The 576716-nt window shown below is 39.6% G+C and overlaps 1 protein-coding gene across 19 annotated transcripts; it reads left to right on the forward strand.

The window, feature by feature from the left end:
* Window positions 1-43215: 43215 nt before the first annotated feature.
* LOC126358278 (modifier of mdg4-like) lies at window positions 43216-386085 on the forward strand. 19 transcript variants are annotated; one of them, XM_050007536.1, is made up of 7 exons: window positions 43216-43603; window positions 86855-86934; window positions 87864-88064; window positions 88146-88325; window positions 111826-112312; window positions 157462-157533; window positions 354615-362530. In XM_050007536.1, the coding sequence occupies exons 3-7, from the start codon at window positions 87873-87875 to the stop codon at window positions 354902-354904; spliced, it is 1221 nt and encodes a 406-aa protein (XP_049863493.1). In that variant the 5' UTR covers window positions 43216-43603; window positions 86855-86934; window positions 87864-87872; the 3' UTR covers window positions 354905-362530. The 19 variants fall into 19 exon arrangements, 17 of the variants coding, with proteins under 17 accessions (XP_049863493.1, XP_049863491.1, XP_049863492.1 ...); XR_007566224.1 differs by lacking the exons at window positions 86855-86934; window positions 354615-362530 and adding exons at window positions 309768-310158; window positions 345735-345801 and having other exon boundaries at window positions 43217-43603; XM_050007534.1 differs by lacking the exon at window positions 354615-362530 and adding an exon at window positions 239289-242160 and having other exon boundaries at window positions 43217-43603.
* The last annotated feature ends 190631 nt before the right edge of the window (window positions 386086-576716 follow it).

The following is a 576716-nucleotide window of genomic DNA, read 5'->3' on the forward strand; positions in this document are numbered from 1 at the left end:
AGGATTAAACATATTACAATCATCCCGTACTACCCCAAGGCCACGAGTGTGTTAACAGAAACGTCAAGGCCTCCCTGTGCATTTATCATGCTAGAATGCTCACCCAGTGAGATACTACCTTGCCTTGGCTTAATCAGACCTTTAATTCGGCCAGACATCAGGCAACTGGGTCAGCTCCAAGCTCTCTTATGTTTGCCTACACCCTGAATACTCCATTATCCAGTCTATGGAACTTCAATATCATCTTGCCCCTCGCAATTACTCTGGCGACACTTTGGGACAATTGGGCACAGGCAAAGCACAATATTCACTTGGATCAGCAAAGGCAGTTCTTCAGATATGACAAAGGTCGGTGTCCCTTTCGGGGGAAAATAGGGGATATGGTCTTTATTAAAACATTGCAATTACTTTCAGCCAAGAAGGTAGGGGTAAAATTGAAACCAGACTTTCGGGGCCCCTGCCATATTATTAAAATGCTTACCTTAGTGAATATTGAGGTTAGAGAGTTGGCGTCTGGCAAGCGTTTTTGGGTCTACCTGAGTCAGGTGAAGGGCAGGGACAGGACTAAATAGTGGACTCTCCACGGAGCTACCCCCTTGTTCGTGTTTGAGTGGTGTAGGTTGAACTGTTGGGGAATCACTGGCGCCAATGATTCTCTTTCTAGTTGGGGTAGCAATCCAGCCTGTTCTGGCATGCATGTTTTCTCTTTGGTTTTCATCTTCTGACCACTATTTAAGAGGGCACTTACGGCGATGTGAGTCTTGGTTTTCCACTCTGGGGCGATAGAGGTCGTGCTTGGTCATGTCATGTGTGTAGGTTGTGTTGTGGAGTCTTGCAGTGACCGTTACGTGGAGTGTTGGTTGCTCTCGGTGCCGTGTTATGATTTGAGAAGTGTGTTGGCGCCAGATTGATGGTGATGGCCTCTAATGTACTAGCAAGAGCGTATATAGTATGACTTGATGCTGGATGGCTAAGTAAGCTACGTGGATCTTGTCGCTTGTTGCTACTAACGGTGGCCACCCACTATTTTCTTTGAAGTGGCATTGGTGATCAATCTCCAACCACATATTCTACAGTTGCAGTGCATTTGCTTTGTTTTCTGTGTATTTGTGTCTGTGCATGTGTCGCAGCTGGTTCCTAAGACCCAATCCTCCCGTTGGTGGATCCAACTACTGAAATAGAACACATCTCCAGACATAATGCGTGGTGGATCCACCTTCGAACCCTATCCTGGAGTAGCATATTGTGGATCCACGTCCAAACATCGCTCCTTATATGACGTGTGGTGGATCCACAAATGAGTACCAATTTGAGTCTATTCTGGGTCAAGGGAGACATCTGTGAGACACACACCAACACAGACATACAGAAAACAGAGCAAATGCACTGTAACTGTAGAATCAGCTGTAAATTAAATCGAGGACAATGTTGTAGGGAGGGTTGGTCAGAAACAATGTGGGGCAATCTTTCAGTCTCCAACTTTATTCTATGATTGCGAGAATGCTCTGACTTCCATCCACATAAGGAAGGATGGACAATCGTAATAATAAATTATGCACTTTGAGTGAAGGGTAAGAAATGTGTAGATAACCTAATTGCATCAGTATAGGGCACTGTCTGGTATACTTTGGTGTATATGTTGTAGAATTAACCACAGATGCACTTACTGTACATTCATCTATGTACGTTTGCGGTCTACTATGTAGTACTATATAGTACATGCAAAGTAGGGGAGGGGTAGTTAAGCAATGATGTAGAAATAGGGAACCATGCAGTTGTGTCATTGGTCAGTGTTGAAATTACGGGAAAACCGGTAAAATTGGTCATACTGTAAACTGTGGTGCTTATTACAGTACATCACTCCATATTGACAACGTCTTTTCCATCCCACACATCCACTGGTACATTGTTCGTTACCACATAATGACTAACTGATATGACTTGTTTGAGGTGGAGAGCATCTTGGTGGGAGCAGCATCTTCTGCGGATGGCCTGCACAAAACTGAGATCGTGTACATGATGTAATATGTGAAATCCATCAAAATGTAACACCTAGACCTCTGCTACCATATCACTGTGGAAGATGAGTTTAAATGTGAAAATCATCAATCACATTTCGGCAGATGTTTTGACACACCTCACAATGCTGCAAACTCTTCCAATTTCCATTTGTTGTTATGTCTCCCACATTTTTTAAAATAAGAAACACCATCTCTGTCTTTTATTTCAACCATCCTGTTTCTTGTGGAGCAGTATAGTTTACACCATGCAATGGCCAGCTTTTGCGAGAGCCACTTGATTGAGAAGAGTTCATATCAGTTTAGCAACTGACCTCGAAGGTGTGGTGGAAAAAACAAATTGATGGTTGTGTACTAAGCTGTAGTCATACACTACTTGGATGGGTACTGCAGAAAAAAGACAATGTGTCAGATAACAACAGAGGAACCGTCTCTTGCGACTGATAGTCTGTGGGTATGGTCCTCCTACAGTACAGGTGACAAGTTTACACTGGTCAGTGGAGGTGACTTCGATCACAGGGCATCTGCTCCAATGTACCAATATCTGTATGTTTAATACGACTGCCACCTACGCTCAATACCAGCATGCAGTCAGCATTTTCTTTCGATATAACAAAAGAGAGGAATGTGGAAATATCTTACCGAGTCTCTACTGGATGTCAGCAGAGATTTTATAGTTTTTAGTTTGTCTCTGTTGCATGGTTGGTAGAGCTAAGGGCAACATGTTTCTATTTACACCAAGTGGTCAAAACATGATCCTGTCACATAAATTCAGCTCACCCTGTTTCTCCATGGAATGCAGGTCTTACATACAGCACTCTACAACTTCCATTCAGTTCTGACTTAAATTGGAATGGTCACGTGGACAAAGCTGCAGGGAGGGTAGGGCAGACGCTGAGGAAAAGTTGCAAGATACAGACTGCCTAAAAAACGTCAAAGGCGTTTTGCTGTACGGGGTCCTTAGCAGATAGGTTCGAGAAAGGTTACTCATTTCGAGATATGAGAGTGGCATGAATATGATTCACTAGTGGCTGTAATCATGAAGACATCTCCATAGATAGTTGAGTGGATAGTCTTGACTGCAAATTGCATACAGCATTTCTACCAGAAAGAGTAACAGTATCAGCGACTCACGGGTGTCTGCAGAACCACGACCACTTTTTATACAGAGTGACAGTAACACAGTCGTAGTGATCATGTCTTTAATAGCGTGGTCCTTACACAAAACGTAGGCCTAATGTATGTGCCAAGGGTAGAATTCTTCTGTGGTCAGCTTCAAATGTCGGTTCTCAATAACGTTCTTCGAAAAGAACATCGTCTTCCCTCCAGCGATTCCCATTTGAGCCACCTAGCGAGTGTATTCCAATAGTTGAAAAGTAAACAATTATTTAACATGCAATGTGACTCTCATGATCAATTTAGTTAATTAGTCTATAAATTTGACTTAAATGATGTGTCGCTTGGTGGGTGGAAATGATGATTAGAGTACAATAATATGATCCTCGAGTTAGAGCAGTAATCAGCCATTTTTTTAGTTGTGGCGGTATCTTTTAACGAAATTTCGATCTCCTACCCACATAGGAAGAGACGACTATCGTCATAAACTTAGCAGTAATTCAGAATTTATAAAGTGACATTTAGAACTTCACAGTGTGGTTACCTTAAGAGACTTAGTATGTGGTGATGCATTTGCTTACTTCATGACTGTGAGGAGGCATCCTGTGGCAGAGATAGTTCTTATAACACGGTCATGAGCGGTTTAATATTCTAGGCCTGTGATACATGACGTAACAGATACTAAGCTCATTAGAACAGATTTTTTTATACCTAATGAGAAAATACTTAGAGGAAATGTAGCACATGCCATACTGTTACAGAATTTTCTCAACGAGTAAGCAGTGTGAAACGAGTCTATAACCATGTATTTTTTTTCTGTCCACGGAAATAACATGTACAAAAGGGAGTAATCTACAAACCTTCATGAGACATTCAAGGTATATACTCTCCTGGAAATTGAAATAAGAACACCATGAATTCATTGTCCCAGGAAGGGGAAACTTATTGACACATTCCTGGGGTCAGATACATCACATGATCACACTGACAGAACCACAGGCACATAGACACAGGCAACAGAGCATGCACAATGTCGGCACTAGTACAGTGTATATCCACCTTTCGCAGCAATGCAGGCTGCTATTCTCCCATGGAGACGATCGTAGAGATGCTGGATGTAGTCCTGTGGAACGCCTTGCCATGCCATTTCCAACTGGCGCCTCAGTTGGACCAGCGTTCGTGCTGGACGTGCAGACCGCGTGAGACGACGCTTCATCCAGTCCCAAACATGCTCAATGGGGGACAGGTCCGGAGATCTTGCTGGCCAGGGTAGTTGACTTACACCTTCTAGAGCACGTTGAGTGGCACGGGATACATGCGGACGAGCATTGTCCTGTTGGAACAGCAAGTTCCCTTGCCGGTCTAGGAATGGTAGAACGATGGGTCCGATGACGGTTTGGATGTACCGTGCACTATTCAGTGTCCCCTCGACGATCACCAGAGGTGTACGGCCAGTGTAGGAGATCGCTCCCCACACCATGATGCCTGATGTTGGCCCTGTATGCCTCGGTCGTATGCAGTCCTGATTGTGGCGCTCACCTGCACGGCGCCAAACACGCATACGACCATCATTGGCACCAAGGCAGAAGCGACTCTCATCGCTGAAGACGACACGTCTCCATTCGTCCCTCCATTCACGCCTGTCGCGACACCACTGGAGGCGGGCTGCACGATGTTGGGGCGTGAGCGGAAGACGGCCTAACGGTGTGCGGGACCGTAGCCAAGCTTCATGGAGTCGGTTGCGAATGGTCCTCGCCGATACCCCAGGAGCAACAGTGTCCCTAATTTGCTGGGAAGTGGCGGTGCGGTCCCCTACGGCACTGCGTAGGATCCTACGGTCTTGGCGTGCATCCGTGCGTCGCTGCGGTCCGGTCCCAGGTCGACGGGCACGTGCACCTTCCGCCGACCACTGGCGACAACATCGATGTACTGTGGAGACCTCACGCCCCACGTGTTGAGCAATTCGGCAGTACGTCCACCCGGCCTCCCGCATGCCCACTATACGCCCTCGCTCAAAGTCCGTCAACTGCACATACGGTTCACGTCCACGCTGTCGCGGCATGCTACCAGTGTTAAAGACTGCGATGGAGCTCCGTATGCCACGGCAAACTGGCTGACACTGACGGCGGCGGTGCACAAATGCTGCACAGCTAGCGCCATTCGACGGCCAACACCGCGGTTCCTGGTGTGTCCGCTGTGCCGTGCGTGTGATCATTGCTTGTACAGCCCTCTCGCAGTGTCCGGAGCAAGTATGGTGGGTCTGACACACCGGTGTCAATGTGTTCTTTTTTTCCATTTCCAGGAGTGTAGTTAACAACATCACTCTCTTGAATTGAGTAAGCGGATTTTGTAAACTGGATGGTCTGTTTGGGGGTGGAATTGGTTACAACTACTGTGTAAATCCAAGCTACAACTGTTTGTTTTGCGTTGTAGTGTGGTTGTCAGTGTGATGGGCGGTTAGTTACGAATGCGCGGACCTGTCTGCTCTTGCCTGTGGCAGCAGGGGCTATCGAAGTGGCCAGCCGGCTGGGTAAGCAGCGACAAAAGCGGATATCTGTGTTGCGTGAGAAGATTCGAAATGACAGGTGTTTACACTGGATGATTATTATTCAGTATGCGTTAGGTTGCCTTTTCGAACATGGTGCGTTGCGAGTATACTCTGTGGAAAGTTGAACTATTCAATATCAAACACTGGCAAGTGTCGACACTGGAAGTATTGGCAGCATTTGTATTCCTATTGCTCAACCCTTCCTGGAGACCCTCCATGACTGGTGGTCCTCTCTCTCTGGATTACCTGTGCTCCTGCAGCTGCAGATAAGGGCTGTGTTTACATCTACGGTTTCTACTGCGTCTGCGCAGTTGCACTGGTGCATGGGCACACTGCGAGTGGATGTCCAGAAGGTTAGCATGTGGGATGTATGAGTATTTTCAGCAATCTCAGACACTAGCCATGAATAGATCGTGCTTCTCAATACATCACAGTGGTATTTAATGTTGTTTTTCTTCTTCTTATCCTATCACATGACAGACCCTTTTCCCCTTCCTTCTTCGTCCTGGTGTAACTGAAACATTCCAACTATCATTTTTTACATCACCGGTTCCAGTCATGGCATCAAATAATAGACATTTCTCGTCAGAAATATAACACTATTGCTTAGGCTCGCAAACTATTGTACAGTCTCGACCTTTTTTCGTTTTCTAGTAGTTTTAAACTGTGTGTGAGTATGAAGCAAGTTGTTTAAATGCGTATGTTAACAATTTAATTAATGTTTCCTGTAGCACATCTTCTGAAAACATTGGCAGAGTTTTTTGACAGCTTCAAAATGTGTGTGTGTTTGACAGTATTCTATACATTTTTTAACACCAGATTTAATATCTCCTGAAGCAGTTCGTGTTCAATGGCAAGTGTACCATAAAGAAAGTGCGCCAAGAAGACTGGGGTGGTTTAGAGTCCAGAGTCCAAGGCAGGATGAAAAACTGTAAAAGCAAACTACAGCTCTCTCTCTCTCTCTCTCTCTCTCTCTCTCTCTCGCTCGCTCGCTCGCTCGCTCTTTCTCTTTGTACCCAACTTTTAGTCCCAATCTTTATTAAAGTGTATTTTGAGTCAGCCTGCTACTAGTTTTGTGACAATGTCAATTTGTGTGAGTGAAATAGTTGCTGCATCCGCCGTATATCCCCTAATCACTATCGTGTGACTGGAAATTAATTATTTATTGACTTCAGCAGTATTTCAAGATCGATTCCCAGTCAGGCATTTTCTTTGGAATGAAGGAGTCTCGCACGCTATGGTACCCGACAAGTTGATTCATGCATACAGATTATTTGAGCTAGCAGAAGATGTTGACAAAAACTGTGCTGTCGTTCCCAGGGATTAACTCCCTGCTATTTGCAGCAGCCAGCACAGGCACCAGCAATTCCAAGCCCCTGGCGCACAATTCCAAGAGCGCTGCTACTTGCAGAGGCCTGCACAGTGAGGCAGCCAACAGCTTTTATGGGCCCTGAGGCACGAGACTGAGGCAGGCTGCGTGGGTGGTGAGACGCGAGAAAGTTTTTCAGTATGTTTAAGTTGTCTGAGAGAGTGTAATTACATGTTTCCTTAAGCAATTAGAATACAAAAGTGCTGCAAGTAGTCCATGTACTGCAATCGATTTCCTGACGAATTCTTTAAATAAACTATACTCCATACATTGTTTAAGTAAACAATATTCCACACACTGTCTAAACTGTTTAAACAATATTCCATGCATTCAATCAATATTTCCAGAAGGGAGGGGCAAGAAAAATTGAAAGATATTGATTTAATTAATTAGTCCATCAGTTTGATACCAGTATAGTGGGAAGGGGAGGGTATTCGAAAAACCTGAAGCAGCTCATGAATATGGAAAGTGGTACATCTGAGCTATTTCCTACCAATTTTTCCAATCACTTTAATTAGTCAGTCAATTAAAATCATATAAAAAGTGGGCAAGGTTTCCGAGAGGGGAGGGTAGGGGTGCTGGTGACTTGGAACACGACCTAACAGAACAATAGGTTAAGGGCTGATATGGGGCAGACCAATATCTTTGCCCCTGAATGTTTGCTTATTCCTGGTGTAGCCAACCCAAAATGTTTGCTGACACCAGCCATGCCCCATTACTTCTCCTCGCATTAGAAACTCAGAACAGGAGTCAAGCTGTTTTGAGTCGCCAGGCTTCTGACTGGTTTGATGCTGCCCACCACAAATTCTCCTGTGTCAATGTCTTCATCTTAGAATAACATTTGCAACCTGAGTCCTCAATGATTTGCTGGATGTATTCCAATCTCTGTAATCCTCTACAGTTGTTTCCCTCTACAGCTCCTTTCAGTACCATGGAAGTAATTTCCTGATGTGTTTACGGATGTCCCATCATCCTGTCCTTCCTCCTTGTAAGTGTTTTCCACATATTCCTTTCCTCTTCCATTCTGCACAGATCCTCTTTATTCCTTCCCTTATCAGCCCACCCAATTTTCAACATTCGTCTGTAGCACCACATCTCAAATGCTTGGATTCTCTTCTATTCTGGTTTCAGTCCATGTTTCACTAGGACGCAATGCTGTGCTCTCTACATCTACATCTCCATCTACATCCATACTCCGCAAGCCACCAGACGGTGTGTGGTGGAGGGTACCCTGAGTACCTCTATCGGTTCTCCCTTCTATTCCAGTCTCGTATTGATCGTGGAAAGAAGGATTGTCGGTATGCTTCTGTGTGGGCTCTAATCTCTCTGATTTTATCCTCATGGTCTCTTCGCGAGATATATGTAGGAGGGAGCAATATACTGCTTGACTCTTTGGTGAAGGTATGTTCTCGAAACTTTAACAAAAGCCCGTACCGAGCTACTGAGCGTCTCTCCTGCAGAGTCTTCCAATGGAGTTTATCTATCATCTCCGTAACGCTTTCGCGATTACTAAATGATCCTGTAACGAAGCGCGCTGCTCTCCATTGGATCTTCTCTATCTCTTCTATCAACCCTATCTGGTACGGATCCCACACTGTTCAGCAGTTTTCAAGCAGTGGGCGAACAAGCATACTGTAACCTACTTCCCTTGTTTTCGGACTGCATTTCCTTAGGATTCTTCAATGAATCTCAGTCTGGCATCTGCTTTACCGACGATCAACTTTACATGATCATTCCATTTTAAATCACTCCTAATGCGTACTCCCAGATAATTTATGGAATTAACTGCTTCCAGATGCTGACCTATTTTGTAGCTAAATGATAAGGGATATCAATCTTTCTATGTATTAGCAGCACATTACACTTGTCTACATTGAGGTTCAATTGCCATTCCCTGCACCATGCGTCAATTCGCTGCAGATTCTCCTGCATTTCAGTACAATTTTTCATTGTTGCAACCTCTCGATACACCACAGCATCATCAGCAAAAAGCCTTAGTGAACTTCCGATGTCATCCACCAGGTCATTTATGTATATTGTGAATAGCAACGGTTCTATGACACTCCCCTGCGGCACACCTGAAATCACTCTCACTTCGGAAGACTTCTCTCCATTGAGAATGACATGCTGAGTTCTGTTATCTAGGAACTCCTCAATCCAATCACACAATTGGTCTGATAGTCCGTATGCTCTTACTTTGTTCATTAAACGACTGTGGGGAACTGTGTCAAACGCCTTACGGAAGTCAAGAAACACGGCTTTTTCGAAACCCATGCTGATTCCTATAGACTAGATTTCTAGTCTCCAGAAAAGTCATTATACTCGAACATAATACGTGTTCCAAAATTCTACAACTGATCGACATTAGAGATATAAGTGTATACTTCTGCACATCTGTTCGACGTCCCTTCTTGAAACCCTGGGGATGACCTGTGCCCTTTTCCAATCCTTTGGAACGCTTCGCTCTTCTATAGACCTACAGTACACCACTGCAAGAGGGGGGGGGGGGGGGGGGGCAAGTTCCTTTGCATACTCTGTGTAAAATCGAACTGGTATCCCATCAGGACCAGCGGCCTTTCCTCTTTTCAGCGATTTTAATTGTTTCTCTATCCCTCTATCATCTATTTCGATATCTACCATTTTGTCATCTGTGCGACAATCTAGAGAAGGAACTACAGTGCATTCTTCCTCTGTGAAACAGCTTTGGAAGAAGACATTTAGTATTTCGGCCTTTAGTCTGTCATCCTCTGTTTCAGTACCATTTTGGTCACAGAGTGTCTAGACATTTTGCTTTGATCCACCTACCGCTTTCACATAGGACCAAAATTTCTTACGATTTTCTGCCAAGTCAGTACATATAACTTTACTTTCGAATTCATTGAACGCCTCTCGCATAGCCCTCCTCATACTACATTTCGCTTCACGTAATTTTTGTTTGTCTGCAAGGCTTTGGCTATGTTTATGTTTGCTGTGAAGTCCCCTTTCCTTCCGCAGCAGTTTTCTAACTCGGTTGTTGTACCACGGTGGCTCTTTTCCATCTCTTATGATCTTGCTTGGCACATACTCATCTAACGCATATTGTACGATGGTTTTGAACTTTGTCCACTGATCCTCAACACTATCTGTACTTGAGACAAAACTTCTGTGTTGAGCCATCAAGCACTCTGAAATCTGCTTTTTGTCACTTTTGCTAAACAGAAAAATCTTCCTACCTTTTGTAATATTTCTATTTACGGCTGAAATCATCGATGCAGTAACCGCTTTATGATCGCTGATTCCCTGTTCTGCATTAACTGATTCAAATAGTTCGGGTCTGTTTGTCACCAGAAGGTCTAATATGTTATCGCCACGAGTCGGTTCTCTGTTTAACTGCTCAAGGTAGTTTTCAGATAAAGCACTTTAAAAAATTTCACTGGATTCTCTTTCCCTGACGCCCGTAATGAACGTTTGAGTCTCCCAGTCTATATCCGACAGATGAAAATCTCCACCCAGAACTATAACATGGTGGGGAAATCTACTTGAAATATTTTCCAAATTATTCTTCATGTGCTCAGCCACAACAGCTGCTGAGCCCGGGGGCCTATAGAGACATCCAATTACCATGTCTGAGCCTGCTTTAACCGTGACCTTCACCCAAATCATTTCACAATTCGGATCTCCGTGAATTTCCTTCGATACTATTGCACTTCTTATCGCTATAAACACGCCTACCCCTTCACTGTCCAGCCTGTCTCTGCGGTATACATTCCAATCTGAGTTTAGGATTTCATTACTGTTTACGACTGGTTTCAGCCAACTTTCTGTCCCTAGTACTATATGGGCGTTGTGACCGTTTATTAATGAGAGCAGTTCTGGGACCTTTCTATAGACGCTCTTGCAGTTTACTTTTTTTTTTGGTCATCAGTCTACTGACTGGTTTGATGCGGCCCGCCACAAATTCCTTTCCTGTGCTAACCTCTTCATCTCAGAGTAGCACTTGCAACCTACGTCCTCAATTATTTGCTTGACGTATTCCAGTCTCTGTCTTCCTCTACAGTTTTTGCCCTCTACAGCTACCTCTAGTACCATGGAAGTCATTCCCACATGTCTTAGCAGATGTCCTATCATCCTGTCCCTTCTCCTTATCAGTGTATTCAACACATTCCTTTCCTCTCCGATTCTGCGCAGAACCTCCTGATTCCTTACCTTATAAGTCCTGTAGCACCACATCTCAAATGCTTCGATTCTCTTCTGTTCCGGTTTTCCCACAGTCCATGTTTCACTACCATACAATGCTGTACTCCAGACGTACATCCTCAGAAATTTCTTCCTCAAATTAAGGCAGGTATTTGATATTAGTAGACTTCTCTTGGCCAGAAATGCCTTTTTTTCCATAGCGAGTCTGCTTTTGATGTCCTCCTTGCTCTGTCCGTCATTGGTTATTTTACTGCCTAGGTAGCAGAATTCCTTGACCACTGACATCGTGATGTTGAGTTTCTCGCTGTTCTCATTTCTGCTACTTCTCATTACCTTCGTCTTTCTCCGATTTACACTCAAACCATACTGTGTACTCATTAGACTGTTCATTCCGTTCAGCAGATCATTTAACTCTTCTTCACTTTCACTCATGACAGCAATGTCATCAGTGAATCGTATCATTGATATCCTTTCACCTTGTATTTTAATTCCACTTCTGAACCTTTCTTTCATTTTCATCATTGCTTCCTCAATGTACAGATTGAAGAGTAGGGGCGAAAGGCTACAGCCTTGTCTTACTCCCTTCTTAATACGAGCACTTCGTTCTTGATCGTCCACTCTTATTATTCCCTCTTGGTTGTTGTACATATTGTACGAGGGTCAGTCAAAAAGTAATGCCTCCTATTTTTTTTTCTACGTTTAATTGTCAGGAAATTTAAATGCAATTACATAGGTTGAAAACCACAACATTGAGGATCATTTTGTCATTTTTCAATGTAATCTCCGCCCATCTCTACAGTTTTGGTCCATCTTTGAACAAGGGCATGTATCCCAGCACGGTAAAAATCACAGCTCTGCTTCCTAAGCCATTGACGCACGGATGTTTTGACGGCCTCCTCATCTTCAAAATGAATCCCACGATGAGCTTCTTTTAGTGGCCCGAACAGATGGAAGTCTGATGGTGCCAGGTCAGGGCTGTATGGGGGATGAGGCAAAACTTCCCATCCAATTTTGACAATCTCGTCAGAGGTGTGACGACTGGTTTGTGGTCTTGCATTGTCATGCAAAAGAAGAACATCTGCCATTGATTTTGTTGGGCGAACTCGCTGAAGACGTGCTTTAAGTTTTTTGAGGGTTGTGACGTATTGAACAGAATTTATTGTGCATCCCTGCTCCAAAAAATCAACCAGAATCACACCCTCTGTATCCCAGAAAACTGTTGCCATAACTTTCCCTGCCGATCGCACAGTTTTGAATTTTTTCTTCCTCGGCGAGCTTGTGTGACGCCACTCCATTGACTGTCTCTTTGATTCGGGTTCAAAAAAATGCACCCATGTTTCGTCCCCGGTCACAATTTTTTTCAGAAACTCATCTCCCTCCAAACGGAAGCGCTGCAAGTGTTGGGAGGCTATTGTTTTCCTTGCCTCTTTATTCTGATCGGTTAACATTCTTGGAACCCACCGTGCACAAACTTTTGAGTACCCCAATTGTTTAATAATCGTGATCACACTGCCTTTACTAAGAGAAATAATGCGACACACTTCATCTGCAGTCACCCGACGGTCACCACGAATGATGTCATCAACTTGCTGAATGTTGTGTGGAGTCACTGCACTCACCGGCCTGCCGCTCCGCTTTTCGTCAGTCAACGGTGTTTGCCCTTCAGCTTCCTTACAACGACGAACCCATCGTCTAACAGTGCTGACATCCACTGTCACAACACCATACACCTTCTTCAGTCTTTCATGAATGCGTATGGGCGTTTCACCTTCTGCATTCAAGAATTCAATCACACAACGCTGTCTCAAACGAACATCGATGTCGGCCATCTTACAAACTTCTGCTGTGCTGCCACCTGTTGACACAGAAAGTTACTACTGCAGTGGATTGCAGAAGAAGGTTTGAGGAATGGCGCCAAATTCAAATTTTTCACTTAACTTAATTTTTTTAAGTAGAAAAAACATGGGAGGCATTACTTTTTGACCGACCCTCGTATATGACCTGTCTCTCCCTATAGCTTACCCCTACTTTTTTCAGAATCTTGAACAGCTTGCACCATTTTATATTGTCGAACGCTTTGTCCAGGTCAACAAATCCTATGAACGTGTCTTGATTTTTCTTTAGCCTTGCTTCCATTATTAGCTGTAACATCAGAATTGCCTCTCTCGTGCCTTTACTTTTCCTAAAGTCGAACTGAGCGTCACCTAGCGCATTCTCAATTTTCTTCTCCATTCTTCTGTATATTATTCTTGTAAGCAGCTTCAATGCATGAGCTGTTAAGCTGATTGTGCGATAATTCTCGCACTTGTCAGCTCCTGCCGCCTTCGGAATTGTGTGGATGATGCTTTTCCGAAAGTCAGATGGTATGTCGCCAGACTCATATATTCTACACACCAACGTGAATAGTCGTTTTCTTGCCACTTCCACTAATGATTTTAGAAATTCTGATGGAATGTTATCTATCCCTTCTGCCTTATTTAACCGTAAGTCCTCCAAAGCTCTTTTAAATTCAGATTCTAATACTGGATCCCCTATCTCTTCTAAATCGACTCCTGTTTCTTCTTCTATCACATCAGACAAATCTTCACCCTCATAGAGGCTTTAAATGTATTCTTTCCACCTATCTGCTCTTTCCTCTGCATTTAACAGTGGAATTCGCGTTGCACTCTTAATGTTACCCTCGTTGCTTTTAATGTCACCAAAGGTTGTTTTGACTTTCCTGTATGCTGAGTCTGTCCTTCCAACAATCATATCTTTTTTGATGTCTTCACATTTTTCCTGCAGCCATTTCGTCTTAGCTTCCCTGCACTTCCTATTTATTTAATTCCTCAACGACTTGTATTTCTGTATTCCTGATTTTCCCAGAACATGTTTGTACTTCCTCCTTTCATCAATCAACTGAAGTATTTCTTCTGTTACACATGGTTTCTTTGCAGCTACCTTCATTGTACCTATGTTTTCCTTCCCAACTTCTGTGATGGCCCTTTTTAGAGACGTCCATTCCTCTTCAACTATGTTGCCTACTGCGCTATTCCTTATTGCTGTATCTATAGCGTTAGAGAACTTCAAACGTATCTCGTCATTTCTTAGAACTTCCGTATCCCACTTCTTAGCGTATTGATTCTTCCTGACTAATGTCTTGAACTTCAGCCTACTCAGCAGTTTACTATTAGCACATTAATATTGTTATTCCCTGTTGCATTTTGCCTACTCCTATCTTGCCGCGTCTCAGGAGGCGTCTTGTCGGGCCTAGGGAGGGAATTCTCTAACCTAAAAAACCCCCATGTGCACTCTACACATACTCCGCTACCCTTGTAGCAGCTTCCGGCATGTAGTGCACGCCTGACCTATTCAGGGGGGCCCTACATTTCTCCACCCGATAGCGGAGGTCGAGAAATTTGCACCCCAGCTCTCCGCAGAATCGTCTGAGCCTCTGGTTTAAGCATTCCACTCGGCTCCAAACCAGAGGACCGCGATCGGTTCTGGGAACGACACTACAAATATTTAGCTCTGATTCCACCCCGCGAGCGAGGCTTTCCGCCTTCACCAATGTACATTCTCAGAAATTTCTTCCTCTAGCTGATGCCTATGTTTGATACTAGTAGGCTTGTCTTGGCCAGGAATGCCCCTTTTGCCAGTGCTAGTCTGCTTTTGATGTCCAGCTTGCTCGTCCGCCATTGGTTATATTGCTGCCTAGATAGCAGAAGTCCTTAAGTTCATTTACTTTGTGACCATCAATCCTTATGTTAATTTTATCACTGTTGTCATTTCTGCTACTTCTCATTACTTTCATCTTTTCCATTTACTCTCAATCCATATTATATACTCATTAGACTGTTCGTCCATTCAGCAGGTAATATAATTCTTCTTCACTTTCACTCAGGATAGCAATGTCATCAGCAAATCATATCATTGATATCCTCTCACCTTGAATTTTAATCCTACCCCTGAGTCTTTCTTTTATTTCCATAATTGATTCTTCGGTGCACAGATTGAATAATGAAGGTGAAAGGCTACATTCCTGTCGTACACCCATATCTGAGCATTTCGTCAGATGGTATGTCACCAGACTCATACATTTTGCACACCAACGTGAATAGTCGTTTTGTTACCACTTCCCCTAATGATTTCAAAAACTCTGATTGAATGTTATCTACCCCTTCTGTCTTATTTAATCTTATGTCCTCCAAAGCTGTTTTAAATTCTGATTCTAACACTGGATCCCCTATCTCTTCTATATCAACTCCTGTTTCTTCTTCTATCACATCAGACAAATCTTCCCCCTCACAGAAGCTTTCAATATATTCTTTCCAGCTATCTGCTCTCTCCTCTGCATTTAATAGTGGAATTTCCATTGCAGTCTTTATGTTATGACCCTTTCTTTTAATATCACTGAAGTTTGTTTTGACTATCCTTCTGATAATGATTTCTTTTTAGATTTCTTCACGCTTTTCATGCAGCCATTTCATCTTAGCTTATCTGCACTTTCTATTTATTTCATTTCTCAGCCACCTGTATTTTTGTATTCCTGAATTTCCCTTAAGATTTTTGCACTACCTTCTTTCATCAATCAACTGAACTATTTCTTCTGTTACCTATGGTTTCTTTGCAGTTACTTCTTGCTACCTATGTTTTTCTTTCCAGCTTCTGTAATTGCCATTTTTAGAGATGTCCATTCCTCTTCAACTGTACTGCCAACTGAGCTATTTCTTATTGCTGTATCTATAGCCTTACAGAATTTCAAGCATATCTCATCATTCCTTAGTACTTCCGATCCCACTTCTTTTTGTATTGATTCTTCCTGACTAATCTCTTAAACTTCATTCTACTTCCATCACTACTAGATTGTGATCCGAGTCTATATCTGCTCCTGGGTAAGCAGTTTTTACTAGCTGAAATTTATTAGATAACTCAATTAGTGTTTCTCCTCTCTCATTCCTTGTCCCAAGCCCACTTTCCTATTATCTTTTCTTCTACTCCTTCCCCTGCAAATTCCAGTCCCCCATGATTATTAGAGTTTCATCTCCCTTTGCAAACTGTATTACTCTTTCAATATCCTGATAAACTTTCTCTACCTCCTCATTTTCAGCTTGTGACATCAGCATGTACAGCTGAACTATTATTGTCAGTATTGGTTTGTTGCCAGTTCTGATGAAAACAACCCTATCACTGAACTATTCATAGTAACTTACTTTCTGCCCTACCTTCCTATTCATAATGAACCCTATACCCACTGTACCATTTTCTGCTGCTGTTGATATTACCCTTTGTTCATCTGCCCTCAAATCCTTAAGTCTTCCTTCCATTACGTTTCACTGACACCTACTAAATCTAGTTTGAGCCTTTGCATTTCCCATTTATAGCTTCCCTATCATATTCAACCCCCCCCCCCCCCCCATGAACCATGGACCTTGCCGTTGGTGGGGAGGCTTGCATGCCTCAGCGATACAGATGGCCGTACCGTAGGTGCAACCACAACGGAGGGGTATCTGTTGAGAGGCCAGACAAACGTGTGGTTCCTGAAGAGGGGCAGCAGCCTTTTCAGTAGTTGCAGGGGCAACAGTCTGGATGATTGACTGATCTGGCCTTGCAACATTAACCAAAACGGCCTTGCTGTGCTGGTACTGCGAACGGCTGAAAGCAAGGGGAAACTACAGCCGTAATTTTTCCCGAGGACATGCAGCTTTACTGTATGATTAAATGATGATGGCATCCTCTTGGGTAAAATATTCCGGAAGTAAAATAGTCCCCCATTCGGATCTCCGGGCGGGGACTACTCGGGAGGATGTCGTTATCAGGAGGAAGAAAACTGGCGTTCTACGGATCGGAGCGTGGAATGTCAGATCCCTTAATCGGGCAGGTAGGTTAGAAAATTTAAAAAGGGAAATGGATAGGTTAAAGTTAGATATAGTGGGAATTAGTGAACTTCGGTGGCAGGAGGAACAAGACTTCTGGTCAGGTGACTACAGGGTTATAAACACAAAATCAAATAGGGGTAATGCAGGAGTAGGTTTAATAAAGAATAGGAAAATAGGAATGCGGGTAAGCTACTACAAACAGCATAGTGAACGCATTATTGTGGCCAAGATAGATACGAAGCCCAGAGCTACTACAGTAGTACAAGTTTATATGCCAACTAGCTCTGCAGATGATGAAGAAATTGAAGAAATGTACGATGACATAAAAGAAATTGTTCAGATAGTGAAGGGAGACGAAAATTTAATAGTAATGGGTGACTGGAATTCGAGTGTAGGAAAAGGGAGAGAAGGAAACATAGTAGGTGAATATGGACTGGGGCTAAGAAATGAAAGAGGAAGCCGCCTAGTAGAATTTTGCACAGAGCACAACTTAATCATAGCTAACACTTGGTTTAAGATTCATGAAAGAAGGTTGTATACGTGGAAGAACCCTGGAGATACTAAAAGGTATCAAATAGATTATATAATGGTAAGACAGAGATTTAGCAACCAGGTTTTAAGTTGTAAGACATATCCAGGGGCAGATGTGGACTCGGACCACAATCTATTGGTTATGACCTGTAGATTAAAACTGAAGAAACTGCAAAAATGTGGGAAATTAAGGAGATGGGACCTGGATAAACTGAAAGAACCAGAGGTTGTACAGAGTTTCAGGGAGAGCATAAGGGGACAACTGACAGGAATAGGGGAAAGAAATACAGTAGAAGAAGAATGGGTAGCTCTGAGGGATGAAGTAGTGAAGGCAGCAGAGGATCAAGTAAGTAAAAAGACGAGGGCTGCTAGAAATCCTTGGGTAACAGAAGAAATATTGAATTTAATTGATGAAAGGAGAAAATATAAAAATGCAGTAAATGAAGCAGGCAAAAAGGAATACAGACGTCTCAAAAATGAGATCGACAGGAAGTGCAAAATGGCTAAACAGGGATGGCTAGAGGACAAATGTAACAATGTAGAAGCTTATCTCACTAGGGGTAAGATAGATACTGCCTACAGGAAAATTAAAGAGACCTTTGGAGAGAAGAGAACCACGTGTATGAATATCAAGAGCTCAGATGGCAACCCAGTTCTAAGCAAAGAAGGGAAGGCAGAAAGGTGGAAGGAGTATATAGAAGGTTTATACAAGGGTGATGTACTTGAGGACAATATTATGGAAATGGAAGAGGATATAGATGAAGACGAAATGGGAGATACGATACTGCGTGAAGAGTTTGACAGAGCACTGAAAGACCTGAGTCAAAACAAGGCCCCAGGAGTAGACAATATTCCATTAGAACTACTGACAGCCTTGGGAGAGCCAGTCATGACAAAACTCTACCAGCTGGTGAGCAAGATGTATGATACAGGCGAAATACCCTCAGACTTCAAGAAGAATATAATAATTCCAATCCCAAAGAAAGCAGGTGCTGACAGATGTAAAAATTACCGAACTATCAGTTTAATAAGTCACAGCTGCAAAATACTAACGCGAATTCTTTACAGACGAATGGAAAAACTGGTAGAAGCCGACCTCGGGGAAGATCAGTTTGGATTCCGTCGAAATGTTGGAACACGTGAGGCAATACTGACCTTACGACTTATCTTAGAAGAAAGATTAAGAAAAGGCAAACCTACGTTTCTAGCATTTGTAGACTTAGAGAAAGCTTTTGACAATGTTGACTGGAATACTCTTTTTCAAATTCTAAAGGTGGCAGGGGTAAAATACAGGGAGCGAAAGGCTATTTACAATTTGTACAGAAACCAGATGGCAGTCATAAGAGTCGAGGGGCATGAAAGGGAAGCAGTGGTTGGGAAAGGAGTGAGACAGGGTTGTAGCCTCTCCCCGATGTTATTCAATCTGTATATTGAGCAAGCAGTAAAGGAAACAAAAGAAAAATTCGGAGTAGGTATTAAAATTCATGGAGACGAAGTAAAAACTTTGAGGTTCGCCGATGACATTGTAATTCTGTCAGAGACGGCAAAGGACTTGGAAGAGCAGTTGAACGGAATGGACAGTGTCTTGAAAGGAGGATATAAGATGAACATCAACAAAAGCAAAACGAGGATAATGGAATGTAGTCAAATTAAATCGGGTGATGCTGAGGGAATTAGATTAGGAAATGAGACACTTCAAGTAGTAAAGGAGTTTTGCTATTTAGGAAGTAAAATAACTGATGATGGTCGAAGTAGAGAGGATATAAAATGTAGACTGGCAATGGCAAGGAAAGCGTTTCTGAAGAAGAGAAATTTGTTAACATCGAATATAGATTTATGTATCAGGAAGTCGTTTCTGAAAGTATTTGTTTGGAGTGTAGCCATGTATGGAAGTGAAACATGGACGATAACAAGTTTGGACAAGAAGAGAATAGAAGCTTTCGAAATGTGGTGCTACAGAAGAATACTGAAGATAAGGTGGATAGATCACGTAACTAATGAGGAGGTATTGAATAGGATTGGGGAGAAGAGAAGTTTGTGGCACAACTTGACTAGAAGAAGGGATCGGTTGGTAGGACATGTTTTGAGGCATCAAGGGATCACAAATTTAGTATTGGAGGGCAGCGTGGAGGGTACAAATCGTAGAGGGAGACCGAGAGATGAGTACACTAAGCAGATTCAGAAGGATGTAGGTTGCAGTAGGTACTGGGAGATGAAGCAGCTTGCACAGGATAGAGTAGCATGGAGAGCTGCATCAAACCAGTCTCAGGACTGAAGACAACAACAACAACATCATATTCAAGCTTCTGTCATTCCATGCCCCGACTCTTAGAATGTTACCCTTTCATTGATTATGCAATCTTTTTCTTAAGGTCACCTCCCCCTTGGCATCCCCTCCAATAGATCCGAATGAGAGACTATTCTGGAATCTTTTGGGACTGGAAAGATCGTCATGACACTTTTTCAGTTACAAGTCACAAGTCCCATGAATGCACACTATGTGTCTTTAATGTAGTAGTTTCCATTGCCTTCTGCATTCTCATGTAGTTGATCATTACTGATTCTTCCACCTTTCGGGGCAGGTTCCCACACCAAGGACAAGAGAGTGTCCTGAACCTCTGTCTGATTCTCTGCCCTGTTTGGCAAGACCATTGGCAGAATGAGAGAGACTTCTTATGCTGGAAGTCTTCAGCCATCAATGCTGATTATTAACCAAAATTTAAGTGGTGGTGGGTTTTGAACCTGAGAACAAGGATGTTTTGATTACTAATTAAAGATGCTACCCAAGTCCGTGAGTCTGCATCCATTGACAGCCCACTGTGCAATGCTTGTCCTGAGAGAAGTCTGAACCCACACTGTCAGAACATCTGCACCCTTCAAGAATTGATGTTGGAGACCAAGTGCCACAAAAACTTTGCTTCTCCACTCTCCTGAATGTTCTGTGTAAAACAGCTCCACTTAAACTCCTTCAGCCAACCAAAACAGGTCACTAGTGGTCAGCTAATGATGAGCGGAGATCCACACTTTGAAACCCTCTCCTAAAAAAAACATTTTGAAAATATACCTGTGGAAGTTTCGATGCCCGACAACAGAGGGAGAGGGAGCTGTTTCAATTACCAGTATGACGCCAGCTTGTTGCTGCTTATTGCTCCTCAAAAACTTTTGAAATTCCATCAGGCACCATGTGAACACCTTGATCATGGCCTGAGAAATGGCACCGGTTAAGGGTTGCGTTCCTCACTTCAACTATTGAAGCTGTAACTGGGCAAGTCTTTACAGAAATAAGGGAAAACTTGCAAGTAAATGATCACTCCTGGCACTGCACAGTTATGATGTACCCATGTGCAGATAATTCCCTCATTTGTAAGCAACACATTCATCAGTACACGAGAGGATGGCATATCTTAAAAGTGCTGTGAACCATTATAGCACTAGCCTTTACAGCCAGAATATGTGCTTTTTTCTGCAGCTCCCCACCATCACAGCAGTTGAAAGCATAACAAGCCATAATTCTGAATGAAAATATGAACAGACATCCACCATCAGTCTGCAGCCAGCCTTGGACATGACAGAGTTGAGCTCACATAGTTTGTAATAATAATAATAATAATAATAATAATAATAATAATAATAATAATAATAATTCACCCCATGGAGCCCCAGGAAAAGAATAGGCCCCCGGTATGTTCTGCCAGTCGTAAAAGGCGACGTAAAGAACAAACCACTAATAGGACTAACCCCCTTTTAGTGTGATTAGTTGGTTCAGGACAGAACTAAAGAAGCCTTGGACAAGCGCCGTCATGGTCAGGGACGACGTTTGAACCCTATGCCCGCCCACAATGGTAACGACACTGCTAGGCAACTGGAAAATGATTTAAATCCAAATAGAGGTGTTTTGCAGGATATGCTTCGTGCAACCACCCTAGGAGGAAAACAAAGACAGTGGATGAGACGGTCAGATGAAGTTAATCGACACCTCATGTGCAACAAACCTAGGAACCAACACAACTGGATACAGACCACAAGTATACACAACATTTATTATCAGATATCCGGAATTAAAATTTTTAACAGAACAACATCTAGCTGATCAGATCTGTGTAATAATCAAAAATAACAGGATACCCAAGTCAGAATTAGAAAACATCAAACAACAAGTACAACAAATAATGGAACAAAATAATGTGCAATCAGAAGAAGAAGAAAATACAGTAATGGACTCAAACATCCCAGAGCAAACAAACAAAGAACAACACGCATCAATTAAACAATCAGAGGAAAATGAAATCTTAAGACAGCCACTAGAACAAGCACAAATAGAACTCGAAGTAACACACATGTTAGATATAGAAGAGAAATTTCAGCTGACATATATAGAATACAAAGATACAAATATAGACATTATATCATTCTTGCATAGACCGCCAAATAACCCACAAGTCAAAACAACAATAAAAACTATCAACACAATAATACACAACAAAATAAATGAAAACATAACTATGGAAGAGTTACAACTACAGGTTTATATAGGAGCACTCACTACACTAAATATACACACTAGGCAGAGATCAGAACCAACCAACACACAGAAGAAACCCACAAAACCAGCATGGCAACACAGGCTACAGATCAGAATAGAAAAACTGAGTAAAGACATCAGACAGCTAACACAATTTATAAGAAATGAAATGTCAGAAAAAAAACGAAAAAGGTTATGTAAAATCTCACAACAAGAAGCGGTAGAGCAATTAGATGAAAAGAAGCAGAAATTACAAGCATTGACCAAACGACTTAGAAGATACAAAAAAAAGTGAAAATAGAAGGAAACAAAACCAAACATTCAACACAAACCAAAAGAAAATTTACCAGACAATAGATAACACACACATTAAAATAGACAATCCACCAAACATAACAGACATGGAACACTTCTGGAGCAACATACGATCAAACCCGGTACAACATAACAGGCATGCACGGTGGATACAAGCAGAAACAGACACATACAAGGTGATACCACAAATGCATGAAGTGATAATTTTGCAACATGAAGTCACCCAAGCAATTAATTCTACCCACAATTGGAAAGCCCCTGGAAAAGATAAAATAGCAAATTTCTGGCTAATAAAGTTCACCTCAACACATTCACATCTAACTAAATTATTTAACAGTTACATTGCAGACCCTGATACACTTACACACGGAGTAACTTATCTGAAACCTAAAGATCAAGCAGACACAGCAAACCCAGCTAAATATCCCCCCCATAATATGCCTACCAACAATATACAAAATATTAACTTCAGTCATTACACAGAAATTAATGGCACATACAACACAGAACAAAATTATAAACGAAGAACAAAAAGGCTGTTGCAAAGGAGCACGAGGATGTAAAGGGCAACTGATAATAGATGCAAAGGTGACACATCAAGCTAAAACTAAACAAAGGTTGCTACGCTATGCATACATTGATTACCAGAAAGCTTTTGATAGTGTACCCCACTCACGGTTACTACAAATATTGGAAATATACAAAGTAGATCCTAAATTGATACAGTTCCTAAACATAGTAATGAAAAATTGGAAAACCACACTTAATATCCAAACAAATTCAAATAATATCACATCACAGCCAATACAGATTAAGTGTGGAATTTACCAAGGAGACTCATTAAGTTCTTTCTGGTTCAGCCTTGCTCTGAACCCACTACCCAACATGCTAAATAATACAAATTATGGGTACAATATTACTGGAACATACCCACACAAAATCACACATTTGCTATACATGGATGATCTAAAACTACAGGCAGCAACAAATCAACAACTCAACCAATTACTACAGATAACAGAAGTATTCAACAATGATATAAATATGGCTTTTGGAACAGACAAATGTAAGAAAAATAGCATAGTTAAGGGAAAACACACTAAACAAGAAGATTACATATTGGATACCCACAGCGACTGCATAGAAACGATGGGAAAAACATGCCTTTAAATATCTAGGATACAGACAAAAAATAGGAATAGATAATACAAATATTAAAGAAGAACTAAAAGAAAAATATAGACAAAGACTAACAAAAATACTGAAAACAGAATTGACAGGAAGAAACAAGACAAAAGCTATAAATACTTATGCTATACCAATATTGACCTACTCATTTGGAGTAGTGAAATGGAGTAACACAGACCTAGAAGGACTCAATACACTTACACGATCACAATGCCACAAATACACAATACACCACATACATTCGGCAACAGAAAGATTCACATTAAGCAGAAAGGAAGGAGGAAGGGGATTTATTGACATAAAACACCTACATTATGGACAGGTAGACAATTTAAGAAAATTCTTTATAGAACAAGGAGAAACTGGCAAAATAAACGAAGCAATCACTCATATAAATACATCGGCTACACCACTGCAATTTCATAACCACTTCTACAACCCTTTAGATCACATAACATCAACAGATACGAAGAAAGTAAATTGGAAAAAGAAAACACTACATGGCAAGCGCCCGTATCATCTAACACAGCCACACATTGATCAAGATGCATCCAACACATGGCTAACAAAAGGCAATATATACAGTGTGACGGAAGGATTCATGATTGCAATACAGGATCAAACAATAAACGCCAGATATTACAGCAAGCATATTATTAAAGATCCCAATACCACAAGAGATAAATGCAGACTTTGCAAACAACAAATGGAAACAATAGATCACATCACAAGCGGATGTACAATACTAGCAAATACAGAATACCCCAGAAGACATGACAATGTAGCAAAAATAATACATCAACAGCTTGTCTTACAACATAAAGTTACAAAACAACACATTACCACATACAAGTATGCACCACAAAATGTACTGGAGAATGATGAATACAAATTATACTGGAACAGAACCATTATAACAGATAAAACAACACCACATAACAAACCTGACATCATACTCACCAATAAAAAGAAGAAATTAACACAACTAATCGAAATATCCATACCCAATACAACAAATATACAAAAGAAAACAGGATAAAAAATTGAAAAATACATCCAACTGGGTGAGGAAGTCAAGGGCATGTGGCATCAGGATAAAGTTGACATTATAGCAATTATACTATCAACTACAGGAGTCATACCACACAATGTCCACCAGGACATCAATGCAATACAGCTACATCCAAACTTATATATACAACTGCAGAAATCCGTAAATATTGATACATGTTCAATTACCCGAAAGTTCCTAAATGCAATATAACATATACCATGCACTTAAAAGGAAGTCACGGTTGATCAAGGTCCGCGTCACTTTCCTTTTTTGACCAGACATAATGTCTGAGAAAAGAAAGAAATAATAATAATAATACTTTATTCAACATCAAATGATTAGGTGCATATGTATAAAAACAGGTTACAGTTCTTGATACATAGCACAATAATACATTCTTCTGAATACATCATTGATTAACAAAATGATGAAATTACAAATAAAATGGTTTGCTTAACACTATTTAGATTTTTTTAAGCACTTCTTATTCTGCAAGTAAGTATGGTATTATTTTAATGTGTAAAATAGATTTTGTAACAGGAATTTCTTTAGATGAAATTTAAGCTTCCTTGTGGGCAGGGTCATAACTTTACTGGGCTGTGTATTGGCTATCTTTAAACCTGAATATTGCAGACCCTTTTCATAGAGTGGCTGCTAAATTAAAAATTTTATTTATTTCTGGTATTTTACTGATACAAATTGGAACAAATGTTGGGCTGCACTCTTTTTACAAATAATATGGCTTTTAGAGTGTACACTTTTACTATGGCTAGTGCACCAGTGTTTGGAAACAAGCCACGGCATCATTCCTTATATTTTGCTCCACAGATGATTTTTATAGCCCTTTTCTGAAGTAACAATAGCTTATTTAGATTTGCTTTGGCTGTACTCCTTCCATCCATCTATCCATAATTCAGGTGAGAGAAAAATAAAGCATGGTATGCAGTCTTTAGCGCAACAGTGTCTTTGCAAAACTTGCTAATCATATTAATTACAAATATATTCTTAGAAACTTACATGCTAGAGTGTCAACATGCATGTCCCACTTTAGATTGCTTTGACTTGTTAAATCACGGTATTTTACAAAAATTCTTTTTTTACTAATTCATTTGCTATGTATAATTTAATTTCATCATTAAAAATACTGTTGTTAAACTCCATGAGACATGTCTCACTACTGCTTACATTTAACTGACTTTCATTAAAGTACTGTTCAATTTCATTTGTTGCAATTCCTTTTTTACACACAATGGATGTATCATCCACATGCAGAACTATTTTGGAACTCTTGGTGCAATATCTTATGTCACTTACATAAATCAAAAACAGAAGAGGACCCAATACTGAGCCCTGGGGCACTCCATATTTTATATTATTGATTTTGGATTTGTGAACACCACTTTCAGAGTTAGAAGAGAAATTTCTTAACATCGAGTATAGATTTAAATGCCAGGAAGTCATTTCTGAAAGTATTTGTATGGAGTGTAGCCATGTATGGAAGTGAATCATGGATGATAAATAGTTTGGACAAGAAGAGAATAAAAGCTTTTGAAATGTGGTGCTACAGAAGAATGCTGAAGATGAGATGGGTAGATCACATAACTAATTAGGAAGTATTGAATCGGATTGGGGAGAAGAGACGTTTGTGGCACAACTTGACCAGAAGAAGGGATCAGTTGGTAGGACATGTTCTGAGGCATCAAGGGATCACCAATTTCGCATTTGAGGGCAGTGTGGGAGGTAAAAATCGTAGAGGAAGACCAAGAGATGACTACACTAAGCAGATACAGAAGGATGTAGGTTGCAGTAGGTACTGGGAGATGAAGAAGCTTGCTCAGGATAGAGTACAATGGAGAGCTGCATCAAACCAGTCTCAGGACTGAAGACCCCAACAACAACTTTCAGAGTTAAGCAGTACAAACTGTTTTCGGTTACTCATATAAGATTTTATTAGGTCATAAGCAGTGCCTCTGATGCCAATGTTCCATGGCTTTTCTAATAGGATTGTGGTGTTCACACAGTTGAAAGCCTTCTCAAGGTCGAGGTATATACCTGCAACATGTTGCTTGTTCTCAATGCCACTTATTATCTCTTTAATTAAATGAGCAGCTGCTGTGCTCGTTTATTTACATTTTAAGAATCCATTTGATTTTCAAACATTAGGTTGAGCATCTGCCTAAAGTTTATAATTCTGCTGTATATGACTTTTTCAACTGTTTTGGAAAAGACGGGAAGTACTGAGATGAGTCTGTAGTTCTGAATTTTGAGTTTGTCTCCTTTTTTTAAAGATTGGTATTACCTGACCTATTTTTAGTCTGTCTGGGAAGGTGCCTGACTATCATAATATTTACTGTTACAGACAGAGGTACAAACACACTTTCTCTGCACACTTTTAATACATTAATACAGAGGCCATCCTGCCCAGTGGAACTGGAAGATTTGAGGGAGCTTATGATGTTAATTATTTCTTTGCAATTTTTGGGGGTTAAATATATGCTATGCTTAGATGGATGATTGCCTTTAAAATTATACTGCAGGTTATTATGTTCGTTACTGATAGCTTCCCTTACTGAAGTAAAATATTCATTGCATATATATTAGTTGATCTTTTGCTGCCATCTCATTGTGGTCAATATTAAAGCCCATACAGCATTTGTCTCTGCCTGTTCTAAAACTGTTTATCATTCCCCAGACACCAAAAGTAACACTGTCTGAAGCCTGAAGCTTGTTTGCAATGTAGCTGCTCCTGGTCTGTATTAATAATTCTTTATAGTATTCTTGATAAGTTTGGGAGGCCTCCTTTAGCTTGAGATTTTGTCTATTATTCAATATTGCACTATTCAATAATTTTAATTTTTCCCTTGCTTCAATGACATCATTATTTATCCAGACTGTTTATATTTTTATTTTGTTTAACTTTTGTAGCTACAACTGGGCATGTGGCATCAAAACAATAGTAGAAGTCAGCAGCAAAGCTATCATAGAAAAATCTCAAACCATGGTATGTGTGTTAACATGTAGTTCAGCCTATTGATGTTATCATTATACATAATTCTTTTGCTTACATATAGTTTCTTTTTAGTAGCAAAGGGCATCTCATTTGCCTCCAATTGAAGCTGTACTGCATGGTGATCAGAGATGGCTACCTTTAAAATATCTGTACTGTAGGGAAGATAGGTCATGTTTGTTATTATATTATCCAGACATGTTTTGCTGTTGTCAGTCTCTCTCGTTGGCTCATGGATAAGTGGCATCAGATAGAATCTATCGAGTAGGAGATGTAGCCTTTTGGTGTTGTGATAAATAAATCAATATTTATATCCCCTGTTATTATAGTATTTACATGGCCATTTAACCTAGAAAATGTACTGTCCATATATATATATATATATATATATATATATATATATATATATATATATATATATATATATATATATATATATATATATATATATATATATATATACTCCTGGAAATGGAAAAAAGAACACATTGACACCGGTGTGTCAGACCCACCATACTTGCTCCGGACACTGCGAGAGGGCTGTACAAGCAATGATCACACGCACGGCACAGCGGACACACCAGGAACCGCGGTGTTGGCCGTCGAATGGCACTAGCTGCGCAGCATTTGTGCACCGCCGCCGTCAGTGTCAGCCAGTTTGCCGTGGCATACGGAGCTCCATCGCAGTCTTTAACACTGGTAGCATGCCGCGACAGTGTGAACGTGAACCGTATGTGCAGTTGACGGACTTTGAGCGAGGGCGTATAGTGGGCATGCGCGAGGCCGGGTGGACGTACCGCCGAATTGCTCGACACGTGGGGCGGGAGGTCTCCACAGTACATCGATGTTGTCGGCAGTGGTCGGCGGAAGGTGCACGTGCCCATCGACCTGGGACCGGACCACAGCGACACACGGATGCACGCCAAGACCGTAGGATCCTACGCAGTGCCATAGGGGACCGCACCGCCACTTTCCAGCAAATTAGGGACACTGTTGCTCCTGGGGTATCGGCGAGGACCATTCGCAACCGTCTCCATGAAGCTGGGCTACGGTCCCGCACACCGTTAGGCCGTCTTCCGCTCACGCCCCAACATCGTGCAGCCCGCCTCCAGTGGTGTCGCGACAGGCGTGAATGGAGGGACGAATGGAGACATGCCGTCTTCAGCGATGAGAGTCGCTTCTGCCTTGGTGCCAATGATGGTCGTATGCGTGATTGGCGCCGTGCAGGTGAGCAGCACAATCAGGACTGCATACGATCGAGGCGCACAGGGCCAACACCAGGCATCATGGTGTGGCGAGCGATCTCCTACACTGGCTGTACACCTCTGGTGATCGTCGAGGGGACACTGAATAGTGCACAGTACATCCAAACCGTCATCGAACCCATCGTTCTACCATTCCTAGACCCGCATGGGAACTTGCTGTTCCAACATGACAATACACGTCCGCATGTATCCCGTGCCACCCAACGTGCTCTATAAGGTGTAAGTCAACTACCCTGGCCAGCAAGATCTCCGGATCTGTAGCCCATTGAGCATGTTTGGGACTGAATGAAGCGTCGTCTCATGCGGTCTGCACGTCCAGCACGAACGCTGGTCCAGCTGAGGCGCCAGGTGGAAATGGCATGGCAAGCCGTTCCACAGGACTACATCCAGCATCTCTACGATCGTCTCCATGGGAGAATAGCAGCCTGCATTGCTGCGAAAGGTGGATATACACTGAACTAGTGCCAACATTGTGCATGCTCTGTTGCCTGTGTCTATGTGCCTGTGGTTCTGTCAGTGTGATCATGTGATGTATCTGACCCCAGGAATGTGTCATTAAATTTCCCCCTCCTGGGACAATGAATTCACAGTGTTCTTATTTCAATTTCCAGTAGTGTGTGTATATATATATATATATATATATCAGCAAGTCAGACAGATTTTTGAAAAATGTATCTGTACATGGCCCAGGTGGCCTATACGCACCTATAATTGCTACATTTTCTTTACCTCATTTTAGATTTGTTGCAGCAAATTCTATGATTCCTTCTATACAGAATGTACTTACATCAATAACACTGAAATTACTTGCTTTAACAGCAAAGATTGCTAGGCTACCCCCAGCCTTTTTTTCCTACTAAAGGCAGAACAAAATTTCATGGAGAGTGGTTAACTAATGCTAATTATGTCTTCCATGTACCAGTATTCAGTTATGACTAAAATGTCAGATTTATCAAGACATGTAATATTATCCAGATCATTGTGCTTGTTTTTAAGACTACTGAAATTCTGGTGTATTACATTAAGTCTGAGTATCTCCTGCTGGACTATACAGGATGATTTAGGGCTACCAAACTGTCCAGCAGGCTTTACAAGTTTCCCAGGCTCACTACCCCTGGAACACTGGCCAGAACTATGAGCAAAAATCTCTCTTACTTTATTAATGATTAGAGGGACCAAATTGCAATTAGAAACTGGGACATGAAAGGTGCTAGTTACTTGCCTCTTTCAATCATTTTTGTTATCCTTGAATTCCATATTCATTCTCTCTATAAGAGTGATCCAAATTGGTATCACATGAAACAAATCAGCCAGGCAATGGGTGGAAGTATTTTACATTAACAGAAGATATGCAGTCATCCACTTGCAGCTGATGTATGATGAACCTCTGTGTCTACCAGGAGAGTTTTTGAAACAAGGACCCCCCGCATCTCCCCCTCCCCCCCCCCCCCCCCCAAACTGTGATGTTTTGCTAAAGATTTTCTCGTGGAAGTCCAAAGCCAGATGGTGGCCATGTACTGAGTGGAACTGCACAGCATGGAAAACAGGCTGCTTTTGTTTCCAAAGAGCAGGCAATGTTGAACCACATTTTCCTCTGAAGTGCCAATTTCACAATTTACTGGAGCTGCCCTAACAAGGCCCATACACAGTTATGGGATGAAATGATAAAACACTCAAACTCCACCCTAAAACAGTAGGTACAGTAGTGTCCATTGACGGATGCAAGTGAGCCAGTCTATGTGCAGAAGACACCTCCAAAATGAAGGCCACCACCAGAGACAGAACACCCACCACACTCTAAGTACCCACACTGAAGTGTCATCCATAGTAGTGCCACCCACATGGCAACTAACAGGCAGCCACCAACCCAGATGCGGCAGTCACCTTGCAACAGCAGCCATCCTACCAGCATCCAGCAACAAGTAAAATTCATTAGGGATGAAAAGTGCAGTTCTATTCAATCCAGCAGATATTTCACAGAGCAAATTAGTTATTTTTAATTTCTATTTTATATTTGGAGGTGGTAGAGTGACATCAGCTCATAAGTCATTCCACAACTTTCCGTTGGAAATATAACAAAAGATCAAAAACTGCATTCTCCATTCAGTTGTTCCTCATTACCTTCCATGGCACAAGGATTAGAATACATGTAGTTGCCAGTCATCATTACATAAAATAACCACAGGATGATAATAGTATATTTTTGATAGTAGTTATTTATTTTGTTGTTGTGCAGACCAATGAAGTGTCTTATCTTTAAGCAAAGTGTACCACTGGTTAACTAAATAACTCTACATGTCATACAATGATACCAACCGCCAGAATTTTTAATAAATAATATTTTTTCAAAGCTATTCTTTTTGTTTCTAACATATACAGCTCTGAATAATTTGGGTCAAGCACTTCTTACTTAATTACCATTTTAGTTCTTAAATCTTACTACTTGTTTAAATTTACTCAATGCTCTGTTCATTTTTTCATGTTAACTTGTCATTTGTATGTTAGAGCATGGTGCTCTTTAGAGCAATTCATATAACAAGAAACAAATGATTTCCATTACCATCTTATATACAAAAATTTTGATCCAATGATCTAACAACTGTCTTTCGGTTTGGTCTCATTTTCTGGGTGAATTCTTGGAGACTGTATTGTTGTATGACATTATAATTAAGCCTACATGTATTTATTTTGAACAAAATTAAACATGAAGGTGCATCTTAAGGAACAGAGTGACCAATTGGTAGGACAACAACAACAAAAAACAGAGAAAATCATAACTATTTTGAATTGTTCCTGAAGCCATGATGTAGAAAGGATGTTACCACAGCATCCTCTCATTACCAACCTATTTGCATTTTTTCTGCATTGTCCAATGACTTAGGACCAGCTAAGGAACTACCTAAAAACAAACAACCTACTGGGCATAAACCAATCAGATTTCTGTAAACATCATAGCAGAACATCTAATTAGTTAGGTAGCAGATGACCAGAAGCTTGCCATAGATGCACAAGAGGCAACTATCATGTCCTTCTTAGACTTCAGCAAAGGCCTTGACACTGTAGACTTTGACATTTTGCTTGCCAAATTCAGCAGCCTGAAGTTCTCATGAAGTTGAGTGCAATGGTTTTCCTCGTACTTGACATCTCATCAGCAATGCATCATGTACGGCACCATAATGACACTAAGTAATTCAATTTGTAAGATTACAATTATTATTCCTTAAGTAACTATCATGTACAAAAGGTACTATATTTGTCAAATCCTGTGTGATATAAGAGAGGGCCTGATGGCCCTTATCAGATTCGGTTAAATTAGTAAATAAAGAAAGAATTATAACTTTCTACTTCTTACTCTTTTAATGAGGACTTATTCTTAAAATTACACATCTCCCGTACAACAAAAATGAATACTTTGAAACTAATTAGCATAGCACCTTTTGAGATGAATTAACATTTGCTTGCATACCAGAATAAGAATTTCGACATGACTACCCATAAGGATTCTAGAATAGTATCCCACCTCAGTGGGAATAGCATTCGTAGTAAATCAAAGTTTGTATTTCAGTGGAGTTGTTCAACTGTGAATGCCATTTAAATGTTCATTTGTCAAATTTTACAAGCCTTAAATAAGAAAATAGTAGTTGTGAACTATGTCAATCAAAATGTTAGCCTGGATAAACTTAGATTTTGTGGAACTGATGGTGTACTCAACAAATACATATCATATATAACCAAAATAATGCAGAAAGCTGTAGATACTTCATAATGCAACTACTGTGATGAGGAGACTCTTCTGACTGGAGAGAAATCATGTATGAAGTGCCAAGTCTCATTATTAAGTCCACCATTGATTCTCATACATGTAAAGACCTATCTAATAAACGACAACCAGAAGCAGATCTTTTTCTTTTCAACTGACACTGGAGTTGTAGTCAATCAGCAACAGAAGAAAAGGTAAATTATGTTCTTGAAATGAGTATTAAATTATTTATTTATAATAGTCTCACTCTCAATTTCAAAAACAAATAACATTTTCTTCTCTGCACATCTGAAGGTACTACCAATGATAAGAATATCACATAGTGAGGAAATAATGACTATGGAGGAAACTTTAAAATTGTTTGGACTCGAAACTGATGAGACATTAATGTGGGGGAAAAACATTTACACTTCAAATTATTGCAAATATCAGAGAGAAACAAATCAGAAAGCTGATATATTTTGCATATTTTCATTCAATAATGTCATATGGAATGTTGTTGTTGTGGTCTTCAGTCCTGAGACTGGTTTGATGCAGCTCTCCATGCTACTCTATCCTGTACAAGCTTCTTCATCTCCCAGCATCTACTGCAGCCTACATCCTTCTGAATCTGCTTAGTGTATTCATCTCTTGGTCTCCCTCTACGATTTTTATCCTCCACGCTGCCCTCCAATACTAAACTGGTGATCCTTCAATGTCTCAGAGGATGTCCTACAAACTGATAACTTCTTCTAGTCAAGTTGTGCCACAAGCTCCTCTTCTCCCCAATTCTATTCAATACCTCCTCATTAGTTATGTGATCAACCCATCTAATCTTCAGCATTCTTCTGTAGCACCACATTTCAAAAGCTTCTATTCTCTTCTTGTCTAAGGTATTTATCGTCCACATTTCACTTCCATACATGGCTACACTCCATACAAATACTTCCAGAAACAACTTCCTGACATTTAAATCTATACTTGATGTTAACAAATTTTTCTTCTTCGGAAACGCTTTCCTTGCCATTGCCAGTCTACATTTTATATCCTCTCTACTTTGACCATCATCAGTTAGTTTGTTCCCCAAATAGCAAAACCCCTTTACTACTCTAAGTTTCTCATTTCCTAATCTAATTACCTCAGCATCACCCGACTTAATTCGACTACATTCCATTATCCTCGTTTTGCTTTTGTTGATGTTCATCTTATACCCTCCTTTCAAGACACTGTCCATTCCGTTCAACTGCTCTTCCAAGTCCTTTGCTGTCTCTGACAGAATTACAATGTCATCGGCGAACCTCAAAGTTTTTATTTCTTCTCCGTTGATTTTAAAACTACTCTGAACTTTTCTTTTGTTTCCTTCACTGCTTGCTCAATATACAGATTGAATAACATCGGGGATAGGCTACAACCCTGTCTCACTCCCTTCCCAACCACTGCTTCCCTTTCATACCCCTGACTCTTATAACTGCCATTTGCTTTCTGTACAAATTGTAAATAGCCTTTCGTTCCCTGTATTTTACCCCGGCCCCCTTCAGAATCTGAATGAGAGTATTCCAGTCAACATTGTCACAAGCTTTCTCTAAGTCTACAAATGCTAGAAACTTAGGTTTGCCTTTCCATAATCTAATTTTTAAGATACGTCATAGGGTCGGTATTGCCTCACGTGTTCCAGCATTTCTACGGAATCCAAACTGATCTTCCCTGAGGTCGGCTTCTACCAGTTTTTCTATTCATCGGTAAAGAAATTGTGTTAGTATTTTGCAGCCTTGGCTTATTAAACTGATAGTTTGGTAATTTTCATATCTGTCAACAACTGCTTTCTTTGGGACTGGAATTATTATATTCTTCTTGAAGTCTGAGGGTATTTCGCCTGTCTGATGCATCTTGCTCACCAGATGGTAGAGTTTTGTCAGGACTGGCTCTCCCAAAGTTGTCAGTAGTTCTAATGGAATGTTGTCTACTCCGGGGGCCTTGTTTTGACTTAGGTTTTTCAGTGCTCTGTCAAACTCTTCATGCAATATCATATCTCCCATTTCATCTTCATCTACATCCTCTTCCATTTCCATAATATTGTCCTCAAGTACATTGCCCTTGTATAGGCCCTCTATATACTCCTTCCGCCTTTCTGCTTTTCCTTCTTTGCTTAGAACTGGGTTTCCATCAAAGCTCTTGATATTCATGCAAGTGGTTCTCCTTTCACCAAAGGTCTCTTTAATTTTCCTGTAGGCAGTATCTATCTTACCCCTAGTGAGATAACCCTCTACATCCTTACATTTGTCCTCTAGTCATCCCTGCTTAGCCATTTAGCACTTCCTGTCGATATCATTTTTGAGACATTTGTACTCCTTTTTGCCTGCTTCATTTAATGCATTTTTATATATTCTCCTTTCATCCACTAAATTTAATATTTCTTCTGTTACCCAAGGGTTTCTACTAGCCCTCGTCTTTTTACCTATTTGATCCTCTGCTGCCTTCACTATTTCATCCCTCAAAGCAACCCATTCTTCTTCTACTGTATTTCTTTGCCCCATTCCTGTCAATTGTTCCCTTATGCTCTCCCTGAAACTCTGTACAATCTCTGGTTCTTTCAGTTTATCCAGGTCCCATCTCCTTAAATTCCCAAATTTTTGCAGTTTCTTCAGTTTTAATCTACAGTTCATAACCAATAGATTGTGGTCAGAGTCCACATCTGCCCCTGGAAATGTCTTACAATTTAAAACCTGGTTCCTAAATCTCTGTCTTACCATTATATAATCTATCTGATACCTTTTAGTATCTCCAGGGTTCTTCCATGTATACAACCTTCTTTCATGATTCTTAAACCAAGTATTAGCTATGATTAAGTTATGCTGTGTGCAAAATTCTACCAGGCGGCTTCCTTTTCCATTTCTTAGCCCCAAACCATATTCACCTGCTATGTTTCCTTCTCTCCCTTTTCCTACTGACAAATTCCAGTCACCCGTGACTACTAAATTTTCGTCTCCCTTCACTACCTGAATAATTTCTTTTATCTCATCATACATTTCATCAATTTCTTCATCATCTACAAATCATATGGAATAATGTTCTGAAAATCTTTAAGAAAGAAGGACTTCACTGTCCAAATATGTGCTGTGTGGTGCTCACCCACAATCAGCTTGTAAGACATATGTTTAAGGAGCTAGGCATTTTGACTACTCTTCAAAGCAAATTTATTCTCTCGGGAAATTTGTTGTGAGTAATCCACTAAAATTCAAAAGCAGCAATAATGTACTGGTACTTAATTAAAATAATAGTGCCAGAAGAAATGAATGATATTCATTGTTCCACATTAATTTTGTCTTTGATATATATATATATATATATATATATATATATATATATATATATATATATATATATATATATATGTTCTCCACTCAGCTGCTACTCATTACCTCCCATGGCACAAGGATCAGAGCACATGTAGTTGCCAGTCATCATTACATATAATAACCACAGGATGATAATAGTATATTATTTGATAGTAGTTATATATTTTGTTGTTGTGCAGATGTGCAGACTAATAGAGAGTCTCATCTTTAAGTGAAGTGTACCATTGATTAAGTACATAACTATATGTGACATATAGAGATACCATTTGTCATCATTTTTAATAAATATTTTTCCAAGCATATTGTTTCCATTTCTGATATATTCAGCTCTGAATAATTTGAGTCAAGAACTTCTTTCCTAATTACCATTTTAGTTCTTAAAACTTACTAGCTGTAGAAACCTGCTCAATTCTCTGTTCACTTTTTCATGTTAACCTGTCACTAGTATGTTAGAGTATGGTACTCTTTAGAGCTATTCGCATAACAAGCAACAAATGATTTCCATTACCATCTGATATAAGAAATTTTGATCCAATGATCTAACAACTGTCTTTCGGTTTGGTCTCTTTTCCTGGTTGATTTCTTGGAGACTGTGTTGTTGTGTGTCATTATAATTAAGCCTACATTTATTTATTCTGAACAAAATTTAAATATGAAGGTACAGCTTAAGTAACAGAGTGACCAATAGGTATGACAACAACAACAAAAAACAGAGAAAATCATAACTATTTTGAATTGCTCCTGAAGCCACAACATAGAAAGGATGTAGCCACAGCACCCTTTTAGTACCAACCTATTTGCATTCTTCATGCATTGTCCAGTGCCTTAGGACCAGCTAAGGAACTACATAAAAACAAACAATCTACTAGGCATAAATTAATCAGATTTATGTAAACATCACAGCAGAACATCTAATTAATAAGGTAACACATGACGTGAAGCTCGCCATGGATGCACAAGACGCAACTATCATGTACTTCTTAGACTTCAGCAAAGGGCTTGACACTGTAGACTTTGACATTTTGCTTGCCAAATTCAGCAGCCTGAAGTTCTCATGAAGTTGAGTGCAATGGTTTCGCTCATACTTGACATCTCATCAGCAATGTGTCAAGTATGGCACCATAAAGTCACAATGAAAGCAGGCAATATCAGGTGCCCTAGCACCAATAATGTGTCATTAGTTTTGTCCAACCAAAAATTCTAAATGTACACTATTGACCTCCAGTTGTATCTAAGGGCAACGGCAAACTAATGAATCTCAATTTTGGCCTTTGTTCACTATCAAAATGAATGCAGGATATAGGGTTAAAGCTTGACCCATCCAAAACCCAAGTGGTACAGGGTGGACACTCAAGGCAAATTACCCACAAATATTGAGAATCCATAACATCCTTAACCCTAAATGGAACAAATACCAATTTCTCTCCCTCAGCAAAGAGTCTAGGAGTAATAATAGATGAAAATCTAAATCGGACTGAGCAGGTTACTGCAGTGTGTAAGGAGGCATCAGTGTCTCACATCCTACAAAATACAGAGTACACCAGAAAAATGTATACACTCTTTGTCAGGCTCTATTGGGATACTAATATTGTTGTTCGATTTGAGTTACAAGTGTGTTGTAGTGCGGTCTTTGGCTCAGCAGAAGTTAGTACTTTCATATCGGTACTGAGAAAACAAGATGGCTGGACCACGCTTGATATTTGATCAATGAAAATGTATTGTGAACTGGTTTTCCAAGTTTGATAATGCTATTGAAGTGCAACATCAGTGAAGACGGGAGTGTGAAACAGAACCGCCAACCTGCCTAACAATGAATCACATCATTGACAGGTTTGAATTGCATGGAACAATTTGTGATATTCACAAAGGAAGATCAGGAAGACAGTGTACAGTTAAAAGTTCTGCTTCATTGACTCTCGTGTTGGAAATATTTGTTAATTTTCCACAGAAGTCTACTATGCAATGTGCACGTGAAGCGGGGGTTAGCAGTATAAGTGTACGAAGAATTCTGAAGGCTGCAAAATGGAAAGTTTGCATTTCATGATTGCTTCACATGATTAATGATGACAATTCTGATGGCTGAATACAAAATTGAATGGTATCAGCAAATGTTAACTGATGATGAACAATGTGTGACGAAGATAGTGTGGTGCAACAAAGTACAATTTAAACTTAATGGAGCCATGAATCACCATAACTGTGTGTAATGGACACTGGAAAATCTGCATGTTTATGTGGATAAAGTGGTCAATCTCCCAAGGGTTCATGTGTGGTGTGGAATATCATCTAGGGGCTCAGTAGGACGCTTTTTTTCTTTGATGCTACTGTCACTGGAGAAGTGTACCTGGAAATGTTATGCACATCAATTTTGCCAGGTATATGTGCACTTTATGGAGCTGCTGAAGAGTTATTCTACCCACAGGATGGGGTGCCAAAACACTAACCACCTAGCCATATGAGTTTTCCTGGATGACAATTTTCTGGGGCATTGGATTGGACAAAGGTCACCAGATCTAACACATATGGACTTCTACTTGTGGGGAACTGTGAAACATAATGTCTATCGATGTAAGCCATGCCCGCTGGAGGGACTTTGCCAGAAGATTACAGCGACATGTGCAGCGATCTCCACTATAATAATGACTGACGTAATTGCGGTGACTGCTAGTCACCAATGGTGAATATTTTGAGCATTTAAAGCAACCATGTGCTGAACTGAAGGTTGTACAACATGAGTGATCAATTATTAAATGTAAAATCAACACATAAGTAATACTTTTTGTTCCTTAAAGTGTGTGTACATTTTTCTGGCGGACTCTGTATAAAAACACTCTTCCCTCTTGAACTGAAAAAGAAACATTTCCTAGCACTTATACTTCTGATTATTTATTACACCATTGTTACCCTACAAAGTTATTCTCAGAAAAGCTCATGGCACTTGGAACATGTTATGAATGCATTATATCTGTGATGTCCAACCCTTTGATCATATTTCACCATCATATGCACAGCTACCCTGGCTGCATGCAAACAAGTGCAGAGACTTCCATACCCTCTGTGTCAAAATAGACAGTGTCAAGGCCTTTGCTGAAGTCTAAGAAGCACATATTAGTTACCTCTTGTGCATCCATGGCAATCTTTAAGTAATCTGACACCTTATTAATTAGATGTTCTACTCTGATGTTTACAGAAATCCGGTTAGTATTTGTCTAGTAGGTTGTTTGTTGTCAGGTAGTTCCTTAGCTGGTCCTAAGGCATTGGAAAATGCAGAAGAATTCTAATAGGTCGGTAATAAGAGGGTGCTGTGGCAACATCCTTTCCATGTTGTGGTTTCAGGAGCAATTCAAAATAGTTATGTTATCTCTGCGTTTTTTTCCCCTACCTGTTGGCCACTCTGTTCCTTAAGCTGTACCTTCATATTTAAATTTTGTTCAAAATAAATACATGTAGGCTTCATCATAATGACAAACAACAACACAGCCTCTAACAAGTCGACCAGAAAATGAGACCAAATTATTGTAGTTCTATTTCTAATATTAAGATTATTATTCCTTAAATAACTATTATGTACAAAATGTACTATATTTGTCAAATCCTGTGTGATATAAGAGAGGGCCTGATGGCCCTTATCAGATTCAGTTAAATTAGTAAATAAAGAAAGAATTATAACTTTCTACTTCTCACTCTTTTAATGAGGACTTATTCTTAAAATTACACATCTCCTGTACAACAAAAATGAATACTTTGAAACTACTTAGCATAGCACCATTTGAGATGAATTAACATTTGCTTGCATACCAGAATATGAGTTTTGAGACGACTATCCATAAGGATTCTGCAACAGTATCCCACCTTAGCGGCAATAAAATTCTTAGTAAACCAAAGTTTGTATTTCAGTGGAGTTGTTCAACTGTGAATGCCATTTAAATGTTCATTCGTCAAATTTTACAAGCCTTAAGTAAGAAAATAGCAGTTGTGAAATGACAATCAAAATGTTAGCCTAGATAAATTTAGATTTTGTGGGACTGATGGTGTACTCAACAAATACATATCATATCTAACCAAAAGAATGCAGGAAGCTGTAGATACTTAATAATGCAACCAATGTGATCAGGAGACTCTTCTGACTGATGAGAAATCACATATGGGATGCCAAAAGTCTCATTCTTAGGTCCACTATTGATTCTCATACATGTAAAGACCTATCCAATAAATAACAACCAGAATCAGTCTTTTTCTTTTCAGCTGACACTGGTGTTGTAATCAATCAGCAACAGAAGAAAAGGTAAATTATGTTCTTGAAATGAGTATTAAATTGTTAACTGCCAATGGTCTCACTCTCAATTTCAAGAAAACTTGAAATTTTTATCTCTGCACATCTGATGGTTCTACACCAATGATAAGAATATCACATAGTGAGGAAATAATAACTATGGTGGAAACTTTAAAATTGTTTGGGAACCAGACAGATGAGAAATTAATGTGGGTGAAAACACCTTTCAAACTCCTAAAACAACTACTCAGCCACATCTGTACTTTGAATTATTACAATCTGAGAGAGAAACAAATCAGTAAGCTGATATATTTTGCATATTATCATTCAAATACGTCATATGGAATAATGTCCTGAAAATCTTTAAGAAAAAAGAGCTTCACTGTGCAAATACATGCTGTGTGGTGCTCACCCACATTAATCTTTGTAGACATCTGCTCTTCACAGCAAATTTATTCCCTCGGAAAATTTGTTGTAAATAATCCACTAAAATCTAAAAGGAGCAATGATGTATTGATATGTAATTATAATAATAGTGCCAGAAGAAATGAATGATATTCATTATTCCACATTAACTTCGTCTTTGGCACAAAAAGGGGTGTCACATACTAACACCACAATTTCTGAACATCTACCCCATGATTTTTCGAACAGCTAAGATAAATTTGAAAATGAAATGAAAACCTTTACCCTTGAGAATTCTTTCTATTCCAAAGAAGAGGTTCCATTTTTGTATAGTGTAAAAGGTTGTGGGTAGGAATTACTAACTCATACTGGAATTTTGTAAAAAAGGATCTGTAAATGGTCAGCATGTAGTCATATTAACATATGCATTCAGCATGAATGGTCACAGGTTTGTTTAATTTGTGGGAGTGTGTCACAGAGAACCTGAAGGAACTGAACTGGAAGACCCTTGAAGACAGGCATACACTATCCCAAGAAATTCTGTTACTAAAGTTTCAAGAATTGGCTTTAAATGATTACTACAACCCTATATGTATCAGTCACACTGGGATCATGATGATAAATTAGAGTAATTACTGCATACACAAATTCATTCACCCTGATCACTGCTATGCAGAGTATAGATAAATCATCCATGGATCAGAATACTACTAAGTAACAATCCAAAATGGTATCAAAATGACTAATATTTAAGAACATGGAAATTCTGAAAGCCAATGAAGCTACATGAAAGTCGCTAAATTCATGTTCAATTACATAACGGAACATTCAATGTTAATAGTGGCAGTACCCTCATCTGCAAACTGTAGGAAGTAGGGAGAATGCAGGTTGTTGGGATCTTATAGATGTCTTAACGGTCAAACCAAAAATTCATAGCCTGTTGAACTATCAAACAATATTTTCTCCCATTCTCAAATTATGCACGAACTTACGTCTGCGTTGGAGTTAGCCCTTTGCAATAATTCGTCCCCCAGTTTTGATGAGTAACCAATCTTGTACCGTAAGTTGAAAGAAGGAAACTAATACTTGTAACAAAAAGCGAAGGTTCGGAAAAAGTGATGGAGTATTGGGTAAAAGGTATTACTCGCGCAAACAATGTTGACACTCAGCGCGCTGGCTGATGGGAGCGACTTCAAAACGTAAATGCGAAATGCCTTTACAGTCGCTACCATCAGCCACGGTGCCGAGTGTCAGCTTTGCGCATACACATGGCACCGAGCGAGCTGGCGCAGTGGTTAGCACATTCGGTAGGGAAACGGTTCAAACCCGTGTCCAGCCATCCTGGTTTAGATTTCCGTGATTTTCCTAAATCGCTTCAGGCAAATACCGGGATGGTTACTTTAACAGGATATGGCCGCCTTCCTTTCCCATCCTTCCCTAATCCGATGGGACCGACGACCTCGCTGTTTGGACCCTTCCTCCAAATTAACCAACTAGCATACACGGTATATTCTTAACATCATAGAAATAACCTGGGGCGTGTGTAGTGCTTGGGTAGCTCAGTGTGTAGAGCACAGAAAGGCAAAGGTCCTGAGTTCGACTCTCGGTCCGACACACAGTATGCCGGCACGGTAGCTCAGCGTCTTCGGTCAGAGGGTTAGCTGCCCTCTGTAATTAAAAAAAAAAAGAGTTAAAGGGTGAACGATGGACTTGAACAAGCATCATGGTACGTCCGCCCCAAACAAATAGAACGAACACTAAATAACAAAATGAGATAAAAATAAATAAATAAATTGCAAGGCATATTCTTAACAGCATAGAAATAACTTTTGCAGAAGTTGTCATGTATGCACCGGTTCTCTAGATTTTTCATACACATGCGTAGGATTATTAGAAACTTAAATACTCAATATCGATGTTCTACAACGATAGGCTGGGTAAAAACATATTGGGCCTATATAGGTTTATTTAATCTTGCCCTTTGAGACCTGCAATGGAGGCAGGTATGCAATTAGAAATATAGAAGATGCGTAGATAGAAGCTAATTATACTCTTGTAAATCGTTGCAATCTTGTTCATGAAACTGATAGTTCGTTGGCGCATTTCCGACACGCGTAAGTACTTGTTTTCTTTTCGTAACTGCCGTCTTATGATTTTATTTATTGATCCATCTTTTAAGCATTTTCCATGCAATTGATGTTTTAAATAATATTTGTACAGCTGCATAATAAGTCATTTTTATCATGTTAGAGGAATATATTTGTTTTATATTGGACACATTCAATAATCATTAAATATAAATACGTCATACAGAATGAAAGGAGGAGAAACTATGTGTTACTACAAAGCAACGACACATCTACCGTACACAACAAATATATGCCGAAAAGCTACACCCTTATTTTCAATGTTGTCTTGTACTCAGTCCACAGAACCACTACAAATAGTCTTTCTGCAGGGGTGCAGGACAATTTTTATGATGCAGTTTGCTTTCGGATACTAATTCGTTCTTAAGCATTATTTCTGTTACTACTAGGAAAATAAACCGATTTATAGAAAATATGTATTAGCTGGAAACCAGAAAATTATAAAACATTCAAATAATTGCAGCTTACACCATTATTCTTGCTAGTGTATCACATCAATGTTTGACGTTTGTTGCCGTGGGGGGAGGACCAATGAGAGTTGGCTGCACTGGTTGTTGAAACGGAGAGAGGGACGCCTTCGCTCTCAGCCGGAATATTGTTTATATTTTGTATTTACATTTTCCTATGAGTGCATATGAACAAGGGGTACAGCTTTACTTGGATAGTTGCACTTTAAAGAATTCCGTTGGATTTCCTCCGACTCCTGGATTTTGTATGTGAGTATAAGGACAAAATAAATGTTTAAAGATGTCGGTTAATGGGCGCTTTGTAGATGTATTATTTATCTTACGAATTTAGGGTGTGCTAGAGTTAGGTTCTACCTCATTCTGTCGTGTATTATTATATTAAATGAAAATGTTCTGTGTGCAGCAGATGTGATAAGAGCGAAAGAGCAGCGGGACCCATTGTCTTTCAGATTAACGCAGTAGTAGGTGCACTGGATTCGGAGCATGAATTTGAAATGTTTTGATGTTGTCAAAAAACGAATGAAGCAGAAAGTATGGGGTGTAACAAGTCACATTACACCATTGTTTCATCATCGACATCAGTATTGGAATGTAATATATACTGTAATCAATCATAAAATTTACTACCGGTGCCTACATAGCACTTAAACGAAATAACTATTGTGCTTGGTAAATTTTATTTACGTAGTAACCACATCCCGCTACTGTTGCTTTATGTGTTTTTGTTGGTGAGCTTCAACAGAGCAGTGATTTTTTGAAAGATCAGTAAATATGAATTTAAGTTGTAATAAGTAGTATAACTGAATACTTGAAAGAGAGTGAATGACATAATTAACGTAAGGAGGCACAGGTTGTAAGGTTTATAACTGAACATTCTCTCAAATCAATTAATGATGTAGTTTGACATACTTTATTGGTAAACTTCTTTATATTTATTGAGAACTGATACAGACTTGTGCTTTCACTTCTAAATCCATTCTTTTTAAATCTACATTCTTCTGAACAATTATTGTTATTTGGTCATGTTTGACTAGCAATGTATTTTGTGGCTCTTACTGGCCTATAGAGATGGCTTCGTCTCGTGACATAAAGATGTTGTGGCATATGATACTACACATACACAATCATGAAGAGAGCAGGACAATTGCAACATTTATTTCCATTTATATTAGTTTTGGGAATTTTGGTTGGGGTGACAGATTGATCTGTAGCTTAGTCCATAGCATAGGTTAGGTTGGAAGTGTAATAATTTGACTGCAAGTTGGTGAAGTCAACAAATGTGACAGTTTGGTAGGAATTAGCTGAAGCAGTATTGAAGTATTGAGCTAATTCGATTGTGGTACTAAATGTTCATTTTCCTGATATAGGCTACTTAATTCTTTGATAATTAATACTTTTCATATTTCAAGGTTTTTATTGTTTCAACTATGGCTGTCCGAGACATTTTGCACAAACATTCGATGTCAGTTCTTAAAGTTCCTTTCATCATTTTGTTCTGTGGTGGTTTCAAATTCAGCTCAGTCTACAGGTTTCTGGAAGAATTTGTGTTTCATTGGATTTTACTTTGTTGATACAGTTGCTATCTCTTTAGACTGCTAGAACTTTTCCATGATTTTTATGCTGTACATAATTGTGGCTTGTTATTTGTTTTGTATTTTTACTGTGAGAGGATGAAGTTTCTGATTCACTCCTAAGTATTCTTAATCCTCATTGTATGGTACTGATAATGTTCAGTATTGATTTAAAATGTAAGCAGTAACATTTCACTTTTGTTGTTGTTGTTGTGGTCTTCAGTCCTGAGAGTTGTATGATGCAGCTCTCCATGCTACTCGATCCTGTGCAAGCTGCTCCATCTCTCAGTATGTACTGCAGCGTACGCCCTTCTGAATCTGCTTAGTGTATTCATCTCTTGGTCTCCATCTACTATTTTTACCAACCACTTTGCCCTCCAATACTACATTGGTGATCCCTTGATGCCTCAGAACATGTCCTACCAACCGATCCCTTCTTCTAGTCAAGTTGTGCCACAAGCTTTTCTTCTCCCCAATTCTATTCAATACCTCCTCATTAGTTATGTGATCTTCCCATCTAATCTTCAGCATTCTTCTGTAACACCACATTTCGAAAGCTTCTATTTTCTTCTTGTTCAAACTATTTATCGTCCATGTTTCACTTCCATACATGGCTAAACTCCATACAAATACTTTCAAAAACTACATTCTGACACTTAAATCTATACTCAATGTTAACAAATTTCTCTTCTTCAGAAACGCTTTCCTTGCCATTGCCAGTCTACATTTTATTTCCTCTCTACTTCGACCATCATCAGTTATTTTGCTCCCCAAATAGCAAAACTCCTTTACTACTTTAAGTGTCTCACTTCCTAATCTAATTCCCTCAGCATCACCCGACTTAATTCGACTACATTCCATTATCCTCGTTTTGCTTTTGTTGATGTTCGTCTTATATCCTCCTTTCAAGACACTGTCCATTCCATTCAACTGCTCTTCCAAGTCCTTTGCTGTCTCTGACAGAATTACAATGTCATCGGCGAACCTCAAAGTTTTTATTTCTTCTCCATGGATTTTAATACCTACTCTGAATTTTTCTTTTGTTTCCTTTACTGCTTGCCCAATATACAGACAGAATAACACCGGGGAGAGGCTACAACCCTGTCTCACTCCCTTCCCTACCACTGCTTCCCTTTCATGCCCCTCGACTCTTATAACTGCCATCTGCTTTCTGTACAAATTGTAAATAGCCTTTCGCTCCCTGTATATTACCCCTGCCATCTACAGAATTTGAAAGAGAGTATTCAAGTCAACATTATCAAAAGCTTTCTCTAAGTCTACAAATGCTAGAAATGTAGGTTTGCCTTTTATTAATCTAGCTTCTAAGATAAGTCAGTGTTGCCTTAGGTGTTCCAATATTTCTGTGGAATCCAAACTGATCTTCCCCAAGGTCGGCTTCTGCCAGTTTTTCCATTTGTCTGTAAATAAATCGTGTTAGTATTTTGCAGCCGTGTCTTATTTAACTGACAGTTCGGTAATTTTCATATCTGTCAACACCTGCTTTCTTTGGGATTAGGATTATTATATTCTTCTTGAAGTCTGAGGGTATTTCGCCTGTCTCGTACCAGATGGTAGAGTTTTGTCAGGGCTGGCTCTCCCAAGGCCGTCAGTAGTTCCAATGGAATGTTGTTTACTCTCGGGTCCTTGTTTCAACTTAGGTCTTTCAGTGCGCTGTCAAACTCTTCACGCAGTATCATATCTCCCATTTTATCTTCATCTACATCCTCTTCCATTTCCATAATATTTTCCTCAAGTACATCGCCCTCGTATCGACCCTCTATTTACTCCTTCCACCTTTCTGCTTTCCCTTCTTTGCTTAGAACTGGGTTTCCATCTGAGCTCTTGATATTCATACAAGTGGTTCTCTTTTCTCCAAAGGTCTCTATAATTTTCCTGTAGGCAGTATCTGTCTTACCCATAGTGAGATAAGCCTCTACATCCTTACCTTAGTCCTCTAGCCATGCCTGCTTAGCCATTTTGCACTTCCTGTCAATCTCATTTTTGAGACGTTTGTATTCCTTTTTGCCTGCTTCATTTAATGCATTTTTATATTTTTTCCTTTCATCAATTAAATTCAATACCTCTTCTGTCACCCACGGATTTCTACTAGCCCTCGTCTTTTTACCTGCTTTATCCTCTAGGAGAATTCCGGCCTTATGAGTTAAATGTTGCAGTTGACTAATGTGAAATGTTAAATTTCTAATGAGTACTGCATTGGTGCTGCCAAATGGTAAGACACTGGACTTTTGTGTGATAGGACAGCAACTAAAATACCCTTTCAACCTTCCGGATTTATCTTTTCCAAAATTTCTGTGGAAAGTGTTGAGTATGAGTTCTGGGAATTTTCCTCTGAAAGAGTATGGCCAGTTTTCTTCCTGTCCTCGCCCACTTTGAATTTCTGCTCTGCTTCTAATGACCTCATCGTCAGTAGAATGTTAACTGCATCTCCACCTTCCTTTTTTTTCAGTTGTGCTGTACACAGTATTGTTTGGCCAATATCTACATGTATATCCATACTCTGTAAATTACCTCAAAGTGCATGGCAAAGGGTACTTCCCTTTGTGCCAGGTATTAGGGTTTCTTCCCGTTCCATTCTCTTATGATGCCCGGGAAGAATGATTGTCTGAATGCTTCTGTGTGCACTGTAATTATTCTGATCTTATCCTCATGATTTCTACATGAGAAATACATAGGGTATTGTACTATATTTCTTGGTTCATGATTTCAAGTCAGTTCTTGACAAACTGTTAGTAGACTTCCTTGGTATAGTTTATTTGTATCTCTAAGAGTCTGCCAGTTCAGTTTCTTCGTCACTGTAACACTCTCCCATGGGTCAAACGAACCTGTGACAATTCTTGCTGCCCTTCTCTGTAGTGTTCAATATCTCCTGTTAGTCCTATTTGGTACTGGTCTCACACACTTGAGCAGTATTCTGGAATGGTTCACACAAATGACAAATGACCTATAAGTAGTCTCCTTAGTAGACTGATTGCACTACCCTAGTCTTCCACCAATAAACCAAAGCCTACCACCTGCTTTACCAACTGAGCCTATGTGATCATTCCGTTTCGTGTCCCTACCAAGTGTTGCATCTAATTTTATTTGTATGAGTTGGTCAATTCCACCTGTCTCTTTTTGATATTATAATCATGGGATGCTACTTTTTTTTTCTTCATTTTGTGAAGTGCACAATTTTACATTTCTGAACATTTAAAGCAAATTGCCAATCTTTGCACCATTTTGAAATCTTGACGAGTTTCTTTCGGATAGTATCTCATTATAGATAACTGCATCATCCGCAGAAAGTCTGAGGTTTTTAGCATCATCTGCAATGTCATTAATATACAATGTGGTTGAGCACAAGAGGAATTGTTGCATGGGACATATGTATAAATGGGCCTTAGTGAAACACCTTTGCCAGAGGGTGACCATGAAATAAAATGCACCAAGATGAGTGTCATACCGAAAACATCGCATTGTCATGTGCATATGTATAGAGAGGCTATTGAAATTTATAAACACCATAGTAATTTTAACAGAAAAGAAGGTGGTGTTAAATAAAATCAAATCTGGATGTCAACATTGCAACATAAGAAAGGCAGTCTATCACTTTCAATTGAGAATTTTGGCATTACCAGAGATAATCTCATAGTCGACATTGCACAATGGACTTTGGCGCCCTTTACAACGTGCATATATTTGACACACTCAAGTTCTTGTAGTTCACCACTGTACCTGTGAAGATGTCTCGTGCAGTCAGAGAGGAAAAATTAGAAGAAGTTGTTGTACATCGATCATATTACAATATTCTAGGCCTATTACAGTAGTTATTGAAGGCTTCATGCATTGCCCACTTGACAGCCAAACATTTCATTCATCATCTCTCTTTCTATTGTCTCATTCTTAGTTTTACACTTATTAGACCGTAGTCTCTGTTTCTGTAGATGTCTCTTTACAGTGACTGTATACTGTCGGGCCCTCCCATTATGAACTTTTTTGCTGGGTTCATATCTACCCAACATATGGTCAACTATTTTTTTAAAAGTTGAGCCATAGTTCATCTACATGCTGTGCTGAAAGTTTCAGGTTCCTCATTGAGAGATGACACTATCAATTTTTTTACACAGTTTTTCCTTCTTGTATAAAATGGCCTTTGTATTTCAGTAATTATTGTTGCCACAACTGTTTCAGGATCGCTGGTAGCAGTTTCGATGTCAGCACCCTCAGAGACATCAGGTTTCCTAGTTTCCATTAGATGCAATATATTTTCATCGTGGGTGGGGTTCCTAGCTATCTGTTTATGTAATTTTCAGGGAAGGCATTGAGTGATGTTTCATACGATGTCTTACCACACCTAGCACTATCAGAACTATTATTTTCCCAGGAAATTGTTGGATGATTAAAGTCTTCGCCAATGATTACTGTATGATTGAGGAACTTCCATGCAAGTGAACTGATGTTATCTCTAATGTTTTTGGCTACATTAGGATATGAGTGTGGTGGGTGATTGGAAAGAGTTAATCACCATTTTATAAGGTGGGCTTTGACCTAACACAAAATGTCAGTGATCTGAAATCTTGCGACTTATATTGATTCACAGCTCAAGAGCATATACTGTAAGTACTGTGGTTCTGAATGTACAATTGTGAATTGCACTTGCCTATTGCATTTCATTGTCATAAACATTAGAAAGATTTTTGCATGTGGGTTTGCACCCTATGTTAGTCTCTTTTTGCTCTACCCTGTTATTTCTCAGTTTAAGAAGTCCGAAGATTGTCAGTGATGCTTTTTCGTTTCCCTGTTCGAATTTGGCTATTATTGAATCATTTATTTGTTAAATTTGGTTTGAAGATCTCCCAAACAAAGGGATGTTGCAAATGCTGAGATTAAGAGCGTTATCACATTAGGAATGTGAGCAGTATATGAAATGTAATGGGGAAATCATGATTATTTTTTTTTTTTTTACAACTTGTTCCGCTAATTATTAATTTTTGCAACCAAGGTTTCGTGTTATTAGTGCATTGTCTAGCATTACTGGCAAAAATGTTAAATGTGTGAAATGTTATGGGACTTCACTGCTAAGGTCATAAGTCCCTAAGCTTACACACTACTTAACCTAAATTATCCTAAGTACAAACACGCTCACCTTTCCTGAAGGACGACTCGAACCTCTGCAGGGATTAGCCGCACAGTCCATGACTGCAGCGCCTTAGACCACTCGGCTAATTCCGCACGGTGCAGAAATGTTAAAACACCTTTGCCTGTAATTCTAGGAAATGAAAACACAATCTAAATCCAAGGTAAAAAAAAAAATTATGACCCAGTGGCTATAAAATACGGTTTTTCCTTTGTTTCACCTAATAAAGTCAACAGAAATTGTGAAATGTAGTGCCTGCCAAATGTGTAGCAAATATCTTTTTACTTAATTATTCTTCTAGGAATCGGCCTATAATGTATGTCATTTGTCATCTTAATAAAGTGAAAATAAAAATATGTATAAGGACAGGTTTTTGGATGTGATCTTGCTGAAGGAACATGAAATGATTATGGGAAACGTGAATAATCAAGTTGGCTGGACAGAGCAAACTTTATCTTCATGAATATGGGGTCAGTGTCGTAAAAACTGCTCTGTGTCATTCGATTGATGTCTGTGGTACAATGTTATTTTGTTCATACACAAGTTGCACAGCATTGTTTCTTTGCATCTATTTGTGCCATCATTGCACATACTTTGGACACCCGCAAGTGACTCCATAACCATGAACTTGCTGCTATGTCCCTTGCATTCTTATAAGTCTGTGTGGAAAATTGAGTTCAGGACCATAAACATGCTATCATGTGCTATGCACATGTCCATTTCTGTCCTCCATCCCACATGGAAAACAGTCGTGAGTCAGCTGTTGAACTCAGGACAGTGACAGACATTACTAATTATACAGTATAGATCTTGGGCACATTATTTTCGTGTTAAATGCATTTCACTGTGATCATATATGGTAATTTGGCAAGGTAGTATTGTCTCCTTTTGTCAGTAAACCCTATTTTAAGTTTTGTAAGTAACTACAGACAGCAGAAGTGAACTAGAATCATTGTTTGGGTGTTTCAGTCAATTTCAGTAGTCAGTTTTCTAATTTGTGTACAGCAGGATAGTAGGACACTGACTGATAACATTTTTATAGATTCTGCTCAGGCTGAAACAATGTGTATCAAATTGCCAAAGGACTATTTGATCATGATGTGCTATTAATGGAAATAAACAATATTGCACATTGCAGCCCTGAGTCAGATTCAGACAAAGCTTATTAATGAGAACAGGCTGTAATGTTTCAAGATAAAGTTAAAAGAGGTGGTTTGGGATGAGGTGTGTATAGAAAGAGATGCTGTCACCAAATTCAATTTATTCCACAGTAAAGTTGTATTTGTATTTGTTTTCCTAAAATGTTATCCAGAAGATCCATCAAGGGAAAAAAGAAGTATGTCATGGGTAACTTAGGGAATTAAAATGTCATGTAGGAGAAAGAGGGAAATATATAAAGGCCAGAGTGAGTCAAGTTCCTGCATTACTTCCATACTCCAAAAACTACTGTAATATTTAAGTAAAGTCATTAAATGTCAAGAAGTATGCACATCCAGACATAATAATGCCAATAATAAAATTAAAACTAGGTGTATGTGGATTATTGTCAAATGGGAGATGGGATAACCAGTCAGTGTAAGAGAGAGAATAAAAATTAACCCAGTTCCATTTCAATTAGTTTTCTCTTTTGGATTTTACAAATTAGATATTTGTTTATTGCCTTCAGTAAACATGTTGTTGTTGTTGTTGTTGTCATCACTCCTGAGACTGGTTTGATGCAGCTCTCCATGCCAATCTATCCTGTGCAAGCTCCTTCATCTCCCAGTACCTACTGCAACCTACATCCTTCTGAATCTGCTTAGTGTATTCATCTCTTGGTCTCCCTCTATGATTTTTACCCTCCACATTGCTCTCCAATGCTGAATTTGTGATCCCTTGATGCCTCAAGCATGTCCTACCAGCCGATCCCTTCTTCTAGTCAAGTTGTGCCACAAACTTCTCTTCTCCCCAATCCTACTCAGTACCTCCTCATTAGTTACGTGATCTACCCACCTAATCTTCAGTTTTCTTCTGTAGCACCACATTTCGAAAGCTTCTGTTCTCTTCTTGTCCAAACTATTTATTGTCCATGTTTCACTTCCATTCATGGCTACACTCCATACAAATACTTTCAGAAACGACTTCCTGACACTTAAATCTATACTCGATGTTAACAAATTTCTCTTCTTCAGAAACGCTTTCCTTGACATTGCCAGTCTACATTTTATATCCTCTCTACTTCGACCATCATCAGTTATTTTGCTCCCCAAATAGCAAAACTCCTTTACTACTTTAAGTGTCTCATTTCCTAATCTAATTCCCTCAGCATCACCTGACGTAATTCGACTATATTCCATTATCCTTGTTTTGCTTTTGTTGATGTTCACCTTATATCCTCCTTTCAAGACACTATCCATTCTGTTCAACTGCTCTTCCAAGTCCTTTGCTGTCTCTGACAGAATTACAATGTCATCGGCGAACCTCAAAGTTTTTATTTCTTCTCCATGGATTTTAATACCTACTCCAAATTTTTCTTTTGTTTCCTTTACTGCTTGCTCAATATACAGATTCAATGACAGCGGGGATAGGCTACAACTCTGTCTCATTCCCTTCCCAACCACTGCTTCCCTTTCATACCCCTCGACTCTTACAACTGCCATCTGCTTTCTGTACAAATTGTAAATAGCCTTTCACTCCCTGTATTTAACCCCTGCCACCTTTAGAATTTGAAAGAGTATTCCAGTCAACATTGTCAAAAGCTTTCTCTAAGTCTACAAATGTTAGAAACGTAAACATACAACAAAATAAACAAAAATATCAATAATTTAATCAAAAGGGAGTGTACAAAATATGTCACACTAGACAGAACCCAGGTGTGTAAGTGAAATATGTGACAGTAAATAAATAGGCTACAGCACTTGTCTTGTGATATGGTACAAGACATTCTATGTGCAACCCGCATCACATTTGCTGTGTATTGTTCTTGGAGTTCTTTTCCAATTTTCTTCAGTGCAGCGTAATTTTTTTTTCTTTTTAGCCATAACTACCAGGTGATTTTTTTCATTGTGTCTGATGTCATGCAACAGTCTACCTTTGTATGAATTATTAGCAGGGTGACAGGAGCTCTAGGAATTATTGCATTGCATGTCAGGTAGCATTTCACAGTGCTGTGTCAAAATTGTAGCTGTAGCATATTCATACCTGTCTTTCTGTAGAGAATCCATGTATTATATATTAAAAACAAAGATTCCAAGACTTACCAAGCGGGAAAGCGCCGGTAGATAGGCACAATGAATAAAAAACACACACACAGAATTTGAGCTTTCGCAACCAGCGGCTGCTTCATCAGGAAAGAGGGAAGGAAAAGAAAAGATGAAAGGATGTGGGTTTTAAGGGAGAGGGTAAGGAGACATTCCAATCCCGGGAAGGTAAGTCTTTCCACTCCCGGGATTGGAATGACTCCTTACCCTCTCCCTTAAAACCCACATCCTTTCATCTTTTCTTTTCCTTCCCTCTTTCCTGATGAAGCAGCCGCCGGTTGCGAAAGCTCAAATTCTGTGTGTGTGTGTGTTTTACATCATCATTAATTTGAATCCATGTATTATTTATACATACATCCAGTAGCCATGGAAAAAGTAGCCACCATCATTTCTTTTCTCTGATGCTCATACTGTATAGTGCTATATTTTCATCCATTCAGTAAGTTCCCTCTACATTTTTGGTGTAGTCTCCAATAACATTTGGCTGGGGTGCAAGGATTCTTTTCTTCTCTTGTCTGGAATATCAGTGCCCGGAGCTTACTGAATTGATTCCATGTCTGGTTGAAGTAATTGTTACTGTAGAATTATCTAGCCAGTTGGTAATAATCATTCCACTTTCTTGCCGCTCTTTTAATCAATATCACCACTCTCATTCTTTGGAACATTGTGTTACAGTCTGCATGTGGACATTCCTTTGGCAGACTATTCTCACAAATAGTGCTTGTTGCACCACAGACTTGTTCTTTTAGATGAGGCAACATTGTCGGTGGTGTTTTCAGGTTGCCAAATAAAATGTGTAGGATTAATTTTTACTTTTTCAGGGAGTGAATCAATCGTGTTTTACAATTGCTTTGTCATATACTTCGTTCCATTGGGATCAGTTCCGTGGTATATCTGAATATCTACTAGGTATCCCATATTTGTGTTTCAGTACCACACTTTGTACACATAACTAATGGTTTTACCATTCAGAAATTGTTCGCATTCATGACTGCCAAAATACTTCAAGCTCTCATCATAATCCAAATCTGCCCAGGTTGAAAGTGGAGAGAAAACACTTTTCTCAACAGATCTATTAATGGACAAAGTTTCCACATTTCACCATTTACATTGATTTGTGTGTATCAAATGAATGAATCTCATAATTGTTCCAAATCTTTCTCTTCTCATCATTTTGTGCACCATTTGATGTCTCATATCCAGCCCTGAATCCCAGCAACATGTTCTGCTTGGTAGAGGATTATAGCCCAAGAGAATTAGAAATCCTAGAAAACCTTTTATTTCTTCATATGTTATTTTGGGATCGGGACAGTTCTTGAGTAAAGCATATTTTGTTGGTTTGATAACGAAAACTTTAATTGTTTCATCATTACAGAACAGTTCAAAGCACTGAACTGGAGACAAGCTCCTGTATTTACTATGATAACTCTCAGGAAGCAAAGTGTTATCACTTTTCAGATCCTCCTCCTACAGTCTGATTACAATTTTTTTAAATCTGTAGCTTTTTGGTTCCATTTGAATTGATGTTTTCTTGATTATCATAAGAGCAGTTACTCTAAAGTTCACAACATAACCTGTTATAGTTGGTCAAAATTTCTCCTGCACCAGAATGAAGTTGGCTTAGTCCAAGATTGGCTATCTTTCCACCCCCATCTGCTTCACCAGAATCTTCAGCTGACTCCACAATAGCTTCAGGAGACTCAATAAAATATCTGTTGCATCTTCTTCCTCCTCCGCCTTCAAAATAGCCAGGATTTCACACACAGGCAAGTCCCTGAGAAAGAAGAAACCATTATACTGACTGTTCTGCCTAGCGTAACATGTGTAACACACAATTAAAACTAGGATAGGAACCATAATAGTGAATTACATTTTGTGGCTAACCTGTATCATTAATTTCAGCACTTCTGCATTACAGTCAATCAAAACTCTTAAAAATTGAGTGTTCTGTCGTGACAGAAAGTAATACTTACTTCTCATTCCAAGACAATCTTATTCAGAAAAAGTATTCAGTAATTGAAGCACCAACCTTGTACAAAAACAAATCTCCTGTGCCTTATCTTTCCAGTCTCCCACTACTTCCGAAAGTTCCACCATCTGGCCACAGAGGAGCAGTTCCCTCACTACCACTCAGGACTGGAGCAACTGAATTACATTCTCTGCCAGGGTTTTGATTACCCCTTGTCATGCCCTGAAATGAGAAATGTCCTGCGCACTATCCTTCCCACCCCTCCCACAGTGGTATTCCACCATCCACCGAACCTACACAATACGAGGAGCTATCCAAAATTTTCGGGACTGGTGCTGCCAACTGTTGAAAACCTTACCTTTGGGCTAATGGTCACCATCACCCTCTAAGTAGTTCCCATCTTCACATACACACTGGTCCCAGCAGTTCTGCAACTGGTCAAACGTTTTCTGGAAATCAACGGCCTGTCAGCTTTAGTTTCAGTTTTGGGAATAGTGCGAAGTCACAAGGTGCCAAATCTGGCTAGTATGGTGAGTGGGGTAAAATCGCCATGTTGTTTATTGCCAAAAAGGTCCTGGTGAGCATGGACGTGTGACAGGGTGTGTTGTGATGCAGCAGCCAGTTCCCTTGATGCCAAAGTTCAGGCTGTCATCACCACACGTTTACATGGAGCTATCGCATAACGTCACAGTAGTATGCGGAGTTCACTGTTTGGTTGGGTGGGACAAATTCTTTGTGCACAATTCCTTTGGTATCAAAGAAAACAATGATCATGCTCTTCACTTTGCTCTTCATCTGTCTCGCATTTTTGGGTCTTGGAGAGCCCAGGGACGATTGTTGCTTTGTCTCTGGGTTATAACCGTAATCCATCTCCCGTTGCTGGTGATAACCAATGACAAGAAGGTTGGATCATCAGATGTGGTCTGAAGAAGGTGCGTGCACACTTCAACACACTGTGCCTTCTGATTGGCAGTCAAGATCCTAGGCACAAATTTTGCGGCGACATGATGCATTCCCTGTTCAGTCAACATTCATTGACATGCCCCAAAACAATACCCACTTCATCCACAAGGTCTTGAATGGTTTGACATCGATCCGTATGAATCAGTTGTTGAAGTTTGCCAACAATGTCTGGTGTTATGCGGCTAACGGGCTTTCCAGTGTGAGCATCATCTTCGACATTTGTACGGCTGGCCCTGAACTGATCATGCCACTCTAAACACATGTGTATGGCTCATGCTCTGTCCCCCAAACACTAGTTGAATCATTGCAAGGGTCTCTGTAGCACTTTTCCCAGGATTATCACAGAATTTGATACACAAGGGCTGTTCTGTTAGCGGATCCATCGTTAAATCGCCACACCCCAAATACAGAATATTATGGAAATTACTGTGGACACACAACACGTCCTCCTAGCTGAATGCCACTCCGCACACTGACTCATCAGATATGCAGCTCTCGTCACCTAGCGGTGCAAAGATCTGCTACTCCTCCTTTCCAGATGGCAGTGACAGTCCCAAAAATTTTGGATTCCACATTGTATACTTGTCCATCCTTACACAACCGTAGCTCCCAATCCCTTACTTCATGGCTCATACTCCTGTAATAGACGTAGAAGATAGACCTGTCCCACATGTCCTCTCACCACCACCTACTCCGGTCCAGTCACTAACATTACCTATCCCATCAGTGACAGGGCTATCTGTGAAACTAGTCATGTGATCTACAATCTAAGCGGCAACCACTGCTCTGTATTCTATGTGGGCAAGACAACCAACAGGGTGTCTGTTTGCATGAATGGCCACCGATGAAATGTGCTCAAGAAACAAGTGGACCACCCTGTTGTTGAACATTACTGCCAAACATATCCTTCATTTCAATGTCTGCTTCACAGCCTGTTCCATATACACTCCTGGAAATTGAAATAAGAACACCGTGAATTCATTGTCCCAGGAAGGGGAAACTTTATTGACACATTCCTGGGGTCAGATACATCACATGATCACACTGACAGAACCACAGGCAAATAGACACAGGCAACAGAGCATGCACAATGTCGGCACTAGTACAGTGTATATCCACCTTTCGCAGCAATGCAGGCTGCTATTCTCCCATGGAGACGATCGTAGAGATGCTGGATGTAGTCCTGTGGAACGGCTTGCCATGCCATTTCCACCTGGCGCCTCAGCTGGACCAGCATTCGTGCTGGACGTGCAGACCACGTGAGACGACGCTTCATCCAGTCCCAAACACGCTCAATGGGGGACAGATCAAGAGATCTTGCTGACCAGGGTAGTTGACTTACACTTTCTAGAGCACGTTGGGTGGCACGGGATACATGCGGACGTGCATTGTCCTGTTGGAACAGCAAGTTCCCTTGCCGGTCTAGGAATGGTAGAATGATGGGTTCGATGATGGTTTGGATGTAACGTGCACTATTCAGTGTCCCCTCGACGATCACCAGAGGTGTACGGCCAGTGTAGGAGATCGCTCCCCACACCATGATGCCGGGTGTTGGCCCTGTGTGCCTCGGTCGTATGCAGTCCTGATTGTGGCGCTCACCTGCTTGGGCCAAACATGCATACGACCATCATTGGCACCAAGGCAGAAGCGACTCTCATCGCTGAAGACGACACGTCTCCATTCGTCCCTCCATTCACGCCTGTCGCGACACCACTGGAGGCGGGCTGCACGATGTTGGGGCGTGAGCGGAAGACGGCCCAACGGTGTGCGGGACCGTAGCCCAGCTTCATGGAGACGGTTGCAAATGGTCCTCGCCGATACCCCAGGAGCAACAGTGTCCCTAATTTGCTGGGAAGAGGCGGTGTGGTCCCCTACGGCACTGCGTAGGATCCTACAGTCTTGGCGTGCATCCGTGCGTCGCTGCGGTCCGGTCCCAGGTCGATGGGCATGTGCACCTTCCGCCGACCACTGGCGACAACATCGATGTACTGTGGAGACCTCACGACCCACGTGTTGAGCAATTCGGCGGTACGTCCACCCGACCTCGCGCATGCCCACTATACGCCCTTGCTCAAAGTCCGTCAACTGCACATACGGTTCATGTCCACGCTGTCGCGGCATGCTACCAGTGTTAAAGAATGCGATGGAGCTCCGTATGCCACGGCAAACTGGCTGACACTGACGGCGGCGGTGCACAAATGCTGCACAGCTAGCGCCATTCGACGGCCAACACCGCGGTTCCTGGTGTGTCCGCTGTGCCGTGCGTGTGATCATTGCTTGTACAGCCCTTTCGCAGTGTCCGGAGCAAGTATGGTGGGTCTGACACACCGGTGTCAATGTGTTCTTTTTTCCATTTCCAGGTGTGTAGATCATTCCCACCAACACCAGCTTTTCTGAATTGTACAGTTGGAAACTTTCCCTGCAATATATTCTATGTTCTCGTAACCCACCTGGTCTCAACCTTCGTTCGTCGCTGTCCTCACCCATCCAGCCCATTCTCTGTTCCCATTCAAACACTATACAGCCGTCATTCCACCAGCATACCTGGTCTTTTATTTCTCTCCTTTTCAGCTAATTCCCTGCAGCACTTCACTGTCCTCTGCCCCCACCATACTATCCCTTCCCCTCCCCAACCTGGCCGCCTCCTCACTCCCACCCAGTCGCCGCTCCCGTCATGCACTGGTGCTACTGCTCGAAGTGTGGTTTAATGTGGTTTCAGTTGGCAGAGACGCAGTCGTGTGTGTGAGTTGCGCGTGCGTGCATGTCTATTGTCGATGAAGGCCTCACACGTATGGTGGAAGACTGATCAAAATTTGTACAGAGGAAGGCTATACTTTCACTTTGCGTATCTATCAAATGAAAGATGACAAACTGTAAGGTGCAGTGGTGCTGGGGCATCACTATGAAAATGTGAGCCTCTTTTTGGGAAAAGCTCAAATTCCTTTGTTGAAAATTTCTGTACAAGCATTTCTCTATTACTTGGCTTGTTGGATAAATATGTGCTTTTCTGTGGAATAATCCATCCAAATAGAGCAAGACTCCCCAGAGATATTGTGCAGAAGAAACTTAAAAAGGAGGAAATATCTGGAGCAGAGAACAATTAGTCAAAATTTTTAACTGTGCAAATAAAGGGAGAACACTAATGCTTTTAATGGTTCCTGAAGGGGTGAAATGGTGAAAAAAAAAAGTTGCAACGGTACTTCTACTCTGTAGTAAATTCTTGGATTCTGCATCGTAAAATGAGCACTTTGGGGAGACAAATGTAATTTCCAAATTTTCAGAGTGCATTGCCGTGCTCCCTGTGCCATTCCTTCAACAAGAAAGCAAGCTCATACTTGGGGAAAAATTGAGGGACTGGCAACAAAATTTTGGCAACACTGCACACTGTGCTCCAAAAGGATTTTTGCTAAGGAATGCAAAAAAGCAGCACACAACAAAACCAGAAAAGTTACAACCTTCACCAATGATTGTCCAGGACATCCTAAAATGGGTGTCAATACTAAGAGAAGGAAAGGTACCACTCACCACATAGCGGAGATGCAGAGTCGCAGATTGACACAACAAAAAGTCTCGCAATTAAAGCTTTCAGCCATTAAGGCCTTCAGTGCATGAGCATTCGCATGATGAGCCGTCGGCCGGAAATGAATCTCCTAATTGCAACGAGACAAGTAAAGGGCCCAACGCTGGAAGCAGTGTGCAGCCTTGTCGGGAAGTGACGTTGATGGATGAAACAAGGAAACAAGTGGTTTGTGATCCGTAACAAGATGAAACTTTGAGCCATGGAGTAAAACACCAAACTTATGAAGAGCATAAATGGCTAAAGCTTATTTTTCAATTTGAGAATTCTTTTGTTGGGCATCCGTGAGCGTTTTGGAGGCATAAGCAATGGGTTGTTCAGAACCGTCAGAAAAACGGTGCGCAAGGACTGCACCTTCCCCGTATTGAGAGGTGTCCGTGACAAGAACGAGATGTTGGCCAGGTCGGTAAGTAGCCAGGCACGGGGCTTGTTTCAGCAGAGTCTTCAATTCTGGAAAGCCGCATCGCATTGACGCGGACCAGTAAAAAGGCACATTTTTGTGCAACAGGCGATGCAAAGGGGAAACTACAGCCGTAATTTTTCCCGAGGACATGCAGCTTTACTGTATGATTAAATGATGATGGCATCCTCTTGGGTAAAATATTCCGGAGGTAAAATAGTCCCCCATTCGGATCTCCGGGCGGGGACTACTCAGGAGGATGTCGTTATCAGGAGAAAGAAAACTGGCGTTCTACGGATCGGAGCGTGGAATGTCAGATCCCTTAATCGGGCAGGTAGGTTAGAAAATTTAAAAAGGGAAATGGATAGGTTAAAGTTAGATATAGTGGGAATTAGTGAAGTTTGGTGGCAGGAGGAACAAGACTTCTGGTCAGGTGACTACAGGGTTATAAACACAAAATCAAATACGGGTAATGCAGGAGTAGGTTTAATAATGAATAGGAAAATAGGAATGCGGGTAAGCTACTACAAACAGCATAGTGAACGCATTATTGTGGCCAAGATAGATAAGAAGCCCACACCTACTACAGTAGTACAAGTTTATATGCCAACTAGCTCTGCAGATGATGAAGAAATTGAAGAAATGTAAGACGAAATAAAAGAAATTGTTCAGATAGTGAAGGGAGACGAAAATTTAATAGTAATGGGTGACTGGAATTCGAGTGTAGGAAAAGGGAGAGAAGGAAACATAGTAGGTGAATATGGATTGGGGCTAAGAAATGAAAGAGGAAGCCGCCTAGTAGAATTTTGCACAGAGCACAACTTAATCATAGCTAACACTTGGTTTAAGAATCATGAAAGAAGGTTGTATACGTGGAAGAACCCTGGAGATACTAAAAGGTATCAGATAGATTATATAATGGTAAGACAGAGATTTAGGAACCAGGTTTTAAATTGTAAGACATTTCCAGGGGCAGATGTGGACTCTGACCACAATCTATTGGTTATGACCTGTAGATTAAAACTGAAGAAACTGCAAAAATGTGGGAAATTAAGGAGATGGGATCTGGATAAACTGAAAGAACCAGAGGTTGTGCAGAGTTTCAGAGAGAGCATAAGGGAACAATTGACAGGAATAGGGGAAAGAAATACAGTAGAAGAAGAATGGGTAGCTCTGAGGGATGTAGTAGTGAAGGCAGCAGAGGATAAAGTAGGTACAAAGACGAGGGCTGCTAGAAATCCTTGGGTAACAGAAGAAATATTGAATTTAATTGATGAAAGGAGAAAATATAAAAATGCAGTAAATGAAGCAGGCAAAAAGGAATACAAACGTCTCAAAAATGAGATCGACAGGAAGTGCAAAATGGCTAAACAGGGATGGCTAGAGGACAAATGTAAGGATGTAGAAGCTTATCTCACTAGGGGAAAGATAGATACTGCCTACAGGAAAATTAAAGAGACCTTTGGAGAGAAGAGAACCACATGTATGAATATCAAGAGCTCAGATGGCAGCCCAGTTCTAAGCAAAGAAGGGAAGGCAGAAAGGTGGAAGGAGTATATAGAAGGTTTATACAAGGGCTATGTACTTGAGGACAATATTATGGAAATAGAAGAGGATGTAGATGAAGACGAAATGGGAGATACGATACTGCGTGAAGAGTTTGACAGAGCACTGAAAGACCTGACTCGAAACAAGGTCCCCGGAGTAGACAACATTCCATTAGAACTACTGACGGCCTTGGGAGAGCCAGTCATGACAAAACTCTACCAGCTGGTGAGCAAGATGTATGAGACAGGCGAAATGCCCTCAGACTTCAAGAAGAATGTAATAATTCCAATCCCAAAGAAAGCAGGTGCTGACAGATGTGAAAATTACCGAACTATCAGTTTAATAAGCCACGGCTGCAAAATACTAACGCGAATTCTTTACAGACGAATGGAAAAACTGGTAGATGCAGACCTCGGGGAAGATCAGTTTGGATTCCGTCGAAATGTTGGAACACGTGAGGCAATACTGACCTTACGACTTATCTTAGAAGAAAGATTAAGAAAAGGCAAACCTTCGTTTCTAGCATTTGTAGACTTAGAGAAAGCTTTTGACAATGTTGCCTGGAATACTCTTTTTCAAATTCTAAAGGTGGCAGGGGTAAAATACAGGGAGCGAAAGGCTATTTATAATTTGTACAGAAACCAGATGGCAGTAATAAGAGTCGAGGGGCATGAAAGGGAAGCAGTGGTTGGGAAAGGAGTGAGACAGGGTTGTAGCCTCTCCCCGATGTTATTCAATATGTATATTGAGCAAGCAGTAAAGGAAACAAAAGAAAAATTTGGAGTAGGTATTAAAATTCATGGAGACGAAGTAAAAACTTTGAGGTTCGCCGATGACATTGTAATTCTGTCAGAGACGGCAAAGGACTTGGAAGAGCAGTTGAACGGAATGGACAGTGTCTTGAAAGGAGGATATAAGATGAACATTAACAAAAGCAAAACGAGGATAATGGAATGTAGTCAAATTAAATCGGGTGATGCTGAGGGAATTAGATTAGGAAATGAGACACTTAAAGTAGTAAAGGAGTTTTGCTATTTAGGAAGTAAAATAACTGATGATGGTCGAAGTAGAGAGGATATAAAATGTAGACTGGCAATGGCAAGGAAAGCGTTTCTGAAGAAGAGAAATTTTTTTAACATCGAATATAGATTTATGTATCAGGAAGTCGTTTCTGAAAGTATTTGTTTGGAGTGTAGCCATGTATGGAAGTGAAACATGGACGATAACTAGTTTGGACAAGAAGAGAATAGAAGCTTTCGAAATGTGGTGCTACAGAAGAATACTGAAGATAAGGTGGATAGATCACGTAACTAATGAGGAGGTATTGAATAGGATTGGGGAGAAGAGAAGTTTGTGGCACAACTTGACTAGAAGAAGGGATCGGTTGGTAGGACATGTTTTGAGGCATCAAGGGATCACAAATTTAGCATTGGAGGGCAGCGTGGAGGGTAAAAATCGTAGAGGGAGACCGAGAGATGAGTACACTAAGCAGATTCAGAAGGATGTAGGTTGCAGTAGGTACTGGGAGATGAAGCAGCTTGCACAGGATAGAGTAGCATGGAGAGCTGCATCAAACCAGTCTCAGGACTGAAGACAACAACAACAACAACAACAACAACAACAACAACAGGCGATGCAACGGCTGAGCCACCGAAGCAGCAGACGGTAAAAGCTTGTGATAGTATGCTGTTTTGTCCAAGAAGGCCTGCGGTTCTTTAACAGATGTAGGTCGAGGAAGGGCATCGATCGCAGCAACAGTTTGCTGAAGCGGAATACCATCCCGAGAGAGTTGAACAGGGCATATACGACCCTGGAGAACCGGGACATCCGGGAAAACCCGGGGAATTTTTTCATCCGGGAGAAAACCGGAAAAACCCTGGAATTTTTTAGAATTCCGGGAATTTTTCATTGTTTTTGTTTTCAGTTAATTTTTTTGTAATTTTGACTGGTAAGAACTGATACTCTAACAAAGGATATTACTGTATCCCACTACTGCAGAGAATACTGCAGCAATGAAACGGGAACTAGAGAAAAAACGAAAATAAAACTTAAAATTGCATAGGAAATGCGCCAGATACAGCAACAAAACACAGTGCTCATGCAAACGTCTACCAACAGCAAAATGTGTCAAAGACTATAGGAAGACTATGCAGTGTTTCGTTACAACAAAGTGCCTAATATGAGCGTGACGTCACAACTGTTTACTGTAGATTCGTTTTAGCAGTTACGAGTGGGATCAAGTGCATGTGCAGTTGAAGAGTACCTTCTCCCGCTTCTGGCTACAGAAATGTTGCTGTTGGCTGTGTAAGCAGTCGCAGCAAGTAGCTAGATGCTACCGGGAAAAATTTTACTGGCGCGCCCAAGCTGCCAGATTCATGCACGCGCAGCAGGTCCAGATCTAGGAGGGGGTGGGGGCAAATACATGTTCTTGGGGGGAAACCTTGTTTCGCAAAGCGACTAGCGCACGTTAGTCTATCGATTATTCATATGACTTTGAAACGCATCCCTGTCGGTTTTTAAACATTTTTGAACACATTCTAAGTTTATTTCGGAATGAATCGTAAGTTGATTTGTAAATGCGCGCGTAGTGTACATGATGTCTCTGAGGGGAATCCTCGTCGCATGTAGAAACAAACTTTCCTACAGACAAAAGCGGCTATACGAGCTGACCTGAGTAAAGCCGAATGCCAACCGCTGTCTGCCTGTGGTTGACTGGGTTTGCGAATGATGAGCGTTGTTATAAGCACTAGCGAAATCCATAGATTCAGACTGCAGGAGTGGAAATAAACGAATAACAGGTAAGAAAGATTACATATTACCTTCTCGGTGTATGGAAGAAAATGAAATTTTGACGAAAAATATTTGGACAGATCGCTATACTAGTAAGGGCCAGTCGTACAGTCCCCAGCTAGCAGCCGCTTTAAGTTCTATTCTGGAAGAAGCGCGGAAAACGCGTTGTACGAACATGTAACTACGCCTAACCGAAGAATAATCGCGGGATAACTAAAGCGGCTATTCTGGCGGGGTTATTGAAGTTAACCTGTGAATAAGCTCTGACACTGGCAGGAATAGTTACAGAATTACTGATAAGACTGTGTTAGAACGAGGAAGGAGAAGAAACGGGGACATCACACAAATTATGGAACAATAAGACGATTCCAATTTTGTATGAAAATTTCGTACCACTGCTTTTCGATCTCATGCTTGAGAAACTGAAACGTATGAATGAAGTGTGAAGCTATTCTCTAACGTGAAACTTTTTTTCTGTTGTAGGCCTAATAGGCATTTGATTTGATGCTTTGTGAATTATATTCTGTCGCTACAAGAAAGACAGTTTGCGCCAAAACAGTCGTTTATTTAGTGTGTTACAATTGTTACAGTATTAGAAAGACCTAGTTTATTTATCTACCAGACAGTGACAAAATAGACGTGATCAGATAGGGAAACCACACCAGTCTTGGGTCCTATTTGTATTAACAGCTTTTTCAGTATTAGACAGCGACAGTTCTATTTTTCGTCTAGCAAAACGTTTGACGAACTTTGAGGTAATAGATTCTTTTGCAAAAAGGAAACCACGCCATATAAAACTGTGGCAAGATTAGAGAGAAGAAAATTCTAGGAGCTAAGGATTGAGGAAATGTGTATTGCCTTGCTTGTCTCATGTCTTTACTGGATCTGTGTATCTTATATTTAATTTTATGTCACACAAAGCAGCAAGTTGTTAGCTAATAGGGAATAAAGAGTGCAAATTTTCTGAAGAGTTCTTTCTATTAAAAAAATGAAAGAGGGACAGGATGTGAAACCGGCCGACTGTAAGCAGGAGAGGCACCACAGGACTTTCCTCTGTCCTGAATATGGTTTGATGGCATCCAGTACAAAATATACACGTTTCGATTCCACAGACCGAAATACAGTGATGTGCGATAGAAGAATGCTGTGTGAGGAGGCGAGGCAGTGCACTTTGGCACACTTAAGATCAGATAACATGTCTTACCATTCCTCGGACACACACGTTTTATGCATCAGGCTCTTCAAAAAGCCGTGCGCTACAAAATGAATATATTTTTGAAAATTCTTTTTTATTTTGGTCGTCCTATCTCAAACGCTCGAGGGAGTGGCGGCGTATTGCCCCGGTTCGGAAATATCGTGGACCCTGGGCTGATGCGCAGAGCAGTCAGTTATAGTGGGGAAGTGGGTAATCTCCACGTGACCCGTGTTAACATTTCGTGATTTTGCTATTTCCTCTTCGCTTACTGTTCTCACGTCAAATGAAAACAGAACATTTATGTGTCTGGCAGCTATCAAGTTAATTAAAATACATTCACATAATTATGGAAGGCTAAAATGTGTTGTTAGTAGCTTATTTTATTTCCACTTCCTGACAGTCAAACATTAATTGCCTTGCAGAACAATAACGTTTTTGTCGGTTTGCTAAAGAAATTTCCTTTTATTAATCTTTTCCGCTGAGGCAGACAATATATTTGAAACGAAGTGTTTAATTCCACACACTGTTCGCTGCATTTCAAGTGCACGTTTTCAACTCCTAGTACGTATGGCATTGTGCCATAATACACAACCAAACATGAGATAACACGGTATTGGTACTCCAAGAAAATTTACATCCTGAAAACTACATTGATGCGCTTAATATCAGGTCGTGGCCTACTTCATTGGGAATCTGGACATACGAATGTGCACTTTAAATGTGCACATTTTAGTATGGGTCACGAAATTCCGATGCTCTTTGAGTATCCTCTGATGTCTTTTCTTTTATGACATAATGTAAGACCTTTTTATGTTTTACAAGTACAAAAAATGGGCTCCCTAAATGCATTGTAGCTGCGCAAGCACGGTGACGTCTCATCTGGCGCTCTCTGGCAACTGCAGAAACGAAACTATTTTTAACAGGCCGTGGGAAAATATTCCGAATGGTGGTTTGAAAAGCATCACCATCAAAGTAAATTTCCTTTTGCGCAAGTTGAACAATGTGCGAGAATGTACGATGAATTTCTTTCACCGCAGAGCGTTTGACTCATTTAAAAATCAACTATTTGATGTAGAGCCATTTAGATCAATTTCGAGCCGAGAAGATCAGACACTTATCTCGTTATTAAAAATTTTACTGGCACATTTGTGTGATGTATCGTAAATTGTAATACGCGCACAAAAGACCAACATTATGTGTCAGCTTAGCTTCTCTTGCAGCGTATTAATCTTATAGACCAATTTTATATGTGAAAGCTTTTAGTTTCGCGTAGCAACTCTGTGTATATTAATTTAAACCATTAACTTTTTCTGTTCGTGTGTTCGCGCTACTTAACAGTGATGTTGCTATTGGCTGACTACATCACGTGTCCTTAGGTCTGAGTACCCGCTGTCATCGGCTGGCGAGATCACGTGGCATGAGCTATGACTGGCTTACAAAAGCGCATCGCAGGCTCTATTTCAATGCTTCGGAAAGTAACATGCGGTGTTTGGTGGAATTCGAATTTATGCTTTCGTAATCGCCACAGAGACGAATTCACCATTCGGCTTAGCAACGACAACGACTGGAGAGGACCACTCACTGGAAGTGACAGGAAGCAAGACCCCTGAAGGGCTGCAGGAATCGGACGAGCCTGAAAAAGCTTAGGCCGAGCAGTGGGTCGAGCGTGATATGAGCTTCAAAGTCGTCTGCACGGCCTAACCCAAGAGAAAAAAGGGACGAAAATGTCTACAAGTAATTTAATTGAGCATAAGGAATAGCATCAGACGATATTGAAAGAGTCGTCTATGGAGAATCCAGAAACGCGAAAGGCATCAAAACCAAAAAGATTCTCAGCGTTACTATGGTCGACCACAAATATGGGAACAGTGCGAATGATAGATTTGTAAGATACCTCAGCATCAAATTGTCCCAAGAGAGAAATCTTCTGTTTATTGTACGTCCGTAATTGCCTAGTGACAGATGACAGGATTGGAGAACCCAACTGAAGATATGTCTGAGAATTGATGATAGTGACAGCAGAACCAGTATCCACCTGCATATGAACATCTCTACCAAGTATTTGGACAGTGAGGAATAACTTCCCTGAAAGGGAAGAAGTACAATTGACAGACAACACAGAATCGGCGTCATGTTCATGAACATCATGTATGCGGTCGGATTTGTAAACGGATGACACATGACCCTTTTTTTTGTGTCGATCGAAGTGGCCGAGCGGTTCTAGGTACTTCAGTCTGGCCCAGTTGAATCCTGCCTCGGGCATGGGTGTGTGTAATGTCTTAGAGACGGACCAAATTCTGCTTCCGCCGATCCGCGTATTAATATGTAACGCAAATTTCCCCTCCTGTTCCACAATCTTTCTATCTCTACTGCATAGCGTGCAGAACCACTGATAAGTCTAGCTCATTTTCCCAATTCCTACGCCACTACAATCGCCCCAATGAAAAAAGTTACTACATCCATCACACCAGACCCCGGAGCTAACGATTCTACGGCACGTCAGTCACTTTACACTCATGGTACAAATCTATTTTTGTGACAAAGACAATTAAGTTACCGGAAAACAATGAAAATACGTGTACGAAAAATTAGGCCTACTCGCGACTATGTAAACAGTGGTTCATAAGTTTTTTTACTGGAAATCACTTAAGAGATGATACTCTACAGATATAAAGGGGCAGCAAACGTATTTAGCACACTAAACTATCAGTAAATGCACTTAAAATTGCGGTATGGAGTTTAATCTGAAAGCTCAAAAGTTCGGCCGGGCCGCGATATGTAAACAAAACGAACTTTACGTGATTACTGTGAAAATACGCTAGTAAGACAAAAACCTTTAATGGTACCCTTGAAGAGCACTATAATTAACGTAATAAATTAGTCTAAAGTGTTAAAAACAGTTTATTACTACTTAAATTACTTATTTTGTACGAGAGCTGTGACTCAGACGTCCGTATAGCAGGCGCAGGGCTACGTTTAGGCAGAGTCTGTGCTTGGGAGCGTACTGCGGCCTCGTCGGCCGGCGGGAACACGCCACACGCTTCGTCAACATCGCCCAGATGTAATATTTCCCCGACATCGCCTCATGCCTCTATATGCGCTTCAGCGGCGCGAGAAATTTCAAAAGACTGAGCAATGGTTAAGACTTCATCTAGAGCCGGATTCGCCAACTGAAGGGCACGTTGCCTAACTTCTTTGTCGGGCGCCGATCGGATAATAGCATGTCGTACCATGGAATCTGCGTAGGATTCTTTGTGAGCTTCAGTAACAAATTGACACACTTTACTGAGGCCGTGAAGTTCAGCAACCCAAGCGCGATTGGAGTGATTCGGTTGTTCTTGACAACGATAAAAGCCAACACGAGAGGCTACCACATGCGTTTGCTTTCGAAAATAGACGGACAGAAGTGAGCACATTTCAGCAAAGGACAGACGCAGGATCTTTCAAAGGAGCCAGTTGCAACCAATACATGTGAGGTGAAATCCATGAAAAGCACAGAGACTTACATGTTTGTTCGTCCGCGACATGAAATGCCAAAAAGTGATGTCGAAGTAGTTTTTCGTAACCAGACCAGTCTTCCGGCGTCTCGTAGTGAGGAGGAAAAGTAGGCAGAAACAACGACGAGAGACGCCCCCCATTGGATGCCGCATTTGTGAGAAGCGCTTGTTCTTCAATGAGACCTTGCAATAGTTGCTCTAAAGTAGCCATGGAAACATGTGGGTCAACGATGGAAATGAAAAATCACTCACTACCTCATCGCCAATTGTGATAACTTCAAGTTGAACAAATATATTTCAAGGAAGACGCAATACGTGAAAGTCACAGATCAAGTAAACAGAGTAAGACATGTGTACACTTTAACAGTCAAATCATAACGGAGTCCAAGACTAACGACAGCTGGCTGGCTGGCCGCTTAGGTGGCGCTGCTGCTTCATAGCTGGCAGACAGTGCCGCATGTAGAGGACGCGCGTAACTGCGCGGCGGCACTTCCAAAGATCGGCGAGTCACAACAGAGAATAACTCTGTTTAAAGTGGCTTGCTGCCCTACCTGAAAAATGTTTATTATTGATGCCTCTGGGAAAGTCTCGCTGACCACAGAAATCAGTCTTCAAAGGAATATGTTGACAGCACATTCTTCCTGTGACGCTTCATCACTAACAATTATGTAACTTTGTACCATTTCAGGACTTATCCAGGCAACTGCTGTGAAGATTGTAATTTGTCGAAGAGTTCTAGTGTGTAGATTGAATTTCGTTTTGAAATCTGGCAGTGTAATTTTTGGCAAAATTGATCTGTACTAAGATTTCGGTACCATCTACAGCAACTATCTGTTTGAAAATATGTATCCTTAGTTTTCACCAAGAAGAAGTGTTTTAAGAACTGGGATATTTTTTCAGCAAGTTCTTCAAATGCTTCAGAGACAGTGTTTTCCTTCAGAACCTTTTCAAGTTTTTCTTCTATAGTTTCCCAAACAAACAATGCTAAATCATTTGTATCATCTGTTAAAGAATTAAGCTGACTGAGCAGATTTCTAATACCACAACTGACACATGTGCTTGACTTGCAGATTTCATTTTCAGAATTGGATACTTAAGTAGTGATTAGTTCTGATGATGTTTTAGAAATATCCTTCTTATAACCACTTAGACCAGTCAAGAGTAAATTGACTTTCTCATGATAGTGACACAGCTATGATGAGGCATTTTACTGATTGGAAGGACAATATTTGGTTGCAGTGAAAAGAATTTTGATTTCCCCTCATTCTTATAAGGATTTTCCTTTTTAAATATTTGAAATGACTCTGAAATAGTGGTGTACATTAACATCTGAAATTTTTCCTTTTCTTCATTCACTCAGATTGTCATAACACTCGTCTTCTGAGGAACTTGCAGTAATATATCATCCCTTTGATAAAATTGCTTGTCTAAATCCTTAATCTCACACAGGGCATTGCTATTCTGTTTTTATTTTATTTCTGGGGTTATAGAGACACAATGAACATTGGTGAGTTCTGTGATCACACACCGAATCTTCCTTAGACTTACAGGAAGTGACTTCAATGCCATTTTGACATCCTTTGCTGTAGTTTGAGGGGTGCAACATAAGAAAGTGAATGAAGTCCTGCAAGCTCTAATGTCTTCTCTTTTAGTTTCTTCTCAGTTCCTCTTTTTCAGCTTCTCTCCTTCTCCATTAAAACTGCTGGTTTATTGTTTAATGTGAGTTTTCAGTGTCTTCTGTTGGCTTAGCATGCTGTCTTCATGTGACCTACATCTACATCGACACATATACTCTGCAAACCACTGTGAGGTGCATGGCAGGGGGAACGTCCTGCTGTACCAGTTATTAGGGTTTCGTCCTGTTCCATTCACATATGGAGCATGGGAAGAATGATTGTTTGATTGCCTCTGCGTACATTAATTATTCTAATCTTATCTTCATGATCTCTATGTGAGCGGTACATAGGGGGTTGTAGTATATTTGTAGAGTAATCATTTAAAGCTGGTGCTTGAAACTTTGTTAATATACTTTCTCAGGATAGTTTATGTCTACCTGCAAGAGTTTTCCAGTTCAGTTCCTTCAGTATCTCTGTGGCACTCCCCCACGGGTTAAACAAACCTGTAGCAGTTGTGCTGCACTTCTCTGTATGTATTCAGTATCCCATATTAATCCTATTTTGGTAGGGGTCCCACACACTTGAGCAATTTTCTATAACTGATGACTCTCAATCCAAGATAACGTGCTGTATCCTCCCTACCAAAAAATCCTCAATCCAGTCACAAATTTCCCAGAATACCCCATATGATCATTTTTTTGACAGTAAGGTTAGGTGTGGTACTGAGTCAAATGCTGCCTTGATACAAAGCTTTCTGTATGTCATGTGAGAAAAGTGCGAGTTGGGTTTCACATGATTGATGTTTTCTAAATCGGTGCTAGTTGGTAGTGTGAAGGTCATTCTGTTCAAGATACCTTATGTTATAAGATTCTACAACAAATCCATGTCAAGGATATTGGGCAGTAGTTTTGTGAATCACTTCTACTATCTTTATTGTAGATGGGTGTGACCTTTGCCTTTTTCCAAGGACTGGACACATTTTCTTGTTCAAGGTATCTACAATAGATCCCAGTCAGAAGAGGGTCTAACTCAGCCACATGTTCAGTATGGAATCTGACAGGGATTCCATTGGGGCCTGGAGCTATGTTCAGTTTTAATGATCGCAGTTGTTTCTCAACACTGCTAACACTAATACTTATTTCATTCATCTTTTTAGTGGTATGAGGATTAAATTGGGACAATTCTCTTGGGGGTTTCCTTTGTAAAGGAACATTTGAAAACGGAGTTAATCATTTCAGCTTTTGCTTTGCTACCCTCAATTTCAGTTCCTGTCTCATTTGCTAGGAACTGGACACTAACTTTTGTGCCAGTAAAAGCCTTTGCATTCAACCAGAATTTCTTTGGGGTCTGTGAAAGATCACTTGACAGTATTCTGGTACAGTAGTCATTGAAGGCATCATACATTGCTCTCTTGACAGCCAAGTGCGTTTCATTCAGCAGCTGTCTGTTTACAGTTATCTCTGTTTCTTTAGAAGTTTCTTTACAGTGATGAATGTATACCATGGAGGTTCCCTACCATTATAAACCGTTTTACTGGAGACATATCTATCCAGTGCATGGTCAACTATTCTTTTAAACTTGAGTTCCACTACATGCTCCTGCCGTGTGCTGGAAGTTTCAAGTTCCTCATTGAGATATGACACTACTGATTTTTTATCCAGTTTACTGAACATATATATTTTTCTGCTTGTTTTAGTAGTCCTTTGTATTTTGGTAATCATTGTTTCCACAACTACATCGTAGTCACTGATACTACACAACTGGCCATTAAAATTGCTACTCCAAGAAGAAATGCAAATGATAAATGGGTATTCATTGGACAAATATATTATACTAGAAATGACATGTGATTATATTTTCACACAATTTGGGTGCATAGATCCTGAGAAATCAGTACCCAGAACAACCACCTCTGGCCGTAATAACAGCCTTGATACGCCTGGGCATTGAGTCAAACAGAGCTTGGATGCTGTGTTCAGGTACAGCTGCCCATGCAGCTTTAACACGATACCGCAGTTCATCAAGAGTAGTGACTGGCGTATTGTGACGAGCCAGTTGCTCAGCCACCATTGACCAGATGTTTTCAATTGGTGAGAGATCTGGAGAATGTGCTGGCCAGGTCATTTTCTGTATCCAGAAAGGCCAGTACAGGACCTGCAACATGCGGACGTGCATTATCCTGCTGAAATGTAGGGTTTCACAGGGATTGAATGAAAGGTAGAGGCACGGGTTGTAACACGTCTGAAATGTAACGGCCACTGTTCAAAGTGTCATCAATGCGAACAAGAGGTGACCGAGACATGTAACCAATGGCACCCCATACCATCACGCTGGGTGATACGCCAGTATGGCGATGACGAATACACGCTTCCAATGTGCGTTCACCGCGATGTCGCCAAACACGGATGCGACTATCATGATGCTGTACACAGAACCTGGATTCATCCGAAAACATGATGTTTTGCCATTCGTGCACCCAGGTTCGTCGTTGAGTACACCATCGCAGGCACTCTTCTCTGTGATACAGCGTCGAGGGTAACCGCAGCCATGGTCTCCGAGCTGATAGTCCATGCTGCTGGAAACGTTGTAGAACTGTTTGTGCAGATGGTTGTTGTCTTGCAAGTGTCCCCATCTGTTGACTCAGGGATCGAGACGTGGCTGCACGATCCGTTACAGCCATGCAGATAAGATGCCTGTCATCTCGACTGCTAGTGATACGAGGCCATTGGGATCCAGGACGGTATTCCATATTACCCTCCTGAACCCACTGATTCGATATTCTGCTAACAGTCACTGGATCTTGATCTATGTGAGCAGCAATGTCGCGATACGATAAACCGAAATCGCTATAGGCTACAATCTGACCTTTATCAAAGTTGGAAATGTGATGGTACGTATTTCTCCTCCTTACATGAGGCTTCACAACAACGTTTCACCGGTCAACACCAGTCAACTGCTGTTCGTGTATGAGAAATCGGTTGGAAACTTTCCTCATGCCAGCATGTTGTAGGTGTCCCCACCGGCTACAACCTTGTGTGAATGCTCTGAGAAGCTAATCATTTCCATATCACAGCATGTTCTTCCTGTCGGTTAAATTTCACCTCTGTAGCACATCATCTTTGTGGTGTAGCAATTTTAATGGCCAATAGTGTAGTTTCGATGTGGACATCTTCAAAGAGGTCAGGTCTCTTTGTTGCAATTAGATCCAATATAGTTATTCTAGGTAGTTCTCAGAGAAGGCATTTAGCACAGTTTCATGAGATGACCTATCACACCCACCACTAACAACACTAATTTTCCCAGTTAATTGTTGAATGAGTTTAAGTCTTCACTGATGATTACAGTATGATTGGGGAACTTACATACAAGTGAACTGAGGTTTTCTCTAAACTTTTCGGTTATATCAGGAGATGAGTCTGGTGGGCAATAGAAGAATTTAAATAAAATCTTCCCGGTTTTTGAGATGTGTCAGTTTCAATAAAATTCTCAAACTATTGATGGATAGCTCTGCCAACGTCTCCCAGGACTCCTGACAATGGTGGCAGAGGTAGCCGTCGAAAGCTCAAGAATTTTATTGGAATTGACGAAACTTGAAAACTGAGAAGACTTTATTCAGTCATGCCGCTGTGAAAGACTCGGAGGACAGATATAAGGATCCAGTAATCATTTTATGCCCATCCCTGAGACTGACTAATGCCCACACAATCTTTCATGCAGCTTCAGTTTCTATCTCAGTGGATTGAGCTTCTTGTCTACTGTGACAAATGCACCATCTGCATTTCCAGTTTGCAGACCCTTTCGATATACACTTTAATTTTCCTCGAAAATCTCACTGCTATCAATTTAAGGTATCAGCCAGTTCTCTGTATCTAGTGTTATATGAGCCTCACTGCTTTTCATGAGCACTTCAAACTCCGGCACTTGTTTGTGAATGCCTTAGCTGTTTACTATTACGATTTTAATATTCTCACCTGTGGGAGGCATTTCTTTCGATCTTACGTGATACTGCTGGGTTTCCTACAGTTATTGTTTTCTAGATTGGATGGAGAGTTGTCTAATCTAAGAAACCCTTGTGTGCACCCCACACACAATCAGCTGCCTCAGTAGCAGCCTCTGATGTTTAATGCACACCTGACCTATTTAGGGAACCCGACAGTTCTCAACACTATGGTGCAAGTCCAGGAAGCTCCAGCCTAATTTGTCACAGAACCTTTGAAGTCTCTGGTTCAGTCTTTCCACTTGACTCAGAACCAAAGGGCCACAATCAGTTCTGGGGACAGTTGTGCAAATTATGAGCTTTGTTGAAATTCCATGCACAAGGCAGTTCTTCTCAACCTTCTCTGCCATTCGCAGCTTGGAGCCCAGACAACAGGCATCATTTGTTCCAATGTGTGGCACAATCTGCAGTTGATTGCATCCTGTTCCCTCAGTGGCTGCCTGAATAGTCTCTTCAACGTGCTGAACGTGGCCCCCAGTCATACACACTGAGTGCATCTGTTGCACTTCTCTATCCCTGCCATTTCCCTAAGGGGTACCATCATTCGCCATATGTTTGAACTGCCGAAAATTAATAGACCCCTGCCCTTTTGTGTTTGCCCCCTCCTGACATCGGACAAAACAGGTTTCAGTGACAGACAGCACCGCAAACTTGTTGCTTAGGGGAATCGGTACATCATCCTAAGTCCTACGTGATCCCTGTCCACCCTATGTAGGACACCTAGATTTCCATTGACACGCCACTCATAGTTAAATGGATGGGTGATGACAGATCCTGTACTTTTTGCGGATCCATAGGAGAGGACAGTACTTGAGATACCTCTGGTATGGGTATCACAGGTATGTGACTCATGTGAGCTCTTCTAACAGACTGATTCTGTAACAGTAGTCAACGCGATTTCCTGCTGCTTATGAATGTCAACAAACTCATCGCGTATTTGAGAACAGCATTCACAGTGGGGTTGCATTTTGACTGGTGTAATGTCTTACAAGGCAGTGAACAAATAACATTAAATTAAATCTGCTGATTATCTTTTAATCTGTTAAGTGGAAAAGTTGCTAATTCCCTACAAGAACTGAAGCAGATACACAAAAATCAGATTTCTGTTAACGCAATGCAAGAACCCGAGGTAAAAATTGGTACAGTAGTTTCCTAAAAAGTTTTGATGTTAATTATAGTTGTTAGCAAACTTGAAAACAGAATTAATTTACAGTAAATGCAGATAATAGGGCTACTGCTCTTTAAGGGGAAACTAGATGTAACACAATATGTTCGTAAGAAAGTCTGCTACAGTATCTAAATCACAAACACCAATTTGCAACAAATTGCTCGTAGGTTATGCAATTTTATTTGCACTGATGTACAAGGAAATTTACGGGTGATCTATTCTTTGGCTGAACTGTAAACCATAAACACTTATTTGCTATGAAATAAAGTATGTATTTGAAACTCTTGCACTGGTAACTTGTGAAAATTTTTAAGCGTCCAAAAATTCTCAAATTAACCTGTTTCTCACTGACTTGTACAACGAAATAAGAGAATGATTGGTTTGAACCAAATTAGGCCTTCCATTCTGAACTTTTTTTTAAGGAACACAGTTTAGTTTAGGCCTACAATTGCTGATACTAGTACTAGTTTATCGTGGCACTTGTGAATGTTCAAAATTTCATGGTATTCTCAATTCAAATGGGTACTGATAAAGTCAATGAAAATTTTTGTGAACAATAATGTAGGCAGATCTAGAACTTTAAATCGGTACACAATGTTGTACGCGCTGTCTTGCACAAGGTAAAATTCCTAAGTCGGCTATTATGAATAAATAAATGTGCATATTGCATGGACTTTTCACATAACTGATTCAGTGCACACTTCTATACTGGCGTGCCAAAGAAGAACACTGCAGCCTAAGTTTATCTTGTCTTCAGCCAATTTCAGCTAACAATGCTGTCCACTTTGTACCTCTGATATTCTTCACTATTTTCTTTCAAACATTTTCTCCTCTCTCTCTCTCTCTCTCTCTCTCTCTCTCTCTCTCTCTCTCTCTCTCTCTCTCTCTCTCTCTCTCTCTCTCTATCCCCCCCCCCCCTCTCTCTACCCCCTTTCCCTCTCTGTCTTTCTGCTGCAGTTTTACCCATCTTCTCACACACAGTGGATAAAAAAAAATATCTATGTTCAGCTTAATGATCCACATATACTGGTCTGTAATGGGATGGGGCAGTTGTTAAAAGCTTTCTGGAGTGTTATGGTTTTGTGTTATTTGAGGTTTTGTTTCTGTTGGATGTTAACCATATAAAGTTCACTTATCATACAAATCAGCATTGAATAAATATTTATTCTTTCAATGTAATACAGAAAAATCCACTTTTTTATGATGGGATGGGACACGTAAACCATGATAATTAAAGTTCCAATGTGAGATATAATATGAAATAACAATGACAAATTAAAAGCTAATGTAGGTGAGAGTCTACATGTCAGTAAAAAAAAGATTAATTTTCAAAATTATTCAAAGCTTATGTAAAGGAATCTTCCTAAAAAGAAGCTGCCAAAACAGTTCTTTCAATAATCGTTGTTACCCTTGCAGTAATATAATAATAATACAGATGTAACAATGTTGCCAGTTGTTGTTTGTAGAATTTCTCAGAGTTATATTTATTTTACTTCAAATTTAATACATACCAAACTTCACTTACAGAAAAAAAATTTCCATCTGGTTTAAATTTTAATGGAATGGCCCAAGAAAAACAATCCTGTAATGTTCAAATACAGCATTAATAGTATGCTACTTAACACATTCACCATCAATTAAATATCTAGGTGTAACACTGCACAGTAAACAGTGAAACGAGCATGTAAAGATTGTAGTAGGGAATGTGGATTGTCACTATTGGTATGTTGGGAGAATTTCAGAAGGTGTGGTTCGTCTGTAAAGGAGAGACCATGTATAGAACACTAGTGCAACCCATTCTTCGATTCTGCTCAAGTTTTCAGGATCTCAACCAGGTCGGATTAAAGGAAAACATCAAAGCAGTTCTGTGGTGGGCTGCCAGATTTCCTTCTGGTAGGTTTGATCAACATGTGAGTATTACAGAGATGCTTGGGAAACGTGGTGGGAATCTCTGGGGTAAGGCAATGTTGTTTATCAGGAACGCTATTGAGAAATTTAGGAAACTGGCATTCAAAGCAGACTGCAGAACAATTCTACTGCTGCAAACATACATTTCACATAAGGACCATGGACATAAGATAAGAGAAATTGGGATTCGTACAGAGGTGTATTCTACACAGGCATTTTCCCTCACTCTGTTTACGAGTGGAACAGGAAAGGAAATGAGTAGCAGTGGTACAAGGTACACTCCACCAAGCACCACATGTTCACTTGCAGAGTATGTTTTTAAATATAAATTTGCAAAATCAGCAGTCATTTTACTGTGTGCTTAGGAGGAAAGTATGATCAGTGATCATGAAAATAGTGAGAAGTGACCAATTTTGTTAGTAAGGCATTAATAATGGCAACTTTCAGTTTACAAACATTCTGATGTATTGTCATAACAGCACACACTGTATGTGGAATATTTAACTAGGAAATTTCTAAATATGAAAATTCTGTAACATTAACGAGAACACGAGAGTTTTTCCTCAATCACATATAACGATGTCCATCTCCATAGCTCTGTTGTCAGTGTGTCTGGCTACTATGCATTGAACCCAGGTTCGATTCTGGTACTATCAGGGACTTTTCCTTCATGGGAGGAGTGGAACTGAGTGCACTCAGCCTTGTGATGCCAGCTGAGAAGCTACTTAAGTTAGAAGTAGCAGCCCCAAGGTGAAGAAATACGTGCCCGGAAGAGCAATGTGCTGAGTCCACGCTCCTCCATACCTCATCGAGTGATGGCTTTGGCAGAGGATGAAACGGTGGTCAGTCGGTCCCAACTGAGCCATCATACCCAGAACACTAAGCTTTGCTTTGCACTAATAACAGCAGTTACATTTTAGTTTCAAAGTGAACAAAAAATATGACTTTTGTGTGCTTCTCATACAAGGAACTTGTGTCACTGGTTGAAATATTTGTATAAATCATCCAGCAAGTGGGCCTGAATATGTACCAAGTTTTATTACTGTGAGCTGTATAGCATGCAGTATGGCATAGCAGTTAGTGTTGCTGGATTGTGTGTTGCAGGTCATCACTTCAAACCAGACTACCTGCAGTTATTTATTAATTTTGAAGTGGTATTTATCTGTTTGGCAAGGTTCTCAAAATCTTTTACGTTTGTATATTCTGAAATTTTGATTTCTTTATAATTAGATGCCCTCTCTCTGCTGGTGTCAGTTCTGTATTGTTCCAGCTGTATATTGATGTTTGTAATAAATAAGATTTTCAGTGACCAGTGTTGTAATCATCGGGGACTCTGCTTTTGAATTTGGACTTTTGATTCTGGTTGCTTCAAAACATGTACATTACCGTGACTCCAATTAAGCAATGTAAGAGTCATTCCCTGTTGTACAGCTGACTTACTGCTGTTTCGAAATACTGTGGTCTCCTGAACATACTGACCATGGGAACAATGTAATTCATGTATTACAGTTCCTGCCCATGTAGGTAACAACTGTACTGGACATGAACTGTAGTGTAAGCATTGCATTTTTCTCATGGTCTGGTTATTCAAGAGATCATTATGTTTCAGTAAGTCAGCTAACATCAGGCAATCATTAGTGTTGGCTGCAGAAACTGTCCAGGACCCAAGAAAATGGCTGAACAGATTTGAATAAGTCACCAGATACAACAGCTGAGATGACTTGATGACGATGTGCTTGGCAAGTGTGTACTTTTACTTGGACAGCACAGCCCAGCAGTAGTTACAGAACAAAGAGAAGCCCAATTGCTGGGACAAGTTCCAGGCCAAAATGAAGAAAACATTTGGCGATGATCATCATCAAGCCCACTTAGTGGAAGACCAATTGGAGAAGTGTCTTTGAGAAACAACACAGTCCTAACACACAGAATTTTTTGGCCCTGGGTCACATTGTGAAACTAAATATTACAGATGCTGATAAAATCTCACACTTGATGAAATAAATCACAAGAAGGCATATACCACGATCTTCTGGTAAAGGATTATGCAACAGCAGAACAACTCATACAGTGGTGCCAGTGAAATGACAAAATTGAACAGAAAGTAATCAGATGTAAGAGGCATGATTGGCTCCCAAATCTGGTCCCTGTGGCACTTGTGGAAAACCATCATGACCTCACCTCTCTCATACACCTAGTTGTAAAAGAAGAGATGAAGTATTTTTGGGCAGCCAGAAGTGCCAGACTGAGTAAGCAGAAGATAGGAGCTGTGAATGTTACCCCAGAAGGCACAAGGTAATAGAGATTGTTGCGAAAGTGAAGTATCAATTTTTAGCACTAGTCTGCGTCACCATTAGAATGTGCCAGGAACAGTGGACTCTGCCAGCTCAGACTCAGAGACATTGTCCATGCTCTGCGTATGAAGCACAACTGCAGTCCTGAGGTGCAGAGTGACAGTAAGGGCTTTTTGTTCAAGGAAATTGAAGATCCAATGATCACAACAAAGCTTTGGTGAAAGGGGACTCTTTCAAAGCTTGTCATAGTGAAGAGGATTTGACAACACCACCATAATCTACATGCACTGATTACTCTGCAATTCACATTTAAGTGCTTGGCAGAGGGTTCATCGAACCACAATCATAATATCTCCCTACCATTCCACTCCCAAACCGCGCGGGAAAAATGAACAACTAAACCTTTCTGTTCGAGCTCTGATTTCTCTTATTTTATTTTGATGATCATTCCTACCTATGTAGGTTGGGCTCAACAAAATATTTTCGCATTCGGAAGAGAAAGTTAGTGACTGAAATTTCGTAAATAAATCTCGCCGTGACGAAAAACGTCTTTGCTTTAATGACTTCCATCCCAACTCGCGTATCATATGTGCCACATTCTCTCCCCTATTATGTGATTATACAAAACGAGCTGCCCTTTTTTGCACCCTTTCGATGTCCTCCGTCAATCCTATTTGGTAAGGATCCCACACCGCGCAGCAATATTCTAACATAGGATGAACGAGTGTAGTGGAAGCTGTCTCTTTAGTGGACTTGTTGCATCTTCTAAGTGTCCTGCCAATGAAACGCAACCTTTGGCCCACCTTCCCGACAATATTATCTATGTGGTCTTTCCAACTGAAGTTGTTTGTAATTTTTACACCCAGGTACTTAGTTGAATTGACAGCATTGAGAATTGTACTATTTATCGAGTAATCGAATTCCAACGGATTTCTTTTGGAACTCATGTGGATCATCTCACACTTTTCGTTATTTAGCGTCAACTGCCACCTGCTACACCATACAGCAATCTTTTCTAAATCGCTTTGCAACTGATCCTGGTCTTCGGATGACCTTACTAGACGGTAAATTACATCAACATCTGCGAACAACCTAAGAGAATCAACCGTTCACATTGTCACCCAGGTCATTTATATAGATCAGGAACAGCAGAGGTCCCAGGACTCTTCCCTGGGGAACACCTGATATCATTCAGTTTTACTCGATGATTTGCCGTCTATTACTACGAACTGCGACCTTCCTGACAGGAAATCACGAATCCAGTCACACAACTGAGACGATACCACATAGGCCCGCAGCTTTATTAGAAGTCGCTTGTGAGGAACGGTGTCATAAGCTTTCCGGAAATCTAGAAATACGTAATCAACTTTAGATCCCCTGTTGATAGCGGCCATTACTTTATGCGAATAAAGAACTAGCTGCGTTGCACAAGAACGATGTTTTCTGAAACCATGCTGATTATGTATCAATAGATCCTTCAAGGTGATTCGTAATGTTTGAATACAGCATATGCTCCAAAACCCTACTGCAAACCGACGTCAATGATATAGGTCTGTAGTTCAATGGATTACTCCCACTACCCTTCTTAAACACTGGTGCGACCTGCGCAATTTTCCAATCTGTAGGTACAGATCTATCGGTGAGCGAGCGATTGTATATGATTGCTAACTAGGGAGCTATTGTATCAGCGTAATCTGAAAGGAACCTGATCGGTATACAATCTGGACCTGAAGACTTGCCCGTATCAAGCGATTTGAGTTGCTTCGCTTCGCAAATATAATGTGAGAGTCAAGGTCATTGTTTTTCCAGGAGAGGGAGCGGTGTCATGAAATGTGCTGCATGCAGTCTGGCATAATGCTTAACGTCACTGGCTGGTGTGCTGTTGGTCTCCAGATCAAACTCAAACACCAACATCTATTTGTCATTTAGTATTTATCAGTTCTGGAAGGATGTGGAAGTTTCTTGTTGTCCTCAGTCCCAAGACCTGTTTGATGCAGCTCTCCATGCTACTATAACCTGTGCAAGCTTCTTCGTCTCCCAGTACCTACTGCAGCCTACATCCTTTTCAATGTGCTTAGTGTAGTCATCTCTTGGTCTCCCTCTACGATTTTTACCCTCCACACTGCCCTCCAATGCTAAATTTGTGATCCCTTGATGCCTCCCTTCTTCTTGTCAAGTTGCGCCACAAACTTCTCTTCTCCCCAGTTCTATTCAATACCTCCTCATTAGTTATGTGATCTACCTATATAATCTTCAGCATTCTTCTGTATCACCACATTTCAAAAGCTTCTATTCTCTTCTTGTCCAAACTATTTATCGTCCATGTTTCACTTCCATACATGGCTACACTCCATACAAATACTTTCAGAAACGACTTCCTGATACATAAATCTATATTCGATGTTAACAAATTTCTCTTCTTCAGAAACGCTTTCCTTGCCATTGCCAGTCTACATTTTATATCCTCTCTACTTCGACCATCATCAGTTATTTTGCTCCCCAAATAGCAAAACTACTTTACTACTTTAAGTGTCTTATTTCCTAATCTAATTCACTCAGCATCACCCGAGTTAACTTGACTACATTCCATTATCCTTGTTTTGCTTTTGTTGACGTTCATCTTATATCCTCCTTTCAAGACACTATCCATTCCATTCAACTGCTCTTCCAAGTCCTTTGCTGTCTCTGACAGAATTACAATATCATTGGCGAACTTCAAAGTTTTTATTTCTTCTCCATAGATTTTAATACCTACTCCGAATTTTTCTTTTGTTTCCTTCACTGCTCGCTCAATATACAGATTGAATAACATCGAGGAGAGGCTACAACCCTGTCTCACTCCCTTCCCAACTACTGCTTCCCTTTCATGCCCCTCGACTCTTATAATTGCCATCTGGTTTCTGTACAAATTGTAAACAGCCTTTCACTCCCTGTATTTTACCCCTGCCACCTTCAGTATTTGAAAGAGAGTATTCCAGTCAACATTATCAAAAGCTTTCTCAAAGTCTACAAATGCTAGAAATGTAGGCTTGCCTTTCCTTAATCTATTTTCTAAGATAAGTTGTAGGCTCAGGATTGCCTCATGTGTTCCAACATTTCTAATGGGAAGTTTCTTATTTTTGTAATTTTTGTATATTGTTGAATATTTGATATTTGTACAAATAGCTGGACTCTCCATCCAGCAGTCAGTTCGTGTTCTGTTCTGGCTAATTGATAGTGTTAATAATAAACATGCTTCCAGTGCTGAGTGTTGTACTTCATTGACAGCCCTGCTTTCAGATTTGATCTTCATTGTGGTTATGTCATGACAATATAGCCCAGATGCCAGTGAAAACCAATATACACAATAAACATAACAAATTCAGACAAGCATAGTGTATCTATCATAGAACTGAATTATGAAAACATTACAAAATTATAAGGAAAAGCTACACAGTTTAACATTATTCACAGAAAAGCTTTTTATAAAAGCTGGCTTCTGAAACAAGGATTGTTTTTAAGGTCTGGTGAGGAAGATGATATCTGATAATGACAATATAAGTGTCATAATGATGCTCATTACCAGTATTAAGAATGCAAAGCAATTTGAGCCTTATTTGCATCAAGTTTACTATTCTTGGAGGTTTTCTGGAGGGTTGGATAGGAAGGGCAACTTAGTGTCAGCCAAGATATTCCATGTGCTCAGCAGATTTAATTTATATTTTTGGCATACAATTACTCAGATATTGTGCTATTTTAAATACTGGTTAACTATTTTATTTGTCTTGAGAAGCAATTTTTGTGGAAAATTATTTATTTTAGTTTCTGTACAATTGGCAAACAGGACAACCCTTGACATCATTTTTTAGGAGATGTATGCTTTCATGCTATGTATGCTATACTCAGTGCCCTGTCTTCATCTTATTATTTGTCCTTTATAGTGATACTAAATGCTGATGTGCAACTTTTTTATTTTTACCTCTAATTTAGATCTCTCGCAACATGGGCCATCTTCATGAAGTTTTTGTTGCAATATATTTGCATACAAAAGTTAGCCAGTGATATCCATAAAAGTCATCATTTAATTTGTACGACATGGGGCATTGATTTTTTTAAACTACAAATAGGCTTGTACTGGTTACTAATGGTTGGTGTTGCAGGTGACACATGTCTGCTGTAACATCTTGATGTATTTGTTGTCAGTTGGTATCTTTTCTATCGAAAGACACTGTGACACACAAAGCACGCTAGGTATTTTAATAATTATCAATTCCCAGTATATTTAGCCAGTTGCTATGTGCCTGCATGATATGATGGTATTGCCAGTGAATGTTGTCAAAAATTTCCTTGATTTCATGTTTCAGCATAATTTTTATTGTGCCCTGTAAGATAATAAATAATGTTGCAGACCTCTGTCGGTGGACCCAATGCTAAAGAAAACAAACAAATAAATGAATGAGTATTAATAATTATTATTTTCACTTCAGTTCACATTATTAGGATATTGTGACTGTTATGATACTTTTTGCCTCTATTGGCTGCCTAAACTTTTCCTCCCCTCACCCCCCCCCCCTTTTTTGGGCTGATCTGTCTCGCCATTATTCTATTAATATATTCATTTCCTGACTTGAATTTGATCTCTTAGGTTACTGATCTCTCTAACCTCCTTCTTTCTTAGTTTGGTTAGTAAATGTCTTTTTACTGCTATAGAAAATATTATTCAAAACACTTGAGTGTGGCTGTCTGGTCCTTTTTGTTTATAATTCATATCATTCTAATTCCGCTCAAACAGATATTATTGTTTTCCCACTTTTAATTTTTACTCGTTTTTCCCGAGTTACTTTTTTTTCTTCCCTGAGGGGACAGAGGGGGCTGTTTTAGGGCTTGCTATTTGCCCTTTTCAGCCATGGGTTAATACACTTTATTTTTAGACAATTTTTACATTTCTCTTGCTTCATAGTGCAAACTTTCTTTTGGTTATTAACAATTATGATTATATTTTGATATTTTAACATTTACAATGATATTTTAACACTTACAATGATATTTTAACTTTTTTTGTTTCATTACAGTTTCGTTTTCCTTCTATTAATTTTACAATGCAATTTGTTCTTTGTCATTAATAGTTTATAAGTACAGATATTTTATAATACAGGTAACTACTTATGCTACTGTACATATGCATTTATTTTACATTTGTTATTTAGTGTGCAGAGCGAGGGAGGGGGAGTAGAGGGGGTTGGGTTAGGTATGTTTTGATGGTTCTTTTGTGGGCCATGTTCTTGTGTGCTTGGTGGTGTTTGTGTTTTATTCTTGAGTTCTTTCATCTAGGTGTGGGAGGATGGTGGTATTTGTTGTTAGTGGTGATAGGATTGGGGCGAGATCGGGGTACGTCTTTGCTGTGTTGTGAGCGATTGTGTGGGAGGGTGTTGTGTATTTGAATTTAGGTTTCCTGTTTTTTCTGTGGTTGACTGTGATAATGTCCTCCATGTCCGGTTTTTTGTTTAAGATGTGCTTTCCGTATCTGGCTCTCATTTTGGTTAATCTGGTTTGTAGTGGCTCCATTCTGGTTGCCTCGTATACTTCGTTGCAGGGTGTTATATACGGTAGCCTTGCGTTACTTCGTAGGAGTCTGTGTTCCATGCTGAACAGTCTTTTTGCAATCGGTGCATGTATGCCTCGCAGGGGGGCTGCTGCATACTCCAGAACTGGACGAATGAAGGTTTTGTTTATATGTGTTGCTGTTGGGGTGTTGCAGCCATGGAAGTGTCCTTACACTTGTCGTATTAGGCTTTGTTTGAGTCGGGTTTTGTTAAGGAGGTACGTCAGGTGGGTTTTCCAGTTGAGATGTTTGTCTGGGTATACTCCGAGGTATCTAGCTGTGTCGTTTAGTTGTAGGGGGCTATTCCAGAGGGTTAGTTGGATGTCATGTTCGTTCTGTTGTTTCTTTTTTGTTAAGTGTCTATGTCTGAAGAGGACTGTCAGTGTCTTGGTTGGGTTAGGTCATATCCTCCATTTTGCCATCCTGTTTTATGGACGGTGGAGGTATGTGGAGTTACCTATTCACCAGTCCCTGTATGCTTCAGAAATTTTAAGGTCTTTGATCTTTTCTTCCCCAGAAAGATGTTTCTTTGCATTGGTCTTATCCTTTTAAATCATATTGTTTATACGTTTTGTGTCAATCCATGTTTGTAGTTTATTTTCCACCAGCAGTGTAATATTATCTGTGTAAGGAAGGAGAAGGAGAGACAGGGACAGTGAGAGAGAGAGAGAGAGAGAGAGAGAGAGAGAGAGAGAGAGAGAGAGTTTTGGGGTGGGAGGTGTGGAGTAATCAGTAAGAAACTTCACATTGAAATCAATTTTACATTAAGAACTAAAAAAAGAAAATGAGAATGTAACACTGTACTTCAATGATTACACTGAGATGATCATTTATTCCATATTGCAGTAATTTCATGTAGTTTATAGTCATTACTTTATGCAAGAAAATATGTCTATCAGAAAAATAAGTTTTTTCTTTTATTTTAGATGGGTGAAGTCTGAATTAAGAGTTCTAACATTCTCCTAGCCTACTAGAAATTTTATTACATCATATTAACTTGAAGACTACCTCCTGTGCTGATAGTAAAAACTACTCTCTTTTTCTGCCTTTCAGTACTTCTGTACCAATACTGTTGTTGTGGAGGTGTAAGATTAGGTCTCTCTCACTCCCCGCCTGCCCCCCTTCCCCTCAGGGTAAGTATTATGCTTTGATGCTTTGCCTTTCTGCAGTAATAGCTAAGATGTTTTAAAATGCTTTAAATTTGGACCTGCAAAGTTTTGATGCTTTTATTGAACAGTCTTCTCTTTTAGTCGAAAATTCAGCAGTATGGACCTCTTAACACCCAGTATAGATCAAAAGTTTACTAGTCCTTAAATAAAAAGTGTCAGGAATCATTGCTTGGTGCTAGTGGATATAGTTTCTCATGACATGTAGTGCCTGCATGTGGCTTTTACTAAAATATAAATGTCATGTGACTAGGGCCTCCTGTGGGGTAGACTGTTCGCCAGGTGCAAGTCTTTCGATTTGACACCACTTCCGTGACTTGCATGTCGATGGGGATGAAATGATAATGATTAGCACAACACAACACCTGGGCCCTTAGGACTGACATTCTGTTGCGCTGACCACTCAGCTACCGGGGGCTGATGGCTTTCACTAACAGCTTACATTATGACTTGAAAATGACTAGACTAGTGGATGATCGAAGCATTATAGACTTGTAAATCTTTGCTTTGAGCTAGCCTTAATGAGGTTTAAAATGTTCTAATCACTCTTTTGAAAGCAGCCGATGTTCTGATCATTCTGATCAACTTGTTATTCCTGTGTTATATGTCTTGTGTGTGTAGAGAGAAAGAGAGAGAGAGAGAGAGAGAGAGAGAGAGAGAGCATTTCGTAAGACATTTACTGTCAGTGTGCTATTGTTCATTGTATAAGTGGTGCGCAAGTACAAATCCACCCTTGAGTGTTACCTGCATTTGTTTTTTGCAGTTTGATGATGTGAAATGATTCTTTGTGCAAGGGGGGAACATTTTATAACTACCAATTTTATTATTACATATGTAGATTGTGAACAAAATATTTGAAATTTATATGTTCCTGTTTTTCCTTTGCTTGCTTGCAGATTACAGTCATGAGTGCAGTTGAAGCTGAACACTTTTCTCTTAGGTGGAATAATTTTCACAGCAATTTAGCTACTGGTTTCCATGCTCTTTTAGAAGAAGTTGACCTCGTTGATGTTACTATAGCTGCTGAGGGACAGTTTGTGCAGGCTCATAAGATAGTGCTGTCTGTTTCCAGCCCATATTTCAAAGAGCTATTTAAGGTAAGCCAAAGCTAAAAATAATCTTTTTTCACTTGTATGCTTATGAGAATCATTTTTACATTTTATTTGTGATTTTTTTAGGTCAATCCATGCAAACACCCAATAGTAATACTCAAAGATGTTTGCCACAAGGAATTGGTGGCAATACTACAGTTCATGTACCAAGGAGAGGTGAATGTGAGGCAAGAAGAACTGGGAGCTTTCTTGAAAACTGCAGAATTACTGCAGATCAAGGGACTCACTGGGAATGAACCACCTTCAGTAAGTGAAAGACAGTATTAACCAAGCAGATGAAGTTCAGGTGTTACATATTCTATAACATTTTTAGATAAAAAGTCTACTCAGCAAGTGGTGACAGGAGAAAACACAAAAGCTTAAGAATATTTGCAAGCTTTTAGAGCCAGTGGCTCCTCCTTCGGGTAGAAGCATTGATGGGGAAGGAGGGGGGATGACAGAAAAGGACTGGTGATGTTTAGGAAATGGAGGAGTTTGGAAAAGTCACCTGGAATCTAGGTTCTGGGTAGACTTACTGGATGGGATGAGAAGGAAAGATTGATTGATGGGAACTGCATCAGATGAGATTTGAAAACCTGAGAGCTTAAAGGTGGAAGATTGGGTAGTAAGCAAGACAGAGATTACTGACAAAACGTTGTGCAAGAGTAAATAAGAGTGGAAAGTTAAGTGCATTGTATGTGGTAGAAGTGGGAGATGGAGAAAACAGACAGGTTCTAACGTTCTGGTGGCTTGAAGTGTGATGTTGCTCTGGGCTATATTGGCTTATTCCCCCGAACAACCTTCCACTTCTTTAAGAGGTGACTTACTTGGAATTTGCAGCCACTCTTCTTTACTGAATAGCCAGCTCCTGCAAATCCTCTGACTACTTCTCTGTCAAATAACACTAGCTATAGAAATTTTTAGACTCTTTCTACTTATGAAATAAGTAGACATACAAACTTAACTTTTCGTCAACTAACGATGCATTTGACCCCCATACACAATAAAAAATTCACTTTCCTCATGAATATGTAACTTATAGTTAACAGAAAGATGGCTCGGATACCAAGACCTTTCTTAACATGAATCATAAAATGAGTCTTGCCTCTTAACAAAGTGGCGTCAAGAGTCTACAAGAGTACTTTTTCAACTGTTCTTGTTTTACTAATAATATTCAGTGACACAATAAGCAAAGAGCTGTGTATAAACTCCATGGTTCTTCCTTACACACTCACTAAAACATTTATGGATTGCCCGATAGGTTCTTGTTGGTGCCGTTCGACCACCGCATCTACTTTCTTCCCGCGATTGATCTTAAACGTGCACACACAAACATGTGACACACAGTAGGTAGGATTCTACCATTCCACACTCATATCCAGAATATCGTGTGTTGGAGACGGTAGAAGGCTGAGTGGTTCTATAATTTACACAGATATTCTCGAATCACTACAAGGTCAGAAAATAAAAGCTGTAGAAAAATAAAAGAGGCTGAAGAAAGGAATAGTTACTAGGAAGAAATGCTGAGACCTAAGAAACTAATGTAAATTAAGTCCAGGTGGGTGGTAAGAACCAAGGATATGTTGTAACATCAGTTCCCGCCTGTGGTTTCTGAGAAATTGGTGTCTTTGGGAAGAATCCAGATGGCATGTCTTGTAAACAGGCACCGAGGTTGTGACTGCCATCTTGTATATCACACTCTGCAAAAGGATATTGTGTGTTGCCAGTAAACACCCTCTGCCTGTTCCCATACATCCTAATTGCTAACTTGGTGGTAGTCATAAGGCCAAACAGTGTTTATGTAATGGTTGTCACACAACATATCATATCGTAGGTGGCACTTCCTTTGATAGTGTGTGTTTTGCCAGTTGTAGTGCTGGTATAGATGATGGTTAGGAGGGTGCATAGGAGAAGTCTTATTGGGGGGGGGGGGGGGCGCGATGATCACAATAGTGGGAGCAATAGGGTAGGGAAATAAGTACAGAAGGAGCCTAGGGTGTGATCAAGATGTTGTGGAGATTGGGGAGGGATTCATGAAAATCTATTCTAGGTGCTGTGCTTGAAATGATGGACAGAATAATCCTCATTGCAGGGTATGATGTTAGGAAGTCATAGCCTTGTGGAAGTAGGTCACCTTTTCATGGGTCACTTGGATGGGACTTCAACCCCTGGTTTGGTTTAGATACTTTGATGTTATATTTATCATATGCACTCAGAGTGAGGCTGGGATGTTAGAATTTTTGGAATCCCTAAACATGTTCTCGCATCTTAATTTCATGTGATTCTATTCTGAATCCTATGTCATTTTCCTTGATGTTCACCTCACCCTCACCGAGGGTCAGCTACACAATTCTGTTCATAATAAACCTTTGAAAAAACAACAGTATTTACATTATGACAGTTGCTATCATTTACATGTCAAATGTTCTGTCTTATACAGCCTAGATGTTTCAGGCAAATGTATTTGTTCAGATGTAGACCCTTTAGCAGTATTCCACCATTCTCTTCTCATCTTTCACTGGGTATAATTACCCTGCCAGCCTAGTTCAGAAGCAGGTTTCTTTGGCCATCACACCCTATCCTGATAGTGCTTATCACTCCAAAAAACACCTTAGGAGTACACTTCTCGTCTCTCAGTATTATCGTGGTCTTCATTGTACTAAACAGCTACTTCGATGAGGCTGAGACTTCCTAAAATCATGCCCAAAAATGAGATCCATTCTGCCTGATATTTTGCCCACAGCACCTAGAATAGCTTTTTGTTGACCCCTTCACACAGTCCCCGCAGTATCCTAGTCAGACACCATGCTCCTTCTGTACCCATTTACTTCCCCTATGGCCCCCACCCCAGTGACCATCCCCACTGTAAGACATGCCCTATGAACCCTCCTAACCACCACCCATACTAACCCTGTAACTGAAATAAACTGTCAGAGGGGGAGCAATTTGTGAAATGGTCATGTGCCACCTGTTATGTAAACACTGTTTGGACTTTTATGTTGGTATGAGTGCCGCCAAAGTAACAGGTTAGGATGAATGGGCATAGGTAGAGTTGTATGCTAGTAGCACACAATATCATGTATTATGTCATCCTGTAGTAGCTGGAGCATGCTCTATAACATGACAGTCACAACCTTGGTGCCTGTTTCACAATGCATACTATCTGGATTCTTCCCACGGACACCAATTTCTCAGAACTCCACAGGTGGGAACATGTGTCACAACATCTCTTTGAGTCTCGCCACCCACCTAGCCTTAATTTACATTAATTTCTGTAGTCTCAGCATTTCTTTTCTATAAGTATTCCTTTCTTCACACCCTTTTAATTTTCTGCATCTTTACTTTTCCAAACTGTCTTCCCCAACCCCCCCCCTCCCTCCCCCACCACCACCACCTCTACCACAAACAATGTACTTAGCTTTCCCTTCTTATTAACTCTTGCACAATCTTTTGTCGGTAATCTATGTCTTGGATACTTCCTTGTCTTCCACTTTTTAAGTTCCCAGGTTTTCAAACCTTGTCAGGTGTAGTCTCCAACAATCAGTCTTTCTTTCTCATATTGTCCAGTGGACGTACCCTGACCTGGAATTTGCGATGACTTTTCAGAATTCATCTCATTTCCTAAGCCTCGCCAGTCCTTTTGGTTCATCCTTCTTCCTTTCCCTTCAACCCTTCTGCCATAAGGCTCCCAAAGCTTACAAATTTCCATAACGTTTATTTGCTGCTGCTGCTGCTGCTGCCACTTAGTGAATTGAGTTTTTATCTAGCCAGTTATGTTATACTTTCTAAAATTTAATATTTTTGTTAATCTACTACATTTTTAGTTTTTTAGTTCTTGATGCTTTTGTGCTCAACACTGAAAGCCAGCAAAATGTTGTCAGTATGCTACAGAAAGGTGAGAGTACTCTATGCAGTCAAGTGGTTGAGGTTTAGATTCCTTTTTCCACAGAAAAGGAGAAACATCTGCAGTATTAATTAACAATTGTCTCTCTTGCTCCATTAGCTGATATCAGTATACCTCTAATTCTTTGAAGAATCGACTCTAGACTCTCACTAATCTAGCCATTCCTTGCACATGTGGGTGCCAGATTAGTGGCAGTCCCAGATTATTGAGAGTATCTGAAATTTATTTAAAAATGTAGGGGATATACTTTATTAAATCCAAAGATACATTCATTTTTGAAGAAAATTTTGTCCTTGAGTGTTTACATAAGTATACAGTAGTATCACTCGCTGTGAAACATGTCTCAAATTTTTAAATGTCTCAACACTGATATGCAACAGCAGCATGCTTTATCATGGAAATGCTTTACAAGCATTACATCTGTACTGTATGTATCTGATTGTTGCATAATGCACTCCAGGAAGACACCCACAGTTTCAGCACCAGCAGTGTGAGACATCTTCATGCGCTCTCTTCCTATATACTCTTCATCACTTCCATCAATATTTTAATACATACTTTTTAATTATTTCTTTACCTGCTAAAGTTTGATCTGTTGCGCAGTTTTTCTCATTCAGCCACTTATCAGCAGCATCATCATCATCAGTTTCTCCTCCTCCTGAAAGTTGTGGAATGTGTCAGAGTACAGGGTGTCAGCAATTGATATTTCCGAATTGATTGGCTCATTACTGTCAATCAGTACTGGTTCCAACTCACATCAATGCATGGCCTCACTTTTCTCCAGCTCTTCATTATGATACCACTTTCCACTTCAACCCATGCCTCATATGCTTGGAAAACATCATCATGTAAGTTGATTTCCTTCCAAGCCTTCAGCAGTGTCTTGGTATAGTCATCTTCACATTCCTTCAGCAAAGAGACAAGATGTGCATGTCAATAAAGATGTTTAATTGATTTCAAAATTCTCTGGTTCATGGGTTGAATCAGGGCTGTCTCATTGGGCTGAAGAAAGAGTGCTTGTATACCATTGGACTTTATAGTCACATTGAAAAGATGACCAGAGCATTGTCAGAATAATGATAGCTTTCAGTAGAAGCTTTTTCTTTTTCAGCTCCTACGTCACGGCAGGTAAAAATGTTTTATGAAACCACTGAGAGAATATTTCTTTATCCATCCAGGCCTTCTTCTGAGCCCAATATTGGACTAATGGCATATTTATGTCACTTTATTGAAAACAACATGGATTTTGGGATTTCCTAATCACCATGAGCAGTAGTTTATAACCCCCCTTTTGCATTACAACACACCATTAAAGTGAAATATTCCTTCTGTTGCTTGTACCTTTGACCTCCCTTCTCGTTCTTGGCAGCTAACATTTTTGAAGGAAGCATCTCATAAAAGAGTCAGGTTTCATCAGCATTGTATAAGGCATCAGCAATTAAATCTTCTTCCTCTGTTATCTTCTGCATCTTATTTACAAACTCATGTGCATCTTTCTCGTTAGCTGAGCAACTTCACACAGTGACTGTCAGCTGCCAAATGTCATGGCATTCTTTTTAGTTTGATAGCAACCCTCGCTTTCTGCAAACAAGTTACTATTGCCGAATCATTTGTTAAATGTAAGTGCTTTTCCTTTATTATCAGGTCACTGACTGGAATTCCTTTACTGTGTTGTATGAACCATCTATAGACAGCTGTGTCCAGATTTTCATTCTTACTCGACATAACCTTCTGTTTTCCCAATTCACGATCCATTTGGGTTACATACTGCAGAAAAACATCTTTGTTTGTGATGTCATAAGTAGTTGCTCTTCCAACATTGTACTCAGCAACAATGGCTTTCTGCGAAGAGCCTCTGTTTAACTTATCTAAAATTCAGAGTTTCTGCTTGAGGTCTAAGGTAACATGTTTCCTTTTAGAAGATATGGAACTGTAAAGAATGCCACAGTTTCAAATATGTAGAGCATTGTTTAAAACTGTAATTCACCAACAACATTGTTGCACATGATAACTCATTGCTGTGCATCATTTTGGATGTGGTCGGATTACCGAGAAGCTGGAGTACAAAGGGCCGGACTAGTGAGAGTTTAGTTTAGTTTCGAACGATTGATTACTTTACAAATGAGTTAATGTGCTAAATATTTGATATTAAGTATATAAGTGAGAGAAACTTTAGAGAAGGTTTGAAATTTTGTTTGAACTTCATTGGAAGTTGCCAATTAATTATCAAACACTGGATGAGTTTAGGCTGGGTATTGTGCACTCCATTGTAAGAAACAGCTAGCTTTTCATTCACTTCAATGTTTATGATGATATATCTCCTGGAAACTGCGTTGTACAATTATATAATTTAGCAGGCGCTTTCAATGGTACTGTCCATAAAAAGTGTTGCAAATAGAATTTGTCGTAAGAAAGTACTAAATTAAATTTGCATACCTAATGTCGTAATTTCACTGCATGAACAGGGAAATTCACCATTTTGTGTTTCAGTGAGAAAAAGTTTTGTAAAGGTTTGAAATTGTGTAAGTTTTGATACAAGTCACTAAGAGCTCTCGTTCTCAAGTACTGGAAGGGTATGATTTGGGTATTTGTGTGCTGTGGGTTGTGCTGCCTTTAGACAAATACACAGTTTCTAACTGTGTTACTTGTGTTATTGTGTTAAACCATAACATAGGATTAAACCTCATAGTAAGTACCTGTGGTCTAGGGGCAGCTGGCACGGTAGCTCAGCATGGCTGCCCTCTATAATAAAAAAAAAAAAAAAAACTGAGTGGTTGGATCAATGATGAACTAGAACGGGTGTCATGGGAATCTGTCCTGAGCAAATACAATGAAAAATAATGGAAAAAAAATTGGGTGGAGGGGGGGGGGGGGAGGGCGAGGTGGTGTCTTTAATTAGTAATCGAAATGTCGTCAGTCCCAGGATCGAAATCTGTCACCACTTAAATTTTAGTTAATAATCAGTATTAGTGGCTGAAGACTTCTGGCATAAGATTTCCACATTCTGCCAAAGGCCTTGTCAAACAGGGCAGAGAAGTGGACAGAGGTTCAGGGCACTCTCTTGTCCTTGGGGTGCGAAATTACCCCTAAAGGCAGAAGAATCAGCAATGATCAACAGCATGAGGATGCAAAAGGCAGTGGAAACCATTGCATTAAAGATGGGTAATGTATGTCCACAGAACATGGGGTCTGTAATTGAAAAAGTGTTATGATCATCTCTCCATTGGCAAAATATTCTGGATTAGTTTGTCATTGGATCTCCAAGAGGGGGCTGCCAAGGAGGAGATGATCATGAGAAAAAGATTGAATAACCAGCAAAAAGATAACATTCTACGAGTTGTGGCGTGAAGTAACAGAAGCTTGAACAGGGTAGGGAAGCTAGAAAATCTGGTAAGAGAAATGCAAAGGCTCAATCTAGGTATAATAGGAACCATTGATGTGAAGTGGAAAGAAGACAAGAATTTCTGGCCAGATGAGTATATGGTAATATCAATAGCAGCAGAAAATTGTATAATGGAAGTAGGATTTATTATGAATAGGAAGGTACAGCAAAGAGCGTTACTGTGAACAGTTCAGTGATAGGGTTATTCTTATTAGAATTGACAGCAAACCAATGCTGACAATGATAGTTCAGGTATACATGCTGAAGTCATGAGCTCAAGATGAAGGGATAGAGAAAGTGTATGAGGATAATGAAAGGGTAATACAGTAAGTGAAGGAAGATGAAAATCTAATAATCACGGGGAACTGGAATGCCATTGTAGGGGAAGGAGTAGAAGAAAGATTACAGGAGAATGTGGTCTTGGAACAAGGAATAAGAGAGAAGAAGGACTAATTAAGATCTGTAATAAATTTCAGCTAGCAATGGCAAATACTCTGTTCAAGAATCACAGAGGAGGAAGTCAACTTTGAAAAGGCCAGGGGATAAGGGAAGATTTCAGTTAAATTACATCAGGTCAGACAGAGATTTCGAAATCAGATTCTGGATTGTAAGATATATCTAGAAACAGATATCACCATGTAGTAGAGATGAAGAGTAGGCTGAAGTTTAAGAGATAAATCAGGAAGAATCAGTATGCAAGCAAAGAAGTGGGATATGGAAGTACTACAGAATGATGAGATATGCTTGAAGTTTTATAAGGCTATAGATACAGCAATAAGGAATAGTTCAGTAGACAATACAGTTGAAGAGAAATGGACATCTCTAGAAAGGGCAATCATAGAAGTTAGAAAAAAAAAGTAGGTACAAAGAAGGTAACAGTGTAGAAACCATGGGTAACAGAAGAAATACTTCAATTGATTGATGAAAGAAGGTAGTACAAAAATGTTCCTGAAAATTCAGGAATACAGAAATACAAGTCACTGAGGAATTAAATAAATAGGAAGTGCAGGAAGCGAAGATGAAATTGCTACATGAAAAATGAGAAGAAATCAAAAAAGAAATGATTGTTGGAAGGACTGACTCTGCATATGGGAAAACCAAAACAACCTTCGGTTACATTAAAAGCAAGGGTGGCAGCATTAAGAGTGCGACAGGAATTCCACTGTAAAATGCAGAGTAGAGAGCAGATAGGTGGAAAGAGTACTTCAAAGGCCTCTATGAAATGAAAGATTTGTCTAATGTTATAGAAGAGTCAATGTAGAAGAGATAGGGGATCCAGTATTAGAATCAGAATTTAAAAGAGCTTTGGAGAACTTAAGGCCAAATAAGGCAGAAGGGATCGATAACATTCCATCAGAATTTCTAAAATAATTGGGGAAATGGCAACAAAAACAACTGTTCACGTTAGTGTGTAGAATGTATGAGTCTGGTGACATACCATCTGACTTCCAGAAAAGTAAATATTATACAGAAGAATGAGAAAGAAATTTGGTAATGTCTTGGATGACAGTCGGTATGGCTTTAGGAGAGGTAAAGGCATCATAGAGACAATTCTCACATTGCGGTTGATAACGGAAGCAAGACTAAAGAAAAATCAAGACATGTTCATAGGATTTGTCGACCTGCAAAAAGCATTTGATAGTGTAAAGATGTTCTAAATTCTGAAAAAAATAGATGTTAACTATGGGGAGAGATGGATAATATACAGTATGTACAAGAGTCGAGAAGGGAAATAAGAGTGTATGACCAAGAATGAAGTCTGCCCCCGGTAGCTGAGTGGTCAGCGCGACGAAATGTCAATCCAAAGGGCCCGGGTTCGATTCCCGGCTGGGTCGGAGAGTTTCTCCGCTCAGGGACTGGGTGTTGTGTTCTCCTAATCAGTATCATTTCATCCCCATCGACGCGCAAGTTGCCGAAGTGGCGTCAAATCGAAAGAGTTGCACCAGACGAACGGTCTACCCTATGGGAGGCCCTCGTCACACGACATCATCATCATCATCATCATCATCATCACCAAGAATGAAGTGCTCAAATTAAAAAGAGCGTAAGACAGGGATGTAGTCTTTCTTCCTATTGTTCAATCTGTATGTCAAAGAAGCGGGGATGGGTATAAGAGGAATGTTTGGGAGTGGGATTAAAATTCAGAGTGAAAGGTTGTCAACGATACGATTGACTGATGACATTGCTATCCTGAGTGAAAGTGGAGAATTACATGATCTGCTAAACGGAATGGACAGTCTAATGAGCACAGAACATGGATTGAGAGTAAATTGAAGAAAGACAAAACTAATGAGAAGTAGCAGGAATATGCAAAATTATACATAGATAAAACCACGAAGCGCTGGTAAATAGACACAATAAAAAATAAAAAAAACACACAAACACAAATATCAAGCTTTCACAACCCATGGTTCCCTCTTTCCTGATGAAGCAATCGTGGGTTGCGAAAGCTTGATATTTGTGTGTGTGTTTGTGTGTTCTTTATTTTTTATTGTGTCTATCTACCATCGCTTTCCCGTATGGTAAGTCACAGAATCTGTTTTAAATATATTTTTCCCATGTGATATATATATATATATATATATATATATATATATATATATATATTAAAAACAAAGATTCCAAGACTTACCAAGCGGGAAAGCGCCGGCAGACAGGCACATGAACAAAACACACAAACACACACACAGAATTACGAGCTTTCGCAACTGGCAGTTGCTTCGTCAGGAAGGAAGGAAGGAGAGGGAAAAATGAAAGGATGTGGGTTTTAAGGGAGAGGGTAAGGAGTCATTCCAATCCCGGGAGCGGAAAGACTTCCCTTAGGGGAAAAAAAGGACAGGTGTACACTCGCGCACACACACACACACACACACACACACACACATGTGGTTGTTGGTGTAATGGTCGAGGGATTCAGGACTGGAGCAGATTCGTTTGCCACGAAGGCCTAGGCTGTAGGGAAGGGACCGTTTGATATGGAATGGGTGGCAGCTGTCATAATGGAGGTACTGTTGCTTGTTGGTGGGTTCGATGTGGACGGATGTGTGAAGCTGGCCATTGGACAGATGTCCACATCAAACCCACCAACAAGCAACAGTACCTCCATTATGACAGCTGCCACCCATTCCATATCAAACGGTCCCTTCCCTACAGCCTAGGCCTTCGTGGCAAACGAATCTGCTCCAGTTCTGAATCCCTCGACCATTACACCAACAACCTGAAAACAGCTTTCGCATCCCTCAACTACCCTCCCGACCTGGTACAGAAGCAGATAACCAGAGCCACTTCCTCATCCCCTCAAACCCAGAACCTCTCACAGAAGAACCGCAAAAGTGCCCCGCTTGTGACAGAATACTTCCCGGGACTGGATCAGACCTTGAATGTGGCTCTCCAGCAGGGATACGACTTCCTAAAATCCTGCCCCGAAATGAGATCCATCCTTCATGAAATCCTCCCCACTCCACCAAGAGTGTCTTTCCGCCGTCCACCTAACCTTCGTAACCTCTTGGTTCATCCCTATGAAATTCCCAAACCACCTTCCCTACCCTCTGGCTCCTACCCTTGCAACCGCCCCCGGTGTAAAACCTGTCCTATGCACCCTCCCACCACCACCTACTCCAGCCCTGTAACCCGGAAGGTGTACACGATCAAAGGGAGAGCCACGTGTGAAAGCACCCACGTGATTTACCAACTGACCTGTCTGCACTGTGACGCTTTCTATGTGGGAATGACCAGCAACAAACTGTCCATTCGCATGAATGGACACAGGCAGACAGTGTTTGTTGGTAATGAGGATCACCCTGTGGCTAAACATGCCTTGGTGCACGGCCAGCACATCTTGGCACAGTGTTACACCGTCCGAGTTATCTGGATACTTCCCACCAACACCAACCTATCCGAACTCCGGAGATGGGAACTCGTCCTTCAGTATATCCTCTCTTCTCGATATCCGCCAGGCCTCAACCTCCGCTAATTTCAAGTTGCCGCCGCTCATACCTCACCTGTCTTTCAACAACTTCTTTGCCTCTGTACTTCTGCCTCGACTGACATCTCTGCCCTTACTCTTTGCCTAAATATGTCTGCTTGTGTCTGTGTATGTGCGGATGGATATGTGTGCGTGTGTGTGTGTGCACGAGTGTACACCTGTCCTTTTTTTTCCCCTAAGGGAAGTCTTTCCGCTCCCGGGATTGGAATGACTCTTTACCCTCTCCCTTAAAACCCACATCCTTTCGTCTTTCCCTCTCCTTCCTGAAGAAGCAACCATCAGTTGTGAAAGCTAGTAATTCTGTGTGTGTGTTTGTGTGTTTTGTTCTTGAGCCTGTCTGCCGGCGTTTTCCCGCTTGGTAAGTCTTGGAATCTTTGTTTTTAATATATTTTTCCCATGTGGAAGTTTCTTTCTATTTTAAGACAAAAAAAGATATTCAAATTATTTGAATAAATGATATTCAAATTATGCACAGAAGCTGAAACTAAACAAAGTAGTATATGTTAAATTTTTAGGAATGCAGTTGGACAGAAATCTATCACGGTCCTCATGCATAGACTATTTAAAAAGCAATCTGAACAACCTGGTATTTGAAGAAGGTAGCATACCATAGCTACTTTGAGGCAATAGTCAGACATGGCATTGTCTTTTTGGCAAATGCTAGCAATTTGACAAGAATATTAAATTTACAGAAAGAAATCATAAGGAACATGTGTAGTGCAAAGTCAAGTGAATATTGTCGGCCACTATTAAGAGACCTAAATATATTAAGGGGACCACACCCTGCCTATCTAACCCATGCTGATTTAGGCGAGTATTTGACCCATTTGTGGAAAAAACTATTTGATGCAGGACCTTAATACTTTTACTGTATGTTACAAGATGCTAATAGAGTCAATTGTACCAAAATCTATTTTATCTGTTTTATAGTTTTTAAGAAATACTTTTGTAAATTTAGTAACAAAAAATATTAAGTTTTTTCTGCAGAAAATATTTTTTGTGAACTTCCTAATGGGGGAATATTAATGAATGTAGTATCAGAGGTGGCTTTTTATGTTATGCAGAGTCTCTGAAAATTTCATTCATTTATCTGTGATAGTTTCTGATATAATGGGGCATATGTACTGAAAATTTTAGTTTGTTGGGAAATTGACTTTAAAGAAAAAACTTTTGATATTTGTTACCTACAGTCAATTAAAACTGTCCTGCTGCATATGATGGCTCTTCTTTGGCCTATAGCAGGCCTTCCAGCTTCTTTTTCACCTTCCTGGATGTTTATCTTGCTTTCTTGGCCTTATTAAAATCAGATCTGTCTGTGTCGGCTATCCTCATTTTATCACAATGTTGGAGCCCAATGATAGTATTTTCACCAGGATTAATTCCCAGCTTTTTCAGTACCCAACACTTTCCAATATTACCACAATTGATTATAATAACAGCACCATGAACTCCTAGTTTCATTGTATGCATGCCTACAAATACAGTTTTAGGAAGGTGTTTTCAAATTATGCTGTTAAAACATTCATTTGGGTTCTGTGTCTGCCCATGCAGACGTTTTCCTTGGAAGGTCAAGATGAGCCAAGTCTGTGAAAATAGGTTTAATTGCTGTAATGACAGCAGCAGGAAGAGAATGCTGGTGAGAATAAGATTCTCCAGTTACCTGAGCCCTATTGCATTTGCACCACTAATTTTCTCCTCATGGACACAATCCATGACATGGCTTATCATCAGTACAGGACTAATGGAAGAATATGGCCCAAACATCTCTCTTCATTCCCTCCAGATTTTCTTTTTTTTCCCCTAATTGCCTGCCCATAGTATACCTGCAAGTTTTCTATTTCAGTTTTAGTTAACTGACCGTGTCCGGTCAACAATTTTCCATCTTCTAATTTTTTTTTCCTTTCATATCAACAGTTAGTTTACTTAGCCTTGTTCCCAAACGTTTTTGAACGTGGCCTACACATTCTATTTTGCTAATAATGGCATCTCCATATGGCTTAGAGTTCACCACATTGTTGTATACCTTACTGTCACCATCACCCAAATATTTGGTGTACCATACGCCTCTTGTTTCTACAGAGTGATGAAGTATTTGTTGTACTCCATGAACTTCCATACCACCACTTGTTCCTCCACAGTTAGCCACACAATTAGCCATTCTTTATGGTCATTGACTTTACAACATTTGCAATATTTAGACATTATCTCCACATATAACACTTTACCGTTGTCTACATTCATGGCAGTCGCTACTCCATTCAGAAGTATGTCCTCTTTTCTGCCAACTTCCACCAAGTGCAAGTGCAATATCCGAACACCCATCATTTTCTTCCACTGATTCCCTGGCAGCCAGTTTCATGCTTTCCTCACTGACCTCACATACAGCTTTCTTTAATATTGCAGTCAGTTTTTCAAATTTATTTGGTAGTTATTCATCACTGAACAAAATGTTCTCCCTGCAGCCACGCCTTTGCCAATGGATCGTAAGGCATAAGCTAATCTAGTATTGATTTCATGAGGGTGACTTGCACCTGCTTTTGAAGAACTCATAAATGAAATAACAGCTGAGCATTTAGTGTAAATTAAGTCCAAAGCAATTGCTAGGCCTTTTCTGCCACTGGCACTTTCACAAATTTTCACACTCTGTGACTCACCACACTGTCTACATTGTACAAATTTAGAAATTACATCTGATAATATTCTCAAATTTATAATAATGTTACTGCACCCCTTGTCACTTACAGTAAATTCGTTGTAACTCAGTTGAAATGGTGAGAGCTTCTTTGATGCTGCACTTGTTGAAGGATTACAATTAGGAACATCGTTGCCAGGTGACATAAGCTTTCTAAACATGTTTCCTCTAAATTGTCATTTCTTGAAAATGCCTTTATGTTTTGTCATCTTCAATAAACATAACAAAACACACATAAACAAGCACTGCAAATGTAAGTATGGTAACTACTCGTAACCACACTTGAACAAAACCAACTGCGTGTATGAAAGTGTGTTGTTTACAAACAGCAGAAACAAAAGAATACCGACCATTGCATTCCAAAGATAGCCAACACACTCGGGATTAAAAAGAAAATCCCTAACATGCAATGTAGGGGATATAAAGATCTAAAATATATGCAGAATAGTGGGCTTGGCACATAAACAGACATGGTAGGAAAATGCTCTTTAAATGCTAAAAAAAAAAAAAAAAAAAAAAAAAAAAAAAAAAAAAAAAAAAAAAAAAAAACTTTTTCAGAGTACTTAAATATGATGAAAACCAAAAACCGATTTCTTCAACATAATACACGGTGTGGTGCCCTTGAGTGTTCACTCACTGTATTTGTATGAAATAATTCTTTTCACAAATAATAATCTAGAGTTGTTTCCTCCAGGTGACTACTGGTATGGATATGAAACTAGAAATAAAGAAAGTTTCCTACACATTGACTCAAGTTTTTTGGGCAGACCCCATAATATGTATCATTTATTGCATTTACGGGCCTTTATACCTACAGCACAATAAAAAGGATACAGAACACAATATAAAAAACAAACTGCAGATTATACAAATTTGCAAAGTTACACATTACAAAAAGAAAAAAGCACCATTTAGTCACAGTCCCAGTATAAGAAAAATTTATTGCAGGTGGTGGTACATTGCTGTCGGTATTGGTCCCCAGCCTCTACTTGTACCGCTGTTGGCTCCACTTGCTTGACTATTGCCAGTACCTGAGCCTTCCATTGTGTCCTTGGTCGTCCCTGTGGGCATCTCCCAGCAGATTGGGAAAGAAGAACACAGTTATGGAGGGATCCACCAGTTCGGAAGATGTGGCCAAACCACTGTATCCTCTTCTGCCCTGATATTCGTCTGATGTTTGGTAAAGGTCTTCTTTTGTTTTTTTTTCCCATTTACCATCAGTGGTATTGTAGATGGGTCCATATATCTTTCGAAATACCTTCCTCTCGAATGCACAAATTGCTTCTTCAGTTGTTGAAGTTTCCCAGGCTTCACAACCATATTAAAGTACAGCCATACTAATGTCATCTATAGTCGAATCTTGGTTTTTAGCAAAATCAGCTGAGATTGAAATAGATTGTTTAGGCTGAAGAAAATGTGATTAGTGTTTGTTATTCGCTGCTGCACCTCTTTCGTCTTTTCACTTTTATTAATCAGTATGTATCCCAGGTATTCAAATTCTCTTAGTTGTTCGAAGGCATGCCTGTCACCAATAATGGAGAGCAGAGGAGCTTGATGTTCCGAGACGACGAGATATTTTGTTTTACTCCCATTCACTACCAGCTCTATTTGTTTCGCGTTACACAGGAATCTTAAAGTATCAGCACTCACTTTCTCCTGGGTGTTGTCAAGGATCACAACATCTTCAGCAAATGCCAGGATTGTGTCTGTTCTCGCCATCTCAATTTCTCTGTTTCGACCAGCCTTGCGGCCTACTTTTTCCAAGGCCAAGTTGAATAGTATTGACATCAATGGATCTCCTTGTCACAATCTATTTTGAATACCAGGTGGTGGTGATAGTTGGCTGCTGAACGTTACTTGGCAGTTTGTTTAAAATCAATGAAGATGAAGTATAGTTCCCAATGAAAGTGGAAAAATTTTTCTGTTAGCTGTCTCAAGGTAAATATGTGATCAAGAGTTGACATCCAGAGATGAAGCCACATTGATAAGGGCCTATAATTTCTTCAGCCAATGGTTTCAAGCAGTTTAGGAGCAGCATTGTAAATACTTTTTAACCCGATCCCAAATAGTGAAATCCCGCGGTAGTTGGATTCTTGTGTGGCATCTCTCTTCTTGAAGATGGGACGTATAACTACACCCTTCCATTCTTCAGGAATTTTTTCCACTGTCCAGAGGGTAGATATTAATCGTTTCAGTGCCTCCGTTAATGCTTCACTCCCGAGGCGTAGCATCTCAGCTGTGATACCACTACCATCTAGAGCCTTGTTGTTTTTGAGGGCCTTTAGCGCAACACTGATTTCTTCCTCTGATGGTTTAAGGATTTCCTCTCTACCAAATTGGACCCATATCTGAGTTATCAACACTGTTGGGCTGCTATAATCCAATAAACGCTCAAAACGTTTTAGTCTCACTTGTTAAAACCAATGTATGTTGCTGGTACTCACCTCTGGCAAATCCTGAGGCCCAGAAGAAAGACCATGATGACAATATATGGAGACGAAAATATGCACCAAGTTAAAAAATACGAATTTTCAAAAGATTGAAACTGATTCAATAAAAAGAAAATTATATAGCACTCTGGTGCCAAAATGCTATTACTCTATTGATGAATTTTTAATGATGGTCTGACCACTGGAGCAGGATAAAAATTAATAGTATATATATTCAGATATTTTATGGTTCTAGTAAATGTTGTACTCCAAGCACAATCTATTATAGTTAAACGCTTTACAAGCCTCCTGTGCACTAAATCAATGATGTAACATGTATGTTATGAGACAGTCAAATTCTGATCCTTATCCTGAGATCAGTGAGAAACTTACCATCAGGATGGATGGTCACAAAGTAGATGAAGTTAAGGAATTCTGCTGCCTAGGCAGCAAAATAACCGATGACAGATGGAGCAAGGAGGATGTCAAAAGCAGACTAGCACTAGCAAAAAGGGTGTTACTGGCTAAGAGAAATCTACTACTATCAAACATAGGCCTTAATTTGAGGAAGAAATTTCTAAGAATGTACATTTGCAGCACAACATTGTATAGTAGTGAAACATGGATTGTGAGAAAACTGGAACAAAAGAGAACAGAAGCATTTGAGATGTGGTGCTACAGATGAATGTTGAAAATTAGATGGGCTGATAAGGTAAGGAATGAGGAGGTTCTGCACAGAATGGGAGAGGAAAGGAAAGGAATATGTGGAAAACACTGACTAGGGGAAGGGACAGGATGATCAGACATCTGTTAAAACATCAGGGAATGACTTCCATGGGACTAGAGGGAGCTGTAGAGGGCAAAAATGGCAGAGGATTACAGAGATTGGAATACATCCAGCAAATAATTGAGAACCCAGGTTGCAAATGCTACTCTGAGATGAAGAGGCTGGCACAGAAGAGGAATTCGTGGCGAGCTGCATCAAACCATTCAGAATACAGAATTTCTAAATTCACTTGTAAAAGCACAATATACTGAAAATAAATTTTTGTTGCCCCCTGGAAGCCATTAGAAAGACAGCTTGCAACTGGGACCATGACAATGAACCAGGATAACCATCTAGTAGATAGATGACTCAATTTCAGTGAATTATGAACAGGATTAAATATCAATGAGTTATGAACAGAGATTTAATTAAAGATTATACAGTAGTTAGAAATAGGTGTGTTGGTTGCAAGCTATAAAGGTAATGAGACTGACTTACTTGTAACTATGAATTTTGTAGTTTTTACATGTCATAGTTTTAAAGTTGTCATGAAGATGGTTTCATAGTAGTTGTGGGAGGCCTATACTTGAATACCTCTCAGCCCATCACTTTTGAATTTTATTCAAACTACCAAAATGACCCCTTTTGAAATAATTCTTGAGCACTAGGGAAAAAAAGTAGTCACAGGTACTACTTGTAAACAGGGATACTGAGAAATCGCAGGAATGCTATTTAGTACCAAAAATTCATTGATGGAAATTACTGTGTGACAGGGAGAATTCTCATAGTGCAGCATCCAAGATTATGCAGTGTCTTTTTGCACATGTATTTTTTCCCCTCAACATGAAAAATAAATAAATAAAAAAAGGACCAGTCATTTGAGTTTGGTTTTGAACAGTGTCTCTTTCCTAAGATGGGGAGAGTTTGCAATATGCTGCTCCCAGCTGTGCATTCCATGATATTTGGGTGTGAATGTTTTCTTGTGTGACTCAAAATTTCTGAGTCTCTCTGGAGGTGGTCCTGAACAGCAAGACACACATTCTCATGTTTTTCCTTCTGTCCAATTCTGAAGTTCCTGAAACACTCATTGCTTACACTTTCCCCATGTTCACACCATGTGTTAAAATTCAATGGATACCAAACACGTTTAAACTTTGATCATTCATACCATCTGTTTACTATCAAACCTCATAAGACACTTCACTCCTTCCACATTATCATCCATTCTTGAGGTTAAAAGTCATCCCACACAAGCTTCATTTTCCACCTGTTCTCAGCCTACCAGAAAGAACTTGTACCCTCTGAACACTTGAAACATCAGAAATACATTACAACAGAAATTTCATACTCTGGCATATGTGAAACTTGTTGGTAATTCCTTTTGTACTGGTAATTTCTTGTTGTACTAGTTGTTTAGTTGCTTTTAAAGTTAGCTGTAATGTAAACAAGCTGGATTAAATGTGGCAGAATTGTGGGTCACTTTTTGATGATGTGATGTAATTGAACAGATAAAAAATCCACTCACTAAGTGGCAGGAGGAGAAAACACACTTAAAAAAGGGTTTACCTATATACGCTTTTAAAACTAGTGGCACCTTCTTCTGGCAGAAGGGTAAAGGTAAAGGACTGGAGAGCTTTAGCAAAAGGGGCAGAGTTTGGTCTTTGTCTCAAACTATGTTGCAGAAATAAAAACCACAACAGACCACCTTCAACATGCTACTACATAGAACCTCGGGTCAGGATAGACTTACTGAACGGGATGAGAAGCAGTCACCCAGAACCTTGGGTCAGGGTAGACCTACTGGACACGATGCAAAGGAAAGTCTTTCCTTCTCACCCCATCCAGTAAGTCTCCCTTGATCCAGGGTACTGGGTGATTTTCCCGAACTCTGCCCTTTTCCTAAATATCTCCAGTCCTTTTTCTTCACCCCTCTTTCCTTCCCCTTCAATCCTTCTACCGGAAGAAAGAGCCACTTGCTTCGAACGCTTGCATAAGTAAAACCTTTTTTTTTCTGTGTGTGTCTTTCTACTCCCACTTGGTGAGTAGATTTTTTATTTATCCAGTTACATAATACTGTGTATCAGTTTGAATATGGAAACAGAAATAAAGTATATTTTAGTGAAATACTCAGAAATGCAACTGTGTTGACTACCAAAATTTGAGAGGGTTATAGATACTTGTTTGATGGACGCCTTGAGTAGGAAGTACCGTTCAAAGAAATTAATTGATTTCCCTAACTGACCCAAGTAACAGTGGACTACATACAGTGTTAACAATGAAAATAAAGTCCTGCTCTATTCCGATCTAAACTGGATTTGTTGATTTCCTGTGGCGAGTGTTACGTTCAAGTACTGAATTGTGAGAATCTGGAGGTGGAGTTTGCCATTATACTTTTTTTGCCACACTATCTGGTACTGTTACGGCATGTGAGCAGGATTTATTGTTGTGAAGTCCAGTACCAACATGACCCTGTATCTGGCACCAAGTGCAAATAGCCTGCAGTTGGGGAGAATCATTTCCCTGATTGATGGATGAGTGAAGGACTGGGTTTTGGCATTTCAAATTTAGTAATGACTGAGATCACAGAGTGACTTAAGCAAGCTACCAGGTAGCTTTTGTTGCTGTTGGAACTATATATGGGCTGCAAGGATGCAACTTTTCTGGTAATAGCGATAAATGAGTGGATCAGACACCACTGAATTGCAAGGTTATTGGATCAGCAGCTGGAGCCAGTGTGATGTCCGGAATTAAAAAAAAAAAAAAAAGGGGAGGGTGGTAATTTTTTTTTGTTTTTATTTTGTTGCAAAGGAAAGAAAAAAAAAAGGGTGAATAAAGGTGAAGGGAAGTGGTTCTATTTTTACTGGAATGAACTTATTGATGGACATCACAAAAATTTATTTTACCTATATTTTTTTTTTTTTTTTACTCATCGAAGAAGACAACACAACACATATAAAAGAAATCATCACACTAATATTATCCACAGAATGATCGTTTCACAAGACACTTTCTAGCTCGACTGACTCTTAAGACTGAACAAGACTCGACTGACTCTACTCTCTCTCTGGGCCACAGCCTCTTCACATCCCTCTGGACCAGAGATTTTAACTGTGATTAGCACGCCGATTATTTAATTAATCGTACAGCCGCTGGGCGCGCGCTTGGCGCGTCATTTAAATGGGGTTAAACGCACACCGCGAGAGGCGTGGGCTAGCGGTATCTTACAGGTATCGCCACACCAGTTTTCCAAGAAACTGAAAAATCATAACATCAAACGAAGATTAGCCAAATGCTCCCTTCAGTACAGAATTTGTTACTTTGCGTGTGCTGAAAGTTAAAGGCATAATGAACTCGAAAAGTTAGTTTGAGCAGCACAATACTTTAGTAGGTATGGTCCTATTGGAGGTGGTACGTGCTTGTCTTCATATAATATTTGAAATGTCTTATTGGCCGAAAGCTATAACTGTGTGAATCTTTTTGTTGTGCCTATCACGACTCAGCATCTCCGCTATATGGTGAGTAGCAACTTTCCTTTTCTGGTATTGTTACATTCCATCCTGGATTTTCCATTGTTTGAAGTGATAAGTGACTTATAGAAACCCCGAGACCATCTGTGGATGGAACCCCAGACTTTTGGATCCACATAGTCTGGTGCTCAACCAGTGAATGATGAAGAATTGCCATAGTTCGTGATTGTGTGATTCCCATTTCACCGTTGTTTTGCTAAACATACTGAATGATGTAATAGAGTTACGGAGCAGCCACAGTTCTGGCTGTTGTGAAGTTGGGTTGACTGTGTTTGTCCATGTACTCCTTCAGCAGTTGGGACTGCTATTTATGCAGTTGTTGCTGCAATTACATCTGCTGTTGATGTCTTTTCTCATGCTTCCTGATGAAGTGAAGGCTCGCAGGATACATGATGTTTGTTACACATGGAGAAGTTTCTTAATTGTCATCACCACTTTTACGTCTTTTCAGCATGATGTTGCTTCAGCCCCTCATAATAGATTACACTCGACATATACAGAGCCTAAAGATGCATAATGACAACTAGACTGATTACAGTCAAGTCATTTCCATTAAGGTATAGGCATGATGGGCAATCAAATTCAGAATCTGTTTCATATTACAAGTTTGTCAGTTTATAATACATCATTCAGAGGACTGCTGCTGTTGCCTAACAGGAACATCTTTTTATGCATGAATATGAGCTGTGGGGATCACCCATTAGACATGTGGTTCACGAAATTAGCTCCACCAGCACAATTATTGCGCCACCCTGATAATAGGTTGTAGAATTATATCTGGCCATCTAAATTTTCTGTATCTGGTCAGGATGCAAATCAGACATTTGTTGTTATATAAAAGTCAACTTCTATGTGCTTTGGGAAATTTGGGGTGTTAGGAAACATTTTCTTTCATGGAATGCTTGTTTACTCTACAAAATTCTCTATCAGATTATTACCTTTTCGTTGTCAGTTGGTAAATGACAAATGCATTTCTATTCTAATCTTATCATGATATCTTAAAACTTTATATACTTTTTCATAACAAATACAAATTCAGGGAATACTTTAATGTGGATAATGTGAACTTATAAGATGTAGTATATCTTTTAAGATACAAATTTTAGGAAAACTATTAATGTGAAAATAGAATTGCCTACATTTATGCATTTCTGAAAGCTGTGATCTTGTTAAAACAACAACAGGTTACAACTGAACAATCAGTGTATATATAAAAGCAATTATAGTGGAATTTCAATTTTACGTTCACTGATTATAAGTTTTTTGCTATTCCACACCATAAATTTGTAGCCCCTGTGAAAAACCACGTAAGATCAATGCTGAACATTCCCCAATTTTACATTTCTTCCTAGTACGGTTTACCTCAATTCTAAGTACTTATTCCAAGTCTCGTTTGATTTCGTCCTGTTTCCTTCCTATTGAAATTGGATGACATGACTGAAGAAGTTTTTAGTGGCACAAAATACAGATGGTTTATACCATGCATGGTGGGGGATTTAAGGGAGTATTTTAGATTGTTATGGATAGGGGAGACGAGAGAGGAAATGCTGACGTAATCTACAGTCAGTGTTGCCAGCACAACTTGTTATGTTTAGCTTCACCACACAGTTATGATATAACTACCATTAGGTTGCAGTGGTAATGGAAAAACAAGACAGTTGATGCAAAGAGTTCTGGACCAAGCCAATATGTGATGAAGGGGTCCAGCCACTGCCTTTTCTTGTGCCACTTATAACTCAAGTCTCACATTTTCACACGTATTTCATATGTATTGCATTCAGCAACAGTATCAATCATCAACCTTTTAAATTCAAATACTTAGGCTCTACGAATATGCTTGGTCATAATTGAGGAAATGTCGCCCATTTCTGGCTAATGAACTATTATTGGCTGGTGACACCCAACAGGCAATGTAACCGCCACACCACACAAAAACACGTAAAATGAGATCACCTACTGGATATGTGGATAGGGGGTTGCCCTTCGATGATGGGAGTGCAGGTAGCTGTGAAAGCATTTAGTGAAGTGAGGAAAAAAATATACTTTCCATGCAGATGATGTGGTATGACAGACACGAAAATAGAAAAAGGGTTTTGCAACAGCACATTTTAAAGACTTTCATGTTCAAAATTGATGCTATATAGTTGCAACATCTACATACACTACTCATGTATATACCTTGCACCAGATGCACCCCACACTGTAGATCGTAAAGATTGGCAACAGTGATAGAGGGCGTGAAGCAAAATTGTAGCACCTGAGCTTTCTTTCAAATTTACATTTTATACAGTTTACAGCAATTCACTGAGCCAACTTCTAAGAAGTTTGCAACATCAGTTGGGGAAGTAAACTCATTTTTTCACATCTCTGTTTCTCCAATCAAGCGTAAAGTAACACAGTAATGGTGATGAGCAGTTGAAGTACAGCTCGTAAAAATGCGTTAAACAACAACAGCAATGGTGCCAAAGTTTGTCATTAAGCAAATGTTCGCATTTATGCTTATGGTTTAACCATGTAACTGCTATGATGTTTTTGGTTTAATTCAACATGTTCATAAGTTTTTGCTTTTTTTCTGGGTGAGCACAACGGATGATCTCTCAAAAATATGCGTTTTGGACATGTAATTTGTGGTCGTAGCATGTCCGAAAACAGCTCCATTACCTTGTACTCAGATACCAGTTTCAATTTTTTGATAAGTTTTTACTTGCTGTTATGCATCTGTGATTTTTTAAGATCAGATGAAATTCATTACCACAGATTTTATACAAAGTATTGGAGAGGACTGCGATTTTTTAATCGTGTATACCAGTTAGATGTATTTTTGCTTATATTTTGTGGGGCTTTAATATTTTTCTCGATTCTGCATTTTTCTCAATTTTGTGTTTCTTTAACTTTGGACCACACGAAAACGTAAAATAGGGGTTTCGTTGTGTTGTGTTGTGTTGTGTTGTGTTGTGTGTGTGTGTGTGTGTGTGTGTGTGTGTGTGTGTGTGTGTGTGAGAGAGAGAGAGAGAGAGAGAGAGGTTGTCTATATCTCTATATTTTTGTTCTGTACAGTTTTTTGTAAGGACTTAATTTTTAGGAAGATGTACCACCAACACCCAGAATGCGCATGAAACCTGATCCTCCCATCAGTTCAGAAGAAAATGCACCTCGTGCCTACAAACGTCAGCGTACTGAAATGCCTGTGCAGAGTGCTATGAGGACACCACCGAACACATCATCTCGTGTCATGTCACCAGCACCACATCCGGCTCCGCCTCCAGTGACAACTCAGCCTCCAACACCAGCCCAGCCACCGGCGCCAGTACAAGCTCCAGTACCGCCTCCAGCTTCAGCCGCAGCTCCCAATCCAGTTAGTGTTCCAAAAGTAGCACCACCGAGTCCCGAAACCATTGCAGAAGAGTCACTTCCATTTGATATGCGCGATGAACACAGACCGAAGGAAGAACCGGCTGATTATGAATCAGACATTGAAGAAATTGAGTGCAAAGTGGTACAGAGTAGCAGCTCTCTGAACCAATTACTGCATGGAGAGAGCAGTATGCTGAGTCAGGGTTCTCCACAGAGTAAGTATTATCACTGACATGTCATTTCATATAAGAAGTGAATAATGTTTGTTACTTGTTTCAAGCTTTTTTTTTAAATACAAATTTTAAAATTATGCGTTCTTCTTGACTTTTGTAACCAGATAGTGTTGCTCTATCTCATAACTGACTTTTATTTTACTCTCTGCTTCCTTTTTTGCCTGACAGGTAAACTCATAATGTAGTTCATTCCCCTGTTCCTCTGGAAGATGTAATACTGTCATAGATGAATTGGTGATGTGTGGCCTTACATTGTCGTTCATTAAGTAACCCTAGGTATTTTTGTTAGTTGTGAGTCTCCTGGAAACACTTATGGTATATTGTTGACATAATTGTTAGAATTGTACACTGCACTCCTGTTAACATGTTGTGTTGGGGCTTTTGATATAACTGATGATTTTCAGAAGACCAAAGTCATTGTTATGAGGATTCATGTTCTTCAGTAAGTGCAGCCATATTTCTTCTGAAGAAAAGAGCATTTCAGGTTCAGCCTCTCCATCATGCACATACTGCAATATCCATTTACAGTACTGACATCAAACATTAATTTATAGGGTTTCAGTTTTAATTTGCCCTGTCAGCAGATGCTACTGACATACAACTCTAAAGTGCCAAACTATTGAAATGTTTCCTTGGACTTGTTTTTAAAGCCACTGCTAGCTTATATACTCCAGCTAAAGGCAATAGACTAAAATCCACCTTACAAGGAGGAGGCTATCTGCTTATCAGAGCCTACCTGCTTTATATTGGTTCCTGTGCAATGCTTGACACACCATGTGCTTCATGTATGAAAACCTTGTGTTGTTGGTGAATCAAAAGCAATGTAGCACAGTTTCCATTGGTATATGTGACTTTTTCCTTAGAGGCCATTTTAAGTTGCCTTATACACCGGAGCTATTGTTTTTACAAACCTTGTAAACCATTTATAATGTATAGTGGACAGTTATGCATGTTATTTGTAACTGTCTTGTATATAAAAGTCAGCCATTTAACATCCACTGCTAGTTAAAGGTATTACCTACAGTTTTCCTTTCATTATGTACCTCAGCTGCATGTATCGTGCAGCTCCGGCATGTTTTCTGATACCATTCTGTTAGGTTAGCATCTCTTTATTTTGTTCACTCTTGGAATCCAATAAGGAATTTCCTTGGCCCATCTATCATGCATTGTCCTTGCTGCGTGTGATGCCTGCCACAATTTCATTTTAATTGCAGTCATAATTCTTTCTTCCACTCCAGTCTGCTCTCTGACCCACTTATTAGTGGTCCTCATATTTCCTGTATAGGGTACATACGAACCAGCACAACCAGGAGAGCCAGGAAAAACATGAAAATTTTTTCATCTGGTGAACACGTGGGAATTTATTCATCTGGGAGAAAATCGGGAAAAACCCAGGAATTTTTTAGAATCTGAGAATTTTTCATTGTTTTAGTTTTCATTTAAATTTTTGTAATTTTGACTGGTACGAACTGATACTCCAACAAAGGATATTACTGTATCCCGCTACTGTAGAATAATACCGCAGCAGTAAAACATGAATGAAAGAACAAAACGCAAATAAAACTTAAACTGCAAAGGAAATGTGCCATATAAAACAATAAAACGTGGTCCTCATACAAGGGACTGCCAACAACAAAATGTGTCAAAGGCTTTAGGAAGACTATGCAATGCTTCATAACAACAAATTGCCTAAGATGAGCTTGATGTCACAACTGTTAACATTAGATTTGTCTGAGCAGTTACGAGTGGGCTCATGCGAATGCACAGTTGAGTTGCATATTAGTAGTATCTTGTCCCACCTACGGCTACAGAAATGTGAGCAGCAAGAAGCCAGATGCTACCCGGAAAATTTTACTGGTGCACCCAAGCTGCCAGATTCATGCATGCACATCAGGCCTGGATCTGGGTGGGGGGGCAAACCGGGCTGTGTGAACCATGTGGCAATTGGGGGGGGGGGGGGGGGGTGGATGACGCCAAATTCATATTCTTGAGGAAAAAATCTTGTTTCACAAAGTGTGCCTAGCATCCAGCACACGTCAGTCTATTGATTATTCATATGATTTTGAAACACATCCCTATTGGTTTTGGAACGTTTTTGAACACTTTATAAGTTGATTTCTGAATGAATCATAAGTTGATTTTTGAATGCGTGCTTAGTGTATGTGATGTCTCTGCCAGGGGAATCCTCGTCACATCTGGAAATAAACTTTCTTACAGACAAAAGGGGACAGGGCTATACGAGCTGAGCAGAATAAAGCCGAACGGATGAATGCCAATCACTGTTCATTTATGCGGTTTGGAGGAATATTACGATTCAAAATTTATACAAAAATTTTGTACCACTACTTTTCTATTGCAAGCTTCAGAAACTGGAACGTATGAATGAAATGTGGAACTATTTCCTGACATGAAGCTTTTTGCTTGTAGTATGCCAAGTAGGCATTAGATATTGTCGTGTTATAAAAACGGCCATTATTGCTAAGTCAGTCTCTCTTATTTAGCGGGTGTTACAATTGCTGCAATATTAGAAAGGCCTGTTTTATTTTATCTAGCAGACAGTGACAAAATAGATGTAATCAGATTGAGAAACCACACCAGTTGTGGGTACTATTTGCATTAACAGCTTTTTAAGTATTAGACGATTTTTCATGTAGCAAAACGTTTGACGAACTTTGATGACATAATAGATTTGTTTGCAGAAAGGGAAGCACGCCATGTAAGGCTGTAGCAAGATCAGAGAGAAAACAATACTAGGACCCAAGATTGAAGAAATGTGTACTGTCTTGCTCATCTCTTGTCTTTACTGATTTTATGTATTCTATATTTAATTTTATGCCACACAAAACAGCATGTTATTAGCTAATAGGCAATCAAGAGTGCAAATTTTCTTAAGAGTTCTTATTCTCCTGGTTAGAAATAATCCCATTCAGTATTAATTGCGAGTTTTTTTTGTAAGAGGGGCAGTAGAGGCACCAGAGGACTTTTACTTTTCACTGTCCTGAATATAGTTTGATGGCATCCACTACAAAATATAAACCTTTTGAGTCCCACACAATGAAATGTAGTGACATGCTACACAAGAATGCTGTGTGAAGTGGTGTGGCACTGCACTTTAGCACAAGACCAAGTAACATGTCTTACGTGTTCTCTAACATATGCTTTATGTATCAGACTCTTCAGAAAGATGTGTGCTACACAATGAACTTTTTTTTTTTAATGTCCTATCTCAAACGCTCAAGGAAGGGGAGGGGGGAGGAGCCACTATCCAGTCTTGCCCCAGTTTGGAAATATCATAGACCTGGGGCCGATGTGCAGAGCAGTCTGCGTTATAGTGGGGAGGTGGGTAGTCTCCATGTGACCAGTGTTTAGAGTTAGTGATTTAGCTGTTTCCTCATCATTTACTGCTCTCACGTCAGATTAAAGCAAACTGAACTCCTGTGGCCAGGAGCTGTCAAGTAAATTAAATACATTCACATAACAACAGAAGGCTAAAATTCGTTTTTAGTTTCATATTTTGTTTTATTTCCACCTTTATAACACTCAAGTATTAACCACCTTGCAGAATAATGAAGTTATTTTTGTCGGTTTGCTAAATAAATTGGCTTTTATTAATCTTGTCCGCTGAGATAGTCAATTTATTTGAGATGAGATGTTTAATTCCACACTATTGGCTAGTTTCAAATATTCACTGCGTTTCAAGTGCACATTTTCATCTTCGAGCACTTATGGCATTATGCTATAATAAAGAACCAAACATGAGATAAAATAGTACACATACTCCAAGCAAAATTTACATCCGGAATACTACATAGGAAACCTTAATATCAAGTCAAGGCCTACTTCAGTGGGAATCTGGACATACGAATTTGCACTTTAACCCGAATTATGCTTTTTAGTATGGTTCATGGAATTCTGATGCTCTTAGAGTATCCTCTGATGTCTTGTTTCTTTTATGACATAATGTAAGATCTTTTAATGTTTTACACCTACGAACATACGGGCTTCCTACATCATTGTAGCTGTGCAAGCACGGTGATGCCTGTTATCTGACACTCTCTGGCAACTGTTGAAATAAACCTATTTCTAACAGGTCACGGGAAAATGTTGCGAACTGTGGTTTGAAAAGCATTATTTTCAAAGTAAATTTCCCTTTACGCAAGATGGACTATTGAGAGAATGTACAATGAATTTCTTAAATCACAGAGCATTTGACTTTCATTTAAAAATCAACTCTTGACTAGCGATTTAGAAGAATTTCAAGGCCAGAAGATAAGGCAGTTATGTCGTTATTACAGATCTTACTGTAACATTTGTGTCATGTATCTTAAAGTGTAACGTGCAAAAAAGATCGTCATTATATGTGAAAGCTTAGCTTCTCGTGTAGCTTATTACTCTTTGAGACAAATATTATATGTAAAAGCTTTGCTTTTCTTGCAGCAGCACTATGTATATTTATTTAAACCATTAACTTTTTCTGTTTGTGCCACTCAACAGTGATGTTGCTATTGGCTGATACATAACATGTCCTATGCTCTGAATATCTGCTGCTATTGGCTGGCGAGATCACGTGACTTGAGCTATGATTGGCTTACAAACATGCGTCAATGCTTTGGAAAGTAACATGCGGTGTTTGGTGGAATTCAGATTTATACTTTCGTAATATGAAAATATGCACTGTACATGCTGCTGCACATTAAATACCTTTCCAAAACATGTTTTTACCCCTGAATTTCATTTTCTAAAGTTCCGGGAAATTATACGTCGCTGTATAAAACAATAGCAATTCAAAGGACTGATAAATTTTACAGTTCCAAGGGAAAGTATACTGTCACTTAACATGGAGGAAGTGTATTTTCACCCAGGAGAGAGTGTATTCTTAACCTGGAAATCCGGGAAAAATCCGGAACTTTTTTTTTCCTTGTCCACTTATATATCCTGCTATAATACCTAAAATGCATTGTTCCATTGCTTGCCGAGCAACTTGTGTTTTTGAATGGTACTCCCATTAAAAATATGTCTTAATTTAAAACTGGCTATACACATTGATTTTGAACTTTCATTTTGATACACATTGGAGGCTTATCCTTGAAAATCCTATTTAGTTTTCCAAAATATTCCAGTGGTATAGTGGTTAGCACACTGGACTTGCATTCAGGAGGATGACGGTTCAATCTCATGTCCAACCATTCTGATTCAGAATTTCCGTGATTTTCCTAAATCGCTTCAGGCAAATGCTGGGATGGTTCCTTTGAAAGGGCATGACCAACTTGCTGTAGTCCATTCAGGGTTGAATAATTATTTCTCCACTTTTCCTATTACGGTATGTTTGTTGAGGTTTTGAACTTTTTTCCTTGATAGCCTTGCTGGTTTGTTCATAGTTATTTTTGTTGTGGTACTGCTGGACAGTACTGGAACCACATCACAGGTTAAAGATTGTTGTTGTGCTATATTCACCACATACTGATAGGCAGAAATGGTCAAATCACAAAGCACAATAGCACTGAGTTGATTTACTGCACATCACAGGTTAAAGATTGTTGTTGTACTATATTCACCACATACTGATAGGCAGAAATGGTCAAATCACAAAGCACAATAGCACTGAGTTGATTTACTGCTGATTTACCTACAAGTGGATTTTCTTTGGCACCCGAATCTTCATATTACGCTATCAATTGAATTAAGAGGAAAGCATAATGTAACATTCACAGCACTATTTGGTACTTAATCATTTGTTTCTAAAATATCCACAAGTTCCAACAAACAGTGTACATCATTCTCTGAATACAAAATGACAACATATTAGCTTAATGTCCTTCTGGAAGGGTGGTTCAAAATGTCAATGAATAACAATTGACAAAAACTTCCAGTTGTTATATAACCTTACAAATAATACATTTTGTTCCTGTTAGATCTTATATTAATAGTATCAGAATTATTGACGCAATATGAGAGAAAATATAGATACCCAAGACACAATTTCTCAATAACTGCAAATGATAGTGCCAAAATTACAGTCACACTGCGCTGACTCAAAGTATTTCATTTAAATAATTTCAGTGCAAAGTGACATCATCCTTCTAGAAGGATGTTAGATCTTGGTCAAGATCTCACTAGTTAACTGATCCGTTGAAGCTAGCAAACACTTGGAAAACATGCATTTTGTAGAATAACTGTGAAGACTCCAATAAATGATCACCAAAGGATGTAGCAGTTGCTGGAAATTGTACCCGGCTGTAAACAACAGCTGAATATCAACGAATACTTTGCAGTCTGGTTGGAGGTGAGCTTATGCCACCTGAAGGTGAGGACTATGTTGGCCGTTGAAATATTGTGAAGAAAAAATTCCAAGACCGTATCAAAATATCTACAATAGTTCCTCAGACTAGCCTTGGAAGTATAAAAAGAAGTGAACAGTGGTCTTCAGTATATATATGTAGATATAGAAGATTTAATAAAATGTTTTTTATTTACTTAATAAAATATGCCTACAATTTACATTTTACGTTTGCATGCAGTGATGTTAATCTATTATGCTTTTGGTGGATGATGAATGCAATGTATACTCTAATGGCAGAAAGATATTTTTTATGTGATGTAATACAACTTTATGATTCTACGTCAGCAGGAGATACCCTGTAGGATTTGATAATCAGTTTTGCAAGTATCAAAATCTTTGACATAAATGGCCTCATTTTTTTGATTGTGTTAAATTTAGAAGCTTAAATTTTTTACTCTGCCAAGGGACTGCAGACCTTAGTATGTGACATAAATTTTGAATTTGATATGTCAGCTTGCCATGAGAAAAAGGGGTTGTAGCCGATGGATGGATGGATGGATGGTTGGACGGACGGACAGACAGACTGACTGATAAAAAATGAAAAACAAAATTTTTGTGTGTCATATAATTACAGATTAACAGTTTTCAATTTTTTTTTCCTTTAACTGTACTGTGAAACCTTGCTTCTTGCCAAATTTCATAATTCCCAATCAACGAGAAGTGTGTTATAGGTTTTGGTGAGTCTATTTTCGAATATCAAAATATGTGACATAAATGGTCATATCTTTTGATTACATTGACTTAGAAGCTTAAGATTTTTATGCTGTCAAGGGACCATTTATTTTAATATGCAACACAAATTTGAACTCAGTGTATTATTTAATTCATGGAAAAACGTTTGCTTAACAGTTGGACAGACATACAGACACATAAACAACAAAGTGATCCTATGAGGGTTTTGTTTTGAAGCATGGAACACTAAACACTTGGAAATTATGTCTCTATAGCAGTTTGCTCAGTTGCACAATCGTAGTGTTGGTCTGCCTGGTTCCAGCTTTTGTTCATTGTCACATGACATTGGTTTTCTTTAATTGTCACATCCATGAAGGGCATCTTGTACATCCATTACCGTATTTACCTGAATCTAAGCCGCACCTGAAAAATGAGATTCGAAATCAAGGGGAAAAAAAAAAATTCTCAAATCTAAGCCGCACCTGAAATTTGAGACTCGAAATTCAAGGGGAGGGAAAAGTTTTAGGCCGCATCTCCAAATCAAAACAAAGTTGGTCCATTGTAATACGAGAGACAATTTAGGTCGAATGAATGACGATACACCTACAGTAGTTTGGTTCGAGTCGTAAGCTTAGCAGTTAAGCTTTACCAGGTAGCCTTAGCCATGCGTCAGGCGCTCCGTCCGTATTTATACGGGTACTCTTCCTTTTTCACGTGCTTTGTCTGGTTTGAATTGATTGCTTATTTTTCTTTCATCTGATAAGCGCAGTTCTCTTTGTAATAGGTGTTTACGTCAATCTAAGCTGAAAATGCATTACTGTACTGTGTCATGCATTGTTTGTCGCATTCTGATAGTGCGTGTTTACGGCCTGTCGCCGCTCGCAGCATGGCTTGCTTTTGTGCGCTCTACCGCCGCCTACAATTTTAAAAAAAAAAAGAGACGAGAGAGAGAGAGAGAGAGAGAGGAATTGTCTCATTAGCGAAACAATGGCAAGATACTGCTATTTGTTGTTACTTACACTGCTGCTTTTTTTGATAATGATCAACAAGAACCAAGTAGTAGACTGAGTATGATAGATGATGTTCTAAACGAGAGTTTAGCAAAAATTTTTCTCCGTTTGAAAATCTTTGCATGCGCCTCTTTAGTACATTACATTCTGCACAGAAATTAGAGTCATCTTAGATTTAAAAATCTAGTCAATTCGCCATGCTTCATTTCTGACTGTATCACTGTTAAGCACAAGAATAATACGAATATAAACATGACATGATATGTATATTCTTCCGCGTTTGCTGTTGTCTCACTCTAGTTTTGTGGCTTATGAGGCAGGCAGGATTTCAATGAGGTAGCAGCAAACACGAAACAAGACATGGCAAAATGTTTATATTCGTATTATTCTTATGGTGACAAGAATACTGCATGTGATTCACAATTTATAAAAGTTCATATTAGCAACCATCTCTTCTCATAGATAGGAAAAAATCCAGAAGGTAGAGATGGCCGTATTGACAAAGATCCCAAACAGTCTTGCCAGTCGGGTTTTCATAGTACATTGAAATGCTGCTACATTTGAAAATGAACAATATGGCATTTGTATTTACTACGTTGGATAATGTATGAAAATGCTGTGGTCGAAACTCGGGGCGGAGAAAAAAGGTCGTCTTCCACCTTTTTTAAATTTATTTACTGACGCACAGTTTTTGGTGCCAGTATTTATCTTTGTGCCTACAAAGCATGGCTGTGTAACGCTACAAATATTCGACGGCAGAAATAAGTTATGGCGGCACCCACCAACATTTTTCAGCACTTCTGCTTGCTTTGCACTCGAGTCTAAGCCACAGGCGGTTTTTTTGGATTACAAAAACCGGAAAAAAAGTGCGGCTTAGTTTCGAGTAAATACGGTACACAATCACTGTATGTGCCACTCAGTTGGCAATGAATGTCAGTAGGATTCGTGCCTTGCAATTGAAGAAAATTATTAAAAATGTGATCTTCTCATAGTATGAACTTGAGCACATTGAAGTGTAAGTGCATGTATGTTTCTGCAATCAACCACCAGAAAAAAATGGGAAACCTTAGAACCGTAATGCACCTTTTAAGTATAACAGACCACATGAAGAGCTGGCAGTAACATATTGAAAAGTGACAGGCTGTAAGTGTCAGTAATACTTACTTCATGTTTTCTTTTATTAGTGAGTCTGTGCCAGCACATTTCAAATTAGATGGCTATGGTTGCAGTTATGTTTAGCCCAGAAAGCTTGAGATACAAGATCAAGTATACATCCCAATGCATTGTAACTCACAGGCTTTGCATCTTTGTGTATCATATTACATTCAGTTGACACACACTTCTCACCTACTAAAGTTCTTCCCACAGTGACCCCTGTACCTGTGCTGGTGCAAACCACCTACCAATGCATCATTGTGAAGAGAAGGATATCAGCGGTGCTATGCCTAGTTCACAATAACAAAGTAATTGGCAGACAATAGCTCAGCAAAGAAGGAGGTGTTGATATGGATTTTGCATTATGTTTATCCACAGTAAAGTTGCAGCAGTAACAGCTGTGCAATTGAGTAATGAAATTCATGTTTTTACTGAAAATACAGTGTGGGTTCTGCATTACAGGATTGTAATGATGTAATCACTTCTCTGCTCCTAACTTCAGACCTTTGTTATGTAAAATAAAATAAACTCATTATAGAGAAACAAAGCAAAATATTAAAACAAATCACAATAGCTACATTAGTGGCTGCAGTTTTTCACTCACAGTTGCATCTGCTAACTGGAACACATGGTAGCAGAGTGATCTCATAACAGTGAATAGAACAGAAATTGCGACCTAGCTCACTCATTGACTGGTTGTTGTTATAGTAACTTTTGTTTAAACAACTGTGGTGTGATTGACTTTTCGAAACTATCTGTACATTGATGTAGATTAAGATCCTATGTATCATACAATACAGCCATTCACCATGGAGGGCCCACATTTGCGAGTAAGTGAAGGGAAAAAAAAAAAAAAATTCATAATTTTGTGTGTCACTCCAATAGCGTTTAAAAATGTTGTGTTGCATAGTCTGATCACATGCCGGCACGGTTAACTCAGTGTGTTCGGTCAGAGGGTTAGCTGCCCTCTGTAATAAAAAAAAAACTGAGTTAATCGATCAACAACGAACTTAAAACGGATGTCTTACGACGTCCGCCCAGAGCAGATGCAACAAAGAAAAATAAAAAAAAAATAATAGTGCAGTGGATAGGGTAACAGGTTATGGGTTCAAATATCACCATATGCAGTAATTTTTTTATTTTTAAATGTTAATTAAAACAACTTCAATCATCATTTTTATTCAATTAATTGATTTAAAAGTAATTTTTTTTTTAATTCCATTCCTTTTCCACATAATTTTAATCATAATATCAACTTCTTCATTTGCTCCCTTTTTTCTTCCTAACATTCTTTCTCCACTTAAAATCTTTGTATGTGTGTTTTTAATTAATTTCCATTTAATTTATATTGTTTTATCATTTTTTTCATCCACATTATTGCGTTCATTTTGTTGATCTCTCATTTTGCTTGAGTTGTGTTTTGCTTATAAACCCATCTTTCATTTAAATTTTCCCCTGTGTTATTTTCTGCATAGTGCATTAAGTATTTAGGTTATGTTTTAAATGTTTGTATGGTGGTTGCTGTGGGGGAAAAAGTACATTTTTCTCACCATTTCACAAATATAAATAGATTATTTCATCTTTTGTTTTTTACTGGTAAATTGGAATTTTCAAATAATTGACTATTATAATTCATAAATATAGTTCATATCCACAAAAATTGTAATTGAAAAAACAAATGATATACAGAAAAATGAAACAAATGAAAAAGTTCATCCAGTGATTAAAATGATGTGACAAAGGAATAGAAATAAAAAGTTAATTTTAAACCAATTAATGGAATAAAAATAATGATTGAAGTAATTTTGATAAAGATTTAAAAAATTAATTAAATAAATAAAAAAAGATCTGTGCCGGATGAGATTTGAACCCTCAACCTCCTGCATACGGAGCTGTTATCCAACTCATTGTACCATGCAACCATATGTAACTTTTATAATGATATTTAGTGTCACACAAAATTCCGGATTATTTTTTCATCAATTAGTGACTAGGGTGAGTGGGTGCAGTGTGTGATCCCTGGGATCTTAACCTACATCACTGTATAGATAGTTTCAAAATGTTGGTCACACCGCTAGGGACCTCTTCTTGAGAGTATAAATATACGAACTGCTGTCAAAATATTTTGACAGCGTCTGTATTTACTTACTTGACCTGCTTCTCCATCCACCCTATGTCCTACTGCAGTGAGCAGTAAGAAAGTGAGATTTTGTGTGTGAGCAAAAATAATGACAGAAGTGAAAAATATTAAATATTTGTAAATTGCCTGATTTTTTATTCAGATAAATATACTTGGTGAAACTTCCTGGCGGATTAAAATAGTGTGCTGGGCTGAGGTAGAACTCGGGATGTTTGCCTTTCATGAGCAAGTGCTCTACCAACTGAGATACCCAAGCACAATTCATGGAGCGGAGTCTTGGTCCGGCACACAGTTTTAATCTGCCAGAGTGAAAATCTCATTCTGGAAACATCCTCCAGGCTGTGGCTAAGCCATGTCTCCGCCATATCCTTCCTTCCAGGAGTGCCAGCTCTGCAAGGTTCGCAGAAAAGCTTCTGCGAAGTTTGGAAGGTAGGAGACAAGGTACTGGCAGAATTAAAGCTGTGAGGACGGGTCTTAAGTTGTGCTTGGGTTGTTAAGATGACAGAGCACTTTCTCGCGAAAGATGAAGGTCCTGAGTTCTAGTCCTGGTCTGGCACACAATGTTAACGTGCCAGGAAGTTTCATATCGGCGCACACTCCTTGGTACTGGCAGAATTAAAGCTGTGAGGACGGGTCGTGAATTGTGCTTGGGTCGCTCAATTGGTAGAACACTTGCCTGTGAAAGGCAAAGGTCCTGAGTTCTTAGTCCCAGTCTGGCACACAATTTTAATCTGCCACGATCTTTCATAGCAGCGCACACTCCACTGCAGAGTGAAAATCTCATTCTGGAATATACTTGGTGCTGTATACAATTTTAATACACATATGTTAAAGACATTGGTAAGTGATCATTAGGTTCATACCTTCTTATGAATGTATGTCCGACCATGTTTTGGTAACAATGTTTAGGCAATGCCCAAAGGCTGATTGGCCATCATATCATATTGAAGAGTGTGATGCCTGAACTTCCAGCAGATGTGCCCCTGACAGTTGATGTGTGATATAGCTCAAGCAACTGTAACTTTGGATATACTCTGGTTTCTGGTCAACATCTTCCCAAAGCAATGAATCTCACATCAAGGTGTAGTGAATTGGCTTCTACAGTCTCTTTAGTTTAATCCAGTGGACTGGTATTTTTTTTTTTGTTTTTTTTTTGTTTTTTTGTTTTTTTAGTTTTATCGAGTGGAATGGTTTTGAGGAAACATGAGAAGTTTGATGCACATGACTATAGCTAATTGGTTTTTCTTTAGTTTTATCCAGTGGGCTGGTTTTGGGGAAACTTGAGAGGTTTGAGAAGTTTGATGTACACTGCTATAGGGTTAATCCATATGAATTGTACCAGTGATGGTTGCTTAACCATTTTTAAATATTTTAATTTTTTTATTTGTGATTGCCTTATATTTGAGAAGTTCAAAGCAGTTTTTTTAAATTAATTTATCTTGCACATTTAGTGGCTGGCAACCATTTTTATTTGTAGGCGTGCGACGGTTTTTAGATATAGTGGGAATTAGTGAAGTTCGGTGGCAGGAGGAACAAGACTTCTGATCAGGTGAATACAGGGTTATAAATACAAAATCAAATAGGGGTAATGCAGGAGTCAGTTTAATAATGAATTAAAAAAAAACAGGAGTGCGGGTAAGCTACTACAAACAGTATAGCGAACGCATTATTGTGGCCAAGGTAGACACAAAGCCCATGCCTACTACAGTAGTACAAGTTTATATGCCAACTAGCTCTGCAGATGACGAAAAAATTGAAGAAATATATGATGAAATGAAAGAAGTTATTCAGATAGTGAAGGGAGACGAAAACTTAATAGTCATGGGTGACTGGAATTCACTAGTAGGAAAAGGGAGAGAAGGAAACGTAGTAGGTGAATATGGATTGGGCTAAGAAATGAAAGAGGAAGCTGCCTGTTAGAATTTTGCACAGAGCACAACTTAATCATAGCTAACACTTGGTTCAAGAATCATAAAAGAAGGTTGTATACATGGAAGAAGCCTGGAGATACTGAATTGTTTCAGATAGATTACATAATGGTAAGACAGAGATTTAGGAACCAGGTTTTAAATTGTAGGACGTTTCCAGGGGCAGATGTGGCCTCTGATCACAATCTATTGGTTATGAACTATAGATTAAAACTGAAGAAACTGCAAAAAGGTGGGAATTTAAGGAGATGGGACCTGGATAGACTGAAAGAACCAGAGGTTGTACAGAGTTTCAGGGAGAGCATAAGGGAACAATTGACAGCAATGGGGGAAAGAAATACAGTAGAAGAAGAATGGGTAGCTTTGGGAGATGAAGTAGTGAAGGCAGCAGAGGACCTAGTAGATAAAAAGACGAGGGCTAGTAGAAACCCTTGGGTAACAGAAGAAATATTGAATTTAATTGATGAAAGGAGAAAATATAAAAATGCAGTAAATCAAGTAGGCAAAAAGGAATACAAACGTCTCAAAAACGAGATCGACAGGAAGTGCAAAATGGCTAAGCAGGGATGGCTAGAGGACAAATGTAAGGATGTAGAGGTTATCTCACTAGGGGTAAGGTAGATACTGCCTACAGGAAAATTAGAGAGATCTTTGGAGAACAGAGAACCACTTGTATGAATATCAAGAGTTCAGATGGAAACCCTGTTCTAAGCAAAGAAGGGAAAGCAGAAAGGTGGAGGGAGTATAGAGAGGGCCTATACAAGGGCAATGTACTTGAGGACAATATTATGGAAATATTATGAAAGAAGATGTAGATGAAGATGAAATGGGAGATACAATACTGCGTGAAGAGTTTGACAGAGCACTGAAAGACCTGAGTCAAAACAAGGCCCAGGGAGTAGACAACATTCCATTAGAACTACTGACGGCCTTGGGAGAGCCAGTCCTGACAAAAGTCTACCATCTGGTGAGACAGATGTATGAGACAGGCGAAATACCCTCTGACTTCAAGAAGAATATAATAATTCCAAATCCAAAGAAAGCAGGTGCTGACAGATGTGAAAATTACCGAACAATCAGTTTAATAAGCCACGGATGCAAAATGACTAACGCGTATTCTCTACAGACGAGTGGAAAAACTGGTAGAAGCCGACCTCGGGGAAGATCAGTTTGGATTCCGTAGAAATATTGGAACCCGTGAGGCAATACTGACCCTACAACTTATCTTAGAAGGTAGCTTAAGGAAAGGCAAACCTACATTTCTAGCATTTGTAGACTTAGAGAAAGCTTTTGACAATGTTGACTGGAATACTCTCTTTCAAATTGTGAAGGTGGCAGTGGTAAAATACAGGGAGCGAAAGGCTATTTACAATTTGTACAGAAACCAGATAGCAGTTATAAGAGTTGAGGGGCATAAAAAGGAAGCAGTGGTTGGGAAGGGTGTGAGACAGGGTTGTAGCCTATCCCTGATGTTGTTCAATCTGTATATTAAGCAAGCAGTGAAGGAAACAAAAGAAAAATTCGGAGTAGGTATTAAAATCTACAGAGAAGAAATAAAAACTTTGAGGTTCGCCGATGACATTGTAATTCTGTCAGAGGCAGCAAAGGACTTGGAAGAGCATTTGAACAGAATGGACAGTGTCTTGAAAGGAGGGTATAAGATGAACATCAACAAAAGCAAAACGAGGATAATGGAATGTAGTCAAATTAAATCAGGTGATGCTGAGGGAATTAGATTAGGAAATGAGACACTTCAAGTAGTAAAGGAGTTTTGCTATTTGGGGAGTAAAAGAACTGATTATGGTCGAAGCAGAGAGGATATAAAATGTAGACTGGCAATGGCAAGGAAAGCGTTTCTGAAGAAGAGAAATTTGTTAACATCGAGTATAGATTTAAGTGTCAGGAAGTTGTTTCTAAAAGTATTTGTATGGAGTATAGCCATGTATGGAAGTGAAATATGGACAATGAATAGTTAGGACAAGAGGAGAATAGAAGCTTTCGAAATGTGTTCCTACAGAGGAATGCTGAAGATTAGATGGGTAGATCACATAACTAATGAGGAGGTTATTGAATAGAATTGGGGAGAAGAGGAGTTTGTGGCACAACTTGACAAGAAGAAGGGACTGGTTCGTAGGGCATGTTCTGAGGCATGAAGAGTTCATAAATTTACTGTTGGAGGGCAGTGTGAAGGGTAAAAATTGTAGAGGAGACCAAGAGATGAATACACTAAGCAGATTCAGAAGGATGTAGGTTGCAGTAAGTACTGGGAGATGAATCAGCTTGCACAGGACAGAGTAGCATGGAGAGCTGCATCAAACCAGTCTCAGGACTGAAGACCACAACAACAACAAGGTTAGGTTTTGATTTTTGAGAGCCCGTTATGTGATAATGTAGTAATAAAACAGGTTTTATGTATGGCAAAAGTTTCAGTTGTTTATAAAACTTATTCAACCTAAAACTGGAAGCTCTCCTTTTCAGGGAAGTAGAACTATATGGTCCTAATCAACAGAAAAAATTCAAAATTTTATGGACTGTGATTTTTGTAACCAAACATTTTTTCCATAAATTATAAAAAAAAGTTCAGAACACTATAGTAAATGAACTTTGATAGATAAGTCCAAATGGATGATTTCCTTGTAATCATAAAGCAATTATCTTTCAAATAAAAAAACCCAACAAAATATTTAGGGGGGTGGGAATAGTTCCTTACTTAGTCCTTCATTTTAAAATACGCTAAATTCAACAATATCCAAGACTATGAAGGTAAGAATTTTTCCTAGACCGCCTGAATTGATATGGACTATGGCAGTTATGCAAAGAATCAGAAACACGGTCTGGCCAACTGTGCTAAATGAGGTGACCAATTTGATTCAAACCGGATTGACAGTGGCTGCAGCTCTGATCTGGGAGCCCTTAATAAGAAACCGTTTCACAGTATGTCATGCCTCAGCATCTAAGTAAAAACAAAAGAGTTCATCATGATCAATTGTAGGATCTGGCCCATCAGAGACTGGGACAGCACATAAGTATTTGATTGTTACACTTAAGGCCAAAAATGTGTTTCATAGTTGTAGGGAGACAGAAACCAGGTCTAACACTGGAAGCAATATGCCGAGTTGTCGGACAATGAAACGGAAGGATTAAACAACAAAACCAAGTGCTTGCAATATTAATGAGATGGAACTTTTTAGGGCATACACAGTAGCAAGCGTTTCCTTTTCAGCTTGGAAGTAGTGCTGCTGAGTGGATTTGAGCGTTTTTGTTGCGTAAACTATCAGATTTTGGAGACGACCTCATGCTGATGTGTGACAACAGCTCTAGGTCAATAGTGAGAGGTACCCATAGCCAAAACCATATGATTGCAAGGATGGAAAGTAGCCAAAAAAGGAGTAGAATGTAATTTAGATGCATGCTTGCAGGCCATCGCCCACTGAAAACAAATGTTCTTGTCGAGCAGCTTGTGGAGGGTTTGGTCCAACAAGGCCAGACCCAGAATGAGTTTGTGATGCTTGGAGTTCTTCAACATTTGTAGGTCAAGCAGAGCTGTAACTGTTGCTACATGATGAAGTAAAGCTTAACACCAACCCAAGACACCACAAATCCCAAATACACACTGTAAGCCTGACAAAAGTTTGACTTGGCCAAGTTGCGTTTCAACTCTGCAATATGTAAAACAGTGGACAAGTTGTATAAATCCTCTTCCATGGCTACAGCCCTCATGATGATGTCATTGAGGTAGTTGATGGACCGGAATGGACATTGTCAGTTCTTGCAAAAAACACTGAATAATTATGGAGGTGCTAGCCACAGCCCAGAGAGTGTTTACAGAACATGAAATAGGATTCAGATAAATCAATTTTGGAGCTTAGCCAATAACTTGTGCAGAGGGGCTAGAGGGTAGATGTCAATGATAGAGTGAGCATTAATTGAAACTTTATTTAAAAATGCTGCAGAGTCGAAGTTGACCAGTCAGTTTTTAAGCAATAACAACGGGGGTAGACCGCTCACTTGATGTAATGGGCTGTGTGGCTCCCAACAACATTACAACTTTAACCTGTCCAATTCTGATTTCATTTGATCACACAAAACCATTGGAATAGGACACGCATGGAAAAAGTGCACCTGCATCAAAGGTTTCGGTTTAATGTGGGCTGCAAAATTAGTTGCACAACCAGACCCATCTGAGAAGAAAGAGGAGATCTTGGAACACAGAGAACCTAACAGCTGGTGAGGGACCTGGTCAGAAACAAGGTGCCCCACATAAGAAATGGAAATGCCAAAAGCATCCAGACTGAGAACAAATTGTGGTACCAACATCATCCAATACCAAAAATAGTCAAGGAGTGAACCACAGATTTAGACATAGTGGAAGCCATAAATTGCCACAAAATTCAAATATGCTGCTTTTTGTGAATCACTTGATGTTGAGTAACCGGAGAAAAGGCCTAGATCCCAAATCTGCACAAGTTTTTGAGTTCAGCAAAGTCACGGCTGCACCCTGTCCACTTGTAATCTAAGCATTGTCCATCACTCGCACTTCAATAAATAGTTCATTGTGATTCATAAGCACTGGCGACACAGAATTAACATCCATGTCCAAGTTGAACAAATATCAGACAGAACCTGAAGAAGACTGTGAATCACACAGTTGAAATATCGCACAAGAAAGACTGGAATAACTGACAGCAACCCCATTGTATAACATGACAATGCCTTGCCAGGAAATCCTGGGGGCTGGGAATGACACTACAGACACTTTTTGCTTACAGTTGTTTCAAGTTGCCCAGCACTTAGGCCACATGGCCCTGTTATATTGCAGAAACAGTATGGGCAAAATGGGAGTGCTGCCATTGCTGTGGTAGTTGTTTGACATGTCACTGTCCAGTGTAGCCCAGAGGCTGCATTTGTACTGCTGCCACTTCTGTCACCCCCCCCCCCCCCCCCCCCCCAAGAAGTGACAGACAGCAAGGGACAGGATCCACAGCGGTGATGTCACACCAAGCCTCAGTGTTGTCAACGGTGATGTCACACCAAGCCTCAATCTCATCACAAGCAGCAGGAGATATCTTGCTGTATTTAACTCAGCCAAATATGGATTCTCACACTGTGGCGCACATTGGCACACCTCCTTGTCAGGAGACAACTGAATGATGGTGTCAGAGACAAGAGAAGCACTCATAATGAGCTTCAGTAATAAACTGACATTTGTGACTGAGGCTGTGGAGTTTGGCTGCCCAAGCCCGATTGGACTGGAGGGGCTGTTTATGACAGTGATAGAACTCTACATGCACTGCAGTGACATGCATTCATTTATGGTGACAATTTGACAACAGCTTACACATTTTGTCAAACAAAAGTGATGCAGGTTCCTGGAGTGGGGGTATTTGGCACAACTGGTATATCCAAGGAGAAATCCAAGAAAGGATCAAAACCGTACACATGTTCACATCAGTGATACCAAAAGTGAGGAAGTGTTTCTGAAGCTGCTTCTTGGAAGCCTCTCAGATCTCTGTCACATCGTAGTAAGGGAGAAAGGGCAGCAGGCACAGCTGCATAGTCAATGTGGTTGACAAGTTCATGATTGCAACCATAAGAGCCTGTAGCACTGCCTCCATCGACAGAAGAATTTAAAGATCAACCAGGTAGAATGTGCATATGGTAGTGAACACAAGACTTATCGCCAATTGTGCTGTGTTGTAAGACATAAACAACAATATGGCCACAATGAAGAAGAATTTATTCTTCTTCCACATACAAGGAAAGAACAGTTGAGAACATAGGCATAAACATAGAAACAAACCCGGTACTAATACAAGCAGCTGCCGGCAGTAAGCGTGAACACTAAATGAAGACAAGTGCCTGCTGCTCTGCACTTATAAAGAGGAGGGTTATGGTAAATGACGTGGCGGATACAATGCCGTGTGCACAAGTCATGTGGCCCACTGCAGGCAGCTTCTGATGGCCGGTGTGCACAGATGCTGTTGGCGGAATATTCAAAGTGTAGTGCACCGATGGTCTGGTGCCGCAGTGCATATGCAAAGATTACTATTATTGATTGAACACTGTTAGCAAAGGTTAGTATCATGTCAATGTAAAATGGAACATAGGTTGAAAGGTTCACTTAAGCCATGGTAACATAAAAGGACATTTTTGGTTACACATAATGTGTCAAGAATTCTTAGATAAACTTTGCGGACAAGTAAGCCAGACTAAAACAAGGAAAACATGCCATTGACAATATGCCTGCAAATTTTTCAGTTCATTATTACTATAGAAATATCATTAAATTGCATGGTGACTCATTATCTGTTCCCATCTGTGAACTCATAATTTTTTTTTGAAAATTTATCAGTCCAAAAAAAAGCTCATAGTTTTAAAACCTCCTCCTATTGCTTCTACACATGTATGAACTTATCCTGTCATGGGCAGACACTCCCTTTTATATATATATATATATATATATATATATATATATATATATATATATATATATATATATAAAATAAAAAAATAAAAAACTCTCAGATTATGTTGCAATATTTTACAGGTATCTGTGGTACATTGATTAAATCTTTCTGTATATGGAAAATCTGATTCATGTACCAATCTTGTTGCATATTCTGTCGACTTCTTCTCCTCCCTCCCTGCCTCCCTCCCTCCCTCCTTTCTCTCCATTTTACGGAAGTTCTCTCATACAGGATATCAAATGAAATTTGGCACTGGGCTGAGAATTTATTAATTAGGGCAATGCTGTTTGTTATCTTGGATGGAACATCATTGTGAAAATTAATGATCGGACACACAATATCACAGTAACCTTGGACTTTTTATAGATGAAGCAGTTATCTGTAGTGCAGTACTATCTGAAAAAAAGTTACGCAAATGTCCAGATGGATCTTGATATAATTTCTAAGTAGTGCAACGATTGCCAGTTTGCTCATATTGTTCAGCAATGTAAAATTGTGCACTTCACAAAATAACAAAATGTAGTAGCCATTTGACTACCTTTATCTAATAATACAATTTGAATCAGTCAGTTGATACAAAATGCTTGTGGTTAACAATTTGTTGGAGTATCAAATAGAATAATCGCATATGCTCAATGACTTTGGTCATTTATTAAGATACTTAAACATATTATCAGTATAAAGGTGATTGTTTATGAAAACACTCACGTCATCAGTCTTAAAATATTTCTTTAATTAGGGGGTCACATGCCAGGTAGGACTAACGGAGAACATTGAGTATGTAGAAAGCAGAACAGCAAGAATGTAACAGATTTGTTTGATTCATAGGACAATTTCACAGAAATGCTGAAACAGGAACTGTCAGATGCTTGAAGACAGGTGCCATCTAACCTGTGAAAGCTGCTTGCAAAGCTTCAGCAACCAGTATCTGGTGAGGAATCTGCTACAACCCTGTATTTATCACTCTTTTAGACCAATTAAGCAAACATAGTGTCATTTAAGCAGTCATTCTTTGTGCAAGCCATGTGAGAATGGAAAGGAATGGGATAAAACCATAATGCGTGGTGCACTGGCATGTTGCTCTGCCATTGGAAAGTATGAATGTACACGTAGATAAAAATCCGAAGGATTGACATCATGTGAAGTGCAGGCTATGAAGCTGATCCTCCCCTACTAACCTGTCTACCATGATAGATGTTGGCCAATGGGGTTGCACATATATTTCACATATTCTGGAGCCCCCTTTATTCATAAATGCCTTATTACATGGAGCATGTGTTGTTGAACATTTGGAGATTTCTTTAACTGGTTGACTGTTTTTGTCAATGTATTTGATTATTTCGGCAGCCAGTGGGCTGTTCTCACACAATTGCTTTCAATTCTTCAACACTTTTCTTTTACCAACATACCTTCATTATTGGGATGTCTCTCATTTGCTTTATCTAAGAAAATGTTTTGTGTTTTTTCTTCTTCTCATATGTGGCACACATGCGACCCCAAGCTTTTGCAGGCCTTTTTTTTTTCCTTCCCAGGCTGCTTTCCCTTCCCCATGCTACTCCCTTCAGAGCACCTACTCCTTCTCCCCTGCCTCCCCCCTTCTCCTATTTCGGTGTCCTTGCTTTCATAAGCACAGCTATGCTCCTGGTTGCAGCTACCCCTTATGGTTTTGTTCCTTTTTTCCCCTCTTTAGGGTTTGACCTGCCGTTCTAAATTTTGTGTCTGTAGTGTGAGCCAACAGGGAAAGATTACCTCACACAGCATCTTTGGTGTGTGGCCTTAACCACCTCTTTCCATCTTTTCCTCAAATGTTGTATAGCCAGCCACTCTGAGTCATGGTGTCATGAGGTACCCCTTCAGTTGAGCCTCCCGTTAACACCACGAATCACACTTCTGGTACCTGAGCTGCTGCTTCCCCATGTATACCTAGGAGTGGTTGCTCGTTATTCCAGAACACTGGAACTCCCAGCAACAGCTGCCATGCCAGATCATATCTTTAGTTGCGTACGGATCCTTTATTGTTGCTTCTTATGACACTTATTAGGTCCCGTGGTCTTGGTGGTAGTATCTTTGATTCATTATCAAAATGTCTTCAGTCCTGGGTTCGAATACCGCCAGCGCTTAATTTTGATTAATAATCACCTTAGCAGCAGAAGACCTCCGACATAAGAAGTCATCCTCATTCTCCCAAAGGCCTTGCCAAGAGGGCAGAGAAGTAGACAGAGGTTCAGGGCACTCTTGTCCTTGGGGTGGGAAATTACCCCGAAAGGTGGAAGAATCAGCAATGATCAACAGCATGAGGATGCAGAAACTACTGCTTTAAAGAGACATAACATGTACCCACAGGACATGTCTTCTGTAATTGAAAAGGTGTCATGATGATCTCTCCATTGACAAAATATTACTGATTAATTCCCCATTGGATACCCGGAAGGGGGCTGCCAAGGAGGATTTTGGATTGTTTGGGGGAAGAGACCAAACAGCAAGGTCATCGGTCTCATCGGATTAGGGACGAACGTGGAAGGAAGTTGGCCACGCCCTTTCACAGGAACCATCCTGGCATTTGCATGGAGTGATATAGTGGAATCACAGAAAACCTACATCAGGATGGCCGGACGCGGGATTGAACTGTCGTCCTCCCGAATGCGAGTCCAGTGTGCTAACAGCTGCGCCACCTCGCCCGGTGCCAAGGAGGAGATGACCATGATAAAATGATTTAATAACCAGCAAAAGGATAACATTCTACGAGTTTGGACAAGGAGTAACAGAAGCTTGAATGGGGTATGGAAGCTAAAAATCTTGAAAGGGAAATGCAAAGGCTCACTCTGGACATAGTATGGATCAGTGTAGTGAAATGGAAAGAAGACAAGGATTTCTGGTCAGATGAGTATAGGGTAATATCAACAGGAGCAGAAAGTTGTATATTGGGAGTAGTATTTGTTATGAATAGGAAGGTACAGCAGAGAGTGTGTTACGGTGAACAGTTCAATGACAGGGTTATTCTTATCAGAATCAACAGCAATTCTTACCAGCACCAACAACAATACTTCCAGTATACATGCCGATGTTGCAGGCTGAAGACGTAGAGACAGAGAAAGTGTATGAGAACATTAAAGGGTTGATACAATATGCAAAGGAAGATGAAAATGTAATAATCATGGGGGACTGGAATGCAGTTATAGGTCAAGGAGTAGAAGAAAAGGTTACAGGAGAATATGGGCTTGGGACAAGGAATGAGAGATGAGAAAGACTAATTGAGATTTGTAATAAATTTCAGCTAGTAATAGCAAATACTCTGTTCAAGAATCACATGAGGAGGACGTATATCTGGAAGAGACCAGGTGATACAGGAAGATTTCAGTTAGATTACATCATGGTCAGACAGACATTTCAAAATCAGATTCTGGATTGTAAGACATACCTAGAAGCAGATATCACCTTGCAGTTGTGATGAAGAGTAGGCTGAAGTTTAAGAGATTAGTCAGGAAGAGTCAATATGCAAGCAAAGAAGTGGGATATGGAAGTACTACGGGATGATGAGATACTCTTGAAGTTCTGTCTGTAGATACAGCAATAAGGAGTAGTTCAGTAGGCAATATAGTTAAAGAGGAATGGACATCTGTAGTAAGGATAATCATAGAAGTTTGAAAGAAAAACGTAGGTACAAAGAAGGTAACTGTGAAGAAACCATGGGTAACAAGAAATGCTTCAGTTGATCGATGAAAGAAGGAAGTTCAGAAATGTTGATGGAAATTCAGGAATACAGAAATACAAGTCACTGAGGAATGAAATAAATTGGAAGTGCAGGAGCTAAGATGAAATGGCTACATGAAAAATGTGAAGAAATCAAAAAAGAAATGATTGTCGGAAGGACTGACTCAGCATATAGGGATGTCAAAACAACCTTCGGTGACATTAAAAGCAAGGGTGGTAACATTAAGAGTACGGCAGGAATTGCACTGCTAAATGCAGAGGAGAGAGCGGTGAGGTGGAAAGAGTACTTTGACGGCCTCTATGAAGGGAAAGATTTGTCTGATGTGATAGAAGAAGAAACAGGAGTCAGTGCAGAAGAGATAGAGGATCCAGTATTAGAATCAGAATTTAAAAGAGCTTTGGAGGACTTAAGATCAAATAAGACAGATGGGATCAATAACATTCCATCAGAATTTCTAAAATCATTATGTGAAGTGGTAATAAAACACTATTCATGTTTGTGTGTAGAATGACTGAGTCTCGAAATATACCATCTGACTTTCGTAAAAAATATCATCCACACAATTCCAAAGAGTGCAAGAGAAGTGTGAGAATTATTGCACAATCAGTTTAACAGATCATGCATGCAAGTTGCTGACAGGAATAATGTACAGAAGAATGGAAAAGAAAATTGAGGATGTATTAGATGAAGATCAGTTTGGCTTTAGGGTGAAAGGTTATCAAAGGTACAATTCGCTGATGACAAATTGCTATCCCGAGTAAAAGTGAAGAAGAATTACATGATTTGCTGAATGGAATGGGCAGTCTAATGAGTACAGAATATGGATTGAGAGTAAATTGAAAGAAGATGAAACTAATGAGTAGTAGCAGGAATCAGAACAGGGAGAAACTTAAAATCAGGATTGATGGTCACGAAGTAGATTAGGTTAAGGAATTCTGCTACCGAGACAGCAAAATAACCAATGACTGACAGAGCAAGGGGGACATCAAAATCAGACTAGCACTGGGAAAAAGTGCATTCCTGGGCAAGAGAAGTCTACTAGTACCAAACATAGACCTTAATTTGAGGAAGAAATTTCTGAGAATATATGTTTGTAGAACAGAATTGTATGCCTGTGGAACACGGACTGTGGGAAAATTGGAACAGAAGAGAATCGAAACATTTGAGAAGTGCTACAGACGAATGTTGAAAATTAGGTGGACTGGTAAAGCAAGGAATGAGGAGGTTCTGTGCAGAATCACAGCAGAATGAAATATGTGGAGAATACTGACCAGGAGAAGGGACAGGATGATAGGACGTTTGTTAAGACATCAGTGACTGACTTCCAAGGTACTAGAGGGAGCTGTAGAGGACAAAAACTGTAGAGGAAGACAGAGATTGGAATACATCCATCAGATAATTGAGGAAATAGGTTGCAAGTGCTATACTGAGATGAAGATGCTGGCACAGGAGAGAAATTTGTGGCAGACTGCATCAAACCAGTCAGAAGACTGATGACTCAAAGAAGAAGAGCCTGCAGCCTTACCTTCCCTGGCTACCCACAGGGAGGAGAGTTAGGAATGTCCATGACTCCTTACTACCCAATGAGAATGGTTCAGTGTCATTTTTCATAGGAACATAACCTTCAAACTGATAAGAAACTGTGGGCCAGTCTGGAATGGCAGGGTGTTCATTTTGTCTGCTATGTCCAGAAAGCCTGTTCAGAAAGACTGGTGTCTTTATTCTGGAATTCAAGTGGGATACCCTCTGGGAGAAGCTCAAGATCAAGGTTTATCAGTGTGATGTGAAGCCATACATCCTGCCGATCATAAGGGGTTTTTGGTGTTTGTGTTTCAGGCATATGTCTTCCCGCTGTACAGCAATGCAATGCGTGTGGATGCCTACTCCACGAGGGGAGCTCCTGTGTTCCTGACTTATCACTCTCCACACTCACCAGATTACCCAATTTATAAGAAGGAAAAACAGATACAGGAGTAAAATTCCCTTGATCTTTTATCCTACCCTGATGCTCGTCAGAAATATGATTGTCTTCACCCAACTAAATTTCTCTGTTATGACCTTCACCCCTCTTCCCTTTTACTTACCCCAGTTCCGCCCCCTCTCCTATCCCCTGCAGTTCCCATGCCCTCCTCTCCAGGTACCATTCCGCCTACCCAGCTGGAGAAGTGTCCCCTTTCTTCAGCATTTGCTGGTGATGGACCCACTTCTGTGGCCCAGCCCCACCCTTATATTCCCCTCCTCCACCCACACCTGTCTGCTCTCAAACTGGAGGCCTGCTGTGCTGCAAGTCGGCTGCAGTACAGTACCCAAAGCCCGTGTGCCCCAAGGTTGCTTCCTTCATCTCATTACCATATCTCTGCTGAAGCTCTCACAACCTGAGCCTGGCCTCTTGTTTATGGATGTTGCCCAATCCTTGTTGGTGATGGACAGTGGCCAGCTTCAGCCATTCCCCTTCCATTTGGATCCGTGTTATGTGCTTTTTCAATGGAGTTGTAATGGATACTACAATCATCTTCTGGAGCTGCAATCCATTATTTCCTTTTACTCTAGAGCTTGTGTCATTCTACAGGAATCTCACTTTACTAATACTCATCTGTCGACCCTTCATGGGTTCTGTGCGTGTTGGTCCTACAGATATTGTTAGTACATGGATCTCCTTTCGTACCAAATTGGAAGTGGTTGCCATCCGGGCCCATTTGAACTCTCTGTCTCTCTCCTGAGAGGCAACCTATGCCTGCTGCCTTTTGATTTTAATGCCCATCATCTCTTGAGGGAGAATGCTTTTTCTTGTCTAGTTGGGGTCTCCTCATAGACCAGTTTTTTGCAGACCACGACCTGTGCCTTCTTAATCATGGTTCCCCTACCCATTTTACTTCCACTTGTGGCTCTTTCTCTGCCATTGCTGTTTTGCTTATTTCCCCTGCCCTTCTCACATCATTATGCTGATTGCCACACAATGACCACTGCAATAGTGACTGCATCCTGTTTCTTGTCACACTCATTTCCTGCTTCCTGATGGCTAAGTCACCTCACTGAGCTTTCTGATTGGCCTCTATATTCCTGCTTGGTGGTGAGTAGCCTTTTGCTTTTACTTAAAGGTAAAAGATTTTGCATTGTTTTCAAAAATTGCAGGTAGGGAGTGAAAGTCTTTAGAATATTAACGTTTCTCTATGTTTTCCAATCATCAAAAGCTTTTCTTTACATGATCCTGTCATATTTACAGCAACTATAACTGCGATGTTTGTCTTGGACATTTTGCATTTCAAACACTGTTCACCTTTAAATTTCATTGTCTCATCTGGGGTCATGTTGTAAAACAGGCCAATTTCATCTGCTTTGAATATATCATCTGGCTTGTAACATTCACATAAAATAGGCCACTTCTTAGATAGCTACTCATCTGTTATGCCATCTGGTAGAGTGGAGCTTCGCTATAAATTATCCTGGCTTGAAAAACAGCTCTATTATTTGATCTTTACCACTTAAACTATTGATGTAAAACCTCTTCTGTATCTTTGTATTCAAGATGATCTCACCTACTCAATTTTTAAAGAACTGTGTTTGAAATAAGACTGTATTTTCTTTCTGTGCTTCCAAATTGTAAAAATCATTTAGTGTGAGGCACATCATTTCCGCGCAATGCTGACATTTGTTTCCCTTTTTTCTAATCTTCATATTATGTGCAACTTTTCTTCAATATTAAATACCTTTCTTTTTTTCCAACATCTTTGTAGCAATGCTTGTATTGACTGTTTAACCCACATACTGATTTGAAACTAACAGTGTACAGAAAACATGAAATAGAAAATAAACATTACTGCATTGTTAGTAATCCCCATGGATGTAATAAACAAAGATGAACATTGGACCCTACAGCCGATGTATTTTTCCAAAACTCCGGGGATTGGGTGTTTGTGTTGTCCTCATCATCTCATCGTCATCATTCACGATAGCGGCTAGATTGGACTACGTAAAACATTGGAGTGTAAAAAGATTTGGACTTCTGTACGGGCACTGATGACCGCGCAGTTGAGCGCCCCACAAATCAATCATTATTGTCATCACTCAAACTCTGATAAGAAAAACATCAGTTTTTACAATAAGTAGCAATAAATGATATTGTACTAAGCGATTTTTTAAATATAGCATTTACATAGGATTTAGATAGGACTGTTATTCACTGTTATAGCTAGTAAGTCGATAAAATCGACATCAGTGTTAATGGTATCGACAGTACCAATATAAAAATAACACTCATGTCTAGCAGATTGATATGTGGAGCACAGTAACAAATAACAGAAAACAGAATCCACAATAGCTTTCAAGCGCTAACTCTTTTTACAGCAGTACTACACCTATTCACTAACACAACTACACAGACACCCAAACACATGTTCCTGTGGCCATCAAAATACTAATTATTGTTGCTCAGTCATTGAAAGCAGGTGTGTGAGGTGATGGTGATGGGGAGGGGTAAGGAAGGACACAAGGGGGGGGGGGGGGGGGGTAGTACTTCACACCATCACACATATTCCACAGTCTTACTCTGGCCAAACCTTTGACGATAGATACACAGGCAGTGATGATGATTATCTGTCCGCATTTATCACTTGGATGAACACACACATAACCGACACGATGCGGGTGATTGTTGATGAAGCGGAAACGCGATGACCAAAAGCATATTCTCAAGCTTGCTACAAGACACGGTCACTCAGTTGCTCTCCTTTGTGGTAAACTATTTTACTGATTCAGGATAGTTCATTCAGGAAGGCCGAACACAACACCGATGATTGATGTTGTACAATATGAGACGCGAACGGGCGGATACTCAATTACTTTATCTACTTTTTGACCTGGGATATGGACAGACAGAAACTCCTAGTCAATCCTTGCTCCCTATCCAGCGCACCATGAGTTGTTCCCATGTAGTCTGCCCAAGTGCAAGACCTTCTCATTCACTCACCCGCTACCTCCTAACACAGTCCAGTCACAGGCGTTTGCTCCCCAGTAAAAGCAGGGCCACATGTAAAAATAGTCATGTTGTTTATCAGCTAAGCTGCAGTTACTTACCAACATTCTGTGTTGGTGTTACAAGTAACCGTCTTTTTCCATAAATGGCCAACTGGCGAACACTGACAAACCACAAACTCAGCCATCCAATTGCCAGATATGCTGCACACCACAACAAAAATAACTTCAACAGCTGCTTCACTACATGGACCATATGGATACCCACTTCAATCACAAGTTTCTTTGAACTATGCAAATGGGAATTGTGTCACAAACACACCCTGCATTCTCACACTCCACCTGTCCTGAATCTCTGCTAACTTGTTCTCACTGCCTCACTTTGCCCCTCTCTCCTTTCTTCTGTCCACTTTACTCCTTCTCCATCAGATCACACACCACCTTCTCACACCACTCTTCTTCCCCCGACCCTCATGTGAGCATTTTCCCTCTGCTCCCTCTTTCTCTCCCTGTCCCCCTCCTCTCCCCCTTTTCAACCCCTCTTCTCTCCTCTCTCTCACTCTCTCCTCTCTCTCCCTCTCCCTCTCCCCAGCCTTCTCCCTCTCCCTCTTTCTGCCTCTTTATCTTCACCTTTCTCTCCCTTTTCCCTCTCCTCTTCTCTCTTCTTTCATTTCACCCATCTCTCTCTTCTTACATCTCTGTTGTACCTTATGTACTTTTTTCGTCTTGTTGTATGGCTACGAAGTCCAAAGCTGCCTCTTTCCCATTACCCCCTCCTTACATCCTTCTCTATCCCCTCCCCATCACCATCACATTATACAACTGCTTTCAATACTTAAGTGTCAATAATTAGTCGTTTTGTAGTCATGGGAGTGTGTGTTTGGGTGTCTTTGTCGTTGTGTGTGTGAATGTGTGTACTATTGCTGGAAAATGAGCTAGTGCTTGGAAGCTAGTATGAATGGTGTTTGCAGCTATGTGTTACTGTCCACACTTCGATCCGCTACTGGTGAATGGCTGCCTTTCATAGATATTGCTCCAACCAGGAATTTCCATTATTAGTGTAAAAATCTATCTCCACAAACAACAAACTTGGACACTGCTTGCCTCACGCAGAAAACATAAAGCCCACAATAATAGAAAACAGTGAATTATACATGGTGAAGAAAAAAAGCCACACTTGGTGGTCGGCATGCGATTCCTCATTCCAGTTCAAGACAAAAGTGTATCTAGAAAAACCAAGCCCCACCGGTAGGTTTAACAAAAATGTGATTTAAAAAACTAGGCTTTGGCAACACTGTAACTGGATGCAGTGTGGCCAGGAACAGCTAACGTGAACTCTGCATTGTGCCAGAGCTGTCCCATTAGCTAACTAAGGTGGGGTAGCCACTGCTGCAGGTGGGTGATGTTGACTCCCACTCCTACATCAAATATCTGTACTCCACAAACCATTGTGAAGTTCATAATAGAGGGCAAGTTCCATTGTACCAATTATTAGGCTTTCTTTATCTTCCATTCATGTATGGAGTGCAGGAAGAATGTTTGTTTAAATGACTCTGTACATGCTGTAATTTAATCTACTCTTGTCCTCACAATCCTTGTATCAGTGATAATTAGGAGGTTGAAGTATATTCCTGGAGTCATCATTGGAAGTGGGGTAAGAGTAGGTATGCACAAGGATATTTTGTAGGTTGAGTGGGCTGCAGAACTTTGTAAGTAGGCTTTCTCAGGATAGTTTCTATTTGTCCTCAGTACTCTGCCTGTTTAGTTTCTTCAGCATTTATACTGTACTTTTCTGTATATGTTCGATATCCCCCGTTAGTCCTATTTGGTACCATGGGTTGCACACACATGAGCAGTATTCTAGAATGGGCTGCACGAGTGGCTTGCAATCAATCTTGGTTGTAGACTGACTGTATTTTCCCAGTATTCTACCAATAATCTGAAGTCTACCATCTACTTTACCATTAACATAGCCTGTATGATCATTCTATCTCATATTGTCTGCAGCTAGTGGTTCACGGTCGTGTTCTCGCTTCCCGAGCACGGGGACCCAGGTTCGATTTCCGGTCAGGGATTTTCACCTGCCTCGAAATGACTGGGTGTTTGTGTTGTCCTCATCATTCATGAAAGTGACGAGATGGGGCTGAGCAAACGTTGGGAATTTGTATGGGCGCTGTTAACTGCGCATTTGAGTGGACCACAAACCATGCATCATCACATCGTCAATCTCATATCCCCACAAAGTGTTACACTCAGGTATTTGCATGAATTAGCTGATTCCAGCTGTGACTCATTGATATTATAGCCATAGGAAACTAGGTTTTTACACTTTGTGAAGTGTACTGTTTTACATTTCTGAACATTTAAAGCAAATTGTCAGTCTTTGCATCTCTTTGAAATCTTATTAAGATCGATATATTTATGCAGCTTCTTTTAGATAATACTTCATTGTAGATAACTGGAATGTCAGGTCCCTTAATCGGGCAGGCAGGTTAGAAAATTTAAAGAGGGTAGTGCATAGATCGAAGTTAGATGTAGTGGGAATTAGTGAAGTTTGATGGCAGGAGGAACAAGAATTCTGGTAAAGTGAATACAGAGGTATAAATACAAAATCAAATAAGGGCACTGCAGGAGTAGATTTAATAATGAATAAAAAAAGTAGGGCTGTGGATAAGGTACTTTAAACAACATATTGAATGCATTATTGTAGCCAAGGTACACATGAAGCCCATGCCTACCACAGTAATACAAATTTGTACTCCAACTAGCTCCGCAGATGAAGAAATGTATGATGTGATAAAAGAAATTATTCAAATAGTTAAGGGAGACGAAAATTTAATTGTCACAGGGAACTGGAATTCGATAGTAGGAAAAGGAAGAGAAGGAAAAGTAGTAGTGAATATGGACTGGAGGTAAAGAATGAAAGAGGAAGCTGCCTTTTAGAATTTTGCACAGAGCATAACTTAATCATAGCTAACACTTGGTTGAAGAATCATTGTGTATGTGGAAGAGGCCTGGAGGTACTGGAAGGTTTCAGATAGATTTTATAATGGTAATACAGAAATTTAGGAGCTAGACCTTAAATTGTAAGACACTTCCAGGGGCATTTGTGGACTCTGACCACAATTAATTGGTTATGAACTGCAGACTAAAACTGAAGAAACTGCAAAAAGATAGGAATTTTAAGAGATGGGACTTGAGTAAACTGAAAGAACCAGAGGCTGTAGATAGTTCAGAGAGAGCATTAGGAAACAATTGACAAGAACAGGGGAAAGAGAGATAGTTGAATAAGAATGGTTAACTTTGAGAGATGAAACAGAGAAGGCAACAGAGGATCAAGTAGGTAAAAAGATGAGGGGTAGTAGAAATCATAGGGTAACAGAAGAGATATTGAATTTGATTGAGGAAAGGAGAAAATATAAAAGGGCAATAAATGAAGCAGATGAAAAGGAATACAAACTTCCCAAAAATGAGGTCGACAGGAACTGCAAAATGGCTAAGCAGGGATTTAGAAGCATATATCATGAGGGGTAAGATAGATAATGCCTACAGGAAAATTAATGAGGCATTTTGTGAAAAGAGAACCACCTGTATGGATATCACTCCAGATGGGAAACCAGTCCTAAACAAAGAAGGGAAAGCCGAAAGATGGAAGGGGTATATATAGGGTCAATGCAAGGGTGATGTACATGAGGGCATTATTATGCAAATGGAAGAAGATGTAGATGAAGATAGAATTGGAGATATGATACTGCATGAAGAATTTGACAGAGCACTGAAAGAGCTAAGTTGAAACAAGGCCCTGGGAGTAAACAACATCCCATGAGGACTACTAATAGCCTTGGGAGAGTCATTCGTGACAAAACTCTTCCATCTGGTGAGCAAGATGTATGAGAGAGGTGAACTACCCTCAGACTTCAAGGAGAATATAATAATCGCAATCCCAAAGAAAGCAGGTTCCGACAGGTGTTAAAATTACCGAACTATCAGTTTAATAAGTCACGGTTGCAAAATAATTACACAGATTCTTTAAAGACGATTGGAAAAACTGGTAGTAGCGACACAACGACTTAGGTCAGAAGACAGGTTTAGGAAAGGCAAACATATGTTTCTTGCATTTGTAGACTTAGAGAAAGCTTTTGACAATGTCAACTGGAATACTCTCCTTCAAATTCTGTAGGTGGCAGGGGTAAAATACAGGGAGTGAAAGGCTATTTACCTTTTACAGAAACCAGAGGGCAGTCATAAGAGCCGAGGGGCATGAAAGGGAAGCAGTGGTTGAGAAGGGAGTGAGACAGGGTTGTAGCCTATGTCCGATGTTATTCAGTCTGTATATTAAGCAAGCACTAAATGAAATAAAAGAAAAAATTGGTGTAGAAATTAAAATACATGCAGAATAAATAAAAACTTCGAGATTTGCCGACAACATTGTTATTCTGTCAGAGACGGCAAAGGACCTGGAAGAGCAGCTGAACGGAATGGACAGTGTCTCGAAAGGAGGATATAAGATGAACCTCAACAAAAGCAAAACGAGGATAATGGAATGTAGTCGAATTAAATCAGGTGATGCTGAGGGAATTAGATTAGGAAATGAGACACTTAAAGTAGTTAATGAGTTTTGATATTTGGGAAGCAAAATAACTGATGACTGTCGAAGGAGGGAGGATATAAAATGTAGACTGGCTGTGGCAAGGAAACCATTTCTGAAGAAGAGAAATTTGTTAACATCGAGTACTGATTTAAGCTTCAGGAAGTCTTCTCTGAAAGTATTTGTGTGGAATGTAACCATGTATGGAACTGATACATCAACAATATGTAGTTTAGACAAGAGGAGAATAGAAGCTTTTGAAATGTGATGTTGCAGAAGAAGGCTAAAGATTAGGTGGGTAGATCATGTAACTACCGTTAGTGAGAAGGTGCCGAATATAATTGGGGAGAAAAGGAATTTTGACTAGAAGAATGAATCGGTTCGTACACGTTCTGAGGTATCAAGGGATCACTAATTTAGTATTAGAGGGAAGTGTGGAGGGTAAAAGTTGTTGAGGGAGACCAAGAGATGAATACACCAAGCGGATTCAGAAGGATGTTGGCTGCAGTAGTTATTCAGAGATGAAGAGGCATGCACAGGATGGAGTAGCATGGAGAGTTGCATCAAACTTGTCTCTGGACTGAAGACCATAACAAAACAAGATAACTGCACAAAAAAAACCTTATGTTAATATTAATATTGTCTTGAAGGTGATTAATATACAACATGAACAGCAAGAGTCTGAACAAACTTCTCTGGGCACACCTGAAGTTACTACTACATCTGAAGAAAACTCTCCATCCAAGATAACATGCTGTGTCCTCCCTACCAAAGGTCCTCTATCCAGTCAAAAATTTCATTTGATACACTATGTCATCGTACTTTTGATGATAAGCATAGGTATGGTACTGAGTCAAATGCTTTTCGAAAATCAAGAAATACTGCATCTGTTTGACTGCCTTCATCCAAATCTTTCAGTATATCATGTAAGAAAAGTGTAAATTGGGTTCCACACGCTCGATGTTTTTAGAAACATGCTGGTTAGCATAAAGGAAATCATTCTGTTCAAGATATGTCATTATGTTTGAGCTCAGAGCATGTTATGATTCTACAACAAATCAGTGTAAAGGATACTGGATGTTAGTTTCATGAATCATTTGTACTACCTTTTCTGTAGATGAGTGTTACCTGTGCTTTTTTTCTAGTTACTGGCCGTAATTTTTCGTCCAAGAGCTCTACAATATATTATAGTGAGAAGACGGGATATTTCAGTCACAAATTCAGTATAGAATCTGGTTGGAATTTCTTCGGACTCTGGAGCTTTGTCCAATTTTAATGATTTCAGCTGTTTCTCAACACCATTGGCAATAATACTTATTTCATTCATCTTTTCAGTTGTACACGGATTAAATTGGGGTGATTCTCCTGGGTTTTTCTTTCTAAAAGAACATCTGAAAACAGAGTTAAGCATTTCGACTTTTGCTTTGCTACCCCTATTTCAGTTCCAGTCTCTTTCCTTTGGCCTGCACACTAACTTTGGTGGCGCTAGCAGCCTTTACGTATGGCCAGAATTCCTGGGGGTTTTCTTAAAGATCAATTAACAACCTTCTGCTGTGGTAGTTGTTGAAGACTTCATGCATTGCACTCTTGGCAGCCAAGCGAGTTTCATTCATTATCTCTCTACCAGCCCTATGCTTTGTTTTACACCTGTTATGCAGTAGTGTCAGTTTCTTTAAAAGTTTCTGTTTAGTGAATTTATAGCAAAGCAAGAAAGATTATGAACTCTTCTGCATGGTATGTCTCTATCCAGTGCACAGTCAGCTGTTCTTGTAAATGTGAGCTGTAGTTCCTTTGCAGGCACCTGCCCTGTGCTGAAAGCTGCAAGTTCCTCATTGAGATATGACTCTACTACCTTTTGTATCTTGTTTATTGAACATGTACACCTTTTTGCTTGTCTTTGTTGCCCTTTACAGTTTGGTAATCATTGTTGGAAAATCCACACTAGGTCCTATTGTAATTACTGATCCAGCATGTGTAGATGGAGGAGATTACATCTTGGCTAAATTTTGATAAGTAAAGAGAAAATCATTCAGCCACAGATTTATGTGCACCATACAAAAAGCACTAGGAAATGACCAAAAAGTTATGACTCTAGGGTCTGTGGACTGTGACAAAATAGCTTTTACATGAAATGAAAACGACATCACTCTTATTAATGAGTGATGTGACAGGAAAATGGCCAATTCCTCATATTGCTTTTGAAGTGGGAAATATCAAATGAGGAATCTGCTTTATGTTTAACAACTGTATTGATGTTCACAGGGTTGAGAGTAGGCCAGTTTAGGCAGTGATCCTCTTCTGTGTTTCTTTTATTTTTGTATTAGTTTCAATATATGAAGTATTATTGTAAACAGTTCCTGCCCTTTGCTGGTTGACTGTACGGTATTAAAAATAAGAGAAACAAATAACAAAATTTCTATAGTTCACTCTGAAGTATGTTTTAATGTATCATTGTGTGAGTGTTTTTTTAAAACCTCAATCTTTTACATTCAGTGTATGTTATATTTTAGACCAGCCATACCATATTTGAGAAGTTTAGTCCAAAAAATGATACATTGTTTTTATTTTTTTCTAGTATACTTCTATAATTTTAAAGAATTAAATACAATATCAGTTAATCTTTTTTTTTTCAAAAATACTGAAAAATTCTGTGATTTTATGCCATATTTATATCACCTAACCCTAGTCACAATATGCCAGTTAGTGATACTCCTGAGTTCTCTTAACAAGATGTAGATTGATCAAGCACCTGGAATGAGCGCCCAGGGCTCGAAATCCATCATGCATTGAAATGAAAATCATGGTTTGTGACTGAGGCATTATTTTTTATTTTTTTTATGATAATACTCTTTGTTTTGCCTAGATTCATTCCAGTCCTAACTTCGATGGGGCTCCTTCTAATGCAGTATAATTAACCTTCATAACTGTGACACTCCTTGCAACTAATGCTATATCATCAGAGTATACCATCAGGTGGATCTGCCAGTTAAATATTGTTCCTCCTGGATTTGCTGCCATTTGCTGGATTACCTTCTCTAGTGCTACATTACAAAGTAACACAGAGGCACATTTTCCAGCTGGACCCCGCTTTCTACATGGAATTCTCCTGACAGCTGATGTTCTATTCTGGCCATGCAAGCTTTTAATTTGTCATTGCCATGAACCTAACAATTTTAATGGGATTCTAAAATATTTAATACTTTGGAGGACCTTATTTCTCTATCACCTGTCTCAGTAAAAATATCTGCTCCATAGTGGATTTATTTTTCCTAAACCCAGCCTGATAATGAGATGGTGAAATTTTACTCAACACCTTATCATTGTTTACAAGAGAGTAATCCTGCAGTAGCTGTTGCACTCTGACATACAGCCTTTCTTATGTAATGGACAGATTATTCCCATGCTCCAGTCCTTACACATTTCGTATTTACCAATGTTTCATTTTTTAATCCCTTAACAACTGTCTTCAATATCTTCCCCCCAAATTTTAACATTTTTGTCTCTATGCTGTATTCTCCTGCTCCTTTATTATTCTTTAAGATTTTTCGCCGGCTGGAGTGGCCAAGCGATTCTAGGCGCTACAGTCTGGAACCGCGCAACCACTATGGTCGAAGGTTCGAATCCTGCCTTGGGCATGGATGTGTATGATGTCCTTAGGTTAGTTAGGTTTAAGTAGTTCTAAGTTCTAGGGGACTGATGACCTCAGAAGTTAAGTCCCATAGTGCTCAGAGCCATTTGAACCATTTAAGATTTTTCACTTCCTCTGAGTCTGGTGGTTTGACTTCTTGCTACTCTGGCTCTTATTATAATTCCAGTTCCAAATCTGGTTACTCCTCTTCCACATTCAATGCTTCCTCTCTGTTACCTCCCCCTTTTCTTTGAGAAGGTCTTCCCAAAGCTTTGCTTTTACCTCCAATTAGGTTTACATCTTTATCTTTACAGAAGACTGCTCTGTTTGCATCTTCTCTTCAGTTGTCTCTGTCTTTTACAGTACTTTTGTGTCTCATTTTTGTCTCCCATTTTATCTAACTGTTCTATCTTCCTCTGTTCATACTGCCTTTTCTTTACTCTGCATTGTGTGTTCGCTCTTTTCCTCCTCCCTCTACTCTCTTCTGCTGCTAGTCTTTTTTTCCTTTGCTGCTTCCTGCCATAATTCCTTTTTGTCTCAGATTGCACCCCTGAATACTACATGCTGAACCATTTACCTGTTTTTTTTGCATTCTACCCTCCCCAGTACTACTTCTTTTGTGGCCACACCGTTGGCATTATTTTCCATCTAGTTTCAACATTCCCTGCCTTGGTAGCCCTGCGCCTGCTATACGGACGTCTGAGTCACAGCTCTTGTACAAGATAAGTAATTTAAGCAGTAATAAACTGTTTTTTAACACTTTAAACTAATTTATTACGTTAATTATAGTGCTCTGCAAGCGTACCATTAAAGGTTTTTGTCTTACTAGCGTATTTTCACAGTAATCACGTAAAGTTCGTTTTGTTTACATATCGCGGCCAGGCCGAACTTTTGAGTTTTCAGATTAAACTTCATACCGCAATTTTAAGTGCATTTACTGATAGTTTAGTGTGCTAAATACGTTTGCTGCCCCTTTATATCTGTAGAGTATCGTCATCTCTTAAGTAATTTCCAGTAAAAAACTTCTGAACCACTGTTTACATAGTCGCGAGTAGGCCTAATTTTTCGTACACGTATTTTCATTGTTTTCCGGTAACTTAATTGTCTTTCTGTCACTAAAATCGATTTGTACCATGAGTGTAAAGTGCCTGACGTGCCGTAGGATCGTTAGCTCCGGGGTCTGGTGTGATGGATGTAGTAACTTTTTTCATTGGGGCGACTGTAGTGGCGTGGGAATTGGGAAAATGAGCGAGACTCATCAGTGGTTCTGTAGGCTATGCAGTAGAGATAGGAAGATTGTGGAACAGGAGGGGAAAATTGCTGCCCTTCAGACTGAGTTAGATGAGGCTAGACGAGAACTGGGCAGGTTAAGGGGGGAGAAGGGTAAACAGGGGTGGGAAGTGGCAACAGGCATGAGGAACAGGCCAAGAAATTCTTCTGACAGCTTTGTTATTAATGTACAAAATAGGTTTGACCTGTTGCCTCAGTCAGAAACTGATGAGCCTCTCAGAGAAGTAGATGTAGACAGGGCTCAACAAGATTTCAGCAGCAAATTGATTAAGAATGTAGGGAAGTCTGCAAAGAGAAAGAAAGTCTTGTTGCTAGGTAGTTCGCATGCTAGGGGTGTGGGCCAACTTCTGCAGGATGAATTAGGGTTGGATTACCAGGTCACAAGTTTTTTCAAACCTAGTGCTGAACTTGGGCAGGTTACAGAGGATTTAGGTTCACTATGTAAAGGTTTTACTAAGGAAGACACCGTGGTTATTGTGGGTGGGCCGGGCAACAGTATTGACAGAGATCCGGGGTACAGCATAAAGTGTGACCTGGCAAAGATTGCATTGGCATCGAATCATACCAGTGTTGGGTTTGTGTCGGTTCTGGAGCGCCACGACCGACCTCATTTGACCTCTTCTGTCAGGAGAGTTAATTTGGAGTTGGAACGGCTACTTGGATCTGGTGCAGGGTCACACATTGGTGTGGTTCCTGTTGATTCACTCTGTAGGTGGGACTATACTAGACATGGCCTACACCTCAACAGGAAAGGGAAGGGTAAACTGGCTGGGCTGATAGCAGGAAATTTAAAGGGGGGAGGAACTACATCTCATGGTGGAAACTCTTTTTTAGTGTAAGATCAGTGTCCAGTGGGAAACTAAGCCAGGCAAGTACTAAAGATGTTAAAAAAGTTCAAGATACTCACAAAAGTAAAGTGAAAAATAATGTTAGTATATTTCATCAAAATATTGGGGGATTGAAGAATAAAAGTACTAAAAATGTTAAAAAAGTTCAAGATACTCACAAAAGTAAAGTGAAAAATACTGTTAGTATATTTCATCAAAATATTGGGGGATTGAAGAATAAAATTGATGAGCTTCTGCTTTGTTTAGAAGATATAGAAACCAAGAATGTAATAGATATACTATGCCTGTCTGAGCATCACATTGTCACTGATATGCAAAAGGTTAGCATCAATGGGTACAAATTAGCTGCACATGTAAGTAGAGATAATATGATGAGAGGAGGAGTTGCCATATATGTCAAAAGCTTCCACAGTGCAAAAAATTTAGAAACTAAAAAATTTTGTGTAGAGCAACATATGGAAGCATGTGCCACTGAACTTAAACTAAATTATGGCACTTTCATAATTGTAACAGTGTATAGGTCCCCCTCAGGGAATTTCCAGCTATTTCTAGAAAACTTGGATGCTTTGTTGTGCTATCTGTCAGACAGGGGGAAGCAAATTATCATTTGTGGGGATTTCAATGTTGATTCCCTGAAAGAGTGTAATAGGAAGAATGACCTTTTAGTATTACTCAGTTCTTTCAATTTGAGCTCCGTCATTGATTTTCCTACTCGGATAACAAAGAACAGCAGTACATTGATAGATAACTTTTTTATAGACCAAGATAAGTTTAAGGACATAAATGCTTATCCTGTTGAGAATGGTCTTTCAGATCATAGTGCACAGCTTGTTACAGTACATGACATAGCTCCATGCAGTATAATAAATCAGACTTTCAAAGCAGTGCGTTCAATTAACAATATAAATATTGCAAACTTTAGGGAAAGCCTACAGCAGCTAGACTGGGATGAAGTGTATAAGGAACCCGATGCAAACTTGAAATATAACTTATTTCACAATACATTTTTAAGGGTATTTGAAAATTGTTTTCCCAAGAAAATAGTTAAACATAATTCCAAGAAAACATATAAAAAACCTTGGCTAACTAAAGGAATAAGAATATCTTGCAACCATAAAAAAGAACTGTATCTAACAGCAAGAGGGAGTACTGACCCCGAAATTGTTCAATATTATAAAAACTATTGTGCGGTACTAAGAAAAGTTATTAAAAAGTCCAGAAGCATGTGTATCATGTCTGAGATCAGTAACTCTGATAATAAAATTAAAGCAATTTGGAATATTATTGAAAGGGAAACAGGGCAACCAAGAGCACAGGAAGACTTTAGTGCAATAAAACTGAATGACAAGTGCACTAACAAACAATCAGAAATTGAAAATATTTTGAATAATCATTTTTTAAATGTTGTGGAGAAAATAGGATCTAGATCTTCACTAGAAGAGGCAAGGCTATTAATAGAAGAGGCCATACCTGCGCAGTTTGAAACAACTGTAATTCCACCAACCTCTCCCTCTGAAATCAGTAAAATAATAAACTCACTGAAAAGTAAAAGCTCTTACGGAATTTATGGCATTTCCAGCAAAGTACTTAAAGCTTGTTCCCCACAGATAAGTAGGATTCTCAGCCACGTATGTAATAGCTCTTTGGAGCAGGGTGTTTTCCCTGATAGACTGAAATATGCCATTGTAAAACCATTGCATAAAAAGGGGGATACGTCGGATGTCAACAACTACCGCCCAATCTCTCTTCTGACAGCTCTATCAAAAATTTTTGAGAAAGTAATGTATTCAAGAGTAGCCTCCCATATTTGTAAAAATAAAGTACTAACAAAATGTCAGTTTGGTTTTCAGAAAGGCTTTTCAACAGAAAATGCTATATATGCTTTCACTGATCAAATATTAAATGCTCTTAATAACCGGACATCACCCATTGGTATTTTTTGTGATCTCTCAAAGGCCTTTGATTGTGTAAATCATGGAATTCTTTTAGATAAGCTAAATCATTATGGTTTGAGTGGGGCAGTGCACAAATGGTTTAATTCATACTTAACTGGAAGAATGCAGAAAGTTGAAATAAGTGGTTCGTGTAATGTTAAAACAACAGCTGATTCCTCAAACTGGGGTGCTATCAAGCACAGGGTCCCACAGTGTTCGGTCTTAGGTCCTTTACTGTTCTTGATATACATTAATGACTTACCATTCCACATTGATGAAGATGCAAAGTTAGTTCTTTTTGCTGATGATACAAGTATAGTAATAACATCCAAAAACCAAGAACTAAGTGATGTAATTGTAAATGATGTTTTTCACAAAATTATTAAGTGGTTCTCAGCAAACGGACTATCTTTAAATTTTGATAAAACACGGTATATACAGTTCCGTACAGTAAATGGCACAACTCCAGTAATAAATATAGAATTTGAACAGAAGTCTGTAGCTAAGGTAGAATTTTCAAAATTTTTAGGTGTGTCCATTGATGAGAGGTTAAACTGGAAGCAACACATTGATGGTCTGCTGAAACGTCTGAGTTCAGCTACATATGCTATTAGGGTTATTGCAAATTTTGGTGATAAGAATCTCAGTAAATTAGCTTACTATGCCTACTTTCATTCACTGCTTTCGTATGGCATCATATTCTGGGGTAATTCATCGTTGAGTAGAAAAGTATTCATTGCACAAAAACGTGTAATCAGAATAATTGCTGGAGCCCACCCACAGTCATCCTGCAGACATCTATTTAAGGATCTAGGGATCCTCACAGTAACCTCACAGTATATATATTCCCTTATGAAATTTGTTGATAATAATCCAACCCAATTCAAAAGTAATAGCAGTGTGCATACCTATAACACCAGGAGAAAGGATGATCTTCACTATGCAGGGTTAAATCTGACTTTGGCACAGAAAGGGGTAAATTATGCTGCCACAAAAGTCTTTGGGCACCTACCAAACAGCATCAAAAGCCTGACAGATAGCCAACTAACATTTAAAAATAAATTAAAAGAATTTCTAGATGACAACTCCTTCTACTCATTGGCTGAATTTTTAGATATAAACTAAGTTTTTAAAAAACAAAAAAAAAAAAAAAAAAAAAAAACCTTAATCATTAGTGTCATGCAATATTTTGTGTAATGTAATTTCTTGTACAGACATCTTTTATTAACCTGACACGTTCCACATCATTACGAAGTGTCGTATTCATGATCTATGGAACAAGTATTAATCTAATCTAATCTTTCTTGTCCCAAAAAATCTTCTGATCCCTTTTTTTTAACTTTGTGTATTGTATTTCACTTTTCCTCTTTTCTTTTTGTTTCTTTTCCAAAATTATCTTCTGTCTATATCTGATTGCAGTAAGTAATGCTTTGTCTCCATCTGCAGCTACTAACTTCCATTGATCCATGCCGTTTATCTATAATTACTTGATCTGTTTGCTTTCTTGTAGCTCGGTATGGTGACGCCCAAGTATACTTCTTAGTACCTTTCGATGGGTGCCCTGTGGCTCTATTATCAACTCCTCCTCATTGGTGAAGTCTTGTCAGCCTGAGTCCATTATCTTTACTGACTCCATGCAGGCATTAGTTTTTCTATTATGTTTCTGTAAATTTTGTCTTTCCCTGTTTTTGGAGTAAAATGCACCCATTTCATCTTCATCTGTATCCTCCATAGCAGCATAGACAAACAACATGGTAACAGTAAAAAAAATTGCCATTAACCTCAAAGAACACAATCTATCCCTAACTGCTATGAAACTAATTATATTTGCCTTCATTGCCTATGTATAAGTAAGCTGGAGCCATGATGGTCTGTATCCCGTTCATGAACTATGAATAATGGATTTGCTAGTGTTTTGACACAATGCACTTCATCTTGGAATTCTGTATTTCTTTTGGGAATTCTATTAATGTTGTTGCAATGCCCTTTTTCTAAATCCTGCTTGGTACTTTTCTATGTAACTTTCTATTCTACTCTATTCTATTCTGCAGTATTGTGATGTATCTTGTATGTGACTGGAACAACTTCTATTACTCTGTAGTCTTTGACATTTGTTATCTCCCCTTTCTTGTCTAAAAGGTGAATGATGGCACCTCTCCAAAGATCAGGATTTTGTTACAGTTTTGATCTCAGCATAGTTAAGAAGCATCTCAGTGATTGTGTTCTTGCCAGATGTTTTGTTAGTTTTTATATTTCTTTTTATCTCTGTTTATTTCCTTTTTATCTGGTGGTATTTTGTCAGTAAGTTTAATCATTGATTCTTCATATGTAAGATTATTATACAGAGGTTCACATTTGAGTAGGTATTAGAAATGTTTAGACAGATGACCACTATTCTGTTTATTGTTAAAAATTTTATTATTGAGATAATTCTTAAAGTCGATGCTTGGTGGTAAGTAGCCTTTTTGGTTTTACTTAAAGGTCTGATAGAAATAAGTGATGTTTTTCTTGAAATTCTGTTCCATTTGCCGTAGTCGGCCTTTCCAAATTTTCATTTGGCTTTTCTTAAGGTTTTGTCTGTTGTTTTGCATTTGGTTTTGAATTCTTCGCAGTTCTCTCTAGTAGGATTTGACTTCTTCTAAGCTTCAGAACATTTTCTGACAGGTTATCACACTCATCATTCCACCATTGATCTCCCCCCCCCCCCCCCCCCCCCCCCTCTCTCTCTCTCTCTCTCTCTCTCTCTCTCTCTCTCTCTCTCTCTCTCTCTCTCTATCTATCTATCTATCTATCTATCTCTTTTTTAATTGGATGATTGTTCACCTCGACACTTCTTGGAACCCAGGCATGCAAGTACCTGAAATTTTTTCATGTTTTATAGTAAGAACCCATCTCCAGTGTTTGCCCAAGCATTTGTGATACACCATGTGTGTCACTGTTAATAAGTAGTAAGAATCTTGTATTACCTATTTTTGAAACATAATTTTGTGGAAAACCTTATGAAGAGTAAAGTTCTCAGATTCGTAGTAAAAATCAACGACCTATATAAACAACGTAGACTGGCTGTGGCACCGCCATCTTTGAAGCAACTAGAAAACTGAGCTGCCATGTCTTGTAACATCAAGGTGCAGCCTACACGTCGTCTGCTAACACTGAATGTTGTTATTGTTTACTAAGCATGATGTTAAAAGAAAGCCAATCTGCACTGACAATCTGATTTCTCTACTGTAAAACATATAGTGATGAAGGCTAAAAGAAATGAAACACACTTCTGACATCGATTAACTGAAAAGTTTATTTCGAAATGTTACAGTTCATTTTGCTGCAATGCCATATAGATTAGGTCAAAAACAATTTTAAATAGTTCTGTAGGTCCAAAAACGATCAACTGACAGCGCAGGACCTTTCATTCTCCCTTAAACAAGTTTGTATATAGTTGCCAAATATGTTTCCTTCTTTCTTCCATTGGCCTGGTTTTTGCACAAATGATGTAACCTACAATTAAAATACTATTTTAACAGCATACTGACTAGAGAAGAGTAATTTGACTCTTCTCCAAAGTCAGCTGGCACCATTAGATGGCCAAAATCGAGTAAATAAATTCAGCCTGTCACTCAACGTTCTGAACAATTCCACACACAACTACAGAAGGAAGTTCTTCTTCCATATTAAGGTTTGGCAGTCCCTGAGAACCCTTTCTGCCACTGTTAACGATTTGAATACACCCTTTGGAGCAATATAAAAACTATTTTTGATGCATTTTATTGCAATGAAACCTGAAATGAAAGCTGTTTGCTTGGTTGTCTCTACACTATAGTTGTTTTCTGCAGATGGTCAGGAAACGTAAATATTGTCGGCACTGCGTTTGGCAGAAGCCGCCTCTCTTGTTTGTACTATACATGTATCTATCTTCAAAGTGAAATGAGCATATGTAGCTATATTGAGTTGGCTGCCACTTATCTCGCCTCATATTGGCTACCCACCGACTTAACAGCTCTTTCTTTCAGAGGAAATTTAAAAATAAAGAGACGTGTATACAGTAGCTTATTTACATTTTGTATACAGCTTAAACCCAAAAATGATGCACAAGATGCTAAGTACAACACTCATTTAGATACTCACCTGAAATATGATATTCCAGTTGTTTTATCACTTCTATTAGCACAATTGTATGCTGTACATACACGGGGCATGATTTGCGATCGGTCAATAAGACTTTTAAAACAAATTACAACTAAAAAACAGTGATTTTTCTGATGTGTGTACTATACACTAAATGTAAATATACTGACATGTAGATGTTTCAAAAAATGGCACCCGGTGTTGCTTTTTGCTGCCTCTGGGAGTGCTGTTACCTCACAGATAGCCACTCTATGTAGTTTATGTACCTCCTTGGTAAAAATGCAGTGTGTTTCTGGCTCATAATTTAATTGATTCTCCTTTTCCAGATTCATCAAATTTATTCGCCTCACTAACTGGGATTTCACAAGATTCTGGCAGTTCTCAGGATGGTGCTCAAGGTAAGATACATCATTCTTTTATTTATTTTGGAGTATTCAAACACTGGTTAAAAGGTTTATTCTATCTGTACATTAATGACATTAATGTTGTGAGTGAATGAGGAATACATTCCCCAATAAATTATCATCTCAAAAAAAGAAACATTTACACTGTTTAAAGAGGAAGAAATTATAATTGCTCAGTGTAGCTTCTCTTTTTTAAGGTGTCAAAAATATGTTGATTTGTACGTGAAATTTAATATTGGATGGAAAGTAAACTTTAACTGTTAACCAGTTTTTGAATACTTTGATAATGATAAATTTGAATTCTTTTGCTGATGGGTGCATGAGCAAGAAGTTGCAAGATTATTTGTTTAATTTAATCACTATAAGGAATATCTCAGACTATGAAACGGTTTTTCAGTATTACCTTACAGTTCTTAAATATTTAATTTAGCAGTTAGATTTACTTGCTGTTTTGTGTTGGAGCATTGAGTTGCTTGAAATGGGGTGGTGGGATTTACTGAGAATTTAATGAGGTGTTCAGATCTATAGTAGGCTGCTGCACTGAAGAGTAGGGTGTCAGATGTGTTTGTCAGACAGTAGTGGTTAAACAAAATGCAGATCACTCTTCATGAAACTAACTCTTTCAAACTGCCAGAGAGGTTATCGCATTAGTGTGTCTGCCCTTTCATACATTTCTGTGACTTGTTGATGCATGAAACTAAATGCTTATTTTTTTCCCCCTGTTAACTGACATTAAGAAGGGATACATAATGTTCAGGAAATTTTGCAGTTATGTACAGACATTACTAAATATATGATCTGGCCAAACTTCTCAGCAACAGTCATAGTTTAGTATCCAATTATTATTTTTACAGCACATTCATTGTATTTTTCAAACCATAAAATAATTTCCATGGGTTCAGTGTCAGAAGCCTCTAACTCACAAAGTGGAATTGTTATTTCTTAGGAAGATAATTTTGTCTTAGAAGAAGAATATAAATCTTTCTTACCTTCTAAGTGTTAATAATGTTGTAAGATTTTGTAGCTACAGGAGCCTTGTTTTCGATAAGAATGGGAGGGGAGTTATTTATGGGAGACAAGCCTAGAGAGTTAATTAATAGTTCATTCAGAATTTCCAAGAAAAATTTGATTTGTCAATATAAGGCAGGAAGATAGAATGGAATGTGTGTGTGTGTGTGTGTGTGTGTGTCTCTCTCTCTCTCTCTCTCTCTCTCTCTCTCTCTCTCTCTCTCTCTGTGTGTGTGTGTGTGTGTGTGTGTGTGTGTGTGTGTGTGTGAGAGAGAGAGAGAGAGAGAGAGAGAGAGAGAGAGAGAGAGAGAGATGAGGGGGAGGGGAGGGGCAAATTGGGAATTTCAGAAACTAGTTTTATAGTAATTGTTATCTGTAGTTTAATCAGTAGCTCATTCTGTTCAGATGTCAAGTTTTCTCCTTTGTACACATTTGCTCTGTGTCTTCATAGAATTTTGTTGTGACTTATTCTTTTTGAGATTTTATTTATTAGAAATTATCATCTTACATTTACTTCATTTTCTTCAGATGCTTATGCTGTGAAATTTGTGTCCTACAACTCTGAAACTATAGCTCTGGCTATGTATAGTCAGTGTGTTCTTAATTACAACCTGCTGTAACAGTTTTGGATACTTATAATATTGTCTGATTTGGTTCAGTGTAGATTAAATCACCTTATCACCTTAAATCACCAAATACTACTACGATTTCTCATGGTGTATTATGAAACTGGGGAACTGCTTGACCATTTTTTTTGGATACATGTTATTTTTCACACTTCTTTTGTTTCATTTTTTTTCCTCATAAATTTTCATCTTTCATTTGAAATTGCTTACCTTAGAGTGTGTGTGTGTGTGTGTGTGTGTGTGTGTGTGTGTGTGTGTGTGTGTGTTTTACACACTTCGCTGTTAGCATTCAGGTAGGTCATTAGTGCAAGAACTACAGAAAGATGTTATACATTATGTTCAAGAAAAAATGTTTATATTTTAGCCTGCGTAATGAGTATCCTGTTTCCTATAGCTAACTTATCACAAATTCTAATAGGAGTTTCTGCATTCATTAGATTCATACCTTTTTTCTCCTAGGCTTTATTATTAGTACTGTGCATTCATTACTGGGACATAATCTTATATTGAGTAATGAAACAAAGACTGGACTTCTTTACCCAAGTAACATATTTTGATACTGAATACTTCTATAGTTCACATAGTGCAAATCAAATGTTGCTGAGTATAGTGAAATTTACTACTTACTGTATCAACTGAGCTACTCAGGGAGTTTACATATTTTCTACCATGTGTAGTTACTCTTTGTTTGCAATACACACAGTAGAATTTCTGGTAGTTTGTAATTGACCTACATAAGATATTTTCTTAAAAGTTTTTCTGTTATTAAAATCTTTCCAGTTAAGAACTGAATATAATGACCAACATTTTGTTGTGTGATGAAACAACATTTATTCATTTAGTGACATATTTTCACGGTAGGGATTCGTACTTCAGCTCTCTCCTTAGCAGAGCCTTATGAAGAATATTTTGAGTGTGCTTGTGTGTTGGGGTTCTTTATCTAATTGATTAATCTTGTTTAGCTTTAACCATTTGTAACAGACGTATGAGGGTAATATTTAATAGATTCATATTGTATTAAAAGAAAAGTTATATGCTTAATTTTGAGTGCATATCTAAAGTGTATATTTTTTCTAAAATTTTACGCTATGTGTGGTACATGTGGGACAAGCAGAGAAAAGATTGTGAAGTACAGATGTGATGCTAAAATGGAAGCAAATCATGCAACTAATGAATATACTGAACAGACTTTGAGGATAAAGTTGTATTTCTGCTGATTATTTTGTAGAATTTTAAAAACTCTTCACTGCCCGCCACTTGATACCTTATTCAAACTTTTGATCAGTTTTTCATATTGTATCCATTATTTGAAATCATATCGCATGACTGAAAACTAGTTATGGAAACTGTCAAAATTTATTCCAAATTGCTGTCATTGATATCAATGTCATGAGTAATTAATACAGCAGGGACCGTTGGTCTCTCATTCATGTCCCTACAGTAATATTTACAGAGGTACAATTACAAGTATTAATTCATTTCTGGCATTTGAATGGATAAATTCCAGTTTGTGTTACATTTTACAGCTAAATTTTTGTTTACAGTAAGTGATTTACAAATAGGCAACAATCTAGGATACTAAAAAAATGAAACAAAACAAAGAAGTTCACAAGCTGTGACCAGGTTTTCTTTAATTTGACCTTATCACATTGCATACTTACTCCGTGCAGTCACATAATTTATGCAGTTAATGAACACAGACCACCAGATAACTAGACCTTTTAATTAAGAATGTACTGAATGCAATGATTGTTTACATTCAGGTGATCACCAGAAACCTGAGTACTGAATGTAATGATAGTTGATGCTAACAAGTTTGGGTGAACATAGATAATAGTGACATAGTACTGTTTACTAATGTGGAACTGTCATAATAAAAAGTAGCTCACTCATTATGTGCACTATCCATAATCACTACTAAATATCTAAACATGTGGTTGTATTTTTACTTTTAATTTGAGCAACATTTACGAAGCTATGGTAATCAACTGACATTGGTTCAGCCAGTGCCTAACAGAATTCCCTGAGCCTTTTGGGAATTTTGGAACAAAATAAGCAGTTCCATCATAATTGTGTTGTACATATTCTTTTAGAGATTTATTGTCTTATTACAAAATGAAGATACTTATTGGTCAATTTGCAGAGAGAGGAAATTCCTCCTTGCACACCTAAACGAATCTGCTTTGCTAGTTATGGTGTGTGTTGCATCATTTGATACAAAGTTGTGGAACTATAACCGAATGAATTGCATCAAAAACACACAGAGCAGTAAATGTTTGTTTACTTACATGTCTGAATGAAATGACATTGTTGACAATCTACAGCTACCTTGAAATTTATTTGCTAACTGTGAATTCTTTGATATAAGCTGTATTGGGAATAGATATACTACTCATTTGAAAAAATTTTCCAGGCTAGGACTTGAATAAATTTTGAAATATTTTGTACAGCTGTGGATCATGAACAGTGTCTGCTCATTCAGATATGCAAGTAAACGTTACAAGCTATGTCGGCATACGGCCTCATTCTCCCTGTTGCCGGAACCCAAGTAGTGTTGTGAACATTGGGTTATGAAAATAGTGAACATGATACAAGGATGTAGACAGAGTGCCATATGAAAGTTTGGGTCAATTAGGGGAACTTGTACGGATAGCTGAAGTGATACATGATATAAGGATGTAGACAGAGCGACATATGAAAGTTTTGGTCAATCAGGGGAACTCACATGGATAGCTAAAGTGGTTAAGGTGACAGCTAACAAATCAGGATTCAAATCCCGTGCCAGCACAAATTTTCATATATCGCCAATGGGTAGTATAGTCATACCTAATATAAATGATGTTAAAGAATTCACAGTCAGCAAATAAATTTTGAAGTATTTATGTAGTGATAGTTTAAAAACATGTTAAAATACATTCAGACAGTTACCAGCTCTTCTGTATACTCTCAATATATGAGCGGTCTTTCAGATAAAGTTATTCCAATGGCTACATTGAGTAGCGTCTGTGGAATATGTATTACCACAGTTACTGCAGTTAGTAGTGCCTCCGGAAAATGTATTGAGCCTGATAACCATAGTGGTAGTCTTTCATATACTCTGGTGTGCAAAACTTAATGGTGGAGATAACTTTTGCATGATGTGTCACTGCCAAGCAACACAGATTGATGAAACTGAGACCAAACATAGAAAGAACCACTATGCTATATTACAGAAGGTAATTGAAAGAAATACACAAGAAAACAAACAGGAATTATATGTTTATTTAAAGACAATAATTGCACTAAAGTCTCCCTGATTTATGATGGTCCCCTGGACGTTACAAAAGGTGGTACATGGATATTAGTAGAGTGTGTTATCACTATGGGCTGTATCGCATGCTCTGTAGCATGCTCCTGTGCTGGCCACAAGTTTAGTAAGGAGATCTCATGATAGAGTGTTTCATTCCTTCACCAGAATAGTTGATGACTGCCAAACGGTCCTTGGTGCACATGGATATGCTGATATGTTTCTCCAAAGCATCCAAAATGTGTTTGATGGGCTTTAAGCCAGGGGAACAGATAGGCCAGTTCATTCACTGAATACCCTAATGTTCGAAGTGCTCTTCCGCCTGTGCCGTCTGATGCGGTTGCACATTGTCAGCCTCAAAAATAAAATAAAGGCTGAATGCATCCTGAAAAGACACACATGGAGGTGAGTAGAGTGTCACAATAACATTCACCAGGAAATGTACCTTGTTCAAAGATTTTGAGGTTAGTACACCCATGCTACATTATGCCTCCCCACATGATAACATGCAGACCATCAAAATGGTCAGGTTTGCCAATGTTACTGGGTGCATTACGTGTTTTCACCTCACACCATATGAGGGTACATTCTGACTCACTATTCAGACTGAATCTGCTCTCATCTGAGAAGACCACGTGACCCATTCCTCATTGGTTCATTCCCTCTGTCCTTGGCACCATGACAAATAGTGCCCCCAATGTGCGGGTGTAAATGGAACATAGTGTACTGATTGTCAGGCAAGGAAACCACTTCCATGGAGTTGAGTCACTGGATTATTGTGCAGCATGAGATTGAGTGTCTTGAAGTCCTATTAAATTTCATTACAAATGCTGCTTCCTGGCAGATGTAAACTATGTGCCAGATCAAGACTCGAACTCAGGATCTTTGCATTTCGTGGGTACATGCTCTACCTACTGTGGTACCCAAGCACAGCTCATGATCCATCCTCACAGCTTTACTTCCACCAGTACCTCATCTCCTGACTTCCAAACATCACCAAAGAAGGTAGGAAATGAAGTACTGGCAGCAGTAACGCTGTGAGGATGGCTTATAAGTTATGCTTGGATAGTTCAGTTGGAGCACTTTCCTGCAAACAGCAAAGGTCATGAACTCAAATCTCAGTTCAGTACACAGTTTTAATCTGCTAGCAAGTTTCATATTAGCACATACTCTGCAGCAGAATGAATATTTCATTGTGGTATCAATTGCACCCAATGTTTGACATGAATCCCTTCTTGCCTGATGCATCTGCTGCTGTAGTTAGCTGTGACTGACCACTCTCTGTCCTTTGGGCAGCAGTGCCTATGGTTCAGAATGCTCCCCTGCACCTGAAAGAATGATGTGAGCAGTTCCAAACTCCTGGGCTACACTCGTCATAATTTGAACTTCTTCCACTTTCTCGATGATTCTTCTCCATGTGAAATCCTCCAAAATATTAGGAGAACGATAGATTGCTACTCACCATAAAGATGACCCATTGAGTTGCAGACAGGCACAACAAAAAGACTGTTACAAGCAAGCACACTTCACATACACGAGACCACTACTACTAGCAGGTCCAACTGGAATGAGACTGTCATGGAGTGGGGCAAGGAAGGGAGACAGAGAGCAGTGTATGGGTGGAGGGAGAAAAGAGCACTGTCCAGCGGTACATGTGGGGACTAGAGGCTGTGATGCGCAGCATTGGGAGGTGGCATGTTTGTGTGGGATGGGGCAGGGAATGGGGAGCAGAAAAGGAGAGAAGCAGAAAAGGGAGAGGTGCTGAGAAAGCGAAAGAACAGGTACACACATTGACAGAGGGTGGCACCCAAAGAGGGTGATAAAATGTGAAAAGGAAGGTGGTGATAGGACGAGGGGGGAGAAACTGTTGGATGGTGATTATGGGGACAATAGATTACCTTAGGTTAAGACCAGGACAGTTTCAGGAGTGGAGAATGTGTTGTAAGGGTAACTCCCATCTGCACTGTTCAGAAAAGGTGATGATGGAGGGAATGATCCAGAAGGCCCATGTTGTGAAGCAAGCATTTTGTTCAGCTACATGTTGTGCTACAGGGTAATCTACTTGCTCTTGGCCACAGTTTGGCAGTGGCCATTCTTTCTGGTAGACTGCTGGTTGGTAGTCATACCAATACAAAAATGCTATGCAGTGGTTGCAGCAGAGCTGGCTGGTATACAACGTGGCTGCTTTTACAGGTGGCTTGGCCTTTTATGGTGTAAGATGAGTCTGTGACAGGAATGTAATTGGAAGTATTGGGTGGAAGGATTGGGCAGGTCTCGCATATGATTCTTCCGTAGGAATATGATCCCTGTGGCAAGCAGTTCGGATTGAGAGTGGCATAGGGATGGGCTAGGATGCTGTGGAAGTTGGATGGGCAACTGAACACCACTTTAGGAGGAGTGGGAAGGAGCTTGTGTAGGATGGCCCTCATTTCAGGGCATGATGATAGATAAAGTGCTGATGAAGTATGTGGTTCAGTTGTTCCAGTCTGAGATGGTATTGGGTGATGAAAGGGGCTCTCTTTTGTAGCTGGCCCTTGGGGATGGTGGGAGGACTATGTGTGCGTGGCAGAAATGGTGTGGGAAATCTGTTTGTGGACTAGGTCCATATGATACTGCATGTCTGTGGAGGCCTTGGTGAGAACTAGTTTGCTGAAGCTCGTACCAATGCCTTCACAGACAGGTACTATCCCCCCAGACCTAATCTGAAAACAGATCTCCAGTGCCATTTACGCACGTACCCAATCCTCCCCCAACCTTAATGAACCAGCTACAAAAGAGTTCTGCCTTCATCACCTAATACCACCCCGGATTGGAAAATGGAACTACATACTTTATCAGGGCATTGATTATGTTATATCATGCCCTGAAATAAGGGATGTCCTGTCCAAGACACCCCTCCTAAAGTGGTGTTCCATTGCCCATCCAACCTCCACATCATGCTCGTGCATCCCTATGCCACTCCCAAATCTCCTTGCCCATTGAAGGCCGGGCCACCTGTAAAAGCGGCTATGTTGTATACCAGCTGCGCTGTAACCATAGCACAGCTCTTTGTAATGGTATGACTACCAAACAGTTGTCCTCTAGGATAAACAGCCACCACCAAACTGTGGCCAAGAACAGAGTAGACCACTCTGGCACAACCTGAAGCTGAACATAATATGCTGGATATCAATGGCTGCTTCACAAAACAGGCCATCTGAACCCTTCCCTCCACCACCAGCTTTACTGAACTGTGCAGATAGGCATTTTTCTAACAACACAACCTCCACTCCTGAAACTTTCCCAGCCTCAATCTACAGGAACATACTGTGCTCTCACTCTCCACCAAACAGCTTCTGCCCCCTCATCCTGTCAGCTCCTCACTTTTCACATTCTCTCACCATCTTTGTGTGCCAACTTTTGTCAATGTACCCACTCATCCTTTCTCCTTCTCCATTCCTCTCCTTTTCTGTTCACATTTTTTTTCATCCACACTCCACCTCCCAGTATTGTGTGTAGCAGTCTCTATTCCTTGCATGCCTCCCCTAGATAGTGATCTTTTATCCCCCCACTCATACCTTGCTATCCCTCCTCCCCCTTTCATGCTCCACTCGAAATTGCTAATCACATAACAGTCACATTCCAATTGGAGCTGCCAGTGGGAACTGTCATATGTGCATGGATGTGCTTGATTGTGTAAATGTGTGTGTGTTTTTCTTTGCTGGAGGAGGCTTTGGCTGAAAGCTACTCATTGACTGGCCAGAAAATTATGTCCACGTACCTAATAGCTGGTATGTCCACCTTTGGCATGGATAACAGCAGCAACATGGTGTGACAGGGAAGCAATGAGGCCTTCTTAGGTCGCTCGAAGAAATTGGCACCACATCTGCACATGCAAAACACCTGATTCCTGTAAATCCCGGGGAGGGGGTTATGAGCTCTGATGCCACATTCAGTCACATCCCATATGTGTTCGATCAGGTTCATATGTGGTGAGTTGGGAGCCAGAAAATCCATTGGAACTCACCACTCTGTTCCTCAAACCACTCTGTGCCACTTCTGGTCTTGTGATACAGCATATTATCTTGTTGAAAAATGTCACTGCCGTCAGGAAACATGGTTGTTATGAAGATGTGTACGTTGTCTGCAACTAGTATATGATACTCATCGGTCATCATAGTGTCATGCATGAGCCACACTGGACTCGTGGATGACCTTTTGAATGTTCCCCAGAGCAAATGGAACTGTCACCAGCTCGTCTGTACCACAGTACAGGTCTCAAGGAGCTGTTGCCCTGGAAGATGATGGATTTTTGTTCTTCCATCCATGTATGATGAAGGAGGTATGGGTATTCGTGAGATCATGCAATGCTCTGCCACTGCCCATTTCAGGTCTAGTTGCCGATGTCGTACTGTTAACATTGGCACATGCATGTGTCATCTACTGTGGAGGCCAATCTTTAGGAGTGTTTGGTGCCCTGTGTTCAGGCATATTGTACTCTGATGCTAGACCCTTCATAGTTCGCTGCCTGTCCTGTTTTACAAGTGTGTCCATATGTAATGAGGAGGAGATTAGTGTTGAACGTCCCGTCGACAACGAGGTCATTAGAGACTAGTGTTGAACGTCCCGTCGAGAACGAGGTCATTAGAGACGGATCACAAGCTCGTGTGAGGGAAGGATGGGTAAGGAAATCGGCCGTGCCCTTTCAAAGGAACCATCCCAGCGTTTGCCTGAAGCGATTTAGGGAAATCACGGAAAACCTAAATCGGGATGGCCGGAGACGGGATTGAACCGTCGTCCTCCTGAATGCGAGTCCAGTGTGCTAACCACTTTGCCACCTCGCTCGGTATATGTAATGAGGGCTGGATTCCCAACCCCAAAACATCTGGATGTGGTTTCACCTTGGTTTCCCCATCAAGTCATGCAATTTCTGAAATGCTTTTGCCAAGCCTTTGAGCCATCACTATCTGCCCCTGGTCAAACACAGATAGATTGCTCCCCTTCCCCATTCTGAACATGGACTGCACGGTCACTGATAGTACATGCACCGTGCATGTGTCTGACTAGCAGTCGTTCCTCACCAGGTGACACTGCTATAGTCTGGACAGATTTGTATTGGTAGTAGGTTGGTGGTCATAATGTTCTGGCTGTTCAGTGTATGTGTAATAGTCTTTTCGTAGTGCCTGTCTACAACTCAACAGGACATCTTTATGGTGAATAGCAATCTATCCATCTCCTATTATTTTTGATATTCCAACCTGGTGTTTACTTTGTTTGAAGCTATTCAAATGTTGTATCTGGGCCATTAGTAATGAAGACTACCACCACAGTGCATCATATCTGCTTACTGATTGACGCACGCTGTCTTTTTCCCATTCCTTCAAGACCAGCCCCATTTAGTGCTTTAGTTCTCACACCATGGGAGTCAAAGTTTTCTTTACACAACTGGGAGACTTATGGCAACATGATCCTCCACTTTCATTCATTCCCACAGTGTAGTTAATAAATTTTGTTACTGTATCTGTACCATCCTCAAGTTTTGCAGAGCAGTGTGTAAAGATTTAAGATGCTGTACTGCAAAATGTGAAAATTATGGTAGTCTCAAGAACTTAGATGTTGGACATTGAGCTTGTGGAGCTGATGCTTCTTGCTTCTGGAACTACTGATGTAGAGTGTACTTTTGAAGTAGTGGAATGAGTCAAATGCAGTCAGTCAGTTCTGCCACATATTCATATTTCCTTACCACAGTTGTTGTATTTAATTTTATTCATGTCTGCTTGTACTTATTTGTAATTTTATATCTGTAGCAAAATGAACATGTTTCCAGGTGTCTATACTGTGGTTAATTGAAGCTTTCTATCATAAGACTCTGGTCAGCCTATTTTTACTTCCCAATCCCAGAGGCTGAAAGCCTTGTGTTAACTTGGTGTTTTGATAACTTGCCTCTGTATATCAATTTCACACGTAACATTTAATTCTGTTTCTTACAAAGTGCTCAAAATCTCACATTTATGCATCTTCTTCGAGATATGTTTTTGGTTTTATTTATTGCATGTAGTTGATTTTATAATGGTATTGACTAACTGAGCAATAGCTTTGTGAAAGAAGCATTGTTTCCTTGAACATTCTGTAGTAAATAATCCCTATTATAACAAATCTAGATTTAGGTAGGTATAAAACATTAGATGGATGTTTCAAGAATATTTGTTGGCTATCCCCATTTGGTGTGTCAGGTTCAGGCGTAGAATGCATGTAAAAGCAGAATGAATATTGTTAATAGCATTGCATGCTCTTGTGTATCTGTTAAATGCTTACCTGATTATTTTCATCTCATCTACCTGATGGTACATTGTTGAATAACTGTATAGTTTTTGCAAACAGTTGATTCACACAGTCGTAATTTAAACAATACAGCAGTACTTGTTAACAGTGCAGGTATTTTGACAATTTAGAACAAAGCTTAAAAGAATTTTTTTATCGTGAATTTGAATTAGTATGTTCAGTAGAATAATGCTTCTGTGTGTGGTGTTTTTTTTAAAAAGAAGGCTTTATCTCATATTGTTATTGCTGAAGGTAAGTTCTTCAGAAATTGAAAGAAGAAATACAGACAGGAAAAACATGGTAAGATGATAGGATATTTGAATTAAAAAAATTGTACAAGAAACAGAAAACAAAAGAGAACATTGCCAGGAAATGTGATTAGAAATTGGATTAGCTCATTTAGTAGCAAAAAGGGAAAGTTGCAAAAAAGGAAGAACTGGGAATAAAGGTGTAAACAAAATGCACTGAAGTGATACTTAATAGAAAGTTCTTCTGCAAGGTATGGCCCTTCTGCATCATTACACATTTGCCAGTGTGATTTCCATGTCTCGTAAGCTTTCTGTAACTCCTCAATTGGGATGCTCTTCAGGGAAGCTGTCGAGGTAGCTTGCATGTAGGATGCCTGCGACACCATTGTGACACTGATCCAGGTCATGTAAGCCATGACAACAAAGGCAGTGTGAGCTGATGCGTTGTCTTGGTGCAGTTCCCACAAAGCTAGAACTCCTTTTGGAGAGCGAGTGACCTTGTGGTTCAGTATGTGGAGCACTTCCTTGTAAAACTGAGTGTTGGCAGTCTGGCCAAGAGCTATAAACTCAAGGTGTACTCTACCCCCTTTGTCTCAATAAAACAGTGGGCATGGACTTCATCCTGGACTTGCTCATGCGAGCCTCCTTGTGGTGCGATGATGATATTGTGTGCCATTCTACACTCTGCCTCGTTGACTCTGGACTGTACTGAAAGATCCATTACTCATGCCCAATGATAATGTTGTTCAGTAAATTTGGATCATCTTCACAGACTTGCTTGAATTCTTCACACACTTCCACTCAGTGTTGCTTTTGCGAGTCAATCAAAATTCTGAACACATTTTATGGAGATCTTCCACAAGGCCAAGTCCTCCAATACAATCTTGTGGACAATTGTCTTTGGCAAGTCCATTAATTCCGACATCAAGCAAACACTCATTTGCCAGTCTGAATTCAGTTAGGGGCACACAAAAGTGCCATGGTCACCCATTCATGATACTGAGAGGTGTCCTGCAAGGTCTCTTCAGCGACCTCCTCCTGACCTTCACTAAATGCCATGTGCCATGTCTTTAGTTGTGATCTGGACAGTCAGCCATCTCTGAAGGCTTCATTAAGCATTCTAAGAGTTTCCAGTGGCATCTCGTTGAGCTTCACACAAAACTTAATCACTTATTATTGCCCTAAAGTTCTCTCTATCATAAGTTCGACGCAACTGCTACGTAGAGATTCAAAGAAGAAGCTGTCCTAATACTCCAAGAGTACGGATGCAATTGAGTAACCTACCTCTGAGAAGCTGAGGCCCTGTCAACCACTCTGCCTGCTATGTGACAAATAGTCACATCACAAAAAATATGACACGTTACTTTCCGGACACACCCTGTACATCATGGAAATGTGTTTACCTATATATGATGATGTTTATGTGGCTGAAAAAAATAAAATGACAACCACCTCCGAGATACTAGCAGCAAGAAATAGGTAATAATCAGCTGCAGCTTCAAAACTGGATATTTTGTTTGAGTATGTTGCAAATATGATACTGGGCTAGAATGCATTGCACGCATTGGACTGCCTACTATCTCAATGACTCAGTCAGGTTGAAGTTAAGCTTAAATGTCAGGTAGTTAGTGTTATTGTAGAAAACTATAATACTGTTCAGTTACCACTTTGTACAACAGATAAGAGAGAGCTAAGGGTAGCTAATGATGTTAGGAAGAGCTACTTTCTGCATTCTGTAGATGGCTGAACTCGTGTAATTGGACCAAACCTACCTCCCACCCCCTCCTCCAAGCTCTTTCTGGATCTTTTCCCTTCACTTTTAGCTCTGTGCAATTACATAGGTTGGGGATGTGTTCATTGAAGCTCAGGTGTTAGGCAGTTAATGGAGCCCTTCAGGGAAATAGCAGACAGATAGAGAAAAATGCAAGTGTGCACTTCGTATGTTTGTTGCAAGATCTTATCTTAGATGTGGAGCAGGATCTGCTAACAGGTGCAACAGAATGCAAATTGTAGCTCACATCACCATAAATGACACTTGCCGCTTAAGTTCTGAGGCTATCCTAGGTTCCCTTACTTAGATAACTGAATTGGCGAAGGCAGCTAGCAAACCGAGCAAGGTGCAAGCCGAGCTCACTGTTTACAGTGTAGTATGTAAAGTTGATAATGGCCCTCTGGTTTGCAGCTGAGTGGAAGGTCTAATACAGAGGCTCAGATGCAAATTTGTCAACCTCCACACTGAGCGAGGTGGTGCAGTGGCTAGCACACTGGACTCACATCCGGGAGGATGACGGTTCAATGCTGTGTCCGGCTATCCTGATTTAGCTTTTCCGTGATTTCCCTAAAATTGCTCCAGGCAAATGCTGGGATGGTTCCCCATCCTTCCCTAATCCGATGAGACTGATGATCTCACTGTCTGGTGTCCTCCCCAATCAACCCAACCCCAACTCAACCTCTACTATCGAGTGGACAATTTTAGGGTCTGCCTCAGTAGATCAGATGCACACTACATAAAGGAGGCTGCTACTCAGGTAGCGGAGTGCCTCCTGTGGTGTGCACCTGGTCTTCTTTTACGTGCTATGGTGAAATGCCTGCTGAAATCAAAGATATGTCAGCCACATGATAATGTGTTGTTAGTAAACTGCTAGAGCATCCTTTGTAATGTTCCACAATCAGTCCTTCCAATGAAAGATAAGAATAATCACATAATATTACTAATGGAAAGTTGGTTGGAACTAGAAGTGAACAGCAGCAAAAAACTAAAGTTAGAATGGGACGTATATCACAAGGATAGGCTACATGCCATTGGTGGTGGCATATTTATTGCCATAAAGAACTCTATAGTTTCTACTGCTGTCACTACAGATTATGAATGTGAATTAGTCTAAGTAAACATAAGCATCAAATGTGGTTCAAATGGCTCTGAGCACTATGGGACTTAACATCTGAGGTCATCAGTCCCCTAGAACTTAGAACTACTTAAACCTAACTAACCTAAGGACACCACACACATCCATGCCTGAGGCAGGATTCGAACCTGCGACCTTAGCGGTCACGTGGTTCCAGACTGAAGCGCCGGCATCAAACGTGGGTCAAACATTGGATCTTGATATCGACTACCTGCATCAGGAGCTGTAGTGACAGAATGCTTCTGAGAGAACTTGCAGAATATTGGGGGGGGGGGGGGGGGGGGGGAATTCCTGATCATGTTATTGTAACAGTGTGAGACATAAGTTGCCAGCTGTAGAATTGAAAACTCGTGATCAAAACTAATGTCGGGGAGAGATTTGTGAGAGATTGTTCTGAATGTCTTGCCCAAAACTTACTTTGGGCAGATGTTTAGAAAGGATACAGTCTTAGATGTCACATCGGCAAACAGACATCGAATCAGTAAACATAAAGGTGGGTATCAGTGGTCATAAGCCTATGGTAGTATCAATGAGTGCTATAGTCTGATAAACTTACTTGCTGGTTGACACTTCACGCATTGGAGCTGGTTTCCTCCAATGAGGGCACTCAGTGTTATGCCTGCACTGCCCACAACTGCCACATTGTCACAGTGAATGGTCAGTTCCTTGTGCAGCTTTCTTTCTTGATGTGTTAGGATTCCAAATAGTGGGTATGCCCCTTCTATTTTGCATTTCATCAGACATGATAACCACACCAAAAGCAATACACACAAAATGATGGTAATGAAATATGCAGTAACAGAACACTACTGGATCCTTTCACACAAGATGCAATTTGATGTCATTGAACAATTATCATAATCACAGAAGTTGGTCTACATTAGATAAGGTATGCACGACATTACTTGTGGCCGAACTACTTGAAGGTAGCAAATCACAGTTGCTACTGGTCTTTAGAATCAAACATAACGCTGCGCTGCAGAATGGTGGTGTAGCATAGTGGTTTAAGTTACATACCATATGCCTAGAAGATCATGGGTTTAAATCTCAATCAACTGCTTTAAATTTTTTTATTTTTAAATATTTATCAAAATGACTGGTTATTATTTTTATTCGGATAATTGGTCCAGATGTTACTATTTATTTGTAATCCTTACCCTCATCATTTTCATCGTTGTATTGACTTTGTTATTTGCTCTTAATTTTCTTCCTATCAGTCTTTTTTTCTTTTCTAATCTACCTGTCCCGCCTGTTACCTGTAACGAAGTGTCAACTAAGACAGTTCATCAATTGATAATGCATCAGCTTGTATAGCCAGTGTGAGGATAGTTTCAAGTAACCAATGAAAATGAGCAATTACAGCTTGCTTTTAGTGCTAAAACTGAAAATTTTCTATCTTGAGTTTGCCCGTAGAAGTTTGTTTTAATAGCTGTGAACAAAGGGAATGTGATTGATAGTCCCACTGCTGTTTTCTTGGATATATTGCATGTCATGAGGTTGTGATTGGTTAGAACATAAGTTTAAATTCAGGGTTACAAAGTGCATCATCTGTCCCAGTTCAGCTGTCAACAGAGCATCTCACATTCCAATCATGCATCATGGCGCTGCTGCCAACATTTCATCACACTACACATAGGTAACAGCACATGTGAAGTGACCTATCCTGTTTATGTATTGCCTATAACCGAGCAGCGACCGATATGGAAACACCATACTGGCAAGTGACAGACATCAGCGAAGAAGTAATTTTAATCATACTATAGTGTTACAAGAAAGGTTAAGAAAGGTAGGAAAATAATGGTACGATGCAAATTGCAGAGTATGTGAGTAGTGAACATAAAATATTTGGCCCTGAGAACAGAGATGTGGAGCAGAAATGTATAAAATTATAAAGCATTGCCCAATACACCTTAGGTCAGTATGTTCCTCAGGAAAATTTAAAGATTGGGAAAGACCTATTGTGGCTCAGTACTGTGAAATCAAAGAGAGCTTCATCACAGTTTTGCTACTATAGAGTTCTTTATGGCAATAAATATGCCACCACCATTGGCACATAGCCTATCCATGGGATATATATTCAAATCTAACTAGCATTTTGCTGCTGTTCACCTCTGGCTTCAACCAACTTTCCACTCCTAATACTATAAGATTATTCTTACCTTTAATAAGCGAGACTAATTCTGGAACACTACCAAGGATGCTCAAGTCTTGCTGGCAAACAAAAACTGAATAGAAAGAAAATAAATATTAAGAGAACAAGAAATGTTCAATGAATTTGAAAGTAGGATTTTGCTAACTAAAAATGCTAAGAAGTTTTGGCCTCCTGTCAAATCAATAAGCAGAACGAAATCATCTGTTCAGTCTCTCAGTGACGGTACTGGCTCCAAATAAAAAGAAATACTGAGTCCAGTCTTCTGAAACTGTTTCACTACAGAAGGTCGTAAGACAGTTCCTCTTTTTAATCATTTCACCAACACTGAAATGTCAGTTTCTGAGCTTAGTGATTGTGTAATAGAAAAGCATCTACAATGGATGCACTGTGGACTGGATGAGACATCTCTGTTTGTGTAGAGTACTTGCTCCTCTTCTAGCAGTAGTTTATTGTTGGTACAGGAGCACCAAATGGTACCCACCAGTTGGAAAAAAATGTGGATCATTCTTGTTTTCAAGAAGTGTCATAGGACAAATGCACACAATTCCAAGTCTATGTTGTTGACTCTAATCTGTTGTAGAATTATGGAATGTGTTTTGTGCTAATTTATGATGATATTTTTGGATTTCAAAAATCTTTTCATTATAAATCAGCATGGATTTTGTAAACAGAGATTTTGTAAAACTCAGTGCTCTGTGTTCATCTGTGATATCTAGAGGCCTGTAGACATTGGCACCTATTCCTTGACTTCAGAAAGGCATTTAATATGAACACTCCCTGCCAGATTAAAACTGTGTGCCAGACAGGGACTCGAACCTAGGACCTTTGCCTTTAACACGCAAGTGCTCTACTAACTGAGCTACCCAAGCATGACTCATAAACCATCCCCACAGCTTTACTTCTACTAGTACCTACTTAGTGAACTTCGCATAAGTTCTCCTTTGAAACTTCAGGGACTAACTGACCTGAAGAAATGACGTTGTGGAGACATGGCTAGCCACAGCCTGGGGAATGTTTCCATACTGAGCTGTGCTTGGGTAGCTTAGTTGTTTAGTAGCAAATATTTGAAATTTTAAAATTTTGGTATGTGCTAAAAATTAATAAATATTTATATTCTACAAAATTTTCCCCGTGCACAATATCCAAGTTTCATTTTCTGCATTTTAACTACTCTCAGATTTCATACTTTTCCAGTATTTAGCCTATACTATAATTTTATTGAAAGTCAATGCTGGTTTACCTGTTTATTAAGCAACTGAAATAAAACTATCATGAAAAACTCAAGAAACTCAAGTCATTTTCTGAAGTATTCCATTTGCTTCATTCATGAATTAATGATTTGTACAAGAAAGATTGTTTGCTCTCTCTCTCTCTCTCTCTCTCTCTCTCTCTCTCTCTCTCTCTCTCTCTCCCTCCCCCCCCCCTCCTTCCCTCACTCTCCCCCCCTCCTCCTGCTCCCTCTCCCCCACCATCTTCCCCTTCCACCTCCCCCACTCCTCATCTCCCTCCCTGTAAACTTGTAAAAGTCGCATATTTAGTTTCTGTCCTGGCACTGTTACAGACTGCATTTCTGAAAGTGTGTCAGTTTTGTTCCATTGATTTCATATTGTTAGAAACTGGATTAGTAATCTTTCTAAGTGCGCCAATGTGCAGCTAGAATCTTACTAGCAGTGTTTAAGTAAAAATAAATTCTTTTAAGAAAACTATTGCAGGTAAGTTAAATGACATTTCTTTTTGTGTATTAAACTAAAAGTGCATGTTATTAACCTTACTTAATGATCTTTGTTCATGGTAATATTTATATCTTCCTGGGGACTTTTTGTGTTCCCATTTCCTGCATTCCACCAATTTTTCAGTTGTAATATTTGTTCCCAAACAACTGTTTTAAGGAGTAAATTATGTAAACTATTTTCACTTTCTCACTTTTTGTATCAAGTTTTATAAACCTTCATAACTGCACTGTTAATGAAACATTATGTACTTTAATGTATAGTAAAAATATGGATTAATTCTGTGTACACTTCATATCATGCTGATGTTTAAGGTTGAAACAAAATATGATGTCAGCCAGTGATCCAAATAATGCTTTTCCTTCTGTATCACTCCCTTTCTTTTGGCATTTACTTTCAAAAACATGTCAGAAGAAGTGAGTGAGAATATGATCATACATCCTCATAGATATGTAAAAGTAGAATTAATACGCAACTCAACATATCCTTTCATCTATTCCTTGAAGTTGACGTTTTGTGTAAAGCGTAGGATTCAGATATTCATATGATCAGCTAAACATGCAGGGTGTGTTGCAAGTCTAATAGGAAGTGTACAAATTGGAAATTTTTCAGTTTTCTGTCTTTGAAGTCTAAATGTCATTCCTGAAGAGAAAGCTTCTGTTGCATGTGTTATGACCAAAGAAGAAGATAAACTGGTTGGTTTTGAGCTGTAGACATTAGTGTGTGAATACTGCTTTCTCATTTGCATGTAATGGTATGGCCATTACTGCTGGATTACATTTTCTGTAGTTAAAAACGATTGAAGATTTGTGTACACCAGTACAGAAGTTACCAATACAAAATGAATGCCATAGCATAAACAGATATTGCTCGACCACATGATGTTTTCATAGAGAAAATATATTCACATTGTGCTGGCGTGAAGCTACGGCACAAATGTTACAATTTTTAATTATGAAGGAGCGTCATTTTCTCATGAAATTGGACTACATTTGAAAATCAATTGTTGCTGCTGGCAGAATGTGTAGCGGCTGGTGAAGTAATCCTGATGGACATATATTTCTCAAGGTATGTAACTGAAATATTTGTTAACCATTGGTTGTGAACTGAGATTACGACACGTTTGCCATGATAACTTCTGACTTTTCTTCTTTTTTTACAGGCAAAGGGATGAAAATATCAGCTGTAGTCTTTCGTGTGCTGTTTGGAAAAGCTGATTTATTAGGTCATTGATCCTATGTTACAAACATAGTATCTCTAAAAAAAATTCCATTTTTTTTTACTTTTTTATTTTTTATATTGTGCTTATAGTACTGGATTTATAATTAGTAAAATTAACTTAGTTTGAGAATAGTGGATCTGCCTCTGTAGTTGAGTGGTCAGCACATCTGAATTTCGTGCGGAAGGTGTGGGTTCAATTCCTCATACTTCCAGGGTCTTTTTCATGGTGGCAGGTCTGAAACAGGCACAAGTCATCCTCCTGGTCCCAGTTGAAGAGCTACTTGAATGAGAAGTAGGGACTCCAAGGTCTCAAAGTCGACAACAGTCGAGACAGCAGCGTGCTGACCCCTTGCCTCTCCACACCACATCCACATGGGAGAAGATGACACAGCGGTTTATTGACATTGTGTGCATGGTCTTCAGAACCTGATTGCAAAGTTTAGTTTTAGCTTGAGAACAGTGATTTTAAAATTTCTCCCATCAGACCTACATGAAAGTACTTTACTAGAATTCGGAGTGAGGTTTTCTCACTTTGTTTATTTAAAAAAATATGCTACAATCACAGAAGATATTGTTGCATTTGTATTGTTTTGTGAGTGAGATGAATTTTATGAAATAGTTTTTGTGACTGTGGAAAACTTTGCTTGGAAACGGTTCAGAAACTGGTCAGCAGTAGCCAGTATAACATTCTCTTCACTTTAACGCAGTACTGATGTGTACATTTGTTTCAGGCTCTGGAAGGCTTACGTATAGTCGAAGAGGTAAACTCCAGCTGAAAATGAGTGGTTACACCTTTATCTGCGAACGCAAAAGTAGGAACAGGATCTTTTGGCGTTGTTCTAAGTACAGTGCATCCAGTTGCAGAGGCCGTTGTGTGTCAGTTGACTCAAATGTTGTACTGACATGTTCCTCCCATAATCATCCTCCTGCCACTACTTGATAAGAATGCGTCAACTGTTTTCTAGAAGAAACAGTGGATTTTATTTGTGCTGGGTCAGACTCTTATTGGTGGCAGTGTAGGGATTGTACCTAAATTAAATATGTTCCTTTCATAGAAACATTTCTTCCTCTTCTACGTGAACTCTAGTGTATTTATTAGTGTAATAATACCTTTTTTGTATTTTCAGTCAGAATTTTTTTTTCATGTGCCATTTGATAAATATGAAAAAATTATTTTTGTATTCCCTTGTAAATTCTCTGACTGTTGTAGTATCATCAATTTTTAATGGCTTTGAAGTTGTTGAGTATGATCTATTTGGATTAGCAGATTTTGTTTTTTAAGTAAGTTAAGTTAATGGGAGAACTTCTGAAATTCCGCTTACTGGTATTCAATGAGTGTTGCAATAGAGTCACTCAGTTCTTTACTTTTAAGGGTTCTACTATGCAACAAAAAAGATACTACAACCCAGTTTCCCTCAATCTTCTCTTAGATTTTGTTATGACTGACATAAGGGTTGCTGACTACTTGTTCCACTCTGAGCTGTTCTTTCTGAGTCCACAGTTATTAATAAATGGCATTTACAACCAGCAACAGATTTTGTTTTATGCTTATAATTGAAATATCAGTTGTGGATCATATCTTGGTGCACTGCCAAATCATATAATGTGTGATAATTTTAGGAAAAAAATGTGCTTACACGTTATATTTGAGAGATTTTAGTCAGTGGCAATAACCCATCGTAAAGTCTAAAACTTCATTTGTTGCATCCTAAATAATTTTGAAAAAAAATAGTCATATTACTTCATGAAATCTGAAATATATCTTACAATATGACTTAAAAATGAAAAAGAAAGAGAATGGATGGCCAATCCTTTCAGGGATGCAACTCCCAGTACTGCCCATAAAACACATAAAAGGAGACCACAGCACTCTTGGCTTTCATAACAACAAATCCTTTATCTATCAGGAAGCAAAAGGAAACTATTATGAGGAAGAAGATAATGAACTAAACCTCTTCCCCTCCGCAACCTCCCCAAAGAACTCCTCTTTGTTTCTGAAAGAAAATACCTATTTTTCTGAAAGCTCGAGTGCTGTAATCATTTTTTATGCTTCTATTAGCAGTGCAAGAAATTGGTAGTCTGGTTGGTCTTTGTGTCTGTTTGTGATCCTAACATTTAATTTTCTTTTTTGTATGATAATATGATGTTAATGAGATGAAACTAATGAAAGTAAGAGGATATGAATTGGTGACTGGGAAGCAGGCTATAAGGATGGGTAATTCTGGTTAAATTTCAAATCAGTTGCATTGCAAAAGATGCAACAGTGATCAGGAGAATTTTCTGACTCAGTGAAATTTCTATTGTTAAAGTGAAGGTGAAGCAGTTTGGATTGTTTAGGTTACAAAGTGCTTTATAGTGGAGTGGTACCCACATATAATTGTAAATAATAACGAATATTTGTGTAATGAACAGCTTCTTACTTGTATATATGACCAAATGTTGAAAAGCCTTTAACACTTTAAAATTTATTTGAATTGTTCAGTGTCAGAGCATATGTATAAAATGCACTTTGTTACTGATATTAAACTGCAATTCAAATAAACTTTGTGACTGACAGATTGCAGTGGAGGGAGACATTGTTACCAGTGTGCAGCCAGTACTGCTTGATGAGTCTTTGCACTGCTTACAGCACCGGCAACACTATAAGCATGTGGTGCTCAAGAAAGTATTACTCCATGACTCACTGAATTCTCAATCACAGTGTTATTTTAATCCAAGTGTACATCTTTCAGAGCAAATATTCTCTTGCAACTGGACTGACTTCTGAGCAACCCCGCCCTCCTACCCCCCCCCCCCCCCCCTCCCCACACACACACACACACACACAAAGGGAGGGAGAGAGAGAGAGCAGCAAAGGGCAAGGGTAAAGTCCTCATATAGTGTCATGAATAAGCTCAATTGATAAAGCTTTTGATCTGTAAGTAGCTGTGGACGGATCTATTTAGCTCTAACAGGGAGTAAGGATTGGTGCTAACAGAGCAAAGCTGGAGCATACTGTGAACTTTCCTGTAATGAGAATACAAAATGAAGTAGCCTCTTGGTCTCTGTCTGTTTGCATGATTGTACTTCCAGCATAAAATATATTTGCTTCTGTTGGGATGTATTTATTTGAGAACAGAATAGACTGGTATAAATTATATTCATGCTTATAGTGTGAAAATATTTTCAGACTTATTGCTGCTAGTATTCAGATATCAGAATAATAAAAAGCAACTAAATTAACAAGTCCTCAACATTTTCCTTTATTAATTCTGAATATATAGTCTTAATATCTTAGCAACCATCAATGGAACATAGTATTTTAATTTCTTCATAGTTTGTGAGAAGTGTGGGAAAATGTTATGTAACTAATTTCTTAGCATTGTGCATGTGTGTAAACTGCATACACACAATCTGTGGAATGATTTTCACAGTATGATGATGATGATGATGATGATGATGGTGATGATGACAACAATGACGACGACTACATGGGCTGCAAATGTTAATGACTGTTGTAGATTGATTTACAGCACAAAAAAAGAGTTACATGTGTTCTTATCTAAAACCTAATGTGTTTGTACTATGCGTTTGGTTACTGAAGGTTGAGCTCCTATATTGTTCAAATGGTTATGTGGTGGTTGATGTGGAATGGAAGTTTGCCTATATAGCAGTCATTTCAACTTCTTATGTGCTTATCAGCATCTCAACGTGGTGTCTTAAAACGATGTAGCAATATGTCCCCGTAATTGTTGTTACATATGGAACTGCGTGGAAAGCACAATTTAATATGTTCTGTGTATAGGAAAACAAAGCTATAGGATGTTCCTGGCCTCTGATGCTCCACCAACAGTAGTGGAGTCTCAGACCTATTAAACAAACCTTGGGTTGGAATAAAATAATGAACTCTTATTTTCCAGTAACAAAATTACAAAAAGAATTGGGTTTATCATTGTACTAAGTACGAATACATCCACAGCACTTAGTGCTTTCTTCACGTGTTTTAACTTTGATTAAAGTAATGCTTATTATACACACAATTCTGCTTAACAGACATGTTATCAGCATTTCAAACATTCTTAATCATTGTTTATGGTGCATCAGTATTATGCTGTTCATGAAGACACTGTTTACTATGAAATAATTTTCTGTGGTAGTAATTAGCTGATTGATATGTATATGCTATGATCAAAGCCTGAAATCGGCCAAAGGGCGAACTGGCCAACTAAATCATGATGTGGCCAATGCCATTTCAAATTGGGCAGCAAGTGTCCAATCTTCTCCTGCGGGATTCAGCCAGCTAGTTCGTGAAGGGGCTGGGACCAATCGACCAAACTGCGAAGAAACACATGAAGCAGATTTGCTTGAACAGTTTCAAATTGTATAAGTCAGGAAACAGCCAACATTGCTGTAAATTGACCGGCCACTGTCTGATCTTTTCTTGTGTTTGAGATCTGGCCGGCCAGTTTGCGAAGTGTTTAGACAGATTGGCCAGAATCGGAAAGTAAATAAAGAGTGGATGACTATGTATAATTTCAGGCTGTATGCAATCTGTTTATTTTCTCAATCTCACTAACAAAAAGTATAAACTTGATACAATCTATTCACTTTATAAATCTTCTCTAATACAACCAATATTCACTTACTAAAACAATTTAAGCTTTTATGGCATTTGCAATTGCATAGGGTTTTCTTGGCAATGGCCTTTCCGCAGTGGTTCCACTGGTTCCCATGAGATCACCGAAGTTAAACACTCTTGGGTGTGGTCGGCACTTGGATGGGTGACCATCTAGGCCGCCATGTGTTGTTGCCATTTTTTTGGGGTGCACTCAGCCTGTGATGCCAATTGAGGAGCTACTCGACCAAATAGTAGTGGCTTCGGTCAAGAATACCATCATAATGACAGAGAGAGCGGCGTGCTGACCCCACGCCTCTCCTATCCGCATTCTCCACGGAAGATGACATGGCGGTCGGATGGTCCCGGTAGGCCACTCGTAGCCTGAAGACGGAGTGAGAGAAATTGCATCGATTGTATCCTTGGCCACTGGCCAGTGATTGTAAAGACGATAGGGTTTGTAATGATGTTTCTTCTTTGGCCACAGATTCCAGCGTGAGCAGTTTCTCGTGCAGAATAGAGAATTTCTGGAATATAGTTGCTTGAGAACACCATGTTCTGCTCCCAGCTTGTAGAAAGTGCCTTCAACATCCATGAGAACTGAAAGAACACTTTTGGGATCTCTGCGACCTCTGTTAACATCTGGTATATGGATGTGAACATTGTCTCCAACTTTTGCAGATGGTAATCTTGCATATGAATTTTTAAACATCTTTGCATCTTGTACTTGCAAATTGTCATATGCTCCTCCCCTCATCTTTCTGATTTGTTTCTTATTACCACATAGTTTGCAAATAATCTTCCCTCCATATCCTTTCTCTGCTTCATTACTTCTTTCACAGATTGCATGAATATCTTTGCTGCAGGGTATACAACATTGAGCTGCACTACTCCCTTCTTCATAAACCATCAAAAATATTTGCACTTTATTATTGTCAGGTAACTGGTCCCAACTTTCCAATGGTTTGACCTCTACAAAGACAGTTCCATTGTTGGAGTATTCCCTACATTTATAACATCCTCCATTTCTTGTTTGGCTTTCTAACGTCTTTCTCTGTCACTATGTTACATCACACTTCACAAAAACTTCACAAATGGGTGAAGTGGGAGCAAATAAAACAAAAAAGCAGCTCACATAATTAACCTACATTCCCTTACCACATCTGAAAGACGAACAAATAATATAAACGAAAATACCGGAAAACGTAACAGTACTCACAATTAATCGAATTTGTCAGGCAGAAAAATAAGACGCACAGGCAGGACCTTCTCCAAAAAGCAACAGCTATCACGTGCATGGCACAGTTAACACTGAAAGTGAGAGAAGTGCTGCCTACTACACATTGTTGTGTGATCATAGCATGCACTGCAATATAGCCAGAGATTTACCAGCTTATGTGCAATCACATCACATTTAAGCCAGGAATCTCCAGCCAGTTCACAAAATGCTTGGCCAAAGTCAGACGTTTGCTAATTCTTTTAAGTAAGCGGACTTTGGCCACTCCTCTTGGCAAGAGTGTGAAATGGCTGTCCAATTCACTATCTGGCGGCCTTTGGGCTTTGGCCGTAACATATATATGTTCGTCAATGAGATTTCCAAAACTCCCAGGGAAGAAGACCTCTACATTAGTTTGAAACTCCAATAACAGTTGTTATCATCATTATATTCTTTATTGAATTAGTCATTAATCTATTGTAGATTAATGATTTCCAATATCTTCCATCATCACACCCTTGTTAGGCCGGTATTACACTATCATATTTATTTGTCAAGTTGATATGTCAAATATTTATGCCAAAGAAATTTGATGGTGTAATAGGGAACTTTGTCAAATGTCACCTGTCATCAAATAAATACACTCCTGGAAATTGAAATAAGAACACCGTGAATTCATTGTTCCAGGAAGGGGAAACTTTATTGACACATTCCTGGGGTCAGATACATCACATGATCACACTGACAGAACCACAGGCACATAGACACAGGCAACAGAGCATGCACAATGTCGGCACTAGTACAGTGTATATCCACCTTTCCGAGCAATGCAGGCTGCTATTCTCGCATGGAGACGATCATAGAGATGCTGGATGTAGTCCCGTGGAAGAGCTTGCCATGCCATTTCCACCTGGCGCCTCAGTTGGACCAGCGTTCGTGCTGGACGTGCAGACCGTGTGAGACGACGCTTCATCCAGTACCAAACATGCTCAATGGGGGACAGATCCGGAGATCTTGCTGGCCAGGGTAGTTGACTTACACCTTCTAGAGCACGTTGGGTGGCACGGGATACATGCGGACGTGCATTGTCCTGTTGGAACAGCAAGTTCCCTTGCCAGCCTAGGAATGGTAGAACGATGGGTTCGATGACGGTTTGGATGTACCGTGCACTATTCAGTGTCCTCTCGACGATCACCAGAGGTGTACGGCCAGTGTAGGAGATCGTTCCCCACACCATGATGCCGGGTGTTGGCCCTGTGTGCCTCGGTCGTATGCAGTCCTGATTGTGGCGCTGACCTGCACGGCGCCAAACACGCATACGACCATCATTGGCACCAAGGCAGAAGCGACTCTCATCGCTGAAGACGACACATCTCCATTCGCCCCTCCATTCACGCCTGTCGCGACACCGCTGGAGGCGAGCTGCACGATGTTGGGGCATGAGCGGAAGACGGCCTAACGGTGTGCGGGACCGTAGCCCAGCTTCATGGAGACGGTTGCGAATGGTCCTCGCCGATACCCCAGGAGCAACAGTGTTCCTAATTTGCTGGGAAGTGGCGGTGCGGTCCCCTACGGCACTGCGTAGGATCCTACGGTCTTGGCGTGCATCCGTGCGTCGCTGCGGTCCGGTCCCAGGTCGACGGGCACGTGCACCTTCCGCCGACCACTGGCGACAACATCGATGTACTGTGGAGACCTCACGCCCCACGTGTTGAGCAATTCGGCGGTATGTCCACCCGGCCTCCCGCATGCCCACTATATGCCCTCGCTCAAAGTCCGTCAACTGCACATACGATTCACGTACACGCTGTCGCGGCATGCTACCAGTGTTAAAGACTGCTATGGAGCTCCGTATGCCACGGCAAACTGGCTGACACTGACGGCGGCGGTGCACAAATGCTGCGCAGCTAGCGCCATTCGACGGCCAACACCGCGGTTCCTGGTGTGTCCGCTGTGCCGTGCGTGTGATCATTGCTTGTACAGCCCTCTCGCAGTGTCCGGAGCAAGTATGGTGGGTCTGAAACACCGGTGTCAATGTGTTCTTTTTTCCATTTCCAGGAGTGTATAATCAAATCTCAGGCCTTGCCGTAGATTTGATCATAAAAGTTGTTCATCTTGTGTTCACTGCAGTGTGAAATGTAACCGCAGGAGTGCTGGCGTCACCACAGCTATTTGACATCTCTGTAGTGTGTTTGTAAATATGGCTTCAAAATTGGTGTGCTTTTTTTTATTTATTTTTTTCATAAGCTTGCCTCTGCAAGGTTTGGGGTGAGCAAGGGGCACAGTGCACTATTAATTGTGTGTTGATGGTCAAGTGGAATATGCTGCAGGCGACTTCATGTCCACAGTCACAGATACAGTCATTCACCTCTACATCTGGAAACATCCAGGCAGCTTTTCAGCAAGCCAGAATTGAGAATAGAAAATAAAAGAAATTCTTTCTTAGCTTTCCATTCTACTATGTTTATTCTTGAACTCTAGATGCCGCAAGTTAAAAATCACGTCATCTGTTTCGTACTTTTTATTAATTTTGTAGTTGTTGGGACACTAATTCCATTAATTAAATTATTCAGAAGTAAAAATAGGTCTTATCATGCAAATAGTATACTAAACATTTATTTAAATTCACATATTTCCCCTTCAGTGCTTTATAAATTGCTTCACACCTTTCTGGAATTTTTTTGGTTAATGTAAAAAGTTATATTTGACTGCTATATTGTAGACTACAGTAGCTCTCTCTCCTGTGTCAAGAAATCCCAGTGTCGCAGTTTGCTTATCTTCTGCACATATAGCATTTCTCAAAAGAGTATTCTCTTTTGTAATGTGAGAACCCACTTTACTGAGTAATACTGAAACACATTCTCATCATTCATAAGTATTTTACGTCTTCCACAAGCATCTCTTGTAACACATTAATGCTTTTACTATATCGACTTAATACCTATGGCTTCATCCAAGCGTGTTTTCTTTTTTTCTGCCGCTTTTCTTCCAAATACACACACAGTGCAATTGTGGCATTAGCAACTGCAGCGCATAATAAGAGGTTGTTGTCCGCCATCTTGAAATTTGATAAAAAAATATGACGACAGTGTAGTACCCCTTTTTAGCACCACGTCAGATATCTTTCTCAAACAAATTTGGTGAATATTTGATCACATCTTTGTTCAAATCTTTGTCAAAGAAATATGATAGTGTAATACCGGCCTTAGGGAATTACACTGCTCAAAAGAATCATGGGAACATTACTCTGAGTGTCTGTCTTACTCCACTGAGCAATAATTCAGGACTGGGTATATTTATATATACATTCATCTTCCAGAATTTAAGTTCTCAACCACACATCATAACATTCTTGATCGTTTACATAGAAAGAACTGAAATGTCCAACTGATGTTGAAAATGAAGTGCAAACAATCATTCCTCTCGTCACCCTGGATGCTTTTCATTGGACTTTGAGAGTTACAGTAATTTGTATGCCCTTCATGAGCATTTATCACTATCTGATACCTATGTGGCATGCTCTGTGTAAGTCTATAGAGATCACCCTGTGGTGTCCTTTCCCAATCTTCGATGAGAGTCGATGATAATTCTTGGAGACTGCGTGTGGAATAGGACTGTCTGTCGGGAAAATCCCACATATACATGACGGGGTTTAGGCCAGGACTCAATGCCGGTCATTCCATTACTCCAATGTCCAGGCTTCTCACGACATTGCTGTTGACGCCTGCTACATAGGCCCTGGCATAGGAATTAGAGCCCACCACCATGTGCAGCAGTGACCACATGGTGCAACAGGTTCTGTTCAATTTTTCGCCAGTGACGAAGTTGCCAGTTGAAATGGGAATGACAAAACTAAAGGTGAACTGCAAAATATTGTTGTGGCAAATGGGGTACTTGGGTACTTGAAGAGGACATCGGGGTAATAATGTCCTTTCTCATAACCTATTCATTACAGACTAATCGCACGCAGTGGTCCTTCTGAGATAGTCTTGCAGTCCTCTGGTGGTATCCATACTATGCCGCAATGCACAAATGACCAGATGTCAGTCTTCACATGAGGTTGTAATGCATTGGTGACCTTGCTGAACTCAGCGTGTGCACTGACCTGTCTTCCTGTATCATGTCCACAACCTATGGGTTGCACATGGAGACGCATTGGCATCTCCACCAACATAACGGAAATTCCATCCTTTTTGGATCAGGCAGACGGCCCTTGCAACTTGCACTGCATTAAGATGCCACATTGCATGTGTTTGGTTGAATACAGTTTTCACAGATGACAACTACCATCTGTGTGTCTCACTAGAAAACACTGGGACACCAGTACTTATTTTCTTCTGATGGATCACCTGACACTTTAATGCATAGCAAAGGCTATAGATGATGAATGATTGTAATTGTTGCGTACATTGAAAGCAAGGTTCTCAAGACATGCAATAAGACGACAGGCACCGCTACATCAAAATATTTTACAAATTTTACCAAATACATAACACTGTACTGTCAGTGATAATGTTATATATTCTGTTACCAGTTTGGGTCTTAAACCATCATCAACGGCAGCTGCACAACATAAAAAAGTGTATAATGTGACAATGTAAACAAAATAAGATGAAAACAGGAATAACCATTAAATTAGTGGAAATATTCACAAAAATTATCACGTATCTATCTCATGTCATATGTGCTTTGACATACGTTACTACTGAAAACCATAATTGCCAATAAAAATGAAAAATTTTAACAAGATTACAATATGGCCTGTTGACAAAAGGGGCAGCATTTGATGAGTAGCAATGCAAGTCAAAGATGACAGTCTTGGCCAAATCACAATTCTGCACTTGATTGATATTACATGAAAACATTAATAAAATAAATAAAAAGTAAAAGAATAATGGTGTTGATGAATGTAAGAATATACAATATTTTACGCTCCATTCAAAAATGTAAGCATGTAAAATACAAGCTACAGAACAATATATGAAATTACAATTAGTCAAGCCTAATCTGTCAAAAATACACATTAAAGTAAATTAATTAATATTAAGGAAATACAGTTTTTAGGAGCGAAGGAAAACAAAAGGAACGTAGAATATGTAGATGTAAAACATCTAAAATGTTATGCAATCTAACCATTTTATGTTTTATTTATTACTTACTTATTTTTGAAGAAACATGGTATATATCTGAACTATTACGAATTAGTCAGAAGAATATGTCATCCAATGCCTAAACAATTACAAACTCTAATTGAAATGCCATTAATCACACGGATAAAAAATAATAGATAGATAGATATGGTATGATAAAAAGTCAAAGGAAAACATATATGTAAAATGGCCCTGTAAGTGAAAAAACAAGGAAATGGGCAGTGACAGGGAGGGGGGACACAGTTGAAATAAAGGGGGGAGGGGCGTAATTGAGGAGAGTTGTAGTTTAAGAAGGTCCATTCAAATATTTGAAACTGTCAATAAAATTATTTAAGAAACTTGTTTTTGAGTTCCACTAGCTTATTGAGTTAGAAATATATGCGATCCAATGTGTACACAATCACAAAATTTAATTGAAATTCCATTTATCATGCAGATAAAAACTAATAAAGACATGTGGTCTAACAAAAAAGTGTAAGTAAAACATATGTTTCAAAGTGCCCTGTAAGTTAAGAAACAAGAAAGTGGGTAATGGCAAGGGGCAGGGGGGCACAGGAGACATAAAAAAAGGGAGAGAAATGTTGATACATAGGTTTCTTAATTCATCTGAACTGTTTATTTCTGTGATAGTCGTTATTTTTTAATAAACTTAGATAAAACACAGTTCTCTCAATTGTGTACTGCACACCGCCTGACATCTCTGCTAGAAATAATTCTTTATTTTTTTGGGGGGGTGGGGGGGGGAGCCGTCGATGCACAGTTCATATTTGAGCTATGAACATGGGCTAAAAAGTTTTTGGTTTCATCTGGACAGGCAGCCATTTGTGTATCTATTCAAACATCTCAATATTATGAAAAGGAAAGTTGCTATTCGCTCTATAGCGGAGATGCTGAGTCACATATAGGCACAACAAGAAGACTGACTGAATACAAGCTTTCAGCCATCAAGGCCTTTGTTGAAAATAGACCAACACACACACACACACACACACACACACACTACTGCAGCCTCTGGCAGCTGAAGCCACACAGCAAGCAACAGCAGCAGTGCATGATGGGAGTGGCAACTGGGTGGTTGCCAGTTGCCCAGTTGCCATTACTATCATGCACTGCGGGTGTTACTCGCAGTGTGGATTCAACTGCCAGAGGCTTCAGTTGTGTGTGTGAATTGCTTTTGCATCTACATGGATACTCTGCAAGTCACATTCAAGTGCCTGGCAGAGGGTTCATCGAACCACCTTCACACTTCTGTATTATTCCAATCTCGTATAGTGCACGGAAAGAATGAACACCCATATCTTTCCCTACGAGCTCTGATTTCCCTTATTTTATTGTGGTGATGGTTCCTCCCTGTGTAGATTGGTGTCAGCAAAATATTTTCACATTCAGAGGAGAAAGTTTGTGATTGGAATGTCGTGAGAAGATTCTATCGCAATGAAAAACGCCTTTCTTTTAATGATTCCCACCCCAAATCGTGTATCATTTTTGTGACACTCTCTCCCATATTTCGCGATTACACAAAACATGCTGCTTTTCTTTGAACTTTTTCGAGGTACTCTATCAGTCCTATCTGGTAAGGAACCCGCACCGGGCAGCAGTATTCTAAGAGAGGACGTACAAGCGTAGTGTAGACAGTCTCCTTAGTAGGTCTGTTACATTTTCTAAGTATCCTGCCAATAAAACACAATCTTTGATTAGCCTTCCCAACAACATTTTCAATGTGTTCCTTCCAATTTAAGTTGTTTGTAATTGTAGTACTTAGGTATTTAGTTGAATTTACGGCTTTTAAATTAGACTGATTTTTCGTGTAACCAAAGTTTAACGAGTTCCTTTTAGCACTTATGTCGATGACCTCACACTTTTCGTTCTTTAGGGTCAACTACCGCTTTTCGCACCTTTCAGATATCTTTTCTAAATTGTTTTGCAGTTCTTTTTTGATCTTCTGATGACTTTATTAGTCGATAAACGACAGCGTCATCTGCAAACAACTGAAGATGGCTGCTCAGATTATCTCCAAAATCGTTTATATAGATAACTAACAGCAAAGGTCCTATAACACTACCTTGGGGAACGCCAGAAATCACTTCTGTTTTACTTGATGACTTTCCATCAATTATTATGAACTGTGACCTCTCTGACAAGAAATCACAAATCCAGTCACATAACTGAGACGATATTCCATAAGCACGCAATTTCACTATGAGCCGCTTGTGTGGTACAGTGTCAAAAGCCTTCCGGAAATCCAGAAACACGGAATCGATCTGAAATCCCTTCATGTGAATGAAGAGCTAGTTGTGTTTCACAGGTACGATGTTTTCTAAACCCATGTTAACCTTGTGTCAATAGCCCGTTTTCTTTGAGGTAATTCATATTGTTCGAACACAATGTATGTTCTAAAATGTGTGTGTGTGTGTGTGTGTGTGTGTGTGTGTGTGTTTGTGTGTGTCGTTTATTTTCAACAAAGGCCTTGATGGTCGAAAGCTTGTATTGTGACAGTACTTTTGTTGTGCCTATCTGTGACACAGCATCTCTGCTATATGGTGAGTAGCAACTTTTGTTTTCATAACATTGTTACATTCCATCCTGGATTTTCCATTATCCAAATGTCTGTCTTACTGTAACTATGTTACAGGATATTAAGCCCAGGCAAAATCAATTAATTCCTTTTGCAGAAGATTTTAATTGGGTATGGCACCTTTTATAAGAGTACTGGTTTGGATTATGCGCCAAACAAAAATTTTCTCAGGGAGGTTTTTGAACCAAGCAATTTCCGTGTTTTAAACTTACACAAATTGATTCAAACTTTGCACTAAGGTAGTTAAATGGATAAAGTATAAACGAAATTTCTTTTTTCCAATAGTCTTTATCCATTGTCGAGATACGACTGTTTGAAGTAAAACTAAATGTAACAAATGAAATTCATTCTCATATGAACTGAATGTGCAATAATGATTTGAAATGAATCAGATAAACAAAAAATTCTGTTTTATGATAAAATTGAAGACTTGCTTTCAAAAATGTAGCTGCATTCATATTTTACACTCAGAAAACAGGTTTTTTGTTATAGGTACAGCACTTCTATGTTTGAAAGTTGTGTGAAATTTGTAAGACGGTAGACAGATAGATGTAATTAATGGTCATACTGTTGTTTTGTGAAAGCTTTATCCATTGCCAAGATATAGGCAACATGATTCGAAAGAGATTTAAAAAAACCTATACAGGATCATCTGTTGCTCAAGTCAACAAAAATCTACATCAGTTGCCATGCTATGGCTGTTCAATGTCAAAATTATGATTGAGTAAAAGTTGGGAACCAGAATGAGAAATGATCCTATTATAGGAGAGAAAAAGGTGAACATGTCTTGGGGAGAGTTAGGGACTTAAAAGAAGGGAACTAGCTTTTTCAATTACCCCGCAGTTTTAAAGATATTGAAATCAAAACATCGTGACATATTCACACTTTTTTACTTGTTAGTATTGGTGCCCATTTCATGTAATATAATGCATCATTAGCTGCCTACGTGCCCGTAATAGAGAAAAATTGGCTGCTCTCAACCAGTATAGAGCATCACAAATAAGCAGTAGTGGATAGCTGTCTTTTTTCGTGATTTTGTTCAGTTGTCGGCAGATGACACGGAAATGTCATGTGCCTTCCTTCTTCTTCACAAGGACCAAAGGAGGGGACTAAGGCCTCAATGCTGCCATTTTGCAGCATCTTCTTCACTTCCCCATATATTATCTGTTGGTGACACCCAACATGAGCACTGACTAATTGGTGGATGATCCCATATTTGGGTCGATTTTCATGGCTGCTACCTCTTGCTTACTTGGTCCAACAGTTGTGGTTGCATAGAATGCTGTAATTTCTCTTTCACTACATGGCATATGAGAGGGATGAGGTCGTGGAGGTTATCCAGGGGTTGGTCTCACTTCTTTCGTCCAGTTCATTTCTGTTGCATTTCATTGATGTGCTGACACCACTTGAGGAATTCCTTGGTCATTGTGATATCCTTTACGTCAAGAGCCTGGTACATGTATTCTGAATTCATGACGACATTGGGCACTATTCTTCCACAAGTGGAACACCAGCTGCTGATTGTTGCCAAACATTTTCTTCATTTTGAGGTTTTCTTCATAATTCTTGAGCCTTTGCTGGCTAACCAATTCAAATGAAAGTATACATTTGCCAAACACATCATGTCATCCCATCTGTTGTATTTGGCAACTCTTTTGTAATTCTTTCAGCCATTTTGTTGGGTCCTGACCAGTATCTCTGGAGAACACTTATAGATGCCTGATGCACAGCTGACTTATTGCTGGCTAGGAATCTATAGTCTCCTAAATTGTGGGAATGTTGTTCTTCTTGTAAGCTCTTTCCTGTCAGTGTTGGCAATGGCTTTACCTTGCACAATTTCAGCACTTATGATGTAGATGGTTTGAAGTACCCTGTGTCTCCACCAAGCAGTGTCACATCACGCAAGTCTACCTCTGAAACCAGGATCACAATGAAATAAAACAGCACTGTATCAAATTTATTATGAACAGCATTGTACAGAACTGACCTCTTGGACAGAGAGAGCAACTACGTATTTAAAAATCAGATATTCCAAAATGGTGGTATTTATACAAACATCTGATATTTCAGAATACTCAGATATTACAGACTAAAATATTTCAAAAAACTTTAAGAAGTGAAATACTGCATAACAATTTATTGCTGGTGGTTAGGTTTGAACTGCCGACTTGCGGCCCACCAGCCAGTAATGCCGACCCCTATACCACTTTCCATCCTCATCAGCTTGTCAAAGTATCATATCCCTGTGCAACTCTTTGACTTCATAATCTCTTGTAAATAGCCGTATAAACTGTTGGCATCTGAAGAATGACCCCACAGTAGAGCCGGGCAAGGTGGCCGAGTGGTTCTAGGCGCTACAGTCTGGAACCGCACGACCGCTACGGTCGCAGGTTCGAATCCTGCCTCGGGCATGGATGTATGTGATGTCCTTAGGTTAGTTAGGTTTAAGTAGTTCTAAGATCTAGGGGACTGATGACCTCAGAAGTTAAGTCCAATAGTGCCTAGAGCCATTTGAGCCCACAGTACATTTACTCCACTATGTAGTTTGTTGTTACCAATTTAAACAATGGTAACATGTGACATTCATTAACACAACACTAGAAGGAAATGTGAATTGCGCCACCCAACACTCAACCTCAGCATGATATAGAAAGGAGTTAATTATTCATCCATAACAATCACGGTGTATAATTTACAAAATCTAAGGGGGGGGGGGGGGGGATATGGGGGCAAATATGATTTCAGTTTGTATTTGAAGTTAATCAATGTGTAAGTAGTCAAATACTTCTGTGTCTCCTTTCTGTATTATCTCTCTCCTTTCTGTACTACACAAGGCTGAGTAAAGGATAATGTAAGACATTTCTCCTTTTAACACTGCATTTCTGTTAACAAGAAATTTTGTAAGAGAGTACATTTGATGCTATTCCATGCTTGTCAGGACTGACCATTCTTTTGAAAGACAGTCCAACAGTCAATTAATGAAATAATGATGTTATTGAACATGTCACCCAAGCATTCACCAAGTTTGTGTTTTAGGTTTTGCATTATTTTAAAAAAATGTATGTATGACAAATCAGGTGTAGCAAACCACAGCTTTAGAATGGGGCACTAGCTGACATAAGAAACAAATTAAAAGAAAGTGGCAGTATCAAATTATTTCAAAGGTAAATTTTAATGCTTACTGTGGTTCATGTTCTTTCATTCTGCTGTAGGGGGAGTGTTTGTTTATTTTCACCATTAAGCTTGTGGACATGCTAATAGCACATCTACTTGTAGATGTGTTTGCAATTACTGTCCATATCAGTTGCTGGCTCAAGATTTTGTCAGTTTTCTCACGATGAAGGAAATGGAAGTAATTTTTTATGATATGTATTTGGTCTCTAATTTTTCACAACATAGGAATTAAGAATGCTGTGTTATTAAAGATAAATACAATAATAGTTAAAGCTTTTGTTTTTATTGATTAATCCTTACAGGCTATGATCCTAATGCTCTGTCAATTGTGTTCCTCATTATTTCTGTAGTCTACTTAGATGTGGTGTCTGTGAACCCTTTTTCTTTCATGTTAATGTAATTTTCATTTGATTACATTTCTTTTTCATGATTTTAAATGGCTTTTATAGACTTTATTTGTACATAAGCACTCTGACCCCATCATTCCCTCCCCCTCCTCCACACTTACAATCTTCCCTCAACCAGCATTTAATTCTATCTCCCCATTTTCTATACCCTCCCTTCTTCTCATGTCCAGCTTTACCTCATGCTGTCTCTCTCTGACAACCCCCTCCCCTGTACCCATTTCTCCCATTACCTTTAAAATTGCAGATTCCATCTACCCTTTAGTCTGTCACCATTAATCATTGCTCTGTGATTTGTCAATGGCCTTTCTTTCATCAGCATTTATTATTTCTGAATGAATTATCAGGCTTGAATTTGATCCTCTTCATTGTTTTTCCTGTGTTTTAAGTGAACACTTCTATTACATTACAGATTCCAATTGGTCGCTTCACACTCTTAAACTGCTTTCTGTAGAAGCAGTTTGTGGCTCTCTCTATTTGTCATCTTGTGCATGATGTGAAGTGTTATGAAAGCTGTGTTGTAAGCAGTGCAGGTGCAACTAAAAATTGATCTGCAAATGAATATGACAAAAACAAAGGTGGAAACAAGAACAGTTATTACTAATGCTACTGTTACTCTTGCTAAAATAGTACCAAATTTGCTACATGATAGAAACCATCATATCATGTTAATCTTGATACTCTCATATTGGCTGGCAGTGACTCTTTTTGTCAGATCTTTGCAGTGGAAATTTTGAATAGCTTGATGGCCCCCTTTTTTCCTTTTCTTTTAATATGTTGCATCTTTAAGCTCCTTGCAATGTGTACAAAAATGTCAGAAATGATTATTTAATTGTTTGCATACAAGATAACTTTTTCCATTAATTTCGGCAATTTAACCTTGGCAGTATAATGACAAAAAGGACTAAATAGGTCTGTATTGCTGAGTTAGTCAAATATTAACTGTAGTAAATTTCTGATTCTAGAATGAAAGTAGAACAACAACAGTTGACTTACTAAACAGGACAGAGAAACATTGAGGTTATACAATTTTTGGAAGGAGTTATATTTTCTTGTTACTAATCCGTAAGAGCATTTCACAATATAATCGTAAATTACTTGAAACAAATCGTTTCAGCATCTGATTATTTATTTAATAAGAGTCTCATGTCTGACAGGATGAAATGGGTTCACGCTGACGTACACAACATAAAAAAAAACTTTATGTGTGTACTTAGACCTTTACTTAGCAGAGGACTTATTCGTTACTCATTAATGAGAATTTAGACACTTCAGGAGATAAAAGTTTTCATTGTACGCAGCTCATGTCTAGATAAGCTGCTTCTGTTACAGTTCTGTACTTCTGTTGTAGGATTGTAGGTTGTCATATTGTCTGTATGCAGACTGTTTGAAGAATACCACCTGATCGCTACACAGCAAGAGGTGCTATGTTGCAGGAGACCGCAGTGAGGATGCAGCATGTTCAGTATGTGGTAAAGTGGTGCGCAAGACGAGCCTACGGAGACACATCTTCGATCGGCACATGCCTAATCAGCAGGTTCCTTGCCAAATTTGTGGCAAATTTTTCAAAACACAAAACAGTCTCTCCACTCATATGAATTACATTCACAAAAATAAAAAGCAGCAAGAGTCACCCACATTCTTTGACATGAATTGACTTTCCATGTCTTTTATGTGGAGCATAAAGTTTGTGCTTAACGTTAATAAAACAGGAACTTCCATCTGCGTCTTGTATATATGGGCATTGTGTTTAGTCCATGTCAAGTAGCACTGTGCCAAAGCTTGACAGAAGGTAAGTTAGGTCAAGGTTATGAATCATGTAAGAGTACACACTTTAGATTGTTCTGTGTTGACTCCACATGGAGGAAGACAGTCTTTGACCAGGCATTATGCCTGTGTGTAATGACAGAAAAGGTGTTTGTTGTCTATTATTACTTGATCTTTTTTCTTATTCAAGTGGTAAACAGTTTGTAAGGATGCATAATCTGCAGTTTGCTCTCTTACATCAACTGTGAAAACCACATGGTATCGCTCCATTATCAATGAGATGTCTGCTGTTTGTCTATTGTGTCATTGCTTCTGGCAACACATTTCTCGATGAGGCAATTTTCAAGCAAATGTACTCAGTAATACAGCACCAGAGTCTTGTGTTTATGAATATCTTCCAAACATTTTGCGTATTTCATTTAACACTACAAATATTCACTATTTCTATGAATTTTTTGTGTTTCGTAATAAACAGTCATACAATTTCATATAAATAAGTACATGATGTACACTTTACCTTGAAAATTTAAAAAATCAGTGTAGAGTGTCACAGGCAACATTTATTTTTATTCTTTTTTTTTATTTTATTTTATTTTTTTTTTTTTAATGTGACAAAGGGTGTATGTATTTATTATGCTTTTAGACCATTTAACGTGCACACACATGCTGTGTTAACATTACATTAAGAGGAAAACAAGAGAATTTATTACAAGAGTCAAGGGAGTGCCTACTGCTGAAAAGCAGTCATAGATAAGTCATCAAAAGCATATGAAGAAATGGGAGGATACCCAGATTCATTGAGAGTAATAATTCAGTTGAAGACAATGACTCGTTAAAGGAAACGGGCTATAGTCTCTAGCCAAAACCTTCTACAGGATTGTTAGAAGTCAGTACTGCAGCTGTGAAACAATGCATTTCAGAAATATGTCGTGAGTTGCTTTTAGTTGATAGAAGGAAGCAGAGAACCCAAAAAATTAAATTTACTCTCATTATGACCAATGAGGAATGCACCGGGCCACACAAAGGAGATCAATGGGGAGAGAAGAAATCCAAAGGATAGAGAAAAAAAGAATGTTGAATATTTTAGAACTTAGAACTGTAAAATGAAATTGCATCACAACTTCTTAAGAGAAGGTTTGGTGTATGGGAAAAGAGAGGGGTGGAATGGGACAGGATCATATACAACTAACATGTTTTTTATGGTTGGATATAGTGACAAGTACCTGACCACAACATTATTGCGCATGGCCTCCCGTGGCCATTATCAGAAACACGCAATGACAGTACAGTGTACAAATACAGTGACTAAGGGAAGTGCATCACACTGTGAATGATTACCAGGCAGTTGTTCATATAATGTCAAGCGGTTAAATGTGTCCTCTTAAAATATCACAATAAAAGCTCGTGATAAGCTGATTGAAGCAGTTTCACTCCCAGGTGAAATAATAGTCTGGTCGACTAGTACAGAGTGATGACATAAGAACAGCTCATATTATGAAGGTGTATGGCATTGTGTGTATTACCACTGCTGAAGTATTTGTAATGAAAATATTTTTTTCAACTGAATGCATACTATTATTTGCTTGTACTGGTGAGAGTACAGAAATAAAAGTTTCATACTGTTGCTTTTGTTGTGTCTTTCTAAAGAGTAAAATGTGCATTTATCTTTGCAGTATTTAATATCTGAGAACTAAAGCTACAGCTCACACACACACACACACACACACACACACACACACACACACACACACACACACACACAAATAATTAGTGTACACTAAAAGATTAAGTAGCCTTTTTTTTAAACTTTGTATTAATACTCAATTTCCTTTGGGTAGTGTGGTTAATGCTGTGTAGCACCTACCTGAATTATTCAGTACTTGTATGTGTTTAAATGCAGCCTTGATTTGGATTTTACACTCTGATGTAATGAAATTATTGTGATGTAATTTATGTCTTATGCATTAGGGAACCGAATGAACAGTTGTGCCAGTTCTGATTAAAATATGGATATTTTTGCTGTATATTGTTATACAGTTTGCATATGATCACACTGCAGAAAACCTACTGAAACACTGAGCACAGTTGTTGATTTTTTCCCCAACAGTGTAGGACCAGTTAGATTAGACAGGTCTACAAGAATCTCTCTCTCTCTCTCTCTCTCTCTCTCTCTCTCTCTCTCTCTCTCTCTATCAATCTCGGTTTTTAAAACTGATATTAGCTACATATGAAATCAAATATTCTCTGTCTGCTGTACAAAATTTGCAGTTCTAACTATTTTGTACAGTTATAAATCACATAAAGAAGGATTGGTTCCTGTATACTTGCCCTAGTGTTGGTCTGCTGTCCATTTAGTTCCAGGAAAATCCACCAAACAGAGTAAGCATGTGGTATCTTAAGGATGCCAGAAATGCTAGAGTTTAGATTGGTTTGTAAATTCTCACCGTAGAGGGTAGAGCAAAATGGGCCTCATGTGATATCTGTGTTTAGGAAAGAGTTGTTATAAAATGAACCTGAAACTTATACTATATTGCAGATTGTTGTATTTGTGTTGATGGAAAGAAATAAAATGAGTTCAAGCAGAAGATGTTTAAGTCTTCCTGGTGTGTTTTGCTTCATGTGCAAATAATACGTGTTGGGAAAAATAAATAAATCTGTAAGTGGCTTTGTAAAGAAATCCTATCATTGGTACTGTGATGTTAGCCTTGATGATCAGTATAAAGGCTGAGCACCACATCAAGTCTGTAGAACTCATGCAGAACATTTATGTCAGTTGAAGACTGGGAATGGAAAAAGTCTGAAATTCGGCATACCAATGATTTGGAGAGAATTCAAATGCCTTTGTGATGACTGTTATTTCTGCCTAAATCAAAACATCCTCAGCAAGTGGACTTATCCTTTTAAGTCTCTGTAAGATGCCCAATCCTTCACTCAGAGGGAGTGTGAATCCCAACATTTCACTGGTTACCGGAGCTTTGTGGGGAGTAATGTTGCCCCTAACAATGGGTACAAATTAGCTGCACATGTAAGTAGAGATAATATGATGAGAGGAGGAGTGGGAACAAATACGGTTCAATACTAACTACTCACTCAACAAAAACTAAAGAAAAACATAATGCCATAGCTTTTGGGTGATTTGTGTGGACTTGAAAATGGAATTCTACTTGGACAGCAAAGTGGCCACACCAAGTATCCTTGTTTTTTTGCCTTTGATACAGCAAAGACAAAACACACCAATGGGCTGGAAAACGTGGACATCAGGGAAAAGAACATCATCAACGACAACCCCTTAGTTGGGTTGTTTGGGACAGGAGACCAGACAGTGAGGTCATTGGTCTCATGGGATTAGGGAAGGATGGGGAATGAAGTCGGCTGTGCCCTTTCAAAGAAACCATCCCAGTATTGCATGGAGCAGTTTAGGGAAATCATGGAAAATCTAAATCAGGATGGCCAGACGCGTGATTGAACCGTCATCCTCCCAAATGCGAGTTCAGCATGCTAGACACTGCGTCACTTCACTCGGTCCTTAGTTGAATGAGAGAAAATCTTCTTTCCTCCACTGCATATCGAGCTGGCTTTTAAAACACTTTTTAAAGACTCTTGAGAATAACGTGTCATGCTTTTCAAGTACAGGGAAAAATTCTTCAATTGAGTAGAGAAAAAATTAAAGTAGGAATATTTTATGGCACACAAATAAGACAACACATTAAGGATCCTACTCTCATAAATTCGATGAATGAGGCTGAGTAAAAATCCTGGAACTTATTTGTTGCACTTGTCATAAATTATCAAGCAAATGCAAAGCTGGAAACTACGTTGAACTGATAAACAAGATGCTTAATAGTTTCAGAACACATGGTTGCAACATGACTATTAAGGTGGACTATTTACACAGCCATTTAGACCATTTTCCTGAAAACTAAGGAGACACTGATGAGGAACCAGGTGAAAGATTTCACCGGGATGTTAAAACTATGGAGGACTGCTACCATGGAAGATGGCATACGCACATGCTGGAATTTAAGAAGAGACTGTTCCAAAATGCATTTTAGAATGTCGGCAAAAGAAGCTTCCAAAGTGTTCACTGATTAGTTGGTTTCATCAGTGACTTTTCCCTTTATTGTTGGGTCATATAATATTTATATAACGTAATAGTAAAAACTGTAAACTTTTTGGTTCAAAGATTTAACTTAAAATAATGTAATGTATATTTCACAAAAATATTACATCGTAGAAATTTAAAGTCCTTGGCAAAAGCTAATGCCATATTTAAATTTAGGCCATCAAATTCATTTGAAATCCACTCCAAATACCGCAGCACCAAAAGAACTGTTGGCTTGTGTTATCCGTAATGCTAAAAGGTGTACCAGGAAATAAATTTTACTTTTGTTTCTGGTAGAAAAGAAACTGTGTGAAACATTGATGCTGAGTACTAACACCACAGCATGACGATCTATTTCACAGTACTTTTAAGAGGGCATTTGAGCACATTTCTATTCTGAAAAAAAACTGTGTGTATGGACTGAATGATTATGCTACTTGTAAGCCAATTGTAAATGCTGTTGGCACAAGGTAACATAGGGACTAACTGTAGCTTGATTGCCAGCCAAGGAACAAAAGAACCACGCAAAAGGAAGTGAAACTTACCGGGCACAAATTAGTCTGTGGAGAATCAGTTAGTGTCAAACTGCTAAGAGATGTGCACAGGGATAAAGACAAGTGTGGGGGGCTGAGCACACGGAAATGGTACGCAGCATGAAGCTTAATGCGAGGTGTGTGGTGGTCGACCTCAGCGTCAGAAGTGCCCCACCTGGCTTGCTGCCATCTGCAAATAAACACTTTTATCAGTGGGTTTGCCCATACTACGTGTTGTGTGAGTCCCCCTCGCCATACAGTTACCCACACTATTCTGCCACAGTAACCCTGCCAGCTCATTATGATGTCTGTTGGCAGGGATTCATTACTAACCGCCACTGACTGAAAACTAACCTTCTCAGATCACACCTCTTGTACCAACTTTTATAATCACATGTCAAAGAATTTTAATAAATTGTCTCCGTGAATTGGGCATAAAGAATGCATGCACTCCTCTGTAGCTGAGCAATGAAGTGCCAAGCTGCATATTTGAAGGTGTCAGGTTTTATCCATTCTGTCTGAAGAATTTTTGTTATTTATCACTAGTTACTGTTCTGGGAATGTTTTTTAATGTGAAAAATTCCAAGTTGCTTCATGGTTCAGAGTCGACTTTAAACTGTAGGTCCTTGGCTGGGTAAGCCATTTCAAAAATTGGAGGAAGGCTTGGTATACCACAACCAGCAGGACCATGCCTAGTTAAACTATGGTGTTCAAACCAACGTTCAGTTTCATGATAAATTTCCTTTTTGACTTACCACTTCTGTTGTACTATTGTCTTTTGTATAATATGCTTATCATTCACCTTACAAATCATTAATTAAATACTGTTTTCTGCAATTGCCAAGCGCTTATTAAAATTTTTAAAATAATTCTCATTTATTTTTCAGTCTCAGTTGCACATTATTAATTACATGACATCGTTTTGATTACTCTGTAGAAAAGAAAGTACATAAATGTAGATTTTACCTAAGGAGTGGCGTTAGCAACCTGTCTTCTCTTTCAGAATGTTGCATGGGATTCCTGTGTTTTGCAACATCTGTCATTTTATTTTAATAAGTGTCTGTTGGAGCTAGGGTGGAGGGGAAAGGGGAAAGAGGGATCAGGGGGAAAATGAAGTGAGAGTTTTTGGAGGACAGAAAGGGAAGTAGGGAGGGTGAGTGTTGGGGATGTCATGAGTTTAATAAGACGGGTCTTACTGAAATTATAAAAAGTATAGTTATGTAAAAATTCTCATCAAAATATTAATGATGTAGAAGAGTGGCTGTGTAAACTGTAAACAGCATAAAATAGTAAAATTACTAAATGAATGAAGGGGGAATGAGAGTGGAGGGGAAAGAAGGCAGGAAGAGGAAAGGGAGGGATAGTGGCAGGGATGTTAAGAGTTTAACAGTTACATAAAAAAAAATCCAATAAAATATTAAAAAGTGATAAAATATAACTACAACAGAATTGGTGTCTTCAAATATTAAAAGTATGAAATTTTGAAAGTAAAGAACCTTAAACGCCCAACAACTGACTGACGTATTGGACATGTGTAGCCTTTGTGACTGACCGACGAACTTCCCATGTTGAGTGGATAGGACCACGCATAACAAAAGTTTGTCTTTCATCACTGCATTTGGGATTAAATGCTTTTCTAATGTATGTGAGAGGGTGAGTGGCAGGCGAAACTTCAAAGACAGAGCCTCTGAAGAAATTTAAAGACTGCAGTGTGGGACACATGTGAGGAGTATTGCAACAGAGGCAAAATAAATGAAGTACCTTTTTTTAATTATTATTATTAACAAATCCATAATGACGAATTGCCTATTAACCCACGTTTGTGTGATAACTTTTCTGATGTTTCGCTAGTACGAGTGGCTGGCCTTGTCAAAGCTTCACCCTCCATTGCTGGTGATGGACTGAAGTCATGCTCTTGACTGCAGATTATATGTACCTGACATGCCAACGTCCAAGGGCTTTCCCGAGGTCATTCCCACTGTGGTTCTCCCCCTGCAACATGCTGCAACTGTCATTCTCTGCAGCACAGAAATCCTGGATCTATTCACCTTGGAGCTTTCTTCTTTTGTGTTGAAGTTATTGTCATGTTTGCTCATTTCTATAGCTTCCCTGAACAAGAGGGTGTAGTAGCTCTTCTCTATAGCAAGACTGTCCGTATCAGCAAGTTTCACTATGTCGTCAGTCTCACGCAGCGTGTGCTACACTTTTGCCGATTTCTCCATGAGCCTCAGCCTGCAATACCGCTTACATTCCTGTCAGTGTTGGATTGTCCAGTCATTTCAGTATAGACTTTTCCACATGTACATGGTATTTGGTATATTCCTGACATTGTAATAGGCCCCTTTTTTTCTTTGCTGATCTGAGACACTCTTTGCTCTTCATTGTTGTTTTATAGATAGTGCTTACACTGTGTTTGTCCAGTGTATGACAGAATCTGTCCTTCACTTTAGGAATGTATGGTAGAAGGGCCATACTCAACATTTCTTTTTCTGATGTGTCAATGTGCTGGGTGTTTGATTCTGTGGCACTTCTTATGTAACTGGTGGAGAAACCATTGCACTTTCCAGTTGTTGCATCTTGCATCTGAGGTGCTGGAGCTCACATGTTTGTTTTCCTCAAACTATGAGCCCGTTAATCATGCCTCTTTTCTGGCTTGGGTGGTGATTTGATAGTTTGTGCAGGTATTGGTCCACACATGTCGGTTTTTGATGTATGCTGTATCCCAGATCGCTATCTCTCATGACCAACACATCTAGAAATGGTAGCTGTTGGTCCTTTTCTACTATGGTAATTTTTTTATTGGGTATGGAGACTGCTGAGGTGTCTTAGGGACACACCAAGCTGTTTCTCACTTTGGGTCCACGCAACAGAGTTATCACCAATATAACTATACCAAACCTTAAGTTTACAAGGTACCAACTCCAGTGCCTGTGCTTTGAAATGTTCCATGAAGAAGTTGGCCACCACTGGACTAAGTGGGTTACCCATGTTGACTTCTTCCAGCCGTTTGTAGAAGTTGATTTCACATGAAGTAGCTCGTGGTGAGATATGCACGAAAGAGCTTGGGGATCTCTTGTGGGAAAACGGAAACAATGTGCTCCAGAGAATCGTTGAGTGATATCTTGGTAAACAAAGAAACAACATCAAAGCTGACTGGGATGTCGTTTGGACCAAGTTTTAGTTTCAACAGATTCTCAGTGAAATCTCCTGAATTCACTATGTCTCAGTCTTTCCTGTGTGCAGCTGGAACAGAGAGACCAAGTGTTTGTACCTCGGTCAGCCAAGAGTGCTGACAGTCAGTCTTTATGGAATAGTATTCATATGTATCTTAGGTGATACATACAGGCGAGGTGGTGGTGTTTCTGTGTTGCTCAGATTCCTCTGTATTACTGGTCAGTCAATCAACACCAGGATTACTAAACATAACCAGCATTGCAGGTTGGGGCTGGTAGAGAAATCAGCTGTGGCAGAGCACATACTGTGTGAGACTGACAGCATAGTGAAAACCATCAACATGGACATTCGTGTTATAGAGAAGATCTGTTGCACCACTCATTTGTTCAGAAAAGCTATAAAAATACACAAACATGACAAAAGCTTCAACAAGGAAGAAGAAAGCCTCACAGTGAATGGATTCTGGATTGCCATGCTGCAAAGAATGACAGTTGTAGCAGGTAGCAGGGGGAGAACCACATTGAAAGTGACCAAGGGAAAGCCCTTGGGTGTTGGCACACCAGGTACATATAACCTGCGGCCTTGAGCATGACTCCAGCCCACCACCAGCAATGAAGCGTGCAGCTAAGAAAATACCAACCCCTCACGCTGGTGAAATGTCACTAAAGTTATCAAACAAATTTGGGCCAAAGGGCCCAAGACAGAAGCCAACAGACAATTTGTCCATATTAATTTGTTAAAAAATGAATAAAAAGCGCTTCATTTCTTCCGTCGCTGTTGCTGTGCATCTCACACAATGTGTCCCACAAACATTTGCAGTCTGTAAATTTCTTAAGATGTTCTGTCTATACAGTTTCATACATTGTACATTAGAGCAGAATATAATTCCATGTGCAGTGGCAGAAGATAAACTTTTGTGGGGTGATTGGCATGACAGTACTGCACACAGCACAATTTGTTGGAGAGAATGGTCACCTGTCAGTTGGTCCTAACTGCATGATATTTAGAGTTCATTGGTCAGTCACAATGGCTACAAATGTCCAATTTGTGACTCCGTTGGTACATGTTTAGAGACCTTTATCTTCAAAGCTTCACCATTTTAATATTTTAAGACAATAATTCTGTTTTAGTTACGTTTTATCACTTGAATAATTTTCTATTTTATCCCCTTTTACAGTTTTACGCATCCACTAGCCTAACCTTTTAATATTTTAATGGAATTTATTTTTATTTTTTTTATTTTTTATATAAATGACCTTTGCAGACTTCAGAAAAGCTTATAATTGCATCTACAGATCTTCTATGCTGGACATATTTAGAACTTTTGGACTTTGTCCCAAATTAATAAAAATGATAAAATTAACCCTTACAAACAAGTCCAAAGTAAAATACAGAGCAGAGCTATGTGAGCCATTTATGATTAAAACAGGGTTAAGACAAGGTGACGGTCTATCACCACTGCTCTTCAACTGTCCTCTTGAGTACTTGATGAGAGAACGGTACAAAGAGAATCCTAAAAACATAACAATTGGAACAAAGAAAGATGATATAAATGTAAATAGTTTCGATCTTCTTCTTCTTTCTCCCCCCCCCCCCCCCCCCTCTCCCCTCCTTCCCACTCCGTCTTCAGGCCACGAGTGGCGTACCGGGACCATCCGACCACTGTGTCATACTCAGTGGGGGATGACTTGGCATTACTAGCTAATAATGCACAAGAAGCTAGAAATCAAATAATAAGCCTGCAGAATATTGCAAAAAGTAAGACTCCAGATATCTTTCGAAAAGACCAAGATGATGCTAACAGACCTACTAGTAATAGACCATGTAACAGTAGACAACAGAAAAATTAAAATAGTGAAGCAATTTAAATATCTTGGAGAGATTATAACACACAACTTGGATAAGAAACGTGCTTGGCAAGAAAGAACCAATAAAATGATATAAGCTCATAAAATAGCACGTTCTACATACAATAAGAAATGTCTATCAATTCAAACAAAATTAAAACACTACAAGACTGGTTCAGCAAGAGGTAACATATGCAAGCGAGACTCTTTTTAAAGTTACTCAGAGAAACAGAGTCGACAAAATACTTTAAGTAGAGAGAAGAATAGCTAGAGCATGCATAAATAAGAAATACCAGAAAGAAGGACAGTGGTGGATAGTGCCGAATGAAGTAGCGTGCAGCGAATTGGAGCCCATCACAGATACCATATGTAAAAAGAGGATTTCTTTCTTTGGCCACATAATGAGGACACCAGAAACCACATTAGCAAGAAAAATTATGCAGAAACTGTGGAATCTGAAGCAACAAGTAGGATGGATCATGGAAATTAAAGAGGATATGGAAGAACTAGATATAACCTTGGATGATCTGCAAAACAAGACAGAAAATCTCAAGAAACTGAAAGACAAGAAAATCAGAATGTATGCTTTCCTGGCGTATAGAGCCGGTGAAGAGGTCTCGGGCTTCCAGCTGGGTGGCGGTGTCTTCAAACTGGGATGTTTTGACGAGTGACATACTCGTCATCTTCTGGCCAGAAGAAAATTAAATTTAAACCAAAAGTAGACAAATGACACAGAATGAAAGAGTATTTACAGATCAGGAAAGATCCAAGCAAATGAAAATCTTGTTAAACTCATGACATCACCAACACTTGCCCCTTTGCTTCCCTTCCTCTCTTCCAATCACCCTCCCTCTAGTTTCCCCTTCAACCTTCCTTTCCCCTTTCTCTCCTGTGCTACCTGCACCAGATAGCTATTTAATTGCGTTGACCACTGTTGCAAAACTCAGGAATCTCATGCGAGATTCTGAACAGACAAGACAGGTTGCTGATACAACTACTTAGGTGAAATCTACATTTATTTAAAATTCCCTTCTATATGTTTCCTTTGTTTTAGATCTGAAGATATCAAGAATAATTGACACATGTCACATAATTAAAAATCTGCAACTGGGACTGAAGAATAAATGAGAATTATTTTAAGTATCAGTACAGTTGCTGATTCTCTAGAGACAAATATGTCAGCTATGGTGCTGTCATTTAGAGATGAAGTATAACTTGCTGTCAGTTTTCTATGTGATTTCTGTTTACATCTCTGTGTGGCCATCATTCTTCTCAGACAAAAATTTCAAAGAATAACTTCATTTAACAATTGTATGTGTGGAATATGTGAAGAGCTGTAGGCCATTTTGACAGACTAAAAGCATTTTTTTTTTCTGAAGTGCAATGGATAAATTTGATAAGAAGCTAGTTATATTCAATCATTTTAATAAAATGTGGGAATGAAGTTAACAAAGTTATATACAATGTGCAACACCATTAAAGGGTTATTTTTTTGAAATCCCATAATTGTCTTCCATTGTGATGCAGAACTCTGAAATTTGCAAAGTGGCTACAACCTTCCTCTGTAATTGTGCAAAAGTGTGGTACCCTGCAACAGCAGCAGATATCAACACAGTTCTGTGAAACGCCACTGTGGTTGACTCACACGATGGGGAGGTCATCACACCCCATCTTACCCATATTTCATCTCTTCTTTTGATGTCATAGCAATGAAGATCAGACCCATAACGCCTAGTGTTGATATTGCACAGTTTTCGTATGAGTGGCCAAGAAAAAAATACTTCAAACACATTGACACTCAGAATTTATACAAAAAGGCCTCAGGAGGTAGCATAAAAGGCCATATTTTGACCTCCCGTTCCCTTGTGGCATTGATTCCCACACATTTCACAGTTGAAAATGACTGCAGTGTGATGAGCACTAATATGACATTCTTGACACCATTTGACATTGCTGAGCCTCTCTTCCTCCCTGTCAGTTCAAATCATCTCTACCATTTGGAGTATAGTGCCACAATTTTTACCCACGTGGTGGAAACACCAGGGATCATTCAAAGCCATTCAAAAAATTTTTAACGTAATCCGAAACAACAAAGGATGTTCATACTTTTTCAACCCTCCTGTTTTGCACCTTCCTGTGCCACGCGTCTGAATAAAATGTGGCACAGTCCATCTAAACACAGACCCCCTGCCACCATCATCATCTTGACAACACCCTCACAGGACCATCGACACACTTTCATTTACGACTTTAAGAATGCACTTGTACAGAGGCTTCAATACCCATTCAACTGAGTAGCACTCCCAGCTGCTCTACAACATGAAGGCAGGCAACCTCTTCAGCCAGCTTACATTCCTCATCTATACAAGCAACCAGTGTGACATCACAAACCCACCTTAAACCTCACATGAACTTCTGAGCTCTGGTCTTCTCTTTGTGTGTGTTGAAACCTTTTCATTTGAAGTGTTGCTGAGCCCAGTGGTGACATTGCAGGTCACCACACATTTTCATCATTACAGAGGAAGGTTGTAGGCACCTTTGAGCCAAATTTCTAAGGGGTTTAAAAAAAAGTGACTTTTTAATTGTGTTATGCATCATAGTTAGCTATTGAAAAGCAATAAAACAAATTGCTGTGAATCTTATAGAATTCTTCTACTTCATATGATTGTCACCTTGTATAGCAGACACACTTAAAAGAAAATTGCTGCTTTATGTTCTGTTTCCTGAGGAGTATATCAATTACACAGTGTAGTAATGTTGTTGGTGAAGCTTTATTTGGCTCAGAAGCTGCTTTAATTGATATGGGAATATTAGTCAGAAACACTGCTGAAAAGGAAAAACAATTTTTCTCTTCTATGTTACAGCCTTGTTGTATTTCATAAGAACTCAAAGTGGGCAAAAGATTCACAGTTTTTTCTCACTTAAACATTCTTTATGAAGAATCTATTACGTTGTGTAGAAAAGTATGCTGAAGGAGAGAGGACATGCAAGGGGAGGTGTAGAATGTACAGATCTAGTGTCTAGAAAACCTGATCCCCTGCAGATGATACTGATTCATTGATTTAAATTCTAAGAGAAAAGAAAAACGAAAACTTGAGCTCGCTGCCTGAACAAAATCTACATCTCAGAAAATGTTGGGAGTTTGCTGACCTTTCTGTATACGACATCCTAATGATGTTTCAGTATTGTTGGGGAAGAGATGTGCTTTCCATTATCATGATAATAACTCTTACATATAATGTGTGTTGTTCATGATGCATAAACAGCTTATTTTTATCAAAGAGATTACATCATTCCATGTTCATCAGTTTTTATAATCCTCTACTGTGTGAATTTCGGCCATTAACAAGAATTTTCTTGTTGTTACTGTTTGGTCTTCAGTCAGAAGAAAGACTTCCCATTGGCTTCCATATGTACTTGGATATTTCTAAATTTACTGTTGTGGTGAGTACACGATGTAAATGCTGATTTGAGTGGTATATTTCTTGAATCAACTTTCAAGATGGGCTCTTTGCATGTTTGAATTCATCATATCTTGCTCTCATTGACTTCTGTGGTCATTTGTTATGTATACCAGCCTAAATCTTATTGTCAGAATACGTGTAACAAATCATACTTTCGAACCGTCTCCGTTGCATTACCGCTGTGGATAAAGATAGCTAGTGGGAGCAGTGGTTTTATGAGTTAAATTTTCTATGAATTCTTCTAATGAATCTTAGTACAGAAACAGTAACATTTATTCCCTGTAAAAGTTTATGGTTGTTTCATCTGAAATTATGTGGCTGGTAACAATAATACGTTTGACAGTCTTGACTGCCTCTAATGATTTATTGCATAAGGTTTAGCCTTTCAGTCTGGCACTAGAGAGAGTACCTTTCCCTAGTAAAATGTGTTATGTTATATGGGTATGGTAATTTTTTGTGTCAAGTGCTGACTAGAGTAACTCTCTCCCATTTTATGACCATTCTTCATCAATTGTACTAGCATTTTTTGCAAACAGTGCTCCAAAGTCTAGCATTATCTGCTGAACCATTGTGGTGTATCATGGCTAGTAATTTCTGTACTAAACTTCCTTGTAATACACCTGATGTGTCTTTTTTCTACTTGTGTCACACCCCTTTGAAAACAATGAATTGAGTTCTGGTTGCTAGTCAATCCAGTTATGTATCTATCATGATGTTTTGTATAATTTGATTCTAGAATGAATGTTGTGCTTTCTAAGTGGTAAAATGTAATCATAATAAATATTTTTCAAAAGTTACAAAGATGATGTCAACCTGAATACTATTGACTACAGTCTCTCATGAAGGAATACTGCAAACTGAGTTCCACAATTGCAGATTTAAAGGAATCTGTGTTGATTCTTAATATAAGTTTTGCACTCCCTCAGAAAAGTCAGTACAAAGTTTGTTCAGTTATTCTTTTATCAGGTGGATGTCAATTTATGTATATGTAGTTTTATACAACTGTCTTGCAAACTTTGTTTAGAAATGTAATGAGTCATGTGTGACCTTTTGTAGCTGCACCTACTTCTCGTAAGTCCTGACAAAGGCTGGTTGTTTCATATTTGTCAGTTTTTCTATTTTGAGGAAAACAGTAACGGCTTTTTGATGTGAAAGGAATTTGTATTGTAACACTTGGCACCCAGATGTAGTCTGAATACATAGATTTCATAAAGTTTTTGATCGTACGTTAAGCTGTTTAACAAAAAGGAATGTATTTCACATTAGAAACTGAATTATATGATAGAATTTCTCAAGAAGTAGATAGCAACACACTTTAATAGATACAACGTCATCAACAGAGTTACCCATGGGACAATTTAAACTTCATACAATACCAGGTTTTTTAATTTGTTCAATGCTGTTTGCATGTTTTGTCCTCTTCTTATCTCCATCTATTAATTTTTCAAATTACAGTTTGGTATACACCTCACAGTTTCGCAATTGAGATATTGATGTGGGAAAATATGTAAGTCCAAAAGGGCAGATTGTTACTGGAGAAGTGAAAAATGTTTGTCAGGAAGGAAATTTTGGTTGTATAAACTGGTAGCAAAACATACAATTCTCATTTGAAACCATGGAACTTTGATAATTTAAATTATAATGTGCCATGTTAATAATAAAAAGCTGAATGAATTGAAATTTACATGAGCAAGTTAAAGGATCTAATACTATTTTGAAGCACATAATGCTCTGTAAAATGAATTCAGATAGTGCCAATAAATCTTCCTTTGTATGTTCAGTAATTGATGTCATGGTCTTGTGAAGTGGAGAAGTTCTTTGTCAGTTATGGTTCCAAGGAGTGTCCCCTTTTGGTAATCGTGAACTTCTTCAAAATCTCCAGCTCATTGAATGTAAGGCATACTACTTAAAAAAAATAAGTTTTTGATATCATGATGCAAGGAAGGGAGAGTACTGATTTTTAGAACGTATGTATTCAGGTGTCATGTGCCATCACTACCTCATGAATGGTTGTACATTCTTTGCATCTTACAGCATATTATCTACTTCTTCTGGCATCATGACAATATGTGTGGGTGTTTTGGTGGAATAGAAGGCTGTGTAGTGCTGGAGTGGAAACAGGGAAGGGGATAGGTAGGTGAAGAACAGTGACCAACAAAGACTGAGGCCAAGGGGGTTATGAGAATGTGGGATATATTGGAGAGAGAGTTCTCACGTGCACAACTCAGAAAAGCTGGTGTTGGTAGAAAGGATCACGCACACACACACACACACGCACACGCACACACAAACTCTACCTGCACATCATCCCAGGTGAGTGCATTGAACCAACAATGCAGCTGCTGTCGGTGTATTTATTTTGTAGTTAGCTCTGAAGGCAAAAATCATTCAAAAGTTAAGCGAAATTTCCAGTATTCTTTGTGTGCCCGTTAACTATTCAATCCCTTAACTACAAGGCGAGTTGTTAGCTTTGATTCAACCATTATTTATTTTCTACAAAGGACTTTCCACAACCTAAAGATGCCAGAAAGAAAGATATAATGAAAAGACTGGAGAAATGAAAGGAGTTATGTTTAAAAAGTGCTGTGTAATCTTCTAGCGACAAACAGTCTACAGCCACAGTTAGGCATAGTGAAGCCAACAGATCACTAAATGGCCTTTCTCAGCAAGTGCGATAGATTTGGTACAGAAAAGGCTTTAAAACGTTGTCGCTGAACAAATTGCTAAGAGCAACCTTCATGCTTTTATTGCTGTCACACTCCCAGCAGCACTGTGGAATAACTCCTGTTTTCAAAAGAAATCAGAAAAAAGGACTGAACGAAAATCAGAATATCATAAAATCTAAAGTATTAGGAGAAAAAATGTAAAAACTGATTAGCATCATTGATGGAAAAACATATACTGAGCATATGTCAGCATGAATTTTGATGCAAAAATATACACAGATAAATCTATGTGACCGCATAAACACAATACTCGTGACATGCATATTCTAGAATTGCCAATGGGTTTTCACACAGTTAATCACAAAATACTGCTCATATAAGTTGAACAGTATGGTATCAGAGGGCTGCCAAAGAAGTAGAGTGCTTCTGGCCTAAGCAAATGCAACCAGAAGGTCTGTCTGAAGTACACATATGAGAAACTCATTTCAGTAATTTACATTCTACGAGAGAGCAAGTTGTGCCTCAGTGCTCAATATTGGAACCTGTGTGGTTCCTCCTATATATCATTGACGTCAGCTTGAATGTAGAGGCTCACAGAACATTAAATTTACAGATGGCACATCTTTATTCCTCAAAGCAGTGAAGTTGGTTAATGAACAGCTTGACAACTGGGCTATAAACTAGAGATTGTAAATAGTAAATATATTATATCCATGAGCTTCCACATCACACAAAACCTGATCTCAGCCACTTGTAACAGTTAATAAGCAAAAAATTTAAATACTGAATTCAAATTTGTGGATCTATGGGTATAAAATAATGTGAAATGGAATAAACAGATTGGTGAGGTAAATGCTAAAATAAGTACTAGCTGCTATATCCTCAGCATGCTGCAAGCATGTGCTAGTCAGCGAACAATCAAAACTGTGTACTAAGAATACATACAGGCTCACCTGAGGTATTGTGCATTATGGGGTACTTCTCCAGCTGGCCATAGCACTTTCAGAATTCAGAAGAGAGCCATGAGAATTGTTAATGCAAGCAAAATTAGAGGCATTTGCAAATCTATTTTCAGAAGGCTGGAGTTCCTAACACTGCTTTCCTAATGTATTTATGATAGCAAAATTTTTAATAAACCACAGAGCCATCCAAATGCTAACTAAAGAAGTACAGTTGTTTGTAATTTCTCTACATCTGTTCAGGCAAATCTTAGGACTATTTCTTGAACCATCTTGTGAATACTTTCAACTGATCTCTCACAAGAAATTTTTGTATTTTATTGAGTGAAAACCCTTTTTCTTGTGACCTTGATATTGACAGGATCTTCCAATACATAACAGAAGACAGGCTTGCTTTTGGAAACTAGTGGCTTTTCTTAAATCATATAGTTTTTTAATTCCTTGTGCATGTTATTTAATCAACAATTTTATCTTCATACATGTCAGATACCCGTAAATACTTTGAGCTGTCTTGACCACAATTTTGTTATTACAATGTGCCCTATGCATTTTGAATTATGTTATTAGTAAAAGCAAATAGTTAATCTCATTATTATGAGTCAGCAGAAACTTGTCCAAATGGATAAATTCTATCTTCAATATTCCTTAACAATTCTGTTAAGGGGTGTTAACTGGTCACCATGTATCCAGTTAGACAACTTTCAGCTCAGTTATAATGACATTAAGTATTCATATTTGATAAATTTAAATATTCGCCGTTGATAATGGCATAAGTCAAAACACTGAAGCCATATTGGAAAATAAAATTATGTTCAAGGCATCTCAAAGTTTTTAAGTGTGTCCAATGGCCACTTTGTCTCGCTGTGCACAGCTTGTAAGATTTGCATATTTTAAACTTATTAAGCATTTGTGTACCATTTGATGTTGATCCAAGATCAAAAACATTCACAACAAATAAATAAATTGTTTTAATTTGTACTGATTTTCTTCTTTAAATTATAAAAGAGTATAATAGCATTATCAAATAGGCATTATAGTCATATGAAATTTACAACTTTCAAATGATCATAGGTATTTGACTGTCATCATGTGATTACACATGTTAGACTTTGAACAGCACCTTGGGTTGTCTTGCTCTCTCTGTCTCACCTTTCATGACGGGATGAGCTGAATCTCTCACATGCATGCCGCTGTGAATACTTAGGGAGATGTGCATTTTGGTTCCACAGCTGAGGGTCATATACTGATGATAAATTGTCATATGGTCAGCCATGAATTCCCACAGACAACCATTATAAGTACATTGAGATACCAACTTCTGGGATAAAGGAATTAGGTAGTACCATCATCATGATTACAATTGTTTGGACATTTAGGAATCTCATTTCCCCTCTGACTTTACATTTGCATTGATAAGGTGCTTTTACTAAAATGTGAACATACCAAGGTTTGTATTCTGACCATATTTTTCACTATCTTCAGCTATGTTTGACATGCTAGGCTGCTTGAGGTGCATGTCATTCTTTCTCTTTTAAACATTTATAGCTATACAGCTTACTCCACTATGTATACGTTATTACATTTGCACCTAATTTTGTACACTCCACCAGTCTGTAGCACCTCTGATTTGTTTCATCGGTCTTAAAAAGCTCTTTCTTTTTATGCCAGAGGTTGAAAATACTGCTTCAGTTGTAAGGTTCTTTTTATTTAAAACATGTGTCTGCAGATTTTCCTCCAGCAGGATTGTTTGTCTTTTTTTATGGTTGCTGGAAAAAATTTTCTGTAATTCTTTGTCATAGGACCTTTCTGATGGGGTCAGTCGTGCACTTTATGTACTGCCGAAACAAAAGCTGCTGTACTGTATACCCTTTTCTGTTCTTGCATCCTACTGCCTCCTGTGTCTCATGACTGCACTATATCAGTTTGTTTCCTTAGTTGACTTCATTCTTGTTTTAAGTTGGTTATCTCATTGATTTGATTTATTCTTTTTGTCAGGATGCTAAGAACTGCTCTTGTATTTGCAAGGTGGTGATGGGAATCTGTATGCAGATATCGCCCAGTATTTGTGAGTTTTCTATAAACTTAACATCGTAGTTCACCATCAGGTTGTATGTAAACTAGGACATCATAGTACCCTCTCTCTCCACATTCAAACTGGATTTGCTGTTATGATAGCTGTGGAAATCCTGCAATATCTCCTCTCCATGTGACCATAACGATGAAAGTATCATCCATGTAACGTAGTAAATAGAATGATTTTATAGATGTTCCACTGAAGGGGGGAGGGGGGGGGGGTTGCATGCTGCAGTGTGTCCCAGGAGGAATCATCAGTGTTCAGGAAAATGAAAAGAACGATCATTTGAAGCAAAAAAGACTAGTAAGCATGGGCTCTGAAATACGTACCTTAAGTGCTACGAGCACTCCTTTGCCTTTGCTACTGTGAAACACATCTCTTCTATTGAACAAGAGCACATAGCTCTTAAGTATGCATTTTAGAGCCTGTTTACTAGATGTTTTTGCTTTGAATGTTCATTCCTGCACAAACCCCTGAATATGAACAATTCCTCTTGAGACACCATGTATAACTCTGAAGGAAGATTTTTTGTATGCCCGTCAACAACTCAGTGCCTTAACGATTTGGTGACTTGTTGCCTGTATTCCTCCTATATTTATGTTCCATTGCGATCTTTCCATTGCCATAAATGAAGTTACATATAAGATTTATATATTTTTTATTATCTACGTTTATTCATCCAAGAATTGTCTCACAATTATGCAGGATTTGTCAGGGTAATACAATGCAAATCAGTAGTCCAAATATACACCATACAACAAACATAACATGCTTTATGACGATAGGAAGGTAGCCTATGCAGACAGAGCGGGCAGTCATCCATGGCCTTCATTGAGGAACTGTCCTGGCACTTGCCATAGTGATCCAGGAAAACCCAGGTCATGATGGCCAGACAGAGCAAATGCATCCTCCCGGATATTAGATTAGTACCTTTAATAGCAACACAGTCTCATTCGATAAGTCCCTATTGTACAATGTTTTGTGATTCACAGACAGTTTGTTTCAGCTAAATTGGAATAAAACATAGTTTCATTCTTCAGTGCCAAATACACTGAGGACATCCACTGATGACTCTGGGATTGTTTCCGGTGACTTGCAGTGTAAAACATAGTTCTGCTCTCCACTGTGCACAGCCTAACACCCACTGAAGACTCGGATTGTGAAGCTGCTGCTATGTGGCCTTGCATCAACTCTAGAGTCCATTATCTCCATATCCAACTGTAGGCCATTGTCAACCTGAAAGACTAACCCAACGGACATTACCAGCATGCATGTTACATCTTGACATGATTTCCTTGTGAAAGCAGTAAACTGTAATCATGTTGAAATGGGACAATGTGCTGTGGTTATCCCCTTTCATTACTACGCATTACTCGGAGTCCTCTACGTAATATTTAACTTGTTTAATGTGCTTTACTTATGAAGCACCTTTTATCTGCCTTTTTAAACAAGTGTGTTTTAATAATCTCTTTCACTTCCTTTGGCATTTTGTTATACAATTTTATCCCCTGATATAAAATGCTGTTTTGAGGTTTTTCCTGGGTAACTGTAAATCCAAACTGGCTCTTGTTCAATGATTATATATAGAATTATTTGTGTAGTATTTAGTAATATTTTCCCCAATATCCACCACAGATTGCATTTGGTGAAGTAGGATGCTAAATGTTTTAAATAGCTCTTTATAATAAGCCCGAATTTTGCTTCCAGTGATGTGGAAAAGAGCACTGTGGGAAGAATACAACAAAATTTATTGTGTAAGAAGGTTTGAATAACAATGTTATATCAGAACTCTCCACAAAATGTGCAGGATTTTTCATGGAGTTAGTCTTTGCACATGGCGATTTAATTTCTTTGGTATATGTGCCAACAATAGCCCACTGAGTCAATATCTGCCCAAATGCCTGCTTGGAGAACGGATCTGATGCCAATATTCTAGAACCTTTAACTTGAAATTTAGTGAGACTTCCAAAATGCTCTCTACTTTTGCTACATAATATTCAAGTTTTAATGACAGATCTTCTACAGTCGTGTTGCGTGTCAGGCACATCTGTCAATTTTCTTGATTGACTCTTTCACATCATCAAGCTTCTTGTTTCTTCTGTTGTCTAAAATTTGTGCAAATTTTCCTTTCTGACAATTTCCTCTGATTTTCTCTCTTACCTTCCTCAGTGCTTACGAACATACCACTCGAAATAACTGCCTAGAATCCTACCTTACTGAGCATGGAATTTATATAATTCGCTCGAGGTCATAATGCTAACAAAAAAAAAAAAAAAAAAAATATCATGGGTCTCCAAATTCTTAGTCAGAGGTGCTCGCTGGAACTGTCTATTACCATCATCATAATATTTTTGTTGATGACCATGCTGACAGTCTGTTCAGTAGGAAGCGAAAAGGTACCCAGTTCAAGAAAATAAAATCTGTACAAAAAAAGACAGAAACTGTACATCTACCATACTAATGCCCTTCTCAAATGTATAGACACTATGCTATTTAACCCAGGTGAAGCGTAATTGTAACTGCATTAAAGCTGCTGAAAATTCACATCTCTAGACTTTGCTGACCTCTTATTTAATTTGTAAGAAATTCATTGAATTATGGATGAACATTCTTCTCATATGTAACTGCAGTAGATGCAGCATATCATCTCCTGTACCTCATCCTGCAACCAGTGAGGAATACAGCTGCATGTGTCACATTAACTTTTAAGAACACTGCCACACTCAGTATTCTGTTTTAATATTCTTTTCTCACCAGTTGTGCCAAAAATCAGACAGTGTCAGTATGTCAGTACAATATGTAATTACACGATATATATGCACACACTTCAAATCATATGATTGCAAATTCTTGTAGGAGTGATCACCTTGAAAGTGGTTTCTGGTTCACAGCCTTGCTGCTTCATCATGATGATTTTCTGTGTGATTATTATTTTTTGGACTGGAAGGTGTGGTTATTTAATAAAATTTTAATAAAATACTCTTTGAACTAATTTGTTTGTGCTGTCAAAGTAATGGCTGTCACGACTTCCAGTAGAGCTGAAAATGAAGCAACCCACATTTAAGGTAGCTGAAGATCCCATTATTGTTCAAATTAACAAAGCTGTGAATGATATTAAGGCTATTTCATTGATATGCAACAGATATACAGCTCCATACTTCCTTTGCCGTTATTCTTTATGTCACTGTTTTCTGTGCTTGCAACAATTATATTACATGAACAATTTTACTTCTTGTATGCACAATATATCAAAAGACTGTAATTATTTTTATGTTATGATTCTGTGTTATGCGCTAACAGTAATGGCTTTGAGCAGTACCATAAAATGAGGTGAATCCGATTAAAAACGGCATTTTTAATTTTTTTTTTAATTGTCCATTTACTGTTGTGGTTTTGGAACAATTTGCGTATGTTAATTTCACAACCTTGATAATGATATATTCATGTATTACATAATTTTTAGTTTATAATTGCTGTTACTATTTTAAGTTAACTACTGATCGGTTTCACCTCCTCAATTGGGGCAAAGATCACCATTGTATTTTGTATCCAGGAACGGAATCAGACTTCCAGTGGAGTGAATCTGATCACTATTTTGATTTTTAAAAAATATATTTCTGTATTTGCAACAAAATTGTACAATTTCTAGACTAAACAAATATTTACAAGCACTTTGAACTTGATATTTTTGTTTTTATAGTAAACACTTGCATTTGCGAATTTTGAAAAACAGATATTAAATTTTAGTTATTGTATGCCACAATCAATATGAAAAGTATTTACTCAAAGTCATAACCATCTATCCCTTCAAAATAAATTTACCTTACCTTCTGTGTTCTGGAACAATTTTTTTTTAATAATTTGTGCTCTTTCTACCTCAGTTGCATCATCAGTTTCTGAAAAGACAAAATAAACATTACCATCAACAACTTTCTTTCTCAGAAATGTCATTTCATAGGTGTCATTAGAACAACAACTTTTTTGTAGGAAATTTTACTGTGGTGAAATTAGTTTCTTTAAATTCATGCCAATTTTTATCCTTCTCCTTGTCCATTTCTTCATTTTCATTTGGCTCGTGCTGTTCTAGATCACTGTTAGATGTTCCGGACTGGGACTCCTTACTTGCAGCCCCATCACTATCATTTTCATGGAAGTCTTTGATAACAATTCCTTTTCCTGGGGTTAATGCTAAACGCTTTGCTTGATGTGGCTTTCCTGTTGTTTCATTAGAGCGAATCTGTTTCAACTGCATTTCGAAGGCTGCTGCTCAATAAACTCTTATGACCTGGTGTCTAACTCTTATGACCTGGTGCCATGTGCATTGTTATCAGCTGCTTGTGGAATCTGTGAAATTACTTTATTGGGCAGGAAGGAAAAATTCCTGCTTTTTCTGAACTCAGATATTACATTTTATTTGGATGTGATAGCTGTATTTTCAACTTTTTTTTTTTTTTTTTCAACAACCTAAGAAATTCAGATTTTGGCACCACTCCTTTATTCTTCCTTTTCCTTTCATCTAGCACGTTTCTCCAAACAAGTTTTAAAGGTCTAAAAAAGGCCACATCTAGTGGCTGACACAAATGAGTAGAATTAGGTGATAAGAAGCACAAATTGAATGTCCTGTTCCTGGCACAGTTTATTTATGTTATATGGCAGCTGTCACAAGAGGTTGTCACTTATAACCACTTTAGGTCCATCTAAATGCCGGGCATAAGGCAAGACAATTTCAACAAATCATGATCACACATTGTTATGTCAAACTAACCACTTTGATTCCTATTATAACCTGCACTAGTTTTGCCCCCTAGAGTCCAAGTATCGTAGAAGTGTTTTGACCTATACACTGTGTATGGTGGGAGGACTGAGCCATCAGCAGCTGCTGCTATCATCACACTGATACTTGACTTAGAACTATCCACTATCCTTTCAGGATGTGCCTCGCTTCACTATTACTTTCACTTGTCCAGGATAATCATAAAAATTTGCTCGTCTGGTTTATAATGTTGTAGGGAGGGACACCACTCAAGGTCACTTCAAGGTTTTTAATATATTCAATCACTGTTTCTCGGGCAACTGCTGTTTTTGCCCTCTTCACATTTTCACTTTCTCTATTCACTAGTGGTGGTTAATTTTTCCTCTGCCGCCCCCCCCCCCCCCCCCCCCCCAAAAAAAAAAAAAAAAAGTTTTTACCCAGTCGTGCCCTGGTTGACTGTCATGAAATCTTTTTTCAATGTTCCTTGCTCAATTGAGAAATGCCTGTACAATGTCACTAACATTATTATTCCTCAAAGGAAACCCTCATTTCAGACAACACAATAATCCTTCAACCAGGCTTTTTTCCTCACTACTGGTTAATGCTGGTACCTTTCCTTGAGTTTGTCATGTTCGTGGTATATGGAACTGCATATTGCTCTGAAGCTTTTCAGATGCTTAATTTTCCTAATTTGACAGCTTTCACTGCATTTAGAAGAAATTCTAGTTTGCAGTTAGATTTCCGTGTTGGTCCCAGAACCTTTTGGTATACTCGCGTGATCAGATTTGCCCTGCGTACTGACTAAGCAGTACTAGCACCACAAAAAAATAAATAAATAAATAAACTGTATCACTTCAGATGTTCGTATGCAAGTAGTAATATTGCAACTTACCAGTTACACTTCAGAAGTAACAGGCACCAGCAGAAGTTTTCGCACTGTTGTGTTGGCTACACAAGTGCAGCACAAGAATCACACACCTACTGACATTGTGATTTGCTGGTTGTGCGCACTCCAACATGCCATTGTTGTTGATAGCTTAGTTAACAATTCGGACAATGGTCAGCTCCAATGTAATTGCTAAAATGCTATGCTCTGTTATCCTAACATGGAAAAACAGGTAAATGATCGGATTGATACCACCTGATCGGATTCACCTCATTTTACGATACTTTGTGTCAGTGGTACTTTCTATATAGCATCACTGTCAAAATAAATTAGTAAAGTTTTTGGAACACTTTTTGGCTACGTTAATTTATTTGTAATTTGAGCATTAGTGTACTGTAGTTAAACACTGGCAGAAAAAGCTCTCAATTGGTAAATCAATGAACAGTAAGAGAGAGGATGATAAAGAAGCCTCTGTTATATACATATCTGTGCTGAATTATCTTTCTTTATTGAACCTTCATAGGAAGCACCATTTCTAAAAGCTCAGATTCAGGTTCCAGTACTTAAGTCGATTTTATGATAGTCATAATTTTCTACTAATGACCATTTTCTTTGTTAAAATTTGGCTCCTACTTTTATGACAGTCATCCATACAGTTTGCATGCACTAACTATGTAGACAATAGGTGGCCGTTATCCTCAAATGATCCTGTATTGCCGTTATTCTCAAATGATCATTGTCATTGAGTAATGAAGATACTTTGAGACTTGGTGTTGAATGTAGTAAATGGCATTAATGGTTTCCACTGTCATTTTACCACTTTTAAACTAAGTTAGCCTGTTTCAGTGAGATAATATTTTGCCACATAAATTCATCTCACATAAAATTGGCAAAGTAACAGGACAGAAGCATCAAACAGAACATAATCTGCTATCAAAGTAACAGTGTAAGACACTCAGTAAACAAGTTTTCCATGTTCTGGTAGTGTAGCAATGGTGTCTCTGTTAATAGCTTACTATGCTGTGAAGTGTGTTTATGGTTTTGTTTCCATCCCACAGCAAGGGTATATGTTTCAGGCAAGTTCACTGAAGATGCAGCTTGCCATGTCTGTGGTAAAGTGGTGCGCAAGACAAACTTAAGGAGGCACATAAAGGATGTGCACCTACCTAATCAACATATTCCTTGCAAACTCTGTGGTAAAATATTCAAAACATCAAACAGCTTGTGTACTCATATAAACCAATATCATCACAAACATGCACAACTGACAGACCCATATGTGTGATGATATCATTAGGAAATCATACATTGTCAGATACAGATGATTCCAAATAGTGTTAATTAGAATCCAGCTTAACTTTTTGTACAAAATAAATTTATGTGAATAAATGAATGTCTTGTTAAAGGTGAAGTAGTTTCAGTTTTTCATTTATGTGTTTCTTCGTTACAAGCTTTAATCATGCCAGTACGGGTCTTTTTATGATTTTGTTGGTTACATTCTTCACATATGTTCCTCAGAGTCGCATCCCAAATAATCAGAATCATGCTAGTCCTCCAGTGTCTTTTAAACTAGATAAAATCGTGTGTAATCCAAGTAAAATCATGGGTCATTTCAGTTTCTCTCTAGAATTACTTATAGTTTCTTGCCAGTCAACTAAACAGAGACAGTAAATGTGTCTGGAGGGGAATGTTTTGTGGTCTGTTTTTCATTGTTTGATATATATTCTTTCTTTCTCCTTGTAATAAAAGAGTGCAGAGAGCGAAATAATGGTTTAGAAACTATGCATGATTTTAAATTGCAGTTAACACATCATTGTGATTTTAAGTTTTGTTTCTTTGTTTCCTTCTTTCACTGCCAATTCATTTAGGTTCATCCATGTTTCTAATTATCATGACACAATGTTAATATGAAAGAAGGTTTGTCAAGTTGCTAGTATGAAAATCTAGAAATAATATTTTTCTAAAAACCATTATTTTTCAATATAGTTGTGTTTTAGTTCCATACAAAGTTCTCATTCTTAGTGTCACTGATATTCTCATTTGACAAGAGTGTGTGTCCACAAGCCACATATTGAGAATGGTAAAATGTGATGGGGCCCAGATATGGGGAGCAGTATTGAAAAAATGTGGCAGAGGCCTTTATGCAGCAGTAGGCCTCAGAAGGCAGCAGCAGCTGCTGCTGATGATAATGATGACTATGATTATGAAAAAAGAAAGATATTTCTTAACTTGGATGGAGTAAAAGTTTCAGTTGGATACATATGAGGAGGGAAATAGGCCATAGACTATCAAATTTTACCCACCATTTGATGCTTGAAATGTGAGGTGGTCTATTTTACCTATGAAAGTCACTGTGCATACAGCATAGGAGGGTAGTGTAAATTACTTCTGTTTGTGTCTTGACACTTCAAAATGCCACTGTAGATCAGAAATTTGTGGCCAAAGTGCTCTTTTCTCATGAAAGTTTGTTCATTCCTCTTAGTGCTCTTGAACCACATTCTGTCTGCAGATTCGTTTATGGTAATGGAAAGTTCTTGATGGAATATAAATGTAAAGGGAGTAAGAGTAACTACTCACTATATGGTCCAGGCATTAGTTACTGATAAATTGTGGGTGATAAACTTCACTCTGGGCCACAGTATGGTGGTGGCCATTAATTTGGGTGGACATCTGGATGGTCATCATGTACACAAGAAATGCTGTGCAAAAATTACAGCAGTACCACTATATTTTACAACTGCTTTCACAGACTAAGTTTGTTGGACATATGAGCAAAGAATTTTTTGGCTGCTTGTTCATTTGTTTTTTGAACTAGTATTAGTAAAGAGTAAATCAGCCATCTATTTTTCTAGCGTTGTAACTGTGGGCGTCATTATTCTTCTCAAGTCTCATTGTGTTGTTATGAGCTATTTGTTGGCTTTTGTAGGAGTAGTATTTTCTAATTGATGTTATTCCTCAAGGAATTAATGAGTGGAAATAAATGTCGTAAGATGTGGACTTGTTTCTTTCGAAAAATAGCAGAAGTGGCTTAACTTTGTAATTGCAGTAGCTCAGTAATATATTTATTCCATTTTAAGTTTTCATCGATATCTACACCAGTAATTTGGAACTTTCTGTCCAGTTTATTGTTTCTTGTACACATGCTGCATTAATGGTTGATGATGTTCTATTTTTGTACATAATAAAATGTAATGTGAAGTTTTCAAAATTAAGGATGAGACAATTATTATTAGAAAAACTTTAAGAACTTCTTCTATATGAAATAGGATAATTTGTTGCTCACACAACAAGGAGGCGCTGAGTATCAGACAGGCACATTGCAAGTACTTTCAATACACCTGTCCTCTGTCAGTGCCTCATCAGTTTGCTGCGTAATTTTGTATTTTATATTGATGTTATTTCATCCCAGATTTTTCATTGTTTGATTTTGACAATTTCCTCTGTCACTTTTTGTCTAACAGCAGTAATTATAACAGGTGGGTTATCTTCAAAAATTACAAACTTTGCTCGATGTATGGTAATGGAATCATTCCCTATATAAGGAATGAAAGTGAACCCAAAACTGAAGCTTGTGAATCTCGCTTCATGATATTCTCCCAAAGCAATAAAATTTTCTCTCGTTCCAGTACCGTTCAAATTTTTCTGCACAACTTTTCTGCTGAAGTGTGACTGTTCTTAAGTACATTACATTCATGAACATTTTGAAAAAAATATCCATGTTAGGAAATTGGACAAAACTGTAATTATTATTACTTTTTTACCTGTTTTATGAAGATGTTTAACGAGATCTGTTTGGTGAAACTTGTCAGTTCAGTATAACCCTATTGATACACTTTTGTGAAAAATATATCACCTAGAATAACGCATGTAACTGAAATAGACTTCATGCTATAGATTAGGTGCACAACTTTATGCAGAAAAAAGATTACATTACTGTATATCATCTCTGACTGATGTTAACCCACAGTGAGCTGTAACCAGAACCCCTTACAGTGATGACAGGACATCAAAGAGGACCACAATATGTTTCTGGCAATGCCCCCTCCATGTGGTTTGCCTGAGAATTCACAAAGCAGCAGCTATGGTTGCTTGGCCATTCTGAAACATGTTGCCACCAAAACATATTCGAGACATGTTAAATATATGACATTTGAAGAGAACTCATTGGCAGGGTACCATTAGAACAAGTTGTTTGGCTGTTAAACCATCCTGATGTATAGACTGATTTTGCATTTCTGTCTGAAGGTGTGACTGCAATTGGATGAGAATGGAGTAGTGTGGACCAGAATTCATTTCCGTGTTTTACCATTTAGAGAACAGTTTTAGCTACGTTTGCCTCAATTTATGTTAGTTTTGTACAAATCTTCAATTTTGATTGCCCTATACATGCAACCAACCGTAAGTTAATGGTTTGCATTGCTTTCGATACTTCACAGTTTAGATGTATGTCTTATCCTGTAGCAGCCCAGATCATCATACTCTCTCAGAAAGCAGTCACCATTCTAGCATCCTTTTACCTAATGACAGATTTAGGAGTGAACAATTCGAAAACTGTCACTCTACACATCAAATACGGTGTTCTGCTGCCTGTTGCAGACTGAGGCATTTGTGGTTTGTGGACAATAGTAATTGGTGCAGAGACTGTGAGCTACAGTCCAGCTCACACGATAGAACATTAGTTACCTTGATAGTCAGGTTCACATCTGTTACCATGCTGTTACATCAAACTAACACTTATAACAAAAATGTCCAGGTCATTATGATCGTCCAGACAAGACTGTGCTTATTCCTTGCATTGGCCAGTGTTATTGTGTGCAACCCTCTTCTATCCACAAACATCATTGTCGCAGCAGTGATCTTCTTTCACAAATGGTAGGATACTTATTATTATGTTGAGCACTTTATCATAGCAGCTGTAACTGTTTCGGGTGGGTAGGTAGTACACCCAAAGGAATAATTTAGACATATAACTTAATAGTGAAGGAGTTCAGAGTTGTGTAGAAGTATTCAACACAGGACTCATTACAATTATTGATTTGGGTTCTCCTGTTTCAGTTTAAAATATTGACAGTATTTTACTTTACCCTTATTGACTTCAGGGTTGATCCATAACTGAAATGTTGCTATCAGTGACTACATTTTTCTTTAAATTGAAAAGGAAAGTTAAGACAGTTGTAAAACATTACGGATATGAAATGAAAAGCTTGTAATGTAAATTAATGTCCAAAATAATATGTTATCCTCATCAACATGGTAGCTTCAGGATGAGTTGCTGCCTACTACATCTACTTGTGATTTGAAGCATGATTTTTGTTTGCAGCTATGCAGAAGTGAAATGCTAACTTAAGACACAAATATAGAATTTTTATTGATGTATAGATTGTCTTGAGAAACCATTTTATTATTTTATTGTGTAACATTTTTACACTTCTTATTGTATGTCAGTCAATAAAGTGTTCGAACAGTAACAGTGTTGGGTTTTAGGTTACATGGCCATGTGCTGAGTAAGATAAAAAAGGTTATAAAATGTAGGCAAAAATTGTGTTCTTGGGTAAACAACTTACAAGTACTTTAACTATCATTTTAAGAGTATGTTTAAGTGATTCTAGAATATTCCACCAAGTTCTAAGAAGAAATTTTAGACTTGCTATCGTCTACTAAGTTCTATGATCGAATATGTACTTCAAATTTTTTATTGTATAAATGGGAAATTTATTCTAAACACAGCCAATGCAGTTTCTTGCTAAAAAAGAAAAAAAAATTGTTTGGCCGATACAGATTGCTGGCCTAGTATTTACAGTTACCCCAAAAGAAGTCTTCTGTTCTTGAAGAGTGATAGAAAATTATACACACATAATAGCCACTGAAACAAAGCTGGTTATTTACTGCAGTGGTAAATCAACCAATGTTCTGATTTCATTGTTGAAAAATTAAAGTTAATATTAAATGTTGAAGTGCATAAGATGAGATCAACTGTTGTTTTAGACTTAGAAACTTGAACATTAAAACTAAAAGTGGAATACATCTACAGTAGACTGTATTAGTTTACAATTATTTTATTGATTAATACCTAATTGTTGTTCTTGATTTGGAAAAAAGAATTGATTAAAATCAGTTTTGTCCATTGCTGTCAGTATTGCTTCCACAACTGTATTACTTTTGTAAGAAAGAAAACCAACTGCCTCCAGTCTCTGATTGTGAGTTTGGTTTCATCTTCGGTTGTTTGTTCAATCTACTTCATCTTTTGGAATTTAGGTTATTACTGATCCTGTTGAAGAGTGTATAGGTATATAACAAGGAGGCACATCTTGACTACAATTTAAAGAACTAAGACAAAACCCATAAATTACTGTATCCAGTGGCGGTAACATGATTTTCAAGCAGGATGTGTGGAGACATATTTATACAAGCTGCCTGAGGAGAAATGGTTAGTATTCATTATTCAGTAAAAGTGATGTGTTTCACAGTAATGAAGATGAACAAATGCTCATAGCTCTTCAGAAATGCACTTTAGAGCCCACATTTGGTGGACTTTTTTTCTTGTTTCGGTCTATACTACAACCTCCAAAAATATAGAAAGCAAAACACTTGCAGTAAAAGAGATTCATGTCACAGTAAGTACTGAATATGAAGAAGAGCCCATAGCTCTTAAGTTATGCATTTTAGAGCTCCTTTTTCCTGGACTTTCTGCTTCATATGACCATTGCCGTCATCTCCCTGAATATTGATCACGCCTTCTGGGGCACCTCTTTTACTTAAACATATTTTTCACCGTACAGTACATTTGTCTACAAAATGCAAAAAGCTCACTGAATATCCAGATATACAGACGTTAATATTTTCCAGGTATACACAGGTGTTGTAGGTGATGATACAAAGACATTACGTTATTATTTACACATAGATGTCATTTGTGAAACAATTTTTTGTGCAGATATCAGATGTCATAATATGTTATGAAATAGTTACAACCATTAAATACTTGTTTCTTTAGCAAGAAAAATAAACTTGGTGAAAAAATAGTGGCTGTTAAACTGTTTTCATTTAATACATTTTCAGAAATGTTTCTCTGTGTGACAATATTTCAACTTGTTCTAGCATGCGGTGTTCTACCATTATTTTTTAGAGGAGTACAGTTAGGCTGTTGTGGATGTCATCTAGTTTGTGTTTGTTCGAGGTACATACTGTGGGCTGCTGAGGATTTGTGGTTGAGCCTGAAAGCATCTGTGTACTCTTTGTAGTGTGTGTGGAAAGTGCTTTCTCTTTTATTTATGCACAGTGCAGGAATAACTGTTACACTGTAATTCATATAATTCACAGTGTTAATTATCAGGGTGTTTATGTTTACTGCATGTGGCCCAAGTTAATGTGGAGAAAGCTAGGTTTACAGTGGTATTTCTCAGTGAGTTGGCATTTATTTGTGACATTGTGCCTAAGTAGGGAATGCCTGCGACCATTTTTTGTTGTCAAGTGTTTTTCCTGTTGTGCTTTTATAGGCCTCTATTCTGTTGGGCAGTTTGTCAGTTGTTTATTGTGTACTCATCTTTCACTGCTACTGAGTCCGCCCCCGGTAGCTGAGTGGTCAGCGCGACAGACTGTCAATCCAAAAGGCCCGGGTTCGATTCCCGGCTGGGTCAGAGATTTTCTCCGCTCAGGAACTGATTGTTGTGTTGTCCTAATCATCATTATTTCATCCCCATCGACACGCAAGTCGCCGAAGTGGCGTCAAATCGAAAGACTTGCACCAGGCGAACGGTCTACCCGACGGGAGGCCCTCGTCACACGACATTTCATTTCATACTGCTACTGACATTTCTTGTGTTAGTTTTACAGTTTTAAATGTGATGTGTGTGCCCCAGTTCAGAATGTATCTAAATGCAGCTTACTTATATATCTTTGGATGGTGTGATGAGTTGGATGTTGTGACATCAGTGTAGGTTGGTTTCATATAGATCACACACACTCACACACACAACCATGGTTTCTGGTAGCCGAGGCCAGACATGGAGTGAATTATAATGCACGAAGTTCATCAAGTTCATTTTTGTAGTATCAAATAGGAGTAGAGTGTCATCGACATAGCTCCTGCAAAATACTATTCTTTTCAGTAAGTTTGTCTTTCCCTTTAAAAATTTTATTTTCTGAGTGGTTGATGAATGTGTCAGTCAGGAGGCTCACCATGTTGTTAACCATTTGATGAGACTACTTCTTGTTGACAGATCTTATCATTAAATGAGAAATAGTTATGAAACAGTAATAGTTCAAGTAAATGGACTGACTCTGAAATCTCCGGCAAGATCAATTTCCTGTGTTTGATAAGAATTTTGTCACAATTTCTGTTTTCTATTTGACAGGTACATTTGTGAACAGATTAATAATATCAAATGAGGCAAATCTATCTTCTATTTGGGGATTTTTTCTCTCTGATGAAAGTTGTTAACTCTTGTGTATTTTTTTACTGAATATGAAAATTTTATGTAAAGGATAGGTTGCTACTCACGAAATAACAGAAATGTTGAGTTGCAGACAGGCACAACAGAAAGATTACTAAAACATGTTATCTTTCGGCAAAAAGGCCTTCTTCTGAAATAAACAACATACACACATTCGCGCAAACACAGCTCGCGCACACATGACAACTGTCTCTGGCTGCTGAGATCAGACCATTGTCATATTCCATCCTTGATTTTCCATTTCTCAATGTTATTGGATATGTGAATTTGAAAATGTAAGGTTCCCTGAGTATATTATTTAACAATTGAGAATGTTTGCATGCTGATGTATTTTTTTGGAATTGACACAATGTGTGCAGTCAGGTTTGTAGATTTTTTGGTGTTTATATGTGTTGGGGGCATTGGTGTTCATCAGTGTGCAACATTTTATTTGTTTGTCATATGGCAGGATCACATTGCTTAAGCATTTTAGGGAACATGGTTCAGTTCAGTAATGGTGGTTTCATCACACCATTCAAACACACACAAGCATGCTGCATTTAGAACCATTATGAACATAGGCACCACACATTACCTTTCAAACTGAAACCACTAACACAAGAAATATCAATGGCAGTGAAAGATGAGTACAAAGTAAATTTTAAAAAAAGTCACCAACTTATTTTAGAAATACCAATATAAAAATACCTTTTCCCATAAACAACAAACTTGGGATGTCACGATGTCACTTACCTCACACAGAAGACATAAACACCCCAATAATAGAACACAGTGGAATGTATACAAGGTGGTCAGAAACAGTCTGCTTTTAAGGGTATCCCAGGGTAAGTTGTGATGTTAAGAAAAAAAATTCAGTATGTTGCACCATTTCCAAGTTAATGGAATTGAAGTTAGGCAGTCAGATCATTGTATGCACACAATCACCAAGTATGTTCTTCATTCAGTTTCCTAAACCTGCACAAGAAAGAGCTACAAAAATTGGCATGGGACAGTGGTAGGGATTGAACCCGAGTGAAAGGCTGAGCAGTCTCATGCACTATCATGCACGCAACTGACACTAATTGTATTGGGTGGGCTTCTTAAATTTGCATGCACAATGGCTTGATTGGCTAACTTCAGTGCTAATTGACTCAGAAATGTTGCAAAGTATAGAACTTTTCTTTTTTTCCATAACGATTATTTCTCTGCACAACCTACCCTGCAAGGCCCTAACAAGCTTTTCAGACAGTTTTTGACCAGCCTGTATTACAGCTTAATAGACCCGGTGTCGTGCCGAGACAAAACAGGAAGAACGTTTCGTATATGATACAAAAACCACAATGATGCTTGTCTAAACCACTTTGATAAATTCTCAGCAACTAACAAAATGCACCTGAATAGGTACACTCTAAATGACATTCACAACAGGTGAACTCTACTCCACAGGGAAATTAGGTGCAAAAAACTTGATTTGCTAGAACAATTAGAAATACTGTCACATAGAAAAATTCTAAAATTGTGTTAAATTAATAACAGTGTTTAACAGCCACAGCATTTTCAGGAATTTCAAAAGTTTTATTTTTTTCCTAAGGGAATAAATATTTAATAGTTGTAACAATTTCACAACATAAGCACATTTAATATCCACACAAATAATTGTCTTGCAAAGGATACCTGTGCATAATAATGTAACATCTTTGTATCATATTAGAAATAAAAACAAATGCTTATATGACAAATTGTAACATCTTTACATTTGGTTATTCATTGACTTGTTTGCATTTTGTTTACTAGTGTGTGTCTATATAAGTGTGTGTGTGTGTGTGTGTGTGTGTGTGTGTGTGTGTGTGTGTGTGTGCACGAGTATATACCTATCCTTTTTCCCCCCTAAGGTAAGTCTTTCCGCTCCCGGGATTGTAATGACTCCTTACCCTCTCCCTTAAAACCCACACCCTTTCGTCTTTCCCTTTCCTTCCCTCTTTCCTGAAGAAGCAACCGTTGGTTGCGAAAGCTAGAAATTTTGTGTGTGTGTTTGTGTGTTATTTTATTGTGCCTGTCTACCGGCGCTTTCCCACTTGGTAAGTCTTGGATTCTTTGTTTTTAATACATTTTTCCCATGTGGAAGTTTCTTTATATATACGGAGTATATAAAGACAAAGCTGAAGGCGACATATAAGCAGATTTACCAAAGTCTTTATTAGCAAGTTCGGCCATATGATAGGTGCGAAATTAAATAATGTCTCTGTCAACGAAACTTTCGAGTCCACCAACATTGGGTACTCCAGAACCTTCACGGACAATAGCTACAGTAAACCATCCGTTACCATGATCAAACGAATCATTAATATCTAAACTAAAATTAAGTCGGCATCCGCCAGAGTGGTAGGTCCCCCGCTGGCCCGGTGCCAAGATTGCGTAAGATGTTTGGCGGATTGCATTAACCGCCTTTGAAGGCGCAACATGCTGTTACATCCTTGAGCCCCCAGTTCTAGATGTACCCTTGTCCGGTTAATGGCTGACGCTACAGATCATTTTAAAAATATAAGTTTATTTATGAAAATATACAGTACAGTCACCAACGAAGGTCCGTCCAGCAAGGCTTGAGCAGTGACAGACTTGACTGGTATACGATTCTTCTTGTCTCCAGATGTTGTAGCAAACTCAATGTTCTCGATGGTTTTGTAGATTGTCTGTTTAGAACGGCGACGGTATCTCCTGTACGGCAGGCAGTTTTAAACAGACAGTCTACAAAACCATCGAGAACATTGAGTTTGCTACAACATCTGAAGACAAGAAGAATCGTATACCAGTCAAGTCTGTCGCTGCTGAAGCCTTGCTGGACGGAGCTTCTGTTTTCTGCGGATGCCGACGTAATTTTAGTTTAGACATTAATATTCGTTTGATCATGGTAACGGATGGTTTACTGTAGCCGTTGTCCGTGGAGGCTCTGGAGTACCCAATGTTGCTGGACTTGAAAGTTTCGTTGATAGAGACATTATCACCTTTCGCACCTATCATATGGCTGAACTTGCTAATAAAGACTTTGGTAAATCTGCTTATATGTCGCCCTCTGCTTTGTCTTTATATACTCGTAATAATCGCCCAGTGGTATATATATATATACCTTCTCATGCCCTTCTTAAAAACTGCCACTGGAAACAGAAAGTTATTTTTACATCTTGTCTTAGTTTTATAAAAATTGTAGTTATAGTGCGCCTCCTTATAATATTCCTGTTAATCCCAACAGGAAAAGTATTAACGTAAAATATATATATCAAACAGTGGAAACTCCAGATAAGAATATCAACAATGTAGAAGACAGAACGCTACTAACCACAAGAAGATACATCAAGTTGCAGACAGGCACAATGAAAAGACAGTCACATAAAACTTTCGGCCACAGCTTTCATCAGTGAAACACACACACACACACACACACACACACACACACACACACAAGCAAGCAAGCACACCGCATGCACACATGACTACAGCATCTCAGGCCAGAATTCCAGAAAAATATTTACACTGATCAAGTACCTAAAGACAAGCACACGGGGCTTAAAATGCATTGTGTACTAAAAGAAATAATTCTAAGTACTGCATGCAGAGAAATCTACTCAGAAGTGATATGTGACATATTGCATTTACTCTCTTAATGCTACAGTCTACTCAATTTCCATAATATTTGTTGATTCCAAAGGAAGAACACACACACACACACACACACACACACCACACCACACCACACCACACACACACACACACTTTTCTAAATCAACTAGTACTCTGAATCAAAAGTAACTTGAGAACTATAATCTATGAGCTTGCATTGGAATTCCTTGTCAGTCAATTCTTTATTCCTACTGCAATTCAAAAGCAACAAAAGTGCTTATGTTGTTAGAGAACAGTTTTTCATGGTGTAGTACTAGTGCTCATCTGGTTTCTTACCTTGAAATGTTTAATGCAGTGTATGAGCAGCTTACTTCAGACTGCCACTCACTTGACTGATTTAAATTTGATTTTAATTGGGGGAGGAGGAGGGCAAATTGAGAATGGGAGAAGATTGGCATGATAGAAGGTGTGTGTAGTGCTGCAGTGGGAGCAGAGAAGGGAATAGGTACTAGATAGGTGGAAGACACAGACTAGCAAAGATTGAGATCTGGTTGGGCTATGTAATCGAAGGATATGTTGTAGAGATGGCCACAGTTTGATGATAACTGACTGACTGACGGCTTGTTAGTTGGTCATGTCCATGTATAAAATTGCTCAGTGGCTGGAGCTCACTTTGTAAGTCACATGGCATACTTCACACATGGTCATGCCTTTGATGGGATATGAGACACGTCACAGCACTGGAGTGGGTAGTGGTAGGATTTATGGGGAAGGTCTTGCATCTAGGTCTATTGCAAGGATATGAGCCACAAGACAAGGGGTTCGGAGCAGGGGAGAAGTAGGTATGGACTAGGATATTGTGTAGGTTGGGTGGGCAGCAGAATACAACTTTGGGAGGGGTGGGGAGGACATTTCTCATTGCAGGGCACAATGAGAGGTAGTTGAAACCATGGTATAGAATGTGACTCAGTTGCTCCAGACTTAGATGGTTCTGAGTCATGAGAGTAGTGCTCCTTTGTGGCCAGACAGTGGGTATATGGAGAATTATAGGTGAATGATGAGACAAGACATGGGAGATCTCTTTCTGGACAGGGGTGGGGCAGTAATTTCAGTCTGCAAAGTCCCAAATGAGAAACTTGTCATATTCGAAGAGGGGCTGCTTGTCACTCCAGGTGACTACAGGTGGCCATATGTATGATACAACTTTGTGCAAAATGGGTGGCAGCTGTCAAAATGGAAGTATTGTTGGTAGGTTTGGTGTGAAGGCCTAATGTAACCATCCTTGAGGTAGAGGTCGACATTGAGGAAGGTGGCTTGTTGGATTGAGGACCATCCAGTGAAGCAAGTGGTAGAGAATGTGGAGGAATGTGAAGAGTGTGTCTTCACCCTCAGTCCAGATCACAAAGATGACATCACTAAATCTGAACCAGGGGAGGGTTTGTGATTCTGAGTGATTGGGAGGGATTACTGCAGATGGCCAGTGAGTAGGTTGGCATAAGGTGGTGCTATGTAGATGCCTATCACTGTAACACATATTTGTTTATAGGTGATGCTTTCAAAGGAAAAGTACTTGCGGGTGATGGTATAGCTGCTCACGGTGACCAGGAAAGTTGTGGTTTAGGTTAAAGGTATGGAGTCAGTTGGGTGTTGGGAAAGGTAGTGTTCAGTAACGGTGACACCATGGTCTTCAGGGAAGTTAGTGTAGAGGGAGGTGTCATCAACATTGATGAGCTGTGTGATGAGTGGTAAAGGAACGGTGAAGAGTCAGTGGAGGAAATGGTTGGTGGCTTTTATAATAGGGTGGCAGGTTACATGAAATGGCCTGAAGGTAGGTGTTCATTCATGAGAGCAGAGATTCTCTCTTTGGGGACGCATTAACCAACCAGAATGGGACATTCTGGGTGTTCATTTTAATAGCTTTAAAAAGCACATAGTGGTAGGGGTGCCAGGAGAGGTGGGAGCGAAGAGGGAGAGAGAGAGACAGAGACAGAGACTCAGGTGAGAGGTTTCAGGATGGACCTTAGGATTTGAGGAGGAACTCTGTCAGATGTGTTCAATTAGAAACCGTGCCACAGTGACCTCTTTCCATAAATCGAGCATGGCATCCATTACCTCCTCAAATCCTTAGGTAGCATAATGCCAAAGAATAGTTATTCATCATGAAGTGTGATGGGAAGTGAAAATATGGATTTGCCTTTATTAACAACATTTTTGTGAATTGTTAAAGTTTTTAATGATATAATAATCTGTCATCATTTCATTATTTTATGGAAGTTTCATTTGATATGATGCATAGTTGCACATACTGTACAGTCTCTGACACAACTCTTCTAACACATGGACTCAACATAGTAATACAATAGTTTTCTTTGTTCTGTTATAACATTTTCTGTTTATAAGCAGATGAAATTAAATGAAATGATCATATGGCATTGTTGGCCAGGAGGCAAGCAGATAATTCCCATTATTAAGGATGTTTTTGAAGTTTTATGATTTTTTTAGGTTTGATGTTTGTGTCACACTGTTAATATCATGCTCAAAATGTCTTAAAAAACATGAAAAACACACTTGATAATTGGACTTATTTCCAAAGTGCCAAAAGTGGATATTGGAAAATAATACCTGGCAGCAGCAAATGTTGTTTTACAACAAACATAACCTCCACACAGGGTTTCACAGACATTTCTAAGGGCTAAAATGGAGTTATACAATTTGCATCTGCCTTTAAGTAGTTAGTATCTCCCTATGTGTTGCTTACTTAGTGTGGTTATTATAGTAAAATGCAGAATTGTTTCAATACAATAAGCACAATTAAAAATTGTGCTGCAATTTTTAAAAATTTATTGCTGTGTAAATTGTTGTAACATACCTCTTAATTCAGGAACACTGTGAGAATGACTTAAATTTCCGAATTTCATTATTTCATGATGTATAACCTTGTTTTTTTCACCACATTTTGTCTTATGGCTTTGGAGTTGGACTGCAATGAATCCATTACGTTCCAGAATCAGGAAGACTGGACTGCGCACTGTGCCACCGTAGTTTTTGTAATAAATTCAACTTGACAGTCCATGTGAAGAATGCACATGGAGCAGATCGTGGACCATTTCTTTGCACAGTATGTGGTCGCCGTGTCAAGAATAGAAATACACTTCGTGTCCATATGCACATATATCATCGATATAATACTGTTTCCAATTAAAGAGCACAATGTAAATTTTGTAAAGATTAATACACATGGGAAATTCACAGTACCTGACATTGTTAGTGTGTCTTATCAACTTTCTAGTCAAGTAGGATTGGTTTTCATAAAGATGTTGTTAATAATTTAGTAAGACAGATGACACCATAACCTGTCGATATTTAAATCACTCAGGATGATAGCTAAAATATAGATCGTGAAGAGATATCCTTATACGGAGTTCTGTCAAATCAACTCATTAATATATACTTTTGGATATTTATTTAACATGTATGTGGATTTTGCAAAAGGTACATTTGCTTTAGAGTTTTGGCATCATATAGTAAATGATATATTTGATATGAGTTATTGTATTCACGTATCTGCTTAGTGCTGTAAATGCAAAGTATGATGTGTCACAGATAGGTAAAAATGTGAATTGAACATGTGCAACTTGAACATTTTATGAAACAGTTTCAACGGACTTTTTTGCATTGTCATTAATATTAATTTTATTGGAAGTTACATACTCTTAGTGGCAATGATTTCTAAGGGCACAGTTACTGTTGTGATAGCAATTTCTCACAAATTGACTCAGAAATTTTAAAATGGTAGTTGTTGATGCAATAAACTTCTCAGTATTACCTTAACTTTTCGTCTCTATTTATTTTCACTTTGTATTTATCAAAGTTTATTTTATTATTTAACTTTCTTGTCATATGCCCTTACCTACAGCAGTCATCATTTTAACCTAAGAGAGGGAAGCTATGTGTGCCATCGTTTTTTCCTTTGAATTGTGCAAACTTATTTTAACTGTTTGTATTTCATATTTACTGCGGTGGAATTTGAGGTCCAGCCCAACATTTACCTAATTGGGCATGGAAAACAGGTCAAGCACACTAAGGCTGGCTGGTGTGAGAGCCCGCAATTGTTAATACACCACATGGATTCAGTCCGGGTCTGGCTCACCTGGCAAGCTATTGAGCTATACATTATGCTGTACATGGTGCAGCACTTAAATCCAGACAAACGAAACATTTTTTTAGAAACAAATTTATTAAAACAAAATACAAATGAAACTGAAAATCTGTTCACATATAAGTAATAGTATCTTTCAAGAGTAACATTACTCACTGTAACCCCCTTCAGCCACAGTGACTACCTCCAATCTTGGCCTGAAACGATTGCATGGACTCCTTAAAATAGTGCTGTTCATACTCATGAATGCTGCTTTGATAGCAGTGTGTAGATATGTGACATTGGGGTGCCTCATCTTATTGGTAACTCTTTCGACTGTGCACCAAACATAGTAGTCAACAGTGTTCAAATTTGGGGTATTCGGGAGCCTGAACTCCTTTGACCAGAACATGTCAGTGTTATCTGAGAGCCAGTTTCGGTCTAAATGGCTCATATGAGGTCCTCCTCTGCCATCCGACACATTGCTTGCTCACTGACGTTTGATACTGAAGCCAATTTCCTCACCATTTGCTCCAGGCCCTCCGAAATCAGTGCCTGAGACATTTCAATGTCTGCCACTGTTTCTGAAACGTGTTTCCTTGAATGAGTTTTACTCACTGGGTTAGCAGAACCTCCCCCAGACTTCTCCGAACCATGATGCTTGACCACAAGATCATAAACAGTTAATCTCGGGTATCTGAAAAATCGAACTATTTCAGTGGGTGAACGCCGCACATGAAGACTTTCAATAATTGTGGTTCTTCGGTTGTACTTCACACTTGTCCATAAAATCTCAGCCATTTTGAGGTTCTGACTGTGTACTACACACGTATGGCTTTCAAGAATGCCAATCACAACCTCTGGTGGAACTACAACATGGTGGGAAATTCAAGTTGAAGTTTGGCCAGATTTAAGTGCTGCACCCTGTGTGAGCAAGTCTTTCTATTAGTTTTCACTATTTCATAATATCCAATTTTGTAATACTTAATTTCTCTGTCTTACCTGCAGTAACTAGTGTCAACATATGTTAAAGATAACAAACATACAATCAAAAAATTGTGGTCTTTGTGAGAAATGGGGGTATTTATGTATATAATTGGAACCACCTGTGGGAATGGTCATAAGAAAAAAACATAAAAAATAAAATGTGCAACAACAAACTTATTGATTAGCATTTCTCCATTTTAACTATTTTTACGTTGTGAGATTTTCAGTAGCAAAATCAGGTTTCTTTTTTAGATACTTCAAAAGCCTCAATATTATGATTATTGCAGGTACTATATTGGTTAGACCATATGATAAATTCTAGTGCTCTGACTGGCTACACAACATATTAGCTTGTGCGGTTTGCCACTGGGAATAGATTGAGACTGTTGATTTTAGTAGAACTCTTCACAATTTACAATAAGGCTGATCGTCATTTGCCAAGATTTGTAACTTGACTGCATACAACATTGGTTGAGAATCAGTGTAATTGAAGCGAATCATTAACAGGTATGAAGTGATCTAAAAAGTCGGTGTGCTTACTTCAAAAGCCTCAATATTATGATTATTGCAGGTACTATATTGGTTAGACCATATGATAAATTCTAGTGCTCTGACTGGCTACACAACATATTAGCTTGTGCGGTTTGCCACTGGGAATAGATTGAGACTGTTGATTTTAGTAGAACTCTTCACAATTTACAATAGGGCTGATTGTCATTTGCCAAGATTTGTAACTCAGCTGCATACAACATTGGTTGAGAATCAGTGTAATTGAAGCGAATCATTAACAGGTATGAAGTGATCTAAAAAGTTGGTGTGCTTATTAGAGGCTTTGGTTCTTCAAGCACCCCCCTTTCCACCACCAACACCATCACAGTCACAGAGTGTGTGCGTGTGTGTGTGTGTGTGTGTGTGAGAGAGAGAGAGAGAGAGAGAGAGAGAGAGAACAAGTGTTGTGAATGAGATTGTTAAATGTTACTAAAAAGGAACAGATTATATGTGGCAAGTTTGAACTTTGTACCTGACTGGGATTAGAACAGAGGTACCTGTTGGCAGTCCACACCACTAATCAACACCATTCAGGCTTCTCTCGTGGATAAGCTCAAAGCTCCATCATGTCACAGTTTTACCTTTGATCTCTGCAGAGGCTCTCCCATGGTGCCATAAGACAAACACCTCTGAGAGAACTGATATAGCTATGAGTTTTGATGTATCTGTATCCTCCCTGTTATATCCTTTCTCTCACCAGCTAATAGTCACGCAACACTGTGGGAGAGCCACAGCAGAGATTGAAAGGAAATGGTAACAGCCTGTAAGAAGTTAAAGCTTTGAATCAACCAATGAGGCATGCTCAGCATAATAGGCTACTTACTGCCCACAAAAGGCAGGGATCCAAGTTTGAATCCCATTGTGGCACACAGTTTTGACCCGTCACATATAATCAATGCAGTATTATAGAGAGACTTAATTCTCATGGCTTTGACTTCAGTGTGTTGGAGTCTGCCTGTATCCTCAAACATAATAAATTATTTCACAATTAATTATCAGATTGTTATGTTAATCAGTGTAAGTGAGGCAGATTGTATTTGTTTCCAATAAATTGCTTTTACTGAACTAATTTTACCACAAGAAGTCAGTGAATAATGGAGTATAGTTTGATATCAAGCCTATATAAACAGTGATACAATTATTTCACTGTTACCTATGGAAGTGTCGCTTTCAAAATCAGAAAATTTATTTCATCCTTTATTTTCCTTTCCAGATATGGGTTCCAGTATTCAACCAGAGAAATTTCCTTGCACAAAATGTGAAAAAATATTTAATAAGAAATCATCTCTGGCATCACATGTGGCAAATATCCATGGCAAGGCTTGTGGCCCATTTCATTGCCAGTTTTGTGGAGGTGTTTTTAAAAATAAGAACAGTTTGAACGCCCACATGTATGACAAGCACAGATCTGCTAGACAGCCCCGTCCTTCTCTGAAGGAATGTGTTCAGCAGAATAATGGACTGTTAAGTTCCCCGTATACAGACAACACATCAGGTCATTTTTAGTCCAGTCTGAGATGGTGCTGTAAGTTCTGTGTACTTTTTTGACTCATCTGTGTATGTTACACTTGTGTAACAAAGATGAATTACACGTTTATCTGGAGTCTTCAAGTAATAGATGGATTGTAAGAACATGACAAATGTCTCAGGTCTGTGGGAGATATTAGATTTTTCTGATAGTAATAATAGCAATGACATGGCTAGGCAGTATTACTGAAAATTTTAAGCATTAAAAAAAATAAACATTTAGACATTTCTACATTATTTTTAGTATGTCATATTTGCAGAGTGTATAGGTGTACAGCAGTACAAGATTTGATTTTATATATTTTTACACACACACACACACACACACACACACACACACACACACACACACACCAGATAAAGTACTACATGATTTGCTGTACAGAAGTTAAGTATGCTCTTGCTGTACTCATTAAGAAGGAGAGTTCTCCTATTTGTATAGCTTTATATTGAATGATTGAAACTTTATATATATATATATATATATTTTGCAGAAGCAGAGTTCTCCATAATGACAATGCCACTCTTTATAGATATTTTTATAGCAGTTCCTGAATATAAAAATGGTGGGAGCCAGTTTTACTCCACTGATTTATTTTTCTTTTCCCCCTCTCTCCATAATACAAATTGTGTAGTAAAATTACGTTGAAAGCCCCACTTAGAACCTGAACTAGTAAATTTTTCTATTAAGTAATAAGATTATCTCAGATTTCTGTAAAAGGTATGTTCAGTAAGACTACAGTAACTAATGCCATAAAAAATTAGTGATAAACAAATTCATTACAGTCAGTGCTTTAAAGTCGGATTTAACACTTTCACCTTATTATTCTAAAGATTAAACTGTCACCATCTGATGTAATGTTTTGTGGCTGTTTGAAATCTTTCTGCACAAGAAATGTAACCACTGTAAAACATATCATACTGGGAATTATCACGCAGAATTTTCTTTGCCTATTAACTTTATTTTCATTCAGTGAATGTGACCTCACATCAGTTTCGAAAAGACACACAGATGTAGTGATCAGAATATATTGAACCTTTAGGGACTTGTGTGGTAATATTATTCCATTTTTTGCAGAACATTGTGAACACCACTATGTTATTTGCATGTTCTGGTTGTGAGCTATATTCTGACTGAACGCCTTTTTCAGCAGACTTTTTGTCGGTTTACTTGCCATCATTTATGAGTTGAAACAGCATACAAACAATTTCAAAATTGTGCATATTTGTTTTCTTTGGCAAACCTCTTCATTTAGGATTCACCATTTATTAAGACACCCCTGAAATATATAAATGATTATTCAGAATGTTTTTTATTTCTCTGATGGTAATCAGTAGTTTAAGTACATGTTTTTACCTGTGGCATTGATTACAACCTTAGTAAGTGTGATGGCATGGGCTTTCTCATAACCTTGCAAATGGCAGATCCCATTTTAATTGTTTTATTCAGTAGCTGAAGTGCAGTGTAGAAGATGTAGAGTCAGCATAAGCTCTAGTGATATCTTCCATATTTTTTAAGCAGTCCTGTTTAAAAAAAAAAAAAAAAAAAAAAAAGCATGAATTGCTGTTGTATCATGTATCTTAGAGATAGCTGAAGCCAAAATCATATGGTTAATGCCAAAAAGATGTTTTCCAACCAAAACTAAACGATACCAGTAACATAACACTATGTCAGTAAACTGTGAGCTTAGCATTGCCCAGTACCTTTCCAGACACTTCTAAGACATGTGATCCTAAAACGTTGAAACGGTGTTAGTTTTCAAACATTATCATTTATCTTTTGAATAATGTTCATTCATGACTCTTACATTTGACTGTGTGACCCTTCGACTTATTTTTTTCCTGTAGTGAGGAAATTCTTGAAATATTTTGCAAAACTTTGTTGTGATTACATCCTGAACTTGCTGTAGTGCTTTAAATGAGAAACCACAACTGTTGGGCTTTTGATCTGATGAATAAAGTTGGAGGTAGTAAAGAGCTTTAAGCTACTGTCAAAAAGTTCTTTACAGTTGTGTCATTCACCAACTTGAAAACGCACATATTCTTTGAGTTATAACTAGTCTGCTGTCACTAGGCAAAATCTCTTCCATCACTGATGCAGAATAAAGTTCTTCATTTACTGTCGTCTCTTTAGTTAGAATCATTTAATCGTTGTCACTCTAAAACAAGAACTTATCATAATTGTCAGTACTTCTTCACTCATATTTTTTAGATTGTTATATTGGAGGCTTGGAAGGGCTGTACCTCACTGCCATTTCACGTTTATCATTTTGTCACTTCACCACAGGCAAAGTATCGTGAATCGTCTTAATTTCATTCACCACAAACGATATTTTTGGCAAGCCTGCAACTGTATCATCCATGACTTCAGTAATGTAATACTGCACCAGCCAGGTATTTTTTCACACATAGCATGATGCGTTTGGAGAAATTATTTTCGTTGCCTAATGCAAATATTTACATTAGTATTCTGTGTATTGTTCACATGTGTGTTGTTCTGCACATAGAAAAGTTTCAAAATATAGTTTTTCTGAATTTCCGACTGCAGTGTAATATATATATATATATATATATATATATATATATATATATATATATATATATGCTTGTGTCTGTGTGTGTATGTGCGGATGGATATGTGTGTGTACGCAAGTGTATACCTGTTCTTTTTTCCCCTTAAGGTAAGTCTTTCCACTCCCGGGATTGGAATGATTCCTTACCCTCTCCCTTAAAACCCACATCCTTTCGCCTTTCCCTCTCCTCTCTCCTTCCCTCTTTCCTGAGGAAGCAACTGTTGGTTGCGAAGGCTTGAATTGTGTGTATGTTTGTGTATCTATCGACCTGCCAGCGCTTTTGTTTGGTAAGTCACACACACACACACACACACACACACACACACACACACACACACACACACACATATATATATATATATATATATATATATATATATATATATATATTAAAAACAAAGATTCCAAGACTTACCAAGCGGGAAAGCGCCGGCAGACAGGCACATGAACAAAACACACAAACACACACACAGAATTACGAGCTTTCACAACTGGCAGTTGCTTCGTCAGGAAAGAGGGAAGGAGAGGGAAAAATGAAAGGATGTGGGTTTTAAGGGAGAGGGTAAGGAGTCATTCCAATCCCGGGAGCGGAAAGACTTCCTTTAGGGGAAAAAAGATTCCAAGACTTACCAAGCGGGAAAGCGCCGGTAAGCTTGGTAAGTCTTGGAATCTTTGTTTTTATATATTTTTCCCATGTGGAAGTTTCTTTATATATAAACGGAGAGGTATAACAATACACATGCAACACTGAATACTTACGTAAATATTTGCACTTGGCAATGAGAGTAAATTCTCAAAACACAGTTATGCTAAGCATGAAAAAATATGTTATTGTTTTAGTATCTCATTATTTAAATCGGTCATGACTCACCTATGGATTACAGTCTCTTTCAAGAAAATCACCTTTTTGCACTGAAAGAATGTTTTCGAAAATGATAGACTTGTTGATCAGTATATCGTAGTTTCTTTTCCCTAGCAGGCTGAAGGGGTCTATATTATGTATTGTATTTAATTTGGCTTGTATCAGTGCCATGCAGTTATTTCCTCAGCATACTTTTCATTGTTTGTATCGCTCTTAAGTGTCCAGCCAGGTGCATTGTTTCGTAAATGACTGCACTCAGCTTGACACTTGAGAGCAATACAAACAGTTTATTCATCTGGAAAACTTAAGATCATACATTTTTCATTCTGCATGACCACATATGCATACCATTAAGCATTTCGCAGTGTTAAATTAGTAGTTGTGTCTTGTTCTCAGTGAATTGAAGATGAACCCAGGGGTTTATCAGTTATGCAATGGTTCTAAGTTTATCACGTATAGATGTCACCATGAGTTTTTCTTTTACTTTCTGAACAAACTGAAGCAACACAGTTGATGGATCCATGTTCTCTATTAATTTATTCCTTTTTTCCTGGAACTTTGTTTTCTTAGCTTGTTTAACTATATCGTGAGAACGCTGATTGATGAACGAGATCTTTCAAATACATACTCCTCTTGTAATTACAGATTTACAAATTCAGGACTGTATTTTCAAGGTGGTTGCTGCTAGTGAAATTGTTCTTTTAACCTAAAGTCATATATGGTCATACTCAGGCTGATGCTCCATCCATGCCAGGAGCAGAGTCAGGACAGAATATGCCTCACTAGTTGATGGTCCTACATCTGGTTCAGTGACAAAGTCACCCTCCTGGCCATCACTTTCTTCTTTCACACTTTCAAACAGTGGAAAATCCAGGATTGAATATAACAATATTGTGAAAAGGAAATTTGCTGCTCACCATATAGCGGAGATGCTGAGTCGCAGATAGGCACAATAAAAAGACTCTCACAAATAATAGCTTTCGACCAAGAATGTCTTTGTCAGAATTAGACAGCAAACACACACACATACACACTCACACAAACGCAGCTCAGATACACGACTGCAGTCTCGGGCAACTGAGGCCACACTGCGAGCAGCAGCACCGGTACATGATGGAAGTGGTGATGGACTGGGGGTGAGGAGGAGGCTGGGTGGGGAGGGGAAAGGATAGTAGGGTAGGTATGGCAGACAGTGACCTGCTGTTGGGGAGCTTCCCAATGTCACTGTCTGCCATGCCTACCCTACTGTCCCTCCCCCTCCCGACCCCAGCCTCCTCCTTATTCCCCACCCAGTTGCTCCTTCCATCATGCACCGGTGCTGCTGCTCACGGTCTCAGTTGCCTGAGACTGCATGTGTGTATTATCTAATTTTGATGAAAGCCTTACTGGCTGAAAGCTATTATTTGTGACAGTCTTTTTGTTGTGCCCATCTGTGACTCAGTGTCTCCACTATATGGTGAGTAGAAACTTTCATTTTCACAATACTGTTAATCACAATACTGTTACATTCTATCACACTTTGAATGATTTCATGACTGAGAATGTCTAAAGAATTACAAACAAGCCACTCACCAGTATCCTCTGTACTGCATTTGAGACATCCAGGGGATCTTTCTTATGTCCCCAAGTAATACTTTGTCCTCTGCCACTTCTTGCTCTTACTCGTCCTTTTCACATTTCTTCTTCTCATCTTCATCTTTCTATACATCATCCTTGACTGAAATGCCTTTCAGTTTATTCCAAGATCTTTTAATGTGACTAATTCTGCGCTTCAAGTGCTATGCAACAGCAATCCCTTAGATTCAGTTTTTGGTGATGAGTCATAATTCTTCTTGATTTCCATGTTCTGTCAGAAGTTCCTTCAACAGTTATCTTTGTAATGTCGCTTTCCTGTACTCCATTGGCTACAACAAAGTTGTTATGCTTGGCAGCAGGAAGAGTGATTTGAAATGTCCATCTTCTTTGTCAATAAGCCTTTCTGTTTGGTGGGTGGGTGCATTGTCCCGAATTAACATCACATTACTGCCTTCTTAGCCCTATGTGTGTGGGTGTTTTTTGAAAGCCTGGGGTTTTTGATTTTCTCATCAATGGAAAGGGTATTTTTTATGTTCCCCAAAGAGTTAGCATAATTCAACAGGGTAACATGGTCTTTACTAACCTTATACCCAAGAACATTAGTTTTTGTTTTAGAAGGTAAAGTTCTTTCCAGCAGTGTCTTCCAAATAATTCTTCTTCAATTTTGAATTTTTCAATAAAATTTTTTTACTGTCTCTGGGCCAACGTATAGTTTTTACCACTTAAATCCAACTCACGAATAAAGTTTCTTGCCTTGTAATTCCAGAGTTAGCCATTCACTGCTTTAAATGGGGGGGGGGGGGGGGGGGGGGGGGGAAGCTGCTGCTCTTCCTGACTAAAAATTTTGCTTCTTCATGAACAGTTAGTCTTAAAAGAGGGTTTCCCAATGCTTGCTGCTGCAAAAACCACTTGAATGTAACCTGTTCACACTCTTTGTTTTCTGATGTTTTCATTGCTTTTCTTGATGAACTCCCATTGTCATGCTCAAGGAAGACACAAAAGTTTAAAAGAGGACTTTTTTATGTCTGAAGCTGTTGATGTTTCCACACTAAATATCTCAGCTAACTGCTAACTATTCATGCTTTTGTATAATTGTTCAAGGGCTTTTATTTTCTCTGCCTTAGATAAGACAACATGTTTCCTTTTAGAAGACATATGCTGCATAGTACATTAAAACACACAAGACAAAACAAGACACAGAAGATGAAATTTATAGTGACAAATCAATGCATACTCTATGTAGGCTGCACTGAATGACGGGGGTACTAGAAACACAACAATGCACGTACTGTGTTCACTGTAAGATTTTGTCTTTTAATACATTTGCTGTGGATTGGTTTTAAACTGATTTTGTTTTTATAGTAACTATCAGACAAAACCAACAATTTTAGTCATATATTACAATTTTCTTTTTTCTCTAATCTGGATAATTGGTGGCCTGGATAGCTGTGGATCAGATAATTGGAGTTCTCCTGTATATATACATATTTGGCACAGTTCAAATACTGACGGAAAGAAAGAAAAGTGTCAGTTTTGTAGAATCACAATAAATTTAGAGGTTATTGTTGCAACATAATCTCATTCAGTAGGCTTTACCTAATTGAAATTCTTTATTCCAAACGGTTGATCAGTGCCTTAGCATAGGTAAAAGAATGTATTCGTAATTTTCAGTGAGAATGTTGCACTGTTACATCCCTCTATCTTGTAAAAATAAGAAAATGTGTATGATAAGTACATATTGTGAATCTGTACTACTTATGTCAACTAAAAGATAACATACACTGCTTCATAGAAGGCATGTAACCTGGAAATGACAGTCCAGTGCCAATAATAGTATATTTCTGTTATAACTTGGTCGTCTGTAAATACATTAGCATTAAAGGAGGCCACTCACCAAATAGCAGAAGCATTGAATTGCCAATAGGTACATAGAGAAGGAAGAAAACATGCTAGCTATTGGGTTTTATCCTTTGATGAGCTAGAATAAAATACACATGTGTATGCCACTACATGGTGCCAGCTACACAGATGGTGCCAATGCTCTTGTGTGGCAGGTGGACTAGTTGTGGTGCAGTAGTGTCAGGCATGGTGGGTGGAGGGAGAGGGAGGCAGAAGGTAGGGAGAAGGACTGGCAGTGGGTAGCTAGTGGTTCAGAGAGAGGCAGTCAGTTTGCTGGCTAGGAATGCAGGAGGGAGGGGTGGGAGGTATATGGGCTGGCACGATGGTAGCAGCTGGTGGGAAACAGTACACGCTGAAGGCAACATGAGAATGTGAATGGGAGGGGGTGACAGGATGGAGGAAGGGGAAGCTGTTGACTGGAGGGTGCAGGGACAGTGGGTTACATGAGATATGAGGCCAGGATGGTTACAGGAGCAGACTATTGTAAGTGTATCCACCATCTCCATAGTTCAGAGAAGCTGGTGGTGGTGGGAGGGAACCAGATGGCTTGGGTTGTGAAGCAGCAATTGAAATTGAGCACATTGTGCTCAGCTGCATGTTACACCTCTGGCTGGTCAACTTTGTTCTCGACAATAGGTTGGCGGTGGCCATTCATTCTGGTGGACATCTGTGGCTGGTAGCCATACCAACATAAAAGGCTGTGCACTGTTTACAGCAGAGTTGGTAGACTATATGACATGACTCCTTTGACAGGTAGCCCAGCCGCTGATGGTGGTAGGATAAGCCTGTGACAGGACTAGTAGGTGCTTGGTGAGTGGATTGGGCAGGTCTTGTACCTAGTTCCGCCTCAGGAATCATGTTGGGTGGGCGACAGAAGACCACTTTAGGAGGGATGCGAAACATATTGGATACGATGTTCCTCATTTCAGGAGAGGGTGGGAGATAAGGCTCTGCTGAAGGATATGTATCAGTTGTTCCAGTCTGGGTAGATGTTGGGTGACGAGGGGGGGGGGGGGGGGGGTGATGATGATGTTTGGTTTGTGGGGCACTCAACTGCGTGGTCATCAGCACCCATTGACAAGGGGGGTGCTCGTTTGTAGCTTGTTCTTGGAGATGATGGGATGAATGGGGCTGTGTGATGACATGGTACGAGAAATCTGTTTGTAGGCTAGGTTTGAGAGTATTGCCTGTCTGTGATGGCATTTGAGAGATCTTCACCACATTGGGTAAGGGAGTTCTCATCACAGAATATATGTCGTCCAAGGGTGCCTTGGCTGTACTGTCAAAATTAGGATAATGTTTTTGGTCACTGGATTTAATGTGAACAGTGTTGTGTGTGGAACAATCAGAGAAATGGAAGTCAATGTCCAGGAGGGTGGCACATTGGGCAGAGGAGGACCAGGTGAAGTGGATGGGAGAAGAGGTGTTGCGGTTTTGAAGGAACATGGATAGACTATCTTGGCCCTGAGTCCAGACCATGAAGTTATCATCAATGAACCTGAGCTACAATGCCTGTCTTCCTGCCTCCCTCACCCTCCAGCCACCACACCTGACACCAACTCCAACACTATTAGTCCACCTACCACAAAGGAGCATTGGGACTGTCATATATATATATATATATATATATATATATATATATATATATACAGATTCCAAAACTTACCAAGCGGGAAAGCGCCAGTAGATAGGCACAATAAAAAAAAAAAAAAAAACACACACACACAATTTTGAGCTTTCCCAACCGGCGGTTGCTTCATCAGGAAAGAGGGAAGGAGAGGGAAAGATGAAAGGATGTGGGTTTTAAGGGAAAGGGTAAGGAGTCATTCCAATCCCGGGAGTGGAAAGACTTACCTTAGGGGGAAAAAAGGATAGGTATACACTCGCGCACACACACACATATCCATCTACACATATACAGACACAAGCAGACATATTTAAAGGCAAAGAGTTTGGACAGAGATGTCAGTCGAGGCGGAAGTGCAGAGGCAAAGATAATGTTGAATGACAGGTGAGGTATGAGTGGCAGCAACTTGAAATTAGTGGAGATTGAGGCCTGGTGGATAACGGGAACAGAGGATATATTGAAGGGCAAGTTCCCATCTCCGGAGTTCGGATAGGTTGGTGTTAGTGGGAAGTATCCAGATAACCCGGACGGGTGGGCAATACACTCCACCAAGAGTGTCTTTCCGCCGTCCACCTAACCTTTGTAACATCTTGGTTCATCCCTATGAAATCCCCAAACCACCTTCCCTACCCTCTGGCTCCTACTCTTGTAACCGCCCCCGGTGTAAAACCTGTCCCATGCACCCTCCCGCCACCACCTACTCCAGTCCTGTAACCCTGAAAGTGTAAATGATCAAAGGCAGAGCCACGTGTGAAAGCACCCACGTGATTTACCAACTGACCTGCCTACACTGTGACACTTTCTATGTGGGAATGACCAGCAACAAACTGTCCATTCGCACAAATGGACACAGGCAGACAGTGTTTGTTGGTAATGAGGATCACCCTGTGGCTAAACATGCCTTGGTGCACGGCCAGCACATCTTGGCACAGTGTTACACCGTCCGGGTTACCTGGATACTTCCCACTAACACCAACCTATCCGAACTTCGGAGATGGGAACTTGCCCTTCAATATATCCTCTCTTCTCGTTATCCACCAGGCCTCAGTCTCCACTAATTTCAAGTTGCTGCCACTCATACCTCAACTGTCATTCAACATCATCTTTGCCTCTGCACTTCCACCTCGACTGACATCTCTGCCCAAACTCTTTGCCTTTAAATATGTCTGCTTGTGTCTGTATATGTGTAGATGGATATGTGTGTGTGCGAGTGTATACCTATCCTTTTTTCCCCCTAAGGTACCTATCCTTTTTTCCCCCTAAGGTAAGTCTTTCCACTCCCGGGATTGGAATGACTCCTTACCCTCTCCCTTAAATCACACATCCTTTCATCTTTCCCTCTCCTTCCCTCTTTCCTGACGAAGCAACCGCCGGTTGCGAAAGCTCGAAACTTTGTGTGTGTGTTTTTTATTGTGCCTATCTACCGGCGCTTTCCCTCTTGGGAAGTCATGGAATCTTTGTTTTTAATATATTTTTCCCATGTGGAATGTTTCTATATATATATATATAAATAAAACAGAAAGAAACTTCCACATGGGAAAAATATATTAAAAATAAAGATTCCAAGACTTACCAAGCGGGAAAGCGCCGGCAGACAGGCACATGAACAAAACACACAAACACACACACAGAATTACGAGCTTTCGCAACTGGCAGTTGCTTCGTCAGGAAGGAAGGAAGGAGAGGGAAAAATGAAAGGGTGTGGGTTTTAAGGGAGAGGGTAAGGAGTCATTCCAATCCCGGGAGCGGAAAGACTTCCCTTAGGGGAAAAAAAGGACAGGTGTACACTCGCACACACACACACACATATCCATCCGCACATACACAGACACAAGCAGACATATTTCAAATATATGTCTGAATGTGTCTGTGTATGTGCGGATGGATATGTGTGTGTGTGTGTGCGAGTGTACACCTGTCCTTTTTTTCCCCTAAGGGAAGTCTTTCCGCTCCCGGGATTGGAATGACTCCTTACCCTCTCCCTTAAAACCCACACCCTTTCATTTTTCCCTCTCCTTCCTTCCTTCCTGACGAAGCAACTGCCAGTTGCGAAAGCTCGTAATTCTGTGTGTGTGTTTGTGTGTTTTGTTCATGTGCCTGTCTGCCGGCGCTTTCCCGCTTGGTAAGTCTTGGAAAATATATATATATATATATATATATATATATATATATATATATATATATATATATATATATATATATATATATATATCTGTGTGTGTGTGTGTGTGTGTGCAGATAAAATCTGAAATCTAGTAAGTTTTCTCCCTTGTGTGTGTGACTTACCGACAATGCTTCTGCTTTTTGTTGAGTGGTCTCTGTTAATACTAAAGTGTTTATATTCTACAAGGACTTTGCTGCAAAATTTATAATTTGTCATATGTTGTTTAGTATGTTCAGTGAGGTACATTGTGATTCACTTGATAGAATGTTGTATGCAAAGGTAATTGTAGTTTTCAGTTTGCTGTAGTGTTACATGTTACTACATTTGAATCAAAACTTGTTTGCTTCATGTTTAAATAGTTTTTAACAACATAGAATGTTTAAAATTTATTGTTGCACAATATTTTATATTTTATATTATTATAGTACATGTATTTATTTTATACCAAATTTGTAATCAAATACTTTAAATAAAGTACTGGATAATTATTTCAAATTAATTGTTGGTTACATGTGCATTATTGTAAAGCTATCTAACTTTTTGCTTGGTTTTCATTTGTATTTGTGTTATTCATTTAACATAAAGATTAGACTAATTGAAAGGTGAAAATTACTCACAATAAAATACAAATATTCTTCAAAATTTCATTGCAGTTGTTGCTAGAACATATCCTTCCCCATAAAACAAGAAAAAAATAGTGAGCTCATCTGAAAATCATTTTATAATGGAGATGATTTCTTTGTTTGCCATCCAATATTCAAATACTGAAGCGAGCGGCACAATGTGAAAGCTGAGCTGTTATGCTATACCCTCAGATATATCTTTGGAAAGAAAAAGCTTGTAGGTGACATTAATTGGCAAGCTATTTTTTATTCTACATCTACATCCATACTCCGCAAGCCACCTGACGGTGTGTGGCGGAGGGTCATATACCAAGTATTAGGCCATAGTACTAGAGACGCAGGCTATTAAGTGAATGCTCAATGTTTATCAATCATGACAAGCATTCTTGCATCTTAAATATCTAATTTAAACTCATGAATGCTAAATATCCATAATGTTTGACAGCAGACATAGAGATTAAGAAATGTATTGTTGTATTTTAGTAATTACTTGCGTTAACAGTGTATTTGCCATTTTAATATTCTCCTATTGAATTTTGCTGTGTCATTCAGAGGCTAAGTGTAATGCATAAGTTGTACAGAAAATTGACTACATGTGGAAAACATGCCTATAAATGGGTTATTGATAGACTACAGATCTTCTGTCACTTAACTGGAAGGTCACATTTAATGTGAAAGAAATAATTTTACTGATCTTGGTTACTGCAAAAGCATGTGGTGAACTGTAAATGGCAGTACATGTTAAGTAATGCAGTTAGGATCCACAAACTGTGTTAGAGAGCTGTGAGAACAAGGAGTTGTCTCATCTGGATATACTTTGATGAAAGTTATTAATTGCATTATAGTTACTTGTTTATAAAACTTTTTCATACCAATTCTTTATAAGGATGTGGAGGATCATTTTCAACTAGTTGTATATAGATTATTATTTTAGCATCAGGAAAGGGGAATGAAAGTAATGCTGAAGTGTTGCACAGTAGAAGCATTTGTTAGTCCTGTCTGTCCTGAATCGAAGACACAGAGGGGAGGGGAGAGAAGACTACAACATCAGTTACACTGTGGTAAACAAATCATAAAATTCAAGCTGTCATTACTTGTGATCAGTATTTGGCTCTGCAAGCAAGTCATTTCTGTACCCATTTCTTTCATTTCATTGCTTTCTTTTGGGAGATTATATTCATATGTGAGATGTAAAGGGTGTAAATCCAAATTCCACGATATCAGCTTTACGTATTAGTAGTACTCAGACACTGATCTATTGGTGGAAGAAGGGTGGCAGTCTTGTTCCAGCCGCTGACCAATTCAGGCAGTGTTAAATGGACATGCAGCATGTTAACACTTCCTAAATCAGCTGTGGGCTGGAGCACTTCTGCCGCCATTCTTCTACCACTGAAATAGTGTCTGGGTATTACAAATATGGTCTTCAGTTGAAACTGTGGAAATTGGAATTAGTAGACTCCGCATTGTCATATACCGAGTATTAACAATGTAGTAGTTGTCCTATACTCTGCGTCTTCTATATGTTAACTTTCTCTATGGTTCTTCATGATGCTGTGTCCTAACTGTAAAAAAGTTAACTACTACAACTCTCAAGCAGCATATTGCATCAAGTTGACAACCATTTATCTGATTCCTCTCACTTTTGTTCTCAACTTTTAATTTTGATAAGATTCAGCATATAATTAGCTAACTGTGCTTGTGACATACAAGGGGACCATCGGAAGTGTAAATAATGGGTTTTTATGGGTCTTGGATATGTTGTAGAGGGACATGCCCCGAGTATGAAGTTACCCGCTTTTTTAGTGACGGGCCTCAGTTTTCGAGAAAATTTATTTTGAAGTTCACGGCATGCAGTATACGCATAACATTAGCCATGTTCCAACCAAGTCAGCGTGGCGCAGCAGTTAAGGTCAACAGCTACCACACTGGAGGTACCATGTTCCGGTCATTTCCGTGTTTTTGCTTTTTTTTAATCAAAATAGTCCAACATTTTTCCATTTTATTTTACAGAATATCGACAGACAGTGTACATTGTGGGAAATTAGTAAGAAATATTCAATTTTGCCATAGTAATTTAATTTTGACATCATTATTACAAAATCTTGCTATCACCTGCATCACTTGCTATGCTACAACAGAAATCTGGATGATATTTGTCGTAAAAGCAACCAAAACTCAGTGTTTTACAGCACCAAGCACATTCATAAAAGCTACTGTCTTGCAGGGGCGCTGAGTTTTTAAGAGTGATACCAGAAAGCATTGTTCATTTACATTCAAAAAGGTTTCTCTTTCATCCGTTAACTTTGATGCGAACCATGCATATTTTATCACATTCCAAAAAGCTGGTATCCTGAATTGATGCAAAATTAATGAGTGTAGTTTTACGGAATCGTCTCTGGACACTATTGCTCTGTTGGTCTTCAACAAATCGAGAGCATTCTGAATTTTCTTCATGAAAATTTTAATCTGTCACTAAAAATATACATAATACATAAATATACAATAAAAGTGGAGTACACTTTGGTGGGATAAGTTTTACAGTGCAGGTGCATGCTTTCCTCTCATCCACGAAGATGTGATCATATACGGTCATATCAGTCTGCCCTCCCCATGTATCAATAATGCATAGAAATTTTTCTTGTCCCACATATGGAAGAATCACAGATTTTAAAAAGTGTATGTACACTAGTTTTGTGAACTTCCTTAATTCCATGCAGGAGAGTTACATTTTTAAATGTGAGGGTTAATTCATCTACTCTTTTCAGAACATGAGGGCCAAATTTTCCCGACTGTTGCTGCATGCATAAAAAAAACTTACAGTATCACATTTCGTGATGTGGTGTGTACTGTGCTGTGTATGAATGACTTATCTTTTTTAAATCTTTTCTCTGCATGAGAATGGTTCTCGCCCCCTTTCCCTATGAGGGATTTAATGAAAGCTGATTGATATTGACAGCCCGGTTGATCGGTGTTGATTACGTAGTCAAGGTTAAAATTTACCAATAAATATTTTCGTTTGTGTGCGGAATTCTTCCGCAGCTACTAATACTTCTTCCATTGTTGCACGTTCGTTAGAACTAATGAACTTCATAATCTTCCTTTGAATTCTTTACAGACGAATGGAAAAACTAGTAGAAGCCGACCCTGGTAAAGATCAGTTTGGATTCTGTAGAAATGTTGGAACATGTGAAGCAATACTGACCCTACGACTTATCTTAGAAGCTAGATTAAGGAAGGGCAAACCTACATTTCTAGCATTTGTAGACTTAGAGAAAGCTTTTGACAATGTTGACTGGAATACTCTCTTTCAAATTCTGAAGGGGGCAGGGACAAAATACAAGGAGCGAAAGGCTATTTACAATTTGTACAGAAACCAGATGGCAGTTATAAGAGTCAAGGGACATGAAAGGGAAGCAGTGGTTGGGAAGGGAGTGAGACAGGGCTGTAGTCTCTCCCCGGTGTTATTCAATGTGTATATTGAGCAAGCAGTAAAGGAAACAAAAGAAAAATTCGGAGTAGGTATTAAAGTCCATGGAGAAGAAATAAAAACTTTGAGGTTCGCCGATGACATTGTAATTCTGTCAGAGACAGCAAAGGACTTGGAAGAGCAGTTGAATGGAATGGACAGTGTCCTGAAAGGAGGATATAAGATGAACATCAACAAAAGCAAAACGAGGATAATGGAATGTGGTCAAATCGGGTGATGCTGAGGTAACTAGATTAGGAAATGAGACGCTTAAAGTAGTAAAGGAGTTTTGCTATTTAGGGAGTAAAATAACTGATGGTGGTCGAAGTAGAGAGGATATAAAATGTAGACTGGCAATGGCAAGGAAAGCGTTTCTGAAGAAGAGAAGTTTGTTAACATCGACTATAGATTTAAGTGTCAGGAAGTCATTTCTGGAAGTATTTGTATGGAGTGTAGCCATGTATGGAAGTGAATCATGGACAATAAATAGTTTGGACAAGAAGAGAACAGAAGCTTTCAAAATGTGGTGCTACATAAGAATGCTGAAGATTAGATGGGTAGATCACATAACTAATGAGGAAGTATTGAATCGGATTGGTGAGAAGAGAAGTTTGTGGCACAACTTGATCAGAAGAAGGGATCGGTTGGTAGGACATGTTCTGAGGCATCAAGGGATCACCAATTTTGTATTGGAGGGCAGTGTGGAGGGTAAAAATCGTAGAGGGAGACCAAGAGATGAATACACTAAGCAGATTCAGAAGGATGTAGGCTGCAGTAGGTACTGGGAGATGAAGAAGCTTGCACAGGATAGAGTAGCATGGAGAGCTGCATCAAACCAGTTTCAGGACTGAAGACTACAACAACAACAACAATCTTCCTTTGCCTGATTTTATGCTTTGGTTTAAATCATTTGACCCATGCCGAGTGGCCACCAAGTGAAAGGTATCAGATAAAAGTGGAACAACAGCATTCATCGCCCATTGCTGTAAAGTTCTGGCTGTCACCTGCTTGTGGAAGAAATATATTATTTTCACAAGCCAGTCTCTTTCTTACAATGTATTTGACGTGTATTTTGATATGATTTACCTGTTACAAATTGTGTCTCACATTGACAAATCGTTCATACATCTCACAATCGATAGTGTGCATTTATCACGACGAGTTCCACCTCATTTCACATCTCTTCCATCGATATAGCATTGATTTATGTTTTAATTGAGAGACACCACCTGCGACTATAAACTCTTTAGGCTCCATTTCGAATGAGCTACAGCAAGAGCGACCGCTGATTCTCTGTAGGATAGAGGCACATAATTTGCTGATTCATGTGCGAATTCATCGACGACGAAATCACCAACTCTCTCTACTCCTGTATGTTGCAAAGTAAATAGCTTTATATTATGACGATTCATCCACAAGAAGGAGAACAACTATACAAAGGGAAACTTACCACCTCATATTCGTGCACCTTGTCTTCTTAGTTGATGTTTATTAATTCATCGCTATTGATTATTTTATTTATCGTGTCAGAAGCAAACTAAAAAAACAATATTAGATACATTACTACATACATACATACATTATGGTTTATAAATTAAACTAGTCAAGAATGAAATAAATGATTAGGCACAGATTGTGTTGTCAAACATAAGTTAATTGTAATCTATACAAATCTATACAGTGGATGCCCAAAAATTTGCAACGTCCAGTGCACTTTGTGTAGCGTTTATGAGGTCCTCCATGGTGCACACTGTTGGCGGTAATGTGCATTGTAGTAGATGTGTTGATGTTTGCACGACAGCTCCGCAGTCACACTGGAGAGCATCCACCTAGGAAGCCCCACCTCTCCAGATTACTCTTGGATCTTGTGACAGAAGAACACAGGCGGTTGATTGATTTCCATGTGGACCATTTCTCTGTGTGGCCTGGGGGAAGAACTTCTTGCGGGATCAGCCACTCCTCCAGATGCTGGCATCTGACCTGCCATCTCTTCTCCCGGTGTTGATGTGGAGTGTCAGCGAGTGATTCTGGGCTGTGAAGGATGCTCTTTCTAGACACAAGTCTTTGCTGTGCTGGTTGGTGGGCTTCAGATGTTAATGCCTTCTTCATTTCACTCTGTGCTGCTGTATCTCTTCGGATGTCTGGGGGGGGGGGGGGGGGGGGGGGCTATGCCTGATAAGCAGTACAGTTTTTCTACAGGTGTGGCCCTTAGACAACCCTTAGTGATACGACATGTCTCATTCAGAGCAACATCAACTTTCTTTGTATGTGTAGGTCTGCACCATACTGGGCAAGCGGACTCAGCTGCAGAGTAGCAGAGGGCTAATGCGGATGTGCGCACTGTGTCTGGCTGTGCTCCCCATGTTGTTCCAGTCAGCTTCCTAACCACATTGCTCCTGGCAGCCACTTTTTGCTTTGTTTTTAAGCAGTGTTCCGTATATGTAAGAGCATGGTCCACAGTGACTCCGAGGTATTTTGGAGTCTTGCAGTGTTCTAAAGAGGTTCCTTCCCAATCTATATGCAAGGTTCTACTAACCTGTCTGTTTCGGAGGTGGAAAGCACAGGTCTGGGTCTTAGAAGGATTTGGTTTCAATTGATTGTCCCTGTAATAGGCAGTTAATTCTTTCAGAGCATCAGTTAGCTTCCGCTCCCCCCCTCTCAAAGCTGTGATCTTGTGCTGTGATTGCTCGGTCATCTGCATATATGAAGCTTTGTGTTCCTTCTGGTAACGGGTGGTCGTTAGTGTATATATTGAAGAGGGTGGGTGCCAGTACACTGCCGTGTGGCAACCCATTTTTCTGCTGCCTCCATCGGCTTCTTTGTCCTTGATATTCCACAAAATATCTTCGGTTCTGCAGAAGATTTCTAATTAGACAGGTTAGTTTGTAATCCTTGGTGAGGTTGTATAGCTTCAGCAACAAGAGTCTGTCGTTGACAGTGTCGTAGGTGGCTGAAAGATCTATAAACACCGCTCCTGTTATCTGCCGCCTTTGGAAGCCGTCCTCTATATGCTGTGTCAAATTCAACACCTGTGCTGTGGATCTCTTCCCTTGTCTGAATCCTGCCTGTTGAGGGATCAGTAATGGTTCTATCATATCTGTCATTCTTTGGAGGATCAACCTTTCCAATACCTTATACACAGGTGGCATAGGAGGGAGATTGGCCTATAGCTTTTGGGGTCATCCCGGTCTTTCCCTGGTTTATGTATAGCTATAATTTTTGCTTTCTGCCAAGATTTTGGTATCTGCTGCTCTTGACACAATTATTCATTAGCTTAAGTAGCCAGCACTTTGCACCTGGACCAAAGTTCTTGATCTGTTCACTTCTTATGTCATCTACCCCTGATGCTTTTCCGACTTTGCACTTATTTAGAACTGAGTTGAGCTCATTCAAACAGACTGGTCGAGACAGAATGTTTCCCTCTTGTTCGGGCTCCCTTTCCAGGGTTCGTCTCCCGATTTTACTGGTATGGTCAGGTTTATCATTTTTCAAAAGCTGGTGTGCGATCTGGTCTGCCTTCACATTTGTATGCGTATTGGGTTGGGAGGGATCATTGTTAATGTGTCGTAACAATCTGCAGGCCTTTTGACTACTTCTACTCAGCTCACATTCTGTCATCAGTTTAATCCACTGTTCTCTCTTCGCCTCAGAGATTGAGGAGAGAGTATTTTGCGCAGCCAGATAAGTTTCCTCGCTATAAGGGTTTTCTTCATATAGTCGATAGTATCCATCCAGCAGAGCAGCTGTTTCAGGTGTCACACTCTGCAGATACATTGTACTACACCCTCTTGGAATTGATGCCCAGGAGCAATGTTTGACAGTTTGAACGAAGCTGTCATACTCTTCAGGGATAGGTTGCACAGACTTAATCCAGCATCTTAGCAAATATTATCCAATCAGCTTTCTTGAAATTGTATCTCTGTCTGAAATTCACCTCCTGTGGCCTTATTGCTGGAAGAACTTGACACAGTAGTGGCCTGTTTTGCGTCTTTGGTATGGGCGATCACACTGATTTGGAGCAAAGCTGTGTGATGTCTTCACTCACAAAGAGGAGGTCAGGGTAAAATCCACGTTGCCACCTGCCACTGTTGAAGGAAGGGGGTAGCTTGCTGTCATGTATAAGAGATAACTGGCAGGATGCAGCCCAGGAGAGGACTGCCTCCCCATTTTCATCATCTTCAGAGTATCCCCACAAATGACTATGGCTCTTAAAGTCACCGATTACTACAGACGTCTTGCTGTTATGGAAGTTCCTGGGTGGTGTGAAGGAAAATGCAGCCGAAGAGGGCTTATACACAGAGGTAACCTGCAGTTACTCAGCTCCACTAAGATGACTCGATGTTATTTTCTACGGTGCAGTGAGCACTGATTATCTGAAACCCTGGTCTTACAAATATAGCACTTCCATACTGAGAGTGCGGTGTTTCTGCAGCTAGTTTCATGCCCGGTATTTTTGGTCATCTCTGTCGCTCATCTCTATGCGTCTCTTGTATACACAGGACGTCGCATTTTTTGTCACAGCATAGGTTGGATAACAGATGTTCTTTGGCTGATGACATACCTTCAATATTTATAAATATGATAGTTAAAGTAGGCTCTGATAAGGACTGTTTATTTACTCGCATGTTTGCTTCTGGTGTGAGAGAATCACACCGTCTAGGTATACCTAGACGCCCAGGGGACATCCGGATGTGTAAGGCTTAGTTGCCAGGACTCACTCTTCGTGGAGGCTTCCCTCATGTCCCCCATCGCTATCGATGATTCGTCTCTTGGCCAACAGGTCTTGTATTGTGAGACATATCTCATTGCCAATTGCAATTGAATTAGCAGAGATTGTGCTGGGTGGTGCCTTTGTTAGGAGATTTAAATCATGAAGCAACTTTCGGCGTATTTGATAACATTAGTGATTTCGCCTCTCAGTTGTTCATTCAACTCCTCTACCTCTGATGCATCTTCTTCTGACTGCACTTCTGTGGACAAACTTGGGTCGTTCATTTCACTGTATGCTTCGAACACACACGGCACTAACAATGCATTGCAAGCAACGGACATTGAAGACAAATGCAAACTAGCGGTTTAGGAGCTAGGTCACCGCCGTTTGTTTGACCAAGGCGATACATGTTCATAATTCACAGAGGATAGTCAATGCGAACACTGTGTAGTATGAAATTATGTCGCCATAGCGAAATAAAAGGCAGTGAACAAGGCGATACACTGTCACAATACACAGAGTTCGGACGGGATGTCCGCACGGACAGTCCGCTTTCTTTTTGACCAAGCCTACCCAATTTCACACAATTTACACTGTTGTTTATATACCTTAACTGCTGCACCATGCCAGTGTTATGCATATTAAAATTCACAGTGAACTTCAAAATCAGTTTTCTCAAAAACCAAGGCCCATCGTTAAAAAAGCGGGTAGCCCCATATTCAGGGCGTGCCCCTGTACAACATATCTGAGACCGTCAAAATCCATTATTTACCCTTCTGATGTCCCCTTGTTAGTTTGCTTGGGGTGTTTGTTCTTGTGCACCTATCATGCGGAATATAAAGGTGAACTGAGAAATAATAATTAATGTTATTTCAAAAGGTTTACAGCAGTCATGTTAAGAGTCATATGGAAAACGCCATGTGAATTTGTCAAAAAATTGTAATAATCATGTAACTGGAAGTTACTTTTAATGTGTAATGGGAGTAAGAACACACTCAGGGTTGCCACAGGTTCTGTTTAATGGGAATAAGAACACACTCAGGGTTGCCACAGGTTCTGGAAATCGGGGAATATCAGAATTTCAAACACGTCAGGAAAATTTGGGGGGGGGGGGGGGGGGGCTGGAAAATCTCATTTTTGCATCAGTAGATGAAATAGTTTGTTTACTGATGTGTCGTGCATCACCATTGGCTGGGCGCAGCTGAGTTCATGTGCCACTTGCCTACTGCCTTATTACTACTGCTTCTCTCCTTTCTGCCACTCCCCTCAGCTTGCAGTCAGTGCTGCCACCATTCCTTGCCACTAGCCTAGCAGCTGCTGACAAGAGACAGGGAGGCATGAGGAGTGGTTTGTTTGGGTCTGATTCTCAGAGACTGTAGATGCAGCAGTTGGAGACAGCAGTCACATGTGCATGAGTTGTGTGTGAGTGATTGTGTGAACCTGTGTGTGCTCTCATTTTCTGATGAAAGCTATGGCTGAAAATTTAGTTGTGAGAGTGTAATTGTCTTTTCTACATGCCTGTCTGTGGCTCAGAAGTAGTCTTTATGGTGAGTTGCTACCTATTCTCATTATTATTGATTCTCAGAGTATTTGAACAAGTTATCTGTTGCACGGAATAATCACTGTGGTCTCATTTCATCAACATGTTGTCTGTGGCTCATGAATAGCTGACCAGATGAGTGGATTTCCCCGACGGGCCAAAATCGTAGGCTGTTTCTACGGGTATCTGTAATGGATCGTGCCTGCTGATATGAAGCCATTCGGTTTCCATGAATGTGCAAACCCTGCATGTCAGATGTAGTCTCACAGATCTCTCTGCAGGCCGAGTCTGTTTGTGTGTGGTGTAAAGCAGCAGATTTTCATGGGTTATCCATGGGCCCAGGACTATGGTGCTCATCAGCATTCCAGAGGCCATGGGTGCCATCGCCATCAGGAATTGAAACTGTCTTGCCACAAGTACACTGTACTGTGTGGCATTTTATTTGTTCTAGTACATTTTATTTGTTCAAGTACATTTTGGCACTTCAAAAGTAATTTATATGTTGGAAAGTGTGGACTATAAGAAGAAGAAAATTGTGTCAGTCGCTGACAGTTTGTACACTATGTACTCCTAGATTTCTCGAAAGAAAGATCACAAAATACCTGTAAAGTAATAGATATGACATAGTGAGTAATAACTGACAATAATGAACGTAGTAGAACCGACATTTTACTGTGGTCACCTACAGTGTTAGTTTACACAATTCTTCCCTACCTTATACCCTTCTTTCAAGAGGCATATTTTTTCTGGGGTATTTCTGAAATGAGTGAAAGTATTTTAGATCTATGTTGCGACTCCAAGGAAATCCATATTTTTGTCACCAAATGTGTTTCGTTTTAGTGAATTGAAAAACATACACCATTTGGCCTGCTTTCTCCATCTAAAACAGTTCATTACAAAAGATGTTGATGGTTAGTACTTTATATATGTTTGCTCATATCAGTAAACATCATCTGCTTGCAAGTTTTTGTTAGATATTTCTTTATTTGCACAAATTGTTTCTTGTACCATAACTGCAAAGACAGACTGTCAACTTTCATTTTAACTTACCTTTGAGATGTCAAAATTTGTCAGGGAAAAATGCTAAAATTTGCCTGGAAATCAGCAAAATATCAGGGAATCTCACTTGGGGAAACTTGCGGCAACCCTGACGTTGGTATTCAGGTTTAGTAAATAATTTCAGTTGACACTTTTGCTTATACATTTGAAGAGTTATATACAGATAAACTAACATCTCATTTAAAGAGACAGCAAACATAGTGTGCTGTATGTTGTTCGTAAAGGTGAAGGAATGTTTTGGATTTGTCTGGGACTGTTTCAGAATAGTGTAACTTTTCTTCTTGCAGGCCAATCATTATAAAACAAAGATTTTACAGTACTCAAAATTTCATTGAATGCACCAGTGAAAATTTCATAAAAATCCATGCAGTTGTTTTTATGTGATACTTTCTTGAACAGGTGCATAAACAGAACTATTTCCCTTACCGTGTCTTGAGCCCTTCTTAATGTACAGATGTGTCAGTATCACTATTTCATTATGTACATAAGTACTTTATCGTAGACTGACTTTCTGCTAGATCGTAATTTTATGCTTAACTGACAGTTGTACCCTGGTTAAAGGTACCCAGCAGTCAGATCTGACAAAGACGATGTGTTCTGTTGTCTGCAGATTATTGGAGAAAAATAATTTGCAAGCTTCAAAACTGAGTATTGTAAACTATTTTTGTTTAAGAAGAGAGTTAATCCTTAGCATCCACCTCTTCTTTTTAATAGAAATACATTCTGAGTACAGAGACGCTACATTCAGTTAAGTAGGAAGAATTGTCAAGCAACTGAGCAGCTACAAAACTACATGGAATCTGAAACTTTAAGAAATGGTAGAGAATTGTTCCAGCTATTACGCAGAACAAGAGCACTAGAAAAATAAACCTCCAGAGATCACAAAGAAGAGGATAAGGTGGGCAACATTCCAAATCAAGAGAAAAATTGTGCGTGAAGTGAAAAGTATGCAAGAATGGACTACATCAGATGAGATATATATTTGCGAAACTGATGCTGATCCTCCCTCTATTAGGTGAGTAAGATTCCTTTAATCTTTGCTACAAATGTTATTTTCAGCTTCTACTTTCATGTTCTCATGTTGTTACTTTGTACCAATCAAAGCAATTGGTTGTTATTAATACTTATTCATATATTTAACTGGATTTACTGGTGGCTTCAGAAATTTGTGAAATTAGTATTTATTTTTTATGTGCTGCTACTAAACTACCACTCTCTTGAGGTTTCTCATATTGCATTGGAATTTTTGGATGCATTATTTCTTAATCATTATTGACAAACAAAGAAGAAAGGTATCTGAAAGGCTACATATGAGCAATATTTGTGAAATTGATGCAGTAAAATAAATAAAATAAAAATTCATGCACATGGTTCTTTTTTAGCTGAGAAAAGCCTCTCTCTATTGTCAGTAATGAAATACTTCTTTTTCATGCTACAGAAATCCCTCCTTAGGGTCAATGATAAAGTTCCTGCTAATTTTGAAATAGATCAGTTGCACTACTCATAGAACTTTTATCCTTGAAGAATGGAAATAAAAAATTTTAATGTGATTTTAATAAACTGGAAGATCATCCATTGTAATGTTCCAGAATTAATATTACTTATTAAAGATAATAAGGCCCACATAATATTAGGAAGAGAAAGCAGCAGAAAACTAAAGTGAACAGCATCAAAATCTCAAGTTCAGATTGGAATCTATATTGCAAGGATTGATCAAGCAGTGGAAAGTCCAGGATGGAATAACAATATGGAAACCATAGGTAGCTAGTTACATTATGGAGTCACAATGAAAAAATTTCAGCCTTTGGACAAAGTCCTTCTTCAGACACAAAAAACTCACTTAATTCTCCCAAGCACATCTCACATACTTATGGCCATCTTATAACCCTATGTGCCGTCAAAGGCTCCACCATTGTGGTTATGGACTGTAGGGATCATCTGACAGAGGGACTCCACCAGCTGTCAGATATGTCCACCTACAAGCCTGACAGTAGTGATCTCATTCAAAAATCCAACAGCATCTCCAGCCCCTCCTAAAATCTGTGGATTCATCCCAGACCTCTCCCTGGAGTCTTCCTCTAACTGCACTCCTACCTCCCTCCCCCCTCCCTCCCTCTCCCCCTCTATCCGTCCCTCTCCCCCTCTCTCCGTCCCTCTCCCTCTTTCCCCTCTCACCCCCACCACTTCCCACACTTATACTTTCAACGATTTTCCTAAAGTTCATAAACCCAACCACCCAGTATGTCCCACTGTCACTGAATGCTGTGCCCCCACAGGGAAAATCTCTGCTCATGGGACCAACACCTTCAGCCTATTACCTGTAACCTTCCTCCTATATAAATGATGCCAACCATTTCCTCCACCAAATCTCCACAGTTCCTCTTTCTTTATCACCCAGCAGGCCGCTTGTCACTGTTGATGCCATCTGCCTCTTCACTAAGATTCACAGTTCTCATGGCCTTACCAATATCAAATATCACCTTTCCCAGTGTTCCACTGAGCCCAAACCTAGAACCTAAACCTACAACCTTCCTGGTCACCATAATCAATTATACTGCGTCCCAGAATTACTTCTCCTATAAATGTATCTCCTACAAACAAATCTCTGGTACAGCAGTAGGTACGCAAATGTCACCATCCTATGTTAATCTGTTCATGGGCCGTCTACAGGAATCCTTCCTAACTGCCCAGATTACACTATCCTCCCCCGGTCCTCCTTGACCTAACAAGCCATTTTCCTTAATGTTGACCTCCATCTCAAGGATGGCTGCATCAGCACCTCCTCCACATCAGACCTACTAACCCACAACAATAACTCCACTTTGACTGCTGCCACCCATTCCACACAAAGAAATCCCTTCCATATGGCCTAGCCATCTGTGATCATTGAAACTGTAGTGACAAGTAGTCCCTCTCCAAATGTGCCAGAGGTCTCACTAAGGCCTTTACAGACTGAAATTAGTCTCCCAACCTTGTCCAGAAACAGATCTCCTGTGCCTTGTCTCACCAGTCATCTCTGATCCTCCATATACCCACTGTCTGGCCACAAAGGAGCGCCCCTATTGTGACTCAGTACCACCGAAGTCTGGACCAACTTAATCACATTCTCCACTGGAGTTTCAACTACCTCTTATGTGCCCTGAAAAGAGAAATATCTTCCCCACCCTCCCACAGTGGTATTTCGCCACCCACCCAATCTTTGCAATATCCTTATGTGCTGCGCCCCTCCTCTGAACTGTACTGTATTGAATAACATCAGGGAGAGGCTACAACCCTGTCTCACTCCCTTCACAACCACTGCTTCCCCTTCATGCCCCTCGACTCTTATAACTGCCACCTGGTTTCTGTACAAATTGTAAATAGCCTTTCGCTCCTTGTATTTTACCCCTGCCACCTTTAGAATTTCAAAGAGAGTATTCCAGTCAACATTGTCAAAAGCTTTCTCTAAGTCTTCAAATGCTAGAAACATAGATTTGCCCTTCCTTAATATTTCTTCTAAGAGAAGTCGTAAGGTCAGTATTGCCTCACGTGTTCCAATATTTCTACAGAATCCAAACTGATCTTCCCCGAGGTCGGCTTCTACCAGTTTTTCCATTCGTCTGTAAATAATTCCCATTAGTATTTTGCAGCTGTGACTTATTAAACTGATAGTTCGATAATTTTCACATCTGTCAAAACCAGCTTTCTTTGGGATTGGAATTATTATATTCTTCTTGAAGTCTGAGGGTATTTCGCCTGTCTCGTACATCTTGCTCACCAGATGGTAGAGTTTTGTCAGGACTGGCTCTCCCAAGGCCGTCAGTAGTTCTAATGGAATGTTGCCTACTCCTGGGGCCTTGTTTCGACTCAGGTCTTTCAGTGCTCTGTCAAACTCCACACGCAGTATCGTATCTCCCATTTCATCTTCATCTACATCCTCTTCCATTTCCATAATATTGTCCTCAAGTACATCACCCTTGAATAGACCCTCTATATACTCCTTCCACCTTTCTGCTTTCCCCTCTTTGCTTAGAACTGGGTTTCCATCTGAGCTCTTGATATTCATACAAGTGGCTCTCTTTTCTCCAAAGGTCTCTTTAATTTTCCTGTAGGCTGTATCTATCATGCCCCTAGTGAGATAAGCCTCTACATCCTTACATTTGTCCTCTAGCCGTGCCTGCTTAGCCATTTTGCACTTCCTGTCGATCTCATTTTTGAGACGTTTGTATTCCTTTTTGCCTGCTTCATTTACTGCATTTTTATATTTTCTCCTTTCATCAATTAAATTCAATATTTCTTCTGTTACCCAAGGATTTCTACTAGCCCTCGTCTTTTTACCTATTTGATCCTCTGCTGCCTTCACTACTTCATCCCTCAGAGCTACCCATTCGTCTTCTACTGTATTTCTTTCCCCCATTCCTGTCAATTGTTCCCTTATGCTGTCCCTGAAACTCTGTACAACCTCTGGTTTAGTCAGTTTATCCAGGTCCCATCTCCTTAAATTCCCACCTTTTTGCAATTTCTTCAGTTTTAATCTACAGTTCATAACCAATAGATTGTGGTCAGAGTCCACATCTGCCCCTGGAAATGTCCTACAATTTAAAACCTGGTTCCTAAATCTCTGTGTTACCATTATATAATCTATATGATACCTTTTAGTATCTCCAGGATTCTTCCATGTATACAACATTCTTTTATGATTCTTGAACCAAGTGTTAGCTATGATTAAGTTATGCTCTGTGCAAAATTCTAACATATGGCTTCCTCTTTCATTTCTTAGTCCCAATCCATATTTACGTACTATGTTTCCTTCTCTCCATTTTCCTACTGTCGAATTCCAGTCACCCATGACTATTAAATTTTCGTCTCCCTTCACTACCTGAATAATTTCTTTTATCTCATCATACCTTTCTTCAATTTCTTCGTCATCTGCAGAGCTAGTTGGCATATAAACTTGTACTGCTGTAGTAGGCATGGGCTTCGTGTCTATCTTGGCCACTATAATACCTTCACTATGCTGTTGTAGTAGCTTACCCGCACTCCTATTTTTTTATTCATTATTAAACCTACTCCTGCATTACCCTTATTTGATTTTGTATTTATAACCCTGTATTCACCTGACCAGAAGTCTCGTTCCTCCTGCCACCGAACTTCACTAATTCCCACTATATCTAACTTTAACTTATCCATTTCCCTTTTTAAATTTTCTAACCTACCTGCCCGATTAAGGAATCTGATATTCCACGCTCCGATCTGTAAAATGCCGGTTTTCTTTCTCCTGATGACGACGTCCTCTTGAGCAGTCCCCGCCCGAATATCCAAATGGGGACTATTTCACCTCCGGAATATTTTACCCAAGAGGACGCCATCATCATTTAACCATACAGTAAAGCTGCATGCCCTCAGGAAAAATTACAGCTGTAGTTTCCCCTTGCTTTCAGCCGTTCGCAGTACCACAACAGCAATGACGTTTTGGTTAATGTTACAAGGCCAGATCAGTCAATCATCCAGACTGTTGCCCTTGCAACTACTGAAAAGGCTGCTGCCCCTCTATCTGTATCGTTGAGGCACGCAAGCCTCCCCACCAATGGCAAGGTCCATGGTTCATGGGTGGATTCAGTACCATACTGGGACCAAAATGTAAGAAAACTGGCAGTAGACTGAAATATTGAATTCAATCTGACTGAAATACTGAATTCAATCTTTCGAAACTGTGTCACTGTGGAATATCATATGATGGTTCCTTCTTCCAGTCATCACACAAACTGTAAAAATACAGATATTGAAATATGTGATGATGGAACAGAAAGCAGCGTCAGCCACTGAATAGTGGAAAGACATGTGGACTGGATGAGTTAACCCATGAGATTTTACAGAGATTATGATAAAGGACTTGTTCCGTCTTCTAGTCATAATTTATTGTAGGTCACTGGAGCAACAAAGAGTCCCTCTTCATTAGAAAAAAGGCCAAGTCATATATTCAATAATGATCTTTGTAAAGTTGCAAATAATGAGAGGTCTATATTCCTGGCCTCAATGTATTGTAGAATTACAGAACACGTTTTATGTTCACATATACTTTCCCTCCTTGCTGATGCATTATTCCTCAACTGTCAAACACAACTAATTGGAAGTCCAAGATATCCATAAATCACTTGATGGTGTCCAAGGAATGCAAAAGGGTATTGAGGTTATATGACTTGGGGAATACAGAAGCACACTCATGTCTATGAAGTGTCCTCAAACAGTTCTTACACAATTTGCGAGTGACTGGGTAGCAACTTGTCATAGTGAAGATACAAGTCACCTGCAAAATGTGTGGGCAGAGAAACAGATGTACCTGATTATTTGATTGGATGAAACAATGGCATATATATTAGGGGAGAGAGTGACATAAGAGAGGAAATTGTGTTTGGTGAACTCCGCAATAAAAATCTGGGCAACAGCTCTTAGGTTGATGCCATGTTCCTCGACTTTGAGAAGGCATTTGACACATTTTCACACTGTTATTTAGTTAACAAAATACAATATTACTGAATATGGAACAACATTTATGACTGAATACAAGTCTTTTGTATGGAATTCAACGCATTGCTTTTAACTGAACAAAATCAACAGATCTAAAGCTATTATCATTAGTAGCTAAGAGAGTGTGACAGTGCTGTTATTGTTTAATAAATGTAATCTGCTACTGTTCAGTTAAACCATTAATGACAAATTATTGGAAACAGTAATTACTGTTTTAATACAGAGGAGCACAACACTCCAGATTTATAGTGGAATGACCTCACAACACACATTGTAGGCAAACCATTGGGAGAATCTTTCATCCACAAAAAAGTAGCTTGGAGAAACACTTGTTGACAAATTCTTGAGTATTGCATGTTAGTAATCCTAGGGAAGATACAATAAAGAGAGACATGTTTGGCCATGAGATTGCTTAGCTGACACAAGAATATTACTGATGCTCAACAAACTCCAATGGCAGAAGGACAAGAGAGGTATTGTGCATCATGGAGAGGCTTGCTGTTGCAATTCTAAGAGTGTATGTTCCAGGAGCTTTCAACCATGGTAATTTTGCAAGATTTATATGAAATGAAGTAATAAGTTGCTTGAATTTTCATGGAACATACACTTACAGAGCTATAACAGTCAATCAGTCAATGATACATTACTCCCATGCCACAGGGGTTGGATGAAGATCTTTCTGATGCTTTTGTGTTTATTAAATGGGTACAAGATGAAACTTGCCTGTCTGATGCTTCTCTGTTTATTAAATTGGTGCAAGATGAAACTTGCTGGACTTCTTTGGATCTTCTGCCACTTCAGTATTGATACTACTTGGTAAGTCTGCTGGACTGATAACAATACTTAAAAATCAATCAAATGAAGACTATGCAATTAAATGTGGGAAACACTGACTTCTGACAATAATTAAAAGTGCATATGCTGTCCTTTGGTCGAATGACATTACTTTATAGCTTTGCTGCTGTTTTTGTTTTCTCGTAGTTTTTTGGTTGTCACTTGTTTACTTGCAATTGTGAAAATGCGTTCTTGAATCCCGAAAAGAGAATCAGTATATTTGGTTACATGAGCATTGGTTAATTATTGTTACATGTGTTATGGGGGTATCGTGTAAATTGATAACAGATAGAAGACAAAGGTACATAGTGACCCCAGTTAATAAACAAAGGTAACAATGACTTTGCATCATGATTTCAAAAAGAGCATTGGTTAATTATTGCTACATGTGTTATGGGGGAATCGTGTAAATTGGTAACACCTAGAAGACAAAGGTACATAGTGACCCCAGTTAACAAACAAAGGTAACAATGACTTTGAAGCATGATTTCAAAAGGTTTCAAATTGTAAGACAGCAAGGTGATTTGCAAAAGTGGTTAGTGACCTCCTAACTGAATTTGTTGATACAATGATGCGAAATTATTTCCGCATTGGCAAGACAGACTGCAAATATGACAAACAGTATGCATGCTGAAACCAGCGCATTTTCCACTGTGCGAATGAAAGTACAAATTCTGAAATTCCTACCTAAGAAACAGTACTGTGGTTTCAATGTTAGACTTAGCTTTCAAGCAGGATAATGATGATAATGATCTCGCAAAATATGGCATGGCAGTTAGCAGCTTACATACCTAAACTGTAACAATTTATTAGGCTTTACATTAAAGCTGTCCTCACAACAGAAATATCCCCACTTCAGGGACACCTTACTCATCTGAATGTGTAAATCAGTGGACCAATGCATGCAACAATTATTCCAGTTTGAATGTATCTGTGATAGTTCACCATCAGAAATCTGGTGCCACCTGAAAAACATTGAGGAAGAAACAATGTCAGATTCAACACTATTTTACATTTGGCTAACACAACTACTGTTAACCAGTGAAAACAGCTGTGGTGATGTGTAAAAAAGTGATATTAATTCTTTATTATCAGTAGCTGATGAAATTCACATGATGATGGAACAGACAAACATTTTGGTGGTGGCGCAAGCAAGTAATGACATCAGCTTGGATGAGACCATTACTACACATGAGCAACAACTTAACATTAATAAACAGCTCTGAAGTCTGCAGTGTTAAATGGATATACTTCATAAGCAGTTACTGGTGCTGATAAGTAAGAGGGCACACATCAGACAAAGTAAAGAACATAGTCGCTTATTCCACTGGCAGAACCCAATGAACAACCAACCAGCACAAGAGGAACATATCACCGCATGTAGTGGCACCTCAGGTGTCCTGGTGATCAGGTCACAAGGTGCATGTCTCTATCCACATTTGAAAGGTCTCAGCAGTCGGCGGTAGGTGTAGCAAGCAGCACTATTCCACAAAAGCACCAAATCTCAACTGAAAGACCATCATTAGTCCTGGAGGCACTGCTGACCATATAACAAAAATTAACCAAGTCACTATACAGAGAATTGGCCCAATTATCAGTGACAAAATTGAATACAGCTGCACACACAGTGAATCCAACATGTTTCTTTATAACATCACACTGTTTGTGTGCAATGGACAGTCAAGTAAACCATTGCTATCTTATCGACTCAGATTCAGATGTAGTTACACACCAGGCAGACAGAATGAAACTGTGCCTTGGGCACACCTCTCCAAATTTTTGCAGCAACAACTGGTCCATTACAACATATGGTGTATGGTAAGTGACAGTTGATATGGGCTTCAGTCGAAAGTCCAAATGGAGGCTCATGTTAGCAGATATTATTGAGCCAATATTGGGAATGGAATTCATACACCATTGAGATTTGGAAATAATCCTCTGAACAGCACAGATCGAGATGACTAGTTAGGTGGTCACAGATAAAATAGGCAACATCATCATCTCACCATATAATTCTGTTTTACAGAAGCAAGACAGGAAGCTGCTAGTAAAGTACAGTATCCCACAGAGCACCATATTAAGACAATACCCAGCCAACTAGTCTTTCAATCGGTATCAAATTTGGCACCTGCTTGTTTTCCTGCAGCAAAAGCAGAATTTGAAGAATGTTAAAAATGGGTGTCGTATGCTGATCTGACATTCCATGGGCATCACCATTACATCCGATGAATAAGAACCTGGAGATCCTGAAGCATTTTTAGAGGGATTGACTGTAAATAGACTTGTAACGAGATTCCAGTGGCAGAAGAAGAATCCCCAAGACCGCAGTAATAACACCTGTCCGTTTTTTCAAGTATCTAATCATGACAGAGTTTTATAGATGAAGTGCTACAGGAACTGACTTTCTGTTTCATCTATCTAGAAGATATTTTGGTGTTTTTCTAGACAGCAGCACAACGTGAGAAACAACTCAGTGCAGTGTTCAACAGAACAAGAGAATACAGTTTGATAGTGAATGAAATAAAGTGTGTTCAGGACCAAAAACAAATAATAGTCCTCTCCCATATAATTTTTGCGGCTCATTGTTCCACACAGAAATAAGGTAGAGATTTTTAAAAATATCCGATGCCGTGCAGATTTTCACCACTTAAGAAGATTCAGGGAATTGTTAACCTCTAGAGTCAACATCTACCAATACACCAGAGATACAGCCACAACTGACAGCAGCACTGATAGGTAACAACTCCACAGGCTAATGTTCTCTGCCGTGGACACCAATGATGCAGTATACCTCTGAAAAGGTAAAATTCAGCTCACAAAAAGCAGTTCTCTTGCCTCACCTGGTATACATTGTGCTGTTTGCAGTAGTGGTAGAAGCTAGCCAGTGCGCTGTCAGAACAGCTCTTGATCAATATGTTGAGAAGTGTTGAAAACCTGTAGATTTTTTCCTCCCTTAAATTGTTGGAGACAGAAACCAGTGGAAGTGCTTAAGACTGAGCACTGTTGGCCATCTATGAAGCTGTGCACCACTTTTACCCTTATATAGAAGCCAGACCATTTGTAGTTTGTTTGGGTGGTTAAGTCAATTACATTCACTTTTAAGAAGCTCAAGGAGGATTGTTCTCTCCAACAGCTTGGTCAACTAGAATTCGTTGTTCTATTTCAATGGACATCAGTCGTATAAGAGGGGCAGACAATTTAGTTTATGATTTTTTTCTCCAGGATTGGTGCCATCTCTTATACAATAAATTACAATCATCTCAGTGCAGTGCAAACCAGAACCAAACCGCTACAGGAGTATTTATGAAGCAATTCACAACTGATTTCTAGGTGAAGCAAATACATTTAATATGAGGAGGAATCAAATACAAAACGGTTTGTGATATACCCTTCTTTGTACATGGAGAGCAGCTCAATCTCTGCTCATTGTTGCTTTCGTTTCCAGCTAGAATATTGTTGTACCATTTCCTTAGGGATAATCGCAACTTCATTGCCGTGCAATGCGTTATAACCAATGCAGTGCGCCCACCATTATAACTGCCATACTCTTGACTTTTCCAAGTACTCAAATCCAGTGAACATGTGGTGTAAATAATGTGCAATGGCAGACCACTAATAATAGGACTGGAAGGGGTCAGAACGACATATTTGCAGACACGGGACACCCCATCACAATGACAGGAAATCTGGGCCTCCACTTCAATGACTTCAAACCCAGTAGTCAACCTAGTTGCTCACTCTGAGGGTCGCCCTCGCCTCAGCAAACAAGTCCACAAAAATCACCAGAGATACCAGCAGCTTACACTAGAGCAGACTGACAGTTTCATTGGAAATTCCCAGACATTCTGGGAGCTCCACTCTACTATGGGACAGTTTTGACATGTGACAATGGACTGAGCGAGGTGGCAGATTGGTTATCTCGGTGGACTCGCATTTGGGAGGACGACGGTTCAATCCTGCATCTGACCATTCTGATTTAGGTTTTCCAAGATTTCACAAAATCGTTCCAGCCAAATGCCAGGATGGTTCCATTGAAAGGCCCCCACTCCCCCCCCCCCCCCCCCCCCAAAAAAAAAAAAAATGTGGCAATGATTGAAAGTGTATATGTTGTTCTTTTGTCTACTGACCTAACATTGCTGATGTTTATATTTTTTTCCTTAGTTTTTCTGGCAGTTCCTTGTATATATAGTGTTCTCAAAGTGAATCTCAAAAATAAAATCGTTTTATACAGTTATGGCAGTATAAGTCAATTAACACTGTGTGTATCATGAAAGAATGTGGTATTACCTCCTTTATGGATGAACTAAATTTTCTTATCACTCTTCCAGGAGATTGTGGTATGGCATCAGCTTTTGCTGCAACTATTTTTATTTAGTTGTTGCACTTTCAGTTGAATAAGCTTAGATATTTGAATGTTGTGACAGTTTCCAGTGATTACCATTTATGTTATCATTTGATAACTGGTCTCTGGACTTTTATTTACTTTCTCGTCTGAGAGGTTTTATCCATGAAAATTAATGCACTGAGTTGCATTTGCTAGTAAGTCTTAAATCTAATTACAAAGTTGGTCCATCATTCCATATGCTCGTATTTTGTTGATTGGGTGACAATGCTATACTGTTTCAAACAGTATCCATAAGTCAACGAACAAGGCATCAGCCTGGGCATTGTTTTCAATGAATCTTACTCAGTGATCCAAAAAATGATGTTTCCTGCCGTGTTTTGAAATTTATAGAGAATAAACACAATGTTTTCTCATTATTGTTAGTGTTTTCATTACTATAATGTTGCCTAGATCATCAGCCTGATGTTCGGAAGTCCACATCTTCTTCCTGTTATCCAGTCTAACTTTTTAAACTCTATATTGCCTTCCAAGAAAACAGAAATGAAAGAAGCGAGAGAGAGACAGAGAGAGAGAGAGAGAGAACAGGAGGTGGCATGTTCTTCTGTTGCTAATAGAATACTCTAAATGATTTTACATTGAAATATGAGCAAGGTATATACTACAGTCTGTCAAAAAACCAATTGAGTGTTGTTTTATTGCTTGTACAAGTTAAGTGAGGTAATGAATTTGCTGGGTGACTCATGATAATGAAGAAGATTGCCAGATTATATTGGTGCATGCGGTGTGACCTAGTGGTTAACATCATTGGCTGGCATGCTGTGGGTTACCCGTTCAAATTTGGCCACTAGCAATTATTTGCTATTCACTACATATCATTTCTGAAGGTTCTCGAAATTTTTCATGTTTGTAATGTTTTTCTATTTCTGGAATTTTCAGTGTTTGTATAAACAGCTGTGCTTCCAGTCCAGGTGGACAATTCTGTTCTGCCTGTGTGTTTGTGTTGGTGAGAAATATTGCTTTCAGTGCTAAGTATTGTATTTCATTGGTATCACTGCTTTCAGATTTGAACTTGATGTGACACTCACTATTAAAAGGTGATTTCTACACAAAATTATTCTAAAAAGCAACATAATTCTGATATATTCCACAGTAATTGTGTGTGCGTATGTGTGTGGGGTGGGAGTGGGGGGGGGGGGGGGGGGGGATGGGCAGAAAGGTACGTACACATTGCATTTTTGTTTGCAATATTTTATTTATTTATTTATTTTTTTTTTAATTTATGTTCTCTTGGCAACATAGGCGCTTAATGATGAATGAGGCCACATTTACTTTATGCCCTTTGGAGGGCTAAGTTCAGAGAACAAATAGGTTGGTCAACATGTGAAGAGTCAGCCAGTAACCGAATTAGTGGGTTTGAACTATGAGTTTACGCCAACTTCATTGTAGAACTCGTTATACACCAAAAATTCTTTTTCAGTGGTTAATTTTGGTATAGGGAAGAAAGAATGGAACAGCATGTACCAAAGAAGTAATTAAGTAAAGCATTTTAGGCAGACTTCATTGTTTAATTAAAGGTCAATTAAATTGTACTATTGCATTTGTGTATATTATTTTCCATGTATGTCAAAGATATACCAAATTAAATATATGTATTGTGTTCATTTACTATTAACATTTGTTTGTAAATTCTAAACATAAATGATATATCAACACATTAATACCAGGGCTCCATTACGCACAACTGGGGTCACCGACTTTTACTCTAGAACCAGGTTGTAAAATGTTGAAAGTGGCTTTATGTGATGCTTAAAATTACAGCAGCAGTTATCTAGTGAGTTTTAATGTAAGCAACCAGAAGCATGAAAGTTTCATCAGAAAAGGCTATTAACATTACATATGTTATCAAAAATAGCATGTTTCATTCATATTAAACATATTTTAGTGGTCTCTTTCTCTCTTTACTTTATTTATACTATGTTATTATGCATTATGATTTATTCATTACACTGCTCTATCTATTCCTTAGCAGGTTTGCTAATAGTTTGTAAGTAGCTTATGTTGCTATCCATGCTGTAATCAAGTGACTTTTTCTGAGATTAAAAATTTGTGCATGGCATATCATATAATCATTTGTTATTGCCCTGTCTCCCACCGTCATTATCTCATTTGAAATGTCTTTTCTTTTGTTTATTGATTATGTTAAGTATAAAGCTGTTGAGATCTTAATGTAGAAACTACATATTAATTTTATGACCAATAATCCCTAAGTTTAGGTTTCTTTACCACACACACATGCAAAATATTGCAAAAAATGGATATACTTCATGTATCCTCACTGCTCTCCATTTCTTCCATAATGATTTTGGTTTGATTCTATTCTGACAGCTAAGTTCAGAAATAGTATCAGTAGCATATACAGGGTATCCCATTTATCTTGGCCACCCTAAATAACTATTTGGCCAGATTCATATTACAAAATGTTTCAAGCAAATGTTCTTTAGCCATCAGGGTGACATCAACCAGCATGATTGCCTTCATTGTAGTTTTGTTTTTTACAAAGATATGAACAGCAATATGACTCTTTTGAATGGCACCCTGTATTTTTTATTTGCTATTTCATTTTTTCTCCTAAAGACCTATTCAGAAATGTATCATAGTGTACCATTCACTGAAACGCAATGTTATTAATTACATAACACAACACTGACATTGAAGCTCCCTGCACTTAGTGCAGATACTAGGGGTAATGGAAGACATCCACGTGCCGACATTCATGGGTACATTTAGTACAGTAGTTTACTCCTTTTAAATACTGTTGTGTAGAGTAGGCATACATTAAAGGCTGTCCTTCCTGCAAACTGCATCGACATAATGTTTGTTTTAGTGTTGTTGTTGTTCAAGGTAGGCCAAATGCTACACAGGCAGAGGAACTGTGTAGAGAGCGATATCCTGACAGGAACCCTCCTTCCCGACAGATGTTTTCTCATCTTGTTCTGACACTTCAGGAAATGGGAAGTTTCAACCCATGACAACACAATTGTCATAGCACTCGCATAGATGAAGCTGCTGAAGTTACTGTTCTCACTTCTATTGCTATGAATCCACATGCGAGCACATGACAGCTTGAACACAAGCTTGGCATTCCTAAAACCAGTGTACATTGTATTCTTACATGTCACTAGTTCCATCCTTACCATGTATACCTACATCAAGAATTTCATGCGAATGATTTCCAGAATCATATACAGTTCTGGCAGTGGGCACAGTAGCAAATCCTCGCCAACCCGAACTACTTCTCCAATGTTCTATTTACTAATGAATGTTCCTTCTCAAACAAAGGACAGAGACAACCCATGATGGCTTAGACAGGTGCAACGTCAGGGTCAATGGAGAGTTAACGTCTGGAGTGGGATGCTTGGTATTACAATTATTGGCCCTTATTTTGTCAATGGTAGTCTGAACAGCACAGTGTATGCCAACTTCCTCAGACGAATTCTTCCTCCTTTTCTGGAAGAAGTGCCGCTGAGAACCAGAATGCTTATGTGGCATCCACACAGTGGATGTCCAGCGCATTATGCCCTGCGTGCACATCATGTTCTGAACCAAAGGTATCCTGCCACATGGATTGGTCGAGGACAAACAGTTACTTGGCCAGCTAGGTCTCCTTATTTAAATCCTCTGGACTTTTTTCTTTGGGGATGCTTTAAAGACATTGTCTATCATGATATTCCAACAACTCCAGAGGCCTTGCAGGAACTTATTATGCTTGCTTGTAATTCTGTTCAGCAGGCAAGACTGGAACCAATAAATATTTCTTCCATTCAACGAGTGCCTTGCACCAGTGTATCAGTGTCCAGGGTCACCACTTTAAGCATTTTTGAATGTTCTACTCCTGGGCAGTGGTACAGGAGAGTCAAAGTCAATTTTGTGTTGTGTTTTTACTAGGTTTTCATTTGTTTTCTGACAACTACAGCAAGTGGCCGAGTTTGTGATCCCGGACTCAAAGTGAATGTTGTGTTATGTAATTAATAATGTTGTGTTTCAGTGAATGGTACACTGTGATACATTTTTGAATATGTCTTTAGGAGAGGAAATTAATTACTGAATAAAAAATACAGGATACCATTTAAAAACGTCATACCGCTTTTCATATCTTTGTAAAAACAAAGCTACTATGAAGGCAATCATGCTGATTGATGTGCCCCTGATGGCTAAAGAACATTTGCTTGAAACATTTTGTAATTTGCATCTGGACAGACAGATAAATGGGGCACCCTGTATATTTGTCTCTGACTTTACTTTTAGGAACATGCTGTGATCAAAAAATTGCAACAAACAGTCTATTTCTGTTGATAATGTATCGACAGGAACCTGAAATCCACTCGTTTCTTCAAATACAGCTAACTCAGAGAGTGCATCAAAATGACACCATTAATTATGAAGGGCAGTCTGTTGAACTGAATGACAAACGTAATAGAAACTTGTGCATTAGCTTCTGCGTACTCACTAACATCGTTTCTGTCAGCAGCACAGGTTTCGCTCTTCGGCTCATGTGAGTCATTGTTGTCTTCTGAAAAATCGCTAATGTCATCTGAAAGATCATCAAGTTCTGAGCCATTGTTCAAGATATCTTCAATCTCTAAGTTTGACAAGTAATGTCTGTTAACCATGGCACTGATACCATTCACGAGAGATTGGTGCATGCTGTTCATCAACAATGTACTTATGACAAGCCAAACTATTAGTCTCACCACTTACAAATGTAAAACGTGCATTTAAATCACAAATAAATAAGTTGTAAATGAAGAACGTATGACATGCGTCCATCAGATTTTATGATTAAAACATATTGATCATCACACATTATATTGGATCACTCAATCTTTTTTTAATAATCTACTTTGCTGAGATAGGATATGTCAAAGCGTGAGAACTTGTTCAGTAACGTTGTCATCTAATATGAATTTATATCTTAAGGATTGTGAGCCAACTTGTTCAATAACTTTGTTTTCCACTATAATTTATATCCTAAGGGTTGTGAGCCTTGAAATGCCATGCATCCTCTCATTAATTCATTTTCTAACATGTAGAGAAAGGTATATGTCTTTATACAGGGTGTACATAAAGTCTGGGAATACTTTCAATTATTTGTTGCACAAGAACTAAACATTGTACAGATGTCATACATATTGCATTTTGATGAGAAACTCAGAAAGTTTTTTTTTTTTTTTTCAAACAATTGATGTGCGAACCATGAGTGATCCGGCAGATGTCAGTACAGTAATCGAATACTTGCCATACCCGTCGCAGCATGGCATCGTTGACTGTGGCAGACACTTGCCGTATTCTCTCCCAGAGCTCTGCTACATCACGTGGTAGAGGCTTGTGGTGGATCTTTAATGTGTCCCCACAGAAAAAAGTCACACGGAGTGAGACCTGGTGATAGGGGAGGCCATTTCACGAATCAGCTGTCCCCTCCTGTAGCAGAGCTGATCCATCAATGTGGCAGCATTGAGTTCCTGCACTAGCTCCAATTTGAATGGTTTCATAGACAGCTTCTGTCGCAAGACTTTCCACACTGTCACTGGAGGAGCCATTTCAAGTTCACGGGATTCTCGACACACCAATTTTTTTGGACTTGTTATGAATGTCTCTCGTATGTGCTCCACATTCACTTCTCTCGCACTGGGACGTCTATTTCTCTTTGCTGGGCATAAGCAACCCATCGCAACGAATTTGTTGTGCCAGTGGTTAACAGCCTTCTTTGTTTGTGGCTTCTTACCATACTTGGTTCTAAACATCTGTTGAACAGCTGTAGCAGACTTGTTTTTGTGTAACTCAGACACGTAGAAAGCTCACTCCACACCTGAACTCGCCATGTTTGTGACTAGCGCTGACTATTGGCAGGCTTTCTCTTCAAAGTGGCATATGTATGATACCTGTACAATGTTTGGTTTTTGTGCAATATATAGTTTGAACGGTTTCCAGGCTTTATGTACACCCTGAATACACTTCTGTAGGGGTGGCACTATCTTTCAATGGGTTCCTGACAGCCTTGTTTCTTGACTACTGCTTTTGTTACCCATCAAATTCTAGTCAGCCATGGAGGTGAGTGACATTACTGACACTGTGTTTACTAGGTCAGAATGGTATTCAGTGTGATTGAAGATGTATTGTTAGTGAAATTGTAGTGAATGTTTGATTTATAGCAGTTTTCCTTGAATAAATACAGTACCTTGTTCTTTAGTGTTTCAAGTGTGTACTTTATTAGATTCAAGTCATCAAAAAGGCATTTCCTCCTCACTATATACTGGGCCATACCACATCAAGTAGACTCGTTTTAGGAGTAACCACCACCAAACATGTTGGTGTGGGATTGGTCTTCAATCCAAAGATTGATACAGCTCCACAAATTACTCTCTCCCATGCAAGCCTCTCCATCTCTGAATAACTACTGCAACCTACATCCTACTGAATCTGCTTACTGTATTCCTCTCGTGGTCTCCCTCTTTGCGTTGTACCCCCACACTTCTCTCCAATACTAAACTGGTGATCCCTTGATGTCTCAGAAACTGTCTTATCAGCTGATCCCTTCTTCTAGTCAGCTTGTGTCACAAATTTCTTTTCTCTGCACTTCTATTCAGTACCCCTCATTAGTTACATGATTATCTATTTAATCTTCAGCATTATTCTGTAACACCACTTTTCAAAAGCCTCTGTCCTCTCCTTGTCGAAACTATTTATTGTCCATGTTTCACATCCATACATGGCTACACTCCACACAAATATTTTCAGAAAAGACTTCCTAGCATTTAAATTTATTTTCAGTGTTACCAGATTTCTCTTATTCAAAACACTTTTCTTGCCGTTGCCAGTCTACATTTTATATCCTCTCTATTTCAACCATCATCAGTTATTTTGCTGTCAGATAGCAGAATTCATCTACTACTTTAAGTGTCTCATTTTCTAATCGAAATCCCTAAGCATCACCTGGTTTATTTTGATGTCTGTTTCATATTCTTCTTTCAAGACACTGTCCATTCTTTTCAACTGCTCTTCCAATTCCTTTGATGTCCTGACAAAAAACCAGTGTCACTGGCAAACCTCGGGGGTTTTGTTTCTTCTCCTTGGACTTTAATTCCTACTCCAAATTTTTTCTTGGTTTCGTTTAGTGTTTGCTCAATGTACAGATTGAATTATGTCAGGGATAGGCTACAATCCTGTCCCACTTCCTTCTCAACCACTGCTTTCCTTTCATGCCGCTCGACTCTTATAACTACTGTCTGGTTTCTGTACAGATTGTAAATAGTCTTTTGGTCTCTATATTTTATCCCTACTACCTCCAGAATTTCAATGATAGAATTCCAGTCAACATTAGCTAAAGCTTTCTCTGAATTTACAAATGGTAAAACATAGGTTTGCCTTTCCGTAACATATCTTCTAAGAAAAGTCATTGGGTCAGTATTGTTCCTACATGTTACTTCATTTCTCTGGAATCCAAACTAATCTTTGCTAAAACTACCAGTTTTTCCAGTCTTCTGTAAAGAATTTGTGTTAACGTTATGCAACCTTGACTTGTTAAACTGGTAATTCGATAATACTCACGTCTGTTGGCACTTTCTTTCTCACCAGAAGGAAGAGTTTTGTCATGGCTGTTTCTCCCAAGGCTATTAGTAATGCTGATGGCATGACATCTAATCCTTGCCCTTGTTTCAACTTAGGTCTTTCAGTGCTCTGTTAAATTCTTTTTGCAGTATCATATCTCCCATCTCATCTTCATCTAAACCCTCTTCCATTTCTATAATATTGTCTTCAAGTACATCTCCCGTGTATAGATCCTCTATGTGTTTGCTATATGGTAAAATTGGGTTGTGCAAAATTTCATCTCAAGATACATCAAATTCAAGGTTTTACAAGGCTTTCAGTGGAGGATGGAAAAATATTGTTTGACCTCCATGGAACCATCATTTACCAGATTCAGTTTTCTGGGTGTGATGTATAAGTGTTTGCCATCTTCCCCTGTCTGCTTAGATCTTTTGTTCCAGGACATCTTCCCATTAAATTCTCTCTCCTCTACCTCCGATTTCACTCTATCTACCCATCATTTTCGAAACCTGGTGCACAGTCCGTAGCCTTGGACATTTATTTCAAAATATTTCCTGGCTGGTCTTTTATCATTCATTTTCATAATGTGCCCATACCATTGCAGTCTACATTTCCTTATTCTAGTAGTAACAGGGACTACATTCTGTTCACCTCATTTTTGGCGTCGTTCTTTCTAGTAGTTTGATTCATAGTTCTTATAAATCTCATTTTTGTTGCTTGAATTCTGATGTATTTTTTTCTTCAGTAGAATACATGTCTCTAAACTGTAAGTGAGAATTGGCACAAAGCACAATATTTGTGGCACATGGTGGTTTTTGCTTTTTGTGGTATTTTCAGTTGCATTGGTTTCATTGTTCATTTTCTTGATGGATTTTATAATCAGGTCCAGTACTATTATGAACAAGTTTGGTGATAGGACCCTTCCTTTTTTGGCACCTATCTTTACCTTGAACCATTTTGATCGTCCACTGCCTATACGTCTACTATTCCAATTAAAGACTTGGGCACCTTGAGATTTCCAGGTATTTACAGATCTTGTTTTGAGGGACATGTTCATTGGCTTTCTCAATGTCCAAAACTGTAACCACATTATTGTTTCCATGTTCCCAGTACTTTTCTGTCAACATTCTTACTGCAAAAATGAGACACACACTACTGCGATTCTTCCCAAACCCATGTTGCTCCACCTCAAGTAGAGGTTCTGAACAGTGGGATGATGACTCCTTTTTCCAATTGGCTATTCTATTTTCTTCCCAGATTACTGAGAGCAGTTTATATAATCAGTTGAAGCCTGTTATTCCACTTGACTTCATCACATCTGGGCTTTGATCATCACGACATCTAGATTTGTCATTTTGTGTATGCTTTAGTGAAATTTCAACTTTAAGCCAGCTTAGAGGATGTTCCTCAATTTGGGTATCATTTACTGCAGTATTGGTTGTGGTGGTGTTGTCCCCATCTACGTTTACCAACAAATTGTAATGTCTCTGATTCCTCCCTCTGTTTGCATCATCAGTTTCCAGTGCAACAATATTTACTTATTCCCTTTATTTATTACTTCATGTATGAGTGTCGTATTTCTTAGCAGTCTTCCACTATCTTTATAGTGAAGTAATTCCAGCACTTTTATTTTTCTTCCTGTCTCAAGGCCAACTTTTCTTCCAATATTTTTGTGATAAATGTTCATCTTCTATGTTACATTTCTACTTTATTTTGTGAATCACTTGTTTTCTGTTTTTTTTAACATGTTTGTTTCTTTTACTGCTGTCTTAACTTGGTCCTTCCACTATGATGATACTTTCTCTCTCTGTGTGTGATACTTGTTCTTCCAGAGATGTCAGGGGCTTTTTTCACTATTGTTCTCTGAATATTGTCTATTCTTCTCTAGCATCTCTCTTTTCGGTTTTTGGTAGTTTAGCCACTATCCATGTTTCTTTTCTTCTATAGGACCTTCAATGGCTATGTCCTAGTTTCTGTCATTTTCTTATGCTTTACTTTGGGGATGTTGACATCTTTTATGCCTGAAACCAATAGCCGATGGTAACCATCCAGACATTCATGTGGGTATGACTTTAACATTTCTGGCACACCACAATGACATCCAAGATGACTGAGGAAGGTCATCTGTGTACCAGAATGATAGGCTGAATAACTTTTTGGGAGCACTGTTATGAACTTGACTTGTGGGGATTTTAAAATAACTTTAACTTGGTGCTTTGTGAATTGCTGTTCATATTGTTATTAGACATCTCAGAATTAAGCAGTACAAAAATAATATAAAATCTCAATAAGTGCTGTGAACTGCCATTTTTCAATACTATCAGTAACACAAGAGTAGTTCACTTCTTCGTGCAAAACCACTGAATATGTTTTAAAAAAACACAAGATTCTCATCTTCTTGTGTGTATTAATGTTCAGTTAAATGGCATGCATCTAAAATTATCTCCCTCTCGTAGCACCAAACATCATTTTCCTACAAATCTTCCTTATTTTCAGTATGTAGCTCTTCAGTAAACGACAGTATTTTCTGTTACTGGCCTTAGAGAATTGGTGATATTATTTACAATTTCATTTGGTTATGTTGTTGTTGTTGTGGTCTTCAGTCCTGAAACTGGTTTGATGCAGCTCTCCATGCTACTCTATCTTGTGCAAGCTTCTTCATCTCCCAGTACCTACTGCAACCTACATCCTTCTGAATCTGCTTAGTGTAGTCATCTCTTGATCTCCCTCTACGATTATTACCCTCCGCGCTGCCCTCCAATCTAAATTGGTGATCCCTTGATGCCTCAGAACACGTCCTACCAGCCGATCTCTTCTTCTGGTCAAGTTGTGTCACAAACTTCTCTTCTCCCCAATCCGATTCAATACTTCCTCATTAGTTATGTGATCTACCCATCTAATCTTCAGCATTCTTCTGTAGCACCACATTTCGAAAGCTTCTATTCTCTTCTTGTCCAAACTATTTATCGTCCATGATTCACTTCCATACATGGCTACACTCCATACAAATACTTCCAGAAATGACTTCCTGACACTTAAATCTATACTCGATGTTCAGAAACGCTTTCCTTGCCATTGCCAGTCTACATTTTATATCCTCTCTACTTCGACCATCATCAGTTATTTTGCTCCCCAAATAGCAAAACTCCTTTACTACTTTAAGTGTCTCACTTCCTAATCTAATTCCCTCAGCATCACCCGTCTTAATTCGACTACATTCCATTATCCTCGTTTTGCTTTTGTTTATGGTCATCTTATATCCTCCTTTCAAGACACTATCCATTCCGTTCAACTGCTCTTCCAAGTCCTTTGCTGTCTCTGACAGAATTACGATGTCATCGGCGAACCTCAAAGTTTTTATTTCTTCTCCATGGACTTTAATACCTACTCCAAATTTTTCTTTTGTTTCCTTCACTGCTTGCTCAATATACAGATTGAATAACATCGGGGATAGACTACAGCCCTGTCTCACTCCCTTCCCAACCACTGCTTCCCTTTCATGTCCCTCGACTCTTATAACTGCCATCTGGTTTCTGTACAAATTGTAAATAGCCTTTCGCTCCCTATATTTTACCCCTGCCACCTTCAGAATTTGAAAGAGAGTATTCCAGTCAACATTGTCAAAAGCTTTCTCTAAATCTACAAATGCTAGAAACGTAGGTTTGCCCTTCCTTAATCTAGCTTGTAAGATAAGTCGTAGGGTCAGTATTGCCTCACGTGTTCCAACATTTCTACGGAATCCAAACTGATTTTCCCCGAGGTCGGCTTCTGCTAGTTTTTCCATTCGTCTGTAAAGAACTCGCGTCAGTATTTTGGAGCTGTGACTTATTAAACTGATAATTCGGTAATTTTCACATCTGTCAACACCTGCTTTCTTTGGGATTGGAATTATTATATTCTTCTTGAAGTCAGAGGGTATTTCGCCTGTCTCATACATCTGTCTCACCAGATGGTAGAGTTTTGTCAGGACTGGCTCTCCCAAAACCGTCAGTAGTTCCAATGGAATGTTGTCTACTCCAGGGGCCTTGTTTTGACTCAGGTCTTTCAGTGCTCTGTCAAACTCTTCACACAGTATCGTATCTCCCATTTCATCTTCATCTACATCCTCTTCCATTTCCATAATATTGTCCTCAAGTACATCACCCTTGTATAGACCCTCTATATACTCCTTCCACCATTCTGCTTTCCCTTCTTTGTTTAGAACTGGGTTTCCATCTGAGCTCTTAATATTCATACAAGTGGTCCTCTTTTCTCCAAAGGTCTCTTTAATTTTCCTGTAGGCAGTAGGTTATATTATGAACCAAATATTTCACTGAACATGTGGCATATTGTATTTGCTTATGTTGGCCATTCTCCATCCAGGACTGCTGATGGATTGAACCTAGAAATTAATCTCTGATCACAAACTGATTCAGTTATAAAACCATCATTTGCATTTTGTAATCGGCACACTGTAGAATGGCACGAAAATTTTCTATTAGTCAAGAAAAGTAGTCTCTGCCATAAAATTGTTCTGTGCTTTGGAATATCAGACTTAACAATTAAAAGTTTTGATAAATTAATGAAATCTTTCCCATATGGACCCATGATGAGGGTGACCTGTTACAATGCCTGGAATCTCTAAATATCTTCTCCCAATTAAATTTCATGTGGTCCTATTCCGAATCCCATGCCGCTTTCCTTGATATTGATCTCATCTTCACCAAAGGCCAGCTACACACTTTTGTCCACATCAAACCTACTAACAAACAACAGGACTTACATTTTGACAGTTGCCATCATTTGTGTGTCAAACATATTTGTTCAGATGCAGAGTCTGTACAACAATACATCATCATCCCCGTAGAGGTGTGACATATGCAATTTCAGTCTTTCTTGGCTTATTCCTCTGATGAATTCCTCTCGGGTTATCAGCCGAGTGGTGGTATCGTCTTTTCGCAACGTTTCAATGAGTTTTGTACCCATTATCTACTAGCGAAGCCTTTACTGGACATAATTATCCCAACACTCTAGTTAGAAAGCAGATTTCCCGGGCCATCAAATCTAATCCTGGTAATACTGATCCCCCCAAAAAACAACTTTGGAGAACGCCACTTGTCACCCAGTATTATCCTGGTCTTGAATGTATTAATCAGCTGCTTCGACAAGGCCATGACTTCCTAAAATCATGGCCTGAAATGAGATCCATTCTTTCTGAGATTTTTCCTGCCACACCTATTACAGCTTTCGTTGCCCTCCTAGTCTCCACAATATCCTTGTCAGACCCTATGCTCCTTCTGCATTCATCTCCCTACCCTATGCCTCCTACCCAAGAGACTGTCCCTGCTGCAAGACCTGCCCTATGCACCCTCCTACCACCACCTATAGCAATCCTGTAACTGTCAAAACATATACTATCAAAGGGAGAGCCACCTGTGAAACAAACACATGTCATACCAGCTCTTATGTAAACATTTACAACGGCATGTCTAACACCCAATTATCAGCCAGGATGAATGGGCATAGGCAGAAGGTGTATAAAGGCAACACACAATATCGTTGTCAGAGCATGCTGTACACCATGATAATCATGACCTTGATGTCTGTTTCACCATTCGCACCATCTGGATTCTTCCCCCAGACACAAATTTCTCAGAACTCTGCAGGTGGGAAATAGTACTACAATATGTCCTTGGTTCTCGCCACCCACCTGGCCTTAATTTATGTTAATTCCTTCCGTCTGTGAACTTCTTCACAGTAACTATTTCTTTCTTCACTCCATTTTAGTTTTCTACATCTTTCATTTTCCAACTGGTCTATTTTTGGACTCCCTTTCCCACCTCTGTTACATACAGTGCACTAGGTTTTCACTCTTATTAACTCATGCACAATGTTTCAGTAGTAATCTCTGTCTAGCTTATTACTCTGTCTTCCGCCTTTAAACTTTAACGTTTTCAAATCTCGTCTGCTGCAGTCCCCAACAATCAGTCTTTCCTTCTCATCCTGTCCAGTAAGTCTTGCCTGACCCTAGTAACTCTTCCCTGACCCGGGGTTCTGGGTGACTTTTCCGAACTGTATCTCCTTTCTCTAGACTTCTCCAGTCCTTTTCCTTCACACCTCTTCCTTCCCCTTCAGTTCTGCATAGAAGAAGAAACCACTGGCACACCTATTTTTGTGTGTGTTCCCCTGCTGCTGCTTGGTGAGTAGATGTTTTATCTATCCATTTTCATTAGACCAGCCGTTGGGGGGGGGGGGGGGGGGGGAATGGAACATGGCTTAACAAAAGGAGAGTTGGGGTCCTCTACCGACAAACTGGTAAAATTTGGTGTTCCTTAAAGTAGTTTTTGGTAACTGTTTTTGAGTTCAGGGTAAAAAATGAGTATTAATAAATAATAAGATGCCTATTTTAAGTTAAATGATATTTATTGGTTTAGGTAGTAAGCTACTTGCCGCTCTTATTCTTTTTTTTAAAATGGAATTCATTGCAACTTATATTGCTACGTAATTATAAAAAAAATGATTGGATGTGTTGGAATAATATATTCACTGATTTCTGAAGTCATTTTATCCAGTGTAATATAATACTTCATATGGTGGGCTACCCCCATAGCCCCCCCCCCCCCCCTTGCTACTGCCCCTGTTTGTAATAACGACATTTTTCAGTGAGCTGTGGTAAGATCCATGCTCGATCTATTCGTAATTGTATAGTGAATTTAGCTCGCTGATGTGAAAAGTGGGGAACAGACACAGCTCAAAAAAATTTAAAAGGAGCAACAGCAAATGATATAAGTGGCAATCACTCAGAAAAACTGAACCTGCAGTGTATAGAATCATTGTGATTTTTCAGCTGCATCTGCTTACATTTGGTATGAAAACAGTGTTTAGTATCCTTTATTTGTTATCTTATTTTCTCTTATTGCTTAGCTTTGTAAATGCAACAAATTCGACTCATTTTAGTTTGTGTGTGTGTGTGTGTGTGTGTGTGTGTGTGTGTGTGTGTGTGTGTTTGAGTGGTGAGAGACACGGAGGAATGTAGAGAAAAAAATGGAAAGAGTGGGGAGGAGGAGGAGGAGAGAATCCATCAGAACATTTTGAAATCTATTTGAGCTCCTCAGTTCATTGTGGAATAACAAGGGAAAAATAACTACCTGTCTGCAGCCTTTATTCTTTTAGTGTCTGTGGTTCCAAATGATAAGTTTGATGAATATTTCTGGTAGTGTCTTCAAACCAATCTGTAGGCAACTGTGGTGTATTACTGTTCCTGGTTCACCCATCTTCTGCAAATCATACAGATTCTGTTCAAATTTTCTTAGTTTTTTTTTTATTTTTTCTTCTCCTGTGAATTTTTTTATTTTTTCTTCTCCTATGAAGAATAACACATTGCAAAGAAAATCAGTTATCAAAGATCTAGAAATATAATGGACTTCTTGCATTGTCAAGTTAACTCTTCTAATGAATTTCAGCTTACTATATTCTGTGCTACTTTTTTCTTTGTATATTCATTGTACCTTATGTTACATTTAATAGTCATCCTGTGACAGCTGGCTGACCACGTTAATGCCAGTGAGATTTTGTGAAATGATATTGTTTTTTTGAAACTATATTAATTGAATCAGCAAGTATCTGAACTTTTGTTCTAATTGTCTTTATGCTACCATTCCTATCTCTTGTGGTAGGTTTCAGCATTGTCACATCAATTTGCTTTCTGCTCTTGTGAAGTAGTGTGGCTGTGCCACTCTCCAATACCACCAATGAAGAAAAGTGTTTTGTAATCGGTTTTTTTATAGCCTGAATGTGTCGGAAAGTGAAATCCATCGAAGACTCTGAGCGCAACATAGAGGCAGTGTTGTAGTGTGACAATGTGTTTACTAATGGATTGAAAAATTCAAAAGCACCCAAACAAGTGTGAAAGACAAGAGAAGACTGGGATATCCACTCACCTGCACTACTTATGTGAGAACTGAACAATCCCATGATGTAACCGAATAACAGACAAGTGATTGTTGATGAAGTGGCAAACCAGATACATATTTGTCATGTATCTGCATATATTGTCACCCATAAAAGGCCAATTCTGGATCAATTCCTGGAAAAAGGATCAACAGTAAAAGTCAGCATTAAACAAAATGGTAATTATTTTGTGAGTCAAAGCTTGTGATTCAAAATTAACAACAATGTATGTTGTCCAACAGTGTTCTTTCTTTGATATGACACCATGTGTCTATATGTTGCTGCCCATAGTGTTCAGACTCTTTGGAATATGCTTTTAAGTGTTGGAACATCCTCCATACAGTCATGATACTGATCCACTGGATTTCCGTTTGTTTGGTCCAGTTAATGATGATTTAAGAGACCATTGATTCACTTCCAATGAAGAGATGCAGGAAGCAGTGCATACAGGATCCATAGAAATAAATGTCACACAAAATTTTATCAGTAATGACACGGGATATCAGATTAGCTCCTCCTGGAACCTGGCACTCGGTCTTTTCAAAACCCAATGGAGGCAACATCTAAACTCCAGGTGGAAATAACTTTGGAAATGGTCACAGAGCAAATAACCCAGTGCAGCCAACCCAGGATGCACAGACGGTGGTACTTCAGATAGCAAACCAAGCACCTGAACATATTCAATTCAAGAATGAATGGCAGTTTGAGCATCAGCAACCACAAATAATCTGACAGCCACCTTCTAGCAATTTCGGACCTCGTACAGAGCACCTGACGTGGCCAGCTATGGTAATACGACAGTAAAGTCCACAGGAAATCTTAAATGATGGCAATCGGAAGACTGCACGCCCAGTACAACATGGATATGGAACAGAACATCAGATAAGAAAATTACTAACTGACAATAGCCAAAAAGTATGCACACAGTATTAAGAACAGTTACAGTTAGAAAATACTATGGTTGCTGCTGACTGGTGTGTACCTTGGACGGAACGCCTGACATGGCTTGGATGGATGATGGACTGCCTATCCCAACATAGACATAAATCTTGGACTCGCTCCACACTGGGTTCAGCCACAGGAAGCACCTGATGAAGATTGCGGGTTATGCAATTAAAAAATCGTGCAAGCATGATGCAGATTTACTGCCAGAAAACCCTATTTCCCAAGATGAGAAAGCCTTGGCAGGAAAGCCTCAAGACCTACTTTAGTGCATATGTGCTTACTGCGTAACTGAAAAAAATATTTTGAAGGCATTTGGAAAGCTTGTGTTACACTAGTCCAATTACTACTTTGCGATTTGAACTGGTGAAATGTAGTGACAACCCAACATAAGATTCAGCTTTGTATTTTTCATACTTTAATAATTTTCAGTTGTTTATTGGGCCAGATTTTCATTCTGTTTTCTCGGGTCTTCTTGTAGGCATTTATGAATAACTTTATTTTATTTGTGCATATTCTCCAACATACCTGTTATGTTTACCTGCAGTTATCACATTCCCTTCAATATCTGCCTCTTCTAGTTGAGATTTTCTTTTATTCATTCTTCATACCTGAAACATCTTTTACTTTTTGCAAAATTTCATTTATAAATAATGATGCCTTTCATCTATATTAGTAGAACTCTCATGGGCTAAGATGCTGAACTCATTGTTTAATTAAACCTCGTATACCTCCGTATTCTTGGAAAAATTCTCATAGTCAATATTTCTGGCTTTCTGCATGATGAGTCTTTCTTTCTAGTGTTGTGTTTGTTTTACTCTGCATCTTATGAGTCCAATGTAGAATAAAAAATTAGACAGACTAAATTTCTTTTGTGTGTGATGTACATTATATTCAGGGGGATGCAATTTTGAGTACATTTCGTCATCCATCAAAAGGGATAAAGAAAGGATGGGCAGGAAAGCTACTGATTAGGACAGGACAGAAGGGAGCCTAACAGTTTTGTTTCATCTGATCTGTGAGGCAAAAACTTAATAATACACACATTAAAAAAAGTTGACTGTTCAGAGATGTCACTAAACCTGCCCAAAAATGTAAACAACCATGCATGAGCAGCTTCTATTAGTCTGAGGGGGTCCAACAGTCGATCAGTTCCAGTCATTCCACACAGGAAGGAGGTACATGACTTGTGTTTTCTGTAATTCAACCATGCCTACACAGTAAATACCGCGGTTTGATCATGTTCACATTGTTACTTTGCACTCTCAACAAGTGAAGTGTCCAACCCCCTCGGAGTGAACCAAAGGGATATAGTTTGGACATGGAGGAGATACAGAGAACAGGAACTGTCGATGACATGCGTCACTCAAGCCGCCCAAGGGCTACTATTGCAGTGGATGACAGCTACCTACAGATTATGGCTCGAAGGAACTCTGACAGCAACACCACCATGTCGAATAGCATTTTTCATGTGGCTAGAGAATGTCGTGTTATGACTCAAACTGTATGCAATAGGCTGCCTGACATGCAACTTCACCCCCGCCGTACATGCAGTGTGGTACAGATGGGCCCAACAACATGCAGAATGGACCGCTCAGGATTGACATCATATTCTCTTCACCTATGAGTGTCGCATAATCCTTCAACCAGACAGTTGTGAGAGATGTGTTTGGAGGCATCCCGGTCAGGTTGAATACCTTAGACACATTGTCCAGGGAGTGCAGCAAGATGGAGGTTCCCTGCTGTTTTGGGGTGGCATTATGTGGGGCTGACGTTTGTTGCTGGTGGTCATGGAAGGTGCCGTAATGGCTGTATGATATGTGAATGCCATCCTTCATCTGATAGTGCAACCTTATTGGCAGCATATTGGTGAAGCATTCGTCTTCATGGATGACAACTCGCACCCCCATCGTGCACATCTTGTGAATGACTTCCTCCAGGATAATGACATCGCTCGAGTAGAGTGGCCAGCATGTTCTCCAGACATGAATCCTATCGAACATGCCTGAGATGGATTGGAAAGGGCTGTTTATGGACAACATGATCCACCAATCACTCTGAGGGATCTACACCGAATCGCTGTTGTGGAGTGGGACAATCTGGACCAACAGTGTCTTAATGAACTTGGGGATAGTATGGCACGACAAATACAGGCATGCATCAATACATTTTCTATACAGGTTCCAGAAGTCTCAGAACCAAGATGATGCAAAACTTTTTTGATGTGAGTCAATTTGTGACACACACAGGAATTACTAAAATCTAATATGTGTGCTATAACTTCAAGCAACACCTGAAGATGAACCCATAGGGTGGACAGTATTCATCACTTAACCAAAATAATTTGGTATTACTCACAATACAATGATCAAAAAGTTTGGGCCACAATTCTGTGGACAGTTTTGTTTTGTTAAAACAGTGGAACATCGCATAATGAGCATAATTCATTCCAGAATCTTACTCATAATGTGAAACACTCATTAAGCAAAACAATTTATCCCATACAATTTAATATGAAATACGATAATGCATTCCCTGCAGACAAATACTAAAAGTTTTATCTTATTTGTGCCAATTATTCATAAAAAATTATACATGCAGTATTATGAACTCTATTATTCGCAATACATAACTCAATTCTTTTTTACTAGGAAGGTATATATAGTCATTTGTTTCTGCCAATGCTTCAACACTTGGCAAGAATGTGACACAGCATTATTGTCAAATAAATTTGTAGCACACCTAGCCACTGCTTTATTTGGATAATGATTTTCAATGTATGGTGCAACCGATTCCCATGCTTTTAGCATTTCTCTTATTACACCAGAAGATCATTGCTTCACTGTGTCCTCCTCCTCCCTCCTCCTCCTCCTCCTCCTCCTCCTCCTCCTCCTCCTCCTCTTCCTCCTCCTGTGAAGAACTCCTCTCCACAACTTCCTGCTTTGAAACACACTGCAATTTCATAAGTTCTTCAGTGGTCATTTCTTGGCTGTGATTTTCCACAGGCTCACCAATATCATTGTTATCCATTTCTTGTCCCATCCTCATGGCCAACGACACAATCTTGTTATTACCGGCGCCACAGGTACTGACTCAAATGGCTAAGAGTCACGTTTGACAATGCATTCTGGCCGAAGCTTCTTTCGAGCAGAAGTGAGAGTTCTCTTGGTAACCCCTTCCCATGCCATTTTGATCATCTTGACGCAGACGGCAATGTTGAAATGATATTTTCAAAACTATCTGAGAGTGAGATTGGTAGCTTCAGTCAACTCAGAGCAAGTCTCGGACAATGCTTTAGTGCAGAGCTTCTTAAAGTTAGAAATAGTCCGGTGATCCATAGGCTGGAGTAACATAGTGGTGTTGGGAGACAGAAATTGGATCTTGATGAATTGAAATTCTTCAAAGAGATGGTCATGTAGGCCTGTAGAATGGGCAGGAGTGTTCTCCATAAAAAGCAAGACATGGAGTGGTAGATTCTTCTCAAGCAAATATTTTTTCACCAAAGCACCAAACACTTCATCAATCCATTCACAAAAAGGATCACATGTCATCATTGTTGTTGGACCTCCACGCCACATTTAACCTGCTCTTTTGGACTTTACTCTTCATGAAGATTCATGGAGTTTCTGAAAGGTAAACAAGCAGCAGTTTAATTCTCAAATCATCGCTTGCATTGGCACATGATAGCAATGTGAGACAGTCTGTCATTGGCTTGTGACCTGGCAATGCATTCTCTTCTGCTGTTCTAAAGGTACGTTTCGACATTTTTTTACAGAATAGACCCATTACATCACAATTAAAAACCTGATGTGGCAGATAACCCTCAGAATCTATGAGCATCTTGAAGTTACTGATGAAGATCTTTGCTGCCATTGTGTCAGAGCTGGATGCTTCACCATGCCTCACAATGCTGTGGGTGTCAGTTCTTCTCTTAAACTTCTTGAATCACCCACAGCTTCTCTTAAATCTTTCTTCAGCCTCTGAGGATTCTGGCTTCTTCTTAACCAGGTTGGCAAAAATTATGTATGCCTTCTCACAAATGATGTTCTCATTAGTAGTGTCGCCATGCAATTGCTTTTTGTTTATCTATATAAGGAGCAACCTTTCAGTGTCATCCAGAACATGAAAACATTGTCAATCCCTTTAAAGCATCTATCTCTTTAATCTTGTCCTTGTTCATGAGAATAGTGCAAATAGCTGATGTAGACCAATTGTATATGCATGCTAAATCAGCAATGCTCACATCACATTCGCATTTTTCAATGAGTTTACATTTCATTTCTAAGGTTATTTTCTTTTTCTTATGGTCGTCTTCATGCAGATTTTTCTTCAGAATTATTTTTAAGAAGGTTATTAAAATTTGAAAACGAAACATTGTGTGAACACAAGTTTAGGACAATGTGTGAACACAAGGTGCAAAATGGCTGGTAATGTCACACTAAATCATTGTCACTTGTTATGCAAACATCGCTTGTTAAGTGAGTAATTTTTTTACAATTTGTTTTGTTCGTTATGTAAATTGCATGTTATGGGAGGTACTTATTAAGCAAGATTCCACTGTATCTTCAGGTGTCTTTAAGGTTTGTTGGAGCAAGTTATTAAGCTTTCAATATAAAGATGCTAAAAATAAAACTTTTCAAACTAGCTGTTCAGTTTCTAGTGATATGTGATGTTATTACACACAACTGTGTGTAAGACTTGCAACACCCAGGAAGAATGGGCTGAATCACCCCAAAAGTGGAGGATTTGTAGAACAGTGGAACTGTAATATATGATTAAGATTACAGAGATATGGAGTGCATGTAGGTCTAGCAGCAGCCTCTTTGTTTTACCAGACATGCCAATATTTTACACTATGCTCAGTTGGTACAGCCTTGGCTGTTGAAGTGTAAATGTACAAGCAAATTCTGATATGCGTTGTTGATTGCAAGGGGTGCAACATTGGCATGTGATTCAATTTTAATGGAACAGAATGATTGGTCTTTGGGATACGAATTTGTCATACCATGACATTATGGATTGAGGATGTGGGACTATTCAGTAGGACAGCAACAATCAGGTACTGGACCACACAATGTAACAACAGTGCAGGATGATCACTATCATATATACATGGCTCTAACTGACAGAACAATTTTTTCCACAGTTTTGGCTCAATGTTACAGCACTGCAGCCAGTGTCGACATGTCTGTATCAGTGAGTTGAGAATGTCTACTGAGTGCTGCACCGGTGGCATGCATGCCATTGCATTGACTTACATTTACCGGAAGACATCAACACGTCAGACTGCAATGGGCACATGAACATCTTATTGGCAAGCTTAGTCAAAAATTTAGTGTCCTCCTTCATTTTGCCCTACAGTAATGGCTGTGAATATGTTGGACCCTACTGTGGTGAACACAATCATGCAGACTGCATTGTTAAGCATCATAGCAGACAAACATCAGATGTGATGTTTTGTGACAACATTGGCTGTAATGTGACCTCACTTCCTATGTATTGAGGGCAGTCTGAACAGCACCAACTGCATCATGATATTTTTCCCTGGCCTGCACATTCACCTGACCCGAGATCCATTGGAAATGCATTGGATGTAGTCAGTCATCACCTTGTTCATTATGGCTATCGTGCAATCATTGTTCAGTGCTTTGTTGATACACCTACAAATTATGTGGCAGTGTTTTCCCCAGTAACAAATTCAGACATTGTTTGATTCTGTGCCACAATGTTTAGATGCCCTGATTTCAGCACATGGTGGCTTCACAGTGTACTGCATTCTTACAGTATAAATTCATATACAGTTCTGTGATTCTCGTCGTTTGAGTATTGTCATTGTAAGTAATCTTTTGAATAATTGCATTGTAATCATGTGTCTCCTTGACGTTGTAATTTTCACCAGCAGTAGTATATGTTGATTTTGTACGCACTCGTAGGGTTACATAACACATTTTATTAAAGTACGTGTCCCATTTTATGCCTGTACTGTAAATTTCTGTTATTGTGAGCCTCATACATTGATGTTAATTTATGTATTACACTGTTGCAGATTTTCACCACCGAAGAAATATAACTGAGAGTGTGAGTAACACAATGAAAATGATGTTTCCGTGCAACCAATGTGAAAAAGTGTTTTCTAGGAAAGACTGCTTATCATCTCATGTAGCCAACATACATGGTCGCTTACGTGGGCCTTTTCGATGTCAAATTTGTGGTAAAATATCAAAAAACAAAAGAAGTTTGAACTCTCATGTATATGAAAAGCATAGTCTTCCTAATAAGGCCTCTGCTTCTATTAAATCTTTTCCTTAATTTTGTTACCTTTGCCTTTAGTTTGACAGTACTGCATATTGACAGCACTGTTTATTCAGTACAAATGAGAAAGGCAATTGTGGTAGAGCTGACAGAAGATTAGAAATTCTAAACGTTAATCTTGAGCAGAAAGATTCCAATATAGCCAGAAAAATATAATTTGGAGGTAAGATACTGATTAAGATGTAAGCAAATGTATGAACAAGTCAGACTGTATGCAGATTGGAAAGAGTGACAAGCTTTTTCCTTTGTAAATTCCAAAAGCCAATTGCTAGAACACAGAATGTTATGAGGAAAAACATCATATTGCTGCTCCCATGTGAAGTGTTTCAATTACAGTCTGGGGTGAGCAGCCAGAGATAGCATGTGTGGGGGGGGGGTGGATGCGCTTGAGGTGTGGTTGTTTGTGTGAATGCGTGTATGTTTCTCTTTTCTGTTGAAGGCTTTGGCCATAAGATTAATGTGTTACAGTCTTCTCATTGTGCCTGTATGCAACTCGATGTGTCATATGTTGTGAGCAGCAATCTGTCCCTTCCATAGTTGTTGATATTCCAACCTGAACAATACCCACAGTCAGCATCTTTCTTCAAGAGTTCTTGGAACCGGGGTGAAGCAAAACTTTTTTTGATATGTGTATAACACACTTTTGAAGATTTTGCAGTTGTTGAGTTTCATGCAAATGGCCCTCAATTCTAAAAAGGAGCTTGTAGTGGAGAAATGTTGGTGCCGTTTGTTTTATTTAGCACTAAGACCCACAATGTATCTAATTTCGATTCTTCTTATTTCTTATTGAAATTATTTTTGTGCTTAGGAATTGCTAGCTTAATAATTACTAGATCTTGTAAGCCACAGTATCAGAGAAACAAATTTGGTGGTTGCCAGGTTCTGGTGCATGATCTGCTACTGCTGATTTATCCATCTTGTGTGGGCAACAGTTGCTGTTATCTTTCTTAATGCAGTTGTTAATGCCTCTTTTTGAGTTCCATGTACACTAGACCCCAAGTGCAAGCGATTTTATATACTCTTGTTGTGGGAAGCGACCTGTGTAGGTCCTTTTCAATGTCCAAATATTCATGCCCCTTTTTCTGTTGGTTTAAACATTGTATCAATACCAACTTTTCTAAGTACTTTTGTGATGCAATCTGTGGCAGTTTTTACAAATGGAAGGAAGTCATTCCCTTTGGTTGGTTCATTTTCAGTGTAAGACTAGATCTTTTAGGATTTAGTGCCATATTTATCTCATTGTCAGAGTTGCTGTTTCTTATGAAAGCTGTTCTTAAATGATCAAGCTCATCCCCCAAGTATGGTGGTTCACATATTTATTTAACCCGGTCCACCAATGTCTTGATCATTCCTCTTTTCTGGCTAGAATAATGACTGACATTTCTGTGAAGGTATCTGACCTTGTGCCCTAAAGTTCCATCACATTTTCTAAGTACCTTCACATTCAAAAATGAAACCTGACTGTCTACCTTGTTTTCCATTGTGCACTTTATTTTAGAATTAACATTATTCAGAAAATTTAGAAATCCTAAACCAACTAATGGGAAAATTTACCTTCCATCTTTGAAAAGTGATATAGATCGCATGAGAAAAGTATGCAACAAACTTGCTATTGATACAGTGTTTTAACCAACAAGAAAGGTGCATGAATATTTTAACACTGCTGTAGGACTACATAAAATCCCTTTCACTTGCGACCAAGTGTACATAGGAACTACAAAAGGAAGCACTGACACCACCTTACAGAACACGAGCAATTGTCACCTAGGCAAGACGGATAAATCAGCAGTAGCAGAGCTTACACTAGAACCAGCAAATAACCAAATTTGTTTCTTTAACACTTTGGTTGTAGTGAGATCTAACAATTATTACACTAGGATATACAAACAGGCCATAGAAATTCATAAACATAACAACATTTTCAACAGAAAATAAGAAGGATTGAAATTAGACAAGCTGTGGGCCTTATTGCTAATGAAGCAAACAGTGCCAACTTTTCCCCACTACAAGCTCCTTATCATACACTGGTGTGGCTCCACAATCTTAGACAACAGTCTGGTGAGGTCACAAGCCGAGAGTTGTGTAATTACCTATAAACAGTTCAGCTTGCTAGGCTCGTTGAGTATTGTAAGTGCTTTCTGAGTTATTAATGCGTCTGATGATGTCTCCAGCAGTGAAAGACAAAATATTAGGCAAAAAATTATGCCTTGATACAAATGGATGTGGATAATGAATGTTTGAATGTAAAGACTGTCTATGGCTTTTGACGTTATATCTGAGAAAAGGCAAAATGTTTGTTGTTCAATGCTGAAGAAAAGTTTTGATCACTAATACAGCTCTTCATAACTTCTATATATGGCCTCAGTTATTGAAACATTATAACTCTTACTGTAAATGTTTACGTATATAACTATGCCCAGTAGTACTGAAGTATAGCTGAAGGAATTTAGAAGTTCATGGAAAGGTGGAATCATAATAAAATGGCATATGTATGCTGATAATTTTAGAGATTTTTACCAAAATGGAAATAAACTTTATTGAAATGGGCAAATTTAAGGATACAAATCTTGACAGTAGTAACTTGAGTATATGAGGCAGAGTACATTGTGTGCAGAAAAAAATGCAGGTTCCTTTATCTCTAATGCAGCTTTTGTGTGTTAAATATAAACTGATTAGTGATGGCAGAGCTGATAATACAACCATATTAATGTTCACATAACACTTTTTTGTATATATTTTGTAAAGACCTGTAGTTACTAGGGGAAAAAATCTCCCAATTCTTCGTACTCCTTAATAAGATCTGATAATGTTTAGATAATTTTGCTATATAGTTCATATTCTTAATGTTCCTCAATCTGAAGACTGGTTTGATGTAGCTCTCCATGATAGTCTGTTGTGTCCAAGTGTTTCCGTCTCATCACAACTGCTGTAAGCAACATCTATTTGAACCTGCTTACTGTATTCAGACCTGTGTCTTCCAGTATACACTAGCTGATGTAGCTCAGTGGTAATCCCTGTCTGGCCGTCGGGGTGACAATTTTTTGTGGTATCCTTAAATTTCTTAAGGCATATCCCGAGTTGATTCCCAAGTGGACATGACGCTAATATTCCTTCCTTCCTTCTTCCTCTGCAATTGTTACTCTCCACATACATTTCATTGTTATTTTAGCTATTCTTTCACGTCATGAATTGTTCCTGTTTGTTGCTTCATTTGCTACATTTTTATATTTTCTGCATCTATATAAATACCCAGCAAGACACTGTACAGCGCAAGGTGAAAGGTACATCAAACATCTCTCCTCCATTAAATTAAATAATTTATTATCTCATTTGTCTTTTAAGGCTTTCTGATGGGCCTTTTCTTTTTCCCTAATTTTGTTTTCTGTTGCCTTCACTATTTCATTTTCCAAAGCTACTCACTCATCTGCTGTTGTATTCCTTCTCTCTCTGTTTCAGTTAGTGATTACCTAATGCCCCCTTTGAATGTCTCAAAAATCCAGATTATTTCAACTTATCCTGGCCCCTTCACTTTAGTTTCTTACCCTTTTTCAATTTGTTCAGCTTGAGTTCACATTTCATAAATAATAATTATGGTGGATCTTTACAGTTGGTGCTGGTAATGCTTTGGAGTTTAAAATCTAGTTTCTGTGTCTCTGTCTCTGTGTGAAAGTTTCCAGTGTCTCCAGCTCTCCTCCACATATACATCCTTCTTTCGTTATTTTTAAATCAAGGGTTTAAACAATTACACAGTATTCTCCCCAGATTTTACCAGAAGTGTTCCCTTTTATTTCTAGTTCATACTCTCCTGGTGTTTTTGCATCGCTTCCTTTTCTGACTATTGAATATCAGTCCCCCATCCCAATTAAATATTCATCTGCCTTAAAGCACTAACAAATTTCTTTTGTGTCATCAAACTTTTTTCAGTTTCATCATCATCTTCAGAGCTAGTAGACATGTTTACTTCCGTACTGTAATAAGTTGTGACTTGCTGTCTGTCTTGACTATGATGGTCCATTCGTTACACTGTTTATAGTAGTTCACATGTACTTTCATTTTCTGTTTCATTATCAGACCCACAACTGGATTACACATATTTCATTTTGTGTTCATAATCTTGTACTCACCTGAACAGAAATCCTGTTCTTCCTGCCACCTTACTTCATATTTTCCCAATCTTTCTAACTTCGACATATCTATTTGTCAGTGTGACTTATATTGAATTACACAATGGAACAATGAAGCTGCAGGTTGGAGGGACAAGTGCAGAAGGTAGCCCCACTACCTTTTCTGCATGCTCCCCCCACTAGTTGCCTTACGATACACTTCAGTTGTCACTAGTCAGAAGCTTGTGACCTGCATGTGTAGAGCCTAAACTGGCAAACTAAACTGTCTGGCATATACATTTCAAGGCACTAACTTGAAAATAATATGAAAGCTGTACTTGGCAGACAGCAGATTGCAATGAAGATTTTCTCACCAGAAACAGACTTGTTTAAAATAATTTGCGACTGCAAAACCAAATGTCAAGAAAAGTTTAGAAAATACTGTAGTGAAACAGCAGCCTTTCCATGGTAATGTACTCTGGGGTGGTTCAGGAGGTATATTACAGCCAATCACATTTTTACTGGTCAGCTGTTAAATTATAAAGTTATTTCAGTTTTGATTAAGCAAACATTTAAGCATTTGTTTTGCCTGTTAATTTTAACCTCACTACAAAGCAGGAAAAACAAGTCTTCTGCTACTCACAAGTAACAGTGACAAACATGCCAGCACAGGCAGTTTATGTCTGGCGGCTGTTGTGTCTTACATTATTATTATTATTTTGGGGAGAAAGTGCAAAGGCAAAGGGAGGGGGGAGAAGGAATAGTGTTTACAATTTTGGGAGGAGGAAGGAACAGGAAAAGCTTATAGTTGTTTAATTGTCCTGTTCTGAAGGCACTCTGTTTGATGAGGCATTTGAAGCAACGACAATGCTGTCAATGAACTTTCTTGGACACTTTACTTCAGAAAATCGATTTCCTGCAAATTCTCGGCATGGCATACACATTTTAGAACAAAAGCAGTCTTGTTTGCAAAATTATGTTCTTATAGATATTGAATGATTTTGCAACCAAGACTGTTATTATTCTGAAATAATTTAAAACTGGTTGCTGTAACACCCTTTCGCAATAGACAGGCATAATTTTTACATACATATTTAATTCAGTCTTCCACTGTGACATCATCAATGGCTTCCTCAAGTATATTCTGCACATCTTTCATTTTGAATGTCCAGTTTTTGGATACAACCTTTCCTTTCTCATTTAAAGCACTGACTATGCTATCAACAAGCATTTCTCAGATGTCTTGATACAGAAAGTTGTTTTCTTGCACATTTTCAGCATGACATACACACTTAATGCTGTCTTCACTGCGACATCATCAATGGATTCCTCAAATAAATTCTATACATATTTTTTTCTGAATGTGTAGTTTCTGGATATGACCTTTCCTTTGCTATCAGATTGTATTGGCGTTGATAAGGATCAGCTTGACAATCTCATGGCACACTTCTGTTGCTAAGCTGTCAAGTTCAAATTGACTGTGAATGTGCTTGTGGTGCTTGACTTCCTTCCAACATTTCTGCTTTTGCATAGTGGCCCAAAATTCTTCTAGCCAGTGTCCAATTTCTTGCTTCTTTATATCTGACTTAGGAATTGTCTCCTTTTTTCTTGAATGATGACTTGTGATAACTGTAACAGTTACACAGTTCTCTTATAAACTAAGTAATAAATCTAAAAACCAGTGTTTAAATACACCACTCTTCATGATAATCACTGGATTTGTAGGATGTAAATATTAGCTTTGCACTTTTGATGAAGCCATATTCAGATGATCATTCATGACAGACAGTAAGTATGTTTCCTTTGCCAACTGGTACTTTCAGACTGTCATTACCCTTTGAATTCTGCTAGGTGTGCTTTCTGGAGTGATTTTGATTTAGACAGGTCTCATCAAGATAAATAATAAGTTGGTATGAGGATGGTTTGAAAAATTCTTGGAACAGAATAGAGAAAAAGTTCTTACATTACTGAAACTTTTTTTTATTTTTCAATGTAGTATCCTTGTAGTTTAATGCACTTGATCCAGCGATGTTCTACTGCCTTAATCCCATCTCGAAAATGAGTTTCCTCCAAGCCTGCAAAATAGTTGTCTACTCTGGCTATCAATTCCTTATTTGAACTGAATCTTCATCCACCAAGAAAAAAATTCAGTTTTGGGAAGAGATGGTAGTCTGGCAGAGCCATATCAAGTGAATAAGGTGGGTGTGGCAACAGTTCATACCTTAGTTTGTGTAATATTGCCGTGCTGATGGCAAATGGGGTATGAGTACGCATTGTCTTGATGGAAGACGACTTTGTTCCTTGCTAAACCTGGCCTTTTTTCACGTATCTTTTGTTGCAATTTGTCGAGGAGGTTAGCATAGTATTCTCCAGTAATGGTTTGTCCAGTGGGGAGATAATCTACGAACAGAATCCCCTTCGCATCCGAGAACACTGATGCCATGACCTTTCCCGCCAAAGGAATTGTCTTTGCTTTCCTTGGTGGCAGAGAACCAGCTTGTTTCCAATGCTTTGACTATTGTTATGTCCCTGGGTATAGTAGTGCACCCAAGTTTCATCTGTGTTCACAAGCTCGCACAAAAAATCTTGTTCGTTTCTCCTAAAATGCACCAAACATTGTTCCAATGTGTCCAGTCTCATGCCTTTTTGATCCAATGTCAAGAGTTGTGACACTCATCTTGCAGATAATTTTTCATTTCTAATTCTTCAGTTAAAGTGTGATGTACCCTTTCAGATGACACCTGCCAAGTGTGAGCAATTTCACGCACTTTCAATCGGCGATCGTCCATGACCGTTTTGTGCATCTTGACCAACCAGTGTGCAGATCATCATCTAAGCTCAAATTTAAATTCATTTGTCCACTTGGCAACAGTTGAATATGAAGGAGCAGAGTTCCCCAGTGTATTCTGGGAATCAGTATGAATGTCCTTTGCTTTCATACCTTTCTTTACGAAGTACTTAATCACTGCTTAATTCTCGACTTTTTTCCATCTTCGCAAATCACTTTGTGGGAACAACAACAGAGCCGTGCCACCGCAACTGCTCTCTTCAAAGAGCTCTGACGCGGTCCGTGTTTACAGGCAACAGTCCAATGAATATCACGTGAACAACTCATTGCGCTAGTGCCGACCTCTCATGGTAATTCCAAGAACTTTTCAAACCACTCTCCTATGATAGTTCCTTTTGATGTTGTGCATTTTACTCAGAAAAGTTGCCATAGCTGTTACCATATCAGATCCCTCCATCAGAATTTGCCTTCCATCATTGCAGTTTCTGCAACTGAATCTCAGAAATTTGCATACCTTGTGTATGACTTCCTTTGTTTGATTGTGTGTGTCTTGACACCCAGCCATCTTATCTCAAAAACAAAATTTGCAATACTGTGTGATGAAAATCACTGATTTCTTCACAAATGTGTAACGGTCCCAGACAGTGAAAACATAACCAAATGCTGGATAGCACCAAAGTAGCAAAGTTATGCTGACAGCAGCATGAATGAAGCACAATATTGCCTGATTAACACTGTTAATTATAGATGTTCATTTGATTGTCATTGCTTCTTATGACACTCTTTGGATTGCAGCTGTGGCTGAAATGATACTGTGCCGTCAGTGTGGGCTTTGAGTCATGAACAAAGCTGCTCTAGATCGAGAGCTTTTCGTTAGTGCTTTCACTTCTCCCTAGTATAATGCCTCTAATGATACATTTTACAGTTCACTGTACTAAATCCAGTTCCATTTGGAAGATGTGTGTTTGTAGTCCATATACTGGTTAAATATTTGTAACCTGTTGGAATTTATATATTGTGATTAGTAAGTTTAAGCCAAATAATATGTTGGCAACTTCATGTGGGGCTCAGACTATGACAGTGTCTTGTATTCTGCCACTTTTTGTACATACCAAATGTAAAGATATCATCATGAACAAGATCTAAAGGTGAAGTAGGTGTAGCTGAAACAGTGAGACCAACTTTTCAGGATCAGGTCAGTTCTGTAAGAATTGGAAAGCAGCTGCTGTTCTGTCTATAATCACTAGATTTTGTCCCATCTTTAAATGGGGAGTTTTTGATGTCTGACATGAGAAACATTACAGCATGTTAAAAATTGTTTTAAAAATGAGATCAAGTTTTTCATCATTCTTGCAGTTATAGGCAAAACAACAGTCATCTAAAATAAGTTATCATGATGTAAAGTAAGCGAAAGGCAATCACTCACCTATAGCGGACTTATGTGTGGAGCATAGAAATATATTACAGAAAAAAATATTCACACTATCTTTCGAGCTCTAGCTCATTTTCTAGTAAAAGTACACACATTCAAACACAGTGACCCCTGAATTGTACATTTGGGTGTCTGTGTGGTTGTGTGTGTGAAGGTGTGTACTTTTACTGGAAAAAGAACAAGAACTTGAAAGGTAGTGAGCGTGAATTTTAAATTTTGTTCCACCCATGAATTTCTATTATTTTTATATATTTGTAAACAAGAGAATTCGTATGTAGAACAATTGAATGAGTAAAAGCAACCACTCATTGTACATAGGTGATGCCAAGAACTGGATAAGTACATGCACAAGAAGTAGATTACTGTAATTCAGCTTTAGAAATTTTGTGCTTCTTGTGGTGCTGGTACTACGAGAGGGTCTGCTCTAGATGGTACACCATTTGTCTCAAGAAAAAACTGATATGTCTCCTCTGTATTGCGTGTCTCTCCTCTGTTCAGAGTTTACTTTCTGCCAAAATTTTCAATTATTATATTAATAGTTTTATTGGGAAGTATAGAAATTTAAAATTTCAGTCATGGGGATTCAATAAATGCAGTAGGAGTTGTGCTAATAGATTTCAGTAATGTACTCATACTGATAATTAAATCAATTACTAACAGTTTTTGACATAAGAATAGTATATACATACCAATAGCTAAAATACAGGACCAACAAACAAAGGCGTAAAAATGTGGTCATTTATAGCTTTTGGAAATATCTGAGTGCTATGAAACATAAAGACTGGAACTGACAATTGGGATAATTTGAGTGTCCCATCCACCACAAGTGTTTCTGTCCTCCAGATATTAGAAATTTCATTCTAGCTGATCCTTCACTCTTTCCATTCACCTGGTAGTAATTTACAGCATATTTTTCATCAGCTGTTTCTGTCTTCATTCTTCCACCTCTTTCCTATTTACATTCTGCTTTATCATTTGTATCACTCTGTTGCCTTATTCAATACGAGGGTGAGTCAAATGAAAACCTTAAATTTTTTAATAATATTATTTATTGTGCAGAAGTGGTACAAATCTGTATCACTTTTCAACATAATCCCCCCCATGCTCAATGCAGGTCCTCCAATGCTTACAAAGTGCATAAATTCCTTTAGAAAAAAAAATTGTTTTGGTAGTCCGCGCAACCACTCATGCACCGCGTGGTGTACCTCTTTACCAGAACAGAACTTCTTTCCTTACATTGCATCTTTGAGTGGTCCAAACATACGGAAATCACTTGGGGCAAGGTCTGCTAAGTATGGTGGATGAGGAAGACACTCAAAATGCAGGTCTGTGATTGTTGCAACTGTTGTACGGGCAGTGTGAGGCCTTGCATTGTCATGTTGCAAGAGGACACCTGCTGATAGAAATCCACGTCACTTTGATTTGATTGCAGGCTGCAGATGATTTTTTTAGGAGATCTGTGTATGATGCACTGGTGACAGTGGTCCCTCTAGGCATGTAATGCTCCAAAATGATTCCTTTTTCATCCCAAAAGAGAGTCAGCATAACCTTCGCTGTTGATGGTTCTGTTCGAAACTTCTTTGGTTTTGGTGATGAGGAATGGTGCCATTCCTTTGTTTCCAGTTGGTGGAAGCGAACCCAGGTTTCGTCCTCAGTAACAATTCTTGCAAGGAAGCCATGACCTTCTTGTTCAAAGTGCCAAAGAAGTTCTTCACAAGCATCAACACGTCGTTCTCTCAATTCAGGAGTCAGCTGCCATGGCACCTATCTTGCAGACACTTTGTGAAACTGGAGCACATCATGCACAGTGTGGTGTGCTGACTCAAGACTAATCTGTAAACAAGCTGCAATGTCGTTCAGCGTCACTTGGCGGTTTTCCTTCACTATAGCTTCAACAACTGCAATGTTCTTTGGAATCACAACTCGTTGTACTTGACCTGGGCGAAGAGCATCTTGCACTGAAGCCACACCATTTGTGAACTTCCTACTCCATTTGTATACTTGCTGCCATGACAAACATGCACCACTGTACTGAACCTTCATTCATCGATGAATTTCAATAGGTTTCACACCTTCACGACGTGAAAACTGAATAACGGGGCACTGTTCTTCCCTGGTGCAAGTCGCAAGTGGGGCAGCTGTCTTTATACTGATACTGCAATGGTATGTGTGCATCTGCTGTATGCTGCCACCTACAGGCCATTCTGCATCCTGTTTGTAGCACGCTTACCAACTTACTGGATAACGGCGCGAAATTTCGATTTGTTATTTTAAATTTAAGGTTTTCATTTGACTCACCCTCATAGGTTTGTTACTTTTATTTATACAAGCCAGAAGAGGGCTTTGGATGTACTGCTCAAATTATTTCAGTGAAGTTTTGTGATTCATTTCAGATGCACTTTGTGGAACTGAAAAAAGTTTTTCGAGGTTACTTGAGAATGAGAAATTAGACAAATGTTGTAATTTCCCTAAGTCATTTTTGCTTCTTGTTCTAAGTAACTCATTGGATATGGCCTAGTCCCTTTATGTGTCCATTTTTCTCATATTTTCCAGTATAACAAATTGATAGGTGCATTTGATTTGCACAATGCTTGGAGATGTAACATTTTCACGTGTAATGATGAAAACCACACAGTATTGTGTATAAGAAAAAAGTAATTTTATGGAAGGATTCAGCAAAAATTGATGAAAGCCTATGTAAATGTAGAAAGGGGATTACAGTATGAGAGAATCAGTGTTTTTAAACTGTTGCTATATATTTCTACCTATATAACTCTCGGAAACTTATTATAACTGATCATTTTCACTGACTAAGAGAAATAGAAATTTTCATTGACTGTCAGACTCCTTTTTGTATCGTAATTAATTGTAAATCTGCAAGTTCATGATAAAACCTGATAAAGTTCCTGTGTTTGTTAATTTATTTTTATTATTTGTGGTATTATTATTATAATTATATTATTTATAACTATTCTTGCTGTGTTATGTGAAGTTCTAGAATAATTGTGAAATTTAATAAATGCTAATGCCAATATAAAATTTTCAGTGGTTTTCTTATGATTTGTTAGAACACACAAAAATTTAATATGGAACACAATTAGTCATGTATTTTTCAAGTGATGGTCTCAATAAAATATATATTTTTCAAATTTTATTTTCCTCACCAAATAAAAGTAGCAGCGGAATAAAGAGTATTTGTAACAGGCTACTTCATTTTGTTTTATTCAGTTACAAAATGTTATCTTTGATACCAATGTATTTATGCTTATTGATGTAAAACATGAAGGATTGTAGCCTCAGATGTGTTATTACAGTATGCAGTATGAAGGTGTTATATTCTGTTAATGAAGAGGCAATTAGTAAATAACAAAATGCTTTAAAGACAGACTGTGTTATGTTTTATGCCTAACATCCATTTTATAGGTGGAAAACATTGGTTAATCTAGTGTGGTGTGTATCGTTTTACAGTTCTTCCATATAGGATAAATGTTGGCATGCTTTGTATTGACTATACAGAAATTGGATGTATTTTTTATTCAGAAAATCGTGCAATAAATGACGAATGTGAATGAAACATACCTCTGTTTTTGTTATTTGTACTGTCTTGTAAAATATCAGCTTGCTCTTATACAATCAGTTTAAATGAAGTAATTCAATATATACACTTACACTTACCTTTATTTGTCTTTGTGTTATTGACTGTGCATCAGCATATGTGTTACTTATAGCAGGTGGTAGGAGAGATTTAAGTATATTAAATGAAAAGAAAGTGAATGACAGTAACTGTAATAATTTACTCATCTGTTTTCATGGTTTTGTGGTGCTTATCCAGAATGCCAGTAATAACTGTCACTTTAGTAAATGAAATCAAGCCTAATAAGTTTAGTTTTAAACAAAATTATGTATGAAATGCCAGGGCTTTCAGAATCATACAGTATCTGTGTTGTATTTATTTAAAGTGTTATGAACTAAATTTTTCACTTGTCATTATTGTTCAAGTATGTGATTGGTGATTAATCTTCATAAACAAAAAGTGTAAAGATTTATGAGCATACATCCAGAGAACCCTAAAGCCAAATAACCACATAAAATTAAAAATGAGCTCTGCACGAGATGATGAAGGCCCAAGGGATGTCTAAATTACTTTTAGGAAAAACGGGCATTAGACTGTTTTTGCGAAGAATGTTAAGCACATATAAAACTCCTGCAAAAGAAGTATATTACAAAACTCCTTTGTAACCACTTTCCAATCTGAGAGCCTTGTCAGGAAATAATAATAGAGGACATAGAGAAGACCAAGAGAAGAATAGCATTTTCCATCACAGATGTGTTTAGTAAGCACAGTTTTCTGTCTTAGAGTTTGTACATCAGGGAGAGGTGTACTGTTGAAAATCTGAGAGTGTACATTCCAGGAAGAGCTAGGTATCACTTTACCTTCCTTCTATGTACATAAAGAGTTGAGTTCATGTGAAGGTTACCAACAGTCATCTGTTAGCACAGTGTTTGTCAAAGGGGAGGGGGATGACAGTGATAGCACAAATACCTTCTTCCCTACAGTGTAGGGTGGAACATGGACTACAAATTCAGATTTGTTCTTATAAGATCTGCTATTTATGAGTGGAATTAGTGACACCTACTTTCAGAAAAGAACTACATTCTGACTTTAATTTTTTTATGATAATTACTAAATAAGAAGCATTCTACTTTGTTTTAATACCAACCAGAACATTAAAGAACACTGAAGCATACGTCATCCTCAATGTCAATTTGAATCCCACATTAATTTCTATGCATTATAAGGAGAAAATGCACATTAATTTATCAATTGTGACGTCTTTACTTCCCTTGCCAAGCAGTGCTATAGCTTTCCAACCTCCATTATAACTATTAATTGCAAGAATAAAGTGTAAGAAACAGGATGTAAATGAGGTTGTATGACTTTTTTTTCTAATTGTAAAAGTTCATTGGTAGTAAATGACACCTGGGATTCACATGAGCATATTGTTCCTTGAAACTGTACCCTAAGGTCTGCCACTGTTGAAGCACCTCTTTCTTTCTTCCCCCCCCTCCCCCCCAATTTGCCTTACACCCGTAGTTGTAGTCTCTCTCTCTCTCTCTCTCTCTCTCTCTCTCTCTCCTGTTTTGAAATATCTGCAACAGAAGGATCTTCAGTTGATTGGTTTCAGTCTGTGTAAAGTATAATTTCTGTTGCAGACTCATGTTTCCTTGTTTGAAATAAATGTCATCAATCTACAGTGTTTGTTTTCAGGTACATCCTGCTGCAACAAAAATCGAGAATTCAGCTGCCCGATCTGCCAGCAAAAATTTGCAAGAAAGTTCAATCTGTCAGTACATATACAGGATATTCACAATCGACATGGTCCTTTCATTTGCAACTACTGTGGTTTACAAATAATTAGCAAAAGTGCTTTGAGAATGCACGTGTTTCGAAAACATAAGGCTGGCATGTTGCACTGTTCTCATAATTTAGGTGCATTGAGTAAGAGTGAGGATATTTGCTGGTAACAGTGAGATCAAGATGAAAAACAAGTGAATGTAACTTGACAGTCCAAATGTTTTGTTCAAAAATATGACAGTGATATCACTATACTGCATGGGGGATTGACTAATATCAAATCTGCAGCATTTTTGTGGCCATGGTAATATTCACTATCATTGTATTTTGTGTGTGTAGTGAGTGTCAATTTTACTACGTGAATACCTTCATTAAAGAGAAATTGGTGTGCTATAGATCTGTCGATGGTGAAAAACGCTGTACAGATTGTGTAATGCCAGTACACTTATTTAAGAGATTTAACTGGTCAAATTGTTTCAGTGAACTGCTATTTTATGTAGTTTTTTGGTGTCCAACATCGCGCCTGAAGTTGGGCTTGTGGAACAAATTACATTCCAAATAATGTTAGCATAGGAATGTAACATTTGTGATGTCAAGAACATTCGTCATTGATGTGTAGTTATTATTCTGGGGAACTGGATTTTTCACAGAATCTCAGCTTTCGAACAGTGTTGTGATTTGAACACGGGAATGTTGATTAGTTGATAGAGATTCCAGTTAATACTTCTTATTTTCACTATGTGATAATTATGAATGATAATATAGATGAAGTATTTTGATTAGTTTAATAATATGATTCGAGATTTATTATTATTATTGATCTTCAGAACGGCCAAACTGTTATAATGTTTTCCTTCATAAAAGCAGTTGATACCCTGTTAATGTCACTGCAAACTTGCTACAGCGCATTCATTATTAAGATATAGTTGTGATGCTAGAGTCATCATTGCCTTTGCAGTAGAGTAATTGTAACTTTTCTTGTACGTGTAAAATTTTATGGAGATTTTTAGTTTCTTTGAAGGTAAATTATATTGCCTTATTGCCACTTTCAGCTTCCTGTATGTTAAAGGTACACTAATTCAAGCTCTTTCACAATATTTCAAACACAGACACACACACACACACACACACACACACACACACACGCGCGCAGAGAGAGAGAGAGAGAAGGAAGAGGGGAGGGGAGAAAGGTGGGCTTTCATGTGGGGCTATAAGAATTTTAATGTTCTTGTTTCAAAAACAAGAGTTTTAAGATTATTCACCACATATAGATTTCAGCTATTAACAGGAAACAGAATACACAGGTGGCCATTAAAAACCAGCCAAACTAGACAGCTGTTACATCATTTTTGTTCTGTATCTAAGGAAATAATATGCAGCAGGTTTATCAGTCAGAAGTTACATTTGAATTTTGGTTGTTTGCAAAATCTTGTTATGCCTCATGTAAGAAGGAGAAAATATCTACCAGCACATGGGGAATTTGACAAAGGAAGGATCAAGACTCTCTTTTATCATTTCTCATTGTTGCTGCTCTTGTTGGTCAGTATCCCACAACTGTCCTTCAAATATGGAATCAGTGGGTCAGGAGAGCCCATACAACTAGGACAGACATATTATTTACTCGACCATACAGGATCATCAAGTATATTGAATCAGGCAGGATATGGGTTTGTTTGCAGCAAGGTTCGCACTCACATGAATAGTGCAGCTGTGAGGCACCATGGACTGTCAGCTTGGTGACCGCTGTTGTAGTGTCCGTTAGCATGATGGCAGAGATTGATGCACAGATTGTGGTGCACCTGATAACACTGAACACAGGAGTGGAACTTTGACATCTTTTTAGATGAGATCTAGTTCTGTGTACAGAATTCTGATGAATGTAGCCTTGTTTGTAGGTCTCTGTGGAGACTGTATGTTGCAATATTGAATTTGTCTCAGGGAGACCTGGCATGATGGGCTAGAATGCAATTAGGTACCAAACACAATAACCCCTGGTTTAAATAGTTGCAAGGGCATGCATACCTATGGGCAAGCCCCCCTCCCCCCCCCCTTTTCCTCTGCGACAACCCCTTCCCAGCCAACTCACAGGGAAAGGAAACAAGGTGCCATTTGTGTTATACACCATACCCCTTGTTCTTGCCCCTCCAAAAACTGTCGTATGGGCATCCTTGCATAGCTGGTATTTTGGACATCAGCCATTACATATATATCGTGTTAAGGCTTATGGCTGTGCCCTGTCTTTCAGCTCTCAGCAATCTTATCTTTCCACAAGATATTGCAAGACTGACTGTTGTCCATGCTGTCTTGGCCTACTGTGATTCAGAGGCTGTCAACTGTTGCCCTAGCCAGCATGTTCTCACATCTCTGACACATTGAAAGTATAAGGTCATGGGTTGCGTGGAGACTACTCATCATCACTCACTGGCCACTACCATTGATGAATTCTTGGCATAAAGTTGAAGTAGCATGGAATGACATACCCATGTCAGCTGATTGGCACTTCTACTGGGAAACCTGAAATTCTCAGGGAATTACATTTTACCTAGAAAAATCAGACACTCAATAATTTTGTTACATGTCAGGGAATTCTGTGTTTTTAACCTAACATCGGAATTTAATTTTATTGAGGTTTATAAATCACAAATTTTAAAATAGCTGATAATTCAAAGTTTGTTAATTTGAATATTAATCAATATAAATTATTGTTGTTTGAAAACTACAGTTAAACTACAGCTGAGAGGAAAGAAAAGTCATCGTGAGATGCTCAATTCTTGGGGATTGTTGATTTTTTTTTCTTCGAGTCTGAGAAGCCATCGTGGTCAGTCATGCAAGCTCTGTTTGAAGTCATTGTATCTTCCAAAGGTAGCAGCTCTGTATATTACATTTTCCACATTATACACTTACAAAATTTAATCGAGTATTCTTTGTACTGCATATTTATTCACAATAATTAAAATTTTATTTGCTATCTTTTCTAATCCCAGTGTCAATGCATTTCACTAGATTCCTAACAGTGTTTGGTCTCCTGATTGACACATCATATTTAAATCATTACTTAGTTTATCCTGATTATTCCAGAAGTGTGGAAATGATATTCACCCTGATTGTATTAAGGAAGGAAAGAAGGGAGTTTGTTGTTAGTAATATTTTGAAATATCTGAGAATATTTACATTAAGATTTTGCTGTGTGAGAAAGAATGCTTCCCCCATGATGTGGCACATAAAACAGATTGTGATTGAACATTGTAGGCAAATTGTTAAGTTATTCATTAGTGATCATTCCTTGTGTTCACTGAATGTTAAGCAGTGATTTTTGCACACTTGCAGATATCCCTTTATGTATAATTCTAGAAATTGGTATAAAATTACTGTGTGTCATTTACATGTCTATGTATCAACGAAAATACTGTGATCTGTGATTTTTGTTGGCTAAAGACACGAATCAAAACTTTTTTCTTTATATGCCATTGATTGCCAAAGCAAGTGTACTGTACAATAGTGATCTGTCAATTCTCACCTAGTCAGTTGAAGACTAGCAGCTAAACTGAGGGCATCGTTTTCGGAAAAATTGTGTATTTAACAATTGGAATGTTACCCACAGGTGATATGTTAAAACAGGTAATAGTAATGGACAGTAATTGTCATAGTAACTGTTCTGTCAAGTTAAAGGAAATATAAATTCTGGAAGGAAATACAGGAAGTGGGGTAGAAGCTGCCAGTTCAGATATTAACTTAGCAATTTTTATTGTGTTAAGACAACTGTGGTTTGAATTGTTAAAAGTTATTTAGTAAATTTCCTACTCTACTCGATCTAGACATTGTTCGTAATAATCTACATTAACAATTGATTTATATGAAAACGTCAGAGTTATTTTCTTTGAACTCAGAAATTTTGCAAGAACACTTTGGGGAAGGTGGATAAAGAGAAAAATTAAAGATAGTTTTCTCTTGTCCAACACAGTAGTAAATTCTGTGAAGTTTTGTGAATATGTTTAAGTAATGGTAAAACTTTCTCACAGTTGTGAGGGATCCATACCTACGTCAAATCACTTGTGTCAGTGTATTACCTATAGAGTTGTGAAAAAATGGATCCTAAATAAAAGATATGACAACTGTGAAGGTTCGTGACTAAAGAATACAAATTGAATAATGTCAAAATGAAAGTATCAAACAATGGAAAATCCAGGATGGAATGTAACAATATATGAGAAGGAAAGTTGCTACTCACCGTATAGTGGAGACGTTGAATCACAGATAGGCACAACAAAAAGACTCTCACAATGAAAGCTTTCGGGCATTAAGGCCTACGTCAACAATACACACACACACACACACACACACACACACACACACACACACACACACACACTCACTCACTCCCTCACTCACTCACTCACTCCCTCACTCATTCACTTTTACACAAATGTGACTCACACACACGAGTCTCAGGCAACTGAAACCACACTGCGAGCAGCAGCACCAGTGCAAGATGGGAGTGGCAACTGGGTGGGGATAAGTGTTTGAGGGCGGGGGAGGAATAGTATGGTGGGACTGGTGGACAGTGAAGTGCTGCCGGTTAGAAGGAGGGCAGGTGAGAGGTGCAGAGGGGAGGGGGGGGGGGGGGGGAGTAACAGAAAAGGAGAGAAATAAAAAGACTGGGTGTGGTGGTGGAATCTTCCCAGTCTCCCACCACCTCCCAAAGCCCCACCATCTGGCCACAGAGGAGCATTGCCCTCATAACTCAGTACCACACAGGACTGAATTATGTTCTCCACCAGGGTTTCAATTATCTCTCGTCATACCCTGAGATGTGAAATCTCCTGCTCACTATCTTTCCCACCCTTCCCACAGTGGTATTCCACCGTCCACCAAACCTACACAGTATACTCGTCCATACTTACATAACCCCTGCTCCCAATCCTACTCTAGTCAGGTCACTAACATTGCCTGTCTCATCAAAGGCAGAGCTACATGTGAAACCAGTCATGTGGTGTACAAGCTAAGCTGCAACCACTGTGCTATATCCTATGTAGGCATGACAATCAACAAGCTGTCTGTTCGCATGAATGGCCACCGACAAACCTTGGACAAGAAACACACTGCCAAACATGATATCCGTCATTTTGATGACTGCTTCACAGCCTGTGCCATATGGGACCTTCCCACCAATACCAGCTTTTCTGAATTGCACAGGCAGGTGGGAATTTTCCCTGCAGTACATCCTACATTCCTGTAACCCTCCTGGCCTCAACCTTTGTTAGTCACTGTCCTCACCCACGAAGCCCCTTCCCTGTTCCCATTCCAGCACTACACAGCTGTCATTCCACCACCATACCCAGTCTTTTTATTTCTATCCTTTTGCAAAACTCCCCCCCCCCCCTCCCCACCTCACCTCTCCCCTGCCCTTCATCTAACCTGCAGCACTTCACTGTCCACCATCCCCACCATACTATACCTCCCCCTCCCTGCCCCAGCCTCCTCCTTGCCTCCACCCAGTCGCCACTCCCATCATGCATGGGTGCTGCTGCTCGCAGTGTGGTTTCAGTTACCTGAGACTGCAGTCATCTGTGTAAGTTGCTTTTGCTTGTGTGTGTGTGTGTGTGTGTGTGTGTGTGTGTGTGTGTGTGTGTGTGTGTGCATCTATTGTTGACAAAGAACCTTAATGACCAAAAGCTTTAATTGTGAGAGTCTTTTTGTTGTGCCTATCTGCGACTCAGCATCTCCTTTATATGGTGAGTAGCATTTTTCCTTCTCATATATTGCAAAATGAAAGTATCATGTTCTAGTTCACAAGAATATGAAAGGTTATTCGGGAGACTGTATAAAATAAAATATTTTTTAGTTGAGGACAGTACTTGTACTGGGAAATGAAGGGAAAGCACTATAAGTGGTAGGATAAATGTTCATTTATTGTATTTTGATGAAAGAGAACTAGAAGAAATTATTCTGACATCAAGAAATATTGATAAGTGAATAGTGATTTATCCATCTCATAACGTACACATAATGCTCTTGGGATTGGGGTGCAGAAAAAACATCATGAATGAGTAATTTAACTCATTTATATAAAATTACAGCTTATGGGAAAGTGCAGTATTTTAAAATTATTTTTTAACTGAGAATGTTAATGTCTGTGGTTTTTTTTTTTACACTTCTGTGACAATATCATATCAACCTTATTAATAATTACTACTATCATTTAGCTTGACTGCATGTCATCCTGGAAGTATACAGAAATAGTAGGTTTCTTTCCTCAAAAAGTGATTACTTTAAGTGTGCTCTTTCCAACTACTTGGTAGACGACGTGTTATGAAATTGAAGTCACAGGTTTCTAAACAGTAGGCGATTTCAGTAACCAGGATGTCTTACCAGTTTTACCCCTGGCTTAGTTTTCATACTTGGCCTGCACCAAGCATCATACTATGAAGTGCTTCACAGGCATCTCAAAAGATCTTGTAGGTCAGAGTGGTTAGAAAATCAATTTGATGGCAGTGCAAACAAGAGTATACAGCTGGCACTGGAACAGAACCATGAGGAGCTGGCACTGGGAGGTAAATGCTGACTCTCTAACAGCAGAGAGGCTATGTGTTATGCTGTTCCTGTAGTCATCTTATGGTGGAGTGTGTCAATTGACCATTCACAGCTTTAACAATATATCTCTGAATTCATTTGACTTCTTGCTTTGGGCTGATATAATAAGCTTCCCAAACATGGAGCAGTAATGAAGAATGGGTTGGACAAGCCTTTTGTGAATTCTGGGTTACAAATGCTATGCACTTTCAGATAATTCTTCTAACAAATCTAACCCACTTACTGTCTGTACAACTGATTTTACGTTGTTTCCACTTCAAATCACTTCTAAAAATCCTTACTTATTTCATTAAAAAAGCACAGATAATGGTAGCTACATTAGGCTAGGATAATATGGGGATTGTTTATCGATTGCCTTGCATTTAACCACATTTTGAGTGAACTGCAATTTATCAAATGGAAATTTTGTGCAAATAAAATTTGCTATTAATTTGTTTAACTCATAGTCATATAAACAACTACAAATGGCATACATGTTACTGATATATCTATAATATTTTTATATCATGTACTAAATGTACACATTTGTTATTCATTACACCATTTGGATCAGGCTTTAGTCTTTCCTATTAGAACATTTAGTGTTCTGTTTCTTTGAAGCTCTTATACGGGGTGTAGTCATTGAGGAGTAACAAAGGAAAGAAAATCAAATACCATGAATCATTGTGATGATGTTAGTCCTTCTTTATGTGTTTACTCTTCACTACAAGAATTTTTTCACAACAGTGGAAGATTTGGCACAGGCCTTGGTTGTAGAACTCTACATTTATGCTTTTCAGGAAATATTCCATCTTGATAATCACCTTGTCACCATTCAGGAAATACCTCCCATGCAATTGTTTATTTTTTATCTGAAAAAAAGAGGTAGAAGCCAAAGGGTACCACATTGGAGAAATATCGTGGGGAGGAGGCATAATTTGATAGCTGAAAAAAAGGTGCATGCTTGGCTGATCCTGTGCAGCATGAGCTTGGGTGTTGTGGAGCAAAAACGTGCCCTCAGTCAGCTTTCTAGATTCTTCATGTTGCCAGCCTCTTATAAGCTGGTGAGGAGATTTTGATAGAATCCTCCTGCAATGTTTAGCACCTCAGCACACCAGTTTTAAGAAACATTCAGCACACCTTACCTGATGATGGTTGGGGTCTTCGTCTTTTTCTGCAGTGGAGAACCCACATGCTTCTAACTTGCTGAATTGGCCTGACACAGCTGCAACATTTCTGCAGCTGCCTCGGTTTGGCAAGCTGCTTGAATTAATGTGAGCAGTTGTGGAGCCCAGTGGGTAGTGGCATTTGTCATGTTCGAAATATTGTGCAACATGCTGGAAACTGGTCCATGACAGTTTTTCACTGTTGCCTCAATTTGATACACTGGTATTTGAACTCAACCCCCACTTCTCTTGCGATTTCTGCTTCTTCACAGAGAGATCATCTACGACTTTGTTCTCCATGATTCGTACTTGTTTGGGCCCCTCTGGCAGCACCTATGCCACAAAACCACTGTGTCACAAGATGGAGCATTGTCACCGTATGCTTCCACCTACTGTCCAAGCATTTTTGCAACATTGTTCCTCCTCAAACATAGAAAGTAAGTAATTGCTCAGTATTCCTCTATATTAATGGACTATGCCATTTTGTTTTGTCGTCTCTAGCAGCATGGTATGGTACTGTGGTGTAGGTACTTCAGTATGTACCAGGCCTGCAGACATTTACATGCAAACAAAATCATATGACTACCCATCGTAGAGCTAACATTATTCCACGTATATTTCCATAATTTTTAGCAATGGTGTTGGCATCTATGTAAGGTGGTGGGCAGGAAGAGGAAAGTGAGAATGGGTGAGACACCATGCACCAACACTTGTGTTAAGTTGAGGAGGGGAAATGTTATGCTTTAAGTGATTCAACATTGATGCTGTTGGGTATTGAGCACTGACTATGTACAGCAAAATGTTTTTAGGGGGTAGGATTAGGTATTAAGTCAGTCAGTATTGGACTTGTTTGATTAGTTGGATATGTGAACAGAAACGAATTGGCCACAGCAACAGACTAAAGTCATTTATGAAAACTGTAAAACCAAAAGCAAGAATGTCTTAGCTGTTCTGCATACATGCTAGACATGTATAAGTTAGGGAAAGCATTGTTGTCTTTTAGCCATCAGAGAATATTCCAGCATGTTGGCTTTTTACCTATAAGTAGCACAATGTTATCATTAGAAAGGTGCCTTCAGCCGTGAAATCATAACAGTTAGTTAAAAGAGAACTTGCGAGGAATGTTGAAAGCCCAGAATGAATTTTCATTCTGCAGTGGAGTGTGTGCTGATTTGAAACTTCATAGTAGATCAAAACTATGTGCTGGATAGGGACTTGAACCTCAGACCTTTGTCTTTGTTAAGTGCTCTACTAAATGAGCTATCCAAATGTGACCTTTGATACACCCTGCAGCTCTGCCCCTACCTTCCAAACTTCACAGAAGATCTCCAGCATAACTTCCAGGACTACCACTCCAGGGAGAAAGGATATCACAGAGGCAGCCTGGGGAGTTGATTCAGAATGGATTTTTGCTCTGCAATGGAGTGTGCACTAATGTGAAACTTTCCAACAAATTAAAAATGTCAGAGCAGAACTGGAAACCAGGACCTTTGCATTCTGCAGCAAAGTGTTCTAACCAATCATTCCTGATGTGGCTAAGCCATATCCCCACAGGTGGGAATTTAAGGAGATGGGACCTAGATGAACTGACTAAACCAGAGGTTCTACAGAGTTTCAGCGACAGCATAAAGGAACAATTGACAGGAATGGGGGGAAGAAATACAGTAGAAGATGAATGGGTAGCTCTGAGGGATGAAGTAGTGAAGGCAGCAGAGGATCAAATAGGTAAAAAGACAAGGGCTAGTAGAAATCCTTGGGTAACAGAAGAAATATTGAATTTAATTGATGAAAGGAGAAAATATAAAAATGCAGTAAATGAAGCAGGCAAAAAGGAATACAAACGTCTCAAAAATGAGATCAACAGGAAGTGCAAAATGGCTAAGCAGGCATGGCTAGAGGACAAATGTAAGGATGTAGAGGCTTATCTCACTAGGGGCATGATAGATACAGCCTACAGGAAAATTAAAGAGACCTTTGGAGAAAAGAGAGCCACTTGTATGAATATCAAGAGCTCAGATGGAAACCCAGTTCTAAGCAAAGAGGGGAAAGCAGAAAGGTGGAAGGAGTATATAGAGGGTCTATTCAAGGGTGATGTACTTGAGGACAATATTATGGAAATGGAAAAGGATGTAGATGAAAATGAAATAGGAGATACAATACTGCGTGAAGAGTTTGACAGAGCACTGAAAGAACTGAGCCGAAACAAGACCCTGGGAGTAGAGAACATTCCAATAGAACTACTGGCAGCCTTGGGAGAGCCAGTCCTGACAAAACTCTACCATCTGGTGAGCAAGATGTACGAGACAGGCGAAATACCCTCAGACTTCAAGAAGAATATAATAATTCCAATCCCAAAGAAAGCAGGTGTTGACAGATGTGAAAATTACCTATCAGTTTAATAAGTCACAGCTGCAAAATACTAATGCGAATTATTTACAGACTAATGGAAAAACTGGTAGAAGCCGACATAGAAGCCGACCTCGGGGAAGATCAGTTTACATTCCGTAGAAATGTTGAAACATGTGAGGCAATACTGACCTTACGACTTATCTTAGAAGAAAGATTAAGGAAAGGCAAACCTATGCTTCTGGCATTTGTAGACTTAAAGAAAGCTTTTGACAATGTTGACTGGAATACTCTCTTTCAAATTCTAAAGGTGGTAGGGGTAAAATACAGGGAGTGAAAGGCTATTTATTCAATCTGTATATTGAGCAAGCAGTAAAGAAAACAAAAGAGAAATTCAGGGAGAAGAAATAAAAACTTTGAGGCTCGCCGATGACATTGTAATTCTGTCAGAGACAGCAAAGAACTTAGAAGAGCAGTTGAATGGAATGGACAGTGTCTTGAAAGGAGGATATAAGATGAACATCAACAAAAGCAAAACAAGGATAATGGTATGTAGTCGAATTAAGTTGGGTGATGCTGAAGGAATTAGATTAGGAAATGAGACACTTAAAGTAGTAAAGGAGTTTTGCTATTTGGGGAAGCAAACTAACTGATGATGGTCGAAGTAGAGAGGATATAAAATGTAGATTGGCAATGGCCAGGAAAGCGTTTCTGAAGAAGAGAAATTTGTTAACATCGAGTATAGAACTAAGTGTCAGGAAGTCGTTTCTGAAAGTATTTGTATGGAGTGTAGCCATGTATGGAAGTGAAACATGGATAATAAATAGTTTTGACAAGAAGAGAATAGAAGCTTTCGAAATGTGGTGCTACAGAAGGATGTTGAAGATTAGGTGGGTGGATCATGTTACTAATGAGGAGGTATTGAATAGGATTGGGGAGAAGAGAAGTTTGTTGCACAACTTGACTAGAAGAAGGGATCAATAGGTAGGACATGTCCTGAGGCATCAACGGATCACAAATTTAGCATTGGAGGGCAGTGTGGAGGGTAAAAATCGTAAAGGGAGACCAAGAGATGAATACATTAAGCAGATTCAGAAGGATGTAGGTTGTAGTAGGTACTGGGAGATGAAGGGGCTTGCACAGGATAGATTAGCATGGAGAGCTGCATCAAACCAGTCTCAGGACTGAAGACCACAACAACAACAACAACATCCTACCTCACAAGAGTGCGAGTCTCCCAAGGTATGCAGGAGAACATCTGAAAAGTATGCAAGGTTGAAAATGTTTATCTCATATTATTATGGTTTCTTTAGTTGTTTACATAAACAAGTCAGTTTTTAAAAAAGGACGTACACAGAATGGCACAGGTTTTTACAGTAGTAAGACTGCCATATTATTAGTATTTGAGTTGATGAATAGCTGTCAATATCTTTGTTGTTATTTGATTTTGAGACTTTTGCAAAGTAGTTGAAAAGTCTCAAAATCAACTCATGAGACGTATAAGGATTTATGCCAAACCAGTTGAATATGTAGTATTCCTAGAATAATATTATTGTTAATTCAGGATTAAATGAACCAAATGGAATAGTGTATCATATATACATATATTTCCAGTACATTATATTTGATAATTTTTTACTTGTGGAATTTGAATGTAGCTGTTATCATCGAAGATAGAGGTAACTTCATCTGCCTATGGCTATTGTGTCTTTGTGTTAGAAGTATGTATTCACAAAGCTTTTGGTTGAATATTTCTGAGATCGGTAGATGCATATAACGTGTGTTGAGATGACATAGAATGTGTCGTGAATTTTGCTGATGTGAATTATGTACAATCAAAGTGGATTGGTAACAGTTGTGACTTATATCTAGTGCATATAATGCAGCTGCAGAAATATTTTACAAGAAGCACCAACAGTGATTTCCATCAATACAGTTTTTGATTTCTTTTGCACAGTTTCTTGTAATTATGACAATGGCTCACTATAGCAGTTTCTTTGCAACAATCATAGGGGAAACCAAACAAGTAAATATACTAATGGAAAAAAATCACAACACCAAAAGATAATTAATGTAGAGTAATGAAATTTTGGGGATATATTTGCCTAGCTAACATATTTAAGTGATTAACATTGCAAGATCACGGGTTAATGTAAGTGCAAATAAGCCATTGCAAATAAGTGCTGGTACATTAATAAGTGGATTTCAAGCATGCAAATGTGCATGCATTGTGTTGTACAGGTGCCGGATGCAAGTTTGTGGTCGGTCAATACAGGGATGGTTAATGCTGTTTGTGGATGACCCTGGAGTTGTTATCAGATGATGTCCCCTCTGTTCTCCATTGGAGACATATCTGGCGATCAACCAGGCCAAGGCAACATGTTGACGATCTGTGGAGCATGTTGGGCTACAAAAGCAAGTGCTGTTCTGTTGGAAAATACCCTCTGGAATTCTGTTCGTGAATGGTAGCATAACACGTCATATCACCAGGGTGCATGGGATAACCATGAGAGTGCTTCTGCTGTCATACAAAATCACACTCCAGACCATAACTACAGATTTAGGTCCAGTGCGCCTTAGCACGCAGACAGGTTGGTTTCAGGATCTCAACTGCCTCCTCCTAACCAAGAGACGAACATCACTGGCAATGAGGCAGAAGAAACATTCATCAGAAAACACAATAGCCCTCCACCCTGCCCTCCAACTAGCTTTTGCTTGACACCTCTGAAGTCGCAAATGGCGGTGGTCTGGTGTCAGTGGAATGCACACTACAGGGCATATGGTTTGGAGTGCTCCTTGAAGTAATTGATTGTAACAGTTCATTCTGTTACTATGGTTCCAACTGCAGCTGAAATTGCTGCTGCAGATGTAGTACAGTGCACCAGAGCCATGTACCGAACATGATAGTCTTCCCTCTCGATAGTGTCACAGGGCCATCTGGAACCCAGTTGTCTTGTGACTGTACATTCCTGTGACCACCTTTGCCAGCATTCATTTGCAGTGGCTATATTTCTGCCAAGTCTTTCTGCAGTATTGCAGAAGTAACATCCAGCTTCTCGTAGCCCGATTGCACAACTTCATTCAAAAGTCGCCTCACTGGCATTTGTAAAATTTCTTTGTGAAACATATCAAAACTTAGTTTTATGAACCCTCTTTAATTTAAAAATCCCTGTTCGAAACCATTTTTTCTCTGCTGTTTATTTCTTTTCCTGTTCATCCAGTAATTTTCTTTAACTGCCCTAAATGCAAACACTCATCAACTGCATCTGTGACTGCATTATTAGCTTCCACAATTTGATTTTTTGTGTGTTGGTTATGTATCATTTCTGTATAGTTGTAATTGATTTATGTCTTGAAACTTCCTGATAGACGAAAATGTGCAGGACCAAGATGTGAACTTGGGATCTTTGCTGTTTGTGGGCAAGTGTTCTACCAGTTGAGCTACCCAAGAATGATGCATGAATCACCCTAACAGAAGTACTTTTTTTCTACTTTGTGGGACTAGTACTCTTTGAAGAAAGGATATTGTGGAAATGTAGCCCAACAACAGCCTGGGGTTGGATGAAATTTGGAAGGTGGAAGATGAGGTACCAATGGAAGCAAAAGTTGTGTGGACAGGTTGTGAGTCATACTTGGAGAGCTTAGTCAAGCCCTTGCCAGCAAAAGGTAAAGGTCTCAGATTTGAGTCCTGATCTGGCAGACAGTTCTAATTTGCTAGAAAGTTTTGAATCAGTGCACACTCCACTGCTGAGTGAAACTTCATTTTGGATTTATGTCTTATTTTCAAAATCACTGTTTATGTTCTTGCACGCATTGTTAAAAAATAGCTGCATTAGGGTAAAGCTTACAATGTCAATAGCAGAGCTAAAGTGATTCAAATACATTTCATCAACAGACTTTAGTTCCATGTTTTCCCCGTTTAAGGATCTGAAAACCTCCCCTACAATTACTGAGAATAATTTCAGTTATATGAAGTCTCCTTGCCCCAGTTCTTTTCAAATTTTGAATTTCCTACTATCTTGATGTAATGCAGTGTAAAAGATAGGATTCATTCTTCAGTATAGTAACATGGGGTTGAATCAGTGCCATTTTCTCAAGAGATGTTATTTGTTCCTATTTAATTTCACTTTCTTTTGTACTGTGAGGCAAAATAGGTGGGTGCTGTATAAGGAAAATGACATTCTCTTTAACTATTCACCATCTCATTACAAGTGGCAGAATATATTATAATATTCTATTTGAGCTATAGTCTATGGAATATTTCATTTCATTGGCTTGTAAGTTATGGCCTGATTTTACATCATTATTACCAATAATAATGTCATGTATATTGAACTGACTTTCAGTTTCTTGATGTTACACACGTGTGTGTGTAATGGTTGATTTAAATGGCATACTATTTACAATCTTCTTTAGTGGAATGTTTATGAAATTCATGATGAAATATTTATGAACTATACATAGTTTACTCATTCTAAATTTTTGATGTATATTTTATATTTGTGGTAGGCATTGCTACTAAGTATAAAAAATTCTTGTAGGGAAGTTTTCATCAACTGTCTGCCCTTCCCTATGGCTGTGTCCATGGTGTGATCGTACATTTACATCAAAAGGAAACATGAAAGTACACATCAGAGACCTACATAAACAGCAGGAGCGTCTTCGTTGTGAATTGTGTGGTGCCGGCAGCAGAAATAAGGGTTCTTTGCGCATTCATATGTATCGATATCACAGAACAAACACAGGAAATAGTCAACCTAGTTAGCGTACAAGAATGTAAATTTAGAGCATGTATTACAAATTGTTAATTTTTAGTACAGATTTGGACTTCTTTGTGTTAATTGTACGTAGATCTTAGTATTGTATACAATACATCTTGTAAAATGATGCTAATATTTTGTAACTGTTTCTGGGAGTTGGATTGTCATTTATTGTTTTGTAACAAATGTCATGTTTATCTGTGTCATTTTTTGATGATTGGTTATCTATGAATACTACAAATAAATAACAGTTTTCATTTATTCAAAATTATAATAAAAATCTAAAAGTCTTGTACTTAAAACAATATGTCAAGGTTTACATTTTCTGTATTAGGCAACAGAAATAATGCATATTTTCTGAAGATCCGATGCTTAGTGATTTATTTCAAGCTATGCACAATATCAGTAAGCAATGTTTCTCATATTAAAGGTTGCAAATGTTTGGTGAATAGGTGGGGAAGGGGGGGGGGGGGGGGTTGTTGTTTTCTTAATGCTTAACTTTTTTATACTTATTTTTGTCTTTTATACCAGTATCCATAACTTGAGCTCTCCTTCAATCTCTGGAGATAATTAAAAGTTTCGTTGATATCTGAAAACAAATAATTAAACATGAACATAGTTTCACAGTTCTGTTTCTTCAAATAAAAATGACAGGAAAAGGAGACTAGAAGCCTTTGGAATAGTTCCATTCCCCTGTCAACCAAGGCAATGGGAATGCTCCTTCTCCAATGTGACGTCTCTAAATGAAATGTTGAACTGCTTAAGTAACCATAAACATGCATGTATGCTGTAATCACCAATTTTCACAGTGCTTGTGCTTCTCACACTTGAGTGATGAAGCGTAACATGCCCTAATTTGTTTATTATTAGGCATTTTGTTTTGCACCTCTTGAGGGTTACATTACTTGTCATGGAAGTATTGTTGCAGGTATACTGAGAGGCAATGTATTAATAATGCGAGTCTGCGATGTCTGTGTTCCATTAATTGCACTGAAACTCACAGATACAAAAGTAATTTTTTTTAGAAAAAAACCTTAGAAATGTCCATGGTTTGTCTTCCAATTCGCATGAGAAAATCAAAACTTACTTTATTTGGCAGAGTTTTCTCACTTGTTATAGTTGCTTAGCTTGATTAACAAGTTAGGAATTACAGAACTCAAAGAGTCACTGAATGAAGTACTCATTTAGCTCTATGGCCTCCAACTTTATTCCACCTTCTCTGTATGTTGTGACACTCCATTTTTGCAGACAGTAATGGCATACTAACATGTCTCACTCTAGATGCATCTGTTTAATTTCTGTGACTTCTACATGAAGTTCTGTTAAGCATAGCACATATACTGAAATACTTTTAAGATTTTTCTATTTCCTGTAGTGATCTTTGATGCTAATATTTCTTATTTGACAGTCCAAAAATGTTGTGATGGTTATCATTTGTGCTGTTCAAGCTGCTGTTTTTTATTTTTTCACTAATTCTGCTACTGTTTATTAGTTATCTAGCAGCTTTGTGTATTGTAAATTACTCTAAAACTGGCCTATTTTTAATATTATAAATCACTGAGATACAGTTTACAGTGTTCTGCTTGCACTAAATACTTCTGGAAATTAGTCATCCAAGTAATCTCTTACTGGAAAAATGAGGCAGTCAGCACCCGTTACTTGTGGCCTCAGCTGTCGTTCAGGTGTGGGATAACAAGAAACTCATGGCTCAAGTACAATAGCTCATGAGCCAATCGACTCTATTATACTCACAGCTGGAGGCCACCAGTGAAGTTAGGTAATATTTGACCCGCTATAAAAACTGTGTACATGACAAGTACGTGCTCAATGGATAGATTATTTCATCATCATAATATTTTCATATTTCCTTTTTTCATACTCTCTAATTTCCAATCATTATTGTATCAGAATAATGCCATTTTTTCCTTCGTTGAGCATGTGCCCAGATAAAAAAACCTGGCTGCTATAACCACACTCATTGTATGAAAGTGTTTCATGACTGTTCATTGAAAGAAATAATATTCGTTAAGATATCTAAATATAGCCCAAACTAAAAATACAAAATATTTGGGTTTCATAAGAGATTTTAAAATCAGTAGCAGTTGAAGATAAAGTAACATATGCCAACTATGTGCCTTAAAAAATGTACTTATAAATTTCATAACACTAACCTAAATATTAAATGTACATTATGACATTATATGACATTTACATAGGTGCCCTGTGTTATAAGTGTCATCACATACTTCGCTTGCCACTAGTTCTGTTATGGATTAACAAAAGTCATTAACATAACATAAATTGATACAGCTGCACTTACCTTGTACAATTACACCCACAGTGCTAAAATTTCTTTTATGCACAATAGTACTCGAGGGAATTCATATGACTTCTTTTGCAACATTTTGGAGAGTTTGAGGAAAGCACAGGAACTGACATTCAACCAAGACAGCTAAATTCTGAAGTGTCCAGATATGTCTCAGATTCATCTTTATGCTTAGAAGTTGATGAACAGCAGCTCCAAAACTTCATTGTAGGAGAGCGTATAGGATGTTATTTTACTTCTGCCGCAACTATGCTTTCTAGCCTTCGACAAAATTTTGGGTGAATATGTTCTTTCCTCTCACTCAGGATGAGTAGTTCCTTGAAATGAAGAAGTTGTATTCGAGAAATGAGAACCTTTTAGTTCATTAATGACTTTCTCTTTAGGAAGTTTTCGCATGTACTTTCAGCAACTTCAGTTTTGATTTGTCGTCTTCACTTTGGCATGAATCTAGTCAACCAAATATCCAAGGCACTACAAAAGACAGCTTTGGTTTTATTTTATCCCCAAGGCCTCCTTAAAACTTTTCATCAAGTTAATTATGTTGTTCACTACATCAGGTTGACATGGTATACCATTTCCCCTATGTTTAACTGACATAGCAGGCTTTAAGTGTTATTTTGTTGCAGATTAATGGATCTATCTTTGTGTAGGTGGTATTCCATTTAAATAGAATATGTTGGTGTAAGATTTTTTCTAGTCTTGCCATCAAACTAGATTGTTTCATATATCCTACTGGTCTTTGTACTATTTGCATGGCATTATAAATATGAGACAGCTGCTCAGTAAGGAACTTTTATCCATTTTGCACCTTAATGCTATGCACTGTGTAATGCAGACTTTAGCAGTGCTGAAGAGCTTTTTCTGTGTTCGGACCTTGATCCATTACAGATGTTGACAGCTTAATTCCAGAGTGGCTGTTACATTTTGTCATATAATTCTGTTGGAAAGTGTCTAGTCATTTTTGTAAGGTCTATCGTCAGAATATAATAATACCGGATGTGATAAAATAATGTGTCTTGTTTCAGAATTAAATTCAGTTCTCAGCAGCACAATTATTTTTATTTTGCTTTACCAGTTTCAACAGATTAATCTGTCATCTTCAGAAGCATACAAAATTTGGGATATTATAAATCATTAGAATGTGGCCATATATTTATGTAAAGTAAAAGAAATGTGTTATAAAACCATACTTAATACTGGTTTAACAGATGTCAATATCTTCTTCACAGGAGTGTAATGCCGTGACATCCAAAAATGCGAGTAGTGAATGTCATAATTATAAAAACAGATTGCTAATTGACAGTAAATGAATAACATTCGTGTGCATAGCCAAGTTGTTGTGTTAGCAGCAAGGAACGTATGTAAAATCATGTATTAGAAGTATAACATAGTTATATAAAGGAAGTTATACATAATACATTTAAAAATGTGTCACATAGTTCCACATAACCTATTGCTGACATTAATACCTAAAGGGAATGGGCTAATTTTCACCATTGTGTAAGATGCTATACAATCAGAATTGTGTCTATATGTCACTGCAAGCTGATAGTTCAACAAATCTTTGGAACTGGGGTAGGAATGCTTATAAATTTCAAAATATTATAAGAGATTCATTTTGTAGTGTTTTCGGTTACACAAAATTTCGTGCTGAGCAATATGAAAGAGGAAGTCCATGTTTCTAAACTCTGAGATGTTCTACGGGAGTTGTTTTATATGAATTTTCACCATCTTTGTTGAGGAAGTGCTAATGACAACGCCTCTGTCCTATAAAATGTGGACACACATTGCATTGAATTTTATGTACCCCAGATTTGAGAAATTTGTCGTTTGGTGGCTTCCCATTTTGTATAAAGAGCGGCTTGGTGACATTACTGTTGGTGAAAGACACAGTCATATTTTTTTAAACAAATTATCTATATGATATGAAATGTCAGTGGGATTGTAGTGTCAGAAAGACTATTGTTATTGAGTGTACAGGAACTTATATTGTTATTGATTTTATTTTTGTATAGTTTTTGTACAAGGCTTTCTTGATATCCATTTTTGACTGCAATTTACTTTAGCTTATTAAGGTCACTAGCGATAGCTGAAAAGGTTAGGGGGCCTCAAGTATATAGCCCATCACAGCATGAAAGATGGGCAATTTGTGCATAAAGGGGCTGCAGTCGAGACACAGTGGGCAGAGACAGTGGTCGTGTGTTTTGAGTTTTGCCTGTGTGAAAGTGTGTGTATTTTGTACTCCAGAAGAGGACCTTCTCACCAAAAGCTTAAATGTACAGCAGTTTTTTTGTGGCACCTGTCTGCGATTCAACGTCACCTCTGTATTGTGAGTAACAATTTATCATTTTTATAATATTATTGTAATTTCATCCTGGACTTAGCATTGTTTGTTTTTCAGCTGTTTTATATATAACTTGTTTATATACATTTGTTACACTCCTTGCATATGCTTTCTTCTGTATATTTCTTGCTCCTAGCACAACAACTTGACTATGTACATAAATGTGATTGATTTATTGTAAATTATCAATTTGTTTTTATAATTATCACATACACTCCTGGAAATTGAAATAAGAACACTGTGAATTCATTGTCCCAGGAAGGGGAAACTTTATTGACACATTCCTGGGGTCAGATACATCAAATGCTCACACTGACAGAACCACAGGCACATAGACACAGGCAACAGACCATGCACAATGTCGGCACTAGTACAGTGTATATCCACCTTTCGCAGCAATGCAGGCTGCTATTCTCCCATGGAGACGATCGTAGAGATGCTGGATGTAGTCCTGTGGAACGGCTTGCCATGCCATTTCCACCTGGCGCCTCAGTTGGACCAGCGTTCGTGCTGGACGTGCAGACTGCGTGAGACGACGCTTCATCCAGTCCCAAACATGCTCAATGGGGGACAGATCCGGAGATCTTGCTGGCCAGGGTAGTTGACTTACACCTAGAGCACGTTGGGTGGCACGGGATACATGCGGACGTGCATTGTCCTGTTGGAACAGCAAGTTCCCTTGCCGGTCTAGGAATGGTAGAACGATGGGTCTGATGATGGTTTGGATGTACCGTGCACTATTCAGTGTCCCCTCGACGATCACCAGAGGTGTACGGCCAGTGTAGGAGATCGCTCCCCACACCATGATGCCGGGTGTTGGCCCTGTGTGCCTCGGTCGTATGCAGTCCTGATTTTGGCGCTCACCTGCACGGCGCCAAACACGCATACGACCATCATTGGCCCCAAGGCAGAAGCGACTCTCATCGCTGAAGACGACATGTCTCCATTCGTCCCTCCATTCACGCCTGTCGCGACACCACTGGAGGCGGGCTGCACGATGTTGGGGCGTGAGCGGAAGACGGCCTAACGGTGTGCGGGACCATAGCCCAGCTTCATGGAGACAGTTGCGAATGGTCCTCGCCGATACCCCAGGAGCAACAGTGTCCCTAATTTGCTGGGAAGTGGCGGTACGGTCCCCTACAGCACTGCGTAGGATCCTACGGTCTTGGCATGCATCCGTGCGTCGCTGCGGTCCGGTCCCAGGTCGACGGGCACGTGCACCTTCCGCCGACCACTGGCGACAACATCGATGTACTGTGGAGACCTCACACCCCACGTGTTGAGCAATTCGGCGGTACGTCCACCCAGCCTCCCGCATGCCCATGTCCATTTCCAGGAGTGTATATAAATTTTTGGACGTATCATGGCATTATGCTTCTGTGAAGAAGATAATCAATTCTGCTGAACCACTATTAAGAAAGTTTTTCTGATTCACTTTTTATACTTTGCCTAAGTATACAGCCAAGTTCTAATTATTTATAATATCCCAAATTTTGTAGGCTTCTGAAGATGACAGATTAATCTGTTGAAACATGTAAAACAAAATTAAAATATTTGTGCAGCTGATCTATTTTGTGATAATTGTGAGAGCAAACATCTCACATCATAGAACTCTCATTCTTATCAATAGCTCACTTCAGTGACTATATCCTAAATAGGTTGAGACACAGTTCTTGGAGAAGGTAAAATCTTTTGAGCACTCAGCGAGGGAAAGATTAATAAAAATTTCACCACAGACAATGTAGAAAAGCCATATCAGTACACACATTAGCACATACATTCCCCATCCCTCTAGCACTCGTAGGAATAATTGTGAATATAAAATATTTGATATTTTTGCATTTAATGTTTTATTGTGCTTGTGCTCTGTATATGTGAGAAGTGCTTTGAATCCCTGTCTTTGGCAACCTATATAACCCCAGGACAACCAATACCTTTTTTAGCTACTATCTGCAATTAAAAATAGCATTAATAAACACTGACTGGTTCTGTCAGATACGGCTATTATCTCATTCTCCTACCTTTTTTAAAATAATGGCAAAAACGTTTTGAAACTACAATGCTAGAAATAAACAAACACACAATTGTTGTGAATATTCCTGTTAAAGTCACAGAAAAACATAGGTATGAAGAAGCAAACTGTGAAGAAAGCATGGGTAACAGAAGAAATGTTTTGGCTGATCAATGAAAGAAAGAAGTATAAAAATGTTAAAGGAAAGTCAGGAATGCTGAAATACAAGTTGCTGAGGAATGAAATAAATAGGAGATGCAAGGAATCCAGGGCGAAATGGCTACATGAAAAATGTGAAGAAATCGAAAAAGAAATGATTATCAGAAGGACTGACTTCTGTGAAACCAAAAGCAAGTATGTGATAACATTAAGAGTGCAACAGGAATTCTGCTAATAAATGCAAAGGAGAGAGTGGGTAGGTGGAAAGAGTACATTGAAGACCTCTGTGAGGGGGGAAGATTTATCTGATGTGATTGAGTAACAAACAGGAGTTGATTTAAAAGGGATACAGGATCCAGTATTAGAATAAGAATTTAAAAGAGCTTTGGAGAACTTAAAATAAAAAAGGCAGAAGGAATAGATACCATTTTATCAGAATTTCTAAAATCGTTGAGGGAAGTGGCAACAAAATAAATATTCACATTGGTGTTTAGAATGTATGAGTCTGGTGACATACCATGTGACTTTCGGAAAAATATCATTCACACAATTTCGAAGACTGCAAGAGCTGACAAGTGTGAGAATTATTGTACAGTCAGCATAACAGCTCATGCACCCAAGTCGCTCACAAGAATAATATACAGAAGAATGGAAAAGAAAATTGAAGATGTGTTAGATGATGATCAGTTTGGATTTATGAAAAGTTTAGGCACCAGACAAGCAATTTTGACTTTGCAGTTGATAGTGGAAGCAAACTAAAAAAATTCAAGATACATTCATATGTTTTGTCGACCTGGAAGAAACATTCAACAATGTAAAATGCTGCAAGATGTTCGAAATTCTGAGAAAAATAGGGGTAACCCATAGGGAGAGACAAGTAATATACAATATGTACAAGAGCCAAGAGGGAAAAATAAGAGTGGAAGACCAAGAATGAGATGTTTCGATTTAAAAAAAGGATGTAAGACAGGCTTTAATCTCTCACCCCCTGCTGTTCAATCAGTACATCAAAAAAGCAAGGATGGAAATAAAGGAAAGGTTCATGAGGGGAGTAAAATTCAAAGTGAAAGGATATCAGTGATACAATTCGGTGATGATATCGCTATCCTGAGTTAAAGTGAAGGAGTACTACATGATCTGCTGGATGGAATGAACAGCCTGATGAGTACAGAATATGGATTGAGAGTAAATCGAAGACAAACGAAAGTAATGAGAAGTAGGAGAAATGAGAAAGTTAACATCAGGACTGATGCTCACAAAATAGATGAAGTTAAGAAATCAGAAATCTAAGCAACAAAATAGCCAATGATGGATCGTCCAAGGAAGACATCAAAAGAAGACAAGCGGTAGCATAATGGGCATTCCTGGGCAAGAGAAGTCTACTAGCATCAAACATAGACCTTAATTTGAGGAAGAAATTTCTGAAAATGTATGTGTGGAGCACAGCATTTTATCGCAGTGAAACTTGGACTATAGGAAATCCGAGACAGAAGATAATTGAAAAATTTGAGATGTTGTGCTACAGAAGAATGTTAAAAATTAGGTGGACTGATAAGGTAAGGAATGAAGAGGTTCTGCACATAACCAGAGAGGAAAGGAAAATGTGGTAAGCACTGAAAAGGAGAAGAGACTGGATGACAGGACATCTGTTAAGACATCGGGGAATGATTCCATGGTACTAGAGGAAGCTGTGGAGTACAAAAACGGTAGAGGAAGACAGAGATTGGAATACATCCAGCAAGTAATTGGGGACATAGGTTGCAGGTGGTACTATGAGATGAAGATTTTGGCACAGGAGAGGAATTCGTGGCAGTCAGAAGACTGATGACTCAGAAAAGCCATAAGTTGAAATATGATTGACAGTTCCTTTGGAAATAAGGTACATTATTAAAATTATTTGATGAAATCAAAAGAACACTATTCTAAATATGTCATTTATTTATTTATGTATTTCTTTGCTGTTCAGTTCTTCCCTCCATCCACCTCTCCCTCTAATTAGACATCTTGTGGCATGATCCAAATTTTGTCTCTCTAGATTTGTGTGTAACAGATATATTCTAAGTTACAGAAGATAGTAAGAGAAAGAAATATATCATTTTTTTATAAAATGGAAATGGAAAGACTGCAGCCCTTCAATAAAATATCTTGCAAATAAGCCTAATATAAATGATATCCTGTTTCTTTCCTTTAAACTCACTTTCCTCATACTCTTCCTTTCCTGCTTTGCTGACTCCATTTATTACTTGTACCTCTTATATTCTGTGAATATGTGAAGGCAGTTCAGAATGAATCATAAATCAAGTCACTGTTTTCTTCAGTCTGTGTGAGCATCCTCCTATAAAACAGTTTTTAATGTTCAGAACTTTCTGTGACTGTGGCATACAACAGCTTAGTCATTGGCTTTACATGTTCAAAATGTTTTAGCCAAAGGTTGCTTTTGTTCCACACTACATGTCAAACATCTTCAGCTGTATACTAAAAATACCTTACGTACCTTCCTATGAATTAAATAAAAATGCAATAAAAGCTTTCTGGATTCCTTACCATGTCAATCTGTAGGGTGTCCACAATGTTTTGGGAGAAATGTTCTCACCTCACATTTTCAGAGTGACTGTGTCACACAGTGGAAGGAGAGAACGCGCATACTGAAATTCCACGGACACCTCACGGATTGACACAACTGATAATGTGAGAATATTTCATTGAATTGATGTATCACTAAAAACTTTGCCTAAATGAATATATTTGGAGGACCAGTAAAGAAGGGATAAATAGAAGACAGGAGGTGAAAATAAAGTTGAAATTTTATTGAATTTATTAATTTGTGCAAACTGTGTCTTCAGTAATTTTCTTCCAATTCAATTTCTCATCAATTCACACACCCAGAAATTTTGAGTATTCTGCCTTAGCAGAAGACTTCTGTTCATAGTCTATGTTTATCAATGGTGTTATGCTGTTTACTTTACAGAATTGTATAAACTGTGTTTTCTCATAATTTAGTGAGAGTCCATTTGCAGAGAACCTCTTAATAATTTTCTGAAAGGCGTTTTTTTGCAATTTCCTCAGCTGATTCTTGCTGGTTGGGTGTGATTACTGTACTTGTATCATTAGCAAAAAGAACTAGCTTTGCGTCTTCATGAATATAGAGTGGCAAATTGTTGATATATAAGGGACCCAAGACTGAACCCTGTGAACCCAGTGGGACACCATACTTGATACCTCCGCAGCTAAGAGGAGTCTGCTGGTTTTTGCATGCTATCTGTACTGTTAATTTCAACCTTCTCATTCTTCCAGTTTTGTGCACTGTCCCACTCATACCACAATACTTAAGCTTATCTAGGAGAAATTCACGATTCACTCAGTCATAATTCTTTGAGAGATCACAAAATATCCCAATAGGTGATGTTTAGATGTTCAAAGCATTTAATATTTGATCAGTGGAAGCAGATATAGCATTTTCTGTTGGAAAGCCTTTCTGAAAGCCAAATTGACATTTTGTTAGTACTTAATTTTTTCAAATACATGATGCTACTCTTGAATACATTACTTTTTAAAGAATTTTGGATAAAGCTGTCAGAAGTGAGTTTGGGTGGTAGTCGTTAGCATCAGATCTATCCCCCTTTTTATGCAATGGTTTGACAATAGCGTATTTCAGTCTATCTGGAAAAATGTCCTGTTTCAGGGAGCTATTACATATGTGGCTGAGAATCCTACTTATTTGTTGGGAACAAGCTTTTAGTTCTCTGTTGGAAATGCCATAAATTCCATGTGGGTTTTTACTTTTGAGTGAATTTATTATTTTCCTAATTTCAGGAGGAGAGGTGGGTTGAATTTCAGTTTTATCAAATTGCATGGGTACTGCCTCTTTCATATACTGCCTTGCATTTTCTAACAAATAGCTGGGAGTCTTATTTAAAAAATGATTATTAAAAATGTTTTCTACTTCTGTCTTCTTGTTAACAAAATTTTCATTATATTTGATAGAAATACAGTCTTTCTGTGGTCTCGGTTGCCCTGTTTCCATTTCAACAATATTCCAATTTTTTTTAATTTTATTATTAGCTGTACTAATCTCAGACATAATGCACTTACTCCTGGACTTTGTAATAGCTTTTCTTAATACAGTGCAATGGTGTTTATAATGTTTCTCTGTTTTGGAATCATTACTCCTCCTAGCTATAAGATACATTTCCTTTTTCAAAATATTTTTATCCCTTTAGTAAGACATGGCTTTTTGCATGGTTTCTTAGAATTATATTTCACTGTTCTCTTACGGAAACTTTTTTCAAATATACTCACAAAGGTATCATGAAATAGATTAAATTTTTAATTAGCATCTTGTTCCCTGTATACCTCATCCCAGTCTAACTGTTGCAAGCTTTCCCTAAAATTTTGAATGGTTAAATTGTTAATTGAATGCACTAGTTTGGGAGGACTGTTTCACATTACTATATGGAGTTATATCATATACTGTAACTAACTGTAAATCATGATTAGACAGACCATTCTTAACAGGATAAGTTTTATTTGATTAAATTTATCTTGGTCTATGAATACATTATCTATCAGTGTGCTGCCTTCCTGTACCACCCTAGCAGGAAAATCAATAGCTGATATCAGATTTAAAGAATCAAGTAATACTCCAAGGTCAAGATTTATATCAGACTCTTTCAGAAAACCTACATTGAAATCCCCACAGACAATCATTTGCTTTCCTCTGACTGACAGATACCGCAATAAAGAATCCAAGTTTTTCAAAAATATTTGAAAATTTCCCAATGGGGACCCATACACGGCTACAATTATAAAAGCGCCATTATTTAGTTTAAGCTCACATGCATATGCTTCAGTATGCAATTTTTTTTAGTTTTTAAATTTTTCACACTATGATAGATTTTAACATATGTGGCAACTCCTCCTCTCTCCATAGTGTCTCTACTTACATGTGCTGAAAACCTATATCCACCTACATTTTCCATTTCCATACCTGTGACTGTATGATGTTCAGACAGGCATAGTACACCTATTCCACCCTCAGTTTCTAAATCTTCTAAACAAAGAAGAAGCTCATCTACTTTGTTTTTTAACCCCTTGATATTCTGATGCAATATATTAACATTATTTTTCACTGTGTTTTTATGTGACTCTTGTGACATACTAACATTATTTTTCACTCTACTGTAGTGAGAATCATGTGATATTTTCACATCTCTAGTATCTGCCTGTCTGAACTTCTCATTAAGCTTAATTTTAATCAATGTAGGCTGATTGGACACTTATCTTAGCCTACAAAAAGTACTCCCATGATTTTCAGTGCCCCCCCCCCTTCCTCCCCCCTTAAAGATTTTGCTATCATCATAGCCAATTTACCCTTTTCTTTCCTATTGAGATGCAGGTCATGTCTTGTGAAGTCCCACCTACGTACTAATATCATCAACAGGAACCAAATCTATGCCTGACAAAGTAGCTGCCCGAAGCAGCTGATCTAGCTTCATATTGATCCTCCTGACAGAGCTGTTCAGTTGGGGCCGATCATACTGCAAGAAAGCAGGAACCTAGCCAACATGTGTATCATTCATTGGAGATGCTTTTTTTACCAGGTCACGCTCAATATTGTAGCCCTGATCCATATCAATACAGTTTCGTGCTCCACCCACTACCACAATATGATCCTGCTTTGTAAAACCCTTGCACAATGATCCTACATTCTCTATCACTTGGCTAAGACATGCACTGGGCTTGAAAATACTTGTGACCTGGTACCTGTCACCTAATTTTTCCTGCAAGATCTGGCCCACATCTCTTCCATGGCTACTACCTAGCAACAGAACATTCTTCCTACTTTCTACTTTTTTGCAACAGTTGGTTTCCTAGTAAAAGTCTGTTGAGTGCTGACTACACTTACATCTACTTGAGCCTCTTCCTTAGTTGACTAAGGTAGCAAGACAAATCTGTTGTCTGTGCCAATGATGAAACTGTCAAATATTGTTCTCTTTCTGTGGCCCCTGTTCCTTGCTACCACTTCCTACCTGTCTTTGCCCTTCTCCCCCATTAACCTCAACAGTTCCTCCCTAGCACTATGCAGTTCAGCCTGAAGGGCTCTAATCTTCACTTCCTGTTCCACTATTTTCCTATCCCTTGAACATTATCTGCAATACCATGGAAGAGACCCATTTACTTCCCCAATTACCATGCCACTACATTCAGCCCAATGTAACCATCTGTCACTGCAGCTGCACAGAACCCCAGAACTGACTTTCCTACGGCAGCTCAAGTACTTCTCGCTCATGGCTGTTTACAATATTTTTACAAAATTTATCTAGGCAATAACAGTAATATTCTATTAACTTCAGATCACAAGAGTCACTAAAGTCATGTGGAACACCAATATATGTGTATACTATTAATATAGTAACTTAATGCAGTTAAACTAATGTTAAAAAATCAAAACTTGTATACCCGAAAAATTAGACCTAATATCGTTTATGCATGATATGTACTTTATGCACTTTGAAAGGAAATAAAAGATAGAATTTAAAACCTATAATTCCCTGAGTACGTTTACACAACTTCCTTCACTTTCTAAAGTTCTCTTCCTTCCTCTTTCGCCAGAACTCCTTCATCCGTTGGCTCACTCGTGCACGTTCTTCTGCTGAGAATACTCTGTTCTTCCTTGTTTTGTCCTCAAAGAAATCCTTCACCTCCGCAACCTTTTTCTTAAAGATTTGCCTGTCACAATTTCTTCTGCCATGATCCCACATTTTTCTAGATCCCAGTGCACTTCTTTCACCCATGGTACTTGTGTCTTCCTGTTCTCCTGGAAGAGAAGAATCTTGCTGGCGAGCCTCTCTGATTCCATACTTTTAATATGTCCATAGAAAGACAGTTGATACCTTATTATAAATGATTTTTGTCTTAATTTCAAACTTGTTCCACTCAGTTCTTCCATTTGTTTTGAAAGTCAGTTGTGCTAGAAGCAGTTAAGTATAATGCCTTTAGCAAAACAGATGTGGCTCAGGTATGTTGCATTAATGTGCATTGCTTCACCTTTTTGCCAGTTTAAGCTATCTGAAAAATTCACCTAGGACTGTTAAGAATTATTTTTCATGTACGGATCCTCTTTACTTCACTTCTTTATCAGTTCTGTTCCTGTTTTAATTTCTTTATATTTTTATTGCACTCACTTGTCTCTTTTATCAAATTTTTGTTGTATCTTTTCACACACTATTGAAATCATTTTTAAATGATTTTCAGAAATTCAGTATATTCTCTCATGTTCTTATTATGATTTACTTAAAACTCTTACATTCTCTTTCATAGTTGCCTTATTCTATTTGAGATTTTTTATCTTTTTCTTTCTTGGTACATCTGTTTTTGTGGTAGTGCATATGTTAAATAATTGGCATTTTTGTCTATTCATGTATATCTTCATTCTATAAGATGTAGAATTTGATGTTTAATTTAATATATTGTATTTCACTGTTCATAATAAATATTCATGAGCTAACTTTCTGACACTATGTTTGAAGAGTGTGTTTCTTTCAACTTTTGTTTCTACTTTCTATTCTGCATCTTATAAGTTTATGACCATTTGCAATTTGAAAGTTGTTAAGGACTGGCAATTACTGTGAAATATGTTCATTGTTTTATAAAATACAGGTTATTTCATTTTTGCATGTTTGCATCTTTTGAAGTCTATTTGGTTTATTTTGGAAAAATGTCTTGAGGACAGATGTATTCTTCTTCCTCACAAATTCTTTTATCACTATCCTATATTTATTTTTTCTTTCATTGTTACTTTCCACTCTTGATAATCTCATGTCTTATTCACTACCTATTTCCAGCACTGAGCCCTGAAATGATTTATATGAGTTTGATATGTTAGAGAAAATAATGTTGGTAGGGTCCGTAAATCAACTTATTGAAGGAATAAATGTAACTCACCATTTACTTGGTGATGAGCACATAAAGCAAGATTCAAAACACTGATAAACATTTGGGCAATGTCCTTCTTCAGTGTTAAATTACCAACATAAACACACATTCATACACACACAAAGCTATATTGTCCCAGCTGGCCACATTGTCCCATTGCTGCAGCCCTGCTGGGGTGAGCGATAGTGTCAGTTGGAGCGAAGAGAAGACAACGAAGTGGGGAGAGCAAGAAAGGGGCAGTGATAAGAAATATGGACAGGTAGCAGTGTGAGGCAAGGTATGAGATAGTCAGTTAGCTGTGAAGATGGACTTTGTTGGAAAATTCAGCAACATTTACAATCCTGTTTATGTGCTCGTCAACATCTCTACACCTTTGCTGTGTTAATGGTTACTTTCCCCTTCCATTATTTGTATTGCACCCACTACATTCAAATGTGCATCTATAGTGTGAAAACCAGTGTGAGGGTTATGGCAGAAGCATTTTGTGTAGAGGGTCATGTTATGTACGGGCATGTGGTAGGAGAACTGCAGTTAAACTGTATCTAAAAATAGCAGATATACACAAAATAACAAAATTTTCAATCGAATTTTTTTACTAATTGCAGATGTATACATTTGTTAACAGACAAAGAATATTACAATGTGTAGTAACAGTACCAGAACAGCAGTTGATACTATTCCTTTGGTCAAATAACTGTGACAAAAATACAATGAAAAATGCTGAAATAAGGTAAAAGATTTGAAATCACATACACTTTTCCCGCTCAGTGTGTTTACAATAAGAGGGAAGTATTATGCTGACAGTATATCATGGCAGTCAGGAGTGACCATAAACAAATGAGAACTGGGACTGCCTGAGGGGTGAGGAGCAGTGTAGGATAATAAGCCCTGCCTCCCTCTTGAAGGGCTGCCATCCTATGTCTGTGTTCTGTGCTTCCACAGAAGCAGAAGTAATGTAAAGATTATAGGATTTGCTAATTACTTTGTTGTGGTGAGAGATGCATTTGAATCTCTTTATGCTATTAGCCTTTTCACTCGTCTGAAAATGAGAAAAGAAAACAAGCAATCCACAAGACAACGTAAATTGGAGTATACAAATTATTCATTAGTGGCTACTGTGCAGTTGTTTGCAGTGGGTGGCAGTGGTAGTTTAGCCTAAACCTCTACTAATATCTTACGCAACCACTGTTCAAAACACTCCCCATCCAAAACTGCCATGATATAGTGACTGCATAATAATAATAAATAATTGTACAGAGTCAAAATTCAATACACATGAAGTAACTGAGGTAGTGGCTTGAGGAGACTGGCGATAATAGAGAAAGTGAACTGATAACCACCCAATAAATAAATAAATAAAACATTTTAACAAAAGAATTTATATTATGTGTCAATTCCATTTTTAAACAAAATTTTGTAGAATAAAGTGGCATGAAAACCAATATTCTGATTGCACTTCCTGCCAACACTTTTGACTTAGTTCAAGAGTAAACCAATAGAAGCAGCCAATCCAAGGAATGTGATAGGGAAAGACAAACCTCTTCACTCCCCAGTAAAAGGAAAAGTTAAAGAAAATATCAGACTCACAAATTAGGAGTAAATAACAAAGAAACAATATGCTCTCCTGTTGACTCCTCTGCTATGATGAATGGTTTGGCTGCAGACTTGCGTTCGCAGTCATTATACTAAGTGCAGTACTGATAGTGATGAATGGACACTTTGATTTTACATTGCATAAATACAGATTTTGTTAAAGTTATGAGAATTTGTTGTTGTTATTGCTTATTGCTTTTAAATCAGCTGCATGGCACAAAATATCTTAGAAATCGTGCTAAACCAATGTCCTTAACATTGGTACATATAAATTATCATCATTCTCATAGGCGTATGAGGTATGTTACAAGAGGGAGTGACAGCAATCTAGAATTGGATTGAGGAGGAGGTGGAGTTTGACAGTAACAAATTGTGACTTCTGCCATGAAGGACTGAACCTTACTAGTTACACACCTGACATTTTGTCCTGTAGCATTTCATGTTTGATATATTCACTGTGCTGTGGAAAGTCATTGTGGTAACAGACATTCAGTTTCATTGTTATGAACTGTAATGAACTTTCTACACAAGAATCATCTGATTAATATTAGATTTATTATGGTGATATTATTATTACATAGAATCTGCTTTAACTCAATCAAGTGCACTAATTCAATATGATACAGACCCAATTAATGAATGGAAGTCTTTGAGGAGTAATGCATCTTAGTGTTTCATCAGCTACACTCAGTTCATTGGCATATCCAGGAAGCAATGAACGGATATTCCTACCCTGACCCACAGATGTTCTGTTAGGTTTGTGTAATGTGAACATATTTTTAGCCCACTGTCTAAAATGCTACTGAGACTATAAATCCATATCATTTTCACTATGAAGTGTTCTACCAGTAAACACAATTATTTTGGCATAATGTGAGCTACATTAGTGCATGGAGAATCATTCTGAAGGAAGGAAAGAAGATTACAGTTTGACATTTCATCAACAATGAGCTCACTAGACATAAGCACAAGTGTGGATTGGTGAAGGATGCAGAATAAGTTCAGCCTTGTCCTTGTCAGAGAAACCATCCCAGTATTTGCCGAAAAAGAATAAGGGCAACTACATAAAACCAAAATATGGATGGCTGTATAGAAATTTGAATCACTGTTCTTCCAAATGTGATTACAGTGTGTTACAGCTGTACCACATCACTCAATGAATTGTTGTGAGCAATCTTTCATAGCATATTTCTGCAGCTTTAATGTGTGGAAGCACAGAAAAACCAGTCCATGCTCTTGAGAACATGATTCCATACAGCTGTGAAACCACCATCAGGCTGCATAATGTTTTATCGAAAATTTAAATTCCATGGCTTCAAAGGATCTACACCGGATCTGAATCTGAATAGCAGCTCAAAACTCCGTGTGCTGTAATTTGACTGACTATAAGAAATTTCCAGTTTTCTGTCGACAATGAATTACTTCAGCTATTAAGATTGCTTTTTGTGCTACAGCCACTACATAGGCTTCCTGGTGAGGAGAAGTCTGTGTGGCTGGGTCTCCCATCCACATCCACTAGTCCCTCATCTGCACCTATGGATATTTCAAGTTTTCATAATTTTTAATATGTGTGAGAAGCTTGTACTTAGACTGAATTATTGTCACCCAACTTTAACATGTTATACTACCTAGTTATACTGTTTTATTCTACCTCACAATTATATTTTAACAAATTCAAATTCATATATCTGTGTTTGGTGTAAGGCCACAATTTTACATTAATACTGATATATAGTTAACTTGCATTAGTGTGCATGAAAGTGTCCATATTCTCAATTTTATTTACTCTTTTTCAATAACTTTAACTCTGCTGCACACTTTTGCATTGACCAAGAATAGTGGAAAGTTCACGTGTCTCAAATGGCCAGATATGTCTTTGGAAAAATGCTCTACAGATTGCCATAAATTAAGGACCCCTGCATCACAAAATTGATATGATGGAGGTAAAACAGTAGCAGCTGGAATGTAAAAAGGAAATCAGCCTTAAGCAAAATGTGTACCTTGCAAACTTTCCAAGAACACTTGCCGTTTTCAATTAACCTTATAACCAGGATGTGATGCTGCTTCATGGACACATTTACTTTACTAACCTTTTATAGTATTGACATTCATCTAACACTTAACTTACTCTTTGCCTTTAAATATGTCTGCTTGTGTCTGTGTATGTATGGATGGATATGTGCGTGTGTGCGCGAGTACATACCTATTCTTTTTTCCCCCTAAGGTAAGTCTTTCCACTCCCGGGATTGGAATGACTCCTTACCCTCTCCCTTAAAACCCACATCCTTTCATCTTTCCTTTTCCTTCCCTCTTTCCTGACGAAGCAGCCGTCGGTTGCGAAAGCTCGAAATTCTGTGTGTGTGTTTGTGTGTTTTATTCATTGTGCCTATCTACCAGCGCTTTCCCGCTTGGTAAGTCTTGGAATCTTTGTTTTTAATATATTTTTCCCATGTGGAAGTTTCTTTCTATTTTATTTACTTAACAATGAAGGATTTACAAGTGGATATATGCATCAATGCAGACTATTATCCTCAAATTCAATTACTACACTACTGGTATCTGCAGATATGTGTACATCTGGGCACATCTGTACCTGTGGATACTATTAATTTCTTGTTGTCCTAGCAGAGACACATCACATTTATCAGCATGGTACATCAGTTGCTTTTTGGTATAATTTGCAGTCACTGTGGATTGTTCTTCTAAGTCATTGTTTTTATGATTTGTGAATACAGATCTGGTTGACAACTGTAGTATGAATGGTGACTGGTGATGCCACCAGCTCTGCAATACTATTGGTTATGATCAATATCTGTAGACATTAAAAATGGGATATTGTATTTATTTGGCATTGCAAATAATGTGGGTTAATGCAGTTTTGTCGGGAGCAGTACAGTTTGTCATTAATTTATGGAAAATGATTACTAAGGTGGGTGTTTACCTATGCAAGCTATTAAAGCCATTAGATGCTGTATACTGGGAGTTTCAGGAGGAGTTAGTGTATTTTAAAAGATTATGTATGGCCATGTGTTCTGTTTGCAATGATTTTCAAAATCCAAGACAATGAAGGTGATAATAAATTAACATATTGTTACTTGTATTTATTGTCCATTTCTTTTCACAACTCATCTTAAAAAGGGTGCTCAGATTCTTAATGCATTTTGCCATTACTTTATTGGCAAAAAGAAATTCTTTTTAATTTAGTCAAGCGAACAAACAGTCCTCTAGTTCAGTAATGTATAGAGCCAGAATTTGGCTGAGCAGCAACAACATTTCAGTGCATCTGAAGTCTGGGCATGTTTATTTGTTGGGTGCAGCATACATTGCAACATTGATGTCGATACTGTTTACTGATGAAAGACAAAAGATATCAATAGTTGTCAGACCTTTTTATGAATAATTATATTGTCATTATCTGTCTATTTAAAATTGCAATATGATGTATATTATTCAGGACAATATGATGTATATTATTCAGGAGGTAAAAACGTTCAGCAGAATCTGTTGCCTGGCAATAAATAAAATGTTCAACAAATTAATAAAGATATTTAAAAATTATCATAAATATATACTTTTTGAATCTACTCATAGCAGCTAAACTTGGAGAAATGGTCATCTTCACCACTGCAGACTTACATCTGGTTGCACTTTCTATATTTTCCCAGTTTATCAAGTCATCAAACACTCACATAAAAGTAATTTAAAAATTTAGCAACACCTCTTATCCATTCCATAAATATTGTCTCAAAAATACTTCAACAAACCTCTTGGCAATCAATTTGCGTGATCATATACACCTCTCTCTCTCTCTCTCTCTCTCTCTCTCTCTCTCTCTCCTTGTCTCCCTCCCTCCCCATCCCTCTCCCCCCCCCCCTTCTCTCTAGTATTGTTATGTATAAAATATAAGAGCAGGTAATGCACTCCCTTTTATACATACCTGTTACCATGTTCAGTTATACTGCACGGATATACAAAAATGGAAACTTTGCATACTTAGGTGCTCTAGGTGAACGGGCAACACTAAACAATGGTGGAATTTCACCCCCATGTAATCCAGCCACCATGTACATTTTTTTCTTCCAGAAGTACTTTGTGTATTTGGTGTTGCCACATTGATTCATCCTGGAAATAACTTTTGTTCGTCCATTGCTATGTATTTTCTTTGCTTCTCATCCATCCTGATTCCACCTAGTTAGGTGTTTAATATTAATGGTACAACAGTGATATCTGTAATTTCATATTTCCATCTGGAATTTCATATTTCCATACTGCATATGTACAAATGGACTTAAATATGTCTGTCAAGAGTTCAAGTAATTGCTTGTGTGTATATTTCTTTTATATATTTTCTTTTCAGACTAGGGTCTAACTTTCTGCTGTAGGTGCGTCATTTGTGTATTTAAGAAAGGAAAATCTCTTTTTACAATATTAGTTTGTATTACAATTAATATGAAATTCTGAATGTAACAATTAACATAGTAACTCTTATAATTTTTTATGAGAGCTGCAGTGACTTTGTGTCTTGATGTGATCAATATTTTTTTATCCTGTCTCTCACATTTCGGTGTACAAGTTTGATAAACTAATTGTCATTTACATTTGTAAATAGTGTTATTGCTGTAACTGTTTCATAATTTGTTTTACTGTATGCTTCTTATGCATTTCTGCAGGTGTAAAATGGAAATACGGGGGTTTTGATAATAACAACATTTCGTGTCCTTACTGTCATCGTCAATTTGGCTACAGAGGAAACTTGACAATCCATATACGTGATGTACACAGTCACCAAGGACCTCATATATGTCCTCACTGTGGCAAGAAAATGAAGAACAAGAGTAGTTTACGAACTCATCTATACAGACAGCACAATAAGGATTTAACTGAGCCATCAAGTTGTAAAAAGAATGAAACTACATCAAATGAATTGATATAATGACCTTGGCACCTTTTCTGTAACAGGCTGTTTATGTAGAAGAAACTGTAAAATGCTGCCTAGCCAAAATTTTGAGAACAACATATCATTTAATCAAGTGCTTTTGCCAACTTCCCTTTGTCTGGAGGCAGCTGTAGGAAGCATTTTTTTGTAATCTTCAGTTTCACATTGATATAGTTGGAGTATGTAGATGAGTATGATGTGTGGAACTGTTTGTATTTAGTAGGTACAAAATTATCATCACAAAATTGCAGGAAATTTTTAACACTTTGGTAACCCCAAATATGTACTTATTTTTTAGTTGTCATAGTAATCAGAGCATTCATAGTAGCTTACCGTAAAATCTGTTGCATTCTGACTTTTTTATATTTATATTCTCTTGATCATTGTATTATCTCCTTTGATGTGAAATGAAATTAATTAAACTGTGATTCTTTTTTGAATTACATTGGTTTTTTTTTGTTTTTGCATAAAGGCTACTGCACTACAACTTTGTTTCGTAATCCTGTGACACTTCCTCAAGGATTAATATGAAGATAGGTCACATTCTTCACTGTCAGGTGTTAGTGAACTTGCTCACTTCTCAGAAAATTTGAGCCTCTTAATCATTCAAATACAGGGCATGGCGTGGGAACTTCCTTATAAAAAAAAAAAAAAAAAAAAAAAAAAAAAAAAAAAAAAAAAAAAAAAAAAAAAAAAAAAAAACTGTAAGTATTAGAAACATCTATTTATTTATTTATTTTTTTTTCACAAAGAGTAACATCTAAAGTTTTGTTCCATTAAGTTTTGAAAATGAATATCTTGAAGATGGCCTCCATTCTGCTTGATGCATTTGGAGAGTTGAAATCGGAGGTTTCGCTCCATTTTTTCTGACATGTCTCTGTCGATCTTGGCAATAGCAATACGAATATTGTTCCGTAGCTCAGCTGGGGTCTGCGGACAATTGGTATACACCAAGGATTTGAGATAGCCCCATAAGAAAAAGTCACGTGGCACTAAATCTGGCGCGAGCGTGCTGGCGACTGGATATTGCCCCTCAAAAGGATGAGATGATTGGGGAACTGTTCACACAACATGATCATCGATGTTCATGACGTGTGAGCTGTGGTGCCATCTTGTTGAAATCAGACATCACCCACATCCATTTCTTCAAGTTTGAGAAGAAAAAAAACTGTTCAATCATCTGAACATAATGCTCAGAAGTGACCGTCACTGCCTTATCATTCTCTTCAAAAACCATGGGTGAATAATGCCAACTTAAGATAGACCACACCGAACATTCACATGTTCTATATGCTCATGAAGTTCTCCGGTGTCCGGGCCACTCAAATACTGCATCATATGTTGTTTATTCACACAGCGAGACAAATGAAAATATGCCTTGTTGCTGAAGAACAGTAAGGCGTCATGAGGCAGTTCATTGATCAAGGCTTCACATGCATTTTTTCGTGAAAAAAAATCACGCGGATGAAGTGTCTGCACTACTGATAGCTTATACGGATGAAACATCAACTCTTCTGTCACTGTGCATTCAGAAATTGCAAGGGTAGCTGCATGTTTGTGTGCAGATCGCATGGGGGAATTCAAAATCGACATCCTTACCCTCTCGATGTTGTCAGGCATTCTGGTCGTTCTTGTAAGTCCTGGTTCTTTTTCTGCACACTTCCAGTATCCATAATGGTGTCTACCCACATATCGATTGATTTTCCATCAGGCACATGACCTGCAGGTGTGATGTTGAACTGTTTCCTGAATGCACCCTGAGTTCTGACGACCAAACATCTATTTGAAAAGTAGGCTGCAATGCACACACGCGCTCGTCACTTGCCCACACGTGATTGCTACTGAATTAATCTTAAAAAAGACATTAAGTCTCGCACTTTTGATTGCACTGAAACCGACGCAACAATGAGTAACAGCTGCTGTGTGTTGTGCGTTTCAAATAAGGAAGTTCCTGTGCCACACCTTATAGAACAATATGACATAGAGCAAATCTAGGCATAATTAAGTTAAGAAAATCAATCCCCTACCAGTTTTCAAATTAAGATTTCAAAACCCACTTATTCACCAGAGATCTGCTATTTTGTTTGAAGAATAATAAAAGAAATAAATGTAATTTTAAAATTTTAGAAATGTTACATTATTTAATAAAAAAGCAAAAGTTTAAAACACAAATTTGATCTAATATCTGCTGATGAAGTTAAATGAGTTGAAGCTTCTAGTGCATTCATCTTCAATGCAAAAAAGCTTACACCCAGAAAGAAGAGTAAAAATTACTGGTATGTAATCAAAAAGTAAATGATGAGCTGAAAATAGGTAGGGGACTGGTTAAGATATGTGTGCTAGCTGTTCATTAAGTATAAGAGAATGGAAAACCAAAAAGTGTGTCAAACTTACAAGAATTATGTAGAAAAAGAGCGAAACAAGAGAAAAATAAAATGAGCTTTGCTGAAAATAAGTCATGTGCCCAACATTAATGATAGGCAAAAACAACATAGCATCCCTTCTTTGTGTTGCTATCTGAAACATGCTATTTCTTCTTATGTCCCAACATTATCTTTTTTCTTTCTTTTATATTTTACTTTTTGTATTTTCAGTTAATGCTGCTATTTGTTTATTGATGTTTCCTTTGCCTTTGTATTGCAATGTTTTATTTTAATTTTACCCTGTATTGTAACACATTCTCTTGTGTCAAAATTTCACACATCTTTCCATACTTGTAATTTTGTGCTAAGGAATTTAGTACAGTGGTTGGGATATTGGACTGAGTATGGGAAGGAGCAGGATTCAGATGCAATCAGCTATCCAGATCTAGGTTATTTGTGGCTTCTCTCCATCATTTGAAGTGAATGTTGAGACAGTTTCTGCAGCAAGAACACTGCTGACTTCCTTTCCTGTCTTTTGCATCTTGAACTAGTGCTGTGTTTCTAATAATCTCAACATTGACACCATAGGCACTACCAATTAATGTGACTTGCAGCATTTCCTGAGCTGCACCCTAGTTCTGTACCATTAAACTTGTATGTTACAAGTATTGCATAACATGACTTCCCCTCTGCTGACAAGATGGGACTTGTGTTTTAGTGTTAATAAAACTGAATAGAAGAGAGTCATGACATGCAGTTTCATAAGCCACCTCAGCTGTTTTATCAGTATAGGAGTGCGAGGAGCTACAGGCAATGGCAGATTTGTTAATGGTATTTCTTTAGCAAAGAAGAAATTTTTTGCAGTATATTGAACTCAAAAGTTACTACCAATTGCAAAAATTTGTGAAAGAGCGTATAAAATGGCTTAGTGATAGTTCCTTTTTGGAACAACAGCAACGTGATGTGGAACCCTAAGCGTGGACCAGAAATTCAGGATCTTCCTGTGGCAGAAGATATAATTCTGCATGAGAGTGCAGTGTAGATTTTCTTTTGGAAATAATGGCTGCAGTAAAAAATTGAGTGTCAGCTTGGTCAAATTTTCCAAGTGTTCTGTTTTACTTGCAACAGCCTACACCAAAGAAGCAGAGTACACAGACTTTTTCACTCTGCGGTGGAGTGTGGACTGATATGAAAGTTCCTGGTGGATTAAAAGTGTGTGCCAGACCTAGACTTGAAATTAGGACCTTTGCCTTTTGCAGGCGAGTGCTCTACAAACTGAACTACTCAAAGAAAAACTCATGACCTGTCCTCACAGCTTTACTTCTTACATTTGCAGAATAGTATACATTTATTGATACTATCATGGCAGTTGACTGCATATTTATGCCAGTCAAAAACTGATTGCAAAATAAATTGGTTTCAACAGATTGATCACACAGTAATGTGTCATAATTAATAACTGTTTCAGACAGTGTTTTCAATTCTCCAACCAAAAATGAAATTGACTATATAGGGAAGACTTTGGTTAATTTATTGTGTATGTTTCTGCACAAAGTGGCTGAACATATTGAAGAAAGTAAACTTCAAAATCATTGAAGTGAACAGAGATAGGATGGAAAAAGAAGCAGTAGCAGATGGTTTGTTGGTTGCATAATGTATTAGAGCAAGAGAGAAAACAACAAAGAAGATATAAAAAGTGAATGACTCCTGGAGATCTGTACTGAATGACTCAAGAAAGTGTGATGTAAGCATGGTCACTGTTTTCTTACAGAAGAAATGTGTATTTTTATTCTTAATTCACTCTTCATTATTGTAAAATAAAGTATACTTCCAGAAAAAGTAAAATAATACAAATAGTTACCATGTACAATGTGTATTTGTATTCCTCCATGAGTTTTTACCTGTGTATCACATCTTACTGCAATTTTCTCTACCCTTCTTGCACTTCATAGACTATCAGGAATTTGAGCATTTTCAACATATGTGCTTCAGTCACAGTCAATCCTATCACCTCTTCATTCTAGTTCTCTAATGTCTTCTCTTTCTATCATTTCTACTGGTGTCATAGGTTGTATGTTATGAATCAAATCTATATTCACCCCATTTAGAAGTCATTTATTGGTAATGGTTCTAGTAAGTCAAAACTAACCACAGAGGTGGATCATTTTTAGTGTGCAACAGAGCTTAAACCTCTTTTTCTGCAGTTTTATTTCTTACTTGCCTGTCATTTTCTCATTTGCTTTGTCTTCATCTTACTCTTCATTCTTAAAACTAGTTTCATTTCTTTAAGACTTGATATTATATTGGTGATACTCCAAAATCAGTACATTGTACTTCTCTTATGTTCTCCGTCACAATATCTTTCTTTGTGAGTCCAGGAATTACGTTTTGTTGCAAATGTCACTGGGATGTATGTGTTTAAAAGTCGGGTTCTCTTCTGTGATCAAAGGACATGCACTAGTGAGTCTTGTCAAACCTACTGAGGTGAAATGTTCAAGAGTTTACTTAGTCACCATATAGTCAGGTAAGATCAGGTCAAAGCACCTTTTCAATTTCCAGTTATACAGTGTAGTAAAGAGAGGAAGTTGTTATTTACCGATAGGTAAATCACTATACATCAAACATATTAGGATGGCCATCCTTTGGTTTTCCATTTTCTCATATTGTTTTCAAAGAATTGAAGATTTGTTCAAAAACCCAATCTTTCTTTTATCATAAGTTGCTCTCTTTTGGTTTCTTCGTGATTTCAAATAATGAAACACGTATGTTATTGAAAGGGGATAATTAACAGTAGTTTAATGGCCTAGTGGTAACCATTTTTGGAAAAACCCTTTGCAGGCTCTACTTGACATAATTGTAAGTACAGTCAGAATCTAAATTAAATCAGTTGGTTCAGATTTTGAAGCCAGTTTCTCCCAATGAAGAGTATTTTCTCATTCTAATATATAACCTTAGTCAGATTTTGTGCTTCTCTTGGTACTTCAGTTTTGTAACTTTGAGGTAACAACCTTTATATCATCACTAAAAGCTCTTTTGCTTTTATTGGATTTTTATTATTTTACTTTTGAGTTGTAATATTTTATTGTAAATCGACATTGAGTTTGGAAAGTAATGAATGTGTATTGAAAAGCCAAGGCAAACATTGTTGTGTTATAATTATGATTTTCATTGAAAGAGATATGCTTTTCCTTTTAAACATCATATGATGACATTTTAATAAACCATTCTCAAATATTAAATCATTCCAAACAAAACAAAGAATGTAACAATGTAATGCAGGATAAATAATGGATGTGTATAGGTGCTTTCTGTCTACCAGATATTCGCAACAGGGGATGCACACTTTTGAAAATTGAGTAACAGAATGCTGACCAGTTACTGACAAATTTCTAAATGTAGAACAGAATTTGTCTATCTGTGGAATTGTTAACTTCAGTTACTTAACAATCTGCTTAACTTTGAACAAGTATTCCCCCTTCTAAATAGTGTAATATCTTCCTAAACCATAGTTACAAAAATACTTCAGATTTATAAGTGAGTGCCCTAGAAATACATGTGTGAAAGATGTGGAGAAAGAGATGTAATGACTCAACCATAGGTACACTTGTATGAGTATTAAGAATATTTTGAACAAATTTTGAGTGATTACCAACTATTGAGTGTATAAGTGGTTGCATAATATTTAAAAGTTTTGTTCTGTTAAGAAACTGCAGATATGATCTTTGTTACTATGGTACACTGCCTTGTGCTTCAACTGCCAGTGGTTCTTGAGATGACAGGAAACCAGAGAGCTGAAAGCGGAGAAAATACATTTATTATTTTAATATTATAAATCTAACATTAGTACAAGTATTTGTAAATGTGTGAGTGTGATTTGTACCAGAATGGAAATTTCATATTATGATGCAAATGTTATGATAGAATCATGACCAGCAAAGAAATCCACAACATAATTTATATGAAATCAGGAAAATATTTTTTAATGAGGCTGAGCTGATAAATCTGACAAATTTCTGTGAAATAGTGGGAAATTTTGTTAAACAGCACAACTGTTGTGAAGTGTTAGTCTTATAATAGTACTGTTCAAACATTCAAATAGATGCAATGTGCTGTTATTTACAACTACATTACATTATTGGCATCATATATTTCTTAGAAATGGATAAAGACAAGTTCAATACACCGATAATATGTTCTTAACAAAAGGAAAAAAAAAATGGAAAGTAGTGTAGTTACAAACTGCGTTTATAAAAATTCATAGAAATCTGTGACTGCCGTCGTTACAGTTTATTTCTGAATAAATTAGTTTAAATGATGTCACAACACCCAGTGTCATATGAAAATTAAAGATTTGACTTGTCATATATATATCTTTTTGAAGTTTCTTCAGAAGAAATAATCAACATACTCAATGCCTTCACAATAGAAAACACTAAGATCAATTATTTCACTGGATAGATAAAAAAATCTACCCACCAAATGGTGGCAAAACACAGACATAGAAGACAGTTGTAATCGGCAAGCTTTCGGAGCCAGTAGATCCTTCTTCAGGCAGAAGGGTTGAAGATGAAGCAAGAGGGGTGAAGAAAAGGACTGGAGAGGTCTAGGGAAAGGCGTAGACTTCAAGAAAATCACCCAGAACCACAGGCCAGGGGAGACTTACCGTACGGGATGAGAAGGAAAGATTAATTAGATTGTTAAGATAGTAGGCTTATCATTTTTTCTAACAGAGAATTTCTGTAGACATACTTGATTATAAGTGAAAGTAAGGTTGCAAAGCTGTTAGCACACTGAACTTGCATTCAGGAGTGCGGCTCAAATTCCCATGTGGCCACAGGGGATAAGCATAATGATGTAGTGCTCCCTTTCAATATCCTAATGACGTCTTTATTATTATTATTATTATTATTATTATTATTATTATTATTATTATTATTATTATAGGGAGGGGGGATACAAGAAGCCGATATGCAATTAAAAAAAATGCTGTGTCTTAAAATTACTTTACCCCATCTGGGTATGTATCAAAATTCTGTTTTTCTTTGTACTAGTAAGTTTTTGTATGGATGTTTTCTATATCTGCTTTGCTCAGATGAAAAGTGCTGTTAAATATTCTTATGTTACAGACAATAATGCTTTATTAGTGTACATGAGACATAGTTTTACTGAATATAGTGGAACTAAGGAAAATAAAAAAGCCAAAGAAACATGTAGTAGAAATCTCTTAACTTTAGCAACTGGAAAACAAGAAATATCACCCTGCAGCTGACCAGTTTAGTCTCAGATATATATGTTCTGTGGTTTTAATGTATTATGAACTGCAAAAGATTATCATTGTGTAAAGTAAAGAAGAAGCAAAGTTTTTAAGAAGCCGAGATATTGGCAGAAGAGGAGTGTGGGCTGACCACCTTCTGAATACTAAATTACAATCAAGGAAATGTCCCAAATTTTGTAAACAAACATTGTTAGATTTGGAAACATTGTATTTGTTTTTGTGAACAATTCTGCATTAAACACATTAGAATACACACACACACACCATACAATACATGAATTACAAGGTGGTTTTCTTTCTTGGTACAGTTTTGTTTTATTGTTCTTGCCTTGTTGCCAACTTCCTGTTTGTGGGTGTATTCTGCAGCAGAATAACTGATAATATGTGATATTACATTATTCATGTGTAAACATTGTTTCCTGTTGTTGCTAAATGAACAAGTAGCATTTGAGCACATTATATGTGGCATGATTTTTACTCATTTGTGGATTTAATAGTGTGTGTGTTATAAGCAAATATCTTAGGATGGAGTAGTTAGCTTAATCAAATGTCAAAAAAAAAAAAAAAAAAAAGAAAAGAAAAAAAATACTGAGAATGAATGATGCATGAAATGCTGGGTTATGAGCATGTTGCATAGCAATTGTTTTTGAGTGCAAAATAAGTAGTAGTATATATTTCCTCTGTGTAGTCCACACATACAGAAAGCATAAAGATGGAGACTGATATTTTTATGGATTAGCTCTTGTAACTGTGAAAGAATTGGATCAGTTTTATCATGACAATATTTTGTGTGGTGCACAGTGCCTTTGTTCTGCTAGTATATTCAGATTATCAAAATACATGGTTAAATCACCATATCCTCATCATGGATGATTTATTGCCAATACCAGTGCCAAGATTTTCTGTCTTGTTTAGCAATTAAAGATCATTACAGATCACAGTAGATAATTACATTCAGATCTTCTTTTTTTTCCAGATCTTCTGTGGTATAATGGTGTTATGAGACAGATCAGATGCCCCTTGTGTGGAAGACTATTTACATACAGGTGGAATCTTACAATCCACATGCGTGATGCACATACGCAGCAAGGGCCATTTACATGTAAAGAGTGTGGTCGGGTAGTAAAAAATAAGAGCTGTTTGCGGATGCATGTGTATCGATACCATAACAAAGATAATGTGAACCGGAAAAGATTTCTAATGCCACAAGCAGAAGAACACTGTAGACTGCAATATGATAAAGTTGTAGGCAGTGGCAACAAATGAAGACTGGCAAAAAGTTTAATATTTCTACAATCATGCTGTATGCTTGTATTTAAAAATATGTTTGTATGTGTCCAATATATAAACAAAATGTGTGTGTGTGTGTGTGTGTGTGTGTGTGTGTGTGTGTGTGTGTGTGTGCGTGAGAGAGAGAGAGAGAGAGAGAGAGAGAGAGAGAGAGAGAGAGAGAGTGAAAAAATATAGACTAGAGGAGGAAGAATGAACTCCCATAATATAGCAATAGTGTAATAGAACCGTCACATAGATGACAATAGATTTGTAAAATGAAGTTAAATCTTCAGCTTCCATGAGCAGTTTTAGATTCAAAATACTCAGTGCAAATCAAATATTTGTTCACAACTGTAGAGTTATTTTTTGTTTTCGTGTCATAGAAAAAAAGTACCTGAAGAAAATAAATACAACAGAAAAATGCCCTATATGGTGTGTAACAAATGCACACATTGCTTCTAATGAAACACACAGTAGAAGGGCTGGTTGTGTATTGAATGCCTAGCATGAGGAGTGAGATCTGAGAGAAACAAGAAAGGGAATCCTTGGCTAAAGAATAACTAACAAGAGTACAAAAAAAAATCAGAATTAAAATTCTGTTGTATGGATTAGGAGGAGGGAATGTCACTGATATTTAAAAAGGAAAATAGTATTTCTCCTATTAGTAACAGAAGTATTTTTAATAAGTTTTTGTTTATGTTTTAATTACTGATCATGACATCTTACTGGCACTATCTTTTTTCTGTTTATTTCTGCTGAAAGGTATATCTTTGCTTGTAATAAAACATATTATGCTTATATAAGCAGTATCTACTTGTATATGAGATACAGTATTTCTAAGATAATATTCTCTTCCTTTATTTATATAATATAAAGACAGTTAAGACTCATGGTATATATTTAAATTTACCATTCAGTGATAATAGCACAGTACAAGTTGGAAAGCTTTAGTGTCCCATTGACAGTGAACCCATCAAAGATAGCTATAAATTTAAGAATGACTTCAACAGGAGTGGCAAAAGGCACAAGATCCACATTGATAATAAAGAGAGTTCAAATCCCCATCTTGCTTTGTCATAAATCAGTTTTGGTGAATGATATAATTGTCCTTTGACTTGGACATGGCCAATCTTCACATGCACTCGTTACCATAAGCTTATGCTCTGTCTTAATTATCTTGTCATTGTAAAAATAAATCCTAACTTCATTTGCCCTTCCTTATACAAAAATGTACATAATTGTAAATCACTTATTCATTGGCTGTTGAAAGAAGTTAAAATTGAAAATGTATGTTATTTTCTGAAAAGTGCATCAAGCACTTGTTGGGATTTTCTAATTTTGGAAAAGTTGAATTCACTTATAGCCGATAGACATATATTTTTCTTATCTGAATAATTCATCTAAAGTATTCCACTGATATGTTATTGGTAAATTAGAATTGCGTGTAGAGGGTAAAAAGGGAGAGGAGAGGGGGTATTGACAGCATGCAGGAGAGCGAAATACTGCAGAGGGTGTGGGCAGATAACTAGAGATGGAACCAGCAACTGTAGACATGAGATAGATGGTGTACAGAACCACTTTTGGTGAAGGGATTGGTGTAAAAGCTCAACAGGAGACTGAAGAAGTTTGGCTTATATGTTAGAGTGAACAGAAAAAGAAATGACATCAAAGCTATAGTTAAGGTAAACATAATTAGAGTAATAATACTAAAACATTTTTTTTGTCCCTCAAGTATACACTCATGTACAAAATATCTTAACCATTCCTTTCTCATTTCAATTTTACAACACCCAGTTCTTGTCTTACATGAGGTATCACATTCCTTGCTTCTCTAATCCCTTTGTTTAACTTCTTACAACTCCGTCCATCTTCTTTTCACCATCATTCTCTCTAGAGACATTGTTCCCTTTCTTTTTTCATGAACTACTAGCTTCTTGCTATAGCCCATGTCCTCTTTCAGTTACCTGTCATTTTCATGATAGACTACCATTTCAAGTTATCCATCACATCATTACTCTGATATTGTTTGTAAATGTGTGTGTCAAGAACTGAAATGCTCTTCTTCAAAGTGTCCAAACCTAGCCATCAAACTGACACATTGTTATGCAGATAGGGTCCATGTCAGCACATATGTGTTGTGAACTCCCAAAGTGTGTTTGATATTTATGATGATTTTCATTTAAAATTCCATAGATAGAGATGTCAGATGTAAAAATAAGAGAAAGGATCAAAAATGTAAGGGTACATTAGTAGTTTCATTTATAATTCCTATAACTCCATCTTAGCTTAGTGAATTGCAAAAATTTTTATTGGCTCAACAGGGTGATAGAAAACCACTGGAGAGAGACTAAGTCATGCTATTTCATCACCCACCCAAAGTTCCATGAAATTTGTTGGATAATCTTGGCTGCAGACAGATCTTTCTCCCATGTTCCATAAATGCTCAGTTGATTTGCTGGACAATTGTGCTAAATTTTCCAGAATGTCCATGAAACCTATCTTGAAGCTTACTTTCCTTGGATTGGGCACATACTGTATTAAGTTCAATATGTTCATGCCATTCTTTAACCAAGTGAGACAGGTCTGCACATCAAAAAGAAATTGTGATATTGTATCACCAATGTTGTCTTATGACTTATATCTTGTCAGTGTGCATTGTCTCCGCAAACCAAAGATACTGATTTAGAATTTTGAGTTTTTATATATTAAGTAGTTTGTTTAAAACCTATGTGAAAATTTAATAAGGGGATATGGAGAATACAATGTGAGGGCAGGAGGGGGTTGTACAGAATTGTTTCTTTCATTGCATTTTTACCATTCATCTCTCAGTTCATTCCCTTAAGTCCAAGCAAGAGAAGCTGCAACTGGAAGCTCTTTAATAATGTAAGAAAATAACAATATTTTGTGTGTGATTTGTTAGTCATGTCCACGTGTTAGTAAAACTGTGCCTCTTACAATGGTAAAAACTGAGTCTGAATCATCGCAGATCTTAGACACACAGTTTACCCTTCATTGCAGTGTAGTTGATGATTGTGTGGCTTGATCTGTGTTTTCTTTTGCGCATACAATTCACCAGACATGAGTTATATCAAATTTTGTTTCTGTTCTTACGAAATGGTCTCTCCAGAGAAGCTAGACAAGTTACTCCATCATTTATTGTATGTACTGATATGTAATGTTGATTTATGTTATTAACATCCTTATAGTTGTATGTATCGTTACTCTCAATTGGTGATATCAGACATCATGAATGTGCTTCATTTCTACCGAGCTCTTGAGAAAAATTGTTCTTTACTCATTCTGAGTAATAAATAGGTATCATATTTTTACTGCACTGAAGTCTACATGTAACTGATTGAGCAGAATGACACATTAGTCAAGATGCTGAGCTTGCATTCTGGAAGAGTGGTGTCCAAATCTCCATCTACTTGCACAGATTTGAGTTCTTTTTGGCTTCTGTAAATGGAGTAAATCAAATGCCTTTGTTAAGGATGTGGCTGATTTCCTTCTCTATCCTGTTTGTGTTGAAACAAATACTCCATGCTTCCGATAGACACATGATGAAAAATAATGAAAGCATATCTGTAATGCCTCGGTTCTCTATGAAGTTTTGTTATTGAAATTTTGTTATGACCAGAATGTATTGTCCCGAAGTAATGTAATGCAATGCACTGTGATGCAACAAAGCTTTATTAGGAATCTATTTTGCATACCTTGAAACGGATCAGGAATCCTGGTGGCACAATGGTTAAGGCACAAGACTCACATTTGTGACAAACAGAGTTCAATTCTTTGTTCAAGTTTTATGTGACTTCCCTAAATCACTTCTGATCAATATTGGGATGGTAGTGTCTTTGAAGAGAATAGAATCATTTCATTATCAACCCTTGTCCAACCCAAGTTTGTACTCTGACTAATGGCCTTGCTGTTGATATAACTTTAAATCATAACCTTCCTTCCCTTTTCCTTTTGAAGTAACCAAGGCACGCAGACTTAGCTGAAAGTGGCGTAACTATTTTGGATTGTTTTTGTTTTCCAGTGGGGTATCAGTTTAATTTTACGAGGGTGGTTTGAAAAGTTCTCGGGGTGTAATAGAAAAAAAGTATATACATCACTGAAACTATTTTATTTTTCAATGTAGTCTCCTTGTAGATTAATGCACTTGGTCCAATGATGTTCCAGTGCCTTGATCCCATCTCGAAAATGAGTTTCCTCCAGGCTTGCAAAATAGCTGTATACTCTGGCTATCATATCTTCATTTGAAGTGAATCTCCATCCACCAAGAAACATTTTCAGTTTTGGGAAAAGATGGAAATCTGATGGAGACAGGTCTCAGGTGAATAAGGCAGGTGTGGCAACAATTCATACCTTAGTTCATGTAATTTTGCCATAGCGATGGCACATATTTCTGATCCAGCATCAAGATTTGCAGCACCCATGTTGCAGTTAATTTTTTTCATTTCTAATTCTTCAGTTAAAATGTGATATACCCTTTCAGATGACGTGTTAAATGAGAGAAATTTCACATACTTTCAATCAGTGATCCTCAATGACCATTTTGTGCACTTTGGCAGTGATTTCTGTAGTAGTGACACATCTTGGCTGACCAGTGCGCGGATCATCATCTAAGCTCCCTCGACCAAATTTAAATTTGTTTGTCCACTTGGCAACAGTTGAATATGAAGGAGCAGAGTCAGCATGAATGTCCTTTGCTTTCATACCTTTCTTTATTAAGTATTTAATCACTGTTCGAATCTCGATTTTTTCCATCTATCTTCACAAATCACTACATGGGAACAACAATAGAGCCACATCACCACCACAGCTCTCTTCCAAGAGCACTGAGGTGGCAAATGTTTACAGGCAGCAGTCCAATGAATATCATGTGAACAACTCATTGTGCTAGTGCTGACCTCTCATAGTGATCCCAAGAACTTCTCAAACCACCCTCATTATTTTAAGATAGTGGCAGGCTGAACAGTGTGGGAAGTAGTGTGCTAAAACAGCATAAGGGCATTTTTAACCTGCTAGACACTCATAACTACACCATATTCAGTGGAGAATTACTTGAAAGGAATCAATTGCTTTAGGACCATGAAACGTTGCAACTTTCTATCACTTTTTTCTGTAGATTAATCTCCTCTAATGTCTCCTATTTATTGTGGTATTCTATTGTTATTTGTTCATAGTATATATGCTCTGATTGTTCTCCATTACAATGGACTCATCCATTCAATAATTGTACATGAACATTTAGTGTGACAATGTACACAGCAAAAATAATTTGCCAACAATTTTACGAGTATTTAGCAATCCATTATGAAGATAAATTATTTTTGTGAACTTTCTCACAGAAAACTTGCTTGAACATACCTAAAACATTGTTTTTTGCCTAGTTCAATTTGTGCTTAATGTAAAGTAGAGAAAGATGATAGGTCTAATACCACGCCCTGAGCACTGAGAGTGCTCAAGATTTTGTGTTATCCTTGATTGCCTGAGGACACCATTACGATATGAAAATACAATGACGACACCCAGTCACACCTCCAACACATTAATAACTTTTGCTGTCCAGCAGATAAATAACAGGAAAATAAGCTATCCATTCAACACAGTTGTGACTAGTTGCCACGTCATTCTCATTTTTATCCTTTTATAATAAGTATTTTCTCAGGGATAATGGTTACTCTTATAAATAGTTACTCTAAGATTATCATGAATCAAAAAGTAAGAAAAACTTAATACATTGTCTAGAATCAGCATTTCATGAGAAGCATAATGACTCTGCTTCTGGAATGACACTTGTACACGATAGAGTGCTATCTTGAAAAAGTTCCAATCACAATTATGCCAATAAAATATATTGTCAGTAATGTATTATTATTTATTTCAAACACTATTGTAGTTTCTTTTATATTGATTCTTTGTCACTATGAGATAAGTACATGGGTTTTGTTGGATGGATACTGTGTTTGTACAAGAAATTAAGGTTTGTTTCACATAATGCTACATTAACATCTACCGGTAAGTGTTCGGTGGCTGATAAAATATTTTAAGCTATGACCATTTTTATAGTATTGCTTTGCAAGCAGAACTGCTAAAGTTGGAAACAATTTTAAATGAATCAATAATATGATTTAATATGTTTTGTGTATATATTTTAATGTAAAAAAATATTTTTTGTGCTGACATGCAATTCATGTCTCAGAATTATACATTTTTATGATGAAGAACAGCAACAGTGCAGCATTTCAATTTTGATACACTCTTTCCTAAAATGTTGTAATAGTATTTGTAACATGATCTTATTTATTGTATGCTAATCTCAGAAACTCTTTATTCTGTCATTTTTAGTACTAAAAATGAATAATATTAATTTTAGGCCTTCATTTTCTGTGTGGTATGTCCATATATATGATTCATTGTGTGCTGTAGTTTACATAGGAAACCACAGTAACAATGATTATTTCCAAAGCTGTCTATTTATATGTAATGAACTAATGTAATTTCCAAAACTCTCACCACTAGTGTATTGGAGTAAGACCACTAGACTTCTGTAATTCAAAAAACACACGTTTTTCCAAATGTCTTTTGTGAACATGTAATTTAATTGCTAGTATGATGGAAGACTAAATAAAGTGATTGAGTTTTTGTATAATGTTGTTAATTTTTTAATATGTATTTAAAAAGATAATCCACTCGTATAGACGAGAAGGAAATGTCCCTCCAGTTCAATGCATGGATTATTGCTCACAATACGCTGTATGATATCCTGTAGAAATAGTAAACAGACAGCCAGTTGCAAACTGGAAGGTTTATTAAAACCCTTTTCCGTGGTTTCAACATTTAACAAAATGTCTTGTTCAGAAGGACATATTAACAACTGGATTACATAATGTGGCAGAGGTCCATTAAAGCATAGCTGAAAGGTGTCACTCAAATATGAAATTTCACCTCTGTAATAAATTAAAACATGCACAACATGGTTGTTGTCATTTATTTGACTAGAGCACTAGCACTAGCTGTACATTGGTGAGGAAATATCAAATGATAAAAACCAAGTGCATATTTTTAATTCTAATATTATATTTGACTGATGTATTTTGGCTATATTTCAACACAACTCTGTCACAACATGTAGTACAGATATCAATATTTCCTTCTGAGAAGATGTTTTTATAAACATTGAAGCCATGGTAAAATGGTTTTAATAAACCTTCCAGTTTGCAACTGACTGGCTGTTCATTATTCTGTGAGAATATTTCATTCTATGGTTGCTACTCCAGCCATGTACAAATGTTTAAAATACACTTTAAATTAGGAACATCAATAGTTGCTTTGCTTCTAGTAATTTTGAATTTTGTGTCTCATTCCTTCAGAACACACATTTAAATATTTTATGTCTACAAATTGCAATATTATTTTTCTTCATCTTTACTATAATAGTGTTGTGAGTTTCACATGTATTTACTGAAATAAAGATACTGTGTATCTGTAGAGATTAGTTTAAAAGTATGTAATAATCTGAGACATGAAAAGTTAATTTAAAATTAATCTCCTATTGCTGATTGTGTTTCCTGTATAACAGTGAGTACCTCAATAAAAACCTTTTTTTGTAGACTTCTTGTCCATTTTAATGTTCCTTGAACATTTCCATTGTTTGTCCTGATTCTGCATCCTTATAGATTTGCAATGAAAGATAGTCACTGGAAGATAAATGGCAAACAGTGATAACTTTGAACACAAAATATGAGGATTGTTCAGGGTGATTAGTAATCTTGAGCATTTAGATCAGTGGAATTATTGGACAAGAGAAAATAATTGTCTCCATTCATTTTTGACTGCAAATATTGAAATCTCTTACATAAAAAATATGTTGTTTTTGGACCTGCATGGTTGAACTGTGATAGATTCATACTTTCCTATCCTCTTCTATCTCTGTCTAAATATGGTTTTTGTTTATACAATTACTTTTATTTGTTAGTGTTGGCCCCTTAGTTATTGTATTAATTTCCTTCTTTTATTTTCTTTCTAGTGTGGCCACAGAAGTATAGCTGTCAGTGGTGCGAGAAACAATTTACAAACAAGTTCAACCTGAAAGTTCATGTCCGCGATGCACACAGTGCACAAGGGTGTTTCATATGTAGCATTTGTGGTAGAACAATGAAAAATCAGAGTTGTTTGCGAGTACATTATTATCAGTACCACAGGAAGAAAGAAGTGTGAGATTTATTCATTTATGGAATTTTCTCAGGTGGTTTCTACAGTATTCATAAAACACTCAACAGTCCAATAAAATGTTTACCATAATGTGCTGCCTTAGAGTAAAGTATATTTATTGTATTACTCATGATAAATTGTATTTTGAAGTTTAATTGTGGACGTATGGTTTTGAAGAGTACAACTTCCTTTTATGGTCAATGTCTGATAGATTAAATAAGTGAAAAAGCACTTCTGTTATCAGTAACACTTCTAAGCTGCAAAATTCACTATAGTTTATTCTCTAATAGATGAAACTATTGTTTTCTGATTTATAATGTCAACTGAAAAAGAGACAGATTTTAAAAATGGCAGTGTTACATTGAAAACTGTGTATTTCAGATAACAAGAAATGGTGTATTTTATGTGTTATCAGTCAAGTGTAGCAGATATTTCCTTTAGTTTTCTTTTATATTTTTTGTCCTGACTGACAGACACTTGTGACATTGTTTGTATTAAGATGGTGAACAAGACCTTACATATTTGGTGCCTCATACAATGGATTTGATAAATGCTTCAACTTCATTGTGTCTTTTATCTACTGTAGGAACCAGTCAGTTGCCAGTTTTATCAGTAAATATCCTTTGTGCCCTACAGTGTAATTTTTTATCACACTGTTACATCTTCTTAAGGAACAAATTTATGAAGATATACAATAATTTTATGGTATGCATCTGCTAGTTATACTTTCTCATAGGATTAAGTGTAGGAATTTGATAGGAATATTGAGCAGAGAACTTGGTGTATTGTATTGCTCTAAAGAACAAAATGTTGAAATTTTCAGCATCATTCCCATAACATAGTTTTTATATTTCCATAAGGCTGGATTTTCAATACATGCCCATAGTAGAACTGTCATGTTCACAAGCTGCCTCCAGACTTCCCCTGAAGATGTAAACATTTTATCAGAATGATACTTTGTCTTTATATGCCCATCCTTTTGCTCATGTATCATCTTCTGTCTTCAAGTGCCTTTACAACACCACTTTCCAGATTTCTGTAATATCTAATAGTTATAAAGTAACTTTTCATTTGTTCTGAGAGTCAGCTGCCTTTAATTTAGCTGGTATACCATCCCTAGCTGTTCCTTTTTTCAAAAAGCACATTGAATCTAAACCAGATATTTGCCTTGTTCAAGCAGTGCACTATGGGTTGTACTAACTGCAAATGACAGAGAATGGGAAGAAGCCTACGGCAGTTTGGAGATTTGAGTCAGCCCAGCAGATGTGCTTGGATAGAGCGATTGGTAATAAGTTATCCATGAAACTGAAACAGGCAGCTATTAGTCTCAGCCCAGGAAACAATGTTATTTTATCTCTTATCAACATGTAAGTTTATTAGTAAAATTTGATTCTTTTTTATTATCGCATACTGTCACTAAATATAGTTCTAAAAGGCTAGAAGAGAGATGGCATCCTTTCTTTTCAAAAGGCATGATCATCACATTTGGCTGTACAAATACTTTATTTACAGGCCCACTATTGAAATATCAGCCTCTGCCATTTTCATGTGAAATAATGTTGTGCTAGTGATTTTTTTTAATTGATGGTATTACATGTCACCATTATATTGTGCATCTCCAATGGCTGTATGTATATCACTTCTGAAATTAGTGAGTGAATTTAAGTCTCCTCCTTTGCCTGGGAAAAATGTTGCAGTTTCATAAATAAAGCATGACTGTTGTTGAACCAAAGTAGAAAAAAAGTAGGAAGGATTACAGGTACTCATGAAAAGTAACAATTGTCATAAGCTCTCTGGTAAAAGATGTTTGACAGTGGTGCCAGATTATCAGCAAAGATTCATACTACTAATAATGAGCCATCAATAATAGCTTTCCTATTAGCTCCCCTTCCACCATCAATTCCACTCACACCTGTACCATCTTTTTGTCAATATTTTTCATTTCTTACATGTGTGTTCTCTGCCCTTTTTTTTAATTTCAGTTGACAAATGTGGCCTGTTGTGTACCCTTTCTTGTCTTTCTTTCATATCAGTCTTTTTTTTCCAGATGAATTAATTTTTAAAATTATGCATGTGTTGGCCATGATAAAGTTTTTTTAGTTCCATCAACTGGTAGATAGTACTTTTTATCAGTAGTATTTTTAGTAAACGGTGAATGTATCCAGGCTCAAGTTTAAGTTTCTCATTTCCCTCATAAAATGGAATTTGCAAAACTTGGTAATTTGTATGTGTGTTTTTCTGGGGGGCGTCTAATGTTTACTTTTGTGAACATTCCCCCAATGCTGGTGGGTTTTTTTTTCTGTATCCTCTGTTAGTATAGTGGAAAAAAAATCGAAGTGATCTAGCAAGAATAGTGTAATGACTTATTCAGTATTCATGTTTTTTATTTTTCTTTAACTTGTATATACTTCATGTCATGTCAGCACAGCACATTTTGGTATTTTGCCAAATAGTAATCAGTTTTCATACATAAGATTCAATCACTAATTTCATGAGTTGTGGTGGTACAGTGTATTGAGGAACTAAAAAGCAACTAAAATTATTTGTTGGGAGGAGGAAGACTACATGGTTTTCATAGTTTTATATTCATTAGTAGGCTATTAGAAATAATTATTTTTTAATTTCATAACTCACTGTTATGCAGTTCTTAGAAATGTCCACAAGAGATAACTATCTTACAAATATTCTCCTTGAGAAAATACCAATGAGAGCAACTAACATTTGTTTGTTGTTTTCTTATGAAGAGTTCCAGGAAGATACCTTCATTACACTATCAATAAAATGCTGCAATTGTAAATAAATATGTAGTTAGAAAAATCTGAAACCATCATCTTTGTATTACTTTTCTACAGTGTCAATTAAGAGTTTGCCATTTATGATATCTCTACTAGTTGCCAATTTTTCTCTGCATAATTTAGTGCTATCTGAATTTACTGCTAATCCACATTAACATCTTGGAGCTATTTATTGGATCAAAGCTTTAGGAGTCTATACACTTTTTCATGTACATGCAAAGATGGAAATCACTTTGACCCAAATTTGGCCAATAGGGACAGTATTAAAAAAGTTCTGCTTAAGATAAAATAAAAATTCCTGTGTTTTCCAACCAGAACCAGGATGTCAGCTCGAATGGGACATGTTCATAACACCAGGAAGTAGAATTTCACATCAAGTGAATTTGTGATCTGGTTAAGAGATATGATAAAGTTCCAGCCCTGAATAGTAATTAGGTATAAGGAATATAAAGGAATACATTTAAGAGTTTGCCAGTAGATTTTCTATAATTAGTCCAGTATTTTATTTATAGCCTAACAGAGTTAGTTTTTAGACTTTTTCCAAAAGCTTATGATTGTTTCTTTGATGTTGAATTCCAAGCAGAAAAACTATGACAAAGTGAACTCTGTTTGTCATTCATATTATTTTGTCCCTCTTGCCATTTTACAGCATGATATTTCTGAACTAGATAAATTAGGACATTATTTTGTGTATTGCAAAACATGATCTTCTTTGTAGCCCTAAATTAGATTTAAGTCTCAACCTTAGTACAAAATATGACAATTAATTACTTCCCATTTTTATTTTATGTTACATTTTGGATGATATGGTGGACCAGTAGTTTGTTAATGATATCTTAAATGTTTTAATTCTTGTTTAGTTTTTAGAAGTTATTGTCCTAAAACACAATGTAAAATAAATAAAATGTTGTACCAGAGATGGAAGTCATATACCATAATAGTGTATTCTATGTAGAGTACTCATCAGAAAAATACATTGATGGTATGTTTTTGCTTGCCCACAGAAAATTTTGATGTGTAACTTACAGGGTGTTTTGGATTACTATGATATTAATCTAACAGTGGAAACTCCAGGTTCGAATATCAGTAATGTAAGGAAAAGATAGATTGCTACTTTCTGTAAAGATGATATGTTAAGATGCAGACAGGCAAAACCAAAAGACACTTATACATTAGCTTTCGGGCACAGTCTTCATCAAAAAAAGAAAAACACATTCATCCACACAAGTAAGCACACCTTATGCATACATCACCACCATGTCTGGCAGCTCGGACTGGAATTCCATAATTCCGGTCCAACCTGCCAGAAATGGCAATTGTGTGCATGAGGTGTGCTTACTTGTATGAATGAATGTTTGTTTCTTTTTATGATGAAGGCTGTGGCCAAAAGCTAATGTATAAGTGCCTTTTGGTTTTGCCTGTCTGCTACTTAACATGTCATCTTTATGATAAATAGCAATCTATCATTTCCTTACATTGTTTGTAGTATTAATCTGAAGTTTGCTTGTACTCTCACCACAGAGCACATGAGGACGGTTCCACCAACTTCACTTTATTCTCATTTCTGGCCTGAAGGAGGCAACTGACAGGCTTTTCAGATGATTGTGTGAAAATTTACAAGATATAAAGACTGATATAATATTACCATTACTATAAAAGCTGTAAAAGCTTATGGTCTGTCACCTAGTTTCCAATATACATATTTGATTGTAAACAAACAGCCCACTAAAAGTAAAACCCACATGCACATGCACACAATGGTAACCCTGACTATTCATGGACAGCTGTCTGATCGGGTTGGTTTGGGAGAGAGGTAAGGATTGGGCATCTGGAAGGGGCAGAAGGACAAAGTTTTGTGGGTTATTGTGGGCTTACAGTAGTTAATGGAAGTGTATGAGTAGCAAATAGTGTCTCTCAGGAGCTGTGGATTGCAGGTGTGATTGTGGATAGGAGGTCTTTTATATCAAGACACGACAAGTAGTAGTCTAAGCCTTGACATGACTTGTGTAAGTTATTCAAGACCTGTGTAGAAATGGGTGCTGGGTAGAGTACTGTACTGTCAGTAGCTATTTTGCAGAGATTACACAGACTATTTATGAGATTATGATATTAAAAGAACAAATAGCACAGAAAATCTGATTCTGAACTGACTGTACGGGATAATGTTTGTCTGCCAAAGTTCCTGAGGAGTTATGAACATATTTGGATATTGGATATTTTGTGTACTTCTTACTGCAAATGGGCACACACAGGTGATGTATAACAACTGACTTCTGCCAAAGTTGAGGTTGTATTGGTATATTAAATAAAGATTTTCACACAGGCATTAAGTGGGGGGGTTGGTCATTTCACTGAGGAGACATTGTGAAGAGGATTTAGGAGAAGCTGTTGAGGTTCTGATGGAAAGAGCAAGGTATTTCATTGTCATGGGTTATGATATGGAAAATGAAGAACAGCTCTGCAGCTCTTCACAAACATGCTTCAGATGGTCTTTGTTAGCTCCGTAACCTACCTTGTGAGGTGAGGGACCTATGTGTTAATGCCTTTCTCCACATCAAAAAGGCCTACTGAAAACAGTACCTCTATCCGTCCTATGTGAAAAGTTTTTCCACTATGGGCCAAGCATCAATTTGTGTCCCATACGCATTTGGAAGCAGAAGTTACCAAATTGGCTGATACTGCTTGAACTCATACAAACAGACCTCAACTGCATCCATCTTTAGTGGTTTGATGACTATCTGTTATCACAATGATGTATGAGGATTATCCACCCAAAATCCTACCTTCATCCACCAACGTTGTATTTTATAGCAAACCATTTAAAATAATTCCTATGCATCTCCCAATTCTACACTTCACATTCTTTCTTGTCTACCCCCTCGCCCTCTTTCCTCTGCCCAGCTGGACAACCAGTAATAGACAGTATGTGTTAATGCAGCTGGAGATGTGGATTTGTATATTTTATACTGGAAAATGTGTGGTGCTTTGGTTTCAGAGCTAGAGGATTGTTTTATTTTATGTGGTTGTCTGTTTGCCTTTCATCATTAATCTCATGTAATTGTGTTTGATGTTTCCATGCTGCATTTTCTGTTATTAAGACATTGACATTTTTAAGAAAGCATAGTCTTAACATTACATACCTTAATTGTTTCTTATTTTCAGTACATTCCTTTTATTTTAACAAAAAATATAAACAATGAAATGAGTGAAGCTAACAACTCATCACAAAGTTGACACATTGAGCAGTTGACAGGCACACAAATAAAACTAAAAACATTACAGATCTTTTGGACAATCTTGTTTGATTGATTGAACCTAATACCCCTCCTCCGCGCCTCTCCTTTCTCCCAAAATCATACATACCTGTACAGTCTGATTGTCCTGGTCCAGACGATTGTAGCTTGTTTATGTTTGTGTATTAGTTACTGGGATACCACTAATGTAGATTTTTCTTTTTACCCTAATTAGCTCAGCAATGTTTTCAGTTTTGTTTGTGTGTCTGCCTACTGCTCAATTACTCAGCTTTTTGTGAGTAGTTATCTTCTTCCATCCTGTGTATTCCATCTCGAACTTTCTAGTACCTTTTTAAAATATTTGATGGATCTGTGAACTCGATATTAAATTTAGTTTCTTTTACAGATGTTTCTATTTTTGTTCTACTGACTGTCATTTTTAAGAACAAAAGTAAGAGAAAAGACATCCTTTCTTAGTGCTGAAGAACCATTGCACAAGAAATAAATACAAAACACGTTTGAGAACATAGATTTTCATGGTGACATTCTTGGGTGAATCCTTCATAGATTTCTTGCCACATTGACAACTTTCTTCAGTGCCATTGACCAGATTTATCTTTAGGCCACATAGTTCTTTGTTTCGTGGGCTGAATTACATCATGGAGCTGTCATGAAATTGCATAACTTCCATATGCTACTGGATGTTATGTCGATAGCTATGGTAGAACAACATTCATAGTGACCTTGATTTCATTAAAATCTTGAGATTGAAAATCTGTGGAGCATTTATTCATAGAAATCAGATTTTGAATACTGTTGTTTAGCTACCAAATTTATGATCTATGTCAGTGTGTGTGTGTGTGTGTGTGTGTGTGTGTGTGTGTACTTGTTTCTTTCTTATTGTGTCTGCTGCTCAAAGCCTCTTGTTTTGGTGAATGGGATGTCTCGCCTTGTATCATTATTTATGTTCCACATGGGACTTTCCCTAATATTTTTATGTCAGAGATTTACTTGTTTTATACATATGCAGGTGTTTGGAAAATGTAAAAAGATTAACTGCAATGTACTTTGTTGCATTTTTTTTTCAGACACTATTGGTAACATTTTGCATTGTTGAATTTTTTTCATTTTGTATCCTTTCCTGTATATATTTTTTCAAAGGACACAGCCAATGTGGCCTTATATGTGAATCATTTTCTTAAAGGACTGAGAAATTGCTTCCATGAACATTATTTTAATGGTTTTGTCTGAATCTGTTTTGTGGATTAGATTTAATGCTACAACTAGATTATTTTTCTATATACAGTTATAATTTTGAAGTCAACATTGTTATTTAAGTTAATTCATTCTGAAACAGATCTGCCGTTTTCATTAAATCCCTTTTGATGTTTACTTCTCTATACACCATTTATTAAATTAAATTTTGTTAAAAAATTTTAAGCATTTTATAGACAGCTGAGAGGGAGTATTGTAAAGATATTATTGAAATATTTTGTTCTTTTGCCTGGATAAAGTATACAGCTTTATCAGTTACATTCTTTTGTAATTTTTATAGTCTTTGGTTATGATGATTTCAAAAGTAATTCAATTGTTTTCAGTGTTTTAATTACTTCCAGAATTTATGTAAGTGGCAATTTTTTGTAAAATTTAATTGAGTTCTGGACAATTTAAATGTTTAAAACTACTTCTAGCATTAAATAAGATAAGTATTATTAGTTTAATGTTATTTAAATTATGGTAGTTTTGTCTTCGTATATGTAAAAGTTAATGGCTGTTTCATGGTAACTATAAAATTTATTATTACTGCTCACACACAAATGACTTAATGTAATGTTTGTGAGTTTTTCTTGTTTGCAACAAAATGTGATTTTTCATTACAATTTATTACTATAATCATTTATTTTATTATTATAACGATTGTTCCCCTTTAGGAGAGCGATTGAACTTGAATTCATAATTTCATCTTCGGATGTTTTTCTTCTTTGCTTCCCAAAACCTCCTCATCCTCTATAATCATTTGTTTATATACTAGATAATTTATTTTCTGCACTCATTTTTATTCCTGTAAGAGCTATTCCCTTTTTTTGCTATTGATTATTTCATTCTGTTTAAAAATTTTCATTAGCTTTTTGTGTTCTTTTAAGTCCGCCTAAGTATTGTATTTTACTAATTTTTGTGATAATTGTGTGCTTTCTTAAGACAGAAATTTAATTAGAGTTTAGTACAGGTAATAATGATAGCCAATCTCATCTTTTTGTTGTTTACTTTAACATTCATAATTTATTAAATATTTTTTATGATGTCTACATGTGCTCTGAAATTTTCCAATTATGTAATTTAGTTGTGTGCTTTTTGTTACTTCATTTTCTATAAGGGTGAATCCAAAAGTAATATCTCCTGTGTGATAAAAAAGTAATAATAAACATATAACAGCAGATTAAATACAGACGATAGCCTTAAATGTCATCTACACAACACTACTGTTCAACATAGTCACCTTGCATCTGTACACATTTGGGCCATCAAACCCTTGTTGCAGTTTGCAAAAAATTCAGTGTTTTGCTTCTTGACGAACATTTTAAAGACATTTTAACCTCATCCACATCACTGAATCTGTAACCATGTAGGTTCTCTTTCATAGGTTCAAACAGGTAGAAGTTCGACAGGATCAAATCAGAGCTGTGCGGTGCATGAGACACCACTGACCAGCCGATTCTTCCTATCACTTGAGTTGTGAAAAATTATGTTTGGTGTGTGTGTTACTTCCACCTCAAGTTTCTTAAATGTAGTTGCATATGTTTCGCTGTTGATTGTGGACTCTGATGTGTCTGTCTCCTTGAATCATTTTATCAGCATGTCCTCGACTGGTATCTGTGACGGATGCTCTGGGCCAGCCACTGTGTGGTTCATCTGCAATGTCCATTTCTCTGTTGCCAAACTAATTCACCCAAATACCCACGTTGCTGATGCTCATTACAGCATCCTCATACACATCCTTCATGGACGAGATTAAAACAACTTTAAAATCTTGAGTCATGAAGCAAAACTCTGAATTTTTACAAACTGGTTTGGATGCCTGGGCTCAGTACTGGGGCAAACGTGCAAATGCATGGTGTCTATGTTGAATGATAGTGTCATGTGGAGAGGAGTTCTGGCTATGATCTGTACTAATTCCACTATTATATGTTCATTATCAAATTAAATAATGTGATACAGGAAGCATTATTTTTTGATCCACCCTCATATTTAAGCATAATGTACTAAATTTTTTTGAACTTTTACTTTCTCATTTTTCTCTTTTTATTATGAGGGGAGATAATTTTTTATTACACAAGAGAAATTTCAAAATAATCCCTCTCAGCGATTTTTCCCTCATAAATAAGATGGCCATTTTACCTTTGGTTATCATGTAGCTTCATATCTCTGTTAAACTTCTATCTTTATAATCATTTTTTCTCATGCTCCTGGTATTCACATGTTAAAGCATTTGTGGTCGATTTGGTGCCCCATTATTTAGTGAACAATTCACATCTTTCCAAGTAAATTAACATTGTTCTATCAATTTTTACTTTCTTTTGTAACACTTAAAGGTCACAAATTGAATTTTAAAATAAGCACTTAAATTTGAAATTTAGTTTCATTTTTTGTCACAGTTTGTCTCAACTATGTTGTTTTGAGTTTTCTGTGATATTAAATTTAAAGCCCTGTTCTGCCTTTGAGATCAGTGATCCTGTCTTATAATTGCTCAAGGACCTCTTGTTGCTTGCTACAATGTAGAAATAGATAGATCCTACATTTTAAGAAGGTTGTCCCCAACTCTTACTCCTTTCTCTTCTTCCTCATTTGCAACTCAAGACACAGGCTTGGTAATAAGGGAGTTTTTTATTTTTAGTTTTATTTAATACTCATATTTATATCCCCTGTTAGCTTCCTTTCATCATTACAAAGTATTGCAATTATTTCATTGTGGTTAAAAGAGATATTATTTTGTGACTCTTCAAGCTTTCCAGCTTCAAGCTAGTCTTCACGAGTTTGCCACTGGATCATGTGCAAATTACACAATATTTCCTCAGAGCAACAGTCTGACATCTTCATGTGGTTCAGCCTTGCAATGTCATCCAGCGGTAAAGCCATGAAGACTATTTACAGATAGAATTTTCTTTCAAACTGTTTGTATAGTAGCTTAGAAGCTACAGTAATTGTATGTATGGTATACAGTTTTCTTCAGACCACTTATTGCATTATCTACTGTGATTGCAGTGCTTGTTAATCAGCTATTATATATAATAGGAGAGGTAGCGTATGCAGCTCATAATTATATTCAATGTTTGACAGAAGTGGGCATACAATGTGTGTACAGCAGAGGATGAGCTTGTGTGCATGTGGGAACTAATAAATGAAAAAAAAAATGTCAATGTTATTCTGATTATTTGCTTATGTTATAACATAAGTGAATTTTAATAGTCTGAAACGTCAATGATAATACTTGATTTTTACATATATTAATTTTTTCTGACCGTGTTTATTGCTGCTGTAAGGTATATAGCTAATACAGTACACATTGTTTTTTCAGTTCGAGGAATCTCTTCTTTATTATGAAATTAACTTACATAAAATTGATTGCCCCAGTTTGTATGGACTGAGAATTCATAGTTCCTGTGTCTTAACTATATATCTGTAATATTAGCTCAGGTTGCATTTGGTGTATAGTAATCACATTATTTCTGTGTAAACCTGATCAAACAGATAAAACATTTTGTGACTGCAGTGGTGTAATCATTTTACTGCAGATAGGAACTACTTAAATAAAGGAAAAAATGTTTATTTTTGTAAGTTTAATTTTGAAATTTCTTTTTTATTTCTGTATTTTCTCCAAGTCTTGGAATAAAGTTACATTTTTTACTGTGAACCTTTTTTTGATACCTGCTGTATTACATTAACCCTGTAGTGGGGACACAATTTTTCATAACATAAGCAGATATGTGGTGTTCTTTGTACACATGTAGAGAGTAGCTCTCTTTGTTTCCAAAGTGAACATGTAAAGAAAAATCACAGTTTACTCTTAGTTTAATTCAACAATCATATAACAAACTAACATTATATGAGCTAAAGCATTGTTTAATTAAACAAAACCAAAATAAATGTTCATTATATCACTCTGTTGCCACATACAAGTGTTACTCCACATATGGCCCACTCAAAGCATTAAACAACGCAGCTGCATCAGATACTATCCAACCACTTATTCATTTACTGCCTCATTATGATATTGTACTGATAGCTCATAATCTGGGTCATTTTCTTGCACAGATCATAGATTTTTTCTCACATAGCTTGCTGTTTATTTTATATAGGTGCTGCTGACTTGGATGTCTAACAACACAGCATATCACTGTGTTAGCTGAAGCAATAGCGAAGGAATAGGTATGGACTTACAATGGTGGCAAGGGTATAAGCTAAGCATATGTCTTTCCCAAAAAAAACATCAATTTTGCTGTTAAAAAGAAACCATAAGAAAACTGTACCACGAAATTAGCAAACTAAATGAACACATAACTAGTGTAAGAGTTTATTATTGATACTTTAAAAATGGGTATTTTGAAATTACAGCTCGAAAAAACTTAACTGAGCATGCTGAAATTCCCACATGATAGTGCAACCTTTACAGAAAAGAGGAACAACATGACATACAATAGCAGCAAGAAAAAAGTGTTAGATTGAAAAAAAACTCTGAAAGCAACATAGGCTTTGTACCCGAAAACTTATTTCAAGTACTTTCTACTGGCGATTGTGGAAATTCAGGCTATACACTTCTCATGAATGAGGTAAAGAGGAAAAGGACAATGTGAATAAAGCAGGAGAAGAAAGTTTGTCAATGCTGACAAATAAGAAACCAAGTATAAAATTTTACAGTGCAAATCTGTTAATCCCAAAGTTGTGCTGAAGTGTTTAGTGAAATGACACAAAATGACTTCCAGAGTGTAAAATCCAATAGCAAAATGTGCTTTGAGACAACCATTGTCATGGTCTTGCAAATAAACTAAAAGAAGAAACTAAAATATATTCTTTATGGTATATTGAAACTGGGAGCCTAACTTGGTGTTATTAAAAAAAATGACATATACATAAACAAAATGGCATGCTATGAGTGATCTTAAACAGTGTCTGAAAAATCTTGCACATACAAATGTCGTAATTATGAACATTCCACATCATTACGATCTTATTTGGCAATTGTGTTAATAAAGAGAGACAGAGTGCCGATAATCAGTTTGGTAAAATCTGCAGGCAATATAAAAATGTGAAATGTGTTAACATGAGTGATTTAGGATGTAGATTCCACACACAAGATGGACTACACCTTGAGTAAACAATATCTGACGAAAGTGATAACCAAAGAAATTTAAAAAACACCAACATAACTTCAAAACCAAACCCATAGTCTCAAAGCCAATGCCAAACCCAATAGGAACAACACAAACACCTGAAAAAAGTAGCAGTGATAGAACCATCAGCAGTAATAACAAAACATACAAAAATTTCCAAGGAGTCAGCAGAAACAACAGTGGATAGTGAAGTGAATGACAAGTAAACTGTAGCTCCTCATCATCCAAATGACTTGTTAAGAGGAATACAAGGAAAATGAGAATGCTCCATGATAAGAAGTGCTCAGTGTTTCTCAGTTCTCCATCAAAATAACCAGTCCATAAGAAATAAATTGCAACAGAAGGGAACTGCAGACTATCGATAGTTCACTTGTTTGCATAACAGAACACTGGAGTAAGGGATCTGAAATGACACATATAGGTCTAAGCTCATATAATCTAGCATGGCATTATAACTGAACCACTAAGAGAGGTGGCGGATCACGTATGTATGAAAAGGGAGGGATTATGTATAAAGTTAGAAAGGACATAATTTCATGAAGAGAAGAAAAACTTCTGGATATATCAAGAAAGCCACATATATTCCAAAGAGAAGAAAAACCCCTGGATCTATCAAGAAAGCCACATATATTCCAAAGACTAACTGTACTATGTACTTACCGTCCTCCCAGTGGTGACATAGACACATTCGTAGTGAAACTAACCCAATTACTGGAAGGGCAAAATCCTCATTTATGGAGATTTAAACATCAACATTGAACCCAAATGGGTTCTGCAACACATTTTTGAACATTATGTTCAGCTTTAGAATATCACCATTGATTAACACAGCCACAAGGGTAAGTAAGAATTCAGCATGATCATTGACCATATACTAACTGAGTGGGAAAAAGAAAATTGTGATGTTGTAGGTAACCTGGGCCTTTCAGATCATTCCTGTCAGCTCTTAAAATTAAACACAGGTGTAGAAAACAAAAGTAAAATACATACAGAATGGTCTTCTCTAAGCAAAAAAGGTTTAATTTACCATGCAAATGAACGATGAAACACGGGAAGAAGTATACATGGAGACTAGTATGGAAAGGAAGTTTGCAAAGTTTCTATAGAAATTTAAATTCCGGTTCAAATAAGTGTTCCCAGAATTACTATGAGTCACTAAAATACAAAACCAAAGTAACAGGTTGGCTAACGTAACAAGGAAATCCTTTGTAACACTCAGACACTTCAGCAACACAAGAAACAACCAAAATGACACTGCATATCAAAAATACTACGAAACATACAAAATCACATACAGAATTGAGGCATGTAACAGAAAAAAGTGCAGTTTTTTTGGGAGGCATGACAGTCAGATATAATTACACATTGTTTGCATAAGCTGCACTATTACAGTGTCGCAGTCAGAGTAGTCACAAATGTTATTATTGTTCTTAGTCCATAGTTAATGTGTAAAAGAAAGAAAAAAAATAAGATTTTGTAACAGCTTTTGAATTTAATTCAATATAGACAAATAATTATAATTATTTAGTAATTCATTAATGTAATAGGTAGATGTTTGCAATTTTACATGGCAGCAAGCAAGTAATATTCTCAGATATGAGGAAAGAGTGAGTGACCAATGGAATGGCATTGCAATTCAATCAGTAGCTGCGTATGTACTGTGATACATCATACATCACAGCTCTCAGGGTTAGGGGAACACTTATGGTGGGTCCAGCTGATAAAGAGGCCAGTCTTGTTATCTGTCAGAGTTTGTGATGCAAATACTAACAAAGAGATAGAGGGGCTGGCCAGTACTTACCTCAGCTCAGTACAGCCAATAGATACACAAAAAACAACCGAAAATTTACGTTCCTAGCTTTCGGAATAAATGTTCCTTCATCAGGGAGGAGAGAGGGGAAAGAACGGGAAGAAGGAAAGTGGATTTAGTTACAACCCAGGTTATGAAGCAACAGGGAAAGGAAAACTGGGAGGGTAGCAAGGATGGAGGCATGGTTGTCAGAGGGAAGCCAAAGATATTCTACTGTAAATGAATCATTTGATGCTGCGGGAATTAGATTACGAAATGAGACACTTAAAGTAGTGAAGGAGTTTTGCTATGTGGGGAGCAAAATAACTGATGATGGTTGAAGAAAAGAAGATATAAAATGTAGACTGGCAATGGCAAGGAAAGTGTTTCTGAAGAAGAGAAATTTGTTAACATCGAGTATAGATTTAAGTGTCAGGAAGTCGTTTGTGAAAGTATTTGTATGGAGTGTAGCCTTGTATGGAAGTGAAATGTGAATGATAAATAGTTTGGACAAGAAGAGAATAGAAGCTTTCGAAATATGGTGCTACAGAAGAATGCTGAAAGTTAGATGTGTAGATCACATAACTAATGAGGAGATATTGAACAGAATTGGAGAGAAGAGAAATTTGTGGCACAACTTGACTAGAAGAAGGGATTGGTTGGTAGGGCATGTTCTGAGGCATCAAGGGATCACCAATTTAGTATTGGAGGGCAGTGCGGTGGGTGAAAATCGTAGAGGGAGACCAAGAGATGAATACACTAAACAGATTCAGAAGGATGTAGGTTGCAGTAAGTACTGGGAAATGAAGAAGCTTGCACAGGATAGAGCAGCATGGAAAGGTGCATCAAACCAGTCTCAGGACTGAAGACCACAACAACAACATACATTGTGAACTCATAAAATACATTTGTAGCTGTAGACATGGTATATTAGATTATGTGTACAAGCAAATTTCTCTTAAATAACACAACTACTTAAATAAAGACATAGCAATTTTGTCTCTCCAGCTTTGGTTCAACAATTTATTGATTCAGAATTGGAAGCTTGAAAGGTTAATGTCTGTTTCATTAAAATGTACATAAGAATCTGATCTCAGAACATGACGTTCCCTGGTTGATGTAAATTCCTTCATCTCTGCCTGATACTGAAGTGTTTTCCTGGTTTATGTTACTAGCTGGTTTAATTTTGTCCTTTACTCTTATGTGAGTCTATGCAGAAGACAAATATATGTTGATCTGCCCCCCCCCCCCCCCCCAAAAAAAAATCCCTCTCTCTCTCTCTCTCTCTCTCTCTCTCTCTCTCTCTCTCTCTGTGTGTGTGTGTGTGTGTGTGTGTGTGTGTGTGTGTGTGTGTGTATGTATGTGTGGTATGGTCTGGACTCTCGTCTTAATACGGAATTCTTCAGTAGGAACTGGTAACACTAAAACCTCTAACAACACATTTTCAGCATTAATAAATGACAACAGAATGGGCTACTGGTCCTCACGTTAAATTAAAATTTTCCGCTTCTGTCTGTCAGTCCCATCACAAAGACTGAAAAATACAAATAATTTGAAATCTGAATTGAGGGCTGAAATTGATGAAAGGCCAGGGGAGAATTTGAATAAACAATTAAATGTAATAAAAACTGAGTTAACTGAGGTCAAAAATACACTGGAATGCAACTTAAAGGTGATAGAATCGAGGGTAGACAATGTGGAGGAAAAAGAAATTGTTTTTGAAAATTAATTCATTGCTGAAAATAGTAACAGAGTCAGGGAAATTTAGGAACTCCAAAATGAAAATGAATCACTTGATGCTAAATTAGATTACTTGAAAGCAAACAATGTTAATGCAATCAGTAGTGTTAAGAAAAAGGTCGAGAGTTTAGAATCAAATTTTACCAACAAATTAGACACATTAAAAACTAAAATAAATCAAATTGAAGAATATGCTGTTAACAAAAAATTTTACAGTCATGGACCAATATGGTCGAACCTATTAGTGAAAAGTTTTTCTTGTGATAATTTGCACCCAGTTGATTTTTTGCACCATTGCAAGGACAATTTTGTGCCAGGAATGTCTGATAATTCAAAAATTAAATTTGTCAAAAAATTTCTAGAAAGGGAGGCCCTATCCTGGGCTAACCAAAATTTCGATCAGTGGGAAACCTTTGCAAATTTTGAGAAAAGCTTCTTAAACAAATTTTGGTCAGAATCTGAACAGGGGAGGATTAAATCTGAATTTTTAAATGGACCTATTTTCAGAGGGAGAGTGGGCACCAAGAAAGTATTTTGTAAAGATCAATTGAAAAAATTAATACATTTAGATAAACCTTTTGATGAAATGACACAAATAGATGCACTGAAAAGAAGGCTACCTCAAAAATTGCAATGGGATTTAGTTCATGGGCCTGATGATTCTCTGGAAAAATTTTTAAAATATGTGGATAAATTGGATAGGGCATTAGAAAGAGGGAATATGCAAAATTTTAACAATGATTACAGAGACAATAGATATGAACAACACAGGGGAAACAATAGGGATCATAATGGTAATGACAGAGACAGGAATAGAAATTTTGGATATAGGAACAGGTGGGATGACAGAAACAGGTGGGATGACAGAAACAGGAGGGATCAAAATTGGATATCAAATAACAGAGAAAACAGGCAGGAAAACTCTGGACCGCCTCAATGAGGGTCCACAGTTTTGGGGTGAGAAAATTTAACCACAATTGGACCTACAACAACAACTGGGAATTTACAGACAGAGGAAGAAGGAGAAATATAACTTATTATTATAATAAAACCAGTGAAAGACAAAACAAGTACACACCACAAATAACAGACACTCATGTTCAACACCAAATTAAGACTTTAAACCTCGATCAGAAATTTTGGGACACAATAAGAGAAAATAATCATGTTGAAAGCAATAAGAAAACTACTTCTGAGAACAAGCCAGATGAGGATATTGTAATTGTGCCAGAATTTTATAATTGGATAGAGAATGATAATCTATGTAATTCTGAAGTATCTGAGAAACACTACAGCTCTGATTTGAATACGTTATTTAATGAAAATAAAAAGTTATGTGAAGAGAGAAAGATGGAACTTAATATGACTGTGGATAGGATGCTTGATGAGGAAAGTTTTGATTTTGATGAAAATATGGAAGCTAATGATGATGTTGAAAGTTGTACGGAAGTAAGTAATGGTGAGATTAGTGCTGTGGGTGAGTATCTGGTATTCGTCGAGATTATTTCAAGTGAAGTAGTGAAGCTATGTGATAATGAAGTTGATAATTGTGAGCATTATGATGAGGTGAGTGTTGTTAGTAATGAGGAAGTGGACACTCATGCATCTGAAGAACAGTTAAAGTTAAGTCAGTGTAACCAATTTAATGTAGCAGAAGACTGTAATGTTGTGCCAGCTAATAGTATGAAGTATTTAAACCCACATACAAGTTCTGAAGGAAAAGGTGAAACATTTTTAAAAATATTATGGAACAGTTGCAGTTACAAAACAGATAGGGAAGAGTTTTGGAACTATTTAGCTAAAATTTGTAGAAGGTTATATCCTCACTGTTGGCAAAGTGTAAAATGTAATGAATATTTGTTGTATGCTCAACCTGTTGTATCCATAGATGATGATAATGAAAGTGTCAATGTGTGTGTGAAGCTATTAAAAACTGATCAGGAAAATAATGAGGGTAATTTTAGAGGAATTGAAAAGGACCTGTTACATGAACCATTAAAAGAAAAAGTAGAAGAATGTGAATTAGGGTGCCCATGCATTAAAGCTCAAGTAAATAATTGGGAGGGTAAATGTCTCATTGATACAGGGAGTCTTATTTCAGCTATTTCAGAAAAATTCAGAAATAAAATTAAAGACAGTGTTAATTTTGTTGAGGCCCCTGTGATGGGAGTAAAGATAGAGGAGCTACAGGCAAAAACAGTAAAGTCATCAAAAGTCAAGTATTTTTATCATTTTTAATAGAAGATGTAAGATTTGATCAGGGTTGTCTTGTTATTCCAAGTTTAGAAGAGAACATATTGTTTGGCATGGACTGGGTGTTAAATGTAAGTGCTGCATTTAGCTGGAGTGAGATGAAGTTAATTGTGTGTGAACCCAAAAGCAATATTATTGTGTGTACACAACTATTTATTATAAACTGTGGAGAAGGTTGCAATCATGTTAAGAAAATCATAGACTATGAAGAGAATTTGTACTGTTTTGATGACAAATCTGAACTAAATTTTTCTGGTCAAAATTATGAAAACCTAGTTAAAAGCAAAGTAGAGGAAGCAATTAATTTGGACAGTGATCAAAAGACACAGTTGGAAAATTTACTGTGGGAATTTCAAGATGTTTTCAATGAAAAACCTGGAAGAGTCAGGAATTATCAATGCACTTTACACCTTAAAAATCATGAACCTTATTTCCTCAAGCCTTATAGTATTCCTTTTGCAAAAAGAAAAGAAGTAGAGAGTGAGATACAAAAAATGGAAGCATGGGGTATAATTGAAAGAAGTAACTGTGATTATAATAATCCTTTGGTGGTGGTTTCTAAATGTGAAGGTGGTGTTAGACTTGTACTTGATTCTAGGCACCTTAACAAATTTTTGAACAGAGAAAATGATCATCCAGAAAACATAGATGAACTGTTACATAAATTTGAATGTGTGAAATTCATGTGTAGCTTGGACTTAACTTCAGGCTTTCATCAAATTTCTTTAGAAATAAATTCTAGAAAATACACTGCATTTTTGTATGGGGGAAAAAGTTATCATTACTGTGTTGTACCAATTGGACTAACTGTTTCTGTTGCTGAGTGTATTAGAGCATTAGATCTTGTTTTGGGGGATGAAGTACTGTCTAAACTTACTGTATATGTAGATTATATTTTGATTTTTGGAAAAACATGGGAAGAACATTTTAAATTGCTAACACAGGTGTGTACAAAATTAAGGGAAGGCGTATGATCTTAGAGTTAGAAAAATGTAAATTTGGAGTAAGTGAATTGAAATTTTTGGAACAGATTATTTCGGAAAAGGGGATTATACCTGACAGAGAAAAAATTGAAGCTATAGAGAATTTTCCTGTTCCTAAAAATAAAACAACTTTTTTTTTTTTTTTGTCTTACTGGATTTTACAGAAAGTATGTCAGCACTCAAGCTACGGACGCTTTTTGTTTATGTGATATATTAAAGAAAAATACTGTCTGGGATTGGTCATCTGATTGTCAAAAAGCATTTGATGAGATAAAGAAACAACTTTCACAGAGCAGAATTCTATATAGGCCAGACATGTCTTTACTCTTCTGTTTGATGACTGACAGCAGTGATACAGAATTAGGAGCACACTTATTTCAGTAAAAAGTCCTAAGAGATCATACTGAACACCATTCCATTGCATTTGCTAGTAGAGTATTACAAAAGTATGAAAAGACTTACACTGTGACTGAAAAAGAATTTTTGGCTTTCAACAAATATAAAAATTATCTTCTTGGACACAAAGTGATTGTTTACTCTGACCACAAAGAACTAAGTTACTTACAGGAGTGTAGGCTTTATCATAGTAGAATCACCAGATGGGCATTATTCTTAGAACAATTTGATTATGAAATTAATTATATTAAGGGGGAAGGAAAATGTTATTGCATATGCACTTTCTAAGTCACCTATTGGGCTAAATTTTGATAATGAAACAGGTATTGATGACAAAAATTTCAAAATTATGTATTTGAAGGGGATGAAAGAGGAAGAAGAAATTTTAAAAATTTGTAATGACATTAGGAGACACCAAAATCATGATGAAAATTGGAAATTGGTAAAAAGTTATTTGGGAGTTAAGCAAAAGGTAGATGATTATTATAAGGTACACAAAGGGATTCTGTTCAGAAGATTAAGACCTGATTTGGATGACTGGAAATTACGTTGGCCTGAGCAGCACATAGACATTAGCTTTGGACATTGTGGTTCTGTCAAATGCATACAAAATATTAAGGAAAATGTCTGTTTTTATAATATTGCCAGAAGAGTGAAGAAAAAATTAGCGGCCTGTGACCTATGCCAAAGAGTAAAGGTGAGTAATCAAACATGCACAGGGATGATGCAAAATATTTTGCCCAGCAAAAATTTAGAGCTGACAGCTTGCGACATTTACGGACCCCTCCCCAAGTCAAAAGGAGGTTACAGTTTTATCTTTGTGATTGTTGACATATTTTCAAAATTCATCAAATTGTATCCATTAAGGAAAGCCAAAAGTAAACAGATTACATTTAAATTAACCAGTGACTATTTCAATAAGGTAGGTACTTCACAAGCAATCTTGTTAGACAATGGCTCACAATTTACATCAAAAGTATGGAAAGATTTTGCTGAAAATGCAAACATAAAACATATTTTGATTTCAGTATATCACCCATCCAGTAATCCAGCAGAGAGGCACATGAGAGAGATAGAGAGGTTGTGCAGAACATACAGTAGTAAGAACCATGTGAATTGGATTTAATATGTAAATGATTTCGAAGATATAATGAACAATTTGCAACATACATCCACTGGCTTTTCACCATTTGAAATTATGTTTAACAAAAGACCTACTAGCTTTATTACTGAACACACAGATTTTCCAGTTTGTCAAATTTTGTCACCTCAGGAGAGAGAACAAATTGTAAAAGACACCATGAAAAAACAAGCAGATTACAGAAAGAGAAGACACGATGCAAAAGGCAGGTTTTCACACTTTAATATTGGTGATTTGGTTTTGGTTAAAATGAAAGAAAAATCGAAACTTATGACTTCCGAATTAAAGAAATTTTTTGACATTTATATAGGACCATTTGAGGTGAAAGAAAATCCTCAGCCAAATGCTTACAGATTGGTCTATCCAAAGTCTAGGAAATTATTTGGTTTGAGCAACGTAACTGAATTGAAACCTTATAAGTCTGATACCTAGAATGAAATTTGCAAATCTCAATAACCTGGAATACAAGAAAAATTTTTTACATTTTATATTGTTCATGAAGTTTGTTTCCTATCATGTGATGTGGAAACTATGTATGGTACTGTAGCTTACTTATTGCTGAAAGGAAGTGTAAAATGATTTTGCTTGATGAACCACGTACACATGTAATATACATATTATTCATTGACTATATACCTAGATGTAAGAAAATATTTCGATGGTTGCTTCTGCATTTTATTTTCTTTGTGTGGTAGGACATGTGCTATTTTAGTTGTAGTTTACTTATGTTAGTTATTAGACATTTTGGTGAACATTTTGACATCCATATTTTGTGCTTACTACTATTTTTTTCATGTGCTGATGTCATTTATGCTGAAAACATTTTGTTGCTGTTATTATTATATTTTCTGAGCCTGTATGTTGGAAAAGACTGAAATTGGAATATTATGGACGGGCAATGCCTGCTTATTTGCCCACTTGACAGCTGGAATGTGGGAAATCAAGAACTTTCCACACTGTGGAATTAAATCATTCTTTTGTGTGTTATTGGTGAACCATTCTGTCTGCCTATGGAGGCAACACACAGATACTAACAATTGTCATTTTTTGTAATTTTGTCTTTCTATGTAACATGTTTGGGATTAGTGTGATACCTTTTGATATTTTGCTTATTATGTTGATGAAATTAAGAGGATGCTTATTGTAAAATCCAACCTCTACTTTTGTCATGTTGATAATATTTCTTCTGTTTTTGTAAGACTGAGTGTAGCCCTGAGTACTTTTCTTCCTTTGTACATGTCATATTGTTGGTTTTTATGCTACAGTTAGATTGGAGCTGTATTGGAAGAGGGGGGGGGGGGGGGTGAATATTGGGATAGACAATATCTATGAGTGCTGGGTTTCTTAAGCTACTGTAGGGGAATTATCACAGTCGTCTGTTCTGCCATGTCTGCATTGTATTTTATATTGGAGGGCAGCTCTCAGTTATATTTTTTGAGCCCTCCCCTTTTATTTCTTAACCTACTGCCTGTCACTGATTCTATTCTATTTTTCTTCTGATGATGATGAGAGGGGGCTAGGCTGAACTCTCCAGTAGTACCTATTTCTATCTTTCTTTTCCATCCACATATTTCGAGGTATCGCTCCTCCCTTGTTGCAGTGTCTGTAATTGTACCATGTCCTCGTGCTCTTCAATACAGATCAACAAGCAATTGTTTTGTTAAATGCTGTCTGCTAATACTTTTCTTTGTCACAAATTTCCATGTTAATGTAGTAAACTGTATCTGGTTGAATAACTTTGAAATTAATTTCCAAATTTATTTATACACTATCATACCATATTATAGAAGAGTAAAAATTCAAATTACTTTTACAACAGAATGTTGAAGGCCTATGGATGATAAAAGCTTGCTTATGAAATGTCACAAACAAGATTTTTTAGAAGTAATGTTAGAAAATGAGAAATTTAGTGTGTTGTAATATATAGAATTTTTATTGAATATGAATCATAATTGTTAGACTATAATAATCTTTCATATTGTTTCTGTCACGTCATACTACTAGTGTTTGATCATTCTTGGTGACACAATTTAACACTGAATATTTGTGTAGGAACTTATACTGAACTGAAGAGTAAGGCCTATGTAATAATTTCAGGTCAACTACTTGTGTAGATAAAGAACCCACCAGCTAATTGGAACTACGTAAAGGGAATACCTATGGACCTGCTATTAGAGGAAAATCTTAACTAAGAGAACAGGAACTACAATGGTGAAATGGACAGTGAGTTACATATAAATCATGGACTGAAAATAACAATTGGACTCTTATTTGAAAATTTTTTAATATTTTTCTTATTATATTGCCAGGAAACGTATTCTGTACTCATGTACATAGTTGTAAAAAAAGATTCAAAAATTTTATGAATTTTTCTTTGTATACAATTTGATACAGATTAACAGATTACATTTTAATATTTATGTGTACTGTTGTAAAGGGAGTGAAGGGAGGCCTGTTGTAGAATTTAGTAATTTTTGCAAGTTTGAAAAGATATGGTTAAAGCAACTTTTAATCTATTACATTTCATTTCTTTAATGTTATACCATGAGTATCAATAATTTCTATGTACTGTTTCAAAGATACTATTAAGTTTATATAATGATTACTGAAACTTACTACCTTGTTATTTTGCTGTTTGGGACACCCAATCCCATGCAGCTTGTGCATGGAATTGTGTGTGTGTGTGTGTGTGGGTCAGGGGGGGGGGGGGGGGGGAGATTGTAATGGTACTTGAATTACGTAACCATTATGGCAGCTCACCTGAACCTCTCGATGCCAGCAATATTCTACTGGGTTTCTGTAAAGTAGTTAACATGTTTCTGAGACAACATTCAGATTTGATTTCATTAATGTAGAGGTACTTTGATACATCGATATGTTTATGTTGCAATGATTTTATTCTTATGTATATTCTTTCTTTTATCACTATGGTCTTTTACGTACTTGTAACTCTTGATTTTTGGGCGTGAAAGCAGTTTGTTAGAGAGTCGGACCTTGAGAAAGTCAAGTCTTGGACGTCATATTGAAAAGATGCATATTGTAGTCAGCTTATAAAACGTGAACTTTAACAGTGAGGAAGATGTTTTCAAGTATGTTTTGTATTGTGAAGTGATGTTTTGTGTTTTACGTGATATTGCAACAAAAACAATAAAAAGGAAGTGTAACTTAAATTCGGAGTGCTGATTATTTTTTTACATCACCATTGTGCTAACTTTGAAAGGTTTAATCTTCAAGAATGGTTTGTGAAGCGCATCTACAAAACTTTTGAATATAGCAGAATAAAACCTAGGCCTCTTTGTATCCGAGCTTGGAATCATCACCACCTAGATTTTCGACAATTGATCCATGATTTTACAACGAGACCAGGGTGGGAAACACAAAAAGATGAGTGCCTAATTTATTCATTATTACATGAAATTACTTTATTAACTGTTCTCTAATGACACCTGTCACATAATACCTTTGTTGTTGCCCGAAAATGCAGTATTTAGCAGCATGAGCAACACCACAATCATTACTAAATTTTGACCTTTGTTGTGGTAGCATTGTTAGAGGTGCCATCGTTCTATTAGGCCATTATATTGCGGGTGATAGGCTGTAGTTTTGAATTTGTTGATACCACACAGTTGACAGAGGTGATTAAACATATTAGACTCAAACTGTCTCCCCTTGTCTGTGGTAAGTGAAGTAGGACAACCAAAATGAGAAAGCCAATAGTGGACAAAAGCATTAGCTACAGTGTCGGCCGTAATGTGTGTGATGGGGATAGCCTCGGCCCAACGTGTGGTACAATCTATCATGGTCACTAAGGAACTAAAGTTCTTAGATATCAGTAACGGACCAACAATATTCAGGATTGTCCTCACATTGGCAGGCCTCATACTGCACACACTCCAGACAATGTGCTGAGAGTTAATGAATTGGTGACTGCTGACTGACACATCACAGTGAAAGAATTGTCACACTACGTTGGGATAGGGGAAGGAAGTGTTTGCAGAATACTGAAAGTGTTGGCATTAAAAAAGGTTTGTGCCAGGTAAGTTCCCTGGATGTTGACAGTGGCTCACAAAAAAACAAAAATAACGAACGGTATGCAGTGAACGTTTGGAACAGTATGAGAATGGTGGAGATGAATTTCTTGGAAGAATTGTGACAGGTGATGAAACACGGCTCCATCATTTTTCACCAGAGACGAAGAGGCAACCAATGGAGTAGAATCGTGCAAATTCACCCAAGAAAAAAAAAAAAAATTAAAAACTACTCCTTCTGCTGGAAAAGTAATGGCTATGGTGTTTTTCGATTCCGAAGGCCTCTTGCTTGTGGACATCATGCCAAGTGGAAGCACCATAAATTCTGATTATGCTTATGTGACGACATTGAAGAAACTTCAAGCTCGATTGAGTCGTGTTCGACCACATCAGCAAAAGCAGGGTGTTTTGCTGTTGCACGACAGTGCACGGCCACATGTCAGTCAAAAAACCATGGAAGTGATTTTAAAACTTGGATGGACAACACCGAAACTCCCGCCTTACAGTCCTGACCTGGCTCCATGTGACTATCATCTCTTTGGGAAACTGAAAGACTCTCTTTGTGGAACAAGGTTTGAACATGATAAATCCCTTGTGCACACTGCCAAACAGTGGCTCCAACAGGATGGTCCAGAATTTTACTGTGCGGGTAGACAGGCGCTGGTTCCAAGATGGCGTAAGGCAGTTGAGAGGGATGGAAATTATGTGGAGAAATGAAAATATTGTTCCTAAAGGATAGATCTACACACTGTAAAACTTTCAAACATGTAGAGTGAAAGATGGGTTTAAAGGATCAATAGCTGTCTTCAGGGAGGACAGGCATGACATTACCCCTGATATATTGAAAGTCTGAAACATATTGTAATACCAAATCCATATGGTGAAACCTTCTGGGTAGTACATTAATGCTGGTTTGTGGAGAGCCTCGACAAGGGGCTTGTGATCTGTGTAAACTGTCACAAGTCGGGCTTGAATATCTGTACGGAAGTACTTTACGGCCTCATAAATGGTGTAAAGTTCACCATCAAATGCGGACCACTTTGTTTGCGTTTCGGTGAACTTTTTTGAAAAGAAATGCGGGGGTGTAGTACCTGTTGGTAGTGTCTGTTACAAAACTGTGCCAATGGCATAATTGCTAGCGTCTGTGATTATTGTCAGGGAGGCGTCAGCGTGGGGGTGAGAAAGGGTAATAGCATTCACCAAGGTGTACTTAAGTGAGTAGAAGGCTCACTGCATGGTCTGATCCCATTCTATGTGTCTGTCACCTGTGGTATTCTTTCACTTTAAGGCCTCAGTGAGAGGGACTTGAAGAGATGCCACATGTGGAATGTGGAGTCTTAAAAAAAATTACCATTCTGAGGTATCTACGTAACTCTTTATAGGTTTGAGGGAGGGGAAGGTCAAGTATTTGTTGTACTCTATCTGAGGTGGGACAAATGCCCTCATTATTGACCAAATGGCCCAGGAAAATAACTTCTGACTACTCCGGTTGGGATTTGTCATGGTTAATCTCAACTCGGTGTCCTACCAATCTATCAAAATCCTGTTGGAGGTGTTTGTGTTCTTCGGCAGTTGTGGAGAAAATAATAAAGTCGTCTAGGTAGGCGTAGCAAAAATTAAGGCCACGTAGAATGGTGTCAATGAATCTTTGCCAGGTCTGGGCGGCATTCTTCAATCCATAAAGCATAAGCAAATATTCATATAGTCCAAATGGAGGATGATAGCGGTTTTGGGGATATCTTCTGGGTGCATTGGAATCTGATGGTATACCTTTTTGCAGTCCAACACAGAGAAAAAATTGGCACCGAACATGGATTCTGAAAAATTGTGGAGGTGTGGGACAGGGTAGTTATTACGTATTGTTCTGGCATTCATACGCCTACAGTCTCCACAGAGTCAAAAGGAATTGTCCTTTTTGGGAACGACATGTATTGGGGAAGACCACGCACTGGCCGAGGGGTGAACTATACGCAAGCGTAAAAGTTCATTAATACATTCTTTGGCAGTGGTAAGTTTTTTTGCATTGAGGTGTCGGGGGCAAGAACAGACAGGCAGTCCCTCAGTTGTGCTAAGCCTGTGACAGATGCCCGTAGTAATGACCTTTATTTTGTGAATAGGTGTGGCTGAAATATGTGGAGGGACGCAGGAAGGAGCGACGTTATCGTTGTGCATGGTAAGTATGAAAGGGAACTAACCTGAAATACGTGAAAGCTGCAGTGTTGTCCACAGGGCTGCCAGTGGGGTTCCATTGACTATGGTGTTATTGCACGAAGGAATCGATGCACGTGCATGTGTGACATCGCCTGTAACAGCTGTCGCCTCGGTGTTTTGATGAAAGGCGGACGGTGAATCGCAGGGTGGGGGGTTGCTGGGCGGGTTGCCGTCTTCGCTGTCCAGGTCATGGCAGGCGCTGCTGTGGCTGCGTATGAACAGCAGTGCGGTATGCAGGTCCCATGTCGTTTCATGCATGTTATTACTCTTTATCTTGATCATCCTCTCTAAACCCGCGCAATTCATTTGTCAGGACATCACAACGTTGACGTAGCTTTGCACTGTCTTTGGACAGTTGGTCAATTTCAAGGCGTTGCATAACTAAGTTCACTACAGCAGCTTTGACCTCCTCAGATAGATTAGAAACTGTCTCTCTGTCTTGTTGACAGGACGTATTCAAGCTGCATTCTGTCAGAGTGAATGGGGAGAATCTCCCAAAATTTTTTGTTTAAAATCCACTGAACAGAGGGTAAGTGTAATTAAGTTCAAAGAAAAGTTATGAACAATTAAGAAGTCCAATAGTAATACTGGCTTGTCGATTTCCACTACTGAAAATGACCATTCATAATTATGTGTATCATTGAACTAAATGCGAAGTTGCGTTACACCATAAACCTTTAATGAGGAATTGTTGGCTGCTCTGATTTGGTGAGGTGAATGCGTGATTGTAGAAGTGACCATTGAACATGGAATGACACTCACATCAGCACCAGTGTCCACTAAAAACCATTTCTGAGAAGCTATATCCTGGATATACAAACGTACGAGAGAATAATTCGGAAGTACTAGTCTGTGATCTGTTTGGCAACTTGACGTCACAGTGTGGACCGGTGTGCCTATAGCGGCCCGCCGTGCATGTTTGGACACATTGGACAGGGTGAGAGGCAATTCCTGGCTGTATTACTGTAAATGGAGTGATACCAGCAGAGAGGATAAACTTGCTGATCCTGTGTTGTTACCGGGTGAAGGACGTCAGTTCACACTGTGGTATGGGATGGTGAAGGATGGTGAGGAATCTGGTGGTCAGCCGGTGTACTCTGTCTGTTGTTTTGGAAAGATCGGCCTCTGCCACGCGGGGGAGGCGTAATATCAAGAGGGGGCACATTTAGATAACTTTCTTCTGTTGATTATCTTATATGCGGCATCGGCCAGCAATAATTTTGCTTGTAGAGGTTCCTGATTGTGTGATAGGAGCTGCAGTTGGATAGCTTGCGGCAGCTTTGCAACCCAGAGAGAAAGTAAAGCTTCATGTGGCATAGTTTTGCTATCAAAGACTGCTCTGATAAGTCGCCACAGTTGTGAAGGAGTCAAGTCTTTGAGATGTACATCTTGCAGTATGTATAAAACAGACTCTTGCATAGTCTTAGCTAGACGTTTGCAGATCTGTTGTTTTGCCAGTTCATAACAATTTTCTGGGGCCGCCGACAGCACTAAGTTCTGTACCCACTCAGCGTGGTCCTCTAGGGCATTAATAAGTGCAATAAATTTAGCACTGTCTGAATCAATGTTTAGGGCGGTGAATATAGTCTCTGCCAAAATAAACCACGTATGCGGATTGTCCAGCGTGAACCTTGGTAATTTAGGAACTTTCTCACTCTTGTTTTGTGGATGTAACAGATTTGATAGCACAGTGGATGGGAATGGCGGAGCGTTTATGAAACTGTCACTCGCAGCGGCTTGTTTAAACATGGCTGGCACGGCAGCTGCAGCCAGGGCTGCGGAAACAATCGGGGCGGGACGACTGTCCAACCAGTAATTATTGCCACTGAAATTTGTACCCATTTGTTTTTGTAGTGAGTCTTGTAGTGGGTGGGGAGAGAATGTGTCCAAAACCGATTTATCAGCAATGTATGGGGAGCTCCAAGTGATCTGTGGGTTCGAAAAGTCTGTGAAGTTCAAAGTGTTGGGGCACTGTTGCACACTACATGTCACAGGAGGTTGTAAATACGATGCACTGTGAGTCACAAATTCAGGCACAGCACTCATGATTGGTTTGTTATAGATGAACGTAGATAAAGATTTCATAGCAGGTGACATCACTGACGATGTTGAAAGAGACCACAACGGCATTGTTGATGACGGAGAAAACCCCACAGCGTTGTACTCATCTTACAATTTTATCTCAGTTGTTGGTGGCATTGTGCATAGGAAACCATGAAAAGGCAGTGTAAAGGCACCATTAGTATCATGTTGTAGTCCAAAAGGAGCGGAAGGTGAGCGACGTGGTGATGTCAAAGTAAACGGCCACATTGTCGAATCGGACGTATGTTGCGCGTCGGAGATCACCAGTATGGCGAGTGTTATACTTATAACACAGAAAACACCATTTACTTTCACTATGCAATATTTTTATTGGCACAAGATAAATCAAAACACTAAGGAATAGTTTTCGACAATCACGGTAACGGTGATGACGAATGTCTCACACCAACTAGTCAACAACCAAAGTACGTAAAACGAAGTACAAAAAAGCAAAGATATTAATATTTTCTGGCAGTTCTGCCACAAACCTAATGGTAAAAAATTACCAGTACACCTTTTTGATTTCTTTCTGTAATCTGACCTGGAAGGGATCCCAAACACTCTAGCAGTACTCAAGAATGGGTCACAAAAATACTCTCGTTGCACTCTCCTTTGTAGATGACTTACAGATTCCTGGAATTCTCCCCAAACCCTTCACTTTTCCTACAACTGATCTTATGTGCTTGTTCCATTTCATGTACCTTTGCAACATTACATGAAGGGATTCAATCAATGTGACTCTGTCAAGCAGCACACTGCTAATGTTGTATATAAACATTAAATTGACATTTTTCCACATTTAGAGTAACACAACAAATATAAATTCTCTCCAAGTCATGCTGTATCCTTCAATAGTCATTCAGTGACCAACGATACTTTACTGTACACTACAGCATTATCAGCAAATAGTCGCAGATTGAAGCTAACCATATTGGTATGTAAATTTCTGTGGTTTATGTGCACTGTCCTATATTTTATATTCATCTAAAGGCAATTCACTAGACAAAGTAGAATGCTTCTCTAAGTCATTATAATTTTACAAACAATTTTTTTTCCTGTACTCAAAAAAATCATTAGCAATGTGGAACTACTATCTACACTACTATAAGACCTAATTTACTTATACTGAATGGTTCCATGATAACATATTAAATTCAGGTACACTATGTATCCCTCAAAAATGCTTTAATATGGTTCACTTTGTGGGCTTCCACTTTGATATCAAGGCAGAAAAAACCCCACAGATGCTGATCTTTTTGTAGCTTCTCTTGGACTGTTTCAAAAACATGTAGATGACATACATCAGGATATCAAGATATTCTTAATCTCATACCTTCTTCAAATGCTCATGTGATGAGTGCCTTCTGCCAGTGAAGAAAGTGCATGCAATTCTGATAACTACACTTCTTGTTGTCTTCTGCATTTACATCTACATGTATACTCTGCAAACCACTGTGAGGTGCTTTCTTCCCATGCCATCCAGACATGGAGCACAGGAAGAATGAATGTTTGAATGCCTCTGTGCATACACTAATTATTCTAATCGTATCCTCATGATCCCTATGTGAATGATATGTGGGGGTCGTAGTATGCTCCTAGAATCATTGTTTAAAGCTGGTTCTCAAAACTTTGTTAATTGACTTCCATCGGATAGTTTATGTTTATCTTCAAGAATCTTCCAGTTCAATTCCTTCAGTATCTCTGTGACACTCTCACAAACAAACCTATGGCTATTCATGCTATCCTTCTCTATATGTGCTAAATATATCCTATTAGTCCTGTTTGGTATGGGTCCCATACACTTGAACAATATTTTAGAATATGTCGCATGAGAAATTTGTAAGTAATCTGCTTTGTAGACTGATTGCACTTCCCCAGTATTCTGCCAATCAACTGAAGACTACCACTTTCTTTACCCACAACTGAGCCAATGTTATCACTCCACTTCATATCCCTACGAAGAGCTACACACAGGTATTTGTATGAGTTGGCTGATTTTGGTATTGTCTCATTGATACTACATTTTCTCATTTTCCTACATTTTTTCGTTTTGTGAAGTGCACAGTTTTACATTTCTGAACATTTAAAGCAAGTTGCCAATCTTTGCACCACTTTTAAATCTTATCACAATCTGAATGACTATGCATGCAATTCTTTCAGACAGTACATTATTAAAGATAATTCCTTCATCTGCAAAAAGGCTGAGTTTGCTCTTAATATTGTCCACAAAGTCATTAATATACACCCCCAACATACTTCCCTTGGGCACATCCAAAGTTACTTCACCATATGACAATGACTCTCCATTCATGATAACTTGCTGTGTCCCCCCTACCAAAAAGTCCTCAATCCAGTCACAAATTTTGCTTGATGTCCCATATGATCAAGCTTTTGACAGTAAGCATAGGTGTGGTGCTGAGTCATAGGTGCTTCAGAAATCAAGACTGCCTTGATCCAAAGCTTTCACTATGTCATGTGAGAAAACTGAGAGTTCGGTTTCCCACGATTGATGTTTTTGGAATCTACACTGATCGGCGTGGAGGTGGTCATTCTGTTGAAGATACCTCATTATGTTTGAGCTCAGAATATGTTGTAAGATTCTACAGTAAATCAATGTCAAGGATATTTGGATGGTAGTTCTGTGAATCACTTCTACTTTACTTCTTGTATAAGGGTGTGGCCTGTGCTTTTTTCCAAGAAATGGGCACAGTTTTTTGTTTGACTCTTCATTCTTGTTCAGCACATATCATCAGAGTAAATACAAATGCATGACCAACATTTCATCTGTGACACAAATCATTTTTAATTTACTGAGTACAATATAGTTTAATTTTCGAACTTGTATGACTAAGATTATCACTTGTCTGTTGAACTCCATACCTTGAGCATAATGCCCTTAGGTTAGAATGAAAAGTATCCACCAAGGGCATCTGCTGTCACAACTAAGCTCTCAAGCATATACTGTTGTGGTGATACTCAACTGTGAAGTAAAAGATAAAATCTTGGTGAAGGCACAAATTTGTGTTTCAGTATTTGGCTAGCAAGGGAAGGAGTCGAGTTCTGTCCATGTAGCCAAAAGAGCAACAGAACTTCATTACACCTTACCTCAAGCAAGTACAACAGAAAGCAACTTCTGAAGTAATACTACTAAAGATTATCCTGACCTGATAAGCCTTGACAGCAAAGACAATGACAGTATCTTGGATGTTTGAGTCACACTGTTATACTACATAGCTACTGACTGACAGGGGTAGGATGACAAATTGGTTGACTGGGAGCAGTAGAGGTACCACAGAACAGTTTAATTTTTACTGTAAATATTTTTCCAAATAAATTCAGAAAAGTTTTTCACCATGACCAGTAAGGATTCAGGATTCACACTCATAGTAGTCAAAGTTCCAAAACCTACCAAAATAATTTTTTTACATGTAAAATCTCCTCATTTTTTCACTAATTTTTGGATGCCTGAGATGATGCAGGTACACTTTTCTTCATATGTAAGAGAACTTCTTCGATGAATTTTCCAGACCTTACAAATTATACTTGCTGGTGTTTGAAACTCTAGAATTTATTTAATTGATGAAAAATGAATTAGCACTTACATTTTAAACTTAATGTTTAGAGAAAAACTCAATATTTGTAGTTAATTATCTCAATTTATATCACTTTTTTAAAGATTTCCAAAATTCTAGAGTTTTGCATTAAGGAGGTTGTGTTTTATAAGCATACAATGTTTAAAAGTAATAGGCCTTGGAAAACGCCCATTAAAGTTTCTGCTTGTACTTAGCATTCTGTTAGAAGTACTGATCATTAACGTTTTGAGCTATAGTGAGCTGTGGTGATTTGAACGGTCATCGCCCAGGGGTCCGAATACCGGGTGTGCTCAATGTGGTTCAGAGAACTCGGTGGTAGGTGGAGTCTAGAAACTTGTCATGCTATTCGTATTTTCATGTCCCATCCAGAGACAACTTCTGATAGTTGTGTTTTCTTTTTTAACAGTTTGCATTGAGCAATGATAGATGAATGAGGAACTGAAGTATTTTTGACAGGATGAATGCAGGTGTTATATTCACTTCTGGTTGTAAAGTTTTTCTTGGTCAAGATTAAGCGTTAAAAGCTTCATTGCAAAGTTTTTTTGGTGTATTGTTCTAAATCAATTATTTTATGTTGTTTTTATAAGTTTGGATGGTCATTACAGTGAAATTATGCTTAGAACTGTTGTATTACACCTACCTCCTCAGCCCCCAGCCTTTCCATTTAATGCTCTGTAACACCTTAAATATAGGTTTGATGACTTCCATTACAATGATTGGTAGATAATTTCTATAATGATATTCTTCACCACCAGCAATTGACCTTTGGTAGCCACAGCATGATTCATTGATTCATTTCCCTTTGGAGATAAGTTGTGGATACAGAATGTCAAATTAAATGACTTTCAGCCATCAATTTTCAACTTCATTTTAATGGGCAATCAGTTTCAGCATTTTACTATGCCATCTTCAGGCCCCTGACTGATGTGTATGAATAATCTACCTCAGTTGTTATCAAAACAGGGACCAGCAATACTGGTATTAGTAGATATTTGTTGCAGTGACTGCTTCAACCATCACCTGGCTCCTATTTGATCACAACCAAGGTAGATTATTCCTACACGTCGGCCAGTGGCCTGAAGATGGTGTACTAAAAAATATGAAACTGGTTATCTATTAAAGTAATGTTGAAAATTGAGGGCTGAAAGGCATTTAATTTGATATCCACTATCGAGTAGCTGAGTCCCACTAGACATCACTAAAAAGATGGATGTACAGAGACTTGATGTATCATAGCTGGTAATGGGACAGTTCCATAGATTCATTGCTAATAAAATCAGGCTAATTGGTTGGCAGATCATGGTTGAAGTAGTCACTGCAACAAATATCTACTAATACTAGTACTGCTGGTCCCTGTTTTGATCACAAGTGAGGTAGATTATTCCCACACATCAGTCAGCGGCCTGAAGGTGACACAGTAAAACACTGAAACTGGTTACCCAATAAAATAAGGTTGAAAATTGATGGCTGAAAGGCGTTTAATTTGACATCCTCTATCAAACAGCTGAGTCCCACAACCATCACTAAAAAGATGGACATACAGAGAGTTGTGGATAGGGTTACTGTTTGAGGACATTTTGTGGGTGTATGAGGCATGAACTACTTATTGGCTTCATGTTTTCAAAGTCCCCTTTATTCCTTCTTACTGCCAAGCCATAATGTATCTGTAGCTTCTCAATTTCTGCATCAGTCAGTCACCTTCTCTTCACATCAGATAATTTTTTTCCTGACAAATATTGTCTCAGCTTTCTAAGTCTAGTGCCAGGTCCTTTCTATACATGTCCCCCACATTCTAACTTCTGCACAGTAATGTCAGTTCCATAGGAAGCACATTTTTTGTCCTCAAGGAAAGCTTTACTGTCCCTGTCACCAAGATGCTTCACATATCGCAGGTTTCAGGAGCCAACTGATCTGGTAAACAAGGTGACAATTCTCTGCACTTCTGTACCTCTACATGAGCCTTTATAGTTCATATTGTGTTCACAATCTGGAATCCCCTCCACACAACTATGACAAAATTTGCTCAAAACTTAAACATCTAGTACTTTCCAAGTGTCAACAGACAAGTGTGCCCTCTTGTTTGTGGAAGCACTGGAGCCAAGGGGGGCAGTGCAGGGAGCCCGTCTCCCAAAGGAGGCTTGAAGACAATCTTCAGAACACACAGAGGCTTGAAGGAAGTGTGTCAGCTGTGCAAGGAAAGCAATCCATGAATACAATGTGTTGTCACACTCTGGAGGAGGCAGAGTCCATGTTTTCTATGCTGGGGATAAGGTGGCATCAGGACAAGTAAGCTGCCAGAAGAGAATGTTGGAGGAACATTGTATAAGTCAAAATGGAAACAGAAGCTGTGATGAAATATCCCGTACATGAAGAAACACTGCTGCCACACATTGAATCAGATGAGAGAAGGTGTGAATCTGTCTCCATTGTCACATGAACTGAGACTGTAACTGTTCTGACACTGGATGAGCCACAACAAGTGAGTAAATGATACCAGTCAATTTAACTAAGTGAGGTCTTCATGCACAACTAATGAGTTGTATAATGTCCAAGAACTACAATTGCAACTGAAAACTGTTGCAAAGTCTATCTGTTATCACAAACACACAATCTTAAAGTCAACTAACATAGAACAGTTAGCAGCTACTAGTGATGAACCATCTCACTTGACATTGTTTCATCACACTACAGACAGTTACCTACAAAACATGAAGCAATAGTAGACAGAACATACCGTAATCCATGTCTGCACAGCCCACTAAAATGTGAAAACTGTACACATAGTGTCAAACCTTCACTCTCACAAAAGACTTTGTATTATAATAAAAAATAACTAAAGGAAGAAAAATTAAAGGAAGTTATTGGTAATGGTCCTTTTGCTTCCAATGAAATGAAAATATTAGTACAATTGCATTATTATGAAATGTTCTGTGTATACAAAATGTTGTTATTGTTCATTCACTTTACATTGCATAGTTTCTTTTTCTGTTTCCATCACTATATATATTTTAATTATATTTCTCATCTTCTGAAAGCTTCTCCTTCTGTTAATTTTACAAAAAATATGACCATGGATTTTTTTCCTCCATTTCAATTGTAGCTGACTCCAGGGAATACCAGTACCTCTCAAAATGATATAGAATATGAAGGAATTATTCTTAACTTGGTTCAATTTCACTTTAATAAAAATGCTTGATATTGTTATTAAGTCTTCTCTTATTCAGAGACATATATGATACAAAACACTCATAGCCTGTCGTACTCTGAGCAGTACAGCTTAACCAAACATCTACATATGAGAGAGTGAAACAAAATCATGTACAAAAAAGTGAATGATGTTTTACGTGTATTTGTCTGCACTTTACTGTTTATTCATAACTAATGTCTTTGCTGATACTTATAGTTAGTTTTTGATTAGATATTTATTGCTGTTTCATTTTTTAAATAAATTTTGCCATGTACCTACACAGCTTCTCATTATTTACAGTCAAGAAATAGGAACAGAATGGGCACAATTAACAGCACAAGCATGTAACTCAGCAAAAATCAAATAATGTGCATGAACACTAGACTGCAAAAAGGACAAATAAGTAATAATATGGCATATAATCTCAAAATGTTGGTTGGTTTGGGGGAAGAGACCAAACAGCCAAGTCATCGGTCTCATTGGATTAGCGAAGGTTGGGGAAGGAAAACGGCCATGCCCTTTCAGAGGAACCATCCTGGTATTTGCCTGGAGTGATTTAGGAAAATCATGGAAAACCTAAATCTAGATGGCCGGATGCGGGATTGAACTGTCGTCCTCCCGGATGCAAGTCCAGTGTGTTAACCACTGCGCCACCTAGCTCAGTAATCCCAAAATGTGATAGGGCAAATATTATGCTCTCTCATATGAAGAGCTGAGCCCTCTCATCTAAGAACAAATACTAAATAACAGGTATGTGTAGAAAGCACTGTCTCTCATAAAAGTCAACAACTGCTCTATGTCTAAATGTGGAGCGGAACCACAAAAAATATGACATGGAGGACATACAAACACATGGAGAAAGGCTACCTAGTTGAGCACAAAGACACAGAAAATGAAATCCTGAAAACAAAACACCCTCATCATTAAAAAGAGTACTATCTTGCCACTGTTAAGATGAAATCGTTACATAAAACAAGCTTATACCACATCACCAATGTGCATCCTATTGTGAGAAGTGGAAGCTACAATGAATAGATTTGACCAGGTAGCCTATTTAAAAAAAAAAAAAAAAAAAAAAAAAAAAAAAAAAAAAAAAAAAAAAAAAAACTATGGAAATTTACTACGGAGTGCATTAAGTAAGTACAATGAGAAACAGCTTCCAAAGTAATATTACTAGAGATTGTTCTCATCTGATAAGATTTGTTACAGTAACAGTTTGTTGGATGTACAAGCCACACCTTCATGGCCACTGATTTGTCTGTCCTAAATTGGGTAGCACTGATGAAACCTGGAAATGATTATGTGGGTGCTACCACTTGTGAGTTGCCTACTGGTCTAGAGAACCATATCTGTGAACTTCCAATGTCAACTGTCTATTGAGTGATTGAATAGTGTCCTACAAAGCACCCGGCAGAGGAAGACAAGGAAATTGTCATACTGTCACGTGGCTTGTGGAGTTGAGCTAGTGCCAGTCAGAGTATCTGACGGATGTGGCACCACCAAATACCACAACGGCTGCAGCAAGCATAATGTGCTGCAGACATGTTGGCAGCCTTGCAAACCATAGCACTCTGTTGTGTGCTGGTGGCTGGATCGAATTAATTATCACAGAACAAATAGATTCAATAATCTTTGTTCCTAGCAATATGGTATACATGTATTTCATTCATTGTAACTCAGCTTTATAATCTCCTAAAGGACTAATTAGAATCAATAACCAATAGGTTATAAGCCAAGAAAGAAATTAGTGAAGTTTCCACATCAATAAAGTAGAATCTGTTCAGAAACTGATAAATCAAAAGGACAAGTATTTGTGTGGTATCAATTGTTGAGATTGTGATTTTTAATTGTGAGTTTGTAGGGACTCCATTCAGAAAGTACTCCAAAATAATGTTGTGGTACTCCATTCATTGATGCACTTGTTTTATTTATCACTATCTATAAACTTCAATTGAACTCAGACTAGTATGGATAGAAAGCATAGGAGCAGCTAATCAACTGAACAGAAGACAAAGATAAAGGATAATATACTTCATTGAAGAACTATGATTTCTGATAGCAAAAGTTCCCACACAGGCCTCCCCGTTTAGTGTGGAGTACTGGGGCAGGAACATAGGCATCTACACTAGTTGAGGATGCAGTCATTGAAGTGAGATGTTAGTCGAGGGGTGTGCCCATGCCGGAATTGTGGGTGGTTGTCTTGTGGAGGGAATGGTGCAGCTGGTGGTGGAGGTGGAGAAGCAGGTGGCAACAGCTCTAGCAGTGTCACTGAACAACAATGTGACTTTGAGTACTGCTGAGCATCAATAGATGGGAAAATGCTGTCCCATTCCTGATCATCAGCAGTTTCCTGTAGAATAAAGACAAGTTTGAGTCATTGTACTGAAACAGTTATAGGTTTAGCATGAGGGAGTACATTAAGGTGTTAATGCCTCTATTTAGAACTTGGTGCGCGCCAGAGTATGGTGTCTGCAGAGCTGCATGTACTGTGTCATTATGCAGTATTGCAAACCTGCAGCTTTCCAGGGGCTTATGAATGAAACTATCATAAGTTCTGTGGTGATGAGGTGATGTGCTAATGTGTGAGATGTGCTTTTTCACATGGCTGACTAGAGTAGGCAACTGATTGTGATTGGAAGTTCTGTAGGCTTGAGAAACTCCACCAGTAGGTTCAATGGCTCTCCATATAAAATCTCTGTCCACGATACCTGCAAGTCTTCCTTAAATTTGAACGACCCCCCCCCCCCTACCCCCTTCTGCTTCTGTACACTCATCCCTGTGGCATGTTAATGAAGCCTTTACTGGCTCTAAGCACTATGGCACTTAAAGCCTTTACTGAAGTGTGACCCATTGCGCTGCAGGTGACAGGCAATGTTGTGATAGCTTTTAACTCTGCACAGTTTTCATATTTCTGAGAATGAGGCTGACTCAAACCGGTGGTCCTGAACTGTGGTTATTGTGGATGGACATCTGTAGGGTGAGACCTGAAGTTGCGCAGCGGCTTAGTTGTGGTTTCTGCCATAATATCTGGTATGGCTCCAACTCTACCCACAATGTAACACGGTAGATTGCAGAGATATGTTTATATAATATGGACTATAGGGAACAGGCTAACTAGGTCCTGGTAAATGTGCTGCAGTCTTCTTGTTGGAGCACTCTATCTCCAAGAGCTGGATTTGCATAGCACCCTGTTTTGCATCACTGGTAGTCTCCACAAGCCTTTGTCCATTGTTTGCAATCACATTTCATGTGTGGCCAAACGAGTCTGTCACTAGTTGTTGGAAGACTGAATTTTGGGATGTGACAAACAGCGGAGACTGCAGAAAATAGAAAATTTGATGTTGCGCTGAAAGTGGAACCAGTGGGTGAAATCTCCCTTGTAATACATCACACCAGATCTGTTTCTCAGATCCAGAAAAAATGCGTATTTGAAAATCAAATATAAGTGGTTCACCAGTAAGTTCTCAGCATCCTTGATGTACTGAACATTGCTGAAAAATTGGGTGATATAGTCTGTGTGTCAACAACACCTGGGTGGCAGTATTTACTTGGATTTTGTATGACATCCATGAGTGGGTGATCATCTGTATAAATAGTAATAGCCAAGAGCTCTGGGTCAAATGCAAACCATTTTCATTGTAGGAGTGTGAGAGTAAATTTTGTGAAAAACTGCTATTTTGGGGTGGCATTATGTGGGGCCGACGTATACCGCTGGTGGACATGGAAGGCACTGTAACGACTGTATGATACATGAATGCCATCCTCCGACTGATAGTGCAACCATATTGGCAGCATATTGACAAGGCATTTGTCTTCATGGATGACAATTTGTACCATCACTGTGCACATCTTGTGAATGACTTCCTTCAGAAAAATGACATCACTCAACTAGAGTGGCCAGCATGTTCTGCAGACATGAACCCTATTAAACGTGCCTGAAAAGCACTGTTTATGGATGTTGTGACCCACCAACCATTCTGAGGAATCTATGCCAAATCGTCATTGAGGAGTGGGACAATCTGGACTAACAGTACATTGATGAACTTGTGGATAGTACACCATGAGAAATACAGGCATGCATCAATGCAAGAGGACATGCTACTGGTATTGGAGGTACCAGTGTGTACAGCAGTCTGGACCACCACCTCTGAAGGTCTCAATGTATGGTTGTACAGCATGAAATGTGTCGTTTTCACGAGCATAATGCGGAAATGCTGTTTATGTTGATTTCTGTTCCAATTTTCTGTGTAGGTTCCGGAACTCTCAGGACTGAGGTGATGCAAAACTTTTTTTGTTGTGTGTATTTAAAACACAGTGCTCTTATAGACTATCAAACATATGACTGAGATGTATTTTATGTTCTTGGAGTGATAATGAGAAGACCAAGATGTCATCAAGACACGTAAGGCACAAAGGGAACTGTAGTAGTATCTTGTCTATAAGACTCTGCCATGTTTTGGCAGCATTGTTTGTTAGCTGCAAGGCCTGAAGAGAAATACATGTAATCCGAATGGTGTTATTATGCAGTTTTGGGTACTCCAGCACTTGCTATAGGAATCTGTAAATACGCTTTTCTGCTGTCTAAGACGTTGAAGGTGGTAGCACCAGCTAAAGCATGTGAAAAGTCCAGTATACTGACGTGACAATATTCATGGGATAGCAGTATGCACATATGAGAATTTAGGATTCCTTGGGGAATCCCGATGATAAAATCTTCTCGGGTTGACAGCTGAGTCAATGCATTGTTCTTCAGCAATGTTTCAGCAAGTTTTTTACTTTCCATCTTCAGGCCATCTTCACATCTTGTCCGGATCTTTATAGCTGCTGGACCATGGGCTTCTCTGCATCCTCATTGCCAGTCAGGGCAATCAGGTGCAAGAAGAATCAGCGTAGCAGCGTTTGGTGGGGGGAAGCTGTGGGTGCCAGTTCCTGGCATCTCATCTTGGTGCGGTCTGTTTACTCCATCTGCCACCACTGACCTGCATCCAGCAGTGTGCTTTCATCTTATTCATGATAATGTTGTGTTCCACATAGTGCTGAGTTGGAATCCACTATCCCTGTTGACTTGGCCAACCAGATCACTTGGCTTGAATACCATTGAACATTTATGGGACATATTCGAGATGTCACTTCATGCACAAAACCCTGCACTGGCAATACTTCTGCAGTTATGTATGGCTATAGAGGCAGCATGGCTCAGTATTTCTGCAAAGGACTTCCAATAACTTGTTGAGTCCATGTCATGTTGAGCAGCTGCACTATGCCAGGCAAGAAGAGGTTATAACATTTCAGCTCCTCAACACCAAATTAAAACGTTGCATTAGGAGGTGTCTGCTTCGTGCAAAAGGTCTTGAGTTCATATTGACGACAACAAGTAATTCTTCATTACAGACGTTTATTTACAAACAGAACTGACAGACTTCACAGACTCAACAACTGACTCTTCGAGCTAACCGCACTGCATATCCGAACTGGCAACTGACAACTCCTAGGTGTATTAATATCTTTCCAAATAATGAGAGTCTTTGAAAATGTTTTGTTTACAATACGATAGCAATTCACGACTTAAAACTAAATTAGACATTACAGAATTTTAGTACAGATTAAAGTAAGTAAAAGGATCAGTACATATAAATTCTTACAAGCATAATTTCCACTAGATTTTATAACATTTTTCTACCAGCCTCTGGACAACCTTCACCAGACCTGCACCGATGCTTCCAGAAATATCCCGACATTTGATTCTGGATACTTCTTGAGTGATCCAGAACAACCATTTATATGTAAAATGATTCAAATCCTGCTTTAAAACACAAATAAATCTTTTCAGCAATACTTCCTGACACAAATCATCCTTCTAAATTAGGCCATGAAACAGCCCTCACAAGTTTTCGTATTTTTGCGATCATAATCTGGAATTTCTCCATAGAAAGTTCCAGAAGTGTGCATTAAACGTTCATTTACAGACTTTCTATTTAGCTGGTGAGTTTTTAAAAGTATCTTGTCCATATTATACGAAATAATTTAGCTCAAAACTGATAATTTATACAATTAATCAGAGCTACAGCAAACAGTGGGTCTTTCTTTTACAAAATGAAATATAATTACAAAATTGAATGAAAATGGGTTACTAACACTAATATATATATTTACATTAATTCTATTTTTGTTCTTTCTGTGCAAAATGTCCTAATATTGACACAGTACAATATTTAAACATCACCAAAGTTTCCCTTTACATTTTGCATATCTGTATCGACATCCCCTAAAAGTCTACAGTATCGAATACTTCAATATTTCCCAATATGTCCTGTAATGTTACAAGGTCCAACACAATATTAGGAGCTATCCCATGACTTCTGTTACCTCGTTGTATGTATGGAACTGGGGTTGGTATTGCACATGTACTCAGCAGATGATAGTCACCACAGACTCTGTAAGAATCATCTTTCTTAATCACTAAGTGGATGGGTCAAGCCCATAAACTCTCTGATGGCCTGACTATATCAACATATAGCATCTCATCTGTTATGTTTTTAGTGGCACATAGTCTATATTGCAGCAGGCACTATGCTTTGTAAAGCACTGACTGTCCAGGCATGTTATCAATTCTACACATAGTGTCATGAATCAGTCTACATTTTGTGGTTTGCTCGCACTCTGCATGAGTGGTAGGGGTGTTACTGGCAAAGGTAGCATGCACAGGGGGAGTATTGTAAACTGTGCTGACCAGGGCACTCAGAGATGTGTAGGTTGCATATTCTGAATCCTCTTTCTGTGGAGTCAGCAGTGGGTGCTGCTACTCTTGTTGCTGACGATGCAATTACTGAAAAACTAGCCGATTCTGAGGGCATATATGATGCCATTGTAACTACTGTGGCTGTTGTAACTGTGCAAGATGAGCTCATTTGTTGCCGAGGTTTGCCTCCAACAGATGCAATTTTTCCATTAGTATAGACTTTTCAGTGAGAATAGAAACTCTCTCCCTTTTAATTTCCTCATATTTCATGATCATGTTCTGGAGGTCATGTTCCTCCAGACATTGTGTGTCAAGAAGGGTAGTAATCGTTTTGCCTGTTGGTGGGAAGCTAGTGTACTGACACATGGGTTCTCCACTAATTGTTTGATGAAGAAACCCCTCTTCTAAGTTGGAATTTTTTTAGAATGTCCACCCCCGTTATAGGGCCACACACATCTACTATAATGAATTGCCAAGTATTTCATGTAGCTCTATATCTACTGTCTGTTCCACAGTTCTGAAATATTTGATGTGTGTGTCATTGGTGGCATTTAGTTGTGCTTCCGACGTTTCATGCATTGGTTTAAATAAATGACAAGTATGGGGCTCACTGTGCAACTGGCATCTATTAGGATGAGGCTGCTAGAGGTGTAGTCCCACACATAAAGCTTATACCAGTCCTGCTGGAGCAGTCAAACTGGTTTGGTCTTGCTCCCAATCCTTAAGTGGTTATTTTGTCTGTTGTGACCAAGAGTGGCTATTGTGCTATTGTGAGCTACTTCTGAAGTTTCAGGGAATCATATGGTTGGGAGCAGTTGCATGCTCTCTTGCTGAAATGGGCATAGAACCAGCATCATTGTTTTCTCACTATCTCTTTGGCGTGTGAAGTGTTGACAGCCAGTGTGGACATGGTTTCTCCAGCTGACTGCAGGTCAGTGCACAGCAGTCAGGTGCTGTCAGCAGTGTTTGTGAGTGCATGGGGCTAAGAGCCCCTACATGTTTGGTAACAGCTCCATACAGCTGATAAATTTGCACAGGAAACATTATATTTCCGGTTATCTGCTCTGTGCTGTTGTTGTGGGATAGCATAAAGTCTATCAGCTGAACACAGATTACTGTCTTTCAGATCATGTTTCTTTGAAATAAATGGACATTGAATTACTGAGGGTAGTTTCAGAAACCATACTGACCAAAGAGTATTGTCCAACATGATGCTTAGAGAGATAGCCTCTCGCAGATGTCACCATAGTTGAGAAGGTGTTTTGCTGAAACAGCGGTTGTTTAGGAGTCATGTTGAGTCATTGAAGTAGTGCTGATTTTGTGGTATCAAATTTTTTAACAGCCAGTGGGGCATGTGCGATATTGCTGATAATTTGAGAATAAAGTGCAATATTACTTAATAAGATCACAAATTTGCATGAGTCCTCCATGACGCCATGGCTTTTTAAAATGAGTTCAGCAATTTGAAACCATGGTACAGTGTGCTAAGTTTGGCAAACCTGCAATATAGGAAGGCAACAGGTCTTAGTGGAATGGCATTGAAGTCTGGATTACAGTGTGATGGCATGTTCAGTCTAAGCTCGTGGCACATTTGTGGAGTGAGAACAAAATTTGAACGCATCTCATGAGGTCCAGCTGGTTGGGATATGTACTGTGCATGAATGGATTTGTCAGGGGCAGAACTAATTCAGAAGTGTTCTGAGTTGTACGTTGTTGATAAGTAGCACAAAGTTCTTCTGCTGTGACCTTGCCAAGTAGGTCTGTATTGCACGAATGTTGGTCATGTCTTTGCCCACCATCTGCATGGTTTTTGAAATCTTGCTTTGGCACAACACTTTCATTTTTCACTTCTACCATGTGCTGTGCAAGAGGCTTGAAAATGGTTGTCTTTGCACTGTAGAATGGGTTGCTTTGAAGTACTTGTGTGAATAATGGGCGTGCCTGTACATTAACTATGGCTGGTGTTGGCAATGTAGCTGCAGAGCTCTCTTTGAAGGTGGATTCTACCTTATTGCATTTTCTGGGAGCAGCACTGTAGGGGCATCACTCAAGAAGTACTCTGAATAATTTTATGGTACTACATTCATTGATGCACTTCTTTTGTTTGTCACTATGAATACACTTCAGTTCCACTTGGATTAATGTGGAAAGCAAACATGGAAGCAACTAGACAATTGAACAAAATTCAAAGATAAGAAAAAGTGCATTATTAAATTAAGAACTATAATCTCTGATAGGAAGAGTTCCCACAAGTTACTGTGTTTCCTCTCTTTCAGTGTGGTTTAATCATATTTTTGTTAGGAAAATTTTAAGATTTATTTGTTGAACTAGCTAAATGCATCTGAGGTGGTTTTGGATTGACAATCACTGTGACTACTTATAACGTTTCCTGGGAAAACATACTTTATAACTTTGCAATTACAATGTTATTTATATATAGGCACTGATTACGTCTGTGCACTCTGAATAACAATAGAACAGAGACAATTATCTTATATTTTGTATTTGTAAAGGATTAAGTAGTGGATTTATAAAATAATATCTGTGTCAGCGATTTCTGAAACTGCCACTGAAAAGAATCAGTAAAGAAAAACTCAGATTTCATGACAATCAGACATTGTATAAATAGTAGTGTAAGAATAATAATGTTGTTGTCATCTTCTTGGAATCACGTAGAGAGGAGAAACCTGTGACGCTATGTTTAATGCATAGGTAGCTTTCATTTGTCAAGATTGTAAGTAGGCCACCATTAGGTGCTGATTATAAAGAAAGGTGTGTGAACTTGTTATTATTTGAGTTTTAAATATAGTTATTTAATTAGAACTCACATGGTATTATTAGAAAGCTTGCTTGGTATTTTACCCACTTATTTAAGATATTTTCAGCTCTTTAAGTAGTGTTTGTGGTGCAGAGACGCGACACGGCAGAATGTGCCGCCACCATGGCAGATTCAAATCTAATAATAAGGGCAATCATACCACAATAAGCGGTCAGGTAAAAAGTGAATTTAAAATTATTTCTTAGAGCAGTTCAAGATTGGAGTACAAAGCAGTGGATTTTGTGTTGTGTTTCACAGGCAGACGTGGGCTGCTAAGATTGTAAACTTTAACAGTGTCAAAGTTAAAATACTTTCATGTTTCAAAAGGAAATCTTGCTATGCAAAAATTCTGGACTAGTAAATGGTATAGAAAAATCATTTTCTGGTTAATAATGATAGTCTTATGCTCTAGTGCTAACCGAATTAATAATTAATGTTGACGAAAAATCCACTGCAATGTTTGAGGTTCTTTAAGCACTGCATATGGTAACTTCATTATTTTTGATAACAATTAATTTCAGAATGTTTTTACGATAGCCGTAGCAGAGATGGATATTGTTGTGCATTATATTGAGTTACAGTAACAAAACTGTTCATTTAATAGGAAGCCAGTTCCAGTATAATAATAATTAATCTCATTTGTTTGCAACATACAATCAACCAAAGTTAACCAGTGCACAGAAAAAATAGTGCAGTGCGAAAGACTTTCAAGATAGCGATAACTACAGTTATTCATAGGGGAGTTAATAATATGGTTTGCACAACTTTTAGATCAAGGGCTGATAGGGAATTTGACAAAGGAAAAAGTGGACCCACAAATGTTGGGTATGGCAATGAGTGCCATATGCCTTAGGAATCATTTGGGGTCATCCATTATGCAAATAAGGGAGGTTTCTTCCAAGGGAGAGCCGGCCACGGTGGTCTCGCGGTTCTAGGTGCGCAGTCCGGAACCGTGCGACTGCTACGGTCGCAGGTTCGAATCCTGCCTCGGGCATGGATGTGTGTGACGTCCTTAGGTTAGTTAGGTTTAAGTAGTTCTAGGTTCTAGGGGACTAATGACCACAGCGGTTGAGTCCCATAGTGCTCAGAGCCAAGGGAGAAATTTAATTATAAAATCATTTTTGAATGAGTAAAATCAATTTTTAATTCCTTTTGAGCCACATTTATGGAGGAAGCAGCTTCATCCAAGAAAATTAAAAGCCTTTTAGCTTTTGGAACTAACATGTACGATGGTATGACAGTGTGCATGTAGGGTGTTTCCACATGTAAGTTGACTTAAGGGGTTGGTGGTGAGGAAATGTAAGTGTAAGTAATTGATGTTTGTGGAACTCCAGCATTGGATTAAGTTTGTCGTTATGCAAATGTGACTTTCAAGATGGTGGCAAGTGCAGTTATTTGTAGGGAGAAGCTAGTGTTAGCCATAACTTATCAGTAAGCTTTGGATGTTACTTGAGTCTCCCTTATTCATATGGAAGTCAAATAACACCCAATACACTATTAAGGGAGCTATCTTCAGAGAACAAAATATTTTTTGTGAATGAGTAAAATCAATTTTGAATTTATTTTGAGCCACATTTCTACCTCTATACAAAAATCTAATACATGTGAGGAGGATTACCGGGTTGGCTGCACCAATAATCACACCCATTTAGTAATAGTTCCTTTATTAACCTTAACACATACAAGGGTCACAATGAACTGAAGTGAACATGGCGAAACAGCCAAAGATAATGCTTAGAGTCCAAAGATGAATGCATATCGATGTTGGTGTCAATGTCATCGGCAGTACGGAGTACACAGTATGGAGTACTCCTGAGAGGCCGGGGGGGGGGGGGGGGTTGCGTCTACAGGGGTGGTCCGCAGGAGCCAGACCATGGTCAGCTTGACGGCGTTGTCGGGGAGCTGTTTGGGTAGATGTCATGAAGGAAGGTTCGGCCACCAAACCTGGAAGTCACTGAAGTGAGCCGGGTGTCGTACTGTGTGTGCTGGTCGTGTGGTGACAGGTAGGCTGGCGGTTAGCAAGTGGAATGGAGAGATGATGACAATGTCTCTGGTGGACATGGTCGAACACACGAAGCATGTCAAGGTTGACGTCAGGTGGGAGGGAAACACATTTCACCAGGTGGCAGGGAATGGTGTAGGTTGTGTCATGAGCACTGGATGAAGATAAACACACTGCTAACAGTGTATAATTGCACAGTATTATTGAGATGTCATGGATTATGTCCAGAGGGACAGGCACAAACACCTTGAGCAAGGGCACGTTCATGACTGGGCGGCGTGAGAAACCTCGACAGGGCGAGGCAGGCAAGAGGTTGAAGGGACCGGTGAAGGGCCCAGCGGCAAGGGTGTGATTGTAGGTAAGCTCAATGTGGGGAGCATGTCGTCACTCGATGGAGTGCAGGAGACCAGAGTAGAGGGTGAGGTTGGAGGAGAGCTCGACGACTGGAGCTTGAAGTCACTCTGTCGAGTGTGTAAGTCCGACGTGGAGGGAGTGGTTGGAGCGTCGTGAGCCACAACAGTGAGTGGCATGGTCGTGGCCTGAAGGAGGGTAGAAGAACGCTCGACGTGAGCAGGCTTAAGTCTGTTGAGAGAAACAGTAACAGCTGAATCTTTCATCTAGATGTCATAGGTGTTGGCCGAACGCCAGAGAACTCGGTACGGGACGGTATGTGGAGGTTGGATGGAAGCACGGACAGTGTCATCTCAGAGCATGATGTACTCGCAATTTTCCAGAGATTTCGGGACGAGAACCTTAGGGCGGTAATGGCTGGTTGGTGGAGGGATATGGAGGCTGATGAGGTGGTGCCTGACGTGGTCCACAATGGAAGGTAAGTCAGACCGAGGGAGAGAAGCGGAAGGGCTCACAAGTTCGCCAGGGAGAGAAACGTTCTGGCCATATACGACCTCGGCTATTGTGCCTTTGAGGTCTTCCTCATAGATCGCACGAATGCCAAGTAGCACAAAGGGAAGGGCCTCCATCCAAAGAGATTCATGGCATGGAAGAGCCACCTTGAAAGTGAAGTGCCAATGCTCAACTAGCACATTACTTTGTGGGTAATATGCTGTGGTATGGATGCGCTGGATGCCGCAAATGTTACAAATCCTGTTGAAGAGGGCTGACTTAAATTGTCTTTCCTGGTCAGTCGTGATGATAGCTGGACATCCGAAACGTGATACCCATGACTCGATGAAAGCTCGAGCAACAGTTTCTGCTGTAATATTGGGGAGGGGGACAGCCTCGACCCAGAGAGTTGTTTGGTTGATAGACGGGAGAACATAACAGTAGCCGTTAGAGGGGGAGAGAGGGCCGACAATGTCAATGTGAATATACTGGAAACGCCCAGGAGGGATCGAAAAGGCACCGAGGGGAGGTGAAGTGTGCTTGTGTACTTTGCAGCATTGGCATGCGACGCAGGAGCGTGCCCATTGCTGGTAGTCCTTGTTGACATTTCTCCACACAAGGCGCTCCGCTACGAGGCAGGCAGATGCACGAACACCGGGGTGGGCTAAATTATGCAATGCGTTGAAGACAGCTCGACGGAGTGTTGTTGGGATGAGGGGGCGTAACGTGCCTGTACTGTCGTCACACCAGATATCACCAGAAATGCCAGGGAAGGTGATGCGGACGAAGTGTAGTGAAGAAGTAGAGTCTGAAATCAGGTTTTGTGTTTCCTCGTCAGTCGGTTGGAGGTTAGGCAGTTCAGAGAGGTCTAGTAGCGAATGGACGGCGTCGACTCGTGAAAGGAAATCAGCAACTATATTGTCAGCACCCTTTATGTGTCTGTCATCGGTGATGAACTGTGATATGAAGTCCATGTTTCTGAAGCAGCGAGGAGGCGACTCAGCTGGCAGGTTTGTAATGGCCGCAGCCAGGGGTTTATGGTCCGTTAAAATATAGAAAAGGCGTCCCTCAACGTCAGTCTTAAAATGCTTAATCGCTTCGTAGACCGCGAGCAACTCCCTGTCAAACGCAGAATATTTCTGTTGTGCATTGGTGAGATTGCGTGAGAAGAACTGCAGAGGCGAAGTTTGGCCGTTGATTGTCTGGCTAAGGACAGCGCCAATGGCAGTATCGCTCGCGTCTGTGGTGATGAAAAGCTTCACATTGGGATGAGGATGTGGGATGGTGCAGGTAGGTTTAGCATTGCTTGTACTTTCTCAGGTGGTGGTGAAACTCCGCCGGCAAAGACCCGAAAACCGAGGAAAGTGACAACAGGTTGATGTAGATGCAATTTGTCCTGGTTGGTCTTGGTGCCTGCTGCTGCGTGAGTGTTCATAACACTTTGCACATGTCGAATGTTGTCCTCAACGGAGGAGCTGAATACAAGAATGTTATCAAGATATGCAAAGCAGGATATTAGGTCGAATAGCACTTCGTTGATGAAGCCTTGCCAGGTCTGGGCTGCGTTTTTCAGACCGAAGGGTATGAATCGAAACTGAAATAACCCAATTGGGGTGGTGATTACTATCTTCTCGATGTCTTCAGGTGCCATGGGGATGTGATGGTAGGCCCGTTTGCAATCAATGACAGAGAACGTGGTCGCACCTGCGAGGGAACTGGTAAAGTCGGCAATGTTGGGCATGGGGTAGGTGTCCATAATTGTTCATGCGTTTAGTTGTTGGTAGTCTCTGCACATGCACCAGGACCTGTCTTTCTTGGGTGTCACATGTATGGGCATAGACCAGCTACTGGCAGAGGGTTCAGTGATGCCGGAGCTTAGTAGTTCAGAAATCTGATTTTTAAGGTCGGAGAGGCGCTTGGGGTAAAGTCAACGTGGTTTACTAGAGATTGGGGGACCTGGCGTGAGCTGAAGCTTGTGAACCGTGCTGTTGGTGACGACGGAAACGTTGTTGGCGGCACGGGAGGCGGTTTGTTTACAATGTGTGGCGGGCAGGGCAGGTGAGGAGTGCTCATGGTGTTTGGAGGCACTCGGCGGATCCAGTGAGAGTTGAGGCAGCAGAGTGTACCAGGAGTCGACGCAACAAGATGGCTGCCAGCCCGAAGCAGTGGCACTGTGGTCGGGTGAGCTCGGTAGAGCTTGTGAGCCGTTAGTGAGTCCATTGTCTGAGGGCGCGGCCTGTAGCAGCATGGTCGTGGGCGAAATGCTTGGCGCGAGTGCAGTGTTTGCATTGTCAGTGACGGTCGCACGGCAGCGCACAGGAGCCGAAGTTGCATAGATTGAGGTGCTGTCCACGAGGGGCGGGGTAGGAGCCGTCAGTTCGGGAACATGTGACTTGTGTTCAGCCGAGTGTCAAATGCTGCCGTAATAGGAGAGTGTAGCCCTGCGGAACTGTCAGTACACGTTATGGCAGTCTTGATAGCACAGTTGCGAGGGGTAGTGGGAGCTAAACACACGGAGGCTCGATTGCTGGGATTGCAAGCAGATTCAGCACTCTTAATGACCTTGCTTTGTCCTTACTATAGTGTCTGTAGTTCCTTTGCTGCATCGGAGAGCTGGAGCTGTGTTTCGTGGAGGTGTAGGGTGAGCTCGAAGTTTTCCTTGCATAGGTGAGCGACGTGTTCAAGCTCACAAGGTGATGAACTGAGATATGGTTTCTCGTAGCTCGTCGACAGAGATGAGTATGTACAGATGCCATGAGCCCGGACCGATGTGTCATGGGGGTAGGTGGGTGGGTTGCTCAACGGAGGACAGGGGAAGTGAGTCTTAGACAGATGATGAAACATGGTGTTTTGCACTAGGTCCGGTGAAAGTTTGTGGTGTCACAAAAAGTCAATGCCAAGTATAGGTTCGTCAATTTCGCACACTAAAAAAGTCCACTTGTTTTTGCAGTTTGCAGAGAGTGAGACGATGTGGGAAGTTGAACCCAAGCATTGTAGTTTAGTTGAATTCACGGCTTGCAGTGAAGTTGATGGGGGCAAGGATGTAGGCAACAGCGAAACATTGGCGCCTGTGTCCACTAGGAAAAGGTATCCCAATGAAATGTCTTTAATGTAAAGTCGTCCGCAATTATCTGGTCCTTCCCGGACAGAATGGAGCACTGGGGGGGGGGGGGGGGGGTGCCTGTCATGTTGTGTGCAGGAGGTGGCACCCGGACCTACATGTGATTGGCGTTTGGGAAGTAGCAGGGTGGTCTGCAGTTGCGCGCCACCTCACCAAACTGTGTGTGGAATAACAGTACAGGTAGTGTGGTTGCATTTCCTGCAGAAGATTCATTGCCAGTGACGGTGGCTGGGGTTTGGTGGCCACATCAGGTTCGGTTGCAGGAGGGGGCGTGACCATGGCTGAGCCGGTGACGTCCCAGTTGCTTGTTTACTGGTTCCCAGAACGCGCAGAATGGTCGGCACAGTACGGCTTCGGCCACGTCCAGATGCAGGACCATGAGCCTGAACCTGAGGTAGGCAGTGGCTGGAGAAATAGACCAAACCGGATGTGAGGAGATAGTTTCTCTGACCAGATGGCGAGGAGAGCTGTGCCAGAGAGTAGATCGGCGCTGACCAGGGCACGTAGCCATCTCCAGAGATGGGAAGGTTTGTCGTTACCTAGTAGCTCGACGTGGAACACTTGCCGTATTGCTGCCTCAGGTGAGCGTGCAAGCCGAAGTAGAACTGTCTTTTTGGCTACAGTGTACCAGGTAGATGAGTCCGGGGCGTCGACCAGGTCAGCAATCAAGTCCGCCTGGTCGTGCAGGTGGGTGATGAGGCACAGAAATCTGGTTGATTCGTCGAGTTGGTAATGGTCGAACACTTCGTCCACAATTTTGAACCAGGTTATTCCTCTGTCGGGATTAAACGATGGCAACGTCGGTAAGCGTTGTACAATGTTCGGAAGAACAGGTTGACTTGAGTTTGTCGGAGCACTGCCTGAATTGAGCTGTTGTTGCTGTAGTATTCCAGGAGAGTGTGCCTCCAGGGGATGTGGCAATGATGGCTGTTCGAGTGGCAGCGTGAAGGTGACACATTGTGGTTGAGCATGGTCTGTCATGACGCGGAATGCCAACATGGGTGAGACACTGTAATGTGTTGATTGCAGTTGCGGAAGCTCAACACACTGCGGGTGTGTTCGGATTGACGTGTCGCGGAAGACCGACATGGATGAGGCACCGAGATGTGCCGAGAACGGTAGCGGAAGTTCGACTGGAGCCGGCGTGTGGCCGACAGGTGAGAAAAAGTTCAAAGTTTGAAAACACGAGTTAGTCCGTGGAAAGCTCGACGTATGATCTATGTTGCAGGGAGGCTGTGGAGGTGCAGGCTGTCCAGAAGCATAGTGTGGGAAATGATGTCGAATGAGGGATGGAGTGTGTGAATGTTCACTGTTCATAGTCATTCCACTCAAAACGGTGTGCAGATAAGGTGAATGTCGTGGCACAAAACACTGAGGCATAGCAGTGGGACGGAGGTGGTCAGACACAGATAACAAGTTATTGTTCCTGTTGCAGGCCGTGGTATCGAAGCAGGAAGGCATGTGCTGATACTGAACCGAGGCAGGCGTGGGCGTGGTCAGATGCTGAGGAGGTAGACCTGTGAATGAAGCAATTCCAGCCATGTGGGAGGTATTTGCATGGTACTGCACGGATTGTGGCGTGGCAGATTGTACTGGCGGTAATAGGTTGTCCGACAAAGCATTTGCAGAAATCGGCATTGGTCCTGCACTGCATGGAGATCTGCCGGAGGTAACTGCACAGTCGATGAGGGAGGGCACATGTGGCGGGAACAAAGGCGTTTTATAGCTGGAGTCATGCACACTCCTAACCTGGCTTATTGTTGCAGGCTCGAAAACATCCGGCGAAATCATCAAGTAAGGGGCATCGTGTTGCAGTCCTGGCGGGTGTACATCACCTGCAACCCAATGCATGTCAATCACAAAATCCGGTATTAGGTGCATGGCTGAAGTCATTGTTCGAATGCTGTATCAATTTAATACACGCTAAAATAACCAACGCAGAGGTCGCAGACACAGTAAAACGCCAAAAACGGAAGATGTTACAACTCGAGGTCACCAGTGAGGAGGATAACTGGGTTGGTTGCACCAATAATCACACCCATTTAGCAATAGTTCATTTATTAACCTTAACACATACAAGGATCACAAAGAACTGAACTGAACTTGGCAGAACAGCCAAAGATAATGCTTAGACTCCAAAGATGAATGCATATCGATTTTGGTGTCGATTTCATCGGCGCCACACATGTACCTGAAATGCCATGACAGCTCAAATTAAATTACAAGTAACATTGTGATATCTTTCAGCTGGAGACACATCCATTACTGCAATACATGTATCACATTCTGAAAAGCACTGTTTCTAAATTTTTATGTGAAATACTTGGATGCTGTCTACAATACACTGAAGGTAAATAGGAAAGCAAGGCTTTACCTCAGTGAGTCTGCTTTGTTTCTATCATTAGAGTTAGGAAATCAGTATTCTGGCAGGTCACAGGTGCCACAAGTATAGTGTTCTTTTACCAGTATTATACTTAATTTTGTAATCAAATATTGTACTACTATGCAGAGCAATCATTACTCAGGGACTGTTGTACTTACATAAAAGGCAAGTTCAGAAAGTGAATGGACTAGATTTTTATATTTTTTTTAGAAAAATTATATTTGAAAAAGAAATTACAGGATATTGTTTATACACTTGTTGAATGTTTCTCCACATTATTGCCATCCTGTCTAATGCGTGTGGCAAACTGTGGTACAAGTTTCTTTATGCCCTCTTTGAAGAATTCCCCCACCACCTCCTTCACCAGGTTCAAAACCTCTTTCTGCACCTGCTAGTTGGTAGAAAATTTAATTCCAGTCAAGTGCACCTTCGGAGAGGTGAAAAAAAGATAATCTGAAGGTGCCAAGTCAGGGGATATCCAGGTTGTACCAAACATCCCAACCAAAAGAGACCAAGAGCACTTTGCCGGCTAAGGCTGTGTTAAGACAGGCATTGTCATGCAACAAGTACACTCCTCTCATGTGCATTCCTCTTCTTTTGTTTAGAATGTTCATTTAGAGTTTTATGGGTCTCACAATATAGTTGTGCACTGATGGCTTCCTGCTGGGGCAAAAATTTGACCAAAATGATGCCTTTTTGGTCGCAAAATACTAATGCCATTTTTATTTTTTCCGAAATTGTTGTTGTGAATTATTTGGCAGATGCAGAACTGGTATGACACCACTATAGTGACTGTGTTTTTGTCTCAGGTATGTAATGAGCCACCCACAATCCAGTCACAATATAACTCAGACAATGTTCAACTTCCCATTCATGTTGCAAGAAATTTCATCCACTGCCAATCACCAGTCGGCATGAACAGTTTCCTTGATTTTTTCACTAAAGTGGATGGTCTTCTCGTTCTCTGTTCATCAGTAATATCTCTCTGCTTCCACTAAATTCACTAAACACACTAGTTCTGTTCAAAATATCTTTGCAGTAAACGGATATGATTCACAAACAAATTCAATATGTGTTATAGTATCTTCTTCAAGTAGGAAGCAGATCACGGCATGTATCTCAGACTTGACAGGATTTCTTACCAACATCTTTCATGCAACTGGATACTGTGAAATGAGTTTATGTACTACCATGTTCCTGCAATGTTCTCTCTGGCAAGAGGATCTCTCTCCACCAGTCAGTGTTGCCAACCCTTGAGAATAAAAAGCCACAGCCTTTGATGATCACATTACAGTTACTTGCTAAACATGCCTCAAAGGATTTTAATTAAGGTCAACAATAGCTTCAAAGCTTTAAAGGCACAGTTTAAATTAATACTTACACTGAATGACTAGACCAAGACATTTTCGTCATGATACTGAAATGAAAAATGTCCTCACAATATTAGTTCCTTTGTAGAAAGATGAGAATCGGAATTCCACACTCTCAGTTAAAATATTTTTTGAATCTGTCTGTCATGTCAAATAATACAATGTTACTTGAACATTACAACAGAGTGCATGAACAGGACTCCATCCCAGGACCTCGCCTGAGTATGACTTGCAACCTGTCCTCACAGCTGTAATTCCCCCAGTACTTCATCTTCTACCTCGCAAACTTCACAGAAGTTCTTCTGAGGACTACCACTCGTGGTCTAAAGGAAACTACAGAGACATGCTTTAGCCACAGCCTGGGGGACTGTTTTCTGAATGAATTTTTGACTCTGCAGTAGAGTGTCCTCTCATATGAAACTTCCTGGCAGATTAAAACTGTGGGCCAGGACAGGATTTGAACATAGGACCTGTACCTTTTGTGATCCAATTCTCTACCAATAGAGTAAGCTACCCAAAATTTGTCACAACTTGTCCTCACAGTTATATCATCACCAATAACTCATCTCCAACCTTCCAAACTTTGCAAAAGATCTCCTGCATAACTTATGGAACTACCACTCATAGGAGAAAGGATATTGTGGAAACATGGCTTATCAATGGTCTGGGAGATCAATCCAAAATGGAGTTTCACTCTACATTGGAATGCACAGAGATGTGAAACTTTGGTGTATTAAAAGTGTGTCGTGGACCAGTACTGAACCCAGAATCTTGGTATTTCACAGGCAAATGCTCCACAGATTGAGCTACTTAATCATGACCCATGACCCATGCTTCAGGGAAGACTTACCACATGGGATGAGAAGGAAGGACTGATTGTTGGACACTACACTGGGCAAAATCTGAAAGCTTAAAGGTGGAAGACAGGTAATACACAAGACAGAGATTATTGTTTAAACATCATGCATGTGTTAATAAGAGTGCAAAGCTAAGTGAATCATACATAACAGAGCTGGGAGGGGGCCCTGAAAAATAGACAGGTAAGATAATGATAGATGGAGAAAACTGAAACAGAGCAAAGAAAAGAGTAGTAACTGTGAAGAAATGCTGAAGTTGAAGAAATTAAAGTAAATTAAGGCTACATGAGTGGCAAGAACCATGGACATGTTGTAGCGCTAGTTTTCAACTGCGGAGTTCTGAGAAACCAGTGTCTGGGGGGAGAATCCAGATGGTACATGTGGTGAAACAGGCACCAAGGTCACAATTGTCATGTTGTAGAGCATGCTGTGCAACAGGCTACTGTGTGTTGCCAATAAACACCCTCTGCCTATGCCCATTCATCCTAATTGATAATCTGGTGGCAGTCATACTGATGTAAAAGGCTGAACAGTGGTTACATAACAGTTGGTATATAACTTGTGTCATTTCTCAGCTGGCTCTCCTTTTGATACTACATGTTTTGTCAGTTACAGGGCATTTATAGGCAATGGCAGGAGGGTGCATAGGACAAGTCTTGTAGTGGGGACAGTCACAGGTGTAGGAGCCGTAGGGTAGGGAGATGGGTGCAGAAGGAGCGCAGGGTCTGACAAGGATATTGTGGAGACTGGGAGGGCAATGAAAAGCTATTCTAGGTGTGGTGGGCAAAATCTCACAAAGAATGGATCTCATTTCAGAGCATGATTTCAGGAAGTCATGGCCCTGTCAAAATAGCAGACTAATACATTCCAGACCAGGATAATGCTGAGTCACCAGTGGTGTGCTCCAATGATTTTTTTTCTTGGAGGGATCAGCAGTACTAGCATTGAATCTGATGGTCTGGAAAATTTGCATTTGAACTGGGCTTGTGGGGTAATTACATGCAGTGACGACTGAGGTGAGAATGGTGGTGTACTGCTGTAAAGAGTCTGCTTCCAAACAAATATGTTAGCATCAAATAACAAGGCTGTATGGGAGGAAATGTCTGACATCCAATCCTGGTACTGCTGAACCATCCAATAAACCCTATGCTCCTTCTGCACCCATCTCCCTGTGACCATCCCCACTGTATGGGTTTCGAAAAAGACGGTCTTGTGAAACCCAGCTCACGCTATTCGTCCACGAGACTCAGAGGGCCATAGACACAGGTTCACAGGTAGATGCCGTGTTTCTTGACTTCCGCAAGGTGTTTGACACAGTTCCCCACAGTCATTTAATGAACAAAGTAAGAGCATGCGGACAATCAAACCAATTGTGTGATTGGATTGAGGAGTCCCTAGATAACAGAACGCAGCATGTCATTTTCAATGGAGAGAAGTCTTCCGAAGTAAGAGTGATTTCAGGTGTGCTGCAGGGAAGTGTCATAGGACCGTTGCTATTCACAATATACATAAATGACCTGGTGGATGACATCGGAAGTTCACTGAGGCTTTTTGCAGATGATGCTGTCGTGTATCGAGAGGTTGCAACAATGAAAAATTGTACTGAAATGCAGGAGGATCTGCAGTGAATTGACGCATGGTGCAGGGAATGGAAATTGAATATCAATGTAGACAAGTGTAATGTGCTGCGAATACATAGAAATATAGATCCCTTATCATTTAGCTACAAAATAGCAGGTCAGCAACCGGAAGCAGTTAATTACATAAATTATCTGGGAGTACGCATTAGGAGTGATTTAGAATGGAATGATCATATAAAGTTGATTGTCAGTAAAGCAAATGTCAGACTCAGATTCATTGGAAGAATCCTAAGGAAATGCAATCCGAAAACAAAGGCAGTAGGTTACAGTACACTTGTTCGCTCACTGCTTGAATACTGCACAATAGTGTGGGATCCGTACCAGATAGGGTTGATAGAAGAGATAGAGAAGATCCAAAGGAGAGCAGCGCGCTTCGTTACAGGATCATTTAGTAATCGCGAAAGCGTTACGGAGATGATAGATGAACTCCAGTGGAAGACTCTGCAGGAGAGACTCTCAGCAGCTCAGTACGGTCTTTTGTTAAAGTTTTCGAGAACATACCTTCACCTAAGAGTCAAGCAGTATATTGCTCCCTCCTTCGTATATCTCGCGAAGAGACCATGAGGATAAAATCAGAGAGATTAGAGCCCACACAGAAGCATACCAACAATCCTTCTTTCCATGAACAATACGAGACTGGAATAGAAGGGAGAACCGAAAGAGGTACTCAGGGTACCCCCCGCCACACACCGTCAGATGGCTTGAAGAGTATGGATGTAGATGTAGATGTAGATGCAAGACTTGCCCTATGTACCCTCCTACCACCACCTATAGCAGCCCTGTAACTGGCAAAACAAGTACTATCAAAGGGAAAGCCACCTGTGAAATGACACGTCATATACCAGCTGTTATGTAAACACTGTTTGGCTTTTTACATCAGCATGTCTAGCACCAATTTATCAATTAGGATGAATGGTCATAGGCAGAGGGTGTTTATTGGCACCACACACTAACTTGTTGCAAATCATGATAATTGTGACCTCGGTACCTGTTTCACCACATGTGTGCCATATGGATTCTTCCCTCAGACACCAGTTTCAGTACTCTACAAGTGGGAACTAACACTACAACATGTCCTTGATTCTTAACAGGCATCTGCCCTAAATTTATGTTAATTTCCTCCATCTCAGCGTTTCTTCACAGTAACTACTCTTTTCTTCAATCCATTTTAGCTTTCTACATTTTTCATTGTCTTACCTGTCTATTTTTCACTACACCCCTCCCACCTGTTAGTTCAATGCGCCGGTGAGAGTGGCTGAGTGGTTCTAGGCGCTACAGTCTGGAACCGCGCGACCGCTACGGTCGCAGGTTCGAATCCTGCCTCGGGCATGGATGTGTGTGATGTCCTTAGGTTAGTTAGGTTTAAGTAGTTCTAAGTTCTAGGGGATTGATGACCTCAGACGTTAAGTCCCATAGTGCTCTGAGCCATCTGAACCATCTTAGTACAATGCACTTAGCTTTTCACTCTTATTAACTCAGGCATTATGTTTAACCAGTAATCTCTTCCTTGCATATTACCCTGTCTTCCACCTTTAAGCTCTCAGGTTTCCAAATCTCATCTGATGCAGTCCCCAACAAGCAGTCTTTCCTTCTCATCCCATGCAGTAAGACTCCCCTGACCTTGGGTTCAGAGGGAACTTCCCCAAAATCTGCCCCTTTTCCTAGACCCCTCCAGTCCTTTTCCTTCATCTCGGTTTCTTTCCCTTCAACCCTTCGTCCTGAAGAAGGAGCCACTGGCTCTGGAAACTTGCCTAATTATAACCTTCTTTTATTTGTGTGGTCTGCCAACACTTGGTGAGTAGATTTTGTATCTATCCCATTAAATTTTTTTGTTAAGTGAAGTTAAAGACTTTCTTGTTTGGAAAAGAATTCTCCTAAAATAACTACTTTATGATTTTTCTGTTATACTTTATACATGACTGAGACTAAGTTACTTTTTAATCCCTTTTCCGATGTGTCCATTTTTTCCATGCTTTTAATTCTGAGTGATAGCTTGGTTTGCAAGTTGGTCAGTGGATTTTGAATAGTTACTTGGATTTGCATCTTTCATGCTTAATTTATAAATTACTGACAGTGGCAGTTCATTCATGAGAGAAAGCACTTTTATATGTACAAAACATTGAATTATACACTACCGACTTTTATTTAATTAATAAGAAAGCATCAGAATCTCTTAGAAGTCTGAAGGTGAATAAAAAAAATATTTGCAGAGAGCAAGCTGCAGATCAGGATCTTTGGACTTCATAACTCCACACCTGTATCCACTGCATCACAGTGAACTTTGGCAACTTGGAACTGTATCATTTGTTATATGTCTTCCGAAGGCATTAGCCTCTGATTTCTCATTACCTGACATTTAATTACAACAAGTTGTTTCAGGCTTGACACATTTCTGGAAGATCCTCAATGAGCTGGTGTTTTGAAAAATCACATATTCATAGGACTTTCAGACCTGGTGGTCACAATTGTGTACATAAAGTTTGTTCACTAATATTTCGCTGACAAGGAATATCAGGTGCATGAAAACTCACTTTGCGCATTTGTGTAGGTTTTTCTGAGCCATGCTCCAGCAGCTGCTGCTCTCTTGTGAGCAGTCTGTGAACTATGTAGTAAAATATACCCTCTGGCGTTGTCTCTCTGTGGGAAGCCATTACTCGTTGACTTTATTGCTCTAATAGTGATATTGTGGGTTTTGTTAATGAATGTTTTGTATAGTTTCCTTCTTTTGGAAACATTAGACATGCTTTCAATGTAATTTTCAGCAATAGCATCTAGTTAATATTTGTGTTACATATCAGGTAAATTTAATGTACACATTTCTGTACAACTGGTTCTTGATGTTGTAAAACAGGTAACATAACCTAAAATTTGTCTCAGCTGTATTTGCATGGCTGTGGTAGTTATGTGTGGTATTTTTTCAGTAATTTCAGTTCCAGCAGCAAGGAGGAGAATAACTGAGCAATACACATGATTTTATTTTATATTTCTTGCTTTTGACTTACAAATATGGATAAGGAATATCTTTCTGAGGAGAAAGATGAAGACTTGATTATGGACATAATTGAAAATGGTGACGTTTCTGACATTAGTTTGACTGGAGATGAGGATGACAGTGTACCACCTATTGAAAGGCAAGCACCACAAATAGTGAAATGTGTTGGAGCAGATAAAGTGGGCGTGAATGATGTGTGTAGAGACACCATATCTGAAGACAAAGGTGACGGAGAGGTGGTGGATGCTGCAATGAACATTTTATCCAACGAAAACAACCCAGAAATGAATAACCTGTGTGAAAACATTATGACGACAGCCAATGAATCCATAAAATGGAAACGCAAGCCTCTAATTACCATGGCAGAAACATACAAAGCTCCAAATTTTGAAAAATCTGTCTTGTGTTCTCCAATACAATACTTCAAAAGATATATACCAGATGATTTGTTCACTAGCATGGCAGCACATACTAATATTTATGCATTACAACAAGGCAAATCCTCTTTCAAGGATACAACTCCTCAAGAACTAGAGGTGCTACTTGTTTTTGCATATATTGACTGGCGCTTTGAAATTTCTCAGATTACGAATGTATTGGGATACAAGCCTGAAGGTAAATGTGTTTTGGAAAAACGTGTCACAAGACAGATTTGCAGAATTATGAAAAAATTTACACTTGGTGAACAATCTCGAGAAGCCACCTGATAAATTTTATAAAGTCAGGCCAGTTTACACATCCATTCAAAAATGCTGCAGTGTACTCCCTATAGAAGAGAATGTTTGTGTGGATGAAGGAATTATTCCTTTCACTGGGAAGTTTTCTGCAATGCAGTATATCAAGGGGAAGCCCAAAGTCTTCATGTTGTGTTGGAAGAGTGGAATAGTGCATGATTTCCTTTTGTATCAAGGTGCTACAACTGAACTAAATACCAAATGCTGTGAAAAATTTGGATTAGGTCCTGCTGTTGTTTTAGGATTTTCTGTTCCACTCTCAAAAGGTAAAGGTAATAAATTATACTTTGACAACTTCTTTTCATCTTATCATCTGTTTCAAGTTCTGAAATCTCGAGGCATCAATGCAGCAGGTACTGTCCGTCAAAACAGATTTAGAAAGAAGTTGCCTTTTTCAGATGATTAAACAATAATGAAACAAACCAGAGGTTACTGTGAAGAAATCACAAGTGCTGATGACATTACCATGTGTAAGTGGTTAGACGATAGGCCAGTTGTACTGTGTTCAAACTTTGTTGGTAAAGGCTCAGTATGAAGTAGAGCATGGGGACAAATAGAATCATAAATATGTGAACGTAGAAAGACCTGAAATAGTGAGAAGATATAATCATGCAATGGGTGGTGTGGATCTATTTGATCAATTGATAAGCTACTACAGAGTTTTCATCAGATCTCGAAAATGGCTTTTGCGTATGATTTTTCACGCTGTTGACTTTGCCATCGTGCAAAGTTGGTTGAAATACAGACGAGATGCAGACAACCTGTCTACCTCAAGAAGAAGAAGCAAATGGACCTTCTTTCCTTTCGTATCAGGGTGGCAGATGGATTGATACTGTGCCAAAAGAAAGTGATTGAAAAGAAGAGGGGACGTCCGTATGATGAAGGACTGGCTGCAGACATGGGAGTCATTCCAAGAAAAAGAGGAGAATTACGACCAGCTACAGAGATACAGTTTGATTCCATTGACCATTTGCCTTTGCATGATGTAGGAGCTCCAAGTCGTTGCAAATTTCCAAAATTTACAGGGCATGCAAGAATTCAAGGCAGTAAATGTAAAGTACATTTGTGTCTCCAAAAGGACAGAAATTTTTGTTGTTGTTTCATACTAAACTTTAAAATCAGGTCGCATTCGGGAGGACGATGGTTCAATCCCGTCTCCGGCCATTCTGATTTAGGTTTTCCGTGATTTCCCTAAACCGCTTCAGGCAATTGCCGGGATGGTTCCTTTGAAAGGGCACGGCCGATTTCCTTCCCCATCCTTCTCTCACCTCAGCTTGCGCTCTGTCTCTAATGACCTCGTTGTCGACGGGACATTAAACACTACTTTCCTCCTTAAAATCAGGTGTTGCCCATTGTTGTTTAAATAAGAATGTAATATGGAGTTATTTTTATTGTTTCCTCTGTTTTAAAGTGAGATAAAGAGTGACATAATTGATCTGTACTGTTAACCTCCTTAATGTATGACATGAAGCGCGAGACTGATGAACACATTTGTGTACATTAAATATCTAGAAAACTAGAGAGCATACGAAATTTTTTCTTAGAAAAATGTTGTCAGGAGACTCACCTGAATGTAAAAATGATGCCAGATATTTTTTTACAAGTAAATAAACAATCGGGTCCGAAAGGGTTAATATAAGCCTGTGAAATAAGAGAATAAAACTAAAGACAATGAAATGTAATAAGGCATCCTCAAAATTTTTAGTCAAAGTTTATCTTTGAAAGACGCAGAGCCACAGTACCTCCTGCAAAGGCTGGTTTCCACAAGCATGAATAGCTTACACATGCATGTCCTCATCAGCACTCCTATACATCAACTTACATAAGGAAACACACTACTTGCACACTGTTATGTCAACTTATACATAAGTTATGAAAGTTGAAAGGCAGTTAATTTTCTTGCATGTAGTTGCTTGCACCACCACTGCGTATGTTCTTCAACAACAGCCACTAGATGGATCTGCACTCATTAGGCTCTTGTTCATTGGACAGTACATGTCTTGAATCATTTGTTTATGTATGTGAAAAGTTAGCTTCAGGAGAAAATAATGAACCTTGTTTTCAACTAAATAGAAAAAATACTTTGCAAAGTGGCAAAATGTTCTTGAAAAGTGCAATAGGAATCTCATTCTAGCATTCAGCAATTCTTTATAATCACTTATTTGTAATAAAGTAATATAGGATCCATAACGAAATTTCACTCGGCAGTGAAGTGTGCACAGACTTGAAACTTGCTGGGAGGTTAAAACTGTGTATCAGACAGGAATTCACATATGGGACATTTGCCTTTCACAGGAGAGTGTGGAACTAGCACTCCTGCAAGACACGTGGCTTAGCTACAGCCTGCAGATTTTTTCCAGAGTGAGTTACGACTCTGCAACAGAATCCTCAGCTCGTGGTCTTGTGGTTGCGTTCTCGCTTCCCAAGCATGGGGTCCTGGATTCAATTCCCGGTGGGGTCAAACATATTCACCTGCCTCGAGATGACTGTGTGTTTGTGTGTCCTCATCATTTAATCATCATTCATGAAAGTGGTGATATTGGACTGAGCAAAGGTTGGGAATTTGTATGGGCATTGATAACCATGCGGTTGAGCACCCCACAAACCAAACATAATCATCATCATCATCATCATCTGCGGCAGAGTGCGTGCTGGTATAAAATTTACTGGTATATTAAAAATGTCTGCTGGATTTGGGTTCAAACCTGGGTCCTGTACCTTTCATGAGCAAGTGCTCTAACAAATGAGCTACACAAGCACACCTCATGACCCATCCTCACAGCTTTAATTCCACAAGTACACTATCTCCTCTCTTTCAGACTACACATAAGTCCTTATTTGTAACTTGCAAAACTAGCACTCATGGAAGAAAGGATATTGCTTGGCATGGAGACATGGCTTAACCACAGCCTGAGAGGGGAGGGGGATTGTTTTGAATTTTCATTCTACAGTAGATTGTGCATTGATGTCAAACTTCCTGTCAGATTAAAACTGTCTGCTGGACTCACTTGCCAGTGAAATACAGAAGTCCTGGGTTCTGGCATTGGTTTGGTATACAGTTTTAACCTGTCAGGAAGTTTAATATCAGAGCACACTTTATTGCAGAATGAAATTTCATTGTGGAACCATCCTCCAAGCTGTGGATAAGCCATGTCCCCACAATACCCTTTCCACCAGGAGTGCCGCTCCCACAGGTTATCCGGGAGAACTTATGTGAAGCTTGGGAGGTACAAGATGAGGCATTGGAGGAATTAAAGCTATGGAGATGGATTATAACTCATGATTTGATACTTAACTCTAATGACAGGAACAAAGCAGACTCGCTGAGGCAAAGCCTTGCTTTCCTATTTACCTTCAGTGTATTGTAGACAGCATCCAAGTATTTCACATAAAAATTTAGAAACAGTTCTTTTCAGAATGTGATACATGTATTGCAGTAATGGATGTGTTTCCAGCTGAAAAATATCACAATGTTACTAGTAATTTAATGTGAGCTGGCATGTGTAGCAGCCCTTTTCCTGTTTTCGCTTTTTCTTCTAATATCGTGTAAGTTTGACTTTATTTTTACGTATTGACTGTCATTGAAGGGTTTTACTTTTATTTCATATTGTTCTGGCGAAGAATCAATTTGATTACTTCTAAAACCCAACGTTAAACATGGGTCACTACACGTATAGTCTTTCCATCTCTGAGAGGAAAAATCTTTAGTACCTTTACTACCAATGTTTACAGACGACGATACTTCAGCCTTTCGTTCAATTGTTGTAGTTACGAATCGCTTGTTTGTTCTTGGCATAGATCATGTAACCTTAACGTTTATTAATCTAAGTTAAATTAATGTTCAAGACTTGTATTATGTTTCAAATTAACAACGTCAGTTTATTGACAAGAATTATTAATAAATAGATTCACTCATATGATCTCATTCAAAGAAGTTCTTTAATTAGATCTCTACGTAGGATTCCTGCTAGCATCAGAGATGTTAGATAATAAACTGCCACTTTTGGTATATAAGTTATTTCTATTTGAAATCCGCAAACTGTCATTAACTTTGATCACTAGTTACGTGAAGTTAAAGTTTCCCACTATCACAATTCAAAGTCAGAATCCGCTTAAAATTCTCAATTCAGTAAAGCGTTTAAATATTCACACAAATTGACATTAAAGCAAAGAGATTACTATTCACCTTCCAGTTTATCTGATCTGATAATTGTCCAAATTAAAGTCTAGAATTGACAATCCTCAAAAAGAATCTTGTCATGATCTATTCTTGATCCCCATTTAAGAAAGTCTCAATTGTTGTTCTCTAAATCTGTACGTCCTAAATAACTACTGAACTAGAACAGACTAGAGACTGGAGTATCGTATTACAACGTATGACTATTTATACTTCAATAAACACTATCTTTGGTGTCCCAGATTTACGTTCTGTGACTATAATATTGATTTTCTTACGTATTGGAATAACTACTACTATTACTATATGATCAAACCCAGTGGACTGCACGCATCTATAAGTTTCCTCCATCACTGTATTCTGTCCATTGCTGCTATCCGCCATTCGCCCACATCTATTGACACTTGGTTTAAATCTTCATGGAGTCCATCCCTCCAACGCTTCTTGGGTCTCCCTGTTTCCTGGAGGTGTGGAATCCAGGAACTTCTGAGGCCATATTGGAATAACTAATATTTCAATTCTTTCTACGGTTTTTCCCTCTTATCATGTTTCCAAAATTTATAATTAATTTTTCCTTTTCTTTTCTTTTGCTTTCTATACTAGATATTTCCCTCTATTTGTTTTTATTTATTTTTCGTAATTACAACTTGTAGACGGACTTGGGTCATTTTGTGAATTGATATTTTAAGGACATGGGAGCTAATTTGGGAGCTATTTTCGTTTTTGCAACACCGAGAGGCCCTGTACGTGTTACATCGTCCCCCCTCCCCCAGGACTATGATTAGCGTAAACTGCCTTTGCTTATCATTGTCCTAGCAAATGGTGCGATTTTTTCTTTTTTCTTTCATTCATACTCCATGCACATCATACAACATTTGGTTACAGTCTGTTTGACAAACATTAAAATTTAGACGGGCTTAACAGGTTTGCACAATAAATATCTCAAGACATATTATATAATAAAATTAATAATTTTGTCCTAACCAAACTGCCACTACACATTTCCACAATTTAAATATATCACTTATATTATAAAGAGCCTAAGCACACTGCTCTGTTTAAAAACATCATGACTCTATACACAACAAATTTCACAAGACTTGATCTTCAACAATTTCTTGAATCTTCTTTTGATGACATACACGCCAAAGAGAAATTGATACTGCACCAAATCGTACCAGGCAGCGTTGTACTATTTGGTTCTTCACTCGGCCACCTCTTCTTTTAACTTGCGACCGAGACTTACAATTGTCTGTATACCATTGTTTGATACAGACAGTATACACTGACATCAACTGACGAAACACGCCAAAGAGATGCTGCCACTGCACCAAATCGTACTAGGCAGCGTTGTACGATTTGGTTCTTCACTTGGCCACCTCTTCTTTTAGCTTGCGACCGAGACTTACATCCTCAAGTCCGACGTTCTGCTGCATCCAGCCGTTAAAACTGCATCTTCGGCGTTGATTACCAACATAATAATACTACTGCTCGTTTTGTAACTGGAACAGTAAGCTCGACGAATTCCATTGATTTTAAGTTAATTCATGCACATTCTGTTATATAATATCTTCTTTTGACTGAAGATCCCCCCCACGTTTATAACATTGTTCAGTTCAACCTACGTGTTAGAGGCCATCAGTTAATCACACAATTGTCTATATACTTCCAGTACCTTCTATGTATTCCAACTCCTGAGTCCAAATCGTATTAAGTTACTGTACTCATGAAGAAATTGCATTTGAGGTGTTTACCAGTTTCATATGAAGAATTACTTCACCCCTCACTAATATCTCGGATCACTAGCACTTCACACAACACTTTTTTCAACACACAAAGTTCCCCTTTTACTGAACCATTCTTGTTAAAGGACTACATAAGAGAAGTCGACAACCTTGTGAAAACACTCTTTCCTACCCATCAGAAATACTGTTGAGATATTTCGTTGTGTCACCTTTACTTAGTATAATCTAAGTATTAAAATTTAACACAGCAAACAAGATGAATTAAAAACGCACACCCTTTTTAAGAAAAATAACCTTTAAACAAATCCTTTTTAAGCAAGTCTCTCCAAAGGCGAAAAGCCTTCCTACAACTAGTGTTCTTCAAATCCTCAAACAAACTTTATCCAAGGTGTGAAACCTCCCTACATATAATATTCTTCAAATAAATTCTTAAACAATCTTTATTAAAAGCAAGTAGTATCACTACAGCTAATAATTCTTAAATACAGGCGTGAAGCCTTTTGTACACCTAGTATCCTTCAACCAAATGCTTGAACAACTTTATTAAAGGTGTGAAGCCTTCCTACACCCAATATCCTTCAAACAAATGTTTGAACAAACTTTATTAAAGCCTTCCTACATTTAATAACCTTTAAATATAACTTCAGATAAATTCTCAAATAAATCTTCTTAAAGGCGTGAAGTCTTCCTACACTTAATAATACTTAAAGAAAACTTCACAAAAATCTTCAGATAATTTATTTTCCAAACACATGAAGCCTTCCTGCCTCTAATAATGATAATCCTCAAACAAATCTACTTTCTATATTCAGAACAAAACTAGTATTTATAATAGGCGTAAAGCCTACCTACACAACTAATATTTTTCAAAATTAAAATCTTCTTTGTAGGATAAACTTGCAGGCACATCAAATAACTTCTTCAAACATAATTGACATTCAACAACAAAAATAATATTAATCAAAAAATTAAAAAAATTATTACTTCGAAATAAATCTTTTTACATCCGCATAATGATAAATACCCTTTTTCACACGGTTCTTTTCATCAACTAATACATAACTACATGGAAAAGATTTTCGACGACTTCGGATATTTACGGACTAAAACCTTATCACCAATCTTATAATAAGATATAGGTTTCACTGTTTTGTCAAATTGTCATTTTCCTAATACAAGCTTGATGCTGTAATGACTGGTGGACTGCTCTAAATAGATCTTCTCTCTTCATAGGAGATTCAGTCATTATTGGAAGAGTTGACAACCACTCTCCAGAGTCCTGTTTCCCTAAAAGTACTTCATTAGGTGTACATTTGGTAGTGAGATGTGGTAGGTCGTTATGTATACTTTCAAAAACTTATAACATCTCAATCAATTTTACATGGTTCTTGAATATATGTGTCCTCATAAATCTATTTAACTCCCTAAACACCCGCTTTATTGGGCTATTTTGAGGTCTGTGTTTGGAGATAAAAGTATGTTGGATTTGCTGTTCAGACATTACTTTCTTCCAATGTTTACTAATGAAATATGATGCATTATCGGTAACTATTCTGTCTGGTTTTCCTACACAATTACTATATTCATTCAACTAATATGCTCAACATAGGTCGTACATTCGTAGTTCTTAAGGGATAAAACTTAATATATTTTGAAAATACGTCGTAGAAACCTATTACATATCGAAAATGTCCCTTGACGATCGGCCACAGCCCGATTACATCACACAAAACCAGTTTTAATGGTCTAGATGGAATAATTGAAATTCTATCTTATGACTTACATTAAATGGTTTGGCCTTTTGACATAGAACACACCTAGATAAAAATTGTATAGCGTATTTCTTTAAGTTCGGGTAAAAACAGTATTTTAATAATTTATACCCACACTTCTTCACACCCACATGTCTCCAAAACAAGTGAATATACCAAATAAAAGTGGTTAAACACCCAGTAGGTATACATATTAACCAGTTGGAATTTCTATTCTTACGATAGTATAAGGTCTCGCCGACCAGCTGATATTTATTGTTATTTACACTTTCACCCTTCGCTTGTTTCAAACATCGTATGATATTGCTCCACTTCTTATCGGCATACTGTAAATCAGTGATCTTATTACATATTTCTTCGAATTCTTTTTTGTATGGCGTTGATTTAATACAAAGTAATTTAAAATTGTTATCACTATCGTCATAATTATCTCCTTGTAATCCTTTAGGCAGCCAGGATAATGCATCTGCTACTATGTTGTCTCGACCTTTTACATGCTTGACATCGATCTTATACTCTTTCAATAGTAATGCCCATCGAGTCAACCTGGCATGTAACATTTTACTGGATAGTAAGAATGACACAGCTAGATGGTCAGAGTAAACAGTGATCTTTTTACCATAAATAAAATATCTAAATTTCTTTAACGACCAGACAACAGCCAAAACTTCCAATCCAGTAGCACTATATGACCGTTCACCCACTGACAGAGTTCTACTCGCAAAGCTGATTATCCAGATAGTATCCGGATCATCCTCATTCTCCATTTGAAAGAGAGCACTACCAAGTCAGGTGTTTGAAGCATCAGCTGCAATACAAAAATCCTTTTCTAGGTCAGGATGCTTTAGAAGTCCTGCTTGTAATGAGGAATCGCGAATATTATCAAAAGCATCCTTAGAATCAGTAGTAGAATTCCATGACATATTTTTTCGCAATAATTTTAATAATACCTCACTATTAAGAAATTGGTTTGGTAAGAACTTCCGAAAAAATGAAACCAATCCCAAGAATGATTTCAACTTCTTCTTAAACTTAGGATAAGGAATTTTCTTTAAACTATCTAGCTTCTTAGGATAGGGGATAATGCCACTTGGTGAAATGATATGCCCCAAGAACTTTATCTTATTCCTCCCGAATTTTGACTTCATTAAATTTTCAGTAACTCCATATTCTTTAAATCTTTCGAAAAGCTTATTCAATAAATATAAATGCTCTTCCCACAAATGGGTATCCATCAATAAGTCATCGACATTTACAGTTACTTCTTACAGTAGTTCAGGTCCTAAGACTGAATCTAGAGCGGCTATAAAAACTCCTCCACTAATATTTAGTCCAAAAGGCATGACTTTAAATTGGTAGCATCGGCCACCGAAAACAAATGCCATGTATTTGCGTGATTCCTCTGTAATTTTTGTTCGCCAGTAGGAAGTGCGGAGATCCAAAGATGTTAGAAAAGATACTCCATTGAACTTCTGCAGCAATTCTTCGAGATTTTCAGGTCAGGCTCTCACTGGTATCAGAATTTTGTTGATATCCCGAGCATCTAAAACCAACCTCAGGTCCCTATTTGCTTTCTCTACCACCAACAGTGGACTACAATATTCAGAACTAGAAGGCTCAATAATATTCCATTCTAGCATCTTTCTGATTTCTTTCTGGATACCTTCTCTCTTCGACCAAGGTACAGAGTAATTTACCTTACAAAAATTCTTATGGGGATAGACCCTTATGTTATATTCAAACCCTTTTATTAATCCTGGGTTTTTATCAAATACAGATCTGAACTTCCTTAATAATGAAGATAAATCCTTGTCTTTCAATTTCCGTGAGATATTTGGATTCAGATATCTTACTGTTAATAATACTTCAACTGGCTTCACTTATCTGATCCTCACAATTATCATCACAGCCTTGCAGTACAATGTCATTATTCATACATTTTATGTTAACGTTATTACAGGATGTTCCATGAATATCAAATCTTTTCATAAATTTTAATTCAACAAATTTATCAATTATTTCCAACTTACATATACCTTCCTTAATATCTAGGTTTGCACTGTGATTTCATAGAAAATTCCATCCCCATATACATGGTACTGAAAATTTCTCCACAACCAAGAAGCCACATATTAGTCGATCATATTGGATCATAAGCTCTACCTGTACCTGTATCCTAACATGTTGTGCCTTTGCACTAAAAGCCCCTGAGATCATGCAACCTGACACCAGTAAAGTCCGCGTCGTCTTACATCGACAAATCTGCTTGAAAAAACCATAACTCATGATATTTACTGAAGAGCCTGTATCTATTAATATCTGCACGGGAAGTGTGTCAACTTTTACCTCCATTGTGGCTAGTAAGGTTTCACTATTTACCTTTGGACAATGTCTTTACTCTAATAATTCTTCTCTAATATCATTCTCATTATTATATCAGAGCATACACGCATTACACGATTTGCCTTCCTGCTTCTCTCCAGTCAACTGAGGAAGGCCTAGACTGACTGGATCTAGCTTACCTCTCTAATTTCAGTCGTAATCTTGGGTTCGTCATGTACTTCAACAATCCTCACAGTATGTTGACCCTTACCTGAAGTACCTGGATTCTTAAAGCTTTTTCTGTTGGATAATGGTATCGAATATTTAGCACTATTCATATTGGTTCTGAAATTATTATTACTATTATCACTATATGGTTCTTCCCATCATACAATTTGATGTCACATCCAAGATGTACTTGGTGCAGAAATATTGTCTACTCTATTAAAATTATGCAATCGATTTTCTACAAATCTATGCTTCCTATTCTGGACATTGTACGATGTATTATTACCATTCCTATGCCCATAATTATTATCAGATCCGTAATATTGGTTATTACCAAAATTTGGATTATTATTCCAAAAAGAATGTCTATTCACCTGCCCAGAATTATAATTTTGCCTGCCTTCTATTGTTATTATTGTTACCATTTATATTGCCATTTCCAGCAACAAAGTTGTTATTGTTGTAGTTGTGGTTGTTACCATTACTACCATCTGCATTAAATTGATAATAATTACTGTTGTTATTCTGGTGTCTAGCATCTTCTAATAACATATCTACTTCATCTACCATAGACAAAAAATAATCAAGATCATCATCTGGCACTGTTACTAGTAGTTCTCAAATGTAAATCGGATACATATATCTTAAAATCTTTATTACTTCTCTATATGAAATACGATTATACCAAAATTTTGTCTTATTTATGTATGTTTCAAAATAGTTCCTAAGAGTATCCTTTTTTAAAAAAAATGGACATGCCAGACCACAAACCAGAAGCACAGTTACACTCTCTAAAGAGAAAACGTATGAGAGAAAGAGCAAACATTACGCGACTCGTAGCAGAAGTTGCAAGGTCGTCAGACACATCGGAAATCGCGGAGTATAAAACCCGTTTCGTAATCTTTCTTGTTTTCTATACGATCAGAATTTTGCTAGAAAAAGTCTCTCAAATTCTTGACTTGAACTGCATCGTTCACTTACGTCATTAGCCCATATCGCCGCTTCTCCTTCCATTTTAGACACAATAAATTGTATTTTATCTTTTTCTGTCCAATCTCAAGGAAATACTCGCTTAAAACTATTAATGAATACTATAGGGTGTATATGAACACTGTTTTTCTCGATTGAGAATGTAGGGAATTGTCTACTCTTAAAAATACTGGTTTCAGTTCTCAAGTTCGACAAATAACCCTGCTGCATTCGTGGTTCTGAATTCCAGCCAGTCATTTCGTCGTTTTCATACAATTCCCTGCCAAATTTTACTCTTCTTCAGTGTAGAATTAAAATCATGATCAGAATGGATATCGATTTGCATCACTCCGCTATCCAATCTGTCCATTTCTTTGATATGAATTTCATTACTAGAAATTTTAGAATCTGATTTTAATTATTGTTGTCACAGAGTGATATACTTCGGGAAAGTGATAAACTGTTTGTTTACTCTTAGGACAATGTATCTTTGACTTGTTGTATTGTATGTTCCGTGACTAAGTAATAAAGTGTTGTCAGACTGCTAATCGCTGCTCTACTGTGATTCACGACATAAGAATTTTGGTGCTGAAACCCGGGATAGACTATGTCGGAGACAATTTTCACGATTGCCGTTGTGAACCACGAATTCTGGACGCACGTCACGCGGCAATACTACGAGGGGGCTTACTGCAGCGATTTGTCACACCACGCAACCAGCTCTTCGACGACAACCGCCTGCATACAGCTAAGTTCAATTGAATTACCACGCAACATGTTTTGCAGTGCCATTTGTAAAGCCAACTGATTACATTATTGTCGTGTGTACTGCTATTGTAGCTGTTCGATTAGCGCTTTAACGAATTATCAGATACTACGCTACGCCTGTAGATTGTTTATGACTAGTGTTGCCATCTAGCAACCATCAATCGAACTACTTCGACTAGCGATCCATAGATAACGCCTTACTAGGACCAGCTGATCTCTAGCCGACAGTGGTTTAAACTTTGGAGTAATCGGACGGAATGGACATGCCAGACCACAAACCAGAAGCACAGTTACACTCTCTAAAGAGAAAACGTATGAGAGAAAGAGCAAACATTACGCGACTCGTAGCGGAAGTTGCAAGGTCGTCAGACACATCGGAAATCGCGGATTATAAATATTACAATGACAGATTGGGAAGCGTTCTGGACCGCCTCGTTAAATTAGATGAGGATATTCACGAATTGTTAGACGATGACGAATACGAAGCAGATGTTCCTAAATGCGAAGATTATATAGACACCGCGAAACTCAAAATTTCTCGATTGTCTCACGAAATAGAGAAACAGCTTATGAAATCGGTAGCAGACATAAAGATTCCCGACAATCCGCCGGTACAATCTGTAACAAGGAGTGTTCCCACAGCTTCAGTAAAACATCCGCCGATCAAACTTGAGCCATTTTCAGGCGATATCGAGACATGGGCACGATTCTGGGAACAGTTTGAGCAGTCGGTTGACAACGATCTGACGGTAACTGCAGTTAATAAACACATCTTTCTTCGCATTTAGTGGACGGTATTGCGGTGACGGCCGAGACGTACGCAGAAACGAAGAGGATTCTCCAAGCGCGTTATGGCAACAAGGATCGAATAATTCAAGTCCAATTAGATTATCTCGAAGCCATAAAACCGTTAAGCTGTCCACCCCAGAGGAACTTAATTCAACATTCATTGAATGTCAGCGACGTATTCAAGCTCTCCTGACACTTGGGGAAGACGTGAACGGATACGGCCGAGTCCTCGCCCCGAAAACCTTACGCGTTTTTCCGGATGACATATGCCGCCGCTGGATAATTCACGCCAAGCGTACGGGAATATCCGAAGGGGACATTTTGCAACTGATGGAGTTTCTGAACGAGGAAGTCGACGGGGTGCTTACCATGCAGAAGATACGCGGTGAATTTTCCAGCACTTCTGGTAACCTTCCCACTGCGTCCACATTTCACGTACACGCGAAATCTAAAAGATCGACTCCGAAGGATACCAGCGTAAAGGAACCATTCTGCGTCTTATGCGAATCTTGCGGTCATTCGGCGCATGACTGTAATAAGATCGTACGCGTTAATGATCGAATAGATAAATTGAAACTAACAAACAGATGTTTTCTTTGTCTTCAGCGTGGGCACAAAGAATCAAATTGCAAAAAGAAAGAAAAGGCTCGGTGTGTTAACTGTAAAAGACTGCATCGTAAGTCCATTTGTGAGGAACGAAAGGATATTAGGGGACCTGCGGGTCAGACAAACGTTACTTCCGTGGGAAAGGTATCTGTCGCTCCCCACGGATACACGTACTTTCAGACAGCTCAAATATGCGTCTCAGGACCTACAGGATTGAGCAGGACAACGCGATGTCTACTGGACGCAGGTAGTCAGTCCAGCTTCATAGCAAAATCGCTGATTGATGATCTCAAACTGCAAACGGTAGACCAACAAGAACTAACCGTTTGTTCCTTTGAATCAAACCGTACACGCCCACGCTACCGCAGGCTTGTTCAGTTTAATATGAAGGGGCTTTGGCAGAATTCTTCAGTGCCACTTACTGCCTTCGAAAGTACTCACGTTGTTTCTCACCAGCCTTCAGTTCCACAATATATAAAGAGTTTACAACATGCCCGTAAGATTACGCTAGCAGATCCGAAAACCGATTCAACAGAAGATCTTCCCGTGGAAATTCTTGTAGGAGGCGATTTTTATTGGAAGATAGTGAAGCACAATTCGCCCATACGCACCTCTGAAACCTTAGTGTTAGTTCCTTCTCTGTTTGGCTGGATACTTAGTGGTAACAAGTCACAAGCCTCTGTGCATGCAACCGTGGTAAATTTTGCTCAGACTGACCGATCTCCTCTGCACTCGGACAATGATTTCAGACGTTTTTGGGACTTGGAAACTATAGGGATTACTGCCGATCAGGATCTACCTGTAAGCAACAAGGATACGAGACTTCTTGAAGAGTTTAGAACATCTTTCTCTATAAAGGATCATCGAGCAGTGGTTACACTTCCCAAAAGGCAACATACAGTGCTTTCGAGTAACAGACCAATCGCGCAAAAACGATTCAAGCACCTTAGGGAAAGATTTCAACGTCAAGACACCTTTAAGCAAATGTATTTCGATCTTATGCTAGACTACATTACGAAGGGTCAAGTAGAGGTCGCTCCCGTCCCACTCTCAGGAAAGGAGCTATTTTATCTCCCTCATCATGCAGTGAGGAAGGAGAAATATGGAACCACTAAGTGGAGAATAGTCTTTGACGCTTCGTCTCACGGAAACAATGCACCTTCTCTGAATGAGGTATTAGAAGTGGGACCGAACCTATTACCAGAGATTCTGGAAATTTTACTGCGTTTCAGGCTATACTCTACGGCTATCATCGCGGACATCACACAAGCTTTCCTTCAATTAACCTTGAACGAAAAGGACAAAGACTTGACCAGATTTTTCTGGTTCAAAATTAGACAGGATCAAACAGGAAATCTTCAAACGACGGACGAACTAACAGAGTACCGTTTTAACAGACTCCCATTCGGCCTGATCTGCAGCCCATTTTTACTTTCTGCAACACTAAGATAACTTGCCGAGAAGTGTATGACAGCATTTCCCACCGTAGCGCCACTTATAAACAAGACTGCATACATGGACGACTTTGTGATCTCAGTAGAAGGTGATAATGTGGTGATAGCTATATACTATGAACTTGTAACCCTATAATGAAATTGATCAGTCTCCCCTTATCAGAAAGGGCTACCAACTGTGAACAACTCCACACTATCTGGAGGGCAAAAGGGCGAGAACTCCACACACAGACTCAAGTTTTAGGCGTAGACTGGAACACCACAGGTGACTACTTCTGTATCGATCCTAGCGAAATCATCAGAAAGTCGTCAGAAGAGCCAGCCACCAAACGACTTCTTTTACATTGTACGGCTAAAGTCTATGACCCACTTGGACTGGTTTCCCCTGCTTCTCTTGTTGGGAAATTGCTATTCCAGGACACATGGTGCCGAGGAATTGGCTGGGATTAACTTATGTCCTGGGACTTAGAGGCACGATGGCGCACTTAGATATCTAGCTTACCTTCTTTGTCACATATACGTGTCCGTACATGGATAGCTACAGCTCATGGAAGAGACTGTCAGCTGCACGTATTCTGTGACGCCTCGGAAAAGGCATATGGAGCAGCTTTGTACATTCGTACTGTCTTAGATGATGACGTCGTAACCCATTTAGTCTGCAGCAAGAACAGACTTGCTCCTATTAAGACGGGACCAGACTATTGTGTTACTTTTGCCGCGCAACCATCTTAAAAATTGCCCATGCGGTATTGTGTACGGATTCTACAATAACACTGAGTTGGATTCGCTGTGATGCTAACAGATGGAAGACCTTCGTTTGTAATCATGTAACTGAGATACAAACACACACGACTCCCACGCAATGGAAACACTGCCCAGGACCAGACAATCCTGCTGACTACCTCTCACGTGGACTCCTCGGCTACCAAATGAATTCTCTGGATATTTGGTGGCATGGGCCGCCTTGGCTTACATGCCCTCCTGAATGCTGGCCAAACGATACTCCAACGATGGTACGACTTCCTCCCGAAGAAAAGAGGAAGAAAACCGAACCCAAGTCTTGTCGATATCTACGCCAACCAACCTTCTGGACTTACTTAAATTCAGCTCTTACTGGAAGCTCATTCGTATCACAGCATGGACTCTCCGCTTCCTACACAACATTCGTCAGAAGAATAAATCTTCTAGGAGAACTTACAGCCACCGAATTATCAGCTACCAAAATGTATTGGATTCGAGTGGGCCAGAGGGATTTCTTCCCCAGCGAATTACATGTACTTCAGAATAACTTACCACTGCCAAAAGAGTCAAAAATCGCACGATACAATCCTTTCTTAGAAGATGGACTGATACGTCTTGGAGGTCGACTGCAGTGCACTAGCCTAAATAGGGAACAAAAACATCCTGTACCCCTTGACGGTTCCCACCACTTCACACAATTGATTATTCGAGAGGCACACATACGTCTTCATCACTTTGGTGTTCGTTCTGTACTATCCGAATTGCGAACCGAATTTTGGATCCTTAGAGCTCGTCAGGCCATCAAAAGAAGCGTATACTCATGCCTCACATGCAAGATCTTGAAGAATCCACGAGGGCAACAGATCGAAGCACCGCTGCCACCTAAACGAGTTTCACCTGCCAAACCATTTGCTGTAACCGGAATAGACTTTGCTGGCCCACTATTCATCAAAGTGGGGAAGGAAACGCACAAGTCATATATCACTCCTTTCACATGTGCTACCACAAGAGCTGTACACCTCGAACTCTGTACAGACTTGTCAACGGACAAGTTTCTTTTGGCACTTCAGCGATTCGCCGGAAGACGCGGACTACCCCACACGATATATACAGATAACGCGAAAACATTCCACGACACGAATATGGAAGTAGCCCAACTTTGGAAGGCATTAACTACCACAAAAACTTATCAGTTCCTCGCGCACCACGGTATTACTTGGGAAATTCATTGTCTCCCTGGCGGCTTGGTGGGGAGAAAGGTGGGAAAGAATGGTGGGCACTATAAAGCGTTGCCTACGGAAGGTATTGGGACTCGCAAACCTCACTGAGGAACAACTGAACACCACCTTGATCAGTATTGAAGCCGCGGTGAACTCCAGGCCCATCACACCAGGAGATGATTGTGATGCACTCACACCTTTCCATTTTCTGACCGGAGAAAAACTTACGACTATTCCGACGGGACCAGAGCCTTCAGCGAACACGAATTTAACAAACGAATTCCGACTGAGACAGCAACTCTGTGACACTTTTTGGAACCGTTGGGTTAAAGAATACCTATTGGAGCTCCGGAACTACCATGAAGTTAAACGCCCATCGGGACGAGTCATCCCCTTTCACCCTGGCGACATCGTGCTGATCCAAGAGGACCTTCGTCCGCGACATATGTGGAAGAAGGCCAGGATAGAAAAGGTACTACCAGGAAGAGACGGCAGGGTAAGGACGATAATACTCAGGACACCAGAAGGTCACATCATTAGTCGTCCTGTGCAGCTGGCCGTACCTTTGGAGGTCGACCATGGTGGGGAGGATGTCACAGAGTGATGTACTTCGGGAAAGTGAGAGACTGTTTGTTTACTCTTAGGACAATGTATCTTTGACTTGTTGTATTGTATGTTCCGTGACTAAGTAATAAAGTATTGTCAGACTGCTAATCGCTGCTCTACTGTGATTCACGACAGTTGTTTTGAAACTTCCTCTAACGCTTTTTCCTTTATTATCTTAAATTCTTACTTATGCCCATTAATAATTTCCTGACATGACTGTTGAATATCATTTACAATATCATAGGCCTGATTAGGAACTTTGGAGGATTTTTCTTCGAACCATTGGGATAGTCTCTCTTCAGCACTCTTTGATTGTTCCTCTAATTAATTATCAGTGGCTTCTTTAGTATTAAGTTGTAACTTATTCATTATATCAGTCAAGTTATTACCATTATTTAAGATCTGATCTTGATTAGATTCTAAATCCGTAACTTTAATACTTAAGGTATCGTACTTTTCAGTAATCTCTTGTATGTCATCTTGAACCCTTTCAAATCTTTTCTTAAAATGTGATTCTACATTGTCTAATTTATTGGATAACTTTTTATTTTCTTTTAAAATATTTTCCTCTAATTCAGCAACACGTTCTGCTTCCTTTGCAGAACGCTCTGCTTCTTTTAATCTACTGTCTTTTGCCAATTCCTCTTTAAATTGTGCAAGAATATTAATTAACATATTAGCATCTAAAGTATTGGTATTACTAGATTAAGATGTACCCCCATCACCAAACACAGTACCCCTATTCTGCATTTCACCAAGTTCACATTAACATCAGTAGTTGTCTCTATATTCTGAGCAATATTTGAATCACTAATGTTTACTTGTGAATCAACAGGATCTAATCCCTCTACCACATTTCTCTATACATGAGGTTACCCTAAGCGTAAATCTTCCATATCATCCATTTGATTTCTACGTCTCCTAGCCATTTACAAAAATCAATATTAATCGTCACACACGTTTCTAAAAAATATACTTCACTCCCTACACTACAGCACTACTACAAAGGTGACACAAAGAAACAATCCTTATCAAGATTTCCTTGGATAAAATAATAATCAAATAGCTGAGGTCGACTCATTTCCTTAGTAATAGCAGTAGTATACTCTCGCAGAGACGAACAGTGTGGCACAGCAGTCGGCTGTACTTTCGTGATTCCATAGATCAGCTGCGTTGTGATTGGCTGCACTCTCGTAGACTCACTGTCGCCTATTGTTAGCGCTGTGTCGTCGTCTGCGTTGCCGGCTGTCTCCCTCAGCAGTTGGAAAGACCCACATTTCTCGCACTCAACATCGACCTGTGAAACAAACTGCCTATGATGCACTTCTTCCAAATATGCGAACCTAAATACCCATAGCGTCTTCAAATCTTGCTCTACCAATCTTCTGTTCGAGTCCTGCGTTGTAGGGCGCCAAATACGTGTAGCTGCTCTTTTTCTGTTTTCGCTTTTTCGTCTAATACGTGAAAGTTTGATTTTATTTTTTACACATTTACTGTCATTGAAGGGTTTTACTTTTATTTGATATTGTCCCAGTTAAGTATCAATTTGATTACTTCTAAAACCCAATGTTAAACGTGGGTCACTACACATATAGTCTTCCCAACTCTGAGCAGAAAAATCTTCAGTAGTTTTACTACCAATGTTTACAGATGACGGTACTTTAACCTTTCGTTCAATTGTTTTAGTTACGAATCGCTAGTTTGTTCTTGGCATAGATCACATAACCTTAACGTTTATTAATCTAAGTTAAATTAATGTTCAAGACTTGTATTATGTTTCAAATTAACGACGTCAGTTTATTGACAAGAATTATTAATAAATAGATTCACTCAAACGATCTCATTCAAAGAAGTTCTTTAATTAGACGTCTAATGCTCGGTTTACACTAGCAAGTTATTGCAGCAATTTACTTGCGCGGGGGAACTTGCCGCGCGATTTGCGAGTGTAAACATACCGCCAAGTCGACTTGCAACTGTAGCAATTTATTGCGGAAGTGACTTGCGGCACGTTTTCCGCTTCCAGTGTGAACACCATGCAAGAAGTATCTGTAAGTAACTTCCAGCTTTTAGGATTTATTTCTATTTCCTGCAAGTAGGAAGCACAAGTTATAGTAAGTATGTTGTCCGCATAACACTCATATTTAACATTTTACTTGATGTGGTGACTTAATTTTATGCAACCCTCTTATGTATTACATGCAAACAAATTTCAGAAATGGAGGAGAAAGGGGAATGGATGAAGCCAGATTCAGAACATTTTATTGAAGCTGTCGAGAGCTACCCCAAAATACGGAACGTGCATAACTGAGACTTTAAGGATAGAGTGAAGAAGATGAGCGCATTAAATGAAATCTCGTTGATATTCGACACATCCATAAAAGGAGTACATAGAAAGTTGCATAACTTGAAGACACAACCCCTTTGCCACCTGCATCCACTTGCTTATTGTTTTAGTAGTCTAGAAAAAGATGATGCATAATTATTACATGTTCTATTTACTTAGCTTGTCACTTTCCATTTTATGAGTATTAGAAAAAAAAACATTTTTATAAGCATATCATTATGTAAAATGCAGTTTATTTCAATAAAAATTTAATTTCATTTTTGTGTTTTCACATACCTTCAAATAATTTTCATTTTCAAGATGTTAAAAATGGCTCTACATACATCAGGTACAATCAGAGAAATCGTGCTGACGGGAATATGAAACAAGTACATTAGGGACTTGTACGAGTCTCCAACAAAGAAAAGATTTCAAAATTAAAATTTTTTTTGATTGTATTTTTCACATAAATAAATGAAATGCCTATGTTATTCGTAGCTCACCAGTAGCTATAAATCATAGAATGACTATCAAACGTTCCTTTGCTGAAATAGCAGTACCAAACTTTGTGTCACATTTTGATATGACGGGCGCTATTAACATCAACAAAAACTCCAGATCATTTGAGGACATTCTGCAAAAGTTTTCAAAAGTATCCATGCTCTCGACTAAGTTCCTTCAAAAGGTTATTACAGGCACCATTTTGAGACCTTTTCATTATCTACTCTCTAATCCAAATACTTCTCTTTTTCTTTTTCACGTTTTGCATTACAATTACAAGAGCTGCAGCATACCTTACCCACCTACCTGTCATTTTACACTTCGGCTGACACTCGTAGTGGTACTGAAAGCATATGTAAACAGTATTAGTAAGTTTTTGATGCAAGTTTCTTGCCAAAGAACTTGCGGAAGAATCTTGCTTAATTCTTGCGCTGCTGCGTAAACACAGCTGCAAGTGGCTAGCAATAAATTGCTGCAATAACTTCTGCAAGCGACTTGCTAGTGTTAATCCAGCTTACGTATAATTCCCGCTAACACCAGAGATGTTAGATAATATCTTGTCACTTTCGGTAAATAAGTTATTTCTATTGAATATCCGCAAACTGTCATTAACTATGATCACTAGTCACGTGAAGTTAAAGCTTCCCACTATAACAATTCGAAGTCCGAATCCTGTTAAAATTCTCAATTCAGTAAAGCGTTTAAATATTCACACGAATTGTCATTAAAGCCAAAGAGATTACTATTTACCTTCCCATTTATTTAATCTGATAATTTTCCAAATTAAAGTCTTGAATTGACAATCCTCAAAAACAATCACATCGCGATCTATTGTTGATCCCCGTTTAACGAAGTCCCAATGGTTGTTCTCTAAAGCTGTACGTCCTAAATAACTTCCGAACTAGAACAGACTGGAGACTGGAGTATCGTAATTACAACGTATGGCTGTTTATACCACAGTCTAACATTAGAGTCCCGACACTCACTGGTGTAAAAGTTGTTGCCGTTTAACAGATGGAGCAACACTAGCGCTCCAAGCGGCGAGCAAGATGAACGGCAGACGCGTCGTAAACATAATGTTTGTTTTGCATTCATTTCCCATGTAATTTAGGAAATATTTGAGTTATTTTCTTGCCTCCAAGGGTTTGTATAGAATCAGAAGGCATATATGTTTCTAAAAATGATTCTAAAATAAGCGCAAGTAGGGACATAAACCATGAATCCAGTGAAGGAACACTTGTGACGTTGGATAGAATTGCAGCTTACCACATTGATATGAAAAAAATATGAACAAACAGATTCACATGTAAGAAGCACAGAGATGTACCTCTACATGCAAAAGCGACCGACAGCTGATTTATCGTTCTGTAGGTCTACTGTGTTTGTCACTGTCGCCTGTTGCCACAAGTACGATCTTCATCTTTATGTTATTCTAAGTGGGATAAGTAAGTGCCACATAGTGAGTGAAATATGTCGAAAACATTAAATTGAGCTGATTACATTACATTTCACGCAAAACCAATTATCTGAACAATTTTCAAACAATCTGTCAGTGAACAAGGTGCTAAGAAAATAATGTCATCAGACGAATGAAGCAAGGAAATTTAAGTGACTAACAACAGGAATGAATGAAATACAAACCAAACATTACACTTTTGTAAGACACAGATAACTGCAGTTAATGTAACCACTTCAAAGTTAAAGCAGGTCTGTGTTGATGATTCACACGAATCTGGCAGATACATGGAGAGTTGAACTGGCTGCTTCTGTCTCATACGACTGTTTTACTGATTTAGATGGATTGTCGAATCTTTGTGGCAGGTTCCTCTTCATCGCCAGTTGAGGTGGCTTATTTGGGATGTCAAACAATGTGGGTACTGCAATCCACGCGGGTTTATTATTGTCTGCGTTCATTAACTGGTTTTGTTCGAAATGTAGCGAACAAAACCTAATATTATTATGCAGGTAAAATGGGTCTTTTTTCATAAGGTCTTCCCGTCTGCTATTAAGTAGCCATTTTATACTACTAAAACGAAACATTAATCATTAATACACATGTAGTTTGCAAGTGAATCCTGACAATACTCTTTAGTAACATGATGGTATATACCTCTCAGGATACTTAAAAACCTAAAAAAGGCAGCTGTGGCGTCTTATTCCTGTTGTTGCTCCAATTTATGGAGCTAGAAACACTCCCGCTTGTAAAAACAATTATAGAAATCAAAATAAGCAACCACTATTCGCTTTCACGATCGCGCCGAACTCACAGTTTAATTTACTGGCCGCTTGGTGCACTGCTTGCGCGTAATGCAACAAAATCGAGGTGAAGCGTCGCGACTGTTATGTTAGACTGTGTTTATACTTTAATAAACATTATCTTTGGTGTCCCAGACTTACGTTCTATGACTATAATATTGATTTTCTTACGTATTGGAATAACTAACATTTTAATATTTTCTACTGTTTTTCCCCCTTCCCATGCTTCTAAAATTTATAATTAAATTTTCCTTTTCTTTTGCATTGTATGCTAGATATTTCCCTTTACTTGTTTTTTTTTTTAATTTTTCGTAATTACTACTTCTGGACGGGCTTGGGTCATTTTGTTAATTGATATTTTAAGGACATGGGAGCTAATTTGGGAGCTATTTTTGTTTTTTCAACAATGAGAGGCGCTGTAGGCGTTACACATGGCATCTCAGGTACATGTATTAGATTTTTGTATAGAGGCACAAATGTGGCTCAAAAGAAATTCAAAATTGATTTTACTCATTCAAAAAAAAAAAAAAACTTTGTCCTCTGATGATAGCTCCCTCATTAGTGTATTGGGTGTTTCCAAACAATTTCTATGAGATACCCATTTCCATACTCTACACCTGTGGGTCCATTTTTTCTTCATCAACATCAATATAAACTATTTGGCTAAAAGCTGTGAAAACAATTTAACTTCCATATGAATAAGGGAGACTCAAGTAACATCCAAAGCTTACTGATAAGTTATGGCTAACACTAGCTTCTCCCTACAAATAACTGCACTTGCCACCATCTTGAAAGTCACATTTGCATGATGACAAACTTAAACCAAAGCTGGGGTTCCACAAACATCAATTACATATACTTACATTTCCACACCACCAACACTTACATTTCCACACCACCAACCCCTTAAGTCAACTTACATGTGGAAACACCCTACACCCACACTGTCATACCATTGTACATGTTAGTTCCAAAAGCTAAAAGGGTTTTTAATTTTCTTGCATGGAGCTACTTCCTCCATAAACGTGGCTCAATAGAAATTAAAAACTGAGTTTACTAATTCAAAAACGATTTAATAATTAAATTTCACCCTTGGAAGAAACTTCCCTTATTTGCATAATGGATGACCCCAAAAGATTCGTAAGGCATATGGCACTTATTGCCATACCCAACATTTGTGGGTCCACTTTTTCCTTTGTCAAATTCCATATCAGCCCTTGGTCTAAAAGTTGTGCAAACCATATTATTAACTCCCCTCTGAATAACTGTAGTTATCACTATCTTGAAAGTCTTTCGCACTGCACTATTTTTTCTGTACACTGGTTAACTTTGGTTGGTTGTATGTTGCAAACAAATGAGATTAATTATTATTATACTGGAACTGGCTTCTTTATAATGAACAGTTTTGTTACTGTAACTCAATATAATCCACAACAATATTCATCTCTGCTATGACTATCGTAAAAACGTTCTGAATGTATTTCTGTTACAAAAAATAATGAAGTTACCGTAGGCAATGCCTAAAGAACCTCAAACTGTGCAGTGGATTTTTAGTTAACATTAATTATTAATCAGTGCCTCAGCTAACACTAGAGCATAAGACTATCATTATCTACCAGGAAATGATTTTTCTATAACTTTTATTTCTTCAGAATTTTTACGTAGCAAGATATCTTTTTGAAACATGAAAGCACACTGTTAAAGTTTACAATCTTAGCAGCCCACATCTGCCTGTGAAACACAACATAAAATCCGCTGCTTTGTACTCCAATCTTGAACTGCTGTAAGAAATAATTTTAAATTCACGTTTTAACTGACCACTTATTGTGGTATGATTGCCCTTATTACTAGATTTGACTCTGTCATGGCGGCGGCTCATTCTGCCGTGTTGCTGCTCTGCAACACAAAAATTACTTAAAAAGTTAAAAATGTCTTAAATAAATCGGTAAAATACCAGGCAAAGCTCTCTAATAATACCTTGAGAGTTCTCAATAAGTAAAACTCGAATAATAACAAGCTCACACAATTTTTTTTAATTATCAGCACCTAATGGAATCCTGCGTACAATCTTGACAAATGAAAGATACCTATTCTTTTTGGTGACAGTTTCAGAAATCGCAGACACATATGTTATTTCACAAATCCAGTACTTAATCTATCCTATTATATTATTATTCAGAGTGCACAAACGTAATCGGTGCCTATATATAAATAAAATTGTAATTGCACAGTTACAAAGTATGTTTTGTCAAGAAACGTTAAAAGTAGTCACAGTGATTGTCCATCCAAAACCACCTCAGATGCATTCAGCTAGTTCAATAAATAAATCTTAAAATTTTCCTAACAAAAATATGATAAAACCACAGCCAAAGAGAGGAAACACAGTAACTTGTGGGAACTCTTCCTATCAGAGATTATAGTTCTTAATTTAATAATGCACTTTTTCTTATCTTTGATTTTTGTTCAGTTGTCTAGTTGCTTCGATGTTTGCTATCCACATTAACCCAAGTGGAACTGAAGTGTATTCATAGTGATAAACAAAAGAAGTGCATCAATGAATGTAGTACCATAAAATTATTCGGAGTACTTCTTGAGTGATGTCCCTACAGTGCTGCTCCCAGAAAATGCAATAAGGTAGAATCCACCATCAAAGAGAGCTCTGCAGCTACATTGCCAACACCAGCCATAGTTAATGTACAGGCACGCCCATTATTCACACAAGTACTTCAAAGCAACCCATTCTACAGTGCAAAGACAACCATTTTCAAGCCTCTTGCACAGCACACGGTAGAAGTGAAAAATGAAAGTGTCGTGCCAAAGCAAGATTTCAAAAACCATGCAGATGGTGGGCAAAGAGATGACTAACATTCGTGCAATACAGACCTAATTGGCAAGGTCACAGCTAAAGAAGTTTGTGCTACTTATCAACGTACAACTCAGAACACTTCTGAATCAGTTCTGCCCCTGACAAATCCATTCATGCACAGTACATATCCCAACCAGCTGGACCTCATGAGATGTGTTCAAATTTTGTTCCCACTCCACAAATGTGCCACGAGCTTAGACTGAACATACCATCACACTGTAATCCAGACTTCAATGCCATTCCACTAAGGCCTGTTGCCTTCCTAAATTGCCAGTTTTCCAAACTTAGCATACTGTATCATGGTTTTAAATTGCTGAACTCATTTTACAAAGCCATGGCGTCATGGAGGACTCATCCAAATTTGTGATCTTATTAAGTAATATTGCACTTTATTCTCAAATTATCAGCAATATCGCACATGCCCCAGTGGCTGTTAAGAAATTTGATACCACAAAATCAGCACTACTTCAATGACTCAACAAGACTCCGAAACAACCGCTGTGTCAACAAAACTCCAAGATGGAATAAACAGACCGCACCAAGACGAGATGCCAGGAGCTACCACCCACAGCTTCCCCCCACCAAACGCTGCCACGTCAATTCGGTTCGCACCTGATTGTCCAGAGTGCCAATGAGGATGAAGAGAACCCCATGGTCCAGCAGCCATAAAGATCCGGAGGAGACATGAAGATGGCCTGAAAATGGCAAGTAAAAACACTTGCTGAAACGTAGCTGAACAATGCATTGACTCAGCTGTCAACCTGAGAAGATTTTATCATCGTGATTCCCCAAGGAATCCTACATTTTCATATGTGCATATTGCTATCCCATGAATATTGTCACCTCAGTATACTGGATGTTTCACATGCTTTGGCTAGTGCTACCATCTTCAACGTCTTAGACAGCAGAAAAGCGTATTTAGAGACTCCTATAGTGAAGGTGTGCCCAAAACTAGATTATAACACCATTCAGATTACATGTATTTCTCTTTAGGAGGCCTTACAGCTAACAAAAGGTGCTGCCCAGAAATGGCAGAGTCTTACAGACAAGATACTATTATAGTTCCCCGTTCTGCCTTTTGTGTCTTGATGCCATCTTGGTCTTCTCATTATCACTCCAAGAACGTGAAATACATCTCTGTCGTATGTTTGATAGTCTAGAAGAGCATCATGTTGTGATAAATACACACAACAAAATGAGAGTTCTGGAACCTGCACAGAAAATTGGAATAGAGATCAACATAAAAATCATTTCCGCCCATTATTTGCTCATGAAAACCACACATTGCATGCTGTACAACCATACAGCGAGACCTTCAGATGTGGTGGTCCAGACTGCTGTAATCACTGGTACCTCTAATACCAGTAGCATGTCCTTTTGCATTGATGCCTGCCTGCATTTCTCATGGTACACTATCCACAAGTTCATCAACGTACTGTTCGTCCAGATTGTCCCACTCCTCAATGACAATTTGGTGTAGATTCCTCAGAATGGTTGGTGGGCCACATCATCCATAAACAGTGCTTTTCAGTCTATCCCAGGCACGTTTAATAGGGTTCATGTCTGCAGAACATGCTGACCACTCTAGTTGAGCGATGTCATTTTTCTGAAGGAAGTCATTCACAAGATGTGCACAGTGAGGGTACAAATTGTCATCCATGAAGACAAATGCCTTGTTAATATGCTGCCAATATGGTTGCACTATCAGTCGGAGGATGGCATTCATGTATCTTACAGCCGTTACGGTGCCTTCCATGCCCACCAGCGTCGTACATCGGTTCCACATAATGCCACCCCAAAACAGCAGGGAACCTCTACCTTGCTGCACTCACTGGACAGTGTGTCTAAGGCGTTCAGCCTAACTGGTTGCATCCAGATACATCTCTGACCATTGTCTGGTTGAAGGCGTATACGACACACATCATTGAAGAGAATGTGGTGCCAATCCTGAGCAGTCCATTTGACATGTTGCTGGACCCATCTGTACCATGCTGCATGGTGTCGTGGTTGCTAAGATGGACCTCGACATGTACCTTCGGGTGTGAAGTTGTGCATCATGCCGCCTATTGCACACAATTTAAGTCATAACACGACATTCTGTGGCTGCACGAAAATCACTATTCACCATGGTGGATTGCTGTCAGGGTTCCTCAGAACCATAATTTGTAGATAGTGGTAATCCACTGCAATAGTAGCACTTGAGCGGCCTGAGAGAGGCATGTCTTCAACAGTTCCTGTCTCACTGTATCTACTCCGTGTCCGAACAACATCGCTTTGGTTCATTCCGAGTCCCCTGGATGCTTCAATTGTTGAGAGCCCTTCCTGGCACAAAGTAACAATACAGAAACGATCAAACCGCAGTACTGACCATCTAGGCATGGTGAATTACAGACAACATGAGTCATTTACCTCCTTCCTGTGTGTAATGACTGGAAATGATTGGCTGTCGGACCCCTCTGTCTAATAGGTACTGCTCATGTATGGTTGTTTACATCTTTGGGTGGTTTTAGTGACATCCCTGAAGAGTAACACGGACTGTGCCTGTGATATAATATCCACAGTCAATGTCTATCTTCAGGAGTTCTGGGAACTTGCGTGATGCAAACCTTCTTTTGACATGTGTAATGAAAAATGGCATCTCCAACAGAAAGAGGTAACATTCCTTGGATACTCCTTCAATCAGCCCAGAATCTGCCCTACAGCAGAAAGGATCCATGTCCAAGCAATTATCAGTAATTTAAAAGATTTCTTGGAGCTATTAACTTTTATAGAAGACTTTTGCCTCATGTTGCCAACGTAGAAGTCCGCTCACTGGCGCACCAGCAAGAAAGCTTTTACATGGATAAACGGTATTCAATAATATCAAACTGCACCTACAAAAAACTGTTACCATGGCTCACCCTGTCAAGAATCCTTGCTTGTCAGTCACAACTGATTCCAGAGAGATAACAGTTGCAGCAGTATTGCAACAGTTGGAAAACGGACAACAGCAGCCACTACAATTTTTTTCACAAAACTTACCCTTGCACCCCTACAATGCAAATGGCTGTACAAGGCTGTTTGGCAATTCAAATTGGAGGTGGAGGTTAGGCAGTTTACTATTCATACTGACCATCACCCACTCATACTGCCATACAAAATCCAAGTAATGACTGCTACCCAAGTGTTGTTGACACATACACTATATCACCAAATTTTCCAGCAACGTTCAGTACATCGAGGACGTTGAGAACTTCCTGGTGGACCACTTGTTTTGAATAAATGCTTTCTCTACAAATATAAATGATGACCTCAGTTCAGTTGAAGAAGATGCCCCACAAATCCAGGCGCTACTGTAGGATCAATCAACTGGTTTGATTTTCAAATACTGCTATCTTTCTGGATCTGAGAAACAAATCTGGTGTGATGTATTACAAGGGAGATCTCACCCACTGGTTCCACTTTCAGTGCAACATCACATTTTCTGCAATCTCCACTGTCTGTTAGATCCCAAAATTCGATTTTCCAACAAACTAGCGACAAACCGTTTAGTTTGGCCATATATGACATGTGATTGCAAACTGTGGAAAAAGGCTTGTGAAGACTACCAGTGATGCAAAACAGTGTGCTATGCAAATCCAGCTCTTCCAACAGGAAGACTGCAGCACATTCACCTGAACGTAGTTAGCCTGTTCCCTAGAGTCCATATTATATAAACACATCTCTGCAATCTAGCATGTTACATGGTGGGTAGAGGTGCAGCCCATACCAGATATTATGGCAGAAACCATAACTAAGCCATGGTGCAACTTCATGTCTCACCCTACAGATGTCCAGCCACAATAACCACAGTCCAGGACCACCGGTTTGAGTCAACCTCATTCTCAGAAATATGAAAACTGTGCAGAGTGAAAAGCTATCACACCATTGCCTGTCACCTGCAGAGCATTGGGTCACACATTAAAGGCTGCATTAACATGCCACAGGGATGAGTGTACAGGAGCAGGGGGGATAGGGGGGGGGGGGGTGGGAGTCGTTCAGATTTAAGGAAGACTTGCAGGCATCATGGGCACAGAGGAGAGCTATTGAACCTACTGGTGGAGTTTCTGAAGCCTACAGAACTTCCAATCACCAATCAGTTGCCTACTCTAATCACCCATGTGAAGAAGCACATCTCACACATTAGCACATCACCTCCTCATCACCACAGAACTTACGATAGTTTCATTCATAAGCCCCTGGAAAGCTGCAGGTTTGCAATACTGCATAATGACACAGTACATGAAGCTCTGCAGACACCATACTCTGGCCCTCACAAAGTTCTAAATAGAGGAATTAACACCTTTGATGTACTCCCTCACGCTAAACCCTTAACTGTTTCAGTACACTGACTCAAACTTGTCTTTATTCTACAGAAAACTGCTGATGCTCAGTACCCGGACAGCATTTTTCCACCTACTGATGCTCAGCAGTACTCAAAGTCACAATGTTGTTCAGTGACACTGCTAGAGCTGTTGCCACCTGCTTCTCCACCTCCACCACCAGCTGCACCATTCCCTCCACAAGACAACCACCCACAATTCCGGCATGGACTGGCATGACTGCATCTTCAACTAGTGTAGATGCCTACGCTTCTGTCCCAGTACTCCACCCTAAACGGGAAGGCCTGTGTGGGAACTTTTGCTATCAGAAATCATAGTTCTTCAATGAAGTATATTATCCTTTATCTTTGTCTTCTGTTCAGTTGATTAGCTGCTCCCATGCTTGCTATCCACACTAGTCTGAGTGCAATTGTAGCTTATAGATAGTGATAATTAAAACGAGTGCATCAATGAATGGAGTGCCACAACATTATTTGGAGTACTTCCTGAATGGAGTCCCTACAAACGCACTAATAAAAATCACAACCTCAACAATTGATACCATGCAAATACTTGTCCTTTTGATTTATCAGTGTCTGAATACATGGAACTTTATTGATGTGGAAACTTCACTAATTTCTTTCTTGGCCTATAACCTATTGGTTATTGATTCTAATTAGTCCTTTAGGAGATTATAAAGCTGAGTTACAATGAATGAAATACACGTATACCATATTGCCAGGAACAAAGATTATTGAATCTATTTGTTCTGTGATAATTAATTCGATCCAGCCACCAACACATAACAGAGTGCTATGGTTTGCCAGGCCGCCAACATGTATGCAGCTCATTATGCTTGCTGCAGCCGTTGTGGGATGTGGTGGTGCCACATCTGTCAGATACTCTGATGTTATGACTGGCACTAGCTCAACTCCACAAGCCACGTGACAGTATCACAATTTCCTTGTCTTCTTCTGCCAGATGTTTTGTAGGACACCATTCAATCACTCAATAGACAGTTGACATTCGAAGTTCACAGATATGGTTCTCTAGACCAGTAGGCAACTCACAAGTGGCAGCACCCACATACCATCACTTCCAGGTTACATCAGTGCTACTCAATTTAGGACAGATAAATCAGTGGCCATGAAGGTGTGGCTTGTACATCCAAGAAACTGTTACTGGTCACATCTATTCATTGTAGCATGCACCTCTCACAATAGAATGCACAGTTGTGATAAGGTATAAGCTTTTTTTATGTAATGATTTCATCTTAACAGTGGCAAGATAGTAGTCTTTTTAATGATGAGGGTGTTTTGTTTTCAGGATTTCATTTCCTGTGTCTTTGTGATCAACTAGGTAGCCTTTCTCCATGTGATTGTATGTCCTCCATATCATATTTTTTGTGGTTCCGCTCCACATTTAGACATAGAGCAGTTGTTGACTTTTTGTTTCACTGTAGTTGCTTGATTCATTGTCAGTTGGTTCTGAGTTACACATGCTCATCACATCTTTCATGCTTTCCAATTTTCTGAGAGACAGTGCTTTCTATTCACACCTGTTATTTACTATTTGTTCTTAGGTGAGAGGGCTCAGCTCTTCATATGAGGGAGCATAATTTTTGTTCTATCACATTCCGGGATTATACGTCATATTATTACTTATTTGGCCTTTTTCCAGTCTAGTGTTCATGCACATTATTTCATTTTTGCTGAGTTACATGCTTGTACTGTTAACTGTGCCCATTCTGTTCCTATTGCTTGACTGTAAATATTGGGAAGCTATGTAGGTACATGGTAAAATTTATTTAAAAAATGAAACAGCGATAAAGATATAATCAAAAACCAACTATAAGCATCAGCAAAGATATTAGTTATGAAAGCACAATAAAGTGCAGACAAATAACCGTAAAACATCATTCACTTTTTTGTAAATGATTTTGTTTCACTCTCTCGTATGTAGATGTTTGGTTAAGCTGTACTGCTCAGAGTATGAAGGGCTACGAGTGTTTTGTATCATCTATGTCTATGAATAATGGAAGACTTAATAACAGTATTAAGTATTTTTGTTAAAGTGAAATTGAACCAAGTTAAGAATAATTCCTTCATATTCTATATCATCTTGAGAGGCACTGGTATTCCCTGGAGTCGGCTGCCTGTATCTACAATTGAAATGGAGGAAAAAAAATCACAGTCATATTTTTGTAAAATTAACAGAAGGAGAAGCTTTCAGAAGATGAGACATATAATTATAACATATATAGTGATGGACACAAAAAAGAAATTTGCAATCTCAAACGGGAAGGAAGTGAGAGAACTGTGTGGACAGCAGAAGCTGTGGACAATGTTCATGTTGCACTGTTGCATACCCCAAAAAGATCTGCTTGTCATCATGCACAAGCTGTGCATATGTCTGATCGCTCATTCAGGAGAATATTGTACGAAGATCTCCATTTTCACCCATATAAGCTGCAAGGGCAAAATTTGGTCTCATGATTGGATTTCATGCAAAACATTCTGCTTAACCACGCATGATCTCCTTCGCCAAAATCCACAATTGTTGCATATCATCCTGATGTCAGATGTAGCTCATTTCGAGTTATGTGGTTCAGTGAATAAACAGAATATGTGTTATTGGAGTGATGTAAATCCGCATGAACTGCACACGAAGCCCTTGCACAGTTCTTGTGTCACAGTGTGGTGTGGAGTTGCTTCCTTTGCGACCATTGGCCCTTACTTCTTTGAGGATGACAGCGGTGTGGTTGTAACTGCCACCACTGAACACTACCTAAAGATGCTGCAAAACTTCGTTCTTCCCCAAGTAGGTATGGTCAATGTGGATGTGGAACAATTATGGTTTCAACAAGACTGAGCGACCTCGCATACAGCCAGAATTTGCATGGACTTCTTGCAACAGACATTTCCCGGTAGAGTAATATCCCCTTTCGGTGACATTTCCTGGCCGCCTCGCTCACCCGACCTTCCATGTGCAGACTTTTTCCTTTGCAGCTACCTGGAGCAATAAGTGTTCCAAACACGTTGTGTCACCATTCCTGAGTTGAAGGATCATATCAGAGTTGCCGTCGGCAATGTCCCAGGGAATACGTTACCCTGAGTTATGGAAAGCTTCCAACGCCGCCTAGATGAATGTGTTGTGCAGAGGGGGGCATCATTTGACAGGAGTCATATTCAAAAAGCAATCCACACAAAGGACAATGACTTACATATTAGTAAATGGCAAACCTTCAACTTTTAATTGGCGTAAGAGGTAATAAATAAATTACTGTTACTGCCTGATGGTGTGTTTTTAATATCCTGCTATAAATGCTGCCACACCCTGTATAAACAATCTTAGTTGACAGCCCACCTAGAGGCATAGTGGGAACGTAACAGCAGGAGAACTTCACACAGCATCAAAGGTAGTCAACTGATGACCTCAGAAGTTGAGTCCCATAGTGCTCAGAGCCATTTGAACCAAAGGCAGTCATTAGAATGGTGCAACAGCAAGATTATAACAAGGTAACTGAAGAATTACAACATGGCCGGCCAATTCCCAAGAAATGTAAACTGAACCCCTTCTGGACGAGGAACAATTGTTAAGGATGGGCGGCAGATTGGAACAATCAAACGTTTCTTACAGTCAGAAGCACTCCATGATTCTTCTTCCTAAGCACCATGTCTTTAAACTAATAGTCATGAGTGAGCATCTTTGTTTGTTGCATGTAGGATCTCAGCTGCTGTTAGCAAGCCTCCTGACAACCTAGATGAACTCTCACACCTTGCTCCATGCCATTTTCTTGGTGAACCCTTAACAACTATCCCAGAGCCAGGTTTACTTTCAGAGCCATCATCCACAATGTCAAGATGGCAGCTCATGCAGCAGTGCAAGCAGCACACCTGGAAAGGGGAGGGTCAAGGGATTACCTATCACAACTATAACATAGAACTGTGTGGTGATCAGCAAAGGACAATCTACAGCCAAGTACATTGGTCCTAGGGAAGGAAGAAAATTTGCTACCCCTCGTGTGATGGTCTGGGGTCATTGTTGCTATGGTACAACTTGTTTCAGTGCACACAGCACCTGGAACTTATATACGAACACTGTCGAAGATCCATGCTGTTCCGCAGGAAACATAGAATCTAGTGGACATAACAATCAAATTACTTACTGAAGTGTTTCTTTTGTTTATAGTGGACACAATTTCTTCAATCATTTTATTTCCTTGTTTGTTTGGTGTAATTTGTGCAGCATGTGATTATTCCCATTTGTGTAATTTATATAAATTAGGTGTGGGGAGTGTTCTGTATCGGTGCAACACGCCACAAGGGCGCAGCAGCGGCCGGATACTCACTGCAGGTAAGGATTTTTTCAGCCCGCCTGTCCACACAATGCACAGCCGGAACTGGCCGGGACAAGGGAGACAGGCCATGGCTGCCCAACAGCGTAAACCTTCTGTAACTGTGTCTCGCAGTATAATGTCCAAATACAGTCTACCTTTTGTGAATCCTGTACTTTTATTTCAAACACCCTTGCTTTGCAATGAGTTATATGCATTCCTTTGGACTGTGGAAGGAGTGAGGCAGCACAGAATTTGCTGCGTATTTTGCGGCTGCCTACAGTCAGAATGTGCAGATCACTAGAGTTCGTGCAAAACTATTACGGGACAAAGAAAGTACCTATTTTAAGAAGAGACAGCAACAGAAACTGTATCAGGAGGATCAAGTGAAAGACAAACAAATTTTGAAGACTATAGGATCCCAATATCATATTTAAAAAAGATGCCCTTGACTTGCTGTTAAGCCTGTTTAGCATGCCATTGAAGGAGGAATGTGCTTCAAAACAGAAAGACGTAAATGAGCTGTTTGCTCTAAATTTATTATATTATAGCACTCAGACATACAGGTTTTGTCAGAATGTTTTATGTTTCCATCAGTGCATGCATTACAGAGCTATGTGGAAGCAAACAAATAAAATGTGGGATAAGTGACAATATATTTTGCCTTTTCAAGTACAAGGCACAGCATTTCTCCAATACTGATAAAGTAGTGAATAAGTCATTGGATGGAAAGTCTACAATGGCAAATGTAACATATGACAGCATTTCTAGCAGTATTATTGGCTTTGAGGACTTGGGGTTTACACACAAAGCATATTTCTCCTACTATTTGGCAGTAGCGTGTCCGACTTAGAATAATATAAAAATGAAGGTCGTACTTGTGGCTACAGGTGACGATGACTAAAACACAGTAGGCCTATGGAATGACAAATGGGGTGTCAATCTCTTTGCACATAGAGGTGTATGTCTTTGCTTCTTATGTGCGAATCTGTGTACGTATATTTTTTTGATGTCAACATGGTAAGCTACGGTTCTATCCAACATCACAAGTTTTTTTTTTTTTTTGTGAATGTAGTTTGCCACTGAATTCATGATTTTTAACCCTCACGTAGGAAACGGATGTAAGACAAATATTATGCTTAGGACTCATCAGATGGTCTGCTTTCTCGGTGCTTGGAGTGCTAGTGTCACTCCAGCTGTCAATTGGTAACAGTTTTTACAGCAGTGAGTGTCGCAACTGTTATGTTAGACTGTGGTTACCAGCTGGACTTTGATGCATGACATCTTCCGTTGTTGTTTACAGAAGTTTCATAATTAATTTCCCCATTACAGTTATCAAATTGCTGTTTTCGAAACAACAGATTACTGGTAATTACAGTTTCTAATTAGTTCTATCTTGCATTCTGGTAAGCTACTACTATTACTACTACTACTACTTTTAATTAAATATAGTACATTGTGCACATAAAGTATATATTACCATCTGGCCATAAAAATTATGAAGTAAAAGACGTTTCAAACGTACTGTCTTCTGTGTAATGTGGATCACGTCGTATACTGAAAACATATCTTGGACAGTATTGAAAAGCTCATAGAGTGTCCCCTCACTAAATACTAAATTGTATTACAAATTCCAGTTCATAGCATTTATGCCAAGGAGGGGTCTGACTGTATTAAAGCTTACATGCAGTCCTTCTTATACAAGGCTAATTGAATCACTTTATCACAAATGACCATAATCACATACATACAAACATTTTCGATGTAAACCCTGCAGTTCCACAACCAAAGCTACATAAATTACAGCATCTGACTTGCTATGCTGTAAGAATTCTAGCCTTGTCACTTCCATATGCGTTTTGTTGGAAAAATGTTCAGACAATATGGAGAACATATACTCAGTAAAAAGTATCATTGATAGATTTGACAGTAAGCCCAACTTTTCAACAGCCGCAATTAATTACTGAGGATTTGTAGCCAGCATAAAGTCACACTGCTGATCACACTTGCATGAAATTACAGCGCAAAGATTTTTTGGTATGTTTCCCAGTCTGTTTGAGCCACATCAAATGGCTGAAATGGCAGGATGATGGGCAGCACCTATTGATACTGCTACATCTGTTGTAGTTTTGGCTGCTTTTACATTAAAACAGTTATGTATTTGAGTACTGTCAGGCTGCTGTTGTTGGTTACGCTGTGCTACTGCTATCCCTGTGATGTAGTTAAGCACAGTAGTGGGGAAAGTTTCGTATCACCCCACTCTGCACTGCTGCCAAATTTATTGAAGATGAAATGGCAGTGTCACCCCACTCTGCATGGTTGCCAAATCTACGATCGACACTTAGCCTATTTTTCTCTTTTGATTGACATGTTCACAACCTATTGTTATATGTCACTTCATATCAAATTGATATAAAATTAATTAATTAATCACACCCACCCCCTGATGATGTCATAGGTATTTCCCAGCCGGCACATGTCTGATTCCCCTCCACTCCCCTCCCACCCACTCCATCCCAACTCCTGGAAATGGCGGGAAATTGAAATTTCAGTGGGAAAGGCACAAAATGGTACAAAATTCAAATTTATTGGTGGGAATATTAAATTTTGTGTGCAGGTGGCTACGCACTGCGAATCAACCACCAGTGGCTGGGATGTATACAGCAGTTCCATCACTGACATTTACTTCTCAGTTTCAAAAATCCGAAACGGGGATGTTGTTTTGTCAGTGCACCTACCGTGAAATGTAGTTTCTCCCGTTTACACGAGCAATTTTCGAAGATAGCAGAAATCGGGCCGTAAAGGCATTTTTACATCGCTAAAGCATTGGTACCTTTTGTGAAAATCCTCTACAGCATATGCCATAGGCTATATTTTCTTCTAAGTATTCTCTCACCGGGTAGAAAAATCTGTTCTTATCTACCACATCGTGCACCAAACAACTACAATATTAAAGACATTTTCGGCTCATGACGGATTGCTAAGATGCACCTCTGCCAAAAGATGTCTCCTGACTTTCTAACCCTCTTAAAGTAATCAAATGCTTCGCCACAATGAAGTCTCATAAGGTAACAGCACAGAAAAGTTGTAACTGTCAGGTTTATACCGCATACCACTTTAAAAATTCTGTCATGCATCTGATTTTATTATGATGGCCATCTCACCGCAACGAAAAAGCGTCTGATTACCGCTACAACTCTCAAATCATAACTGTGGTGCTCTCGGCCTTCCTTCCACCCACCTGGCACTATATCATTCATATCAAATTGATAAGCTAATTAATTAATTTGATCATGAACATCCATTTCAAGGTGCGTAATTTTATCCTACAATTGGATTACTCTCGCCAGGTACTCTTACAGGAGAGCCAACAATGCCCCTTCTTCTGCACCAGAGCGGGAATCTTAGCCTATGACTACTGCCCACCAATGCTATCACATCTCCAGCATGAATGCGAGAAAACTCTCTTTCATAAGAGGATGTGACACTCATCTCTGACAGTGTTCTAGCAGTAGTGGACACCAGAAGATCCTGAGGAAGATCCCAGCACAGAGGTCGAAACGTCGATCATTTTAGAAGAAATATGACGCGGCCTAATAACCCAGAAGATTTTAATTTCAGCAACTGTTACAGATGCTTCTGTGACGTCTCTGTAGGCTTCCCACGGGCTAGATACTCACTTCCTCGAATACCAAAATACGTGGAAACCGTCGGTAAATAGCTCAAGATGTTCAACATTAACTCCGTTCTGTCTCTTCGTTGTTATTGTCATACTGGCGGAAGTAAGTCGCGGTGTATGGGAGCAGTGGGATGTTTCACTCTCTTGTCCACCTCTGATGCGCGTCCACCACTATGTCGCATATGAATGCATGTTACAAGATCATGAATCCCCATCTGGAGGTCAGGAGTTGTACTGATCCGAGCCAACAACAAACCGCTCAACTTGCCGGACAGTTGTTAATGAGTCCAGACTCCCAAAAATTATCCTATCCTTCTCAGAAGGACTGGGTATTTAAATGTCACTGGGGGTAAATACTAGGACGTTGAACAATATGCTTCCCCTCATCCCGCCTGGAAACCGAAACATTCTGAGACGTGTTTTTTGAAATATTCTGGAAAGGCTGACACAGTGAGGATAACAAATTACCTCTCTACTGACTGCCACATACCAAAAGTGTACGAATCTGCAGACACAGATTTCTCTCCGAATATAGCCACATAGATGCGTTCCTATTGGATCAAACCAGATTAGTTGGCAGATGATTAGAGAACTTGAATGGTAATAGCTGGAGGGAAACAATGTTCTTTCAGAGGGACATTATTGAGAACTCACATTTGAAGCTGGCTACCGCCAACATACATTCCGCAAAAGAGCTACAAAGATAAGATACGAGAAATAGTGAGACATATAGGTATTTTTGTTCCATCACTGTATTTGCGAGTGGAATAGGAAAAGGAATGTCTGGTAGTGGTACAGGATACCCTCCATCACATACTATATGATGGCTTGAGAATAAGCATATAGATGTAAATTTAGTTTTACTATTAAGATATCAGTCCATCCATTTACAGGCATACAAAACTGATGGAAGAATGTTATCTCTTATTTACGAGAAAACAAAAAAAAAAAAAAACGGAATTTGTGCCACAGATTGTCTCTCTGTAGAAAACTTCACATTAGTCCCTAATGTTCTCATTGCAGGCACTTAACGAAATGTATGTTAGAAATTGTAATACCTTTGCTCACAGTATTAGAAGAAACAGTATAGAGCTCACCTTTCAGCTTCCCTTTTGTCACAGTATCTCTTACCTGCTGTATTCTCACGATTTCTTCGAATTTTCGATATACATCATTAAATCCACATGATTTCCACAAGTAAGAGAAGTTCCCTGTTAAGTTACACACCCCTGTTAATTCTCTCGAAATCCCACCACGCTCTAACGGCACTCTTCCATTAGTTAGAACACCGTCTAGTCCTCCGCCTGTCACTGACTAGATAGAGAGCTATGACAATGAGAAAAATAGCACACTAACATACAGGGGGAAATTCACAATCATGCGGAGTATATATGGTTTGCACAAAGAAATTCAGAGGCCTAACACCTAGATTTCATCGATATCGAATAACTAACTATAAACATCCCTCCTGCACGTGATCTAATCTCCTTTATGGTATTACTGCGATTACCACTATAGAGATACTACAGTGCAATGGTGTCTAAGTTTTTGTTGATAGCACATCCTCTCTCTCTCTCTCTCTCTCTCTCTCTCTCTCTCTCCTTCTCTTCTTGTTAGTTTTGTGACACATAATTGAGTAAAACTGCTACATATAAAAACTTCACTAACCTCACAGGTAGAGAACTCAATAAGATTTTACTACATCTCTCTTTTTCGATACATCGGAAAACAAATACCGTCATTGTCTTGATATCGATCGTATTTGGTGATCCCGTTAAATATACATGATAGAGATACTACAGTGCAATGGTGTCTTTGTTGATAGCACATCCCCTCTCTCTCTCTCTCTCTCTCTCTCTCTCTCTCTCTCTCTCCTTCTCTTCTTGTTAGTTTTGTGACACATAATTGAGTAAAACTGCTACGTATAAAAACTTCACTAACCTCACAGGTAGAGAACTCAATAAGATTTTACTACATCTCTCTTTTTCGATACATCGGAAAACAAATACCGTCATTGTCTTGATATCGATCGTATTTGGTGATCCCGTTAAATATACATGTATCTATCTACAGGAGCAGGTGACCAGTGATCAGTGTCACTTCCATGGATCTGTGTAAAGTTTTTCACCTATACTGGAGGAAGACCATATTGACTATCAATCACAAGGAGGAGTTCTTGTGTTGTTGTTTCATAAGCAGTTTGATAAAGTGTTTTTTGCTGTAACATGTCAAAGCAGTGTATGACTACAGCTGTGTAATATGTTTGCCCACAGTAGTTAGAAGAAATGGTACAGAGGTCACCTCTCAACTCACCTCTCATCATAGTATTGCTTACCTGCCATGTTCCCATGAACCTTCCAATCTTCAATATACAGTACTTGAATCCACATGATTTTGGCAAGTAAGAGATGTGTACACAGCCATACATTTTGTTTTTCTACCGTGACTTCAAGATCTGTGTCAGGTGCTAAACCAATATTAACACGTTTCAATCCATTGGTCACACAGAAAGTTGGACATCACATGGTGTAAACTATCCTGCTCTCACAAGATACAGGGTGTATGCAATAAAAGACAGAGGCAGTGTTTCTTTTTGACAAAAATGTGGAAGACATTGCATTGTGTGGAAAGTGGATGAATTTGTGGCATTGTGGAGGATTTCGAAACATCTGTCCAAAGGTGAAGGTCTCTACATTTAATCTCACCTTCCACAGTGATAGGGTATCAGATGTCTCAGTGTTCTGTTTCAAGGAGACCAAGAACATTGATTCTTCATATTTCAGATATATATGTGATTACTGTTTAGGTGCTGGCCATCGCCAAAGTTGGTGCTTGGACCAAGACCCTCTCCATCTCAAATAAGTGGTGTCATGCAACATTAAATGGTAATCATCAGCAGACCCGTGGACAGATAGGATGGAAAAGACATCATCAGTATAGGGCAGTGTACTGTATTAAGCACCACAGTTGGTAGTGCAATCAGTTTTAGCAATTTTATCAGCTTTTCTGTAATTTCAATGCCAACTGTTGACATGGTTGCATGCTCCCAGTCATCACTAAACCGCCCCTCCACTACATTGCGCGTACCATATATTAGATTGTGAAAAATGACTGTGCAGTAAATCTGTTCATTATTAATTTTTGGACATATACACTAAAATAAACCAGACAGCCCCCTACAGATAAGTTACCTACGTATTTCTAGCACTTCTATCGTAGTGCAGAATTTACGATTATAATTTGCCATCTTTCTCTTTGTGGATGGGAGTCACAGTGTATTCTCGCATTCATAAGAAGAAGTTGGGTATTGAAAGATCTCCCTGTATTGTCTTTGACCAACGCTTGCTTCAGCACAATGGAAGATTTAATATGCAGGTGACTAGAAGTGGGATGAGACTATACCCACTAAATTCCACTCTTGTGGAGGAACAGAACAAGCTGTGTCCATAACTGCTGTTCAGTTGTTCTGCATTAATCTTATTCATGGCACCCATCCAAGTGCACAAGATCTTTCCAGATGCATGCGTGTCAAGGTTAGCACCCTGTAATCTCCCGCCTCCTTCCTTCTTCCCACTATTGTCCACATTAAACAATGTCCAGTCCAAGTAACTAATAAGCCAAGTCTTTTATAAAGATCTGAGAGGAGCAAAGATTACAATAAACTTTCTAGTTTACTTAGCTTGTCAGGTTGAGATAACTCCAGTTCTTCTTGTCTAGAGGTCTGACTCTTGAAGCTGACAATCTCACACCAGATCCTCACAGTTGGTTTGAACTAAATACTTTGGGTGATAATTGTTGCACAATTTTTTACATAAATATATTTTCTAGTGGTTTTCTCACATTTTAGTGTATCATACAATATTTTGCTTTTTCACATTAACAATGCCGAAATTATATTGTTCGCACCTATTATATAAAAATACATCTGATTACATCAGAGGCAAGTTTAAGACTCTCACACTTCGCGGAAATGACAATATTCCAAAGGGCTTACCATCTTTCTTAACAGATGAATTCATACTAGTTTTCGTTACGTTACTAACATCGATTATTATTTCATAAATGAATCCAACAAAAAACATAGTAAACAGTACAGGATTGCGTAATTAATAACATAAATTTTAAGTGCGCAAATAATTCGCAATTTCTAATGTTTCTAAAGGAAAAATAATTTTAACTGTACATTCAGAGCTAGAACTTATCGATTGTAACATCGAAACTAAATTGTTTTATAAAGTAATTCCTTTTCATAAATTTTAGCTTGAAATATAACATACTGTGTGTAAACTTATATGAAAGTTTTCAGAAAAGCAGCTGAAATAATACTGACCTGTCCAAAATTCGAAAAATAATACTGATATCGACAACTACCTTTGAGGAAAAGTAATGCTAGAGGAGGAAGTCCCGTTACAACGCCTTATCGGTGTGAAGTAGGTATCGGAGTGTTGTGGTGACAACACGGACGGTTAAGAAGAAACGTTTGATTTATGTATGATGGAGTTCCAGACGGACGGAGTTTGAAGCATTTTACGTAAATCGACTGTGGTATCAGTTCTGAGGTTCTGCTTTAGAGTCGGGGGTCAATATTAAGAAAGTATTGGCATGAGAGAAATGCCGTAGAACATAAACATACGCATTACAAAGGCGACACGAATCTGCGCTTAAACACCCTATAACGATGGAGCAGTGCGGTTTCTGACCTATTATTCGTGTGGAATGCAATGCTGTTAATATTCCAATGTAAAAAATATGTTTTCAGCGCATGAAATACATTCTGTAAGATGATAAAACAACTACTTTGTACACCAAAGACAACACCGATTCTTTGTAACACGAGTACTACATAGCTTTCCAGAAGAGTATGATGCCTGCTGTTTACGAAGTTCCAGCCCAATTACGGTTCGAAAATTATAATATGTTCATGACAGCCCTATAAAATGATCGTCGGCAGCTGAAAATGCGTACAAAGAAACAAAGACATCTTATGAGGAAATAAACACCACAATCAGTCGACAGAGGAGATGTAACAGTTGTAAATTGTTGTTCCTGTGTTGGGAAAGTATCAGAGTTCAAAGTGCTAATAGAAAGCACTTATGCTCAAATCGTTACAGGCACTGAAAGCTGGCTATAGCCGGAGATAAGCTCAGCCGAAATTTTTGCGAAGAACCTAACGGTGTTCTTGAAGGATAGGCCAGACACGGTTGGCGGTAGCGTGTTTGTCGCTGTTAGAAGTGGTTTATCTTGTCGCGAAATTGAAGTACATACTTCATGTGAGTTAGTATGGGCAGAGATCATTGTTGACAACCGCAATAAAATAATATTTGGATCCTTTTACCGACCTCCTAATTCAGATGATACAGTTGCTGAAAGTTTCAAAGAAAACTTGAATTTGATTTCTAGCATAGATCCGACTCATACGATTATAGTTGGTGGTGACTTTAATGTACCCTCGATATGTTGGCGAAAATACATGTTTAATCCCGGAGGTACGCATAAAACATCATCTGAAATTTGTGCTGAACTCATTCTCTGAAATTTATTTCGAGCGGTTACTTCATGAGCCCACTCGAATAGTAAACGGTTGTGGAAACACACTTGATCTCTTAGCAACAAATAATCCTGAGTTAAATAACGCGCATCAAAATGGATACAGGGATTAGTGAAGACAGCGTTGTCGTAGCGAGACTGAATATTGTAACCCCCAAATCCTCCCAAAATAAACAAAAAATATACCTATTCCGAAAAGCAGATAAAAATTCACTTGGCGCCTTTCTGAGAGACAACTCCACTCTTTCCAAATTAATAATAGCGGCTTGAATTAAAAAAAAAACATAGTAACGGCAGCAATTGAGAGATTTATACCAAATAAATTACCAAACGGTGGAGCTGATCCTCCTTGGTACACAAAATGCGTCACAACACTGTTGCACAAACAAGGAAACAAACATGCCAAATTTAAACAGATGCAAAATTCCCAAGATTGGCGATCTTTCACAGAAGCTCGATATTTAGCGCGGACTTCAACGCGAGATGCTTATAATGTTTTCCACAATGAAACTTTGTCTCGAAACCTGGCAAAAAATCCAAAGACGTTCAGATCGTATGTGAACTATGTTAGCGGCAAGAAACAATCAATGCCTTCTCTGCGTGATATTGATGGAGATACTACATCTACATCTACATGATTACTACGCAATTCACATTTAAGTGCTTGGCAGAGGGTTCATCGAACCACAATCATACTATCTCTCTACCATTCCACTTCCGAACAGGGCGCAGGAAAAACGAGCACCTAAACCTTTCTGTTCGAGCTCTGATTTCCCTTATCATATTTTGATGATCTTTCCTACCTATGTAGGTTGGGCTCTACAAAATATTTTCGCATTCGGAAGAGAAAGTTGGTGACTGAAATTTCGTAAATAGATATCGCCGCGGCGATAACGTCTTTGCTTTAATGACTTCCATCCCAATTCGCGTATCATATCTGCAACACTCTCTCCCCTACTACGTGATAATACAAAACGAGCTGCCCTTTTTTGCACCCTTTCGATGTCCTCCGTCAATCCCACCTGCTAAGGATCCCACACCGCGCAGCAATATTCTAACAGAGGACGAACGAGTGTAGTGTAAGCTGTCTCTTTAGTGGACTTGTTGCATCTTCTAAGTGTCCTGCCAATGAAACGCAACCTTTGGCTCGCCTTCCTCGCAATATTATCTATGTGGTCTTTCTAACTGAAGTTGTTCGTAATTTTAACACCCAGGTACTTAGTTGAATTGACAGCCTTGAGAACTGTACTATTTATCGAGTAATCGAATTCCAACGGATTTCTTTTGGAACTCATATGGATCATCTCACACTTTTCGTTATTTAGCGTCAACTGCCACCTGCTACACCATATAGCTATCTTTTCTAAATCGCTTTGCAACTGATACTGGTCTTTGGATAATCTTACTAGACGGTAAATTACAGCATCACCTGCGAACAACCTAAGAGAACTGCTCATATTGTCACCCAGGTCATTTATATAGATCAGGAACAGCAGAGGTCCCAGGAGGCTTACCTGGGGTACACCTGATATCACTTCAGTTTTACTCGATGATTTGCCGTCTATTACTACGAACTGCGACCTTCCTGACAGGAAATCACGAATCCAGTCGCACAACTGATACCCCATAGGCCCACAGCTTGATTAGAAGTCGCTTGTGAGGAACGGTGTCAAAAGCTTTTCGGAAATCCAGAAACACGGAATCAACCTGAGATCCCCTGTCGATTACTTCGTGCGAATAAAGAGCTAGCTGCGCCTGCACAAGAACGATGTTTTCTGAAACCGTGCTGATTACGTATCAATAGATCGTTCCCTTCGAGGTGATTCATAATGTTTGAATACAGTATGTGCTCCAAAATCCTACTGCTAACCGACTTCAATGATATAGGTCTGTAGTTTGATGGATTACTCCTACTACCCTTCTTAAACACTGGTGCGACCTGCGCAATTTTCCAATCTGTAGGTACAGATCTATCGGTGAGTGATACTATAGAAGACAGTGCTGCCAAAGAAAAGTTACTAAACACATTTACTAAATTTAAGTTACTTGACCCTTGCCATTACCCTCCTCAATCCTACAGCTGCCAACGCTGCCTCCTCTATAATGATCACCTCATGCAAAACTGCAACCCCCCCACCCCCACCTGCTCCTCACAGTAAAGCCTCCCACTTCCTTAAACAGTGTACTAACCTTACCTCTACTGCTTCCTGTAACACCTGCAACGAATCTCATCCCACTTACTCCTAAAAATGCAAGGCCTTCCCTGTCCCACCAACCCTGAGCTTACCATCCACATTTGCACCATTGATCAGCCCATGCACCCCATCAATTTCCTCTGCATCCCCTACAGCCAAAGACATCATCCTTTTCCTAACAATCGCTATCCAGAACATCCACCACTTCCATGTTCCCAGAGCCTCCAGCAGATTTCCCTTGCTACCTGCTCCATCATCCGTCTGAACACCTATGCCACCTACTCCCACAAACAGGCCTACTTCAGCTTTACCAACCTCTACACCCTCATTTAAGCCTTTCTCTTCCTTCCTCCACTCCCTTCCCTCCTTCCCACCCTTGTGTGCCAACAGTATTGTCTCCTATACCAAAACATCCCCTCCCTCCATGCAAACAAACACCTCTTCATCCATACCCTGTCCTAGCACCAGTCAGTCCCCTTCAACTAGCGAAAGGTGGGGTCCGTTTCGGTCACCTCAAGCACATCCCTATCCAGCCACAACCCCCGTTCAATAACCCAACTGAACATCTCATCCTCCTTATTTCCCTCTGTCACCGTCACCTGTGTCCTTATCTATGTCTGTCCAGCAGCTCCTCCCCCCGTGCGAATTTATCTCCCATGTTGGCTGCACCTGTTTCCACCTATATGATTGCAGCAGACTTCAACATCCACAGCCGCAACCGTTCGATTCCCCGCGGGGTCAGGGATTTTCTCTGCCTCGTGATGACTGGGTGTTGTGTGATGTCCTTAGGTTAGTAAGGTTTAAGTAGTTCTAAGTTCTAGGGGACTGATGACCATAGATGTTAAGTCCCATAGTGCTCAGAGCCAGTTGAACCACAGCCGCAACCCTGCCACCCTTTGGTGGTGGCATCAGTTCGTTGCTACTCCCCAAGGAGACATTGTTTCCCTCAGTGCACCCATCTCAAAAGTAGCTCCACCCCGATGCCGTCCTTGCTTCCCCAGCTTCCTTGGTGATATCACTGTGGACGTCCTCGACCCCATTGGTAGGAATCACCACCCAGTATTTCTTACCATCTGCTCAACCCATTGTCCACTTCCTGCCCCTCACCCTGCTGCCCCTCTGAATTCCATCCATGATTACCTCCGAGCCAACTTGAATGCCTGCTGGGACACCTACATAACATCTTAACAGCAAAGAATTACTGGGACTGGCGCCAGACGTGTACACTGTTCAACACAACCCTCTTTGTCAACTCTTCCAAATATTGGTCTGCCTTCCACACCTTACTGGTAACCATCCCTCGCCACAATATCCCCTTCTCCATGACGACTGCCCCTTCACTGACAACCTCAGTAAGGCTAACCGTATTGCTTCCACCTCTCTGAGGTCTTCTCCATTCCCGATGGTCTCCAATTTGATTACTCCCTATTCCCCACAGACTAGGAATGCACTGATACCTCCATCCCACCACTCGCTCCCACTTTCCAGTTCCTGGATCAGTTACCCTCTCAGGTTTAAACACTCCCATTATAGCACATGGCATCAAGCTCATACTCCACTCCAAACACAACACTGCCTCTGATAATGACAAAGTCACCTACAACTACCTCTAGAACTACCTCTAGGAGTCCTCTCCCTCCATCCTTTCAGTTATTACTACCTTGTATAGTGTCATCCTCTAAACTGGCTTTTACTGCAACCTGTAGAGGACTTCCTGCATCCAGCTGCTGTCTAAACCCAAAAAACCCTCTCTGACACCTCTTCCTAATGTCCGTGTTCAGTAAGATCTTTAGCTCCATCCTCTCCCACCACATTTATCACCACCTCAACCGGCACCTCTTCCTTTCCCTTATCCAGTGCGGCTTCCGGCCCTACTTCTCCACTGATGACCAGCTCCTAAGCCTTAACAATCTTCTTTCCCTCGAACCTAACTCCTGTTGTTCTGCTATTTTCGTTCACTTGACCTCCAGAATGCCTAAGACAGTGTCTGGAATTCCAGTTTTACTATATGGGTGCAGCTGAGAGCAAGTGGCTATTGAGATCTGTACACCCTGACAATGCCGGAGCAGCAGTACATTACCCTGTTTGCTTTGTGTAGCGATGTAACTTGCAGCTGGCGAGATGTGTGTACCGAGGCGAGATGTAAGGTGGCACCTGTGAGTCGATTGCGGTCATGAAAGAAATGCAAAATCTCATGGTCTAGGGATCGCAATTTACTCTCTACCAGAGCCCTTAAATCATGGTAGATTTCAGTGTGTGACATACCTGTTCAATGGTCATAACTTGGCTCACTTATACAACAGAGCGCACAAGGATACCAAAAGTCAAGACTGGTAAATCAAAAATGAATAATTATGCCATTGGCAAACAAGTAGTTCAAGACATTTGAAGTCACACTGTTAGTATAGTAAGAACTTCACCACAGGCTCTCCAGTCTAAGTACTCGCATGCCAGAGCTTTGACCAGAAGTCTCCTCTTACCAGACCAAAGTACAGCACACGAATGCCTTGCACTTCTTCAGGGAAAAAAAGTCCGTTTTCCCGCAAAGTGCACGTTCGACACTACCTTCACTCCATCTTGAGCCAATCACAGAACTCTAGAGGCGCTAAATCTCCTCTCCCACACAACAGCACAAACTCATGTCAAACCAGGGCAAGAGTTAAGAAACCTGTGTTTCAGGGGAAAAAAATAAACCACCAATTACTGGCATTTTTAAGTTTTTGCGGAGGGGGAAGATGGTTTTCTCCAAAGTCGTGTCGCTTCCACCAACAAGTGAAGAAATACAATCTTAAAGATCTTTATCTGAATTGCCTGTGCCTTGGAGCCTGTTAGTACTAGCTATGAGGTTTAATAAAGACTCTACCTCCAAACGTTTCTTAGACGCCAGAGTTTCTAATACAACTGAGGCTGCCAATGGAAGTGGGTCACAGGCCTATTTGCAGTATCAGCGAACACAAAAACTTGTGAATTTTTGCTACACTTGACTCTGCACACAGTGCCCAGTTTATGACACCACTGTCGCCCCCAGCTCAGCCTTCAGCTGGTGCCAGTGCAGGTATTGCGACATTGTTTAGCTGGAGACCTGTCTCAATGGGGCATTGCTCTGTCTGCCCTGTATGGCTGTGGGCCTGTCCAGCAAGATTTACTGAGGGATGGGCTTGCTGCCAATTGCTTCCAAATCCCAACATGCCCTTTCTACAAGCTAAGAACCATACAAATACCTCATGCTTTTAGCACCCTACCAGTCACCATCAACGTTTGCCCAGGCCGTTAACTTTCTAGGGTCTCGCTCAAGGTGTGTCAGGTTGTAATAAGATATGTAATAATTTTTCATATATGAAAAACAGGTGAGAGAGTAACTTGTCCTTTCTTACTGCCCTCTACCTTCCATTCATTTCTGCATGGGTAGCGTCTCACTTCAGTATTGTTTAGTGTGACACAAACTAGAGGAAATCATTGAAACTAGTAGGAGAATGTCATCCTCATAACTGATGTATATGTGAGAAAGGTAACCTTGCCAGTCAGGATCACATTGCTAAAACACATCCCAGCTTGACCTTATTCATTCCAGGGCTCATTCACTCACATGAAGCTGCAAGCCAGCAAGAGTACATGAACATTTCCATGAGCAGCATGAATTATGTTAGACACAGGGATCATTGCTATCTCATAGACTTCTGATAAAATTTGATAGGAGGTTAAATGGCCTTGCAGCAAAGAAATATACCCATTCACAACATATCCTGAGGTCAGAGACGTCTAATTTCCCTAATCGTTTACAAAGTCCTGGAATACGAATGGTTCTCTGCTTATTGATTTACCCCTAGTTTATCACTCATTTGATCTCAATCATCAAACACACACATTCTCAAATTCTCATTGAACAAGGAAATCACTTGTGTAATCTGTTTGTGTTATTAGCTAAGTTGTATAAATTTGTGTATTATTTTCTGAGACATGGAAACGAATACAGACACATAATCAGAGCATTAATAAATGTGCAGCAAATATATATCTCACATTCAAGATAGTTCAATTGATAGATACAAAAACACAAAAAATATTGCATAATGATATTACAGAAAGGTATGCTATCGCTCCTTCCACAAGGGTTCCTAGGGAGACAAATTTTACAACTGAAAATGTCATACAAATTGGGAACGTCGCACTTATGCACTCATAGAAACTGTGACTGGTAGGACTGAAGAACAGCAATTTGCACCAGAGTGGAATGGCCTCCCACTCAGGGCACGGGGTGGCAGAAGTGGCGACAGACGTCTCTGGCGTTTCGTCTCTTCTCAGGGCAGCATCTGGTGTCTGAGCAGCAACAGGCATCTTGGGCAGCTTATGGACCGCAGCTGGACCCTTGGCATTGTCCTGGTCAAGCAGCAGTTATCCGTCAGTGACTGGCATGACAGCACTACATTTGACGTGAAACCCAACCCCAGGCGTAGATATCCATTCAGCGTTAGTGGGCCATGGGACAGTCCTGCTCTTCCCACTCACCTCTGTGCGCCTGCTGGCCTGGGACATCGGATTAGCTCGACTGTTGTCAATGGGACACGTCACTCTCGGCACCCCACTGAGTCGGTTAGGCTCGGCACGCATGGCAACTGTTTTGCCACGCATCTCGCTTGCCCAGCAGGTCGTTGGCTTCTATCGGGTTGCTGCCGGCACGTGGTGAAATCCTGCTGTCTGAGCTGGCGTGAGACGTGCCTCCTGTCCTGGTAGATGACCAGGCTGCGTGATGTAGGCGCAACAGCTGGCAGGCCGGTTCAGTCGCAGCAGACAGCCCCCCACACCTGGGCTGCTACAGGTGACTCATTGTGGCTACCCGCACCACTCGCCCCTCACTGGTTGGCGTGGGCCGTGTTTTCCGGCCTGGTATGTTGGTTCGGAAGTGCGCACAGTCCTCAAGTGTGCTCAAGTGCCATATTCTTTCAAAATGTCAGTACACTGATATAATCAATTTACAGAACAAGAACTGAAGAATACAATTTTTTTCTTTACTTAATATATTTATTTATTTTATTACTAAGGACGCAAACCCAAAAATAAATTTAATGGCTGCAGGGCCCTGTTAACGTTGTATGAACGTAAATTATGTAGTGTGAGGTGCCTAAATTTGTGTGTGTATGTGTCTTTGTTAATTTTTGGTTAGTTCTATTCCTGTCATGCACTCTAATACCTCACCAAGCGTGCAGACATCTCCCAATACTGAATACTAACTTATTGTACTACCCTATGCCTTTGATAAAAATACCGAAGCGAATTTTATGCATTTTATTCCTCGTATACTCCTCTTTTGTTTTTTGGTGTCCAGTGGTATTGTCTGCTGACGCTGAAGTGGTCTGGAAATTTTGGACATTTGTGGTAAGGTCTTATGGGACCAAACTGCTGAGCTCGTCGGTCCCTAAGCTTATGCACTACTGAAGCTAACTTATGCTAAGGACAAGGTACACACCCATGCCCGAGGGAGGATTCGTACCTCCGACGCAAGGAGCCGCGCTGATCTTGACAAGGCTCTCCCGAGACCGCGAGGCTAACCCGCGCAGTGTAGTGGTCAGGAAGTGCGTCTACTAGCTCATGTGCGGGTGATTTGCCTGAAATCTTTGAAATGGCATTTATGATCAAGTAGACGAAATTTTACATGGTACAAGGATGCCTCCTGTCTCCTCTGTCAGGATCGGTGCTGCTGAAATGAAACTAAAGCATACTGAATTATGTATACAGATATATTTTTTTCTAAAATAAGTCTCATCCATGGTCCATACTTTCGTTTTTCTCCCTATTTACGGTCTGCGGTTCGCTATTCTACCTTGACTTGCACTTGTCCGTGTTAATTCTCCATACACAATATTTCGCCGACGACGCTCACATGGCACTGGCAAAATTCAACCACGAGACAGGATACATTGTACGACAGGCATTGGTTGATATCACACCGAGTCTTAGCGTCGACACAGTCCCAAAGCGTAGACCGCTAACACCATGCGAAACACATCGAAAAATCGAGACGGATACGCTCTATGGCACGTTTTACCGTCTTGACACCACGAAAAACATCTGTCCCTTGGGCGGTATACAAGAAACCACCGAAAGTAAAACAGAAACAAGTTCATCGACCTTGGTGATAATTGTGAATACTATGACAGGGTATGATGCTCAATTGTGGAAAGCGGACAACAGTTATGAGGTCCAAAGGAATAACAGCAGTACTCAGTTGTTTGGAGTACTCAGCATTACAACGTGCCACAAAAAGTACCAAATAGTGATGACGTATAACTGACAACGGAATTTAAATTCAATCCGCCACCTGCCAGTGAATGTTGGACTGAAGATGTCACAAATGCGCAACTCATTTGACCACGTTCAACAAGGACTCATGCTGAAAACTAATGGAAATGACAAATAAACAAAATGACATTGAAATACAAAAAAGGAAAATTACGCAAGCAACGCAATATCAACATTAAATTACGTTAAACTGTTCAACCATGGAGACTATTTACATATTGCACATTCTCTGAGCTATAAATCTACTATGTACACTTATTCTAATAATGGCTTGACATGACAGACATGGTGGATGCCAAAAGATTTCCTTGATTTCAATGACGCTAGCTCCAGAGAGCAATTCTCCGGACACGGACAGATCCATAACAGATGGGACAGAATTTGTGACACAGCTGTTTCTGTTTGTTAGATAAATGGAAACTGCTAACGAGCACTTTTTGTCCAATTCGGTACTCTCTCTCGCGTATTTTCTATCCCAACTCTCTTTCCATTTCTCTCCTTCCTCACGCAATCTCCTGTGCTCAAGGTCAACAACTCGTTGGTGTTGTTTTCGAGTTCGGAAGGGAAAATTTACAACTTCACGGATGAGATCTGTGCGTTGCCTACTCTTGAAAACTGTTATTGATGCTATTTTGGTGACACCGTTCATCACGTCCTGGAAGTCGCGTATGAAAATATCCCAGGTGTCGTGTCGTTTCTGGCAGTGGATATAGCAGAGGTTTCGGAGACATCACCCTTTCTGCTGGCGACGATTGTGGATGGATGGAAGCGAATATGGGTTTGATTCTATTTTTAAGCAACATATCTTTCCACTTCTCTGACCGGAACTGAGGTCCATTGTCGGAGATGATTCTGTCGACATGGCCGACTTGCGTGAAGAAATCCTTGCAGAATGCTCTACATACCGACTGCGCTCTTGCTTTCTTGGGCGGGGTTAAAGTGACATACTTAGCTGTCAGCTCTACTACCACAAGGATGTAGCAGTATACTCTATTTGTTCGCACGAGTGGGCGCATTAAATCTGTTGCTGCAAGATGCTTTAACTTTGATGAGATGATGGGATATAGAGGTGATTGCCTTGCCACAGTGACGTGCTTTGACCTCTGACACGCTTTGCACACAGCCAAAACCCTCCTGATTCTTTGTCCATATTCTTGAAATAGCACAGTGTGCTAATTTCAAGTAGAACTTCCTGGGTCCAAAATGTGCGTAACTCAGGTGAGTGTGCCAGATGATCTTGTTCAGCAGTTCATCTGGAATGCAAACGGACCAGGGCGATCCTTCTCCCTCACTTTAGAAGAATAGGATGCCTTTTCGTACTAAGTAAAACTGCCTCAGTTTTGGTTCCCTATTTCCCTTCACTCTCTGTTTTAGAGCAAATAGACCTGGATCCTTGTCCTGCTCCTTGCTGATGTCCTTGAGGCTCGAGGTTACATAATTCTCACATGCGACCTTCTTCCATATAGAACGAGCTGTAGTGTTCGTCTTCCAGTGGGTTAGTTTCACTTGTTCCTTGCCCCGAGATCTTCTTCATGTAGAACAGGCTGTAGTGTTCGTCTTCCAGTGGGTTAGCTTCACTTGTTTCTAGCCCAGCAGGTGAACGTGACAGCGCATCCCCAATGATGTTCTCCTTCCCTGGTATGTGCGTGATCGAAAAATCATACTTCCGGAGCAAGAGTGCCCATCTCGTTATACGTTTGTTTCGGAGTTTCGCTTTGAGTAAGAATTCCAAGGCTTTGTGTTGGTGTATGCTCCTGTTTTTCTGCCATACAAGAAAAAACGAAGTTTCTCGAAGCCGAAAACAACCGCCAAAGCTTCTAATTCAGTAACCGAATAATTTCTTTCACACTTGCTGAGGACTCGGCTTCCAAAATCAATGGTCTTGTGCCCCATGTTTCCACCCTGTTGATATCGCTGGAAAACAACTACAGCAATCCCAGCGTAGGAACTGTCTGACGCCACGCAAAAGTCCTCATCCAGGTTGGGGTGCGAAAGAATTGGCACATTATCAGCACTGTTTTGAGGCCTTGGGATTCATCTTCCACCACGTCGTCCCATTCCCACGGCGTATTTTTTCGTGTGTGCTGGCATAGCCACGGCGTCGCTAATTTCTTCACATGGATGAATCTTTTATAGAAATTTGCTATGCCAAGGAAGCCACGTAGTTGTCTCTTGGTTGTTGACGGGGAAAATTTCGTAATTGCCTCTGTTTTGTCCAGGTCTGGTGTGATTCTTTCCGTGCTAATGATATGTCCGAGGAATTTTACTGGTGACGTTCCTATACATGACTTCGTGATGACCGTGCTGCGTAGCTGTGCGGTCTCAAGCGCCATACGACGGTTCGCGCGGCTCCCCCTGTCGGAGGTTCGAATCCTCCCTTGGGCATGGGCGTATGTGTCCTCCTTAGCGTAAGTAAGCTTAAGTTAGATTAAGTGGTGTGTAAGCTCAGGGACCGATGACCTCAGCACTTTGATCCCATAGTACTTACCACAAATTTCCAAATACTTCGTGATGTTTGCGGTTAAGCCGCATTCTTTGAAGGTAGGATTTCTCTGAGGATCGTATTATGTCCTCTCCACGTTGGTTCCGCCGCTAGCAAGAGGTCGTCCACGTAGGTGCTGATCCTTTGCTCAATGGAATCCTTTAAGATGCTGTCGAGTCCTCTGATGAAGGCAGTTGAAGACACTTTTAGCCCGAATGGTAGACGTTTAAATCGACAACATTTCCCGAACGCAAGGAACGCCATGTATTTCCTGCCGTCTGGATGGTGCATAATTTGGCAGAAACTGGACCACAAGTAAAGAGATGAAAAAACCATAACACCATGGTGGAAATTTATCAAGAGTTCCTCCAGCTTTTCTGGAAGAACTGTCTCTGGCCCTATGAGTGTATTGATTTGGTACGAATTCAGCAACAAACGGATCGAGCCGTCAGAGTTTTCTACCACTGTGAGTGGGTTGGTTCTACATCTACATGTACATGATTACTCTGCAATTCACATTTAAGTGCTTGGCAGAGGGTTCATCGAACCACAATCATACTATCTCTCTACAATTCTACTCCCGAACAGCGCGCGGGAAAAACGAACATCTAAACCTTTCTGTTCGAGCTCTGATTTCCCTTATTTTATTTTCATGATCATTCCTACCTATGTAGGTTGGGCTCTACAAAATATTTTCGCATTCGGAAGAGAAAGTTGGTGACTGAAATTTCGTAAATAGACCTCTCCACGACGAAAAATGTCTTTGCTTTAATGACTTCCATCCCAACTCGCGTATCATATCTGCCACACTCTCTCCCCTATTACGTGATAATACAAAACGAGCTGCCCTTTTTTTGCACCCTTTCGATGTCCTCCGTCAATCCCACCTGCTAAGGATCCCACACCGCGCAGCAATATTCTAACAGAGGACGAACGAGTGTAGTGTAAGCTGTCTCTTTAGTGGACTTGTTGCATCTTCTAAGTGTCCTGCCAATGAAACGCAACCTTTGGCTCGCCTACCCCACAATATTATCTATGTGGCCTTTCCAACGGAAGTTGTTCGTAATTTTAACACCCAGGTACTTAGTTGAATTGACAGCCTTGAGAATTGTACTATTTATCGAGTAATCAAATTCCAACGGATTTCTTTTGGAGCTCATATGGATCACCTCACACTTTTCATTATTTAGCGTCAACTGCCACCTGCTACACCATACAGCTATCTTTTCTAAATCGCTTTGCAACTGATACTGGTCTTTGGATGTCCTTACTAGACGGTAAATTACAGCTTCACCTGCGAACAACCTAAGAGAACTGCTCAGATTATCACCCAGGTAATTTATATAGATCAGGAACAGCAGAGGTCCCAGGACGCTTCCCTGGGGAACATCTGATATCACTTCAGTTTTACTCGATGATTTGCCGTCTATTACTACGAACTGCGACCTTCCTGACAGGAAATCACGAATCCAGTCGCACAACTGATACCCCATAGGCCCACAGCTTGATCAGAAGTCGCTTGAGAGGAACGGTGTCAAAAGCTTTTCGGAAATCTAGAAATACGGAATCAACTTGAGATCCCCTGTCGATAACGGCTAGCTGCGTTGCACAAGAACGATGTTTTCTGAAACCGTGCTGATTACGTATCAATAGATCGTTCCCTTCGAGGTGATTCATAATGTTTGAATACAGTATACGCTCCAAAACGCTACTACAAACCGACGTCATTGATATAGGTCTGTAGTTCGATGGATTACTTCTACTACCCTTCTTAAACACTGGTGCGACCTGCGCTATTTTCCAATCTGTAGGTACGGATCTATCGGTGAGTAAGCGGTTGTATATGATTGCTAAGTAAGGAGCTATAGTATCAGCGTAATCTGAAAGGAACCTAATCGGTATACAATCTGGACCTGAAGACTTGCCCGTATCAAGCGATTTGAGTTGCTTCGTAACCCCTAAGGTACCTACTTCTAAGAAACTCATGCTAGGAGCTGTACGTGTTTCAAATTCTGGAATATTACATTCGTCTTCTCTGGTGAAGGAATTTCGGAAAACTGCGTTCAATAACTCCGCTTTAGTGGCACAGTCGTCGGTAACAGTACCATCGGCACTGCGCAGCGAAGGTATTGACTGCGTCTTGCCGCTTGTGTACTTTACATACGACCAGAATTTCTTCGGTTTTTCTACCAAATTTCGAGACAATGTTTCGTTGTGGAACCTATTAAAGGCATCTCGCATTGAAGTCCGTGCCAAATTTCGCGCCTCTGTGAATTTTAGCCAATCTTCAGGATTTCGCTTTCTTCTGAACTTCCCATGCTTTTTCCGTTGCCTCTGCAACAGCGTTCGGACCTATTTTGTATACCATGGGGGATCAGTTCCATCTCTTACCAATTTATGAGGTCTTCGGCAAGCATCCTCGACAGAAACCTTCTGCCTGTAGGCGTATGGGATTTGGTAGAAAGGCACAAAGAATTTAGTGTTTACCGCACCCGAAGAGCATACATGAAATTCCGTACTGCTCAGGTTTTCGCTAGAAAGACATCCGCGTTTTCCTTTAATATTCCCTCTAGCTTCTCTTTTTCCTGCGTTGGGATGTTAACTAAATTTCCTAGCAAGTGATCAATAGCATCGCACACCTCTTGTCGAATTTTCTCAGTATCATTAGTGTTGCGGCTACACTCACGGAGCCGCGATTGATTTTTCTCTTCCCTTCTTTTTTCTGCGTAGTTTAGATTGAGGCATTCGGCAGGTATTTGCGCACGTATTGCGTGGTCTGCGAAGGAAATCTTCATGGCGCCGTCTTCATGTGAAGTTAGTTCTCATCGCCTTACGTCCAAAACGGCCTGTTGTTGATTTAGAAAATCCGTGCCAAATATTATCTCAATTGCCAAAGAAGGGACGTACAGAAAGTATGCTTCTGAGGTATGCCCTTGGCAGCTGACCGTCAACCTGGTTTGTAACTGCACTTCTGTATGCTTTCATCTCAGAGCGACGGTGATTCTGGTTTTCTTCAGCGTGAGTGGCGGCCAAGGATGATTCGCAGTGCATTTCCTGTATGCCGAATCCGATATCGCCGTCACTTGACTTTCACTGTCCACAATTCCTATTAGGTTGACCTTGCCGACTGTGATGTGAATGATGGGGTGTAATCCGGTTGTCTCATGATCTCCTTCTCTTCCCGTAGCAGTTCGCTAGTATCTTCATACTCTAACAGGTTAATATCGCTCTTTCCGATAGTTTCTGCGGCATTGTTTTGAGCTGAGTCCGCAGAGGCCGTATGTCAATTCCTGTTTAAATTTTCTCTGCCTGACCCCTACGATGGTCATTGACCTTGTCCTGCTATCGCTTTGCTGTTGGTCCCTAGAATCCTGTTGATCCTGGTTCGAGTTCTGTTGCTCTCCAGTTTCCGTTTCGTCGGTAGTCGTTGTTGTTATGATTATAATTTCCTCGTCTTCTTCTGTTTTCCCATGATGGCTGGTTATTCCCACTGAAGTTTGAATTTTGGTTTCCATTCGATCGATGTTTTCCCCTATTTCGTCCATCGTCATTCCTCTCTGGCAAATATGGCGAGTTACGGTCATTATTTCTACTTCTTTCCCACGAGTTGTGAATTTCATCCACGTACTCGAGTTCGCACAGCGCACTCTTGAAAGCTTCGATTGAATCGCTGCACCTACCGATGAGCAGTTGCTGATAACGTAAAGGTAATTTAATGCAGCAGTGTCTTATTATTTCCTTGGGACTGTAAGGTTGATCCAAGAATCCGTTATTCCTGACCAGGGATTCGAAGAATTTGTCAGGATTGTGTCAAGAAATGCAGGAAAAAAATGAGTGAGTCTTCTAAGCGAATCGAACAGATAGAAATCAAACAGGCCGGAATCTCTGAAGTTAAAGATCGGCAGACCAGAGTCGCCGCGTAACAAAGCGAGTTGGCTAAGTCCTTTCCTAACATTATCTCCTGTTCTATCCTCTCCTGTGTGTCTTGCGACCAATATGTGCTAAGGAATGCCAACTTAAATTCTTCGTAGGAGCGGAAACTCGGAAACTCTCCGCAACTCCTCAATGTTCTGCAACTGACCCTTCTAAGAAACGACAGATAAACTTCAGCTTGTAATTCAGTGGCCAAGACTCAGGTAGCACGTGATCTTACTGTTCCATCCAGGTCTTTGGATGTAATGCGTTGTTTGCCTCCTTGTAGACTTGAAAATTCTGGATGGTCAAGAAAAGTTTGTGGTCGAAAGGTTGCACGTATCCGCCGTACGAATTTTCCTTCTCGTGTGCAGCGCTCGATTCCATGTATCCGTGCCCCAACGATCCTCGCACTGTTATGGTATCCCCTCGTGTTGTCAGATTCACATAATAATGTTTTTGACCTTCGTAGACGTGTACAATTTTTCTCCGGCTCTGTCTCTGACATGCTGCATGTTACCGACGGAGCATTATCTATTACGCGCTCCGCCGCGGGAGGAGCATATTCCAGCTGCATTCGCCTAAGGATAGGCGTTGTGTCCCCATATAGCGATTTGGAGAGTCGCAAAACATTTTCTTCACTTCTGTGATGCTCTCGATGGCGCTCTATCGAACGAGATTGTGTTTGCATTTGCGCGAACCGCTCATGTGCCTGTCGAACGTCCTTAGCCAACTACGCGGCGACTCTGGTCTGCCGATCTTTAACTTCAGAGATTTCGGCCTGTTTGATTTCTATCTGTTCGATTCACTTCGAAGCCTCACTCATTTTTTCCTGCATTTCTTGAATTATTTTTTTGCTTTGCTTTTGGGGAGTTGCAAGTGCATTTTTTGTCTTACACACATCAGTTCTTGCCGGTTTAACTTGTTCTTTGCTCACTGATGCGTCCTTTCGTGCTACTTACGCTACAAATCGCGCTGTTTTGGCATCGCGCTTCGCCTGGTCCGCGACCTCACGCGTTTCTACTGTCGTTCCCTTGACATTCTCTAGCTCTTCTTGGCTTCCTGCGATCTCTTTCTTGACTCCACCTATACCGTCTGTGACCGTTCTTATGACTAATTTGTGTCTTTCCTCCTCTTCCTCCCATCTCTTTTTCACTGCCTCTTGTATCTTCCTTTCGCCTCTTGCATGAATTGCATGAGAGCCTCAAACTGAGATCCACCTCTAACACTCCCAAGGCTAGATGAACGAGAATCCATCATTCTGTGACGTTTCTTTCGTGATTCTGGTCTGCAGGTCTCTCTGATGGTGCTTCTCGTACCGGCAGCGCCTACATTTCGACCTGCTACGGTCTCTCGTTCACTTTCTACATCTACATCTACATCTACATCCGTACTCCGCAAGCCACCTGACGGTGTGTGGCGGAGGGTACCCTGAGTACCTCTATCGGTTCTCCCTTCTATTCCAGTCTCGTATTGTACGTGGAAAGAAGGATTGTCGGTATGCTTCTGTGTGGGCTCTAATCTCTCTGATTTTATCCTCATGGTCTCTTCGCGAGATATACGTAGGAGGGAGCAATATACTGCTTGACTCTTCGGTGAAGGTATGTTCTCGAAACTTTAACAAAAGCCCGTACCGAGCTACTGAGCGTCTCTCCTGCAGAGTCTTCCACTGGAGTTTATCTATCATCTCCGTAACGCTTTCGCAATTACTAAATGATCCTGTAACGAAGCGCGCTGCTCTCCGTTGGATCTTCTCTATCTCTTCTATCAACCCTACCTGGTGCGGATCCCACACTGCTGAGCAGTATTCAAGCATTGGGCGAACAAGTGTACTGTAACCTACTTCCTTTGTTGTCGGATTGCATTTCCTTAGGATTCTTCCAATGAATCTCAGTCTGGCATCTGCTTTACCGACGATCAACTTCATATGATCATTCCATTTTAAATCACTCCTAATGCGTACTCCCAGATAATTTATGGAATTAACTGCTTCCAGTTGCTGACCTGCTATTTTGTAGCTAAATGATAAGGGACCTATCTTTCTATGTATTCGCATCACATTACACTTCGCTACATTGAGATTCAATTGCCATTCCGTGCACCATGCGTCAATTCGCTGCAGATCCTCCTGCATTTCAGTACAATTTTCCATTGTTGCAACCTTTCGATACACCACAGCATCATCTGCAAAAAGCCTCAGTGAACTTCCGATGTCATCCACCAGGTCATTTATGTATATTGTGAATAGCAACGTCACCCGACAGACATATCGTCATACTATGCAGGTTCTACGTTCGACATTTCTGCCAGGTCTGAAACCGCAGTTACCTGAGAATCTCATATAATATCTGCTTGTTCGCCGCTAATGATCTGACGTGGATACATGATTAACAAAACACAATTACTTCTGCTGCTCTGTAGAAAACGTGCGTTGCTTCCTTCTAAGAATGCATTTTAATTCTGACCCAAACGAATTCAAAAACTACTCAATTCTATGCCACGCAAAGTCTACTCTACATTACGCTCCCGTGGGCTACTGATCCCCAGTTCCTGACAACGAATTCAAATAACAGCACGCTTGTCTATACTCACAAACAAAAACCCCAATCCTAACAAATCAGCACAACGCCGTTCACCGTCAGCAACAAACAATCAAGTGACACAGAAGTCACAACCACAATATGAAAATACACACATACAATAATTAAATATTAGTACTACGCCTAGGCGCCAGCAACGCGAATCTTCTCCACCCAGTGCACAGCATTAAACCTGGAGGAACAGAAACTTCACTAGGCAACACCCATCTGACGGTCACAGACGGTGCCATAAATTCAAAATTCTGCGCATCGGACATCAAACTGAATGACTATGCTAGGCAACACGATCTGATGGTCACAGAAGGTGCCATCAATCCGAAATCCTGGCAGGGGACGCCAGAATGAAAGTTAACGCTGTGGGGCTGCAATAAAAATGATTGAGAATGTTTGTAAAGTTTAGTTTACTAACAACATTTATTTTCCCAAAACAAAGACAGACATTAATTATGCTAAACAAGTTTTGATTCAGTGTCGTAAACAACTAACAGGTGGCAGAAGTGCATCAAGTACTCTGGCCCTAAAAATGTGCATAACGCAATCTGAATTGATCTGACGCTGAGCAGACTTTGATTGTTAAAACTACAGAAGTTTCTCTATGTAGGTGCAGCTGAAAGCAAGTGTCGATTGAGATCTGTACGTCCTGAAAATGCTGGAGCAGAAGTACGTTACCCTGTTACCTTCGTGTGCCGATGTAACTTGCACCTGGCGAGCTGTGTGTGGCGGAGGCGAGACATAAGAGGGCACCTGTGAATGGATCGCGGTCACGAAGGAATGTAAAATTTCACGGTCTAGCGATCAGGTAGATGGGTCGCAATTTACTCTCTACCAGAGCCCTGAAATCATGGTAGATTTCAGTGTGTTACAAATCTGTTCGCTGATCGTACCAAGGACCAATTTGGCTCACTTATACGACAGAGCGCACAAGGATACCAAACGTCAAGGCTGTTGAACCAAATAAGTGTGCCCTCGGCAAACGAGTAGTCCGAGACATTTGAAGTCACACTGTCAGTACAGAACTTCACCACAGACTAACTACTCACAAGTGAAGTCAGTCTCAGGACAAACACCAACCCCCATGCCAGAGCTTTGACCGGAAGTCTTCTCTTACCAGACCAAAATCCAGCACTAGAGTGCCTCTAATCACTTCAGAAAAAAAATCCTTTTTCCCGCAAAGTGCACAATCGACAGCACCTTCACGCCGTCTTGAGACATTCACAGAGCGCTAAATCTCCAAACTAGAGCACAGCCTCATGTTGAACCAGGGCAACAGTTAAAAAACCGGAATTTCTGAAAAAAAGGAACCGCCAATTTCAGGCATTTTAAAGTTTTAGCAGAGGGGTAAGATGGTTTTCTCCAAAGTCGTGTCGCTTCCCACACCAGCAAGCGAAGAGATACAATCTTAAAGTTCTTTATCTAAACGGCCTGTGCCTTGGAGCTTGTTAGTCCTAGCTATAAGGTGTGATAAAGACTCTATCTCCAAATGTTTCTAAGACACTGGAGTTTCTTATACAACTGAGGCTGCCGATGGAAGTGGGTTAGAGACCTATTTGCCGTATTGGCGAACACGAAAACTTGTGAAATTTTGCTATGCGTGGCTCTGCACACAATGTGCAGTTTATGAGTCCACTGTGTAGATGTATCCCTTCAGTCCATCGCCCCCAGCCCAGCCTTCGGCTGGCGCCAATGCAGGCATTGCAGCATTGTTCTGCTGGAGACCTGTCTCGATGAGAGGCTGCTCTGTCTGCCCTTTACGGCTGTGGGCCTGACTGGCAATATTTACTGAGTGATGGGCTCGCTGCCAATTGCTTCCAACTCCCAACATGCCATTTCTATGAGCTAAGAACCATAAAAATACCTCATACGTTTAGTGCCCTACCAGTCTCCATCAACATCTGGTCAGGCCTTTAACTTTCTAAGTCTCACTTAAGGTGCATCAGACTGTAATAAAATCTTATAATTTTCCGTATACGAAAAATAGGTGAGAGAGTAATTTGTCCTCTTTCACCAGCATCGCCTGGTTTTCCACACCACCCAGATTCTATAAAGCCCTCCAAATCCTCTAACACCATGTCCTCCACCTCGCTTCCAGTATCCACCTCCTGTACCCTACCCAGATTCTATATGACCTCGTCCCCTTCTCACATTTTCTCCTTTTCGTTAGTCATCTGAACCCTGTAAAACATTTGCAGTCTCGATTCCCCTCAACCCCTGGTGTCTCCTATCAGCAGTAAGTCAGCTTCACATCAGTCACCCATCAGTGTTCTCTGAAAATGCTGCCCAGCGTCGGCCATAATGGCCAAAAGGAGAGGACCATGTCACCTCATACAAGAGATGGGACGACATGATTCGTTTGGCAAATGTGTACTTTTATTTGGATGGTACAGCTCAGCAGTGGTTCCAGAACAACAACGAGAAGCTCAATAGCTAGGATAAATTCCAGTCTGAACTGAAGAAAATGGTTGGCAACCATCACCAGCACCATTGAAGAACAGGGGTTAGCGACTTGGGTCAATGACGCAGTTGTACGTGCAGAACGTTGTGGTCCTAAGCCAAACTGTAAATAGGGAATTACTTGATTAAACGAGTTGTAGAAGATACGTACCAAGTTATTGTGGTAAAGAATGTCACAACAACAGAGAAATTCAGCAATGGCTGCCAGCGAGTCGAGGAAATACGACAGAAAAAAGTCGGACAAAAGACGTTGACCAAATGTAGCCCCTATGACAGCTGTGGAAACCACTATGAGCTCGCCTCTCTTGTATGTCAGATGGTAAAAGAACAGATCCAGTAGAGTGCGGCAGTGTTAGAAATGTCGTAATGAGCACACAAGAGATGCAACTATGAACGGGGACCTCATACGTCAGGAGGTAACAGAGAATGCCGACGGAGAGGTGTATCGATTTTTGGCACCGATCTTTGACACCAGCCAAACGCTCCGGGACGGATGGACTCAGCCGATGTGGACTTGTGCCACAGCCATCAAACGGAAGCCCAACACCGAAATATTGCAGGTACAACCAGCTTCTCCGCCAAGTCTCACGTCCTGTAGAGGAGCACATATTTGTAGGACAAGGACAACAGGCCTCTGTGTTTCGACACTGACGTCCTGGGCACATTGTACCCTACTGCAGAGAAAGAAGGCGAGTTTTCAGTGACTGTTATGCCACAAGACTTCATCCACTCCAACAAATATATTCAAGGCAGTCAACAGCAGACGACTCTGATCGACCTGTTCCACGAAGCCTATAGCCGTTTCCTGGACGAGGTCGCTCCTCAGCACTCCGTGCGAGTTGGTGTGGTTGGAGGTTATACTTAACAGCCGAATTAAGTTAATAATTGGCTCCTTCTACCGACCCCCAGACTCCGATGATAAAGTTGCGGAACAGTTCAGAGAAAGTTTGAGTCTCGTAACAAATAAATACCCCACTCATACGGTTATAGTTGGTGGGGACTTCAACCTACCCTCGGTATGTTGGCAAAAATACTTGTTCAAAACCGGTGGTAGGCAGAAAACGTCTTCCGAGATTGTCCTAAATGCATTCTCCGAAAATTATTTCGAGCAGTTAGTCCACGAACCCACGCGAATTGTAAATGGTTGCGAAAACACACTTGACCTCTTGGCCACAAACAATCCAGAGCTGATAGAGAGCATCATGACTGATACAGGGATTAGTGATCACAAGGTTATTGTAGCTAGGCTCAATACCATTTCTTCCAAATCCATCAGAAACAAACGCAAAATAATTTTATTTAAAAAAGCACATAAAGTGCCACTAGAAGCCTTCCTAAAAGACAATTTCCATTCCTTCCGAACTGACTATGCGAATGTAGACGAGATGTGGCTCAAATTCAAAGATATAGTAGCAACAGCAATTGAGATATTCATACCTCATAAATTGGTAAGAGATGGCACGGATCCCCCGTGGTACACAAAAAAGGTCCGAACGCTATGCAGAGGCAACGGAAAAAGCATGCGAAGTTCAGAAGAACGCGAAATCCTGAAGATGGGCTAAAATTTACAGACGCGCGAAATTTGGCACGTACTTCGATGCGAGATGTCTTTAATAGGTTCCACAACGAAACATTGTCTCGAAATTTGGTAGAAAATCCGAAGAAATTCTGGTCGTATGTAAAGTACACAAGCGGCAAGACGCAGTCAATACCTTCGCTGCGCAGTGCCGATGGTACTGTTATCGACGACTGTGCCGCTAAAGCGGAGTTATTGAACGCAGTTTTCCGAAATTCCTTCACCAGGGAAGACGAATGGAATATTCCAGAATTTGAAACACGAACATCTGCTAGCATGAGTTTCTTAGAAGTAGATACCTTACGGGGTTGCGAAGCAACTCAAATCGCTTGATACGGGCAAGTCTTCAGGTCCAGATTGTATACCGATTAGGTTCCTTTCAGATTACGCTGATACTATAGCTCCCTACTTAGCACTCATATACAACCGCTCGCTCACCGATAGATCTGTACCTACAGATTGGAAAATTGCGCAGGTCGCACCAGTGTTCAAGAAGGGTAGTAAGAGTAATCCATTTAACTACAGACCTATATCATTGACGTCGGTTTGCAGTAGGGTTTTGGAGCATATACTGTATTCAATCATCATGAATCACCTCGAAGGGAACGATCTATTGATACGTAATCAGCATGGCTTCAGAAAACATCGCTCTTGTGCAACGCAGCTAGCTCTTTATTCGCACGAAGTAATGCCCGCTATCGACAGGGGATCTCAAGTTGATTCCGTATTTCTAGATTTCCGGAAAGCTTTTGACACCGTTCCTCACAAGCGACTTCTAATCAAGCTGCGGAGCTATGGGGTATCGTCTCAGTTGTGCGACTGGATTCGTGCTTTCCTGTCAGGAAGGTCGCAGTTCGTAGTAATAGACGGCAAATTATCGAGTAAAACTGAAGTGATATCAGGTGTTCCCCAGGGAAGCGTCCTGGGACCTCTACTGTTCCTGATCTATATAAATGACCTGGGTGACAATCTGAGCAGTTCTCTTAGACTGTTCGCAGATGATGCTGTAATTTACCGTCTAGTAAGGTCATCCGAAGACCAGTATCAGCTGCAAAGCGATTTAGAAAAGATTGCTGTATGGTGTGTCAGGTGGCAGTTGACGCTAAATAACGAAAAGTGTGAGATGATCCACATGAGTTCCAAAAGAAATCCGTTGGAATTCGATTACGCGATAAATAGTACAATTCTCAAGGCTGTCAATTCAACTAAGTACCTGGGTGTTAAAATTACGAACAACTTCAGTTGGAAGGACCACATAGATAATATTGTCGGGAAGGCGAGCCAAAGGTTGCGTTTCATTGGCAGGACACTTAGAAGATGCAACAAGTCCACTAAAGAGACAGCTTACACTACACTCGTTCGTCCTCTGTTAGAATATTGCTGCGCGGTGTGGGATCCTTACCAGGTGGGATTGACGGAGGACATCGAGAGGGTGCAAAGAAGGGCAGCTCGTTTTGTATTATCGCGTTATAGGGGAGAGAGAGTGGCAGATATGATACACGAGTTGGGATGTAAGTCATTACAGCATAGACGTTTTTCGTCGCGGCGAGACCTTTTTACGAAATTTCAGTCACCAACTTTCTCTTCCGAATGCGAAAATATTTTATTGAGCCCAACCTACATAGGTAGGAATGATCATGAAAATAAAATAAGAGAAATCAGAGCTCGAACAGAAAGGTTTAGGTGTTCGTTTTTCCCGCTCGCTGTTCGGGAGTGGAATAGTAGAGAGATAGTATGATTGTGGTTCGATGAACCCTCTGCCAAGCACTTAAATGTGAATTGCAGAGTAGTCATGTAGATGTAGTCGTACCCTGTCGTAGTACAGAGGTACCGGCTGCTCGCCTTGCTGCCGTCTTCAGGAAAACAAAGTGAGGGGACTATCTACAGAGGTGAGGCTGCCACAGATTCTAATCCTCCTTTGACGATTGTCAGCAAGATGTGAGCACATCTCAATGATGTCATCATCAATGGCCAACCTGTCTGGGAGATAATCGGCTCAGGGGTTTCCTATTCTGTAATGTTGAATACTTCTCTCATCAGCTAAAGAAGACTATGTGCATTGTACGAAACCAATTGTACTGAAAGTCGTCATTGGAAAATACATCCAGCCGACAGAAACATGCATTGCAATAATAACTATCAATGACGGAACACACCCCTTCGAAATGGCTGTTTTAACGAAATGTAGTTATAATGTTATTCTTGGATGGGACTTCTTGCAGCCGTCACAAGCATTCATAGTTTGTGGAAGAACAGAGATCCAGACTGGCAAAACTATTCCAACAAGCAGTCATAGCAAAGATTGCTCTGAGTGGTTGTTTGCATTCTTATCTTGCCATAAGTCAAGATGCTCTGTTATGTAGTGAAGCTACTCGCGCTCACAAAAGAAATCTGCATACTAGTGACGATGATATGCGTTGTAAGCGGTTAAGGATAACTGTTCATCACTTATTGTCACAAGCAGCCTCAACTCATCCCTAAAGATACATGCGCAGGGACAGCTGAACCAGTCCAGAAGGACAGCTTAGTGAATTTGGCGAAGAATCGTGTCCCAGTACCACTACAGATAATACGGGAAAGGAAGCTACTGTAGAATTGCCGATAGGACCTAGCTTGTTCGAGAGGCAACGATGGTGAGTGATAGCCACTCTGCGTCAATTTTCGGATGTTTTCAAATCCAGAGAATAGAAAAGACAGACCAACTGGCCAAGTGTAAAACATCGTATCAACAATCCGGACAGGGCTCACATGTAAATAGTATCGTCAGCTAAACAACAGATGATCCAGGTAGGAGTGAAGAAGATGCGGCAAGATGACATCACTGAACATTCAGAGTATCCTTGGATCTCTCCTGTTGTCCTGGTGAAGAAGAGCAGCGCACGGCGTTTGTGTGTCGACTACCAACGACTACAAAAAGATTCCGAAGGAAGATGCGTATCCATTGCCGTCCATTGACTACGTCCTAGAGTGCTTGAAAGGAGCAAAGAATTTTTCTGTCATACTACAGACATAGAGAAGGGCTACTGGAAAATCGAAGCTGATGAGGTTGAATGGGAAAATACTACATTTGTAACTCCTGACAGAAACAATTAATTCAAAGTTATGCCGTTTGGACTGTGTGACGCTTCATCCACCATCAAACGTATTGTGGGTGATCTTCTTTGAAAGGTTAAATGGATGACGTGTCTCTGCTATCGGAATGACATTGTCGTTTTTCTCTAAAACATTTGGAGAACGTCTGTGTCACCTAATAATAGTGTTGAAGTGTTTTCAGACTGCAGATCTCTGAAACAGAAAAAAGAGCCTCTTCTACAATTAGGAAATAAAAATCTTGGTCATACTGTGAATGGCGATGGAATCCATCCTGATCCAGAGAAAATTAGAGCGTACTCATGATGCGAAAATTTTTCTTGATAGTGCTCACGCTACTGGTGATTCATAAAGGATTTCTACAGGAAGGCGTGTCTCTCACAAGAAATACTGCGTGGAGATGCCAGATTTTTATGGAGTGAACTAGAAGAAAAATTTCCTTGTCATTAAGAATATGCTAACGTCTTCTCCATTCCAAGCATTGTATGACGAGATTGCGTAAGCTGAACGTTATGAGATAGTTGCAGCTCTACTGCAGATTCGGGAAGGTGATATACTTCCAGATAAGTTGGTTGGTTGGTTTGGGGAAGGAGACCAGACAGCGTGGTCATCGGTCTCATCGGATTAGGGAAGGATGGGGAAGGAAGTCGGCCGTGCCCTTTCAGAGGAACCATCCCGGCATTTGCCTAGAGTGATTTAGGGAAATCACGGAAAACCTCAATCAGGATGGCCGGACGCGGGATTGAACCGTCGTCCTTCCGAATGCGACTCCAGATAAGTCTCCATCTCCGAGATAGACTACTCTGTAACAGAGAAAGAGTGCCCTGGAGTTGTATGGCCCATCAACACGTTCTGACCACCTTTGTTTGGCACACTATTCACCCCTGTGGTGGACCAAAATTTTCCGCGTTGGCTGAATAGTGTTAAGGATCCATTGGGTTTTAACTGCAGCACGCCAGCTAGTGATGCTAACTACTACACCACACTGCATACGAGTCGTTGTTTTATCAGGAGAGGGAGCAATGCGTCGAGCTGTAGGGCGTGCAGTGTGCGGTAATGAGCTTCGCTGGCTGTCATGCTGCGGGTCACCAATTCAAACATGAATGCCACATTCATTTGTTATTTAGTGTTAACGATGTCTGCAAGGTTCTTGAAATATCTTACGTTTCTGATGTTTGTATGTTTTGGAATATTCGATAGTTGTTTACAGGGCTGTTATAATTCAACTTTCGCCACTTGAGCCAGTGTAGACGGAAAACTATTCACCACATGGATACCCAACTTCATAGGAATGATGTTCACACTGTGTGCTGCAGAATTTGCGATGTTAGTAGTATCATGACTTGTTGTCAGGCGCCGGTGCTGGTACGACGATGTAGGGTTGAAACACAGCCAGCAGTGTGAATTACAGATGCAGACAGTCAACATGGATCCGGACAAGGCGAGTAGGGCTCTTCGCAAGTATCGACACATTGAAAACGAAGAGATAATTTTTCCGCACCAGGGATGAAGAACATAATACGGAAGTTCGAATTAACTGGCGGTATGGAAATTGCTCCTGAGAGAAGCCTAGACCAAGTGCGTCACAAATTGTTGAAGAAATTACTGTTGCCATTGTTGAAAGCGCTGGACGCAATGTACGATCTTCAAGCAGTGCATGAGCTGTGTCACGGCAGCTGTACATTCCATGATACACCGTTCGAAAAGCGATAAGAATAATTGTGAAATGGTACCTCTAGTGCGTTCCCAGGCTGTCGTGGATGCAGACGGTCGTGACATTGAGCAACGTTTGTAGCCTGAAAGGAAACATGGTATGCAATTGACAAATGTTACCCTCTCATGTGGAAATTATAATGTATTTCTTTGAGCGGTATATTCGTTATTGCTCTTCAGCGAGACCTTATAGATATTTTCACAATGTTTCATTGTCCTGATTCCTCTCGTTTTTCATGGGGACCCTCTAAAGTGACGAAAGTTTAATTCTAACCACCCTGTACTGTGTGTAACAACATTCTGGAATATGCGATGTTTGCATATATATAGCGGCACCCTCTGATCAGAAGTTCTGTTCTGGCTGTTCGTTGGTGTTAGCAATAAACGGACTATCAGTGCTAAGGGTTGTACTTCAATGATGACACCGCCTCAGGATTTGAAGATGATTGTGGTTCCGACATGACAGTTTTACCCTGTATCCATCTGACCAGAAATTCTCATCTTCTTTATGTTTCACTTCATACACTTCACTGCATCTTGATTGGACCTTCATATTTCCGTTTTCAGATTGTGTAGCTTCCCTACCTCGTTCAGACTTCTGACATTCAATACTCTGACTAGTGGAGTGGTATCATTCTGTTGATTACTGACTCTCTTTCTCAAGGTTACCCTACCTTGGGAGTCCTCCCTCACTGAAGCTTAACTCAGGGTCAGCCCATGAAAAATCCTTCCAGCATTAACACCTCATGCTAGTAGACTGTCACGAAAGATGCTTAGGCAGGAGGAACACCTTCGATGAGCCCATTCACATTTGAAAAGCCATGCCAGATTGAAGGCTGCTTGGGTGTAAGTGTGTTTTATTATGGTCAGAATATTGGTGAAAGAAATTCAGAAATGATCTACTATGTAAGGATTTGTGAAAGCGCGCTAATGTATGCTTTGGAGTACACATGATGATATTTGCTTATTTACTTTGTTGGTGTTTAGTTGAAACAACTCATCTTCCTTTTTTCAGCAGTTGAGAGAGTGGATGGGCTGTTTCATTTTTATACTTTCATCCGTTTACCCTACGGTTTCCCTAAATTTTTGCTTCGCAGCAGATGATATTCTATCAACTTTTGAGGTGGCTGATCATGATCCGTTTGCTCAGGGTGGTTTTCTGTTTGCAATGAAAATGTACTGTTCTTTGCTCCTCTTTCTGTAACTATGTGATGGAAACAAGGAGAAGGGGACCTAACATTATTTATTTTTGTTAATTTTAAATTGACTTTTTGTACGTTACTGGTCAATGGTACGGGAATCATATTTGTAACATAATACTGCTTCTCATGATGCCTAGTGGCAACTTAGTATTGTTAAAAGTAGTTCATGAATAAGAGTTCCTTGAACAAAGCTGAGCTTAACAGTAATTAGTGGCTTCATAAAAGAAATTTGGTCACCCTCTATCTCACTTCGTGACAGTCAACTTAATTTTGATGGGAGCGGATAATATAAATAAACCAATTATGACCTATTGTCTATAACCCCTTTGCGTGACTATGTGAGGGAAGCGAGTAAGGGTGGAGCTAACTTTACTTATTTGCTTTAATATGTCGTTCTAGACAATACTTGTGAGTGATAAGTTAATAAATACTCCACCCATCGCCCCTCCCCGAGAGGTAAATTTAAAATAATCCACTTGACGCGTATAAAATTGGTAGGAAATCCAATGTTTGGGGGTTACAGGATAATTTTAGGTCAGCTCACTTCTCCTAGCGTAAAATGGTGGATAGACCATCTAACAAGATGATCTGCATTTCGTACGTGCTGAGTTCAACTACTGGTAAGGGCAATTATCAATTATTGACTAGAGCATTTCTTGAGAAATTTTGAAGTTACAGTAAATCAACACTTGCACGGATCCGTCATTACTTCTACCTAATAAAACTGCACACCATGTTGTGGCTTTGATTTCCGAACGCACATTTTCGCAATTTATTCCATTTATCCAAATTCCTACATCGGCGTGCGCTCTGGAATCCTCAGTTCGAAACTTGACACTACACCTTCCTTTACCGCAGTTACTTGTACTCGTGCTTTAGAGATTATGGGTTCGATCATTTGAAAATATGTTTGCACCTGCACACATGTTTCAGCATGATGTCTTATGTCATTTGCAAACTGCACATTTGTATACAAGCTGAATACCGTCAACAATAAAAAGTTGTAATGGACATGTCTTTGGAGAACCAATTTTCACAGAGATAAGTCGAAATGTGACAGGAGAGTGGTGCTGTTATCTACTATAGAATGTTGGGGGGAGAGAGAGAGAGAGAGAGAGAGAGAGAGAGAGAGAGAGAGAGAGAGAGAGAGAGAGAGAGAGAGAGAGAGGTTGAAGTTATGATCGATGGAACATGCAAAGGACCAAACTGAACACAGCAAATTATAACATCAATTTAATTACCGCGCTTGTGAAAATGGCTGAAAGCGTTTGGCGACAATAATTGTAGTTCTCTAAACTTTCTTTTTTCGTGTATATTTCTGCAACATATATCAGCCTTTACCATTATTTAATGATCTGGATAACTTGTCGTTACTGCTGCTCATTCCATGACCATAACAAATTCCACGCAACTTGTATGTTTGACTCTGTGCTACGACAATAATCCCAAATCCGTCGCTTTTCATCTCTTTCAGGAGCGTTGGTTACCGATGTTAACCACTTTTTTGAAAACGCATGGTAGCTGAATGGGATAGTAGCTCTCCTCCTGAGTCACACGGTTTGTTACAGGACATCTCGCTAGACGGCATGGCATTGAACATCAAGCATTTCACTTTCTTGTTGTTGGCAATTTAGGTACGTCATGAAGATCAAGTCTGGTAGTTGTATACTAATTTTATGTTCAAGTAAGTATTTTCATACGTAATTTAACTCAAGTTAATTGAATTCAACGCAATAGTTATGGGAAACAAGTTACTTATTTCACATTTCAGTTACTTTAACCTGGGTTGGCGCCACTAGCCACCAATCAACCCGGATACAAATTTCATCCAGTATGGCGACGAGGTGTCAGTGACGATGAAATTCGAAAACCTCTTTTCGGATACCTTCGGTCAGAGCCAGATAGTGAAATACGTTTGTTTCAGGACTGATAGTGACGCTACATACAAATCCGACTGTGATAGTCCTATTTTCAGAAGAAAACAGGAACGATTCAGATGATAATGTACCGAAACGTAATAGTCACTTGTGCGCTAATGAACAACCTCCCATGGATAAAAGTATGATAAATGATATTTCTTTAGCATCCGAATCAATTTCTCTGTCAATGCCTGGAGTTTCGAGATCACTCCTGGATATTGCAACAGCATCTGTGGCAGTTAGTTCTGCACACAACCAAATACACCAAATCGTTCTGTTAACTCTAACGGACATGCAAGTATATTTATTGTTCAGAATACTCCTCCACAATGGAACCACAATTTCAAAGTTGAAGCACTGAAGCATTGCCGAATTTTGTGGAAGAACATGGCCCGGCAACTATTTTAACAGGGATGTCTAATCAGTCATCACATAAAACATTTTGTGAATTTCTTAGTGATGAAATGGCAAAATATGTAAAATTTCACACTAACCTGTATCGCACACAAAAAGGAAAGGCATTCATCCTACTGCTGAAGATAAGACACTATTGATCTTCATCTCCAGACTTAAACGAGTCATTTATACGTGAGTTGATGACTGTAAAACGATTCAGTTTCCCCCTGAGTCATAGCCATTCAAATTACAACTCAATGATGCTTAAAGATGGTAGGCCAGTTTTGACAAGCTTGATAGAAAAAGGTCACTTAATGAAATGTAGAATAAAAGGTTTGCCGAATACTATCGACTTCATCGAAAAGTAGCAATTTACGATTCAGTGGTGAAATGTAAGGGTAGAAGCTCAATGAAGCAATCCATGAAGGACAAACCTGTGAAAAGGAGCTACAAAATACACTATGTGATCAGAAGTACCCGGACATCCTGATAAACATCCTTTTTCGTATTAGATGCATTGTGCTGGCTCGTACTGCCAGTTATTCCATATCAGCGACCTCAGTAGTCATTAGACATCGTGAAAGAGCAAAATGGGGCGCTCCGCGGAACTCACGGACTTCGAACGTCGTCAGGTGATTGGGTATCACTTGTATCATACGCGAGATTTCCCCGCTCCTAAACATCCCCAGGTCCACTGTTTCCGATGATAGTGAAGTGCAAACGTGAAGGAACACGTACAGCAGAAAAACCTACAAACCGACGTCGTCTGCTGACTGACAGAGACCGCCGACAGTTGAAGAGGGTCGTAATGTTTACTACGCAGACATCTATCCAGAACCTCACACAGGAATTCCAAACTGCATCGGGGTCCACTGCAAGTACTGTGACAATTAGGTGAGAGGTGAGAAAACTTGGATTTCATGGTCGACCAGCTACTCATAAGCCATACATCACGCCGGTAAACGCCAAACGCCTCGCTTGGTGTAAGGAACGTAAACATTGGACGATTGAACAGTGGAAAAACGTTGTGTCACCCGGTGCACAATGTGCCGATCCGATGGCAGGGTGTGGGTATGGCGAATGCCCGGTGAACGTCATCTGCCAGCAGTGTGTAGTGCGGTGGTGTAATGGCGTGGTCGTGTTTTTCATGGAGGGGGCTTTCACCCCTTGTTGTTTTGCGTTGCACTATCCCGGCACAGGCCTACATTGATGTTTTAAGCACATTCTCACTGTTGAAGAGCAGTTCGGGGATGGCGATTGCATTTTTCAACACGATCGAGCACCTGCTCATAATGCACGGCCTGTGGCGGAGTAGTTACACGACAATAACATTCCTGTAATGCATTGGTCTACTCCGAGTCCTGACGTGAATCCCATAGAACACCATTGGGATGTTTTGGAACGCCGACTTCGTTCCAGGCCTCACCGACCGACATCGATAACTCTCCGAAGTGCAGCACTCCGTGAAAAATAGGCTGCCATTCCCCAAGAAACCTTCCAGCGCATGATTGAAAGTATGCATGCGAGAGTGGAAGCTGTCATCAAGGTTAAGGGTTGTCGACATCATACTGAATTCCAGCATTACCGATGGATGGCGCCACGAACTTGTAGGTCGTATCAGCCAGGTGTGGGAATACTTTTGATCACACAGTGTGAAACGTCCTCTTAGAACAATTATACACGACTGTGCTTAAACTGACACACAATATTTTTAGCGCAACGCAATCTGACTTCCAAAAATCCCTACGAAAGAATGGCCCTGACTAACATTAACCTATACGTTTCACACATCACTTACCTCACAAAAATATTCGTTACTCAAGCTACTGCAATACAGCGAGCGCCACTACTGCCAGCTAAATAAAAGATTCAAACTACTGAAGGCACTAACTACTGATAGGCACAGTTAGCAAATGAAAGATTTTAATAGAGAACAAACAATGTATTTACCTCACTAGTCATGATATATATATAAGTTAATGACACCAATTCTTACAAATTTCAAAACTCCGCCATCTCTCTCCCCACGTCCACCACCGCTGGCGGCTCACCTCCAACTGCACAACGCTACGTGCTGTTAGCATCCAGCTGCCGCTGCCCAACACTACAATGGCGAGTATTATAACAATGCCATCCAGCCACAGACTGCACACGGCACAGCCAGTGATTTTCATACAGAGCGCTACGTGGCAGCGGCGTTACCAATAAAAAAACCTAAACAGCCTACTTACATAGCCCCCATGCTCCCCACAAAAAATTTACAAATTCTTTTGGGCAGTGGCCAATACAGATTTGAAAATTTTTTTCATAATTACAATAACAAAGAAATGAAATGCACACACTTATCGATACAATGTTGGTCAAAAGCTAAAATTTTCTGACAGTCCATAAAGACAGTCCTGATCATTCATCAAAGTAAAATTACAGTGTTTTTCTCAAAGTCTGACTAGTAAAAGAAAATGCACATGGAAGTAGTGGATTTCCATGCAGTCTTGAAGAAGTAGTGTTGTCCTTCCAACGGAAAGACAGTGCTGACTCTTGACATGCAGACAGGTAATGGGCCACAACAGAGCAAACCCACAGCAGAGTCAGTCAAAGTTTTAAAGAATATTGGTAGGTAGGTCGTCATAGAGTAGACCCATTGTAGTCCTGGTAGAGATTACGGTATTGGTGGGCCACCAGAGGTGCAGAACCACTGCAGTCCTTTTAGAAGTAATGGTATTGGTGAGTCATCAAACGGGTAGACCCACTGTAGTCCTTGTAGAGATGGCCAGCAGCCATCTGTTTGACTGTGCAGGTGCACAATCACCATTGAAGAGTCTCGCGGATAATATAGCAAGTCCATAACCCACGACTTGTCCACTCACAAAGTTTTTGGAATTGTCCTTAGAACCAGCAATGCTGTTAACCAGTCCCTTGCTGAATTATCAATACACCTGCAAACACTATCAGTCCCTACTTCTCACATATTGTCCATATACTATGACCAACAGAAATGTGTGCAGTGAAATGTAACTTACAAGTTACTTAATTTGATGAACTGGTGTCAATTACAATTTTATAACATGAGAATACAATAACAAAGGTACAAAATATATCATTAAAGAACACAATAGTACAGATAACATTTGCAGTAATACAGGTTTTACAAAAGAATCGAAATAACATATACATCAGTGTTACAGGAATTGTGACAGTAATACATACATAAAAAACCAGAATAAATTTCGAAACATCAACTTCGCACATGAGCATTAAAACAGAACAGAATAAATAATTTCTTAACATATTTACAAAGAAAACGACATATTATTAATGCAAATTATATTTGAGGATAACAGTATTCCTCATCATAGTGAATGTAGCTGAATATTAGAAAATTCTACAACATAAGTCTTATCAGATGAACATATAAAGACAGGAAGAACATAAATACACAAGGGTACACAAACACATAGTGGGATAACACAAGGAAAGTGCAGGGTTTGTTTTACTGCAGTATTTTGCAAACAAAACTTTCTTTACTTCTCGGAGATCTCCCTTCGTTCTTCATTATTTCCAAAAAGTCCTGTCTATACCTGCTTTCTGTACTTTTCTCATATAACCTCTCAGTGTATTTCTTCAAATTCATCGCAACTCATTCTCTTATATAGTCTACTCCCTCTTAAGCTAAATTAAATCTACTGAGCTCAGATGCTAAACTAAGGGACGAGGCAATACAGCAGTACAAAACAATTTACACAAACAGCAATGATAAAAAAATGGAAATTGGCAAAAAAAGGCAGCAATATTACAACTAATATAAGGAAAACAAGAAAAATAAATCAGTAATAAAATTGGCTTAACTTAGTAATATGAAGTGACATTCAGTAGCACTATGAATGGCAAACAGCCACAGCAAATGCTGTAACTTATACCTAAACATGACAAAGCTCAAGCAGAAAAAATGTTACACTAAAGACAACAATGCAGATAAGGACAATGTCTATTCACATCTTAATGTCTATGTAATTAAAGTGGTGCACCACAAAACTAATTCTACAAAACATATTACCAAGTAGTTAAAAAGTAAATTAAGTATGCAGTAACTGTTATTAGTTCCTTCTTATTGTTCTTTCCTTACCAAGTGCTCCTTTTTTTGAAGAATGTGGATCATAAAATTATTATTTAACAAATCTGTTGACAGAAAGTTTTCACATTAGCAAATGCATTTAATTTTATTTTATAAAACCAATGCTGTAACACAGCTGGAAACCAGATATCAAATGAAATAAGCAACTATGAAAGGCAAAGCATAAAAATATCATTCAATAGTCATGTGACATTTCATAAGTTAGTACAAATTCTCTCAACTCTTGTAGAAAGACGCTTGTCATAGTCAAGTGTGCAGATGTAAGTATCTTTCCAAGTAATGAGCGTGTCTTATTTCCGATGCTTTCTACAAAGGACTGTCAAAGCGAGGATAATGGCCTCTTTTTTTTCACCTAATGGCTATCTTTTGTCAGGTGGCTGTCGCGCAGCTGGGTGCCCACGACGCATTACGTGCAGGTGGTCACTTAATTGTCTTACCGAAATATTTACGACACTAGTTTCCGCTACAGTGGCAGTCTCATTTAAAAATTTCACAGGTCAAGAAATTGCGTTACACAAAATCCTATTGATATAACAGTGTCCAAAATATTTTCGTCGGCATTGTAATACATTCACGCATTTACATACATTTCGTAACTCTTAAAGTACGATTCTTGGATTCCAACAACCTTTTTCACAAATCAGAGTCCCTAACCACTACTCATTATTCCTTACCTTATTATACATATACATATTCGTTGACACTTCTTCCATATTTCATCATAAGAAATACGTAGCACAATCAAATTCCTCATATATGGTAGCATCATCTTATTGATCATAAACATACCTCAACAGCATAATACACATCGTCGTCGTAAAAATAACATCATAACACCTCAGTCAAATCTCTAAAACACCGTAGCTTTCAGCAATAATGTCAAAACCAAAAAAATTCTCTGCTCGTTTCAATATTGTCATCTACCTCAAACGTACTTTAAAAATCATAATCCCATACCAAATCCATCATTCAAAGCTCTCAAGTATCATAATGGTTCTGAAAAAATATGAAGAGTTCACAAAGTATAGACAAAATACAATTTCATAAGTGTGAAGTTATCCAGCTGTGTAATTGCGTAAACATCTGTCACTGACGTAGTAAAAAAAAAAAAATGTTTGTCTCTCTCAGTTAAATGATCAGATAGCTGTGTAATTAATGTATTAGAGAAATATGGTACCTATGTGTAAAGTTATATAAGTAAATACCATATTAGCTAGGGCTCCTTGTGCTTGCCATACACATGGTACACAAAGTAAGCCTTTACCCCCATGAGGATTAATGTAATTATACCCTCAGATGTTACAGATTACAGCAATGGAATGAAATGTATCACGGAAAACCTTTGTATCATTGTATTTCAAATATCTTTAAAAATAAATGTTTCAAGTACAAAATTAGTCACTCAAATACGCGTACTGTAGCGCTAAACTGTGCGTCCTGTTGTAAGATAATCTCTGTGGAAGTGTCGTAGTTATCGTCCTCCGAAAGCTAAGTTCTACAGAAGTCAATGTACTTACCTCATGATAAACAAAAGTGAAATGCTTTGCGTATAGATATCGTAGTTACTACGCTTATCGCCGTGATGAAGTAAGTACTGTACTGTAACACGTTGTTGTGCTACAGAAAAGGCTGTCTCATTGTAGCTATACCACAAAATTACTACTAAAACATGTTTTCCTTCCCAGAAAAATTCAGAAAAACTGTGCAGATATAAAGCAGATACACCGCAAAAGCACAATGTAAATTGTGTCACACATTAGTAGCGTCGTGATATAATCGTGTAGCTATCAAAGAAACCAAATGCTAAGTCATCTTTAATCTCACAGAAAGTACTTCAAATAAAGAATGTCTTTTCAACTAAACCAAAATGTTGCATTAAAATCTCATTAACAGTATATGTTGTAAGTATGTAAGCCTTATAGTTGTTACGTAACGTGCAACTAACAAGCAAGAATGTACAAATAACATCACTGTGTCGTCTGTTCACTATAACAATGCATTCGTAACTTCTGTTTAAAAATGTCCCCTAGGTTCTAGACTGGATAGTTAACTTCAAAACATTGTTGCATGTTAACAGTTTCTCAGTGTGTCACAGCATACTAGAAATGTGAAGTGAAGTGTTTTATGGCAAAGATAAAGTTAAAAAGCTGATTATATTTCAATAAACGGTTTTACATGTGAAATGTGGTGTAAACCTTTACTCTTCCTAGTACGCAGACTGTCAACTGAAAAGCAATTATCATGTGATTACGTCGGTAAGGAACACTGGAATTTTGCTCAAGGTTAGCTTATGTTACTTTTCTCTGAGCCAGCCGGCGCACGCGGCTCCCTGCGGTGCGAGTCATTGTCTGTTTCTTTGTTGGCGCACGTCGTTATTGGGATTAGGAGACCTAACTTCTACCAATTCACCTTGCCGAGAGGGCCCTGCTCTGTTTGAATGCCGCCAGTTCTGATGCAATTCAGGTCTGTCGTTACGATCATATCGTCTGTCGTCATGTCGGTAATTTCTGTAATTAATTTCTTGTCGGTCACGTGGTGGAGAATTTCTCCCTGAATCGTAACTGCGGGCTGGACCGTTGCGTCTGAAGTTATTCCGTCTCCCTTGATAATAATTATTTTGGTTCCCGTATTGTCTGTTTCTCTGATTGTCTCTGTGATATTCATTACTTCGGAAATGCGATCTTTCTCTGTAACTATTACTACTCTGCCAACGGTTGTCATACGGTTGGTGTCTGTTTTGGTCACGATTTGTATTGTGAGAATAGCCTTGTCGTGTCCAGTTATTATTTCTTTCATCGCGGAATTGCGACTGTCAATTTCTAATTCTTGTAAGAGCCCATGAAAAGCTTCAATGTCGTCTTTGCAACGTCCTGCCAAAATGATATGTCGTAAATGTTCAGGCAATTTCATTAAGCAAATATGGATGAGTTCTGTGGGGCTGTTTTGGGTTTGAAAGATATTGATTCTTACGTAACATGTCTTCAAAATGTTTGACAAGACTGGAAAATTCAGATTGTTCAAAATGTTTCATCATTATGATGCTATGTTTTACTCTGTCTTGTGTAGCTTGAGACCAATATGCTGAGAGGAAGGCATGGTAAAATTCTCCTTCACTGTGGCAGTCTTGAATGACCGATCGCATTCTTACAGCTGGTTCATTCTCTAAGTAGCCACACATAAATTCTAGTCTGTGCTCTAATGACCAGTTGGGAGGAAAACAATGAGAGAATTGATGGAGCCACGCTTGTGGATGAATGTCGTTGCCAGAATTCTTAAATGTTTTGAATTTACGTGCAGTAATGAACAGCTTATAGTCAAAATCATCGTGTCGGCGGGTAGCATATCGGTCATTGTTACATCTCAAAATTCGGTGCACCTTGCCAATTTCTTTCATAATTTCCGAAATGCCCTGTGTTATTATTTTGTGGCTTTTCCGTATTTCTAAGTCCCTCTTCCCGTGTTGGAGCGCGAGTGTCCTCTGAAATATGTAATTTTTGTATTACCAGCGTCAACTGATCTTGTACTTTCCGGATTTCTCTTTTGTATTGCGTATTAATTTGATTCTGATTTTGTTTGAATTTCTTAATTTGTTCATACTCTTCTGTGTCAGTGATGGCTACAGGTGTTGTGTCATTCAGATCATCATCTACCTTTGCAGATAAATTAGTGAACTGATCCGAAAGTTCGGCTACTTTCTCCGATAGTGAACACATTTCCTCAGTGTGTTTTTCTGAACCAAGTTTCAGAGTGTCCATTTGTGTTGAAATCGAATCTACTGTGTCCTTTAAGTTTTCCTGAGTACTTGCAAGTTGCGTAACCGAATCAGTGGATGCAACTGAGTCCATTTTAGCTTGCAAGGTGTCGTGATTTTCACGAACAATAGTTTGCAATTCTTTTATGGCTGCTTCGTGATTCTGTAATGCATTTTCATGCTGCGAAAAAATAGGTTGGAAATGCTCACAAATTTGTGTTTTTACGTCATGACAGATTTTTTGACATTTCGATTCAATGTTATGTAACTCAGTAGTTAAATATTCACGTGTTTGTTCAAGTTTGGTGTCTAACTTCCAAAGATTTTGTTCCATTGTGTCTAACTTTTGAAGATTATGTTCCATTGTGTCCAACTGTTGCTGTGTTTGTCTCTGGTGTTGTTCCATTGTGTCTAACTTTTGAAGATTTTGCCGAGTTTGTCTCTGATTTTGTTCCATTGTGTCTAACTGTTGCTGTGTTTGTCTCTGGTGTTGTTCCATTGTGTCCAACTTTTGAAGATTTTGTTCCATTGTGTTTAACTTTTGAAGGTTTTGTCCCATTTGTTTCTGATTTTGTTCAAGCGTTGTGTCTAACTTTTGTAGCCTTTGTCCCATTTGTTGCATTAACTGTAATAACAGTGCACTGGTGTCTGAAACATGTTCCTCAGTGCTTTTCGGCAGTGCATTTGCACCGGCAATATTCGCATTTTGAAAAGCAGAAAATGTGTCTTGATTTATTTGAGAAAACGGTGAGGACGCAAAATCTGAATCTACAGTATTTGCAAGATTGTGTCCTGTCATTTCGGAATCCTGAGTCGAGCTGTTGCCGACCGATCGATCGATAATGCTTCCCTGTTCACTAATTGTTACACTGCCTACACCATTATTTGCAGCCCGCTCCATTTCCCTATGCACTATTACCAAATTACTACTTTGAACGTTAGTGAATTCATTACATTGTGACGTTAATACACTACATCTACATCCATACTCCGCAAGCCACCTGACGGTGTGTGGCGGAGGGTACCCTGAGTACCTCTATCGGTTCTCCCTTCTATTCCAGTCTCGTATTGTACGTGGAAAGAAGCATTGTCCGTATGCTTCTGTGTGGGCTCTAATCTCTCTGATTTTATCCTCATGGTCTCTTTGCGAGATATACGTAGGAGGGAGCAATATACTGCTTGACTCTTCGGTGAAGGTATGTTCTCGAAACTTTAACAAAAGCCCGTACCGAGCTACTGAGCGTCTCTCCTGCAGAGTCTTCCACTGGAGTTTATCTATCATCTCCGTAACGCTTTCGCAATTACTAAATGATCCTGTAACGAAGCGCGCTGCTCTCCATTGGATCTTCTCTATCTCTTCTATCAACCCTACCTGGTGCGGATCCCACACTGCTGAGCAGTATTCAAGCATTGGGCGAACAAGCGTACTGTAACCTACTTCCTTTGTTGTCGGATTGCATTTCCTTAGGATTCTTCCAATGAATCTCAGTCTGGCATCTGCTTCACCGACGATCATCTTTATATGATCATTCCATTTTAAATCACTCCTAATGAGTACTCCCAGATAATTTATGGAATTAACTGCTTCCAGTTGCTGACCTGCTATTTTGTAGCTAAATGATAAGGGACCTATCTTTCTATGTATTCGCATCACATTACACTTGTCTACATTGAGATTCAATTGCCATTCCGTGCACCATGCGTCAATTCGCTGCAGATCCTCCTGCATTTAAGTACAATTTTCCATTGTTGCAACCTCTCGATACCCCACAGCATCATCTGCAAAAAGCCTCAGTGAACTTCCGATGTCATCCACCAGGTCATTTATGTATATTGTGAACAGCAACGGTCCTATGACACTCCCCTGCGGCACACCTGAAATCACTCTTACTTCGGAAGACTTCTCTCCATTGAGAATGACATGCTGCGTTCTGTTATCTAGGAACTCCTCAATCCAATCACACAATTGATCTGATAGTCCGTATGCTCTTACTTTGTTCATTAAACGACTGTGGGGAACTGTGTCAAACGCCTTGCGGAGGTCAAGAAACACGGCATCCACCTGTGAACCCGTGTCTAAGGCCCTCTGAGTCTCGTGGACGAATAGCGCGAGCTGGGTTTCACACGACCGTCTTTTTCGAAACCCATGCTGATTCCTACAGAGTAGATTTCTAGTCTCCAGAAAAGACATTATACTCGAACATAATACGTGTTCCAAAATTCTACAACTGACCGACGTTAGAGATATAGGTCTATAGTTATGCACATCTGTTCGACGTCCCTTCTTGAAAACGGGGATGACCTGTGCCCTTTTCCAATCCTTTGGAACGCTTCGCTCTTCTAGAGGCCTACGGTACACCGCTGCAAGAAGGGGGGCAAGTTCCTTCGCGTACTCTGTGTAAAATCGAACTGGTATTCCATCAGGACCAGCGGCCTTTCCTCTTTTGAGCGATTTTAATTGTTTCTCTATCCTTCTGTCGTCTACTTCGATATCTACCATTTTGTCAACTGTGCGACAATCTAGAGAAGGAAGCACAGTGCAGTCTTCCTCTGTGAAACAGCTTTGGAAGAAGACATGTAGTAATTCGGCCTTTAGTCTGTCATCCTCTGTTTCAGTACCAATTTGGTCACAGAGTGTCTGGACATTTTGTTTTGATCCACCTACCGCTTTGACATAGGACCAAAATTTCTTAGGATTTTCAGCCAAGTCAGTACATAGAACTTTACTTTCGAATTCATTGAAAGCCTCTCGCATAGCCCTCCTCACACTGCATTTCGCTTCGCGTAATTTTTGTTTGTCTGCAAGGCTTTGGCTATGTTTATGTTTGCTGTGAAGTTCCCTTTGCTTCCACAGCAGTTTTCTAACTCGGTTGTTGTACCACGGTGGCTCTTTCCCATCTCTTACAATCTTGCTTGGCACATACTCATCTAACGCATATTGTACCATGGTTTTGAACTTTGTCCACTGATCCTCAACACTGTCTGTACTTGAGACAAAACTTTTGTGTTGAGCCACCAAGTACTCTGAAATCTGCTTTTTGTCACTTTTGCTAAACAGAAAAATCTTCCTACCTTTTTTAATATTTCTATTTACGGCTGAAATCATCGATGCAGTAACCGCTTTATGATCGCTGATTCCCTGTTCTGCATTAACTGATTCAAATAGTTCGGGTCTGTTTGTCACCAGAAGGTCTAATATGTTATCGTCACGAGTCGGTTTTCTGTTTAACTGCTCAAGGTAGTTTTCAGATAAAGCACTTAAAAATATTTCACTGGATTCTTTGTCCCTGCCACCCGTTATGAACGTTTGAGTCTCCCAGTCTATATCCGGCAAATTAAAATATCCACCCAGAACTATAACATGGTGGGGAAATCTACTCGAAATATTTTCCAAATTATTCTTCAGGTGCTGAGCCACATCAGCTGCTGAGCCCGGGGGCCTATACCATATCTGAGCCTGCTTTAACCGTGACCTTCACCCAAATCATTTCACAATTCGAATCTCCGTCAATTTCCTTCGATACTATTGCACTTCTTATCGCTATAAACACGCCTCCCCCTTCACTGTCCAGCCTATCTCTGCGGTATACATTCCAATCCGAGTTTAGGATTTCATTACTGTTTACGTCTGGTTTCAGCCAACTTTCTGTTCCTAGTACTATATGAGCGTTGTGACCGTTTATTAATGAGAGCAGTTCTGGGACCTTTCTATAGACGCTCCTGCAGTTTACTATAAGCACATTAATATTGTTATTCCTTGTTGCATTTTGCCTACTCCTGCCTTGCCGCGTCTCAGGAGGCGTCTTGTCGGGCCTAGGGAGGGAATTCTCTAACATAAAAAAACCCCATGTGCACTCCGCACGTACTCCGCTACCCTCGTAGCCGCTTCCGGCGTGTAGTGCACGCCTGACCTATTCAGGGGGACCCTACATTTCTCCACCCGATAGCGTAGGTCGAGAAATTTGCACCCCAGCTCTCCGCAGAATCGCCTGAGCCTCTGGTTTAAGCCTTCCACTCGGCTCCAAACCAGAGGACCGCGATCGGTTCTGGGAACGATACTACAAATTGTTAGCTCTGATTCCACCCCGCGAGCGATGCTTTCCGCCTTCACCAACTCCGCCAACTGCCTGTACGAACTGAGGATGACCTCTGAACCCAGACGGCAGGAGTCATTGGTGCCGACATGAGCAACAATTTGCAGTCGGGTGCACCCAGTGCTCTCTATCGCCGCCGGTAGGGCCTCCTCCACATCTCGGATGAGACCCCCGGCAAGCAGACAGAGTGAACACTGGCCTTCTACCCCGACCTTTCCGCTATTTCCCTAAGGGGCTCCATCACCCGCCTAACGTTGGAGCTCCCAATAACTAATAAACCCCTCCCCCCGTGTGCCTGCTCGGACCTTGCTGAAGGGGCGGCCGCATGTCCACTCACAGGCAGAGCGGGCGATGCTACACGGCCAGCCTCCACATTGACCCTCCGCCTCGTGCGCCGCGAACGCCGCTAAACCCGCCACTCCCCTTGGGGAGAGGGCGGCCCAACCGCGCCCGGTACCCGCGAAGATGTCTCGACAGCAGGGACAGTGGGTGAAGCATGTAACACCTGGGGTGTACCTTGCGACGCACCAGACTCCCCACTGCCGCTACACTCCGAGGCAGCAGCCTGAAGACGGCTGACCGCGGCCATCGACACGCTCAGCTGTTCGCGAAGAGTGGCCAGCTCCTCCTGCGTCCGTACATAGCAGCCACACATCCTATCCATCCTAAGAAATCAATTTACTATAGAGTGTTAATAAACTTTTAAATAGACTGCTAATTCACTAAAGGCGGTTGATTATTGACTAAACTGTGATTACTAACCACTTCTTGTAGAAAACAAGGAAAATAGCACTACCTGTCTCTGGACTGTATTCAAAACAAACACTAGCACTACTAGCACTATGGCTGACTAAAGGGACTCTCTGACTGTATTCAAAACAAACACGAGATCTATGGAACACTTAATAGCACTCGACTATTAAAGCTTCCTAAAAGCAAAAACACGCAGAAGAAGAAGTGACAAGTAAGAAAAATACAGTTAATACTTAAATTAAGGTAGCTCGCTGCACAGCAGGCGTGAAGCAGACGGCGGTTAGGGCGACACACTGCTTTCGTCTTCACTGTCATTTCTCAGTTTACTTTGGAGCCTAGTATTACGTTATTCACACGCCATTATTGTCACAATATTTCACACGACAACACACAAAAGCACAATTTGAAGAGCAAAATAAGAAAACACATTAACATAGCACTGAAAATAATAACTAGTTAATTGAAAGCGCAGCTGCGAAATACTTGGTGCAAAGTTACATGCGTGCCACACCTGTTTTACTGTACAACAATGGAAGACTGCAACTACAAAGGAGATTCTCTCTACAATTACGCGCTAGCAATAAACAAAATCTACACTAATTACACAAACTACAAGAAAAAAATCAGAAGATTCCAGGGAGGTATCATCAGCTAAGGGTCGGCATATGAAACGTCCCCTTAGAAAATTTATACACGACTGTGCTTAAACTGACACACAATATTTTTAGCGCAACGCAATCTGACTTCCAAAAATCCCTACGAAAGAATGGCCCTGAATAACATTAACCTATACGTTTCACAAATCACTTACCTCACAAAAATCTTCGTTACCCAAGCTACTGCAATACAGCGAGCGCCACTACTGCCAGCTAAATAAAAGATTCAAACTACTGAAGGCACTAACTACTGATAGGCACAGTTAACAAATGAAAGATTTTAATAGAGAACAAACAATGTATTTACCTTTCTAGTCATAATATACACTCCTGGAAATGGAAAAAAGAACACATTGACACCGGTGTGTCAGACCCACCATACTTGCTCCGGACACTGCGAGAGGGCTGTACAAGCAATGATCACACGCACGGCACAGCGGACACACCAGGAACCGCGGTGTTGGCCGTCGAATGGCGCTAGCTGCGCAGCTTTTGTGCACCGCCGCCGTCAGTGTCAGCCGTTTGCCGTGGAAAACGGAGCTCCATCGCAGTCTTTAACACTGGTAGCATGCCGCGACAGCGTGGGCGTGAACCGTATGTGCAGTTGACGGACTTTGAGCGAGGGCGTATAGTGGGCATGCGGGAGGCCGGGTGGACGTACCGCCGAATTGCTCAACACGTGGGGCGTGAGGTCTCCACAGTACATCGATGTTGTCGCCAGTAGTCGGCGGAAGATGCACGTGCCCGTCGACCTGGGACCGGACCGCAGCGACGCACGGATGCACGCCGTAGGATCCCACGCAGTGCCGTAGGGGACCGCACCGCCACTTCCCAGCAAATTAGGGACACTGTTGCTCCTGGGGTATCGGCGAGGACCATTCGCAACCGTCTCCATGAAGCTGGGCTACGGTCCCGCACACCGTTAGGCCGTCTTCCGCTCACGCCCCAACATCGTGCAGCCCGCCTCCAGTGGTGTCGCGACAGGCGTGAATGGAGGGACGAATGGAGACGTGTCGTCTTCAGCGATGAGAGTCGCTTCTGCCTTGGTGCCAATGATGGTCGTATGCGTGTTTGGCGCCGTGCAGGTGAGCGCCACAATCAGGACTGTATACGACCGAGGCACACAGGGCCAACACCCGGCATCATGGTGTGGGGAGCGATCTCCTACCTGGCCGTACACCTCTGGTGATCGTCGAGGGGACACTGAATAGTGCACAGTACATCCAAACCGTCATCGAACCCATCGTTCTACCATTCCTAGACCGGCAAGGGAACTTGCTGTTCTAACAGGACAATGCACGTCCGCATGTATCCCGTGCCACCCAACGTGCTCTAGAAGGTGTAAAGTCAACTACCCTGGCCAGCAAGATCTCCGGATCTGTCCCCCATTGAGCATGTTTGGGACTGGATGAAGCGTCGTCTCACGCAGTCTGCACGTCCAGCACGAACGCTGGTCCAACTGAGGCGCCAGGTGGAAATGGCATGGCAAGCCGTTCCACAGGACTACATCCAGCATCTCTACGATCGTCTCCATGGGAGAATAGCAGCCTGCATTGCTGCGAAAGGTGGATATACACTGTACTAGTGCCGACATTGTGCATGCTCTGTTGCCTGTGTCTATGTGCCTGTGGTTCTGTCAGTGTGATCATGTGATGTATCTGACCCCAGAAATGTGTCAATAAAGTTTCCCCTTCCTGGGACAATGAATTCACGGTGTTCTTATTTCAATTTCCAGGAGTGTATATATATCAGTTCATGACATCCAGTCTTACAAATTACAAAACTCCACCATCTCTCTCCCCACGTCCACCACCGCTGGCGGCTCACCTCCAACTGCACAACGCTACGCGCTGTTAGCATCCAGCTGCCGCTGCCCAACACTACAATGGCGAGTATTACAACAATGCCATCCAGCCACAGACTGCACACGGCACAGCCAGTGATTTTCATACAGAGCGCTACGTGGCAGCGGCGTTACCAATAAAAAAACCTAAACAGCCTACTTACTAGTGTATGTATGCTATGTGATGAATCTGCATATAGTTTGAAGTTCCAAATTTATACTGTGAAGTTAGCTAAGTTAACTAAAGAGAAGTCAGAAATGGAACTGAGTGCATGGGTACTGACAGATATATGAGAAGAACTTAATGGCAAAAATTATATTTCTTTCGTGGATAATTTCTTCACTTCTTACAATGTATTCGTCCTACTAAAAGACCAGAAAACGTTTGCAGTTGGTTGGAGCTGTAAATTTTACACGTAAATTCGTTCCAAAACTAAGGGAAGACGAAAGGATGAATCGAGGGACTTTGACAGCAGTCAACAAATATGGTGTAGTATTTTACGAGGGGGTGGGCAAACCAGCTGTAAAACTGACCTCCACTGTGCATGATCTAGGTTACACCATAAGTATTTTACACTTAGGAGAAATACGGATCAACTACTATACTGGCATGCCGCCATGTATTGTGTGACTAAAACAGGGAATGAATTTTGTTGAAAATTACTTTGATTGTCTATAAGGAGACTATGGTTGTGATCGCAAAAATAAAAATTGGTTTTATAGGCTTTTTTGCACTTCGTTGATGTGTGTGTAGTGAATGCACTTATGGTATACAAATAAATTCACTAATAAACACTTCTGAAGGAAAGTGTGCGAAGAATTGCCTGCCAAAGCTATTATTCAGAGCAGTGGAGTAAGTGAAAAACGGAAGAACGTAATTCTCAGAAAACACTTGTGGACAATAAAATTAGATTTTGGATTTGAAGGTAGCTTACATCAGCCAAAACAGGCCACATCTAGAAGATGTGCTGTATGCGGCACACATGCTACTTCTGTTAGAATGTTGTGAATGTGTTCAGCATCTAATATGCCTCTTTGTGCATGAAAAGGCAAAACTTTGTGTCAGACATTTCATTCTCCATAATAAAGGAGTCGTGAAATGATTGTGTTAATAATTTCCTAAGAAATCCGTTTCATTTTGCCTCTGAGTATCAACAGATAAATAAACAGTGATTGTTATGGACGGTGATTAACAGATGTAACCACAATTTCATTCGCTGTCACAAAAAAGTAAGCAATAAATTGTAAAACTGTGCTAAAATTAATTGTTTTCTTTGTTTAAATGTTTTTTAATTTTCATATATCACTTGTTTCCAGAATGAGATTTACACTCTGCTGCGGAGCGTGCGCTGATATGAAACTTCCTGGCGGATTAAAACTGTTTGCTGGACCGAGACTCGAACTGAGGACCTTTGCATTTCGCGGGCAAGTACTCTACCACTTTTTTTTGAAAAAAAAACTCATTTTGTTCCCTTTCGTTCGTTGTATCTGCTCGAGGCGAACGTCGCAAGAGGGCAGATAACCCTCTGACCGAACACGCTGGGCTACCGTGCCGGCGAATTTTTTTTCAGATGCCGGATACGAAACCATCTAAGTTACCCAAGCACAACAAACGACCCGCTCTCACAGCTCCAATTCTGCCAGTACCTCGTCTTCTACCTTCCAAACTTCACATAAGCTCTTCTGCGAATCTTGCAGAACTAGCACGCCTGGAAGAAAAGATATTTCGGAGACATGGCTTAGCCGCGAGAAGAGCTTCTGTGAAGTTTGGAAGGTAGGAGACGAGGCACTGGCCGGCACAGTAGCTCAGTAGCTCAGATCGACAGATCTGTCTCTGCTACGTGGAACCAGCTCGGACGTCAACTCCATCGCAGTGCCAGTGCCAAAGAATCTAGGCCCATTCTAACATTCTGCGTGGTTTCTGTTTTTTCTAAGTCGTGTCTCCCTACCACTTTGGCGCAACGACGCTCCGAGCGTGTTTTTTAGGGAATTGACTAGTTTGAACCTGGGACCTGTTGCTGGTAAGGAGACGCCAGACCACACATGGCATGTAGAGTTCAGAAGACTTCAGTGATAAAACCAAATATGATTTCAGCATCAGCTCCACTGCACTCCCTATAAAAGAACCTTATAATAACTAAATTTAGTGAAAGGGGTTCAAGGCTTTTCTATTTTTAGTTCGCTGGTAAAATAACGTCGAAAAAGCAGTTACGTTTACCATTGGAAATTTTATTCTACTCACAAAACATTGTTTATAACACGCACTGTTGATAAAAGGAAATGTTTAAATACAGGATGATAAAAACCAACTGCGTTCAACAAAATGAATCGAAGGATGACCTATGCCATATCACATCTGTAATCTAGGTCTAAATTAAGTTTCACAAAAGAGAAAACTATCAAAATGGTCTACAGTGACCCTCAATTATCTTTAATTACTTATCTAACTTGTCGTAAATTAAGTGGCTCATGTGGCTTCTCAATAATTATATAACAGAAAAATCATGGCGTTTCAGATTTTAACTTGTAGCAAATGTGAATACTATGAGCTTTAATTGACGATCGACACTAGTATTACGCAAAACTGGGGTGTAACAGATGAGACCTCTGAAGTTTTGAGTGAAGCCTTATGCGCTCTAAAATGCGGCATCGCGTGCGTTCATTACCTTGTCGGTGTTCGTCTGGGGGCGGCGGATGGTACAGCTCCCTGCACCTCGCCGTTTCAGAAACAACTCTTTTTTAACTTCTCCTTACTACAATTTAGCAAAGTTGGTTTAAAAAAACTATCTGGCAGTGTTTTCATCTGACCAATCAGGGTCTCAATGTTAACCTTAAGCTCGGCCTACAAAAATTCTATCCAATGAGAAACGTTGTCCATCCCTTATCGTAGGGCCTTCTAGCTTAACATGGTTCTGCTCTCGGCTTCTGTTCTCGTTTATCCCCTCGGAACTGCATCTGTCTCACAATGCGAAGGTATGTCATGCATTTAGGCATTCTTGTGTTAGTCTGTGGTATTCCATTTGCTCACTCATTACACGTATTACTTTCGTTAATTTAATGTCACGATTTATTCGAAGCTATGTGACATACTACTGGATTTGCTTATCATGTCAGGGTTTTCATGGAAGGTGTTGGATTTGCCTGACACCTTACACCATTTACAACAGTTGTGTGTCAGCTTTCGTCATTAGAGGATTTTAAGGTTACATGACGCCCTTCCCAAACGAACCATAGTATGTATTCAGGCAAGACACATTTCAGCGTTGCACTGATAATTGGGCTCATATTGGCAAATTATTTTTAAATTTGGCCAAACTTTGTAATTGGTATCTTCTCCTAAAGATTCGAAAGGGAAAGCTAACCTTTGGATATGGTTAATCTAGGACAGAACGGTTCTAGTGTGGAGAGCGGCTGAGCACAGCAGCTGAATATTTATTGCTTTACTCAGTTTGCACAGGCACATACAGGTATATAGAAAATTCGTACTTCCTTTCTCTTAAAACATTAAAACCAGTAATTCTTATAACATTAACACCATGCAAATTTATTAGAATGTAACATTGTTCAAAAAATCCAAAGGTAGTTACTGAAATTCTAAATTACTCAAAATTTCATTTCCCTTTAACGTAAGAACCAATCATCTTTTTAAAAAATGACAGTGATAAAGGTATTTAGCATGATCACTGAAGTTCTAGACTGCACAAGTTTCCTTTTTCATTAGACATTAAAACCATTAATGTCATGAACAGAGAAAGACACATACACACACACACACACACACACACACACACACAGAGAGAGAGAGAGAGAGAGAGAGAGAGAGAGAGAGAGAGAGAGAGAGAGAGAGAGAGAGATGGGGTGAGGGGAGGGGGCATAATATTTGCTTACGATGCGGTGTTCGTAATGTCCAGGGTGACTAAGGCTGTTTGTGTTTGCAGTATTACCTAAACGATTCCAGTCTCCTATTTGAGTGTAACAGATGTCGTTCTGGCTGAGAAATGAGCTGCCGACTGTCATTCATTCTTGTAAGAACGCTTTCACGTACGTGTCCCGGCGGGCTTAACACCGCTGTGGAAATGGAAAGCAGGGTATCTCATAAATGAAGATAAATGCCGGAATCCTTTTGAATCAACGCATCACAGGTAGCGTCGAATCATTGGTAAATTATGATTGATGAGACCGTCGAGTCTTTATCTGGCGCCTCCCTACCCCCCTACGTTCCTCTGTTGAACAATCATGGTAAAAAGCTTATAAATTGCCGATATCTTCAAGGTGCAAGGAAAAGAGTCGTATGTATTTTCTAAACGACACGTATATTACCATTAATCGAAAACTGTTCTGGGCGATTGCATTAAATATGTGCTGTGTAGTCTACACCAAGCTTATTCAGCGCTTTGTAAGAACGACTAGTGACATCTACAAGATGTTTAAAATGTTTGAGGAACGAAGAGCTGATGCTGAAGTCAGCACAGTTCAAGCGCACTTTCGAAACATTATGAGCGTAAGATTTTCAATGCATGAATTTGGTGAGAATATTTTCTTCTCGTTAGCTATGTAGCTGTGGTGATTGCAAAATCTGTGCTAGGAGTGAATAATATGATTTTTGCTACTATAGTCTACAAGAATATTTTGATATGAACTGAGATTTTATTATTCAGTATCCTCTACTGCACACACATCTTTCAGTTACAAATTCATATCTATTTGAGACAGAACTATATGAATAAGAACTGTATGAATAAACAGAAATTTAATTTATGAATTTTCCAAAATTTCCACGAGTGACCGAGACATATTATGATTAATAATCCCACCAGAGATAAATGAAAGATATCAGAAGACCAGACCACAGCACTGCAGGACGCATAGTAATTTCTATGTTTGACGTCCTGTCTGTTCATTCGTAACTTTCTCACGACTATGTAATTTATGTTTTGTAGATAAAAATTGGAGACACTCTTGTAATTACGCCACCTTATAAATATATTTGAAACGTCCCCTTAGAAGAATTTATGATGACTGTGCTTAAACTGACACACAATATTTTTACCGCAACGCAATCTGACTTTCAAAAATCCCTACAAAAGAATAGCCCTGACTAACTTTAACCTATACGTTTCACAAATCACTTACTTCACAAAAATCTTCTTTACTCCAATACAGCGAGCGCCACTGCTGCCAGCTAAATAAAAGATTCAAACTACTGAAGGCACTAACTACTGATAGGCACAGTTAGCAAAAGAAAGATTTTCATAGAGAACAATACCTTAATATTGTTCAAAAGTCGTATTATATATATATATATATATATATATATAACTTTCATTTTTCATATATATATATATATATATATATATATATATATATATATATATATATATATATATATATATATATAATATGACTTTTGAACAATATTAAGGTAAATACATTCATTGTTCTCTATGTTCATGACATCAAGTCTTACAAATTTACTCTTTCTTAATGAGACACGTCCAGATCGTCCGCTCTCAAAATTCCGCCATCTCTCTCCCCACATCCACCACTGCTAGCCGCTCACCTCCAACTGCGCAACGCTACGCGCTCTTAACATCCAGCTGCCCAACACCACAATGGCAGACAACAATGCAAACTAGCCACAGAATGCACACAGCACAGCCAATGATATTCATACAGAGCGCTACGTGGCGTTACCAATAAGAAAACCTAAACAGCCAACTTACATATTGAAAAAGTGTGTTCGTGTGTGATGATGCACTGGTTTCTTCTGCTTCTTTTAAAACTGAGTTCAGAACCACACAAAAAATTCTGAAGACTGCGTCAGCCAGCTGCTATTTCTGCTAGGCTGATAAATCCTCTTCTTGAAGAAGTGTTCCGAAAACTAAATTGAGATGAGAGGCATGATGGCGACATCACATGTCAAAGACTTTGCAGCATGAGTTTTATGGTGATATAGCCCACTTTGCAGAAAACAACATAGAACTTGGGTCCGTATTACTGATTCCGTTTGAGCCTAGGATGCGAAAGGGGAATTACGAATGAAACTGAGTCTCGCTCTCCCAGAACGTCATTTGCACAATGCGATAAGGTGGGATGAGTTACAGTAACAGACGTTCAGAAGGAGTCTGGGAGCAATACGTGGAGCTATGGCTAGGTAGAGCACACGGCTGAAAAAAGAGAAAAATGTGAACAACAGCAATGGCGGAATGGTGAATCGTGTTAGACTGCGGAGCGGAGGATGTTTCAGCTGGATAGTTGTCCGATATTCTGAGCTAAGCTATGGAAAGGAGAGCGGAGAGTAAAGATCGGTGGACAGTAATAGGAGAGGATTTTAACCCAATGTCATATCGTTTAATATTAATGCTACTGCTTTAGACAGATAAATGATATACCCGGAGAAAGTGTTGCATTGTACGAGCCGGAACACCGAATGTCAAAAGTCTGATTGTGAAAGAGAAGCTAGAATATCTGTAAAGGGAAATGCAAAAGCTCATTTCAGACGTAGTGAGCGTCGGTGACATGAAATGGAAAGAATACAAGGATATCTGGTCAGACGAACTGACCGTGAACAGTACAATGATAGGAGTATTCGAATAAGAATCTATAGCAACGCAACGGCAACAAGAGTAGTTACGCATACTGGATGACGTCACATGCAAAAGGCGAACAGACAGAGAAAGTGTGAAAATATTGAACGTATAGTCCTGCATGCAAAAGGAGATGAGAACAAAATTAGGAGTGATAAGAAAGCTGCAGTAGGGGAAGGAATTGAAAAAAGAGTTGTGGGAGAATATGTGCTTGATAATAGGAATGAGAGACGAGAAAGACTGAGTTCTGCAATGAATTTCAGTTAGTAATACTGAATATGGATACTATTCTCAATCACAGGAGGAAGAGGTATACTTGGGAAAGGCCCGGAGGTAAGAGAAAAATCACCTGGATTACAACATGGCGAGACCAATATTTCGAAACTAGATATTGGATTATAAGGAGCAGATACAGAATCAGATCACAGTTTAGTAATGATGAAGAACAGTTGAAGTTTAACCGAATCGTCCGGGAGAATCAATATGAAAGTAGTGTGATACTGAAGGACTGAGGATAATGAGGTGCGTTTGAATTTGCGTAAGGCTGTAGATAACGCAATAATGAATACCACAATAGGCAGTCTGGTTAAAGAGTAATAACTGTCTCTTATAAGGGCAATCACGAAAGTTGTAGAGATAAATATGGGTACAAAGAAAGTGACTGTGAGGAAACCTTGAATACAAAAGAAAAAAAAGAAATATTTGAACTGGGCGACGGAAGAAGGAAGAACAAAAGAGTTCAGTAAAAGACAGCAATAAAGAAATACAAGTTATACAGGAATGAAATAAGAAGGAAGTGCGATGAAACCAAGTAAAAATGTGTACAGGAAAAAAGTGAAGAATTTGAAAAAGAAATGGTCGTCAGAAGCACTGATTCAGGATATAGGAAGGTCAAAATAACCTGCGGTGAAATTAAGAGCAAGGGTACCTACACCTCGCATTCGGATGCCGATGGAGGTGGAACCACTGGCGTTCCCAGTTCGACGCCCGCCATCACCTGTGACGGGCTCCAGCCCATTCGCAGCACAGCAGGTCGACCACCCAGGCCTTCCTGATGTCGAGATGGCACTGGACCGATTGACGGCGTCACCAGGCAATCCTTATTCTGCCCGTAGCGTTCCTAGGCATGGTCATGAACACTGATGGCTCTAAGGACCGATTAAAAGGGGCGGGTCATGTGTTACCGCCGCGCGATGCAGTCTGTACAAGTAACGCCTGCGAGCTAAAGCAATTTAGGCTTAAGGGTTGTACCTCAAGGAGGTCCAGCAAGCGGCTGCATTAGCAACTCTCTTTGCCGGAGACGGGGGTTTTAAAGCAGCCCCACGGCGAACTAACAGTCAGTGACTGTATAGGGAGCTAATCGTTACGTGCTGTTGCAGACACCTTACATCGACGCGGCTATTGTCTTGGTTTTTGTTGTAGTCTAGTACAGGAACCCTGTGTCCGGCATATGACGACTTGGGCTTCTGTGGCTGGTACGCCTACAGGGTCCCTGTCAAAATAGGTCTTCCTGCGAGGCCGGTGACAACGTTCGTGCAGTTCACACCTCCGCTGCTCTCTTGTGAAACCTCTCTCTATCGGACTATCAGCCTATCTTCTATCTTCAGCACTGTTCTTTAACTTACCTTTCTCCATGGAGACGATACACATTCTGAACAACATTTACTTCTTTCTGAGAACAATGCGGCTTCAGTGCTTGTTTCAAATATTCCGCTCAAACTCAGTCACTTTCCATCTCAGGAAAATAACGAATATTTCTCCACCACTTTGCTATTTCTCCATCACTCTGTTTTCAATAAAGGTAGAGAAACCGTTGGATGAGATGTTGCAATCCTGTCTCCCGTTTGAACTCGAAATCTTCGCACTTCGAATCAATTTAAGCAACTGTTTCATTTCTGCCTTGTTATGCTTCGTACATTATTGTCGAACATTCCACCGCAGCATCTTATATTCTCAAGGATCCTTTCCCCACTCCGCTATACACTTGCCATGTTCAAGCTAGCTCTTCAAATCTCCTACTCCCATAAGCAGCTCACCCCCCCCCCCTCCCCCCACAAATTCAGCCCTTAAATTTTTAAGAATTGATTAATCACGTAATAAAATCGCAAATAGTGCAGTATATTGCAGGTTTCGGCTGATACTGCAAAGGATATACATATCGTATTAATGCCGCGGTAGTGTTAACGAAAAACTACTTATTTGCTTTCAAACGATGTTAAAAGCTGTTCAGTAAAACATTTAGTTTTAGATTCCGTTCACACCCTGTTATTATGAAACTATACGAAGCGTCATTAGTAATTCAAAGACTGAGCCGTAGCGCACCATAAAGTTAGTCTTCCTGCCTTCGATACTGTTGAATTTTTAAACTGCCTTTCAAATTCGACTTCACTGCAACTTTACCTTGTCTTGGCGTAACACCTCAACATTTGCCTATGCAACATGTCTGGTAAATCGGTTACGATCCACTCTGCATGTTGTCAGCAGTAACAGGTTCCAGTATATTTCTACAATTGTTTGTCTTCCTACGACAGCTCAGCAGATCTGCCACACAATATACGTTGGTCTGCGAAGTGTATTCGTAGATGTAGCTACCTCAATGACAAAATTATACCTTAAATGGTGCTTCTTTCTGCGACCCATAAATTCCAAACCCTCAATTACGCAGTCTGCATCCTGCTTCCATCTTTTATTTTTATTTTTCAATGTTCCAGGGACGATCCATTCACCGTTAAGTATTTAGAAAGCTAACATAGTAAAATAAAAAAGAAATGCTAAAACTGGGTTGGGAAGACATGAAATATACACCAACAGGCTTAGGCTAAAACTATAAAGCAGCGGATTAGAAACTCTAAAATTCTTAGAGTACCGCAAGTTTAAAAATTCACGCAAGGTTCAGCCGGATGGACGATGTAATAACTCGGCCAGACGAGATGTTTAGCCTATCGGCCAGACACGATACCCTCCTATCTGAGGAGCCTGCAAACACTGTGTAGTTTGGAGCTGGAGGAAAGCCACAAGCCCAGACTCTATTGTAAGTCATGACATACAAGGTGATCACTGAAAAGACTGTAAGGGTGCAGCCTGCCAGAGACAGTGTCATTAAAAGTATTCTTCGTTTGATTTCCTCAAATCGAACAAACGAACCTTTCGCTCACCTAGATTAAACTGATCAACTTTCGAAAAAGGTACATTTGATCTGGTACTGAGCATTTAACAAGTGATAGTTCACGGGCCCACAGACGTCTGTGCATTACCGTATTTTAGCGGGTGCAAGTGCTTCAGTTTGCGAGCACAACTACTTTACTGGGTAACGTCAATTCAAATTAAAACGGAGACTGCGCGAGGTATCAAATTTTTTCATAACAATTATTCCTCAGTGCAACCTTCTCTGTAGCGCTCTTACAAGCTTCTCAGACTGTTTATGAGAGCCCTGTATAACGCACTGATCGTCGGCCCAAGCCCACACGGCGAATCTGCAGGGAAAGCAGTTGTCTGCGGATATGAAAGCATAATCTGGACACTCATAGGAGAGAGATCTCTGGAGACCGCTACGAGAAGGATCACCTTAGTTATGAGGCTTGATTTTGAAACTTCTGTCGAATATCTATAGCGGAGATTTGGCGTGGAGACGCCAGAGAAGGGACATGGACGATGGTCTTGATGTGACTTGGATTCCGAGTGGCCAAACCGTTACATGTGTATCACGTGCTAACAAATTACCCTTTTTCAGAAACACAGGCATTACGAACCCATACACCAAAATACCAGTATAGGAAACAACAGAAATTTTAAAACAAAATCTATTACAGCAGAGCAAAACTTCTATTGCAGGAGTTTACGAAATCATAGAAATCCTTAAAACGATTTTATCACATTTTTTTTAATTCAGTGGAAAACTCTACATCCAAGCAGATCGAATAGCTATGGGACACTGTAGCTGGCGCAATTGCAGATACAGGGTGTTCAAAAACTCTATCTGCAGTGCCGTATGATTGTTACCCGTGAGTGCCGTAAGTCGCAGTGAATACACCGAAATGAAACTCAGTGAAATACAAGTTATTAATTCATTGAATATTCATTTTTACTTACAAATTTTCACATTAAATGTTGAAAGTATCCCCCCCCTGTTGTTGAATACACAATTCAATTCGTCTAAACGTGTTTCCAAACACAAGCTGTAACATTTCTTCTGTAACAGAAGCAGTGAAAGTGGATATTGCAGTTTGCAATTCATCGATGGATTTTGGACGGTTTTTATAGACAGTTGCTATCGCTGCATCCCAGAAGAAAAAGTCGGGTGGTGTTAGGTCAGACGATCGTGGAGGCCAAAGTCCCTGTGAAATTACGCGATCACCAGAAACATCAGCAAGCAGTGACATTGAAAAGCGAGCTGTATGCGCGGTTGAACCATCTTGCTGAAAATAAGCGTTCAGTATTTCACTTAACACCAATTCTCCTATGAATGGATACAGAATATCACTGCAGTGTCGTTGTGCGTTTAATGTTTAGTTGAAAAATGTTGGACCCACAATCCGACGTCTAGAAATTGCAAACCAAACTCCTATTTTCACGGAATTAAGTGGTTCCTTATGAATACACAATGGATTTGCAGTACTCCACATGCGAGAATTTTGCGAGTTCATATACCCGGAAAAATGAAAACACGCCTCATTAGTGAAAAACGTTTCATTAAGAATATCCCTTCCATTTTGTTGAACGAAATTTTTTAACCATTGACAATAATGCAGTCTCTTGCTATGATCAATATTTTTCAGTTTTTGCACGACTGTCAATTTGTATGCGAAAAGTTCTAAGTTTTTCCTTACAGCTGTTTGGGCCGTTCCGACACTAACATCGATTTTCTGCGCGAGTTTTCTTTCTGACCTGTTCGGACTCATGGACATTTTATCGGAAATGTCGAGTAGTTTATCATCAGACAAAACGCTAGGACGACCACTTCTCGGTGCACCTGTCACAGAACCCGTACTTCGAAATTTGTTAATCAAACCTCGCACAGTATCAACGATGTGAGAGTGTTGTCTCCGGGAAAACCGAATTAAATCTTTGACGAACTGAAACTGTGTATTTACCGCCAGCTTTGAACACTTGTTCGACTAAATACACACGTTCTTCAAAGGTTAGCCTTTTAACAGCGACAAAAACGAAACAAACCAACAAAGGAACTAAACTTACACGTTCTCGTCAACACGTAACGACACACACCAACGATACTGTTGACGCTGGCTGAGATAAACGAAAACAATGGAATGTTGGGAGAGTCCACTTGAAGGGAAGTAACCCAGGCAGGCCAACAATCATACGGCACTGCAGAGAGACTTTTTGAACACCCCCTATATTTCTCAACACATTAGAAGAAATGTTTTTCAGTTCACAGTCGCCAGTACTTGATAATATCCTCTTCTATTATAGACACGTAGATGACAAGTTAATGTTGATTGATCTAAACAGTATAGACATCAATAATGTCCATCAGGCATTGAACAACTTCCATCGAAGTATCAAATCTACTATGGAATTGGAAACATAAGATTCAATAAGCTACCTTGACCTGGAAATTAGCCAAGACAACCGCCACACATTTATCTATATCTACATCTACATGATTATTCTGCTGTTCACAATAAAGTGCCTGGCAGAGGGTTTAATGAACCACCTTCATGCTGTCTCTCTACTGTTTCACTCTCTAACGGCACGCGGGAAAAACGAGCACTTAAATTTTTCCATGCGAGCCCTGATATCTCTTATTTTATCGTGATGATCATTTCTCCCTGAGTAGGTGGGTGCCAACAGAATGTTTTCGCAATCGGAGGAGAAAACTGGTGATTGAAATTTCAGGAGAAGATCACGTCGCAACGAAAAACGCCTTTGTTTTAATGATTGCCACTCCAATTCACGTATCATGTCTGTGACACTATCTCACCTATTTCCCGATAATACAAAACGAGCTGCCGTTCTTTGTACTTTTCCAATGTCATCCGTCAGTCCCACACCGCACAGCAGTACTCCAGAATAGTGCGGACAAGCGTATTGTAAACAGTCTCTTTGGTAGACCTGTTGCACCTTCTAATTGTTCTGCCAATGAATCGCAGTCTTTCGTTTGATCTACCCACAATATTATCTATGTGATCGTTCCAACTTAGGTTATTTCTAATTGTAATCCCTAAGTATTTAGCTAAATTTACATCCCTAAGATTTGTGTGACTTATGGCGTAATCGAAATTTAGCTGATTTCTTTTAGTACTCATGTGAATAACTTCGCACTTTTCTTTATTCAGGGTCAATTGCCACTTTTCGCACCATACAGATATCTTATATAAATCATTTTGCAAGTCGTTCTGATCATCTGATGACTTTACAAGACGGTAAATGACAACATCATCTGCAAACAATCTAATACGGTACTCAGATTGTCTCCTATGTCGTTAATATAGATCATGGACAATACAGTGCCTATAACACTTCCTTGGGGAACGCCGGATATTACTTTGAGTTTGATTAGAAGACGCTTGAGATGAACGGTGTCGAAAGCCTTCTGGAAATCGAAAAATATGGAATCAATTTGACACCCCCTGTCGATAGCACTTCTTACTTCATGAGTATAAAGAGCTAGTTGTGTTTCACAAGAACGATATTTTCTGAATCCGTGCTGACTATATGTCATTAGACATATACAGAAAACATACCACTGCAGGTGACACAATAAATACCAACTCTTGCCATCCTGAAATACAAAAGCCTGCCTTCTTCCACGAAATGATGAATGTAATAATCAATTTACCTCTAGAACAACCAGCTATACATAAAGAACTGAAAACACTCAGTTTTATAGCTTACAAAAATGGTATTGATACATCTAAAAAAAACAACAACGTAAAACCGAAATCGTTCACAATACATAATGACATACATCTTACCAGAGAAACCTTAACAAAACATGGAACAACCTAGTTTTTACAGTATTCTACAAAGCGCTAAGACGAAGTATTCTCCTTCTGGCTGCTCCGAAACTCTGCCGTTTCCCGTCAGAGCAGGCAGGCACTCGATCGCCAATGGTGGCAAATCTTGTGAGCGGCAACTAGTAAAACTCAAGTGAAGATGTTAAGCAACCTGTTACTCTTGTGGATTTTGCTATGTTGAACCAATAACGCTCTGAGGAGCGGAGGAAGGCAGAAAATGTCTCCCACTCTATGGTACAATTCCGAAAGGGGCATATTAGATGCTCTGCACATACACACACAGAAAAATTGTGGGCTCTCTAGAAAATAACAGCATGACATAATCAGATAGCAGGATTCCGAAAGTTTAAACCGAACGTTATCCTAAGGCACTGCAACGAAAATTCATGCGGCCTCTCGGAAGCCGCATCTCGCTAGAGATCTCCTATTTTTCTAAATGCCTTCTGTGAAGAATTGTAAGTTTCTTGCGACAGAAAAAAGGGCTCACCGTGACCCACCTGAGCATGAGCTGAGGACAAGAATGGACGTGAAGCCGGTCTGCTTGCCTGCGGCAGCGACTATGCTTAGGGCACTGAACATCTCTGTGACGGCCAGCTTCTCTTAAAAGGATTCTTATCTCGTGCAGTTCTTGGAAACCTCCATCGTCCTACAGAGTAAAAGTAAAGAACTGAGAACAGCCATTGGTAGTGTTAATTCATATCTGCAATTACAGACCAGTGTAACTAAACAAGTAAGGAACTTGCATATCATCCTTTGAAACATGTTAGAGGACAGATTCAGAGAAAAATGGCCACATTACACAACCAACAACTTAACAGAGACATGCGTTCTCAAATGTCATGCGTTAGACGTGTATATTCCTAACTTCCTTCTTCATTTGTACGGAATTATCATAGGACAGCGATATTAGCCTGACAGACAAAGATATACGTGACGAAATAGAGAGTATGTATCACGTCACTAGTATCTAACAAAAGGTGAAGAAAATACGAACTCTGAACCGACGTCGTCGACTTCAGTCTGCACGGTACTGTTTAAATAAAAACATTTCCCTCCGCTTGTTACTATTTTGGGGACACGATAGTCGCTTGAGTGACATATCAGTCCGGTCATTCAAGGCAGAAATTGTGGGCTTTTTCATCATCGGCGGTGGCCGAGCGGTTCTAGGCGTTGCAGTCCGGAACCGCGGGACTGCTACGGTCGCAGGTTCGAATCCTGCCTTGGGCATGGATGTGTGTGATGTCCTTAGGTCAGTTAGGTTTAAGTAGTTCTAAGTTCTAGGGGACTGATGACCTCAGATTTAAGTCCCATGGCGCTCAGAGCCATCTGAACCGTTTTTTTCATCATCGGCGAACCAGAAAAGACGCCATATCTGTTGCAGCAGATATGGCGAACATCGCTAAACAGATACATACACGGCAACAGCTCCAACCCGCTTACATTGTTCCGGACGACACCCATTTACAGACAGGACATCCGCAATATTTATATAACAACCAGAGCTATAATGTGCAAGGACTTACGCTACATCTGGAAGGGTACCCACAGGTTCTTCGCAGATATCTCAGCTGTCTTAAAACAAGTTCACTATCACGAGAGTCATGTGGAATTTCTGTCTCTACGACCTAGGCACCAAAAATGGCTCTAAGCACAATGGGACTTAACATCTGAGGTCATCAGTCCCCTAGACTTAGAACTACTTAAACCTAACTAGCGTAAGGACATAGCATACATCCATGCTCGAGACAGGATTCGAACCTGCGACCGTAGCAGTCGAGTGGTTCCGGACTGAAGCGCCTAGAACCTCTCGGTCACAAAGGGCGGAACCTAGGCGACCACAACAACCACTGGTAACCGACCACCCTACGGAAGCAGTACCTCCACCCTTCAGCCCCAAATGGATTCTCATCCTCAGAGAACTGGGTACCATTAGAACTATTTTCAGTCACCACAGAAAACAGCTAAGTACACAAGAGTTGTGGGATATAGTCCGTGTCACCCCAGATTGCCTTGTTACCAGATTTATTCAAGATAGCGTATCCAAGCTAGCACCCATAGATGTGGCAACGTAGCAGTAACCTCATGAAGGGAGTTCAAATTTTGGCGGGAAAAATGGCTGGAGAAATGGCGGAAAAAATGCTGCTGCTGCTGTCGGTGGGGAAGCACTGTCCATCATTTTTTCTGCAGACAGACAAATTACGAGACTTTCAGCAAAAAAATTGTTCAAATGGCTCTGAGCACTATGGGACTTAACATCTGTGGTCATCAATCCCCTAGAACTTAGAGCTACTTTAACCTAACTAACCTAAGGACATCACACACATCCATGCCCGAGGCAGGATTCGAACCTGCGACCGGAGCGGTCACGCGGTTCCAGGTTCGAAACCTTAGCAAGGTTCAGTGAGGTGGAACGTGTTGTAAACCACTGAGAACTAGAAACTTATTTCGACTGCGAAGATCTTTAAGTGAAAAGCCGAAAAAAATAGAGAAACTCATAATTCCACTCGCGAATACCGATGTTGGTGATATAACAGATTCCAAATCATCTTTGTAATTTACAAAGTCAACCAAGATGTTTCTCATGTCTAGAGAGCCAGCAAACGTATCTTCCACTCGTCTTTCACCTGCTAGATGCACACAACATAAGCACGGCCACACCAGCCGGCAGACTTTCAGCAGCAAAATTACTTTGTACTGCTCGAAAAAAGCTTACAAAAGTAATATTGCACCGCAAGTTAAACCCTGAAAAAGTGGTCTCCAGATCACGAAGTAAGGAAAGACACTTCCTCAATTACAGTGCTTTGCTGTTTTCGAGCAAATCTTGAGTTTTTTTTCGGTCAGAAGCCCGCCAAACTCCTGATGCTGTCAGTGTAGAACCACTGTCCGCCATTTTCTGCAGACGAGACTTACAGTGGCAAAATTATTTTGTACAGGTTGCCATATCACACTGCCAGTTGAAGGCTGCAAAATTGATCTACAGATCATGAAATATGGAAAGACACTTCCTTAATTACACTGCTCTGTCACTGACGACGAAAGCTTAATATTTCAGAGTGAAACCGATCTACAAGTCGTAATATATATCACCAGATACCATATCGATATAGTAAACACACAATTCGTATCCTGCACCATACAAAATCATCTCTGCGAGGCACTAAATGTGTTTTGCAGAGTATCCATGTAGATGTAGATCACTTCTCCATACAGCATATATCTATTGACCGTCAGACATTCGTACATATACTGCAAAGGCAGGCAGCAGAAGCACATGCACTGTATATAGTCTTCGCAGCATTAGATATTTCCCGCGAGCTTGGTAGGTCATCCACTGCAGCCAATGGTCACAAGTCATCTGCCCCTGCACACATACTGGCCTGACGTGTGATCAGAGTGCCCTAAGTGTACTGAGGTCACTCTGCAAACAGTTGTACAAAAGCTGGGTCGATTCCCCTTTGCACAAAGGCATTACTGTTTCTGGCCCCGACCTGCTCACTTGCTTTCTACATCCATCTCCAGACTCTGGGGTTACAAGAACGCACGTATATTCACATGGTTTACCAGAGTATCATACCATTTACGTGATACCTCTCGATATCAAGCACATAAAAATATCACTTGTGTAGCAGAATGGCTTGCACAGTATAATTCCAAAGACTAGAAATTACGAGGGCTATTCGGAAAGAAAGGAACGATAGGTCGCGAAATGGAAACCACAGTGAAAATCAGAACTGTTTTATTTGCTACAGTTAGCTACAACGTCCAGCTACTTATCTCCATAGTCGTCGATCCGACTTAGACGTTTGTCATAGCGTTGTTCCAACTTTCCAATACCCTCATTATAAAAGGCAGCCGCCAATGCTTTCCACCCATTCTCTATGCTGGCCTACAGCTCGTTGTCTGTGCCAAAATGTTGTCTTCATAGCCAGCAGTTCATGTGAGCAGAGATGAAACTCAGGTGGAGACAATTACGGGCTGCATTGTGGGTAATCAATCATTTCCAATTGAAAACGATGCAGGAGCATCTTCATTGCCCCTGCAGAAAGTGGCTGAGAATTCTCTTGAAGAAGAAAACGCACCAGAGTTACGTAATGTTGCCTACATAACTTCAGGCGAAATTTCTCACCAGGCCCTCATACTTGGCTGGAGACACAATTGTTCTAGGTATCTTTATGTGCTCCCTGTGTACTCAGAAATAAAAAAAAAACGACGTAACGTGATCGACGGGCATACTAGAGACACTGCCCAACACACCTGTGCAAAACAGCATAGGATTTTCACTGTGGTTTCCATTTCACGACCGATCGTTCCATACTTTTCGAATAACCCTTGTATGTCTCTCGAAACTCGAAACCTTAGCAAGGTTCAGTGAGGTGGAACGTGTTGTAAACCACTGAGAACTAGAAACTTATTTCGACTGCGAAGATCTTTAAGTGAAAAGCCGAGAAAAATAGAGAAACTCAAAATTCCACTCGCGAATACCGATGTTGGTGATATAACAGATTCCAAATCATCTTTGTAATTTACAAAGTCAACCAAGATGTTTCTCATGCCTAGAGAGCCAGCAAACGTATCTTCCACCCGTCTTTCACCTGCTAGATGCACGTAACATAAGCAATCGATTTTCTCTCAACCAAATAAAGACAGAAAATGTGCCGAAGCAGTCAATTGAACAATTGGCATTGGAGGGAATAATGGTCCAGTGCAAATACACGTCCATACTGAATCTTCTCAAATTTCTACTGAGTACACAGGTGATGCGAAGGCTGTCCAACACATACTAAGTATTAGCTCACTATTAAGTTATCTAGAGGGCCACACGGTAAGGTCAGCTACATTCCTGCACCCCAACGGGCCTTTCCATTAGGACGACTCCCGCCGTAAGCTGGAAGCGTCAATTGTTGCTGCCACAGACCGCTGCCGCCACATGCTTCTGGCGCACACCAGGCAGAATCGTTCTAGGAAACCAGCCACATATATCCCTGTACTTGCAATTAAATATTACGTTTGCAGTCTCAATTGGATAACGTTCGACATTGAGCAAAGTATCGGAAATAACCCCCTTCTGATGGCTGTGGCTATGGAAATAGAAATATCTGTCCAATTTTTATGACTGTACATAATTGTCCTAGTAAAAACTTTTATTCCCTTTGCGGCTATCGTAGTTTTCCATGTCAAATCCATACCGTCCTTATGACAGGACACAGTCATTTTCTTTGCACATGCCGGAACACACATAAAGTCTGCTGCTCAGGGCGAATCTATCATGCATCCCCTACTACCAAGTATGTACCAGACAGCAATCTACATATTTCTAGAACTTCGAGCTTAGTGTGTAATTTACTATCTTTCTCTCTATGCAGGGGGGAGCCCTGTATATTCTCGCATTCTTGGGATAAGGTCAGAGACGGAAAGATTTCCCCGCACTGTCTTCGACTAACCCGCCCTCCAGCACTGTGATCGACGTAACATGTAGCTGACAACATGTGGGAGAGTGTAATGCCCACTACATCCATGTCTTGTGAAGGAACAGGTTGAAGTGAGTCCGTAAGTGCCATTCAGGGTAGACTGTTCTGCACGAATCTTACAAGACCTGTCCAAATGTACAAGATCCCTCCAGATGTGAACATGTTATCGATGTGTTGTAGATATGGGAGTGTTGTGAAGAAGAACAAGAAACAAGTGGTTTTTATGCGTGATGCAGCTCCAAACGGACGGAGTTCGAAGCACTTTACGTGAATCAACTCTCCTATCAATTCTAAAGTATTGTTCTAGTGTATTGGATCAGTACCAAGAAAGGATTGATAAAAGATAACATAAACACATTCTCTCCTAAGGCTTCACGGTTCTGCACTTAAAACAGGCTATAATGATAGATTATTGCGGTTTCTGACCTATTAGTCGTGTGGAATGCAACGCTATTAATATTCCAATGTAAGAAATAAATTTCCAGCGCGTGATTTACATCCTTCTTGCAGGTTTCTCCACGATAAACTATGGTGACAAAAAAAACTACTTCCTTAAAACATCGTTTCTGTGTGATACATTCACAATATAGCTTTCCAGAGCTGTATAGCATCCACTGTTCACATCTCATCATGGTTCAGAAATTGTACTGTGCTCTCATCAGTTCTACATAGAATGATCGATAGTAACAGAGAATATCTCTTACAAGGAAATTGACAAATGCATAGCAACGGCGTCTGACTTGTGAAATTACACGTCATGCCGGCACTAACTCTGTAAACAGGACATTTGTCGAGCAGATGTATACACGAGAATTGCAGTACCTCATAAACACCTGTTGCTAACTTAAAATTACTGTAGTAGGAAAGTTAGAAAATCTGAAAAGGGAAACGGTAAGGCACAATCTAGACGTAGTAGTACTTAGATAAGTGAAATGGGAAGACGATAAGAATTTCTGGTCAAACGAATGTAGGGTAATATCAACAACGGCAGAAAATGGTATGGTATGAGTAGGAACATAGGGCAGATAGTTAGTTACTGTAAACAGTTCAGTGACTAGGTTGCTCTCATCAGATTCGACAGCAAAACAACGGAAAAACGATAGATCAGATATACGCTCCAGAATTGCTAGCAGGAAATGAAGAGATAGAGAAAGTATATGAGGATACTGAACGGGTACTTCTGTATGTAGAGGGAGATGAAAAACTAATAATCATCGGGAATTCTAATACGGTTGTAGGGGAAGGAATAGAACAAAAGTTTAGAGCAGAACATGGGCTTTGCAATAGGAGTAAGGAGGAGAGAGACTAATTGAATTTTGCAATAAACTTCAGGTGGTAGAAACGAAGCTCTGTACAAGAATAAGAGGAGAAAGAATACTTGGAAAACACCTGGAGGCACGGGATGGTTCCAACCGGGTAGTATCATGGTTAGACGGAGATTCCGAAATCAGAAATTGGATTGTAAGATATGCCCGGGAGCAGATATAGACTCAGATCACAATTTAGTAATGATAAAGACTGAAGTTTAAGATAATGGTTCAAAAGAATCAGTGTGAAAGGAAATAGGACACTGAAGTACTGAGCAATGATAAGACGCATTTGGAGTTCGTTAAGAATGTGCGATAAAGAACACCAGAGCAGGCAATTCAGTTGAAGAGGACGTCTCTAGAAAGAGCAGTCACAGATGTTGGGCAGACAAACATAAGTAAGAAAAAAATAACTGTGAGGAGACCATGGGTAACAGATGAAATCCTGCAGGTGACCGACAAAAGTAGAAAGTACAAAAATGCTCAGGGAAAGGCGAGAATACAGAGATATAACTCTCTCAGGAATGAAATAAATAGGAAGTGCAGTGTAGCTAGTCAGCAGGACCAGCAGTGCTGACAGCAGACTTGGGGCCTGCTACTTTCTCTCCTGGTCGCTTTCCGTCCCACACGACCCATCTGTCAATTATGTAACGCAGCGACAGCGGACCTGGTGGCGCTGGTATCCCTATCGATCTGTCCTTCACAGAGACAAAAAAAGGAGGTTTGGCCTAACAGAAATTGGTCTTCCATCAAAAGGAAACCCAGAGTGACAACTGCTAGTTTGTAAATGAAACAAAGACTTATAGCAAAGAATTGAGCAGCATAACGCTCTTAATACTGATCATGGGAAGGACACGTGCAACAATCTAAAAACAGATATTATCAGATTAGAAAGCCCCATGAAACAGATCTTTTCAATATGAACAAATTGCTATATTGGATGTAGCTCATAAAAACTCAACAGTTTAAACTTGGTTTAGTTCACGTTCCGCTAGTTATATGCATATATCATGGATCACATTTCCGGTATCTGACTCCGGTGTTGAATATGGTAGTTGATTAACAAATATAATACTTTTCTTGGGCAAAACTGGGTATTTGATGGTTGTTTACGTGATCATAATCAAAGATTAGACCTATTGACCTGTCCTGTTTTGAACTGTCCAAGCAGTCTTTTCCAAAATGGCAATACGCTTTTACCTTAATCTGAGAAAATTTAGTAGTCGAACCTCTTCAGATATTTATCAATGTGGTAACAGGAATTGTCATCCAAAAATATTTTCAAATTGTCTATGAAACTGTTTTGTTTCTCTGCTGGTACATAAAATTTTTAAGGAAGGTGGGCAAATTTTTTATGACTTTATACTTTACTTTCGCCTGTCTAAAAGTAAGTTAGAGCTGTCAATCGTGGAGGCCACTTTTGTTTCTCGTTTTCTTATTTATATACCCAAGAGATCTGATATTGAGTTTGACACAATTATTTCAATTATGTTGTCTTCTTCTTAATTATATTTCTCCCTTCCACAGAAAAAATGAATTGTTTTTTTTTTCCAAGTTTCCTACCAGAAAAGTATGAAGCGGAAAAATCACTTATTGGACCTTGGAAACCACTATCTTTAACATTCTCCAGTCTGATGTGATTTTCAGTAACAAATTTAGACTGATCACAATGAAGTCTACATAGATGATATTTAAACATTTGAATACAAGGTCAGTAAACCATCAGAAATCATTTTCAGTGGAAATATTCATCATAAATGCAGATTACGAATGAATTAAAATATAATGTTTGCAGATGTGGTCAACCATTCATAGGTCCGTTAGGTGTTGGTAGTTATTAATGTGTATCCAAAGACCTTTCAGAAAAAGCGGTTGAACAATGAAGTGCTTGAGTACTGAACAGATACCTAACAAAACTGGTGCATTACATGTATGAATGACTACAATAGAAACACCATGGCATATTTCATATATATATATTGCTTGAAATTTTATCACCCCTCCAACAATTTTTGGCTTAACATCAAAGTGACTAATGCGTGACACGCTGTTTTTCATAAATACTATAATGCTTTTTCTTTTAGATTACTGACCTTTCTGTTACATTTAGAAACTCTTCGTTCTCGAAGATTGTATTGTTCACTGTAGTACACACACAAGCAATCGTCTTGTTTATAACTGGATCATTTTGTTTATTGTCTGGGTTTTCAATTTCCTTTCTTACTGCTCTTGGAATTATGTCGATGTTACTTTCGAAATAATTACTTTCCAACATAAAATGCAAACTAGATTTGTTATGTTTTCCCTAAAAAGAACACAAACTTCTACAGAATGGAAGTGATCATTTTGTATTGTTGTTTGCTACTATACAATACGTTAATGCATTCTATTATTCATGTGAGCCTCACGTAACTATTTTGCAACTTCTCAGTATGAACAGTTGAGCTGTTTCGGCATCAGTATACCATGTAGATGTAATTTTTTAACAATAGAAAACGAAATACAAGTGCAAGTATGAGATGGATTTAAGTATGAAAGTGAATATAAAAAATGTTTCAAATGGCTCTGAGCACGGTGGGACTTAACATCGGAGGTCCTCAGTCCCCTAAAACTTAGAACTACTTAGACCTAACTAACCTAAGGACATCACACACATCCATGCCCGATGCAGTATTCGAACTTGCGACCGTAGCAGTCGCGCGGTTCCAGGCTGAAGCGCCTAGAACCGCTCGGCCACAGCGGCCGGCAAAGTGAATATAAGTTACGTTTTCTTCCTACTGAAATTGACCCCGAGGATGATGTTCATGCAGAAGCTATTGAATGTGCTGAACGTGAGCAGTCTGCTGAAAATTCTTCGGACACTGCAACAAAAAGCCTGGCTGAATGTGTAGTTCAAAGAAGAAATTGATTTTTGTTGAAGCACGAAACCTATTTACCCAAGTTCGTAGGCTTCCACTCCCAGCATCGTTTTGAATAAAGCAGTTTTGGGTATTACACCGCGTCATTATTAAACACTAATACAACTAAATTTCCAACGTTTTGGCTGACTTGCTGCCGTCCTCTTCCTCGCCGTTAACTGCTGGATGCTGGTGAATGTCTTTCCCTATATACTGTCTTTTTCGATTATCTGGTGACTACCGACGTAACATATCTGGGATGTCATTGGGCAATTGGAAGAGAGGTTGCTGTGGAGAGGATTGGCTGTACGGTAGGCTATTGCCTCTGCTACTCTAGTAAGCGATTCGTAGGCGAATCTCGTTGATGACTGCTTGGCAACAGCTAATCGGCAGCTTGAAACCAGACGTTAGAGTTTCCCTACAGCGAAGCGTTAAGGCCACACTGCATTTCTCTCTTGGCTTCTGTTTACGCCGTTAAGTACAGGTCAGGTGGTGTTGCTGGCTGGCGTACACACGCTGTCCGCCATGCTGGAATCGCTAGCACCCAAGCCTTAGGTAACTTGTAGCCATCCCCCCTGTTCATGCTATTCGGGCGCTTGATTATTTCAATAACCTCTCTTAGTTTTCGTTGCTGCATCCACAGCTGCCGAGCAAAAACGCCAGATTCTAGAAAATTGATTAGAGCAGCCACATTTCTGGTGGTGTTCAGATACTGCTGACTTCTGGTTCTGTCCCAGTCGTACATGACGTTCATTCTGCGACACGCGAGCTGTAATGTATCGGCCAGTTTCATCAACACAGACCTCGCCGCATTCACACCGAAGTTCAAAGACGTCTGTACTGTGAAGAGCAACCACGGGATCTTTAATGGGTCTCAACAGATGTCGGACATTGCTGCCATTCTGGAATATGGGTTTGATTCTTCCGCGACACGAAACCTTACGTTACTGTCGCTTACGCCCCTCACATAAGGTAAACTAACATCATGACGAGCTCCTTCTGTAACTTTGTCTGTGCTACGTACGCTCACAGCCCAAACTCGCCGTGTTAGTAACGTTAACCACTTACAACACGAACTGCACGAGCCCAAGACAACATTCCGTGCTGATGGATTCGAGACAGACACAACGAGCTATGAGGTGCAGCTAAGACAAAGCAGACAAAAGTATAGAGGAAGCTCCTCCTATTCCCGACCTATCTTATGTGACAGATTGCGTACCATGTAGGCAACGTTCTACGTCGTGGAGGGATCAGACCCATATTGCAGAGTGGCAGCAAGATCCGATGTCTGTTGAGGCCCACCAAGATCCCCTTGATACCCTCCACACTGCAGTCGGCTACGAACTAGGTGTGATTTCTGCGAAGTCTATGTTGGATAAATTAGGAGACCAATTAGCACTCGCATGTTGAAACATGGACGTTCTGTACGACTGGCAGCTGTAGTTGAGCACCACCAGGATTATGGCTGTTCTATCGGTTCTCTAGAACCTCGAGTGCTTGATCGGCAGCAGCGGATGCACCAGCGAAAAGTAAGAGAGGCCACTGATAGAACCGAACGTCGTAACTGCATGAACAAGGATAATGGTTACAAGTTACCCATGATATGGCCCGGCGGACCTCATGTGTTCGTCAACCAGCAAAGCCATCTGAGCTGGGTTTAACAGCAAAACAGCAGCCATGAGGAAGAGCGATGTGGTCTTAGCGCTTCGCTGCAGGAAAATGTTACCCCTGGTTTCAAGCTGTCGATTTGCTATTGCCTACCAACCACCAGCGAGAGTCGCCTACCAACTAGTTACTAGAGCGGCACAAGCAATAGCCTGCCGATACGGCTATTCCCTACCACTCACTACAGTTGCCTTCCAGTCAGCCACCAGAGTAGCATAGGCAATAGTTTACCGTACAAACATCCTCCTCCGTAGTAGCCTTTCCCCAAATTGTCGATGACATCACAAATATGTCACGTCTGTAGCCATTTGATATCCAAAATAGGTGGTATATACAGGGAAAACATTCACCAGTATTCAGCAGTTAACCGCCCGGAAGAGGACCACAGGAAGTCGGTCGAAACGTTGTCAATTCAGTTACTTTTGTGTTTTATAACGACGGAGCCTAATACCAAAAATTTTGTATATGCAGTGTCTGTTCTTTGTTCAAATTAAGAAACCTATTGTTAGGAGAGGTCATCCATTTGCTGACAACATTGTGTTTCTTCAAAAATTATTAGTTATGAACACTCTTACATCATCGTTTGACACAGTCATCAGTTCAAAATACAGGGTCAGTCCGATATGGCTGCATTGAAGGGACAGGGAAACCTTGCCCTCATCATGGCACCAACAAGTGTCGAATGTGGGGAAATAAAGAATGAATGGTTTTTGGCAAAAATATTGGTTGTTATCCCTTAACAGTCTCTCCGCCATTTTTAAAGTAAAGTAATTCAGTTCCATACCAAAGATGAGTACGTACTGAAACTGCAGAGTAAGTACTGTAAAATTCTATAACTGCAAGACATCATTGCACGTTCCAAAAATCACAAGAGTATGCTTCTTAATTTATCTCTAATTGTCTGGAAGATGACACAATACTGTTTCAAAGTGATATAAAAGGCCTGAAAATTTTCCAATGTATGTTGGCAGCATGCAGTGATTGTGCCACTTTTGGAATACTGTTACGTGGTATCACTTGACAATTACTTGCATGTTTCCATGTGATGATCTATACAATTACTATTAATGTCTAGTAGTTTTGAGTTGTACTGTTTCTACAATAGGAAGTTGCTAATTGATAAAACTTAATATTTAACATTTCATTCCTATGTTCACAAACCTTTGAGGTGGATACGGTACATCAACTGAGTTTTCAATTACACATTGGTTCAAGCAGAATATAAATATTGCTAACTTTGTTTTAATACTTATAATATTGGTGTATGTGATACTAAATAATTTTCAGATTTGTCCGACTGTATAGTATTTGGAGCTTTATTTACTTTAATCTCTTTCAGCAATGCCTCTCTGAAAGATGAGATTAACCTAAAAATCTTGTGCCCTTTTAAGCCAGCAATAGCTGTATGTCACATTATATAATTCTGCGTTATAAATATATCAAAAACACATAAATAACACTAGACGACAAATAATTTGGAAGGAAATCAGAAATGTACACTATGAAAATCTATTTAAATACAAAATGATATACCAGATTAAATAAAGAATTATGTTGGGAGCACTGAAAAATGGAGGTATGGCCAAAAGGTGTAAATATTTAAGAAAGTTATTTGGACAGGCGCCAAATGATGCAGGAGGTTTAGAGAAGGCACAGGGAAATGAGATCTGAAATGGAACAAGTCATCTACTAAACCAAATATGAAAGTTTTAACCATCTCGCAGGCGTGCCTACAGTTGACACATAAGCAGGTACACGCCATAAAATTTGCAGGATGGACTTTTTCAGCAAAAGCAAGCCTAGCGCAATAGTTCACAATTAAGGCATCGATAAGGCATACAAACAGCTGCTGTTGTACCTTCTACAACAGTGCGTCCGCGGGAGGGAGCCTGTATTAGAAACTCATCTGAACCATTTTCATTTTGCTGACGACCTTGCATTATTTGTCTGTACCACAGATTAACTTCTAAACCGAACGGAAAAAATTGACGAAGAAGTTTGAGAGTAGATTTGAAGGTCATTTTTAATAAGACTAAAATGGTGTATAATCAACACAATAAAAATAATAAAAATTAACAACAACGTGCTACCAAACTTATGTATCTAATTGATATGTGACCCATTAGCAATATTTTTCATCAAACTTTTAATGTTTACTTTCCAAGTAAATCGATTAAAATATGATGCTAATTACAATGTTAAATTGGTATTCCCATGAAGATAAACGTTTTAGTGGGAAAAGTGGAGACGTTTAGATTTTTATTGCCAATTTTTATTGTCCATAATGTTAGGCCAGGCTGACGAAACAGAATACCAATGTGGTGAATTTCGCGCCTTGAAAAACTTTACCGAAGGCCCCTCATAGTGGGGTGTGTGGGGGTAGGCTCAGCTAGGAAGGAAAACACTCTGTAATTCCTCTGACAGGACACACTCTGATAAGGGTGAGGCGACCTACTCTGAGGTGACAAAAGCCGTAGGATACTTCCTGATATCGTGTCGGACCTCCGTTTTCCCAGAGTAGACCAGGAACTCAACGTAGCTTGGACCCGACAAGTCATGGTAGTCCTCTTGCAGAAATATAGAGCCACGCTGACTCTATAGCCTCCATAATTGCGAAAGTGTTGCCGGTGCAGGATTTTGTACACGAATAGACCTCTCGATTATATTACATAAATACTCGATGAAATTCATGCCGGGCGGTGTGGGTGGCCAAATAATTTACTCGAGTTGTCCACAATATTCTTCAAATCACTCGGAACGATTATGGCGCGGCAAAATGGCGCATTTTCATCCATAAAAAAGGTATTGTTGTTTGGGAACATAAATGGCTGCAAATGGTCTCCAAGTAACCGAACATAAACATTTCCAGTCAATGAACGGTTTAATTTGACAAACACAATACACACCGAAACTTCCTGGCAGATTGAAACTGTGTGCGCGACCGAGACTCGAACTCGGGACCTTTGCCTTTCGCGGGCAAGTGCTCTACCATCTGAGCTACCGAAGCACGACTCACGCCCGGTCCTCACAGCTTTACTTCTGCCAGTATCTCGTCTCCTCCCTTCCAAACTTTACAGAAACTCTCCTGCGAACCTTGCAGAACTAGCACCCCTGAAAGAAAGGATACTGTGGAGACATGGCTTAGCCACAGCCTGGGGTAGCTCAGATGGTAGAGCACTTGCCCGCGAAAGGCAAAGGTCCCGAGTTCGAGTCTCGGTCGGGCACACAGTTTTAATCTGCCAGGAAGTTTCATATCAGCGCACACTCCGCTGCAGAGTGAAAATCTCATTCTGGAAACAGTACACAGCATTATGGAACCACTGCCAGCTTGCACAGTGCCTAGTCGACAACCTGACTCCACGGCTTCGTGTGGTCTGCGCTACACTTGAACCCTACCATCAGCCCTTACCAACTGAAATCGGGACCCGTCTGACAATGCTACGGTTTTCCAATCGTCTGGGGTCCAACTGATACGTTCACGATCCCAGGAAAGGCGCTGCAGGCGATGTCCTGCTGGTAACAAAGATTCTCTCGTAGGTCTTCTGCTGCCATAGCGAATTAACTCCATGTTACTCCTAACTGTACTAACGGATACGTTCGTCGTACGTCTCACATTGATTTCTGCGATTATTTCATGCAGTGTTATTTGTCTGTTGGCAGTGATAACTCTACGCGAATACCGCTGCCCTCGGTCGTTAAGTGAAGGCCGTCGCCACCGCTTGTCCGTGGTCATGACGTCATGACGTTCGTATATAGGGATCAGAGTGCGCTTACATTACACATGAAAAGGAAAGACTGTCCCAAATTAGTGTGGTGCGGACTTGTGCACGGTTGAAGCATTGGCATACCCTTTTCCAGCGAGTCTTCAGTCAACATTGATGTTTTTCTGTACATGTTGCAAGAGTTTATTAGGGTGACCATATCCTCGGAGAACCCAGATGTCACCTCACATTTTATTAGTGCACCGGCGATTAAAATTCTTTATACACAAATGATATGCATGGGATAAATCTCAAACTCATTCGAAATTCACACAGGACTCCGACAAGGAGAAGCTTTTCGTGGCTCTTGTTCCATATTATGTGGGAAAAATGATCAGTAAATGGGAAAAGTATGTCACAGGTATTCAAATTGGAAAGAAGAAAGGAAAAAAAAGGTCACTGTGAAATGCTTGGCCTTAGCAGATGACCTGGCTATACTAGTGAACAACAAAGACGTACCAAAGTTGGCATTAGATAAACTGTATGAGATCTCCTGTAAAGCTAGATTCCAAATTTCCTACGAAAAAGCTCATTATCTGAATATCAATGAAGAGGGAAACTTCCTCTGAAAACATAGTATCGAAATGTCTGATACATCACTGACTTCAGGTATTTAGGAGCAACCATCCAACTCAGAAGACGGAACATACTCCAGAACATGAAGAATTTAGCTACGGAATTGATTCCAATTGACAGACATATTACATTTTTACAGTTTAATTTTTCTTCTTGCTACAGTTTCGATTTAACGAGAGCATTTTTGCTCAGATTTTTTTCACGCATGGTGTGATTACATGTATACCTATGTAGTTTTATTCTGGTGAAGACCGCCTTAGTGCTGCCGAAACCATGGTCAATTTGACAACAATTTTATTCAACCGAGGTGGCTATACATATATTCTGTAATTAAGTTAACGCACAGTTGCTGGACTTCAGCCAACAACAATGTTTAAAATTTCAACATCAAGAATATTCAAACTGCAAGTGGCGCACAAACTGACAAGGGTCTACTACAACGAAAGGGTATTTATCTTAATGCAGAACAATAACACTACAACACAGTTATTTTACCAGATGCAATTTACGCATCGTAAATCACAGGGATGACGAATATTTATGACATCGAGAAACAAGACTGGAAAATTCTTAAAAAGTTCACAACTCTGTTCTTCAAGACAGAATTTGGATCAGACGAACTATAACACAGATAACACCACAGATAATTTTAGGAAATACACCTGTTGTTCTATGAACACTTGTGCAGAATAGATGATAACAGGTCCACTAAAAACATTTTTAACATTACTCACGAGAGCAAATTACAGCAAATTTGGGTGCAAGACACGCAAAAAGACTTGGAACAATTGAAATCTAAGGAAAGGGAATCAGGAACAGAAAAAATTCAGAAATAAAAAAATAAACAAGAAAACCGAACAAGTCTTAAGAAAAGAAACAACAGGGAGAATGGTCAGAGGAATGGAAGAATTAATGAAGAGGTTTTGGGAATAAAAGAAAAGAGGAAAAGGAAGTGAAGCTGTGATTGGCTTAAGTTCACACAATCTCCTAGAGGGAATAGACGAAGATAATAATAATAATAATAATAATAGGAATAATAGTAGTAACAGTAACAAAAACACTGAACAACAAATTTGAAGTGAAAGTGTGTAAACTGCATGATTTGGAGTTAGTTATGCTTATTTCAGTATAAAATGATACAAAATCGTCATATTCGTAAATATTTAGCTCTAGTTTTTTTAAAGTGATCTACATTTTGTCTAAATAACTCACTAACTAAATATGCATTCATATTCCAAGATTCAGCATAACAAATTTTAAGTGAATAATTACTTGAATTACGTTATGTTTTATGCACTGATAAATTTCAGTCCCATTCTGGAAGTTCAAAAGTAAAATATTAAGAAAAATGAAGATAGTATTACATGAATGTGAATACTTTGCAAGTCTACTTTGTACCAAAACTATGTAAAGCAGAAAACTAAATATATAAGTTAACTGGTCACAAATGTGTATAAAGGATTACAAATGTTAAATGTCCATATGTACAGTATATACAATTACATATTTTGTTCAGAGATAAGTTCAGAAGATGACCGTTTTCGCTTGGCTTGACGTGTATACACATACTCGGGAACATCCATACTGACATTTCAGCAGTAATATAAAGTACTAGGGCTCCACTTTCCGGCATACCTCTACTCAAATGTGGAAATATCTTGATGAAACCGCTCCCCATGTATATTACTTACTGCACCACAATCTTCGGGGACTTGGAACGAAATAGGTAAAGTCTCCACCACGATCCTCAACCGACAGCCATGTCCCCTTACCAACCGAAGATGGCGGTCTAACGTGTTCTAACGTGTACTAACGTGTACTATGTGCACAGCACACGACCTCATCCAAGATGTTGGCCATATTGGCGGGAAGTTGGGCTACCTCCACTAATCTGTCTTCGACCGCCACCTCTTCCTAGGAATTGGCAGGAAAAAGACTCAGTTGATCAATCATTTGGAGGGAAATCGATTGCTTTGCGTGGGATACCGTTTAAACAATTTAGTCAATGTATGGAATACATGGAAAGGTTATATCGTTTATTAATAAAAAAAATTCAGTTTTTGGGGGGTTGGATTTCTCTTGCTCATCATTCTCTGCTGTTTGGAAACGTGTAAGTCTTGCAAGAAGCAATTTCATGGAGGGCAAACAAGTTCCATAACTTAATGTTCAGCACTGTACTCTGGGTGTTTTAACCAAATGTTTGGGCTTTTGTTGACACTTAACCTATAGTTCTATTAAGTGGTCATCCATGTCACTGCACTTAAACTATTGTACCGCCTTTGATACCAAATTAAGTAATCAGTTATGTTCTCCCACCATTTTTCAGGACACTTTCCGAATTTCACATGCCTTTCATCGCCATTTCTGGCGCATTTTTCTTTGTCGCCCACCCCCTTAAACTAGTGTACTGCGTTTTACAGAAAAACTATGCAAATTAACGTAGTGTTCTACACATAACCTGCTCTTATGCTCCAAGTAATCCACTCACGCACTCCCTCCCATTAACTGCTGTACCACTAAAACCACATTCATATAAAAAAAATCATGCAAATTCATTAAATCAGTATTCTTCACAGGTATGGAGTAGTTTTTCTTAATTCGCAGCATTCTATTGGTCGGTGAAATCGATGGAATATAGTCTAAGGAAGAGATTGCTAATAAAGAAAACACATCCCAACACTCGACGCACGACGCCACCACCGTCCCCGCCGCATCTGCCAATGGGGGCCCCCACTGGACGCAAGCCAGTGCGACCCATCGCTCTCACGCCGCCGCTGCTGAAAGTTGGGTCTATTTTCGTGTATACAGATAGAACTCTTTGAGTGTTATACCAACATCACAGAACTCCTAAGGCGCGCCCACGTCTGTCTCATACGCGAAACCGAGCCGCCGGCGGATGCAGGTGAAAGTCGCCTATATTTTCGGGTATACAGTCACTGTTATACTGACCTCACAAAAATCAAAGGCGCAGCCCCCACACGGGAGACACCTCTCGGCAGCACTTGTCTTTGTCGTTGATGACAGAATAGCACAGACTGCTTTACCCCTAATGGAACATACGTACTGTGTAGAGCTGTGCGTAACCGCTACAGCGTGATGGATGCCTCGCCACAAAACGGTGGCGACTCGCCATCTAAAAGGTTCTCGATGTTATTCCGGCACCTCATGGCTTTGTAAAAAATAACAGCCAAGTCGACCTATCGGGAATTGTATAGTGTCCCAGAAATAGTTAACGCTCGCTTTCTAGATGTCTCAGCTTGTATGCACGAAAATCCCTAACAGAACCTGTTTACGAAAATAACGCGGAATGCAGTCTTCCTCCCCTACCCAATGTGGCACTCAGTCCATCACCTGTTACCTGTCCTGATTTCAACATACACAAACGCGCCCTAAGCTGTGTACAGTTTCGTATTTCCCAGCACAAAGGGAGTGAATGAATCGAATATTATGATTGGCTCTTATCGAATTTACCTGCCGGATTACTGATGCCACGGGTACTGAAGCACCATCAGCCTTTTTTCTTCTGCAGACGAGACTTTCAGCGGCAATAAACTATTTTACACTGATCACCACATTGCAGCGACAACTAAACCTTGCAAAGTGCCACATACTATTCATATCCTCCGCCATACAAAATCATCCCTTTTACATCATTCGAACAAATACCGCGAAGACAGGCAGTAACATATATATATACTCCTCTCAGCACTAGGGCATCTAGGGCCGACAGGTGCCCAGAGCACCTCAGCGGACCAAAGTCGCTCTCAGAACTGTTCTACAAATTCGGGATCGTTTCCCCTAGGCACAAACGCGTTACTGTTACTGCTCCGAACTCGCTTCCTTGCTTGCTCGCTAATCTACACACATCTCCAGACTCGGGGATTACAAGAACACACATATTTTCGCATAGTTCGCCATAATAGTGTTCCATTTCTGCGGTACTTCTCGATGCCAAGCACTAGGCAGCATCCTACCGATCGCTAGCTCAGCATAATTCCTATTGATATAGACTGGAAATTATTTCTCTACAAAACCCTAAACTTTAGAGAGGTGCAGTGTGCTGTAAGCCACTGAGTAACTAGAAACAAATAGAGGAAACTGATATTTCCACTCTCGAATATCAATGTCGATGATGTAACAGATTCCAAATCATCCCTTTAATTTACAAGCCAAGTAAGGTCTTTCTGATGTCTAGAGAACAGGCAATCGTGTCTTCCACATGCTAGATACACACACCACAAGGGACATTCTCTCAACTAAATAAAGGCGTGAAATGTGTAAAAGCAGTCAACCGAACAATTTACATGGGAGGAAATAACGGTCCAGCGCAAACGCATCTCCATACACAATCTTCTCAAATTTCCACTTGATCATGAAAGCGGCCCAACACGTAATAAATATTAGTTCGCTATCGTCTATTGGATGTCAAAGTTAACTCAGATACATTCCTCCACTCCAACAGGCATCTGCATTTGGACGGCTGCTGCCGTTAATGGGAAACATTTATCATTTCCACCACAGGCAATGCGTACACGAAATCATTCTAGAAAATCTGTCACATGTACGTTTTTTCCTCGTACTTACAATTAAATGTTACGATCGCGGTCTCAGTTGAACAGCAATAGACAATGAGCGAAATATTGGAAATATACCCTGCTGTCGGCAGAGGCTCTGAAAGTAGAAATATCACTGCCTTTCGTATGATTTGACGTACTCTTCCCTTTGCTATCGTAGTACTCCAAGTCAATTCCATACCCTCCTTACGACCGGACATAGTGATTTCCTTTCCACAAACACATACTTTATAAACCTGATGCTCAAATGCGAACATATGATGCAGCCCTTACTACTAATTATAATACTTTGTCTGATTGCGGTACATCTACATGACATCTACATGACTACTCTGCAATTCACATTTAAGTGCTTGGCAGAGGGTTCATCGAACCACAATCATACTATCTCTCTACTATTCCACTCCCGAACAGCGAGCGGGAAAAACGAACACCTAAACCTTTCTGTTCGAGCTCTGATTTCTCTTATTTTATTTTGATGATCATTCCTACCTATGTAGGTTGGGCTCAACAAAATATTTTCGCATTCGGAAGAGAAAGTTGATGACTGAAATTTCGTAAAAAGGTCTCGCCGCGACGAAAAACGTCTATGCTGTAATGACTTCCATCCCAACTCGTGTATCATATCTGCCACACTCTCTCCCCTATAACGCGATAATACAAAACGAGCTGCCCTTTTTTGCACCCTTTCGATGTCCTCCGTCAATCCCACCTCGTAAGGATCCCACACCGCGCAGCAATATTCTAACAGAGGACGAACGAGTGTAGTGTAAGCTGTCTCTTTAGTGGACTTGTTGCATCTTCTAAGTGTCCTGCCAATGAAACGCAACCTTTGGCTCGCCTTCCCGACAATATTATCTATGTGGTCCTTCCAACTGAAGTTGTTTGTAATTTTAACACCCAGGTACTTAGTTGAATTGACAGCCTTGAGAATTGTACTATTTATCGAGTAATCGAATTCCAACGGATTTCTTTTGGAACTCATGTGGATCATCTCACACTTTTCGTTATTTAGCGTCAACTACTACCTGACACACCATACAGCAATCTTTTCTAAATCGCTTTGCAGCTGATACTGGTCTTCGGATGACCTTACTAGACGGTAAATTACAGCATCATCTGCGAACAACCTAAGAGAACTGCTCAGATTGTCACCCAGGTCATTTATATAGATCAGGAACAGCAGAGGTCCCAGGACGCTTCCCTGGGGAACACCTGATATCACTTCAGTTTTACTCGATGATTTGCCGTCTATTACTACGAACTGCGACCTTCCTGACAGGAAATCACGAATCCAGTCGCACAACTGAGACGATACCCCATAGCTCCGCAGCTTGATTAGAAGTCGCTTGTGAGGAACGGTGTCAAAAGCTTTCCGGAAATCTAGAAATACGGAATCAACTTGAGATCCCCTGTCGATAGCGGCCATTACTTCGTGCGAATAAAGAGCTAGCTGCGTTGCACAAGAGCGATGTTTTCTGAAGCCATGCTGATTACGTGTCAATAGATCGTTCCCTTCGAGGTGATTCATAATGTTTGAATACAGTATATGCTCCAAAACCCTACTGCAAACCGACGTCAATGATATAGGTCTGTAGTTAAATGGATTACTCCTACTACCCTTCTTGAACACTGGTGCGACCTGCGCAATTTTCCAATCTGTAGGTACAGATCTATCGGTGAGCGAGCGGTTGTATATGAGTGCTAAGTAGGGAGCTATAGTATCAGCGTAATCTGAAAGGAACCTAATCGGTATACAATCTGGACCTGAAGACTTGCCCGTATCAAGCGATTTGAGTTGCTTCGCAACCCCTAAGGTATCTACTTCTAAGAAACTCATGCTAGCAGATGTTCGTGTTTCAAATTCTGGAATATTCCATTCGTCTTCCCTGGTGAAGGAATTTCGGAAAACTGCGTTCAATAACTCCGCTTTAGCGGCGCAGTCGTCGATAACAGTACCATCGGCACTGCGCAGCGAAGGTATTGACTGCGTCTTGCCGCTTGTGTACTTTACATACGACCAGAATTTCTTCGGATTTTCTACCAAATTTCGAGACAATGTTTCGTTGTGGAACCTATTAAAGGCATCTCGCATCAAAGTACGTGCCAAATTTCGCGTGTCTGTAAATTTTAGCCCATCTTCAGGATTTCGCGTTCTTCTGAACTTCGCATGCTTTTTCCGTTGCCTCTGCAACAGCGTTCGGACCTTTTTTGTGTACCACGGGGGATCCGTTCCATCTCTTACCAATTTATGAGGTATGAATATCTCAATTGCTGTTGCTACTATATCTTTGAATTTGAGCCACATCTCGTCTACATTCGCATAGTCAGTTCGGAAGGAATGGAAATTGTCTTTTAGGAAGGCTTCTAGTGGCACTTTATCCGCTTTTTTAAATAAAATTATTTTGCGTTTGTTTCTGATGGATTTGGAAGAAATGGTATTGAGCCTAGCTACAATGACCTTGTGATCACTAATCCCTGTATCAGTCATGATGCTCTCTATCAGCTCTGGATTTTTTGTGGCCAAGAGGTCAAGTGTGTTTTCGCAACCATTTACAATTCGCGAAACAATACTGACCGAAAATCAACGATGGGTGGACATGTCTCTTAGGTTTCCCTCGAGAGTGCTACCACTGTTTGGTAGACGTAATCGACCAGATGTTAAAGAAACCTAATCCCAACAACTACGGAATGTTATGTCACAAGCGATATTGGTTCTACAGGTGCACACGAGTATCCATGTTAAAAGCTATACCTGCTTTACAAATCGGGTACGGCATTACTTCTGAATGAGGTGGTCTTTTTCTGGACAAATACAGTGACGGTGATCATAGGAATACATTTTATCAGACCAACACATAGCCCACAATGCAAACTCGTGATAAAATTACTACATTTTGAAAGTGATTCGGCTAAGACACGTGGTATGTAAGCGGTATTTGCGACTCCCTCACACCACCCCAGTTAGCTAATTCTATGGTATTTACAGAGAATTTTCTCATGAGACCAAATCAGAGGTTCTGCGATACATCCACTGAGTTATAGGTGATGTCTGATTGAGAATGTACACAAATAGTGGTAGTAGATGATGTTCCGATTGAGGTCATAAGAATATGTACACTAGCTTCTCAACGGTAAAGACAAGTGCTGCTCGGAGGTGTATCGCGTACGGGGGCTGCACCTTTGAGTTCTGTGAGGTTGGTATAACAGTGACTGTATAACCGAAAACAGAAGCAACTTTCACCTGCATCCGGCGGTCTCACGTATGAGACAGACGTGAGCGCGTCTAGGAGTTCTGTGACGTTGGTATAACCCCCGTAGAATTCTAACTTTATACACGAGAATAGACCCAACTTTGCCCAGCAGCGGCGTCAGAGCGATGGGTCGCACTGGCTTGCGTCCAGTGGTGGCTCGGTGTGGCGGCAGCGGCTGCGGCGGTGGCGGTGGTGGCGTCGGGTGTCGGATGTTGGAATGTGTTTTTTTAAATTAGCTATCTCTTGTTTAAACTATATTCCATCGATTTCCCCGACCAATAGGATGCTGCGAATGAAGAAAAACTAATCCATACATGTGAAGAATACTGATTTAATTAATTTGCATACTTTTTTTTTATTGAATGTGGTGTTAGCGGTACAGTAGTTAATAGGAGGCAGTGCGTGAGTGGGTGACTTGGAGCGGAAGAGCAGGTTATGTGCTAAATACTACATTAATTTGCATAATTTTTATGTAAAACGCAGAACAATAGTTTAAAGGGGTGGGTGACATAGAAGAATGAGCCGTAAATGGCGTTGAAAAGCAAGTGAAATTCTAAAAGTGGACCGGAAAATGGTGGGAGGACATAACTGATTACTTAATTTGGTATTAATGCGGTACAATAGTTTAAGTACGCCATGGAGAACGACTTAATAGAACAATAGGTTAAGTGCCGTCAAAAGCCCAAACATTAGGTTAAGACACCCAGAGTACAGTGCTGAACAGTAAGTTATGGAACTTGTTTGCCCTCCATGAAATTGCTTCTTGCAAGACTTACACGTTTCCAAACAGCAGAGAATGATGAGCAAGAGAAATCCAACCCCCCCCCCCCCCCAACCTGATTTTTTTTATAAATAAACAATATACCCTTTTCATGTATTCCATACATTGTCCAGACTGTTTAAACAATATTTCACACAGAGCAATCGATTTCCCACTAAATGATCGATCAGCTGAGTTTTTTCCTGCCAATTCCTAGAAAGACGTGGCAGTCGTATGACTTACGTTAGTGGTGGTAGTCCTACTGTTCTTTTTTCCCACCAAAATTTAAACTTCCATTTAGGAGGGGTGTGGCACTTGCGTCATAGCCATCATCTTGGATGAGGTTGTGTGCGTTGCACGTTAGTACACAATAGTGCACGTTAGCCCACCATCATGGGTTGGTAACAGGACATGGCGGTCTGTTGAGGATTGTGGCGGACACTTTATTTCATTCCAAAAATCCAGGTGGGTGTGGCACTCACGAAAGTCTGACGAAATTTGAATTTCCCACCTGGGGAGCAGGGCGGGGGAGTGGCAGAGCAGCGTGTCAGTTTCCCACCAAAGAGGTTAATTAATTGATCAATTTGTTTAAGTAGTCAATGTGACCTATGTTCTCGGCATTTTCTTAAGTTAGTAGAGATTGCATTGTCCTGATGGAATCTGAACTTCCCACCAAGGGTTGGGTTGTGGCAGGGGGCTTGGCACTTTCCCACCCTAGAGGTTAATTAATTGATGAGGGTCCTATTCCAATAACTCAGACCTGGAAGTGTACCTGTAGCAGTGAGGGGGGAGGGCGTTGAGGGAGGGATTGAGGAGGGGGTGGGGGGACTAGGACTGTCAATCAACAGGAAAATGGGGGTGACATGGAAAAATCACTTAACAGAACAATAGGTTAAATACCTGTCAATCGAAGGAGGACAATAGGTTTGCCCCTGAGTTCATACATTGCCCTTGATGTAGGCAAACCGTACTATCAAAACTTGCCAGCTCTCTCCTAGTCCCTCTACTGGTGGACACATTTGCTGGTTCTCTAGACATAAGAAAACCTTGGTTTACTTTGTAAATTACAAGGATGATTTTTAATCTGTTATATCACAGACATTGGTAATCATAAGTGTAAATATCAGTTTTCTCTACTTTTTCGATTTTTCACGTAAAGGTCTTTGCAGACATGATAAGTTTCTAGTTACTCAATAGCTCGCAATGATTTCTTATTCAGGGGAAAATTTTTTGATCTGAGTGGTTGAAAGCTATGCATGGCATGCACTGACACAAAACCCCAGCCTGGTGGTCTATATATACACTCCTGGAAATGGAAAAAAGAACACATTGACACCGGTGTGTCAGACCCACAATACTTGCTCTGGACACTGCGAGAGGGCTGTACAAGCAATGATCACACGCACGGCACAGCGGACACACCAGGAACCGCGGCGTTGGCCGTCGAATGGGACTAGCTGCACAGCATTTGTGCACCGCCGCCGTCAGTGTCAGCCAGTTTGGCGTGGCATACGGAGGTCCATCGCAGTCTTTAACACTGGTAGCATGCCGCGACAGCGTGGACGTGAACCGTATGTGCAGTTGACGGACTTTGAGCGAGGACGTATAGTGGGCATGCGGGAGGCCGGATGGACGTACCGCGAATTGCTCAACACGTGGGGCGTGAGGTCTCCACAGTACATCGATGTTGTCGCCAGTGGTCGGCGGAAGGTGCACGTGCCCGTCGACCTGGGACCGGACCGCAGCAACGCACGGATGCACGCCAAGACCGTAGGATCCTACGCAGTGCCGTAGGGGACCGCACCGCCACTTCCCAGCAAATTAGGGACACTGTTGCTCCTGGGGTATCAGCGAGGACCATTCGCAACCGTCTCCATGAAGCTGGGCTACGGTCCCGCACACCGTTAGGCCGTCTTCCGCTCACGCCCCAACATCGTGCAGCCCGCCTCCAGTGGTGTCGCGACAGGCGTGAATGGAGGGACGAATGGAGACGTGTCGTCTTCAGCGATGAGAGTCGCTTCTGCCTTGGTGCCAATGATGGTCGTATGCGTGTTTGGCGCCGTGCAGGTGAGCGCCACAATCAGGACTGCATACGACCGAGGCGCACAGGGCCAACACCTGGCATCATGGTGTGGGGAGCGATCTCCTACACTGGCCATACACCTCTGGTGATCGTCGAGGGGACACTGAATAGTGCATGGTACATCCAAACCGTCATTGAACCCATCGTTCTACCATTCCTAGACCGGCAAGGGAACTTGCTGTTCCAACAGGACAATGCACGTCCGCATGTATCCCGTGCCACCCAACGTGCTCTAGAAGGTGTAAGTCAACTATCCTGGCCAGCAAGGTCTCCGGATCTGTCCTCCATTGAGCATGTTTGGGACTGGATGAAGCGTCATCTCACGCGGTCTGCACGTCCAGCACGAACGCTGGTCCAACTGAGGCGCCAGGTGGAAATGGCATGGCAAGCCGTTCCACAGTACTACATCCATCATCTCTACGATCGTCTCCATGGGAGAATAGCAGCCTGCATTGCTGCGAAAGGTGGATATACACTGTACTAGTGCCGACATTGTGCATGCTCTGTTGCCTGTGTCTATGTGCCTGTGGTTCTGTCAGTGTGATCATGTGATGTATCTGACCCCAGGAATGTGTCAATAAAGTTTCCCCTTCCTGGGACAATGAATTCACGGTGTTCTTATTTCAATTTCCTGGAGTGTATGTATGACACTGGCCCTGCATGTAGCTAATATATATATATGTGTGTGTGTGTGTGTGTGTGTGTGTGTGTGTGTGTGTATGTATATATAAGTTGCCACTGTGTCTTGGCTGGATTTACAAGTATCCAAAATACCAAAAGGTTTCATGGAAGTGGTGAAATCGATAAACCGAAAGGACTCCACGGCTTTTGTAAAATTGTAATTGCATCTTTTATTCATCGACAAATACGTAATGGTGAAAGGCTTATTTGCAGTGCTAAAACGACACCCAGCTGGAGCAAGTGTGGATGTATCATAATTTTTTTTATACACCTATAATTAATAGTCAGAAATGTTATGCTGCTGCTTGAATGTATAGGTACCATTGCTTATGCTCCGACATAAGTTTGTGGGAAGTAATCAAATTACTATTCATATAAGCAAGAAAATGTGTTCGCTATGCTTTCAACTACTTAGTTTCAACTACTTTTGAAGATCATCTGTATTTTGGATGGAGAAAGTGGGTGATTCGATAAAAAGTAGGTGAAACTAGGTAGTTGAAAGTTTTCTTACCTACATGAAGCCCCTGACTTGTTTAAATAAACAATTTTTTACATATTGTCTCAATAGTTCATACAATATTCCTTACACAGCAATCGATCTCTGCACAAATTCTTTAACGATATAAATAAGCTACGTTCCATACACTGTGATAAATAACTAAACAACATTCTACACATTGTCTAAATTTTTTAATATTCCATACAGTGCAATCGAATTCCATCCAAATGACCGATCAGCTGAGCCTTTTTCCCGCCAATTTCAGTAATGGGAGATAGGAGGGGAGGGGGGTTTACCACAGGGGGAGAAGTTAAATAATTGATGAATTTAATTAAGTATTCAAATTGCTAAGAGTGAGAGGTGTTATTCCAATAACTCAGACCTAAAAGTTTACCTGTAGCAGTGAGAGGGAGGGCATGAGTTGGTGGTTTCCTGAGAGGGATGGGAAGTGGGAGAGGGTGGGGGAACAACAGGTTAGTGAACTGCCAATCAAAAGGAAGGATCCTTTCAGCAGAACAGTAAGTTAAGTACCTGTCAATCAAAGGAGAACAATAGGTTAAGTACCTGTCAATCAAAGGAGAACAATATGTTTGCCCCTGAGTGCATATCTGCCCCTGATGTAGGTAACCCACACCAACAAAATGTGCTGATTCTCTTTTTGTCCCGCTACTTTTGAGGAATGAAGAAGACAGTCAACGGACAGCACAGAAGCAAGAGAACTTGGTGGCTCTTCAATCCGTCGTCAACTTCCGCCTTCCAACACCGCGATAACACTGCTTCAGCTACGGAAACACTCGCTGACCTGTGAGTTTTGACACTCTTCCGGGCCCCCTCTGCATCACAGCCAGAGGCTACTGAGAGGAGCAGTCGATTGGCCACCGCACAGCTCCGACGCAACTCACCGTCCCATCCCAGACCTTACCGCCGTCATCACCAAACGCCAAACGTCTGTGTAGGATGTTAGACGATTCATTACTGCCGCGCGGGATTAGTCGAGCGGTATTAAGGCGCTGCAGTCACGGACTGTGCGGCTGGTCAAGGCGGAGGTTCGATTCGTCCCTCGGGCATGGGTGTGTGTGTTTGTCCTTAGGATAATTTAGGTTAAGTAGTGTGTAAGCTTAGGGACTGATGACCTTAGCAGTTAAATCCCATAGGGTTTCACACACATTTGAACATTTGCTCACGTGCTGATTCTTCCCGGCCGGGATGGCCGAGCGGTCCTAGGCGCTACAGACTGGAACCGCGCGACCGCTACGATCGCAGGTTCGAATCCTGCCTCGGGCATGGGTGTGTGTGATGTCCTTAGGTTGGTTAGGTTTAAGTAGTACTAAGTTCTAGGGGACTGATGACCTCAGAAGTTAAGTCCCATAGAGCTCAGAGCCATTCATTCCCCCCTCCTTCTCTTTACTAATTCAGTTGTGTCCAACTCAGTCAAATTTGCGCTGGGATTTGAAATTTCTCCTGTAGTGTTTTATATGTAAAAGGTACCGCAATAAATACAGTCATTTCATATTTTATTCACCTAAACGATCTGTTCCACTTTGCTTATTAGTCCCTTAATCTCATAACCTTTCGTGGTTGATTTCACTTAATTATTGATGTCACTTAATTATTGACTCCCAACCTGGGGCACCCCCCACCATGAACCATGGACCTTGCCGTTGGTGGGGATGCTTGCTTGCCTCAGCGATACAGATGGCCGTACCGTAGGTGCAACCACAACGGAGGGGTATCTGTTGAGAGGCCAGACAAACATGTGGTTCCTGAAGAGGGGCAGCAGCCTTTTCAGTAGTTGCAGGGGCAACAGTCTGGATGATTGACTGATCTGGCCTTGCAATATTAACCAAAACGGCCTTACTGTGCTGGTACTGCGAACGGCTGAAAGGAGGGGACATGCAGCTTTACTGTATGATTAAATGATGATGACGTCGTCTTGGGTAAAATATTCTTGAGGTAAAATAGTCCCCCATTCGGATCTCCGGGCGGGGACTACTCAGGAGGACGTCGTTATCCTGGAGAAAGAAAACTGGCGTTCTACGGATCAGAGCGTGGTATGTCAGATCCCTTAATCGGGCAGGTAGGTTAGAAAATTTAAAAAGGGAAATGGATAGGTTAAAGTTAGATATAGTGGGAATTAGTGAAGTTTGGTGGCTGGAGGAACAAGACTTTTGGTCAGGTGAATATAGGGTTATAAATACAAAATCAAATAGGGGTAATGCAGGAGTAGGTTTAATAATGAATAGGAAAATAGGAATGCGGGTAAGCTACTACAAACAGCATAGTGAACGCATTATTGTGGCCAAGATAGACACAAAGCCCATGCCTACTACAGTAGTACAAGTTTATATGCCAACTAGCTCTGCAGATGATGAAGAAATTGATGAAATGTATGATGAGATAAAAGAAATTATTCAGGTAGTGAAGGGAGACGTAAATTTAATAGTCATGGGTGACTGGAATTCGTCAGTAGGACAAGGGAGAGAAGGAAACATAGTAGGTGATTATGGATTGGGGCTAAGAAATGAAAGAGGAAGCCGTCTGGTAGAATTTTGCACAGAGCATAACTTAATCATAGCTAACACTTGGTTCAAGAATCATAAAAGAAGGTTGTATACATGGAAGAATCCTGGAGATACTAAAAGGTATCAGATAGATTATATAATGGTAAGACAGAGATTTAGGATCAGGTTTTAAATTGTAGGACATTTCCAGGGGCAGATGTGGACTCTGACCACAGTCTATTGGTAATGACCTGTAGGTTAAAACTGAAGAAACTGCAAAAAGGTGGGACTTTAAGGACATGGGATCTGGATAAGCTGAAAGAATCAGAGGTTGTACAGAGTTTCAAGGAGAGCATAAGGGAACAATTGGCAGCAATGGGAGAAAAAAACACAGTTGAAGAAGAATGGGTAGCTCTGAGGGATGAAGTAGTGAAGGCAGCAGAGGATAAAGTAGGTAAAAAGACGAGGGCTGCTAGAAATCCTTGGGTAATAGTAGAAATATTGAATTTAATTGATGAAAGGAGGCAAAAAGGAATAGAAACGTCTCAAAAATGAGATCGACAGGAAGTGTAAAATGGCTAAGCAGAGATGGCTAGAGGACAAATGTAAGGATGTAGAAGCTTATCTCACCAGGGGTAAGATAGATACTGCCTACAGGAAAATTAAAGACACCTTTGGAGAGAAGAGAACCACGTGTATGAAAATCAAGAGCTCAGATGGCAACCCAGTTCTAAGCATTCCATTAGAAATACTGACGGCCTTGGGAGAGCCAGTCATGACAAAACTCTACCAGCTGGTGAGCAAGATGTATGAGACAGGTGAAAGACCCTCAGACTTCAAGAAGAACATAATAATTCCAATCCCAAAGAAAGCAGGTGCTGACAGATGTGAAAATTACCGAACTATCAGTTTAATAAGTCACAGCTGCAAAATACTAACGCGAATTCTTTACAGACGAATGGAAAAACTGGTAGATGCGGACCTCGGGGAGGATCAGTTTGGATTCCGTAGAAATGTTGGAACACGTGAGGCAATACTGACCTTACGACTTATCTTAGAAGAAAGATTAAGAAAAGGCAAACCTAGGTTTCTAGCATTTGTAGACTTAGAGAAAGCTTTTGACAATGTTGACTGGAATACTCTCTTTCAAATTCTGAAGGTGGCAGGGGTAAAATACAGGGAGCGAAAGGCTATTTACAATTTGTACAGAAACCAGATGGCAGTCATAAGAGTCGAGGGGCATGAAAGGGAAGCAGCGGTTGAGAAAGGAGTGAGACAGGGTTGTAGCCTCTCCCCGATGTTATTCAATCTGTATATTGAGCAAGCAGTAAAGGAAACAAAAGAAAAATTTGGAGTAGGTATTAAAATTCATGGAGGAGAAGTAAAAACTTTGAGGTTCGCCGATGACATTGTAATTCTGTCAGAGACGGCAAAGGACTTGGAAGAGCAGTTGAACGGAATGGACAGTGTCTTGAAAAGAGGATACAAGATGAACATCAACAAAAGCAAAACGAGGATTATGGAATGTAGTCAAATTAAATTGGGTGATGCTGAGGGAATTATATTAGGAAATGAGACACTTAAAGTAGTAAAGGAGTTTTGCTATTTAGGAAGTAAAATAACTGATGATGGTCGAAGTAGAGAGGATATAAAATGTAGACTGGCAATGGCCAGGAAAGCGTTTCTCAAGAAGAGAAATTGGTTAACATGGAATATAGATTTATGTATCAGGAAGTCGTTTATGAAAGTATTTGTTTGGAGTGTAGCCATGTATGGAAGTGAAACATGGACGATAAATAGTTTGGACAAGAAGAGAATAGAAGCTTTCGAAATGTGGTGCTACAGAAGAATGCTGAAGATTAGATGGGTAGATCACGTAACTAATGAGGAGGTATTGAATAGGATTGGGGAGAAGAGACGTTTGTGGCACAACTTGACTAGAAGAAGGGATCGGTTGGTAGGACATGTTTTGAGGCATCAAGGGATCACAAATTTAGCATTGGAGGGCAGCGTGGAGGGTAAAAATCGTAGAGGGAGACCAAGAGATGAATACACTAAGCAGATTCAGAAGGATGTAGGTTGCAGTAGGTACTGGGAGATGAAGCAGCTTGCACAGGATAGAGTAGCATGGAGAGCTGCATCAAACCAGTCTCAGGACTGAAGACAACAACAACAACAACCTGGGGCAATGTCATTAGTAATTTGTATGTTATGTTATATCGCAGAGAGTTCCCAGTTCACTAAAAAAGAAAAAAAAATGACCTTCATTACCCATTGTTAAAGCTCTCAGCAACTCAGAAAAGAGATCAATATGCAGCAACAAAAATTTTTGATCATTTGCCCAATAACATAAAATGTCTAACAGATGTCTACCGAACGCACGCATTTTCCAAACGCGTAATACGAAGAAAGGGTGGTGGGCGGCGTACTTTGTGCCTACCAAAAGAAAACTAAAAAACATCGAATTTCGTTAAATCTGTTTAACTCCTATTAACAATATACTTTTCAAATAGGTGCGATGTATAAGTAGGCTACAGAACCTGAAAATATCGTTTGGTAGATTCTTAGTGACACCATCGCATTTTCCATAATGTTTACACTGAGTGGTGGGGTACTTTATGACCATGAAAAAAAAAAAAATTACGAACCTCGTTAATTAGCGTTGTTTTTCATGCACAACATGCCTTTTAAAGTTATATAGATGTGTGAGAAGCGTACTGAACCTGAAAATGTGGATATTATATTTGTTGTGAAAAGTCACATTCACTGCAAAGACTTCCATTTTTGGGTTAAGCTTTCCTGAAAAATTTAAAACAGTTACAGAATGTGATAAAAGAAATGGTTAAAAACAATAAATATTGTTCCAAAATTTGGAAGTATGGAGTACCAGATTGGATTGCGACAGTTTCAAAAGGTTGGAACATAGTACCCATCCTCCCCGCCCCCTCCCCCCAATTGGTAATTCGAGGTTTATATCTATTTTAAAATAATTTATCCTGGAGAACTCCTATTCCATTGAAGAATTTCAACTTAAAAACTGGCTGCAAGTAAAAGAAATAATAAAAAATAGGAAAAGTTAGGTGTAGTAGCATGACTAGGACAAAAAATAATGTGTTCATACATAACCTGTAAACTGACTACTTCCACATCATTTCGATAGAAGAATCGTTCATATGGTCAGTGGAACATGTAACTAAATAAGTGTCCTGTCTGTGGTCGTTTGTGCACCCAATCATGCGACTCTACTCTTTCCTCAACGGTGTAACTGTGTCCGCTCACATCAGTCATGGTTTTGCAATTGAAATAATGCAATACTCAAACGGAATAACACAATACTGTGAAGAGAAAATTCCATCAGTTTCAAAGCAGGCATATGAATTAAGCAACTATTTATTTCCCTAGATGCCCATAGTTAAGAGGGGTACAGGCACTTCTTGGACATCCTCTAAGTCTTCCCAATAAAGGAATATCTTACATCGGAGACTGTTCTAAAAATACAGGCAATTTTTTGTTCCTTGTGAAAGTGACATTCTATCCACTTGTTGAAATACTTCATCCTTTTCCAGGCGCAGAACAACTGCTTTTATCCCTGCTGGAAAAAGGGCCGTGATGTTGCAATATTAGTTTTTGAGCCAGAAAATATTTGCCACATTTAATGCTCTGGTGGAACTGCCAACAGGCGGTGTAGCTTACATTTCCGGAAAGTGCGAGTTTCCCGGCTGCTGACAAGCTGTAGAAATAACTCTTGTTACAAATACCCGAGGCGGAAACGTGGCCATTTATTAAGAAGAAAGAAATTGCTGATTGCTGCCGTAATGGACTCTGCGGCGCCGGCGCTGTTCTAACGGCTGGAATATCCGCGGCCGCCATTGCCCGCACTCTCCTTCTGTCTATTACATCATCGATATTGCCACCTCATTTATTACGAGATTGAATCTCCACCATCTTCTCTTCTTTTTTCGCATTTAGCTCGCTATCGACAGTTCTCCGACCGCACAAAGAAATTAGTTTCCAGACGAATCCCTAGCTCTACTCAATGCGGTAGAAGATAACCCGCTGAAATACGGGGAGGTGAAGGGGGTAGGATCGGCGAGCGAGATGAGCGATCCGGGAAATTAAGTTTTTCCCCCTTCTCTCTTCCCCTTTGGCCTCCTTCCTTCCTTCCTTCCCTGCGCCAACCAGAATATAATGAGGCTCGTCTTATCGCCTTGCAGTTAAAAACAATAGAACGGCCTGCTGGCTAGGGCGATGCATTAGTGAGCCAAGAGTTAAAACACCAATCACAGAATTACAATTAATTACCTTTTCGTATAAGTTGTAAAACACTTATGAAGCAGCCGCTGAGTTACAATTATCCAACTCGAATTAAATTTTCAATATATTTTAAAGAAATGATTTGGAGTAAATCGATAGTAGTTAGAATTACATTTGTCCTTATGTTCAAGGCAGGATCATCCATACAAGGGACTGGGTGACGTTCGTAAAAATTATCTTCCGTGGGGTTACAATAATGCGATTGCTTACGTCTGTTCTTCAGGAATTTTGCAGGCATGAACAAACTGAAACGTGTTGATTGACATCCATCCGTACATACTACAGTAAAAAAAATGAATTACGTATGTGTGTATGTTTCATATCTCTTCCTAAACCATAGGACCAATTTCAATCAAACTGGGTGCACGTATCCCTTCCTGTCATATAACAATTGCTGTGGGGAGAAGAACCACCTACCAACGACAGTTCAAGAGATAAGGCGCCATAAACTCTGAGGTGCTCGAAAAACTGTCGCATTTTACATGCGTTGAAGTTTTTTACTTATTTATTACTATATTCGCAATATATTTCGCAAACAGTATCCAAATCTACATCTACATCCATACTCCGCAAACTACCTGACGGTGTGTGGCAGAAGGTACCTGGAGTACCTCTATCGGTTCTCCCTTCTATTCCAGTCTTGCATTGTTCGTGGAAAGAAACTTCAACAAAAGCCCGTACCTAGCTACTGAGCGTCTCTCCTGCAGAGTCTTCCACTGGAGTTCGTATATAATCTCCGTAACGCTTTCGCGATTACTAAATGATCCTGTAACGAAGCGCGCTGCTCTCCGTTGGATCTTCTCTATCTCTTCTGTCAACCCTATCTGGTACGGATCCCACACTGCTGAGCAATATTCAGGCAGTGGGCGAACAAGCGTACTGTAGCCTATTTCTTTTGTTTTCGGATTGCATTTCCTTAGGACTCTTCCAATGAATCTCAGTCTGGCATCCGCTTTATCGACGATCAACATTACATGATCATTTCATTTTAAATCACTCCTAATGCGTACTCCCAGATAATTTATGGAATTAACTGCTATATTGTAGCTAAATGATAAGGGATCTTTCTTTCTATGTATTCGCAGCACATTACACTTGTCTACATTGAGATCAATTGCCAGTCCCAGCACCATGCGTCAATTCGCTGCAGATGCTCCTGCATTTCAGTACAATTTTCCATTGTTACAACCTCTCCATATATCACAGCATCATCCGCAAAAAGCCTCAGTGAACTTCCGATGTCATCCACAAGGTCATTTATGTATACTGTGAATAGCAACGTTCCTACGACACTCCCCTGCGGCACACCTGAAATCACTTCGGTAGACTTCTCTCCATTGAGAATGACATGCTGCGTTCTGTTATCAAATGGTTCTGAGCACTATGCGACTTAACTACTGAGGTCATCAGTCGCCTAGAACTTAGAGCTAATTAAACCTAACTAACCTAAGGACAGCACACACATCCATGCCCGAGGCAGTATTCGAACCTGCGACCGGAGCGGTCGCTCGGCTCCAAACTGTAGCGCCTAGAACCGCACGGCCACACCGGCCGGCTTCTGTTACCTAGGAACTCTTCAATTCAATCATACAATTGGTCTGATAGTTCATATGCTCTTACTTTGTTCATTAAACGACTGTGGGGAACTGTATCGAACGCCTTGCGGAAGTCAAGAAATACGGCATCTACCTGGGAACCCGTGTCTATGGCCCTCTGAGTCTCGTGGACGAATAGCGCGAGCTGGGTTTCACACGATCGTCTTTTTCGAAACCCATGCTGATTCCTACAGAGTAGATTTCTAGTCTCCAGAAAAGTCATTATACTCGAACATAATACGTGTTCCAAAATTCTACAACTGATCGATGTTAGAGATATAGGTTTATAGTTCTGCACATCTGTTCGACGTCCCTTCTTGAAAACGGGGATGACCTGTGCTCTTTTCCGATCCTTTGAAACGCTACTCTCTTATAGAGATCTACGGTACACCGCTGCAAGAAGGGGGCAAGTTCCTTCCCCTTCTCTGTGTAAAATCGGACTGGTATCATATCAGGTCCAGCGGCCTTTCCTCTTTTGAGCGATTTTAATTGTTTCTCTATCCCTCTGTCGTCTATTTCGATGTCTACCATTTTGTCATCTGTGCGACAATCTAGAGAAGGAACTACAGTGCAGTCTTCCTCGGTGAAAAAGGTTTGGTAAAAGACATTTAGTATTGCGGCCTTTAGTCTGTCATCCTCTGTTTCAGTACAATTTTGGTCACAGAGTGTCTGGACATTTTGTTTTGATCCAGCTACCGCTTTGACATAAGACCCAAACTTCTTTGGATTTTCTGCCAAGTCAGTACAAAGAACTTTACTTTCTATTTCACTGAACGCCTCCCGCATAGCCCTCCTCACACTACATTTCGCATCGCGTAATTTTTGTTTGTCTGCAAGGCTTTGGCTATGTTTATGTTTACTGTGAAGTTTCCTTTGCTTCCGCAGCAGTTTTCTATCTCGGTTGTTGAACCACGGTGGCTCTTTTCCATCTCTTACGATCTTGCTTGGCACATACTGATCTAACGCATGTTGTACGATGGTTCTGAACTTATCCACAAATCCTCAACACCATCTGTACCTGAGACAAAAATTTTGTGTTGAGCCATCAGGTGCTGTGAAATCTGCTTTTTGTCACTTTTGCAAAACAGAAAAATCTTCCTACCTTTTTTAAATATTTCTATTTACGGCTGAAATCATCGATGCAGTAACCGCTTTATGATCGCTGATTCCCTGTTCTGCGTTAACTGTTTCAAATAGTTCGGGTCTGTTTGTCAACAGAATGTCTAATATGTTATCGCCACGAGTCGGGTCTCTGTTTAACTGCTGAAGGTAGTTTTCAGGTAAAGCACTTAAAAAGATTTTACTGGATTCTTTGTCCCTGCCACCCGTTATGAACGTTTGAGTCTCCCAGTCTATATCCGGCAAATTAAAATCTCCACCCAGAACTATAACATGGTGGGGAAATCTTCCCCAATTGAAAAACTCCAGTCCCCCGGATTCTGACGTGTCTACATTTCTGGATAAAATCCTTAAAACATAATTCATGGGTCGAAGTAAAAAATACTATATTTTCCGCTTATTGTTACTCGAATTCATCGTAAGCCGCATTACGAACAACTTCAGTTGGAAGGACCACATAGATAATATTGTCGGAAAGGCGAGCCAAAGGTTGCGTTTCATTGGCAGGACACTTAGCAGATGCAACAAGTCCACTAAAGAGACAGCTTACACTACACTCGTTCGTCCTCTGTTAGAATATTGCTGCGCGGTGTGGGATCCTTACCAGGTGGGATTGACGGAGGACATCGAAAGGGTGCAAAAAAAGGGCAGCTCGTTTTGTATTATCGCGTTATAGGGGAGAGAGTGTGGCAGATATGATACACGGGATGGAAGTCATTACAGCATAGACGTTTTTCGTCGCGGCGAGACCTTTTTACGAAATTTCAGTCACCAACTTTCTCTTCCGAATGCGAAAATATTTTGTTGAGCCCAACCTACATAGGTAGGAATGATCATCGAAATAAAATAAGAGAAATCAGAGCTCGAACAGAAAGGTTTAGGTGTTCGTTTTTCCCGCTCGCTGTTCGGGAGTGGAATAGTAGAGAGATAGTATGATTGTGGTTCGATGAACCCTCTGCCAAGCACTTAAATGTGAATTGCAGAGTAGTCATGTAGATGTAGATGTAGATGTTATTGGCTGCTTCATAAAGTGCTATTTCCTAAGATTAATCCAGTCTGTCGGTTGCAGATGCACTGAGAGTTTGAATGATGAGGCGGTTTTCCACTTAAAGTAGATACAGGTTACGCAAAGGGTTGATTCATAACCACAGCGGTGCCAGAAACCGAGAGACTCATGGTCGTGGTTGTACTGAGCTGCTTACCATGATATTGCCGTACCTGTCGCAGCATTTGTTCAGCGGTAATGCGTCCCTCCTGCCTAGCTGTAAGCTAATGCAGGGAATGGAGAAGGTGAAGTTTTAAAGATGTTGTTAGGTAAGGTAAATGCTGGATTACTAGCACAGGACATGGTTTTCCTGCCCAGTACATCGAGGGTTGTGTCGCATTCATTGGAATGGCCACAGCAGCAGTAGCTGGGAGGCGAAAAGTAGTTCCTGCTATATCACAGGTAGTATCATCGATCAATAACCTACTATCCTGTATTTCCTGTCTCATCATCCCCTTACGTCATCCCTGCTCATAAAAATTTATAATCACTACTTCAGGTGTAAACATGGAGGAAATCGAATTCATGTCAGCCCATTGGAAGTAACGGTGTGGAGCCAGAACATCCCTTTGACATCCCACTGCATCTGCTTTCCTTAGAAATAACTATATTTCACATGCTTCCGTGTCGTCTGGACCATCCTGGTTGATCGAATACGACCTTGCTCTCTCTGACAATGATGTAACTCTTCCGTTGATATCAACATGAAGCTTCCTTTCTCTTTGAAGATTTGCACTACTTCCTGTATTTTTATGTGCTTGTACGTTCCCAGAGCTTCCAATTTTGCCGAATAGCAGCGGACCTCGAAAAGTTTGCAATGGGCATCGACACTGGCCACTGGAAACTAAGCTAGCGTATGAGGCTGAGCTCTAGCTGTGCTAAACTCTACTGTGGCTATACGGTAGAATAACGACAAGCTTTGGTCTGTCGGTTTCGCTACATGCTACAGTTCCGCCGTTAGGGCTTTGTGGACCTTTCATATTCCAACCACGAACTGGCTCGGAGATAGCTCTATAGTACTCAGATGCCTTCGCACCACCTGGTGTACTGTCTACTATAGCGCTGTTACTTCCACTTCATCACCAACTATGATGTGCGCTGCCGACTGCAGATGTTTTATCATTGCGACGCTGGTACTAACACATCCACTCGTGTCTATATCACACTAAGTTTTCTAACCACTGTCCCCACGGTTATTTTTACAAATCCTGTCATTACCGTACTTAATTCCCATAACGCTCGATTATTATTCAATACACCTGTAAGGAGGCTGCTTAGGTTTTCTTATCGGTAACGCCACGTAGCGCTCTGTATGAATATCACTGGCTGGGTTGTGTGCAGTCTGTGGCTAGTTTGCATTGTTGTCTGCCATTGTAGTGTTGGGCAGCTGGATGTTAACAGCGCGTAGCGTTGCGCAGTTGGAGGTGAGCCGCCAGCAGTGGTAGATGTTTGGAGAGAGATTTGCTAAGTATGCCTATCAGTAGTTAGTGCCTTCAGTAATTGGAATCTTTTATTTAGCTGGCAGTACTGGCGCTTGCTGTATTGCAGTAGTTCGAGTAACGAAGATTTTTGTGAGGTAAGTGATTTGTGAAAGGTATAGGTTAATGTTAGTCAGGGCCATTCTTTTGTGGGGATTATTTAAAGTGAGATTCCGTTGCGCTAAAAAATATTGTGTCTCAGTTTAAGCACAGTCTTGTATAATTTTTCTAAGAGGACGTTTCACGCCTTGTTCCAGGTTTGCTAGTTGTGCGGTATGCCACTCCTTAACAGTTCTGTTGCTTTCAGCGACTTCCCTCGCTTCACTCAGCGTCTCATTTAATTCCCGCCCATCATCGGTATCTGTAATCTCAAAGACTATCTTTAAGAATTTCGCACCTGCATCGAACCATCTCCTTGTCTGATGCAGCAGCATGTATGGAACTATATCTATCACTTGGCGCAGCCGTTTATAGCACAGAGACAAAGGTATTCTCCTGGTACTTTCCTCAGTACTCCTTTTCTCCCGGCCTCAAGGCGTAATTCGGGAAACATTTCCTCTGGTCTTCGTGTCTCATTCCTTACTTCTCAAGCACTGTAAGTCAGTTAGTACGGAGTCCTCCAACCTCTTTAACTGTAGTACTCCCTAGAGTTGCTGATTCCGCAGTGCTGCACCACTTTACCACTGAAGAGGTGTAGAATCACCAGAATTATACCATACAGCACGGTTATCCTAGAAGATGACGCCAAGCAGGGGAAACGAATCCACATTGTTGTATCTCTGTCCTTTCGAAAGGCCTGACACCCAAAAGTCCATTGTCACACAACACCAATGACACACTCACTTTTTTACGTTATCACTCCCACAGTCGACTAATGCATTACACTGCCTACCAAGCCTATTATCAAATGATATGTCGAAGTAAAAACAGAAATCACTCTTGGATAACAAAACATAATAACTCCAACAAAATAAGACAAAATAATTCAACATAAAGCTTCATAATATATTCCATAAGCTTTGTCACGTATTGGTCTGACCTCAGTGCGTAGGGTAGCCAGCACGCAGCTTCTGATACGCCCCTTCCCAGCTGTCCCTACCTGCTTTCCTGATAGCAGCACTGGCACTTGCGGTAAAGCAACTGAAGCACCTTCAGGAGTTTTCATGAGCTCCGTGTGCACAGTGTTGGTCTGCATCGCTACTGAATTTGATGATTTATGTGACCTAATATGACACTTGCTACAGTGTAAATAAATTTTTTAGTTGTACCTTTTCTTTACTAGACGACGCCGTGTAAGAAATTTCAGAATACTGTAGTGAACACACATTTGTTATGTGCTGTTAATCTGGAAACAGTAAAAATATAGTAACACGTTTTTAATCATAAACCTAATAGGCGTAATTTTTGCTATGGGCGTTTCTCTGTTATTCGCACACAAACTGTTTTATTACTTCAATTTTAGAAGGGAGGAAGACTGGAATTGAAGATCATTGCAAATGAGACGAGGCATAAGATAAGGAGGGCTGACGAAATTGACTGTGTCTTTCGTAAAGATACAAAAACCGTGGGAAACCTTAATCTGGATTGCTGGATCGGTATTTTCACCGAGCTTCGCCCCCTATACCCCTTAAATGCTAGTTTATTGCCAATTACAATGGACCGCCTCAGTCGACTTTGGGTTTTCGAATGTCATGAATTATTAAGTGCGCCTAATTCCTTTGTGTAATTGAGATCCTCGACGGCCGCTTGCACTGCGTGAACCTGAACGTGCTGATAACGTCACCAGAAAACGATGAAGAAAACGCAAGCTACTAGCCTATATACCGGATGATCAAGAAATCATTATAAATTTGGGAACTTAATAAACCACCGAATAATGTAGATAGAGAGGCAAAAATTGAGACACATGCTTGGAATGACATGGGGTTTTATTAGAACAAAAAAAGTTGGCAAAATGTCCGACAGATGGCGCTGGACAGCAAAACGTCAGTGACTGCGTGTGACAATCGTGTATAAAAGGAGCTGTAATGAGAGAGAGAGACATCTCCGGCGGTATTCCGCAAGGTTAGCGCCCTTCGATTGTGCAATTTCCGCACTAATCGAAACGCTAGGTTATCAGGGGCCAGCCAGCCAGTCAGCCCTCCAGCAGCAGCAGCAGCCCCGGTCCCGGCCCCGGCCCCGTCTCCGGCAGCAGCAGCAGCTGCGGCGTCATTCCTGCCAGCCGTCGCCGGCGTCAGCGTCAGCGCCAGCAGCTTGGGACTCTGGTCCTCATCCGTCTTTGTCTACCTCCATCTTCGTCTTCTTCCGTCTCCGTCTTCGTCTCCGTCTGTTCCCAGTTTTTTTGTCGTCATGTCAGCCCCTACCACCACTACGACCACTACCACCACAGCCATAGTTTACACTTCCCCTTCGGCCGCCTCCACCACCATTACATGGTGTGCCCAGTCACACCCCCCTCTTTCCATCCTTCCTCCTGTTACTCTCCCCTCGTCCTCGCTCTTTGTCGCCCCCTCTCCAGCTTCTTCCTCCCACTCCTCTCCCTCTGATCCTTTCCCCCCCACTCCCCCAACCTGTCACTGCAGCTCCAGCTAGGGTGGTGGCCCGTCGGGCCACTGCCCATGCCCCACTCTCCCCATCGCCTTAGCCATCACCGCCATCGCCGTCGCCTTCACCGTCACCGTCACCATCTCCGGCACCGACTGCTGGGTCCATGACGGGACCTGCCCTTCCCACCACCTCCCTATAGCTCCCGTCCCTCATATCACCACCCACCCTTCTGCCGCCGTTAAGCGCCCTATGTGGCACCACCACCTCCTCCGCTCCCAAAAAGACCCCGCACCGTCCTCCTTCCCCCTCCCCCGCCTGGGCCTGCTCCCGCCGCCTCCTCCTCCACCTCCACTCCCCTCTTTATACAAATACCTCCTCTCCCGTCCCAATCCTTCCCTTCTTGAGGCCCGGAATCTCTCCCTCCTCCTCCGCCAACACTTCCCTGGTGCTCCCATCTCTCTCCTCACTCCCAGACGGGATTCCATTCTCATTTCCTCTCCCAGCACTACCCTCCATACTGACATCCTCTTCCGCCTCCCCATCACCCATTTTGGCCCCCATGCTTCCCTCACCCCTGCTCCTTCTCCATCTCCAACCTGCCATCCCCAAACCCCGCATCGCCCGCCGACCCTCACTGCCATGATCACTCGGCTCAGTCCGTCGATCACGGAGGAGGAGGTGTTGGCGGAGCTCAAGGCCCATCCCACATTGGAGGTGCGGGCGGTACGCCTCTTTTTCAACTAGGAAGGCCTTATGCGGGTTTTCTCCGAGGACGCCCCCTCCATTCACCGTCTCCTGAAGGAGGGTGCCCTCCTCTTCAACCACAGCTACAAGGTCGACCCCTCCCATTCCCCTCCTCAATCCCTGAGCTGTCAAGAGGTGTCTGCGCTATAATGCACACCCAACAGCTGAGTGCTGCGAGGCCCCCACCTGCCCGCATTGTAGACAAGCGCACTTCCTCTGGCAGTGCCCTAACCTCCAATCTCCTCCCTCCTGCAATACCTGCAATCTCCCCCATCCCACCTACTCCTAAAAGTGTAAACCCCGACCTCCTCCGATCGCTCCTGAACTCACCGTACCTGTCTGTCCTCTGGACGCCCCCACCCCTCCTGGCAATTCCCTTCATCCCCCCCCCACCGCTGAGGACATCATCAGGTTCCTCACCACTGTCCTACAAAACGTCCACCCTTTCCAGCGCCCTCACACCCTCCAACAGATCTCCCTCGCCGCCCGTTCCATTTTCTACTTGAAAATGTATGCCACCTACTCCAACAACCAGGCCCATTACACCTTCTCCCGTCTTGACACCCTTGTCTAAATCGCTGTCATGGCGCGACAGCGCTGTACCCTTTTCAACAACATCCGCTCCCTTCCCGCCAACAAGAACCTCTTCCTGCACACCCTTGCCACCCACTGCGTGGATGCCTTCCTCCTCAATGAAACTTTCCTCCAACCCCACCACACCGTCCACACATCGCCTTACCTCCTACACCACTCTGATAATCCCCTCCCAATTGCGCGTAGCGGAGTTTCCATTGGTCACCACCGCCAGATCCCAGTTCGGCTCCAACCTCTCCTTCCCAACCCCACTGAACACCTGATCCTTAGTCCCTTCTTCCCCGGCCCTACCGTCACCTGCACCACCATCAATGTCCGCCCTAACGTCCCTATTCCCTTCGACTTCCTCTCCCACATTGACCGTACCTTCTCCTTCTACGTGATCGCCGCTGACCTCAACATCCATAGTCTTCTGCCGCCCAGTCACGGCGGTGGCATCGGTTCCTCTCCTCCCTTCACGGAGACCTCATTCCCATCCCCCAGCACACCCGTCCTGAATCCAATTCCACTCCCGATGTTATCCTCGCACTCCCCTAACCTCCTTGGCCGCATAACAGTGGATGTCCTGGAGCCTATTGGTAGCGACCATGTCCCTGTCCTCCTCACCGTTTCAGACAGATGTCGCCCCCGCCCCGACCCTCGTAATGACCCTCCCCCAAAGTATGTCTGTGACTATTCCCATGCCGACTGGAATGCTTACCGGGTTAACCTTTCTACCCAGGTCGATAGCCACCCCTTCACCTACCATCACCCTGATGATGTAACCCATGCCGCCTCCTTTCTCCAGCAGGCTTTGTCTGAGGCCGTAGAGGCCCATGTCCCTACTGTCGCCATCCACCCCCACCATCCTACCTTACCCCCACAGGCTGTCCTCCTCCTCTGTGAATCCCGCCGTCTCTACCGTGCCTTCCTTCACACGTGTGACACGGACACACTCCGACGCCACCAGCAACTCCAGCGACACATTCGAAATTCGTTCGCGGCACCCGTTTAAATGCTACCGTGCCTATAAACTCGTCCAAGTTCTGGTCAGCCTTCCGTCGCCTTACCGGAACTAAACCCTCGCCCTACTACCCTCTTCTCCATGATGATCACCTGTTCCCTGACACCCTTAGTAAGGCCAATCACTTTGCCTCTTACCTCTCCGATGGATTTTCCATCCCTGATGATCCTCAGTTCGATTACTCTCTCTTCCCGGATGTCCGCGATCGAACTGACACCTCTGTTCCTACACTCGCACCTGGTTTCCAGTAGTTGGACAGCATTGCACACACGGAACTCAATGCCCCTATCACTACACAGGATCTCATTGCTACACTCCGCACGAAACGCAACACCACTCCTGGTCACGATCATGTCACCTACCGTCACCTTTGTGAAGCTCCGGTCTCTTTCTTCTCCACCCTGGCCAGGCTCTACAATGTAGTCCTGTCCACCAGTTACTACCCAGACCTGTGGAAAACCTCTCATATCCTGATGTTCCTTAAACCTGGTAAACCGCCGTCCGTCGTCTCCTCCTACCGTCCCATCAGCCTTACCTCGGTCTTCAGCAAGGTCCTGGAATCTATCCTCACCCGCCACATCCACCAGCATCTCCTCCAACACCGCCTCCTTCCCGTTACCCAGTGTGGCTTAGGCCATTCTTCTCTTCTGAGGACCTTCTCCTTCACCTCACTCATCTCCTTTCCGAACAACTTAATTCCCGTCGCCCCACAATCTTCCTCTCCCTAGACCTCGTACGTGCTTATGACCGCGTATGGCATTCCAGTCTAGTCTTCAAGCTCTAAACCTTCGCCCTTCCCATTAATTATGTCTGTCTGATCGGCTCCTTTCTCTCCCATCGTCCTTTCTACGTCACCATCCATAACACGGATTCCTACACCTTTTTCTCCCTCCGCCGGTGTGACCCAAGGCTCCGTCCTCTCTCCCCTTCTGTACCTTTTATATACGGCGGACATGCCGCCGCCGTCACCCCCCGTCCACCTTCTCCAGTTTGCCGATGACACCGCTTTCCTTGCCCTTGCCCTCACCCTGCAGTGCTCCCAACACCTTATCCAATCCCATCTTGACCGATTCACTGCTTGGTGCAACCATTGGTTGCTCAAGGTCAATCCCTCCAAAACCCAGGAGATCATTGTAGGCAAACCCACCGCTTCCTTCCGCCTCCTTGATTTCCATCTCCCCGTCTATGGCCATCCTATCGCCCTCACCCCCACCCTTAAGTACCTTGGCGTAACCCTCGACCCTCGACTCTCCTGGACCCCCCATCTCCGGACAATCCAAGCCAAGGCGCGCTCCCAACTCCGTCTCCTCAAGCTCCTTTCCGGCCATACATGGGGTCTGGACCCCTCCACCATACTCCACACCTATAAATCCCGCATCCACCCTATCCTTTGTTACGCCCATCTGGCCTGGATCTCCGCCCCCCCCCTACCTTTTATAAATCCCTCCAAATCCTTTAACGTCATGCTCTCTGCCTCGCCTATCGCATCCGTCTCCTCTCCCCCACGCGGATCCTGTATGATCTCATACCATTGCCCCACCTCCTCCATTTCCTTGAGAGGATACGGATACTATACATCTCCCGCAAACTCGATCCTCCTCACCCACTTGTCTTGCCCATCCTCTCCCGCCCCTGCCCACAGCCACACCTGTATTCCCACGTCCCACCCGGTCTCCATCTCTCCACCCTCCTTACCCTCTCCCAAGGTGGCTTCCGCCAGCTCCCCCTCCCTGATGATGCCCTCCCCCCATCCGTATACCCCTCTTACCAACTTTGATCCTCCCTCCCTCTTCCTCTGTCTGTTCCTTTGGGCATCCTCCCTCCCTTTCTCCCCACTCTTCCCTCGGGCTTCCCCTCCCCTGTCCCTCTACCCCTCCTCCCATCTCCTCAGCCATTGGCATCTTTGTTCTCCCCTCCCCACCCTCTCTCCCCCTCACCTTTCTTTCCCTCTTGGCAGGTCCCCAGACTCGCACACGCAACGTGGACTTTCGCGCACTGGAGATCATCGCCATCTGTGTCTCATGTGTGTGATGACGTTTTGTGTTTTTAGTGTCCGCCGTCACGCTTCTACATTCACTTGTGCCATCGGATTCATCAGTGTTCTGTGCACCGTGTCAACGTGTTTTCAGTGTCGTTATCGTCGAGTGTGAACGGCTCCGTGTTTTTTGTGTATCTCTGACCACTATTTTTTAGCCCGTCACTATGTTCATTGTGTTTCTCCAATCTGTGTTCTATTATTGTCAACACTATGGCTGAAGAGCGGCGTAGCATGCCGCTGACAGCCTACCTGATTGTATAGGTATTAAAATAACAATAAAGGGAAAAAAAAGAGAGAGAGAATCAGATGCGCCAGCAGTCGCAGCACGTTGACGTTACTTGAAAAGCCGCTTTTAGTGAAGCTGTATTACCAGAATGGGGAATGTGCTAGTTTAGTGTTACGATCCTATCGGCATAGGAAGGGGATTCGAACGGGTAAAGGTCCGTTGACAAATCAGCTGTGGCGAGATTGATTTCGAAGCCCCGGGTTGTTTAGACGGTAGACCCAGTAGTGACCGACCGAACACAAGGCGTACTGCTGCTGAGATAGTTCAGGAAGAAATGGAGACTGTAGGGGGTTCGTCTATGCATGGGAAAGTCAGCGCTCGTGCAGTCGCACGTCGCACCGGCATTCCATAGACTACTGTTTGGTTGGCACTGAGACGTACCCTCCGATGCTATCCGTACAAAATCCATCTGCATCACGAACTGTTACCTGGCGATCTAGTGAAGCGGAGGGCATTTGCGGTGTGGGCATTTCAAAAGATGGCGGAAGATGACGATTGGTTGAGTAACGCTCCGAGGGTCTGTCAGCGCCCACAACTGCAGAATTTGGGCTAGAACTGACGAGAAAGTCACGGTATGGGTTGGATTTACCACATCTACCGTTATCGGCTTTCTGATTTCCTAATAAGAAACAAAAACTTGCTGGAAACGACTTTCATGATATGTCATATTCTCCTACATCTATTTTTCGTACATTGTATAATGTTATGGAATAAAGCGAAAAATATATGCAGTGTTGATACTATCAGTGTCATTTCTATACTATATTCTTTTTCTCTCTTTCCTGCAACAAGAGAATGAGGAAGATAGAGAGAGAGAGAGAGAGAGAGAGAGAGAGAGAGAAACGAACAAGAGAACACCACGTCGATACCAGTGGTCGTTCGAACCCGTTTCTCTCTCCGGAACAGCGCGAATATGGGAATGGCAAAGCGGCAGGTCTGCGTGGCTAGCGGTCTGAAGTTCTTTGCAGTGTTATTGCCGCTCATCGCTGACACTTTTAATCGGAGCCGCTCGTTAGGATGCAAAACGCTCACTTTAATGGCCGAAAGTCGGCGTCGCTGGCGCTTCTTAATTTCCGCGGACGAGTGCCATGTTTCCCCGCTCCACCCCCAGCAAACTCGCCCCGCGGAGCCCCGACTGGGTTGCAAGCAGCAGCCAGAATAATAAAGCAGACTGCGAGCCGCAGAAAACTGCGGACAGCGACCGAAACAGAATCTGCCCGTCGCTTATAACGCCGCAAAAATTGAAGGAGCGGTAGCAGACTCTCCGTTTTCCATGTAATGCCAAGAAATACTTATGAGATGGATGTTATGATCTAAAAAGACGGTGGCGAATAATGAATAAAGTTTTCAGCAGTGTGCGAATGAAGAAAATAAGACTAGAATGTGTTACTAAAATTTCACGCACATTTTCATCAGGACATATCTGAACTCTGGTGCAACGTTTTATGACGGTAATGCCACAAAAAAGCGACGAAGATTACGGTATAGTTAAGAACTTTCTTTAAGTATGAGGGGCATCTTCCAAAGTGGGAATAAGAAGGAGGCACACTGATGCAGGTTAGTTCATACATACTTTGCGTGTTTCCCTTGCATTATCTAGGCATGGACTCGGGTTTCAGTAACTGTTGTTCAACATCGAATAGAATGGACAGGGACTGTGATTGCTGTGTTCGGATGAGAGCTGAGTTGGCATCCCTTCGCTCACAGCTTCAGGAGGCGCTCACTTCGGTCGCGCAGCTTGAGGCTGTTGCCAATGGGCACCACTGTGGGGAGCCGGACTTGGGTATCACAAACCTATATCATTGACGTCGGTCTGCAGTAGGGTTTTGGAGCATATACTGTATTCAAACATTATGAATCACCTCGAAGGGACGGATCTATTGATACACAATCAGCATGGTTTCAGAAAACATCGTTCTTGTGCAACGCAGCTAGCTCTTTATTCGCACGAAGTAATGGCCGCTATCGACAGGAGATCTCAAGTTGATTCCGTATTTTTAGATTTCCGGAAAGCTTTGGACACCGTTCCTCACAACGGACTTCTAATCAAGCAGCGGGCCTATAGGGTATTGTCTCCGTTGTGCGACTGAATTCGTGATTTCCTGTCAGGAACGTCGCAGTTCGTAGTAATAACGGCAAATCATCGAGTAAAACTGAAGTTATATCAGGTGTTCCCCAGGGAAGCGTCCTGGGACCTCTGCTGTTCCAGATCTATATAAATGACCTGGGTGACAATCTGAGCAGTTCTCGTAGGTTGTTCGCAGATGATGCTGTAATTTACCGTCTAGTAAGGTCATCCGAAGACCAGTATGAGTTGAAAAGCGATTTAGAAAAGATTGCTCTATGGTGTGGCAGGTGGCAGTTGACTCTAAATAACGAAAAGTGTGAGGTGATCCACATGAGCTCCAAAAGAAATCCGTTGGAATTCGATGACTCGATAAATAGTACAATTATCAAGGCTGTCAATTCAATTAAGTACCTGGGTGTTAAAATTACGAACAACTTCAGTTGGAAAGACCACATAGATAATATTGTTGGGACGGCGAGTCAAAGGTTGCGTTTCATTGGCAGGACACTTAGAAGATGCAACAAGTCCACTAAAGAGACAGCTTACACCACACTCGTTCGTCCTCTGTTAGAATATTGTTGCGCGGTGTGGGATCCTTACCTGGTGGGATTGAGGGAGGCCATCGAATGGGTGTAAAAAAGGGCAGCTCGTTTTGTATTTGTAGGGGGGAGAGTGTGGCAGATATGATACGCTAGTTGGGATGGAAGTCATTAAAGCAAAGACGTTTTTCGTCGCGGCGAGATCTATTTACGAAATTTCAGCCACCAACTTTCTCTTCCGAATGCGAAAATATTTTGTTGAGGCCAACCTACATAGGTAGGAATGAGCATCAAAATAAAATAAGAGAAATCAGAGCTCCAACAGAAAGTTTTAGGTGTTCGTTTTCCCGCGCGCTGTTCGGGAGTGGAATGGTAGAGATAGTTCCATGAACCCTCTGCCAAGGACTTAAATGTCAATTGCAGAGTAATCATGTAGATGTAGATGTATATGTAGATATAGATGCTCCTTTTTTTCTGCTGAAGCTGTGCTACATCGATCGCCGTAGAAAAGATATCGCTATTGTCAGCAATGTTAAGTAATCCTCTCACTCCATCACTAAGCACATTGTAATGATGTTACTTCTCTCTCTCTCTCTCTCTCTCTCTCTCTACTTCTGATACGTGATTACCTGTAAATCTCTATGCTCAATAGTGAGGCTGTGTCCTGTTTACAAGGAACACTGGTAGGTGATAGTTGAACTTATAAGCAACCTGTTGATGTCGAGGAACAGCAGATGCTTCATTCAAATTCATTTATAGATTTAAAGCGAATGTAATTCATTCACAACAGAGGTGGTTTATAAAAAACTCGTTCAAAAACTACTGTGAATGACTTTTTTTGGCAGCAACTGTTGATCCGACAACAATTTGATATAATTTGTGTGATATCCTGATCCGCTAAGACAGGTACCGTCAAGATGGAACATGTTCAACTTGTCAGTAAGCGTCCAGGGACTCTAGAGTGAGGTTGTGTGTACCATAACTGTCACGCATCATGGATATT

This window comes from Schistocerca gregaria, chromosome 1, assembly GCF_023897955.1.
Source record: "Schistocerca gregaria isolate iqSchGreg1 chromosome 1, iqSchGreg1.2, whole genome shotgun sequence".
NCBI classification, from domain to species: domain Eukaryota; kingdom Metazoa; phylum Arthropoda; class Insecta; order Orthoptera; family Acrididae; genus Schistocerca; species Schistocerca gregaria.

What these genes read in the sequence shown, in the direction of transcription:
- LOC126358278 (XM_050007534.1), top strand. Translation starts at nt 87,873, where the DNA reads ATGAGTGCAGTTGAAGCTGAACACTTTTCTCTTAGGTGGAATAATTTT. An exon ending in GAGTCAGGGTTCTCCACAGA is followed by an intron (nt 112,313 to 157,461) that starts GTAAGTATTATC and finishes CTCCTTTTCCAG; the next exon opens with ATTCATCAAATTTATTCGCC. An exon ending in TTCTCAGGATGGTGCTCAAG is followed by an intron (nt 157,534 to 239,288) that starts GTAAGATACATC and finishes TTTCCTTTCCAG; the next exon opens with ATATGGGTTCCAGTATTCAA.